The sequence below is a fragment of the Anomaloglossus baeobatrachus genome, chromosome 3 (assembly GCF_048569485.1).
Source record: "Anomaloglossus baeobatrachus isolate aAnoBae1 chromosome 3, aAnoBae1.hap1, whole genome shotgun sequence".
Lineage (NCBI taxonomy): Eukaryota > Metazoa > Chordata > Amphibia > Anura > Aromobatidae > Anomaloglossus > Anomaloglossus baeobatrachus.
The window spans coordinates 681,527,974-682,069,223 of record NC_134355.1 but is presented as its reverse complement, the minus strand read 5'-3'; the positions used below and the strand labels follow the sequence as shown (position 1 = coordinate 682,069,223).

Genomic DNA, 541,250 nt, shown 5'->3' with positions numbered 1-541,250 from the left:
TGCGAGAAACTTGCAAAAAAGCAGGATGCTGAGATTTTTTTTTTTTTTTTTTTACCCTCCGATTTGGACTGAGAAAAAAATCGCAGATGAGAGCTGAATCATTCACTAACATGTGTCCGATTCCAATGCGAGGTTTTTCTCGCATTGCTCTACTGCGAGAAACTCGCAAGTGAGAAGCAGCCCTAACTGCTACCTCAGTCAGAGCTTCTTTTCCTTTAGTAAGCTGTTGATCATCAAGCAGTATATGATGACTTGGGTCGACATAAACAGCTGCCAGAAGAATTTTATTTTCCAATAGCTGTGTGTCTCCCTCAGTTTTATTGTAGCAGAAATGCCATCTGCAATTAAACCTCCCCTTTGGGACAGGCAAAACAGCAAGTTCTTCCACTCCCTTATGAAAATGCCAGGAGTTAAATCCTCTGCTTGTAATTTTTTTTTTTAGTCACGGTAAATGGGTGATTTTAAGAAATTCCTTCAATTCAGCCACCTGTGTCCATTGCCCTTCATTTAGGGTTACCTGAGGGTTCACCATATCTATAAGAAACCGTTTTAGTTCAAGCAATTGCTCAATCGATAAATAAGTGCTGCCCCACCGAGTGGCTTGATCAACATTTGCCCCGTTCCCAGCACGTATCTTCAAGATGGAATCAATTTTAGGGGTTCTGGCGGCAATAACCAATTTCCTCATTTTTCCAATCAGATTTCCAGCATGTCCCTCTTGCAGACTCTCTTATTGCCAGCTGCAGCGTGTGCACAACACAGCGCATGTGATGAATAGGAAACAAGATCATCTAATCCTAAAGTATCCTTTTGCTGTCCTTCTGTTGTAATATCTGCTTGTTCCTCAGTTACATGAACAGCGCTGCGGCTCCATCTCACACATACTGAATCCTGAATTTACTTCTAGCTGTTGTTCGTTCCTCTCATTCATCAGTTTAATTGTACTTATGCTTGAAGCATTGTTTTGTGAGGATCCGTTTTTCGGTTCAAAAACGGATCCTCACAAAGAATGAGCAGTCAGTTTGTGGCATTTTTCTAATCTTTCTTATTGAAAGCATTATTTATGAGCTCAAAAACCTTCCAGGTGATGCAGTTTTCTGAAAAGCTGATCTGCTTTTGCAGCTGAAAAACGTATCCTCAAAAAACGCAGCAAAAGCGCTGTGTGTGAATGTAGCCTTAGATCAGGAATAGAACAGCCATTTATAGGACATTTCATAACTTTCCCAAATTCCTATGAAAAAAAATATACAGGACATTCTGCATTGCACGCTGGACCCAATTTATTATATATTTTAGGAGCTGGAGTCGGTCCATTTTATACAGACTCCAACTCCACATCCCTGGTTAAACTGCATGGGTGGATAACCATTCCACTCGTGCCTAGCATGCACATGTCAGCTGTATAAATAAGCTGAGATGTGCGCCAATTAACCCTATGGCCGCTAGGACGTAATTTTACCGCCCGCGGTAGTTAACGGGTTAATTCTTTGTTGCAAAAGATAGATACATGAGAGATATCTATCTATGTGTGTTCCTACACCGTGTGCAGAACTAGGCAAATGAGTATTTTGATCACATGATGCTTTTTATACATGTCGTCCTACTCAAAGCTGTATAGGCTGAGAGCCAACTACCAATTAAGTAAATCAGGTGATGTGCACCTCTGTAATGAGGAGGGGTGCGGTGTAATGACATCAACACCCTATATAAGGGGTGCGCAATTATTAGGCAACTTCTTTTCCTTTGACAAAATGGGTCAGAAGAGAGATTGGACGGGCTCTGAAAAGTCCATATTGTGAGATGTCTTGTAGAGGGATGCAGCAGTCTTGAAATTGCCAAACCTTTTGAAGCGCGATCACCGAACAATCAAGCGTTTCATGGCAAATAGCCAACGGGGGTCGCAAGAAGCGCTGTGCAAAAAAGGCGCAAAATAACTGCCCATGAATTGAGGAAAATCAAGCGTGAAGCTGCCAAGATGCCATTTGCCTCCAGTTTGTCCCTATTTCAGAGCCGCAACGTTACTGGAGTATCAAAAAGCACAAGGTGTGCCATACTCAGGGACATGGCCAAGGTAAGGAAGGCTGAAAACCACCACCTCTGAACAAAAAACAGAAGATAAGACGTTGAGACTGATTTTTCAAAGGTTTTCTGGACTTATGACATGAGAATGACTCTTGATGGGCTAGAGGCTGGATCAGTAAAGGGCAGAGAGCTCCACTCCGACTCAGACGCCAGCAAGGTGGAGGTGGGGACTGGTATGGGCTGGGATCATCAAAGATCAACTTGTGGGACCTTTTCAGGTTGAGGATGGAGTAAAGCTCAACTCCCAGACCTACTGCCAGTTTCTGGAAGACAACTTCTTCAAGCAGTGGTACAGGAAGAAGTCGGTATCTTTCAAGAAAAACATGATTTTTCCCTCACCCTATGACTGCACCACGAGAGAGGGGATCCGCCCATCCAGGACAGGAAACCTTCAGGTTAAAAAGGGGCGGTCCTCTCGCCGCTTCAGTTTGGTTTCCTGTCCTGGAAAAGGGGGTTAAGTGTTCCAAATCCACGCTGGCCAGGTGGATTAGGGACGCCATTGAGTTAGCTTACACGGCTAGGGGTGCTGCTGTTCCGGTGGGTCTGAAGGCACATTCCACGCGGGCTGTAGCATCATCTTGGGCAGAACGGGCGGATGTTTCCATTGCTCAAATTTGTAAAGCTACAACATGGTCCTCTCACTCGACCTTTTATAAACATTATAGGTTGGATCTTTCCTTCTCCGACCTCACCTTTTGGGAGGAGTGTTCTACAGGCTGTGGTCCCTCCCTAATTTTTCTTTCGCTGTTATTCTCTCGTGGTGCCGTCATAGGGTGAGGGAAAAATACGTAATTACTTACCGGTAATGTGTTTTTTTCCGAACCCATGACGGCACCCTTATATTCCCACCCTGCACTGGGGATTGTTGGTTGGTTCACCTTCCTTTCTTTCTTCTTCCACAATTTTGCTGGTGGTGGCCTTCTACTAAGTTGTTGTTGTTGTCGTCGTCGTCGTCGTCTCCTCCTCTCATGCTCTGTAATCAAACTGAAGCGGAGAGAGGACCGCCCCTTTTAAACCTGAAGGTTTCCTGTCCTGGATGGGCGGATCCTCTCTCTCGTGGTGCCGTCATGGGTTCGGAAAACACACATTACCGGTAAGTAATTACGTATTTTCATGCAGGACAATGCTCCATCACATGCGTCCATCTACTCCACAGCGTGGCTGGCCAGTAAAGGTCTAAAAGATGAACAAATAATGACATGGCCCCCTTGTTAACCTGATCTGAACCCTATAGAGAACCTGTGGTCCCTCATAAAAGGTGAGATCTACAGGGAGGGAAAACAGTCCACCATTCTGGAAACAGTGCAATGTTGATCGTAAACAGATCAAGCAATGACAGAATCTATGGATGGTCGGCTGCTGAGTCATCAGAAAGAAAGGGGGCGATATTGGGCACTCTTTTTTTTTTTTTTTTTTTTTTTTTTTTTTTTTTTTTTTTTTTTTTTTTGGGGGGGGTTTTGTTTTTGCATGTCAGAAATGTTTATTTCTAAATTTTGTGCAGTTATATTGGTTTACCTGGGGAAAATAAACAAGTGAGAGGGGAATAGATTTAGTCTTTATTAAAGGGTACCTGTCATCAGAAATTTGGCTTTCAACCTAAATGTTTCCCCCTCTGCAGCTCCTGGGCTGCATTCTAGTAAGGTTTCTATACTTTTTGTGCCCCCTTTTAAACCAAAATAAATACTTTATAAAACTGTACCTTTTTCGGTTTGAAAATCTTGTAAATTATCCATGGGGGCGGGTCGTGTGGCGTCCGTTGCTGTATCTTACGCCGTCCCCATGCTCCAAATCATCCCTCAGAACGCCGCCCACTGCGCCCGAGGTCCCGTGCACGCTGGGACACCTAGTGACGTGGTCGCAGGCACAAGAGTATGGGCGGCGCTGTGATTGCATCACATGGATGATTTACAAGATTTTCAAACCGAAAGGTACAGTTTTATAAAGTATTTATGTTGATTTTAAAAGTGGGCACAAAGTATAGAAACCTTACTAGAATGCAGCCCACGAGCTGCAGAGGGGGAAACATTTAGGTTGAAAGCCAAATTTCTGATGGCCGGTTCCTTTTAAGTTGTCTAATAATTCTGCACAGTAATAATCTGCACAAACAGAATCCTCCTAAGATGGCCAAATCTAAATAAAAAAAAAAAACCAAACCTCCAACTGCCAAAAATATTAAGCTTTGATATTTGAGTCTTTTAGGTTGATTGAGAACAGTTGTTGATCGATAATAAAAAAAAAAAAAAAAATCCTTTAAAATACAACTTGCCTAATAATTCTGCACACGGTGTACATGGTTAACGCCATCATGATTAAGAGTGCTTTGTCACTTGAGATGCGTCGGTCATGACTTTGTCCCGACTGTAATGTGCCGCAATATGGGCTAAAGAAAAATAATAAAGAAAGCAAAATAAGGTACTTCTCTGCTGGAGCTGGACTTCATTCATGGACTTGTTGGTGAGTGGACAGTGTCTGTAATTTGGAGATGATGGGGCAGAGATCTTGCTGACATGGTGACTGGCTGATGGGGGATCCCCGGTGATCCGGCACTGTGGCTGCGGAGCAGTGGGATCCCTCTTTGTCACATTGTTTCCTCTGTCGGAGCTTTAGTTTATACCCAGCAGTGGAGGCGTCCTAGGGCCCCGACCTCTGGTACAGCCTGGTGCCAGGAGGCTGGTGTTTGGCTTTCTAACTTTTTTTTTTTTTTTTTTTTTTTTTTTTATATGTTGCGATTGACCGGTATCTCAGGGGTGACCTACCAAGAGCCAAATTTTTTTTATTTTTTTTTTTTTTTTTTCCTGATGTCTTGGGTGTCGCTGCCGGATATATAACCGGTCAAAGGGGGTTATCCCACCTCCAAATCATGAAACCTGTCTGCTGTGATCTCCTCCTCGCACACGTCGAGCTCACCGGTTGTATCACTCGGCCCTATCCCTTTTAGGTTACAGGGGCCTGACCAAGACAAAAGATGGTAGCCTCTGCCTCGCCATGGAGTACGGTGGCGAGAAGTCCCTGAACGACCTGATAGAGGAGAGGAGCGAGAAGAAACTGGGCCCGTTTCCTGCACACACCATTCTGAAGGTGGCTCTGAGCATGGCTCGGGGGCTGAAGGTACAATGTCACATGTACCCCTCGCAGGATACGACCCCTGTTAGTAAAGGGGCTACATTGCTTAGGTCATCAGTCTGCGGTGGAGCTTCATTATGGAGGTTGCACCACGTGTGCTCTGTTTTCTTGTCCCATATTCAGTTTTGCCAAAGAGTGTCCTCCTGAATATTTTGGTCCCAGCCTGTACTCGTGTTCTACGTCCTGTGGTGTGTTCTTATTTTCTGTGTCTTTCCAGTACCTGCACAACGATAAAAAGATCCTACATGGCGACATCAAATCCAAAAATGTCGTCATCAAGGGCGACTTTGAGTCCATCAAAATCTGCGAAGTTGGGTTGTCGCGGCCACTGGATGAGAACATGATCCGTGAGTGTCTCTCGTGGCCTCCTAATGACCTCCATGACAAAGAACCACCATCCCTATAATCGTGAAAAAATTGTGACACTTTCCTCCGGTTCCTTAACTCTTAGCACTCCAGCAACTTCACCCCTACCATGTAGTCACCGTTTCACTATTAGTGCCTCTTCCTTACTTTCTGGTGACCAGACTAGTCTTCATGCTTTTGTTTCACTGTTGGTGTCTCCTCCATATTTTCTATCAGTCAGACTAGTCTTCACATGTGTTTCATTATAACTCTTTCTTGCTTCCAGTGAGTGATCCACAGGTTTATTACATCGGTACTAAGTCTTGGAGTTCCAAGGAAGCTTTGGCGAATTACGGGGTCACCACTGATAAGTCAGACATCTTCGCTTTTGGTCTGACTCTGTGGGAGATGATGACCCTATCCATCCCTCATGTCAAAGTGTCACCAGAAGGCGTTAAAATAGGTTGGTGTTGTCAGGACCCGGCTGTGTAGGACACAGTGTGTCTGTGTAGGTCCGATCTCGGTCACATTCTGATCCCTTCTTCTGTTGGTCCACAGACGACTTGAAAGCCCTGGGGACCCGGCCACCCCTCAATGCGGACGAGCTGGATGACTCCTACCAGCGGGTCATTGAACTCTTCAAAATGTGTTCAAGTGAGGACCCCAAAGAAAGGCCTTCTGCTGCCCTGATCGTGGAGACCCTAGAGGCGGAAAACATCCAATGAGTATTTTATAGGCTGCGCTAGACCTCCAGAGTCTCCCAGTTTTCAGTGTTTCAGCCACATTTTGCATAGTTTTCAGGAGCTATATTAGGAAAGTCAGATTGTTAGAATAAGCCGATATTTAGTGATCGTTTAGTGAGGATGAGAGTAAAGATTGAGACAGCGCCCCCAGAGGCGAGGGAGAGAACTGCACCTCCGATACATGTTTTGTAGAGATGTAAAGGGGTCTTGTTTTTATGTTGTGTTGTCTGTTATATCCATGTTTCTATATGTTCTTATATATTCACCTAATAATAAAACGTCCAGCACTGTTATACAAAGTAATGTGTCGCCATCATTATACTACTCTGTGAGATCATAAGCTTCCCTCACTGCCCAGGACTCTGCAGTACATGGGGCAGTATTATAGCAGTTATATTCTTATACATAGGAGCAGTATTATAGTAGTTATATTCTTGTACATAGGGGCAGTATTATAGTAATTATATTCTTGTACATAGGGGCAGTATTATAGTAGTTATATTCTTGTATATAGGGGGCAGTATTATAGTAGTTATATTCTTGTACATAGGGGCGGTATTATAGCAGATACAGTGCGTACTGAAAGTATTCAGACCCCTTTAAATTTTTCACTGTTTCATTGCAGCCATTTGGTAAATTCAAAAAAGTTCATTTATTTATTTTTTTTTCCCCCTCAATGTGCACTCTGCACCCCATCCCCCCCATCTTGACAGAAAAAACAGAAATGTAGAAATTTTTGCAAATTTATTAAACAGAAAAAACTGAAATCACATGGTGATAAGTATTCAGCCCCTTTGCTCAGACACTCATATATAAGTCACATGCTGTCCATTTCCATGTGATCCTTATTGAGATGGTTCTGCTCCTTCATTGGAGTCCAACTGTGTTTAAGTTAACTGATAGGTGTGCGCCTTTCCAAATAAAGTCCTGTCTATATAAGACCTCACAGCTCACACTGCATATCACACCAAATGAGAATCATGAGGTCAAAGGAACTGCCCAAGGAGCTCAGAGACAATTGTGGCAAGGCACAGATCTGGCCAAGGTTACAAAGAATTTCTGCAGTACTTAAGGTTCCTAAGAGCACAGTGGCCTCCATAATCCTTAAATAGAAGAAGTTTGGGACCACCAGAACTTTTCCTAGACCTGGCCGTCCAGCCAAACTGAGTAATCGTGGGAGAAGAGCACCCATGCAGTACAGTTCACTTATTTACAGTGGCAGCGCGACACCATGCGGGTTGTGTGCTTCATACATTACCGCATGTGTCCACATGGTGATGCGCTCCTACTGTAAAAATATGAACTCTACTGCATGTGTGCTGGATTCTTTTTCCGTCAAAACGACGCAAATGTGAAACCGGCCTTACCCTTTCAAGGGTCTCACCTTTTCGGCGAACTCTTCACAGAATCATTGTGGGTGCAACAGGGGGTAAGAACACCTCTCTACCTACCACAACGGTGTCCCAAGCGCGCTCCTCGCAATAGATTTCCCTGGCGTTTTCGGTCCTTTCAGAACATTACCTCTCAGCCACCTGCACAGTCTTGGTGACCCTCCCAGCGCACGGAGCAAAAGCCTGGACCCTCTAAAACAAACACGGCCTTGCTCTCCCGTCCTAGGCAGGCCTAGTCTGGTGGGCCCTGTTCTCACCATTACGCCAGGCCTCCCCCAACCACCATAGGAGATCGATTGCTCCTCTTCCAAGACATCTGTCTTTCCTTAGATGACGCCAGGATTCGAGAACTTGTATCCACTAGTTACAAAATCAAATTCATCTTTTTCCCTATGAGACGTTATGTGCAATCACGCATTCTCAAATACATGGCCCAAAATCGGGCCTTGTCTCAGGCTATCTCAGCACTCGCGATGCAGGTGTCATCGTACCAGTTCCCACCGAACAACGTTACAAAGAGGCTAAACAGAGCACCACGGTCTCGCCCCTTTCGCATGGAATCTCTAAGATCCATGGTTGCGTCCATGGAACCAGTAGACTTCTTGGTCGCCATCGATATACAAGATACTTACTTGCACATTCCAATCTACAAAGCTCACCAGAGGTTGCTTCGGTTCACAATTGGGGAGGACTTCCCAATTTACGACTCTCCCCTTTGGCCTAGCCTCAGCACCTCGAGTCCTTACCAAGGTCATGGCGGCCGTCATGACCGTGCTTCGTCCCAGAGGTATTTTAGTCATCCCTTACCTGGAATACCTCATAGGAACAGTCATTTGTTGCCTGCTCAGAGAGTGTTCAAATCTGCTTGAACACTCTCACGAGGTTGGGATGGCTTGTCAACTGCCAAAAGTCGTCTCTATTTCCATCTCAACGTCTTGTCTTTTTGGGCGTTGTCCTAGACACCTCCTTGAGCCCGGGTGTTTCTACCAGCAGAGATATGGACCTCTGAGACAGGGCATTCAGGTACTCCGGCGCAGGCGCCTCCTTCCTCTACAGTTCGAAATGAAGATTTTGGGGAAGATGGTGGCAGTAATGGAAGCCGTCCCGTTCGCTCAATTTTACCTTTTTCCTCTTCAGCTGGTTCTCCTTTCAGAGTGGGACAGGAACATGGCGTCCCTCGATCGCCCCGTTCTTCTTTCCCAGAGAGTGATTCACTCCCTCCTCTGGTGAACCCATCACTCCTCACTGTCCCAAGGGAGATTCTTCCTCTCGATTCACTGGCACATAGTCACGACAGACGCCAGCCTGATAGATTGGGGAGCAGAGTTTCATTATCACACGGTTCAGGGTCACGGGTCTATCCCGAAACGCTCCCTCCCGATCAACATTCTGGAGGAAAGGGCAATATTTCGGTCTCTTTAAGAGTTCCTTCCGCTTCTCTCGGGACTTCCGGTTCGGATTCAATCCGACGACACCACTGCAGTGGCATACATAAATCATCAAGGAGGGACATGCAGCTTAGCAGCGATAGAAGTCACCAAGATCCTTCGTTGGGCAGAGAAGCACGCCTCTACCATCTCCGTGGCTCACATCCCAAGGGTAGAAAACTGGGCCGCGGACTTCCTAAGCCGACAAAGTCTGGCAGCATGAGAGTGGTCCCTCTTCGAGATAGTCCAGCAGATCTGCCACAGCTAGGGTCCTCCAGACGTGGATCTTATGGCATCTCGTCAAAATGCCAAGGTTCATCCCTTCATAGACTGCTCCCGCAGCCTGCAGGAAATAGACTCCGATGCCCTGGTCCTGCAGTGGTCCCAGTTTCGGCTCCCTTACATATTTCCTTCGGTTCCCCTCATCCTAAGGGTGATCAAGAAGGTCAAGGCAGAGGGAATCTCTGTTATACTAGTAGCTCCAGATCGGCCCAGGAGGGCCTGGTATTCGCAACTTGTCCAGCTACTAGGCAACACTCCCTGGCGGCTTCCTGACTGCCCAGATCGTCTGTTGCAGGGTCCAATTTGCCACCAGAACTTCACTCTGCTCCGTTTGACGGTGTTGCTGTTCAATCCTTGATTATAGTCAGGATCGGTCTCCCTCCCCAGCTCATTTCCACTATGAAGAATGCTAGAAGCCCTCCTCGGCTCGCATTTATCATAGAACATGGAGATCGTTTCTCTCTTGGTGCGAACAAAATTGAAAGTCACCGCTTACCTTTTCCTTGTCCAACATCCTGACCTTTTTGCAACTGGACTGGATTCTGGGCTAGCCCTCAGTACCCTCAAGGGACAGGTCTGTGCACTTTCGTTTTTTTTTCCAGAAGTAGCTAGCGGCTCGAGCTCAGATTCGTACCTTTCTTCAGGGGATAACCCATTTGGTTCCCCCCTATCGTCAGTCCCTAGATCCATGGGACCTTTAATCTGGTTTTATGAGTCCTTCTGCAAGCGCCTTTTGAACCAGGCAGGGGAGCCAGCCGTCACGAAGCATGGGACTTCCCAGTCGCATGGACAACCACAGGGGGCAGGCACCGCATGGGGTAGAAGTAAGAGCAACCATCACACTTCAGACAGAACCTTCCTGGGCACAGCTTGGGACAACACCTAGCACTGACAACTGGAGTTAGTGTTTCCTCTCTCCTCGTGGCCCCATGGCTTGGACTAGGAGGCTCGGCCCGGGTTCCGAATAGCTACAGAGGGACACTTCACTAAACTTTCACAGGCACCGGCGGTGACCGCTGACAGATACAGGATCGGCTGGAGCCCATCGTGGCAGAGAACGACACCTCGGGCAGCGCTTAAAAGGACTTGTGAGTAAAAACACTTGGAACTGCAGCCCCGGCCTCTGCCCCTCCTTTAACTGATGCCGACGCTCAACACTGCGGCGCCAACGGAGACTACTACCAAAACCCCGCCATCTTCCCGGGGTAATCCCGCTCCGCCTGTGGGGAGCGACACCATCCCGGCTGCAATTAACATCTGCCCCGTCAAGAGACCCTTCAGCGACGGCCCCCCATCCCTGGCCGCATACCACAGGTGCCGTCACGATCCTAATAGACTTTCTTAAACCCCCGACTATTACCTCCATCCTCTCTGCCACCCTCCAATCCTCCTTCCTGTACGCCTCGAGGCAACGGAAGCGGGCCAGGCCACCCCGTGACGATGCAGAAGAATCTGCACCACGACCCAGCAACGAGTAGGTTAAAACACCTGCCCCGTGGGGCGCTACACAGACACTGCTGAAGAGACGGCTTCCTCCTTTAAATAAAAACTGTCTATTCTGGACCTACAGTTAGCTCTATGATAGGTGAACCCCTCGTGGCCTGGGGTGTGCCGGATGTGGACATCCACCAGGCAAGCCTCACTAGCCATGCTATTAAGAGCGACGCTAATATGTCAGCTTGCCTCTGGCACCTCCTCTGTATCGGGGTCTCGTGACAGTGTTAAAATCCCCTCCAAAGACGACCTGCCGACTCGTAAAAAGGTAGGGCTTGATCCTCATAAAGAGACACTTCCGGTCCCACTTAGATTGGGGACCATAGATATTAATGAGCTGGAGCTCCTGTCCCTTCATGAGGACATCTAAGATCAGGCACCTCCCCATTTCTAATTCAATAACCCGCCGGCATTCTACCGATGCGGTAAAAAGGACCGCCACTCCGCTATACGGCTCGGTTGCAAGAGACCAATAAGATGGCCCGAGTCTCCACTCCCTTTTGGCTTTAAACACCTCTGCCACGTTTGGCAGCCTGGTCTCCTGCAAAAAGAAAATGTGAGCTTCAAAAAATATCAAAGGCCACAAATCTAATCGTGTATGACTTAATGCTGGCGACATTAATGGACGCCAGCGTCAACGGAGTGGGTACCGCCGTCAGTGGTGATTGAGTTAGACGGCTTTCTTTTTCCCACTCCCCTTCCCATCTTCTGCCTCTGAGGAAGAATCCTTCCCCCTCTATAGTGACGCAGATACATCCATTCCTACATGCTTTCTTCCTTTATCGTCCTCGTCTCCGGACTCGGTCAGTCCCTCCCCCTGTGGACCTTGCATCCCCAGGAAAAGGAGACTCTACACCCCCTGTAAGCACCGCCGAGGCCGGAACCTCACCCTCTGCTTCCTCCTCAGAGGAAGAGATGTCCTCAAGGGCTTGGAACTGGTTAGAGAGACCCACTAGAGGGGAGTCGGTTTTACCTTCCTTAGGTACCTTGGTCAGAGCAGGAGAAGATGTTACATGTCACTTGTTTTTCTTCTTCCTGGTGCCACGCTTGCGCTTTCCCTGTAGCAGCTACCTATAATCCTCATCCATACTTTCATAATGGGAGGATTCTGAGGAAGTGGCACTTTCCTCCCTGTGGATCCTCCTGGCCTCCTCATCTAACTCATTGTCCCTCGGGGCCTCAGCAGCATGACTGGCCTCCAGGACAGAGGTCTCATTAGTTGCCCAGGGCTCACCCACCTGCCTCTCCTGTCTGTGCTTATCTAGACACCTCAGCTGGGCAGACATTTTATTCCTGCTTTTCCTCCCTGGCCCCTCAGCTCCTTCACCTCTGCTAGTTCCTTCCCCATTACGACTTTCTCCCACCGGGGTCATAACTGCATTAGCGAAGGAGCGAGGACAACGGCTGAACGGGTGACCTAAAGGGTGCGCTAATGATATATCGTCAGGGTCACGTCGTTAGTGACACATATCTGGCGCCGTTAGTGACATCGCAGCATGTGACACCAAGGAGCGACGATCAACAATCGCAAAAACGTCAAAAATCGTTGATCGTTGATGTGACGACCTGGACTCTGTCAATACTTAGCAGGGGTTAAATTTCTTAAAATTCAGCCAGACATGAAGATAGTTTGTTTATAGACGGGGGATAAGCCCTCATTGTTTTTACAAGACTCTTGTTGACTCATGTAATTGCCTTGGCTAATGAAGGCCAGACACACAGATAAATCAATTATGCGAACTTACCATTGTATTACTAAGTGAATTGCTAGATGTGATGTAACTTACCTGTCTCACCCTTGTCTCTGGATACTTGAATATGGCTTGAAATCTAGCCAATAAGAGCACAGTCTTTTCCACCAATCGTGAAGACCCCAATGGTCTGAATGGAGAGCTCAGGGGTATAAGAAGGAGGATTGTCTATTTCTCAGAGAGACTCTTGCTACATGCTACCAATCTAGGATCTGCGGATCTGATTGGCCAGCCATAACCAAACCTGGATTATAACACTATATGGATTTCAGCATCGAATGCAAGGATTCGGCTGAGATATAAAGGACTACCTAAGGAAGGAATCCACCTTGAGACAATCCAGTCATCTGGCTACAGACTTTGCAGATCTCAGCCAGCTTCCTAAATCCGGTGTTATTCCATTCTTGGTGGGTGCCCGCCGAAAGCGGGGTGCTGCTGGATTGGAGTAAGTAGCCCTGGAAGCTCTGAGGCAAGGACATTCTAATCCCTGGTGAGCAGTGGAAGGGTGAGACTCTGTTTCCTGTTACATTTGTGGTTTTGCTGGTTATGTGTTATGTGCCGTTAATATTTTGGGGATCCAATAAAGTCTTAATATTGTGATTCCCTCACCCTGTGTTGTCTGAGTAGTGTTCCGCCCACGGGTAAGGAGGTCGGGCGTTCAGTTGGGATGAGCCCTGGGCCACGCTGTCTTTCTAAAGGTGGCCGGGCCAGCGGACGAGAGCACCCACTGACCCCCGTGTCTCCACAGGAGAGCACCCACTGACCCCGGTGTCTCCACAGGAGAGCACCCACTGACCCCCGTGTCTCCACAGTTGACACGTCGCTCCTTTTCATAATATCGTTGGTGGTGCATGCCACTGGTTGTTCGTCGTTCCTGCGGCGTCACACATCGCTATGTGTGACACCGCAGGTACGATGAACATCTCCTTACCTGCGTCCACCGGCAATGCGGAAGGAAGGAGGTGGGCGGCATGTTACGGCCGCTTATCTCCGCCCCCCCCTCTGCTAATGGGCAACCGCTTAGTGACGCCGCAGTGATGTCGCTATGACGCAGGACGCACCTCCCCCTTGAAGGAGGGATTGTTCGGCGGTCACAGCGACGTCGCTGAAAAGATATGTGCGTGTGACGCTGCCGTAGCGATAATGTTCGCTACGGCAGCGATCACCAAATGTCGCACAAACGTCGTGGGCGGGTGCTATCGCCAGCGATGTCGCAGCGTGTAAAGCACCCTTTACTCACCACACAGGTGGCACCTAATCTCCTTACAAGATGCGGCGAGATGGCCGACATCCCCACACAATGCCCATTTCTGCCCTGTACAATTTGCATTGAAGTGTGTGGGGTCGCCGCACTTGTGACAGAGCTTCGGTTGCCCCTGGTAGAGGACCAGGTTATGATCCCTACTTAGGAAGGCAGAGGATGGGATGTGGGCAACCGTACCACCTGAACGCTTACGTTTTACCATAATCGTCCAGGCCCCTGACCAGATACCAAACTCATTTCGTTTTTTCTTCGGCATTTCCACCACCTCTCCATACCGACTAAGCCATGTCATGGTGTCAAAACAAGAAAGCGACTCATTACAAGTCATCACAGTCACTCTCTTGACTTGGTTTTGGCGAGACACTGCCTGAACGTCAAAGTCTCGCCAGCCAGACTCGTTCTTTACCAACTCATAATTCAACCAGAAGAGCTCAAACTCCTCTGGCCGAACAAAGCTGATATCAAACTCGGTCGTGCCATAGAAATGTAAGAAGGCGTAGATGTCATTCGCCTTGAAGGCCATCCCCAGCAGGAGCTCCACAACTTTCTTCTGTGCAAGACACGCATCACTGCTCCTCCACTGAAGATGGACCGCATTCTTACGCACACGGGCCGGCCCGGCTGTTGGGAGGGACCATACAGTATCCCCCTCTCTTTGTTCTCGGAAGGCCCCGAGGCTATGCCTCTCTATCCAGAAGGATAGATCAACCTCTCAACCTTCTATATTTAGTGATCTCTCTCCCCTCTTTAGAGCCTCCAGGAGGCGCCGTTGCAACATGCTGTCCCCAGAGGCTGGAGACGAGGAGGACACCCTGGTTCCCCCCGCAGTGACACTGGCATAACTCCTGACAGGCGCTGCCACCACCGGGGGAACGACTGAACCAGTAACTACCTCAACCTTGTTAGCCACCTCCATCTCACCATACATCACACCAGCACCCTCAGCAATATTCACACCATCAGACTTTACCTCACTTGCCCCCACCACGACATTCACACCTGCTGAACCAGTACTGACTGTGGGTGACATGTTAACCTCAGCATTATCGGGCACAAGGGGCTCAGCCACCTCCATAAAACTTGAGGCGCCATCACCCCTGGTCTTATGTGTGCCCTCCAAGTGATTTCTGAACAGCTTTAGCTGCTGTGAGGCGCCGCTGCTCCTTAACATCAGGATCTGGTTGACCAGCGCCACCAACACAGAATAAAGGCTTTGTGGGAGGACTGGGATTCCCAGCCTCAGTAGCCCCCTCACACTGCCACCGCTTCACAACTAAGTGATCAGCGGCAACAGCATTCAGAAGTGTCGAGGCTTCCGGAGCTACCCCCCACACCGGGCTGCTCCCCCTTCCCACAGGGGAGCGGATCACATTATCGTGGCCTGACTGAACGCTGGCTGCCACGCCGCCCTCACTGTCCAGCCTCTCGGCTGATGCATCTCCTGCTACGTCCTCACTACTACAAGCAGAGACGCAGGTCTGCACCTCGCTTTGTGATCTCCTCGCTAGAGATGAGCGAACCGGTCGCGGTTCGGCTCGAGGTCGGTTCGCCGAACGGGGGTCCTGTTCGAGTTCGGTTCGTCGAACGTTCGACGAACCAAACTCGAACCAATAGGCTATAATGGGAGGCAATCACAAACACATAAAAATGCATTATAAATGTACACAAACAGTTAATAAACATTGCCATAACACTTACTGGTCCTCGCGATCCCTTCTGCACTCTGTCTCCTGACACTATTCCATCCGATGATCGCTGAATCCTCCCGGTGACGGCACTGCCAGCAGAGATGCAGGACCTATCGTGACGTCAAAATAGCCATGTGACCAGTCACGTGGCTATTATCTCATTGGCTACAGACTGGTCACATGACTATGACGCGTCATGTAGGACCTGCGAGTGCATCTCTCCGGTACACGGTGCACATATGTGTATCGCCGTGTACCGGCGACATGCTCTAGCACACGGTCGACTCCCCGTTCCGTTAGGGACCGGCTGACACAGCCGGTCATTAACGGAGATCACCGTTGCCATAGCAACGCAGTTAGCGGTGACGTCACCGCTAACCGCGGCTCCGAGAGCACCGTTGCTATGGTAACGCGTCTGTCAGCGTTACCGCTGTTACCGCTGACAGCCAGCACTGATCACTCACGGAGTGAAGGCTGCACGCTGCTTCCCGATTGTAGTGAGGATTGTAGTGAGGATGAGGTTCCCCAGCCCCAAGTGATGAGCTGGGGCACCTCATCCTCACTACAATCGCCACTACTACTACACTAGTGAGGATTGTAGTGAGGATGAGGTTCCCCAGCTCATCAAGTGATGAGCTGGGGAACCTCATCCTCACTACAATCGTCACTACTACTACACTAGAAAGAAAGAAGACAGAAGAGCAGGATCGTGGAGGGCTGACAGGGGGTAATAAAGATGGAGTCTCTAATGTGTTTGTGTATTTATTTCTATTAAAGTATTTTTTCTCTGTGTGGTGTTTTTTTTAACCCTTTATTGGAGATTCTTAATGGCCGGGTCAAACGTGCCTGACATTAAGAATCTCTGGCTTAATACTGGCTAGTAAAACAAAGCCAGTATTAACTCATGATTACCCAACAAGCCACCCGGCTCCAGGGCTGTTGGAAGAGTTGGATACAGCGCCAGATGATGGCGCTTCTATGAGAGCGCCATTTTCTGGGACGGCTGCGGACTGAAATCCGCAGCAGAGGCGCCCAGAAACCTCAGGCTAACCTGTGCTGCGGATTCCAATCCCCAGCTGCCTAGTTGTACCCGGCTGGACACAAAAATGGGGCGAAGCCCACGTCATTTGTTTTTTAATTATTTCATGAAATAAGTGAAATAATTAAAAAAAAACGGGCTTCCCTATATTTTTGGTTCCCAGCCGGGTACAAATAGGCAACTGGGGGTTGGAGGCAGCCCGTGGCTGCCTGCTGTACCTGGCTAGCATACAAAAATATGGCGAAGCCCATGTCATTTTTTTGGTGGGCAAAAAAATTCTGCATACAGTCCTGGATGGCGTATGCTGAGCCTTGTAGTTCTGCAGCTGCTGTCTGCTCTTCTCCATACAGACAGACAGCAGCTGCAGAACTACAAGGCTCAGCATACTCCATCCAGGACTGTATGCAGAAGTTTTTTGCCCCCTGAAAAAATTATGTGGGCTTCGCCATATTTTTGTATGCTAGCCAGGTACAGCAGGCAGGTACGGCTGCCCCCAACCCCCAGTTGCCTATTTGTACCCGGCTGGGAACCAAAAATAAAGGGAAGCCCTTTTTTTATTATTTCATGAATTTCATGAAATAATTAGAAAACAAATGACGTAGGCTTCGCCCCATTTTTGTGTCCAGCCAGGTACAACTAGGCAGCTGGGGATTGGAATCCGCAGCACAGGTTGGCCTGAGCTTTCTGGGCCCCACTGCTGCGAATTGCAGTCTGCAGCCGGCTCAGAAAATGGCATTTTCATAGAAGCGCCATCTTCTGGCGCTGTATCCAACTCTTCCAGCACCTGCCTGCTATACCTGGCTAGCATACAAAAATATGGCGAAGCTCACGTCCTTTTTTTGTAGTTTTTTGGCAAAAAAAATAAAAAATGCTTCCCTGGATTTTCCATTGCCAGTGAAGGTAACACCAAGCAGTGGGGGTTAGCAGCCAGTAGCTGCTTGGATTACCCTTAGCTAGCAATACAAAAAATGCAGCGGGAGCCCATATATATTTTTTTTAATTATTTATTTAAATAACTAAAAATAAAATGGGCTTCCCTGTATTTTGATTGCTGGACATCACAGTGCTGTAAAAATAAATCTTTAAAAAAATGACGTAGCGCTCCACGGTATTTTTGATTCTCAGCGCAGATAAAGCAGACAGCTATGGGTTGCCACCCCCATCTGCCTGCCGTTACCTTGGTTGGCAATCAAAATACAGGGAAGCCCATTAATTTTTTCTATTTAAAAAATAGTTAAAAAATGACGTTGGGTCCCCCCATTTTTGATAGCCAGCTAGGGTAAAGCAGACGGCTGTAGCCTGAAAACCACAGCTGGCAGCTTTACCGTGGTTGGGGATCCAATGTGGAGGTCCCCTCAGGCTCTTTTTTATAATTATTTTATAAATATTAAGAATTACACAATAAAAGTAGGGTCCCCCCCAAATTGGATCACCAGCCAAGGTAAAGCGGACAGCTGTGGTCTGGTATTCTCAGGGTGGGAAGGTCCATAGTTATTGGGCCTTCACAGCCTAACAATAGCAGGCCGCAGGCACCCCAGACGTGGCGCATCCACTAGATGCGCCAATCCTGGCGCTTCACCCCAGCTCATCCCGTGCCCCGGTGCAGTGGCAAACGGGGTAATAAATCGGGTTGATACTAGCTGTAAAGTAACCTGAGATCAAGCCCAGCAGTTTGTGATGTCATGGCGTCTATTAGATACCCAACATCATAAACTGTCAGTACTAACAAAAAAAAAAAAATCGACATAAGAAATTTATTTGAAAAAACAGTCCCCAAAACATTTCCTCTTTCACCAATTTATTGTAAGAAAAAAAATAAAGGGGTCCCACGACGACGTTGGACCGTCTAGAATATGGGGGGGAGACACTCAGGGAACGTATCCCCCATTTTCTAGGAGTGCGGACCCTTCATGTGAGGAGTGTGGGTGCAATGAATCTGCACTCACTCTTCTCGGGTCCACAGCAGCAGAGTACATGTCGTAATGGTTGCTACCAAAGCTGCAATGCCCTGCTCATGAGGTAAGGGCATGCCTAATCAGGAGGACTACTGTAGTGGAAGCTCTGCTCACTGGTATATAGGTGCTCAGAGGAAATAATAGATAAAATTAGTGAGTAACCTCGGCACTCTAAATCTCCCAGACTAAGTCAGTAAGTCACAACAGATAGTAATGCAAAATCACTCTTTATTGGTCCGTATTAAGAAAAAAAAAAATTTCATAAGCATATATGTTTTTGTCCAAAACAAGTTACAAATGACGTTTCGGCCTGAGCCTTCGTCAGATTGGACTTATCTGCATGTAATCATGAAAAATGACAATAATCAGTATCACATAAGAGTGAGAGAACAATAACATAAACTCGAACATTGTAGAGGTACAATTGGGATGCAGCAAAAAAATTGCAACACAGCAAGAAATGAAACACATGATACAAATGTCATAATACAGTACAAGGACAATATAGTAATGACAAATATGGGGTCAGAGTAGGCTTAGACAGCTCTGGTACGAAAGAGATGTCAATCATAAAGTAACATGTGCAGTAGGTGTAGAGCTACAGTATGCATGGCAGAGCTAATGGGTAGACCGACCATAGAAAAAGAACGGAGAAAAAGAGGAGAAAAAAATGGAGAAAAAGTGGAGAAAAAATGGAGAAAAAGTGGAGAAAAAGTGGAGAAAAAATGGAGAAAAAGTGGAGAATAAGTGGAGAAAAAGTGGAGAAAAAGTGGAGAAAAAGTGGAGAAAAAAATGGAGAAAAAGTGGAGAAAAAGTGGAGAAAAAGTGGAGAAAGAGTGGAGAAAAAATGGAGAAAAAATGGAGAAAAAGTGGAGAAAAAGTGGAGAAAAAAATGGAGAAAAAGTGGAGAAAAAATGGAGAAAAAGTGGAGAAAAATTGGAGAAAAAATGGAGAAAAAATGGAGAAAAAAATGGAGAAAAAGTGGAGAAAAAGTGGAGAAAAAATGGAGAAAAAGTGGAGAAAAAGTGGAGAAAAAAATGGAGAAAAAGTGGAGAAAAAAATGGAGAAAAAGTGGAGAAAAAAATGGAGAATAAGTGGAGAATAAGTAGAGAAAAAATGGAGAAAAAGTGGAGAAAAAGTGGAGTAAAAGTGGAGAAAAAGATGGAGAAAAAGTGGAGAAAAAATGGAGAAAAAGTGGAGAAAAAGTGGAGAAAAAATGGAGAAAAAAATGGAGAAAAAGTGGAGAAAAAGTGGAGAAAAAAATGGAGAAAAAGTGGAGAAAAAATGGAGAAAAAGTGGAGAAAAAGTGGAGAAAAAGTGGAGGAAAAAGTGGAGAAAAAAGTGGAGAAAAAGTGGAGAAAAAAATGGAGAAAAAGTGGAGAAAAAGTGGAGAAAAAATGGAGGAAAAAAATGTAGAAAAAGTGGAGAAAAAATGGAGAAAAAATGGAGAAAAAAAATGTAGAAAAAGTGGAGAAAAAGTAGAGAAAAAAAGGAGAAAAAGTGGAGCACCCTTTGATGCCTTTCATGTGGCACTAAGGGGTGCTTAGCTTTGGTGCAGTCACTGTGTACATACATTACATTACTGATCTTGAGTTACCTCCTGTATTATACTCCAGAGCTGCACTCACTATTCTGCTGGTGCAGTCACAGTGTACATGCATTACATTACTGATCCTGAGTTACCTCCTGTATTATACTCCAGAGCTGCACTCACTATTCTGCTGGTGCAGTCACTGTGCACATACATTACATTACTGATCCTGAGTTACCTCCTGTATTATACTCCAGAGCTGCACTCACTATTCTGCTGCTGCAGTCACTGTGTACATACATTACATTACTGATCTTGAGTTACCTCCTGTATTATCCTCCAGAGCTGCACTCACTATTCTGCTGGTGCAGTCACAGTGTACATGCATTACATTACTGATCCTGAGTTACCTCCTGTATTATACTCCAGAGCTGCACTCACTATTCTGCTGGTGCAGTCACTGTGCACATACATTACATTACTGATCCTGAGTTACCTCCTGTATTATACTCCAGAGCTGCACTCACTATTCTGCTGCTGCAGTCACTGTGTACATACATTACATTACTGATCTTGAGTTACCTCCTGTATTATACTCCAGAGCTGCACTCACTATTCTGCTGGTGCAGTCACAGTGTACATGCATTACATTACTGATCCTGAGTTACCTCCTGTATTATACTCCAGAGCTGCACTCACTATTCTGCTGGTGCAGTCACTGTGCACATACATTACATTACTGATCCTGAGTTACCTCCAGTATTATACTCCAGAGCTGCACTCACTATTCTGCTGGTGCAGTCACTGTGTACATACTGTACATTACATTACTTCACTGATCCTATACTTATCCTGAGATACACAGGGTAAATTGATTACCTATATATTCCTCAAATTACAGATGATTGCTGGGGTCCCAAAAGGGGAAGTGGCATTCAAAGGTTTGTGCACCCGTGGTCAAAATTACTGTTGTTTGTGAAAAGTTAAGCAAGTTGAAGATGAAATTATCTGTAAAAGGCAGAAAGTTATAGGTGACACATTTCCTTTTTATTTCAGACCCCAAAAATATTTTCATCTTTTACATGTGAAAAATTACAAAAAAGGAAAATGGGTCAATGCAAAAGTTTAGGCACCCTTGAAGATTTGTGTGCTCAGATAACTCTGACCAATGTTTCAGACCTTAATTATCCTGTTAGGGTTACGGCTTGCTCACTATCATCGTTAGGAAAGGCCGGTGATGCAAGTTTCACAGCTTTATATAAACCCAGCCTCTTCTAACCTTGTGCCAAAAAACAGTAGCTGCCTAGCACTCTGAAAATGAATATTGTGCAGGCCCACAAAGCAGGAGAAAGCTTTAAGAAGATAGCAAAGAGTTTCCAAGTTGCCCTTTTTTCAGTTTCAAATGTAATTTAAAAATGTCAGTTACCAGGAACAGTGGAGGTCAAGATAAGGTCTGGAAGACCAAGCAACATTTCTGTCAGAGCTGCTGGTAGGATGCTAGAGAGGCAAATCAGAGCCCCTGCATGACTGCAAAAGACCTTCAGGAAGATTTAGCAGATTCTGGAGTTGTGGTAGATTGTTCTACTGTTCAGAGACGCCTGCACAAATATGGCCTTCATGGAAGAGTCATCAGAAGAAAACCTCTCCTGCGTCCTCACCATAAAATTCAGGGTCAGAAGTCTACAAAAGATCATCTAAACAAGTCTCATGCATTGTGGAAACAAGTCCTGTGGGCCGATGAGGTTAAAATAGAACTCTCTGGCCACAATGATGAAAGATATGTGTGGAGAAAAAAATGGCATAGAATTTCAGGAAAAGAATATCTTGACTACCATTAAGCATGGGGGTGGATCAATCATGCTTTGGGGTTGTGTTGCAGCAAATGGCACGGGGAACATTTCACGGGTAAAGAGGGAAGAACGGATTCATTGAAGTTTCAGCAAATTTTTGATGCAAACATAATATCATCTGTAAGAAAGCGGAAGATGAAAAGATGAGAAAAGAGGATGGCTTCTACAAATGGATAATGAGTCTAATCACCTTAAAATCCACGATAGACGACCTGAAAAAGGTGCAAGCTGAAGATTTCATAATGGCTCTTACAGTCCCCTGATCTGAACACCATGGAAAGTCTGTGGCGAGACCTCAAAAGGTGGAGCGCATGCACACCCCATCATTATTATATAAACTAAATACAGCTATACCCGAGATGTGGGGCTACAGGAGGGGACATACCGCACATATGCTGGGTATGCCCCAATATCCAGTGCTTTTGGAAGTTTGTGCACATAAACACAGCGGCCAGGGGTCTGATTGCCCGTAACTGGAACTTGGCTCATCCGCCCTCACTTAATGATCTCCACTTTCGGATTCAAGACGTGAGGAGGATGGAATACCTATCAGTAATGCCAAATAATATGGTGGATCATTTTGATAGTGTTTGGTCCCTTTGGGACACTTACTGGGCCAATAAAGCATAATGGATTGGAGTGGCCTCGACGGAGGTTTGATAATACTCACCCCCCCATTCCGTACCCTTCTTCCTTATGTCTCCTTGTCTAGTATTGTCACGTTTATCCTGTCATGTTCCTTGTCTTTATTGTATTAGTGGAAAATAAGATATGTGCCCTGATTTAAAGGTTTAATGTTATTGCTCACATGCTTTTGGGACATATCCATGTATTTTTTCCTTGTTTGCCTTGAAAATTCAATAAAACTTCAGTTATAAAAAAGGGAGTGCATGCAAGAAGAGCCAGGAAACTCACAGAACTGGAAGACGTCTCCAAGGAAGGGCAGTGCATGCAAGACAAGCCAGGAAACTCACAGAACTGGAAGCTATCTGCAAGGAAGGGCAGTGCATGTAAGACGAGCCAGGAACCTCACAGAACTGGAAGACGTCTCCAAGGAAGGGCAGTGCATGTAAGACAATCCAGGAATCTCACAGAACTGGAAGACGTCTCCAAGGAAGGGCAGTGCATGCAAGACAAGCCAGGAAACTCACAGAACTGGAAGCTATCTGCAAGGAAGGGCAGTGCATGTAAGACGAGCCAGGAACCTCACAGAACTGGAAGACGTCTCCAAGGAAGGGCAGTGCATGTAAGACAATCCAGGAATCTCACAGAACTGGAAGACGTTTCCAAGGAAGGGCAGTGCATGTAAGACGAGCCAGGAACCTCACAGAACTGGAAGACGTTTCCAAGGAAGGGCAGTGCATGTAAGACAATCCAGGAATCTCACAGAACTGGAAGACGTTTCCAAGGAAGGGCAGTGCATGTAAGACAAGCCAGGAATCCCACAGAACTGGAAGATGTCTCCAAGGAAGGGCAGTGCATGCAAGACGAGCCGGGAATCTCACAGAACTGGAAGACGTTTCCAAGGAAGGGCAGTGCATGTAAGACAAGCCAGGAATCTCACAGAACTGGAAGATGTCTCCAAGGAAGGGCAGTGCATGCAAGACGAGCCAGGAACCTCACAGAACTGGAAGACGTTTCCAAGGAAGGGCAGTGCATGTAACACAATCCAGGAATCTCACAGAACTGGAAGACGTTTCCAAGGAAGGGCAGTGCATGTAAGACAAGCCAGGAATCTCACAGAACTGGAAGATGTCTCCAAGGAAGGGCAGTGCATGCAAGACGAGCCAGGAATGTCACAGAACTGGAAGATGTCTCCAAGGAAGGGCAGTGCATGCAAGACGAGCCGGGAATCTCACAGAAATGGAAGATGTCTCCAAAGAAGAGCAGTGCATGCAAGACGAGCCGGGAATCTCACAGAACTGGAAGACGTTTCCAAGGAAGGGCAGTGCATGTAAGACAAGCCAGGAATCTCACAGAACTGGAAGATGTCTCCAAGGAAGGGCAGTGCATGCAAGACGAGCCAGGAATGTCACAGAACTGGAAGACGTCTCCAAAGAAGAGCAGTGCATACAAGACGAGCCGGGAATCTCACAGAACTGGAAGATGTCTCCAAAGAAGAGCAGTGCATGCAAGACGAGCCGGGAATCTCACAGAACTGGAAGATGTCTCCAAGGAAGGGCAGTGCATGCAAGACGAGCCAGGAATCTCACAGAACTGGAAGATGTCTCCAAAGAAGAGCAGTGCATGCAAGACAAGCCGGGAATCTCACAGAACTGGAAGATGTCTCCAAGGAAGGGCAGTGCATGCAAGACGAGCCAGGAATCTCACAGAACTGGAAGATGTCTCCAAAGAAGAGCAGTGCATGCAAGACGAGCCGGGAATCTCACAGAACTGGAAGAAGTCTCCAAGGAAGGGCAGTGCATGCAAGATGAGCCAGGAACCTCACAGAACTGGAAGACGTTTCCAAGGAAGGGCAGTGCATGCAAGACAAGCCAGGAACCTCACAGAACTACTCGTAGAAGACGAACCAAGGAAGAGCAGTACATGCAAGACAAGCCAGGAATCTCACAGAACTGGAAGATGTCTCCAAAGAAGAGCAGTGCATGCAAGACGAGCCAGGAATGTCACAGAACTGGAAGACGTCTCCAAGGAAGGGCAGTGCATGCAAGACAAGCCAGGATCCTCCCAGAACTGGAATACGTTTCCAAGGAAGGGCAGTGCATGTAAGACGAGCCAGGAATCTCACAGAACTGGAAGATGTTTCCAAGGAAGGGCAGTGCATGTAAGATGAGCCAGGAATCTCACAGAACTGGAAGACGAGATAGAAATCTGACAGGACTGGAAGACGTCTCCAAAGAAGAGCATTGCATGCAAGATGAGCCAGGAATCTCACAGAACTGGAAGATGTTTCTAAGGAAGAGCAGTGCATGCAAGTGCAGCGCCCCAATGGGCAGATGGTTAACCTACTCATTGCTGGGCCATTGAGGGTCGGGTCAGGCAATGTCACAGGTGGCCTTGCCCGGATCCGTTGCCCCGACGGGTACAGCAAATGAAGGGAAAGCGGGGGGATTGGGGAAAGTTTGTCGTGACGCCACCTGTAGTATGTGGCCAGGGAGTAGCCGCTGCTGCAGAATTCTTCGCCGGGGCAGGTGTTATGGTAGCCGGGATGGTGTCGCTCCCCACAGACAGAGCGGGCCCCGGGTTTGGGAGTCCCTTAGAAGTGCCGGAGCGCAGGACGAAATTGTCGCTAATCAGAGTCTGAGTCGGCAACTGCGGTTCCAGGTTCTTTTACTCACTGCTTTAACGCTGCACCCAGGTGCTGGTCTCTGCCGTCGTGGGCTCCGGTCAATCCCAAGAAAGCGAAGGGGCCACCACTGGTGTTTGAGGAGAGAAAGAGAGAGAATGTCCTTTTCCTAGGATGTCCCCCTCAGCAGTTAGGTACCCGGGCTGAGCTTCCGCTCCAAGACCCGGGCCTAGTGAAGTCCAAGAGTTCCAGAGATGTCTTGCCGGAACTATGGTCCCGACTGATCTGATTTATGTGAGAGTGTTGCGCCTACTTCTACCCACAAGTGGACCCGGCACCCCAGGTGGCGGGCTTCAGTGACCGGGAAGTCCCATGCATCGTGGTGGCCACCCCCCTGCCTACCCTGAGCCATCCCACCCTGTGAGAAGGCTCCTAAGCTGTATGTAGTCTGTGAATATGAAACACCGGTGAGTAACCCCCTCCCCCCTTACCTGAGATGGATACCGCACCTTAACTGAGGTGCAGTACCCTGTGGCGACCAGAGCCTCAGGGGCGCCACACAAGATGAGCCAGGAATCTCACAGAACTGGAAGACGAGCCAGGAATCTCACAGAACTGGAAGATGAGCCAGGAATCTCACAGAACTGGAATACGTCTCTAAGGCCCCCTTCACACGTCCGTGAAAAACATGTGCGTGTCTTACGTGCCGTTTTTTGGGTCCGTGGTTCCGTTTTTTTGTCCGTTTTTCTGGTACGTGTGACATCCGTGTGATTGTGTATGCTAGCCGTGTGTGCGTGTGGAATGTCCGTGTTTGCGTGAGATACGTAAATGACATGTCTGTGTGTTGTCCGTGTGAAATGTTCCGTGTGTGATGCATAATGACGTTGCTACATGCCCGCTGACAGCAGACAGAGTCGCGCGATGAGAATGAACTCGGGTGAACTTTACACGACTTCATTGTCATACCGCGGCTCTGTCTGTGTCGCGTACTGATTAGCGGTCACCCGTGAAGGACTCACCGGTGACTGCTAATCCCCTGAGTCACTGAAGTGATCAGCGCAATTAGCGTGCCATCACTCAGGCTACCTACGGCTAGCTGGATCCTCCACCCGAGACCGCAACTCACCTGTGACTTCATCGCTGTCACTCGGGTGACTTGCTGTCACTGTTGGAGGATCCAGCGGTGGCCACGAGTAACCTGAGTGACATCATCGCTGATCGTGCTACTCACCTCAGTTGCTGCGTGGAGCTGACAGGATCGGCGGTGTTCTACTGCAGCTCCTGTCACCTTCATGTAGCAGAGCTGAGAGCGTCACGGGACCTCTGTGGATTACGCCGGACCAGGAGGGGTTTTCGGGGCTTAATAAAGTGGTGAACAAGGGTGGTTTTTTTTGTTTATTATTTCAAATAAAGGATTTTTCGTTGTGTATGTTTATTTTCTTTAACTTACAGGTTAATCATGGAAGGTATCTCGGGGAGACGCCTGACATGATTAATCTAGGATTTAGTGGCAGCTATGGGCTGCCATTAACTCCTTATTACCCCGATTGCCAACGCACCAGGGCAAATCGCGATGAGCCGGGTACAGTCCCAGAACTATCGCATCTAATGAACGGCAATTCTGGGCAGCTGCTGGCTGATATTGTTAGGCTGGGGGGCTCCCCTTAACATGGAGCTTCCCATCCTGAGAATACCAGCCTTCAGCCGTGTGACTTTACCCTGGCTGGTATCAAAATAGGGAGGGGACCGCACGTCGTTTTATTTTAATTTTTTTTTTTTTTTTACTGCTCGATATTGACCTGTCCACCGGCGGCTGTGATTGGCTGCAATGGGACAGCTGTCACTCAGCGTGGGGGCGTGTCTCACTGCAACCAATCATAGGCGACAGTGGGCGGGGAAAGCAGGGAATACGAGATTGAATAATGAGCGGCCGTCTTTTTCAAAATAGTAAAAGCCGCCGGAGTTTTTTTTAACAGCTGTGCAGCGCCGCGCCGGTGATCGGGGAACGGTGAGTATGAGAGAGGGGGGGGAGACTGACCGACAGAGACAGAGAGAGGGACCGACCGACAGACTGAGGGAGATTGACCGACATACACAGAAAAAAAAGATTGACTGACATCGCTTCAAAAAAGCACAAAATGTACACGGAGCATACGGAGATGCATCCGTCTCACGTACGTGTGCTCACGGACCCATAGACTTTCATTGGGTGCGTGTGTGAGTGTCCGTGCAGAAAACGGACATGCTTCCGTGTTTTACGGACAAACAAACGGATCACGGACACACGCACCTTATGGAAAAACGCACGTGTGACTCCATACATTGAATAACATTGGGGTACATGTGTCCGGTACATACGGAAACGGACCTAACACGTACCGGAGACACAGACGTGTGAGGGGGGCCTAAGGAAGAATGGATGAAAATCCCTCAAACAAGAATTATAGACTCTTGGCTGCTACAAAAAGACTTTACAAGCTGTGATATTTGCCAAAGGGGGCGCTACTAGGCACTAACCACCATGCAGGGTGCACATACTTTTGCATCGGTCCATTATAATTTTTTGTTAATTTTTAAATGTGAAAGATGAAAACATGTCATTTGTAACTTTCTGCCTTTTAGAGATCAATTCATCTTCATCTTGCTTAACCGTTCACGATAACAGTAATTTTGACCAGGGGTGTGCAAACTTTTGCATGCCACTGTACTTTTTAAACAAGGACCTTTCAGCAAAAAAAAAAAAAAAATAAATGTTGCTCTTTCCGTTCTGCACCTTTATTCTCCCATGAATGGTTGTGCACATCACATGATCCTCCCCGGCCCCCTGTAAGCAGCCCCTGATCTCCGCTGGTCCTGACTCCGTAGTATTCCACTTCTGGAACGTTTCGCCTGTTTTCCTTGGATCAGAAGCCGCAGTTATTTCTATTAATCCCTTTTTACTGACGGTGACATCAGGGCGAGTGCCGGCCGCCGCGACGCACAGATTTTCACTTGCTGGTAATTTCAGAAACAGAACGTGAGATCAGACGACGGAAATGTTTGGGAATTTATTTAAGTCATTAAGCCCTGGGGGGAACGAGGCAGCGGCGAAACCTCCCAGCATGCAGCGTGAACTCATCTGAAAAACAAGGGCTTCAGGGCAGGAGTCATGTCTGACAATGCTGGTGCATCCCTCTGCTACTCCTCCTGGAAATGTGTAAAGAAACTGACAGCTTCCAATCTCCTTAGCAATACAGTCTAATGAAATGTGGAATGATAGGGGACAGTTTTCAGTTTTTTCAGACATTTCCAGGATGAATAACTGAGGAACAACGAGGAGATGATAGGTTCTTATTAAAGGTTGTGCTGCATCAGAACATCCCCTGACCGTGCGCCCTATTATAGCATGTAGATGTCAGGAAGGGGATCCCCTGCATGGAAGAATCAGCTGTGTGACAGGGGTAGGAGAGTTAGGAGCTTGCCCTCCAAAATATTCCGGGTGCTCGTATTGAAGGAATTGTCCACCATTCCTAAACACATCCTCTACCACTGCTGTCTGTCTCTATCACTCCTGGGCTCTCTATCTGCCTAGAAGACACATGAGCCATAAACAAAAATAATCTCCACCACTAATAATTGCCACCACTAGGGGGAGCTAACTACATACTGATTTTTTTTTTTCTGTTGAACAGTGACCCCTAGAGGCAGCTGCCGGAACACACAACTATTTATTTGGAGGATTGTAAGATTACCATCAGCATCATAAACCAACAGGTATGTAAGTGATTAGTTGCTACATCACCCTAGACCCCCCCCAGCAGGATGTTATATATTATATATTATCCCAAAGCTACCCTAGACCACCAGGATATTAGATATTATTCCAAAGATACCCCAGACTACCAGGATATTAGATATTATTCCAAAACTATCCTAGACCACCAGGATATTAGATATTATTCCAAAGCTACACTAGACCACCAGGATATTAGATATTATCCCAAAGCTACCCTAGACCACCAGGATATTAGATATTATCCCAAAGATACCCTAGACCACCAGGATATTAGATATTATCCCAAAGCTACCCTAGACCACCAGGATATTAGATATTATCCCAAAGCTACCCTAGACTACCAGGATATTAGATATTACTCCAAAGCTACCCTAGACCACCAGGATATTAGATATTATTCCAAAGATACCCTAGACTACCAGGATATTAGATATTACTCCAAAGCTACCCTAGACCACCAGGATATTAGATATTATCCCAAAGATACCCTAGACCACCAGGATATTAGATATTATCCCAAAGCTACCCTAGACCACCAGGATATTAGATATTATCCCAAAGCTACCCTAGACTACCAGGATATTAGATATTACTCCAAAGCTACCCTAGACTACCAGGATATTAGATATTACTCCAAAGCTATCCTAGACCACCAGGAGATTAGATATTATCACAAAGCTACCCTAAACCACCAGGATATTAGATATTATTCCAAAGCTACCCTAGACCACCAGGATATTAGATATTAGTCCAAAGATACCCTAGACCACCAAGATATTAGATATTATTCCAAAGCTACCCTAGACCACCAGGATTTAGATATTATTCCAAAGCTACCCTAGACCACCAGGATATTAGATATTATTCCAAAGCTACCCTAGACCACCAGGATATTAGATATTATTCCAAAGCTACCCTAGACCACCAGGATATTAGATATTAGTCCAAAGATACCCTAGACCACCAGGATATTAGATATTATTCCAAAGCTACCCTAGACCACCAGGATATTAGATATTATTCCAAAGCTACCCTAGACTACCAGGATATTATATATTATTCCAAAGCTACCCTAGACCACCAGGATATTAGATATTATTCCAAAACTACCCTAGACTACCAGGATATTATATATTATTCCAAAGCTACACTAGACCACTAGGATATTAGATACTATACTGTAGCTACCAAGAATATTAGATATTACTCCATAACCTCCATAGACCACCAGAGATATTAGATGCAACTCCATAGCCACCCTAGATCACCAGGGACCTTAGATATTACTCCATTACCTCCGTAGACCACCAGGAATATTAGATATTATTCCATTTTATAGCTTCCCTAGACAACCAGGGATACTAGATATTATTACATAGCCACCCTACACCACCAGGGATATTAGATATTACTCCATAGCTTCTGTAGACCACCAGGAAAATTAGATATTATTCCATTCCATAGCTTCCCTAGACCACCAGGGATATTAGATATTACTCCATAGCTTCTCTAGACCACCAGGGCTATTAGATCTCATTCCATTCCACAGCTTCCCTAGACAACCAGGGATACTAGATATTGTTATTACTCCATAGCCTCTCTAGACCACCAGGAATATTAGATATTACTCCATAGCTTCCCTAGACCACCAGGGATATTAGATCTCATTCCATTCCATAGCTTCCCTAGACGACCAGGGGTATTAGATATTAGTCTATATCCTCCCTAGACCACCAGGGATATTAGCTATTACTCCATAGCCTCCCTAGACCACCAGGGATATTAGATCTCATTCCATAGCAACCCTAGATTGCCAGGGATATTAGTGATTAATCCATAGCCACCCTAAACTAACATTAATAATATCAATATTAACCCCATCATCACTCAAGGCACTGGACATATTAAATATTACTCCATAGCCACCCCAGACCCCCAGGGATAATACCTATAAATATTAACCCTATCATTACAGTACACCACCAAAAAGAATAATAGTGATGAGCAGACATCTTAAAATTCAATCCCACCAGATTTGCCAAACTTTCCCAGGAAATTTGATTTGTTGCAAAGGGAATATCCTGCAAAGTCTCCGATTGCCCTGAAAAACATGTGACCCTATTCTCTTTAACTGCGTAAAGCGGATCTGTCATCCGATTTCAAAACACGAACTCCATCCGTTATTACATAGCTATTTGATGCCTGATGATATTGATGTACTTACTATGATAATCCATGTAAGAACAGCTGCAGCTTGTACTGAGCAGGGTGAGATCTCAGCAGCACCAGGTAGGAGGGACCCTGAGGAGCTGTCAATCCAATTCATGGGTTAAGATTGAATTTAAACTTTCCGAAAGGGTTATCCAGTCAATTTGATATGGAACTCCAAAATAATTACACCAGCCTCATCAAGTCTGCGAGGTTTAACAAATTATGTCACCACATTGTGAAATCTGAATGCCGAGCCAGTCTAGAGCCTACAATATCAATGGGATAGTGTCACTTACTGCAAGTCAGGGACCTGAGGGAGCAGTGACGTTTCACAGAATTCACCTGTCAGGAATAGCGATGAGCGAGCGTGCTTGGTACTGCATACGCGATCGAGCATTGGGGTGCCCGGGCTATTCAGCTGAGTATCGTGGGTGATGAAGCGCCATGCTCGAGTCCTCACCCCACATGTTTTGCAGCTGTTAGACAGCCAATCAAAATGCAGAAATTGCCTGCCATACACGGTAATGCTGTAGCCATTAGATCATGGGGAGCGATGCTCAGCACACTGCTGGTCAGGGAGAGGTAATGTAGGAGGGAGAGCTTAGCTTAGAGCAGGGTTTGTACACTTGCACCCTTTAGGGCCTTTTAAAAATGTAAAAAAATGATGTGGGCACCCCCTATTTTTTATAACCAGTCAAGATAAAGCAGACAGTTGGAGGCTGGTATTATCAAAACACATTGCAGATTCTCACACTCCACTCGACGGTTTCTCTGGTGCCTGGGATCAATACAGGCAGACTCAGGCGTCGACCTGCTGTGTGCTGATTCATAAGCAGGCTAGCAAGTGTTAATCTCTGCTGATCTGCTTGCTCTTTTGATCACCAGTTGGGGAGACCTATCACATCTGCTCCCCTCCTATTTATGCTGGTTGAATCCTTCCACCCATGCCAGCTATAGTTTATTCTATGTTGGTGTGTGAGGTGTGGTGTCCCAGACTTTCTAGTGAAAGTTATGCTTTTTGTTCGGTGTGGTTGTGGAGTTTACCCCTGTTGTTTTGTAGCTTTCTTCCTGCTCTTGTTTTCCTCTTGAATCCCTTATTGTCTTTACCTTTGTGTGTGCGCTGTGTGGCAAAGTTTTCTCTTTCCCTTGCCTTTCTTTATCTGTGGGTTTCATCTCACTCCTGTCCTGTCCCTCCCTTTTGGGAGGGGGAATCAGATCAGGACTGGTCAGGAAGGAGACTCAGGCATCTCCACCATCAGGAGTATCCCTGAGATTAGGGATAGCATAGGGCTTGTAGGACAGCTATGGATCCCCGGTTTCCCACTTTCGATTAGTCATTGTGACCCATGGTGAGATTTTCCTTTATGCTTATGACAACGTCATCTCCTCCTGTCTCTTGTGGGTGCATTCGGGATTGGTAAATCCAATCCTGCCATTGGGATTACCACTGTGAATTCTAAAACCGCTTGCTTTATTTTGCCAGAGGATGAAGGCGTCGTATAGTAAAGCCCCTCCGTGATGAAGCAGGGGTACAACTGTAAGAGAGGTCCACGTGTCCCTGTGTCTTTGGCAGTGGGAGCAGCTTGACAGGAGGCGGATGACTCAATGGCGGGTGAAGTCCACCATCTCACCCCCGATCTCGCCCCCCGGTCATCCCACCCACTCTTCCACTGGAACATCTGATGCGGTAATTGGGTTTTCTGCTGAGGACGGTACATTTGTCACACTCAGTCCTAATTAATGGCACACGTTTGTGTTCTTCTTCAGGCCAGATGTGGATGGGTGAGAAGACATGTCCATCGATGAGTTATTCTAGCAGCTGATAGCGGCAGATGGGGAGGTATGCACGGTGCTAATCTCCTCCAGACCTCAGCATTGCATAAGACCAAGGCGCAGATTAATGAAGGACTCATCCTGCCTCCGGCTGATTAATCGTACAGATATCCTATCTACGCAGTCATCCCTACATACCAGCTCAGGAGATGACCCCTTATGCTTTATCTTTATTAGTTACTTAGAAAATAACTGAATTGAGTCATTTTCGGAATTATCTCATTATCTCTTGGGAAAATATATCTTGCCCTCATTCCCCACGGCGAGATAAAATTGTTTTAGTTCACAAACCAGTCTAATATGTCCAGGAACCGTCCAAATTGTCCTGCTGTGTAACTTCCCATTCACAATTCACTCTTTCTGAAATACTGGTTACTTATTTCCAAGCATTCTATCAGCACTTTAGGTGCTGGAACCTCTTTCCCTAAATTCCCCAGTATGCATTGCTCCTTTTTTCTAGTGGATTGTCTGCCCCAAACTGAAAGTCCACCTCTTCTGTTAAGCCTATTTGCAATTTAACACCCAAAAGAGTAGGAGCAGAGTTATATATACCTGCCTTAACTTCCTGCAGAGAGATGAAGACCAACCTCGATTAATGTAAACAAACAAAAACCTGCATAACTTTCTGTAGAGACAAAGACCCGCCTCCAATTCCTGTAGATCGTTAAAAACCCGCCTATACTTCCTGTAGAGAGGCAAAGACCCGCCCCACTTCCTGTAGAGGCAAAACCCACCCCCACTTCCTGTAGAGAGGCAAAGACCCATCTCCACTTCCAGTAGAGAGGCAAAGACCCACCCACACTTTGTGTAGAGAGGCAAAGGCCCGTCCCCAACTCCTGTAGAGCGACAAAGATCCACCCCTACTACCTGTAGAAGGACAAAGACCCACCCACACTTCCTGTAGAGAGACAAAGACTGTTCCCTACTTACCTTGGTGAGACAAAGACCCACCACCATTTCCTGTAGAGAGGCAAAGACCCACCCCCACTTCCTGTAGGACAAAAACACACCTCCACTTCCTGTAGAAGGACAAAGACCCACCACCATTTCCTGTAGAGAGGCAAAGACCCACCCCCACTTCCTGTAGGACAAAAACACACCTCCACTTCCTGTAGAAGGACAAAGACCCACCCCCACTTCCTGTAGCGAGAAAAAAACTATTCTATATTTCCTGTAGTGATACAAAGACCTACCTCTATGTAAAACAGCGCAGGGTGGTAGTCGTGGGCTTCTGATTGACCCTGGACTTCCCAGCATGGTATAGGAATACTGTGGTCCTGGCTGCGTGCGAGGACTTGTGGACCCACCCGTACATCCTGTAGAGAAACAAAGACCTGGCCCCACTTCCTGTAGAGAAACAGGACCCATCCACTTCCTCTAGAAGGACAAAAATTTGCCACACTTCCTGTAGAGAGACATATACCCGCCCCCACTTCCTGCAAAGTGACAAAGCCACACCCACACTGCCTGTAGAGAATCAAAGACCTGCTCCCACTTCCTGTAGAGTGACAAAGACCCCACTTCCTGTAGAGAAACAAAGACCTGCTCCCACTTCCTATAGAAGGACAAAGCCCCACCCACACTTCCTGTAGAAAAACAAAGACCCACTCCCACTTCCTGTAGAAGGACAAAGACCCGCCCACACTTCCTGTAGAAGGACAAAGACCCGCCCCCACTTACTGTAGAATGACAAAGACCCGCCCACACTTCCTGTAGAAGGACAAAGACCCCCCCCCCCCGTCTCCTGTAGAAGGACAAAGACTCAGGCCATTTTCCTGTAGAAGGACAAAGACCCGCCCCACTTCCTGTAGAAGGACACAGACCCGCCCACACTTCCTGTAGAAGGACACAGACCCACCCCCACTTCCTGTAGAAGGACAAAGACCCGCCCACACTTCCTGTAGAAGGACAAAGACCCGCCCACACTTCCTGTAGAAGGACAAAGACCCGCCCCCACTTCCTGTAGAAGGACAAAGACCCGCCCCCACTTCCTGTAGAAGGACAAAGACCCGCCCCCACTTCTACTAAAGAGACCAGGACCTGCTCCATTTGAGGGTCTCTGCTGCTATAGATGTACAAGAGGCAGTGACCGCAAGAAAAGAGACACCAGGTGACAAGACAATATTATCCAGTGCCACAACATTCTGGAGCACAGCCCCATCCCAGAGACTGGAGAGTGACTCACAAAACATGGTGTAAAAGACAATAACAGAAACCCCATGTGCCCCTAAACGATACCAGTAAAAATGTAACCGGATCACGCAAAGAACAGCAGCTTGACGGAAAAAAAAAATAAAAGTTATGTATTTCAGAATAAGGTGATACAAAAATAAAAAGATTTAAAAAGAAAATGTTGCAAAAACATAAAAAGAATATATAAATTTAATATCACAATAATCATAGACTGAATTATATGCTGAATTTATGCTGCATGGTAAATTCTGTAAGAAAAAAAAGCAAAACATAAAAATGTGTTGTTTTTTGTTTTCCAACATCCGCTAAAAAAAAAAAAAATGTATGTCCCATTCTGGAGCCTGAGGGAATTTTCCTGATCGTGGCCCCCGCCAGCTCCGCGGATGATGTGTGTCATTTATTTAATTTCCTCTCAATGTTCCATGACCAGAATCAGGCTCTCCGCTGACATCAATCATCACCTCCATCCAAATCACTCGTCCTTGATGCCTTGCAGTCGCCTGTGCGTCAGAATTCATTATCCAAGAGTAATTATACTAACGGGATCCGGCCTCTTGAAAAAAGGACATGGTCATGTCGGGACCCCGATGGCCGATGCTATTTTGCCCCAAATCAACAATGGTCTCCTGATGTCAAATAACAGTCATCTGTGAAGAAATTGGAAATTTCTAAAAACTTTTTACGACATTGACTTTTGGGAGATAAGTCACTAACTTGAGTCAAGCTTTAGATTATACTATGTCTTGAAACCCCCTGTGCTTTCCTAGAGTGGACCCATAGTCTGGCATCAAGTTTCGGGAACACACATGCGATGTTCGGCTCTGCACACACATGCTGGCACGGCGTCATCAGACTCTGTTCACACAAGAGTCTGACAAGCAACCTTAGGCTTCTGGATTGTTCAGCCTGAGCCGGGCGTCAGCTGATTCAGGAGGTTGACCGGTCTTCAGCTCTGCAGGAGTTAATTCCTGCAGACTGGTGAGCAGGACCTGAGAGCTCAGGGTTCTAAATGCCATGTGCAGCCGTCTACTCCCTATGTCAAGCACGGCTTTCTTCCAGTTTGAGCCGATTATAGCTTCAACATAAGCTCCAGCGATCCTGGTCTTGGTGGCTATCCCGTTTATGGTGATCGGTGCTGCACTTTTGAGTAGTGTGAACATGGCCCTGTTGTATGTTACTTTCTCCCCTTTTTCCTTGCTCCCCAGTACACATATTGTGTCTCCTTTATGTTTTGACTGCTGTGTTTACAAGTTTCCGTTCTCCCTTCTCCATGTAGTTTCTGTGGGGTTTTGTTATTGTGTTTTCTGGACTGCCCTGAGGGTGGGGTAGAGGGGAGTGCAAGATCAGGGCTCAGACAGGAGTTAGGGTCACGCTGGGGGGCTCGGACCTGGCTACCATCATGCCTACCTTCGAGATAAGGGACGCTGGGGGCTCAGACCTGGATACCGTTAACTCTACCTCCGAGATAAGGGATGCTGGGGGCTCAGATCTGGCTACCTCAAGCCTACCTTCGAGATAAGGGACGCTGGGGGCTTGGACCTGGCTACTGTCAAGCCTACCTTCGAGATAAGGGACGCTGGGGTCTTGGACCTGGGTACCTCAAGCCTACCTTCGAGATAAGGGATGCTGGGGGCTCGGACCTGTATACCGTTAACCCTACCTTCGAGATAAGGGATTCTGGGGGCTCGGACCTGGCTTCCAAAAAGCCTACCTTCGAGATAAGGGACGCTGGGGGCTTGGACCTGGCTACCATCAAGCCAACCTCCAAGATAAGGGACGCTGGGGGCTCGGACCTGGCTAACATAAAGCTTACCTCTAAGATAAGGGATGCTGGGGGCTTGGACCTGGCTACCATCAAGCCTACCTTCGAGATAAGGGATGCTGGGGGCTCGGACCTGGATACCATCAAGCCTACTTTCGAGATAAGGGATGCTAGGTGTGACGACATGGACTCTCATGGGTTAACGTTTCTTAAAATCCAGCCAGACAGCATGATAGATTGTCTATAGATGGGGGAGAAGTCCCTCATTGTTTTTACAAGACTCTTGTTGACTCAATGTAATTGTGTTGGCCACTGAAAGCTAGACTATTGTTCTCCAGACATTTCCAGTAACCATTGTATTGTAGTTGTGTATTGATAATGTAATTACCTTAGTAGCCATGGTCTAGTCAGTGGCTCCCAGTTTACATGTACACCCTCAGCCTTTCTAAGCACATCATTTAAATGAACATTATCCATGCAGCTTGAAATTCCTCCAATGGGAGAAGCAATCTTGTCCAACCAATCGATGAGGACGCAGTGTATCCAAGGGGAAGGTTGTGGCTATAAAAAGGACTTCTTTAAGCCACCAGGGTTGTTGATGGTTGATGGATTCAGTCTAAGCTCTTTGGAGCTGACTGGAGGATCAGGACATCTTATGGCTTCAATCTAGGGACTCCGGATCCGGTTGGAGACCATATCCACAGCCTAGGGATTTCGACTCCGGCTGCCAGGATTTTATCATCAAACCAGGACTACCTAAGGAGGACACGCAAGTTGGGACATTTCAGTCACCTGTTACAGACTTTGCAGACCTCAGACAGCTTGGAACCTGTGAGGCATGGACATTCTAATCCCTGGTGAGCCAGCGGAAGGGTGAGACTCTGTTGCCTGTTACATTTGTGTGTTTTGCTGGTTATGCGTTATGTGCCGTTAATTGTTTGGGGATCCAATAAAGTCTAATTATTGTGGTTCCCTAACCCTGTGTTGTCTGAGTAGTGTTACGCCCACGGTTAAGGAGGCCGGCGTTCAGTTGGGATGAGCCCTGAGCCACGCTGTCTTTCTAAAGGCGGCGGGTTTTAGTGGACGAGAGCGCCCACTGAGCCCCGTGTCTCCACAATTGGTGGCAGCGGTGGGATACTACTCAGCCTGGTTTACCCAGGGGAGCTGCAGTGGACTGGTGTTTTCGGACACCGTCCAGGGCTCAACAACCAGGGAGGCACATAAGCATACCCAGCAGGCCATAGGGGAGGCATTCAGGTTTCGGACGCTGCCATGTCCAACCCCACCAGCTCAGCCATGGGACAAGGACCAGAGAGGAGTTACGACCGCAGCAGTAAATGGATGCTACAGGATCTGTGCCAGATGCGAAAGATTGACTACAGGAACACTGACACTCGGTCAGACTTGATCCGGAAATTAGTCTGTTGGGATGCCCAGAATGATGCAGAGGATGATGAGGACACTGCCGTTGTGGTATCAGAGGAGGTAAACCCTGTATCTCATCCTAGATCCAGTGACAGTCTGGAAACAAACCAAACCCAAGCAGACCGAGTCAAGGAATTGTTTACTGCATTGGGGCCTGAAGCTTCAAGGGAAGAGAGGGCTGGTGTTCTGCAATTTGTGTTTGGATTTCCAATTTCCTCACCATCAGCACCTACCTCCAGGATAGACCACCACCAAGGAAGTCATCTTCGCTACAGGGATGTGCCAGTGTTTAATGATTCCAGCACTGAGATAGATGAACACTTGCAAAACTTTGAGATGCTAATGCGTATGCACCAGGTGCCCACAGATGAGTGGTCCAAATACCTGTGGACAAGCTTGCCGGTCCGGGCCCAGGGGGCTGTCCGATCACTTGGGCCTCAGGACTGCTTGGACTACGGAATTATTAAGGACACTTTGTTGGCCCTTTTTACCATAACACCCGAGAGACATCGCACTAAGTTCCGGACTATGTCTCGCCAGGGTGTCTCGTACGTCGAATTTGGCAGTCAACTCCGACGACACTGTAATCGCTGGCTCGATGGACGGGCTGCCCACTCCGCTGCTGCCCTCCGTGATGTGATAGTGCTTGAACAGCTGCTGGTGCAGATGGACCCGGAAATCCGAGAATGGGTAGCTGACAGGAAGCCCGACACCCCAGAGCAAGCAGCGCGATTGGCTGACGAATTTACAGCCAACCGACCCAGCTGGAGGCCCAATAGGTCCCTCAACCATGGATCCAAGCGACCCCCAGACTCACGTGCTGGACTAACTCGTTACCCCACAGAAGCCCCAACAAGACAAAGGTTTACCAACAGGGTGGGTGACTTGTCTAACTCACGGCGCTGTTATACGTGTGGGCGCCTTGGACACATGGCCAAAGAGTGTCTACAAAACCGGGACCCCATGCCTGGAGCCCGTCTACCAGTCAACATATGCCGAGATGAACCAACGAGACCTGAGGAATGCTACTCCCGAGAAACACCAATAGCTGAGGAAGTGGTTTATCCAGTCCACACCCTACGGCAGGCCGGACACCGTACACCAGCTAACTTCCATCACCCTGGTCAGCCCAGATATTGTTCCCACAGAACATCATTTACCTGGCCGCCAAGTGACCATCATCCTTGCTGGGGGCCAGCGCTCGAACATCCCTCTGGCACGAGTGCAGTTGGACTGGGGAACTGACCAAGGAGAGGTTGAAGTGGGGCTCATGGACGGCCTCCCCACCCCTGTAATTTTGGGAAATGACCTAGGACAAGGACTATCCAGCCAGTTTGTCACCGCCATCACCCGCAGCCAAGCCAAACACCATCCTGGTGCAGGTCTTTCTTCCAGCCCATCAGAGGAGAACCCAACTCCTCAATCTTCAGCCTCCTCATCAGAGCCAACAAATGTGAGTACATCAGACCCAACTGTGGCCATTGATTGGGGGGAGATAGATCGTAAAGAGTTCAGGGAAGCTCAACTGTCAGACCCCACCTTAGAGCTTATCCGTAGTGCGGCAAGCCAACCTGGGGGAGGAAATCAGGGGGAGGTATATAGATGGGAAAAAGGCCTCTTATATCGGGAGAAGCCCGCATCCTGCCCAGAAAAACCCTGGACCCGTGTACATCAGCTTGTGGTACCCCAGCCATACCGACCCCAACTGTTGCGTTTAGCTCATGATGTTCCTGCGGCTGGGCACATGGGGACCAAAAAGACTCGGGCCCGCCTGCTGCGTAGTTTTTTCTGGCCAAGGGTCACTCAAGAAGTGCAAAAATACAGAGCCTCTTGCCCAGTGTGTCAGCGTATGGGGGGAGCCCCATGCCGTGCCCCACTTCAACCCATGCCCTTGATAGGAGAACCGTTCCAGAGAGTTGCCATTGATATAGTAGGCCCCTTAGCCATCCCCAGCCGCAGTGGAAAAAGATTCATCCTCACCCTGGTAGACTTTGCCACCCGTTACCCAGAAGCCGTTGCCTTAACCTCCATAGATGCAGAGCACGTGGCTCAAGCTCTACTGGACATCTTTAGCCGGGTAGGGTTTCCACAGGAAGTATTGACTGACCAGGGGGCACAGTTCCAAAGTGAACTGATTCACACCCTGTGGGAAAAACATGGAGTCCGCCCCATGCGCACAACCCCCTACCATCCTGAAACAAATGGATTGTGTGAGCGCTTCAACAAAACGCTCAAACAGCTCATTAGCCGATATGTGGAGTCCGAGGGGGGGGACTGGGAGAAAAACTTGCAGCAGCTCCTTTTTGCTTACCGGGAGGTGCCGCAGGACTCCACTGGGTTCTCTCCCTTTGAATTGCTGTACGGCCGAAAAGTACGAGGGCCCCTAGAGCTGGTACGAGAGAGTTGGGAGGGCACCTTCCCCACAGAAGAGGTTCCCATACTGGACTATGTTCAAAAGTTTAGAGAAAGGATGAGGCACCTCATGGCGTTAGCCCATGGGAATTTAGAAGTGGCTCATTAAAGGCAAAAACGATGTTATGATCGCACTGCCCGGCCCCGAGAATTTGCCTGTGGACAGAAGGTCCTAGTACTAGTACCGGTGCGGAAAAACAAGCTGCAAGCCATGTGGGCGGGTCCATTCACCATTACCAAGAAATGTGGCAATACTGACTACACCGTGGCCCTGGATCGAGCAGGTGTTCGTGAGCGTACCTACCACATCAATAGGCTAAAAGCTTATGAGGAACGAGAAGTCACCAATTTAGCAGTTTGCTGTCCAGAGTTAGATGATCCAGAGTTGGACCAGATCCCAGACCTATTAGTGGACTCCAAAAGGGAAATGGGGGTAAAAGATGTATCACTAGGGGAGCAGCTTTGTCCATCACAGAAGCGACAGATATCAGACATACCCGGAAACTGTTGGACCGAGAGAGGGCTTATGCCACCATAGAAAAAGAATGCCTGGCCATAGTCTGGGCCCTAAAAAAATTGCAGCCCTACCTCTATGGCAATGAGTTCACAGTCCTCACTGACCACAATCCATTGAGTTGGCTAAATCGCACTGCCGGGGACAACGGACGCTTGCTCAGGTGGAGTCTGGCATTACAATCTTACAATTTTTCCATCTCCCATAAACAGGGCAAGAACCATGGAAATGCGGATGGGCTTTCCCGACAAGAGGAGAAGGATGATCGGAAGCCTATCATGTCTGGCTAATATTAAGAAGGGGGAGGAATGTGACGACATGGACTCTCATGGGTTAACGTTTCTTAAAATCCAGCCAGACAGCATGATAGATTGTCTATAGATGGGGGAGAAGTTCCTCATTGTTTTTACAAGACTCTTGTTGACTCAATGTAATTGTGTTGGCCACTGAAAGCTAGACTATTGTTCTCCAGACATTTCCAGTAACCATTGTATTGTAGTTGTGTATTGATAATGTAATTACCTTAGTAGCCATGGTCTAGTCAGTGGCTCCCAGTTTACATGTACACCCTCAGCCTTTCTAAGCACATCATTTAAATGAACATTATCCATGCAGCTTGAAATTCCTCCAATGGGAGAAGCAATCTTGTCCAACCAATCGATGAGGACGCAGTGTATCCAAGGGGAAGGTTGTGGCTATAAAAAGGACTTCTTTAAGCCACCAGGGTTGTTGATGGTTGATGGATTCAGTCTAAGCTCTTTGGAGCTGACTGGAGGATCAGGACATCTTATGGCTTCAATCTAGGGACTCCGGATCCGGTTGGAGACCATATCCACAGCCTAGGGATTTCGACTCCGGCTGCCAGGATTTTATCATCAAACCAGGACTACCTAAGGAGGACACGCAAGTTGGGACATTTCAGTCACCTGTTACAGACTTTGCAGACCTCAGACAGCTTGGAACCTGTGAGGCATGGACATTCTAATCCCTGGTGAGCCAGCGGAAGGGTGAGACTCTGTTGCCTGTTACATTTGTGTGTTTTGCTGGTTATGCGTTATGTGCCGTTAATTGTTTGGGGATCCAATAAAGTCTAATTATTGTGGTTCCCTAACCCTGTGTTGTCTGAGTAGTGTTACGCCCACGGTTAAGGAGGCCGGCGTTCAGTTGGGATGAGCCCTGAGCCACGCTGTCTTTCTAAAGGCGGCGGGTTTTAGTGGACGAGAGCGCCCACTGAGCCCCGTGTCTCCACAATTGGTGGCAGCGGTGGGATACTACTCAGCCTGGTTTACCCAGGGGAGCTGCAGTGGACTGGTGTTTTCGGACACCGTCCAGGGCTCAACAACCAGGGAGGCACATAAGCATACCCAGCAGGCCATAGGGGAGGCATTCAGGTTTCGGACGCTGCCATGTCCAACCCCACCAGCTCAGCCATGGGACAAGGACCAGAGAGGAGTTACGACCGCAGCAGTAAATGGATGCTACAGGATCTGTGCCAGATGCGAAAGATTGACTACAGGAACACTGACACTCGGTCAGACTTGATCCGGAAATTAGTCTGTTGGGATGCCCAGAATGATGCAGAGGATGATGAGGACACTGCCGTTGTGGTATCAGAGGAGGTAAACCCTGTATCTCATCCTAGATCCAGTGACAGTCTGGAAACAAACCAAACCCAAGCAGACCGAGTCAAGGAATTGTTTACTGCATTGGGGCCTGAAGCTTCAAGGGAAGAGAGGGCTGGTGTTCTGCAATTTGTGTTTGGATTTCCAATTTCCTCACCATCAGCACCTACCTCCAGGATAGACCACCACCAAGGAAGTCATCTTCGCTACAGGGATGTGCCAGTGTTTAATGATTCCAGCACTGAGATAGATGAACACTTGCAAAACTTTGAGATGCTAATGCGTATGCACCAGGTGCCCACAGATGAGTGGTCCAAATACCTGTGGACAAGCTTGCCGGTCCGGGCCCAGGGGGCTGTCCGATCACTTGGGCCTCAGGACTGCTTGGACTACGGAATTATTAAGGACACTTTGTTGGCCCTTTTTACCATAACACCCGAGAGACATCGCACTAAGTTCCGGACTATGTCTCGCCAGGGTGTCTCGTACGTCGAATTTGGCAGTCAACTCCGACGACACTGTAATCGCTGGCTCGATGGACGGGCTGCCCACTCCGCTGCTGCCCTCCGTGATGTGATAGTGCTTGAACAGCTGCTGGTGCAGATGGACCCGGAAATCCGAGAATGGGTAGCTGACAGGAAGCCCGACACCCCAGAGCAAGCAGCGCAATTGGCTGACGAATTTACAGCCAACCGACCCAGCTGGAGGCCCAATAGGTCCCTCAACCATGGATCCAAGCGACCCCCAGACTCACGTGCTGGACTAACTCGTTACCCCACAGAAGCCCCAACAAGACAAAGGTTTACCAACAGGGTGGGTGACTTGTCTAACTCACGGCGCTGTTATACGTGTGGGCGCCTTGGACACATGGCCAAAGAGTGTCTACAAAACCGGGACCCCATGCCTGGAGCCCGTCTACCAGTCAACATATGCCGAGATGAACCAACGAGACCTGAGGAATGCTACTCCCGAGAAACACCAATAGCTGAGGAAGTGGTTTATCCAGTCCACACCCTACGGCAGGCCGGACACCGTACACCAGCTAACTTCCATCACCCTGGTCAGCCCAGATATTGTTCCCACAGAACATCATTTACCTGGCCGCCAAGTGACCATCATCCTTGCTGGGGGCCAGCGCTCGAACATCCCTCTGGCACGAGTGCAGTTGGACTGGGGAACTGACCAAGGAGAGGTTGAAGTGGGGCTCATGGACGGCCTCCCCACCCCTGTAATTTTGGGAAATGACCTAGGACAAGGACTATCCAGCCAGTTTGTCACCGCCATCACCCGCAGCCAAGCCAAACACCATCCTGGTGCAGGTCTTTCTTCCAGCCCATCAGAGGAGAACCCAACTCCTCAATCTTCAGCCTCCTCATCAGAGCCAACAAATGTGAGTACATCAGACCCAACTGTGGCCATTGATTGGGGGGAGATAGATCGTAAAGAGTTCAGGGAAGCTCAACTGTCAGACCCCACCTTAGAGCTTATCCGTAGTGCGGCAAGCCAACCTGGGGGAGGAAATCAGGGGGAGGTATATAGATGGGAAAAAGGCCTCTTATATCGGGAGAAGCCCGCATCCTGCCCAGAAAAACCCTGGACCCGTGTACATCAGCTTGTGGTACCCCAGCCATACCGACCCCAACTGTTGCGTTTAGCTCATGATGTTCCTGCGGCTGGGCACATGGGGACCAAAAAGACTCGGGCCCGCCTGCTGCGTAGTTTTTTCTGGCCAAGGGTCACTCAAGAAGTGCAAAAATACAGAGCCTCTTGCCCAGTGTGTCAGCGTATGGGGGGAGCCCCATGCCGTGCCCCACTTCAACCCATGCCCTTGATAGGAGAACCGTTCCAGAGAGTTGCCATTGATATAGTAGGCCCCTTAGCCATCCCCAGCCGCAGTGGAAAAAGATTCATCCTCACCCTGGTAGACTTTGCCACCCGTTACCCAGAAGCCGTTGCCTTAACCTCCATAGATGCAGAGCACGTGGCTCAAGCTCTACTGGACATCTTTAGCCGGGTAGGGTTTCCACAGGAAGTATTGACTGACCAGGGGGCACAGTTCCAAAGTGAACTGATTCACACCCTGTGGGAAAAACATGGAGTCCGCCCCATGCGCACAACCCCCTACCATCCTGAAACAAATGGATTGTGTGAGCGCTTCAACAAAACGCTCAAACAGCTCATTAGCCGATATGTGGAGTCCGAGGGGGGGGACTGGGAGAAAAACTTGCAGCAGCTCCTTTTTGCTTACCGGGAGGTGCCGCAGGACTCCACTGGGTTCTCTCCCTTTGAATTGCTGTACGGCCGAAAAGTACGAGGGCCCCTAGAGCTGGTACGAGAGAGTTGGGAGGGCACCTTCCCCACAGAAGAGGTTCCCATACTGGACTATGTTCAAAAGTTTAGAGAAAGGATGAGGCACCTCATGGCGTTAGCCCATGGGAATTTAGAAGTGGCTCATTAAAGGCAAAAACGATGTTATGATCGCACTGCCCGGCCCCGAGAATTTGCCTGTGGACAGAAGGTCCTAGTACTAGTACCGGTGCGGAAAAACAAGCTGCAAGCCATGTGGGCGGGTCCATTCACCATTACCAAGAAATGTGGCAATACTGACTACACCGTGGCCCTGGATCGAGCAGGTGTTCGTGAGCGTACCTACCACATCAATAGGCTAAAAGCTTATGAGGAACGAGAAGTCACCAATTTAGCAGTTTGCTGTCCAGAGTTAGATGATCCAGAGTTGGACCAGATCCCAGACCTATTAGTGGACTCCAAAAGGGAAATGGGGGTAAAAGATGTATCACTAGGGGAGCAGCTTTGTCCATCACAGAAGCGACAGATATCAGACATACCCGGAAACTGTTGGACCGAGAGAGGGCTTATGCCACCATAGAAAAAGAATGCCTGGCCATAGTCTGGGCCCTAAAAAAATTGCAGCCCTACCTCTATGGCAATGAGTTCACAGTCCTCACTGACCACAATCCATTGAGTTGGCTAAATCGCACTGCCGGGGACAACGGACGCTTGCTCAGGTGGAGTCTGGCATTACAATCTTACAATTTTTCCATCTCCCATAAACAGGGCAAGAACCATGGAAATGCGGATGGGCTTTCCCGACAAGAGGAGAAGGATGATCGGAAGCCTATCATGTCTGGCTAATATTAAGAAGGGGGAGGAATGTGACGACATGGACTCTCATGGGTTAACGTTTCTTAAAATCCAGCCAGACAGCATGATAGATTGTCTATAGATGGGGGAGAAGTTCCTCATTGTTTTTACAAGACTCTTGTTGACTCAATGTAATTGTGTTGGCCACTGAAAGCTAGACTATTGTTCTCCAGACATTTCCAGTAACCATTGTATTGTAGTTGTGTATTGATAATGTAATTACCTTAGTAGCCATGGTCTAGTCAGTGGCTCCCAGTTTACATGTACACCCTCAGCCTTTCTAAGCACATCATTTAAATGAACATTATCCATGCAGCTTGAAATTCCTCCAATGGGAGAAGCAATCTTGTCCAACCAATCGATGAGGACGCAGTGTATCCAAGGGGAAGGTTGTGGCTATAAAAAGGACTTCTTTAAGCCACCAGGGTTGTTGATGGTTGATGGATTCAGTCTAAGCTCTTTGGAGCTGACTGGAGGATCAGGACATCTTATGGCTTCAATCTAGGGACTCCGGATCCGGTTGGAGACCATATCCACAGCCTAGGGATTTCGACTCCGGCTGCCAGGATTTTATCATCAAACCAGGACTACCTAAGGAGGACACGCAAGTTGGGACATTTCAGTCACCTGTTACAGACTTTGCAGACCTCAGACAGCTTGGAACCTGTGAGGCATGGACATTCTAATCCCTGGTGAGCCAGCGGAAGGGTGAGACTCTGTTGCCTGTTACATTTGTGTGTTTTGCTGGTTATGCGTTATGTGCCGTTAATTGTTTGGGGATCCAATAAAGTCTAATTATTGTAGTTCCCTAACCCTGTGTTGTCTGAGTAGTGTTACGCCCACGGTTAAGGAGGCCGGCGTTCAGTTGGGATGAGCCCTGAGCCACGCTGTCTTTCTAAAGGCGGCGGGTTTTAGTGGACGAGAGCGCCCACTGAGCCCCGTGTCTCCACACTAGGGGCTCGGACCTGGCTACCATCAAGCCTACCTCCAAGATAAGGGACACTGGGGGCTCGGACCTGGCTACCATCAAGCCTACCTTCGAGATAAGGGATGCTGGGGGTTCGGACCTGGATACCGTTAACCCTACCTCCAAGATAAGGGACTCTGGGGGCTCAGACCTGGCTACCATCAAGCCTACCTTCGAGATTAGGGACAGTGCAGGGTCTCGAGTCTGAGGGCCAGCCTAAGGGCTCCTGTCCTGTCATTACAAACCCTGTGACAACATGATAAACCTCATGAACATCAATCAACATGATTACCTCTCTAACACGTTGTGTAAACTCAGACTACAGTGGGGGCAATGGACTCAAAACATAATTCATCTGGACATAATGGAGTTTCCAGCAGTCTTGCCTTGCACTATAGTTGCCTTGTGGTGTCCACTGGCCACATGGTGTCACATGGAAGAGAATTGGATGGGATCAGGTGATATTATTCCTGGTCCTGGACTTCGAGATGACTTTTAGATTACTTTTTTTAAAACTTTTTTTGCCCAAATTTATGTTTTTAAGAACATTTTTGTTTCATCTTGTAACCTTTCCTTGCTTCATTTGCTATAAATCTAAGCCCCGCCGGTTACGTGGTGGTAATGTTCTTGGACACGGCCGTTGTGTGTTTTGCGGTTCTCCCGTCCCGGCCATGTGTTTTCCATTTGTCAAGCTTCGTTGATGGTCGTATAAACAGATGAACAGAAATCCACACACGGAGAAATGAATAGTTTTAAATCCAATTTAGATCTGGGCGGAATGTATTAATCACGCTCTGAAATGAAGCCGGATTGTCGGAGGAGGTCGCTCGTTAACTCCAAGATCATTCCGAAATTTTACTCGTAGTTTTCAGCAGAATGTATCAGGATGAGCCTATATGTTCCAGGGTTAAGAGATTATTCCCAGAAGTAAAAATTGATACTTTCTGCCCCAAACATTCTCCACATATTGGGTTTGTGTTTTTTTGGGGAAAAGTCTTCTTAGAGGGAAATTATTGCTGGACCTGGCACCGGTGACTGCACCCAATCCACAGACACACCTTGGTGGATAAACCTTGCACATCAGCTCTTCCCTTACAAGTGTAACTATAGGGGATAGAGCAGGTTATTTACTCCAGCACCGAGCCCACCAGATCTTGCAATATGACCCCGGAATTTTGAGCCCGTCCTCTGCTCAACCCTCTGAAAGTAAAGGCAATATACAGAGGTGCTGGAAAGCTTATGAACCCTTCAGAACTTTTCTTATTTCCGCATAAATTTGACCTAAAAAATTCAAATTTCATTGTTCCATCAGTGATGGTTGCCATTCCGGCCCAAATGTAGTAAAACAGCCCAAACCATTATGGCACAGGGTGTGAGGGGATAACAGGGGACTGGGGCTCCTGGGCTATCCCTCAGGCTAATCCCAGAGATACTTATGATGGTGGAGATGTCTGGACCGCCTTCCCTGCCCTTGTCACAGGGAGTGAGGGGATAGCAGAGGACCGGGCCTCCTAGACTGGCCCTCAGGCTAAGGGGCCCTAGTTGTCCATAATCCCAGAGATACTTTTGATGGTGGAGATGTCTGGGCCTCCTTCCTTGCCTTTGTCATGGGGAGTGAGGGGATAACAGGGGACCGCGCCTCCTAGACTGGCCCTCAGGCTAAGGGGTCCTAGTTGTCCCTAATCCCAGAGATACTTCTGATGGTGGAGATGTCTGGGCTACCATCCCTGCCCTCATCATGGGGAGTGAGGGGATAACAGGGGAACGGGGCTCCTAGACTGGCCCTTAGGCTAGGAGGCCCTAGCTGTTCCCAATCCCAGAGATACTTCTAATGGTAAAGATATCTGGTCCGCCGTCCTTGCCCTATTTCTGGCCAACCCTGACCTTGTATCTCCTCTTCTCTTCCTCAGGGGAGGACCGGGATAGGAGTGGTTAAACCCACAGATAAACACAAACGAGGAAACCAAAATGTCTATCACACTGCTAGCACAATGGAGATATAAGACAATATGTGATCAGGAGGAAAAAAAGAGCAGGGAGGAAATAACCAGATGACAAGAGGATTTCCACAGCACACCAAGCAGTATGCAATAAATCACCAGCAACATGAACACAATAGTACATGAACTGGTTTAGCAAAGCCATAGTCAGCATGGGAAGACAGGCTCCACCACCTTAAAAAGGTGGGAAGTAACTGTGATAGGTCTCTCACAATTTGTGATCTAAGAGGTAACCAGCAGACTAGCAGAGATTAACCCCTGCCAGCCCGATCACTAATGAGCGCATAGCTGGTCAATATTGTATTGTTACTATGTTACTATGAATCGCACCCCCCGGCCAAGATGGAACACATGGCCAACACCAGACTGATGAAGGAGAGTGGAGCATTGCCGGCCATTACCAGGCTTCCACCTTCAATGTCTGCAAGGTGTACCGGGCAAATAGCGAAACCCTATGTGTGGAGTAAAGCAAATTCCCTGTTCAAATAATGCCCCTCGATATGGAGACACCATAAGAGGTGTCATCAACGGCTGCACTTCAATGATGTCCATCTTAAGTCTCCGAAAGAAACATAAGGCGGAGGGTGTCCCGTACGTGTTCTGCAAATGGTGACAGTGATGGATTTATGTTGGAATATGACATCCATTGAATTGTTTTTTATAAAGCAGTTTCTCCGAGCCGACCATAGACAGTCACTGTACCCAGAATATGTGGTCACGGCCGGCCAAACCTCCGCGGCCTCAGACCAATAATAACATGCAGATTCATCAACGCTGGTACACAAACATTGCTGACATCTGCTCCATATTCTGCAAAAGTCTGAGTAGCCAAGAAAGGTATTTACCTTGAGGACCATGATATATTAGAAATGGTCAGGGGTGCCAGGAGATTACCATACTGTTTTGACCAAAAATGAATATGCAGAGACTAATAATACCACCGTACACTGATTACATAGGAATAGAGGGCAGATCTGGGCAACATATTAGGCTTTAAATCACAGGGAAAGTATTGTTTCCAGTTATTTTCTTTCTTTTCATCTGGCCCAGACCACTATGACGACTTCTTCCAGCCATCACTTGTGTCTACAGGGTTTGCAATGCACTTTTTCCATCCTACACTAATTCCCCAAACAGTAAATGGTATTATTCTTAGTGTCTCACATAGTAAAGGTCCCTGCACACAATATTATTGTCCCATATGAGGCCCTGATAAAGTAGTAAAGTACTCCCGTAAAGTAACAATTCCCATGAGTGCCCCCTGTAAATTAGCACTGTCCACATTATGCCCTTTAGACATTAATAATGCCCCTTATATCTCCTTGATAAAGTATTAGTATTAGGCCTGATGATCTGTAAATGCTATTGGGGTTGATTTTGGTGATTGCTTATGTTGCAAACCCCTTTAAAACTTTAAAAAGACATAGATACCCCTTTAAATAGAATAGGGTGCAGCGGCCTTTGACAGTAGAGTGGCTCCTCACTCGGGGGTGGCGCAAGGATGAGGTCGTCCACGGAATCGGTTCACTCACAAGGAGACGACAAACGTAATGGTTACAACAATTTCACAAGAAGCAACAAGTCTTCAACTGTCTGCATAGTACCAGCATAAGCAGCTCAGTGCCAAGTGCTACTCATCCCCACTTGCTAGCTGGCTATGGTGCAGGCTTTTCTTTCTGCTGTATATTTCTTGTTTTCATAAGACGTCTTCAACTGTCTGACTTGTTCTAGTTCAGTGCCGAGTGTGACAACATGGACTCTGTCAGTGCCTAGCATGGGTTAAGTTTCTTAACATTCAGCCAGCCATGAAGATAGTTTGTTTATAAACGGGGGATAAGCCCCTCATTATTTCTACAAGACTCTCAGGAATCTAGTGTAAAGGTGGTGTAACACACAGCGACGACGACAACGACGTCGCTGCTACGTCACCATTTTCTTTGACGTTGCAGCGACGTCCCGTCGCTGTCGCTGTGTGTGACATCCAGCAACGAGCTGGCCCCTGCTGTGAGGTCGCCGGTCGTTGCTGAATGTCCAGCTTCATTTTTTGGCCGTCGCTCTCCCGCTGTGACACACACATCGCTGTGTGTGACAGCGAGAGAGCGACGAAATAAAGCGAGCAGGGAGGAGGAGCCGGCGTCTGGCAGCTGCGGTAAGCTGTAACCAGCGTAAACATCGGGTAACCAAGGGAAGACCTTTCCCTGGTTACCCGATATTTACCTTCATTACCAGCGTCCGCCGCTCTTGCTGCTAGTGCCGGCTCCTGCTCTGTGCACATGTAGCTGCAGTACACATCGGGTAATTAACCCTGTGTGTACTGTAGCTAGGAGAGCAAGGAGCCAGCGCTAAGCAGTGTGCGCGGCTCCCTGCTCTCTGCACTGTGCACATATAGCTGCAGTACACATCGGGTTAATTAACCCGATGTGTACTGTAGCTAGGAGTGCAGGGAGCCAGCGCTAAGCAGTGTGCGCGGCTCCCTGCTCTCTGCACATGTAGCGATGTTATGATCGCTGCTGCGTCGCTGTGTTTGACAGCTAAGCAGCGATCATAACAGCGACTTACAAGGTCGCTGTTACGTCACAGAAAATGGTGACGTAACAGCGATGTCGTTGTCGCTGTCGCTATGTGTGAACCCAGCTTAACAGTTCTTGTTGACTCATGTACTTGCCTTGGCCAGTGAAGGTCAGATACCCAGACCAATCAATTATGCGAACCTCCCATTGTATTTCTATGCGATGTAACTTAAGCTGTCTCTCCCTCATCTCTGCCAGAGACCATTACTACTGGGGATATTTTGTATACGGCTTGAAATCTAGCCAATAAGAGCCCAGTCTTATCCACCAATCGTGAAGACCCCAATGGTCTGAATGGAGAGCTCAGGGGTATAAGAAGGAGGACTATGCATTGCCCGGGTAGACTCTTGCTACATGCTACCAATCTAGGACCTGCGGATCTGATTGGCCAGCCATAACCGTACCTGGATTATTATACTACATGGACTTCAGCATCGAATTCAAGGAATCGGCTGAGATATCAAGGACTACCTAAACAAGGAATCCAGCTTGGGACAATCCAGTCACCTGACTACAGGCTTTGCGGCCCTCAGCCAACTTCCTATATCCGAGGTTATTCCATTCTTGGTGGGTGCCCGCTGAAAGCGGAGTGCTGCTGGTTTGGAGTAAGTAGCCCTGGAAGTTCTGAGACACAGAAATTGACAATCTAATCCCTGGTGAGCCAGCGGAAGGGTGAGAAACTGTTGCCGGTTACATTCTGTGGTTTTGCTGGTTATGTGTGTGACGCCCTGGCAAAACCAGGTAGTCACACATTAGGCCCCCGCACAACACCATCCCTCACCTAGGTCACATACAGCCGACCTGAAACCCTAGTCACCCCCCTCAGGGCAAGACAGGCACACCAGTGAGTGGTACCAGGTGGTTAGGGAATGCCCACCTAGGGGTCTAGACAGCCCGGGGCGGGAAAACAGTTCAGTTCAGTTCAAGTCCAGATTGAGTTCAAGTTGAGAGGCGTGGAGGCTGGGGCTAGATGTAGCTCCAGCAAAGGAGAAGTTCGAGTTGAACGGTGCCAGGGTCGGAGCCCTGGTACCTTGGCTAGGTGGAAAACGGTGGTCTCCGTCAGTAGGAGACGGGAAGACGGCTCGGCAGATCCGAGGAGGACCAGAGCAGGGTTGTAGCCCGCCGGTACCGACACCGGAGACCCGAACGGAAACCGCGCACAGAGGGGGTACTCGTACCCTGAAGCCAGGACCGGAACCAACGACCTAGCTAATCAACCGATTGAGGGCAGGATTACAGGTCCTGTCCCAACCAAAGTCCCAAAAGAAGACAACCACCCACAGAGAGGAAGAGGGCAACCGCCAGGGCCCATAGATCCCATGGGTCAGGGTCAGCGTCAGCGGGCACAGCTCCTCTGGCACACAGAAAGCTGGGAGAGGACTCTCGTGTTCCATACCGTGAAGTCTAAACACACAACCACAACTAGTGCAGAGGAAGAGACAGCGACCACCAGCCTGGGTGGGGGACCAGAGTACAACCGGCCGTGGCGGTCGGCCACGAGCACCTTGGTTTACCAAAAGACTCGTGTGATTCATTCGCTTGTGAGTAACCAAACATCCCCTGGTCCGTCCGGGCATGTGAGTCCCTGCCACCGCCATACCCTGCACAGAGACACTGGGCCCCGGGGCAACCATCCCTACCCACGGAGGGGTTAACATCCGGCTGCCATTACATCTCCCCCGGGTATCCCACAACAGCAGCGGTGGTGTCCCACTTCACCACACACCGTGGGTGGCGTCACGAACCGAATACGGCCAAGGCCGTACAACTACGTCCTCCCCTTTCCATTCGGCATGTCCGTATGACCCCCGAGTCCGGAGGATCCCTCGAGCCACGCAGCGGGTCCGGATCCGAGCAGCGCCGGTTGCTGGCACGGGGGCGGCACATGTGCCATTAATTGTTTGGGGATCCAATAAAGTCTTAATATTGTGATTCCCTCACCCTGTGTTGTCTGAGTAGTGTTACGCCCACGGTTAAGGAGGTCGGCGTTCAGTTGGGATGAGCCCTGAGCCACGCTGTCTTTCTAAAGGCGGCCGGATCAGCGGATGAGAGCACCCACTGACCCCCGTGTCTCCACAGGAGAGCACCCACTGACCCCCGTGTCTCCACAGGAGAGCACCCACTGACCCCCGTGTCTCCACAAGAGAGCACCCACTGACCCCTGTGTCTCCACAAGAGAGCACCCACTGATCCCCGTGTCTCCACAGGAGAGCACCCACTGACCCCTGTGTCTACACAGGAGAGCACCCACTGACCCCCGTGTCTCCACACCGAGTGCTACTCATCCCCACTTGTTAATTAGCTATGGTGCAGGCTTTTCTTTTTGCTGTAACTTTCTTGTTTTCCGAAGACGTCTTCAACTGTCTGACTTGTACTAGCATATGCAGCTCAGTGCTGACTACTACTCACCCCCACTTGTTAACTAGCTATGGTACAGGCATGTTTTTTTTCCATATTTTGCTCCATTCTATGTGGTACAGTAACTCACGTAGCTTAGATTCAGCAGCTCAGTCTGAATAATGACAGGACGCAGGCTTCGTAAAAAATGTTCTTTACTTTATACCATGTAATCACATTATCGCTGCACATTCCTCAGTATATATTCTCGATTTGGCTCAGCGACGTCTTCCCTCTGTACGAGTTACGGAAGTAAAAAAAATAGAAAAAGAAGCTGTACCACGACCATACGGCTGCTGCCTACCACTGCGCCATATTGTCTTCCCTGCGTGAGATAATATAGTCCTGCTATAGTCTTCGGTTTTCAATACATGAAGTCAAAAAAAGTGAAAAAGCAAAAAAATAAAAGAAACGTTCATCAGATAAAAACGAGTAGAGTAAATATCTGCTCAGATTTTTTTTGGTCAGTTTTTTGTGTATATTGCTTGTAGGTTCCTGGTAGAGCGGGGGCGCGATAGACGTCTTATATGGCGTATTTTACATGTAAATGGCGCTGTGTGAGAACCTGCCTTCATTCGTACCTTGGGTGCCATAACGCTAAACATGGACAGACGCCACCAAATTGGGTGCCATTGGCCGGGTCATGGTTTCCGCATGAAATAGTATTGCGCCGGCCCTGAATATTTCTTTGGCTTCATAAACAGTGGGATTGGAAGCGTCTCCGTCTTTGTTCTCCTCCTAATGAGCCTGAAGAAGACAGTGAAGAAGCAAAGTCTCATCCAACGGTCATCTGTAAAGATCTCCCTCGTAATGCTGGGGCCACAAGACACAACATAAGATGCGGTGACCCTCTACGCCTGGATTGGACCTAACGTCTCCATGATCAAGGTTCCAGTGTCTTCTGCCCTGTGGATCACTGTTTGATACAGGTCACACCAGCATCTTCCGCGTGGCCGCAGTTGGTCTTGCCCCAGCTGGAGAAAATGCACTGTACTATGGACTCCTCGGTTCCTTTACAGGCAACATCGTCCATCCAGATGCGTCCAGTACCTACAAAAACACAAAGAAATAATATATAAATATATATAAAAAATATAAAGTTAAGCATTGTTCCAAAAAATTCGGAAAAAAAAAAGCCAGGATGTGTGAGAGTCAGGAACCCTCAATGTCCTCTATAAAAAGCAGATCCTGGAGATATGATTATATGTTCCTTATATCGACTATCATCACTAGAAAGATTAATATTTGAAAACATTGACCATAACTTCATACAAAACCCCCAAATTGTTGGCCCCCTTAACTTCTCCCCTTTTTATCTGGATTCAGGTGTGATTTTCATATTGCCCACACCTGTTACTTGTCACAGGGGAGTCTGAACGAACATCACATGCTGGGAACAAAGTTGTTTATTCACAATTTTGGAAAGGTGTCAACAATTTTTTCCTTCGCATTTTTGAGGTTTTCTGTGAAATTATGTCCATTTTGCCTTTTATGCTACGGTTTTGTTTTTTTTTGTTCCAATACACACAAAGGAAATAAACCTGTGTATAACAAAATGTGTAGTTGTAACAATATTCTGGAAGAAATACTTCATTTTCTGGAACAATTTTAAGGTGCCAACACTTTTGGCCATGACTGTATATACATGTAACTGTTGGCCTCAGTGGTTATTCTAGCAGCACAAAAACCTTTAACTCTTTTCCAACATGTGAGGTACAAATTACCCCTGTACTGTGACATCACTGTGTGTATTACCCCTGTACTGTGACATCACTGTGTGTATTACCCCTGTACTGTGACATCACTGTGTGTATTACCCCTGTACTGTGACATCACTGTGTGTATTACCCCTGTACTGTGACATCACTGTGTGTATTATCCCTGTACTGTGACATCACTGTGTGTATTACCCCTGTACTGTGACATCACTGTGTGTATTACCCCTGTACTGTGACATCACTGTGTGTATTATCCCTGTACTGTGACATCGCTGTGTGTATTATCCCTGTACTGTGACATCACTGTGTGTATTATTCCTGTACTGTGACATCACTGTGTGTATTATCCCTGTACTGTGACATCACTGTGTGTATTATCCCTGTACTGTGACATCACTGTGTGTATTATCCCTGTACTGTGACATCAGTGTGTGTATTATCCCTGTACTGTGACATCCCTGTGTGTATTACCCCTGTACTGTGACATCACTGTGTGTATTACCCCTGTACTGTGACATCACTGTGTGCATTATCCCTGTACTGTGACATCACTGTGTGCATTATTCCTGTACTGTGACATCACTGTCTGTATTACCCCTGTACTGTGACATCACTGTGTGTATTACCCCTGTACTGTGACATCACTGTGTGTATTACCCCTGTACTGTGACATCACTGTGTGCATTATCCCTGTACTGTGACATCCCTGTGTGCATTACCCCTGTACTGTGACATCACTGTGTGTATTACCCCTGTACTGTGACATCACTGTGTGCATTATCCCTGTACTGTGACATCACTGTGTGCATTATTCCTGTACTGTGACATCACTGTGTGTATTACCCCTGTACTGTGACATCACTGTCTGTATTACCCCTGTACTGTGACATCACTGTGTGTATTACCCCTGTACTGTGACATCACTGTCTGTATTACCCCTGTATTGTGACATCCCTGTGTGTATTACCCCTGTACTGTGACATCACTGTGTGTATTACCCCTGTACTGTGACATCACTGTGTGCATTATCCCTGTACTGTGACATCCCTGTGTGCATTATTCCTGTACTGTGACATCACTGTCTGTATTACCCCTGTACTGTGACATCACTGTGTGTATTATCCCTGTACTGTGACATTACTGTGTGTATTATCCCTGTACTGTGACATCACTGTGTGTATTACCCCTGTGCTGTGACATCACTGTGTGTATTACCCCTGTACTGTGACATCACTGTGTGTATTACCCCTGTACTGTGACATCACTGTGTGTATTATCCCTGTACTGTGACATCGCTGTGTGTATTATCCCTGTACTGTGACATCCCTGTGTGTATTACCCCTGTACTGTGACATCACTGTGTGTATTACCCCTGTACTGTGACATCACTGTGTGTATTATCCCTGTACTGTGACATCACTGTGTGTATTACCCCTGTGCTGTGACATCACTGTGTGTATTACCCCTGTACTGTGACATCACTGTGTGTATTACCCCTGTACTGTGACATCACTGTGTGTATTATCCCTGTACTGTGACATCGCTGTGTGTATTATCCCTGTACTGTGACATTACTGTGTGTATTATCCCTGTACTGTGACATCACTGTGTGTATTACCCCTGTGCTGTGACATCACTGTGTGTATTACCCCTGTACTGTGACATCACTTTGTGTATTATCCCTGTACTGTGACATCACTGTGTGTATTATCCCTGTACTGTGACATCACTGTGTGTATTATCCCTGTACTGTGACATCACTGTGTGTATTATCCCTGTACTGTGACATTACTGTGTGTATTATCCCTGTACTGTGACATCACTTTGTGTATTATCCCTGTACTGTGACCTCACTGTGTGTATTATCCCTGTACTGTGACATCACTGTGTGTATTATCCCTGTACTGTGACATCACTGTGTGTATTATCCCTGTACTGTGACCTCACTGTGTGTATTATCCCTGTACTGTGACATCACTGTGTGTATTACCCCTGTACTGTGACATCACTGTGTGTATTATCCCTGTACTGTGACATCACTGTGTGTATTATCCCTGTACTGTGACATCACTGTGTGTATTATCCCTGTACTGTGACATCACTGTGTGTATTATCCCTGAGGCGTTGGTGCAGCCACCCTTTGGGTTGTAATATGAAGTTGTTTCCTGGGGATTTGTATATACAGATGGTGATTTCTGGGGGCCGCACTTGCTCCTGATTTGTAATTCTGAGTTTCTGGACCGAGTTCTCTTTTTCCTATTGAGCAGGAGGAACGTGTATAAATGTCCTGACTGACAAATACTTAGAAGACCAACATTTCCGATGCTGAAAGATGAACTGGAGGATGCCCATAGCATAAAACAAGATGGAGAAACAGGACGGGTGATAGAAGACGAGGTGGTCCTCCCTGGAGACAGAGCACTGGACACCTCAGCGACTACGAACCTTCTTGGGTTCTCGTATTGAACATTTCTAGGGCAATGGACAACTGTGCCACATCTATGGCAGCTAGAACTGGTCTGGAGGTTTTATGGTCTATATCCTCGGCTCCACGTCTGTTAGGGCGGTATGTCTCCAGATAGGGGACAAGTTGAGTGTTTGCAAAAAAGTGTCTCCAAAAGTTGAGAGTTTCATAGGTGTAAAACAGTGTAGGATCATTTTAGTGCAATCTATGACTAAGCTTAGGAGAACCACTGGTCTGTAGGGTCATAGAAGGCGTCACCAGAAGAGTTGACCACATCCTTGGGGAGCAGTAAAACGCATTTTGGTCAATTTTTCTATATCGAAATTATTTTTGTTACTTTGTTCCATTCGTTTAGTTCTAGAAATGCTCAAAACATTTGGTTGTTTGGTTTCATTCTTTCTGATGGAGCTTATTATGTGAATCGTACATAAACCCCGGCACGTATCCTGGCACACGAGGGCTGTGTTGGCTGCGCTGGCACCGTCTTGCATTTCTGCACCTCTCTTGGACCGTGAGGGAAACATGTTTGTACGTGGGATTAGTTCAGTCTTTCTTGTTGCCAGATTCTCAGACTAAACACAATTTACAGCAATTATTCTGAAGGAACGCGAGTACGAGAAAATCAATAGATCCACTTGTACGAGAAATGGAGCGGCCAGAGAAAATAATCCCGAGACCAAAAACTCACCACATTTCATTCTCTTAATGTAATATCATCTTAGCTGGATATGAAATATTCCAGCTGAGGTCATGTACATTAACAGCACTGGTAGGTCATGTAGTACGAGAAGAACCCCTTCACAGGGCAGGTGAATGGTCCCCGAATTCAGAGCATGGCCAACAGGAGTCATGCGAGTGGCTTCATGATTCTGCTATTGCTAGGGTGCCATTAGGGTTCTCCACTAATGATCGTCCATGAAAAAATTCCATTGATATGGGATAACATGAAATATTTTTCGGCCCCGAAAATGCCAGGATACAGAAAATATCACCCAAAGTCAGACCAGTGTTGGCACAGGAGGCTGGTGAAATATATTTGTTATGGTGTCACGAAAAATGGGGAACTTCAAGATCTGTAATTTTGAGGGAAGATGGATGTTTTAGGGAAAAATTTGGCTTCTGGCTTTTACATGGTTTTTGGAGCAGAAGGGTTGGTTGATGGCCATACCATATCATCTAAAGTCAGACCAGTATTGGCACAGGAGGCAAGTAATTATTTTTGTTATGGTGTCACGAAAAATGGGGAACTTCAAGTTCTGTAATTTTGAGTGAAGATGGATGTTTTAGGGAAAAATTTGGTTTCTGGCTTTTACATGGTTTTTGGAGCAGAAGGGTTGGTTGATGGCCATGCCAAATCATCTGAAGTCAGACCAGTATTGGCACAGGAGGCTGTTGAAATATATTTGTTATGGTGTCACGAAAAATGGTAAATTTCATGTTCTGCAATCTATGTCAAGATGGAGAAATTTGTTTTTTGACTTTTCTGTAGTTTTTGGAGCAGAAGGGTTGGTTGATGGCCATGCCAATTCCAACTCTGAGAGGTAGGACATCCTTTTACTGTTTGCTTTCATCAATCACTAAACCTTGAAGCCACACATTATGGAAATGCCAGGTTTCCAATTTGTACAATAAAATTTTAAGGAGTTGATAAAGCAGTGTGTCATCATGGATATTCATGGAGCCGCTTGGGAGAAGAGGATGGTCATGGCCAAAACCTGGCCAGTTTGGCTTGATTTGTCATCTGAGTAGTTCTGGGATATACCCACTGGGCAGATAAGGCCAAGGCAAATACAATATTAAAAAAACGGCACACATCGGCACATGCATGAAATTTCGACCAGGCTTGAGTTGACATATCCTGGACTGTCAATCAAACAATACTGGGCAGTTTTTGGCCGTGGCCGTCCATCAGTTTTTACATTAAACTTACTCCAACCATCACATATGAGGGCAACTTTAGAAAACAAGAGTTGGAGAAAGAACAAACATACCTGGAAGCCCCAGACTCCAAATGAGCTTTCGAATGGTCGTAAGACATGGCGTGAAGGTGAGCACCCTTGAAACGTAGGTGTAGCCTTTCGAAAGGTCAGGTTGAAAAAGCAACAAGTAGGCTTTTACGGTGCATTCATTAAGTCATAATAGTACATCTGCTCGTCGGAAGAGGATAAATGGTCTTCAATATTCGGCAAAAATCTTTACAATGATGGCATCAGGACTTCTTCAGCAGTTTCTCCAAACATCTAAGTTGTCTCTCCAGAATAATGAAAATGTTCCCTCTGATGTCTTCTGTAGATTGCTAAAGGGCCTTAACCAAATTATAAGCCAAACCAGTCCTTGTCCTCATCCAGTCCTCGTAATACAAAGTAGAGTTCTGGTTGGATTTGTAAGATGTCAACAGCTCCTGCCGGGGGTATCGTCCTGTAGACTTCCTAATGTTTTCTTGGTTCCTACAAGAAGAATCGGTTCTTGGGGCAAGAAATGGCGCTCTGGCCATGGAAGTACAGCCACCACCAGGTCAGAGCTCTTTTTGAAAATCCTAAATTTTGGAACATGACCTAATCCTAGTGAGCAGAGCTTGAGTGACATGTTGCCGAATTGTGCGGACGGGGTTTCATATAACCTGTCTCTAATTGTCATTCGTGCCTTGTAAGACATCTTTGTAATGAGAAATGTACCAGCTCCCAGAATTAATGCGTCTGCCAACACCTTCCATTGGCCTCTCCGGAACGGAGCCGCGTTATGTTTATTAATTAGGATTAATGGTAATAAACTCCACTCCGTCTGCGCCCGACAGGTCTCATTACTGAGCCGTCACCAATCACTTAGTATAAACAGTGCTCGGATTAAGCCTCGTTCTGTTCTGAACAAGAAGAAATCATGGAATGTGCCGGCTGGGAAAGCCTAAAGGAGTCCGACCAGTGATGGTCCCAGATGCAAGGGGATATCGGAGATGTTTAATTGTGATCCAAGTCCAGGAAAGTCCTAGGGCCGCTTATGTACAGGATCCAATTACACAGGTGGTCCGGGGGTTTCACCCACAAAGTGATATCCAAGGCACCCATCGGAAGGAAGATAAGGGATGTGGTAAATGTAATTCTGATGCCTTCGTTACGCCAGGTTGATCAGTCAGGATCTCACAGAGATCTCACGTGGTGCCAGGTCCTCACTTGTAGATAATGAGAAGGACAAGACATTGAAGTTGTTTGGTTTATGATTGAACACAAAGATGTCGGGCGGCCAAGAGTTCATGAGGAGAAATCCACTGCAGACTGCTATACCCTCCAGATCCCTCTGTATCCTCTGGCTTCTTCATAGCTTACTCTTCACTCCAGACTGCTTTGTCCCCTCCATACTCCTCTATTCTCCATCTCCAGTCCTCCTCCTCCCAACTCCTCATACTTTGCTGACTCCTCTTTACCCTATAGATTCCTCTGTTGCCCCTGTCCTCCAGACTCACTGTTCTCCATCTCCAGACAACTCTGCTCTCTATCTCTAGACTCCTCTGCTCTCCTCCTCCAGAATACTCTGTTCTCCTCCTCCAGAATACTTTTCTCTCCTCCAGAATACTCGGTTCTCCTCCTACAGACTGCTCTGCTCTCCTCCTACAGACTGCTCTGCTCTCCTCCTACAGACTGCTCTGCTCTCCTCCTACAGACTGCTCTGCTCTCCTCCTACAGAATACTCTGTTCTCCTTCTCCAGACTCCTCTGCTCTACTTCTCCAGAGTCCCCTGTTTTCCTCCTCCAGACTTCTCTGCTCTCCAATTCCAGGCTCCTCATCCCCTATAGACACCTTTTTTTCCTCTGAAGACTCCTCTGTTGTCCCTCTCCTCCAGACACTTTTCTCCTCCCCCAGTCTATTCTGTCCTCTTCCAGATTCATGCCCTCCCACAGACTCTTCTGTCACCTCCAGACTCCTTTGTCCTCTTCCAGGCTCCTCTGTCCTCTTCCAGGTTTCTTAGTTCCTCTCCCCCAGGCTCCTCTGTACCCTCCAAATTAATCTTTCCTCTTCCAGATACCTCAGTTGCCCTCCCCCAGACTCCTCTGTGCCCTCAAGACTCCTGTGTTCTCTTCCAGGTCCCTCAGTTCCCCTCCCCAAGACTCCTCTGTCCTCTTTCAGACTTTTCTGTCCTCTTCCAGATCCCCCATTTCCCCTCCCACAGACTCCTTTGCTCTCTTCCTGACTCCTCAGTTCCCCTCCCCAGACTCCGTTGTCCTGCTCCAGGCTCCTCTGTCCTCTTCCAGATTCTTTAGTTGCCCTCTCCCAGACTCCTGTGTTCCCTTTCAGGTCCCTCAGTTCCCCTCCCCTAGGTTCTTCTATCCCTTCCGGACTTCTCTGTCCTCTTCCAGATCCCTCAGTTCCCCTCCCCAGACTCCTCTGTTCTCTTCCAGGCTCTTCTGTCCTTTTCCGGATCCCCCAGTTCCCCTCCCCCAGACTCCTCTGTTCTCTTCCAGACTCCTCAGTTCCCCTCCCCCAGACTCCTCTGTTCTCTTCCAGACTCTTCTGTCCTCTTCCAGATCCCCCAGTTCCCCTCCAACAGACTCCTCTGCCCTCTTCTAGACTCATCAGTTCCTCTCCCCAGACTGCTTTAGCCTTTCCAGACTCCTCTGTCCTCTTCCAGACTCTTCTGTCCTCTTCCAGATCCCTCAGTTCCAATCCCCCAGACTCCTCTGTGCCCTCTGTCCTCTTCCAGAACCGTCAGTTCCCCTCCCCCAGACTCCTCTGTCCCCTACAGACTCCTCTGTCCTCTTCCAAACTCATCAGTTCCCCTCCTCCAGACTCTTCTGTCCCCTACAGATTCCTCTGTCCTCTAACAGACTCTTTTGTCCTCTTCCAGATCCCTCAGTTCATCTTCACCAGACACCTCTATCCTCTTCCAGTTCTCTCAGTTCCCCTCCCCAAGACTCCTCTGTCCCGTCCAGACTCCTGTGTCCCTTTCAGACTCCTCTGTCCCTTTCAGACTCCTCTGTCCCCTACAGACTCCTCTGTCCTCTTCCAAACTCCTCAGTTTCCCTCCTCCAGACTCTTCTGTCCCCTACAGATTCCTCTGTCCTCTAACAGACTCTTTTGTCCTCTTCCAGATCCCTCAGTTCATCTTCACCAGACACCTCTATCCTCTTCCAGTTCTCTCAGTTCCCCTCCCCAAGACTCCTCTGTCCCGTCCAGACTCCTGTGTCCCTTTCAGACTTCTCTGTCCCCTCCAGACTCATCTGTTATCTTCCAAATCCCTCAGTTCCCCTCCCCCAGACTCCTTTATCCCCCCTCCAGACTCCTCTGTCCCCTCCAGACTCTTCGGTCTTCTTCCAGACTCCTCAGTTTCCCTCCTCCAGACTCCTCTGTCCCTTACAGACCCTTTGACCTTTCCATACTCCTCTGTCCCTATTTTTTCTATAAATCCCAATCCCTTTTTCCCATTTCTTGTATTCTGGCGATATATATACTAATAGGTTTGATAACTGTGCTCTCGGTCAGAAATCTGGTGCCCTGTTGCAGATTGCTTGTTCTGTTGTTGCAGATGGCTTGTTCTGTTGTTGCAGATTGCTGTTGTATATATGAAGCCGCGCGGTCTCCTCTGTTTATATTCATTTGATTGTAACCCAGATACGAGGAAATCCACAGCTGCCGCCGCCGCCATGCTCCGCCGCCATGCTCCGCCGCCATGCTCGCTGCGCCGCTGTCACTCACCCGGTATTTGTGTGTAGTCGCCCACATGTTCAGATCCTTATCGGGCGGCGCAGTTACTATTCCCGTAAATGTCCAGACCACAAGTCACACATGTATTTCTCATGATACAATGCGCTCTATACAAAGGGGCACGAAAGGGGCGTCCACAGCAGCACAGAGGATTTCAGGAGAGGAGTGCGCTGATCCCGTGTGCTGACGGGTTATATTTATCAAACTGTCAAGGGTTAATGTGATCTTTTTCCCGGAGCGCAGGATTCATGTTCTCTCCTTTAAGTGCAGAAAGTGTCTTAAGCAAATTAGGACCTGAAGTCTCCAGATCCCTGATGAGAAAGTAACGAGAGCCCCGAGATCCCGGGAGGAAGACCCCATCATGTTCTGTGCCGCTCCACAGCCCGGCTCTAATGACTCCCATCTGGAGGGGGAGACGAGCCGCACGCGTATATAATACCGCAGCTCAGAGTCCTACAGTCCAGCAGCTCATAGTCCAGAAAGTCTGACAGTCTGGAATCTGGTAATCCTGAAAGTCTGACAGCCTGGAATCTGGTAATCCCGAAAGTCTGACAGTCTGGAATCTGGTAGTCTGGAATCTGGTAATCCAGAAAGTCTGACAGCCTGGAATCTGGTAATCCCGAAAGTCTGACAGTCTGGAATCTGGTAGTCTGGAATCTGGTAATCCAGAAAGTCTGACAGTCTGGAATCTGGTAATCCAGAAAGTCTGACAGTCTGGAATTTGGTAATCCGGAAAGTCTGACAGTCTGGAATCTGGTAATCCAGAAAGTCTGACAGTCTGGAATCTGGTAATCCAGAAAGTCTGACAGTCTGGAATCTGGTAATCCAGAAAGTTTGACAGTCTGGAATTTGGTAATCCAGAAAGTCTGACAGTCTGGAATCTGGTAATCCAGAAAGTCTGACAGTCTGGAATCTGGTAGTTTGGAATCTGATAATCCAGAAAGTCTGGAATCTGGTGATCCAGAAAGTCTGGAATCTGGTAATCCAGAAAGCCTGGGAATCTGGAATCTGGTAATCCAGAAAGTCTGGAGACTGATAATCCAGAAAGCCTGGCAGTCTGGGATCTGGTAATCCAGAAAGCCTGACAGTCTTGAATATGGTAATCCAGAAAGCCTGACAGTCTGGCATTTGGTAGTCTGGAATCTGGTAATCCAGAAAGCCTGGCATCTGGTAATCCTGAAAGTTTGACAGTCTGGAATCTGGTAATCCAAAAAATCTGCCATTGAAATCTGGTAATCCAGACAGTCTGGAATCTGGCAATCCAGAAAGTCTGGAATCTGGTAATCCAGAAAGCTTGGAATCTAGAAAGCCTGGCAATATGTAATTTGGTAATCCAGAAAGTTTGACCGTCTGTAATCTGGTAATTCAGAAGGTCTGACAGTTTGGAATCTGGTAATCCAGAAAGTCTGGAATCTGGTAATCCAGAAAGTCTGACAGTCTGAAATCTGACAATCCAAAAAAGTCTGACTGCCAGGAGTCTGATAGTCCAGAAAGTTCAACAGCCTGGCATCTGATAGTCCAGAAAGTCTGACAGCCTGGCATCTTATAGTCCAGAAAGTCTGACAGCCTGGCATCTCATAGTCCAGAAAGTCTGACAGCCTGGCATCTTATAGTCCAGAAAGTCTGACAGCCTGGCATCTTATAGTCCAGAAAGTCTGACAGCCTGACATCTTATAGTCCAGAAAGTCTGACAGCCTGGCATCTTATAGTCCAGAAAGTCTGACAGCCTGACATCTTATAGCCCAGAAAGTCTGACAGCCTGGCATCTTATAGCCCAGAAAGTCTGACAGCCTGGCATCTGATAGTCCAGAAAGTCTGACAGCCTGGCATCTTATAGCCCAGAAAGTCTGACAGCCTGACATCTTATAGCCCAGAAAGTCTGACAGCCTGGCATCTTATAGCCCAGAAAGTCTGACAGCCTGACATCTTATAGCCCAGAAAGTCTGACAGCCTGGCATCTGATAGTCCAGAAAGTCTGACAGCCTGGCATCTGAAAGTCCAGAAAGTCTGACAGCCTGGCATCTGATAGTCCAGAAAGTCTGACAGCCTGGCATCTTATAGCCCAGAAAGTCTGACAGCCTGGCATCTGATAGTCCAGAAAGTCTGACAGCCTGGCATCTTATAGCCCAGAAAGTCTGACAGCCTGGCATCTTATAGCCCAGAAAGTCTGACAGCCTGGCATCTCATAGTCCAGAAAGTCTGACAGCCTGGCATCTGATAGTCCAGAAAGTCTGACAGCCTGGCATCTTATAGCCCAGAAAGTCTGACAGCCTGGCATCTTATAGCCCAGAAAGTCTGACAGCCTGGCATCTCATAGTCCAGAAAGTCTGACAGCCTGGCAACTGATAGTCCAGAAAGTCTGACAGCCTGGCATCTTCTCACCAGTCGCTGATGGGGTAGCGTGCTGCCACACTGAAGCCAGCAGCGCTGTGATTGCAGCTCTGGAGGTGAATGGAGAAGTATCAGAAGAATTCCAATTATGTAACTAAGATTTTTAGTTGCGTTTGAAGTATTTGCGCTCCAGATGAGCGGTCAGGGTGCGGGCCCATTAATAGTGTCATTAGTAAGCTGAAGTGAGCCCTGCCTGATGAGACTGTTGTCTTTACTAATGAGTTGCTATTGTTCTTTTTGCTCAGTTCCCGGCTCGGCGCACCGTCACTGCCCACGTCTGGTGGAGCTGGTGACTTGTCTCAGTATTTCCTTCTCGTGGGTTTTCTTCTTACCTTGGCCAAACTTGGCGGTCCTGTACACCTCCTCCGCGCCCTTGTACCCCAGCATCCTGCACACCACATCGCCGTCCTTCTTGTCCCAGCCGTCGTCACACACGGTGCCCCAGCGCTTGTCGTGGAAAACTTCAACGCGCCCTTCATGAGGACCAGACCCGTTCACCAGCCGCACCAGACCTTCCTCCGCCGTCGCTGGGGGAAAAAAGAATTTGTTATAATGCTTTTCTTTTTTTTTTTCTAAATAAATAAATACATGAATAAATTAATTAATTATAATACTGTTCATCCTGATCTTCCTGGTTCATGATTGGGCTTTCAGTACCGAAACATACTGAGACCATCAGGAACATTATTAATACATGTATTACTGCTCTAGGCCACCAGGGATGTTTTATGTTAAAGAATTTCCACTAACAGACATTTATCCACAGGAATAATGGACAGACATCATACTTAGTACTACAGGTACATGGGATCCCATACCTTTCAGGATCTGTGAAAAGCACAAGCCCATCACCAGCCCAGCAGGAGCCCACCACAAGACCAGCAGGAGCCCACCACCAGCCCAACAGGAGCCCACCACCAGCCCAGCAGGAGCCCACCACCAGCCCAGCAGGAGCCCAACACCAGCCCAGCAGGAGCCCACCACCGGCCCAGCAGGAGCCCACCACCGGTCCAGCAGGAGCCCACCACCAGCCCAGCAGGAGCCCACCACCAGCCCAGCAGGAGCCCAGCAGGAGCCCACCACCGGTCCAGCAGGAGCCCAGCACCAGCCCAGCAGGAGCCCACCACCGGTCCAGCAGGAGCCCAACACCAGCCCAGCAGGAGCCCAGCACCAGCCCAGCAGGAGCCCTCCGCAAGCCCAGCAGGAGCCCACCACAAGCCCAGCATTAGCCCACCACCAGCCCAACAGGAGCCCACCACAAGCCAAGCAGGAGCCCACCACAAGATCAGCAGGAGCCCACCACAAGATCAGTAGGAGCCCACCACCAGCCCAGCAGGAGCCCTCCGCAAGCCCAGCAGAAGCCCACCACCAGCCCAGCAGTAGCCCACCACCAGCCCAGCAGGAGCCCACCACCAGCCCAGCAGTAGCCCACCACCAGCCCAGCAGTAGCCCACCACCAGCCCAGCAGGAGCCCAGTACCTGGAAATTTCCCTGATATACTAAATGTGCCGATGAGCATCAGCGGACAGCTGGACCCGTACTGCACTGACACCACTACTGTCCCGTACTGCTCATCACCCAGCTTTCCCAGGATCAGAAATTATACAAAAATCAAAGTCAAAGATTTCTTATAATTTTTTTACATTTTCTGGGCCTTTTTAAGAGAGACCTTTGCAAAGTAATGAACACGTGTCTGGGAATAATCAGGAACATGGAGGGAGCGGCGGCAGTGAGGACTGACACACGGATCGTATTATTACTCACAGGGGGAGGGGCAGCCCCAGCTGTACGGGGTCATCACGCCGCACAGCTGCGATTATACAGCGCCGTATATACAGCTGGGGTATTAGTATATATGTGTCTAAAAGTAATGTAATGTATATACAGTGAGTCCACCAGCAGAATAGTGAGTGCAGCTCTGGAATATAATACAGGAGGTAACTCAGGATCAGTAATGTATGTACACAGTGACTGCACCAGCAGAATAGTGAGTGCAGCTCTGGAATATAATACAGGAGGTAACTCAGGATCAGTAATGTATGTACACAGTGACTGCACCAGCAGAATAGTGAGTGCAGCTCTGGAGTATAATACAAGAGGTAACTCAGGATCAGTAATGTAATGTATGTACACAGTGACTGCACCAGAAGACTAGTGAGTGCAGCTCTGGAGTATAATACAGGATATAACTCAGGATCAGTAATGTAATCTATGTACACAGTGACTGCACCAGAAGACTAGTGAGTGCAGCTCTGGAGTATAATACAGGATATAACTCAGGATCAGTAATGTAATCTATGTACACAGTGACTGCACCAGCAGAATAGTGAGTGCAGCTCTGGAGTATAATGCAGGAGGTAACTCAGGATCAGTAATGTAATGTATGTACACAGTGACTGCACCAGCAGAATAGTAAGTGCAGCTCTGGAGGATAATACAGGGGGTAACTCAGGATCAGTAATGTAATGTATATACACAGTGACTGCACCAGCAGAATAGTGAGTGCAGCTCTGGAGTATAATACAGGAGGTAACTCAGGATCAGTAATGTAATGTATGTACACAGTGACTGCACCAGCAGAATAGTGAGTGCAGCTCTGGAGTATAATACAGGAGGTAACTCAGGATCAGTAATGTAATGTATATACACAGTGACTGCACCAGCAGAATAGTGAGTGCAGCTCTGGAGTATAATACAGATTATTCAGGATTAGTACAGATTGAGGGCCTCTGTTAGATTTTCGCTCTGAGGTCTCGTTTTCTCCGTGTCTATACTCTGTATGTACGATGTTATATACTGGACAGAGATCTGACTATTTGGTGCCGTAAACGATTTCTTCAGATTAAGTGGAGTTACTTTATATTATATGATGGGATCGGTTTAATATTTCCTGCGCTTATTTTTGTGCCGCGCTCTGGAATTTCTCTTGGCCGAGGCCTCGGCATCAGATGTATTGGACGGTGCGGAGCATTGGGCAGCGGCCAGAGACTGGACAGGAGAGAGCGGAGCTGGGGCAGGAGGGGAGCCGGCGCTCAGCATAAAGTTCTGCGCACTACGTGCAGATGCAGCAGAGCTGAGAGCGTATACTGGAGAGAAGCTGTATTTGTCAAGTGCAACAAGGTTGAAATGATGGCGTCCCCCTGTACGGCATGTAGAGTGCGACCTCATAGTATCATCTGCTTCATTACACAGATTTACAGATGGAGCCGGGGGCGAGGGTTTCACACCGTGTCATAAAGATACTGATAAGGCCATTGATTGTCTGCAGCGGTCATCACTTCTGACACTGACCTGCAGGTGAAGTAGATACCGAAAATTCCAACGGAAACAAAGCTGCTGAAAACTTTCTGACTCTTGTAAAACATCCAAAGGGGTCGGACTCTGTTTTTTTTTTTTTACTTTTTAGTACAAATTAAATAAAATAAATTCCCATCCAATCCACATAAAATAATTAATCAGGCCGAGACCTTTGTGCTGCACCGCCGATCACTGGACTAGTGATATCTCTTCCCCTGTATAGTGCACGACACGGAGACACGCAGTGCCATCAAATTCTTCCAAACGGCGCACAATGCGTGAAGAATTTGGCGTAAATGGAATGATTTTTTTTTATTTTTACTCTTTTGACTTTTTAAATAAAATGTCACATTTTCGCTTACAGCAAAAACCGTCATGAATTTGGTGAAATCTTAAAAATGTCAAGAAAAATCCAAACTTTTACCACAAAACAGGCGAAATATAAACATCTAATGATGAATCAAGATCTTTGTTTTTGACTTTTGCGCCTTTTTTGTTTTTTTTTTATTTTTAGAATTTGCTATAAAAAGAAAAGTGATCAATTTTTCAAAAATATTTTCCAAGATTTCCCAAAATATTTTGTCCATGAAGGTCCAAAGTTCAGTTCTAATTATTATTATAATTATTATTATTAAATTGCTAATTACAATAAATCATTTCCAGCCTAAAAATTTTAACCATTTTTTACATATCCCTATAGAGAATGATTTTTCTTTTTATTTGTGTAATTTATTTATTTATTTACATTTTTTTGTGCTCTGTTTTTCCTTTGTCTTTTATGCATTTTTTTTAATATTTTTTTTTTATATACATTGCTGCTTTTGTGGCGCCCCTGAGGCTTCAGTCGCCACAGAGTACTGTACCTGATTTAGGGTGTAGTGCTTAACCCGGATCCGGAGGAGGCCGGTACCGGTTTCACCACTTACACACTCAAATATACAACCAGGTTGCCCTTCCCAATAGGGACCAGGCTAGGGTAGGGTCTTAAGGCAGTCTCCAAACATTGGGTGCAGCCACCCACTAGTGACAGGGACCCGTGGAAGGAGCAGCACTTAGGGGGAGTTAGGAGCCAACACAACAGTTAGGGAGTTCTCCAACAGGAGAGCAGACGTGTCTTACTGGTGTTCTGGTGGGACACAGGAGTTCATGCGGTTCCCGAGGGGAGGACTTCATTGTTCCCTCGGAACCAGCTCTACACAGAGTGCAGGACCGTAGGGAAGATCATTCTCCAAGTTGGTTTTCCAGAATCTGCCCCGGGACGGTGGGGTTGTAAGCTTCCCTGGCCACTCTGAAACCGAAAGCACAGTGCCAGATAGGATCCGGAGCCTTGGACACAGCCAGGCCCCATTGCGGAGCCGAGGCACCTGCAGATAGGGACAAGAGTACTACTCGAGATGGACCGGGGTCCCAAGTAGCTTTAAGCCATAGGGATCCAACACACAAGGCGCTAGGAGGAGGGGGCCCACCGAGCACCACACCGGACTGATCTCGGAAGGAATCCGGGGCCCATCACAGCGGGTGACCGGTACTACCTCGGAGAGTGGCACAAAGAGTGAGTAAAGACACCTGTTTCTGCAGCAACTGACTCGGACTCTTATTACCGTATTACCGGTGCTACCGCCTCGGCGCCAAAGACCATCGCCATCACTACTCCCCTCATCCTCCTCCCCGGGGTCCGCTCCACCTGTGGGGAGCGACACTATATCTGCTGCTATTACCATCCATCTCGGAGGACAGCGACAGCAGCGGCGGTTAATCTCTGACTGCGTACCACAGGTGGCGTCACAACATTTGTCCTACTACAACCCCCATCATCCTCCATCCTTATTGGTGTACACCTCGGGGCACGAAGCCGGGCAGACCACCGTGACATCCCAGACCACCACACCGGCCCAGTGACGAGTAACACAGGTACAAGATCCCCGTGCTTGATTCCCCCTGCCCTCTAAGTGCTACACTTTTACAGCTCTATTTGGTGTGTGTGTGTGTGTAACAGGTGACAGACAGTCCTGCGGTGTCTGGCAATAGAAGGTCACAGTGTTTAGGCTGCTCCCTAGTGCTGGTGATAAGTTCTCTACCCTTAACAAATCTTCAGTGCAAGCAGTCGGCTCGCATTCTTCTGGTTGTGGTATGCAGTCCATCTCCCTGAGGTATCCGGAGCGAAGTTGTTGTTTCGTTCCCTCGTTTGTTATCCCTGTCTTCTTTAGAGTTTAGTGGGGTTGTCTAAGCGCTCATCCCTTCCGTTCCCTACCTAAGGCCCAAATTAGGGTCAGGTATCCTGCTCGGCGCAAAGGTGCGGAACCCATCTAGCGTGGTGAGGGACTCCAGGGGTCAGTGGTAGGTTTGCTTAGGAGTCACCATTATTCCTTTCACTAGACACAGGGTCTCCCTTCCCTTTCGCCATATGCTGGGTACCGAGCATGACAGTGCCGGCGTCAGCACCAAGGAGGTCCTACCGGATTTGGGGAGGCACATGGAAATTTGAGTAGGCATGCTCTATACATGTTAAGTGGAAGGGGGGTAGACTCCTCAAAAAGATCGGCCAAACATCAATGTTTTGGCAGGACTGGCCATCTTCTTTATCTGGAATCCTCTCGACTCTCTCCCAACAGAAAATGTTGGTGAGAAGAAGGACCAAACGTTGAATTTCAAAGTCCAATCCTTTTGTTCTGGTTGGTGTCGGTCAGCTCTTCTCCGCATATGCCAGCTCACATGAACTGAGCATGCACGTCTGTGTGTGATCAAGAAGTTAAATCCCAGCCGATCACCATGGATTAAGGCTGACAGCTATCGAATAACGAGTGACTAGTAATGGACATACAGGGAAGGGGACCCTGTAGCCGGATTAATATAGGACCCCACCCTTCATATTCCTTGTAGGACAAGTTCTCGTCCCATGGGGCCCATCGATGTCAGTGCTGGGAAGCTATTTTAGGGCCAATATCAGCTGGGACCCCATAACCAATGAAATATATCCAGTAATGGGGGGTTGCCCTCTTCTATATCCATGGACTATACTCGGGAAGACGAGCTCCTTCTGCCCACGCACATACAGGACAGACCAAACGTTTGGACACACCTCATTCAAAGAGTTTTCTGTATTTTCATGACTTTGAAAATTGTAGATTCACATTGAAGGCATCAAAACTATGAATTATCACATGTGCAATGAAATATTTAACAAAAAAGTGTGAAACAACTGAAAATATGTCTTATATTCTAGGTTTTTCACAGTCGCCACCTTTTGCTTTGATTACTGCTTTTCCCACTCTTGGCATTCTCTTGATGAGCTTCAAGAGGTAGTCACCGGAAATGGTTTTCCAACAGTCTTGAAGGAGTTCCCAGAGATGCTTAGCACTTGTTGGCCCTTTTGCCTTCACTCTGCGGTCCAGCTCACCCCAAACCATCTCAATTGGGTTCAGGTCTGGTGACTGTGGAGGCCAGGTCATCTGGCGTAGCACCCCATCACTCACCTTCTTAGTCAAATAGCCCTTACACAGCGTGGAGGTATGTTTGGGGTCATTGTTGAAAAATAAATGATGGTCCAACTAAACGCAAACCGGATGGACTAGCACGCCGCTGCAAGATGCAAAACAAAACGATCACTGATCTCGGTGAGACCAGCCAGAGAAAACACTGCCGGCAGCCAGCGAGGGCGCTCAAGACAGTGAAATCCTAGGTAGGTTTGTTTTGTTGGTCTACTAGGCATTGCTCCGACCCAGCCAGAATCCTACTCCACACTGATGAGGGGCAATACCCCGAAACAGCTGTCTGTGGATGGATACCTGGCCTTGGTATTTCCCTTGCCATATCTTTAAACTTGTCAAAAAGTTGGATATTGACTTAAAGGGCCACTTAATATGGTGGTTATGGTGGTCTCCTAAAAAGAGTCACCCCTTGGCTGGGCCCTTCCCGGAGGGATATCTGGCTGGTTTCTGTCTTGAGACTCCTAACAGAGGCTCCACAGACCTTTTTGATTTGCATATTTCCCAGGGGGCAATGTACCTAGGATTTCACTGTTTTGAGCGCCCTCGCTGGCTGCCGGCAGTGTTTTCTCTGGCTGGTCTCCCCGAGATCAGTGATCGTTTTGTTTTGTTGGTCTACTAGGCATTACTCCCACCCAGCCAGAATCCTACTCCACACTGATGAGGGGCAATACCCCGAAACAGCTGTCTGTGGATGGATACCTGGCCTTGGTATTTCCCTTGCCATATCTTTAAACTTGTCAAAAAGTTGGATATTGACTTAAAGGGACACTTAATATGGTGGTTATGGTGGTCTCCTAAAAAGAGTCACCCCTTGGCTGGGCCCTTCCTGGAGGGATATCTGGCTGGTTTCTGTGTTGAGACTCCTAACAGAGGCTCCACAGACCTTTTTGATTTGCATGTTGCCTGTCCTTAGCAGTGGTTTCCTAGCAGCTATTTTACCATGAAGGCTGCTGCACAAAGTCTCCTCTTAACAGTTGTTCTAGAGATGTGTCTGATGCTAGACCTCTGTGTGGCATTGACCTGGTCTCTAATCTGAGCTGCTGTTAACCTGCGATTTCCGAGGCTGGTGACTCGGATAAACTTATCCTCCGCAGCAGAGGTGACTCTTGGTCTTCCTTTCTTGGGGCGGTCCTCATGTGAGCCAATTTTTTTGTAATGTTTGATGGTTTTTGCCACTGCACTTGGGGACACTTTCAAAGTTTTCCCAATTTTTCGGACTCACCTTCATTTCTTAAAGTAACGATGGCCTCTCGTTTTTCTTTACATAGCTGCTGTTTTATTGCCATAATACAAGTTCTAACAGTCTATTCAGTAGGACTATCAGCTGTGTATCTACCAGATTTCTGCACAACACAACTGATGGTCCCAACCCCATTCATAAGGCAATACATACCACTTATTAACCCTGACAGGGCGCACCTGTGAAGTGAAAACCATTTCCGGTGACTACCTCTTGCAGCTCATCAAGAGAATGCCAAGAGTGTGCAAAGCAGTAATCAAAGCAAAAGGTGGCGACTGTGAAGAACCTAGAATATAAGACATATTTTCAGTTGTTTCACACTTTAAGTATTTCATTCCACATGTGGTAATTCATAATTTTGATGCCTTCAATGTGAATCTACCATTTTCAGAGTCATGAAAATTAAGAAAACTCTTTGAATGAGAAGGTGTGTCCAAACTTTTGGTCTGTACTGTATTATCCAGCTTAGCTTCTCCGTTAATGATTCCTCGGGGTTAATCTCGCAGGACACCACCCGCCGGTTCTTAAAAACAATTTCTTATTCGATCAACAAGTTGTCCTGCCAATTTGTCTCGTTTCGCCAACAGCTCGTAAAAGAGGTTTCCTTTTGGGATCTCTTCGGGACCAATAAAACTGTCTCACGTTCAGCCGCGCCAGCTCGGGGCCTGGGATAGAGGAACGCGCTCCCGGCTACAGGTGCCGCGGCTCAGCGGGTGCAACCATCAGCCGGAAACTCGCCACAAAAGAACTTCATAAACCCTTCATCAGGGCTTTACCAATAAGAGCAGCAGATTGACCTTGAGCCTACGGAGCTTCAATCTTAACGAATCTCAGGAGGAATCGTCTTCGAGGGGATGAAAGTCTTCCTGGAGGATTTCCTAATCACATCAAACTCCAAAAAACAGAAACCTGAGAAGTTTTACTACTTTTTTTTTTTTTTTTAACCCTCTCGCGGCTGGAGATTTTTGGACACTGTTTCAACACATATGAAACCGGACTTTGAAAATTAGGAAAATCCATATATTTTCCATATGTGTGAACATGACACCAGCACAAATCAATCATTGCTGGCTTCATGCTGTTTTACATCAAGGTTTTGTTACCAAAAAAAACATAAAATAATCTTTTGTGGCAAAGAAATGTCAACAAATCCTAAAAGTGCAAGCTGTGCCGAGTCAGTAGTCACATCTGGGCCCTGGTGCAATTAAGGGGAGGGGAGAGCAGTTAGGTGGTGGTGGGGCCCTTTAAATAAAATACAGGATGGAGCAGCCATTGGTGGTAGAGTGTTTCCACACTCAAGGGTGGAGAACGGATACAGGGGAAACAGCTTTACTGACAGAGAAGCAACAGCTTCAAAGTAGGCAACAGAACAGTTAGGGTATAGATGGGACACCTCCTTCACTCACCTGTACCCTACACTCCCAGCCAGTCCCTATACAGGTTCCACACCTGTCACCGAGCAGGAACGGAAGCCCTGAGAGACCCTACAGTAAACCCTGGCTAGTGAGCTGGCAGGTAAGGATCAATAGTCCCACCACTGTACTTACACAACTTGAAGGGGAATGACACACAGGGGGGAAAAAACAAAAGGATAAAGCCCAGCTTCATGGCTACAGTTAGACACCAGGACTGCAGTCTTCACCGCTTCACCCAACAAGGGCTCACCAGCTCCTTCCACCTTCAGGCCAAGCTTCAGAATAACGGACGCCCTCTACTGGGAGATGTCACCATATATAGGTGAAGGGAGTGGTCACCACCAGGAAACATCTAAGGCCAGGAGTCACAAGCTGCTGGAAATCAAAACTAACATTAACCCTTTCAGCACTGACGGAAAGGGAATATACTGTGAGAAGTCTCAGAAGGCAAAGAGAGACTGTCACAAGTCTCTAGTAACAGAGTGACCGCTGTGACATGTACAGACTCCGTCCGTGTGGTTATCTGTCCCACCCACTTGGCATCTAATTCCATTTTGGTGAGTACTTTGTCCTAACTGTGGACACCACATACTTCACTCACAGGGGAAAGATTCTCCGTTTCCCTCTCTCAACCCTCACCCTCTTCTAATGGAGGTAGTCAATTGCGGGTGTTTGGTCAGAAACAGCCCACTCTGTCAGCTGCGCAAACTGTAGCTTTTTTCATGAGCCCCTATAGCCCTCATAAAGCCCTGGGACACTAGTGCATTGTAAATAGTGAGTGCTACTCACCCCCACTTACTAGCTAGCCATGATGCTGACATAGCTGTTCATGCGTAATGTAATTAGCGCATGGTATGACATATAATAGTATTTGCATTTGCACAATATCTACGTTATTTTCACTGCAATGGGATCAACCTTACCCATTGTAACAAGTGAAGGATATACAGTTAGGTCCAGAAATATTTGGACAGTGACACAAGTTTTGTTATTTTAGCTGTTTACAAAAACATTTTCAGAAATACAATTCTATATATAATATGGGCTGAAAGTGCACACTCCCAGCTGCAATATGAGAGTTTTCACATCCAAATTGGAGAAAGGGTTTAGGAATCATAGCTCTGTAATGCATAGCCTCCTCTTTTTCAAGGGACCAAAAGTAATTGGACAAGGGACTCTAAGGCCTGCAATTAACTCTGAAGGCATCTCCCTCGTTAACCTGTAATCAATGAAGTAGTTAAAAGGTCTGGGGTTGATTACAGGTGTGTGGTTTTGCATTTGGAAGCTGTTGCTGTGACCAGACAACATGCGGTCTAAGGAACTCTCAATTGAGGTGAAGCAGAACATCCTGAGGCTGAAAAAAAAGAAAAAATCCATCAGAGAGATAGCAGACATGCTTGGAGTAGCAAAATCAACAGTCGGGTACATTCTGAGAAAAAAGGAATTGACTGGTGAGCTTGGGAACTCAAAAAGGCCTGGGCGTCCACGGATGACAACAGTGGTGGATGATCGCCGCATACTTTCTTTGGTGAAGAAGAACCCGTTCACAACATCAACTGAAGTCCAGAACACTCTCAGTGAAGTAGGTGTATCTGTCTCTAAGTCACCAGTAAAGAGAAGACTCCATGAAAGTAAATACAAAGGGTTCACATCTAGATGCAAACCATTCATCAATTCCAAAAATAGACAGGCCAGAGTTACATTTGCTGAAAAACACCTCATGAAGCCAGCTCAGTTCTGGAAAAGTATTCTATGGACAGATGAGACCAAGATCAACCTGTACCAGAATAATGGGAAGAAAAAAGTTTGGAGAAGAAAGGGAACGGCACATGATCCAAGGCACACCACATCCTCTGTAAAACATGGTGGAGGCAACGTGATGGCATGGGCATGCATGGCTTTCAATGGCACTGGGTCACTTGTGTTTATTGATGACATAACAGCAGACAAGAGTAGCCGGATGAATTCTGAAGTGTACCGGGATATACTTTCAGCCCAGATTCAGCCAAATGCCGCAAAGTTGATCGGACGGCGCTTCATAGTACAGATGGACAATGACCCCAAGCATACAGCCAAAGCTACCCAGGAGTTCATGAGTGCAAAAAAGTGGAACATTCTGCAATGGCCAAGTCAATCACCAGATCTTAACCCAATTGAGCATGCATTTCACTTGCTCAAATCCAGACTTAAGACGGAAAGACCCACAAACAAGCAAGACCTGAAGGCTGCGGCTGTAAAGGCCTGGCAAAGCATTAAGAAGGAGGAAACCCAGCGTTTGGTGATGTCCATGGGTTCCAGACTTAAGGCAGTGATTGCCTCCAAAGGATTCGCAACAAAATATTGAAAATAAAAATATTTTGTTTGGGTTTGGTTTATTTGTCCAATTACTTTTGACCTCCTAAAATGTGGAGTGTTTGTAAAGAAATGTGTACAATTCCTACAATTTCTATCAGATATTTTTGTTCAAACCTTCAAATTAAACGTTACAATCTGCACTTGAATTCTGTTGTAGAGGTTTCATTTCAAATCCAATGTGGTGGCATGCAGAGCCCAACTCGCCAAAATTGTGTCACTGTCCAAAGATTTCTGGACCGAACTGTATCTGTTCTGGACAGCAGTGTACACAGTGGTGGTGTTTAGGGGGCATAAGTCCTATATTTCTGTATGAGTGGTTGACCAATTCTTAATGCCCAAAAGCCTCTTTGCCAAATACAAAGACACCAACATTATAAATAGTGGGGGACCCTTTCATTAATCTCAGTCCTAACATGCAAGGAGTCTCATCAGGGCTGTTCTTCAGGTATATCCTGCATATAAACACTGCTCAATATGTGACCTAGGCATATAGACGGTCTCATCGAGAGATATATTGACCATTGGTTCCATTCTCTTACAGTCACCAATGGACATATTCACCCGCAGCAGTAACTATAAACTTATACAACTTTGTTTGACTTCTTATATGTCCCCTTTAAGAAATCCATTTACATATTTAATGGGGAGACTGTAATAAGCTGCTGAAAGACTCAATGAGCGGACATTGTTAAAATCCAACATGCCCAATCTTTATTTCTCAGGTGACCCCCCACCTCCCTCAAACTCAGCATTTCACTACCCAAGAGCCATAAGCACCAAAATGTTGCATTAACCGAGTTTAATGGTGTCATGTCGGACCCAGAGAAAAAGAACGCACAACGCTGTCCGGAGTGCCCGGAAGCTGGGGATTAAGAAACGTCCCTTGTGCAGTGGAGGCCGCCCCTCGGAAGTTCTCCAGGGGGTGAAGAAAAGAGTGCGAAGCGCAGAAGCTGGGGTTTAAGAAATGCCCCGAGTCCAGTGGTACCCGCCTCCCACAGGTGCACCACAGAGAAAGAGTCCACCGTTCCTGCAACACTGATGGAGAATGGGCAATGGCCCTAAAGAAACGGGAGGAGGAACCGGAAGAGGCCCCACCCTGGAGGTGCATGGTCCAGAAAAGGGATACTTCCCCAACATTGTCGGCTGAAGCCATTTTGGTTTCTGAATTAGCAAAAGATGGAGCAGCGCGAAGTGTGGCCTGAGGGTAAAGAACACTTGGCCTTGGCAAAGTGGTTGCAGCGGCAAGAAAAGGTGCTGTGGCCAGGAGGCCTGTTTAAACCGGAGGGTCCTCGAAAAGTCCGGGACGAGAGATCAAAGTCTGGAACAACCGTGAGTTCTGGGTGCGATCTCGAAGAAGTGCTACGGACAGCTGACGCGCGCCCCAGCGAGGACCATCCAGCTTTGCTGATGCTGCGTACCCAACACCCTAGTGGTGAGGCAGAACCTAGCTGCCCGGAAGCACCCCCCGCATCAGGTGACCAGCCAGCTGTTGTCAACATAGTCCAAGGGGGCTCACTCAGCCGTATAGTGGGGGAAAAAAGTATTTAGTCAGCCCCCAATTGTGCAAGTTCACCCCCTTATAAAGATGAGATTTGCCTGTAATTGACATCATAGGTGACCACAACTATGAGAGAGAAAATGAGAAAACAAATCCAGAAAATCACCGCCTCTGATTTGGAAGATTTTATTTGCAAATTATGGTGGAAAATAAGTATTTGGTCAATAACAAAAGTTCATCTGAATATTTTGTTCTATATCCTTTGTTGGCAATGACAGAGGTGAAACGTTTTCTGTAAGTCTTCACAAGGTTGGCACACACTGTTGGTGGTATGTCGGCCCATTCCTCCATGCAGATCTCCTCTAGAGCAGTGATGTTTTGGGCCTGTTACTAGCCAACACGGACTTTTAACTCCCTCCAAAGGTTTTCTATGGGGTTGAGATCTGGAGACTGGTGAGGCCACTCCAGGACCTTCATATGCTTCTTATGAAGCCACTCCTTTGTTGCAATGCCAATGTGCTTGGGCTCATTATCATGCTGAATGACCCAGCCACGTTTCATCTTCAATGCCCTTGCTGATGGAAGTAGGTTTACACTCAAAATCTCAGGATACATGTCCCCATTCATTCTTTCATGTACACAGATCAGTCGTCTTGGTCCCTTTGCAGAGAAACAGACCCAAAGCATGATGTTGCCACCCTCATGCTTCACAGTAGGTATGGTGTTCTTTGGATGCAACTCTCCAACTCCAAACACTACGAGTTGTGTTTCTACCAAACAGTTCTACTTTGGTTTCATCAGACCATATGACATTCTCCCAATACTCTCTTGGATAATCCAAATGCTCTCTAGCAAACTTCAGACGGATCCGGACATATACTGGCTTAAGCAGCGAACACGTGTGACACTGCAGGATCTGAGTCCCTGGCAGCATAGTGTGTTACTGATGGTAGCCTTTGTTACGGTGGTCACAGCTCTATACAGGTCATTCACTAGGTCCACCCATGTGGTTCTGGGATTTTTGCTCACCATTCTTGTGATCATTTTGACCCCACGGGGTGAGATCGTTTCTGGAACCCCAAATCGAGGGAGGTTTTCACTGGTCTTGTATGTCTTCCATTTTCTTATTATTGCTCCCACAGTTGATTTCATCACACCAAGCTGCTTGCCTATTGCAGATTCAGTCTTCCCAGCCTGGTGCAGGGCTACAATTTAGTTTCTGGTGTCCTTCGACAGCTCTTTGGTCTTCACCATAGTGGAGTTAGGAGTGTGACTGTTTGAGGTTGTGGACAGGTGTCTTTTATACTGATGACAAGTTCACTTTTTTTCCTCACTGTATATGTCAAGATGGCCAGGAGCACTTGGGTGTGAGAGATCGACCACAAGTCTGGCAGCGTAGGAGAAGTGGTTCCAGACTTTCCCCAGTAGTTCCTGTTGCAGCTCAGCACAGAACTTTTTCACATTCCGTAGGTATCGGTCAGGAGACTTGGCCCCTGAAGATGGTCCTGAATGGCCAAAGGTACTTTTGTTCTTTTATTCCCCCTCCCTATTTTTGTTGCGCTCCCCTCTCCTGGAATGCCAAATGGCCAAGCAAATGCTACCTGTTTGCCCCTGCCACATAGACATTGCCTTTTGCCCCATAGACCTTGTCCTTGATCCAAGGACATTGCCCCTTTGTCCAAAAGACTTTGCCCTCATTTCCCCAAGGACATGTTCAGATGGAACTCTACCTACCCTGAGACAGTGTTGTTTACTCCGTATTGGCATCCGCAGAGCTGGGGGGAGATGCAAAAAAACTTGTGCATCCTGAGGAGTGGGACCGGGACTGTTGGTCAAACGCGTGGAACATGCCGTTGCCAGCGGATAAGACACTAATGCCTGCGGGCAGCCTGCTTATAAATGTGTGTCTCCCTATCCAGTACCCAAATTGTACAGTAAATAAGTCCAAGCCCATGTTGCCTAGTAAAAGTTCTGGCCGAGGACGGCTCTATTTACGAAGGGAGGCATGTAGGAGGTGGCTAGATTACCCCACTCCTACGGTGTTTATATTGCATGCACCGCAGTATAGCTATATTTTATAGAGTGAATGCTTGAGTGCTGTTGCTGCTGTAGAACGTGGATTGGCATGTAGCAGAGCTGGAGCAGTGCAATGCTCGGCGCCATCTAGTGCCCGAGATTTTATAGTGTTTTATTGTATATTGCATTTTACTGCACAATGTGTATTTTATAGTAATGTAAAGTATAATCCGTTATCTGTGATTAATGTGTTAACTGTGTAATGTATAGGAATGTTAAGTAGGAATGTTAGCAGATAGGTATTGGAGTAAGAGAAGGTTTTAGTATGTGGTTTCCGAGGATGGGAGGAGCGACAGGGTTGGCTGGTGAGACAGGCCTGAGAGAGTTAGTTCTAAAGTGGGGTTCCTGGAGTGCGGACGGTGCTTTGTAAATTCGGCTCGTCGGGGAACCAGGAGGTATCCTCTGTTGTGTCCGGAGCCTACGGCTCTCCTCGGGACGGGCTTAGTGTACCCATCCAAGGCAACGATTGCCCACAGCTAGCCACGGAGGCAAGAACAGGGTGAGGTGGAGGCTGAGGCTCGGCAGCTGGGAGGCTAATAGCCAGGGCGAGGGTAGATTGTCCGATCTTCTGCAAATCTGATTGTTCCAACCTGATTGTTGCCAGATCTCTTGCAGATAATAGATGTTAAATGGTTTTGTCTCATCTTCTTACTTCATCGCTCCTCTGCCTCCTGTCTTCTCGCTTCCCAAGGGGCCGATCACCTCAAGATCCACAGATTGGACCAGCGGTACCGTCTCATCTCTGGTCCAAACTGAGCAGCTTTTCTCTGCAGGGGCAGTGAGGTGGGTCAGAGCGGCGCGGGCATGCACCACATCATGCTACCTGCAGGGGGCGCACTACTTGACTAGGTAACAGGCCAGTCTGAGACTTCAGCGGTGGCCGGTAACCTAGGCAACAACTCTAGAATAAGAAATCCCCTCCATTCTTGCTAATGTGTCCATGAATGAAGATGAGAGAAAACAATGTCAGGCAAAAGCTCAAACCAATATTCATTAAAAATGTTACGTGTTTGCTTTCTGGTCAGCACTGTAGTCACCCTCAGAGCTGAAATCAGAATTCTACTGAGCAGCAGTGCATTAATGGAGCTCAGATCACAGATACTGTGGAGCAAAAACATCAGGTCAATTATTCAGAACCACAATCTCTCAAAAGCTGAGATTGGAGGAGTGGGAAGAATTATGAATGCAGCTCTGGAGACACTCTGCTCGCTCTATAGTTTATGGAGGCACTCTGCTCGCTCTATAGTTTATGGAGGCATTCTGCTCCCTCTATAGTTTATGGAGGCATTCTGCTCGCTCTATAGTTTATGGAGGCACTCTGCTCGCTCTATAGTTTATGGAGGCACTCTGCTCGCTCTATAGTTTATGGAGGCACTCTGCTGGCTCTATAGTTTATGGAGGCACTCTGCTCGATCTATAGTATATGGAGGCACTCTGCTGGCTCTATAGTTTATGGAGGCACTCTGCTCGCTCTATAGTTTATGGAGGCACTCTGCTCGCTCTATAGTTTATGGAGGCAATCTGCTCGATCTATAGTATATGGAGGCACTCTGCTGGCTCTATAGTTTATGGAGGCACTATGCTCGCTCTATAGTTTATGGAGGCACTCTACTCGGTCTATAGGTTATGGAGGCACTCTGCTCGCTCTATAGTTTATGGAGGCACTCTACTCGCTCTATAGTTTATGGAGGCACTCTGCTCGCTCTATAGTTTATGGAGGCAATCTGCTCGCTCTATAGTTTATGGAGGCACTCTGCTGGCTCTATAGTTTATGGAGGCACTCTGCTCCCTCTATAGTTTATGGAGGCACTATGCTCGATCTATAGTATATGGAGGCACTCTGCTGTTTCTATAGTTTATGGAGGCACTCTGCTGGCTCTATAGTTTATGGAGGCACTCTGCTCCCTCTATAGTTTATGGAGGCACTCTGCTCGCTCTATAGTTTATGGAGGCACTCTGCTCGCTCTATAGTTTATGGAGGCACTCTGCTCCCTCTATAGTTTATGGAGGCACTCTGCTCGCTCTATAGTTTATGGAGGCACTCTGCTCCCTCTATAGTTTATGGAGGCATTCTGCTGGCTCTATAGTTTATGGAGGCACTCTGCTCCCTCTATAGTTTATGGAGGCACTCTGCTCGCTCTATAGTTTATGGAGGCACTCTGCTCGCTCTATAGTTTATGGAGGCACTCTGCTCCCTCTATAGTTGATGGAGGCACTCTGCTCCCTCTATAGTTTATGGAGGCACTCTGCTCGCTCTATAGTTTATGGAGGCACTCTGCTCCCTCTATAGTTTATGGAGGCACTCTGCACGCTCTATAGTTTATGGAGGCACTCTGCTCCCTCTATAGTTGATGGAGGCACTCTGCTCCCTCTATAGTTGATGGAGGCACTCTGCTCCCTCTATAGTTTATGGAGGCACTCTGCTGGCTCTATAGTTTATGGAGGCACTCTGCTCCCTCTATAGTTTATGGAGGCATTCTGCTGGCTCTATAGTTTATGGAGGCACTCTGCTCCCTCTATAGTTTATGGAGGCACTCTGCTCGCTCTATAGTTTATGAAGGCACTCTGCTCGCTCTATAGTTTATGGAGGCACTCTGCTCGCTCTATAGTTTATGGAGGCACTCTGCTCCCTCTATAGTTGATGGAGGCACTCTGCTCCCTCTATAGTTTATGGAGGCACTCTGCTCCCTCTATAGTTGATGGAGGCACTCTGCTCCCTCTATAGTTTATGGAGGCACTCTGCTCGCTCTATAGTTTATGGAGGCACTCTGCTCCCTCTATAGTTGATGGAGGCACTCTGCTCGGTCTATAGTTTATGGAGGCACTGTGCTCGCTCTATAGTTTATGGAGGCACTCTGCTCCCTCTATAGTTGATGGAGGCACTCTGCTTGCTCTATAGTTTATGGAGGCACTCTGCTCGCTCTATAGTTTATGGAGGCACTCTGCTCCTTCTATAGTTGATGGAGGCACTCTGCTCGCTCTATAGTTTATGGAGGCACTCTGCTCGGTCTATAGTTTATGGAGGCACTATGCTCGCTCTATTGTTTATGGAGGCACTATGATCGCTCTATAGTTTATGGAGGCACTCTGCTGGCTTTATAGTTTATGGAGGCACTCTCCTGGCTCTATAGTTAATGGAGGCACTCTGCTCGCTCTATAGTTGATGGAGGCATTCTGCTGGCTCTATAGTTTATGGAGGCACTCTGCTGGCTTTATAGTTTATGGAGGCACTCTGCTGGCTCTATAGTTTATGGAGGCACTCTGCTCGCTCTATAGTTGATGGAGGCACTCTCCTGGCTTTATAGTTTATGGAGGCACTCTGCTCGCTCTATAGTTGATGGAGGCACTCTGCTCGCTCTAAAGTTGATGGAGGCACTCTGCTCGCTCTATAGTTTATGGAGGCACTCTGCTCGCTCTATAGTTTATGGAGGCACTTTGCTCGCTCTATAGTTTATGGAGGCACTCTGCTCGCTCTATAGTTTATGGAGGCACTGTCCTGGCTCTATAGTTTACTGAGGCACTCTGCTCGCTCTATAGTTTATGGAGGCACTCTGCTCGCTCTATAGTTTATGGAGGCACTGTCCTGGCTCTATAGTTTACTGAGGCACTCTGCTCCCTCTATAGTTTATGGAGGCACTGTCCTGGCTCTATAGTTTACTGAGGCACTCTGCTCCCTCTATAGTTTATGGAGGCAGTCTGCTCGCTCTATAGTTTATGGAGGCAGTCTGCTCGCTCTATAGTTTATGGAGGCACTCTGCTGGCTCTATAGTTTATGGAGGCACTCTGCTCGCTCTATAGTTTATGGAGGCACTCTGCTCGCTCTATAGTTTATGGAGGCACTCTGCTCGCTCTATAGTTTATGGAGGCACTCTGCTCGGTCTATAGTTTATGGAGGCACTCTGCTCGCTCTATAGTTTATGGAGGCACTCTGCTCGCTCTATAGTTTATGGAGGCACTCTGCTCGCTCTATAGTTTATGGAGGCACTCTGCTCGCTCTATAGTTTATGGAGGCACTCTGCTCGCTCTATAGTTTATGGAGGCACTCTGCTCGCTCTATAGTTTATGGAGGCACTCTGCTCGCTCTATAGTTTATGGAGGCACTCTGCTCGCTCTATAGTTTATGGAGGCACTCTGCTCGCTCTATAGTTTATGGAGGCACTCTGCTCGCTCTATAGTTTATGGAGGCACTCTGCTCCCTCTATAGTTTATGGAGGCACTCTGCTCGCTCTATAGTTTATGGAGGCACTCTGCTCGCTCTATAGTTTATGGAGGCACTCTGCTCGCTCTATAGTTTATGGAGGCATTCTGCTCGCTCTATAGTTTATGGAGGCACTCTGCTTGCTCTATAGTTTATGGAGGCATTCTGCTCGCTCTATAGTTTATGGAGGCACTCTGCTTGCTCTATAGTTTATGGAGGCACTCTGCTGGCTCTATAGTTTATGGAGGCACTCTGCTCGCTCTATAGTTTATGGAGGCACTCTGCTCGGTCTATAGTTTATGGAGGCACTCTGCTCGATCTATAGTTTATGGAGGCACTCTGCTCGGTCTATAGTTTATGGAGGCACTCTGCTCGATCTATAGTTTATGGAAGCATTCTGCTCGCTCTATAGTTTATGGAGGCATTCTGCTCGCTCTATAGTTTATGGAGGCACTCTGCTTGCTCTATAGTTTATGGAGGCATTCTGCTCGCTCTATAGTTTATGGAGGCACTCTGCTTGCTCTATAGTTTATGGAGGCACTCTGCTGGCTCTATAGTTTATGGAGGCACTCTGCTCGCTCTATAGTTTATGGAGGCACTCTGCTCGGTCTATAGTTTATGGAGGCACTCTGCTCGATCTATAGTTTATGGAGGCACTCTGCTCGGTCTATAGTTTATGGAGGCACTCTGCTCGATGTATAGTTTATGGAAGCATTCTGCTCGCTCTATAGTTTATGGAGGCACTTTGCTGGCTCTATAGTTGATGGAGGCACTCTGCTCGCTCTATAGTTTATGGAGGCACTCTGCTAGCTCTATAGTTTATGGAAGCACTCTGCTCGCTCTATAGTTTATGGAGGCACTCTGCTCGCTCTATAGTTTATGGAGGCACTCTGCTCGATCTATAGTTTATGGAGGCACTCTGCTCGCTCTTTAGTTTATGGAGGCACTCTGCTCGCTCTATAGTTTATGGAGGCACTCTGCTCGCTCTATAGTTGATGGAGGCACTCTGCTGGCTCTATAGTTTATGGAGGCACTCTGCTCGCTCTATAGTTTTTGGAGGCTCTCTGCTGGCTTTATAGTTTATGGAGGCACTCTCCTGGCTCTATAGGTAATGGAGGCACTCTGCTCGCTCTATAGTTGATGGAGGCATTCTGCTGGCTTTATAGTTTATGGAGGCACTCTGCTGGCTTTATAGTTGATGGAGGCACTCTCCTGGCTCTATAGTTTATGGAGGCACTCTGCTCGCTCTATAGTTGATGGAGGCACTCTGCTGGCTTTATAGTTTATGGAGGCACTCTGCTCGCTCTATAGTTTATGGAGGCAGTCTGCTCGCTCTATAGTTTATGGAGGCACTCTGCTCGCTCTATAGTATATGGAGGCACTCTGCTCGCTCTATAGTTTATGGAGGCACTCTGCTCGCTCTATAGTTGATGGAGGCACTCTGCTCGCTCTATAGTTTATGGAGGCACTCTGCTCGCTCTATAGTTTATGGAGGCACTCTGATGGCTTTATAGTTTATGGAGGCACTCTCCTGGCTTTATAGTTTATGGAAGCACTCTCCTGGCTTTATAGTTTATGGAGGCACTCTGCTCGCTCTATAGTTTATGGAGGCACTCTGCTCGCTCTATAGTTTATGGAGGCACTCTGCTGGCTCTATAGTTTATGGAGGCACTCTGCTCGATCTATAGTTTATGGAGGCACTCTGATCGCTCTATAGTTTATGGAGGCACTCTGATCGCTCTATAGTTGATGGAGGCATTCTGCTCGCTCTATAGTTCATGGAGGCACTCTGCTCGCTCTATAGTTGATGGAGGCACTCTGCTCGCTCTATAGTTTATGGAGGCACTCTGCTCGCTCTATAGTTTATGGAGGCACTCTGCTCGCTCTATAGTTTATGGAGGCACTCTGCTCGCTCTATAGTTTATGGAGGCACTGTCCTGGCTCTATAGTTTACTGAGGCACTCTGCTCGCTCTATAGTTTATGGAGGCACTCTGCTCGCTCTATAGTTTATGGAGGCACTGTCCTGGCTCTATAGTTTACTGAGGCACTCTGCTCCCTCTATAGTTTATGGAGGCACTCTGCTCGCTCTATAGTTTATGGAGGCACTCTGCTGGCTCTATAGTTTATGGAGGCACTCTGCTCGCTCTATAGTTTATGGAGGCACTCTGCTCGCTCTACAGTTTATGGAGGCACTCTGCTCGGTCTATAGTTTATGGAGGCACTATGCTCGCTCTATAGTTTATGGAGGCACTCTGCTCGCTCTATAGTTTATGGAAGCACTCTGCTCGCTCTATAGTTTATGGAGGCACTCTGCTCGCTCTATAGTTTATGGAGGCACTCTGCTCGCTCTATAGTTTATGGAGGCACTCTGCTCGCTCTATAGTTTATGGAGGCACTCTGCTCGCTCTATAGTTTATGGAGGCACTCTGCTCGCTCTATAGTTTATGGAGGCATTCTGCTCGCTCTATAGTTTATGGAGGCACTCTGCTGGCTCTATAGTTTATGGAGGCACTCTGCTCGCTCTATAGTTTATGGAGGCACTCTGCTGGCTTTATAGTTTATGGAGGCACTCTCCTGGCTCTATAGTTAATGGAGGCACTCTGCTCGCTCTATAGTTAATGGAGGCATTCTGCTGGCTCTATAGTTTATGGAGGCACTCTGCTGGCTTTATAGTTTATGGAGGCACTCTGCTGGCTCTATAGTTTATGGAGGCACTCTGCTCGCTCTATAGTTGATGGAGGCACTCTCCTGGCTTTATAGTTTATGGAGGCACTCTCCTGGCTCTATAGTTTATGGAGGCACTCTGCTCGCTCTATAGTTGATGGAGGCACTCTCCTGGCTTTATAGTTTATGGAGGCACTCTCCTGGCTTTATAGTTTATGGAGGCACTCTGCTCGCTCTATAGATTATGGAGGCACTCTGCTCGCTCTATAGTTGATGGAGGCACTCTGCTCGCTCTATAGTTGATGGAGGCACTCTGCTCGCTCTATAGTTTATGGAGGCACTCTGCTCGCTCTATAGTTTATGGAGGCACTCTGCTCGCTCTATAGTTTATGGAGGCACTCTGCTCGCTCTATAGTTTATGGAGGCACTGTCCTGGCTCTATAGTTTACTGAGGCACTCTGCTCGCTCTATAGTTTATGGAGGCACTCTGCTCGCTCTATAGTTTATGGAGGCACTGTCCTGGCTCTATAGTTTACTGAGGCACTCTGCTCCCTCTATAGTTTATGGAGGCACTCTGCTCGCTCTATAGTTTATGGAGGCACTCTGCTGGCTCTATAGTTTATGGAGGCACTCTGCTCGCTCTATAGTTTATGGAGGCACTCTGCTCGCTCTATAGTTTATGGAGGCACTCTGCTCGGTCTATAGTTTATGGAGGCACTATGCTCGCTCTATAGTTTATGGAGGCACTCTGCTCGCTCTATAGTTTATGGAGGCACTCTGCTCGCTCTATAGTTTATGGAGGCACTCTGCTCGCTCTATAGTTTATGGAGGCACTCTGCTCGCTCTATAGTTTATGGAGGCACTCTGCTCGCTCTATAGTTTATGGAGGCACTCTGCTCGCTCTATAGTTTATGGAGGCACTCTGCTCGCTCTATAGTTTATGGAGGCACTCTGCTCGCTCTATAGTTTATGGAGGCACTCTGCTCGCTCTATAGTTTATGGAAGCATTCTGCTCGCTCTATAGTTTATGGAGGCACTTTGCTTGCTCTATAGTTTATGGAGGCACTCTGCTGGCTCTATAGTTTATGGAGGCACTCTGCTGGCTCTATAGTTTATGGAGGCACTCTGCTTGCTCTATAGTTTATGGAGGCACTCTGCTGGCTCTATAGTTTATGGAGGCACTCTGCTCGCTCTATAGTTTATGGAGGCACTCTGCTCGGTCTATAGTTTATGGAGGCACTCTGCTGGCTATATAGCTCATGGAGGCACTCTGCTCGCTCTATAGTTTATGGAGGCACTCTGCTCGATCTATAGTTTATGGAGGCACTCTGCTCGGTCTATAGTTTATGGAGGCACTCTGCTCGGTCTATAGTTTATGGAGGCACTCTGCTCGATCTATAGTTTATGGAGGCACTCTGCTCGGTCTATAGTTTATGGAGGCATTCTGCTTGCTCTATAGTTTATGGAGGCATTCTGCTCGCTCTATAGTTGATGGAGGCACTCTGCTCGCTCTATAGTTTATGGAGGCACTCTGCTAGCTCTATAGTTTATGGAGGCACTCTGCTGGCTATATAGCTTATGGAGGCACTCTGCTCCCTCTATAGTTTATGGAGGCACTCTGCTCGATCTATAGTTTATGGAGGCACTCTGCTCGGTCTATAGTTTATGGAGGCACTCTGCTCGATCTATAGTTTATGGAGGCACTCTGCTCGGTCTATAGTTTATGGAGGCATTCTGCTCGCTCTATAGTTTATGGAGGCATTCTGCTCGCTCTATAGTTGATGGAGGCACTCTGCTCGCTCTATAGTTTATGGAGGCACTCTGCTCGGTCTATAGTTTATGGAGGCACTCTGCTAGCTCTATAGTTTATGGAAGCACTCTGCTCGCTCTATAGTTTATGGAGGCACTCTGCTCGCTCTCTAGTTTATGGAGGCACTCTGCTCGATCTATAGTTTATGGAGGCACTCTGCTCGCTCTTTAGTTTATGGAGGCACTCTGCTCGCTCTATAGTTTATGGAGGCACTCTGCTCGCTCTATAGTTGATGGAGGCACTCTGCTGGCTCTATAGTTTATGGAGGCACTCTGCTCGCTCTATAGTTTTTGGAGGCTCTCTGCTGGCTTTATAGTTTATGGAGGCACTCTCCTGGCTCTATAGGTAATGGAGGCACTCTGCTCGCTCTATAGTTGATGGAGGCATTCTGCTGGCTTTATAGTTTATGGAGGCACTCTGCTGGCTTTATAGTTTATGGAGGCACTCTGCTGGCTCTATAGTTTATGGAGGCACTCTGCTCGCTCTATAGTTGATGGAGGCACTCTGCTGGCTTTATAGTTTATGGATGCACTCTCCTGGCTCTATAGTTTATGGAGGCACTCTGCTCGCTCTATAGTTGATGGAGGCACTCTGCTGGCTTTATAGTTTATGGAGGCACTCTGCTCGCTCTATAGTTTATGGAGGCAGTCTGCTCGCTCTATAGTTTATGGAGGCACTCTGCTCGCTCTATAGTATATGGAGGCACTCTGCTCGCTCTATAGTTTATGGAGGCACTCTGCTCGCTCTATAGTTGATGGAGGCACTCTGCTCGCTCTATAGTTTATGGAGGCACTCTGCTCGCTCTATAGTTTATGGAGGCACTCTCCTGGCTTTATAGTTTATGGAGGCACTCTGCTCGCTCTTTAGTTTATGGAGGCACTCTGCTGGCTCTATAGTTTATGGAGGCACTCTGCTGGCTCTATAGTTTATGGAGGCACTCTGCTCGATCTATAGTTTATGGAGGCACTCTGATCGCTCTATAGTTTATGGAGGCACTCTGCTCGCTCTATAGTTGATGGAGGCACTCTGCTGGCTCTATAGTTTATGGAGGCACTCTGCTCGATCTATAGTTTATGGAGGCACTCTGATCGCTCTATAGTTTATGGAGGCACTCTGCTCGCTCTATAGTTGATGGAGGCACTCTCCTGGCTTTATAATTTATGGAGGCACTCTGCTCGCTCTATAGTTGATGGAGGCACTCTGCTCGCTCTATAGTTTATGGAGGCACTCTGCTCGCTCTATAGTTTATGGAGGCACTCTGCTCGCTCTATAGTTTATGGAGGCACTGTCCTGGCTCTATAGTTTACTGAGGCACTCTGCTCCCTCTATAGTTTATGGAGGCACTCTGCTCGCTTTATAGTTTATGGAGGCACTCTGCTGGCTCTATAGTTTATGGAGGCACTCTGCTCGCTCTATAGTTTATGGAGGCACTCTGCTCGCTCTATAGTTTATGGAGGCACTCTGCTCGGTCTATAGTTTATGGAGGCACTATGCTCGCTCTATAGTTTATGGAGGCACTCTGCTCGCTCTATAGTTTATGGAGGCACTCTGCTCGCTCTATAGTTTATGGAGGCACTCTGCTCGCTCTATAGTTTATGGAGGCACTCTGCTCGCTCTATAGTTTATGGAGGAACTCTGCTCGCTCTATAGTTTATGGAGGCACTCTGCTCGCTCTATAGTTTATGGAGGCACTCTGCTCGCTCTATAGTTTATGGAGGCACTCTGCTCGCTCTATAGTTTATGGAGGCACTCTGCTCGCTCTATAGTTTATGGAGGCATTCTGCTCGCTCTATAGTTTATGGAGGCACTCTGCTTGCTCTATAGTTTATGGAGGCATTCTGCTCGCTCTATAGTTTATGGAGGCACTCTGCTTGCTCTATAGTTTATGGAGGCACTCTGCTGGCTCTATAGTTTATGGAGGCACTCTGCTCGGTCTATAGTTTATGGAGGCACTCTGCTCGATCTATAGTTTATGGAGGCACTCTGCTCGGTCTATAGTTTATGGAGGCACTCTGCTCGATCTATAGTTTATGGAAACATTCTGCTCGCTCTATAGTTTATGGAGGCACTCTGCTCGCTCTATAGTTGATGGAGGCACTCTGCTCGCTCTATAGTTGATGGAGGCACTCTGCTCGCTCTATAGTTTATGGAGGCACTCTGCTCGGTCTATAGTTTATGGAGGCACTCTGCTCGATCTATAGTTTATGGAAACATTCTGCTCGCTCTATAGTTTATGGAGGCACTCTGCTCGCTCTATAGTTGATGGAGGCACTCTGCTCGCTCTATAGTTGATGGAGGCACTCTGCTCGCTCTATAGTTGATGGAGGCACTCTGCTCGCTCTATAGTTTATGGAGGCACTCTGCTAGCTCTATAGTTTATGGAAGCACTCTGCTCGCTCTATAGTTTATGGAGGCACTCTGCTCGCTCTATAGTTTATGGAGGCACTCTGCTCGATCTATAGTTTATGGAGGCATTCTGCTCGCTCTTTAGTTTATGGAGGCACTCTGCTCGCTCTATAGTTTATGGAGGCACTCTGCTCGCTCTATAGTTGATGGAGGCACTCTGCTGGCTCTATAGTTTATGGAGGCACTCTGCTCGCTCTATAGTTTTTGGAGGCTCTCTGCTGGCTTTATAGTTTATGGAGGCACTCTCCTGGCTCTATAGGTAATGGAGGCACTCTGCTCGCTCTATAGTTGATGGAGGCATTCTGCTGGCTTTATAGTTTATGGAGGCACTCTGCTGGCTTTATAGTTTATGGAGGCACTCTGCTGGCTCTATAATTTATGGAGGCACTCTGCTCGCTCTATAGTTGATGGAGGCACTCTGCTCGCTCTATAGTTGATGGAGGCACTCTGCTGGCTTTATAGTTTATGGAGGCACTCTGCTCGCTCTATAGTTTATGGAGGCAGTCTGCTCGCTCTATAGTTTATGGAGGCACTCTGCTCGCTCTATAGTATATGGAGGCACTCTGCTCGCTCTATAGTTGATGGAGGCACTCTGCTCGCTCTATAGTTTATGGAGGCACTCTGCTCGCTCTATAGTTTATGGAGGCACTCTGATGGCTTTATAGTTTATGGAGGCACTCTCCTGGCTTTATAGTTTATGGAAGCACTCTCCTGGCTTTATAGTTTATGGAGGCACTCTGCTCGCTCTATAGTTTATGGAGGCACTCTGCTGGCTCTATAGTTTATGGAGGCACTCTGCTGGCTCTATAGTTTATGGAGGCACTCTGATCGATCTATAGTTTATGGAGGCACTCTGATCGCTCTATAGTTTATGGAGGCACTCTGCTCGCTCTATAGTTGATGGAGGCACTCTGCTGGCTCTATAGTTTATGGAGGCACTCTGCTCACTCTATAGTTTATGGAGGCACTCTGCTCGCCCTATAGTTTATGGAGGCACTCTGCTCGATCTATAGTTTATGGAGGCACTCTGCTCACTCTATAGTTTATGGAGGCACTCTGCTCGCTCTATAGTTTATGGAGGCACTCTGCTCGCTCTATAGTTTATGGAGGCACTCTGCTCGCTCTATAGTTTATGGAGGCACTCTGCTCACTCTATAGTTTATGGAGGCACTCTGCTCGATCTATAGTTTATGGAGGCACTCTGCTCACTCTATAGTGTATGGAGGCACTCTGCTCGCTCTATAGTTTATGGAGGCACTCTGCTCGCTCTATAGTTTATGGAGGCACTCTGCTCGCTCTATAGTTTATGGAGGCACTCTGCTCGCTCTATAGTTTATGGAGGCAGTCTGCTGGCTCTATAGTTTATGGAGGCACTCTGCTCGCTCTATAGTTTATGGAGGCACTCTGCTCGCTCTATAGTTTATGGAGGCACTCTGTTCGCTCTATAGTTTATGGAGGCACTCTGCTGGCTATATAGCTTATGGTGACACTGCACTGGTAGAATTTCTGACAGGTTGCTCTCCTGCTGCTCCGCTATGTCTGATCTCTGCTCATACGGTAGTATTGTGGAGCATCTGCTGAGCATGTTCATGGGTTTCCTTGACCCGAGCTCAGATGAGTTCAGAGGCACTTTTTTGTTTTTTTTCTGGACTATTGTGAGTCCATCCTATATTAAAGTGGTGGAAAATCCCCTGCAGTAAGTGTGCGCTCAGGAGCAGGCAGTGTGCAGTGTTATGAGGGGGCTGTGTGTTTTGTTACCTGTCCTGTCTGTTGTCATTGTGAATGTTATCACTAGAGGGCGCTATGTCCTTATTTTTGTGCCTTTGTCAGTATTGTGTATTACCACCAGATGGCGCTGTGTTTCTCATTCAGGGCACTATTGTCAAGTGTTCGTGTTGTCACCAGAGGGCGCTGTGTTTTACATTTCAGGGCACTATTGTCACACGTGTGTGTTGTCACCAGAGGGCGCTGTGCTTTTGATTTCACTGCACTATTGTCACATGTGCGTGTTGTCACCAGAGGGCGCTGTGTTTCTGATTTCACTGCACTATTGTCACATGTGCGTGTTGTCACCAGAGGGCGCTGTGTTTCTGATTTCACTGCACTATTGTCACATGTGCGTGTTGTCACCAGAGGGCGCTGTGTTTCTGATTTCACTGCACTATTGTCACATGTGTGTGTTGTCACCAGAGGGCACTGTGTTTTACATTTCAGGGCACTATTGTCACACGTGTGTGTTGTCACCAGAGGGCGCTGTGTTTCTCATTTCAGGGCACTATTGTCACACGTGTGTGTTGTGCAGCAGTCAATGTGAACAAGTAAAGCTGCAGTGTAAAGCATGGTGAAGGACAGAGCCAGATCCTCAGCCTGCGATGAGACAGAACTCAGATTTCAGACTACAATAGATGTGTAGCTAATCTGGAGCTGTGCTGTAAAGGCGAACAGCTGCAGTATAAAGCATGGGGGGCAGATTATTACTTATGTTACTTATTAGCTGTAACTGGGGGGTCTAAGTCTTCAAAATCGTAAAGCCTAAAGCAGATGAGGTATTGACCCCCACCCTCCAAACTACTCTACAAGGAATGCAGCTGAGCCGTGCTGATTGGTGGAGGCCAAATTCTCACCAACCAGCATTCTTAGCCCCGGGGACCCCTTTAAGGGGCTTTCTATACCAGGCCCAGGAGAATGGAAAGGAATATGGGAGCAAGCCTTGAGATTTCCAGTGTGAGGATGCATTCTGTGACGTCACCACCAGGGGGCGCCACATTCCCCGCTGTGTCATGTTACACTTGTGGCTTTTTGTTGGCAGAAAAGTTTCTTTTTTTTTCATAAAACTAAATTAAAATGACATTTTCCACAATGTAGATGAGTTTACAAGTGGATTGTCTCATTATATGGTTATTATAGACATATGAGAAAAGTTAGGGGTGCACTTATGGGGGGGGGGGTCCACGTCCCGCTCATTATATCCTCTTGTAAAAGGGTTGAAAGGTCCATCTCGTACATTATACTGGCCCACGAGGTCAGCGCACCTCTTACATTGAACCTTTAAGATCTCATAGTGTACAGAGGACCGGGGGAGGGTGACAAGGGAGCAAAACAGACGGGGACCGGGTAATCCCTTTGATTGTTCTGGTTGACGAGGGCTTGGTTTTTGGGGTGTTCCCTGATGGAATTGGAGGCAGGTCTTTACTGCAAGCATTAGGGATGGGTGAGCACTAAACTGCTCGGGTGCTCGCTACTCAAGACGAGCAATTTCTAATGCTCGAGTGCTCGTCCCGAGTAATGAGCATAATGGAAGTCAATGGGAAAGTCAGGCAATTTTCCGTCAGATCCGGGGATGGTATGGAGATGAGCGGTAATGTCCGAGAGGAGAGAGATTGCAGTAGCTGGATTACAAGCTGGAAAGTGCAGGTTCCAGCTGTAGCACAGAGTGTTTTAGTAAATGAATGTCGAGAGATTGCAGTAGGCCACAAGCTGGAAAGAGCAGGTTCCAGCCTTAGCACAGAGTGATTTAGTAAATTAATGTTGAGAGATTGCAGTAGACCATAAGCTGGAAAGTGCAGGTTCCAGCCGCGGCACAGAGTGATTTAGTAAATGAATGTTGAGAGATTGCAGTAGACCATAAGCTGGAAAGTGCAGGTTCCAGCCGCGGCACAGAGTGTTTTAGTAAATAAATGTCAAGAGATTACAGTAGGCCATAAGCTGGAAAGTGCAGGTTCCAGCCTTAGCACAGAGTGTTTTAGCAAAGGAATATTGAGAGATTGCAGTAGGCTGCAAGATGGAAAGTGCAGGTTCCAGCCATAGCACAGAGTGTTTTAGTAAATGAATGTCGAGAGAATGCAGTAGACTGCAAGCTGGAAAGTGCAGGTTCCAGCCACAGCACAGGGTGTTTCAGCAAGTGAATGTTGATAGATTGCAGTAGGCCACAAGCTGGAAAGTGCAGGTTCCAGCCGTAGCACAGAGTGTTTCAGCAAGTGAATGTCGTGAGATTGCAGTAGGCTACAAGCTGGAAAGTGCAGGTTCCAGCCGTAGCACAGAGTGTTTCAGCAAGTGAATGTCGTGAGATTGCAGTAGGCTACAAGCTGGAAAGTGCAGGTTCCAGCCGTAGCACAGAGTGTTTCAGCAAGTGAATGTCGTGAGATTGCAGTAGGCTACAAGCTGGAAAGTGCAGGTTCCAGCCGTAGCACAGAGTGTTTCAGCAAGTGAATGTCGTGAGATTGCAGTAGGCTACAAGCTGGAAAGTGCAGGTTCCAGCCGTAGCACAGAGTGTTTCAGCAAGTGAATGTCGTGAGATTGCAGTAGGCTACAAGCTGGAAAGTGCAGGTTCCAGCCGTAGCACAGAGTGTTTCCGCAAAGGAATGTTGAGGGATTGCTGTAGGCTGCAAGCTGGAAAGTGCAGGTTCCAGCCACATCACCAAGTGTTTCAGCAAGTGAATGACGAGAGATTGCAGTAGGCTACAAGCTGGAAAGTGCAGATTCCAGCCGCAACACAGTATTTAAAGGATACAATAATCTATGACCAGCCACAAGATTAGTGTGACACCCTGGCCTATCAGGTGGTCACAGGGTATTGTGCAATCTGCCCTTCACCACACTATCCACCCTCCTTGGTTACGGGTCCCTGACCTTTGGAGTTGCTAAGAACGAGCTAATTAAAATCCTAGAAACACTCTGCACCACATCCACCAGACTCACCAGTGGGTAGCCTGAAGGGAATAGGGCCGCCCACTTGGGGAGTTGGTTAGGGAGGGTCAGGAGACAGTGAGTTGAGGAGAGACTCTCAAGAGGAATAATCAGGAGCTGGGCTCCTCGTGTACTAAGTGGCAGATGTTGGTCTGGGCCTGGTAAGAGCTGGAACCTCGGTCGCAGGGGATCATGACAAGGGGCACGGATCTGCCGAGGAGGGCAGCCAGCGGCCTTGAACCATCTCCAGGCAGGGGCCAGGGCACGACGGGGTACGTCACTCTGCCCTATCACTCTGCCCTGTCACTCTGTCCTGTCACTCTGCCCTGTCACTCTGCCCTGTCACTCTGCCCTGTCACTCTGCCCTGTCACTCTGCCCTGTCACTCTGATCTGCCACTCTGATCTGCCACTCTGATCTGCCACTCTGCCTCATCACTCTGATCTGCCACTCTGCCCTGTCACTCTGCCCTGTCACTCTGCCCTGTCACTCTGCCCCGTCACTCTGTCCCGTCACTCTGCCCTGCCCTGCCACTCTCCCCCTGTCATTCTGTCTTGACACTCTGTTCTGCCCCGTCACTCTGCTCTGCCCTGTCATTCTGCCCTGTCACTCTGCCCTTTCACTCTGCTCTGCCCTGTCATTCTGCCCTGTCACTCTGCCCTTTCGCTCTGCTCTGTCATTCTGCCCTTCCTTCTGCCCTGTTAACCTCTCCTGCCACACCTGATGTAGTGTTTCTGACCATCTCAGCTCTGCTACCTCTGAGTGAGATGGTCAAAGACTCCACATCTGTCTCTGTTCTGCTACATCTGACTGTCTCACACAAATGTAGCAGAGCTGAGACGGTCAGATGTAGTAAAGCAAAGATAGTCAGATGTAGCAGAGCAGAGACAGATGTAGTGTGACGCCCTGGACTAGCCAGGTAGTCACAGACATAACACCACACACACCCCCTCCCCTGGATAGTCACACCAGTCAGACAGAAAACCCTTGTTGCCTTCCTCCAGGGCCTGATGTCCACACCAGGGGGGGCGGAGCCAGGCGGTTGGCCCCACCCACCGAGTAGTTCACAGGCCTGGAGGCGGGAAAAGTGTCAGATTCGTTTTAGAGGTGAAAGTGTGAGAAGTAGAAACTGTCGGTGTCCGGGTAGGGGCCCAGGCACGAACAGCAAGGTTGGCAGACGATGGTGGCCGTCTGCAGGAGTTAGTGAATCTCTGCAGAGCCGTAGGACCGGGGTCGGACGGTGGCCCGCCGGTACCGAACCGGGGAGTGGAGTGAAGCCAGCACGCACAGGCAGGGCCTTCGGACCCCGACCAGGCTTGGAGCCGCCGACAACAGTCAAATCAGAGTGTGACAGGAACCCCAGAGGTTTCCCAACAACCAAGTCCCGACAGAAGGCAACAGTCCACACCGAGAGGATATACAGCCACCACCATAGGCTAGAGATCCAAGGGCCAGCGCCTGCGGGCAAAACGGGCTCCTACGGCACCTATACACCGGGGAATGGACTACCGGTGGGCAACCACAGGAGTCAGAACATTCTAACCAGGTGCAGGGAAAGACAGCCACCATCAGCCATCCGGGGAGAGCAAAGACACTGCAGCCGGCTGCGGGACCCGTCCATCCAGCCATTTGGTTTACCAGAGACTCTGTCATTGACTGTCTGAGTGGGTACACCAGTGCCGTCCGGCACCGCGCCACACTGCCCCTGCAACCCTGCATCCCAGCCATCCAGCCTCCCCGTTACTCCACCAGGCCCCGGGACCACTAACCCCTACCCACGGAGGGGACAACATCCTAGCTGCTCCCTACCATCGCTCCCGGGATCCCTGTCACCAGCAGCGGTGGTGCCCATCTTCACCACGACCCGTAGGTGGCGTCACGAACTATCTCCCTAAACAAACCACCCCCTTTTCACTCGTGGACGAGGAGCGCTGCTCGAGTCCCCGGGTCCGGCCCACCGCTCGAGCCACCGAGCAGCAGCAGAAGCCCCGGACCCGAGCGTGGCGAGCACGTATCCTCCGCCCGCGACAGTAGCACCTCTGACCCTTCTCAGCTCTTCTACGTCTGAGGGAGAAGATCAGATGTAGCAGAGCAGAGATAGTCAGATATAAGAGATAGAGAGAAAACTTACCCGGGAGTTGTCCATCTCTAGGAGTCCGCGCACTCAGATGAGAATTCCCCGTCTTCAGCCAATCAGTAACCGAGCACTCGAATACCACGTGGTGCTCAGGTGAGCACTCTAATGCTATTGAGTGACGAGCAGTGAGGAGCGCACTCACCCAACACTGGCATTAATGTTGGTAATTACTAATTATGCCAGGAGGATGGTGTATATATATATACTGTATATACCAGACGTGGGAATCGGACCCTATTGCTGCCCTGGAGGGGGTCAAGGTAGCCCCAAATCATCCATAATTTAGACTTATTTACAGTTATTTTCAATGTTGATTTTTCAGATTGTTGGAGGGGTGTACATACTTTTGAGAACAATTTTATTTTCTTTATTGCTTAAGTACATATAAAATAACAAGTGAGAAAAAAAAACAAACAAGTTTGCAAACAATATTAATAAAAAAAATATACATTTAAAATCCTCCCACTTTTAATGTGGGGGAATTGTGGAGGGGGGGGGGAGTTATAGGATCATGTTTTGTGTTTGTGAAGTTCTCCACTAGTAGGAGCTTTCTGTATACTATATCCATAGAGCTCAGACCCTTAATTCTTAGTATTGGGGGGTCCTAAAGAGAAGCATAAACTAAGAAGCGAGATGCCGGAGGTCAGTCCCTCCCCAATTCACCAATTCTCAGGTCCAGGAAACTAAAGGAGGTTGGGAAGCCACGCCGAGATCTTCCAGGCCCAGGGTGAGGAGGTGCGAGCCGTCACCACTAGGGGGCTCCACATTCTCCTCTACTTCATGCTGTTGGCAGAGAAGTTTCTTTTTTTCCTATAACTTAATTACAATGTATAAAGATGACATTTTCCATAATGTAGAAGAGTTTACATGTGGGTTCTCTCATTAAAATGTTATATAGATTAATGAGAAACATGTTGGGTGGTCGGTTGTGTGATGACGGGAAGGGGGGTCCCCATATCCCGGGCATTAGATACCATTCTACATTTTGAGCAGTTCTTGGAGGAGTCTAGTCGGGAGACAGGGGGTCCTAGAAGAGGGACAGAGAGACCGTGATCCGGGGGTAACAAGGAGACAGTGGGGAACCACCAGACAGTGAGCCCAGGGTAGGAAAAAAGCTGTGGGGAACCGGGAGACAGTGATCCGGGGAAGAGAAAAGAGAACTGTGGGGAACCGGGAGACAGTGATCCAGGGAAGAGAAATAGAGAGTTGTGGGGAACCGGGAGACAGTGTTTCGGGGAAGAGAAAAGAGAACTGTGGGGAACCGGGAGACAGTGATCCGGGGAAGGGAAAAGAGAACTGTGGGGAACCGGGAGACAGTGATCCGGGGAAGAGAAATAGAGAGTTGTGGGGAACCGGGAGACAGTGATCCGGGGAAGAGAAAAGAGAACTGTGGGGAACCGGAAGACAGTGATCCGGGGAAGGGAAAAGAGAACTGTGGGGAACCGGGAGACAGTGATCCGGGGAAGGGAAAAGAGAACTGTGGGGAACAGGGAGACAGTGATCCAGGGAAGAGAAATAGAGAGTTGTGGGGAACCGGGAGACAGTGATCTGGGGAAGAGAAAAGAGAACTGTGGGGAACCGGGAGACAGTGATCTGGGGAAGAGAAAAGAGAACTGTGGGGAACCGGGAGACAGTGATCTGGGGAAGGGAAAAGAGAACTGTGGGGAACCGGGAGACAGTGATCCGGGGAAGGGAAAAGAGAACTGTGGGGAACCGGGAGACAGTGATCCGGGGGTAACAAGGAGACAGTGGGGAACCACCAGACAGTGAGCCCAGGGTAGGAAAAAAGCTGTGGGGAACCGGGAGACAGTGATCCGGGGAAGAGAAAAGAGAACTGTGGGGAACCGGGAGACAGTGATCCGGGGAAGAGAAATAGAGAGTTGTGGGGAACCGGGAGACAGTGATCTGGGGAAGGGAAAAGAGAACTGTGGGGAACCGAGAGACAGTGATCTGGGGAAGGGAAAAGAGAACTGTGGGGAACCGGGAGACAGTGATCCGGGGAAGGGAAAAGAGAACTGTGGGGAACCGCCAGACAATGAGTCGGGGAAGAGAAGAAAAGAGCTGTAGGGAAAAAGGAGACAGCAAGCCGGGGAAGAGAAAAGAGAACTGTGGGGAACCGAGAGACAGTGATCCGGGGAAGAGAAATAGAGAGTTGTGGGGAATCGAAAGACAGTGATCCGGGGAAAGGAAAAAAAAGAGTAGTGGGGAACCGGAAGACAGTGAGTCAATGGAAAAGGAAAAAAGAGAACTGGGGGGAACCGAGAGACAGTGATCCGGGGAAGAGAAATAGAGAGTTGTGGGGAACCGGAAGACAGTGATCCGGGGAAAGGAAAAAAAAGAGTAGTGGGGAACCGGAAGACAGTGAGTCAGGGGAAAAGGAAAAAAGAGAACTGGGGGGAACCGAGAGACAGTGATCCGGGAAAAGGAGAGCTGTTGGGAACCGAGAGACAGTGAGCCGGGATAAGGTAAAAAAGAGTTATGGGGAACCGGAAGACCAAGTGAGCTGGGGAAAGGAAAAAGAGAGCTGTAGGGAACCGGGAGATAGTGAGCAGGGGAAAGGAAAAAAGAGAACTATGGGGAACTGGGAGACAGTGATCCGGGAAAGTTTAAAAGAGAGCTGGGGGAAATCGTGAGATAGTGATTTGGGAAATGAAAAAAGAGCTGTGGGGAACTGGGAGACAGTGAGCTGAGGAAAGGAAAAAAAGAGCTGTGGGGAACCAGGAGACAGTGAGCTGAGGAAAGGAAAAAAAGAGCTGTGGGGAACCGGAAGACATTGAGCTGAGGAAAGGAAAAAGAGAACTGGGGGAAACCATGAGACAATGATCCGGGGAAGGGAAAAAAAAGAGCTGTTGGGAACCGAGAGACAGTGAGCTGAAGAAAGGAAAAAAATTGCTGTGGGAAACCGGGAGACAGCGAGCTGAAGAAAGGAAAAAAATTGCTGTGGGAAACCGGGAGATAGTGAGCTGAAGAAAGGAAAAAAGAGTTGTGGGAAACCGGGAGACAGTGAGCTGAAGAAAGGAAAAAAAGAGTTGTGGGAAACCGGGAGACAGTGAGCTGAAAAAAGGAAAAAAGAGTTGTGGGAAACCGGGAGACAGTGAGCTGAAGAAAGGAAAAAAGAGTTGTGGGAAACCGGGAGACAGTAAGCTGAAGAAAGGAAAAAAAGAGTTGTGGGAAACCGGAAGACAGTGAGCTGAAGAAAGGAAAAAAGAGTTGTGGGAAACCGGGAGACAGTGAGCTGAAGAAAGGAAAAAAGAGTTGTGGGAAACCGGGAGACAGTGAGCTGAAGAAAGGAAAAAAGAGTTGTGGGAAACCGGGAGACAGTGAGCTGAAGAAAGGAAAAAAGAGTTGTGGGAAACCGGGAGACAGTGAGCTGAAGAAAGGAAAAAAAGAGTTGTGGGAAACCGGGAGACAGTGAGCTGAAGAAAGGAAAAAAAGAGTTGTGGGAAACCGGGAGACAGTGAGCTGAAGAAAGGAAAAAAGAGTTGTGGGAAACCGGGAGACAGTGAGCTGAAGAAAGGAAAAAAGAGTTGTGGGAAACCGGGAGACAGTGAGCTGAAGAAAGGAAAAAAGAGTTGTGGGAAACCGGGAGACAGTGAGCTGAAGAAAGGAAAAAAGAGTTGTGGGAAACCGGGAGACAGTGAGCTGAAGAAAGGAAAAAAGAGTTGTGGGAACCCGGGAGACAGTGAGCTGAAGAAAGGAAAGAAAGAGTTGTGGGAAACCGGGAGACAGTGAGCTGAAGAAAGGAAAAAAGAGTTGTGGGAAACCGGGAGACAGTGAGCTGAAGAAAGGAAAAAAGAGTTGTGGGAAACCGGGAGACAGTGAGCTGAAGAAAGGAAAAAAGAGTTGTGGGAAACCGGGAGACAGTGAGCTGAAGACAGGAAAAAAAAGTTGTGGGAAACCGGGAGACAGTGAGCTGAAGAAAGGAAAAAAGAGTTGTGGGAAACCGGGAGACAGTGAGCTGAAGAAAGGAAAAAAGAGTTGTGGGAAACCGGGAGACAGTGAGCTGAAGACAGGAAAAAAGAGTTGTGGGAAACCGGGAGACAGTGAGCTGAAGAAAGGAAAAAAAGAGTTGTGGGAAACCGGGAGACAGTGAGCTGAAGAAAGGAAAAAAGAGTTGTGGGAAACCGGGAGACAGTGAGCTGAAGAAAGGAAAAAAGAGTTGTGGGAAACCGGGAGACAGTGAGCTGAAGAAAGGAAAAAAGAGTTGTGGGAAACCGGGAGACAGTGAGCTGAAGAAAGGAAAAAAGAGTTGTGGGAAACCGGGAGACAGTGAGATGAAGAAAGGAAAAAAAGAGTTGTGGGAAACCGGGAGACAGTGAGCTGAAGAAAGGAAAAAAGAGTTGTGGGAAACTGGGAGACAGTGAGCTGAAGAAAGGAAAAAAGAGTTGTGGGAATCCGGGAGACAGTGAGCTGAAGAAAGGAAAAAAAGAGTTGTGGGAAAATGGGAGACAGTGAGCTGAAGAAAGGAAAAAAAAGTTGTGGGAAACTGGGAGACACTGAACCGGGGAAAGGAAAAAGAGAGCTGTGGGAAACTGGGACACAGTGAGCCGGGGAAAGGAAAAAAAGAGTTGTGGGAAACCGGGAGACAGTGAGCTGAAGAAAGGAAAAAAGAGTTGTGGGAAACCGGGAGACAGTGAGCTGAAGAAAGGAAAAAAGAGTTGTGGGAAACCGGGAGACAGTGAGCTGAAGAAAGGAAAAAAGAGTTGTGGGAAACCAGGAGACAGTGAGCTGAAGAAAGGAAAAAAGAGTTGTGGGAAACCGGGAGACAGTGAGCTGAAAAAAGAGTTGTGGGAAACCGGGAGACAGTGAGCTGAAAAAAGGAAAAAAGAGTTGTGGGAAACCGGGAGACAGTGAGCTGAAGAAAGGAAAAAAGAGTTGTGGGAAACCGGGAGACAGTGAGCTGAAGAAAGGAAAAAAAGAGTTGTGGGGAACCGGGAGACAGTGAGCTGAAGAAAGGAAAAAAGAGTTGTGGGAAACCGGGAGACAGTGAGCTGAAGAAAGGAAAAAAGAGTTGTGGGAAACCGGGAGAAAGTGAGCTGAAGAAAGGAAAAAAGAGTTGTGGGAAACCGGGAGACAGTGAGCTGAAGACAGGAAAAAAGAGTTGTGGGAATCCGGGAGACAGTGAGCTGAAGAAAGGAAAAAAAGAGTTGTGGGAAAATGGGAGACAGTGAGCTGAAGAAAGGAAAAAAGAGTTGTGGGAAACCGGGAGACAGTGAGCTGAAGAAAGGAAAAAAAGAGTTGTGGGAAACCGGGAGACAGTGAGCTGAAGAAAGGAAAAAAGAGTTGTGGGAAACCGGGAGACAGTGAGCTGAAGAAAGGAAAAAAGAGTTGTGGGAAACCGGGAGACAGTGAGCTGAAGAAAGGAAAAAAGAGTTGTGGGAAACCGGGAGACAGTGAGCTGAAAAAGAGTTGTGGGAAACCGGGAGACAGTGAGCTGAAGAAAGGAAAAAAAGAGTTGTGGGAAACCGGGAGACAGTGAGCTGAAGAAAGGAAAAAAGTTGTGGGAAACCGGGAGACAGTGAGCTGAAGAAAGGAAAAAAGAGTTGTGGGAAACCGGGAGACAGTGAGCTGAAGAAAGGAAAAAAGAGTTGTGGGAAACCGGGAGACAGTGAGCTGAAGACAGGAAAAAAGAGTTGTGGGAAACCGGGAGACAGTGAGCTGAAGAAAGGAAAAAAAGAGTTGTGGGAAACCGGGAGACAGTGAGCTGAAGAAAGGAAAAAAGAGTTGTGGGAAACCGGGAGACAGTGAGCTGAAGAAAGGAAAAAAAGAGTTGTGGGAAACCGGGAGACAGTGAGCTGAAGAAAGGAAAAAAGAGTTGTGGGAAACCGGGAGACAGTGAGCTGAAGAAAGGAAAAAAGAGTTGTGGGAAACCGGGAGACAGTGAGCTGAAGAAAGGAAAAAAGAGTTGTGGGAAACTGGGAGACAGTGAGCTGAAGAAAGGAAAAAAAAGTTGTGGGAAACTGGGAGACACTGAACCGGGGAAAGGAAAAAGAGAGCTGTGGGAAACTGGGACACAGTGAGCCGGGGAAAGGAAAAAAAGAGTTGTGGGAAACCGGGAGACAGTGAGCTGAAGAAAGGAAAAAAAGAGTTGTGGGAAACCGGGAGACAGTGAGCTGAAGAAAGGAAAAAAGAGTTGTGGGAAACCGGGAGACAGTGAGCTGAAGAAAGGAAAAAAGAGTTGTGGGAAACCGGGAGACAGTGAGCTGAAGAAAGGAAAAAAGAGTTGTGGGAAACCGGGAGACAGTGAGCTGAAGAAAGGAAAAAAAAGTTGTGGGAAACTGGGAGACACTGAACCGGGGAAAGGAAAAAGAGAGCTGTGGGAAACTGGGACACAGTGAGCCGGGGAAAGGAAAAAAAGAGTTGTGGGAAACCGGGAGACAGTGAGCTGAAGAAAGGAAAAAAGAGTTGTGGGAAACCGGGAGACAGTGAGCTGAAGAAAGGAAAAAAGAGTTGTGGGAAACCGGGAGACAGTGAGCTGAAGAAAGGAAAAAAAGAGTTGTGGGAAACCAGGAGACAGTGAGCTGAAGAAAGGAAAAAAGAGTTGTGGGAAACCGGGAGACAGTGAGCTGAAAAAAGAGTTGTGGGAAACCGGGAGACAGTGAGCTGAAAAAAGGAAAAAAGAGTTGTGGGAAACCGGGAGACAGTGAGCTGAAGAAAGGAAAAAAGAGTTGTGGGAAACCGGGAGACAGTGAGCTGAAGAAAGGAAAAAAAGAGTTGTGGGGAACCGGGAGACAGTGAGCTGAAGAAAGGAAAAAAGAGTTGTGGGAAACCGGGAGACAGTGAGCTGAAGAAAGGAAAAAAGAGTTGTGGGAAACCGGGAGACAGTGAGCTGAAGAAAGGAAAAAAGAGTTGTGGGAAACCGGGAGACAGTGAGCTGAAGACAGGAAAAAAGAGTTGTGGGAATCCGGGAGACAGTGAGCTGAAGAAAGGAAAAAAAAAGTTGTGGGAAAATGGGAGACAGTGAGCTGAAGAAAGGAAAAAAGAGTTGTGGGAAACCGGGAGACAGTGAGCTGAAGAAAGGAAAAAAAGAGTTGTGGGAAACCGGGAGACAGTGAGCTGAAGAAAGGAAAAAAGAGTTGTGGGAAACCGGGAGACAGTGAGCTGAAGAAAGGAAAAAAGAGTTGTGGGAAACCAGGAGACAGTGAGCTGAAGAAAGGAAAAAAGAGTTGTGGGAAACCGGGAGACAGTGAGCTGAAGAAAGGAAAAAAGAGTTGTGGGAAACCGGGAGACAGTGAGCTGAAGAAAGGAAAAAAGAGTTGTGGGAAACCGGGAGACAGTGAGCTGAAGAAAGGAAAAAAAGAGTTGTGGGAAACCGGGAGACAGTGAGCTGAAGAAAGGAAAAAAGAGTTGTGGGAAACCGGGAGACAGTGAGCTGAAGAAAGGAAAAAAGAGTTGTGGGAAACCGGGAGACAGTGAGCTGAAGAAAGGAAAAAAAGAGTTGTGGGAAACCGGGAGACAGTGAGCTGAAGAAAGGAAAAAAGAGTTGTGGGAAACCGGGAGACAGTGAGCTGAAGAAAGGAAAAAAGAGTTGTGGGAAAATGGGAGACAGTGAGCTGAAGAAAGGAAAAAAGAGTTGTGGGAAACCGGGAGACAGTGAGCTGAAGAAAGGAAAAAAGAGTTGTGGGAAACCGGGAGACAGTGAGCTGAAGAAAGGAAAAAAGAGTTGTGGGAAACCGGGAGACAGTGAGCTGAAGAAAGGAAAAAAGAGTTGTGGGAAACCGGGAGACAGTGAGCTGAAGAAAGGAAAAAAGAGTTGTGGGAAACCGGGAGACAGTGAGCTGAAGAAAGGAAAAAAGAGTTGTGGGGAACCAGGAGACAGTGATCCGGGGATAGGATAAAGAGAACTGTGGGGAACCATGAGACAGTGATCCAGAAAGGGAAATAGAGAGCTATGGGGAATCGGGAGACAGTGATCTGGGGAAGGGAAAAAGAGCTGTAGGAACAAGACAGTGAGCTGAGGAATGGAAAAAGAGTACCATGGGGAACCGGTAAATAATGATCTAGGTGAGCGAAAAAGAGAGCTGTGGGCAACCATGAGACAGTGAACCGGGGAGAGAGAAAAAGAGAGCTTTGGGGAACCGAGAGAGAGTAAGCTGGGGAAGGAGGAAAATTGGAGTCAAGAGTGGTAAGCAGAACGTCAGGGGAAGGAGACAGGGAACAGAGGGCGGCCAGGAGATAGTAAGTTTGGAGAGGGAGCCAGTGAGTTGGTGGCATTTGGGAGGAGAGTTGGGGGAAGGAGACATAAAACTATATGGGGGCCAGGAGACAGGGAGCTGGGAGAGGGAGAAGTGGAGTCAGAGGAGAGACACAGGGAGTCAGGGGATGGAAACAGGGAGCCAAGGAAGGCCGGGAGACAGGGGATCAGAAGAGAGACAGCGTCAGAAGAATGAGACAGGAGACCATTGGTGACTGTGAGAAAGGGAGTCAGTGTAGGGAGGGAGGCAACTGGTGGTGGCCAGAAGGCAGCGATTCAGGGGAGGGAGACAAGGAGCCGACATTGGCCAGGTGTTACGTCGCCACCGGAGTCTGCTCCAGCGACTTGTGCTCCGATCGCCAGGCGACGCCGTGTTCCTGCCGTGGATGGTGCTGGTGATGGGAGAGGAGTCGATGCCAGCGGCACCGGTGGGCGCAGGCTCCGATCATCCACTGGGCTGGGTTAGCTTGGGATCTGCAGTACCACTGGTTGACTGTGGGTGGCGTGTCTTCCAGCTGACGTTGCCAGCGTTCAGCTACAGCCAATGGGAAGACACCATACCCATCTTAGTTCCCCTCCTGTCTGCTGACTTCTGCCAGAGATAGTTCTGATTTTCCTGGTTCCTGGTCCGCCCTATTCTGTGATTCCTGTGTGCTGACTTCTGCGTGTTTCCTGACTACCCTCCTGCCTGCTGTTTTTGTACCTCGCTGCCCGATCCGGATTTGACCTCTGCTACATTTTCTGATTACGTCCTTGTCTGCCGATTCTGTCCCTCTTCTGCTATTCCTGGTTTGACCCTGCCTGACAACTACTCTCATCAGACTGCAGCCTTCCACAGGTAGTGATCTCCAGGGCCTTGTGTAATTCCAAATCCCTGTATAGGGGTTAAAGGGTTTCAGGGTTCTGGGGGTCCTGCTTGGTGAGTGGCTTCCCTCTAGTCTGTCCATTACATCCCACCTGAGTCTGTTGATCCAGGCAGGTGTTACACCAGGAAAAATAAAGACAAAGGAGGAAGATAGGAGGTGGCTGAGAGATAGGAAGTTGGTGGTGTTTGGGGGACATAGGGTCGGGGAGAGAGACAGGATTCTGGGGGCAGCAAGTTCGGGAGAGACACAAGGAGCCGTGGGAGGAGTAGGAAATTAGGGTTAAATACATTTACTTTTGATATTTCATGTAAAGTTCCTCAACAAATGGCGCTTACTGCACTATGTACATACAGTGAACTCTGCATATAGTAAGCTGCTGAGCTCCCCCTAGTGGTGGCTACTGGAAGGCAGAAATGTAAATAGTATTTTCTGCAAATTCTTGGATAGATGCAAATACAAATTTTTAGTTCCACAATAGATGATCAAGCGCGTTCCTGTATGCAGGTGATCAAGATTAAATAACGTTTCAATTCTTCCGAGGCTTTTTCGCTATGAATAAAAATAGCATGAATAAGTATGTGGGAAAAGAGAGAGATACAGAATATTTACAGATATAGAGAAATGTACAGAATGTAAATAACAAAAAGGCGAAGACCTAATTGTATGGGAGGAAACTGCAGAGTCAAAGATGATGATTCAAACAAACATAATATACCCATCGGGGGTTAATTATATGAGTGTGATAATACAGCTCTGGCACAAATTAAGAGGCCGCTGCAAAATTGTCAGTTTTTCTGATTTTTCTCTTTATATTTTGGAGTAAAATGTAAATTGCGTCTTGACTGCTTTCCACCAGTCTTCACACTGCTTTTAGGTGACTTTATGCCACTCCTGGTGCAAAAATGTAAGCAGTTCTTCTTTGTTTGATGGCTTGTGGCTATCCATCTTCCTTTTGATTACATTCCAGAGGTTTTCAATGGGGTTCAGGTCTGGAGATTGGGCTGGCCATGACAGAGTTTTGATGTGGTGGTCCTTCATCCACACATTGATTGACCTAGCTATGTGGCATTGTCCTGCTGGAAAAACCAGTCCTCAGAGTTGGGGAACATTGCCTGAGCAGAAGGAAGCAACTGTTTTTCCAGGATAACCTTGTATGCAGCTTGATTCATACGTCCTTCACAAATCTGCCCAATTCCTGCCCAATTTCTAGAGTAAGGTAATCTTTTCTGATGAGTTTAATTTTCAGCTTTGCCCAACACCTGGTTGTCTAATGGTTAGGAGGAGACCTGGAGAGGTGTACAAGCCACAGTGTCTTGCACCCACTGTGAAATTTGGTGAAGAATCGGTGATGATCTGGGGATGCTTCAGCAAGGCTGGAATTGGGCAGATTAAACTATGAATCAAGCCGCATACAAGGTTATCCTGGAAAAACAGTTGCTTCCTTCTATTCAGGCAATGTTCCCCAATTCTGAGGACTGTTTTTTTCCAGTAGGACAATGCGCCATGACACACAGCTGATACTAGAGAGGAAAAGAAGCAGGCATTGGCACTCAGCTCAATATATAATGCATGACAATTCCCTTCCTCTTGCTTCATGACACACAGCTGGGCAATCAATGTGTGGATGAAGGACCACCACATCAAAACCCTGTCATGGCCAGCCCAATCTCCAGACCTGAACCCCATTGAAAACCTCTGGAATGTAATCAAGAGGAAGATGGATAGTCACAAGCCATCAAAGTAGAACTGCTTACATTTTTGTACCAGGAGTGGCATAAGGTCACCCAAAAGCAGTGTGACAGACTGGTAGAAAGCGGCCAAGACGCATGAAAGCTGGGATTAAACATCATGGTTATCCCACAAAATATTGACTTCTGACTCTTCCGGAGGTAAAACATTATTAGTATTGTTGTCTCTAAATGATTATGGACTTGTTTTCTTTGCATTATTTGTGCATTGTTCTGTTATTTTGACCATTTCTCATTTTCAGAAAATAAATACAAAATTTATTGCTGGAAATTCGGAGACGTCGTCAGTAGATTATAGAATAAAAGAGCAATTTACAGTTTACTCATAAATATAAAGAGAAAAATCAGAAAAACTGACAATTTGGAGGTGGTCTCTTAATTTTTGCCAGAGCTGTGTATAGACAAATTATGTAAAAAATTATCATCTTATGTTAGAAGTTAGAAACGTATCCAGTAATGTCCTGTTCAGGGGGTTTGGAGATATATATATATATAAAGTCAAAAATATCTACAACCATTAAAAATTTATATTGAGAAATTAATAAGCTCTGAATGTTTCGATGAAGATATGACAAAGTGTTTAAAGGTAAAGATTCACTTTAAAGGGGTTGTGCAGGATTAGAAAACAAACATTTCTTCAAAAAACAGCGCCACAGCTGTTCGCAGGTAGGGCGGGGTATTGCAGCCCAGACTAACTCACTTCAATGGAACCAAGCTTTATTAATTATGGGTTTGAGTACATAATTAAGGGTTGATAAGTAGCAGCTGCTTGGGGGCTTCACTCCTTTCCAAGCATTGCAGTGAGTTATAAATGATCTTCCATTGTGAATGTGATTTGTGATTCAGGGAGTTTAGAAAGGAGCAACTTGTACTGAATTGTTTGTATTTATTTGTTTATCTGTTATATATTTCTGTCTTGTGCAGTCCCCATTAGGACAATGTGCTCCATTGTTGACAATGCCATCCAGTGTACATCTTGTCGCATGTACTGACGTTTGAGGGTGCATACTGCTGTGCGAGATGCATGCACACTGTGAATTTTGAAGCCCAGGTGCTGCACCTAAGGCTACGTGCGCACGTTGCATCTTTGTGGTGACCACAAAGTTCCCCTTTTTGGCCCCCCAAAAATGCACCCGTGCCAAAAATCTGAAGTTCACAGCGAGCGCCATAGAACATGACTGCCCGCTGTGAGCTCCACGCAGCGACTGAAGTGAGTCACTTGATCAGTGGTGACTTCACTCGGGTGATTTGCGGTCACAGGTGGAGGACTCCAGCTAACCTGAGTGATGTCACCACTGATCACACAGCTCACTTCAGTCACTCGGGTGATTTGCTGTCACAGGTGAAGGACTCCAGCTGTGGCCGTGGCTAACCTGAGTGACGTCACCGCTAATAGCGCAACTCACTTCAGTCGCTGCGTGGAACTCACAGTGGGCGGTCATGTTTTATGGCGCTCACTGTGAGTTTCAGATGTAGCAGTGCTGGAAGCGCCGTGGATTACGTCGGACCTGCGGGGGTGTTTTGGGTGTTAATAAAGTGGTGAAAGAGGGTACTTTTTGTCTTTTATTTCAAATAAAGGATATTTTTGGTGTTTGTGTTTATTTTCACTTACAGATTAGTGATGAGGGGGTGTCTCATAGACGCTGCCATCACTAATTTAGGGCTTAGTGGCAGCTGTAGGCTGCTATTAACTTCCTCATTACCCCGATTGCCTCCACAACAGGGCAATCGGGAAGAGCTGGGTAAAGTGTCGGGACTGTCACATCTAATGGATGCAGCAATTCAGGGAGGCTGCTGGCTGATCTTTTTAGGCTAGGGGCACCCAATAACCATGGGTATCCCCAGCCTGAGAATACCAGCTCCTAGCTGCTGGGCTTTATTTGTGCTAGTATAATATGGGGGACTCCAATGCCAATTTTTTAATTTATTTATTTTACTGTACAATATACACCCGCCCACTGGCATCTGTGATTGGAAGCCTCAAACACACTGCCAATCAGCGTGGTAGCTCGTCTGACTGCACCCAATCACAGATGCCGGTGGGCGGGAGAAGAAGAAGAATGAGAGGCTGCGGGAGCAATTTGACAGCTGCATCAGTGACTCGGTAAGTATGAAGTGCTTGTTCCTACCCCTTTGTGACAGATTCTGCTCCCCATAGACTTTATATGGGGACCGGCATTTGGCCAGATACCAGGAATCAATCCCCCACCAGCTCCAAGCACAGCAAAAATGAAATCTCATAGACTTTGCTGGGGAAGGAAATGAATGCAGTATTGGGACCAAAAGTGCACCCGAAAAACGTGAAAAAAACGTAGCGTGTGCACAAGGCCTGAATGAGCAACTGGCAACACTGAGATCCATAGACAATATGGAAAGCAGTTTGCTGCTCACTGAGCAGTGGCTTGCCCGGGTAGATGTGGAGGAGGAGTGTAATGTGCAGGAGCCAAAACTTTATAATAATTCATGAAAATGTTTTGAAATTGTTTTCTGAAATTTGAGAATTTTTTTGATTTGAAGAATTTAAATAAAAAACCCTTAATGAGTGAGGAAACAGGATTGCAGGCCAGACAGGTGTTGGTAGTGGGGGGTCTCTATTATTAAGGGAACAGATAGGGCAATCTGTCACAAAGTCAGGGATTGTCGGACAGTTTTTTGTCTTCCTAGTGCTCGAATTCGGCACAGCGCTGATCAGGTTGTCAGATTCCTGCGCTCATGGTGCACATTGACACAAATGACAAAGTTAGAGGTAGGTTGAAGGTCCTTAGAAATGATTTCAGAGAATTAGGCTGAAAGCTGAAAGAAATATTACCGGTGATGATCTAGGGAACTCGTCTGATTGCCGTACGTAGAGTAGGATAATAATTTTTTTTCCCTGCTTACTGTCTGCCGCATCGGATTTTTGCCTTCCTCTGGATCAACATATTAGGCTGTGGGTTGAACTTGATGGACTTAAACTACCTTCAACCTTAAAAGCTATGAAACTGAGCTGCAATGCCATGCATGGTCTATAGACACGTGGTGCGATCTCTAAAACCCCCTCCTTATGGGGATGTAGTGTTACAGTACACCACAGCTGTGGTCCCTATACTTTTATGGTTGGTGGAGGGCCCAAAGGCTGTATATAGCACTGATAATAAAGTAGTAGCAGAATCCTGATAGTAAAACCCCTTTAATTTTAAAGACCTATGGTGGTCACAAGCCTCAAACTTTCTATGGAACCCCCATGCACACCTCAATGGTTGGCCATAGGGTCAATGACAGCAGGATATATACACTATTTGGTTTGAAATCCACTTTGCCCAATCCTTATAGACATCTTGTCCTTTGTCCATGTGGACAAGTTTGGTTAATGCATATGGCCCCCAACAGAAATCATTGAGTGTCCAAACCCCAGTGGTGGATCTCCATAGTCAATGGTCATGATTGATCTGGCTCTCACTGCACCAGTTGGACCCATCCCATAGATATCTCTAAGGGTTTACTAAATCCAACCAAAACTGATGGAACCTGCCAACTAAAATCTCCAGTCTATGGACAAGATATTTTCAAAAAAGGATGTCGCCATTACCACCAGGATGAAACTCAATGACCAAAATGGACTTGTCTAGTGTCGACAAGAAACAGAAGCTGTAACCACCACTAAACTGGAGAGAAGAAGTCCCGTCCCACCACGTCTGCCCAGAGCAGCTCCAGGAGATCACACATTGGGAAGGAGAGAACACATTTTTCACTCCTGTGCTGTTTTCCGTTAGGGAAAGTGTCTGTTTGTCTCCTGCGAGGAGCTCGCGACACAATGAGGTTCTGTTCATGGATGAAAAACATCGCAGGATGGCTGCCGCGAAACGCGTTCACAGGAGACGTGACCTCTCTCCCGGTACTGGCTCCGATTACGTGACTTAGGCTAAAGTTATGCACGCGTTTTGCTGTAAGTGCATTACTCCGACACATCGTCCTGAGGAGACGACGGAGCCAGACAATCCTAAAGACCAACAGGAGAGCTCTTATGTGCAGGGTCCTCTCTCCTGTAGTGTCAGCTCTTATGTGCAGGGTCCTCTCTCCTGTAGTGTCAGCTCTTATGTGCAGGGTTCTCTCTCCTGTAGTGTCAGCTCTTATGTGCAGGATCCTCTCTCCTGTAGTGTCAGCTCTTATGTGCAGGGTCCTCTCTCCTGTAGTGTCATCTCTTATCTGCAGGGTTTTCTCTCCTGTAGTGTCAGCTCTTATGTGCAAGATCCTCTCTCCTGTATAGTGTCAGCTCTTATGTGCAGGGTCCTCTCTCTCCTGTAGTGTCAGCTCTTATGTGCAGGGTCCTTTCTCCTGTATAGTGTCAGCTCTTATGTGCAGGGTCCTCTCTCCTGTAGTGTCAGCTCTTATGTGCAGGGTTCTCTCTCCTGTAGTGTCAGCTCTTATGTGCAGGATCCTCTCTCCTGTAGTGTCAGCTCTTATGTGCAGGGTCCTCTCTCCTGTAGTGTCAGCTCTTATGTGCAGGGTCCTCTCTCTCCTGTATAGTGTCAGCTCTTATGTGCAGTGTCCTCTCTCCTGTAGTGTCAGCTCTTATGTGCGGGGTCCTCTCTCCTGTAGTGTCAGCTCTTATGTGCAGGATCCTCTCTCCTGTAGTGTCAGCTCTTATGTGCAGGGTCCTCTCTCTCCTGTATAGTGTCAGCTCTTATGTGCAGTGTCCTCTCTCCTGTAGTGTCAGCTCTTATGTGCGGGGTCCTCTCTCCTGTAGTGTCAGTGTGTCGCCCTGGGCAAGCCAGGGGACACAGATAACAACACCACTACACCCCACACTCCAGGTAGGCACACCTGCTAACCAGAAATCCTTGTTGCCTCCCTCCAGGAGTCTGTGATGCACACCAGGGGGTGGGCCAGGCGGTTGGCTCCTCCCACCAAGGAGCTCACAACTCTGGAGGCAGGAAGTTACCAGGCAGATTAGCTCAGGAGGAGCTTGAGTGAAGAGCAGAGAAAGCTCAGGGACATGAAGGAGTGAGGAGCAGATTAGCCCAGGCAGGGCTTGAGTAAAGAAGCAGAGTAGCCCAGGCAGGGGCTAGAGTAAACAACAAGAAGTGAAAGTGAAGGAAAGGAAAGTGGAACAGGAGGAAAGCAAGAAGTGGTGACAGAGCAGAGAGAAGGAGAAGCCTGAGAGCCCAGCTGTGTGTAGGGCTAGAACAGCAAGGTCAGCGACGGCGGTGACTGTCCGGAGGGGGACCGTTTGGAAGTTCCTGCAAGGACCCCGTTGGCTGTGTGCCCGGTGGTCTGGAGCAGTGTTCCGAAGGACAGTCAGCACCAGGGCAGGGGCCTCTCGGACCCCGGCAAGGCTAGGAGTCGCCCAATTTGCCGAATCCGTCAGCGAAGGGGACGAAGATCCCCCAGCAACAAAGTCCCGATTGACGGCAACAGCCCGACCATTACCGGGGAGACACCGCCACCGCCAAGGCACCAGTTTCCCCAGGGCCAGCGCCTGCGGGCAAAGTGTAGAGCTCCTCCGGCCCAGATTGCAGTCGGGGAGCGGGTAACCGGAGGGAATCCACCGCTACCATCAGTCAAACAGGTGCAAGGAAGAGAGACGTCACCGTCACCTACCGGGAGTGCAGGTGCAACCGTCTGTGGGACCGTCCTACCAGCCGTTGGTTTACCGTACAAACTGTGTCCGTGTCTCAGGCTGAGTGAGTACCACAGTGCCGCAAGGCATAGCGCTGCCCCCGCGTCCCTGCGCCCTCCAGGCCCTACACTTCACATCTCTTCACCGGGCCCCGGGATCACCAACCCCTACCCACGGAGGGGCAACACAACACCTGGCTGCTCCTATCACCATCCCCGGGACCCCCACACTGAGCAGCGGTGGTGCCATCACCACAACCGTGGGTGGCGTCACGAACTATAATCCCAACAAACACCCACCCCCTTTTCACTCACGGGCGAGGAGTGTCGCTCGAGACACCCCGGGATCCGGCCCGCAGCTCGAGCCACCAGGAGCAACTGCCGGACCCGAGCAGAAGGGGTGAGCGCGGTGTGCTGACACCCTCCTCCCCGCCCGCGACATCAGCTCTTATGTGCAGGGTCCTCTCTCCTGTAGTGTCAGCTCTTATGTGCAGGATCCTCTCTCCTGTAGTGTCAGCTCTTATGTGCAGGGTCCTCTCTCCTGTAGTGTCAGCTCTTATGTGCAGGGCCCTCTCTCCTGTAGTGTCAGCTCTTATGTGCAGGGTCCTCTCTCCTGTAGTGTCAGCTCTTATGTGCAGGGTCCTCTCTCTCCTGTAGTGTCAGCTCTTATGTGCAGGGTCCTCTCTCCTGTAGAGTGTCAGCTCTTATGTGCAGGGTCCTCTCTCCTGTAGTGTCAGCTCTTATGTGCAGGATCCTCTCTCCTGTAGTGTCAGCTCTTATGTGCAGGGTCCTCTCTCCTGTAGTGTCAGCTCTTATGTGCAGGGTCCTCTCTCCTGTATAGTGTCAGCTCTTATGTGCAGGGTCCTCTCTCCTGTAGTGTCAGCTCTTATGTGCAGGGTCCTTTCTCCTGTATAGTGTCAGCTCTTATGTGCAGGGTCCTCTCTCCTGTATAGTGTCAGCTCTTATGTGCAGGGTCCTCTCTCCTGTATAGTGTGAGTTCTTATGTGCAGGGTGCTCTCTCCTGTATAGTGTCAGCTCTTATGTGCAGGGTCCTCTCTCCTGTAGTGTCAGCTCTTATGTGCAGGATCCTCTCTCCTGTAGTGTCAGCTCTTATGTGCAGGGTCCTCTCTCCTGTAGTGTCAGCTCTTATGTGCAGGGTCCTCTCTCCTGTAGTGTCAGCTCTTATGTGCAGGGTCCTCTCTCCTGTAGTGTCAGCTCTTATGTGCGGGGTCCTCTCTCCTGTAGTGTCAGCTCTTATGTGCAGGGTCCTTTCTCCTGTAGTGTCAGCTCTTATGTGCAGGGTCCTCTCTCCTGTAATGTCAGCTCTTATGTGCAGGGTCCTCTCTCCTGTAGTGTCAGCTCTTATGTACAGGGTCCTCTCTCCTGTAGTGTCAGCTCTTATGTGCGGGGTCCTCTCTCCTGTAGTGTCAGCTCTTATGTGCAGGGTCCTCTCTCCTGTAGTGTCAGCTCTTATGTGCAGGGTCCTCTCTCCTGTAGTGTCAGCTCTTATGTGCAGGGTCCTCTCTCCTGTAGTGTCAGCTCTTATGTGCAGGGTCCTCTCTCCTGTAGTGTCAGCTCTTATGTGCAGGGTCCTCTCTCCTGTAGTGTTAGCTCTTATGTGCAGGGTCCTCTCTCCTGTAGAGTGTCAGCTCTTATGTGCAGGGTCCTCTCTTCTGTAGTGTCAGTTCTTATGTGCAGGGTCTTCTCTCTCCTGTAATGTCAGCTCTTTTGTGCAGGGTCCTCTCTCCTGTAGTGTCAGCTCTTATGTGCAGGGTCCTCTCTCCTGTACAGTGTCAGCTCTTATGTGCAGGGTCCTCTCTCCTGTAGTGTCAGCTCTTATGTGCAGGGTCCTCTCTTCTGTAGTGTCAGTTCTTATGTGCAGGGTCCTCTCTCTCCTGTAGTGTCAGCTCTTATGTGCAGGGTCCTCTCTCCTGTAGTGTCAGCTCTTATGTGCAGGGTCCTCTCTCCTGTAGTGTCAGCTCTTATGTGCAGGGTCCTCTCTCCTGTAGTGTCAGCTCTTATATGCAGGGTCCTCTCTCCTGTATAGTGTCAGCTCTTATGTGCAGGGTCCTCTCTCCTGTAGTGTCAGCTCTTATGTGCAGGGTCCTCTCTCCTGTATAGTGACAGCTCTTATGTGTGGGGTCCTCTCTCCTGTAGTGTCAGCTCTTATGTGCAGGGTCCTCTCTCCTGTATAGTATCAGCTCTTATGTGCAGGGTCCTCTCTCTTGTATAGTGTCAGCTCTTATGTGCAGGGTCCTCTCTCCTGTAGTGTCAGCTCTTATGTGCGGGGTCCTCTCTCTCCTGTAGTGTCAGCTCTTATGTGTGGGGTCCTCTCTCCTGTAGTGTCAGCTCTTATGTGCAGGGTCCTCTCTCTCCTGTAGTGTCAGCTCTTATGTGCAGGGTCCTCTCTCCTGTAGTGTCAGCTCTTATGTGCAGGGTCCTCTCTCTCCTGTAGTGTCAGCTCTTATGTGTGGGGTCCTCTCTCCTGTAGTGTCAGCTCTTATGTGCAGGGTCCTCTCTCTCCTGTAGAGTGTCAGCTCTTATGTGCGGGGTCCTCTCTCCTGTAGTGTCAGCTCTTATGTGCAGGGTCCTCTCTCTTGTATAGTGTCAGCTCTTATGTGCAGGGTCCTCTCTCCTGTAGTGTCAGCTCTTATGTGCAGGGTCCTCTCTCTCCTGTAGTGTCAGCTCTTATGTGTGGGGTCCTCTCTCCTGTATAGTGTCAGCTCTTATGTGCAGGGTCCTCTCTCTCCTGTAGAGTGTCAGCTCTTATGTGCGGGGTCCTCTCTCCTGTAGTGTCAGCTCTTATGTGCAGGGTCCTCTCTCCTGTATAGTGTCAGCTCTTATGTGCAGGGTCCTCTCTCTCCTGTAGTGTCAGCTCTTATGTGTGGGGTCCTCTCTCCTGTATAGTGTCAGCTCTTATGTGCAGGGTCCTCTCTCTCCTGTAGAGTGTCAGCTCTTATGTGCGGGGTCCTCTCTCCTGTAGTGTCAGCTCTTATGTGCAGGGTCCTCTCTCCTGTATAGTGTCAGCTCTTATGTGCAGGGTCCTCTCTCCTGTAGTGTCAGTTCTTATGTGCAGGGTCCTCTCTCCTGTATAGTGTCAGCTCTTATGTGCAGGGTCCTCTCTCTCCTGTAGAGTGTCAGCTCTTATGTGCGGGGTCCTCTCTCCTGTAGTGTCAGCTCTTATGTGCAGGGTCCTCTCTCCTGTATAGTGTCAGCTCTTATGTGCAGGGTCCTCTCTCCTGTAGTGTCAGCTGTTATGTGCAGGGTCGTCTCTCCTGTAGTGTCAGCACTTATGTGCAGGGTCCTCTCTCCTGTAGTGTCAGATCTTATGTGCAGGGTCCTCTCTCCTGTAGTGTCAGCTCTTATGTGCAGGGTCCTCTCTCCTGTAGTGTCAGCTCTTATGTGCGGGGTCCTCTCTCCTGTATAGTGTCAGCTCTTATGTGCAGGGTCCTGTCTCCTGTAGTGTCAGCTCTTATGTGCAGGGTCTTCTCTCCTGTATAGTGTCAGCTGTTATGTGCGGGGTCCTCTCTTCTGTATAGTGTCAGCTCTTATGTGCAGGGTCCTCTCTCCTGTAGTGTCAGCTCTTATGTGCAGGGTCCTCTCTCCTGTATAGTGTCTGCTCTTATGTGCGGGGTCCTCTCTCCTGTATAGTGTCAGCTCTTATGTGCAGGGTCCTCTCTCCTGTATAGTGTCAGCTCTTATGTGCAGTGTCCTCTCTCCTGTAGTGTCAGCTCTTATGTGCAGGGTCCTCTCTCCTGTAGTGTCAGCTCTTATGTGCAAGGTCCTCTCTCCTGTAGTGTCAGCTCTTATGTGCAAGGTCCTCTCTCCTGTAGTGTCAGCTCTTATGTGCAGGGTCCTCTCTCCTGTAGTGTCAGCCCTTATGTGCAGGGTCCTCTCTCCTGTAGTGTCAGCTGTTATGTGCAGGTTCCTCTCTCCTGTAGTGTCATCTCTTATGTGCAGGGTCCTTTCTCCTGTAGTGTCAGCTCTTATGGGCAGGGTCCTCTCTCCTGTAGTGTCAGCTCTTAAGTGCGGGGTCCTCTCTCCTGTATAGTGTCAGCTCTTATTTGCAGGGTCTTCTCTCCTGTATAGTGTCAGCTCTTATGTGCAGGGTCCTCTCTCTCCTGTATAGTGTCAGCTCTTATGTGCAGTGTCCTCTCTCCTGTAGTGTCAGCTCTTATGTGCAGGGTCCTCTCTCCTGTAGTGTCAGCTCTTATGTGCAGGGTCCTCTCTCTCCTGTATAGTGTCAGCTCTTATGTGCAGGGTCCTCTCTCCTGTAGTGTCAGCTCTTATGTGCAGGTCCTCTCTCCTTTAGTGTCAGCTCTTATGTGCAGGGTCCTCTCTCCTGTAGTGTCAGCTCTTATGTGCAGGGTCCTCTCTCCTGTAGTGTCAGCTCTTATGTGCAGGGTCTTCTCTCCTGTAGTGTCACCTCTTATGTGCAGGTTCCTCTCTCCTGTAGTGTCATCTCTTATGTGCAGGGTCCTCTCTCCTGTATAATGTCAGCTCTTATGTGCGGGGTCCTCTCTCCTGTATAGTGACAGCTCTTATGTGCAGGGTCCTTTCTTCTGTAGTGTCAGTTCTTATGTGCAGGGTCTTCTCTCCTGTAGTGTCAGCTCTTATGTGCAGGGTCCTCTCTCCTGTATAGTGACAGCTCTTATGTGCAGGGTCCTTTCTTCTGTAGTGTCAGTTCTTATGTGCAGGATCCTCTCTCCTGTAGTGTCAGCTCTTATGTGCAGGGTCCTTTCTTCTGTAGTGTCAGTTCTTATGTGCAGGGTCCTCTCTCCTGTATAGTGACAGCTCTTATGTGCAGGGTCCTTTCTTCTGTAGTGTCAGCTCTTATGTGCAGGGTCTTCTCTCCTGTATAGTGTCAGCTCTTATGTGCAGGGTCTTCTCTCCTGTATAGTGTCAGATCTTATGTGCAGGGTCCTCTCTCCTGTAGTGTCAGCCCTTATGTGCAGGGTCCTCTCTCCTGCAGTGTCAGCTCTTATGTGCAGGATCCTCTCTCCTGTAGTGTCAGCTCTTATGTGCAGGGTCCTCTCTCCTGTATAGTGACAGCTCTTATGTGCAGGGTCCTTTCTTCTGTAGTGTCAGTTCTTATGTGCAGGGTCTTCTCTCTCCTGTATAGTGTCAGCTCTTATGTGCAGGGTCCTTTCTCTCCTGTATAGTGTCAGCTCTTATGTGCAGGGTCCTCTCTCCTGTAGTGTCAGCTCTTATGTGCAGGGTCCTCTCTCTCCTGTATAGTGTCAGCTCTTATGTGCAGGGTCCTTTCTCTCCTGTATAGTGTCAGCTCTTATGTGCAGGGTCCTCTCTCCTGTAGTGTCAGCTCTTATGTGCGGGGTCCTCTCTCATGTAGTGTCAGTTCTTATGTGCAGGATCCTCTCTCCTGTAGTGTCAGCTCTTATGTGCAGGGTCCTCTCTCCTGTAGTGTCAGCTCTTATGTGCAGGATCCTCTCTCCTGTAGTGTCAGCTCTTATGTGCAGGGTCCGCTCTCCTGTAGTGTCAGCTCTTATATGTACAGGGTCCTCTCTCCTGTAGTGTCAGCTCTTATGTGCAGGATCCTCTCTCCTGTAGTGTCAGCTCTTATGTGCAGGGTCCTCTCTCCTGTAGTGTCAGCTCTTATGTGCAGGGTCCTCTCTCCTGTAGTGTCAGCTCTTATGTGCAGGGTCCTCTCTCTCCTGTAGTGTCAGCTCTTATGTGCAGGGTCCTCTCTCCTGTAGTGTCAGCTCTTATGTGCAGGGTCCTCTCTCCTGTAGTGTCAGCTCTTATGTGCAGGGCCCTCTTTCCTGTATAGTGTCAGCTCTTATGTGCAGGGTCCTCTCTCCTGTATAGTGTCAGCTCTTATGTACAGGGTCCTCTCTCCTGCAGTGTCAGCTCTTATGTGCAGGGTCCTCTCTCCTGTAGAGTGTCAGCTCTTATGTGCAGGGTCCTCTCTCCTGTAGTGTCAGCTCTTATGTGCAGGGTCCTCTCTCCTGTAGTGTCAGCTCTTATGTGCGGGGTCCTCTCTCCTGTACAGTGTCAGCTCTTATGTGCAGGGTCCTCTCTCCTGTATAGTGTCAGCTCTTATGTGCAGGGTCCTCTCTCCTGTAGTGTCAGCTCTTATGTGCAGGGTCCTCTCTCTCCTGTATAGTATCAGCTCTTATGTGCAGGGTCCTCTCTCTCCTGTATAGTATCAGCTCTTATGTACAGGGTCCTCTCTCCTGTAGTGTCAGCTCTTATGTGCAGGGTCCTCTCTCCTGTATAGTATCAGCTCTTATGTGCAGGGTCCTCTCTCTCCTGTATAGTATCAGCTCTTATGTGCAGGGTCCTCTCTCTCCTGTAGTGTCAGCTCTTATGTGCAGGGTCCTCTCTCCTGTATAGTATCAGCTCTTATGTGCAGGGTCCTCTCTCTCCTGTATAGTATCAGCTCTTATGTGCAGGGTCCTCTCTCTCCTGTAGAGTGTCAGTTCTTATGTGCAGGGTCCTCTCTCCTGTAGTGTCAGCTCTTATGTGCAGGGTTCTCTCTCTCCTGTAGTGTCAGCTCTTATGTGCAGGGTCCTCTCTCCTGTATAGTGTCAGCTCTTATGTGCAGGGTCCTCTCTCCTGTAGTGTGAGCTCTTATGTGCAGGGTCCTCTCTCCTGTAGTGTCAGCTCTTATGTGCAGAGTCCTCTCTCCTGTAGTGTTAGCTCTTATGTGCAGTGTCCTCTCTCCTGTAGAGTGTCAGCTCTTATGTGCAGGGTCCTCTCTCCTGTATAGTTTCAGCTCTTATGTGCAGGGTCCTCTCTCCTGTAGTGTCAGCTCTTATGTGCAGGGTCCTCTCTCCTGTATAGTGACAGCTCTTATGTGCAGGGTCCTCTCTCCTGTAGTGTCAGCTCTTATGTGCAAGGTCCTCTCTCCTGTATAGTGACAGCTCTTATGTGTGGGGTCCTCTCTCCTGTAGTGTCAGCTCTTATGTGCAGGGTCCTCTCTCCTGTATAGTGTCAGCTCTTATGTGCAGGGTCCTCTCTCCTGTAGTGTCAGCTCTTATGTGCAGGGTTCTTTCTCCTGTAGTGTCAGCTCTTATGTGCAGGGTCCTCTCTCCTGTAGTGTCAGCTCTTATGTGCAGGGTCCTCTCTCCTGTAGTGTCAGCTCTTATGTGCAGGGTCCTCTCTCCTGTATAGTATCAGCTCTTATGTGCAGGGTCCTCTCTCTCCTGTAGTGTCAGCTCTTATGTGCAGGGTCCTCTCTCCTGTATAGTATCAGCTCTTATGTGCAGGGTCCTCTCTCTCCTGTAGTGTCAGCTCTTATGTGCAGGGTCCTCTCTCTCCTGTAGAGTGTCAGCTCTTATGTGCGGGGTCCTCTCTCCTGTAGTGTCAGCTCTTATGTGCAGGGTCCTCTCTCCTGTAGTGTCAGCTCTTATGTGCAGGGTCCTCTCTCTCCAGTAGTGTCAGCTCTTATGTGCAGGGTCCTCTCTCTCCTGTAGTGTCAGCTCTTATGTGCAGGGTCCTCTCTCCTGTATAGTATCAGCTCTTATGTGCAGGGTCCTCTCTCTCCTGTAGTGTCAGCTCTTATGTGCAGGGTCCTCTCTCTCCTGTAGAGTGTCAGCTCTTATGTGCGGGGTCCTCTCTCCTGTAGTGTCAGCTCTTATGTGCAGGGTCCTCTCTCCTTTATAGTGTCAGCTCTTATGTGCAGGGTCCTCTCTCCTGTAGTGTCAGCTCTTATGTACAGGGTCCTCTCTCCTGTATAGTGTCAGCTCTTATGTGCAGGATCGTCTCTCCTGTAGAGTGTCAGCTCTTATGTGCAGGGTCCTCTCTTCTGTATAGTGTCAGCTCTTATGTGCGGGGTCCTCTCTCCTGTATAGTGTCAGTTCTTATGTGCAGGGTCCTCTCTCTCCTGTAGTGTCAGCTCTTATGTGCAGGGTCCTCTCTCCTGTAGTGTCAGCTCTTATGTGCAGGGTCCTCTCTCCTGTAGTGTCAGCTCTTATGTGCAGGGTCCTCTCTCCTGTAGTGTCAGCTCTTATGTGCAGGGTCCTCTCTCCTTTATAGTGTCAGCACTTATGTGCAGGGTCCTCTCTCCTGTAGTGTCAGCTCTTATGTGCGGGGTCCTCTCTCCTGTAGTGTCAGCTCTTATGTGCAGGGTCCTCTCTCCTGTAGTGTCAGCTCTTATGTACAGGGTCCTCTCTCCTGTATAGTGTCAGCTCTTATGTGCAGGATCGTCTCTCCTGTAGAGTGTCAGCTCTTATGTGCAGGGTCCTCTCTTCTGTATAGTGTCAGCTCTTATGTGCGGGGTCCTCTCTCCTGTATAGTGTCAGTTCTTATGTGCAGGGTCCTCTCTCTCCTGTAGTGTCAGCTCCTATGTGCAGGGTCCTCTCTCCTGTAGTGTTAGCTCTTGTTGATACCTATTGGTTTCCATTCTTACTTCTCCCCTCACCATAGGATGTGGGTTTTGTTGTTACATTTCTTGTATTTTACCTTTCTATCACTGAACTGTAGACTATAATATTTAGTTGTTTAATACTCTTTAATATGTGAAAACCTGTGCTGTCCTCGTCCATATCTCACCTGTTTCTCCTCGGTCTCCTTTCTCGCCCTTTGGTCCTCTTGGGCCTGGTTCACCTAAAAAGAAAAAAAGGGCAATTATTGAAAACACAAAGTTTCATCTGCAGTAAAGTCTATAAGGACACAAGACGTGTGATAAAGACACATCTGCAGGTTTTTCCCTCTGCTCTCTATACAGACACATCTGCAGGTTTTTCCCTCCACACTCTATACAGACACATCTGCAGGTTTTTCCCTCCGCTCTCTATACAGACACATCTGCAGGTTTTTCCCCCTCAGCTGTCTACACAGACACATCTGCAGGTTTTTCCCCCTCCGCTGTCTACACAGACACATCTGCAGGTTTTTCCCCCTCCGCTGTCTACACAGACACATCTGCAGGTTTTTCTCACTATCTGACAAGAAATCAGAATAAACCTTTTCCATTTTCGGTCAATTAGAAACCAAAATTATTTCTATTTGATAAATACCAGAATAATGAGAGAGAGAATACTTTCAGGCATTTATATTACTTTCTGCAAAGTCAGAAGTTTACATATATTTAGTACGATGCCTTTAAACAATATAGGACCGCCCATTTGATGATGTCATGTCTTTAGAAGCTTCTGATAGGTTTATTGGCAACATATGAGTTAATTGGAGACACACCTGTGGATGTATTGTAATGCACACCTGAAACACATTGCTTCTTTGTGTAGCATCATGGGAAAGTCAAACGAAATCAGCCAAGATCTCAGGAAGAGAATTGTGGACTTGCACAAGTCTGGTTCACCCTTGGGTGCAATTTCCAGACACCTGAAGGTGCCTCGTTCATCTGTACAAACAATTATACACAAGTACAAGCAAGATAGAAATGTCCAGCCATCATACCGCTCAGGAAGGAGACGGATTCTGTGTACCAGAGATGATCATGCTTTGGTCAGACATGTGCATATCAATCCAAGAACAAAAGCAAAAGACCTTGTGAAGATGCTGGCGGAAGCTGGTAAGATTGTGTTATTATCCACAGTGAAATGAGTACTGTATCAATACAGGCCTACAAGACCACTCTGCCAGGGAGAAGCCATCACTCCAAAAGAAAGAGAAAAAAGCCAGATTAATGTTTGCAAATGTGCACAAGAACAAAGACCTTAATTTTTGGAGACATGTCCTCTGGCCTGACAATTGGTGGTAACTTCAGCTTATCACCTCCCAATTAGAGATGGATGAACTCGCAAATGTTCAGGTTTAGTGGGTCCAGATGGATTTTTTTTTTTTTAAAAGTAAGTTTTGGGTCTGGACTTGAACCCAGATGCTGAACCCCATATGTCTATGGGGACCTGAACTTTGGTGCTATAACATGGTATTTGGGCCAAGGAGCTAAAAAAGGAAGCAAAATGGGGATTAAAGCAGTAGAATTATACTTACCGAGTATTAGCACGGTATGCCACACTGCTTCTGGATCCGCTCATTAATCTTCATGCATATTTATTGCTTCCTTCGCCTACCCTCTGTGACAGCATCTGTGATTGGTTGCAGTCAGACTGCCGGTGTCTGTGATTGGTTGTGGAGTGTAAAAATAAAGAAATAATTGGAAAAAATGGCATAGTGTCCCACCTAATTTGATACTCAATGCAGATAAAGCAGACAGCCACAGGCTGCAGCCTCAAGCTGTGTACGTTATCTTGGCTGTGTATCAAAATATTGGGGATCCCATGCTGCCTTTTTAAAATTCTTTAAATAAATAAGGAGATAATATTAAAAATGGTGTGTTCAATACCCCCCAGTTTGATACCCAGCCAAGATGAAGCAGACAGCTGGGTGCTGGCATTCTAAGGCTGGGGAGGCCCATGGATATTGGGCCCTCCCCAGCCTAAAAATAGTAGCCCACAGCTGCCCCAGAATTGTTGCATCCATCAGATGCACCAAATTCCAGTGCTTTTCCCAGCTCATCCCACTTTCCCTGGAGAGGTGGCAATCGGGGTAATATAAAAAGGTTAATGACAGCTATGATTTGATAAAAAATCACAGCTTCATCAAGCTTGAGGTTAATAAGTAAAAAGAAACACAAAACCCAGAGAAAAATCCTTTTTTTTAAAAAATAAAAACCCTTCTTTTCCCAATTAACCCTCAAAATACCCCTGCAGGTCGACCCAATCCACATTACAATGTCCCACTACGATCCCAACTGCTACTTCCTGAGTGTGCAGTGCGCGGTCACATTAGAAAATGTGACCAATCACTGAGGCTTCAGGGATACAGTGACAGAACCGCAGGTGTAAGCCGGTAACGTCAATTAGGTCACAGCTGCCAGTTCCCACGGTACCCCAGATGTGACTTCAGGTGAACTGACCTAAGGTGAACTCATGGACCTAAGTAACCTCAGGTAAATTCATTGAACTCAATGCCAGATTAGCAGATTAGGCGATGTGTGCACATTGAGTATTTGGTTGCAGCTTTGGTGTGTTTTTTCCAAGGAGATGCAGATTTGTGCAATCTGCACCCAAATACTCAATATGCACACAATGTCTAATCTGGCAGTGAGGTCAATAAGTTCACCTAAAGTCACAGCTAGCGTTCAATGAGTTAACCTAAGGTCACAGCTGGCTGTCCCACGGTACCCCAGCTGTGACCTCAGGTGAATTGACATGAGGTGAACTCATTAAACTGGATGCTGGATTACCAGATTAGGCACTTTTGTGCACGTTGAGCATTTGGTTGCAAACATTTCTGCACCAAATCTGCATCTCTTGGCAGAAAAAGGTGCATTTTTTGCCAGGAAGAGCAGATTTGGTACAGAACTGTCTGCAACCAAATTCTCAACATGAACACAATTGCCTAATCAGGTACTCCTGCATTGATTTCAATGACTTCACCTGAGGTAAGGTCACTCAGTTCATTGAGTTCACCTGAGGTCAGTTCACCCAAGGTCATGGCTGGGGTACTGTGGCAACCCAACCTGTGACTTCAAGTGAACTCACTCACGTCATTGCTCATAGCTGCAGCTCCGTCAGTGTGTCCCTGATGTTGCAGTGATCGGTCATGGTTTCTGCTGTGACCGCTCACTGCGAACTCAGATGTAGCAGAGCCAAGATCATTGAGAGACCTCGTATGGATTGCGTGAGATGTGCAGGGGAGTTTTGGGATTAATAAATTGGAGAAAGAGGGTGTTTACTTTTTAAAAGGATTTTTCTCCGTGTTTTGTGATTAATTCCATTTATTTACAGGGTTAGCAATCGGGGTTCTCATAGTCCAATCCCCATTACTAACCTCGTCTTGATGGTAGCCGTGATTTTTTTGATTAATCACAGCTGTCATTAACCCCTTTATATCCCTCTGATTACCCCCACTCCAGGTCAATTGGGATGAACTGGGTAAATGTTACGTCACCACCGGAGTCCGCTCCATCGACTTCTGCTCCGATCGCCAGGCGACGCCGTGTTCCTACCGTGCATGGTGCTGGTGATGGGAGAGGAGTTGATGCCAGCGGCACCGGTGGGCGCAGGCTCCGTTCATCCACTGGTCTGGGTTTCCTGGGGATCTGCAGTGCCACTGTCTGACTGTAGGTGGCGGGTGTCTCCCAGCTGAGGTACCATCATTCAGCTACAGCCTATGGGAAGACACCACACCCTTTTTAATTCCCCTCCTGTGTGCTGACCTCTGCCAGAGATAGTTCGGAGAATTCTGGCTCCTGTTTCGTCCTGTGATTTGGTGTGCTGATTACTGCTGGTTTCCTGACTACCCTCCTGCCTGCTGTTTTTGTACCTCGCTGCCCGATCCGGTTTTGACCTCTGCTTCTTTCTGATTACGTCTTTGCTTGCCGATTCTGTCCCTGTTCTGCAATTCCTGGTTTGACCCTGCCTGATGACTACTCTCTCAGACTGCAGCCTTCCACAGGTAGTGATCTCCGGGGCCCTGTGTAATTCCAAATCCCTGTATAGGGGTTAAAGGGTTTCAGGGTTCTGGGGGTCCTGCTTGGCGAGTGGATTCCCTCTAGCCTGTCCATTACAGCCCGTCTGAGCCTGTGGATCCAGGCAGGCGTTACAGCAAAGCGTCGAAATTGGCGCATCTAATGGATATGACAACTCTGGGGCAGCTTCAAGCTGCTGTTTTTAGTCTGTGGAGGGCCCAATAACCATGGGCCTCCCCAGCCTGATAAAATCAGCCTCCAGTTGTCTGCTTTATCTGCACTGGGTATCAAAATATGGGGTACCCTGTGACATTATTTCGAATTATTTATTTTTATACTCCATAACCAGACATCAACATGCAAGCAGTCTGACTGCAACCAATCACAGAAGGGGAGGCAGTGAATATGCATGAGGGTTAATGAGCGGACCCGGAAGCAGTGCGACATAAGTATAATTCTCCTGCTGTAATCCCCATTTTGCTTCCTTTTAACTTTTTTAATTTTTTATCCTGATGGCCGAACCCAAACAGTAACACGGACTACAATGAGAAGTTCGTGTTTGTGGTCCGTGCAGGGACACCATGGGTACAGACCCCGAACTTTACAGTTTGGGTTCGCCCATCACTACTCTTGATACCTTGTTTAATACATTATAACAGTAAATTTACTATCCATCTACTCCCATGTATACAGCTGTCATTACACTAGTGGGAGCGTCTCCGGCATGCTCCTTATGTGCACGCTTAGCGGCGAATATCTGGGGGAAGGATCCGGTTACATAACACAGAGTGTTGGGATATTTATTGGGGGCAGGGACTCCGCTGGAATGTGTAATCCCCCACATGGGACCCGGCTGCGCTTCCTCTGTGGCCGGGCTGCGGGCCATTCACTTTATACTGCACTTGTTCCGAAAAGTCCCGAGTAAACCGCGGTTCGCTAATAATCATTCTTATTACAGATGAGGATTACGAAGAACATTCCTTCAAGTATTTAAAGAAAAGCTGCAGAAATACAAAAGAAGAAGTTCCATGTGTTTAACACGTCAGACTCATCAGATGTCATCTCCTTCACTAGTCGTAATCATGTCCATATACATGAAATAAAATATACCGTACAGTGACGCCTGTAATATCAGCGCCCATATAGTGACACCAGTGCACATATAGCAGGGTCAGTCCCAAAATGCCCCAATCCAAAAGTTTGGAGATTTGTGTGCTCAAATAACTTTGACGAAGGTTTCAGACCTTAATTATCCTGTTAGGGTTATGGCTTGTTCACTATCATTGTTAGGAAAGGCCGGGTGATGGACATTTCACAGCTTTATAAAAACCCGGCCTCCTCTAACCTTGTGCCAAAAAACAGCAGCCATGGGTGGTTCTAAGCAGCTGCCTAGCACTCTGAAAATGGTGGAGGTTCGCAAAGCAGGAGAAGGCTATAAGAAGATAAAGTGTTTTCAAGTTGCCCCTTCCTCAGTTTGAGATATAGTTAAGAAATGGTCATTACCAGGAACAGTGGAGGTGAAGATAAGATCTGGAAGACCAAGCAACATTTTTGTGAGAGCTGCTTTTAGGATTGCTAGAGAGGCAAATCAGAACCCCTGCCTGACTGCAAAAGACCTTCAGGAAGATTTAGCAGACTCTGGAGTTGTGGTAGATTGATCTACTGTTCATAGACACCTGCACAAATATGGCCTTCAAAGAAGAGTCATCAGAAGAAAACCTCTCCTGCGTCCTCACCATAAAACTCAGCGTCAGAAGTCTGCAAAAGGACATCTAAACAAGACTGATGCATTGAAGAAATAAATCCTGTGGACCGATGAGGTTAAAATAGAATGCTTTGGGCAATATGATCAAAGGTATGTGTGGAGAAACAAGGGCACAGAATTTCAGGAAAATAAAATTGCGTCAACCATTAAGCATGGGGTCGATAAATCATGCTTTGGGCTTGTGTTCCAGCCAATGGCACGGGGAACATTTCACGGGTAGAGGGAAGAATGGATTCAATGAAATTTCATCAAATTCTTGATGCAAACATAACACCATCTGTAAAGCTGAAGGAGAAAAGGGGAGAAAACAGGAGAAAAGAGGAGAAGAAAGGATGAATTCTACAAATGGATAGTGATCCTAAACACACGTCCAAATCTACAATAGATGACCTCAAGAGAAGCAAGATGAAGGTTTTACAATGGCCCTTACAGTCCCCTGATCTGAACTTCATTGCAAATCTGTGGCTAGACCTCAAAAGAGCCAGTGCATGGAAGAGAAGCCAGGAATCTCACAGAACTGGAAGACCTTTCCAAGGAAGAGCAGTGCATGCAAGGCGAGCCAGGAATCTCACAGAACTGGAAGACTTATCCAAGGAGGAGCAGTGCATGCAAGACAAGCCAGGAATTTCACAGAACTGGAAGATGTCTCCAAGGATGAGCAGTGCATGCAAGACAAGCCAGGAATCTCACAGAACTGGAAGACTTATCCAAGGAAGAGTAGTGCATGCAAGACGAGCCAGGAATCTCACAGAACTGAAAGACATCTCCAAGGATGAGCAGTGCATGCAAGACAAGCCAGGAATCTCACAGAACTGGAAGACATCTCCAAGGAAGAGCAGTGCATGCAAGAGAAGCCAGGAATTTCACAGAACTGGAAGACGTCTCCAAGGAAGAGCAGTGCATGCAAGACGAGCCAGGAATCTCACAGAACTGGAAGACGTCTCCAGGGAAGAGCAGTGCATACAAGAGAAGCCAGGAATTTCACAGAACTGGAAGACGTCTCCAGGGAAGAGCAGTGCATGCAAGACAAGCCAGGAATCTCACAGAACTGAAAGACGTCTCCAGGGAAGAGCAGTGCATGCAAGACGAGCCAGGAATCTCATTGAACTGGAAGACGTCTCCAAGGAAGAGCAGTGCATGCAAGACGAGCCAGGAATCTCACAGAACTGGAAGACGTCTCCAAGGAAGAGCAGTGCATGCAAGACGAGCCAGGAATCTCACAGAACTGAAAGACGTCTCCAAGGAAGAATGGATGAAAATCCCTCTAACAAGAAGTCAATGACTCTTGGGTGCTACAAAAAGCATTTACAAGCTGTGATACTTACCAAAGGGGGCGCTACTAGCTACTAACCACGCAGGGGGCACACATTTCTGTATCGGCTCATTTTCCTTTTTTGTTCATTTTAAAATATTAAAGAGAATTGTATTTTTTTTGCCTAAAATACAGAGTAAATGTGTCATCTTTAACTTTATGCCTTTTAGAGATTATTTTATTTCCAACATGCTTAACCATTCACAATAACAGTAATTTTGACCAGGGGTGCCCAAACTTTTACATGCCACTGTATATCATCCATAGCATCTGTAATTATTCTCTCCACAGTACACATATAGCTGTGTCAGCCCTAGTATCTGTGAATATCTATAGCATCTGTATAATTATGCACTGCACATAAAACAGTACGAGTCAGAGTTTCCATGTATATCTATAGCATCTGTATAATATTATTATTCCCAGTGCACATATAACAGTGCCGGTATCGACGACTATTATGCATTGTATCCATACACTGGTGGAGATAAACAGAGGGGGCCCCTGCGTAAGATTAGTATATGGGCCCTTTGCAGTCTAATAAGCTCATCATTTAGTGGTGTAACTGGCCCTTTTATGTCTCCCTACTGATTTGCCTTTTAGAAGTTTGTCCTCCCTCTCTCCCTGTAGCTCTGATGTCAGTAACCCCTCCCTTCTTCTTTCCTGATAGTGTACGTCAGCCATGTTTATGAGGCTCATGTCTTTGCATCTTTAGTTCACAATTGTGTTGTTTTTACCTCCTGTAACTATCCGTAAGTACAAGAATTCAGATTGAAAATAATCCTTCTTCTAGAATCTCCTACTTGCCTCCTCCGGTCGAGTTAAACTATCTGATGAAATTGTTTGTGTGAGTAATGGTACATACAGAGATCTACAGAAACGGTGTTCCAAGTTATAGAGGCAGAATAGTAAAGCTCGTATATACTCAGATAGAGCAACAGACATTAGAGCATCTATCAGTGTGTATTCAAAGAATCCTCTCTCTCGGAATTTACCCTTCTCAGAATCAAGCAGTTTACATCCCTATACAGATCCTTTTTGCCTAGGAGTTACAATAGCTGATGGAAAGACTGCACAGTCTTTGCAAGATCCATAGTCAGACAACAAATTTGTGGAGTTTAACCACAGTCCAGTGAGAAGGCTAAACACTCTACCAAGTTCACATGGAAGGCTAGAGAAAAGCTTGAAACTATAAAACAGGAACTTTCCTATAACATATCAGACTTATGACAAAAATTGTTGAGTCACATCACCACTATCTCTCAGTCTGCTTCTCATGAGTTGCCAATAGGGGGAACTCTAGGACAACTGTGTGCAGCTTATGACTTTTATACAGGGAAGACTAGTGAAGAATATGTTAAAACACTGAAAAAATAAAAAGAATAAACAAGATTCTGTAGAAGAACTGCAAAGATTCCAGCAATGTAATTCTGATTGAGGCTGCAAAGTGCATGATATTAAGTCTGCAATAGAGGCAAAAATTGAGAAAATAACAGACGTCATCTCGCATCTCTAGATCTAACATGCAGTCAAAGCGATCATCTAAGTGTCACGCTCATCAACTGTCAGTGACCAGCTTATGAGAGCATGTGCAAAGGCCGAGGCTACAAAGATACAAAGTCGCTTTTGCACAAAAGAAATCAGAGATGGAATCAGAAACAGTAAGCAAGAAGGCAGAGATGGACACAGTGGCAGGGACTGCAGAAGGAGTGTGCAAGAAGGCAGAGATGGAAACATTGGAAGGGACTGCAGAAGGAGTGTGCAAGAAGGCAGAGAAGGAAGCAGAAACCATGCACAAAAAAACAGATAGAAGCAGAAACAGCGCGCAAAAAGGCAGAGATGAAAGCAGAAACAGCGCGCAAAAAGGCAAAGATGGAAGTAGAAACAGCACGCAAAAAGGCAGAGATGGAAGTAGAAACAGCATGCAAAAAGGCAGAGATGGAAGCAGAAACAGCGCGCAAAAAGGCAAAGATGGAAGCAGAAACAGCGCGCAAAAAGGCAGAGATGGAAGCAAAAACAGCGCATGAAAAGGCAGGGATGGAAGTGTCGCGGGCGGAGGAGGTGACGCTGCGCTCTCCCACTGCTCGGGTCCGGCCGCGGCTGCTGCTGCTGCTCGGTGGTGGCTCGAGCGGTGGGCCGGATCCCGGGGACTCGAGTGGCGCTCCTCGCCCGTGAGTGAAAAGGGTGGGGAATGGATTGTGGGGATTTGGTTATTGTCCGTGACGCCACCCACGGTCATGGTGATATTGGTGACACCACCGCTGCTCTGGACGGGGATCCCGGGAGCGATGACTGGGAGCAGCCTGGATGTTAGTTCTCCCCTCCGTGGGTAGGGGGTTGGTTGTCCCGGGGCCCGGTGATGGGGTAGGGATGGATGGCAGGCGGGTTACGGGGCCTGGCGAGGTGCAAGGTCGCGGGGGCAGCGCTGTGCCGCACGGCACGGGGTACTCACTCAGCCAATGATGAGGACACAGTTCTCGGTAAAACACACGGCTGGATGGACGGGTCCCACAGATGGCTGCGGTGTTGTTTCTCCCGGCAGGTTGATGGTGACTGCCTTTCCCTGCACCTATGTAGTGTAACGGTTCCAATGGGTTCCCACCGGTAACCCGCTCCCCAGCTTGGATGTGGGCCGGAGGAGCCCCTTTTGCCCGCAGGCTCTGGCCCTGGGAACGGTAGCCTTGGCGGTGGCTGTGTTTCCCTCTCTCGGTTGGACTGTTGCCTTCTGTCGGGACTTGGCTGCTGGGAAACCCAGGAGGTTCCCTTCGCTAACGAATTTGGCAAATTCACGGCGACTCCTAGCCTTGCCGGGGTCCGTAAGCCCCTGCCGGATGGTGCTGACTTGTCTTTGTGTACCGGTCCGGTACCGCCGGGCCACCGCCCGTCCACGGTCTTTACGGTAAACTCCGATAGGCCACTCCTGCAGACGGTCACCACCGTCTGCCAACCTTGCTGCTCCGTCCGGGCCACACACCCGGACCAACTTCAGGCTGCTTAACTGCCACTTTCCTTCCTCTCACTTTCACTTCCCTCACTCCACTCTTAACTTTTCCCGCCTCCAGGACTGTGTACTCCTCGGTGGGCGGGGCCAACCGCCTGGCCCACCCCCCTGGTCTGAACATCAGCCCCTGGAGGGAGGCAACAAGGGTTTGTGTCTGACTTTGGTGTGCCTGACCGGAAGTGTGGGGTGTGTAGGTGTTGTTCTCTGTGGCCCCTGGCTTGTCCAGGGTGCCACAGAAGCAAAAACAGTGCATAAAAAGGCAGAGATGGAAGCAGAAACAGCACGCAAAAAGGCAGAGATGTAAGCAGAAACAGCGCGCAAGAAGACAGAGATTGAAGCAGAAACAGTGAGCAAAAAGGCAGAGATGAAAGCAGTAACAGAGCTCAAGAAGGCAGAGATAAAAGCAGAAACAGAGAACAAGAAGGCAGAGATGGACACAGAAACAGCACACAAGAATGCAGAGATGGACGCAGAAACAGCGTGCAAAAAGGCAGAGATGGAAGCAGAAACAGAGCGCAAGAAGGCAGGGATGGAAGCTGAAATAGTGCGCAAAAAGGCAGAGATGGAAACATTGGAAGGGACTGCAGAAGGAGTGTGCAAGAAGGCAGAGAAGGAAGCAGAAACCATGCACAAAAAAACAGATAGAAGCAGAAACAGCGCGCAAAAAGGCAGAGATGAAAGCAGAAACAGCGCGCAAAAAGGCAAAGATGGAAGTAGAAACAGCACGCAAAAAGGCAGAGATGGAAGTAGAAACAGCATGCAAAAAGGCAGAGATGGAAGCAGAAACAGCGCGCAAAAAGGCAAAGATGGAAGCAGAAACAGCGCGCAAAAAGGCAGAGATGGAAGCAAAAACAGCGCATGAAAAGGCAGGGATGGAAGTGTCGCGGGCGGAGGAGGTGACGCTGCGCTCTCCCACTGCTCGGGTCCGGCCGCGGCTGCTGCTGCTGCTCGGTGGTGGCTCGAGCGGTGGGCCGGATCCCGGGGACTCGAGTGGCGCTCCTCGCCCGTGAGTGAAAAGGGTGGGGAATGGATTGTGGGGATTTGGTTATTGTCCGTGACGCCACCCACGGTCATGGTGATATTGGTGACACCACCGCTGCTCTGGACGGGGATCCCGGGAGCGATGACTGGGAGCAGCCTGGATGTTAGTTCTCCCCTCCGTGGGTAGGGGGTTGGTTGTCCCGGGGCCCGGTGATGGGGTAGGGATGGATGGCAGGCGGGTTACGGGGCCTGGCGAGGTGCAAGGTCGCGGGGGCAGCGCTGTGCCGCACGGCACGGGGTACTCACTCAGCCAATGATGAGGACACAGTTCTCGGTAAAACACACGGCTGGATGGACGGGTCCCACAGATGGCTGCGGTGTTGTTTCTCCCGGCAGGTTGATGGTGACTGCCTTTCCCTGCACCTATGTAGTGTAACGGTTCCAATGGGTTCCCACCGGTAACCCGCTCCCCAGCTTGGATGTGGGCCGGAGGAGCCCCTTTTGCCCGCAGGCTCTGGCCCTGGGAACGGTAGCCTTGGCGGTGGCTGTGTTTCCCTCTCTCGGTTGGACTGTTGCCTTCTGTCGGGACTTGGCTGCTGGGAAACCCAGGAGGTTCCCTTCGCTAACGAATTTGGCAAATTCACGGCGACTCCTAGCCTTGCCGGGGTCCGTAAGCCCCTGCCGGATGGTGCTGACTTGTCTTTGTGTACCGGTCCGGTACCGCCGGGCCACCGCCCGTCCACGGTCTTTACGGTAAACTCCGATAGGCCACTCCTGCAGACGGTCACCACCGTCTGCCAACCTTGCTGCTCCGTCCGGGCCACACACCCGGACCAACTTCAGGCTGCTTAACTGCCACTTTCCTTCCTCTCACTTTCACTTCCCTCACTCCACTCTTAACTTTTCCCGCCTCCAGGACTGTGTACTCCTCGGTGGGCGGGGCCAACCGCCTGGCCCACCCCCCTGGTCTGAACATCAGCCCCTGGAGGGAGGCAACAAGGGTTTGTGTCTGACTTTGGTGTGCCTGACCGGAAGTGTGGGGTGTGTAGGTGTTGTTCTCTGTGGCCCCTGGCTTGTCCAGGGTGCCACAGAAGCAAAAACAGTGCATAAAAAGGCAGAGATGGAAGCAGAAACAGCACGCAAAAAGGCAGAGATGTAAGCAGAAACAGCGCGCAAGAAGACAGAGATTGAAGCAGAAACAGTGAGCAAAAAGGCAGAGATGAAAGCAGTAACAGAGCTCAAGAAGGCAGAGATAAAAGCAGAAACAGAGAACAAGAAGGCAGAGATGGACACAGAAACAGCACACAAGAATGCAGAGATGGACGCAGAAACAGCGTGCAAAAAGGCAGAGATGGAAGCAGAAACAGAGCGCAAGAAGGCAGGGATGGAAGCTGAAATAGTGCGCAAAAAGGCAGAGATGGAAGCAGAAACAGTGTGGAAGAAGGCACAGATTGAAGCAGAAACAGCGCGCAAAAAGGCAGAGATGAAAGCAGAAACAGCACGCAAGAAGGCAGAGATGGAAGCAGAAATGGTGCGCAAGAAGGCAGAGATGGAAGCAGAGACAGAGCGCAAGAAGGCAGAAATGGAAGCAGAAACAGCGCGCAAGAAGGCAGATATGGAAGCAGAGACAGAGCGCAAGAAGGCAGAGATGGAAGCAGAAACGGTGCGCAAGAAGGCAGAGATGGAAGCAGAAACGGTGCGCAAGAAGGCAGAGATGGAAACAGAAACAGTGCGTAAAAAGGCAGACAAAGAGGCACTAGAGATGGAATGTGACCACCCCAAACTATGGTAAGATTAGAGGTCCGGGAATAAGCTATCAACTGGAGTCAAAGAGACAGTATCAGTTTAAGCAATTTAGACACCCTGTTTAGCATGCAAGAGACTACGTATTCAAGCCAAAGTAGCGCACCCCTGACTCCAACAATCAGTCCTGAGGTCGTAGAGATTTCTCCAAAGCAACAGGATGCAGACCCTTCCACAACACTCTGCATTCAAGGTCTGTAAAATCCCTCATCCTGAAATCCCTTCATGCACCAGAACACGCCAGGCCCCGGTGCCTCAGCAAACGTCATATATTGACGCCGACATGCAATCCAATAAGCCGGCAAGTCACCATGCTCCAGACAACAGCATAATTCCAGCTTCACATGTGGCAGAAACTATGAAACCAGTTACTGGATTGAATACCTATGTCACACCATACTTTCCCACGGTTCTAGGCCAAGAGGCTGCAGACCATACGGATAGCACTACGCAGCCAGCAATTGTCTTTCCAAAATCAGAAAAATATGACGTCTGATTTTGCAAGGTGCACGGTTCACTATGAACTTACTAAGACCGGTCTCAGAAGGTTAAAAAATCAACCTGAGAGCTATAGCGGTTGGAAATGTGTCTTTAGATCCGTAATTAGTGACCTCGGCATCACTGCTGCTGAAGCCAGATTAGTAGGACCTACTAATCTGGTGGCTAGGACAACAATCGACATGAGCGGGTCAAGAGACTCAGATCCGTCCACATCAGTAATCCAGTGGTTGGTCCATTGGCTGTATGGGAGAGACTAGCACAAAGCTTTGGTAGTGCTGAAACTACAGAGAACGCACTGTCCAAGTGACTACAGTATTTTCCAGTTACCTCGTATGAGCGCTCTATCCGTCCCAAACTAACTCTACACCTTTTACACCTCCTCGCACAACAAACCATGGCAGGGAGGATGCAGATCAAGCCACAAGTTGTACCACACTATCTACTTCTTGCACAGAAGTCTAAGGAGAAGGTCTTTGAGACAAGTCCTGTAGGAAGCTATGTCTAGTCAACATATACTGTATCATATATCCCAAGAGTAACCCTGAGAAAACTGTAAAGGTATACATCATCCTGGATGATCAGAGGAGCAACTGATCACTTGTGAGTTTCAGAGGACTTTGATCTGTTCAACTTAAAGGGAAATGCTTACCCTCACACCTTGGGCACCTGCGGTGGTATTACAGAGATCTTCGGGAGAAGGGTCAGTGGTCTTATAGTAACGTCTCTTGAGTACCCGTACCTTCACTCATCGAGTGCAACCAAATACCATCCAAAAGGGATGAGATCCCAAAGCCAGAGGCCGCTCTTCTTCACCCTCTCCTGAGGACTATAGTCAACAAGATACCTGCCCTTGAATACAACACAGATGTCCTCATTCTGCTTGGCAGTGACATTCTCCGGGTGCACAAGGTGTGTTAGCAAATCAGTGGACCACATGATGCGCCATATGCCCAATACGTTGATCTAGGCTGGGTAATCATACGTAGGTAATCATAAGACTCATATCTTGCCAAATGGTCACAGCACTTAATTTCAGCCATGCCCAGATCATTACTGGGTGACGGAGAAGCTGAGAAGCTAGTGACAAGAACCCCTTGGCAACGTGAATACGTTCCTGCCCTGTGAAGACAGCCTCGGGTCAACGATGTTCGATCCTACAAGTGAGAACAGCAAGTTGGCGCCTACAAGGGAGGAGAAAGAATTCATAAAGGTTATGGAAATGGAATTTGTTCAGCACACTTCCAACAACTGGGTACCACCTTTACCCTCTAATTCTGCAAGAACAAGGTTGACAATCTGCTGCAAGGTTTCTATTTTTAAAAGGAGGAAACCAGAGATGGAAAAGCACTTCATGGCCTTCAAGCAGAACGTTTTTGACAGGTCATGTAGACATTTCTGCACCATACATAATTCTTGCACAGGGGCCCTTTGCTCTCAGTGTCCGTCCCTGCATCGGAGTGTGGTTTGATGTTCTCCATGGACCCATAGACTTGCGTTGCCTATTTTGTTCCAACACTTGGATCAAAATCGGGCAGATCGACAAAATCAGTTGTCCAAAGCTTAATAAAGTCACATGGCTTCAAGAAATCCATGGATTCCATTAATAGTGTGACGCCCTGGTAAAACCAGGTAGTCACACAATAGGCCCCCGCATAACACCATCCCTCACCTAGGTTACATACAGCCGACCTGAAACCTTAGTCACCCCCCTCAGGGCAAGACAGGCACACCTGTGGACAGGATGAGGCAGTTAGGGAACTCCCACCTAGGGGTCTAGACAGCCCGGGGCGGGAAAACAGTAGAGAAAAAGTCTGTAGTTCAAGTTGAGAGGAGTGTGGGCTGGAGCTAGGTGTAGCTCCAGCGGAGGAGAAGTTCAAGTTGAATAGTGCCAGGGTCGGAGCCCTGGTACCTTGGCTAGGTGGCAGACGGTGGTCTCCGTCAGCAGGAGACGGGAAGACGGCTCGGCAGATCCTAGGAGGATTGGAGAAGAGTTGGAGCTCGCCGGTACTGACACCGGAGACCCGACCGGAAACCGTGCACAGAGGGGGTACTCGGACCCTGAAGCCAGGACCGGAACCAACGGCCTAGCTAATCAACCGATGGAGGGCAGGATTATAGGTCCTGTCCCAACCAAAGTCCCAGAAGCAGACCACCACCCACAGAGAGGGATAGAGCAACCGCCAGGGCCCATAGATCCCACGGGTCAGCGTCAGCGGGCACGGCTCCTCAGGCACACAGAAAGCCGCGAGCGGACTCCTGTGTTCCATACCGGGAAGTGCAAACACACAACCACAACTAGTGCAGAGGAAGAGACAGCGACCACCAGCCCGGCCGTGGTGGCCGGCCACCAGCACCTTGGTTTACCAAAAGACTCGTGTGATTCATTTGCTTGTGAGTAACCAAAGATCCCCTGGTCCGTCCGGGCGCGCAAGCCCCTGCCATCGCCATACCCTGCACAGAGACATTGGGCCCCGGGGCAACCATCCCTACCTACGGAGGGGTTAAGATCCGGCTGCCATTACATCTCCCCCGGGTATCCCACAACAGCAGCGGTGGTGTCCCACTTCATCACACACCGTGGGTGGCGTCATGTCCACGTGACCCCTGGGTCCGGAGGATCCCTCAAGCCACGCAGCGGCTTCGGATCCGAACAGCGCCGGCTGCTGGCACGGGGGCGGCACAATAGCACTCGGACGCAAAATTCGGTCATGTGCATGAGCCCTTACAGAGGATTATTCAGCGGACAGCTCTGATATCTGGAGAAGTCTGTGCAGAAGCCGAGTGCTCTCTCTTACTCTCCAGAACATATGGAAGCCACAGCATCTGAAATCGAGACCGAGCAATCTCATGGAGCTCCATAAAACGCTTTTCATTAACTATCCCAGACCCCATCACCCGTTTTATGCCCTTCACTATATTGTTTAAGCTTAAATATAAAAAATTGTAATAAAAAAGGAGCAGGAAATTCTTGAACTCAAAGACTCTGGGAAAGAATTGTTCTCGAGAGTCCTCCTCAGCTGCGTCCAATACAGCAAGACAGCATCGCGCCTCCAGCCCTGATGAAAAGCAGATGGGTGCCGCTCCGGTTATTAGATGCTACACACTTACGGAACGGGAATATGTGCGGGCGGCACATGAAGAGCTGCAGTGAAGCCATTAACGAAGCTCGTAAAGATCAGACGGAGCGGCCATTTCTACCCCATTAGATGGCTTGAAATCCAAGAAGCCATGGAAGAAGTTATATTTTTGTGGCTACAATCCAAGAAGCCTAACAGAAATGGAGAATTTACCCTGATGATCATCTTTGTGAGCCACATGTTCAGGGCTGGCAAATTGTTCTGTGGATCTTTATTTTCTCAAGTTGACATGTTGGCCCACTGGTCACTATTGCCCGAAAAAATTACCTCCAGCTCATTTATTGGGAATGTGTGCGTTGGACAGAAATTGGGTGTCGCCTCATCTCCAGGGCCCCATTGCTGTGCCATGTTCAGCTTCTACGGCAGGTGCATCCTAGTTTTGGATCTGGATACTACTTACAATTACGTCAGTTGCAACTCATTTTGGTACGTGGAAGTACCAAGCGAAAAGGAAGGGAAACCCTGTGTCTAGGGTAGGGGGAGATGGTGACCCCTGACCAAACTTAGCCCTGGTCCTTTGTGGTCCCTCACCAACCTAGATAGGTTCTGCACCGAGCTGGATACCTGACCCTAGGTATCCCTAGTGCTGGGCCCTAAATAGGGAACTGGTGGCATGAGCTCTTCATCAACCCCACTAAAGACAGCAATGAGGACACACAGGGGAAAGTGCATGAACTACTTATCCACAGATGACTCAGACAGAAGTTCTGCAAAGTTTCATCAACAATACCCCAGATGAGTGCAAGCTGCCTGCTTGCATCCAGAGCTTGAATGAACTGAATAATATCACCAGCACCAGTCCAGGGAAGGAGTATTTAAGCACAAGGGGAATACTGATAATCAGCAGCTGGACGGATGGAGAGCTCTGCTGGGTCCTAAAGCGGAAGAGATAAAAACCCAGCAGGAAAGCTACCTAGTAGAATAAATAATAACAGCAGGAACAATAGAAAGTCAGGGAGCTATTGCACAGGCAAATGCTGTGACCTTCTATTGCCAGAAATCACATGACTGTCTCTCACCCGTTACACCCCGTTGCTACTATACCGATGCTTTCCGGTTCCTTATGGGGTTCAGCAATGACATGGCATGTTGACACCTGAGCATTGAAAACTTTCACTGTCTGTATTGGTGACATGTCAACACACTATTAAGGTCGCTAAGGGATTGGATGAAGCAGGCACAAGTCATCGTTGGGGTCAGCAAGGTACCGGGCTAAGGACCCAGGAGCTGCAGGGGGTTGGTAATTACATCTTTTGTCATTTTAGACCATTGGAAACTGATTCATAAACCGTCATGAGGTTGGACTACAGCTGAAGCCAAGAGGTTCTTCAGTCCCTTATGAGTAGACCCGTTGTCACCAGGATCCTGACACTTCACCTTATCATTTCTCTGGTGCTTCTGAGCTACACAGGAAGGTTTGGGCATCAACCAGACCAGCAGTGTGCTCATACATGATCAGACTAGCAAGTCTGCTAGTCTGCTTGTTACTTCTGGGATCACATGTTGTTGTAATCCTATCACATTGGCTTCCTTCCTATTTAAGATGGTGGAATATGTCTTCCCACGCCGACTATAGTTTATTGCTGTGTTGGTCTGTGTGCTGTTGTGTCCCAGTCCTGCTGGTGATTGTATTGCTTTGTGGTTGGAGTTGTTGTGGCGTTCTCCCGTTGTCTTGTTGTTTCCTCCCTGCTCTTATTTTGCTCCTTACCTCTTATTATCTTATACCGCCTGCATGTGTGTGCTGAGAGTTTTGGCTTCCCCTGTTTGTCTATTTCTGTTGGCTTAATCACTCCTGCCCCTGCCCTCCCCTGGGGTTGGAGGGGTATAAGATCAGGGCTGGTGAGGAGCAGGGCCAGGAAGGCGGCTCAGACATCCTCACCTTCAAGAGTATCTCTGAGATCAGGGATCGCTACGGTCCCTAGTCTGAGGGCCAGACTCTGCTTTCTCCATAATCACCATGACCCCCGTGCACATGACAGACGGGCTCTGTTGTAGATTTTACACTGGGGCCAGGTTTGTGGCACTGTGTAAGCTCAGAGCTGCAGCTAAATATTATTGTTGGGTATTTCATGAAAAATTATGAAAAAAATATTGGGTCACGCGTTTGATCCCATCAAAGGTTTCCGCGTCTTCAACCATCTGGAAAGGTCAAGAACTCCACCGTGATTGGCTGTAATTATAATTTGTGGGATTTTCCATGGAGAAAAATTGATTGGGGCGGTGAGGTGACTCTACGCTGCCTTCATCTTGTTTACGCTCGGCTTCTCAATGACAGAACTGTCAAACATTGGAGCGGGCGCGGGGCTGATGAAAATCATTAGAGTAAATTAGTAATTAGGCCGGGTACTGTGCTGCTCCAATCAGTGTCCGGTATCATCTCAGCCCAAAGCCAATACACAATGTCGACATCATGGAGACATCACATTAATCAGCTCCTCGGCCCACAGTCCTGGAAACAGACCCCAAGACTCAGCCAGATAATTTAGGGAACTACAGAGTTCTGAGCAAACATGAACTTTCTGATGACCTGTATTGCCTGCTCAGCTGCTCGGAGTTACAGGGTCGGCATCTGACGAAAAGGAGGTTTACGGTAGTATAGGGGGCACTCTGGTCAAAAGAAGGTTTATGGTGGTACAGGGGGCACTCTGGTCAAAAGAAGGTTTATGGTGGTGCAGAGGGGCACTCTGGTCAAAAGAAGGTTTATGGTGGTGCAGGGGGGCACTCAGGTCAAAAGAAGGTTTATGGTGGTACAAGGGGGCACTCTGGTCAAAAGAAGGTTTATGGTGGTACAGGGGGGCACTCTGGTCAAAAGAACGTTTATGGTGGTACAGGGCGGGAACTCTGGTCAAAAGAAGGTTTATGGTGGTACAGGGCGGGAACTCTGGTCAAAAGAAGGTTTATGGTGGTGCAGGGGGGCACTCTGGTCAAAAGAAGGTCTATGGTAGTGTAGGGGTGCACTCTGGTCAAAAGAAGGTTTATGGTGGTACAGAGGGGCACTCTGGTCAAAAGAAGGTTTATGGTGGTGCAGGGGGGCACTCTGGTCAAAAGAAGGTTTATGGTGGTACAGAGGGGCACTCTGGTCAAAAGAAGGTTTATGGTGGTACAGAGGGGCACTCTGGTCAAAAGACGGTTTATGGTAGTGCAGGGGGGCACTCTGGTCAAAAGAAGGTTTATGGTGGTATAAGGGGGCACTCTGGTCAAAAGAAGGTTTATGGTGGTACACGGGGTCACTCTGGTCAAAAGAAGGTTTATGGTGGTACACGGGGTCACTCTGGTCAAAAGAAGGTTTATGGTGGTACAGGGGGGCACTCTGGTCAAAAGAAGGTTTATGGTAGTGCAGGGGGGCACTCTGGTCAAAAGAAGGTTTATGGTGGTACGAGGGGGCACTCTGGTCAAAAGAAGGTTTTTGGTGGTACAAGGGGGCACTCTGGTCAAAAGAAGGTTTATGGTGGTACACGGGATCACTCTGGTCAAAAGAAGGTTTATGGTGGTACAAGGGGGCACTCTGGTCAAAAGAAAGTTTATGGTGGTGCAGGGGGGGCACTCTGGTCAAAAGAAGGTTTATGGTGGTACAGAGGGGCACTCTGGTCAAAAGACGGTTTATGGTAGTGCAGGGGGGCACTCTGGTCAAAAGAAGGTTTATGGTGGTATAAGGGGGCACTCTGGTCAAAAGAAGGTTTATGGTGGTACAAGGGGGCACTCTGGTCAAAAGAATGTCTATGGTGGTACACGGGATCACTCTGGTCAAAAGAAGGTTTATGGTAGTGCAGGGGGGCACTCTGGTCAAAAGAAGGTTTATGGTGGTGCACGGGATCACTCTGGTCAAAAGGAGTTTTATGGTAGCACAGGGGGGCACTCTGGTCAAAAAGAGTTTTACAGTACTATAGGGGGCACTCTAAATAAAAGGAGTTTTACAGTAGTCGAGGGGGGCACTCTGGTCAAAAGGAGTTTTACGGTAGCACAGGGTGACACTCTGGTCAAAAGGAGTTTTAAGGTAGCACAGGGGGGCACTCTGCTCAAAAGGAGTTTTATAGTAGTACATGGGGGCACTCTGGTCAAAGAGTTTTACGGTAGTGCAGGGGGACACTGGTCAAAAGGAGTTTTACAATAGTAAAGGGGGGCACTCTGGTCAAAAGGAGTTTTACGGTGGTAGAGGGGGCACTCTGGTCAAAAGGAGTATTACAATAGTCGAAGGAGGCATTCTGGTCAAAAGGAGTTTTACGGTAGTATTTGGGGCACTGTGGTCAACAGGAGTTTTTTGGTAGTACACGGGGGCACGCTGGTCAAAAGGAGTTTTACGGTAGTACAGGGGGTGGAATTTTGGTCAAAAGGAGTTTTGTGGTAGTGCAGGGGGGCACTCTGGTCAAAGAGTTTTACGATAGTAAAGGGGAGCACTCTGGTCAAAAGGAGTTTTACGGCGGTAGAGGGGGCACTCTGGTGAAAAGGAGTATTACAATACTCGAAGGAGGCATTCTGGTCAAAAGGAGTTTTACGGTAGTACAGGGGGGCACTCTGGTCAAGAGGAGTTTTACAGTGGTAGAGGGGGCATTATGGTCAAAAGGAGTTTTACAATAGTTATGGAGGTGTAACGCCTGCCTGGATCCACAGACTCAGACGGTCTGTAATGGACAAGCTAGAGGGAAGCAATTCACCAAGTAGGACCCCTAGAACCCTGAAACCCTTTAACCCCTATACAGGGATTTGGAATTACACAGGTCGCCAGTGATCACTACCTATGGAAGGCTGCAGTCCGATGAGAGTAGTCGTCAGGCAGGGTCGAACCGGGAATAGCAAAACAGGGACAGAATCACGCAGGCAAGGATGTAATCAGAAAACAAAGCAGAGGTCAAATCCGGAATGGGCAGCGAGGTACAAAAACAGCAGGCAGGAGGGTAGTCAGAGAGCAAGCAAGTGTCAGAACACCAGGATCACTAAACAGAACAGGGCAGACCAGGAGCCAGGAAATCAGAACTATCTCTGGCAGAGGTCAGCAGACAGGAGGGGGAATTAGAAGGGTGCGGTGTCTTCCCATTGGCTGTAGCTGAATGATGGTAACTTCAGCTGGAAGACACACACCACCTACAGTCAGCCAGTGGTACTGCAGATCCCAAGGAAACCCAGCCCAGTGAAAGAGTGGAGCCTGCACCCACCGGCGCCGCTGGCATCGACTCCTCTCCCAACACCAGCACCATCCACGGCAGGAACACGGCGTCGCCTGGTGATCGAAATAGTAGTCGCTGGAGCGGACTCCGGTGGGGACATAACAAGAGGGCACTCTGGTCACAAGGAGCCTCCAAAACAGGTAGTTACATTCTTTTAACCTGCCATAAATGCAGACAATGAGCCATTCCCTGCCCTAAACCACCAGAGATATTACTAACACCCTCACAGCACTAAACCTCCAGGGAAGTCATGATTTACTCTTTCACAGCCCTAGTCCGGCTGGGATGTCCTTATTTACTCCTGCACCACCCTACCCCACCAGGTACAGTATTGATAATACCCTCACTGCCCATTACCACCGGAAATGTTATCATAGTCCTAGATAACAATTGATCTTATCATGTACTTCATCAATGCCCTGGGCCCCCAGTGATGTTGATATATATTTTTTGAGGTCCTGAGAAAAACCTTCAGATGTGTGTGGGTTCCTCCGGGTTCTCCGGTTTCCTCCCACACTCTAAAAACATACTCATAGGGAACCTAGATTGTGAGCCCCAATGGGGACAGTGTTGCCAATGTATGTAAAGCGCTGTGGAATTAACAGCGCTACATAAATGAATAAATATTATTTTTATATAGATGTGTCTTTATAGAGAGTGGAGGGAAAAACCTGCAGATGTGTCTATATAGAGAGCGGAGACAAAACCTGCAGATGTGTCTGTATACAGAGCGGAGGGAAAAACCTGCAGATGTGTCTGTATAGAGAGCGGAGACAAAACCTGCAGATGTATCTGTATAGAGAGCGGAGACAAAACCTGCAGATGTGTCTGTATAGAGAGTAGAGGGAAAAACCTGCGGATGTGTCTTTATAGAGAGCGGAGGGGAAAACCTACAGATGTGTCTTTATAGAGAGCAGAGAGAAAAACCTGCAGATGTGTCTGTATAGAGAGCGGAGGGAAACACCTGCAGATGTGTCTGTATAGAGAGCGGAAGGAAAAGCCTGCAGATGTGTCTGTATAGAGAGCGGAAGGAAAAGCCTGCAGATGTGTCTGTATAGAGAGCGGAGGGAAACACCTGCAGATGTGTCTGTATAGAGAGCGGAGGGAAACACCTGCAGATGTGTCTGAATATAGAGAGCAGAAGGAAAAGCCTGCAGATGTGTCTGTATAGAAAGTGGAGGGGAAAACCTGCAGATGTGTCTGTATAGAGAGCGGAGGGAAAAACCTGCAGATGTGTCTGTACAGAGAGTGGCGGGGAAACCTGCAGATGTGTCTGATTAGAGAGCGGAGGGAAAAACCTGCAGATGTGTCTGTATAGGGAGCGGAGGGAAAAACCTGCAGATGTGTCTGTATAGAGAGTGGAGGAAAAAGCCTGCAGATGTGTCTGTATAGGGAGCGGAGGGGAAAAACCTGTGGATGTGTCTGTATAGGGAGCGGAGGGAAAAACCTGTGGATGTGTCTGTATAGAGAGTGGAGGGAAACTTCTGGTTTTAACTGTATTCAATTTTTGGCACTAAGGGAAACCCCCCCCCATATAACTTATTAGAATTATCAAATATGAAAGGGTTAATACTGAGCTCTATCTCTCTGTGTCCAGACTCGGAGGTTCTCCACGTTCTCTCAGGCATTTCGGGGGTAAGATAACAAACACGGCTCGGGGACTTAACAAAACATCTTCCTTTACAAAAACAGTTTACGTTTCCTATATACACGGCGGACGCAATGTTTTACATTCACAATGAGCCCAAAATCTGAATAAACAAGAAAGGTAGACGGACCCGTGAGACCCGGCAGCGCACCGGTCCCTGTCCCCACGGTACAAACTGTGAGTCCTATTGTGCGGAGGACCACGGGGCCGCGGCGGCTGCGCGGCATCGAAATACAAAAATATACAAAAATATACACAAGTGACCCAGTTTTGCTTCCTCTGTTTGCTCCAAACATCTGTAGATCCAGCACAGATCTGGCAGCGGTGTATACTGCCATAGTGTATATTTATATAGGATTGTATATAGGCAAGTGCAGGGGATGGGGGAGAGGTAAGGTTACACAATACTGAATAATAGAATGGAAATTCTCACAAGGAAACACTTTCACCAGATTACTAAACTTCTACTCCAAACTCAAAGACAAATACTGCCGCAATCTGAAATAACAGCACTAAGAAAGAACGTTGTGGAGTTCTGGAGTTTCCTTCACTTTTTCTTCTTGGTTTTACAATTTCAAAGTTGAGGAGTGTCAATTCATAAAGCAGCTTAATGATTATAATCTGCGCACATCCTAAAATTTGCATTGGCTTTTGCAGCTGCCGCCTGGCATTGAGCGCTAAATTACTGCAAGTTTACATTGAAATATGTACATTACTATTCCATTGGCTTTTGCAGCTGCTGTCTGGCATTGAGCGCTAAATTACTGCAAGTTTACATTGAAATATGTACATTACAATTCCATTGGCTTTTGCAGTCACCGCCTGGCATTGAGCGCTAAATTACTGCAAGTTTACAATGAAATATGTACATTACTATTCCACTGGCTTTTGCAGCCACCGCCTGGCATTGGGTGCTAAATTACTGCAAGTTTACATTGAAATATGTACATTACTATTCCATTGGCTTTTGCAGCTGCTGTCTGGCATTGAGCACTAAATTATTGCAAGTTTACATTGAAATATGTACATTACATTTACATTGGCTTTTGCAGCTGCCATCTGGCATTGAGCGCTAAATTACTGCAAGTTTACATTGAAATATGTACATTACATTTACATTGGCTTTTGCAGCTGCAGCCTGGCATTGAGCGCTAAATTACTGCAAGTTTACATTGAAATATGTACATTACATTTACATTGGCTTTTGCAGCTGCAGCCTGGCATTGAGCACTAAATTATTGCAAGTTTACAATGAAATATGTACATTACTTTTGCATTGGCTTTTGCAGCTACCGTCTGGCATTGAGTGCTAAGTTACTGCAAGTTTACAATGAAATATGTACATTACTTTTGCATTGACTCTTGCAGCTGCCGCCTGGCATTGAGTGCTAAGTTACTGCACGTTTACAATGAAATTTGCACAGCACAGTGCAGAAAATATTTGCATTTTTTTTTACTATTTTCTATATTTTCTCTTCTGTTGTGATATAGTAATCTACAACTAGAATTATAGTTGTAGATTATTATATTAGAGCGGAAGGGAAATTGTAGAAAATAATTACAATACAAAAATATAGATTTTTTTAATGTACATATTGTAATCATGCAGTAATTTAGTGCTCAATGCCAGACGGCGGCTGTAAAAGCCAATGCAAAAGTAATGTACATATATCATTGGTAACTTGCGAATTGCGATAATATGGCACTCAATGCCAGGCGGCAGCTGCAAAAGCCAATGCAAATGAAATATACATATTGTAAACTTGCAATCACTCAATGCCAGACGGCGGCTGCAAAAGCCAATGCAAAAGTAATGCACATATTTCATTGAACACTTGCAGTAATTGAGCACTCAATGCCAGATGGCAGCTGCAAAAGCCAATACAAATGTAATGTACATATATCATTGGTAACTTGTGAATTGCGATAATATGGCACTCAATGCCAGGCGGCAGCTGCAAAAGCCAATGCAAATGTAATGTACATATTGTAAACTTGCAATAATTTAACACTCAATGCCAGATGGCAGCTGCAAAATGTAATGTACATATTTCATTGTAAACTTGTAGTAACTGAGCACTTAATGCCAGACGGCAGCTGCAAAAGCCAATACAAATGTAATGTACATACAGTATTTCATTGTAAACCTGCAATAATTGAGCACTCAATGCCAGACGGCAGTTGCAAAAGCCAATACAAATGTAATGTACATATTTCATTGTAAACTTGCAATAATTTAACACTCAATGCCAGATGGCAGCTGCAAAAGCCAATACAAATGTAATGTACATATTTCATTGTAAACTTGCAATAATTTAACACTCAATGCCAGATGGCAGCTGCAAAAGCCAATACAAATGTAATGTACATATTTCATTGTAAGCTTGCAATAATTTAGCCCTCAATGCCAGACAGCGGCTGCAAAAGCCAATGCAAATGTAATGTACATACGGTATTTCATTGTAAACCTGCAGTAATTGAGCGCTCAATGCCAGACAGCAGCTGCAAAAGCCAATGCAAATGTAATGTACATACAATATTTCATTGTAAACTTGCAGAAATATAGCGCTCAATGCCAGACGGCAGCTGCAAAAGCCAATGCAAAAGTAATGCACATATTTCATTGTAAACTTGCAGTAATTGAGCACTCAATGCCAGACAAAAGCTGCAAAAGCCAATGCAAATGCCATATACATATTGTAAACTTGCAATAATGTAGCACTCAATGCCAGACGGCAGCCGCAGAAGCCAATGCAAGTTTTAGGATGCATAATAAGACAGGTAAAAATCTATCTTTCCTTATAGAGAATGACTTTTTTTGGATTCTCTGATAAAGATCTGCACACAAAGAGCTTTTTTTTTTTCTTAAATTATAAGCTCAAGAGGCCAAAGGAAGCTTCTCTTGGCCGGGCGTCATCTGGCAGAAAGGATTTGCCACGAGGTCCAGGAAGAATAATATTTCTCGAGTAAATAATAATTGTCAATTAATAACAAATCATTCAGTGTAGGAACAATCCAATCCAAATTTTCCTTCTCGCACGAATGACTCTCATTAGCCCCTCGAAGTGGAAAGTTTTGCGGTTCTTGAAAAATAAAAAATTTTAAAAGTTGCCAACTGCTCGTCGTGAAGTTCGTTCTCTTTTAATACTTTTGTTCCAGGATCTTCTGCTTTCCGTTAAAGGACAAATGGCCGGCGAGAACCTCTGCGGTTTCCAACTCGAAGAAGATTAGTGTTTTGTGGTCTTGGGTTTTCAACTCGAAGAAGATTTTGTGGTCTTGGGTTTCCAACTCGAAGACGATTTTGTGGTCTTGGGAATACGAGCGTCAAGTTCCTCAACAAGAAGGTTTGAGGATTAGGAGAGAACATTTGTGATGTGGAAAGAGGAGAATCGTGATGTGGTTCGGCCGGAGAAGGGAGGGAGATGTTTTCATAATAAGCCACAACATTTCAGTGGAAAAGACTTTCCTTCTCACCCTTTGGTCTCATGGAAATATTTGTGGTTGGTGGTCAGACCTCTATGTTGATCGAAGATTTATCTGATCAACCTCCCCGAGCTGGCACGTTGGAGTTGACAAATCCCTTATTCTGCAGTGGTCTGAGCTCATTGACCCTGTACACATGAATGAATTTACGCAGAAGATATATTGTCCCATCAGGCATGAGAGCCCTCGCGACTGTTACATCATGCAGATATTGGTGACCACACAATGGTCCATAGTCATCACTTTCCAACCACATTTGCCAAAATACCCGTTTCGTCGGGGTTCTTGTCAACAATGGCGTCACGTCGTAACAGGTGTTCACACAGAGTCTTGGAAACTCTTGAAAACTAAGAAGACTTCAGCCATAAATCTCCGGGATAGTGACGCAATGGTTGGGGAAGACGAGCCCCTACCACTCCTTAAGTAATGACTTTAGCAGATGTCTTTCGTTCTTGACATTTGCTAATGGGCTCCTCTTCAATGTCTAGCCTTTAAACCAAACACATGTAAATATCCTTGAGAATACCAGCCCCCAGTGTCGTCTTTCTCTTGGCTGAGTATCAAAATTGAGCGGGGAGGGAACCATACGCCGTTTTTTACAATGATTTATTGAAATAATAATTAAAAAAGCCGCATGCGGTTCCTCTTATTTTGATACAAAGTCAATATAAGCGCAGGGCTGGAGGCTGCAGCCTGTAGCCGTGCCTTTATCTGTGCTGGTGTAGGGTCCCCCCAAATTCTGATACCCAATGTATTTATTTATTTGTTTTTACACTATGGGTACGCAGACAGCATGTGTGATTCCAACCAATCACAGATGCTGTCACACAGGGTGGGGGTGCGGTCTGATTGCAACCAATCACAGATGCTGTCACACAGGGTGGGGGTGCGGTCTCACTGCAACCAATCACAGATGCTGTCACACAGGGTGGGGGTGCGGTCTGACTGCAACCAATCAAAGATGCTGTCACACAGGGTGGGGGCCCGGTCAGACTACAACCAATCACATATGCAGTCACACAGGTTGGGGGCTCGGTCTGACTGCTACCAATCACAGATTCTGTCACACAGGGTGGGGGTGAGGTCTGACTGCAACCAATCACAGATGATGTCACACAGGGTGGGGGCGCGGTCTGACTGCAACCAATCACAGATGCTGTCACACAGGGTGGGGGTGAGGTCTGACTGCAATCAATCACAGATGCTGTCACACAGGGTGCGGGTGTGGTCTGACTGCAACCAATCAAAGATGCTGTCACACAGGGTGGGGGTGAGGTCTGACTGCAACCAATCACAGATGCTGTCACACAGGGTGGGGGTGAGGTCTGACTGCAACCAATCACAGATGCTGTCACACAGGGTGGGGGTGCAGTCTGACTGCAACCAATCACAGATGCTGTCACATAGGGTGGGGGTGAGGTCTGACTGCAACCAAACACAGATGCTGTCACACAGGGTGGGGGTGTGGTCTGACTGCTACCAATCACAGATGCTGTCACACAGGGTGGGGGCGCGGTCTGACTGCAACCAATCACAGATGCTGTCACACAGGGTGGGGGTGCAGTCTGACTGCAATCAATAACAGATGCTGTCACACAGGGTGGGGGTGTGGTCTAACTGCAACCAATCAAAGATGCTGTCACACAGGGTGGGGGCCCGGTCAGACTGCAACCAATCACAGATGCTGTCACACAGGTGGGGGTGCAGTCTGACTGCAATCAATCACAGATGCTGTCACACAGGGTGGGGGTGAGGTCTGACTGCAACCAATCACAGATGCTGTCACACAGGATGGGGGTGAGGTCTGACTGCTACCAATCACAGATGCTGTCACACAGGGTGGGGGTGTGGTCTGACTGCAACCAATCACAGATGCTGTCACACAGGGTGGGGATGCGGTCTGACTGCAATCAATCACAGATGCTGTCACACAGGGTGCGGGTGTGGTCTGACTGCAACCAATCACAGATGAGGTCACACAGGGTGGGGGCGCGGTCTGACTGCAACCAATCACAGATGCTGTCACACAGGGTGGGGGTGTGGTCTGACTGCAACCAATCACAGATGCTATCACACAGGGTGGGGGCTCGGTCTGACTGCAACCAATCAGAGATGCTGTCACACAGGGTGGGGGCGTGGTCTGATTGCAACCAATGATACACGTCAGGACTGCTGGTGGGTGGGGAAAGCAGTGAATATGTATGAGTGTTAATGAGCGGACCCAGAAGTAGGGTTACAGCTGCGGGGAAGGACGTTAAGTATAACGCTCCTGCTTCATTACTGTTTCTATTTCCTTTATTTATTTATTTTAAATATCCGTGTGGCTGAATCCGAACAGTTATACAGAGTTTTCTGAGAACTCCTTGTTTGGGTTCCGTGCATGGACACTAGGTATTCGATACGGACGCCAAACTTTACAGTTCAGGTTCATCCATTACTATTGCTGATGTCAACGCTCTTCAGAGGTGACCCGGGGTGACCTGGCGACTTTGATGAGCAGTAGCGTTACTGATGTCACCACTCTTCAGAGGCGCGGGGTCTGATGCTCAGCGCAGCATGACCTGGAGTGATCAAGTGATCCGGCGACTCTGATGAGCTGTAACGTTACTGGTATCACCGCTCTTCAAGGTGCAGCACAACATCACCTGGGACAATCTTCATAGATTGTGCAGGGGACGCAGGATGCATGCATTTACGCTGCGGTGCAGAACGCAGCGTAGATGCACGCAAGTACGCAACGTGCGCATGAACCCTTAAGTAATTCTTGAATGCATTTAATTCTGGTCCTTGACATGTGGACGGCACACGGATGTCATGAGACATGACCAGGTATAGTTAAAGGGGCACGAGCAGGCGCAGGTAAAGAGTCACGAGCAGGCCCATGTAAAGAGGCATCAGCAGGTGCAGGTAAAGAGACATGAGCAGGCGCAGGTAAAGAGGCACGAGCAGGCGTAGGTAAAGAGGCACGAGCAGGCACAGGTAAAGAGGCACGAGCAGGCGCAGGTAAAGAGGCACGAGCAGGCGCAGGTAAAGAAGCACGAGCAAGTGCAGGTAAAGAGGCACGAGCAGGCGTAGGTAAAGAGGCATGAGCAGGCGCAGGTAAAGAGGCATCAGCAGGTGCAGGTAAAGAGGCTCGAGCAGGCGTAGGTAAAGAGGCATGAGCAGGCGCAGGTAAAGAGGCATCAGCAGGTGCAGGTAAAGAGGCACGAGCAGGCGTAGGTAAAGAGGCATGAGCAGGCGCAGGTAAAGAGGCATCAGCAGGTGCAGGTAAAGAGGCTCGAGCAGGCGTAGGTAAAGAGACATGAGCAGGCGCAGGTAAAGAGACATGAGCAGGCGCAGGTAAAGAGGCATCAGCAGGTGTAGGTAAAGAGGCATGAGCAGGTGTAGGTAAAGAGGCACGAGCAGGTGTAGGTAAAGAGGCATCAGCAGGTGCAGGTAAAGAGGCACGAGCAGGCGCAGGTAAAGAGGCTCGAGCAGGCGCAGGTAAAGAGGCACGAGCAGGCGCAGGTAAAGAGGCATCAGCAGGTGCAGGTAAAGAGGCATCAGCAGGTGCAGGTAAAGAGGCATCAGCAGGTGCAGGTAAAGAGGCATCAGCAGGTGCAGGTAAAGAGGCATCAGCAGGCACAGGTAAAGAGGCACGAGCAGGCACAGGTAAAGAGGCACGAACAGGCACAGGTAAAGAGGCATCAGCAGGTGTAGGTAAAGACGAAGCACATCTAGCGAAACACGTGTTGGGACGCCGGTCCCCACGTGTTACCCCGGCCTTCTGGTTGATTTCTTTCCCTGGTAAGTGGATTTTTCCCCCCCGGGCCACACTTGAAACCACTCTGGTTTATTAGGCAATACTTTAACTCCCGGGGTCATTATCTAATTGGTGATTATGTTGACCTAGGAAAGTCTATCAGATTCCTTGGAGACTTGTTCTCCTTTATTTACCTCCGGGACACGTGGGGTGTCTCCCCTTTAGCACCTTTTCCCCTTGGTCCTCTCTTATGTATGTCTTTGTTACATGTTTGATATACCCTACAGCATTATAAATAAAATGTTTTATACATTTATAATTGTGACGTGTATGGGTGTCTCTGTCACTGGGCAAATATAAAGACTCTTCTGCCTTGGTTTATTGCTATTTTAAGTTGTTGCCTTAACACATATTTTATGTGGCCCTTTTACCCTTTTATGTTTATATAACCAATCACATATGCAGTTACACAGGGTGGGGGCTCGGTCTGACTGCAACCAATCAAAGATGCTGTCACACAGGGTGGGGGCGTGGTCTGATTGCAACCAATGATACACGTCAGGACTGCTGGTGGGTGGGGAAAGCAGTGAATATGTATGAGTGTTAATGAGCGGACCCGGAAGTAGGGTTACAGCTGCGGGGAAGGACGTTAAGTATAACGCTCCTGCTTCATTACTGTTTCTATTTCCTTTATTTATTTATTTTAAATATCCGTGTGGCTGAATCCGAACAGTTATACAGAGTTTTCTGAGAACTCCTTGTTTGGGGTCCGTGCATGGACACTAGGTATTCGATACGGACCCCAAACTTTACAGTTCAGGTTCATCCATTACTATTGCTGATGTCAACGCTCTTCAGAGGTGACCCGGGGTGACCTGGCGACTTTGATGAGCAGTAGCGTTACTGATGTCACCACTCTTCAGAGGCGCGGGGTCTGATGCTCAGCGCAGCATGACCTGGAGTGATCAAGTGATCCGGCGACTCTGATGAGCTGTAACGTTACTGGTATCACCGCTCTTCAAGGTGCAGCACAACATCACCTGGGACAATCTTCATAGATTGTGCAGGGGACGCAGGATGCATGCATTTATGCTGCGGTGCAGAACGCAGCGTAGATGCACGCAAGTACGCAACGTGCGCATGAACCCTTAAGTAATTCTTGAATGCATTTAATTCTGGTCCTTGACATATGGACGGCACACGGATGTCATGAGACATGACCAGGTATAGTTAAAGAGTCACGAGCAGGCGCAGGTAAAGAGGCACAAGCAGGCGCAGGTAAAGAGGCATCAGCAGGCGTAGGTAAAGAGGCATCAGCAGGCGTAGGTAAAGAGGCACGAGCAGGTGTAGGTAAAGAGGCATCAGCAGGTGCAGGTAAAGAGGCATCAGCAGGCGCAGGTAAAGAGGCATCAGCAGGCGCAGGTAAAGAGGCACGAGCAGGTGTAGGTAAAGAGGCATCAGCAGGTGCAGGTAAAGAGGCATCAGCAGGCGCAGGTAAAGAGGCATCAGCAGGCGCAGGTAAAGAGGCATCAGCAGGCGCAGGTAAAGAGGCACGAGCAGGCGCAGGTAAAGAGGCACGAGCAGGCGCAGGTAAAGAGACATGAGCAGGCGCAGGTAAAGAGGCACGAGCAGGTGCAGGTAAAGAGGCATGAGCAGGCGCAGGTAAAGAGGCACGAGCAGGCATAGGTAAAGAGGCATCAGCAGGCGCAGGTAAAGAGGCACGAGCAGGCACAGGTAAAGAGTCACGAGCAGGCGCAGGTAAAGAGGCACGAGCAGGCATAGGTAAAGAGGCATCAGCAGGCGCAGGTAAAGAGGCACGAGCAGGCGTAGGTAAAGAGGCATGAGCAGGCGCAGGTAAAGAGGCACAAGCAGGCGTAGGTAAAGAGGCATCAGCAGGTGCAGGTAAAGAGGCATCAGCAGGTGCAAGTAAAGAGGCACGAGCAGGTGTAGGTAAAGAGGCATCAGCAGGTGCAGGTAAAGAGGCATCAGCAGGCGTAGGTAAAGAGGCACGAGCAGGCGTAGGTAAAGAGGCATCAGCAGGTGCAGGTAAAGAGGCATCAGCAGGCGCAGGTAAAGAGGCATCAGCAGGTGCAGGAAAAAAGGCACGAGCAGGCGCAGGTAAAGAGGCACGAGCAGGCGTAGGTAAAGAGGCACGAGCAGGCGCAGGTAAAGAGGCACGAGCAGGCGTAGGTAAAGAGGCACGAGCAGGCGCAGGTAAAGAGGCATCAGCAGGTGCAGGTAAAGAGGCATCAGCAGGTGTAGGTAAAGAGGCACGAGCAGGTGTAGGTAAAGAGGCATCAGCAGGTGTAGGTAAAGAGGCACGAGCAGGCACAGGTAAAGAGGCATCAGCAGGCGCAGGTAAAGAGACATGAGCAGGAGCAGGTAAAGAGGCACGAGCAGGCATAGGTAAAGAGGCACGAGCAGGCACAGGTAAAGAGACATGAGTAGGCGCAGGTAAAGAGGCATCAGCAGGCGTAGGTAAAGAGGCATCAGCAGGCGCAGGTAAAGAGGCATCAGCAGGCGCAGGTAAAGAGACATGAGCAGGCGCAGGTAAAGAGGCACGAGCAGGCGTAGGTAAAGAGGCACGAGCAGGCGTAGGTAAAGAGGCATCAGCAGGTGCAGGTAAAGAGGCATCAGCAGGCGCAGGAAAAGAGGCACGAGCAGGCGCAGGTAAAGAGGCACGAGCAGGCATAGGTAAGAGGCATCAGCAGGCGCAGGTAAAGAGGCACGAGCAGGCGTAGGTAAAGAGGCACGAGCAGGCGCAGGTAAAGAGGCACAAGCAGGCGTAGGTAAAGAGGCATCAGCAGGTGCAGGTAAAGAGGCATCAGCAGGTGCAGGTAAAGAGGCATCAGCAGGTGCAGGTAAAGAGGCACGAGCAGGCGTAGGTAAAGAGGCATCAGCAGGTGCAGGTAAAGAGGCATCAGCAGGCGCAGGTAAAGAGGCACGCGCAGGCGTAGGTAAAGAGGCATGAGCAGGCGCAGGTAAAGAGGCACGAGCAGGCGTAGGTAAAGAGGCACGAGCAGGCGCAGGTAAAGAGGCATCAGCAGGCGCAGGTAAAGAGACATGAGCAGGCGCAGGTAAAGAGGCACGAGCAGGCGTAGGTAAAGAGGCACGAGCAGGCATAGGTAAAGAGGCACGAGCAGGCGCAGGTAAAGAGGCACGAGCAGGCGTAGGTAAAGAGGCACGAGCAGATGTAGGTAAAGAGGCATCAGCAGGTGTAGGTAAAGAGGCATCAGCAGGTGTAGGTAAAGAGGCACGAGCAGGTGTAGGTAAAGAGGCACGAGCAGACGCAGGTAAAGGAGCAGGCGCAGGCGTAGGTACAGAGTAATGAGTAGGCGCAAGAATAGAGGCACGAGCAGGCGGAGGTAAAGAGGCACGAGCAGGTGTAGGTAAAGAGGCATCAGCAGGTGTAGGTAAAGAGGCACGAGCAGGCACAGGTAAAGAGGCATCAGCAGGCGCAGGTAAAGAGACATGAGCAGGCGCAGGTAAAGAGGCATCAGCAGGCGCAGGTAAAGAGGCATCAGCAGGCGCAGGTAAAGAGACATGAGCAGGCGCAGGTAAAGAGGCACGAGCAGGCGTAGGTAAAGAGGCACGAGCAGGCGCAGGTAAAGAGGCACGAGCAGGCGTAGGTAAAGAGGCACGAGCAGATGTAGGTAAAGAGGCATCAGCAGGTGTAGGTAAAGAGGCATCAGCAGGTGTAGGTAAAGAGGCACGAGCAGGTGTAGGTAAAGAGGCACGAGCAGACGCAGGTAAAGGAGCAGGCGCAGGCGTAGGTACAGAGTAATGAGTAGGCGCAAGAATAGAGGCACGAGCAGGCGGAGGTAAAGAGGCACGAGCAGGTGTAGGTAAAGAGGCATCAGCAGGTGTAGGTAAAGAGGCATCAGCAGGCGCAGGTAAAGAGGCACGAGCAGGTGTAGGTAAAGAGGCATCAGCAGGCGCAGGTAAAGAGGCACGAGCAGGCGCAGGTAAAGAGGCACGAGAAGGCGCAGGTAAAGAGGCATCAGCAGGTGCAGGTAAAGAGGCACGAGCAGGCGTAGGTAAAGAGGCACGAGCAGGCGCAGGTAAAGAGGCACGAGCAGGCGCAGGTAAAGAGGCACGAGCAGGCGCAGGTAAAGAGGCACGAGCAGGCGCAGGTAAAGAGGCATCAGCAGGTGTAGGTAAAGAGGCATGAGCAGGTGTAGGTAAAGAGGCACGAGCAGGCGCAGGTAAAGAGGCACGAGCAGGCGCAGGTAAAGAGGCATCAGCAGGCGTAGGTAAAGAGGCATGAGCAGGCGCAGGTAAAGAGGCACGAGCAGGCGCAGGTAAAGAGGCACGAGCAGGCGCAGGTAAAGAGGCACGAGCAGGCGCAGGTAAAGAGGCACGAGCAGGCGTAGGTAAAGAGGCACGAGCAGATGTAGGTAAAGAGGCACGAGCATACGCAGGTAAAGAGGCACGAGTGTGACGCCCTGGACTAGCCAGGTAGTCATAGGTAGACCCCCTGCACAAACACCAGCCCCTAATAAGGTGATAGCAGCCAACTTACAAAACCTTGTCACCTCTCTCAGTGTTCAATGGTCACACCAGGGGGTGGAGCCAGGTGATTGGCCACACCCACCGAGGAGTCCAGAGGGCCTGAGACAGGAAACAAACAGTCAGTTCAAGTTGAGTAGTCCGTGAGTGGAGTTCCAATGCAGCAGGTCTGTGGCGTCAGGCCTGCAGCAAAAACACTGACCGGTGCGGGGGTCGTAGCCCTGGTACCGCGGCAAGCAGGCAGACGGTGGTTGCCGCCTGCAGGAGTCGGGAAAACGGCTGGTGGAACCGTAAGGGACCAGGACAGGGTAGTGGCCTGCCGGTACCGAACCGGGGGGTCAACTGGAAACCGGAGCACTAGGAGGGGTACTCAGACCCAGAACGAGGTCCAGAAGCCACTGGACCACATCGAATTCACTGATTGAGGTCTGGACCTTAGGTCCTTTCCCACCTAAGACCCGAAAGACGGCAACAGCCCACCGAGGGGTTTAGAAAGCCACTGCACAGGCAGAGAGATCCCACGGGCCAGCGCCTGCGGGAAAACGGGTTCCCCGACACACATCAAGCCGGGGAGCGGACTACCGTTGCTGAAGCATAGGCAGTCAAGTTCTACCACGGAGGTGCAGGAGAAAGGCGGGAACCACCAACCTAAAAAAGGGGCAAAGCGCAGCGGGCACCGGCCACCATCCTTTTCGGTTTACCAGAGACTCCGGTGTATCTGTCATAGTGAGTACAACAGTGCCCTCGGGCCGCGCACCGCACCACACCATCCCGCCTGCATCTCACAACCACCAGCCTCGGGACCATCACCCCCTGCCCACGGAGGGGTCAGCACCAGGCTGCATAACACCGTCCCCAGGAGCCTAGTTAACGGCAGCGGTGGTGTCCACATTCACCACAACCCGTGGGTGGCGTCACGAACTTACACCTTTAAACTCCACGGTCTCAGCCGTGAACCTCCCCCCACCGAAATCCCTACACGTAGCCCCAACTCCCTTTCAGAGCGACGTGACCCCCGAGTCCGGGGGGAGCTCGAGCCACCCACCGACGAGCACGGACCCGAGCCCCGGGGCGGTACACGAGCATACGCAGGTAAAGAGGCACGAGCATACGCAGGTAAAGAGGTATGAGCATACGCAGGTAAAGAGGCACAAGCATACGCAGGTAAAGAGGTATGAGTATACGCAGGTAAAGAGGCACGAGCAGACGCAGGTAAAGGAGCAGGCGTAGGTACAGAGTAATGAGTAGGCGCAAGAATAGAGGCACGAGCAGGCGGAGGTAAAGAGGCACGAGCAGGTGCAGGTAAAGAGGCACGAGCAGGCGCAGGTAAATAGGCACGAGCAGGCGTAGGTAAAGAGGCATCAGCAGGCGCAGGTAAAGAGGCACAAGCAGGCGCAGGTAAAGAGGCACAAGCAGGCGCAGGTAAAGAGGCACGATCAGGCGCAGGTAAAGAGGCACAAGCAGGCACAGGTAAAGAGGCACAAGCAGGCGCAGGTAAAGAGGCACGAGCAGATGCAGGTAAAGGGGCACGAGCAGACGCAGGTAAAGAGGCACGAGCAGACGCAGGTAAAGGGGCACGAGCAGGCGCAGGTAAATAGGCACGAGCAGGCGTAGGTAAAGAGGCATCAGCAGGCGCAGGTAAAGAGGCACAAGCAGGCGCAGGTAAAGAGCACAAGCAGGCGCAGGTAAAGAGGCACGATCAGGCGCAGGTAAAGAGGCACAAGCAGGCACAGGTAAAGAGGCACAAGCAGGCGCAGATAAAGAGGCACAAGCAGATGCAGGTAAAGGGGCACGAGCAGACGCAGGTAAAGGGGCACGAGCAGGCGTAGGTACAGAGTAATGAGTAGGCGCAGGTAAAGTGGCATGAGCAGGCGCAGGTAAAGAGTCATGAGCAGGTGCAGTTAAAGAGTCCCGAGCAGGCGCAGGTAAAGAGGCACGAGCAGGTGTAGGTAAAGAGGCATCAGCAGGTGTAGGTAAAGAGGCACGAGCAGGCGCAGGTAAAGAGTCCCGAGCAGGCGCAGGTACAGAGGCACGAGCAGGCGCAGGTACAGAGGCACGAGCAGGCGCAGGTAAAGAGGCACGAGCAGGCGCAGGTAAAGAGGCACGAGCAGGCGCAGGTAAAGAGACATGAGCAGGCGCAGGTAAAGAGGCACGAGCAGGCGCAGGTAAAGAGGCATCAGCAGGTGCAGGTAAAGAGGCATCAGCAGGCGCAGGTAAAGAGGCACGAGCAGGCACAGGTAAAGAGTCACGAGCAGGCGCAGGTAAAGAGGCGCAGGCGTAGGTAAAGAGGCATCAGCAGGTGCAGGTAAAGAGGCATCAGCAGGCGCAGGTAAAGAGGCACGCGCAGGCGTAGGTAAAGAGGCATGAGCAGGCGCAGGTAAAGAGGCACGAGCAGGCGTAGGTAAAGAGGCACGAGCAGGCACAGGTAAAGAGGCATCAGCAGGCGCAGGTAAAGAGACATGAGCAGGCGCAGGTAAAGAGGCATCAGCAGGCGCAGGTAAAGAGGCATCAGCAGGTGCAGGTAAAGAGACATGAGCAGGCGCAGGTAAAGAGGCACGAGCAGGTGTAGGTAAAGAGGCACGAGCAGGCGTAGGTAAAGAGGCACGAGCAGGCATAGGTAAAGAGGCACGAGCAGGCGCAGGTAAAGAGGCACGAGCAGGCGTAGGTAAAGAGGCACGAGCAGGTGTAGGTAAAGAGGCATCAGCAGGTGTAGGTAAAGAGGCACGAGCAGGTGTAGGTAAAGAGGCATCAGCAGGTGTAGGTAAAGAGGCACGAGCAGGTGTAGGTAAAGAGGCACGAGCAGACGCAGGTAAAGGAGCAGGCGCAGGCGTAGGTACAGAGTAATGAGTAGGCGCAAGAATAGAGGCACGAGCAGGCGGAGGTAAAGAGGCACGAGCAGGTGTAGGTAAAGAGGCATCAGCAGGTGTAGGTAAAGAGGCACGAGCAGGCGCAGGTAAAGAGGCACGAGCAGGCGCAGGTAAAGAGGCATCAGCAGGCGTAGGTAAAGAGGCATGAGCAGGCACAGGTAAAGAGGCCTCAGCAGGCGCAGGTAAAGAGACATGAGCAGGCGCAGGTAAAGAGGCACGAGCAGGCGCAGGTAAAGAGGCATCAGCAGGCGTAGGTAAAGAGGCACGAGCAGGCGCAGGTAAAGAGGCACGAGCAGGCGCAGGTAAAGAGGCACGAGCAGGCGCAGGTAAAGAGGCACGAGCAGGCGCAGGTAAAGAGGCACGAGCAGGCGTAGGTAAAGAGGCACGAGCAGATGTAGGTAAAGAGGCACGAGCAGATGTAGGTAAAGAGGCACGAGCATACGCAGGTAAAGAGGCACGAGTGTGACGCCCTGGACTAGCCAGGTAGTCATAGGTAGACCCCCTGCACAAACACCAGCCCCTAATAAGGTGATAGCAGCCAACTTACAAAACCTTGTCACCTCTCTCAGTGTTCAATGGTCACACCAGGGGGTGGAGCCAGGTGATTGGCCACACCCACCGAGGATTCCAGAGGGCCTGAGACAGGAAACAAACAGTCAGTTCAAGTTGAGTAGTCCGTGAGTGGAGTTCCAATGCAGCAGGCCTGTGGCGTCAGGCCTGCAGCAAAAACACTGACCGGTGCGGGGGTCGTAGCCCTGGTACCGCGGCAAGCAGACAGACGGTGGTTGCCGCCTGCAGGAGTCGGGAAAACGGCTGGTGGAACCGTAAGGGACCGGGACAGGGTAGTGGCCTGCCGGTACCGAACCGGGGGGTCAACTGGAAACCGGAGCACTAGGAGGGGTACTCAGACCCAGAACGAGGTCCAGAAGCCACTGGACCACATCGAATTCACTGATTGAGGTCTGGACCTTAGGTCCTTTCCCACCTAAGACCCGAAAGACGGCAACAGCCCACCGAGGGGTTTAGAAAGCCACTGCACAGGCAGAGAGATCCCACGGGCCAGCGCCTGCGGGAAAACGGGTTCCCCGACACACATCAAGCCGGGGAGCGGACTACCGTTGCTGAAGCATAGGCAGTCAAGTTCTACCACGGAGGTGCAGGAGAAAGGCGGGAACCACCAACCTAAAAAAGGGGCAAAGCGCAGTGGGCACCGGCCACCATCCTTTTCGGTTTACCAGAGACTCCGGTGTATCTGTCATAGTGAGTACAACAGTGCCCTCGGGCCGCGCACCGCACCACACCATCCCGCCTGCATCTCACAACCACCAGCCTCGGGACCATCACCCCCTGCCCACGGAGGGGTCAGCACCAGGCTGCATAACACCGTCCCCAGGAGCCTAGTTAACGGCAGCGGTGGTGTCCACATTCACCACAACCCGTGGGTGGCGTCACGAACTTACACCTTTAAACTCCACGGTCTCAGCCGTGAACCTCCCCCCACCGAAATCCCTACACGTAGCCCCAACTCCCTTTCAGAGCGACGTGACCCCCGAGTCCGGGGGGAGCTCGAGCCACCCACCGACGAGCACGGACCCGAGCCCCGGGGCGGTACACGAGCATACGCAGGTAAAGAGGCACGAGCATACGCAGGTAAAGAGGTATGAGCATACGCAGGTAAAGAGGCACAAGCATACGCAGGTAAAGAGGTATGAGTATACGCAGGTAAAGAGGCACGAGCAGACGCAGGTAAAGGAGCAGGCGCAGGCGTAGGTACAGAGTAATGAGTAGGCGCAAGAATAGAGGCACGAGCAGGCGGAGGTAAAGAGGCACGAGCAGGTGCAGGTAAAGAGGCACGAGCAGGCGCAGGTAAATAGGCACGAGCAGGCGTAGGTAAAGAGGCATCAGCAGGCGCAGGTAAAGAGGCACAAGCAGGCGCAGGTAAAGAGGCACAAGCAGGCGCAGGTAAAGAGGCACGATCAGGCGCAGGTAAAGAGGCACAAGCAGGCACAGGTAAAGAGGCACAAGCAGGCGCAGGTAAAGAGGCACGAGCAGATGCAGGTAAAGGGGCACGAGCAGACGCAGGTAAAGAGGCACGAGCAGACGCAGGTAAAGGGGCACGAGCAGGCGTAGGTACAGAGTAATGAGTAGGCGCAGGTAAAGAGGCATGAGCAGGCGCAGGTAAAGAGTCATGAGCAGGTGCAGTTAAAGAGTCCCGAGCAGGCGCAGGTAAAGAGGCACGAGCAGGTGTAGGTAAAGAGGCATCAGCAGGTGTAGGTAAAGAGGCACGAGCAGGCACAGGTAAAGAGTCCTGAGCAGGCGCAGGTACAGAGGCACGAGCAGGCGCAGGTACAGAGGCACGAGCAGGCGCAGGTAAAGAGGCACGAGCAGGCGCAGGTAAAGAGGCACGAGCAGGCGCAGGTAAAGAGGCACGAGCAGGCGCAGGTAAAGAGGCATGAGCAGGCGCAGGTAAAGAGGCACGAGCAGGCGCAGGTAAAGAGGCATGAGCAGGCGCATGTAAAGGGACACGAGCAGGTGCAATTAAAGTCACGAGCAGGTGTAGGTAAAGAGGCACGAGCAGGCGCAGGTAAAGAGGCATCAGCAGGCGCAAGTACAGGGACACGAGCAGGCGCAGGTAAAGAGGCACGAGCAGGCGTAGGTAAAGGGGCACGAGCAGGCGCAGGTAAAGAGGCATCAGCAGGCGCAAGTACAGGGACACGAGCAGGCGCAGGTAAAGAGGCACGAGCAGGCGTAGGTAAAGGGGCACGAGCAGGCGCAGGTAAAGAGGTACGAGCAGGTGTAAATTTGTGATATATTGTAGTTTAGGTAAGTTTCTTGTGTACATTTTATTTAATGGCCCTTTATAGCAGATTTATGTTGTGTGACCCGCGAGCGGCAGGACTCAGAGTCGCTGCGTTACTGCCGTGTGTTTTAGCCAGTAATCATGCGCCTCGGATGATATGTCCAAGGAGCCGGTCCCTGGCGGCTTCTTTACAACACTCTCCCCTTTACTGACCGGTCTCTCCCTGTGTTTGTGTATCTGTGTGTGTACGGTCATGGTCGAAAGTTTTTGCATCCTTGAAATTGTTCCCTAAAGTGAAGTATTTTTCCCAGAAAATTACGGAAAACACAAAAAAAAAAAAAAAACAGAAAAAAGGCAAATTGCACAAAAGGCGCAAAATTGTTGGCACCATTCCAAAATTGTGGGTAAACAACTTTGATTCAACCATGTGCTGCTCGTTCAAACTCCCCTGTGGTAAGTAACAGGTGTGGGCAATATGGAAATCACACCCGAAACCAGATAAAAAGGGGAGAAGTTGACTCAATCTTTGCAATGTGTGTCTGTATGTGCCACACTAAGCATGGAGAACAGAAAGAGGAGAACTGTCTGAGGACTTGAGAACAAAAGTTAGAAAATATCAACAATCTCAAGGTTACAAGTCATCTCCAGAGATCTTGATGTTCCTTTGTCCACAACATAATCCAGAAGTTTACATCCCACGGCACTGAACCATTTTTTGGATTGGGAAACTCGTGTTGTAATATAGTTGACGTTCCGGACGTTGAATGCTACATTCCTTACAGTTTATTCCCGCTCATTAGGATCAGGTCCATTAATGAATGTTTGTTGACTCTCTGAGCGGTGGGATTAGTGAAGCCCCCATTAGAACGCTCCATCCTGATTAGATCAGAAATGTGTGGAGCAGACGTCTCCTCACCCAACATCTCAGAAACCGCACGAAAAGGATCCTGACAAGATGTTGGCCATTCCTCCTTCTTACATCATCCTCCTCCTGACGACCCCTCTTCTGTGGGACCCTCCATCCCGCTTACATCAGCCCCCGGCCGGCGGGGGTCTGCGCTTCCTCACATGTGGTCCGGTTGATTATTTCTACATTGAAGCGGTTTATATTTCTTCTCTATTGGATGGTATTTATTTGTGTTGGCTCCTTCCATTCCCCGTGCTCGTTTCCTTCCCCTCGGCCATTACACTTTTCTATCAGCAGTTTGTTTGTTTCTCGCTCTGGACGGACGAATGTCAGAAACAAATAGAAACATGATAGGAAAGTGACACAACAGCAACACCATGTAACAAATATGTCCCTGCGTGAGATAGCACCCGCATAGTCCTCATGTCTGTGCCATCTGTGCACTCACTGTGGTCTATTCACTGCTCCAGCCCACCAGGGATGTTCTCAATAAACCCTATACTGCCTTATATCACCAGAGAGAGTACTATCAACCACAAGCCCTGCTCCAGCCCACCAGGGATGTTCTCAATAAACCCTATACTGTCCTATATCACCAGAGATAGTACTATTAACCACAAGCACTTCACTAGCCCACCAGGGATGTTCTCAATAAACCCTATACTGCCTTATATCACCAGAGAAAGTACTATCAACTACAAGCACTGCACTAGCCCACCAGGGATGTTCTCAATAAACCCTATACTGTCCTATATCACCAGAGAAAGTACTATCAACCACATTCACTGCACTAGCCCACCAGGGATGTTCTCAATAAACCCTATACTGTCCTATATCACCAGAGATAGTACTATCAACCACATTCACTGCACTAGCCCACCAGGGATGTTCTCAATAAACCCTATACTGCCTTATATCACCAGAGAAAGTACTATCAACCACAAGCACTGCTCCAGCCCACCAGGGATGTTCTCAATAAACCTTATACTGTCCTATATCACCAGAGATAGTACTATCAATCACATGCACTGCACTAGCCCACCAGGGATGTTCTTAATAAAGCCTATACTGTCCTATATCACCAGAGATCATACTATCAATCACATACACTGTTCCAGCCCACCAGGGATGTTCTCAATAAACCTTATACTGTCCTATATCACCAGAGATAGTACTATCAATCACATGCACTGCACTAGCCCACCAGGGATGTTCTCAATACACGCTATACTGCCCTATATCACCAGAGATGATACTATTAACCACATACACTGCTCCAGCCCACTAGGGATGTTCTCAATAAACCCTATACTGCCTTATATCACCAGAGATAGTACTATCAACCACATACACTGCACTAGCCCACCAGGGATGTTCTTAATAAAGCCTATACTGTCCTTTATCACCAGAGATCGTACTATCAATCACATGCACTTCACTAGCCCACCAGTAATGTTCTCAACAAACCCTATACTGCCATATATCACCAGAGATAATATTATCAACCACATACACTGCATTAGCCCACCAGGGATGTTCTCAATAAACCCTGTACTGCCCTATATCACCAGAGATGATACTATTAACCACATGAACTTCACTAGCCCACCAGGGATGATCTCAATAAACCACATACTGTCCTATATCACGAGAGATTGTACTATCAATCACATTCACTTGTTTAGCCCACCAGGGATGTTCTCAAAAAACCTTATACTTTCATTCTTTCCTATATCACCAGAGATAGTACTATTAAGAACATACACTGCACTAGCCCACCAGGGACATTCCCAATAAACCGTATACTGTCCCATATCACCAAAGATGATACTATTAACCACATTCACTTCAATAGTCCACCAAGAATGTTCTCAATAAAACCTGTACTGCACTAAACCACCAAGGGTAGTACCATCAACTGCATCCACTTCAATAGGCCACCAGGGATCTTCTCAATAAACCATACACAGTACTGTCTTATATCACCAGAGATAGTACCATCAACTACATGCACTGCACTAGCCCACCAGGGATGTTCTCAATAGACCATGCACTGCTCTATATTACTAGGGCTATTATCATTAACCACACACTGCACTAGCCCACCAGGGATGTTCTCAATAGACCATGCACTGTTCTATATTACTAGGGCTATTATCATTAACCACACACTGCACTAGCCCACCAGGGATGTTCTTAATAAACCCTGTACTGCCCTATACCACCAGGGATAGTCCAATCAACTTCATGCACTTCACTAGCCCGCCAGGGATGTCTCAATTAACCTTTGGGCAGTTATCTCATTTCTAGTGACCAAACCATGACATGTTCCTTCCTTCTCAGCTGAACGGTGGGAGGTTGGGAGAAATAACTGCTTGGCCAATGGCTTCCTAAAGTTTATGGCTAGCTTCAGATTATTATGATGAAAGACATTGGGTGTAGAGGCTAGCAGCATTAATGAGCGGAGAACCTCATTGTGTTTTTGCACACGTGGCTCGGTGGTGACTTCTTGGATGGACGTCGTCTTCTCTTTGACCCTTACACATGTGTGAGCCCAGTAAACGCTTCTACGTCACTAGAGAAAAGAAATATTTACAACAAATCATTGTTTTCGGGCAGGACGCGTCCACCCTGTGGAGTTTCCGCACAGATAGACCTTGTTTTGTGTTCACGCCTAGAATCCGGAACTCCAGTGTCCTCCACTATCAGATACAGATGTACCACCTGCTGAGATACCGTCCCGGGGGGCGCAGCCCATGTTACACTTCTCACTGATCCCATCCTATCTGCTAATTCACTGCTGAATACCCCATAACTCACATTTTATGTAGGACGGCCGCAAACCCCACGTCACTTAACCCATTGTTGACCAACATCGCCCGACTATTGGACTATTTCTTCCATTTTCCACATCAAGGTTGGTGGAAACCTCATTTCCAGCTCTAGACAACAGATCCATAATACCAGATAAAGGATCCCGATTGCTTCCCATAAGCAGTGATCCTTAAGCCCTTTTATATCTTTTTTTATGGCCTCGTAACCAAAACCTTATATTATTTTATATCCCAAAGCTATATTTTTCCTAAAACAGAACAATATTGTGTTGGCTTTAGCGGCAGCTGACTGGCATTGAGCTCTATTATTACGTTATTGAAAATACACACAAATCCATTGAAGACTTCGCTAATTCTGATCCTCCAGGACATAAATAACATCTAGATTTTTACACTCCGACCCTCATGTGCCATTTTACTAGTTTCCAAAGGGCTTCCCGTAGAGATAAGACATGGACATCGAGGCAGAGGTGGACGGATCCAGAAGACAAACCGAAGGGCTGAAACCTGGATGGTATGCCAAAGGAGCTGGAGGGGGGGGCTCCACTTTTATGCCATGGTGGGAATCCCCTCTAACTCTGCATTGAAGTCCTCAGAACATGGAGATCAGAACATTGAGGTTCTTGTATGTAACAGAAGAAGGCACCAAACCATTATTCTTGTTAGCACTTACAGGTGGTAATGTTGGACTGAGCTCTCCAAAAAAAGTCATTTCTCATCAGCTCGTTGGAAACTACAATATTTTTCCTTTCAATTTGTTAGTAAGTGATCCGTTCTGTCTAACAAAACCAGTGAGGTCAACAGAAAACGGTGAGGACCTCAAGGGCTTTCCAAGGGTTGTCTCTGGGTCACTCGTAGCTTATATGGGAGGTCCACTGACCCCTGTTAGATGTAGTAGGACCACACTTGGGGTTGGCTTCTCACACTGCCATGTGCTATAAGGGGACAATCGGGGACTAGGGCTCCTAGACGGGGGCCCTAGCTCTCCCTTGTCCCAAAGGTACTTCTGATGGTGAAGAGGTCTGGACCGCCAGCGTAGCCCTAACTCTTGATCAGCCCTGGTTTAATACCCCCTCTCTCCTAGACAGAAGAGTTCTGTCTCTCCAGTTCCACCTATGGACAGCTTCCCTGTCTGACCAATCTTACTACATGGACCTTTCTGCTTGTGCTAATGTTGTATGACCCAATCATGATTATGCATGTTCAATCAAAGTCTGATACTTGCCTTTAAAAAAAATTTTTTTGAAAAATCAACAAAAATGTTTCAACTTTATGGTTGGGTTGTGCAGAAGGTATATCTATAATTCAGGTTGGGTCATGGAGAACCTTATGTCTTTCTCAAAGTGGTGGTGTGGCTGTAGATGTTGCATCAGGAGCCTCAAGGACATTTGGCCAAACGCTCAATGATCGCTCATTCCTGGTCTACACCAAGATAGGTTTATGGTCCTTCTGCACATGCACCACATATTTCCATAAAATATACCTGTCCAGTACTCAAAATATACTACCTAACAATGCTGATAAAGTAGGAACACAGATCGAAAATACCACCACCTAATACCATCACATTAAGTAAAGTTTGTCTATCAGAAAAGACAAAAAAGTCTGATTTTTGGTGGTCCACCAACAAGATTCTGGTGAGGTGAGGTACTTTCCATATTTCCCCCACCTACTGAGTGCTGCAGATGACTCAGCTGAACATGAGGACCATACATGTTATACAACCTTGGTCACGCTGGGATGCAATCAATGGCATAACTACAGCCTGATGGGCCCCAGTGAAAGGTTTGAGCCTGGCTCCTCCACCACATGTTGGTCAGATGTACGGACCCTTGTAGAATTCTAAATCCTATAAACAGATACGAGTTGCCCCCCTCCACCTTTATTATGTAGTAATGACCCTCATCCTGTTCTAATGTACTTCATCCTAGGCTCCTTCCTGGTAAATATGTCCCCCATTCTGATATATTTGTCCGTATCCTGGTATATATGTGTAGCACCCTTGAGGTACCAGGTGCCCCAAAATGTAACCTGTGGAAACCCAAACCCCGGAATATCCGTGCCAGTCAACACACCAGCACCCTCAGGCCACATACACAACCTCAACACCAGACTGGGAGGCTGAATAGCAACAGGTAAAAGGGATAGGCACTGATTGGATAGTCGCCACCCAATCTGTAGTGAGAGACCCAGCGACAGGGAGGGGCGAGTGGTCAGTTGGAGAGTTGGCGGGAAGGAGTGTAGAGGACTTGTGAGGAGTGAGAAGGAGTTGAGAGTGAAAGTACAGAAAGAAAGGAAAAGGCCTGAAGTAACACCGGAGTGCTGTAACAGGAGTGAGGGACTATGGCGTAAGGAACCAGGACTCCAGGGACCGTGGGTTACCTGTGGAGGTGTAATACTCCATGAATCGCGGGGCACCTGTGGAAGTCTGAAACCAAGGCTCACAGGACTCAGCACAAGGCGGGGAACAGACCCTAGGACAGAGGGACACTTTATGGTCAACTGTTAATTCTGCCCGGTGAGGAGATCTCCAGGGTCCCTCACCAACCCAAAGAGTCTGAAGCATCAGCAGCAAAGAGGGGACTGGGGACTGAACCCCTTAAATAGTCCAGGCTGCCTGCAATAGGACCAAGACTGAAAAGAGGGGACTCTCAAGAAGCTCTAGGCCACGAGAGCCCTTCAACAACAAGTGTGCATGGAGGACAACTAACCCAGGTCACAGCTGGCATGGAGAACAAGGGGAGCGGGAACACCTGGAAACGGCACCAGCGGGTCCAGGTATCGGCCTACAGTAAGGGCAAGTTGAAACTGCAATACCGGTGTGGACTGTTTCCTTCTTGCCTCCGTATGTACACTGACTGTCCTCTATCATTGCCCCATTCACCATCCACTGCTGGGGCCTGTCCCTGCTTGTGGAGGGCCCAAATAACCTAAGCTACACTACTCCATCAGCCCCAGCAGGACTCTGCAGCGGCTGCCCCAATAACCTGGCCGCACACCACAAGTGGCGTAGTCGAGAACTCTTATTTTTATTTCCTTTTTATTTTTCACCCCTTTTTTTATCGGACCGACCCCCAGGGTCACGGAACCAGCTCATGGCTGCGACCACGACTGTCCCTCCCCCTGCGCACCGCACGCCGGGAACCGAGTACCACACAGACGCTGGGGCGTCACATATGACCTCATCCTGGTATATATATATTCACCATCCTGGTATATTTGTCCCCATCCTGGTATATTTGTCCCCATCCTGGTATATTTGTCCCCCATCCTGGTATATATTTCCTCATCCTGGTATATATGTCCTCCATCCTGGTATATTTGTCCCCTATTTGGTATATATCCCCATTCTGGTATATATGTCCCCATCCTGGTATATATGTTCCCCATCCTGGTATATAATGTGCAGTATGTCCCCATACTTGTATATATGTCGCCATCTTGGTATATAGGTTCCCCATCTTGGTATATATGTCCCCATCCTGGACCCATTCTGGTATATATAATCACCATCCTGGTATATATGTCCTCATTCTGGGCGCATCCTGGTATACATGTCCCCATTAATATATATTTGTCCTTATACTGGGCCCTTTCCTGGTCTCTAACGGATAAAACCCCCACAAAACCCATCATACTCGGCTCCCTCCACTCCACGCTTTGTGGCATCCTCTTCTGTAGCCAGAAGGCATCGCAGTGTGCGCCCTCTAATGCACATCCAGCTGAAGCAGATGCTGGGGTCCGCGGCCCCCTATACCCCAGGTCGCGACCTCTGTGACTGCAATCATTACACCCCTGGATGCAATGTCTAAAAAAATCCAAGAATTTCCAGTTCTCTTTTTCCAGTAAAACTTTCATAAAACCAGAAATGACCTTAGTGCAGAATCCTGTAATTAGCGCTCCCCCGCCCGCCCCGCCCGCCCCGCTCCCCCGCTCCCCCGATCCCCTCTGCTTCACATTAGCTCCTGTTTATTTGAGGTCCAGTAAATACCAGATTAAAGGAAACAAAACTCCAGCATAAAACCAAAAGTAAGGAAGACTCCGCATTACGGACAGGAGCAGCACCGAGCGACTCCATCACATGGGCCAGAGTATCATCTACACTAGTGAATAAGATGCAGAGTTTGTGCAAGAGACACGCGACAGCGATCTCATCATCCATTCATTATACACCAAACAACAATATCAACAAAGCACTTTTTGTTTTTGCTCCCATTTTTATCTAATCTGTAAGAGTTTTTCTATGTTCACAAAAGGCCTTTTCTCTCAAATTTGTGTAAATCTGTGTTTGTGAGCACGTCTGCTTTGTAGAGATAATCCATTCACTTCACGGCTGATAAGACAGCATGTTTATTAAACAGGTGTGCCTTAGGCAGGCCAAGATCATTATTGTACAGGTGCGCCTTAGGCTGGCCAGCATCATTATTGCACAGGTGTGCCTTAGGCTGGCCAGCATCATTATTGCACAGGTGCACCTTACGCTGCCCAGCATCATTATTGCAGAGGTGCACCTTAGGCTGGCCAGCATCATTATTGCACAGGTGCACCTTAGGCTGGCCAGTATCATTATTGCACAGGTGCGCCTTACGCTGCCCAGCATCATTATTGCAGAGGTGCACCTTAGGCTGGCCAGCATCATTATTGCACAGGTGCACCTTAGGCTGGCCAGTATCATTATTGCAAAGGTGCACCTTAGACTGGCCAGGATCATTATTGCACAGATGTGCCTTAGGCTGGCCAGCATCATTATTGCATAGGTTCACCTTAGGCTGGCCAGCATCATTATTGCACAGGTGCACCTTACGCTGCCCAGCATCATTATTGCAGAGGTGCACCTTAGGCTGGCCAGCATCATTATTGCACAGGTGCACCTTAGGCTGGCCAGTATCATTATTGCACAGGTGCGCCTTACGCTGCCCAGCATCATTATTGCACAGGTGCACCTTAGGCTGGCCAGTATCATTATTGCAAAGGTGCACCTTAGACTGGCCAGGATCATTATTGCACAGATGTGCCTTAGGCTGGCCAGCATCATTATTGCATAGGTTCACCTTAGGCTGGCCAGCATCATTATTGCACAGGTGCGCCTTAGGCTGGCCAGGATCATTATTGCACAGGTGCACCTTAGGCTGGCCAGGATCATTATTGCACAGGTGCGCCTTAAACTGATCAGCATCATTATTACACAGGTGTGCCTTAGACTGGCCACAATAAAAAGCCACTCTAAAATTTGCATAGCTGAGTCACTTCTCCTTGTTTCCGCGTAAAAGGTTTGGGGTTTTGGCCACAATTCTTCCATGAACACGGCTTCTGACCAGACTTCTCTTAACAGTAGATGGTGTAATTGGTCCCACAGGTTCCTGCCAGTTCTGAGCTAATGGCACTGCTGAACAGCTTCCAATTTTGAAGGGAAGGATGCATTATGGGTTGTGAGGAGCTGGCCGAGGACTAAACACTATTGGATCAATGGACGTAGACTGGATCCCACAGCTTGAAGGGATTCAGACTTTTTCCAGCGCTGGTTGCATCAATCTCATTGTTCTTTTCATTGTGTTTTATTAGATATTTCCTTGGTTATCAGTTTAAGGTACACAGAAGGCCAGGCATGAGATTGGTAATTAGAGTAAAGCAATAATTCCATTACTCATTAGTGTCGTTAGAAGTCCTGGAAGTGATGATGCGGCCCCACAGAGCCCTGATCTCACATCATCCCGTCTGTCTGGGATAAAGTGCCTCATACACAGGAGATCGGGGGTCAGGTCTCCAAGATGTTTGGAACAATCTCCTGCCAAGATCCTTCATAAACTGTGTACAAGTGATGAGAGGAAATGATGGAGGTGATGGGTGGCCATCGAATACTGAGGACGGAGGAGACGGGCGGTCACCAAATACTGAGGACGGAGGAGACGGGCGGTCACTGAATACTGAGGATGGAGGAGACGGGCGATCACTGAATACTGAGGATGGAGGAGACGGGCGATCACTGAATACTGAGAATGGAGGAGACGGGCGGTCACTGAATACTGAGGATGGAGGAGACGGGCGATCACTGAATACTGAGGATGGAGGAGACAGGCGGTCACCAAATAATGAGGATGGAGGTGATGGGCGGTTACTGAATATTGAGGATGGAGGAGATGGGCGGTCACTGAATACTGAAGACGGAGGAGACGGGCGGTCACCGAATACTGAGGACGGAGGAGACGGGCGGTCACTGAATACTGAGGACGGAGGAGACGGGCGATCACTGAATACTGAGGATGGAGGAGACGGGCGATCACTGAATACTGAGGATGGAGGAGATGGGCGGTCACTGAATACTGAGGATGGAGGAGACGGGCGGTCACTGAATACTGAGAATGGAGGAGACGGGCGGTCACTGAATACTGAGGATGGAGGAGACGGGCGATCACTGAATACTGAGGATGGAGGAGACAGGCGGTCACCAAATAATGAGGATGGAGGTGATGGGCGGTTACTGAATATTGAGGATGGAGGAGATGGGCGGTCACTGAATACTGAGGACGGAGGAGACGGGCGGTCACCGAATACTGAGGACGGAGGAGACGGGCGGTCACTGAATACTGAGGACGGAGGAGACGGGCGATCACTGAATACTGAGGATGGAGGAGACGGGCGATCACTGAATACTGAGGATGGAGGAGATGGGCGGTCACTGAATACTGAGGATGGAGGAGACGGGCGATCACTGAATACTGAGGATGGAGGAGACAGGCGGTCACCAAATAATGAGGATGGAGGTGATGGGCGGTTACTGAATATTGAGGATGGAGGAGATGGGCGGTCACTGAATACTGAGGACGGAGGAGAAGGGCGGTCATTGAATCCTGAGGATGGAGGAGACGAGCGGTCACTGAAAACTGAGGACGGAGGAGACGGGCGGTCACTGAAAACTGAGGATGGAGGAGACGGGTGATCACTGAATACTGAGGATGAAGGAGACGGGCACTCACTGAATACTGAGGATGGAGGAGACAGGCGGTCACCAAATAATGAGGATGGAGGAGACGGGCGGTCACTGAATACTGAGGATGGAGGAGACGGGCGGTCACTGAATACTGAGGATGGAGGAGACGGGAGGTCACTGAATACTGAGGATGGAGGAGACGGGTGATCACTGAATACTGAGGATGGAGGTGATGGGCGGTTACTGAATATTGAGGATGGAGGAGATGGGCGGTCACTGAAAACTGAGGATGGAGGAGACGGGTGATCACTGAATACTGAGGATGGAGGTGATGGGCGGTTACTGAATACTGAGGACGGAGGAGACGGGCTGTCACTGAAAACTGAGGATGGAGGAGACGGGTGATCACTGAATACTGAGGATGGAGGTGATGGGCGGTTACTGAATATTGAGGATGGAGGAGATGGGCGGTCACTGAATACTGAGGACGGAGGAGACGGGCGGTCACTGAAAACTAAGGATGGAGGAGACGGGTGATCACTGAATACTGAGGATGGAGGAGACGGGCACTCACTGAATACTGAGGATGGAGGAGACAGGCGGTCACCAAATAATGAGGATGGAGGTGATGGGCGGTTACTGAATATTGAGGATGGAGGAGACGGGCGATCACTGAATACTGAGGACGGAGGAGACGGGCGGTCACTGAATACTGAGGACGGAGGAGACGGGCGGTCACTGAAAACTGAGGATGGAGGAGACGGGTGATCACTGAATACTGAGGATGGAGGAGACGGGAGGTCACCAAATAATGAGGATGGAGGAGACCGGCGGTTACTGAATACTGAGGATGGAGGAGACGGGAGGTCACCAAATAATGAGGCTGGAGGAGATGGGCGGTCACTGAATACTGAGGACGGAGGAGACGGGCGGTCACCGAATGCTGAGGATGGAGGCGACAGGGATCACTGAATGCTGAGGATGGAGGCGACAGGGATCACTGAATACTGAGGATGGAGGAGACGGGCGGTCATAAAATCCTGAGGATGGAGGAGACGGGCAGTCACCGAATACTGAGGATGGAGGAGAAGGGCGATCACCGAATACTAATAATAGGGAAGGAAGGGGCAGGAGTGAGATAGAAAAACAGATTAAGACAGACAGGGGCAAACCAAAACTCAGACACACTGCAACCTCATAGGGACAAACAGTAAAAGACTAAGGAGAAAAGCAAGAGCAGGAGGATAGCAACTAAAAGAAAACAAGGGTTAACACCACAACAACTCACAGCAATAATAGACAACAACCACCAGTAAGTCTGGATCACAACAGCTCACCAAACCAGTATAGATAAGTTATAGCTAGCATTAATAGAATAGTCCAGCCATGAGGTGATGTCAGCTGTTATGATGTAAAAGCAGGATAGCGAGGGACAGGGGGTTCCTATGCTGTCCCTCATGCTAGGGGACCCTAGGCTATCCCTAATCTCAGGGTTACTCCTATGGAGATGGAGATGCCTGAATCCCATAACTGGCTAGTCTCCTGACCAGATCTAATCTGTTACAACCTACCCTTAGGAGCAGGAGTTAGATGGAAACACAGATTAAGGCCCCCTTCATACGTCCGTGAAAAACACGCACGTGTGTTACGGGCCGTTTTTCGGGTCCGTGTCCCGTTTTTGTGTCCGTGTGGCATCTGTGTGAATTGCGTATGCTAGCCGTGTTTGTGTGTAGAACGTCCGTGTGTACGTGGAATGTCCGTGTGGAATGTCCGTGTGTGTGATGCACAATGTCGTTTATAAATGTCGGCTGACAGCAGACAGAGTTGCGCGATGAGAATGAACTCGGGTGAACTTCACCCGACTTCATCCTCATACCGCGGCTCTGTCTGTGTCGAGTACTGATTAGCGGTCACCTGTGAAGGATTCATCGGTGACCGCTAATCCCCCAAGTGACTGAAGTTTCCCCCCCTCTCTCATACTCACCGATCCCCGGCGCGGCGCTGCACGGCGTTCACACTGCTCCAGCGGCTTTTACTATTTTGAAAAAGCCGGACGCTCATTAAACAATCTCGTATTCCCTGCTTTCCCCGCCCACCGGCGCCTATGATTGGTTGCAGTCACACACGCCCCCCACACTGAGTGACAGGTGTCTCACTGCACCCAATCACAGCAGCCGGTGGGCGGGTCTATACTGTGCAGTAAAATAAATAAATAAATAATTAAAAAAAACGGCGTGCGGTTCCCCCCAATTTTAATGCCAGCCAGATAAAGCCATACGGCTGAAGGCTGGTATTCTCAGGATGGGGAGCTTCACGTTATGGGGAGCCCCCCAGCCTAACAATATCAGTCAGCAGCCGCCCAGAATTGCCGCATATATTAGATGCAACAGTTCTGGGACTGTACCCGGCTCTTCCCGATTTGCCCTGGTGCGTTGGCAAATCGGGGTAATAAGGAGTTAATGGCAGCCCATAGCTGCCACTAAATCCTAGATTAATCATGTCAGGCGTCTTCCCCGAGATACCCTCCATGATTAATCTGTAAGTGACAGTAAATAAACACACACGCCCGAAAAATCCTTTATTAGAAATAAAAAACACAAACATATACCCTGGTTCACCACTTTAATAAGCCCGAAAAAGCCCTCCATGTCCGGCGTAATCCAGGATGGTCCAGCGTCGCTTCCAGCTCTGCTGCATGGAGGTGACAGGAGCAGCAGAAGACACCGCCGCTCCGGACAGCTCCACGCAGCAAATGAAGGGAATAGCGCGATCAGCTGAGCTGTCACTGAGGTTACCCACTGTCAACGCTGGATCCAGTGACAGCGGGTAACCTCAGTGACAGCTCAGCTGATCGTGCGGCTGTCTTCAGTTGCTGTGTGGAGGTGACAGGAGCGGCGGTGTCTTCTGCTGCTCCTGTCACCTCCATGCAGCAGAGCTGGAAGCGACGCTGGAACATCCAGGATTACACCGGACATGGAGGGCTTTTTCGGGCTGATTAAATTGTTGAACCAGGGAATATGTTAGTGTTTTTTATTTCTAATAAATGATTTTTTTAGGTGTGTGTTTATTTACTGTAATTTACAGATTAATCACGGAAGGTTTCTCCGGGAGACGCCTGACATGATTAATCTAGGAGTTATTGGCAGCTATGGGCTGCCATTAACTTCTTATTACCCCGATTTGCCAAAGCACCAGGGCAAATCGGGAAGAGCCGGGTACAGTCCCAGAACTGTCGCATCTAATGTATGCGGTAATTCTGGGTGGCTGCTGACTGATATTGTTAGGCTGGGGGGCTCCCCATGACGTGGGGCTCCCCATCCTGAGAATACCAGCCTTCAGCCGTATGGCTTTATCTGGCTGGTATTGAAATTGGGGGGGACCGCACGCCGTTTTTTTAATTATTTATTTTACTGCACAGTATAGACACGCCCACCGGCTGCTGTGATTGGGTGCAGTGAGACACCTGTCACTCAGCGTGGGGGCGTGTCTCACTGCAACCAATCATAGGCGCCGTGGGCGGGGAAGCAGGGAATACGAGATTGTTTAATGAGCGGCCGGCTTTTTCAAAATAGTAAAAGCCGCCGCAGCAGTGTGAATGCCGTGAAGCGCCGCGCCGGGGATCGGTGAGTATGAGAGAGGGGGGAAAATGACCGACAGACTGTGAGAGAGGGACAGACAAACAGAGAGACCGACAGAGAGACCGACCGACGGACTCAGGGAGATTGACCGACATACACAGAAATAGAAAGAATGGCCGACATCACTAGAAATAAAAACACCAAACGGACACGGACTATAGGTAGATGCATACGTGTTTACTAACGTGTGTGCACATACCCATAGACTTTCATTGTGTCCACGTGTGCGTGCTCCGTGCAGATAACGGACATGCATCCGTGCAAAACGCAAACACATACGAATCACGGACACGCACACACGGACATAATGAAATAACGTACGTGTGACCACAATCATAGATTAACATTGGTGCACGTTTGTCCGTGTCTCCGGTATATACGGAAACAGAACAAACACACATGTGTTTCACGGACGTGTGAAGGGGGCCTAAGACAGACAGGGGAAAACAAAAACTCAGTCACACTGTAAACTCACAGCAACAAACAGTAAGAGGCTAAGGAGAAAAGCAAGAGCAGGAAGGTAACAACAAAAAGACAACAAGGGTTAACACCACAACTGCTCACAGCAATAATGCACAATAATTACTAGTACGTCTGGATCACAACAGCTCACCAGAACAGTATAGGTATGCTATAGCTAGCATTAATGGAATAGTTCAGCCAGCAGACATCAGGGAAGTGAATGTGACTGGCTCCTCCACAGCATGTGATCAAAAAGACTAAGGAGACTAAGGTGAAAAGCAAGAAGAGGAAGGTAGCATCAAAAAGACAACAAGTGTTAACACCACAACAGCTCACAGCAATAATGCACAATAACCATGAGAAAGTCTGGATCACAACAATTCAGCAGACTAGTATACAGATGCTATAGCTGTTATCAATGGAATAGTCCAGCCAGCATAGACAGGAGGGGAATGAACGTGACTGGCTCCCCCACAGCATGTGATAAAAAAAACTAACAAGCAGTCCAGCAGGGATTAACTCTTGCTACCCTGCCTAAGTCTGTGGGTTGAAGCCCGTGTCTCCCCGCAGTGATTACAGACATCAGAAAAGTTAGCACAGGTCTTGATGCCGCCATGATAGTTGGTGATGCCTGCAAAAATTAGCTTGAGACATCAGCTTTTTGTGACTGGTACAGTCTTCTATAATATGTAAAATAGTAGTGGGAATTTTAGGTAATTTGCATAAATAGTAAAAAATTTGCTGAATTCTGCAGGTTTCCTAAAAATTGGACACACATTAGATTTGCATTGAATTGACCTCTAATGAGTCTTAGGGCTACTTTGCACCCTGCGACATCGCAAGCCGATGCTGCGATGCCGAGCGCGATAGTCCCCGCCCCCGTCGCACATGCGATATGTAGTGCGAGCTGCCGTAGCGAATATTATCGCTACGGCAGCGTCACACGAACTTACCTGCCCTGCGACGTCGCTCTGGCCGGCGACCCGCCTCCTTCCTAAGGGGGAGGTGCGTTCGGCGTCACAGCGACGTCACACGGCAGGCGGCCAATAGAAGTGGAGGGGCGGAGATGAGCGGGACGTAAACATCCCGCCCACCTCCTTCCTTCCGCATTGGCGGCGGGAAGCAGGCAAGGAGATGTTCCTCGCTCCTGCGGCTTCACACACAGCGATGTGTGCTGCCGCAGGGACGAGGAACAACATTGTACCTGCGGACGCACCGACATTATGAAAATGAACGACGTGACACAGATCACCGATTTTGGACTGTTTCACGCTCGTTCATCTTCTCTCCTAGGCTTTACACGTTGCCACATCGTTACCGGCGCCGGATGTGCGTCACTTTCGATTTGACCCCGACGATATCGCAGTAGCGATGTCGCAACGTGCAAAGTACCCCTAAGATTTGGGCACGTAGATCTGAGTAGACCAAGCGATCGGTGCAATTATGTGATCACTGATGGGACATATTCTGTTAGAAGTTCCACCAGAAATAGAGGAATGTAGTGTGAGTTTCTATCCTTTACACAGAATTGTCTCTGGCCTTTGAGGTTTATTCGTTGTAGGTCAATCGGATTTAAAATTCCGAAACTTTTTGATAGGAGGCGACGGCTGTGAACGTCCGATCCCCTCCATCCCCTCTGGTTCCTATTATCTGTATCTAATCGTAGAGAGGAAGCTTTCACTCCGATGAATTATGCCGGGTCGTTAAGGAAGATGGAATGAGGCTAGATGTTTCTGTCCCCAGGTGGATTCTCTTCCATGTTCTCCAGCATTAAGGATTCCCCGGGGCATTTTACAGTCTCGAAAACTTTTTAGTGCCAAAATTATTCCAATACAAATATTTTAAGTATCTGTCAGATGACTCAGGAGGACTCAGATTACAGAGAGGAACCGACAACTTCTCGAATTTCATGATTCTCATGAATTCACCTGATACCATATGAAGAAAACTCAACTGTTTGCAGGGTTTTCTCTCCCGTAGAATATTAGGATGTTCTCCTGATACGCAAACCCACTTCTTACCTCCCTAAAAACCATCAACATTGGCCATTTCCACCAGACCATTATTTTTTTTCTTCTCCAGGTCCACAACCTTTTTTCTACTTCCAGCTGATCTGGAATAGATTTGCACTAGGGTCCAGCATCTTCAAGGTGAGGAACACTTCAATTGAGAAGAAAGCATCCCCTTCTTGCCTTAGGAGGTCCTTCTTCCAGATTTAGTACTTGATGGTGTTGGACGTTGGTGAACCTCTTGCCTTCATCCTGAAGATATCGGTCACTGACTTCATCTCGCTTTTACACTATCCTGTTCATAGAAGCAAAGATTACCCCCACCTTACAAGAGGACATTGACACATCTGAGAACTTCTAAAAATTCGAATAGAACATTTTTGAGTATCTTAATTTTTAGACAAAACAAAAAAAGAGGAAAGAAAATCCAAAATATGTATCAAGCAATGTTTTTCAATTTAATTTGGAAATTTTATAATTTAATATTTATTACCACCTTGTCACATAAGGACATTGACACATATGAGAACTTCTAAGAACTTGAAAAGTGATAATTTTTGAGTGTTTTAATTTTTAGGCAACACAAAAAAGGGGGAAAATAAGCCCAAAAATTTCTCAAGCAATGTTTTTCCATTTTGTTTGCAAATTAGTAAGTGTAATATTAATTACCACCTCATCGTAAGACATTGACACATATAAAAACTTTTAAGAACTTTTAAAGTGATCATTTTTGAGCTTTTTAATTTTTAGGCAATACAAAAAAAGGAAAGAAAATCCAAAAAAATGTATGAAGCAATGTTTTTCCATTTCATTTGGAAATTAGTAAATGTAATATGTATTACCCCCTCCTTATAAGAGGACATTGACACATCTGAGAACTTCTAAGAACTTGAAAAGTCATAATTTTTGAGCGTTTTCATTATAAGGCAATACAAAAAAAGAGAAAAAAAAATCCTAAAAATGTATCAAGCAATGTTTTTCCATTTTGTTTGGAAATTAGTCAATTTATTTTGGGGATCATAAAGGTTGCTGTCAAGCTGCCACCAGGGGGATCCAGAGCTCTGCAGCAGAAGACACTACACAGAGTAACAAGAAAAAGGAAGTAGATACAGAGTGTGCACTCGTACACGGCCTCACAGCACAGCTGGGGAGCAGAGCTGCGGGGCATGTGAGGAATGGTCAGGCAGGCTGGGTCAAACACAGAACGGGCAGAAGGAGGACCAGAGGAAAGAGCAGAAGTGGAGTCGAGGTCAGGCCGAGGTCACTACTAGAGGAAGCAACCGAGTGGGGAGGTAGGAGAGGGGACAGAGGAATGGGAGAACGACTAGGGGACAGAACACAGACAGGGCACGGGGGCACAGGCACAGACGGATCAGGATAACACTTACAGGACCAGCAATTACAGGCAAAGCAGCGCTAAGCTTATAGCCTGGTTCACTGGAAATGTCAGCTCTTAAAGCATCCAAGCTCCGGAAGTGAGGCTCAGGAGAAGGCTCCACGCCCTAGCCATGTAGACGGGGAGGCGGAACCATGACAGTTGCAATTTCCTTTCGAAACTGAAGTCACTAGCATCTATGTCTTCTTGTAAGGTGGTGGTAATCTTTGTTCCTACGAACAGGCTAGAGGACAAGTGCAATGAAGTCAATGCCCAACTTCTTCATGGTCACCTGACTACAGTGACCATGAAGTCCTAAAACCACCGTAGCTTCCAACTCCATCAATTACTCAAGGATCTTCTGAATCAAGGTGGAGAACATTTCTTGTCAATTGAAGTACTCCTCATCTTGAAGATCCTGGGCAAAGTCTATTCCAAGAGCCTACAATGACCATGAGGGGCAGAACTTCACCCCCTTCATTTTTAAAATCGGATCAATGTTTCAGTAGGAGCCTCACTTTACTTCTCCCAATGGAGGTGCCTCCTAGACAAGCTCAACCCAATTCATTCCTCCGACTCCTCATTTCTCCCTCCGTTGCTCCCTGTCCTGAGATAACTTGGCCAGAATTATTCTATATGTCAGATATATCCACTGTGAGGCCAAATCTTCCTTAAATAATATGAAAATAAAAATATTCTACTTCTCGATACATTTAGTTGATGCATAAATAAAATGTCGATCACGTTCATCCCGGTATAATCCTCTCATTGTGAGAGCACAGAGTTGGCCGGAGAGTCGGTGACTTTTTGTTCTGCAGGGAGAGGTGTGGGTGAGAGCCAGAGACGCGGAGGATCAGCCATCTGCCTGGCTGTTTGTTTTTGCTCTCAGGTATCAGGGCTCACACTGTGCTCCCCTGTCCTTGGCACTGCCCGCTCCAGCCTCCTCCATACCGGGACTCATTAATTCACTTTGCAGACTCTTGGTTTACCGGGAATGGTTTTGAAATTACCAAGATCTGAAATAACAATAATCACAACCCAACGAGTTACTGGGAAAATCACCAAAGATAAGACACAAACCTGCTGTTACTGGGCACCGAGGGGGGACGTGCCCCAGCTAGACGTTATAACAACATGTCTGGCGGTCAGGGATTACACCCAGCATAAGGGGCACCGCATCCGTACCATTTATGATTGCTCTAGACTAGAGGAAAGTGGAGAAATCATTGGAGGCTGCACTGTACCCCGAGTCAGGGCTGGCTGCAGGTTTTTTGTGGGCCTCCGGCGAAAAAGTCTCAGTATGCCCCATGCAAACATAGCAAATACACAGATACATACAGGCATATACATATTTCAAGACAAATTCCCTAACATTACTACACATTACTGGGGGGCATAGATGTTACTGGGGGGCATAAAGTTTACTGGGGTGCACAAACTTTACTGGGGGGTATGTACATTACTGGGGGTCATACATATAACTGGGGAAGGGGGCATACAGTTCTGATGGCACATACAGCTCTGGGGGCCCATACAGCTCTGGTGTTGGGGTTCATACAGCTCAGGGGTGCCCATATAGCTCTGGATGCACATACAGCTCTGGTGTTGGGGCCCCATACAGCTCTGGTGCCCTATACAACTCTGGTGGTGGTGATGGGGCCCCATACAGCTTTGGAGGAGACGCCCATACAGCTCTGGTGTTGGGGTTCATACAGCTCAGGGGTGCCCATATAGCTCTGGATGCACATACAGCTCTGGTGTTGGGGCCCCATACAGCTCTGGTGCCCTATACAACTCTGGTGGTGGTGATGGGGCCCCATACAGCTTTGGAGGGGACGCCCATACAGCTCTGGTGGGGAACTCCATACAGCTTTGGGGGGGGCCCATACAGCTCTGGTGGAGGACCCCATAAAGCTATGGTGGGGGACAGCATACAGCTCTGGTGGGGAGGCTCCATACAACTCTGGAGGGGGGCCCCATACAGCCCTGGTGGGGGCCCAATAATGCTCTGGTGGGGGGCACCCTACAGCTCTGGTGGGAGGCCCTATAAAGCTCTGGTGGGGAACTCCATACAGCTTTGGTGGGGAGGCTCCATACATCTCTGGTGGGGGTTTCATACAGCTCTGGCAAGGAGGGCTGGGGGCATACTAATCTTGCGGGGCCATACTGCTCTGGTGGACCGATACCGCTCTCGTGAGGTGGGGCTGGCGGCATATTGCTCTGGGGGGCCAAACTGCTCTGGTAGACCCATACAGCTCTGAGGAGAAGGCGGGGGGCTACATACAGCCCTGGGCCTGGGTGACTGCCAGGTGCTGCGGCTCCTTTCTCTGTAGTCTTGTCATCTGTGGGACGGGAGCACAGCATATTGCGCAGTAGCTCCACCCACAGATGAACTTCTGTACACATGCACCCCAGCATTCAGCAGTGAACGCTGGCTGCAGGTGCCGGGTATAAAAGGCCAGCAGCCAAGAAAGTACGGCTACCGCCCTGAGAACTGCGGTACCCGGAACTGATCACCGCCCCTAACTATGGTGAGTAGGCCCCCCAGCTGTCTAGGGCCCGGCACTTGCCCAGGTGCGCCGGGTGCCGATGCCAGCCCTGCCCCGAGTATCAGTGTGATTATCCTGTACCCCGAGTGTCAGTGTCATTATCATATACCACAAGTGACAGTTTATTTTCTAGCACTTTTCTGGGTTATTTATTGGTCAAGTGTAAGAAACAGATGTAAAATAAGAAATGTTGTATTCCAACCTACAGATCCCTCCTATGCCGAAAATACCGGTTAAATGTGGCACCTACTGCTAGAGCCCGACCCACAGTATCAGATCCAAAAGGACGACAAAGGGAAAGCCTTATGAATGTCACCAATAACAGGACGTGAAGATCCCAGTAAACACCAGTCATGGAGCGCCACACTTACGTCACTCATCACATTTCAGCACTTCTTCTTCTTGGCTGAGTTTTATGAACGGCTTCCAGTCATGGTGACCTAACATTCCTGGCCACCAGACCATGTTGGTTTGGCAAATTATTTCTAGGTCCTTCTCCTTAAATTCTATAAACATGTAGATATTTTAGGAAATCTGAGTAATAGAAGATTCCTGTGATGGAGACGGTGAGGGGAGCGAAATACGAGACCAAAACAAGTATTAGCTGAAATGGTAACAATAAGCTGAATGATGGTGATGGCCGACACAACGAAAAATGAGACTGAAATAAACTTCCTTCCATAAGAACGGAGGGCGAGATATTCAAGATGCTGTAGGGTCAAGGGGTGTAGTACCCATTCCAGAAGAAATAAAACCTACTCTGAATTCACTGCTTGTTCCTCCCTTTATTGATACATATTGTAGTCTACATTATTTATTACTATAACACCCTTACCGGCATCCTGGCACTGTCCTGATCCCCTCATCCAATCTCTGAGTGGTGGCTGCTTCTTCCCCGATTTCTGCCACTGTCTCCCGGAGCCTGTGCACACCACACACAGACCTCCTGGACGTGATCTTAGGGCGTGCTCACACTTTTTTTTAGAGGGCCAATATGCCCTAACCCGGAAGCACCTCTCAGCCTATGTTATCATGTATTTAAGGCACCCTCCACTTAAGGGAGGTGCCTGGACAACATGGTTTATTCCTAGAGACAAGTTGCCAGTTGTGCAGGTCCCTTACCTATGTGCTGCTGCTGTGTTACTTACACTTCTCTGTTTCATAGTCCCAGCTGCTGGTGCATTGTACCCAATCAGACTAGCCTGCTATAGCGGCCGCTGCTGCATCGTACCCTACCAGACTAGCCTACTATACCGGCCACTGCTGCATCGTACCCTACCAGACTAGCCTGCTATACCGGACACTGCTGCATCATACCCTACCAGACTAGCCTGCCATGCCAGCCGCTGCTGCATTGTACCCTATCAGACTAGCCTGCTATACCAACCACTGCTGCATTATCCCTATCAGACTAGCCTGCTATGCCCACCGTTGCTGCATGACACCCTACCAGACCTATATGCTGTCCATTTCTGCACCCTGTGTTCCGAACTGGGATGGAATAACGAAGCATAGGTGGCTATTTTCTGGGAAGGATTGTCTGGAAGGATTAAGGACAAGCTGATTGGGGAAGATGTGCCCTCTTCTCTGGAAGACCTGATATCACTGTTTATCCACATCGACCTCTGGTTCCAAAAACAATCCATAAAGCCAAGCCAAGAGAAGAGGTCATTGCGCCTGGCTCCTTCATTTCAGAGGCCCATCATGCTGCAACCTGCGGTCTCTGCGAATTTTCCGAGCTCATGGAGGTGGATCAAGTGCATCCGGTAAAGCCCCGCCATTAGGTCCGTCGCACCATAGAGAGCTGCTTCTACTGCGGAAGCCCTATGAACCTGATCCACTTTTGTCCTGGAAAGCCAGGAAACTGCTCAGCCTAGGTGAGAGCAAGTTCTCTCCATCTTCATATATTTCCGTGCTTGTAACTAGTGACAAAAACTGATTCACCGAGCTGGTCCTACTGTTCCGTCGGGAACCTTATACAGCAGGTCATTATGGATCGGTATAGGATTCCAATCCATCAGCTTCCAGCTCCCAGTGTCGTTCGTGGATGGGAGGCCTCTGCACGAGGCTATCCAGTTTGTCACCAAGCAAGTTAACCTTCAGATGGGAATGATGCACACGGAGAAAATCGCTCTCCATGTACTACCAGGAATGTTGCATTCACGGTTACTGGGCCTACAGTGGCTTCAGAATCATGACTCGGTTTTAGACTGGAGACCCGGAGATGTTCTCAGGTGGGGTCACTCCTGTCACGAAAGAAGTCAAGTCTCTGTTAAACCTGCTTGGTCACCTGTGAGGCCCTCAAAATTTCCTGGTCTACTGTCTGCTTTCTGGGCATATGTGGACGTCTTCAACAAGAAGGAGGCTGAGAATCCTCCACCTCATAGGCATGATTTCCATATTGATAGCCTTCCTGGTTCTACTTCTCCCCAAGCCGTATCTACCCTCTGTCTCAGAGGAATACCCAAGCCATGTTAGAATACATTAAGGGGAACCTGGCAAGGGGATTCATCCAAAAGTCCTCCTCACCAGCCGGAGCCGGGTTCTTTTTCGTAAAGAAACAAGACGTTTTCTTCGGCTATGTATTGATTATTAAAAGTCTCAACCAAATCACGGTCAAGAATAAATATCCGGTGCCGTGTATACTGGAAATGTTCGACCGTCTCCGAGGTTTCAGGGTCTTTTCCAAGCTCGACCTAGATAGTGCGTACAACCTCGTCTGGATACAGTTGGGTGACGAATGGAAGGCGGCATTCAATACCCACTACGAGTGTCAGGTAGTGCCATTTGGGCCAGGAATTCGTCAACGATATATTCCGAAATCTGCTCTACTCATGTGTGGTGGTGTTCCTGGATGACATTCTGGTGTTCTCTCCTGATCTGTTTACACACAGGAGGAATGTTCACCGGGCGCTGCAGAGACTATGGTAGAATTGTCTATTCACTAAATTCAAGAAGTGCCTCTTTGAACAGTCTTTCATACCTTCCTAAGCTACATAATCTCGGACATTGGCTTGAGGATGGATCTAGACAAGGTATCGGTGGTGCTGCAGTGGCCTCAGCCTGACCAATTAAAAGCAATTCAGTGGTTCCTCTATTTCGCCAATATCATCAGTTCATCCCACAATTTTCGTCCCAGATTCGGCTCTGACCCACAAAAGGGGGAATCTTAAAGTGTGGACTCCAGAAGCTGAGAGAGTGTTTATTGCCCTCAATCATGCCTTCTCTTTGGGCCCGACGCTGCATTGACCGGAGAGTAGTAGACAGTTCATCCTGGAAGTGGATGCTTTTTTTCTCCAGGGTCGGTGCGGTTCTCAAGCAGAAGTCGCCTACGGTTTCATTTCCAGGGCCTTCTCTTTTTGACCTCAAATACTCAATTGGTGACTGGTGTTGGTGATCAAGATGGCCCTTGAGGAGTGGCAATACCTACTGGAGGGAGTAGTGCATTCAGTCATTGTCTACTATAAAAACTTGGCTTACCTACAGTCATGTCAGAGGCTGAATATGCGTCAAGCCTGCTGGTTTCTGTTCTTCGCTCTCTTCGATTTCGTCCTACACTTTCGCCCGACCAAGAAGAACATCAAGGAAGATGCATTGTCCAGGTCCTTTCTGTCAGCTGATCAAGAAGAGGACCCTCAGAACATTATCAAGCTTTCCAAAATGCTCACAGTGGCTCCAGTGGGTAAGTCTCGAGTTCCTCATGGAAAGACGTTTGTTGCTGAAACAAACAGGAAGCATGTTCTTCAGTGGGGTCATTCTTCCAAGTTGGCTGGCCATGCTGTACAGAAGAAGTTCATTCAGCTAATATCTTGGCATCACTGGTGGCCAACGCTGTGTCAAGAAGTTGTGGAGATTGTTTCGGCTTGTCCTTCATGTGTCTGCAATGAGACCTATGAGACGCTTCCTCCTGGATGACTACTGCCCCGACCACTGCCATCTGCCCCTTGGCACATATATCAATAGACTTTATCAGAGACCTGCTGAAATCCTCTGGCTGCACAGTCATCTGAGTAGTCATGGACTGGATTTCCAAAATGGTCCATTTCACTCCTCTGACTGATATTTACCCTCTGTGCCATCTTCATGCTGCATGGCCTACCGTTCCACATTGTGTCCAAAAGAGACGTCTAGTTCACGTCTTGGTTCTTGAGGGCTACCTGTAAGGTGCTGGATGTCACCTTGGACTTCTCATTGGCCTACCATCTGCAGTCCAATGGCCAAATAGAGCAGGTCAACCAGATAATGATTAATGTCTTGCTGGACTTCATCAAGAAGTACCACAGCGATTGAGTCAAGTTCTTTCCATGGGTGGAGTTCTCGTACAATAACAACGTAAGTCCTCTGCTAAATCTCCATTTTACATAGTCTATGGACAGCGTCCAAAATCCCGTTCCCAGTGGTGATCACTTCCAGCTGCCCAGTGGCCAATGGTCTAGTCTAGACTTTCTCTGAAATCCCAAGAGAGACCAAGTCCTCCCAGTAGCAGTCCTCCATCCGAATGAAGAGTCATGTGGTTACGAGATCCTAAACCCTCGTTCGTTCCAGCCCAGAAACAAGGTATGCCTCTCTTCCAGATACATCCACCTCACGTTGCCATCCTACAAGTTGGGTTCTCGCTTTATCGGTCCCTTCAAGGTGCTCTAGCGGATCAATGACGTATTTTACAAGCTAAACCTCCTGGCTTCCATACGTATACCCAACTCGTTCCATGTGTTCTCCTCAAACCTGTCATCCTGAGCCATTACTTCAGGGATCCAGGTACCTTGCCTCCTCCAGTCAGAAGACACCTTTGAGGTAAAAGCCATCCTCATGTAAAAAGGGTTCAAGGTAAAACCTTCTTCTTAATGGACTGGAAGGGGTTTGGTACTAAGGAGAGGTCACAGGAGCCCAGGGAGAATATTACTGCTCCTCTTCTCCTTAAAGAGATTCCTGCAAAGAGGTTTACAAGGGGAGGGGTGCTAACCTGCTCCACTCCCGGCAGGGACGCTGGCACACTCACCCTCCCGGCCGGTCAGCGGTGGCTTCTACTGTCTCTTTTGGCTTGGCATGCCGCACAGGTCTCCTAGGAGTGCTATTAGGGCGCGCGCATGCCCCCTCATCTTTTCCTAAAGGTCCAGTACACCCTAACCGATTACACCTGGATCAGCTCTCAATCTTTCCCCCAGTGCCGATATCCCCCAATGCCTCCTTCACACTCAATCCCCCATGTATTATAAATAGTGCTTAATAAACATTTCCACATCTACTTTAGTCTCAGCCGTTTAGCCAGTCAAGTCTCCTTGGCACCGTCAGACCTTGGCAGACATCTTGGAGCATGGCACATACACCACATATAGACTTGGATGACTTGAGTCCACCGCCCTCTTACTATTAATCTTTGTCCAGCTGCCTGGGTCACCATTTCTTAAGTAACGAGAAGACAGAACTTATTGTGCATGTGCCCTCATATATAGAAGACCATCCTGGAGTGAAAACCAGACGCTCAAAGCCAGGAACGCCGAGGTTGGCTTCATGTGATCTTGGGAACATTGGTATTAATTGCATCGGTTTTTAGTATTGTCCAGGAACATTCTCAGACCCTCTAATCCCATTGTGTCATCAGCAGACTATTTCACCAGCCCAGATAGGTTACTGAGTTACAAACTTTACTAAAATACATGATTTTCTCAAGGATCGCACACAAAAAAAGAAAATAAATTTATTAATGCAAAAACCAAAAAGATCTAATTCTTCGAACACCTGTGTGTGTCTTATTAGACATCATCGGTGCAATTGTGATGCCCTGGCGCCGCCAGGTGGTCACAGAAAAACATTACACCCCATATAACACCATCCCACACAAGGTAACATCAGCCACAAAATCCTAGCCACCCCCCTCAGGGTAAGAAGGACACACCAGTGGGAAGGACCAGGTGGATTGGGAGCGCCCACCTAGGGGTCTTGAGGATCCGGGGGCAGGAGCCAGAGAGAAGAAGTGTCAGAGAGAGAGAGAGTGTAATGACAGGAGGAGTGGAAGTCGGAAGTGAAGCTGAGCCTAGTGAAGGGTAGCCAGGTAGTGGCCCTGGTTTACTGGCTAGGTGGCAAGCAGTGGACCATGTCCAAAGGCGACGGGAGTCCGGTCGTGGGAGATCCAAAGTGGACCGGGGCAGGGTTGGAGCCCGCCGGTACCGACAGCAGAGATCCGGTCCGAAAACCGTGCACAGGCGGAGTACCTGGACCCTAGTTAGAAGACGGTTACAAGCCCCTTCTCTAATTCACAAGGCCCGGAGCAAGGTTCCAGACATTGCTTCAGAAGTGTTAGCCCAGATAGAGCGAAACGGCAGCCCACCGCGGGGGATAGGGTATCCGCAAACACCCACTGATATCCTAAGGGTCAGTTTTCGCGGGCACGTCTCCCAACCAGAAAATACCGGGAGCGGACTTCCCTGTTCCATACGGAGTTGTCCAGAATTGAGAAAGTAACAGAGTGCCGGAGGAAGGGACATCGGTACATCAGCCGGGTGTGGGACCCGAGTACACCCGGACGCGGCAGCCGACCACTGACACCTTGGTTTACCAACAGACTCGTGTGCAATCATTCAACAGTGAGTACACCAACATTCCCCGTTCTGGCCCGGTGCGCCAACTCTGGTCTACACCATTTACTGTGTTCTGGACACTGAGCCTCGGGGCATCCACCCCTACCCACGGAGGGGTTAACACGCAGCTGCCATCCCATCGCCCCGGGTTCTCCACAACGGCGGTATTACACCTCACCGCACACCGTGGGTGGCGTCACGAAATATCCACAGCAATCCCGTACATACACGCCTGACTTTTATTTGAGTGTCCGCGCGACCCCCGGGTCCGGAGACCCCTCAAGCCACTGCGGATCCGGATCCGAGCAGCCCGGCTGCTACTGACGTGGGAGCGGCACACAATGCGTGGTCTGCAGTGAGAAGGAATCTCAGACAAGGAGGAAATGGAGGGTAATCGGCTCAAGACGAGACATGGTCTTGAAGGTTGATATCATCACACTGGATGGAAAAAAAACCCCGGACTTGCTTTCCCTCAGTGATGAAACTTTTGTCCAAATTTGTCCTTTCTCAGCCTAGAACCTCAAAAAATCTCATACTACAGAGAAAGAGATGTTCACATCATAGAATAATGAGAATGGGGAGAAGCCTGGAAACTACTGAAGAGGTCCTCATAGGGGATCCACAGAGGTCAAATAGTAGATTATGTTCCAAGACTTTTTATAGTTTTCCATTGATATAGACCCATATGATTTGTCAAAGTGTGAATCCACATATCAGGTCCACCACGTCATCAGGCAGGAGTTGGTGGAAATTCAAATTACATTTACATAGAAAAAACAAGAAGGAAAATGAAGACACTGTACCTCTAAGTCCATGTAGACCCACACTGCCAGGAAGCCCGAAATCGCCCTGGTCTCCTTTCTGACCCGGCAAACCAGGAAGACCTCTCTCACCTGGGAGACCTGCAAAATGGAAGGAAAAGATAGGAAACAGTAGGGGAAGAAAGGAAGGCAAGACATAGCAAAGGATGGAAGGAAGGCAGGAAGTAACCAAGGATGGAAGGAAGACAGGAAGTAAGAAAGGATGGAAGGAAGGCAGCAGGAAGTAACCAAGGATGGAAGGAAGGCAGGAAGTAACCAGGGATGGAAGGAAGTAACCAAGGATGGAAGGCAGCAGAAAGTAACCAAGGATGGAAGGAAGGCAGCAGGAAGTAACCAAGGATGGAAGGAAGGTAGGAAGTAACCAAGGATGGAAGGAAGTAACCAAGGATGGAAGGAAGACAGGAAGTAAGAAAGGATGGAAGGAAGGCAGCAGGAAGTAACCAAGGATGGAAGGAAGGCAGGAAGTAACCAGGGATGGAAGGAAGTAACCAATGATGGAAGGCAGCAGAAAGTAACCAAGGATGGAAGGAAGGTAGGAAGTAACCAAGGATGGAAGGAAGGCAGGAAGTAACCAAGGATGGAAGGAAGGCAGGAGGAAACAAAGTATGGAAGGAAGGCAGGAAGTAAGAAAGGATGGAAGGAAGGAAAGAAGTAACCAAGGATGGAAGGACGTAAGAAAGGATGGATGGAATGCAGGAAGTAACCAAGGATGGAAGGAAGGCAGGAAGTAACCACAGACAGAAGGAAGGCAGGAAGTAAAAAAGGATGGCAAAAAGGCAGGAAGTAACAAAGGATGGAAGGAAGGCAGGATGTAACACAGGATGGAAGGAAGGCAGGAAGTAACAAAGGATGGAAGAAGGGCAGGAAGTAACAAGATATGGAATGAAGGCAGGAAGTAACAAAGGATGGAAGGAAGGCAGGATGTAACAGAGGATGGAAGGAAGGCAGGAAGTAACAAAGGATGGAAGAAGGGCAGAAAGTAACAAGATATGGAATGAAGGCAGGAAGTAACAAAGGATGGAAGGAAGGCAGGATGTAACAGAGGATGGAAGGAAGGCAGGAAGTAACAAAGGATGGAAGAAGGGCAGGAAGTAACAAGATATGGAATGAAGGCAGGAAGTAACAAAGGATGGAAGAAGGGCAGGAGGAAACAAGATATAGAAGGAAGGCAGGAAGTAACAAAGGATGGAAGAAGGGCAGGAGGAAACAAGATATAGAAGGAAGGCAGGAAGTAACAAAGGATGGAAGAAGGGCAGGAGGAAACAAGATATAGAAGGAAGGCAGGACGTAACAAAGGATGGAAGAAGGGCAGGAGGAAACAAGATATAGAAGGAAGGCAGGAAGTAACAAAGGATGGAAGAAGGGCAGGAGGAAACAAGATATAGAAGGAAGGCAGGAAGTAACAAAGGATGGAAGAAGGGCAGGAGGAAACAAGATATAGAAGGAAGGCAGGAAGTAACAAAGGATGGAAGAAGGGCAGGAGGAAACAAGATATAGAAGGAAGGCAGGACGTAACAAAGGATGGAAGAAGGGCAGGAGGAAACCAGATATAGAAGGAAGGCAGGAAGTAACAAAGGATGGAAGAAGGGCAGGAGGAAACAAGATATAGAAGGAAGGCAGGACGTAACAAAGGATGGAAGAAGGGCAGGAGGAAACAAGATATAGAAGGAAGGCAGGAAGTAACAAAGGATGGAAGAAGGGCAGGAGGAAACAAGATATAGAAGGAAGGCAGGAAGTAACAAAGGATGGAAGAAGGGCAGGAGGAAACAAGATATAGAAGGAAGGCAGGAAGTAACAAAGGATTGTAGGAAGCCAAGAAGGAGCAAAAGATGGAAGAAAGGATGTAAAGAAGGAAGACAGCAAGGGTGGGTGGGAGAAAAAAGGAAGGAGGAAGAAAGACAAGAAATAAAAAGGACGGAGGGAAGGCAGGAAGTAAGCAAGGATGGAAGGAAGGCAGGATGTAACAAAGGATGGAAAGAAAGATGGAAGGAAGGACATAAGGAAGGAAGAAAGAAAGCAAGGGTGGGAGAAAAAGGAAGGAGGAAGAAAAGAAAGAAGAATGGGTGGGGGAAGGTAAAAAAATGGAAGGAAAAGCAAGAAAGGATTGAAAGAAGAGTGGAAGAAAGAATGAAAAAAAATGAATAAATGAAGTGAGGGAAGGAAAGGGGAGAAAAGAGGGGAAGGGGAAGGAAGGAGGGAAGGAAAGACGGAAGGATGCAAAGAAGGAAGGAGGAAAAGAAAGAGGGAGTAAAGGACAGCAGTAAAGAAGAAAGGAAAAAAGGAAGCAATGGAGGGATAGAAAAAAAGGAGGGAGAAAAGAACAGATATAAGAAAGGAAGGGAGAAAACAAAGGAAAGAAGGAAAGAAAGACAGAAGGAAAGAGGTAGAGAGGGAAGAAAGAAAGGTCAAAAGGTAGGAATGGAGGAAACAAGGATGGAAAGAAGAAAATAAGTAAAAAGGAAGGAAGGAAATGATCATAGCAACAAAGTAAGGAAAAAGGAAAATAAAGGAAGGAGGAAATGAGTGAAGGAAAGAGATAAGGAGAAGAGGGAAAAAGGAAAGGAAAGAAGAAAAGAGAGAATAAAGGAAAAAAAGAAGGAAAAAAAGAATGAGTTAAGGAATGAAGGCAGGGATAAGGAAAGAATGAGAGGAAAGAAATAAGGGATAAAAGGAAGGAAAGAAAGGAAGAAAAAGAAAAGCACATTAGATACAATTTAAACATGCTGACAACTACTTATTTGAGAAAGGAATGTGGTACTAACAGTTGTCAGTAAACGTCCACCAGTAATCATGCAGAGAAAATGACCCAGCAGGGGGTGATGATCAGCACAAGATCAGGCTCCTTCTGGGGTAAAGAGGATACAATCTGTCCAAATGTCGGGAGAAGGCAAAACCCTGATCAGTGCCTTATACAGTCCGGCCATGTGTAGGGACTACATGTCCCTGTTGGAGGATCCTATTTTCTCTTATGGGCCCCATTATCATATTTGTTTGGTATTTATGTTGCTATATTAAGAGTCACTAATTAGTGTCGCAACACAAACCTCACCAACTGTCAGTCTGGGAGAGAAGCCGAGAAATATATGGGACAAGAAGGACTCCCGATGTCTGGGGACGACTGATGGCAGCAGCCACTGATAGATTTACAATGTGTTACATCAACAGCAAAGAAACACCACAAATATACGAGGAGCGGAAAGAACTGGTAGAACAAGCACAGAACATGACACAGCGAATATAGCACGATACTGTGTACAACCGCCACTATACAACAGACAGAGAGTGAGGAGGTAGAAAGTCACACGAGAGAAGTAAGAACGGGCCTGAGCTCAGGACACACAGAGGGAAAACTGCACCATGAAATAGGATAGCAAATATTATTATACTAGTTATAGTCTTGTACACAGGGGCAGTATTATAGTAGTTATATTCTTGTACATAGGAGGCAGTATTATAGTAGTTATATTCTTGTACATAGGGGCAATATTATAGTAGTTGTATTCCTGTACATAGGGGCAGTATTATAGTAGTTATATTCTTGTACATAGGGGCAATATTATAGTAGTTGTATTCCTGTACATAGGGGCAGTATTATAGTAGTTATATTCTTGTACATAGGGGCAGTATTATAGTAGTTATATTTTTGTATATAGGGGGCAGTATTATAGTACTTATATTCTTGTACATAGGGGCAGTATTATAGTAGTTATATTCTTGTACATAGGGGCAGTATTATAGTAGTTATATTCTTGTACATAGGGGCAGTATTATAGTAGTTATATTCTTGTATATAGGGGCAGTATTATAGTAGTTATATTCTTGTACACAGGGGCAGTATTATAGTAGTTATATTCTTGTACACAGGGGCAGTACTAAAGTAGTTATATTCTTGTACATAGGGGCAGTATTATAGTAGTTATATTCCTGTACATAGGGGCAGTATTATAGTAGTTATATTCCTGTACATAGGGGCAGTATTATAGTAGTTATATTTTTGTATATAGGGGGCAGTATTATAGTAGTTATATTCTTGTACATAGGGGCAGTATTATAGTAGATATATTCTTGTACATAGGGGGCAGTATTATAGTAGTTATATTCTTGTACATAGGGGCAGTATTATAGTAGTTATATTCTTGTACATAGGGGCAGTATTATAGTAGTTATATTCTTGTACATAGGGGCAGTATTATAGTAGTTATATTCTTGTACATAGGGGCAGTATTATAGTAGTTATATTCTTGTATATAGGAGCAGTATTATAGTAGTTATATTCTTGTACATAGGGTGCAGTATTATAGTAGTTATATTCTTGTACATAGGGGCAGTATTATAGTAGTTATATTCTTGTACATAGGGTGCAGTATCATAGTAGTTATATTCGTGTACATAGAGGGCAGTATTATAGTAGTTATATTCTTGTATATAGGGGCAGTATTATAGTAGTTATATTTTTGTACATAGGGGCAGTATTATAGTAGTTATATTTTTGTATATAGGGGGCAGTATTATAGTAGTTATATTCTTGTATATAGGGGCAGTATTATAGTAGTTATATTCTTGTACATAGGAGGCAGTATTATAGTAGTTATATTCTTGTACATAGGGGCAGTATTATAGTAGTTATATTCCTGTACATAGGGGCAGTATTATAGTAGTTATATTCTTGTACATAGGGGCAGTATTATAGTAGTTATATTCTTGTACATAGGGGCAGTATTATAGTAGTTATATTCTTGTACATAGGGACAGTATTATAGTAGTTATATTCCTGTACATAGGGGCAGTATTATAGTAGTTATATTCTTGTACATAGGGGCAGTATTATAGCAGATATATTCTTGTACATAGGGGCAGTATTATAGCAGATATATTCTTGTACATAGGGGCAGTATTATAGTAGTTATATTCTTGTATATAGGAGCAGTATTATAGTAGTTATATTCTTGTATATAGGAGCAGTATTATAGCAGATATATTCTTGTACATAGGGGCAGTATTATAGTAGTTATATTCTTGTACATAGGGGCAGTATTATAGTAGTTATATTCTTGTACATAGGGGCAGTATTATAGTAGTTATATTCTTGTACATAGGGGCAGTATTATAGTAGTTATATTCTTGTACATAGGGGCAGTATTATAGTAGTTATATTCTTGTACATAGGGGCAGTATTATAGCAGATATATTCTTGTACATAGGAGCAGTATTATAGTAGTTATATTCTTGTACATAGGGGCAGTATTATAGCAGATATATTCTTGTACATAGGAGCAGTATTATAGTAGTTATATTCTTGTACATAGGGGCAGTATTATAGCAGATATATTCTTGTACATAGAGGGCAGTATTATAGTAGTTATATTCTTGTACATAGGGGCAGTATTATAGCAGAAATATTCTTGTATATAGGAGCAGTATTATAGTAGTTATATTCTTGTACATAGGGGGCAGTATTATAGAAGTTATATTCTTGTACATAGAGGGCAGTATTATAGTAGTTATATTCTTGTACATAGGGGCAGTATTATAGCAGATATATTCTTGTACATAGGGGCAGTATTATAGTAGTTATATTCTTGTACATAGGGAGCAGTATTATAGCAGATATATTCTTGTACATAGGGGCAGTATTATAGTAGTTATATTCTTGTACATAGGGGTAGTATTATAGTAGTTATATTCTTGTACATAGGGAGCAGTATTATAGCAGATATATTCTTGTACATAGGGAGCAGTATTATAGCAGATATATTCTTGTACATAGGGGTAGTATTATAGTAGTTATATTCTTGTACATAGGGAGCAGTATTATAGTAGTTATATTCTTGTACATAGGGGCAGTATTATAGCAGATATATTCATGTACATAGGGGCAGTATTATAGTATAGTTTCCTCTCACTACTGTGCATTATTTGCGGGGCGAGTGCCTCTTCAGATCCAGCGCTGCGGGTGATTGATGTGATTCTCACATGTGGAAGCAGTTTGGCGGTTGCTGTAATTTTACACAATGTGGAGATCATGCGGAGATTATGATAGACGGGAAATGTTGGCGTTCGGATGAAATAAACAACGTGCCGGATCCAAGAATCAGTAACCGATGGAACGAGCAGCGAGACGTGGTGATGGCAATAATGAGCCGGGGGAAGACGAACAAAGAAAACGCTGCAGAGAAGGGACGTATGGGACGTCAATGGCGTCCAGAAGGGTTAACACTCACTTTGGGAATTTTTGACCCATGAAGACACCATCTTTTTACAAGACTTTAGTATTGGGTTAATATTTCGAACACCGATGCTGGACTTTACTTATGTCCAACAAGAAGGTTCTCGAGGTTCCTCAATAACCACAGATTGATCAACAATTATTATCCCAACTCAATATGATGGAAATTCACTGAAACAAATAAATCCAGTGGTTCCTACCTCTTAACCCAGGACTTCCAGGCATACCAGGTCCACCTTCCATTCCTTCATAACCTTGGTCTCCCTTTTGTCCTGGTGGACCTAGGAAAGAAAGCAAATTGTGGGCAAGGATAAAGAATATTCAACAAAATGTATATATTCTTTGGTATTTGTCACAAGGAGATTTTCGTTGGCATCCCCAACACCAACTGTCATGGTGGCATCAATCTGTGGAAGCTCCAGATTCTGGCTCTCTACCTGCTAACTTCTCTGACATCTGTGAACTACCCACAGACTTAGGCAGTCAAGCAAGAGTTAATCTCTGCTGGTCTGCTTGTTAGTCTCCTTTGATCACATGCTGTGGGGGAGCCAGTCACGTTCGCTCCCCTCCTGTCTATGCCTGATTGACTATTCCATTAATGCCAGCTATAGCTTACCTATACTGGTCTGGTGAGGTGTTGTGATCCAGACTTACTGGTGGTTGTTGTGCATTATTGCTGTGAGCATTTGTAGTGTTAACCCTTGTTGTCCTTTTGTTGCTACCTTCCTGCTCTTGCTTTTCTCCATAGTCTCTTACTGTTTGTTGCTGTGAGTTTACAGTGTGTCTGAGTTTTGTTTTTTCCCCTGTCAGTCTTAATCTGTGTTTCCATCTCACTTCTGCCCCTTCCTTCGCTAAAGGAGGGTTGTAACAGATTAAATCTGGTCAGGAGAATAACTTGGTACAGGACTCAGGCATCTCCACCATTAGGGGCAAACCTGAGGTTAGGGATAGCCTAGGATCCACTAGTATGAGAGACAGCAGAGGACCCCCTGTCCCTCGCTAGCATGACAGCTGACATGACCTCATGCACAGCCAAGCGGGCTTCTCATTACTCTCTGAAGGTCTGCTTGTTAGTCTCTTTGATCACATGCTGTGAGGGAGCCAGTCATGTTCACTTCCCTCCTATATATTCTGGCTGGATTATTCCATTGATTCCATCTATAGCTTATCTATGCTGGTCTGGTGAGGTGTTGTGAGCCACACTTACTGGTGGTTATTGTGCATTATTGCTGTGAGAGTGGTTGTGGTGTTAACTCCTGTATATTTTTGTTGCTGCCTTCCTGCTCTTGTTTTTCCTCCTTAGTCCCTTACGGTTCCTTCCTGTGAGTTTGCAGTGTGCCTGAGTTTTGGTTTTACGTTGTCTGTGTTATATCATGCTCCTGCCCCTTCCTTCCCTGAGGGGAAGTAACAAATTAGATCTGGTCAGAACAGCCAGGCATTGGACTCAGGCATCTCCACCATTAGGGGTTACCTAAGGACAGGGATAGCCTAGGGTCTCTTAGTGTGAGGGACAGATTCAGACAAACTCAGACACACTCACAGGAATAGTTAGAGACTTCCTTCACTGCGTGGGAACCAGATTAGATCTGGTCAGGAGAATAGTAAGTCACGGGACTGTGGCATCTCCACCTTCAGGAGTAATCCGGAGGTCAGAGACAGCCTAGGGTCCTCTGGAGTATATTCTTCACTATCCTATAGTAATTCATAGAAGGAACAACTGATGTTTTACGTGAGGCTAAGATGTCCCCAGAGGAACCAGTACTAGGTGGTGGTGATTACAGTGACCTGCCGGTCTAGACCTTTCATGGGAACTTTTTTTTTATTTTATTTAACTGAAAGTTATAACATTCGACATGACATGATTTTTTTTTTCTTTTAAATATATTTTTGGCCTCAAAATTTTGCTATTGTTTTCTCCGTGCAGAAACCTCCTCCTCCATCTACGATGTGTTTATCTGAAGGTTCCCCCATGTAACACAATCCCAGCCTCTCCCGGGGAGTGAAGGTCAGAAGACGTAGAGTGAAGGCACCCTGGCATGAAATATATATGAAAAAAGTTGGAAGACCACCCCTCGCTTTCATTTGTGGTCTTTTTGAATGGTGGGAAGTAAACAGCGCTGACGATGGGCCCTGTCATAATGTCAGCACCAAAGTGATGTCTCTGGCAGAACATCTATAACCACAGTGTGCAGCAATCACAAGGGTGGGAAGACATTCACTGCAGATACGAAAGCACGAGACAGCGAAACGTGCACCATGGTGACGGGAGTGTTATACAACATCTCACATGGGGGTGACTACAGTCAGCTGGAAACGCTTCACATGAGGTCAGAATGAGGACTTCACCGAGTCCTGGTAGTGCCCGCTCATCACTAGTTACCAGTACTGAGCACCCGAGCATGGTAGTGCCCGCTCATCACTAGTTACCAGTACTGAGCACCCGAGCATGGTAGTGCCCGCTCAACACTAGTTACCAGTACTGAGCACCTGAGCATGGTAGTGTCCGCTCATCACTAGTTACCAGTACTGAGCACCGGAGCATGGTAGTGTCCGCTCATCACTAGTTACCAGTACTGAGCACCTGAGCATGGTAGTGCCCGCTCATCACTAGTTACCAGTACTGAGCACCCGAGCATGGTAGTGCTCGCTCATCACTAGTTACCAGTACTGAGCACACGAGCATGGTAGTGCTCGCTCATCACTAGTTACCAGTACTGAGCACCCGAGCATGGTAGTGCCCGCTCATCACTAGTTACCAGTACTGAGCACCCGAGCATGGTAGTGCTCGCTCATCACTAGTTACCAGTACTGAGCACCTGAGCATGGTAGTGCCCGCTCATCACTAGTTACCAGTACTGAGCACCCGAGCATGGTAGTGCTCGCTCATCACTAGTTACCAGTACTGAGCACCCGAGCATGGTAGTGCCCGCTCATCACTAGTTACCAGTACTGAGCACCCGAGCATGGTAGTGCTCGCTCATCACTAGTTACCAGTACTGCTGTGTGAGGCCTCCGGGGTGATGTTATGGCAGCAATGGTGGTACTGCTCCCCACAGGTGGAGCAATGCCCGGGGCACAGTTGGTGCTTGTGAATGTCTATGCAGCTGAAATAACAGAGACCACTCCAAGGGTGCAGTTCAAGTTCTTTACTCACAATTCTTGTCGGGGCCCTTGGACTGCTGGGACCACTGTCAGGGACCTCCGCCATTTCTGGGTGATTCTGAGAGTAAAAGCCGGTACCCTTCTCTTAGTGTCTCTATCTTCTGCTGTCTTCCTTAGCCTTGCCTTTGATAGGATAAACCTGGCTTGGCCTCCACTACAGCCTCCAGGCTGGGGGGGTCACCTGTCGGCTGATTACCCCTTTTCTGGAAGGTCTGCTATGGGTTCTGGCCCGGGGAGTTTACAACATTCCCTGGGCCTCGGTTTTTACTGTTTGGAGATGATCTTTGCACTCCTCCAGTCTCTAGGGACCGTCCCCTGTTGCAGCTTGATCCCTCCACCGATGTTCTTGTGGAACAGGCCACCGCAGCTCTAAACTGCCCTGGACAGCTCTACAGACTACCCGTGGCCCTGCGACTCCTTCTTTTCTCTGCTTGGTGTCACCTGGACCCTCTGAGTCCCAGGATCTTCACCAGGAAGCGTCACTTTCTGTTTCTCAGCTCCTGACTGACTTGGAGCTCTTTTTCTACTTCTCCTCCTTGCCTGCCTCCTGCAGACCTCTTCCTCCTTCCCCACTCTCTCTCAGACTTCTGTTGCTTTCTCTGTGCGGACCCTCTGAGCTCACAGAGCTCCTTTCTCTTTCACAGCTACATGCTGGCTCCTCACTCTCTGAGGTAAACTGAAACTAACTTGACCTTCCTTTCTCTATCTGCTCTCTCATGGCTCCTCCCACCTCCCCAGTTGCTATGCTGTACCCTATAGGAGCAGGGATGGGTCTTACGGCCCCTCCCAGCATGCAGCATGGGAGGGTTACTGCCACTGTCCCTGGTCCCAGTATGTACCTAACAATGGGTGTTGTGTAGATTTACCAGGGGACCGGTGTTCACTCCTTTCCTCACCCAGAATGGGGCATCACACCGCTGGATGGGGTGCAATGTCCTGTGGCGACGAAAGCCTCAGGGGCGCCACACTCCCCCACAGCGAATCCCAGCACGTCCTTGGGCTGAAAAACAACAACAAGACATGTGGGAGAAACTGCAGAAACATTTTTGTTATGCATAACATAAAACAATAAAACATTTCTTCCCTTTATGGGAGGCACATATAAGTAAACGTTGCGAACTTCTTATAAAGAAAACTCTAAGTGTGCACTTCCAGTCCATTGCACGGTTCAGGCACATCCCCCATAATTCTGGTAGGGGGCACAACGGGTGCAACTAATTACATTTTTGGCTAAAACAAGTCCAGTAGCCTGGCAGTTCGTTTCTTTCAATCAACAAAGTGGAAAACCAAACCAGCAACTAAGTCCAGTGGCCTGGTTACACAGGACACTTTACACATCACATTTACCAGGGACCACATTCCAGTCTAGTGGCCCGGTACACATACACATGGGGGGTGACTTCTTCAAAAAGTACAAGGGGCAGTAAGGCAGGATAGGGTGTCATCTTCAAAAAGAACATTAGGGCAGCACAAAAGGGACATCTTCACAAAGAATAAGGGGCAGACAGGGGCTATTTACAGTTCAGCTTCTTTTCTTCACTTTCACTTTTACTTCTTTACATGTAGGGATTCTTCTCCGGCTCCCCACCTGGCAGCAGGTAGACAGCGGTCAGCACAGTCTGCGTCTGCTGGTTTTGGCGGGCCACGCCTGGCATGGCGGCGGCCTGTATTGGAGTCGCTGCTGTGACCGATTCTTGACGGGCCGCATCTGGCATGGCTGCGGCCTGGGCTTGGCGGGCCGCATCTGCGGCGTGGATTAACGTCACCGCTGCGGCCGAATCTTGCTTGTCCGAGCGGGGTATCGCTGCTGGGGCCTGAGCTGGACGGGCCGGGCTTGGCGTCGCTGCTGCGGTGTGGATGGGCGTCGCTCCGGCGGCGAAATCTTGGCGGGCCGCACCTGGCGTGGCTTCTGCCCGGATCGGCGTCGCCATGCCGGGCATCTCTCCAGGGACCGCGGGCATGGTAGCGGGGGTTGGGGCACTCGCGCCGGCAGGGGCATTAAATGACTCACCCCTCAGTAGCATCTCCGGTGTTCTGGCGGTCGCTGCTCCGCGCGTCGCTTGCCGGATCTGCTGCATCACCTCCGCCTGCAGCCTTTCATACCACTAGTCCATCTCCCAGCCCCACCAGTCAGCGGAGTCTAGCTCTGGATCGCTGCGTGTGAACGCCATTCTCTCTGCGTCTCCTTCTGCACGATCTCCCAGCAGCAGACTCGTCGCTTCTTCTAGTAGCAGACTTTTGATGTTGCTCAGCAGCAGGCTGGTAACTTTCCGCTCCTTCATCCTGTCAGCCATCCTCCCGACCTCAGCCTTCAGCTCAGCGGCGGTCACAGGCCTGATCCAGGTGAGCTCTTCCTGGCCTCCGCTTACAGGAGGCATTTTCTCTCTCTGCTGGTCTGGCATTTTGACTTGTTCTGCCAGCCGGCCAGCTTTTCTAGGCGCCATTTCTTCTTCTTCCGCCTTCCATGGCGGGCACCGCTTCGCGCTCTTTTCTTGGACAAGGGGACGGGGCTTCTCTTCGCGCCCTTTCTTCTTGCACGCCCCCCTTCTTCCCGCGCTCAGTGACTTCAATGGCGGCAGTTTCTCACAGTAAACACAGGCTATTTCACGATTCTTCAGGCGCACAGTATCCGGTGTGACCGGGCACGAAATCTTGTTCGTGACGCCAAAGTTGACTCGCCCACCCCAGGGCTGTGGGACACCCGGTGCCGGGCCGGACTAGTCCGGTGGTAGTCAGTGGTGGCTGGGCCCGGCTCCGTGGCCCTGGTGGGTGTCAGTAAAATATGTGGCTTGATGAATAAAGTTTGTGTTCGTGACGCCACCTGTGGTATGCGGCTATTAAGCCGCCGCTGCTGTGTGAGGCCTCCGGGGTGATGTTATGGCAGCAATGGTGGTACTGCTCCCCACAGGTGGAGCAATGCCCGGGGCACAGTTGGTGCTTGTGAATGTCTATGCAGCTGAAATAACAGAGACCACTCCAAGGGTGCAGTTCAAGTTCTTTACTCACAATTCTTGTCAAGGCCGGCAGGAATCCTTGGACTGCCGGGACCACTGTCAGGGACCTCCGCCGTTTCTGGGTGATTCTTGGAGCGAAACCCGGTACCCTTCTCTTAGTGTCTCTATCTTCTGCTGTCTTCCTTAGCCTTGCCTTTGATAGGATGAACCTGGCTTGGCCTCCACTACAGCCTCCAGGCTGGGGGGTCACCTGTCGGCTGATTACCCCTTTTCTGGAAGGTCTGCTATGGGTTCTGGCCCGGGGAGTTTACAACATTCCCTGGGCCTCGGTTTTTACTGTTTGGAGATGATCTTTGCACTCCTCCAGTCTCTAGGGACCGTCCCCTGTTGCAGCTTGATCCCTCCACCGATGTTCTTGTGGAACAGGCCACCGCAGCTCTAAACTGCCCTGGACAGCTCTACAGACTACCCGTGGCCCTGCGACTCCTTCTGTTCTCTGCGTGGTGTCACCTGGACCCTCTGAGTCCCAGGATCTTCACCAGGAAGCGTCTCTTTCTGTTTCTCAGCTCCTGACTGACTTGGAGCTCTTTTTCTACTTCTCGCCTTGCCTGCCTCCTGCAGACCTCTTCCTCCTTCCCCACTCTCTCTCAGACTTCTGTTGCTTTCTCTGTGCGGACACTCTGAGCTCACAGAGCTCCTTTCTCTTTCACAGCTACATGCTGGCTCCTCACTCTCTCACTCTCTGAGGTAAACTGAAACTAACTTGACCTTCCTTTCTCTATCTGCTCTCTGGTGGCTCCTCCCACCTCCCCAGTTGCTAAGCTACCACCCTATGGGAGCAGGGATGGGTCTTATGTCTCCTCCCAGCATGCAGCATGGGAGGGTTTTCTGCCACTATCCCTGGTCCCAGTGTGTTCCTAGCAATGGGTGTAGTGTGGATTTACCAGGGGACCGGTGTTCACTTCCTTCCTCACCCAGAATGGGGCATCACACCGCTGATGAGGTGCAATGACCTGTGGCGACGGAAGCCTCAGGGGCGCCACACCCGCTCATCACTAGTTACGAGTACTGAACACCCGAGCATGGTAGTGCCCGTGTGACGCCCCTGACCTAGTCAGGGTGTCACAGAGAACTGCATCCCTGTCCTTATGGTGCAGAACTCACCCTCCATGGTTCTGGGTTCCAACTTCCTACACACTGGTATTGCTTCCATCAGCATCCAAATCCTAGCCACACCTCACACCACACCCTGTCAGGCACACCAGTGAGTGGTTTAGCTGGAAAAGGGCCACCCACCTAGGGGTCAGGCAGACTGGTGGGAGGGACACAGTCAGTTCAGTGGTAGCCCTCAGAAAAAGAGGAGCAGAAGGAGTTGTAGCTCCCTGGGAGACATTGGCTAGGTCGCAGACGGTGGTCTGGGACCAGAGGAGTCGGAGACCCGATCGCAGGGTATTGGAGAAGGGTGCCCAGACTTAGTTTTGGAGAACTGTTGGCACCGGAGTATCCAGTAACCGAACCGGTACCGAGCACGGCTGGGTACTGGACTCTAGATCAAGGAGTAGCTTCACACAACCTGATTATTCACCTGTGGAGGATAGTCTTTTTATGAACTTTCCCAAAGAGCTCAGAGATTGAGGGCACCAAGACAACGAGGGGGATAGGGCTTTCCAGCTTATGCGGCCCACTGAAATCCCAAGTGTCAGCCATCGAGCGCACAGCTCCCCTACTTAGCCGTAGGGAGCGGGCCCCCGACAGCTTCAAGCAGAGGGGTCACTCAGAACATCTAAATACAGTGCACGGAGGAAAGGTACAGGCCAACAGCAATACCGCGGACTCCCGGACGAGCTCCCCTGAAGTGGCAGCGGTACCCAGACACTTGGTTTACTTCTGTGTCAGAGTCTGCTTTATGGTCGCATCCATACCAACACTGCCTGAGTGAGTACACTGCTCCCCCCCTCTGCTTCCAACATACACCACGCTCCCCAACACCTCCACCATCCAGAGTCCCTGGGCCTCACCTACCCATGGAGGGAACGTCATCTGGCTGCCCCACTCCATCTCTCCCGGGTACTCCCATCGGCAGCGGCGGTACTCCCCTTACCGTGAACCACGAGTGGCATCACGAACTCTTACTAGCCCCCGCTTTAGATTTGAGTGGCCGCAAGCCCCCGGGTCCGGAGACCCTCGAGCCACAGCAACCCCGGATCCGAGCGGTTCGACCACTGCAGGGTTGGCACACCCGCTCATCACTAGTTACGAGTACTTGAGGACGGTAGTGCCCGCTCATCAATATTGTCAAGTGGCCCTTCTAAAACGTTGGGATTGTCCAAACTGGAGACGCTCTTTCAGACTTTGTCGCACCTCTAATGTGTCAGATGGACCTTTGAGACCTTGAAGTACCAGGATCGAGGAGTTTTCTGCCTCCTCCACATCTTCCCCAGACGGAGGTCTCCATAGATTCAATCAAATAAACTTTCGGTAAACCGTAATGAAATTGGACCTGATGAGCAGATAGAACATGTTTCAGAGGTGGACACCATCCAACACGCGTCCTCGCCCTAAGAGCCGTCAGCATATGGACACACTCAGCAGAAACTAAGAAACAATCCAAGAAAAGCTGAAAATCATTGAGAAGTAGAGGAGGGAGGAGAAAAAAGAAAGCATCGCCTAAAGCCAGAGCTTTCATATAAAGGCTGATCCGTCACAAATCTCGGCTTTATCATCTGCATGTAAATACAATAAAATCAGTTCACAACCCGGTTACCAAAACATGTGGAAGAAGTCTTGGCGCGGCGAGAAGATGGCGGAGACAGCGGAGAAACAGGGATGTTTTATGTATTTATGTTGCTTGAAAAATGAATATAACACATATCAATTAGATTTATTTATGGTGCCTCAATCAGTGGAAATGTCAACGTTTCCTAAACCGCACATATATGGCGGCCTCTATACCGATGATCGCGATTTATGAAGTTCTTCCAATTGGATAGAACTCGTCCGAGTTATACGTAAATGTAAGTGTGACGCCCTGGACTAGCCAGGTAGTCACAGATAGCGCCCCTGCACAAACACCTGTCCCCTAAAAAGGTGTCATCAGCCAACCATTAAAACCTAGTCACCCCTCTCAGAGCTTGATGGACACACCAGGGGGTGGAGCCAAGTGGTTGGCCCCGCCAACCGAGGAGTTCAGAGAGCCTGAGGCGGGAAAAACTGTGGATTAGCTGTCAGGAGGTGAAGGAGAGTGGAAGCAGGCCTGTGCCCAGGTCTGCAGCAGTCTGACAGGTGCCAGGGTTGAAGCCCGGGCACCTTTGGCTAGGAAGCATATGGAGGCCTCTGCCTGCAGGAGCCGGGAAGACGGCGTGGTGGACCGGGACCGGGTAGTGGCCCGCCGGTACCGACCCGGGGAACCGACTCGGAAACCAGAGCACAGAGGGGGGTACTCAGACCCTGAAACGAGGTCCATAAGCCACTGGACTGAGTTAATTAACTGATTGCGGTCTGGACTATAGGTCCTTTCCCACCCAAAGTCCCGACTGAAGACAACAGCCCATCGAGGGGGATAGAAAGCCACCGCACAGGCAGAGAGATCCCCCGGGCCAGCGTCTGCGGGCAAAAGGGCTCTTCCAACATCCACAAGCCGGAGAGGGGACTCCCGACGCTGAAGCGCAGGTAGCCCACAAATACACAACACGGTGCAGGAGAAAGGCAGAGACCACCATCCGGGTGGGGGACCAGACGCAGCCGGCTGCGGGCACCGACCACCATCAACTTGGTTTACCAGAGACTCGTGTGCGTTACTAACCGTGATTACGACAGTGCCCTCCGGCTGCGCACCTCCCTGCACCACCCAACAAAACCCCAACGGGTCCCGGGGCCACCACCCCTGCCCACGGAGGGGTTAACATCTTGCTGCGTAACATCTTCCCCCGGGTGCCCAGTAACCGCAGCGGTGGTGTCCACCTTCACCACAACCCATGGGTGGTGTCACAAACTCAAACACGGCTCCAGCTGTAAACCTACGTCCCCTAAAAGCGCCAGCCGCCCTTTCAGATCGAAGTGGACCACGGGGCCCCCGGGTCCGGAGACGCTCGAGCCACCACCCGGCGAGTCCGGATCCAAGTGGCTCGGTTGCCGCCGAGCATGGGGCGGTACATATGTGTGACGCCCTGGACTAGCCAGGTAGTCACAGGTAGACCCCCTGCACAAACACCAGCCTCTAAAAAGGTATCATCAGCCAACCTAAAAACCCTGAGTCACCCCTCTCAGGTCTTGACGTTCACACCCGGGGGCGGAGCCAGGCAGTTGGCCATGCCCTCCGAGGAGTTCGGATAGGCTGAGGCAGGAAAAACAGAGAGACCCGTTAGGGAAGTGAAAAGGAGAGGAGGTGGAGTAGAGAGGAGTAACGTCTGTCAGGGATCTAGGTAGGAGCCCGGATACCCTGTGGCCAGGAGGCAGACGGTGGTGGCCACCTGCAGGAGCCGGGAAGATAGCAGGTGGAACCGGCAGGGACCGGGACAGGGTAGTGGCCCGCCGGTACTGAACCGGGGAACCGAACGGAAACAGGAGCACCAGGAGGGGTACTCAGACCCAGTACGAGGCCCAGAAGCCACTGGACCGAGTCGAATTCACTGACCTTAGGTTCTTTCCCACCCAAGTCCCGACTGAAGGCAACAGCCCAACGAGGGGTATAGAAAGCCACCGCCCAGGCATAGAGATCCCACAGGCCAGCATCTGCGGGCAAACGGGCTCCCTGACATCCACTATCCGGGGAGCGGTCTCCCGTCACAGAAGCGAAGGAAGTCAGAATTTTACTACAGAGGTGCAGGAGAAAGGCGGAGTCCACCAACCTGAGTAAGGGGCAAAGCGCAGCCAGCTGCGGGCACCGACCACCATCCTTTTGGTTTACCAAAGACTCCGGTGTATTTATAATAGTGAATACAACAGTGCCCTCAGGCAGCGCATCGCACCGCACCATCCCGCCCGCACCTCACAACCACCGGGCCCCGAGACCATCACACCCTGCCCACGGAGGGGTCAACACCAGTCCCCGGGAGCCTAGTTAACAGCAGCGGTGGTGTCCACATTCACCACAACCCGTGGGTGGCATTACGAACTTAACCCCCAAACAACCGCGGCTCCGGCCGTGAACCTCCCCACCGAACACCACCCCTCACATAGCGCCAGCATCCCTTCAGAGCGATGTGACCCCTGGGTCCAGGAGGAGCTCGAGCCACCCACCGACGAGCACGGAACTAAGCGGCTCGGCAGCCTGCTGAGCCCCATAGCGGTACATAAGCGTACTCTTACACAGGCCGATAATTAAGAACTCTCTGAGCTGTGATTTCCTATTACTATCCAGATTCACCCCCCAAATAGCTGCTGCATTCTCTGCTTTGGCTTTTATACTGGCTATGAAAATCCATTTCAATTGATGCTTTATACCATGTGAGTTGATAGCTGCAAGGCATTATGGGGAAGCACGTCCGAGGAGATGTGATCCTTCTCTGGATGATGTAATCTATTGCCATGTATAAAGTAGCAATCTCCTTTCTGCACTCTGTAGAGCTCTCCTTTCTGCACTCTGTAGAGCTCCTGCTTTCTGCACTCTGTAGAGCTCCTGCTTTCTGCACTCTGTAGAGCTCCTGCTTTCTGCACTCTGTAGAGCTCTCCTTTCTGCACTCTGTAGAGCTCCTGCTTTCTGCACTCTGTAGAGCTCCTGCTTTCTGCACTCTGTAGAGCTCCTGCTTTCTGCACTCTGTAGAGCTCCTGCTTTCTGCACTCTGTAGAGCTCCTGCTTTCTGCACTCTGTAGAGCTCCTGCTTTCTGCACTCTGTAGAGCTCCTGCTTTCTGCACTCTGTAGAGCTCTCCTTTCTGCACTCTGTAGAGCTCCTGCTTTCTGCACTCTGTAGAGCTCCTGCTTTCTGCACTCTGTAGAGCTCCTGCTTTCTGCACTCTGTAGAGCTCCTGCTTTCTGCACTCTGTAGAGCTCCTGCTTTCTGCACTCTGTAGAGCTCTCCTTTCTGCACTCTGTAGAGCTCTCCTTTCTGCACTTTGTAGAGCTCTCCTTTCTGCGCTCTGTAGAGCTCCTGCTTTCTGCACTCTGTAGAGCTCCTGCTTTCTGCACTCTGTAGAGCTCCTGCTTTCTGCGCTCTGTAGAGTTCTCCTTTCTGCACTCTGTAGAGCTCCTGCTTTCTGCGCTCTGTATAGCTCTCCTTTCTGCTCTCTGTAGAGTTCTCCTTTCTGCACTCTGTAGAGCTCCTGCTTTCTGCACTCTGTAGAGCTCCTGCTTTCTGCGCTCTGTATCGCTCTTGCTTTCTGCGCTCTGTTGCACTCCTGCGTTCTGCGCTCTGTAGAGCTCTTGTTTTCTGCGCTCTGTGACGCTCCTGCTTTCTGCGTTCTGTAGAGCTCCTGCTTTCTGCGCTCTGTAGAGCTCTTGTTTTCTGCGTTCTGTAGAGCTCTTGCTTTCTGCGCTCTATGGCGCTCCTGCTTTCTGCGTTCTGTAGAGCTCCTGCTTTCTGCGCTCTGTATCGCTCTTGCTTTCTGCGCTCTGTTGCGCTCCTGCGTTCTGCGCTCTGTAGAGCTCTTGTTTTCTGCGCTCTGTGACGCTCCTGCTTTCTGCGCTCTGTACAGCTCCTGCTTTCTGCGCTCTGTATTGCTCTTGCTTTCTGCGCTCTGTTGCGCTCCTTCTTTCTGCGCTTTGTAGAGCTCTTGTTTTCTGCGCTCTGTGACGCTCCTGCTTTCTACGTTCTGTAGAGTTCCTGCTTTCTGCGCTCTGTAGAGCTCCTTTCTGCGCTCTGTAGAGCTGCTTTCTGCGCTCTGTAGAGCTCTGCTTTCTGCGCTCTGGTGCTTCTGCTTTCTGCGCTCTGTTGCGCTCCTTTCTGCGCTCTGTAGAGCTCTTGCTTTCTGCGCTCTGTAGAGATCCTGCTTTCTGCGCTCTGTAGAGCTCTTGCTTTCTGCACTCTGTAGAGCTCCTGCTTTTTGCGCTCTGTAGAGCTCTTGCTTTCTGCGCTCTGTAGAGATCCTGCTTTCTGCGCTCTGTAGCGCTCCTGCTTTCTGCGCTCTGTGGTGCTCCTGCTTTCTGCGCTCTGTTGCGCTCCTTTCTGCGCTCTGTAGAGCTCCTGCTTTCTGCGCTCTGTGGCGCTCCTTCTTTCTGCGCTCTGTGGCGCTCCTGCTTTCTGCGCTCTGTGGCGCTCCTTCTTTCTGCGCTCTGTAGAGCTCTTGCTTTCTGCGCTCTGTAGAGCTCCTGCTTTCTGCGCTCTGTAGAGCTCTTGCTTTCTGCGCTCTGTAGAGCTCCTGCTTTCTGCGCTCTGTGGCGCTCCTGCTTTTTGCGCTCTGTAGAGCTCTTTCTTTCTGCGCTCTGTGGCGCTCCTGCTTTCTGCGCTCTGTGGCGCTCCTGCTTTCTGCACTCTGTAGAGCTCTTGCTTTCTGCGCTCTGTAGAGCTCCTGCTTTCTGCGCTCTGTAGAGCTCCTGCTTTCTGCGCTCTGTGGCGCTCCTGCTTTCTGCGCTCTGTGACGCTCCTGCCTTCTGCGCTATGTGGCGCTCCTGCTTTCTGCGCTCTGTGGCGTTCCTGCTTTCTGCGCTCTGTAGAGCTCTTGCTTTCTGCGCTCTGTAGAGTTCCTGCTTTCTGCGCTCTGTGGCGCTCCTGCTTTCTGCGCTCTGGTGCTTCTGCTTTCTGCGCTCTGTGGCGCTCCTGCTTTCTGCGCTCTGTGGCGCTCCTGCTTTCTGCGCTCTGTGGCGCTCCTGCTTTCTGCGCTCTGTGGCGCACCTGCTTTCTGCGCTCTGTGGCGCTCCTGCTTTCTGCGCTCTGTGGCGCTCCTGCTTTCTGCGCTCTGTGGCGCTCCTGCTTTCTGCGCTCTGTGGCGCTCCTGCTTTCTGCGCTCTGTGGCGCTCCTGCTTTCTGCGCTCTGTGGTGCTCCTGCTTTCTGCGCTCTGTGGCGCTCCTGCTTTCTGTGCTCTGTGGCGCTCCTGCTTTCTGCGCTCTGTGGCGCTCCTGCGTTCTGCGCTCTGTGGTGCTCCTGATTTCTGCGCTCTGTGGCGCTCCTCCTTTCTGCGCTCTGTAGAGCTCTTGCTTTCTGCGCTCTGTAGAGCTCCTGCTTTCTGCGCTCTGTAGAGCTCCTGCTTTCTGCGCTCTGTGGCGCTCCTGCTTTCTGCGCTCTGTGGCGCTCCTGCTTTCTGCGCTCTGTAGAGCTCTTGCTTTCTGCGCTCTGTAGAGCTCTTGCTTTCTGCGCTCTGTAGAGTTCCTGCTTTCTGCGCTCTGTGGCGCTCCTGCTTTCTGCGCTCTGTGGCGCTCCTGCTTTCTGCGCTCTGTGGCGCTCCTGCTTTCTGCGCTCTGTGGCGCTCCTGCTTTCTGCGCTCTGGTGCTTCTGCTTTCTGCGCTCTGTAGAGCTCTTGCTTTCTGCGCTCTGTGGCGCTCCTGCTTTCTGCGCTCTGTGGCGCTCCTGCTTTCTGCGCTCTGTGGCGCTCCTGCTTTCTGCGCTCTGTGGCGCTCCTGCTTTCTGCGCTCTGTGGCGCTCCTGCTTTCTGCGCTCTGTAGAGCTTCTGCTTTCTGCGCTAGAGCTCTTGCTTTCTGCACTCTGTGGCGCTCCTGCTTTCTGCGCTCTGTGGCGCTCCTGCTTTCTGTGCTCTGTGGCGCTCCTGCTTTCTGTGCTCTGTGGCGCTCCTGCTTTCTGCACTCTGTGGCGCTCCTGCTTTCTGCGCTCTGGTGCTTCTGCTTTCTGCGCTCTGGTGCTTCTGCTTTCTGCGCTCTGTAGAGCTCTTGCTTTCTGCGCTCTGTGGCGCTCCTGCTTTCTGCGCTCTGGTGCTCCTGCTTTCTGCACTCTGTGACGCTCCTGCTTTCTGCGCTCTGTTGCGCTCCTTTCTGTGCTCTGTGGCGCTCCTGCTTTCTGCGCTCTGGCGCTCCTGCTTTCTGCGCTCTGTGGCGCTCCTGCTTTCTGCGCTCTGGTGCTTCTGCTTTCTGCACTCTGTGGCGCTCCTGCTTTCTGCGCTCTGTAGAGCTCTTGCTTTCTGCGCTCTGTAGAGCTCTTGCTTTCTGCGCTCTGTAGAGCTCCTGCTTTCTGCGCTCTGTAGAGCTCCTGCTTTTTGCGCTCTGTAGAGCTCTTGCCCTGTGGCGCTCCTGCTTTCTGCGCTCTGTGGTGCTCCTGCTTTCTGCGCTCTGTGGCGCTCCTGCTTTCTGCGCTCTGTAGAGCTCCTGCTTTCTGCGCTCTGTGGCGCTCCTGCTTTCTGCGCTCTGTGGTGCTCTTGCTTTCTGCGCTCTGTGGCGCTCCTGCTTTTTGCACTCTGTGGTGCTCCTGTTTTCTGCGCTCTGTAGAGCTATTGCTTTCTGCGCTCTGTAGAGCTCCTGCTTTCTGCGCTCTGTGGCGCTCCTGCTTTCTGCGCTCTGTAGAGCTCCTGCTTTCTGCGCTCTGTGGCGCTCCTGCTTTCTGCGCTCTGTAGAGCTCCTGCTTTCTGCGCTCTGTGGTGCTCCTGCTTTCTGCGCTCTGTGGCGCTCCTGCTTTCTGCGCTCTGTGGTGCTCCTGCTTTCTGCGCTCTGTGGCGCTCCTGCTTTCTGCGCTCTGTGGTGCTCTTGCTTTCTGCACTCTGTGGCGCTCCTGCTTTTTGCGCTCTGTGGTGCTCCTGTTTTCTGCGCTCTGTAGAGCTATTGCTTTCTGCGCTCTGTAGAGCTCCTGCTTTCTGCGCTCTGTGGCGCTCCTGCTTTCTGCGCTCTGTAGAGCTCCTGCTTTCTGCGCTCTGTGGCGCTCCTGCTTTCTGCGCTCTGTAGAGCTCCTGCTTTCTGCGCTCTGTGGTGCTCCTGCTTTCTGCGCTCTGTGGCGCTCCTGCTTTCTGCGCTCTGTGGTGCTCCTGCTTTCTGCGCTCTGTGGTGCTCCTGCTTTCTGCGCTCTGTAGAGCTCCTGCTTTCTGCGCTCTGTGGTGCTCCTGCTTTCTGCACTCTGTGGTGCTCCTGCTTTCTGCGCTCTGTAGAGCTCTTGCTTTCTGCGCTCTGTAGAGCTCCTGCTTTCTGCGCTCTGTGGTGCTCTTGCTTTCTGCGCTCTGTGGCGCTCCTGCTTTTTGCGCTCTGTGGCGCTCCTGTTTTCTGCGCTCTGTAGAGCTCTTGCTTTCTGCGCTCTGTGGTGCTCCTGCTTTCTGCGCTCTGTGGCGCTCCTGCTTTCTGCGCTCTGGTGCTTTTGCTTTCTGCGCTCTGTGGCGCTCCTGCTTTCTGCGCTCTGGTGCTTTTGCTTTCTGCGCTCTGTGGCGCTCCTGCTTTCTGCGCTCTGGTGCTTTTGCTTTCTGCGCTCTGTGGCGCTCCTGCTTTCTGCGCTCTGTGGTGCTCCTGCTTTCTGCGCTCTGTGGCGCTCCTGCTTTCTGCACTCTGTGGCGCTCCTGCTTTCTGCGCTCTGGTGCTTTTGCTTTCTGCGCTCTGTGGCGCTCCTGCTTTCTGCGCTCTGTGGTGCTCCTGCTTTCTGCGCTCTGTGGCGCTCCTGCTTTCTGCGCTCTGTAGAGCTCTTGCTTTCTGCACTCTGTGGTGCTCCTGCTTTCTGCGCTCTGTGGTGCTCCTGCTTTCTGCGCTCTGTAGAGTTCTTGCTTTCTGCGCTCTGTGGTGCTCTTGCTTTCTGCGCTCTGTGGCGCTCCTGCTTTCTGCGCTCTGTGGCGCTCCTGCTTTTTGCGCTCTGTGGCGCTCCTGTTTTCTGCGCTCTGTAGAGCTCTTGCTTTCTGCGCTCTGTGGTGCTCCTGCTTTCTGCGCTCTGTGGCGCTCCTGTTTTCTGCGCTCTGTGGCGCTCCTGCTTTCTGCGCTCTGTGGCGCTCCTGCTTTTTGCGCTCTGTGGCGCTCCTGTTTTCTGCGCTCTGTAGAGCTCTTGCTTTCTGCGCTCTGTGGTGCTCCTGCTTTCTGCGCTCTGTGGCGCTCCTGTTTTCTGCGCTCTGTAGAGCTCTTGTTTTCTGCGCTCTGTAGAGCTCCTGCTTTCTGCGCTCTGTGGCGCTCCTGCTTTCTGCGCTCTGTGGCGCTCCTGCTTTTTGCGCTCTGTGGCGCTCCTGTTTTCTGCGCTCTGTAGAGCTCTTGCTTTCTGCGCTCTGTGGTGCTCCTGCTTTCTGCGCTCTGTGGCGCTCCTGTTTTCTGCGCTCTGTAGAGCTCTTGCTTTCTGCGCTCTGTGGTGCTCCTGCTTTCTGCTCTCTGTGGCGCTCCTGTTTTCTGCGCTCTGTAGAGCTCTTGTTTTCTGCGCTCTGTAGAGCTCCTGCTTTCTGCGCTCTGTGGCGCTCTCCTTTCTCTGGTTTGTTTTGTTCTGTTTATGATGATGTGGAATAAACATAAAAATCTGCTGCCTCATTACACGAGCGCTTGTGAATGACGCTCTCCTGCCAACATAAGCTTTCGTTTTTTTGACAGTCGTTCCGCTGTTATGAATATATTCAACATAAAATTGGGAAAACTCAGCCAAGGAAAAAAAATCTGAAGAAAAACACGAGGAGAGGCTCACATGCTCCGGAGACATTCCCCCGCTTATTCTGGTGGACATAATGCAAAGGTTCCTCACCTAATTAGAAGCCCAGTGGCCATCACATGACATCTCTTACCCTGCTTTCTCACCATCTGAGGCTTCATTGGGAATAATAGGATGATAGGAGTGAAGAAGAAAGAAAGGAAGGGAGAAAGGAGGGTAAGATCGTAGTGGAAAAGGAAGGAGAGGTGGAAGGAGGGTAGCATAATAGGATGGAAGAAAGGTAGGAGGGTAGGAAGGAAGGTAGAAAGGAAGTAGGTAAAGAAGGGAGGAAGGAAGAAATGAAGGATAGAAGTAAGGAAAGATGGAGGGGAGCAAGAAAGGAGGATAGGAAGGAGGAGTGGAAGGAAGGTAGGAAAGGAAGCAGGGGAAAGGGAGAAAGAAGAAATAAAGGAGGGGAGGAAGGAAGGAGGAGTGGAAGGAAAGTAGAAAGGAAGCAGGGAAAGAAGGGAGGAAGGAAGAAATGAAGGATAGAAGTAAGGAAAGATGGAGGGGAGCAAGAAAGGAGGATAGGAAGGAGGAGTGGAAGGAAGGTAGGAAAGGAAGCAGGGGAAAGGGAAGAAAGAAGAAATGAAGGCGGGGAGGAAGGAAGGATGGAGGGGAGCAAGAAAGGAGGGTAGAATGTTAGGAGGGAAGGAAGGTAGAAAGGAAGCAGGGGAAAGGGAAGTAGGAAGAAATGAAGGAGGGGAGGAAGGAAGGATGGAGGGGAGCAAGAAAGGAGGATAGGAAGGAGGAGTGGAAGGAAGGTAGGAAAGGAAGCAGGGGAAAGGGAGAAAGAAGAAATAAAGGAGGGGAGGAAGGAAGGAGGAGTGGAAGGAAAGTAGAAAGGAAGCAGGGAAAGGGAGAAAGAAGAAATGAAGGAGGGGAGGAAGGAAGGAAAAATGGAAGGAAGGTAGAAAGGAAGCAGGGGAAAGGGAAGAAGGAAGAGATGAAGGAGGGGAGGAAGGAAGGAAAGATGGAAGGAAGGTAGAAAGGAAGCAGGGGAAAGGGAAGAAGGACAAAATGAAGGAGGGGAGGAAGGAAGGAAAGATGGAAGGAAGGTAGAAAGGAAGCAGGGGAAAGGGAAGAAAAAAGAAATGAAGGACGGGAGGAAGGAAGGAAAGATGGAAGGAAGGTAGAAAGGAAGCAGGGGAAAGGGAAGAAGGACAAAATGAAGGACGGGAGGAAGGAAGGAAAGATGGAAGGAAGGTAGAAAGGAAGCAGGGGAAAGGGAAGAAAGAAGAAATGAAGGAGGAATGGTGGAAGGAAAGATGAAAGGAAGGTAGAAAGGAAGCAGGGGAAAGGGAAGAAGGAAGAAATGAAGGAGTAATGGTGGAAGGAAAGATGAAAGGAAGGTAGAAAGGAAGCAGGGGAAAGGGAAGAAGGAAGAAATGAAGGACGGGAGGAAGGAAGGAAAGATGGAAGGAAGATAGAAAGGAAGCAGGGGAAAGGGAAAAAAGAAGAAATGAAGGACGGGAGGAAGGAAGGAAAGATGGAAGGAAGGTAGAAAGGAAGCGGGGGAAAGGGAAGAAGGAAGAAATGAAGGACGGGAGGAAGGAAGTATAGATGGAAGGAAGGTAGAAAGGAAGCAGGGGAAAAGGAAGAAAGAAGAAATGAAGGACGGGAGGAAGGAAGGAAAGATGGAAGGAAGGTAGAAAGGAAGCAGGGGAAAGGGAAGAAAGAAGAAATGAAGGAGGAATGGTGGAAGGAAAGATGAAAGGAAGGTAGAAAGGAAGCAGGGGAAAGGGAAGAAAGAAGAAATGAAGGACGGGAGGAAGGAAGGAAAGATGGAAGGAAGGTAGAAAGGAAGCAGGGGAAAGGGAAGAAGGACAAAATGAAGGATGGGAGGAAGGAAGGAAAGATGGAAGGAAGGTAGAAAGGAAGCAGGGGAAAGGGAGGAAGGAAGAAATGAAGGAGGAATGGTGGAAGGAAAGATGAAAGGAAGGTAGAAAGGAAGCAGGGGAAAGGGAAGAAGGAAGAAATGAAGGAGGAATGGTGGAAGGAAAGATGAAAGGAAGGTAGAAAGGAAGCAGGGGAAAGGGAAGAAGGAAGAAATGAAGGACGGGAGGAAGGAAGGAAAGATGGAAGGAAGGTAGAAAGGAAGCAGGGGAAAGGGAAGAAAGAAGAAATGAAGGACTGGAGGAAGGAATGAAAGATGGAAGGAAGGTAGAAAGGAAGCAGGGGAAAGGGAAGAAGGAAGAAATGAAGGACGGGAGGAAGGAAAGATGGAAGGAAGGTAGAAAGGAAGCAGGGGAAAGGGAAGAAAGAAGAAATGAAAGACGGGAGGAAGGAAGGAAAGATGGAAGGAAGGTAGAAAGGAAGCAGGGGAAAGGGAAGAAAGAAGAAATGAAGGACGGGAGGATGGAAGGAAAGATGGAAGGAAGGTAGAAAGGAAGCAGGGGAAAGGGAAGAAGGAAGAAATGAAGGACGGGAGGAAGGACGGGAGGAAGGAAGGAAAGATGGAAGGAAGGTAGAAAGGAAGCAGGGGAAAGGGAAGAAGGAAGAAATGAAGGAGGAAAGGTGGATGGAAGGTGGAAAGGGAGGACAGAAAGAGGGAAGAAAGGAGGGGAGGGAGAGTATATGGAAGAAAGGAAGGATGAAATGAAGGAAGGAAAGAAAGAAGGAGGAAAGATGAAAAGCTGTAAAGGGAGGAGGAATTGAGGGAGGAAAGATGGGAGAGAGTGTGGAAGGAAGGAAGAAGAATGGAAGGAAGGAATGGAGGAAAGAAATCTGGAATAAAAGAAAGAGAAGGAAGAAAGGGAACAAGGAAGGAATAAAGAAAGGAACTAGGGAAAGAAGGAGGGTGGGGGAAAGGAATAAAGGAAGGAGAGATGAAAGGAAAGAAGGAGGGAAGGAAGAAAGGATGTGTCATGATGACCATGGAATAGCGGGGAACCAGGTCTCCTAAGCTCAGCTAGGGGCCCCTTTGCTATCCCTAATCACAGGGATACTCCTGACGGTGGAGAGGAATGAGTATCCTTCCTGACCAGTCCTGGTCTGATTCCCACTCCCCCCGAGAAGGGACGAGACAGGAGGATGTTGAAACCCACAGATAAAGACAGGCCACAAAAAACCAAAACTCTGTCACACAGCATGCACACACAGGATAAGACAATAAGAGATTGAGGAGGAAAACAAGAGCAGGAAGGAAGCTACAAAACAACAGGGGTAAGCTCCACAACCACACCAAGTAATAGGCACAACTTTCAGCAGTAAGTCCGGGATACCGCACCTCACAGACCACCATAGAATAAAACTAAGCTATAGCTGGCATGGGTGGAAGGATCAACCAACATAAATAGGAGGGAAGAAGATATGATAGATCTACCCACAACATGTGACCAGAGGAGAAAGCAGATCAGCAGAGAATAACTCTTTCCAGCCTGCCTATGAATCAGCACACAGCAGGTCCATGCCCGAGTCTACCTGTATTGATACCAGACACCAGAGAAACCGTTGGGCAGAGTGTAAGAATCTGCAATGTGAACAGCGCCCAATGCAGCTATGACAGTCAGCAAAGTTTGTGCAAAAGTCCGTGTGAAGGGATGAGAGGAAGAATGGATGGAAGGAGGAAGGGAGGGTGAAAAAATGGAAGAAAAGAAAGAAGGAATGGTAGGAAGAAGGAAATGATGAAAGGACAGGAGGGAGGAAAGAAGGAAGGAAGAAAAAAGGTAAGGAGGTACAGAAGGGAGGAAGAAAAGAAGGATGAAAAGATGGAAGGAAGGTCGGATGGAATGAAAGAAGGAATGATGGAAAGAAGAAAGAAAGTAAAGAAGGAAGGAGGCAGGGAGGGCGGAAAAACTGAAGAAAAGAGGGAAGGAATGGTGGGACGAAGGAAGACATGAAAGGACAGGAGAGAGGAAAGAAGGAAGGAAGGTAGAAAGGAAGCAGGGGAAAGGGAAGAAGGACAAAATGAAGGAGGAATGGTGGAAGGAAAGATGAAAGGAAGGTAGAAAGGAAGCAGGGGAAAGGGAAGAAGGAAGAAATGAAGGACAGGAGGAAGGAAGGAAAGATGGAAGGAAGGTAGAAAGGAAGCAGGGGAAAGGGAAGAAAGAAGAAATGAAGGACGGGAGGAAGGAAGGAAAGATGGAAGGAAGGTAGAAAGGAAGCAGGGGAAAGGGAAGAAGGACAAAATGAAGGAGGGGAGGAAAGAAGGAAAGATGGAAGGAAGGTAGAAAGGAAGCAGGGGAAAGGGAAGAAGGAAGAAATGAAGGACGGGAGGAAGGAAAGATGGAAGGAAGGTAGAAAGGAAGCAGGGGAAAGAGAAGAAAGAAGAAATGAAGGACGGGAGGAAGGAAAGATGGAAGGAAGGTAGAAAGGAAGCAGGGGAAAGGGAAGAAAGAAGAAATGAAGGACGGGAGGAAGGAAAGAAAGATGGAAGGAAGGTAGAAAGGAAGCAGGGGAAAGGGAAGAAGGAAGAAATGAAGGACGGGAAGAAGGAAGGAAAGATGGAAGGAAGGTAGAAAGGAAGCAGGGGAAAGAGAAGAAAGAAGAAATGAAGGACGGGAGGAAGGAAGGAAAGATGGAAGGAAGGTAGAAAGGAAGCAGGGGAAAGGGAAGAAGGACAAAATGAAGGACGGGAGGAAGGAAGGAAAGATGGAAGGAAGGTAGAAAGGAAGCAGGGGAAAGGGAAGAAGGAACAAATGAAGGAGGGGAGGAAGAAAGGAAAGATGGAAGGAAGGTAGAAAGGAAGCAGGGGAAAGGGAAGAAGGAAGAAATGAAGGAGGGGAGGAAGGAAGGAAAGATGGAAGGAAGGTAGAAAGGAAGCAGGGGAAAGGGAAGAAGGAACAAATGAAGGAGGGGAGGAAGGAAGGAAAGATGGAAGGAAGGTAGAAAGGAAGCAGGGGAAAGGGAAGAAGGAAGAAATGAAGGAGGAAAGGTGGATGGAAGGTGGAAAGGGAGGACAGAAAGAGGGAAGAAAGGAGGGGAGGGAGAGTATATGGAAGAAAGGAAGGATGAAATGAAGGAAGGAAAGAAAGAAGGAGGAAAGATGGTAAGCTGTAAAGGGAGGAGGAATTGAGGGAGGAAAGATGGGAGAGAGTGTGGAAGGAAGGAAGGAGAATGGAAGGAAAGAATGGAGGAAAGAAATCTGGAATAAAAGAAAGAGAGAAGGAAGAAAGGGAACAAGGAAGGAATAAAGAAAGGAACTAGGGAAAGAAGGAGGGTGGGGGAAAGGAATAAAGGAAGGAGAGATGAAAGGAAAGAAGGAGGGAAGGAAGAAAGGATGTGTCATGATGACCATGGAATAGCGGGGAACCAGGTCTCCTAAGCTCAGCTAGGGGCCCCTTTGCTATCCCTAATCACAGGGATACTCCTGACGGTGGAGAGGAATGAGTATCCTTCCTGACCAGTCCTGGTCTGATTCCCACTCCCCCCGAGAAGGGACGAGACAGGAGGATGTTGAAACCCACAGATAAAGACAGGCCACAAAAAACCAAAACTCTGTCACACAGCATGCACACACAGGATAAGACAATAAGAGATTGAGGAGGAAAACAAGAGCAGGAAGGAAGCTACAAAACAACAGGGGTAAGCTCCACAACCACACCAAGTAATAGGCACAACTTTCAGCAGTAAGTCCGGGATACCGCACCTCACAGACCACCATAGAATAAAACTAAGCTATAGCTGGCATGGGTGGAAGGATCAACCAACATAAATAGGAGGGAAGAAGATATGATAGATCTACCCACAACATGTGACCAGAGGAGAAAGCAGATCAGCAGAGAATAACTCTTTCCAGCCTGCCTATGAATCAGCACACAGCAGGTCCATGCCCGAGTCTACCTGTATTGATACCAGACACCAGAGAAACCGTTGGGCAGAGTGTAAGAATCTGCAATGTGAACAGCGCCCAATGCAGCCATGACAGTCAGCAAAGTTTGTGCAAAAGTCCGTCTGAAGGGATGAGAGGAAGGATGGATGGAAGGAGGAAGGGAGGGTGAAAAAATGGAAGAAAAGAAAGAAGGAATGGTAGGAAGAAGGAAATGATGAAAGGACAGGAGGGAGGAAAGAAGGAAGGAAGAAAAAAGGTAAGGAGGTACAGAAGGGAGGAAGAAAAGAAGGATGAAAAGATGGAAGGAAGGTCGGATGGAATGAAAGAAGGAATGATGGAAAGAAGAAAGAAAGTAAAGAAGGAACGAGGCAGGGAGGGCGGAAAAACTGAAGAAAAGAGGGAAGGAATGGTGGGACGAAGGAAGGGATGAAAGGACAGGAGGGAGGAAAGAAGGAAGGAAGAAAAAAGGTAAGGGAGTACAGAAGGGAGGAAGGAAAGAAGGAAGTTGGGAAGCAAGGAAAGATGGAAGGAAAGACGGATGGAATGAAAGAAGGAATAATGGAAAGAAGGAAGAAAGCAAAGAAGGAAGGAGGCAGGGAGGGTGGAAAAACGAAAGAAAGGAGGGAAGGAATGGTAGGACGCAGGAAAGGATGAAAGGACAAGAGGGAGGAAAGAAGGAAGGAAGAAAAAAGGTAAGGAAGTACAGAAGGGAGGAAGGAAAGAAGAAAGTTGGGAAGCAAGGAAAGATGGAAGGAAGGATGGATGGAATGAAAGAAGGAATAATGGAAAGAAGGAAGAAAGTAAAGAAGGAAGGAGGCAGGGAGGGCGGAAAAACGAAAGAAAGGAGGGAAGGAATGGTAGGACGCAGGAAAGGATGAAAGGACAGGAGGGAGGAAAGAAGGAAGGAAGAAAAAAGGTAAGGGAGTACAGAAGGGAGGAAGGAAAGAAGAAAGTTGGGAAGCAAGGAAAGATGGAAGGAAGGACGGATGGAATGAAAGAAGGAAGAAAGTAAAGAAGGAAGCAAGAGAGATAAATAAGAAGAAATAAGTCATTACGCAGATAGATGGATAGACGGACTGTTAGTGGCCGTACTTGGCCTTTCTTGGCACGCAGCGCAGTTGATATCTGCAGTATCGTTATCTCGGTGACACAATCCCGGCACCATGTGCAGCATCTGTCCGCCAGCTTGTAACACACTCTTCTGTCTGTCCTGCGCCATCGCCGGCCTCAGAATCTCCTTATCTCACACAGCGTGTTCCCTCAGCGTTCACCTCAGGTGCCCCGGTGTAATGCCGCCATCGCTTCCGTCTCCTGCAGCCGCGCTCTGCAGGACGAGCGTTACAGATGTATGGCCGCCAGTGGGTGGGACACGAGCCTATCAGTGATGGGTAATGGAAGGGGCCGCCACATTTTGTAGGTGGGAAGTCTTGGCTCACACTGAATGTTACCTGTGACAAGGTCTATTAACCCCTTAAGGACGCAGCTCATTTTTGTTCTTGAATTTTAATTTGTAACTTTTTTATATTCCCAATAGACATGTTAGGACTTGTTTTTGCTGAATGAGTCACATCGTTGACTGTACCAAATAATGTACTTGAAACCACAGAAGAAGATTCCAAGATGGTAAGCGCCAAGATGACAAGGACCAAGATGGCAGACACTTCTTTAAGAACTGGCAGCCGGTAGAGAAGAGCGAAGCTTTCAAAGTTCAGTTCGCTGATTTTTACCGAGCTTCCCGGTATTCGTCGAGCTATCCGATGAACAGATTGGCGGACATACCGAACCCATTCAATGGAAGGCCAAAGTTATGTGTTGTAAAATGGTGTAGGGGGGCTTTAAAAGAAAGAAAATAAAGCAAGACATACTTACCGAGTCTCCAGCGCGACTGTAACAACTCCCGAGGCTGTACTTTCGGGGCCGCTGATTGTCCCTCATACATATTCACAGCTTTCCCCGCCCACCAGCATCTCTGATTGGCTGCAGTCAGAACACACTCTCAGACAGCGTCTGTAATTGGTTGGGCTTAGTGGCAGCATGCGGTTTCTCCTATTTTGCTACACAGCCAAGATAAGGGAATGGCTGGGGGCTGCAGCCTGTAGCCGTGGCTTTATCTGTGCTGGGTATCAATAGATGGGGGAACCCGACGCCAATTGTTTTATTCATTTATTTTATACCATGATAGAGACGCACCAACAGGGTCTGTGATTCCAACCAATCACAGATGCTGTCTGAGACCATGGTCTGAGTGCAGCCAATCAGAGATGCCAGTGGGCGGGGAAAGCAGTGAATATGTGTGAGGGATAACCAGCGGCCCTGGAAGGACAGCTGTGGGAACAGTTACAACCGCGGGGAGACTACATTTTGCTTCCTTTTTTTTACAGTGATTTCCCTGGCCAATCACAGTTATGCCAGTGCTTGACATGGCTGTGATGGGGCCGGGTGTGGGTCTTCTGTAAACGAACACTTACCGAACATTGCCGACTTTTGAGTAAAGTGTTCGGTAAGCCGAGCCCAAACGAACAGGCCAAGGCTTGTACCAAATCTGAAATTGCCGAATGCGAACCAAACAGGTTCACTCATCTCTAGCTGCCATGGCTACCTATCAATCGCACTGTGGGGTCCAATATGAGCCTGTGACTTGCACAAAGGCGCTAGGTGATTATATGGAGATGCTGGCTGACCCTGCTCCATACTCCTGCGGATGACAAGGGCTATTCTGAAGGGTGGATATCGGAAAAAGGGTCAAAGATACGACCAAGTAAAATGGCTCCTCGGATTTTGACCTGGGTTACCAGTCCTGGTGTCATTGCCCACAATAGAGGTGCCACCTTTAAGGAAGCCAAGTCCCCCCCCCCCCCCAACCCCCCCCAATAGCTAATGGAGGTCGAGTCAACATGTTATCTGCTGTCCTCTCGTAAAGTGGATCCAGAAGACATGGACGACAATTACAGCCAAACATTCCCATCTGGAGCCTGACACAACGTGGATAAGATCTGAGCACACCACGGCAAACATGTTCACCGGCCCGGGGCTATGAGCATTGGACGCGTTTCATTGGCTCTGACTCAGCACCAAAAAACATAAAAGCAGCAACTACAAGTCAGAAGATTCTATCGGTAACACAGCAATCCAGACTGATGGTGTCAATCTGTGTTTCCAGACGTCCATCCAGGCCACAGCTCAAGTGGTCGAGATGGAGGAGATTAAGTGATTGTTATCCAAAATGTAAATCCCATCTGGGAAATGTCTTTTACTGCCCCAGAGACGACTGGGCTTCCAATGTTCCCATATGTGAGGTGTAAATAGGCTCAAGTTTTGGTGGTCCTAGTCGCGGTATTCGGGATATCAATTGCTCGCTGAGTATTTTGGTGTTCACCTCGTGAGTTTTGAGTCCTCTCCTCACATATTCGGTGCCTGATTTTCAGCCACTAAACATGTGGGGGCTGTTTGCTAATCATTGTAATGCTGTAGCCATATTTGCTACTGGCATAACTGTGATTGGAAGGTGTAGTGAAGAAAAAATCATTGTGTACTGTAGCCCATTTGTGATAACCAGCACAGATAAAGGAGATAGCTGGGGACTGGTATCCTCAGGTTGTTAAGGGATATGGTTATTGGGCCCCCCCAGTCTAAAAGTAGAAGCCCACAGCTGCTTTTTCTTTTTTACTTACAGGGTTGGTAATGGGGGGTTCTCCTAGACAGCTCTCCATTACCAACCTAGGGCTTGATGGTAGCTGTGATTTTTGACAAATCACAGCTGTCATTAACTCCTTATATTACCCCGATTGCCACCGCACCAGGATAATTGTGGGGCGGCTAGGGGCTGCTATTTTTAGGCTTGGCAGAGCCCAATAACCATGGACCTCCCCAGCCTGAGAATACCAGTCCCTAGCTGTCACTAAGGGAGGTGCCTGATCAACACCATCAGTTTCTAGCCAGTTTTACTCTGTCTACCTAGATGTCAGGCCACCCGTCCCATCTTGTCCTGCTTGTCCTGTCCTGTTCAGTCCTGGCCTGGCCTGTACCTGGTTCCAGCCCATCCTGCCTGTTGGTACCTGGGTCCAGTCCTGTCCCTGCCGTACCTGGTTCCAGACTGTTCTGCCTATTGGCACCTGGTTCCAATTCTGTCCTGTTCTATACCTGGTTCCAGCCCATCCTACCTGTTGTTACCTGGTTCCAGTCCTGTTCTGGCCTGTACCTGGTTCCAGCCCATCCTCCCTGTTGGTACCTGGTTCCAGTCCTGTTCTGGCCTGTACCTGGTTCCAGCCCATCCTGCCTGTTGGTACCTGGTCCCAGTCCATTCTGCCCTGTTGGTGCTCGATACTCTGCTTGTCTGTCTGCTCCTGTGTCTTGGGGGTCAGTTTCCGCAGTCCTGGTCTTTACGCACGGAAAGGTAAGCCCAGGGTTCCCCTGTGGTCCAGTGGGTCCACTTCAGCTGTGTCCTCCAAATAAATTAAGCGATAGTACGCATGCATCTATGACCATTCATTTAGGGGACACGGGACCTCTGATCTTATTTTCAGTGGTGGTCCTAGAGGGTGTACCACCAATGATGATACATTTATGACCCATTCTATGAATACTTGGTGACTGATGAGTGTTATATCATGCAATAACTTCTTTAGGGTTGAGAAAGAATGAAGAGGAGGCCTCTATGTAACCCCAACAAAGTGAGAACATGACCACCAAGTGGGCAATTCTCCGTTCTCTGTCTAATGGGACATACATGTCCAAGATCTTTAAGTAACTGACATAAGACAATGACTTACCTCTCAATACTGTGATGTTTTTCAAGGCTACTGAATGTTCCCAGTCTTTGAGCCTGAGATCTTCGGTCACATTATTGATCAGCGCCATCTCATGCTTGAGCTGCTGCTCCATCACTATATGAAGGAGCCTCATCTTTCTGGTGTCTTCAGTCACATTAGTGATGAGACCTTGAAGCTCCTGTATCCTCGAATGATGGATCCCTATGTCATAGGAAAAAGTCCCATTCATGGCATTTAAGGTGACCATCAAGTCATTTATCTGCTCATTGAGTCCTTCAGCTTTACTCGTCAACAACTTCAACATGGCGTCGTGATGACTCCATACATAGTGACTAGTGTTAACTTCTGCAGATAGTCTATAGATATCTAAATTGTGAGAGTCAGTCACCTGGTTTAGACTTACGCCGAGACTTGAGACCATCGTGTCCGTCTTGGAGGCCATGTCTTGGACCCCATTGAGGTTCCTCTCAAGTTTCTGTAAGGATTCTGTCAACTGAGACAATGACTCTGTATGGTTCTGGAAGAGGTCCTGCAGCTTCCAGATATGGTCCATGAAGTCTCCCTTGAAGGTGAGTTGCATGAACTTAAATTGAAGATCCCTATAGCTCTCGTTCAGGCGGTTGACATTGCTCATTAGCAGCTTTAGATCTTCTGGAGCACTTTGAGGTCTTGATACTAAAGCAAAAAAAGAAACAAAAGCATGAAGAACAATGAAGAAAACCATAGAAACAAAAGCTCCAGACCTCCTGCAGAGTCACTAGGCTACAACTCTGGCTACCAGCAGCCTCCACAGGAGGAAGCTAATGAGCTTTCTCTATACAGATATAAAAATGTAATAAAAGAGGAAAAATTAAAGGGGCTGCATCCATCTTGAGAAGTAAGGAGGGCAGGCATGTGCAAGTTTCTACATTCATTTTTATGATTCACTCTCATTGAAATGAATGGGGAAAACTGCGCATGCGCAACCACCTCTCCATTCCTGACAGCACGACCTAGGGCTCTCTTTTTGAGATCTGGCGAATGGAACCTCTGCATGTATTCAGGAATAAGAAGGTGGCCATGCTTGCTAAACTCTATCCAGTGCATTCCTATAGAAGTGAATAGAGAACGTTGCACATGCGCAACCACCTCTCAATTGAAAACAGCATGAGCCAGAGCAATCTGGAGTAATGATCCTGCTCATGAAATCTTTAGAATTGAGCCTGTGCATACTTTCAGGAGTGGGAAGGTAGGCGTGTATTCATCATCTCCCTCTATTCATATCTATAACTGTAGAGCTGTAGAAATAGGAGAGAACCGTGCATGCGCAACCACCTCTCCATAGGTGACTGCGCAAACTAGGATCCTGCTCATGAAATCTTGGGAATAAATTCTGTGTGTGCTTTCAGGATTGAACAGGTTGCCATACATGCATATCTTTCTCTACTGCACTCCCATAGAAATAAATGGAGAACAGTTGTGCATGCGCAACAGTCTCTGTAATCCTAACAGGACGAACTGGAGTCCTGTTCTCAAAATCTTGAAAATACGACCCACGCATGCATTCAGGGATATAAAAGTAGGTGTACATGCATTATCTCCCTATACAAACCTATGAATATAGATTTGTTGAAATAGAAGATAATGGCGCATGCGCAACAATCTCTCCATTCCTGACTACTCAAGCTAGGATCCTGCTGATGAAGTCTTAAAAATGGAGCCTGTGCATGCTTTTACGATTGAAGACGTGGACGTACATGCAAATCCTTACTGCGTTCACATAAAAATGAAAGGAGAACAGTTGCGCATGCGCAACCACCTCTACAATCCTAATAGCACGAACGCGAGTCCTGTTCTTAAAATATTGGGAATATGACCCATGTATGAATTCAGGGATATAAAGGTAGGCATGCATGGATTATATCTTTATTCCAATTTATGAATGCAGATCTGTAAAAATAGTAGAGAACCGCGCATACGCAACCACCACTCTATTCCTGACTGCTCAAGATAGGATCCTGTTTCATGAAATCTTGAGAATGGAGACTGTGCATGCTTTCAGGATTGAAGAGGTGGATGTACATGCAAATTCTTACTGCATTCACATAGAAATGAATGCAGAGAAATTGCGCATGCATAACCACCTCTACAATCCTAATAGCACGAACCGGAGTCCTGTTCTCAAAATCTTGGGAATATGACCCATGCATGCATTCAAGGATAGAAAGGTAGGTGTGCATGCATTATCTCTCTCTATTCAAAGCTACAGGATAGAACAGCGCATGCGCAACCACCTCTCCATTCCTGAATGCACAAGCTAGGATCCTGCTCAAAAAATTGGATCCTGCTCAAAAAATCTTGAGAATAGAGCCTGTGTGTGCTTTTAGGATTGAAGAGGTGGATGTACATGCAAATCCTTACTGCATTCAGATACAAATGAATGGAGAACGGTTGCGCATGCATAACCACCTCTACAATCCTAATACCACGAACAGGAGTCCTGTTCTCAAAATCTTGGGAATATGACCCATGCATGTATTCAAGGATAAAAAGGTAGGTGTGCATGCATTATCTCTCTCAGTTCAAACCTATGCATGAAGAGAACTGCACGTGCGCAACTACCTCTATGCTCCTAGCAGCAGATCCCCATTCTCGATATCTTGAAAACCTGACCCATGCATACATCCAGAAATAAAAGCTGGGCACTCTTGTCATTTATTTGAGTGCGCTCTCATAGAATTCAATGGACAGAACTGCGCATGCGCAACCACGTCTCCATTCCTGCCAGTACAGACCAGTGCTCCATTGTCAATGCAGTCCTGCAGTCCTATATGTTCCATGTTCTGACCACCTGAACTAGTTTCGTCACATAGGACTGATATGGGATAAGTATGTGAACCCCATATTGAGGTCCTGCGAGTCTGTTATGTACGGTATCATCTTGGGTTCATGGGGAAGCTGTCCGCCTTCTGGATGTTTACTTGTCCTTCATGTGATACCGATCCCGGGGTACGGAACTCATTATCTGCACAATCTATAGCGCATCATGGCGTCCGCACATCCGAGGTCACTGCTGAGACTTTGTTGTGAAGCCAAATGGATTAGGTTATTTAAGTTGAGATAGAAAAATACTGAAAAAAAGGAAGAAAGGGCAAAATTCCTCAGGAACATGGTCTGACCTAATACAAAGCAGGAGTCACATGTCGGGGAGCCTGGCCGCGCTCCAGACGCAATTTATGTATCTTCTGTGAGGAATGATGAAATTTGTACAACAGATTTCCAGGCGGGTTTATTTTGGCCTGTGAGGTCTGGACCGTCTGCAGGACGTTCTCCCCTGTCCTGTACTCTCCTATAGAATACATTCTGTACGTCCTCACAGGTAACATGGAGGAATCATCTAATGCCAGGGGTCATCACATCTGCGGGACCCAACATGGCTATAACAATAGTCTGATCTCAGTGAATCGAGGATCCTAGCAATGAACCAAGACCTGAATGCCGATCCTGTGTTTTAGGCTTGCTACTTTTCTATTTTTCTTCTTCTAATTACCATCTAACCTGCTAACATTGAGGGGGCGGTGGTACCTCCAAAGATAGATCATTAAGTGAGGCATGAGCAAAACTACCAGTAGAGCAAGCAATACTACCAGGGGAGCAAGCAAAACTACCAGGGGAGCAAGCAAAACTACCAGGGTAGCAAGCAAAACTACCAGGGGTGCAATCAATACTACCAGGGGTGCAGGCAAAACTACCAGGAAAGCAAGCAAAACTACCAGGGGAGCAAGCAAAACTACCAGGGGAGCAAGCAATACTACCAGAGGAGCAAGCAAAATTACCAGGGGTGCAAGCAATACTACCAGGGGAGCAAGCAAAACTACCAGGGGAGCAAGCAAAACTACCAGGGGAGCAAGCAAAACTACCAGGGGTGCAGGCAAAACTACCAGGGGAGCAAGCAAAACTACCAGGGGAGAAAGCAAAACTACCAGGGGAGCAAGCAAAACTACCAGGAAAGCAAGCAAAAACTACCAGGGGAGCTGTACTGTGAACATCACTGTGTGCATTATCCCTGTACTGTGACATCAGTAATCTCGGAATGCCTGGGGGTCACGTGGATACAGGATAACTTGTTTTGTTTAGTAGGGGGGAATTACCATTTAATAATGGTTGTTATACTATTCATGATTATATGGGTAGGGAAGGATAGCTCAATCCCAAGCCAAAAGCTTAATTCGATCACATCATTTTTCCTCATGGGCGGAGCTAACTTGTTTTGGGCTTCTTCTCTTTACAGCCCCCCCCCCCCTATGAAGAAGCAAACAACGTACGGTACAAGGATTCCAAGTTTCATAGCAAATTTCACTCCTACACGAGATGAAAAAAGGTGCAGTTTATGAAGCTAAACCAAATAGAGATTATAGTTTGGTCACATTTCTACTCCTCAAGGGTGGTACTTAAATACTTGGTACATCTCCTCCCAATAGGCTGTAAGCAAAACATGGGAAATCCTCAGCGTAGTTTGGTCACATTTCCACTCCTCATGCGCAGTACTAACATACTTTGGACATCTGCTCCTAATAAGCAGCAAACAAAAAATGAGAAACCTCTGGCATAGTTTGGTCACATTTCCATTCCTCATGGGTGGTACTAATATACTTGGGACATCACCCAATGAGCAGCAAACAAGAAAGGGGAAACCTTCAGCATAGTTTGGTCATATTTCCACTCCTCATGGGCGGTACTAACATACTTTGCACATCTCCTCCCTATAGGCTGAAAACAAAAAATTGGATATCTTCAGCATAGTTTGGTTACATTTTTACTCCTCATGGGTGGTACTAACATAAATGGAACATCTGCTCCAAATAGGCGTAACAAAAAATTGGAAACTATCAGCATAGTTTGGTCACATTTCCACCCCTCATGGGTGGTACTAGTATACCTGGGACATTTCCTCCCAATAAGTAGCAAAAAAAAACTGGGGAAACCCTCAGGATAGTTTGGTCACATTTCCACTCCTCATGGGCGGCACTAACATACTTTGGACCTCTCCTCACAATAAGCTGCAAACAAAAATGGGAAACCCTCAGCATAGTTTGGTCACATTTCCACTCCTCATGGGTGGTACTAACATACTTGGGACATCTCCCATTGAGCATCAAACAAGAATGGGAAACCCTCAGCATAGTTTGGTCACATATCTACTCCTCATGGGTGGTACTAACATAATTGGCACATCTCCTCCCTATAGGCTGAAAACAAAAAATTGGATATCCTCAGCATAGTTTGGTCACATTTTACTCCTCATGGGTGGTACTAACATAATTGGCACATCTGCTCTAAATAGGCATAAAAAAAATTTGGATATTGTCAGCATAATTTGGTCACATTTCCTCTCCTTATAGGTAGTACTAGTATACCTGGGACATTTCCTCCCAATAAGTAGCAAACAAAAAAGGGGAAACCCTGAGCATAGTTTGGTCACATTTCTACTCCTCATGGGCGGTACTAACATACGTGGCATATCTCCTTCCAATAAGCAGCAAACAAAAACTGGGAAACATTCAGCATAGTTTAGTCCCATTTCCATTCCTCATGGGCGGTACTAACATACTTGGGACATCTCCCAATGACCAGCAAACAAGAAAGGGGAAACCCTCAGCATAGTTTGGTCATATTTCCACTCCTCATGAGTGGTACTAGCATACCTGGGACATCTCATCCCAATAAGCAGCAAACAAAAAAGGAAATACCCTCAGCATAGTTTGGTCTTATTTCCACTCCTCATGGGCGGCACTAACATACTTTGGATCTCTCCTTACAATAGGCTGCAAACAAAAATGTGAAACCCTCAGCATAGTTTGGTCACATTTCTACACTTCATGGGTGGCACTAACTTACTTGGGACATCTCCTCCTAACAAGCAGCAAACAAGAAAGGAGAAAACCCTCAGCATAGTTTGGTCCCATGTCTACTCCTCATGGGCGGTACTAACATGTTAGATTTTTTTTCCTCCTATTACAACTAGTAAGAAAGGAGACACCATGGCCATATAGTCCTTTTTTCGTAGATTTTGACTTTTTCTTTAATTTGGTCGCTTCTTTTGGTAAATGGTCCATGAAGTCGCCCTGAGTCCTGAGCCATCTGGATGTGTCTGGTGTTCTGTTGTAGTTAATATGTTTATTCTGCTTTTATGCCTTGTCAGTTTTTTTGTTAAATAAATAGCCATTAACTTATAAAGCCGGGATAATGGGATTAGTTTTTGGACACACAATTATTTAAGGACATGTCAAGAAAGAAATATGGCCAAGAAAAAGTTATTAAATCCTTCAACTGGATCTGAAAATTAAGGAAAGTTGGAAACAAACTCACCATATGGCGGCATCTAAGAGAAAATCTCCGCTTAAAGTCTCAAGCCCTTGAAATCTCAAACATGGTGGGATTAAGGCGGTGTCCTCCATGAAAACAATTTTGATTTCTAAGTAGGTTTAACATTCTGTTCTGAATCATTTGTCAGTATTTATTTTCTGACACAGAGTTGCAAACAATGTATACTAAACAAAGAACAAATAAAAATATTCTGTCTCCCCACAGCCACCACTAGAGGGCGCTGAATATATACAGTTGAACCAGTGAATTCAGTGCACACCCTCTAGTGGTGGTTGGAGGAAGTCAGAATTTTTTGTATGGATTCTCTACAGTAAGAGCATTGAAGCTGTAATTTTATATTCCCTGGTAGTTAGGATGACTGAGTTTTTTTATTTTAAATTTCCCTGGTGGTCTAGAGTACTGACTGGCTAATGTCACATTACCCAGTGGTCTAGATGACTGAATTTTTTATATTGAATCCCCTGGTGGTCTAGAGTATTGACTGGTTAGTTTCACATTCCCTGGTGGTCTAGAGTATTGACTGGTTAGTTTCACATTCCCTGGTGGTCTACAGTATTGACTGGTTAGTTTTACATTCCCTGGAGATCTAGAGTATTGACTGGTCAGTTTCACATTCCCTGGTGGTCTAGAGTATTGACTGGTTAGTTTTACATCCCCTGGTAGTCTACAGTATTGACTGCTTAGCTTCACATTCCCTGGTGGTCTAGAGTATTGACTGGTCAGTTTCACATTCCCTGGTGGTCTAGAGTATTGACTGGTTAGTTTTACATTCCCTGGTGGTCTACAGTATTGACTGGTTAGTTTTACATTCCCTGGAGATCTAGAGTATTGACTGGTCAGTTTCACATTCCCTGGTGGTCTAGAGTATTGACTGGTCAGTTTCACATTCCCTGGTGGTCTAGAGTATTGACTGGTTAGTTTTACATCCCCTGGTGGTCTAGAGTATTGACCGGTTAGTTTCACATTCCCTGGTGGTCTAGAGTATTGACTGGTTAGTTTTACATTCCCTGGTGGTCTAGAGTATTGACTGGTTAGTTTTACATTCCCTGGTGGTCTAGAGTATTGACTGGTTAGTTTTACATTCCCTGGTGGTCTACAGTATTGACTGGTTAGTTTTACATTCCCTGGAGATCTAGAGTATTGACTGGTCAGTTTCACATTCCCTGGTGGTCTACAGTATTGACTGGTTAGTTTTACATCCCCTGGTAGTCTACAGTATTGACTGCTTAGCTTCACATTCCCTGGTGGTCTAGAGTATTGACCGGTTAGTTTCACATTCCCTGGTGGTCTAGAGTATTGACCGGTTAGTTTCACATTCCCTGGTGGTCTAGAGTATTGACTGGTCAGTTTCACATTCCCTGGTGGTCTACAGTATTGACTGGTCAGTTTCACATCCCCTGGTAGTCTACAGTATTGACTGCTTAGCTTCACATTCCCTGGTGGTCTAGAGTATTGACCGGTTAGTTTCACATTCCCTGGTGGTCTAGAGTATTGACTGGTCAGTTTCACATTCCCTGGTGGTCTACAGTATTGACTGGTCAGTTTCACATCCCCTGGTAGTCTACAGTATTGACTGCTTAGCTTCACATTCCCTGGTGGTCTAGAGTATTGACCGGTTAGTTTCACATTCCCTGGTGGTCTAGAGTATTGACTGGTCAGTTTCACATTCCCTGGTGGTCTACAGTATTGACTGGTTAGTTTTACATTCCCTGGAGATCTAGAGTATTGACTGGTCAGTTTCACATTCCCTGCTGGTCTAGAGTATTGACTGGTTAGTTTTACATTCCCTGGTGGTCTACAGTATTGACTGGTTAGTTTTACATTCCCTGGAGATCTAGAGTATTGACTGGTTAGTCTTACATTCCCTGGAGATCTAGAGTATTGACTGGTCAGTTTCACATTCCCTGGTGGTCTACAGTATTGACTGGTTAGTTTTACATCCCCTGGTAGTCTACAGTATTGACTGCTTAGCTTCACATTCCCTGGTGGTCTAGAGTATTGACCGGTGAGTTTCACATTCCCTGGTGGTCTAGAGTATTAACCGGTTAGTTTCACATTCCCTGGTGGTCTAGAGTATTGACTGGTCAGTTTCACATTCCCTGGTGGTCTACAGTATTGACTGGTCAGTTTCACATCCCCTGGTAGTCTACAGTATTGACTGCTTAGCTTCACATTCCCTGGTGGTCTAGAGTATTGACCGGTTAGTTTCACATTCCCTGGTGGTCTAGAGTATTGACTGGTCAGTTTCACATTCCCTGGTGGTCTAGAGTATTGACTGGTTAGTTTCACATTCCCTGGTGGGCTAGAGTATTGACTGGTCAGTTTCACATTCCCTGGTGGTCTAGAGTATTGACCGGTTAGTTTCACATTCCCTGGTGGTCTAGGTGACTGATATTGTTAATTTTACAGTTCCTAGTGGTCTACAGTAGTGTGTAACGGGTGTGACAGGCAGTGTAGCCATTTAAATAGTGTGGATACCCTGGTAATTATGGGACAGAGTGTTTTTTTCACTCATGGATGGTGAAAGTAATGCAAATGGTCACTAGCAACAGTTTAAGTGGATTTTATAAAGTCTCCTTTAGAAGTAACAGGCTTAACCAAAAGTAAATCGTTGGGTTACAGCAATAAACTAACTCTGGTGACCCTTTGTACTTGTGACAGTCTGATGGCAAACACCTCAGCAGCACTTCCTTCACACCGACACAATCTTTTTGTTTCTATCTCTACACTGACTGGTAAATGTTACTTACTCGTTTCTTGCTAGCTTTTCCTTTTAGGCTTCTTTATTCTTCATGTCTGAAGTTTTTCTGAAGATCTTCCCCAGCTCAACACAACTGAATGTAAACTTTTAGGGGTGGTGAGCAAACATGCTAATGCTATCTCCACATTCCCCCTGACACAGCAGCTCACACAGCAACTCAGTGTGTTAACTCTTTATGCATCCAGCCAAACATACTAATACTAACTCCACATTCCCCTGACTCAGCAGCTCACACAGCAGCTCAGTGTGTTAACTCTTTATGTATCCAGCCAAACATGATAATGCTAACTCCTCATTTTCCCAGACTCAGCAGCTCACACAGCAGCTCAGTGTGTTAACTCTTTATGCATCCAGCCAAACATGCTAATACTAACTCCACATTCTTCCTGACTCAGCAGCTCACACAGCAGCCCAGTTTGTTAGCTCTTTATGCATCCATCACTCCAGAAATCAGTCCTGCTGCTCAGTGATCCGCTGCCTGGACATCTTATACATTTGTCTTACAAAATGTATTGATACAAAGTGTAGCAATCCTTCTCAGCATCTGCTGCATGTCAATGAATCTGATGCACAGTCTTCACCTGCAGCATTCTTATAACATAGCGTAGTACAAAACACAACATATCCAATAGGCAACAACTGGAGTATTTTGTAAGAAGACGGCAAAACCATTTTCAACCCCCTTAGAATTGAACAGCTTATTGCACATTTCTTGATAGTCTAGAGCAGAAACTTTAATTTTAAATTCCCTGAAATTGTTAATGTTATACTCTTTGGTGGTCTAAATTATGAAATGGTGAATTTTACTTTACCAGGTGGTCTAGAGTAATGCAATGGTTAATTTTACACTACCTGGTGAGAGTTGTGAAATGTTTGGTTTTATATTCCCTGGTGGTCTAGAGTAGTGAAATGGTTAGTTTTATATTCCCAGGTGGTCTAGAGTAGTGGTAAGGTAATTTTACATTACCTGGTGAGCTAAAATAGTGAAATGGCTAGTTTGATATTCCCTGGTGGTCAAGAGTAGTCAAATGGTTAGTTGGATATTCCCTGGTGGTCTAGACTAGCAAAAGGGTTAGTTTTATATTCCCTGGTGGTCTAGAGTAGAGAAATGGTTAGTTTTATATTCCCTGGTGGTCTAGAGTAGAGAAATGGTTAGTTTTATATTCCCTGGTGGTGTAGAGTAGAGAAATGGTTAGTTTTATATTCCCTGGTGTTCTAGAATAGTGAAATGGTTAGTTTTATATCCCTTGGTGGTCTAGAGTAGTGAAATGGTTAGTTTTATATCCCCTGGTGGTCTAGAGTAGTCATATGGTTAGATTTATATTCCCTGGTGGTCTAGAGTAGAGAAATGGTTAGTTTGATATTCCCTGGTGGTCAAGAGTAGTCAAATGGTTAGTTGGATATTCCCTGGTGGTCTAGACTAGCAAAAGGGTTAGTTTTATATTCCCTGGTGGTCTAGAGTAGAGAAATGGTTAGTTTTATATTCCCTGGTGGTCTAGAGTAGAGAAATGGTTAGTTTTATATTCCCTGGTGGTGTAGAGTAGAGAAATGGTTAGTTTTATATTCCCTGGTGGTCTAGAGTAGAGAAATGGTTAGTTTTATATTCCCTGGTGTTCTAGAATAGTGAAATGGTTAGTTTTATATCCCTTGGTGGTCTAGAGTAGTGAAATGGTTAGTTTTATATCCCCTGGTGGTCTAGAGTAGTCATATGGTTAGATTTATATTCCCTGGTGGTCTAGAGTAGAGAAATGGTTAGTTTTATATTCCCTGGTGGTCTAGAGTAGTAAAATGGTTAGTTTTATATTCCCTGGTGGTCTAGAGTAGAGAAATGGTTAGTTTTATATTCCCTGGTGGTGTAGAGTAGAGAAATGGTTAGTTTTATATTCCCTGGTGGTCTAGAGTAGTGAAACGGTTAATTTTACACCTCCTGGTGTAAAGCAGTAGAAAGGTTGGAGGGGTTATCCAGGATTACGATATTAATGACCTATCCAGGGTACGCCTGTACACCCCTTTTAATTTTGCAGTCCCTGGTGGTCTAGGGGTGGGAAATAGTTCATTTTACATTACGTTGTGGTGTACGGTAGGAAATGGGTTAACTTTCAATGTCCTGGTGTAAATTTGGACAGCTCCCAGGATTCATATTAGGGGCCCCGTGAAGTTTGGGCCCCTTGACAATCGTCCTGGTGTCCTTCAGGTAACCGCTGCCACCAATCGCAGGGAACACGATTCCTGTCCGCAGTTCTATCAAACTCCATCACAGAAAAAAAAGAGGAGCCGCATCAGCCAGGAATCTGTAATGTGGCCGGGCGCAGAGCCAGCCGCATAAAACCACAAAGTGTGATGTGATTTACTGAGATTGCCTTAACCCCTGCAGCCAGTCAGCGGGAACTGACTAAACACATACAGATGTAGCAGAGCTGAGACTGACACATAAACAAGAGCGAAGGCAGGTGTAGAAAGGTCACCGCTATCGGATATAGCAGAGCTAAATGTGTGAGACGTAGAGAGGCTGGGGCTCGCCAGATTGGGAGAAGCCAAGGATGGCAGATGTAGCAGAGCTGAGCATGTAGATGTAGCAGAGCTGAGCATGTAGATGTAGTAGAGCTGAACATGTAGATGTAGCAGAGCTGAGCATGTCAGATGTAGCAGAGCTGAGCATGTCAGATGTAGTAGAGTTGAACATGTAGATGTAGCAGAGCTGAACATGTAGATGTAGTAGAGCTGAGCATGTCAGATGTAGCAGAGCTGAATATGTAGATGTAGCAGAGCTGAGCATGTCACATGTAGCAGAGCTGAACATGTAGATGTAGCAGAGCTGAGCATGTCACATGTAGCAGAGCTGAACATGTAGATGTAGCAGAGCTGAGCATGTTAGATGTAGTAGAGCTGAACATGTAGATGTAGTAGAGCTGAGCATGTCAGATGTAGCAGAGCTGAGCATGTTAGATGTAGTAGAGCTGAACATGTAGATGTAGTAGAGCTGAGCATGTCAGATGTAGCAGAGCTGAATATGTAGATGTAGCAGAGCTGAGCATGTCACATGTAGCAGAGCTGAACATGTAGATGTAGTAGAGCTGAGCATGTGAGATGTAGCAGTGCTGAACATGTAGATGTAGTAGAGCTGAGCATGTCAGATGTAGAAGAGAGGAACAATTAGATGTAGTAGAGCTGAGCATGTCAGATGTAGCAGTGCTGAACATGAAGATGTAGTAGAGCTGAGGATGTCAGATGTAGCAGTGCTGAACATGAAGATGTAGTAGAGCTGAGGATGTCAGATGTAGCAGAGCTGAGCATGTCAGATGTACTAGAGCTGAACATGTAGATGTAGTAGAGCTGAGCATGTGAGATGTAGCAGTGCTGAACATGTAGATGTAGTAGAGCTGAGCATGTCAGATGTAGCAGAGAGGAACAATTAGATGTAGTAGAGCTGAGCATGTCAGATGTAGCAGTGCTGAACATGAAGATGTAGTAGAGCTGAGGATATCAGATGTAGCAGAGCTGAGCATGTCAGATGTAGTAGAGCTGAACATGTAGATGTAGTAGAGCTGAGCATGTGAGATGTAGCAGTGCTGAACATGTAGATGTAGCAGAGCTGAGCATGTCAGAAGTAGCAGAGAGGAACAATTAGATGTAGTAGAGCTGAGCATGTCAGATGTAGCAGTGCTGAACATGAAGATGTAGTAGAGCTGAGGACGTCAGATGTAGCAAAGCTGAGCATGTCAGATGTAGTAGAGCTGAACATATGAATTTAGTAGAGCTGAGCATGTCAGATGTAGTAGAGCTGAACATGTAGATGTAGCAGAGCTGAGCATGTCAGATGGAGCAGGGCTGAACATGTAGATGTAGCAGAGCTGAACATGAAGCTATAGTAGAGCTGAACATGAGATGTAGTAGAGCTGAGCTTGTAAGATATAGCAGAGCTGAACATGAAAATGTAGTAGAGCTGAGCATGTCAGATGGAGAAGACCTGAGCATGTAAGATGTAGTAGAGCTGAACATGTAGATGGAGCAGAGCATGTCAGATGGAGAAGACCTGAGCATGTCAGATGTAGTAGAGCTGAACATGTAGATGTAGCAGAGCTGAACACATAGATGAAATAGAGCTTAGTTTGTTATATGTAGCAGAGCTGAACATGTACATGTAGAAATACTGAGCTTGTCAGATGTAGCAGAGCTGAACATGTAGGTGTAGCAAAACTGAGATTATCAGATGTTGCAAACCTGAGATTATCAGACGTAGCAGGGCTGAGTTTGTCAGATGTAGCAGAGCTGAGTTTGTCAGATGTAGCAGGGCTGAGTTTGTCAGATGTAGCAGAGCTGAGTTTGTCAGATGTAGCAGAGCTGCTTCAGCTATAACATAGTTGTCAGACAAAAGCCATGTTTGTCAGATATAGACAGCTCACATTTGGCAGATGTAGCAGAGCCATGTAGTTTTCCACGTGTAGAAATGACGTATACTTGATCTCGTCATATGAAGTACAGCTCCAGATCACCTGCAAGATCTATAGGAGTCAGCGGGGTCTGAGACCCCCTCTACTGTTTTCAGAGGCTGTCTCTCCTCCATGCTTTTCACTGCAGCTCAGCTTTTTCAGTGCTATAATAAAATGAGACTAACCCTAAACTGACAGCAAGAAAAAAATCTTCTCTTCTCTAGAGACTGTGGGGCTTTGTGTATTACATCTCCGCTTCATGTCACAGAATATTCATATCAATGTTCTGGAACGCTTTACTCAGAGCTGAGGGTTTGTTACAATTGTATCTTAGCTCCATGGCCCGGTAGGTGCTGTGCGGTGACTGTGTTACTGGTCATTGCCGCTCCTGGGATGGGGGCATATTGTTACTGGAATTTGCTGCTGCCGCCCTGGTGTGTGGCTGTGACACAGACGGGCAGTAATGGATCCCGCCACCGTGGAGGGTGCTGGCCGGGAGACCGCCCCCGAGGGGCCCATGTGTAAATCCCCGCGCGCTGTGCCTGTGAATCCCCCGCGTGCCCCCCACCCTCCACACACAGCTCATTGCACCACTCATTATTGACCCTTTCTCGGCAGCCATGTGTTGTGTGTTGACTTAGAGCGATCATTTAGTCACAGAGTCACCCGGCTCCAGAGAAATGCACGGCCCCTGCTGACTCCTCCCCTTCCCCAATGGCTCCTCCCACTCTCAGTGGCTCCTCCCATTCCAATGAATTAAATGCATAGCCTAAAAAAGCTTCAAAAATCAGATGTGACGAGAGAACAAATATACCGAAATTATAATTAGGACAATGTGCTGATAATCGGGGGAAATTGGATTTTCAAAATCCCCCAGTCCTCCTCACAACTGCCCCCAGTCCTCCTCACAGCTCCCCCCAGTCCTCCTCACAATTCCCCCAGTCCTCCACACAATTCCCCCCAGTCCTCCTCACAACTGCCCCCAGTCCTCCACACAATTCCCCCCAGTCCTCCTCACAACTGCCCCCAGTCCTCCTCACAATTCCCCCAGTCCTCCACAAAATTCCCCCCAGTCCTCCTCACAACTGCCCCCAGTCCTCCACACAATTCCCCCAGTCCTCCTCACAGCTCCCCCCAGTCCTCCGCAGAGTTCCCCCCAGTCCTCCGCACAGTTCCCCCCAGTCCTCCGCACAGTTCCCCCCAGTCCTCCGCACAGTTCCCCCCAGTCCTCCGCACAGTTCCCCCCAGTCCTCCGCACAGTTCCCCCCAGTCCTCCTCACAACTGCCCCCAGTCCTCCACACAATTCCCCCAGTCCTCCTCACAGCTCCCCCCAGTCCTCCGCAGAGTTCCCCCCAGTCCTCCGCACAGTTCCCCCCAGTCCTCCGCACAGTTCCCCCAGTCTTCCGCACAGTTCCCCCCAGTCCTCCACACAGTTCCCCCAGTCCTCCTCACAGCTCCCCCCAGTCCTCCACACAATTCCCCCAGTCCTCCTCACAGCTCCCCCCAGTCCTCCGCACAGTTCCCCCCAGTCCTCCGCACAGTTCCCCCCAGTCCTCCGCACAGTTCCCCCAGTCCTCCTCACAGCTCCCCCCAGTCCTCCGCACAGTTCCCCCCAGTCCTCCACACAGTTCCCCCAGTCCTCCTCACAGCTCCCCCCAGTCCTCCACACAATTCCCCCAGTCCTCCGCACAGTTCCCCCCAGTCCTCCGCAGAGTTCCCCCCAGTCCTCGCACAGCTCCCCCCAGTCCTCCGCACAGTTTCCCCCAGTCCTCCGCAGAGTTCCCCCCAGTCCTCCGCACAATTCCCCCAGTCCTCCTCACAGCTCCCCCCAGTCCTCCTCACAGCTCCCCCCAGTCCTCCGCACAGACCCCCCACTCCTCCGCACAGCTCCCCCCAGTCCTCCGCACGGCTCCCCCCAGTCCTCCGCACGGCTCCCCCAGTCCTCCGCACAGCCCCCCCACTCCTCCGCACAGCTCCCCCCAGTCCTCCGCACGGCTCCCCCCAGTCCTCCGCACGGCTCCCCCCAGTCCTCCGCACGGCTCCCCGCAGTCCTCCACACAATTCCCCCCCAGTCCTCCGCACAATTCCCCCCCAGTCCTCCGCACGGCTCCCCACAGTCCTCCGCACAGCTCCCCACAGTCCTCCGCATGGCTCCCCACAGTCCTCCGCACGGCTCCCCACAGTCCTCCGCACGGCTCCCCCCAGTCCTCCGCACGGCTCCCCGCAGTCCTCCACACAATTCCCCCCCAGTCCTCCGCACAATTCCCCCCCAGTCCTCCGCACGGCTCCCCACAGTCCTCCGCACGGCTCCCCACAGTCCTCCTCACGGCTCCCCACAGTCCTCCGCACGGCTCCCCCCAGTCCTCCGCACGGCTCCCCCCAGTCCTCCGCACAGCTCCCCTCAATCCTCCACGCAGCTCTCCCAGTCCTCCGCGCAGCTCCCCCCAGTCCTCCGCACAGCTCCCTCCAGTCCCCAGTCCTCCGCACGGCTCCCCCCAGTCCTCCGCACGGCTCCCCACAGTCCTCCGCACGGCTCCCCACAGTCCTCCGCACGGCTCCCCACAGTCCTCCGCACGGCTCCCCACAGTCCTCCGCACGGCTCCCCCCAGTCCTCCGCACAGCTCCCCTCAATCCTCCACGCAGCTCTCCCAGTCCTCCGCGCAGCTGCCCCCAATCCTCCGTGCAGCTCCCCCCAGTCCTCCGCACGGCTCCCCCCAGTCCTCCGCACAGCTCCCCTCAATCCTCCACGCAGCTCTCCCAGTCTTCCGCGCAGCTGCCCCCAATCCTCCGTGCAGCTCCCCCCAGTCCTCCGCACAGCTCCCCCCAGTCCCCAGTCCTCCGCACAATTCCCCCCCAGTCCTCCGCACGGCTCCCCACAGTCCTCCGCACGGCTCCCCACAGTCCTCCGCACAGGTCCCCCCAGTCCTCCGCACGGCTCCCCCCAGTCCTCCGCACGGCTCCCCCCAGTCCTCCGCACGGCTCCCCCCAGTCCTCCGCACGGCTCCCCCCAGTCCTCCGCACGGCTCCCCCCAGTCCTCCACACAATTCCCCCCTAGTCCTCCGCACAATTCCCCCCCAGTCCTCCGCACGGCTCCCCGCAGTCCTCCACACAATTCCCCCCTAGTCCTCCGCACAATTCCCCCCCAGTCCTCCGCACGGCTCCCCACAGTCCTCCGCACGGCTCCCCACAGTCCTCCGCACGGCTCCCCCCAGTCCTCCGCACGGCTCACCGCAGTCCTCCACACAATTCCCCCCCAGTCCTCCGCACAATTCCCCCCCAGTCCTCCGCACGGCTCCCCACAGTCCTCCGCACGGCTCCCCACAGTCCTCCGCACGGCTCCCCCTAGTCCTCCGCACAGCTCCCCCCAGTCCCCAGTCCTCCGCACAATTCCCCCCCAGTCCTCCGCACGGCTCCCCCAGTCCTCCGCACAGCCCCCCCACTCCTCCGCACAGCTCCCCCCAGTCCTCCGCACGGCTCCCCCCAGTCCTCCGCACGGCTCCCCCAGTCCTCCGCACGGCTCCCCGCAGTCCTCCACACAATTCCCCCCCAGTCCTCCGCACAATTCCCCCCCAGTCCTCCGCACGGCTCCCCACAGTCCTCCGCACAGCTCCCCACAGTCCTCCGCATGGCTCCCCACAGTCCTCCTCACGGCTCCCCACAGTCCTCCGCACGGCTCCCCCCAGTCCTCCGCACGGCTCCCCCCAGTCCTCCGCACAGCTCCCCTCAATCCTCCACGCAGCTCTCCCAGTCCTCCGCGCAGCTGCCCCCAATCCTCCGTGCAGCTCCCCCCAGTCCTCCGCACAGCTCCCTCCAGTCCCCAGTCCTCCGCACGGCTCCCCCCAGTCCTCCGCACGGCTCCCCACAGTCCTCCGCACGGCTCCCCACAGTCCTCCGCACGGCTCCCCACAGTCCTCCGCACGGCTCCCCCCAGTCCTCCGCACGGCTCCCCCCAGTCCTCCGCACAGCTCCCCTCAATCCTCCACGCAGCTCTCCCAGTCCTCCGCGCAGCTGCCCCCAATCCTCCGTGCAGCTCCCCCCAGTCCTCCGCACAGCTCCCCCCAGTCCCCAGTCCTCCGCACAATTCCCCCCCAGTCCTCCGCACGGCTCCCCACAGTCCTCCGCACGGCTCCCCACAGTCCTCCGCACAGGTCCCCCCAGTCCTCCGCACGGCTCCCCCCAGTCCTCCGCACGGCTCCCCCCAGTCCTCCGCACGGCTCCCCCCAGTCCTCCACACAATTCCCCCCTAGTCCTCCGCACAATTCCCCCCCAGTCCTCCGCACGGCTCCCCACAGTCCTCCGCACGGCTCCCCACAGTCCTCCGCACGGCTCCCCCCAGTCCTCCGCACGGCTCACCGCAGTCCTCCACACAATTCCCCCCCAGTCCTCCGCACAATTCCCCCCCAGTCCTCCGCACGGCTCCCCACAGTCCTCCGCACGGCTCCCCACAGTCCTCCGCACGGCTCCCCACAGTCCTCCGCACGGCTCCCCCTAGTCCTCCGCATAGCTCCCCCCAGTCCTCCGCACAGCTCCCCTCAATCCTCCACGCAGCTGCCCCCAATCCTCCACGCAGCTGCCCCCAATCCTCCGTGCAGCTCCCCCCAGTCCTCCGCACAGCTCCCCCCAGTCCCCAGTCCTCCGCACGGCTCCCCCCAGTCCTCCGCACGGCTCCCCCCAATCCTCCGCACGGCTCCCCCCAATCCTCCGCACGGCTCCCCCCAGTCCTCCGCACAGCTCCCCCAGTCCTCCGCACAGCTCCCCCCAGTTCTCTGCACGGCTCCCCCCAGTCCTCCTCACAGTTCCCCCCAGTCCTCCTCACAACTCCCCCCAGTCCTCCGCGCAGATCCCCCCAGTCCTCCGCGCAGCTCCCCCCAGTCCTCCGCGCAGCTCCCCCCAGTCCTCCGCACAGCTCCCCCAATCCTCCGCACAGCTCCCCCCAGTCCTCCGCACAGCTCCCCCCAGTCCTCCTCACAGCTCCCCCCAGTCCTCCTCACAGCTCCCCCCAGTCCTCGCACAGCTCCCCCCAGTCCTCCGCACAGCTCTCCCCAGTCCTCCGCACAGCTCCCCCCAGTCCTCCCACAGCTCCCCCCAGTCCTCGCACAGCTCCCCCCAGTCCTCCGCACAGCTCTCCCCAGTCCTCCACACAGCTCTCCCCAGTCCTCCACACAGCTCCCCCCAGTCCTCCCACAGCTCCCCCCAGTCCCCCGCGCAGCTCCCTCCAGTCCCCAGTCCTCCCACAGCTCCCTCCAGTCCCCAGTCCCCTGCGCAGCTCCCTGCAGTCCCCAGTCCCCTGCGCAGCTCCCTCCAGTCCCCAGTCCCCTGCGCAGCTCCCTCCAGTCCCCAGTCCCCTGCGCAGCTGCCCCCAGTCCCCAGTCCCCCGCGCAGCTGCCCCCAGTCCCCAGTCCCCCGCGCAGCTGCCCCCAGTCCCCAGTCCTCCGTGCAGCTTACCCCCAACTCCCCAAGGTGAATGAGTTTTTTGTGACAAGTCTCTTAATGATTGGACTCGGCCTGCGGACATATTTTTTTAACCCCTTCTTGGCCCCTAATGAATTATAAATAAATGTAATTCGGTAAATCCAGGAATAAACATTTCCGGTGAGTTTGTCTCCGATCATTTCTCTCATCTCTGGATAGAGCCGCAGATTTGTTTCGTTATGGAACATTTTTGGCAGATTTGTGTCCTCCGGGTTGTGATGGGTTCGGTAGTCGGGTGAGACGTGAGATGCAATGGGATCTCTGCAGGAGGTCGCCCGTCGAACTGCTTTATGTGACTTCATGGCCCCTGGCACGGCTGAATGCTGCACCGCCCGAGGGGCACGGACCCCGGTAATTAGATTAGGAGAGACGCTATAAAGGGGGTCTGGCGCCCGGTGGAGGGGACGGCGTCCTGTCTGCCATCATTAATGTCAGGATATAATTGGGCTGGATTATCGGAACAAAAGCCAATAAAAAAGGGGTAAATCGGGCCCAAACTGTGCCAAATCCGTGCATAGTCATCTACCAGGACGACAGGAGAGGGGGGCTGCAGATTGGGATTTCTCATTGGTATTTTGGGCACTTTTGGGACCCTGGGGCCCAGAGGCGATTGCACCCCCTGCCCCTATTGTAGATATGCCCCTGATGATGAGCTCCCCCCATGGTGGCCGCTCTCTGGGGATCCTCAGTTCTTCCCTCTCACACTCCATAGACTAGGGGTAGGGAACCTTGTTACTGCCGGGGGCCCTTTGGAATTTTCTACCAACCTTCGGGGGCTGCACCAAATTATCAACTTGAAAACTACCTGGATATATTTGGTCAAACAATTAATTAACTCACCCCTAATGTGGTGGCCGGAGCTGCTTCTCTTTAGTGATGTTTGGGGATATTGGTGATGTTGTTTTTCACAACTGCTTTTCCAGGTTTGTCTCGGTCTAGAGAGGCTGGGGGCATATACATCCCAGGAGACACTGGGGCATATACATCCCTGGAGACACTGGGGGTACACATCACAGAAGACGCTGGGGCATATACATCCCAGGAGAGGCTGGGGCATATACATCCCAGGAGAGGCTGGGGCATATACATCCCAGGAGAGGCTGGGGCATATACATCACATATATCACAGGAGACACTGGTGCATATACATCCCAGGAGAGGCTGGGGCATATGCATCCCAGGAGAGACTGGGGCATATACATCACAGGAGACGCTGGGGCATATACATCACAGGAGACACTGAGGGTACACATCACAGGAGGGGTTGGGGCATATACATCCCAGGAGAGGATGGGGCATATACATCCCAGGAGAGGCTGGGGCATATACATCACAGAAGAGGCTGGGGCATATACATCACATATATCACAGGAGATGCTGGTGCATATACATCCCAGGAGAGGCTGGGTCATATACATCATATACATCACAGGAGATGCTGGGGCATATACATCCCAGGAGAGCCTGGGGCATATACATCCCAGGAGAGGCTGGGGCATATACATGATATACATCACAGGAGATGCTGGGGCATATACATCCCAGGAGAGGCTGGGGCATATACATCACAGAAGAGGTTGGGGCATATACATCACATATATCACAGGAGATGCTGGTGCATATACATCCCAGGAGAGGCTGGGTCATATACATCATATACATCACAGGAGATGCTGGGGCATATACATCCCACGAGAGCCTTGGGCATATACATCCCAGGAGAGGCTGGGGCATATACATTCCAGGAGAGGCTGGGGCATATACAGTTAGGTCCAGAAATATTTGGACAGTGACACAAGTTTTGTTATTTTAGCTGTTTACAAAAACATGTTCAGAAATACAATTATATATATAATATGGGCTGAAAGTGCACACTCCCAGCTGCAATATGAGAGTTTTCACATCCAAATTGGAGAAAGGGTTTAGGAATCATAGCTCTGTAATGCATAGCCTCCTCTTTTTAAAGGGACCAAAAGTAATTGGACAAGGGACTCTAAGGGCTCCAATTAACTCTGAAGGCGTCTCTCTCGTTAACCTGTAATCAATGAAGTAGTTAAAAGGTCTGGGGTTGATTACAGGTGTGTGCTTTTGCATTTGGAAGCTGTTGCTGTGACCAGACAACATGCGGTCTAAGGAACTCTCAATTGAGGTGAAGCAGAACATCCTGAGGCTGAAAAAAAAGAAAACATCCATCAGAGAGATAGCAGACATGCTTGGAGTAGCAAAATCAACAGTCGGGTACATTCTGAGAAAAAAGGAATTGACTGGTGAGCTTGGGAACTCAAAAAGGCCTTGGCGTCCACGGATGACAACAGTGGTGGATGATCGCCGCATACTTTCTTTGGTGAAGAAGAACCCGTTCACAACATCAACTGAAGTCCAGAACACTCTCCGTGAAGTAGGTGTATCTGTCTCTAAGTCAACAGTAAAGAGAAGACTCCATGAAAGTAAATACAAAGGGTTCACATCTAGATGCAAACCATTCATCAATTCCAAAAATAGACAGGCCAGAGTTACATTTGCTGAAAAACACCTCATGAAGCCAGCTCAGTTCTGGAAAAGTATTCTATGGACAGATGAGACAAAGATCAACCTGTACCAGAATGATGGGAAGAAAAAAGTGTGGAGAAGAAAGGGAACGGCACATGATCCAAGGCACACCACATCCTCTGTAAAACATGGTGGAGGCAACGTGATGGCATGGGCATGCATGGCTTTCAATGGCACTGGGTCACTTGTGTTTATTGATGACATAACAGCAGACAAGAGTAGCCGGATGAATTCTGAAGTGTACCGGGATATACTTTCAGCCCAGATTCAGCCAAATGCCGCAAAGTTGATCGGACGGCGCTTCATAGTACAGATGGACAATGACCCCAAGCATACAGCCAAAGCTACCCAGGAGTTCATGAGTGCAAAAAAGTGGAACATTCTGCAATGGCCAAGTCAATCACCAGATCTTAACCCAATTGAGCATGCATTTCACTTGCTCAAATCCAGACTTAAGACGGAAAGACCCACAAACAAGCAAGACCTGAAGGCTGCGGCTGTAAAGGCCTGGCAAAGCATTAAGAAGGAGGAAACCCAGCGTTTGGTGATGTCCATGGGTTCCAGACTTAAGGCAGTGATTGCCTCCAAAGGATTCGCAACAAAATATTGAAAATAAAAATATTTTGTTTGGGTTTGGTTTATTTGTCCAATTACTTTTGACCTCCTAAAATGTGGAGTGTTTGTAAAGAAATGTGACAATTCCTACAATTTCTATCAGATATTTTTGTTCAAACCTTCAAATTAAACGTTACAATCTGCACTTGAATTCTGTTGTAGAGGTTTCATTTCAAATCCAATGTGGTGGCATGCAGAGCCCAACTCGCCAAAATTGTGTCACTGTCCAAAGATTTCTGGACCTAACTGTACATCACATACATCCCAGGAGACGCTGGGGCATATACATCCCAGGAGAGGCTGGGTCATATACATCATATACATCACAGGAGATGCTGGGGCATATACATCCCAGGGGAGGCTGGGGCATATACATCACAGGAGACACTGAGGGTACACATCACAGGAGGGGCTGGGGCATATACATCACAGGAGACACTGGCCGTACACATCACAGAAGGGGCTGGGGCATATACATCACAGGAGACACTGGGCGTACACATCACAGGAGGGGCTGGGGCATATACATCACAGGAGAGGCTGGGGCATATATATCACAGGAGACACTAAGGATACACATCACAGGAGGGGCTGCGGCATATACATCACAGGAGACACTAGGGTACATATCACAGGAGGGGCTGGGGCATATACATCACAGGAGACATTGGGGGTACACATCACAGGAGGGGCTGGGGCATATACATCACAGGAGACACTGGGGGTATACCTCACAGGAGGGGCTGGGGCATATAATCACAGGAGACACTGAGGCATATACATCACAGGAGATACTGGGGCGAATAAATTGCAGGAAACACTGGGGGTACACATCAAAGGAGGAGAGGCTTGGGCGTATACATCCTAAGAGAGGCTGGTGCATATACATCACAGGAGGGCTAGGGGCGTATCCATCACAGGAGATGCTGGGGCAAGAGAAATCAATGGCGGCGGCACAGAAAGCACTAGGTGGCAGCACGGACAGCACTAGGTGGCAGCACGGACAGCACTAGGTGGCAGCACGGACAGCACTAGGTGGCAGCACGGACAGCACTAGGTGGCAGCACGGACAGCACTAGGAGGCAGCACGGACAGCACTAGGTGGCAGCACGGACAGCACTAGGTGGCAGCATGGACAGCACTAGGTGGCAGCACGGACAGCACTAGGTGGCAGCACGGAAAGCACTATGTGGCAGCACAGAAATCACTAGGGGGCAGCACTGAGAGCAGTAGGAGGCAGCACGGAGAGCACTAGGAGGCAGCACGGAGCACTAGGAGGCAACACGGAGAGCACTAGAAGGCAGCAGTGGTAGCACTAGAAGGCAGCATGGAGAGCACTAGGAGGCAGCACGGAGAGCACTACGAGGCAGCACTGAGAGCACTAGGAGACAACATGGAGAGCACTAGGAGGCAGCACAGAGAGCACTAGGTGGCAGCACAGAGAGCACTAGGAGACAGCATGGAGAACACTAGGAGGCAGCATGGAGAGCACTAGGAGGCAGCACGGAGAGCACTAGGAGGCAGCATGGAGAGCACTAGGAGGCAGCATGGAGAGCACTAGGAGGCAGCATTGAGAGGACTAGGAGGCAGCATTGGGAGCACTAGGAGGCAGCACGGAGAGCACTAGGAGGCAGCACGGAGAGCACTAGGAGGCTGCACGGAAAGCAGTGGGAGGCAGCACGGAGAGCACTAGGAGGCAGCACGGAGAGCACTAGGAGGCAGCACGGAAAGCAGTGGGAGGCAGCACGGAGAGCACTAGGAGGCAGCACGGAGAGCACTAGGAGGCAGCACGGAAAGCAGTGGGAGGCAGCACGGAGAGCACTAGGAGGCAGCACGGAGAGCACTAGGAGGCAGCACGGAGAGCACTAAGAGGCAGCACGGAAAGCAGTGGGGGTTACACAACACTGGACGGGGTTTGCAATAGGTTACATATTCATAGTACTGGGGGGGATGAGGAGTCACATGGCACAGGTCCTTGAGGCATTTACAGCAGCGAAGCCGATAAATCTGCACCTCTTCTTCTGTGACAGGAGCGCAGCGCAGCTTACCCCTCCCACAAGCCCTGAGCACGCGAGCATAGGCCAGGGTTCAGCCTAGAATGTACGGGCTGCAGTCAGGTCCCAGAAAGAGCCCGTACATTCTAGCGTCTTTACAGTCAGTCTGTTACAATGTACGGGCTGCAATCAGGATCTGGAAGGAGCCCGTACATTCTAGCATCTACCCAGAGTCCTCTCAGCACATAGTGGGATTTAAAAGGCTGGCAGCTGGCAACAGCGCAGGAATGTTTCCGGGGGCCGCAGAAAAAGTAATCCCGGGCTATATGCGGACCGAAGGTTCCCCACCCCTGCCATAGATCCATCATGGGAGCAGATCTGGATGAACAGAGCCAATATCTGCGGTAACCAGCAGTGATCAGAGCCGGCTCGGATCGCAACCGTTCAGCCACATTAGGTGCCACTTTCAATCAGTGACAATGGGATTGTTGGGGGTCGGTGAGTTACATGGGGGATGCTGGAAGTCCCCATAGCTGTCAAAAGGAGCCGGTGCCTGCACTACCCGGGAAAAGACTCAGGTATTACAATGTATAATACGTCACCAGCGATCCGACCATCCCAGCTCCTCTATGGAGATGAAAGAATGAAGAGAACAATAAAAAAAAAAGAAAGAAAAAGAAAATAATGGAAAAAAATGGAATCTTCTCCATTTCTCAGAGCTACAAATAAAGAAAAAAAAATGTTAAAATTTAAGGAAGAATATTCAGTGTCACCGGATCTGTAAAGGCCAGATCTAAAAACATCAACCCGGAAAAATATTAATGAAATCCAGACAGCGGATCGGGCTCCAAAATAAATTCAAAGTCCGTCCAGGACAAAGACAAAGATCAGCACAGACCTCAGACCAGAACCAATCCAGGCACCCACAAAACCCCAAAATAAATCCAGACCCCAGACCATTGCCCAAATTAAATCCAGACCCCAGACCATGGCCCAAAATAATTCCAGACCCCAGACCATGGCCCAAATTAAATCCAGACCTCAAAATAAATCCGGACCCCAGACCATTGCCCAAATTAAATCCAGACCCCAGACCATTGCCCAAATTAAATCCAGACCCCAGACCATTGCCCAAAATAAATCCAGACCCAAGACCATTGCCCAAATTAGATCCAGACCCCAGACCATGGCCCAAAATAAATCCAGACCCCAAAATAAATCCAGACCCCAGACCATTGCCCAAAATAAATCCAGACCCCAGACCATTGCCCAAATTAAATCCAGACCCCAGACCATTGCCCAAATTAAATCCAGACCCCAGACCATTGCCCAAAATAAATCCAGACCCCAGACCATTGCCCAAATTAAATCCAGACCCAAGACAATTCCCCAAATTAAATCCAGACCCCAAAATAAATCCAGACCCCAAAGTAAATCCAGACCCCAGACCATTGCCCAAAATAAATCCAGACCTCAGACCATGGCTCAAAATTAATCCAAACCCCAGACCATTGCCCAAATTAAATCCAGACCCCAGACCATTGCCCAAATTAAATCCATACCCCAGACCACGGCTCAAAATAAATCCAGACCCCAGACCATGGCCCAAAATAAGTCCAGACCCAGATCATGGCCCAAAATAAATTCAGACCCCAAAATAAATCCAAACCCCAGACTGGACCCCAAAATAAATCCAAACCCCAGACCAGACCCCAAAATAAATACAGACCTCAGGCCAAAGCCCAAAATGAATCCAGACCCCAGGCCATAGCTCAAAATAAATCCATACCCCAAAATAAATCCAGACGCCAATGTCCCAAGATAAATCCAGACCCCAGAACAATTCTAAACCCCCAGAACAAGTCCAAACCCCAGACCAGACCCCCAAATAAATCCAGACGCCAAACCATGACCCAAAAGAAATCCAAACCCCAGACTATGACTCAAAATAAATCGAGACCCCAGAACAATTCCAGACCCCAGACCAGAGCCCAAAACATATCTAGATGCAGACCAGACCACAAAATAAATCTAGACCCCAGACCATGGCCAAAAATAAGTCAAGACCCCAGAACAATTTCACACTCCAGAATAGAGCCCCAACCCGAATTCTAAAACAAATATAGACCCCCAACCAGAGTCCCAAATAAAATCCAGACTCCAGACCATGGCTAAAAATAAACCCAGACCCCATATCATGGACCAAAAAACAAATGCAGACCCCAAAACAATTCCAGACCATGGAGCAGACTGCTATATAAAACCATACGCCAGACCAGACCCTAGAATATATACAGACCCTAGACCAGGCCTAAAAATAAATCCAGATTACCCCAAAAAAATAATAAAAACCCCATTCTAGACCCCAGGTTATATACAAACCCCATACCAGGCCCCAACTAAATACACAGCTCAGATTAGGTCTGAAAATAAAATCAGACCAAAAGCCAAAAATTCTGACCCCACAAAAAAATCAGATGTAAACGAAAACCCTGAAATTAATCGCCAAGACCCCAAATAACTAGACCCAATACAATAATCTAGAAAAGATACAGAAGTGACCCGGCGCTCCTCTCATGTACAGCAGTGTTTGGGGCGTCGAGGTCGATCCCCTCGTTATGGGCGTCGTGTATCCGCAGCGGTAATTACTGGAGGATTTAGAAGGATCTGGACGGGAATTGATTTGGCGAGGGAACTATTTTGGGATATTCGTGTTTGGAGCTCTGGGTGGTCCACAAAAATCCCACAATTATAATGTCAACTGGCCGGAGATCCCTATAACGAGGTGCTCGGGGGCGCAGCCCATCTATATATATGGCCATAGTAACTTTATACGGACTAAAGCACAAAGTCTGAGCAAAAACCTCAAAGACAAAAATAAGAAAAAGATCAAATAACCTCGATTAAATCATTATTCAGTGTTTTTCAGTTTTCTTGACTTATCACCATTGCTGAGCTGTAATATCCTCACCACAAACTGGCTGCTGCATTCCCAGCCTCAGCTTTTATACAGGCTGCCATAGACCCTTCTGATTGTCTGTGCTACACCATGTGACATGACAGCTGTGACACCATGTGACATGACTTCCTATAGGAAGCAGTTGAGTTGGATGCCACCCTAGCCCCAAATGTAAACCTAAACCCAGCCCTAAACTAAACCAATCCCCAGCCTTGAATCTATCCCTTGCCTTAGGCTTAACCTTCATCATTCAATACTGTATTAATTCATTACTTAGATCCACTGTAGTACTTTTATAATTGTACACTTTTTAAACCTTCACAAGTTAGAATTAAAGATTTGTTAGAGTTAGGCTTAAGGTTAGACTTAGGACTAGGGTTAGTTTTATGACTGGGGATTGGTGTAGGCTTAGGTTTAGTCTTAGGGCTTGGTTTATGGCTAGGGTTAGAATTAAGGTTGGAGCTAGGGTTCCTCTTAGGGTTACATATTGGGTTAGGGTTATGTTTAGAGCTAGACTTAGGCTTAAGGTTGAAGCTAAGGTTAGGCCTAAGGCAAGGATTAGTCTTAAGGCTAGGGATTGATTTGGTTTAGGGCTGGGTTTAGGTTTAAGTTTGGGGCCAGGGTTAGTCCTAATGCTAGGGTTAGTCTTAAGACTAGGGATTGGGTTTAGTTTAAAGCTAGGGTTAGGCTTAAAGTTGGGGCTAGAGTTAAGTCTAAGACTAGGGTTAGGCTTAGTCCTAAGGTTGAGTTAATCTTAAGTTTAGGGATTGGGTTTAGTTTAGGGCTAGGGTTAGGCCTAAGGTTGAGGCTAGGGTTAGACTTAGGGCTAAGGACTGGGTTATGTTTAAAGCTAGGGTTAGGCTTAAAGTTGGGCTAGAACTAAGCTTAAGTCTTGAGCCTAACCCTAGCCATAAACTACACTAAATCCCTAGCCTTAAGACTAAACTTAGCCTTAAACCTAACGCTAGCCCCAACTTTAAACCCAACCCTAGCTTTAAACATAACAAAATCCTAAGCCCTAAGAGTAAAGCTAGTCCAAACAATCATAAATCTAACCCTAACCCTAAATAAAACCCAATCTTTAGCCTTAAGACTAACCCTGTCCTAGACCTAACCCTAGCGCCAACTGTAAGCCTAACCCTAGCTTTAAACATAACCCAGTCCTTAGCCTTAAGCCTAACCATAGCCTCAACCTTAAGCTTAAACATAAACTAAACCCAATCCCTACCCTTAAGACTAACCCTACCCTTAAACCTAACTTTAGCCCCAACTTTAAGCATAACCCTTGCAGTAAACATAACCCAATCCTTAGCCCTAAGCCTAACCCTAGCCCCAACCTTAAGCCTAAAAATCACCATAAACTAAACCCAATCCCTAGCCTTAAGACTTAGGCGGGTTTTACACGTTGCGACATTGCTAGCATCGGCTAGCGATGTTGAGCGCAATAGCACACGCCCCCGTCGCACATGCGATATCTGGTGTTTGCTGCCGTAGCGAACATTATCGCTACGGCAGCGTCACACGCACATACCTTGTCGGCGACGACGCGGTGACTGCCTAACAATCCCTCCTTCAAGGGGGAGGTGCGTTTGAGGTCACCGCGACGACACCGCGATGTCACTAAGCGGCCGGCCAATAGAAGCGGAGGGGCGTAGATGAGTGGGACATAACATCCCGCCCACCTTCTCCCTTCCGCATTGCCGGTGGAGGCAGGTAAGGAGATGTTCGTCGTTCCTGCGGTGTCACACACAACGATCTGTGCTGCTGCAGGAACGACAAACAACATCGTAGCGACATTATGAAAATGAATGACGTGACACAGATCAGTGATTTTTCATGTTTATGTGCTCGTTCATCGTTGCAACTAGGATTTACACGTTGCGATGTCGTTACCGGCGCCGGATGTGCGTCACTAACGACGTGACCCCGATGATATTTCGGTAACAATGTCGCAACATGTAAAGTACCCCTAACCCAAGCCTTAGGACTAACCCTAGCACCAAACGTAAACCTAAACCCAGCCCTAAACCAAAACAATCCTAAGCCCTAAGACTAATCCTAGACTTAGGTCTAACCTTAGCCCCAACTTTAAGCCTAGCCCTAAGACTAATCATAGCCTTAGGGCTGAGGATTCAGTTTGGGTTAGACCGAGGGTTAGGCTTAAAGTTGGGGTTAGGGTTAGATCTAAGGCTAGGGATAGTCCTAGGGTTAGGGATTCAGTTTGAGTTAGGGCTATGGTTAAGTTTAAAGTTGGGGCTAGGTTTAATCTTAGGGATAAGGATTGGTTTAGAGTTATGTTTAGAGCTATGTTTAGGCTTAAGTTTGGGGTTGGTTTTAGGCCTAAGACTAGGGTTAGTCTTAGGGCTCTGCAATGACATACAGAGAGCAGAGATCTGTTCTGTGCCACTACTTTTCTCAAAATTATAGATTCCACTCACTTTCCCCCTGAAAATTCCCGACCTCCATCTTTTATCCAAAATCTCAACTGTTCCCAGTTTTCAATTAGGCAACTAAAACAACGGCAGGATGACCTCCTCTCCGATGTCACGTTTCATGATATCATAGAGAACGTGGAACCATCTCAAAGAAGAATTAACCTATAATCATGTTATAAACCCCTGAAGCCGAGCGGAACGAAACATTTCAGGGACGTGAGACGGACGAGGGGCGGACGAGGGGCGGGCGAGGAGCGGATGAGGGACAGACGAGGGACAGACGAGGGGCAGACGAGGGGCGGACGAGGGGCAGACGAGGGGCAGACGAGGGGCGGACGAGGGGCAGACGAGGGGCAGACGAGGGGCGGACGAGGGGCGGACGAGGGGCGGATGAGGGGCGGACGAGGGGCAGACGAGGGGCGGATGAGGGGCGGACGAGGGGCGGACGAGGGGCAGACGAGGGGCAGACGAGGTGCAGACGAGGGGCAGACGAGGGGCAGACGAGGGGCAGACGAGGGGCAGACAAGGGGCGGACGAGGGGCTGGGCGGGTTCTTTACATGTAAATCTGCCTTCATGTCTAGTGATAATGAAAATAATGTCTGTTTTGTAAACACAGTTTTGTCCACGTGTAGGATATGGGATGACTCATGTATAATCATCCGGTGCTTCATCTGGACGGTATCTCCACCCCGAGCCTCAGGTGTTTGGCTTTCAGCTCTGCTGCACATTTATATTCCAGGGGGAAAGTTTATCTCTTGTTTTTGCAGCTGTTTTTTGTTTCCATTTTTGCACCAACACTTGTGACTTTTTTTTTATTTTGGTTGGGTGTTAACTGTTAGCCAAGGGGGCGGGAGTAAACCAGGGTTATGAATTGCACAAATATCTCTAAATAAGAGTGTTGTAGGTAAAGATGTGCAACATTTATCACACACCGTGAGGCAGTTCGATAAAATTTGGCAAAGCCCCTATGAGACCGCGGTCAGCACCCAGCCCTATCTCCTGTACTGTGGCCGTATCAGATGTGAGCTGAACACGCTCCATAGTGGAGCACTGGGTTACAATTTCCCTCTGTCACCTGTAATTGCTGTGATCTGAGCGAAGCCGTCATGTCATTGTAACACTCCGATCACAGTAGTTAGTGATGAGCACAGGTCCATGCACCAGCACTACAGTGGTGATTTCATCCAGAGATGACATCACTGCCGCAGTGCTGGTGCCCAGACCTGTGCTCAATGTTATTTACTGTAATCTGAGTGCCACAATGACATAACTGCTTCTCTCAGATCACAGGAAATACTGTTGAGCACAGGTCCCGTCACCAAATTAGTGGCGGTGATTTCATCCATTGAAGATGTGAAGCCCCACGGGTGTTGTATCGGTGCATACCTTCAGGGACTCCACGTAGCTGGTGCTGGTCACAGGTAGGGAATCTTCGGTTTTGATCGTGACGCCACTCTCAGTATTGCGGTCAGTGGGGACCGCCACTGCAGGTTGAGGGTCGCCTGGGGCTGATGGTGTGTGCAGTTAGTTGGAATAGCCTCCTGAGAGTGAGGCAAGCCCCAGGGCCCGGTGTAGGTTTGTAGTACCACAAGTCGCAGAATGACTCACACAGGCAGAACTGTCTTTCAAGGGCTTTACTCACATTTGATGGCAGGGTGAGTAGCCCGGGCGTAGCTGGGATGAACCAGATGGGAACCAGGTATCCTTCAGGCTGACTTTATGAGGGTGACTACTGACTCGCCTTCCTTAGCCCTTGGTGGTTTGGGGTGACCCCGACTTTTAGTCCCTATGGGGGTCGCCCAGGGAAGATGCTGCAGCCTCTCTCCCCTTGTTGTTTGCCGTGTGCTTGTTCCCCGGACCAGGCCACTCCAGCCTCTTGCCTCCTATGACCTATGGGCCCAAACTTGTGGTTACGTGGCTGCGGCTTTTGTAGTGTTGTGGTGTGGGCTTTAGGAGCCCCACACCGGCAGGTTTAGCAGAAGAAAGTTGAATCTATCCCCGCTTCGGGATCTGCCGCCCGGTTGGGCCTGGTGCTCTCTAGCAGTCTCCTTACTTCCCACTCCGTTGCACTCGCTAGCTGAAGCTGGCTTTCAGGCAGCACTCCTAGTTGACCGTTCTCCCCCGTCTGTAGCCACTGCGCGGGCGCTGTTAGACAGCAACAGCCCCACAGGTCTGCTCCTCACTGAGCCCTATGGAGTTCTGCTCTAACTGACTCACTGCCCCTCCTCTCCTGTTCTTGCCTACGCCACCTAGCAACCAGATTCTCTTACCACACCCCTTGAGAGGAGATGGAGGCTCTACCCCCTCCACTATTCCAGTGAAGGTGAAGGCTTGCCCCCTCCTGGGATCCCCAGGGGTCCTCTCATGGGTACATGTGTGAGACCTGATCACTATGCGCCTGTGTTCCACACCCCAGTCAGCCTTCTGGATTACCTGTATTGTACTGTCCCCAGCATGGGTGCAGTACTCAGTGGTGCCTGACCAGGTCAGGGGCGCCACATTCCCCCTTAGTTATCACCAGCACGTCCTCGGGCTGCAAGACAACATTTTAAAATGCATAAAACATTAAAACATGTAAAACATTTAAAAGCACCAGGTATCAGACATCACCACCCTCCACCCACAAGTCCGTTAACCCACCCAAAACCCTCTCAGGAGGCAGGTCACCGGTTCTGTTGGTAACCAGGTCTGGGCCATCTACTTCCCCAGACCTTTCCTCCAATCTTCCTCTCCCGTTGGCCGCGACTTCAGCCACTTCTGGCAGGATGTAGAGGCGGCTTACATGGGCTGGTGGTTTCAGGGTATACCTGGCCTGGTGGATCCGCGCCTTCAGCCTCTTCTGGCAGGATGCAGAGGCGGCCTCCACAGTTGGTGCTGACCAGGTACCCTCTTTGTGGTGGTGAGCCAAGGCCCCATAAACAGGCGTGCTCTCTGGTCGCAGGAGAGCCAAGGCCCTTTTCTACGGACGGGCCCCCCTGGTTGCAGACGAGCCAAGCCCCTACACAGGCTGGCCCTGGTGGTGGTGCCACTGGTGTAACTATTTACACTGCGAGAGTTTGTGGCTATAGCAAGTTCATAGCCTTAAAGTTTATTTCTCACAATAGTTTTTGTGGGCGCATTTCTTAAACGTTGCAAACAAAACTTGTCAAAACTTGTCAAAACAGTAACTTCTTACTTTCCTTTACTTTACTCCTCTTGTTCACTAGGGCGTGGGCATGTTGGGCACTGGCACCTGTGACTTTCTTGCTCTCCGTCGTCGTCCGTGGTTGTCTCATCTGTAGGATCTTTATCTTTCCTTTCTTGGTCTTCGTCTGTTTCTTTTTCTGTATCTGTTTCTTTATCTCTGTCTTTTCTTTCTTGTCTTTCTTGTCTTTCTTGTCTTTCTTGTCTTTCTTGTCTTTCTTGTCTTGGACATGGTGCTACGTCTAAGGCATAATAGCCCCTTTCTCCTTGATGTAAGGTGAACTGTACTAAGTCCCCAACTTTCAGATTTCTGCCTGAATGTCCTCTGGGCAGGTGGGCTTGAACATCTCTCCGATTTACGAATATGCCCTCTTTTATTCCTTTCACGACAATGAAGCCGTATCCACTTTTCAGGTTGAAGTCCTCTACTATTCCTCTGTAAAGGGGTCCTCTAGCCTGGGCTTTGGACCTTCTTAGGCACCTTTTCTCCTCCAGGTCTCTGACCGTGACCTCCCTCTGCTCTGGAGACTGCGGTGTTGGAGCAACCTGTGTTCTGCTGCGCCGTGTCTTGCGGGCTGGGTTCATGCTTGCAGGCTTCCAGGTGAGGTCTTTGGGCTGATCTTCGTCTGCTGACGGTGTCAAGTCTTCCTCCTCCCAGCGGGAATAGGGCAGCATCTCCGGCTCTGGGTAGGGGTCTGCTGCGGTTGGCGTCGGAGTCAGCTCCTCAGCTTCCTGGCCTCCCCTCCCCCTTAGTTCTTCACTGCACTCTGGTTGTGGCAGTGCTGGGGATGGGCTCTCTTCAGCTGGTCTGGGCGGTGGACTCTCTGGCGCGGCTGCAGGGGTTGCTGGAATTCTCTTGGGGGTATGCGGAGGGAGCATGTACCGGTCCACCAACCATTGTGGAAACTTGGCCTCCATGTCAGCCTTCAGCCGCCAGTATTCGGGGTCCTCCCCCAGCGTGGGCTTTCCAGCAGGGACCTCTTCTGACTGGGGAGCGGTGTCTGCTCTGGCCTTGCAGGCCGGGGAAAATGATGAGGTAGTCTTCTCTTCTTGGCGGGCCGCGCCCTGTATGGCGGCGGCCTGGTCTTGGCGGGCCGCGCCTGGCATGGCGGCGGCCTGGTCTTGGCGGGCCGCGCCTGGCATGGCGGCGGCCTGGATCAGTGTCGCTGTTGCAGGGGGCTCTGTGCAGGCTGGGCTGGACGTCGCTGCAGCGATCGGAGCTTGGCGGGCCGCACCTGGCGGGGCTGCGGCCTGGTTCAGCATCTCACTTGCGGCGCGGACGAGCGTCGCTGCTGCGGTGGGGTCTTGGCGGACCGGGTTCAGCAGGGTGGCAGCCTGGGTCAGCGTCACACCTGCAGCACGGATGAGCACTGCCGTGGTGGTCGGAGCCCTGCGGGACAGGCGGGGCATCGCTGCGGCGGCCTGGATTTGGCGGGCCGCTTCTAGCGTGGCTGCGGCCTGGTCCAGCGTCGCCGCGCCGGGCGCCTCTTCTGGGACCGCGGGCGTGGCAGCAGGGGCCGGGGCACTTGCGCTGGCCGGGGCATCACTCGACTCACCCATCTGTGGCAGCATCGGGGTCTGCGTCGTCGCCGCTCGGTCTGGCAGGCGTCGCGCGGCTCCCTCCTCGTAGGTCCGCACCGCCGCAGCCATCTCCAGGAGCTCCGTGCGTTCTTCCCTGAGCTGTCGCACAATCCTAGCCTCCAGCTGGTCACAGAAAATAGCAAGCTCCCGGCACCACCAGGCAGCGGAGCCTGGCTCTGGATCTCTGCTCTCAGACGCCATCTTCATTAGCAAGCTGCTGGCTTCTCTTCTGCTCCGCCGTCTCTGGACGCTTCCGCTTTCTTCATCAGCGAGGTCAGGACTCTGCAGGGGATCTCTGGGTAGCCACACCTCTTCGTGGGCGGTAACTTCTTCCAGCGCGGGCTGCTGTTGTTTTTCAGCGCGCTTTTCATGGTGGCAATATGGCGGCGCTTCCAATTTTTCAAGCGGACCGCCCAGGCACATGGTCACCTGTCTGGACAGGTCTAGTCCTTATCCTGTTCGTGACGCCAGATGTTGTGAAGCCCCACGGGTGTTGTATCGGTGCATACCTTCAGGGACTCCACGTAGCTGGTGCTGGTCACAGGTAGGGAATCTTCGGTTTTGATCGTGACGCCACTCTCAGTATTGCGGTCAGTGGGGACCGCCACTGCAGGTTGAGGGTCGCCTGGGGCTGATGGTGTGTGCAGTTAATTGGAATAGCCTCCTGAGAGTGAGGCAAGCCCCAGGGCCCGGTGTAGGTTTGTAGTACCACAAGTCGCAGAATGACTCACACAGGCAGAACTGTCTTTCAAGGGCTTTACTCACATTTGATGGCAGGGTGAGTAGCCCGGGCGTAGCTGGGATGAACCAGATGGGAACCAGGTATCCTTCAGGCTGACTTTATGAGGGTGACTACTGACTCGCCTTCCTTAGCCCTTGGTGGTTTGGGGTGACCCCGACTTTTAGTCCCTATGGGGGTCGCCCAGGGAAGATGCTGCAGCCTCTCTCCCCTTGTTGTTTGCCGTGTGCTTGTTCCCCGGACCAGGCCACTCCAGCCTCTTGCCTCCTATGACCTATGGGCCCAAACTTGTGGTTACGTGGCTGCGGCTTTTGTAGTGTTGTGGTGTGGGCTTTAGGAGCCCCACACCGGCAGGTTTAGCAGAAGAAAGTTGAATCTATCCCTGCTTCGGGATCTGCCGCCCGGTTGGGCCTGGTGCTCTCTAGCAGTCTCCTTACTTCCCACTCCGTTGCACTCGCTAGCTGAAGCTGGCTTTCAGGCAGCACTCCTAGTTGACCGTTCTCCCCCGTCTGTAGCCACTGCGCGGGCGCTGTTAGACAGCAACAGCCCCACAGGTCTGCTCCTCACTGAGCCCTATGGAGTTCTGCTCTAACTGACTCACTGCCCCTCCTCTCCTGTTCTTGCCTACGCCACCTAGCAACCAGATTCTCTTACCACACCCCTTGAGAGGAGATGGAGGCTCTACCCCCTCCACTATTCCAGTGAAGGTGAAGGCTTTTCCCCCTCCTGGGATCCCCAGGGGTCCTCTCATGGGTACATGTGTGAGACCTGATCACTATGCGCCTGTGTTCCACACCCCAGTCAGCCTTCTGGATTACCTGTATTGTACTGTCCCCAGCATGGGTGCAGTACTCAGTGGTGCCTGACCAGGTCAGGGGCGCCACAAGGACATTACTGCCGCAGTTCTGGTGCCCGGACCTGTGCTCAATGGTATTTACTGTAATCTGAGTGCCACAATGACATGACAACTTCAATCAGATCACAGTAAATACCGTTGAGCACAGGTCCTGGCACCAGTTTAGTGGCGGTGGTATCATCCAGTGATGATATTACTGCCGCAGTGCTAGTGCCTGGTCTTGTGCTCAATGGTATTTACTGTGATCTCAGCGCTGCAATGACATGACATCTTCACTCAGATCACAGTAAATACTATTTAGCATTGGACCTGGCACCAGTTTAGTGGTGGTGATTTCATTCATTGAGGACATTACTGCTGCAGTGCTGATGCCCGGACTTGGGCTCAATGGTATTTACTGTGATATGAGTGCCGCAGTGACATGACAGCTTCACTCAGATCACAGCAAATATCGTTGAGCACATGTCCCGTCACCAGATTAATGGCAGTGATTTTATGCAGACATGACATTACTGCTGCAGTGCTGGTGCCTGGACTTGGGCTCAATGGTATTTAGTGTGATCAGAGTGCCGCAATGACATGATGGCTTAGCTCAGATCACAGTAAATACAGTTGAGCACAGGTCCTGGCACCAGTTCAGTGATGGTGATTTCATCCAGTGACGATTTTACTGCTGCAGTACTGGTACCCAGACTTGTGCTCAATGTTGTTTGCTGTTATCTGAGCGTCACAATGACATGACGGCTTCGCGCAGATCACAGTAAATACTGATGAGCACAGGTCCCAGCACCAGTTTAGGCAGTTATTTCCTCCAGAGACGACGTCACTGCCACAGTGCTGCTGCCTGGACCTGCGCTCACCAGTAATCAATGTGATCTGAGCGCTGCAGTGACATAACGGCTTCACTCAGATCACAGTATTTGTCCTCTGAGCCGTATATCTAATCCTATCATTTGTGATTCAGCCCCCTAAACTGTATATCTAATCCAATTGTTTGTGATACAGCACTGTGGATCTAATCCTATCATGTGTGATGCAGTCTGCCAAGTGTGTGTGTGTATATATATATATATATATATATATATATACATACATATATATATATATATACACATATATATACATATATATATTAACTCCTAAACGTCATCCTCCCTCACTCTTTTGCAAATGCCCAGAAGGGGCAGGAAGCATGGAAATCAGACATGTAAGGAGATCCCGCCCACATTTACTGCAGTCATAATTCGAGTTAGCGCTACACAATATTTTCATGGCAAATTTCAGCAGCTGCTCCCCCTAGTGGTCAAAAGTGGAAAATATGAAAACTTTTTTTTTTTCATAGTTTATACCATTTAAAATGTGTTTCACAAGTGAATAAATAGTAGAAACCCCAGTGTTTATTTTCACCATGGGAATTTTGCTTTATCAGATGTTTAGATACTTTGTCATGCATGCAAAAATATGTGGGAAATTAAGGAGGGGAGGCATAACAGATTCAGAGTGTTGAATTGAGTATTCATTAATTCATTCATTCAGTCATTCATCCCGTCATTCATGCTTCAGTTCATACAAATGTAAATTGCCTGCAGCCACCACTAGAGGGAGCTCAAGTTGTATAATTTTACACTTTAAACTCAGAGCTCCCTCTAGTGGTGGCTGCAGGTACTAACAGGGAGAATTTAGTGCTCCTTATAAGAAATACAGAACTGTCACCCCTGCAAAGATAAACAGGATATTAATGGGCAGAAAATATTGTGTTGAGCATGAACAGTTCCTTTAAGAACAAATTACTCTAGAACAAACTACAATTGCTTATTAATGATCCCTCTCTGACGCTTTCTTTCCTCCATGCTTTATACTGCAGCTCTACCCAATAGAATTCTATGTATAAAGAACAAGCTTCTGACATCTAAACAATAAGATTACAGTCCAATCTGTAATGAGAGATGAAGCAGCCGGAACGCGGGCCAAGCCGCATATATTTACTATGTCCCGGTGTCCGGAGAATAGGTGGAGCCCCCCAGGATTAGATGGGTGGAGCGCGGTCCTTATCTCTCGTCTCTCATCATGTGGCAGTAATTATACCTGACCTATCAATAATCTGCTTTACTGGAAGCCGCAACATATGGGACATTCTGAGATTTCATAACAACAAAGGTGATGAAATATTTATTGTGATTACACAGCAAAAGCATCACAAAAAGCAAGAAATAAAGCCAATCATTATATACATCATTAAAGGGCAAGGAGACACTAAACCGGTCATGTGAAGAAACGCCAACTACTATAATACTGCCCCTATGTACAAGAATATAACTACTATAATACTGCCCCCTATGTACAAGAATATAACTACTATAATACTGCCCCTATGTACAAGAATATAACTGCTATAATACTGCCCCCTATGTACAAGAATATAACTACTATAATACTGCCCCTATATACAAGAATATAACTACTATAATATTGCCCCCTATGTACAAGAATATAACTACTATAATACTGCCCCTATGTACAAGAATATAACTACTATAATACTGCTCCTATATACAAGAATATAACTACTATAATACTGCCCCCTATATACAAGAATATAACTACTATAATACTGCCCCCTATATACAAGAATATATCTACTATAATACTGCCCCTATGTACAAGAATATAACTACTATAATACTGCTCCTATATACAAGAATATAACTACTATAATACTGCCCCCTATATACAAGAATATAACTACTATAATACTGCCCCCTATATACAAGAATATATCTACTATAATACTGCCCCTATGTACAAGAATATAACTACTATAATACTGCTCCTATGTACAAGAATATAACTACTATAATACTGCCCCCTATGTACAAGAATATAACTACTATAATACTGCCCCTATGTACAAGAATATAACTACTATAATACTGCCCCTATATACAAGAATATATCTACTATAATACTGCTCCTATGTACAAGAATATAACTACTATAATACTGCCCCTATGTACAAGAATATAACTACTATAATACTGCCCCCTATGTACAAGAATATAACTACTATAATACTGCCCCTATGTACAGGAATATAACTACTATAATACTGCTCCTATATACAAGAATATGTCTACTATAATACTGCTCCTATGTACAAGAATATAACTACTATAATACTGCCCCTATGTACAAGAATATAAATACTATAATACTGCTCCTATGTACAAGAATATAACTACTATAATACTGCCCCTATGTACAAGAATATAACTACTATAATACTGCCCCTATGTACATGAATATAACTACTATAATACTGCTCCTATATACAAGGATATAACTACTATAATACTGCCCCTATGTACAAGAATATAACTACTATAATACTGCCCCTATGTACATGAATATAACTACTATAATACTGCCCCCTATATACAAGAATATAACTACTATAATACTGCCCCCTATGTACAAGAATATAACTACTATAATACTGCTCCTATATACAAGAATATACTATAATACTGCCCCTATGGATCTTCTCGTCCGTCGCTCTCGGTTGGGTGACTCCGCAGATAATAGCCGTTCTATGGTCCCATCTGCCATCATGTATGGTCCTGTGGTTGCGGCACTAGCACACGTTCCTGCAGATACTTGCTCTTGGCTCGCGTTCTGCTCCACATTTTCTTCCATTTACCACTGACACAGCCAAAAAGAAAAAGTCTGTGCACAACATGGAAAAGGCGGTTCTGAGCCTCCGGGCCGGGATCCAAGCCGCAGTGCTGCTCACTAAAACAAACAGCCTAATGGGGAGCAGAGCCGCGTCCTCCGCTCCTCGGCGGGCATGTGCCGCTCACACCGAGGCAAATTAATGGTCGCATCAATTTATATAGAAATCCGGGAAAAACGAAACATAGAAGAAGAATGTAACAAGTAACACGAGCTTCATATAAACGACGACTAATAATGTGCCAATGGGGGAAATCAAGAAAAGCCAAGAGATCAGAGCCGGAGAGAAGAAGTGTCGTAGACTTATTTTTTTATTTATGTTTTTTTTTTTATTTTATTTTATTTATTTTTTTAAAGCTTTGCTTTATTATTAAGAAAATTTGACCTAATTTCACACAAAACCCCAAAAATGTTGTCACCTTTCCAAAATTATGGGTAAACAACTTTGTTTCAAGCATGTGATGCTCGTACAACCTCACCTGCAGCAAGTATCAGGTGTGGGCAATATAGAAATCACACCTGAAACCTGATAAAAAGGGGAGAAGTTGACTCAATTTTTGTATTGTGTGTCTGTTTGTGCCGCACTAAGCATGGAGAACAGACAGAGGAGAGGAGAACTGTCTGAGGACTGGAGGACCAAAATTATGGAAAAATATCAACAATCTCAAGGTTACAGTCCATCTCCAGAGATCTTGATGTTCCTTTGTCCACGGTGCATAAAGTAATCAAAAGGTTTACAGCTCATGGCACTGTAGCTAATCTCCCTGGACGTGGAGGGCAGAGAAAATTTGATAAGAGGTTGTAACACAGGATAGTCCGGATGTTGGATAAGCCCCAATCAAGTTTCAAAGAAATTCAAGCTGGCCTGCGGGTTCAGGGGTATCAGTGTCAGCACAAACTATGCGTCCACATCTGAATGAAATCAAACGCTATGGAGGAGACCCAAGAGGACCCCACTGCTGGCACAAAGACAGAAAGAAAGCCAAAATGATTGTGAGTAACCGAATTCCTTCTGGGAAAGCATCTTTAGTACAGATGAGACCAATATAGAACTTTATGCAAAAGCACATCATTCTAATGTTTACAGGAAACAGAATCAGGCCTACAAAGAAAAGATCACAGCACCTACAGTCACTCATGGTGGAGGTCAGAGATGGTTTGGAGTTGTTTGGCTGCCTCTGGCACTGGGGGTCTGGACTGTGTGCAAGACATCATGAAATCTGAAGATTACCAAAGGATTCTAGGCTGCAATGTAAAGTCCAGTGTCAGAAAGCTGGGGGTGCATCCTAGGTCAGGGGTCTTCCAGCAGAACAATGACCCCCAAACACTTCAAGAAACCACAGAAATGGATGGAAACAGAGCGCCGGAGAGTTCGCAAGTGGCAGCAATGACACTGACACCTGTGGAGAAATCTGAAAATTGGGAGAAGAAAAAGAGGAGAGGAAAGGAAAGGAGAAGGGGAGGTGAAAAGACGCCTTCGAATATGAGAAACCTTGAGCAGTTTATAAGGAAGAGTCCGAGATTCCAAATGAGAGGAGGAAGAAGCTTGTGGACGGGTATACAGTCATATGAAAAAGTTTGGGCACCCCTATTAATGTTACCCTTTTTTCTTTTTCCTTTTTTATAACAATTTGGGTTTTTGCTATTTCAGTGTCATATATCTAATAACTGATGGACTGAGTAATATTTCTGGATTGAAATGAGGTTTATTGCACTAACAGAAAATATGCAATCCGCATTTAAACAAAATTTGACCGGTGCAAAAGTATGGGCACCTCAACATAAAAGTGACATTAATATTTTGTAGAACCTCCTTTTGCAGAAATCCCAGCCTCTAGTGGCTTCCTGCAGCTGTTAATGAGATCCTGGATCCTGGATGAAGGTAGATTTGACCATTCCTGTTTACAAAACAATTCCAGTTCAGTTAAGTTTGATGGTCGCCGAGCATGGACAGCACGCTTCACATCATCCCACAGATTTTCAATGATATTATTATTATTATTATTATTATTGTTTATTTATAGAGCACCATTGATTCCATGGTGCTGTACATGAGGGGGTTACATACAGAATACATGTACACGTTACAATAGACAGACTAGCACAGGGGGAAGAGGGCCCTGCCCTTGCGGGCTTACATCCTAAAGGATTTTGGGGAGGAGACAGTAGGTGGGGTGTAGGTGGGGCGGCAGCTCCGCACGGTGGTGGGGCGGCAGCTCCGCACGGTGGTGGGGCGGCAGCTCCGCACGGTGGTGGGGCGGCAGCTCCGCACGGTGGTGGGGCGGCAGCTCCGCACGGTGGTGGGGCGGCAGCTCCGCACGGTGGTGGGGCGGCAGCTCCGCACGGTGGTGGGGCGGCAGCTCCGCACGGTGGTGGGGCGGCAGCTCCGCACGGTGGTGGGGCGGCAGCTCCGCACGGTGGTGAAGCAGTGAGGTCATTGAAGGTTATAGGCATTTCTGAACAGATGAGTCTTTAGGTTCCGTTTGAAGCTTGCGAGTGTAGTAGATAGTCTGACGTGTTGAGGCAGTGAGTTCCAGGAGACTGGGGATGCTCGGGAGAAGTCTTGGAGTCGGTTGCATGAGGAGCGAATGAGAGAGGAGGATAGAAGGAGATCTTGGGAGGACCGGAGGTTACGTTTTGGAGTGTAGCGAGAGATTAGTTCAGAGATATATGGAGGAGACAGATTATGGATAGCTTTGTAGGTCAGTGTTAGTAATTTGAATTGGATACGGTGGAAGATTGGGAGCCAGTGGAGGGACTTGCAGAGAGGAGAAGCGGGGTGGTATTGAGGAGAGAGGTGGATCAGTCGGGCAGCAGAGTTAAGGATGGACTGGAGAGGGGCGAGTGTGTTAGCAGGGAGACCACAGAGGAGGATGTTGCAGTAGTCGATGCGGGAGATTATGAGGGCGTGCACTAGAATTTTTGTAGATTGGGGATTGAGAAAAGGGCGGATTCTGGAGATATTTTTGAGTTGAAAACGGCAGGAGGTGGTGAGGGATTGGATGTGCGGTATGAAGGACAGGGCAGAGTCAAAGGTCACTCCGAGGCACCGAACTTTGGGTGCTGGGGAGAGCGTGATGTTATTAATTGTAATGGATAGATCAGGTGGAGAGTGCAGGGGAGATGGAGGAAAGATGATCAGTTCAGTTTTGGCCATATTGAGCTTTAGGAAGCGAGAGGAAAAGAAGGAAGATATAGCAGATAGGCACTCTGGGATTCTGGACAGCAGAGATGTGACATCTGGACCAGAGAGGTAGATCTGAGTGTCATCAGCATATAGGTGGTACTGGAAGCCATGGGACTTTATGAGTTGTCCCAGGCCAAATGTATAGATAGAAAAAAGTAAGGGTCCCAGGACAGAGCCTTGAGGGACACCAACAGAGAGAGAACGGGATGAAGAGGTTGTGTGGGAATGGGAGACACTAAAAGTGCGGTTGGAGAGGTATGAAGAGATCCAAGAGAGAGCGAGGTCTCTGACACCAAGGGAAGAGAGGATCTGTAGTAGCAGGGAGTGGTCAACAGTGTCAAAGGCTGAGGATAGGTCTAGAAGTAGGAGTACAGAGAAGTGGTTGTTAGCTTTGGCGGTAAGTAAGTCATTTGTGATTTTAGTCAGGGCAGTTTCAGTGGAATGATGTGGACGGAAGCCGGACTGTAGGTTGTCAAAGAGAGAGTTAGAGGAGAGGTGGGAGGAAAGTTCAGCATGGACATGCTGTTCCAGGAGTTTTGAGGCAAGTGGGAGTAGCGATATGGGTCGATAGCTGGTAGTAGAGGTTGGGTCGAGGGAAGGTTTCTTTAGGATAGGTGTGACTGTTGCATGCTTAAAGGCAGAAGGGAAGGTACCAGTTGTTAGAGATAGGTTGAAGAGATGGGATAAGGCGGGAATAAGGATAGTGGTGAGGTTGGGGAGGAGGTGGGATGGGATGGGGTCAAGTGCGCATGTAGTGAGGTGCGCTTTTGAGAGAAGATGTGCAAGCTCTCCTTCGGTGATAGTGGGGAGGAAGTTTATGGGGGGGGGGCAGTGGTCTGTTATATAAAGGGGTTGTGGTGGTTCAGCAGAAAAGACTTGTCTGGTTTGGTCGATCTTTTCATATTCTGGTCTGGGGACTGGGATGGTGTGAGGACATAGGGATATATTCTGAGCTATGAAGCCATATTCCTATAGCCGCCATCTTGTCAAGGTAGCAAGAACTAAGGAGGCTTCAATCAGTATGCTAATTAACTTGAGGAACTTGTCTGTTTAGCAGTGGCTTGAGAAAAGGGCAATCTCCTATGATATGGAAATTAGCTGAGCTGTTACGCCTGAGAACACAAAAGGGAGAGGAAGACCCCCTCTGTCACACTGTGGACGAAGTTCCTATCTAATAACAGGCATTCTGAAGATCTGAGACAGAGAGGAACCAGGAATTCATGTGTAATATCTCGTGAGCCGTGCTTCCTATAAATATGTCAAGCAGAGATATGGCATCCCGGCATGCTGGCGATTCTAGCACGTATTTTATATAGGTGCGGGACCTCGGTAGGTATCCCAAACGTGATATGGGCCAGTGGGGTACCGGCAGACTAATCATGTGTCCTATCATTTTGAAGGTAAAATCATAACTGTAAAAATGAGAGCATTGGCGTCCGCCTACGACATTCCCAGGCCAAGTTATGGCCAATAATCCCTTTGGGATATTATTTTAGACTCCAGCCAGGGGTGGGGCAGTACACCCCTGCGAGATCACCAAAAGAGGAGGGGACATGGATAGAGCCAGGTTGATAATCCCAGTTCAGACATTTTGGCTTGTTCTTTGCTCGGGGGTCACGTGTAGGATACACCTGTGAGAAAGTTCCTGGAACCCTGGTCGAACAGCGCCCCCCTGTGGCCAGACGCACAAGGTAACTGCTCGATCTGTATACCTGTTTGTAATCCATAACTTACTTGGAGATGTACTCTGACCTATGTATATATTTTCATATGACTGTAAGAGAAGACTGATGAAAAAGATTTATAATAAAGGGTAAAGGTTGCATCCAAATATTAAGCTGAGGGGGACAACAATTATGTCAGACCCACTTTGGGGGTTTTCTGTGAAATTCTGTACTATTTGCCTTTTTTTTCCTCCTTTTTTGCGTTGTTCCAATACACACAAAAGAAATAAACTGTGCAACTGCAATTATTTTCTGGGAGTAATATTTAATTTTCTGGAACAATTTCAAGGGTGTCAACACTATTGGTCATGACTGTATGTGCTCACTATTCTGCTGGTGGAGTCACTGTATATATACATTACTGATCCGGAGTTACCTCCTGTATTATACTCCAGAGCTGCACTCACTATTCTGCTGGTGCAGTCACTGTGTACATACATTACATTACTGAACCTGAGTTACTTCCTGTATTATACTCCAGAGCTGCACTCACTATTCTGCTGGTGCAGTCACTGTGTACATACATTACATTACTGATCCGGAGTTACCTCCTGTATTATACTCCAGAGCTGCACTCACTATTCTGCTGGTGCAGTCACTGTGTACATACATTACATTACTGATCCTGAGTTACCTCCTGTATTATACTCCAGAGCTGCACTCACTATTCTGCTGGTGCAATCACTGTGTATATACATTACATTACTGATCCGGAGTTACCTCCTGTATTATACTCCAGAGCTGCACTCACTATTCTGCTGGTGCAGTCACTGTGTACATACATTACTGATCCTGAGTTACCTCCTGTATTATACTCCAGAGCTGCACTCACTATTCTGCTGGTGCAGTCACTGTGTACATATATTACTGATCCTGAGTTACCTCCTGTATTATACTCCAGATCTGCACTCACTATTCTGCTGGTGCAGTCACTGTGTACATACATTACTGATCCTGAGTTACCTCCTGTATTATACTCCAGATCTGCACTCACTATTCTGCTGGTGCAGTCACTGTGTACATACATTATATTACTGATCCTGAGTTACCTCCTGTATTATACTCCAGAGCTGCACTCACTATTCTGCTGGTGCAGTCACTGTGTACATACATTACATTTTGGAGGTCTGTGCTGCTTCTGTTTGGAGGACTCCTTATAATCAGAGCCTCTGACCATGGTGCTGAATCCAGTTGCTGATTCCTGAGGGACATAGAAAGGGTTAATGCATGGTCTGGTGCTGGATGTAGCAGTGCAGGTGATTGTGTCGCCCCCTGGCTGTCACTTGCTCACATGCACCGGGCACAGGTAGCCAGCACGCTTCAAATACACTCAGTGTTAATAGGGGAGTCACTGTCCGGCCACTTGTGGTCACTTCCCCTGAGACCCCTCCAGTTATGGCCGCTCCCGTCGTCACTGTCCGGCCACTTATGGTCACTTCCCCTGAGACCCCCGTACACTCCAGTTATGGCCGCTCCCGTCGTTACTGTCCGTCCACTTGTGGTCCCTTCCCCTGAGACCCCTCCAGTTATGGCCGCTCCCGTCGTCACTGTCCGGCCACTTGTGGTCACTTCCCCTGAGACCCCCGTACACTCCATTTATGGCCGCTCCCGTCGTCACTGTCCGGCCACTTGTGGTCACTTCACCTGAGACCCCCGTACACTCCAGTTATGGCCGCTCCCGTCGTCACTGTCCGGACACTTGTGGTCACTTCTCATTAGATCCCCGTACACTCCAGTTATGGCCGCTCCCGTCGTCACTGTCCGGCCACTTGTGGTCCCTTCCCCTGAGACCCCTCCAGTTATGGCCGCTCCCATCGTCACTGTCCGGCCACTTATGGTCACTTCCCCTGAGACCCCCGTACACTCCAGTTATGACCGCTCCAGTCATCACCGTCCAGCCACTTATGGTCACTTCCTTTAGATCCCCGTACACTCCAGTTATGGCCGCTCCCGTCGTCACTGTCCGGCCACTTGTGGTCAATTTACCTGAGACCCCCGTACACTCCAGTTATGGCCGCTCCTGTCGTCACTGTCCGGCCACTTGTGGTCACTTCTCCTTAGACCCCCGTACACTCCAGTTATGGCCGTTCCCGTCGTCACTGTCCGGCCACTTGTGGTCACTTCTCCTTAGACCCCCGTACACTCCAGTTATGGCCGCTCCCGTCGTCACTGTCCGGCCACTTGTGGTCACTTCTCCTTAGACCCCCGTACACTCCAGTTATGGCCGTTCCCGTCGTCACTGTCCGGCCACTTATGGTCACTTCCCCTGAGACCCTTGTACACTCCAGTTATGGCCGCTCCAGTCATCACCGTCCGGCCACTTATGGTCACTTCCTTTAGATCCCCGTACACTCCAGTTATGGCCGCTCCCGTCGTCACTGTCCGGCCACTTGTGGTCAATTTATCTGAGACCCCCGTACACTCCAGTTATGGCCGCTCCTGTCGTCACTGTCCGGCCACTTGTGGTCACTTCTCCTTAGACCCCCGTACACTCCAGTTATGGCCGCTCCCGTCGTCACTGTCCGGCCACTTGTGGTCACTTCTCCTTAGACCCCCGTACACTCCAGTTATGGCCGCTCCCGTCGTTACTGTCCGGCCACTTGTGGTCCCTTCCCCTGAGACCCCTGCAGTTATGGCCGCTCCCGTCGTCACTGTCCGGCCACTTGTGGTCAATTCACCTGAGACCCCCGTACACTCCAGTTATGGCCGCTCTTGTCGTCACTGTACGGCCACTTGTGGTCACTTCTCCTTAGACCCCAGTACACTCCAGTTATGGCCGCTCCCGTCGTCACTCTCTGGCTGCAGAATAGCCACAGACCTGCCGGACCCCCACCATGGGCACTGCTCCTGAAGACCCTCATTATTGGCCGCTCTCCGGCTGAATATGTCACCTTGGGACCCCTCAGTCCTCGGCTGACAGTTCTCGGATCCCTTGTTTTTACATACACTGTACTGGAGTCATTGTTTCTTTTTCTAGGTAGAAGGTTTGGGTTTTCCACAATCTTCCATGATGATGACGGCTTCTGACCAAACCTCTCCATAAAGACAGTAGATGGTGTATGTGGCCTCCCTCGTCACTGCCAGTGCTGAGCTGATGGCACTGCCGGACATCTGCCGACATCGAAGGCCAAGGTAATACATCAGTCTCCAAGATGTTTGGAACAACCTCCTTCCGAGATCCTTCATAAATTGTGTACAAGTGACGAGAAGTGATGGAGGCGATGGGCGGTCACCAAATACTGAGGATGGAGGAGACGGGCGGTCACTGAATACTGAGGACGGAGGAGATGAGCGGTCCCCGAATACTGAGGATGGAGGAGACGGGCGGTCACTGAATACTGAGGACGGAGGAGACGGGCGGTCACTGAATACTGAGGACGGAGGAGATGGGCGGTGACTGAATACTGAGGAAGGAGGAGATGGGCGGTCACCGAATACTGAGGATGGAGGCAATGGGCGGTCACTGAATACTGAGGACAGAGAGGAGACGGGCGGTCACTGAATACTGAGGACAGAGGAGACGGGCGGTCACTGAATACTGAGGATGGAGGAGACTGGCGGTCACAGAATACTGAGGATGGAGGCAATGGGTGGTCACTGAATACTGAGGACGGAGGAGACGGGCGGTGACTGAATACTGAGGACGGAGGAGACAGGCGGTGACTGAATACTGAGGACGGAGGAGACGGGCGGTCACTGAATACTGAGGACGGAGGAGACGGGCGGTCACTGAATACTGAGGACGGAGGAGATGGCCGGTCACTGAATACTGAGGACGGAGGAGACAGGCGGTGCCTGAATACTGAGGATGCAGGAGACAGGCGGTCACTGAATACTGAGGAAGGAGGAGATGGGCGGTCACTGAATACTGAGGACGGAGGAGACGTGCGGTCACTGAATACTGAGGACGGAGGAGACGGGCGGTCACTGAATACTGAGGATGGAGGCAATGGGTGGTCACTGAATACTGAGGACGGAGGAGACGGGCGGTGACTGAATACTGAGGACGGAGGAGACAGGCGGTGACTGAATACTGAGGACGGAGGAGACGGGCGGTCACTGAATACTGAGGACGGAGGAGACGGGCGGTCACTGAATACTGAGGACGGAGGAGATGGCCGGTCACTGAATTCTGAGGACGGAGGAGACAGGCTGTGACTGAATGCTGAGGACGGAGGAGACGGGCGATCACTGAATACTGAGGACGGAGGAGACAGGCGGTGACTGAATACTGAGGATGGAGGAGACAGGCGGTCACTGAATACTGAGGACGGAGGAGACGGGCGGTCACTGAATACTGAGGACGGAGGAGACGGGCGGTCACTGAATACTGAGGACGGAGGAGACGGGCGGTCACTGAATACTGAGGACGGAGGAGACTATTGACATTTCTAGTTACTCTGTAGCACTTTTTCTCTCTTGTGCAATACATTTTCCTAGCACTGTACATTTACAAACTTACTAATTAAGAAAGTCACCAACACAAATCGGACCCTTATTGCGCATATTACATATATGAATGCCAACAGAATGTATACATGGAAGAACTACCTCCACCAGCCGGCACACTGTGCTCCGCCACACCTCTCCGCACCCACTTACTGCTTCCACATACTGCACATTAATATCACATTTCACCGCGGCCGTCAGTAAATAATGGGGTTTAGGAGACTCCCCGGAGTCGTAACCTCAACTGTAAAAGATTGAAAGTGGAGGAGTCGGAGAGGACGGAGCGAGGAGCGCGAGTGAAGAGCGAAGTCAGGATTGTGAGCGCTTATCTGGAATAGATTTCATGCACTCGCAATATAACGGTCAGGAGAGTCTATCTACAGTGCCTTGCGAAAGTATTCAGCCCCTTGAATTTTTCAACCTTTTCCCACATTTTAGGCTTCAAACATAAAGATAAAAATGTTAATGTTCTGGTGAAGAATCAACAACAAGTGACACAATTGTGAAGATGGACGAAATTTATTGCTTATTTTACACTTTTCTAAAAAATAAATAACTGAAAATTGGGGCGTGCAATATTATTCATCCCCTGTAAGTGAATACTTTGTAGCACCACCTTTTGCTGCGATTACAGCTGCAGTCTCTTGGGGGATGTGTCTATCAGTTTTGCACATGGAGAGGCTGAAATTCTTGCCCATTCTTCCTTTGTAAACAGCTGGACCTGAGTGAGGTTGGATGGAGGCGTTTGTGAACAGCAGTTTTCAGCTCTTTCCACAGATTCTCGATTGGATTCAGGTCTGGACTGTGACTTGGCCATTCTAACACCTGGATACGGTTATTTGTGAACAAATAAACAACAAATAAATAACAAATAAATCGCTGCCCGTGGCGTACAACATCGTTAGTCCCCGTCATATGGACTTACCTGGCTAATGATGTCGCTATGACCGGCGAACAGCCTCTTTTCTAAGGAGGTGGTTCGTGCGACGTCACAGCGACATCACACGGCAGCCGACCAATAGAAGTGGAGGGGCGGAGTACAGCCGCATGAAAGTGACGCCCACCTCGTTGCCAGAGGACGCAGGTACGGTGATGTTCCTCGTTCCTGGGGTGTCACACATAGTGCTGCCTCAGGAAGGACAAACAACCTGCGTCCAGAACCAGCAATAATATTTGGGATTAGAACGGCGTGTCAATGATCAACGATAAGGTGAGCATTTGTGATAGTTAGCGGTCGTTCGTATGTGTCACACGCAACAATGTCACTAACGAGGACAGATGTGCATCACGAATTCCGAGACCCCAACGACATCTCGTTAGCGATGTTGTTGCGTGTAAAGCAGCCTTTAGGGGTGCATTATACTATATAGAGGATTTTGGACACTGCATTATACAATATAGAGAACTATGGAGTGCATTATACAATATAGAGGACTATGGGGTGCATTATACAATATGGAGGACTATGGGGTGCATTATACAATATGGAGGACTATGGGGTGCATTATACAATATGGAGGACTATGGGGTGCATTATACAATATGGAGGACTATGGGGTGCATTATACTATATGGAGGACTATGGTGTGCATTATACAATATGGAGGACTATGGGGTGCATTATACAATATGGAGGACTATGGGGTGCATTATACAATATGGAGGACTATGGGGTGCATTATACTATATGGAGGACTATGGTGTGCATTATACAATATAGAGGACTATGGGATGCATTATACAATATGGAGGACTATGGAGTGCATTATACTATATGGAGGACTATGGTGTGCATTATACTATATGGAGGACTATGAGTGGTGCATTATACTATATGGAAGACTATGGGGGTGCATTATACTATATGGAGGACTATGATGTGCATTATACTATATGGAGGACTATGGTGTGCATTATACTATATGGAGGACTATGGTGTGCATTATACAATATAGAGAACTATGGGGTGCATTATACAATATGGAGGACTATGGGGGTGCATTATACTATATGGAGGACTAAGGTGTGCATTATACTATATGGAGGACTATGAGTGGTGCATTATACTATATGGAGGACTATGGGGGTGCATTATACTATATGGAGGACTATGAGTGGTGCATTATACTATATGGAGGACTATGGGGGTGCATTATACTATATGGAGGACTATGGTGTGCATTATACAATATAGAGAACTATGGGGTGCATTATACAATATGGAGGACTATGGTGTGCATTATACAATATAGAGAACTATGGGGTGCATTATACAATATGGAGGACTATGGGATCCATTATACAATATAGAGAACTATGGGCTGCATTATACAATATGGAGGACTATGGTGTGCATTATACTATATGGAGGACTATGGGGTGCATTATACAATATGGAGGACTATGGGATGCATTATACAATATGGAGGACTATGGGGTGCATTATACAATATAGAGAACTATGGGGTGCATTATACAATATGGAGGACTATGGGATGCATTATACAATATGGAGGACTATGGTGTGCATTATACAATATAGAGAACTATGGGGTGCATTATACAATATGGAGGACTATGGGATCCATTATACAATATAGAGAACTATGGGGTGCATTATACAATATGGAGGACTATGGTGTGCATTATACAATATAGAGAACTATGGGGTGCATTATACAATATGGAGGACTATGGGATCCATTATACAATATAGAGAACTATGGGCTGCATTATACAATATGGAGGACTATGGTGTGCATTATACTATATGGAGGACTATGGGGTGCATTATACAATATGGAGGACTATGGGATGCATTATACAATATGGAGGACTATGGGGTGCATTATACAATATAGAGAACTATGGGGTGCATTATACAATATGGAGGACTATGGGATGCATTATACAATATGGAGGACTATGGGATGCATTATACAATATAGAGAACTATGGGGTGCATTATACAATATGGAGGACTATGGGATGCATTATACAATATGGAGGACTATGGGATGCATTATACAATATAGAGAACTATGGGGTGCATTATACAATATGGAGGACTATGGGATGCATTATTCTATATGGGGGACTATGGGTCAATTATACAATATAGAGAACTATGGGGTGCATTATACAATATGGAGGACTATGGGATGCATTATTCTATATGGGGGACTATGGGGTGCATTATACTATATGGGGGACTATGGGGTGCATTATACTGTATGGAGGACTATGGGATGCATTATACTATATGGAGGACTATGGGGTGCATTATACATTATAGAGAACTATGGGGTGCATTATACAATATGGAGGACTATGGGATGCATTATTCTATATGGGGGCTATGGGGTGCATTATACAATATGGAGGACTATGGGATGCATTATTCTATATGGGGGACTTTGGGGTGCATTATACTATATGGAGGACTATGGGGTGCATTATACTGTATGGAGGACTATGGGGTACATTATTCTATATGGGGGACTATGGGGTGCATTATTCTAAATGGAGGACTATGGGGTGTATTATACTAAGAGGACTATGAAGGTAAGTTATAATATATGGAGGACTATGGGGTGTATTATACTAATAGAGGACTATGGAGGTAAGTTATAATATATGGAGGACTATGGGGTACATTATAATATATTGAGGACTGTGGGGTGTATTATACTATATGTAGGACTATGGGGTTCATATACAAATAGAGGATTATGGGGAGCATTATACTATATGGAGTACTATGGGCTATGCAATATATTATATGGAGGATTATGGTGGGTGAATTATACTATGTGGAGGACTATGGGGGATGCATTATACAATATAGAAGGCTATGTGAGGGCCATTATATTACATGGAGGGCTACGAGGAAGCCTTTATACTTTACGGAGGGCTATATGAGGGCTATTATACCGTGTGCAAGCAATTATACAGTGTGAAGGTTGGCGGGGGGTCCACCATGCTGTGCGGAGGGCTGTGTGGGGGGTCACAGTTGGGGATCATACTGTGTCGGGGTCACCATACTTTGCTGTGGTAGTTGTGGTTGTACAGTGGGGTCATCATACTGTGCGTGTGGGTGTATTATACGGCGTTTGTCGGACACTTTTGTTGGCATTATACTTTATGGGGGCAATGAAGGAGGAATTTAGGGGCTTCAATAGAAGGAAAATTAAATGTATGGGTTGTAAATTGGTGAGATAGGTTCCTCTGTGACCCAGATTAATATGAAATAATTAATTTATTTAGTTATTTGAACTTTTGCTTTGGGACCCCCTGACCTCCATGGACGAGCCTACCGCTAATGATAAGCTCAGGTGCTGCTAATTACGAGAGAGGGAGGCGGAGACATGCAAAACAAACTGGCAGAACGAGCATCTTGGCCACACCCAGGGGGCGCTGAGAAAACCGCCTAATTAGTATATCTGATGGCAGCGGTCAGAAACCATTAGAACAAGAAACATGCACCACTGATAGGGCGGACATCCCCCACAGGACCATACACTACTCACGCCCTCCAGCTATTATCCCTCCAATTCTCAGATTTACAAGGAATGTAATTTTTCTATGTGTATTGGAGCAGTATATTTTATTGTCTCGGGTGACTATCATTCGTCTAGGATTCTCGTCTCTGGAATATTCTTCCCACCATGTACAGTTGTTTGCTTTGGGGCATTCCCATTTACACTGGCTCCATACTTTATCAATTACAAGAAAATTATTTATGTTTTTGGTACATGAAGCAAAATATAGAAATATATCACATCCGCGAGTGTAAAGACTGTGTATACAGGGACGCAATGTAAAGAATGCTGCAACACTGGAGAAGAAGCAAAGAACATTGTTATCTTAATTATGCTCTCATGCAAAATGGCCAGTATTATAGTAGTTATATTCCTGTACATAGGGGGCAGTATTATAGCAGTTATATTCTTGTACGTAGGGGCAGTATTATAGTAGTTATATTCTTGTACATAGGGGCAGTATTATAGTAGTTATATTCTTGTACATAGGAGCAGTATTATAGTAGTTATATTCTTGTACATAGGGGCAGTATTATAGTAGTTATATTCTTGTACATAGGGGCAGTATTATAGTAGTTATATTCTTGTACGTAGGGGCAGTATTATAGTAGTTATATTCTTGTGTATAGGGGCAGTATTATAGTAGTTATACTCTTATACATAGGAGCAGTATTATAGTAGTTATATTCTTGTATATAGAAGGCAGTATTATTTATAGTAGTTATATTCTTGTACATAGGGGCAGTATTATAGTAGTTATATTCTTGTACATAGGGGGCAGTATTATAGTAGTTATATTCTTGTACGTAGGGGCAGTATTATAATAGTTATATTCTTGTACATAGGGGCAGTATTATAGTAGTTATATTCTTGTACGTAGGGGCAGTATTATAGTAGTTATATTCTTGTACGTAGGGGCAGTATTATAGTAGTTATATTCTTGTATATAGAAGGCAGTATTATAGTAGTTATATTCTTGTACATAGGGGCAGTATTATAGTAGTTATATTCTTGTACATAGGGGCAGTATTATAGTAGTTATATTCTTGTACGTAGGGGCAGTATTATAATAGTTATATTCTTGTACATAGGGGCAGTATTATAGTAGTTATATTCTTGTACGTAGGGGCAGTATTATAGTAGTTATATTCTTGTACATAGGAGCAGTATTATAGTAGTTATATTCTTGTACATAGAAGCAGTATTATAGTAGTTATATTCTTGTATATAGGAGGCAGTATTATAGTAGTTATATTCTTATACATAGGGGCAGTATTATAGTAGTTATATTCTTGTATATAGGGGCAGTATTATAGTAGTTATATTCTTGTATATAGGGGCAGTATTATAGTAGTTATATTCTTGTATATAGGGGGCAGTATTATAGTAGTTATATTCCTGTATATAGGAGCAGTATTATAGTAGTTATATTCTTGTATATAGGGGCAGTATTATAGTAGTTATATTCTTGTATATAGGGGCAGTATTATAGTAGTTATATTCTTGTACATAGGGGCAGTATTATAGTAGTTATATTCTTGTATATAGGGGCAGTATTATAGTAGTTATATTCTTGTATATAGGGGGCAGTATTATAGTAGTTATATTCCTGTATATAGGAGCAGTATTATAGTAGTTATATTCTTGTATATAGGGGCAGTATTATAGTAGTTATATTCTTGTATATAGGGGCAGTATTATAGTAGTTATATTCTTGTACATAGGGGCAGTATTATAGTAGTTATATTCTTGTACATAGGGGGCAGTATTATAGTAGTTATATTCTTGTACATAGGGGGCAGTATTATAGTAGTTATATTCTTGTACATAGGGGGCAGTATTATAGTAGTTATATTCTTGTACATACGGGCAGTATTATAGTAGTTATATTCTTGTACATAGGGGCAGTATTATAGTAGTTATATTCTTGTATATAGGGGCAGTATTATAGTAGTTATATTCTTGTACATAGGGGCAGTATTATAGTAGTTATATTCTTGTACATAGGGGCAGTATTATAGTAGTTATATTCTTGTACATAGGGGCAGTATTATAGTAGTTATATTCTTGTACATAGGAGGCAGTATTATAGTAGTTATTTTCTTGTACATAGGGGCAGTATTATAGTAGTTATATTCTTGTACGTAGGGGCAGTATTATAATAGTTATATTCTTGTACATAGGGGCAGTATTATAGTAGTTATATTCTTGTACGTAGGGGCAGTATTATAGTAGTTATATTCTTGTACATAGGAGCAGTATTATAGTAGTTATATTCTTGTACATAGAAGCAGTATTATAGTAGTTATATTCTTGTATATAGGAGGCAGTATTATAGTAGTTATATTCTTATACATAGGGGCAGTATTATAGTAGTTATATTCTTGTATATAGGGGCAGTATTATAGTAGTTATATTCTTGTATATAGGGGGCAGTATTATAGTAGTTATATTCCTGTATATAGGAGCAGTATTATAGTAGTTATATTCTTGTATATAGGGGCAGTATTATAGTAGTTATATTCTTGTATATAGGGGCAGTATTATAGTAGTTATATTCTTGTACATAGGGGGCAGTATTATAGTAGTTATATTCTTGTACATAGGGGGCAGTATTATAGTAGTTATATTCTTGTACATAGGGGGCAGTATTATAGTAGTTATATTCTTGTACATAGGGGCAGTATTATAGTAGTTATATTCTTGTACATAGGGGCAGTATTATAGTAGTTATATTCTTGTATATAGGGGCAGTATTATAGTAGTTATATTCTTGTACATAGGGGCAGTATTATAGTAGTTATATTCTTGTACATAGGGGGCAGTATTATAGTAGTTATATTCTTGTACATAGGGGCAGTATTATAGTAGTTATATTCTTGTACATAGGGGGCAGTATTATAGTAGTTATATTCTTGTACATAGGGGCAGTATTATTGTAGTTCTTTAGGTGAAATCCTGGATGTACAGGTTTTTTTTTTACAGGATTATATTGATGTAGCTGACGTTGACGTTTGTGCTTTATAATCCCGCTGTGCAATTGATTCGTTGTTTTGTCCTTTGTGATGGAGATCATGTTTATATACGGTATATTCTTTGTTTTTGGTAGTGTTTTCTTTTCTCTTCTTTGAAGCTTTTTCATTGAATTTAATAAGATGTGAAGGAAGTTATTCCCATTTGCAGGATGTCTTTCTCAGTCACCACATCCCGTTCGCTAATTTGGGAAGGAAATTGTTACCAGAGAGTTACTAATTAAATTGTATCTTCTGGTTTGGCTGATTGGGAAGATAAATGGAAGATGCAAACTGAGGATGGATACCTTATTCGCTTCCAGAGCCGCATCCTCATCTCTTTTTGCAGCTACTAAAAATCCATTTTTTAATTTTTTCTTAATTTACGATCCTTGGAAAACACCGGATTATGGAGGACACTACAGCAAAAATGCCCCAAAATACTGTCCCCCATGTAACACATGGACCTGGGCTGCAGCTGCAGCAGAAAAGGGAAAAATTAAGACTTTAATTACTCTTTGCTATGGATCTTTAAAAATTGGGTTGAAACCAGGAAAATTGCAAATAGTTTAATTCCCGGACAACAAGCTCAGAATATATGCATGTAAATCCTAAGGGTGACCCCGGTGATTGGGGCGAGAGGTTACACAAACTGCAGAGCGTCCGGCTTAGGAGCTTTGGCCGAATGACGTGGTCCTGACTTTGGTAAAAACCCGGCCAAACACAATGATGACGGAGCCAAATCACAAATGAGCTTGTACAATGTTTTACATCTGTATGGAAAATAAAAAAGACTCAACCGTCATCTATAGGTCTTGTATAGAAAGTTCTGCGAAAGTAAAGTCTCATCAAAAAAATGAGAAATTCCACTTTGTTTCTAGAATTTTAATTTATCTTTCTTAAAGAAGCTTTCCACACTGGAATATAATTAAGGATTTTTTTAATTACAATTTGAAAAGTTTAAAAATTTGAAACTTTAAACAAAAATTGGTTGTGCAAGGTAGTTCTAGTGCATCAGTCAGGTGTCTACCATGAAAAGATGTCACTGGTGGACACAGACAAGAAAAGGCCCCTGTGCAAGCAATAGAAGGGCCATTTCCAATCCAAGAGCTCATCAAAATGCACAATTCCACCTGCTTTGGAGGAAGAAATAGGCCCCCCATCCACTTGGACCCCTGTAAAGGTTGCACCAATGATATGTCCGCCCCTGCCACAAGGATTTGATGGTATTTAAGCTATATCAAAGAATCACCAAGAAATGGACTACACTGAGGACCGTGGACGCAGCGGTTGGATAATTTGAAACTTTAAAAAATTGGTGGTGCAAGGTAGTTATAGTGCATCAGTCAGGTGACTCCCAGGAAAAGATTTCACTGGTCGATACAGACAAAAAAATGGCCCCTGTGCAAGTAATATAAGGGCCATTTGCAACCCAGGAGCTGATCAAAATGCACAAGTCCACCTGCTTTGGTAGAAATGGGCACCCTAACCTCTTGAACCCCAATGGTTACACCAATGATATGTCCGCCCCTGCCCGTGTGATTTTATGACATTCAAGCTCTATTAAAGAATCACCAAAAAATGGACAACACTGAGGACCGTGGACACAGTGGTCGGCTAAAGAAAGTTAGTGCAGCAGATGAAAGACACTGTCACTATGTGACTGTAGGATTGTGAGGGATACTGTCCCTCACGTTACGAGACCCTATTGTAGACCTATCCTCATGGTTACCCCTAATGGTGGAGATGCCTGAGTCCTGTGCCTGGTTGTTCTCCTGACCAGAAATAAACTGTCCCTCCCAGAGAAGAAAAGACAGGAATGTGATGGCAACACAAATAACGACAGACAGGAAAAAAACACAAAACTCAGATCACTGCAAACACACAGGAACAAACAGCAAGAGACAAAGGAGAAAAGCAAGAGAAGTAAGCACTATAATTACACCAGGTGGTTATAGTGCATCAGCAAGGTGTCTCCCAGGAAAAGATTTCATACAGACCCTCGGGGGTTTGAAGATGTTCAAGCTCTATTAAAGAATCACCAAAAGATGGACAACACTGAGCACTGCGGACACAGAGGTTGGCTAAAGAAACTTAGTGCAGCAGATGAACGACACTGTTATGATGTGACTGTAGAATGCTGAAGGACAAGGAGCTCCTATACTGTCCCTCATGCTAGGGCATCCTAAGCCGCCCCTGTGCTCAGGGTTACTCCTAATGGTGGAGATGCCTGAGTCCCGTGCCTGCCTGTTCTCCTGATCAGAATTAAACTATCCTCCCCAGAGAAGGAAGGAGTAATCATGAAATCTGAAGAATACCAAAGAATTTTTGGTTGCAGTGTAGTGCCCAAACTCAGAAAGCTGGGTGTGTGACAGCAACATAGATAGAGACAGACAGGGGAAACCCAAAATTCAGACACACTGCCAACTCACAGGAACAAACAGTAAAAGATAAAGGAGAAAAGCAAGAGAAGTAAGGTAGCAACAAAATGACAACAAGGGTTAACACCACAACTGCTCACAGCAATGATGCAGAACAACCACCAGTAAGTCTGGATCCCAACACCTCACCAGACCAGTATAGAGAAGCTATAGCTGGCATTAAAGGAAGTGCCCAGCCAACATACAGTTGTGCTCAAAGGCTTACACACCCCGGCAGATCTTTTGCTTTCTTGGCCTTTTTTCAGAGAATATGAATGATAACACACAATCTTTTTTTCCACTCATGGTTAGTGGTCGGGTGAAGCCATTTATTGTCACTACTGTGTTTTCTCTTTTTAAATCATAATGACAACCAAAAACATCCAAATGACCCTGATCAAAAGTTCACACACCCTGGTGATTTTGGCTGATAACATGCACAGACGTTGACACAAATGGGTTTGAATGGCTAAAAAAGGTAACATCCTCACCTGTGACATGTTTGCTTGTAATCTGTGTGTGCATAAAAGCTGAGTGAGTTTCTGGGGTCCAGACAGACTCTCGCATCTTTCATCCAGCCACTGATGTTTCTGGATTATAAGTCATGGGGAAACCAAACAAATTGACAATAGATCTATGGGAAAAGATAGTTGAACTGTATAAAACAGGAAAGGGATACAAACAGATATGCAAGGAATTGATAATGCCAGTCAACAGTGTTCAAACTGTGATTAACAAATGGAAAATCAGGGGCTCTGTAAAAACCAAACCACGATCAGGTAGACCAACAAAAAGTTTGGCCACAACCGCCAGGAAAATTGTTCGGGATGCAAAGGAAAACCTACAAATAACATCAGGTGAAATAAAGGACTCACTGAAAACTAGCGGTGCGGCTGATTCAAGATGCTCAATGAGGCACTGTAAGAAAAATAGGCTGCATTGTCGAGCCACCAAAGGAAAGCCATTACTGCGCAAATGCCACAAAGTATCGCGCCAAACAACACAGAGACAAGCCTCCAAACTTCTGGAACAAGGTAATTTGAAGTGATGAGACCAAAATCAAACTTTTTGGCCACAACCATAAACATTACATTTGGAGAGGTGTCAACAAGGCCTATGATGAAAGGAACACCATTCCTACAGTAAAGCACGGAGGTGGATCGCTGATGATGTGGGGATATGTGAGCTACAAAGGCACAGGAAACTGGTCAAAGTTGAAGGAAGATGAACACAGCATGTTATCAGCAAATACTGGAGGCAAATTTGCACCGATTTGCCCAGAAACTGCTCATGGGACGTACTTGGACGGTCCAACAGGACAACAATCCAAAACACAAGGCGAAGTCAACCTGTCATTAGAAGGTTCTGGAGTGTCCAACTTAGTCTCCTGACCTCAATATCATTGATACACTTTGGGGAGAACTCAAACGCACAGTTCATGCAAGAAAGCCCAGGAATTTACAGGAACTGGGACACCAAGAAGAATGGGCAGCTTTACCATCTGACCATGAAGAATGGGCAGCGTTACCATCTGACCAAGAAGAATGGACAGCTTTACCATCTGACCAAGAAGAATGGGCAGCGTTACCATCTGACCAAGAAGAATGGGCAGCTTTACCATCTGACCAAGAAGAATGGGCAGCTTTACCATCTGACCAAGAAGAAAGGGCAGCTTTACTATCTGACCAAGAAGAATGGGCAGCTTTATCATCTGAGAAAATAAAGAGCCTCATCCACAACTACCACAAAAGACTTCAAGCTGTCATTGATCTTAGAGGGGGCAATACACGGTATTAAGAACTGGGGGATGGGAACTTTTGATCAGGGTCATTTGGATGTTTTTGGTTCTTATTATGATTTAAAAAGAGAAAACACAGTAGTGACAATAAATTGCTTCACCCGACCACTAACCATGAGAGGAAAAAAAGATTTGTGCCATCATTCATATTCTCTGAAAAAAAGGCCAAGAAAGCAAAAAATCTGCTAGGGTATGTAAACTTTTGAGCACAAAAATATATAGGAGGGGAGTCACTATGACTAACGCTCCCATAGCATGTGACTGAAGGAGATTAACAAGTAGACCAGGAGAGATTAACTCTTGCTAGCCTGCCAAAGTCTGTGGGTCAACACCCGAGTCTCCCTGCGCTGATCACAGACATCAGAGAAGTTAGAAGGCAGAATGCCAAAATCTGCAGTCTCCACAGATCCTTATGCCACCATGACAGTCATCTAGGCACATTAGGGAGCTCAGGGCTGCTAGGAGCAAGTGTCAGGTTATGGCCCTCACCATCCTTCCCTAGTGGCAGTGCATCCCTTCTTCTGTTTCGCCTTGTGCCGACCTTGGTTGAGCGAGACAACCAGGAGCTGCTCTATTGTCAGACAAGTCCATCCTCACCATCAGAGGCCCTGGTGAGAAAGGCTATGCACTTAGTCATGACCCTCTCAGGGTTATCCTGGTTGTGTGAATAGTGGGTCTATGACCTTCTTTTCCCTCCATAACTGTACCATGAGACTGTGTCAGTGGGACGTTAGAGCTAGTGTTGTACCTCCAGTGGCAGCAGACCACATGATTGCTGTGTAGCCTGTGACACGGGGTAGTCTGGGGCTGAAAGACCCCACCAGCTGCCTGGTGTCTGCCCACTTCTACTGACATACGTCGTATGATTTGGGCTGAAGTCAGGAGGATTTGTTTGGAGAAGACACCTGTTGCAATTCAAGCAAACCCTTACCGCATCAGTGTAACCCCTTGGATGCTATAGTGAACAATGACCATGGCATCTCGGCATTTTGGCAAGGAGAACCCTTTGTCAAGCAGGAGGCACCAGAATGCCTTGATTTGGGTGGTTTGAGTGTGGTGGTGCCAGGCAGCTCCTGAAAGGGCCCTACATTTTATCTTGCCATTGTAGATACCAGTAATTGTGCTCATCCAGAACAGAAGACAAGTGACTCTCAGAAAACTTGGACTCACAAATCCTGCAAGGTCCAACATGACGGGAAAAACACAAAAAATTATTGAAATGTTTGTAATACTTAGTAAATTCTGCAGATCCACTTTTCACGGTGGAGATGGACTTTTAAGGTGCAGCCAAGAGACCATCTTTCATGATTGCAGGCTTGGAGTAATTCATTGTGACCTTTGTGTTTCATGCTCTTAAATATCCATATTTCATGGTTTTCCAGGAGCGCAGGGCTGTTCCCTCTCTTAAAGCTGTCATGAGAGTGGGATACCGCTAACCAGCTGCAGCCATTTACAGGAACATCTGCTTTGTGTAGATCACTTACGTCAAACTCAAGTTCCAAAGTGATGTTCCGGCATCGACTGCCAAGACACAGAGCAGAGTCACCGTCGACTCCACCCTGATCTTTTGTATCAGCACGACCCTCAAATGATGGATTAACTTCTAAAATCAGGTCCGCCATGTACGCTACAATTTACGACTAAGACAATAAGCCCTGATTATGTCCATTAGCAGCCATTCCAGAAAGGACTCGGTCCAGGGCCAAACTGGCCCAAAGTTTGGACGTGATGACGCCCCATTATCAGAGAAGTCGTTTATAATACTCATCAAAGCCCTAATAGCACTGTCAGGATGTCCATTCCCAACACCTTACTAAAGGCTCATTAGGAGCAGTGAACGCTTTGGTGAATCTACTATGATTCGTTCTATTACCGGCCAAGTGCCGAGAACATTTCTTATAGTCATCTCCACAAACATGGTCTTCTGAAAGAGAGCTAGAACCAAAAGCCAAAAACATAATCCTAATTACAAATACATTGAAGTTGATAGCTTTCAAGATGGCATACAGGTGGTACGGTCACTGGAAAATCATCTTCTGATGATCATCTTCAAGTGCCAAGAACATTTCATATAGTCATCTCCAGAAACATAGTCTTCTGAAAGAGTGGCGGAACCAAAAGCCAAAAATATATCCCGAATTAGAAGTGCATTGAAGATGGTGGTTTTCAAGATGGAGGACTAGTGATATGGTCACAGGAAGATCATCTTCTGATGATCATCTTCAAGTGCCGATAAAATTTCATATAGTCATATTACCAAACATGGTCTTCTGAAAGAGTGCCGGAACCAAAAGCCAAAAATATTACCCGAATTAGAAGTGCTTTGAAGATGGTGGCTTTCAAGATGGAGGACTAGTGATATGGTCACAGGAAGATCATCTTCTGATGATCATCTTCAAGTGCCGATAAAATTTCATATAGTCATATTACCAAACATGGTCTTCTGAAAGAGTGCCGGAACCAAAAGCCAAAAATATTACCCGAATTAGAAGTGCTTTGAAGATGGTGGCTTTCAAGATGGTGGACCGGTGGTAAGGTCACCGGAAGATCATCTTCTAATGATCATCTTCAAGTGTCAAGAACATTTCATATGTCATCTCCACAAACATGGGCCTCTGAAAGAGAGCTGGAAGCAAAAGCCAAAAACATATCCCGAATTAGAAGTGAATTGAAGATGGTGGCTTTCAAGATGGCGGACCGGTGGTAAGGTCACTGGAAAATCATCTTCTAATGATCATCTTCAAGTGTCAAGAACATTTCATATAGTCATCTCCACAAACATGGTCTTCTGGAAAAATGCCGGAACCAAAAGCCAAAAATATATGCCGAATTAGAAGTGCATGGAAGATGGTGGCTTTCAAGATGGCGGACCAGTGATATGGTCACTGAAAGATTATCTTTGATGGGATGTTCTATCATTACATTGGTGTGGAAAGTGTATGGAAGCCGGGGAATCCCATGGCTGGAAAAAACCTACCAAGTGTGAATATGGCACTGTATTTGTGGATGGTGGGACAAAAAGTTGGCAGAAAATACTTTCTCTGGAAGAACCACCTTCGATATGATGATCTGTCCTGTAAGTGCCAACCACAGAGTTGGTGTGGTGAAAGTTTAAACCTCTCTTTCCTGGAACAAAGTATTCGCTGTGAAGTCCTCTACTCTTAGGCCTTCACCAGAAGTAGACATCTAGAGTCAAGGCTCTTATGGTTCATACACCCATGAATGTCTCGATAAACACCTACTTTGGAGAGGGAGTGGGTAGAATCGTTACCTCTACAAACAGACCAGCTTCTCTATGAAAAATTGGACCATCTACCACAAGGATCTCGGCCTACAACCAGTTGTCTTCCCGAAGACTTTCGTTTGTCTTGTTCTTGCCTGTCCGACGGAGGAACGTGCCGAGGTTCCAGCCGCTTTCATCTTGTCTTTATCTTTGTAGACACTTTATTTCTGTTTGGTAAAAAGCGGGAACTTCTTCCAAGCTCCAGACACGGCAAGAGATTTTTATGATATTAGGTCATAAATTACCAACATACGGCAAAGGGGGCCGTTATCCGCCCATCAGTGATGGATGCACTGGAGACACATCGGGCCTCGCTGCTCCGGGGCCGGCGGTCTTGATATCTTATCATAACCATTTACTATGACTTATGAGGCCGATGAGACATTACTCAATATTTGTGGCGGATAATAAATCGCCATTGACAAGGAATTCTCTGAGAAATTAATATTAGGTGATTTATCGCTGACAAAACTCATTATGGACATAAATTACGAGCTTTTATCCTAATCTTTCGTGAGCGCCTAGGTTTAACCCTTTACGGTTTTGGCCTTGGGTTTGATTGGGCATATCCAATGAAACACAAGGCCAAAACTGTAAGGGACGAAATATCCGTTTTTTTCTCACTGGATCAGTTTCAAATAGAAGATAAAATAGCAGGATCCGTTTTCCATAGACTCCAATGTAAAAAAAAAGGTCATATAGGCACCAGCTTATATGATTGTGTCCTTTGTTTTTCTTCTGACGTGGCCAAGGAGTTGATATAAAGTGGAAACTAAAAGCACCGAAACATCAAAGCCAAGAAGAACATATTAAGTCATGATTAATAGAAGAAAACAGCCAAGATGGCGCGGTCGTGCTGCGCAGCCTCCTCCTGCCGCCGGCCTCAGAAGCTACACTGTGGATTAATGTCCTATAGATGCAGTGTGGTCCCAAGGATCAGACACAGAACACGCGGGTCATCAAGGTCTGAGTAGTACGATGTGTTTTATATTTCTATGAACGCTCCGAGACTGTGGCCCCCAGAATGTCACTGATAGAGAATGGAGCCAAGAAGTGCGAGAACCTGGAGGAAGGAGGAGGAACGAGGAGGAAGGAGGAGGAACGAGGAGGAACGAGGAGGAAGGAGGAGGAACGAGGAGGAAGGAGGAGGAACGAGGAGGAACGAGGAGGAACGAGGAGGAACGAGGAGGAACGAGGAGGAACGAGGAGGAAGGAGGAGGAAGGAGGAGGAACGAGGAGGAACGAGGAGGAACGAGGAGGAACGAGGAGGAACGAGGAGGAAGGAGGAGGAAGGAGGAGGAAGGAGGAGGAAGGAGGAGGAAGAAGGAGGAGGAAGGAGGAGAAAGGAGGAGGAGGATGCACACTCCCTACATACTCGGATGCACGCTCCCTACATACTCGGATGCATGCTCCCTACATACTCGGATGCACACTCCCTACATACTCGGATGCACACTCCCTACATACTCGGATGCATGTGTGGCGCCCTAGGACCTGGTCGCCACAACGGCATTGCCCTCCTGAGGGTTAATGCTGAGCCTGGAGGTAATGGGGAAATCTACTGGCCAGTAAGTTAACATCCACCGCAGTTTCTCCCTCAGGCCAGTAGGGGGAGCTCTGAACCTGAAGTTTCAGGGAGCTTCCTTAAGCCTGACCTGGGGGAGGAGTTAGTTAGACTGTAGGGAGCAGCAGAAGTGAACAGACACAGAGTGAGCTGTCCTGTGAATCTGGGGCCTAGAGCTGGAGCAGTTTGGCCCAGAGAAGCAGGAGTAGCTGAGAGGCAGCAGAGAGACTCGGACATCGGAGTCTGTGGTTGCCAGGGTATAAAATCCGTCCCTGGTAGCCGAATCCGAAGGGCAGGGGAGCTGCAAGCCCCTGGCCCAGACACATCCAAGGTACAGCTGCAGCATCAGGGCCCGGTGTGGACCCCAGCGGAGAAGCACCAGGGAGTGGGCCTGCGCAGCCACCTACAGAGGGAAGGGACGTGCCATTGGTCCCAGCAGCGAAGAGGGCCATTGCTGGATTCAGAGAAGCAGGGTCCTATCATCACCAAGAAAGGTACAGGAGTAGGCCTCATACTCAGCTGGCCAGAAAGATCACCCCAAGTACTTCCAGGCCGACCGGATCCCCATCACCACCTGTAACGGTCTCCCAGGACTGGACTGTTCCCAGAGTAAAAGAGGAAAAGGTAAAGAGACTGTTGTTTGTGCCTGGTTCTTTCCTCGCCTGTCGGCCCTGCACCGTGTTAGTCACACAGCACCATAGACTTTCACAAGCACCAACTGTGCCCCGGGCATTGCTCCACCTGTGGGGAGCAGTACCATCATAGCTGCCATAATATCATCCCGGAGGCCTCACACAGCAGCGGCGGCTTATTAGCCGCATACCACAGGTGGCGTCACGAACACAACCATTAACAAGCAAGCCACATATTCTACTGACACCCACCAGGGCCACGGAGCCGGGCCCAGCCACCACTGACTACCACCGGACTAGTCCAGCCCGGCACCGGGTGTCCCATAGCCCTGGGGTGGGCGAGTCAACTTTTGGCGTCACGAACAGGATTTCGTGCCCGGTCCCACCGGGTACTGTGCGCCTGCCGGAATTGTGCTTAAAAGATTGTGTACTGGCTGCAGACCACCGCCGCCATTAGCCTTGCCGAGCGCAGGAAGAAGGGGGGCGTGCCTGACAAAGAGCGCGAAGGGAGCGCGCCATCAGAGCAGAGCTCTGTTAACCCCGCGCGACCCGGAAGAAAATTTGAAAAGTGAACGGAGCCTGGTAATGTTCACTAAGGGGGAGGAAGATGTCCGACTCAGAGGGAGGGCAGGTGGCTGCCATAGCCCGAGACGCCGCAGCACCAGCAGAAGCAATCCCAGTCGCCGTCGCCCCGGCCCCCACTGTAGCGCCGGTAATGCCGATCACCATGCCATACATACCGGGAGCAGAATGGCTGCCGCAATACTCCGGGGAGTCCCATACCTTGAGTGACTTCAGAGAAAGCCTGCACAGCTTATTCCGGGTGTATCCACTGACTGAGAGCCAGAAGGTGGGCATATTAATGGGACAGCTAGCCGGCGCAGCCCAGCGTGAAGCGAAGTCATGGCCTGATACAGATAAAGGGACAGCAGCCCAGATACTGGCCAAGCTAAAGAGTACGTTTGACACTCGCACCGCAGCAGAGATAAAGATGAGATTCTTTGGGTGCAAGCAGCGGGCCACAGACAGCATAAGGGACTATGCCCTAAACCTGCAAGAGGCCCTGAAAGCAGTTAAACAGGTGGACCCAGAGAGTGTACGTGAAGAAGACAAACTCCTAACTGAGCAGTTCATAGAGGGGCTCCTGTCAGATGCCCACAGGACCCAGCTGCGTATCCTGGTCCTGCAGAACCCTGCTCTGGACTTTGCCAAGTTTAAGGACCAGGCCATCAGGGTACTGAGAGAATCTACGCCGAATGACCCAGTACCCCTCCGGCCTCCTGCTATCACGTACCCCGGGGTGGTGCCTGCAACACGAGCCACTGCAGGGGCTGAGGCGCAGTCCCTGGATAAGGATCCCACTGCGGAGCTCAGACAACAGGTCCAGGAGCTGACCAAGACTGTGGCTGCCCTTGCCAAGACCGTGCAGTCTCTACAAATGACCCCCTCGCCTGCGAAAATCGAGTTGGCCTCCAGCCCAGAGGACGTCCCATGGATGCGACAGAGGAGGATTCCGCCGACCCGAGGCAGAGACACAGACCGGTACGATTCAACAGGACAACCGATCTGCCGCAACTGCAACCAGGCGGGCCACATTGCACGACGCTGTCCTTTAAATGGGCCGAGCCTGGGGCCAGGAGCCGACCCCCAGGTGTAAGGAAGCCCGGCTCAACCCCCAGCCGCAGCAAGTATGTGGGAGGACGACCGGTCCTTCCTATTGTGCTGGATGGAATCCCTTTGAATGCCCTCCTGGATACGGGGTCCCAGGTAACAACCATCCCCCACAAACTGTACAAAAGATATTGGGCCGATTCAGACATTGACCATGGCCCAGATGATGATTTAACAATTGTGGCCAGTAATGGTCAGCCCTTACCTCAGATTGGGTACAAAGAAGTAACCATTAAAGTGGGGTGGGTGGAATTGCCATGTCAGGGGATGATAATTGTAGATATTGATCGCAAAGAATCTGACCCACTGCTAACCATTGGTACAAATGTGATAGAAAATTGTATTGCCGAAGTGATAATTTTGTTACAGCAGGCGTCTGAAACTGCCAGCTCCGGGCAGCAGCGTGCCCTACAGAGGGAGATCAGAGCCCTGATGAGGAGGCAGCAGGTAGAGCTAGCCGGAGGAGAAATTGGCAGTGTGAGGGTAAGTGACCCCCTCCCCATTGTAATACCCCCAAGAAGTGAAATGTTGATATGGTGTCGGGCAGCAATAGGCCTCAAGGGTCAGGATTACCATGCCTTGGTAGAACCAATGTATTCAGACAGTAGGCCTGGAGTCCTGATAGCCAGAGGGGTAGCGGACGTCCGCAAGGGGAGAGTGCCCGTCCGTGTCCTGAATTGTGGGGAGGAGGAGGCCAAATTGCCCCGGTATGCCACTGTGGCAAAATTGTACACTGTCAGCAACAATACCATTAACCCCTTCACCCCCGGCCACTAAAACACCCTAATGACCGGGCCATTTTTTGCAATTCTGACCAGTGTCACTTTGACAGGTTATAACTCTGGAACGCTTCAACGGATCCTGGCGATTCTGAGATTGTTTTTTCGTGACATATTGTACTTCATGTCAGTGGTAAATTTAGGCCGATATTTTTTGCGTTTATTTGTGAAAATTTAGGAAATTTGGCGAAAATTTTGAAAATTTCGCAATTTTCAAACTTTGAAAATTTATGCCCATAAATCTGTGAGATATGTCACACAAAATAGTTACTAAATAACATTTCCCACTTGTGTACTTTACATCAGCGCAATTTTCGAAACAAATTTTTTTTCCGTTAGGAAGTTAGAAGGGGTCAAAGGTCATCAGCAAATTCTCATTTTTCCAACAAAATTTACAAAATAATTTTTTTAGGGACCACATTACATTTGAGGTGACTTTGAGAGGCCTAGGTGACAGAAAATACCCAAAAGTGACCCCATTCTAAAAACTACACCCCTCACACTGCTCAAAACCACATCCAATAAGTTTATTAACCCTTTAGGTGCTTCACAGGAACCAAAGCAATGTGGAAGGAAAAAATGAAAATTTTACTTTTTAACACAAAAATGTTACTTTAGCCATAAAATTTTCATTTTTACAAGGGAGAAAAGAGAAAGTACACAATACAATTTATTGTGCATGTTCTCCTGAGTACGCTGATACCCCATATGTGGTAAAAATCAATTGTTTGGGCGCACGGCAGAGCTCGGAAGGGAAGGAGCGCCATTTGAATTTTTGAACGCAAAATTAGCTGCACTCATTAGCAGACGCCATGTCGGGTTTGAAGACCCCCGGAGGTGCCTAACCAATGGAGCTCCCCCACAAGTGACCCCATTTTGGAAACTAGAGCCCTCAAATAATTTTTCTAGATGTTTGGTGAGCACTTTGAACCCCTGGGGGCTTCACATAAGTTTATAGCGTTGAGCCGTGAAAAGAAAAAAAATTTTTTTTACCACAAAACGGTTGCTTCAACTAGGTAGCTTTTTTTTTCACAAGGGTAACAGGAAAAAATGCACCATAAAATGTATTGTGCATTTTCTCCTGAGTACGCAGATACCTGATATGTGGTGGAAATCAAATGTTTGGACACACAGCAGTGCTCGGAAGGCAAGGAGCGCCATTTGAATTTTTGAGTGCAAAATTAGCTGCACCTGTTAGCGGACGCCATGTCGGGTTTGAAGACCCCCTGAGGTGCCTAAACAATGGAGCTCCCCCACAAGTGACCCCATTTTGGAAACTAGAGCCCTCAAATAATTGTTCTAGATGTTTGGTGAGCACTTTGAACACCTGGGGGCTTCACAGAAGTTTATAGCGTTGAGCCGTGAAAAGAAAAAAAATTTTTTTTACAACAAAACGGTTGCTTCAACTAGGTAGCTTTTTTTTTCACAAGGGTAACAGGAAAAAATGCACCATAAAATGTATTGTGCATTTTCTCCTGAATACGCAGATACCTCATATGTGGTGGAAATCAAATCTTTGGACACACGGCAGTGCTCGGAAGGCAAGGAGCGCCATTTGAATTTTTGAATGCAAAATTAGCTGCACTCATTAGCGGACGCCATGTGGGGTATGAAGACCCCCTGAGGTGCCTAAACAATGGAGCTCCCCCACAAGTCACCCCATTTTGGAAACTAGAGCCCTCAAATAATTTTTCTAGATGTTTGGTGAGCACTTTGAACACTTGGGGGCTTCACAGAAGTTTATAGCGTTGAGCCGTGAAAAGAAAAAAAATTTTTTTTACCACAAAACGGTTGCTTCAACTAGGTAGCTTTTTTTTTCACAAGGCTATCAGGAAAAAATGCACCATAAAATGTATTGTGCATTTTCTCCTGAGTACGCAGATACCTCATATGTGGTGGAAAGTAATTGTTTGGGCGCATGGCGGGGCTCAGAAGAGAAGGAGCGCCATTTGACAGCAAAATTGGTTGGAATCATTAGCGGACGCCATGTCACGTTTGGAGACCCCCTATGGTGCCTAAACAGTGGAGCTCCCCCACAAGTGACACCATTTTGGAAACTAGAGCCCTCAAATAATTTTTCTAGATGTTTGATGTGCACTTTGAACACCTGGGGGCTTCACAGAAGTTTATAGCGTTGAGCCGTGAAAAGAAAATTTTTTTTTTTTACCACAAAACAGTTGCTTCAACTAGGTAGCTTTTTTTTTCACAAGGCTATCAGGAAAAAATGCACCATAAAATGTATTGTGCATTTTCTCCTGAGTACGCAGATACCTCATATGTGGTGGAAATAAATTGTTTGAGCGCATGGCGGGGCTCAGAAGAGAAGGAGCGCCATTTGACTTTTCAAACGCACAGACGCAGTGCACTGATCGGCCGCTGCAGGACGCACGGTCGGATGCGATAAAAAAAAGCGTCGGGGATACGTAAAAAAAAAAAAAGTCACGCCAAAAATTGACCATGGATGCAGATCCGTTATGTGCATCCCTGATCAGCGCTTGGTGGGACGCACGGACGGATGCGATACAAAAAGCGTCGCAAATATGGAAAAAAGTCACGCCAAAAATTGACCATGGATGCCGATCCGTTATGTGCATCCCTGATCAGCGCTTGGCGGGACGCACGGATGGATGTGATACAAAAAGCGTCGGGGATACGGAAAAAAAAAAGTCACGCCAAAAATTGAGCAGGGATGCCGATCCGTTATCTGCATCCCTGATCAGCGCTTGGCGGGACGCACAGACGGATGCGATACAAAAAGCGTCGGGGATACGGAAAAAAAAGTCACGCCAAAAATTGAGCAGGGATGCCGATCCGTTATCTGCATCCCTGTTCAGCGCTTGGCGGGACGCACGGACGGATGCGATACAAAAAGCGTCGGGGATACGGAAAAAAAAAAAAAAGTCACGCCAAAAATTGAGCAGGGATGCCGATCCGTTATCTGCATCCCTGATCAGCGCTTGGCGGGACGCACGGACAGATGAGGTGTAAAAATGGACAGGGGATACGGAAAAAAAAAAAAAAAAGTTATACTCACAGTACCCAGAGGACTAGCAGGAGGAACACTGACCAGAAGAGCTGCAGAGGAATAGATGGCAGAGAGATGGACAGCTTTACAGGAGCAGCAGGCAGATCAGCAGAATGCCCAGGAAGGACCCAGCGATGGACGCAGATGTGATCAGGCCGGTGAAGACAGGTAAGAGGACGTCGGGGGAGAGCAGAGGGGGAGAGGGGGGGGGGAGTGAGAGCAGAGAGGGGGGGGGGAAGCAGAGGGGGAGGGGGTAGAGCAGAGGGGGAGACCGGAGAGGGAGCTGCAGAACAGAGATAATGGGGGAGGCAGTCAGATCGCGGGGGGAGCAGATCGGGATGTCGGGGGGGGGGGGGGGGTTGGGGGGAGCAGATCGCGGGGGGGGCACGGCAGGGGCTACCATGGCAGCGCGCAGGGGCACCACGGGAGCGCGCAGGGGCACCACGGGAGCGCGCACGGGCTGGCTGCAAAGTGAGCACAGTACTCACGTGCAGCAGCGGTGACAGCTAGGGCGGCGGCGGCGGCAGCAGCGGCGGTGGCGTGGTACCACAAGTACCAGCCACTGCACGCTGCAGACATGTTGGGGGAGGGCTCGCAGGCCAGCACAGGCCTGGGGAGGGCGGCCACGGGCAAATCACACCGCCCCACTGCACACTGATTGGAGCGATTGCGCGTCATAGCACGATCGCTCCAATCAGTGCTGCAGGGGCTGGGGGAGACATGTTTGAGGTCCACCTATGATATGCTGCAGCAGCTGCGGCATCTCATAGCTGGATCTCACAGGATCGCACTAATTCGGGCATTATTTTTGCCGAAATTAGTGCGATCGATGTGGTTGGCGGTTCAGATTTGAACAGCCAATCACATCGATCGTCGATAGGGGGTGGCGATGCCGCCCCCCCTAGGGTCAAGCAAAGGTCCCCTGCTGTAAGAAACAGCAGGGGACATCATTTGAAAGCCGTTGCTATGGCCACGGCAATCAAATGAAGTTTAGGCAGTAAAATTACGTCCCTGGTCGTTAAGTCACGTTAAAATAGGACGTAATTTTACTGCCCGCGGTCGTGAAGGGGTTAAAGCAGTGGAACCCTTGATCCCGTCCGACCAGGCGGAAGACAATGGCTCCAAGGGGCAGCCGGAAGACTGGTGCCAAAAATTACATGTGGGCACCGACTCCACCCCCTCACACCAAAAGCATGGGGTTTACCGGGTGGTACAGGAGTACGAGCGGGTCTTCAGCAAACACCCCCTAGATTTTGGGCAGGTGAAAGGGGTTCAACATCAAATCCCCACGGGTGATCATCATCCCATTAAAGAAAGATACCGCCCTGTACCCCCCGCACAGTATCAGTGTGCCAAGGAAATGTTACGGGAAATGAAGGAGGCTGGGGTTATCAGAGATAGTTGTAGCCCCTGGGCAGCTCCACTAGTGCTCGTAAAGAAAAAAGATGGTACAATGAGAATGTGTGTAGATTACAGGCAAATTAACCGCATTACACATAAAGATGCCTATCCACTACCCAGAATAGAGGAGTCACTAACAGCCTTAAAGTCAGCTAACTATTTCTCCACCTTGGATCTCACCAGTGGGTATTGGCAGGTTCCCGTGGCAGAGGCGGACAAGGAGAAGACTGCATTCACGACACCAATGGGTCTCTGTGAGTTCAATTGTATGCCATTCGGGCTCTGCAACGCCCCAGGGACATTCCAAAGGTTGATGGAGTGCTGCTTGGGCCACCACAACTTCGAAACCGTGCTGCTGTACCTGGATGACGTAATAGTCTACTCCAAGACTTATGAGGACCACCTGAAGCACTTAGCAGAAGTGTTTGAGTCCTTGTCGAAATATGGCCTGAAGATCAAGCCGTCCAAATGTCACCTCTTGAAGCCAAAGGTACAGTACCTGGGTCATGTGGTCAGCGCAGAAGGCGTGGCACCTGATCCGGAGAAAGTCACGGTAATTAAGGACTGGCCAAGACCCACCACGGTGAAGGAGGTGCGGCAGTTCCTTGGACTGGTGGGCTACTACCGAAGGTTCATTGATGGGTTCACCAAGATAGCAGCGCCCCTTCAAGATCTCCTGGTGGGCCAGCCGAAGCAGGCTAAGAAGCAGAGCCCTCCATTTGAATGGGGCAGCCAACTGGAAACATCCTTTGTCCGGCTGAAAGGGGCTCTCACGGGAGAAGAAATTCTGGCCTACCCTGACTACAGCCAACCGTTTATACTGTACACAGACGCCAGCAACGTGGGACTGGGAGCAGTTCTGTCCCAGGTACAGGGAGGCAGAGAGAGGGTAATAGCGTACGCCAGTAGGAAGCTTCGGCCCACGGAAAGGAATCCAGAAAACTACAGTTCCTTCAAGCTGGAGTTCCTCGCTATTGTGTGGGCAGTGACTGAACGCTTCAAGCACTATCTGGCATCGGCCAAGTTTACCATCTTCACGGACAACAATCCGTTGACACACCTGGCAACAGCCAAGTTAGGTGCGATGGAACAGCGATGGATGGCCCGGCTGTCTAACTTTGACTTTACCATCAAGTATCGGGCTGGCAAGAAGAATAACAATGCTGATGCGCTGTCCAGAATGCCTCACTTACCCGAGTCTGGAGAAGACCTGGATGAACTCGAAGAGATAGAGTTACCGGCTTTCCATCACCAGGGTGTTTCACAGTGTGAGCATGCTGTGGGAGTGAAGCGCTTAAACCAGCACGAGGTCTCGGTCAATCCATTACTCCACCATAATTGGGAAGAAACACAGAATGGTGACCCGGCCGTGCGATTGGTCAAAGAGAAGCTAGCGCAAGCTGAGACCCATCTTGGCCCAGACGCTCCAGAGGAAGCCCAGCAGCTGTGGAAGGAGAGGGGACGACTGTTCACCTACCAGGGCAAGCTCTGCAAGAGATATGTCAACTATCGAACAAATGAACTTGTCTGGCAGATAGTGGTTCCGCAGAGGGATGCTCCAATGGTCCTAGCAGCGTATCATGATAACGCCGGGCACTTCGGGTGGAAGAAGTTGGAGGCCTTACTCCGTGATCGGTTCTACTGGGTGCACATGAGAAAGATGATCGAGAAATGGTGCCGAGACTGTGGCCCGTGTAACTTCAGGCGGAAGGATGATGCCAGCCAAAGGTCTCCCCTACAGCCAATTGTCACGAAGCAGCCCCTGGAGTTGGTGGCCCTGGACCACGTGAAGTTAACACCAAGCCGGTCAGGCTATGTGTACGCCCTCACCATTGTGGACCATTACTCTCGTTTCCTGGTAGTAGTGCCTGTGAAGGACCAGACAGCCAGGACGGCAGCTAGAGCGTTCCAGGCATCCTTTTGTCGACCGCACGGCTATCCGGAAAGGGTACTGACGGATCAGGGTCCTGCATTCGAGGCTGAAGTGTTCCAAGAGTTCTGTAACATGTACGGTTGTAAGAAAATTCGAACCACACCGTACCACCCCCAGATTAATGGACTGTGCGAGAAAATGAACCATGTGGTTATTGATATGCTGAAGACCCTACCGCTGGAAGAGAGGAACCAATGGCCAGAAAAGTTGCCAGATCTGGTAGACTTGTACAACCACATCCCAGTGAATTCGACCAACTGCAGCCCCGCTTACCTGATGCGAGCCAGACCAGGCAAGTTGCCTGTAGACTTTGAGATGGGGACTGTGTCGCCTGAGGCGGTTCAAGAAATAGAGGATTGGGATGCAGAACGGCAGCAGCGGTACCGTAAGGTCCAGGAGTGCGTGGAAAGGAGCCTGTCTCAAGCAAGAACGAGACAAGAACAGCATTACAATCAAACAGCCCCAGCAACTCCCTTAGCACCTGGAGAACAAGTCCTCAAGAAGAAGCGGAAGACGCATAAGTTGGATGATCAGTGGGAAAACGAGCCCTACACCATTATCCCCTCCAACTTTGACAATAGTAAGGTATGCCTCATAAGCAAAGATGAAGGCAAGACCTGTCAAGCAATTTCCCGAGACCGCCTGAAAGCGTGCCCTGAACGGTGCCGAATCCAAAGAGAAATGGAAGGAGTACAAGGAAGTCCCCAAAGTCAAGAGAAAGAAGGGGAGATGATTCAAACCATCCTTGGGAAGTTCCCCAAAACTTGGACCCGAATCAACAATGCCATAGTGGTACCAGTTTTGGCGTTTCCGCAGTTGGTCGAGCCAGAAACAGAAAAGGTTCCGGATCCACCTAAAGAATCGTCCGCTCCAGCACGAGATGACACGCCAGCAGTGGAACAGGAGGATCAACCCCCTGTCAGTGGTGAACCTGTCATACCCTTGGCGACTCCTGGACCACAAAGGCAACCATCACGCTTACCTATTGGGGTTAGGCCCACCTGTAGTGCTGAGATAGAAGACGTACCACGTAGTCAGGGGCAAACACCAGAGCTATGTAGGTCCCAGCGCAGCACTCGGGGACAACCCCCTCTAAGGTATAGGGAGTCTACTGTATAAAGTAAAGAGTACTTATTAGAGTGTAAATAGTTATGCAAAATGTCTGTCATGTTGTGCACAAAATGTTTTCTTTTTCTTTGATTGCGAAAATGGACAATTGGGCCACTGGACTATGGGTGGCCAACACCTAAATTGTTCATAGTTAGCACCAGTGTGCTCAAACACCCCTGAAGAAAAACCCGTCCGGCGTGCATAGAGTGGGGTCATCAATGCTCTGACGCACGCCCAGAGCCTACGTTGGGGGTTTGATCGCGGCGGGTCCCCCATGGAGCAGTGTAATGGACACCCGGCAGGGAGCCACACTGGACTCTTATAGAAATGTTTAAGATTGTAACGTTAAAGAGAATGTGCCTCCCATATTGGGATGAAATGTATGACATGTTATGTTTTGTTTCTACAGTCCGGGAGTACTGAATTTAACTAAGGGGGAGTGTGGCGCCCTAGGACCTGGTCGCCACAACGGCATTGCCCTCCTGAGGGTTAATGCTGAGCCTGGAGGTAATGGGGAACTCTACTGGCCAGTAAGTTAACATCCACCGCAGTTTCTCCCTCAGGCCAGTAGGGGGAGCTCTGAACCTGAAGTTTCAGGGAGCTTCCTTAAGCCTGACCTGGGGGAGGAGTTAGTTAGTCTGTAGGGAGCAGCAGAAGTGAACAGACACAGAGTGAGCTGTCCTGTGAATCTGGGGCCTAGAGCTGGAGCAGTTTGGCCCAGAGAAGCAGGAGTAGCTGAGAGGCAGCAGAGAGACTCGGACATCGGAGTCTGTGGTTGCCAGGGTATAAAATCCGTCCCTGGTAGCCGAATCCGAAGGGCAGGGGAGCTGCAAGCCCCTGGCCCAGACACATCCAAGGTACAGCTGCAGCATCAGGGCCCGGTGTGGACCCCAGCGGAGAAGCACCAGGGAGTGGGCCTGCGCAGCCACCTACAGAGGGAAGGGACGTGCTATTGGTCCCAGCAGCGAAGAGGGCCATTGCTGGATTCAGAGAAGCAGGGTCCTATCATCACCAAGAAAGGTACAGGAGTAGGCCTCATACTCAGCTGGCCAGAAAGATCACCCCAAGTACTTCCAGGCCGACCGGATCCCCATCACCACCTGTAACGGTCTCCCAGGACTGGACTGTTCCCAGAGTAAAAGAGGAAAAGGTAAAGAGACTGTTGTTTGTGCCTGGTTCTTTCCTCGCCTGTCGGCCCTGCACCGTGTTAGTCACACAGCACCATAGACTTTCACAAGCACCAACTGTGCCCCGGGCATTGCTCCACCTGTGGGGAGCAGTACCATCATAGCTGCCATAATATCATCCCGGAGGCCTCACACAGCAGCGGCGGCTTATTAGCCGCATACCACAGGTGGCGTCACGAACACAACCATTAACAAGCAAGCCACATATTCTACTGACACCCACCAGGGCCACGGAGCCGGGCCCAGCCACCACTGACTACCACCGGACTAGTCCAGCCCGGCACCGGGTGTCCCATAGCCCTGGGGTGGGCGAGTCACATGCTCCCTACATACTCGGATGCACACTCCCTACATACTCGGATGCATGCTCCCTACATACTCGGATGCACGCTCCCTACATACTCGGATGCACGCTCCCTACATACTCGGATGCATGCTCCCTACATACTCGGATGCACACTCCCTACATACTCGGATGCACACTCCCTACATACTCGGATGCACGCTCCCTACATACTCGGATGCACGCTCCCTACATACTCGGATGCACGTTCCCTACATACTCGGATGCACACTCCCTACATACTCGGATGCACACTCCCTACATACTCGGATGCACACTCCCTACATACTCGGATGCACACTCCCTACATACTTGCATGCACACTCACGATGCACACTCCCTACATACTCGGATGCACGCTCACGATGCACACTTCCTACATACTCGGATGCACGCTCACGATGCACGCTCCCTACATACTCGGATGCACGCTCACGATGCACACTCCCTACATACTTGCATGCACACTCACGATGCACACTCCCTACATACTCAGATGCACGCTTACGATGCACACTTCCTACATACTTGCATGCACGCTCACGATGCAGGCTCCCTACATACCTCGGATGCACGCTCACGATGCACACTCCCTACATACTTGCATGCACGCTCACGATGCACACTCCCTACATACTTGGATGCATGTTCACTACATACTCGGATGCACGCTCACGATGCACACTCCCTACATACTTGGATGCACGCTCACGATGCACACTCCCTACATACTTGGATGCACGCTCACAATGCACACTCCCTACATACTCTGATTCATGCTCTCTATATACTCGGATGCACGCTCCCTATATACTTTGATGCTCACTCCCTACATACTTGGATGCACGCACCCTACACACTTAGATGCATGTTCCCTATATACTTACATGCACGCTCTTTATACACTTAGATACACGCTCCCTGCACATGCATATGCACACTCCCTATATACTTAGATGCACACTCCCTATATACTTAGATACACGCTCCATGAGCACTCCCTATAAATATGGCTGACAGCTTTGTCCTCACACCCGGGTCCTGGCACACGTCCGCACATTTTCCGGATCCCTTCCTGGTAAGCTTACACGGCCCTCGCTGTGCAGTGTGAATTGCACCACTGCAGGAGGAGGAGGCCATCTTTGTTAGAATAAATGCAGATTGCATAGCAATAATTAAAGGTGGCCCCTGCACCAGAGCAGCTGAGAGTAATTACGGCTGACACCAGGGATCATTAGTGGCCGGCTAATTGCATACTTGTTCGGGAAACCATTGCTGCTTTAATTACTAAATTACATATCTCAGGGAAACATGAATTCCAGAGGAACAAATGTGGTATAAATGAATAATGTGTATACATACAGTGCTGGCCAAAAGTATTGGCACCCCTGCAATTCTGTCAGATAATACTCAGTTTCTTCCTGAAAATGATTGCAATCACACATTCTTTGGTATTATTATCTTCATTTATTTTTCTTGCAATGAAAAAACACAAAAGAGAATGAAACAAAAATCAAATCATTAATCATTTCACACAAAACTCCAAAAATGGGCCAGACAAAAGTATTGGCACCCTTAGCCTAATACTTGGTTGCACAACCTTTAGCCACAATAACTGCGAACAGCCGCTTCCGGTAACCATCAATGAGTTTCTTACAATGCTCTGCTGGAATTTTAGAGCATTCTTCTTTGGCAAACTGCTCCAGGTCCCTGAGATTTGAAGGGCGCCTTCTCCAAACTGCCATTCTGAGATCTCTCCACAGGTGTTCTATGGGGTTCAGGTCTGGACTCATTGCTGGCCACTTTAGTAGTCTCCGGTGCTTTCTCTCAAACCATTTTCTAGTGCTTTTTGAAGTGTGTTTTGGGTCATTGTCCTGCTGGAAGACCCATGACCTCTGAGGGAGACCCAGCTTTCTCACACTGGGCCCTACATTATGCTGCAAAATTTGTTGGTAGTCTTCATAATGCCATGCACACGGTCAAGCAGTCCAGTGTCAGAGGCAGCAAAGCAACCCCAAAACATCAGGGAGCCTCCGCCATGTTTGACTGTAGGGACGGTGTTCTTTTCTTTGAATGCCTCTTTTTTTCTCCTGTAAACTCTATGTTGATGCCTTTTCCCAAAAAGCTCTACTTTTGTATCATCTGACCACAGAACATTCTTCCAAAACGTTTTAGGCTTTCTCAGGTAAGTTTTGGCCAACTCCAGCCTGGCTTTTTTATGTCTCGGGGTAAGAAGTGGGGTCTTCCTGGGTATCCTACCATACAGTCCCTTTTCATTCAGACGCCGACGGATAGTACGGGTTGGCACTGTTGTACCCTCGGACTGCAGGGCAGCTTGAACTTGTTTGGATGTTAGTCGAGGTTCTTTATCCACCATCCGCACAATCTTGCGTTGAAATCTCTCGTCAATTTTTCTTTTCCTTCCACATCTAGGGAGGTTAGCCACAGTGCCATGGGCTTTACACTTCTTGATGACACTGCGTACCGTAGACACAGGAACTTTCAGGTCTTTGGAGATAGACTTGTAGCCTTGAGATTGCTCATGCTTCCTCACAATCTGGAGTCTCAAGTCCTCAGACAGTTCTTTGGTCTTCTTTCTTTTCTCCATACTCAATGTGGTGCACACAAGGACACAGGACAGAGGTTGAGTCAACTTTAATCCATGTCAACTGCTGCAAGTGTGATTTATTATTGCCAGCACCTGTTAGGTGCCACAGGTAAGTTACAGGCGCTGTTAATTACACAAATTAGAGAAGCATCACAGGATTTTTCAAACAGTGCCAATACTTTTGTCCACCCCTTTTTTATGTTTGGTGTGGAATTATATCCAATTTGGCTTTATGACAATTTTTTTTATTTTTTTCATTGAAGACAAATTAAATGAAGATAATAATACCAAAGAATTTGTGATTGCAATCATTTTCAGGAAGAAACTGAGTATTCTCTGACAGAATTGCAGGGGTGCCAATACTTTTGGCCAGCACTGTATATACATCAGACCATGGCACCAACAGACGCTGTGGAGTAAACGTCGTCATTCTTAAGAGAGGGACTTATGGGTAAATGTTACCTATATCGTTATATTATAATACTTATTTAGTGTAAATGTGCAATTCTGACCCAATTACTCCAGAACGATATTATTTATTGGTGGCCAATGGAGGCGAATCATTGATATGTTATAGCTGCAATACCCTGTCTGACCAGCGGGTGTGCTGTCACCAGAGAGCACAGAACAGGTGCAGTGCATTGCTCTACAGCACCACCTAGTGGTAGGAGTCTGTCTAACATGCAGGGCTTTTTTATAAAGTGTTCGGTGGCAGACATCCAGATCTAATACTTCTCACAGCTGGAGATTTGCAACAATGTATCCAGCCTAGGAAATGCTTCAACTCCTCAGCAGCACAAATCTGATAGTTTGCTACAATGTATCTGATCTGGAGTTCAGCCGCAATGTATTAAATGGATGAAACTGTAACAAATCCTCAGCTGTGAGATATTATAAATCAGGCTAGGATTATATATATATAAAGGATATTCCTGGCAGACGCAATGAAGGAGGTGAAAGCATGAAACACTAATGAGAGAAAGTTGCAGAACTTTGTAAAGACCCTAACCCCCCTCGTTCTGCCTCAGGGTGTCGGCTCTCGACCAGTCTGTGTAATGGTTTCTACCTGGTAAAGTGATATAACGCAGCAGCTGCACGCCGCCATAACCGTAGCAGAGAGTAAAATGCCCCGGCGGCCCGTAAATCAGGGTGAGCCACGCTACATTTACTGCTAATGAGGTATCGATGGCTTGTAAGCTTCCAATGAGAGGAGGAAGATAAACTCCCTGTTCTGGAAAGCCACGAAGACCCAGAACCGCGGGGAACGCTTCCATAAAACGGCAATATAGGAGCAGAGACGTCAGCAAACATGTTATGTGTTCAGATTCCTATATAATTAACTACGCAAATCGTCTGAATCACTTAAAGGCGATGTGCCACTTGTCTGAAATCTGTCATTTTTTTAATAATTGAAATTGCCGCCGTTCTCGTGAATCCGGCGATGTTTTTCTTTTTTTCCTGCGCCTCTCCGTTCCTGAGATATGGCCTCTTCTTCCCAGTCTATAAATCTACTCATGCTAGCCAAGTAGGCATGGTCTTCAGCTCGTCTCTGTGGGCGTGTCCTTGAGGGCCAGGCCTATTTGGCTAAACAGACTAGATTTATAGGCAGGAAAAAAGGGGCCATATCTCAAGAATGGAGAGGCGCAGGAACGAAAGAAAAACATCGCCGGATTCAGGAGAACAGCGGCGTTTACACCAGATAATAAAAATATGTGTTTATTGCAGGCAAGAAACTTTGGAAAGTTCTCCAATGAAACATATCACAAAATGTTGTTGCACTGAGACCCACACCGATCGACTGTAGCCTGTGAGGGAATCCAGAAGCAAGTGATCAATATTCCTACAGCTCCCCCACAGGGTGAATGAGGTATTACACAGCGCCAAATGAAATCAATAGGTTGTGCATGTAACATATGAAGGTGCACAGTCCTCCAGGGAGATTATGATTGGGTTCCGGAAAAAAAAACCTTTCTAAATTCACCCATACATTTTCTAAAATTGTTTTTTAAAAGGCCATACAATATCCAAGGAAGGAGGGACGGGGGTCCAGATAACTAGAACTGAGCCCCTGATGGGGATACATCACATCCCCGCACCGTACATGTAGGGGGCTCATTTGTTATATCTACAATTCCTGATGGTGCCTTAAAGCTGACAACTGACTTTAGGTGGTAGATATTTTCTTACAGAAGTTGTCAGTTCCAGGACCTCACGCAACGGGGAGGGGAGGATCACTCCTCTATGGAGGTTGGAACATTCAGGAGAGTTTTGTATGTGATGCTGTAATACATTGCACTGGTTCCACCTCTCTCCCCCCCCCCCACCCAGCTCTCCCCATCTCCCCCAGCTCCCCCAGTTCCTCCAGATCCCCCCAGCCCCCCCCAGCTCCCCAGCCACCCCCAGCTTCCCCCAGCCCCCCCCAGCTCACAGCCACCCCCAGCTCCCCCAGCCCCTCCAGCTCCCCCCAGCCCCCCCCCCAGCTCCCCCAGTTCCCCCAGTTCCCCACAGCTCCCCCAGCCCCTACAGCTCCCCCAGCTCCCACAGCCCCTCCAAGCTCCCCCAGCCGCTCCAGCTCCCCCCCAGCCCCCCCCCAGCTCCCCCAGCCCCTCCAGCTCCCCTCCCAGTTCCCCGAGCCCCACCACATCCCCCAGCTCCCCTCAGCCCCCCCAGCCCCACCACATCCCCCAGCTCCCCCCCTCAGCTCCCCCAGCCGCTCCAGCTCCCCCCAGCCCCCCCCCCAGCTCCCCCAGCTCCCCCCAGCCCCCCCAGTGCCACCACATCCCCCCAGCTCCCCCCCTCAGCTCCCCCAGCCGCTCCAGCCCCCCCCCAGCTCCCCCAGCTCCCCCAGCCCCTCCAGCTCCCCCCAGCCCCCCCTCCCAGTTCCTTCAGCCCCACCAGATCCCCCCTCAGCCCCCCCCCCCTCAGCTCCAGGCTTTGTCACTTTGTTGCTCTGCAGATCCCTGTGATGTGTCCAGGGATTACTCACCCCATTGTCATCGGTTACACCCCGGAATAATGATGCCGTAAAGAATAGGAGGGAGGAATGAGGGGCTGCGATCAGGACAGGACCGCGCCGCACGCTACAAGGGTCACAATGTGTCGCTGCCGCAGAACTTATCACAACTGCAGTATTATCATTGTGTTTCTCTCACTGAGCAACCAATCATATTACAGCAGAACTGTCACAGATTGTCACCTCCTGCCATGCTGGACTAGTGCTTATCACAGAATCTCCATATCAGTACCAATCTTTCTGCCCAATAATAGTGCCAGTCATAGTGCCCCATAACAGAGTCACTCATAGTGCCCCATAGCAGAGTCACTCATAGTGCCCCATAACAGAGTCACTCATAGTGCCCCATAACAGTGCCAGTCATAGTGCCCCATAACAGTGCCAGTCATAGTGCCCCATAATTGTGCCAGTCATAGTGCCTCATAATTGTGCCAGTCATAGTGCCCCATAACAGTGCCAGTCATAATGCCCAAAAACAGGGCCAGTCATAGTGCCTCATAACTGTGTCAGTCATAGTGCCCCATAGCAGTGCCAGTTATAGTGCCCAAAAACAGTGCCAGTCATAGTGCCTCATAACAGTGCCAGTCATAGTGCCCCATAACAGTGCCAGTCATAGTGCCCCATAACAGTGCCAGTCATAGTGCCCCATAACAGTGCCAGTCATAGTGTCCCATAACAGTGCCAGTCATAGTGTCCCATAACAGTGCCAGTCATAGTGTCCCATAACAGTGCCAGTCATAGTGCCCCATAACAGTGCCAGTCATAGTGCCCCATAACAGTGCAAGTCATAGTGCCCCATAACAATGCCAGTCATAGTGTCTCATAACAGTGCCAGTCATAGTGTCTCATAACAGTGCCACTCATAGTGCCCCATAACAGTGCCAGTCATAGTGCTCCATAACAATGCCAGTCAGTGTCTCATAACAGTGCCAGTCATAGTGCCCCATAACAGTGCCAGTCATAGTGCCCCATAACAGTGCCAGTCATAGTGCCCCATAACAGTGCCAGTCATAGTGCCCCATAACAGTGCCAGTCATAGTGTCCCATAACAGTGCCAGTCATAGTGTCCCATAACAGTGCCAGTCATAGTGTTCCATAACAGTGCCAGTCATAGTGCCTCATAACAGTGCCAGTCATAGTGCCCCATAACAGTGCCAGTCATAGTGCCTCATAACAGTGCCAGTCATAGTGCCCCATAACAGTGCCAGTCATAGTGCCCCAAACCAATGCCAGTCAGTGTCTCATAACAGTGCCAGTCATAGTGTCCCATAACAGTGCCAGTCATAGTGTCCCATAACAGTGCCACTCATAGTGCCCCATAACAGTGTGAGTCATAGTGCCCCATAACAGTGCCAGTCATAGTGCCCCATAACAATGCCAGTCATAGTGCCCCATAACAGTGTCAGTCATAGTGCCCTATAACAGTGCCAGTCATAGTGCCCCATAACAGTGCCAGTCATAGTGTCCAAAAACAGTGCCACTCATAGTGCCCCATAACAGTGCCAGTCATAGTACCCCATAACAATGCCAGTCATAGTGCCCAAAAACAGTGTCAGTCATAGTGCCCCGTAACAGTGCCAGTCATAGTGCCTCATAACAGTGCCAGTCATTGTGCCCCGTAACAGTGCCAGTCATAGTGCCTCATAGCAGTGCCAGTCATTGTGCCCCGTAACAGTGCCAGTCATAGTGTCCTGTAACAGTGCCAGTCATAGTGTCCTGTAACAGTGCCAGTCATTGTGCCCCGTAACAGTGCCAGTCATAGTGTCCTGTAACAGTGCCAGTCATAGTGCCCTGTAACAGTGCCAGTCATAGTGCCTCATAACAGTGCCAGTCATAGTGTCCCATAACAGTGCCAGTCATAGTGCCCTGTAACAGTGCCAGTCATAGTGCCCTGTAACAGTGCCAGTCATAGTGCCCTGTAACAGTGCCAGTCATAGTGCCCTGTAACAGTGCCAGTCATAGTGCCCTGTAACAGTGCCAGTTGTGCCCAATATTGAAATGAGCATTTTGTGAAGCGGAAAACCATTAGATATTAACACTGCAGCCATACTAAAGCAAGTACACCCGCCTCACTTTCCTACATTCCATTATAAAATAGCATTAAAAGAAATGTTCTACTTTGGATAACTCTTGGATTGACTGTCTGTCCTGTAACCTAGAGATCCAGCAGCGCCCCCGCAGGTGACAGACAGCATTGCAGTGTTCAATCCAATCCTCTCACTAATGGCTGGGTCTATGCAATCAGTGATAAATCTGAGGCTTGCAGTCACATGTGGTCATCATGACATGGGGCCCTTACATCTTCCCTCTATCCAGGGACCTCACCTGCCAAGATGAAGACTCCGACGAGGATGAGGAAGACCAGTAAGTAGAGACCGACCACCGCGTACTTCAGAGCTGCCATCGACCCCAGCTGCCCGCAGCACCGTGGCTTCCACCCATTCGCTGGACCTGCGCATAAATGAAAGGCGTTATCTACCCCTGGAGGACGAGGACCATTAAATACAGTAAAAAGTTAAACAAAATTTTTTTTAAAAATATGAAAAAATGACAAACAATACAAAAGTTTAAGTGTTGAGCCCTATAAGGATAAAACAATAGAAATAGAAAATCTAATATATAAAGCTCAATATGTGTGTGTGTGTGTGTGTGTGTGTGTGTGTGTGTGTGTGTGTGTGTGTGTGTGTGTGTGTGTGTGTGTGTGTGTGTGTGTGTGTGTGTGTGTGTGTCCGGGATTGGCATCTGCACCGTCGCAGCTACAGCCACAAAATTTTGCACACTCGCACGTCTGGACCCCGAGAGCGTCATAGGCTATGTTTTGAGGGGAAATTTTAACCCCGCACTTTACAGTTATTCGCCAAAAAACCTGCCTCAATTAAAGTAAATGGAGCTGGGAGCCACAGTGCAGCCAGAACTTCAGAAGAATGCGCAGCCATGCCCTTATATGGAATGTTGGCGTGTCACAATGCAGCCAGGGACAGAGACAGACACAGACAGGGAAAGAGACAGACACAGACAGGGTAAGAAACAGACATAGACCGGGTAAGAGACAGACACAAAGAGACAGACAAAGACAAAGAGACAGACTGACAGGGAAAGAGAGAGACAGGTTAAGAGACAGAAACAGGCAGGTAAAGAGACAGATACAGACAAAGAGACAGAGAAAGACACAGGGAAACAGACAGACAGGGAAAGAGAGGGAAAGAGACACAGGGTAAGAGACAGACAAAGACAGGTAAAGAGACAAAGAGACAGACACAGGGAAAGAGACAGACAGGGTAAGAGACAGACAAAGACAGGTAAAGAAACAGACAAAGAGACAGACACAGGGAAAGAGACAGATGGAAAGAGGGAAAGAGACAGACAGGGAAAGAGAGTGAAAGAGACAGACAGAAAGAGAGGGAAAGAGACAGACAGGGAAAGAGGGAAAGAGACAGACAGGGAAAGTGACAGAGATAGACAGACAGACAGGGAAAGATAGATAGACAGACAGGGAAAGAGATAGATAGACAGGGAAAGAGATAGATAGACAGGGAAAGAGATTGAGACAGATGGAGAAAGAGGCAGAGACAGTCAGAGACAGACAGGGAAAGAGACAGACAGACAAAGAGATGGAGAGAGAGAGACAGAGAGATATATACAGAGGGGGAGACAGACATTATAATTACATTTCTATCTATTTGTTTTGTGGTATTTGTGTGCAGAATACATTTTTGTTAATACATTCTATTTTGTTAACAGCAGTTATTAACCCGGGCGAAGCCGGGCAGTACAGCTAGTAGAAAATAAAAATATAAAAAATACACATATTTGGTATTGCTATCAATATATAGAATAAATTAATCCAAAAGTAATGAGAAAAAAAATAAACACCAATTTTTTTTTCTTTTGTCCCATGAAAATAGTGAAATATTTACAAAATGTGAGGGGTGTACTTATTTTTGTAATATACTGTATAATGGCAGTAGGTGTATGATAAATACAATATCTGCTTAATAGGAAAAAGCTTTCGTGACTTCTTCGTGAACAACATGCGTTGGAGAAGAGCCGCGCCCGGCTGAAGGATGATAATGGACGTTATCTGGCCGTGTCACTCACATTGTTGATGGGGCTAGTTGTCTTTTCAGTTGTGTTTATTTTACGCGTGCTATTTATCTGATGGTTAGAGCTGCGCCCACGCATTACATGGACGTCCATTACTCCATCATCACGTGGGTTTATGATCCACAACAAATTGGTTCAACTTTGGATCAGCCTCTCCTACAGCTTCGATCAGTAGAGGAACCTTACAGAACATTTTCAATTCTCCTACAGCACCTCCAGAGGAAAAGCATGGAATTACATGGAGGGTGCACTATGACTGGTGCATTGGATCCTCCAGAAGAAGAGATGCCCCTTTAGTTTTCTAACCACCATCGCTAGTGCATTGGATCCTCCAGAAGAAGAGATGCCCCTTTAGTTTTCTAACCACCATCACTGGTGCGTTAAGTCCTCCCGAAGACTAGATGTCCCTTGGGTTTTCTAACCAACATAACTGGTGCATTGGATCCTCCAGAAGAAGAAATGCCCATTAGATTTTCTAACGACCATCACCGGTGCTTTGGATCCTCCAGAAGAGATGCCCCATGGGTTTTCTAACCACCATCGCCGCTGCATTGGATCCTTCAAAAGAAGAGATGCCCCTTGGGTTTTCTAATCACCATCACTGGTGCATTGGATCCTCCCGATGACGAGATGTTCCTTGGGTTCTTTAACCATTACCCATTGGATCCTCCAGAAGAAGAGATGCCCCTTGGGCTGTCTTACCACCATCACTGGTGCATTGGATCCTCCAGAAGAAAAAATGACCCTTGGATTTACTAACCACCATCGCTAGTGCATTAGATCCTCCAGAAGAAGAGATGCCCCTTTAGTTGTCTAACCACCATCACTGGTGCGTTAAGTCCTCCCGAAGACTAGATGTCCCTTGGGTTTTCTAACCAACATAACTGGTGCATTGGATCCTCCAGAAGAAGAAATGCCCATTAGATTTTCTAACGACCATCACCAGTGCTTTGGATCCTCCAGAAGAGATGCCCCATGGGTTTTCTAACCACCATCGCCGCTGCATTGGATCCTTCAAAAGAAGAGATGCCCCTTGGGTTTTCTAATCACCATCACTAGTGCATTGGATCCTCCCGAAGAAGAGATGTTCCTTGGGTTCTCTAACCACCATCACTGGTGCATTGGATCCTCCAGAAGAAGAGATGCCCCTTGGGCTATCTAACCACCATCACTGGTGCATTGAATCCTCTAGAAGAGATGCCCCTTGGGTTTTCTAACCACCATCACTGGTGTATTTGATCCTCCAGAAGAAGAGATGCCCCTTGGGCTTTCTAAACCAATGTGCAATGGCTAAGGTTCACTCTCACATGTCGCCAGCTATGATGCCAGTATTTTCCAGGACCCGAGCCCCAGAAACTCCTCGACTCCATATGTTATGTTCTAATGTAATCAAATCGCATATTAGTTCTGCCAGTGTCCCGAGCATTCAATCCCTTCATCTGAACTTCATTATCAAATAATGAAAATTCCCCAAGAGTGAAACGCGTGGTGTAAATGTAATGCCCTGCTATTGTTACGACTTGATTGAATTAAATAATGGAGCTGATACAGGAAATAAAATATCATTAGAAAGTCAAATCTCTCCGGCTCTCTCGTTCCTCGCTGGTAATAGATTGGCCAACCTATAAAACGCATCGGGTAAAAAACGAAAAACCAAAAGACCACAAAAGGGAAACAGATGTAGAGCTCAGAAAAAAAGAAACAAACCTCAATAAATTGCGGTTGGGACGTATTTCCAATGTTAATCTACAAAAGATGTCCAGGATTCCAGCCTGAAATATATGGAGGCACCTTCCATGAAAGCCATATATTACAATGGTGACGGGAGAGCCGGCCGCGCACTTCTGTTATCTGCACATACGTGTGATCAGATGTCCTATAAATCTGCCGACAGTCACATAATGTCCCAATTACTGGGGAGCCCCAGATGACCCCGATAGAAAAAGTACATAGTATGTATCAATCAGCCAACGCTGAGGTTCCCATATTCCTGTATAGTGGATCTGTCGGACTCCGATGGTTCCCCATCTTACCCATACACCACAGATAGCTGTGGCCTCCAATGGTTCCCCATCTTACCCATACTCCACAGATAGCTGTGGCCTCCAATGGTTCCCCATCTTACCCATACACCACAGATAGCTGTCGCCTCCAATGGTTCCCCATCTTACCCATACTCCACAGATAGCTGTGGCCTCCAATGGTTCCCCATCTTACCCATACTCCACAGATAGCTGTCAGCCTCCAATCGTTCCCCATCTTACCCATATGTCGCGGGCGGAGGAGGGGACGCTGCGCTCTCCCACTGCTCGGGTCCGGCTGCTGCTCAGTGGTGGCTCGAGCGGTGGGCCGGATCCCGGGGACTCGAGCGGCGCTCCTCGCCCATGAGTGAAAAGGGGTAAGGATTGGATGGTGGGGATTTGGTTATTGTCCGTGACGCCACCCACGGTTGTGGTGATATTGGTGACACCACCGCTGCTCTGGACAGGGATCCCGGGAGCGATGACAGGGAGCAGCCTGGATTTTAGTTCTCCCCTCCATGGGTAGGGGGATTGGTTGTCCCGGGGCCCGGTGATGGGGTAGGACGGAATGGCAGGCGGGTTGCGGGGCCTGGTGAGGTGCAGGGTCGCGGGGGCAGCGCTGTGCCGCACGGCACGGTGGCACGGTGATACTCACTCAGCCAATGATGAAGACACAGTTCTCGGTAAAACACACGGCTGGATGGATGGGTCCCACAGACGGCTGCGGTGGTTTCTGCTCCCGGCAGGTTGATGGTGACTGCCTTTCTTTGCACCTGTGTAGTGTTTGGTTCCAATTGGTTCCCACCGGTAACCCGCTCCCCAGCTTGGATATGGGCTGGAGGAGCCCCTTTTGCCCGCAGGCTCTGGCCCTGGGAACGGTAGCTTTGGCGGTGGCTATGTTTCCCTCTCACGGTTGGACGGTTGCCTTCTGATGGGACTTGGCTGCTGGGAAACCCAGGAGGTTCCCTTCGCTAACGGATTTGGCAAATTCACGGCGACTCCTAGCCTTGCCGGGGTCCGTAAGCCCCTGCCCAATGGTGCTGACTTCTCTTTGTGTACCGGCCCGGTACCGCCGGGCCACCGCCCGTCCACGGTCCTTGCGGAAAACTCCAATCGGCCACTCCTGCAGACGGTCACCACCGTCTGCCAACCTTGCTGATCTTTCCGGGCCACACACCCGGACCAACTTCAGTCTGCTCCTCTACCATTTTCCTTCCTCTCACTTTTCACTCTCAAACTCTTCTGCTTACTTTTCCCGCCTCCAGGACTGTGAACTCCTCGGTGGGCGGGGCCATCGCCTGTCCCACCCCCCTGGTGTGAACATCAGCCCCTGGAGGAAGGCAACAAGGATTTTTGTCTGACTTTGGTGTGCCTGCCTGACAGGGAGTGTGGGGTGTGTTGGTGTTGTTATCTGTGGCCCTTGGCTTGTCCAGGGCACCACACATACACCACAAATAGCTGTGGCCTCCAATGGTTCCCCATCTTACACATACACCACAGATAGCTGTCGGCCTCCGATGGTTCCCCATCTTACCCATACACCACGGATAGCTGTTGGCCTCCGATGGTTCCCCATCTTACCCATACACCATGGATAGCTGTTGGTCTCCGATGGTTCCCCATCTTACCCATACACCATGGATAGCTGTTGGCCTCCGATGGTTCCCCATCTTACCCATACACCACAGATAGCAGGGCCCCATTGGAGGCCAACAATCTCATTTATAGATGCCAGGCATTTTGTAGGGTGCAGAAATAGTAGAGCTAATTTTAGAATGATTTGCTCCTTATAAAGCTTGTTACTCAAACATTATGAATCTTCAGTCAGTCTTTCATCTGATGAGTCAGAATTTCTCAGTAATTTTCAGCCAAGGTTCCCTTGGTTTTCGTTTTGCCTCTGGCTATGGGCCCCTATTGATTATAGGGCCCCTGTGCACCTATGGCATGTCAGTCCTTGCACATAGTCCTGGCCGAACAGTCGGCATCTGCTCAGTGCAGCAGGTGGATGGTAATTCAATATCCAGCTAAATATTCAGATCTTGATGTAGCCGTGAAATTCGACTCGACACCTGTAGATCGACTCCTCCATCACGTCTAATAGTCGTAAAACAACCAAGACTCTGGTTCTCCTCGTTGTCCCCCGAAGACCTCAGGCTATGACAGTGTTTACACATCAGCAGCAATCGTATCCATTATAACAAGATGTTTAATAGAAAATGAAGATAATTGGAGAGAATTATTAGGTCACTGGATCCTCCGGAGTAATCTTACATGAGATGAACGAGGATTGTGCGCTGTCGTTGTGCCAAACCTTCCTAATATTGGACGGAGCGTGCTGTGTGTAACGTGATCCTCAACTCCAGAGACCCCTGGAACAGCAGAAGGAACATTACAAAAGTTCTCAACCCAACAATAAAACTCCACACGTGTTCCTGTGTTTTCCTACATGCTTCATCTACACAACCAGCTCTTCGCATTACCCATTGTGTTCATCCGTTCCTCCAACTATGTGACATTGCGTGATTAACGGGAAACAGCTCGCTTCTTACGGGATGAAAACATTTATACAGCTGGTAACTTGGAGCTCGCAGCCTTGTGGTGGAGGTCCAGGAAGACGTGCACCTTGGCACAGGAGTCAGATCTCATGGGAAGAGGTGGTTTCTCTAGGAACTCATGATCGAAATATCCCTCTTAGTCAACCAGTGAACTCAAATGACATTGAGCAATCTCAACGGCTCTGGCAGCCAAAACAAAACATATAACTGCTGCCATGGAGCAAAAAATAAAAAATCTGATCTCTAGGTTATTGGAATGTTTCACGACCTGTCACCACTTGGAAATGTCTTCCAGATATCTATGTATCCCACAAATGAAGGCGTTGTATCCAGAGAGGCTTCTTCTGGCTTTGCAGGTGCTCCATCCCTTTTGGCCAACGTCTCTGGCACCTTGGGATTGAATGTGATTGCTTAGAGCTGCTGCCCATAACCACAATCCCACACATGAGTAATCCCTTTCCCACAATGGTCATTTTCTAAGCGTTGTCCGGGCTGGGTGTGGACGCTGCATCCATTGGCATGTGTCTTTATCTAGGCTTCCACGTTCTAGAGTTCTGCTATAAATTTACAACACACGTCTTGTTTTAGGAATAATCTGATCATCTGCCATGGACAGATTTATCCAAGGTCATGGCCACCCACTAGCAAGATTTCACAATTTACAGTTAACAAATTGTAGTTAGGGTCATTATTTAAAGGGGTAAAAGCAAGTCATCGGCCTCATACAGAGAACATCTCACAAGACGTGAGCTTCATAAATTCTGACAATAACCAGAACACTATGGCTCTACTGCATCAAAGGGTTGACCATGATTCGTGGCAAATTTACAGAATCCCAAACAACCTTTACGATGAAAAAGAAATCTCTGGCCAACTGCAAAGATGACCATGAAAAACATTAGGAATGAACATGAGCCCCATGCTATCGTAAAGACCTAACCATAGTGGTCGACAGCCAAACTAAAACTGGCCACATGGTTCACCGGTGAAGGTAAGCATGTCTATCGGCAAACTTCTATTGAAGAAACCTTTGTCATAACTAGAGAGATTCCAGATTTTTTTTTAAGTCAACGGGAGTGTCTGGATGGACCAGGTGATACAAGAAATTAAAGTGGTGGCTACCCATGTGCAGGATTTGTCCACTTCAGTCTCCATCTTGTCTCGCACCCCTGTGTCTGGCCATCCACCTTCAGGTCTGGCTAGCTCTCCTGTGGAACTGCCAATGGCTAAAGTGCGGGTGGCGCAGCTGAACTTCAGATGCCACTTCCGTCCAACTATGACAGAGTTCCCAAGGAGAGTCGAGGTTTTATTAACCAGTGCTGGATACATTTGACTCTCCACGCTCATCTGTTCCCTTCAGACCAAAATGAGGCTGGGTATGTGGTGTTTCTCCTGTCCTGTTGAGCTCTTTCCAGGGAAAATCCCATTTCGGAGCATGGGGGTCCAGTTACCTAGAGCATTTGGGTGGTTTGTGGAGATATTTCGTGTGGTGTTTGAGGCTCCAGGCCGTACCTCTTTAGGCTGATTCTGCGACAGAACACGAGGCTCAGTATACTTTACACTGCAGAGCTTGCTTGGAATACAGCAATAATGGCAACCCTCTGGCAGGGTCTGTCCAGCCATATTAAGGATGAATTGGTTGGCAGAGATCTACCATCTTCCCGGGAGGACCCGATACACCTAAGACGCCGACCAAGGAGTACTAGACAGCCCGGGGCGGGAAAGTGAGGAGACAGTTTGGAGAGTTCAAGTTGGAGAGGTGTGTGGGCTGGAGCTGTGTGCAGCTCCAGCAGAGGCGAGAACCCAAGTTGAACAGGTGCCAGGGTAGGAGCCCTGGTGCCTTTGGCTAGGAGGCAGACGGCGGTCTCCGTCTGCAGAAGGCGGGAAGACAACTCGGTGGAACCAAGGTGGACCGGAACAGGGTAGTGGTCCGCCGGTACCGACCCGGGGAACCGACTCAAACTGGAGCATAAAGGGAGGTACTCAGATCCTGAAGCTAGGTCCAGAAACGACTGGGGGCTAGCTATATAACTGATTGCGGCCAGGACTAGAGGTCCTGTCCCACCCAAAGTCCCGGCTAAAGGCAACAGCCCACCGAGGGGGATAAAAGGCCACAGCCACGGCTCAGAGATCCCACGGGCCAGCGTCTGCGGGCAAAGGGCTCCTTAGGCAACCACAAGCCGGGAGCGGACTCCTGAAGTTGCAAGCAGGCAGTCCACCATCTTACACAGGTGCAGGAGAAAGACAGAGACCACCAGCCGGGTGGGGAAACCCAAACCCTGCCGGCTTCGGGCACCGACCACCATCACCTAGGTTTACCAGAGACTCGTGTGTGTTTCTAATAGTGAGTACATCAGCACCCTGCGGTCGCCCATCTCCCTGCATCGCCAACCCCCAACGGGTCCCGGGGCCATCACCCCTGCCCACGGAGGGGTTAACAACTTGCTGCGCAACATCTCCCCCAGGTGCCCCGTAACTGCAGCGGTGGTGTCCAACCTCACCACACATCGCGGGTGGTGTCACGAACTCCGTACAGCTCAGCCCATACATTTATGTCCCACATCCACCATCCCATCACTACCCCTTTTCATTTGAAGAGACCGTGAGGCCCCCGGGTACGGAGACCCTCGAGCGGGTGAAAATTCTGTGACATGTGACCAAGCAGATAAAGGGCAGGGACTCCAGGACTCTGCCACCCTTCTGGTTCCTGGACCCCGTCAGAGCGACATGGCCACCCCGTCTAACAAGCCCGGAGTATCGGAGCCCGTGCCCGGAACAGTGGCATGTGTGGAAGCCCAGACCGTGCGGATGTGTCGCCGGATCCAGGCGCAGGCGCGCTTTATAATGGAGCAGTGGATGGCCGAGATGGAGGAGATGGCAGCGGCCGTCCGGGCACGCAAACTGGAGGCAATTTTAGAGGAGCAGGTGAGCGACCCACGCCCCTATGTCCCCGAGGGACCGGCCGACCAGGCTGAGGGATCCGGTCTGCCCCTGCCCTCTATATTGCCTCCCTCGCCGTCCGTCCCGGTTGCTGCTGACCCCCCGCTTGGTCCGATGCCATCAACACCCGCAGCGGAGTCCGTCCCACCAGCCCGTGAGGACCAGCTCGAGGAAGCCGCCAACAGCCAGCCCGTCACCACCATGGCACCAATCCCAGCTCCACGAAAGATCAACCTCCGGAGGATGCCCTGTCCCACCTTGAACCCGCCGGTCCCGGAAAAAGCAACGCCCCAGTCGACAGAGGCCCCGGCAATCCGCCCGACCAAGATGGAAGTGGCTGCTGATCGGAAGTCAACCCAGCGGGTAAAGCTGGCCGCTCCCAAAACCCAGGCCTCGGCTGAGGCACCGCGCTCAGCCCGTACATTTATGTCCCACATCCACCATCCCATCACTACCCCTTTTCATTTGAAGTGACCGCGAGACCCCTGGGTCCGGAGACCCTCGAGCCACCCACAGAAGGGCCGGATCCGAGCAGCTCGGCTGCTGAGAGCGGGGCGGTACACGTGCAGCGATTTGCCCGTGACGCACAAACGACGGGGGCGGGGGCGATCGCTGGCGATGTCGCTGCTTGTAAAGCGCCCTTAAGTGTCCCCTTAAGCCTAGAGAACGCCAGCTCCTAGGGTTGGTTGAAGAGATGACCCTAGGTGTGAATGCTTGCCACCCGAAACTCATGACTGAGGTTGCCCTGTCCTGGGAAGAGAGGTCTCTTTCTGTGGCAGCACATCCGTATCTGCTGACAACTGTATCCATCAGGATTTGGTATGTCAACGTCAGCTCCCCACACAACGGCTTGTTCAACCCCTGGCTATTGGCTCCATGGACGGCTGCTTCTAGCGGAGCCTGTCTGTTACATCACGCTGCAGTCTTTATCGAAAAAGGCTTGTTGTTTGCACTACCCAGATCCGTGAATACCATTTTTCTAGACCTCCCCTTATATACACTGATTATTGACTGGTTTACTGGATAAGTGCTTCACTGGGGATATCGGTTATATTCTGGTATATAGGGGCAGTATTATTGTAGTTATATTCTTGTACATAGGGAGCAGTATTATAGTAATTATATTCTTGTATATAGGGAGCAGTATTATAGTAGTTATATTCTTGTACATAGGGGCAGTATTATAGTAGTTATATTCTTGTACATAGGAGCAGTATTATAGTAGTTATATTCTTGTACATAGGGGGCAGTATTATAGTAGTTATATTCTTGTACATAGGAGCAGTATTATAGTAGTTATATTCTTGTACATAGGGAGCAGTATTATAGTAGTTATATTCTTGTACATAGGAGCAGTATTATAGTAGTTATATTCTTGTACATAGGGGCAGTATTATAGTAGTTATATTCTTGTACATAGGGGGCAGTATTATAGTAGTTATATTCTTGTACATAGGAGCAGTATTATAGTAGTTATATTCTTGTACATGGGGCAGTATTATAGTAGTTATATTCTTGTACATAAGGGCAGTATTATAGTAGTTATATTCTTGTACATGGGGCAGTATTATAGTAGTTATATTCTTGTACATAGGGGCAGTATTATAGTAGTTATATTCTTGTACATGGGGCAGTATTATAGTAGTTATATTCTTGTACATAAGGGCAGTATTATAGTAGTTATATTCTTGTACATAGGGGGCAGTATTATAGAAGTTATATTCTTGTACATAGGAGCAGTATTAAAGTAGTTATATTCTTGTACGGGCAGTATTATAGTAGTTATATTCTTGTACATAGGGGGCAGTATTATAGTAGTTATATTCTTGTACATAGGGGGCAGTATTATAGTAGTTATATTCTTGTACATAGGGGGCAGTATTATTGTAGTTATATTCTTGTACATAGGGGGCAGTATTATAGTAGTTATACAGTTAGGTCCAGAAATCTTTGGACAGTGACACAATTTTCGCGAGTTGGGCTCTGCATGCCACCACATTGGATTTGAAATGAAACCTCTACAACAGAATTCAAGTGCAGATTGTAACGTTTAATTTGAAGGTTTGAACAAAAATATCTGATAGAAATTGTAGGAATTGTCACATTTCTTTACAAACACTCCACATTTTAGGAGGTCAAAAGTAATTGGACAAATAAACCAAACCCAAACAAAATATTTTTATTTTCAATATTTTGTTGCGAATCCTTTGGAGGCAATCACTGCCTTAAGTCTGGAACCCATGGACATCACCAAACGCTGGGTTTCCTCCTTCTTAATGCTTTGCCAGGCCTTTACAGCCGCAGCCTTCAGGTCTTGCTTGTTTGTGGGTCTTTCCGTCTTAAGTCTGGATTTGAGCAAGTGAAATGCATGCTCAATTGGGTTAAGATCTGGTGATTGACTTGGCCATTGCAGAATGTTCCACTTTTTTGCACTCATGAACTCCTGGGTAGCTTTGGCTGTATGCTTGGGGTCATTGTCCATCTGTACTATGAAGCGCCGTCCGATCAACTTTGCGGCATTTGGCTGAATCTGGGCTGAAAGTATATCCCGGTACACTTCAGAATTCATCCGGCTACTCTTGTCTGCTGTTATGTCATCAATAAACACAAGTGACCCAGTGCCATTGAAAGCCATGCATGCCCATGCCATCACGTTGCCTCCACCATGTTTTACAGAGGATGTGGTGTGCCTTGGATCATGTGCCGTTCCCTTTCTTCTCCACACTTTTTTCTTCCCATCATTCTGGTACAGGTTGATCTTGGTCTCATCTGTCCATAGAATACTTTTCCAGAACTGAGCTGGCTTCATGAGGTGTTTTTCAGCAAATGTAACTCTGGCCTGTCTATTTTTGGAATTGATGAATGGTTTGCATCTAGATGTGAACCCTTTGTATTTACTTTCATGGAGTCTTCTCTTTACTGTTGACTTAGAGACAGATACACCTACTTCACTGAGAGTGTTCTGGACTTCAGTTGATGTTGTGAACGGGTTCTTCTTCACCAAAGAAAGTATGCGGCGATCATCCCCCACTGTTGTCATCCGTGGACGCCCAGGCCTTTTTGAGTTCCCAAGCTCACCAGTCAATTCCTTTTTTCTCAGAATGTACCCGACTGTTGATTTTGCTACTCCAAGCATGTCTGCTATCTCTCTGATGGATTTTTTCTTTTTTTTCAGCCTCAGGATGTTCTGCTTCACCTCAATTGAGAGTTCCTTAGACCGCATGTTGTCTGGTCACAGCAACAGCTTCCAAATGCAAAACCACACACCTGTAATCAACCCCAGACCTTTTAACTACTTCATTGATTACAGGTTAACGAGGGAGACGCCTTCAGAGTTAATTGCAGCCCTTAGAGTCCCTTGTCCAATTACTTTTGGTCCCTTTAAAAAGAGGAGGCTATGCATTACAGAGCTATGATTCCTAATCCCTTTCTCCGATTTGGATGTGAAAACTCTCATATTGCAGCTGGGAGTGTGCACTTTCAGCCCATATTATATATAGAATTGTATTTCTGAACATGTTTTTGTAAACAGCTAAAATAACAAAACTTGTGTCACTGTCCAAATATTTCTGGACCTAACTGTATTCTTGTACATAGGGGCAGTATTATAGTAGTTATATTCTTGTACATAGGAGCAGTATTATAGTAGTTATATTCTTGTACATAGGGGCAGTATTATAGTAGTTATATTCTTGTACATGGGGCAGTATTATAGTAGTTATATTCTTGTACATAGGAGCAGTATTATAGTAGTTATATTCTTGTACATAGGGGGCAGTATTATAGTAGTTATATTCTTGTACATAAGGGCAGTATTATAGTAGTTATATTCTTGTACATAGGAGCAGTATTATAGTAGTTATATTCTTGTACATAGGGGGCAGTATTATAGTAGTTATATTCTTGTACATGGGGCACTATTATAGTAGTTATATTCTTGTACATGGGGCAGTATTATAGTAGTTATATTCTTGTACATAGGGGGCAGTATTATAGTAGTTATATTCTTGTACATGGGGCAGTATTATAGTAGTTATATTCTTGTACATAGGGGGCAGTATTATAGTAGTTATATTCTTGTACATGGGGCAGTATTATAGTAGTTATATTCTTGTACATAGGGGCAGTATTATAGTAGTTATATTCTTGTACATGGGGCAGTATTATAGTAGTTATATTCTTGTACATAGGGGGCAGTATTATAGTAGTTATATTCTTGTACATAAGGGCAGTATTATAGTAGTTATATTCTTGTACATAGGAGCAGTATTATAGTAGTTATATTCTTGTACATAGGAGCAGTATTATAGTAGTTATATTCTTGTACATGGGGCAGTATTATAGTAGTTATATTCTTGTACATAGGGGGCAGTATTATAGTAGTTATATTCTTGTACATGGGGCAGTATTATAGTAGTTATATTCTTGTACATAGGGGCAGTATTATAGTAGTTATATTCTTGTACATGGGGCAGTATTATAGTAGTTATATTCTTGTACATAGGGGCAGTATTATAGTAGTTATATTCTTGTACATGGGGCAGTATTATAGTAGTTATATTCTTGTACATAGGGGCAGTATTATAGTAGTTATATTCTTGTACATGGGGCAGTATTATAGTAGTTATATTCTTGTACATAGGGGCAGTATTATAGTAGTTATATTCTTGTACATGGGGCAGTATTATAGTAGTTATATTCTTGTATATAGGGACAGTATTATAGTAGTTATATTATTGTACATAGGAGCAGTATTATAGTAGTTATATTCTTGTACATGGGGCAGTATTATAGTAGTTATATTGTTGTACATAGGGGCAGTATTATAGTAGTTATATTCTTGTACATGGGGCAGTATTATAGTAGTTATATTCTTGTATATAGGGACAGTATTATAGTAGTTATATTCTTGTACATAGGAGCAGTATTATAGTAGTTATATTCTTGTACATGGGGCAGTATTATAGTAGTTATATTCTTGTACATAGGGGCAGTATTATAGTAGTTATATTCTTGTACATGGGGCAGTATTATAGTAGTTATATTCTTGTACATAGGGGCAGTATTATAGTAGTTATATTCTTGTATATAGGGGACAGTATTATAGTAGTTATATTCTTGTACATAGGAGCAGTATTATAGTAGTTATATTCTTGTACATGGGGCAGTATTATAGTAGTTATATTCTTGTACATAGGGGCAGTATTATAGTAGTTATATTCTTGTACATAGGGGGCAGTATTATAGTAGTTATATTCTTGTACATAGGGGCAGTATTATAGTAGTTATATTCTTGTACATGGGGCAGTATTATAGTAGTTATATTCTTGTACATAGGAGCAGTGTTATAGTAGTTATATTCTTGTATATAGGAGCAGTATTATAGCAGATATATTCTTGTACATAGGGGCAGTATTATAGTAGTTATATTCTTGTACATAGGGGCAGTATTATAGTAGTTATATTCTTGTACATAGGGGGCAGTATTATAGCAGTTATATTCTTGTACATAGGGGCAGTATTATAGTAGTTATATTCTTGTACATAGGGGGCAGTATTATAGTAGTTATATTCTTGTACATAGGGGCAGTATTATAGTAGTTATATTCTTGTACATAGGAGCAGTATTATAGTAGTTATATTCTTGTACATAGGGGCAGTATTATAGTAGTTATATTCTTGTACATAGGGGCAGTATTATAGTAGTTATATTCTTGTACATAGGGGGCAGTATTATAGTAGTTATATTCTTGTACATAGGGGGCAGTATTATAGTAGTTATATTCTTGTACATAGGGGGCAGTATTATAGTAGTTATATTCTTGTACATAGGGGGCAGTATTATAGTAGTTATATTCTTGTACATAGGGGCAGTATTATAGTAGTTATATTCTTGTACATAGGAGCAGTATTATAGTAGTTATATTCTTGTACATAGGGGCAGTATTATAGTAGTTATATTCTTGTACATAGGGGCAGTATTATAGTAGTTATATTCTTGTACATAGGGGGCAGTATTATAGTAGTTATATTCTTGTACATAGGGGGCAGTATTATAGTAGTTATATTCTTGTACATAGGGGTAATATTATAGTAGCTATATTCTTGTACATAGGGGCAGTATTATAGTAGTTATATTCTTGTATATAGGAGCAGTATTATAGTAGTTATAGTCTTGTACATAGGGGGCAGTATTATAGTAGTTATATTACACCATGGGGCAGAATTATAGTAGTTATATTACACCATGGGGCTAATAATAACTATTTCTCCTATGATATCTTCCCTAAGGTTCAATATCCATGTAGATGAAATAATGGAGACATAATACGATTATAATGTGAATTGATGGTTATTATTCTTGAAGTATTTCATGCAAAACTAAGTTTCTTACAAATCCCAGATTAAATTATTCTTCCATTTTGCTGCCAAACATGACGTTGGGGAGGGAGGTTGTACAGATAAAGCAGCAGATATCTACATTACAGCATTGTGTGATTTGGCAGCAGTTAAAACCCATAATCTTCTTAGTCAATGACCTCACTGCAGATATAGCCCGAAATGGACACAACCTATAGCGTGGCGCAGCGATACGAGCGCTCGGCTGGGTGTTCACAGCTTCAACACATTTTCTGGATCTGTCTTCAATCAGATCAGTTTATGTAACACATATCAGCATCGATGGGGATTTAACCGAGGAAAAGCTTTAAATCTTCCCTGAGTGACTGCATCCACATTAATTCACATTCAGATTTAAAGGGGATTTTCCAAAGTGGGGGAATTTTTTTTTTACTAACACTGGAAATAATTATATAGATTACTCATGTGTCAAACTGAATCTAACACTGAATTTCTGCTGTAAAAAGTCATTAAAGTCTGAATTTTCCATAGTTATGTCGGCCATTTTTGTTTTGTGTGGCTCACAGATACGTTTCTTCACAGCAGCACACCGTGTGGTCAGACAGGGTATTGCAAGTGAACTTGTTAAAATGTATTTCACCCGGCGAACAAGTGTTTTGCTCATTCATCGGGTGATCGGCACCTCGTTTAGACTGCGATATTATCACAAAACGAGCACATATTTATCATTTACCGTAATTAAGGACAAGTATGTGCACAGAACAGGTTGGCTAATGCAGCGATTTCTTTCTACATTACATTGTATATGAATTATCGTTTCTGATTTTTAAAAATGCTGCTAAAATATAACAGTGAAGAAGTATTTATCCATCCGCATGTGTCTCTAGATTATCTGAACCTGAAAAATTAAAATTTATCTGGACACTGCATAAACCTATCTGGGCACTGCATAAACCTATCTGGGCACTGCATAAACCTATCTGGACACTGCAGAAACCTATCTGGACACTGCAGAAACCTATCTGGACACTGCATAACCCTATCTGGACACTGCATAACCCTATCTGGACACTGCAGAAACCTATCTGGACACTGCAGAAACCTATCTGGACACTGCAGAAACCTATCTGGACAGTGCATAAGCCCATCTGGACACTGCAGAAACCTATCTGGACACTGCATAACCCTATCTGGACACTGCATAACCCTATCTGGACACTGCAGAAACCTATCTGGACACTGCAGAAACCTATCTGGACGCTGCCTAAACCTATCTGGGCACTGCCTAAACCTATCTGGGCACTGCCTAAACCTATCTGGCACTGCATAAACCTATCTGGACACTGCAGAAACTTATCTGGAAGCTGCAGAAACCTATCTGGACACTACATAAATCTATCTGGACTGTATAAACCTATCTGGGCACTGCATAAACCTATCTAGACACTGCATAAACCTATCTGGACACTACATAAATCTATCTGGACTGTATAAACCTATCTGGGCACTGCATAAACCTATATGGACGCTGCCTAAACCTATCTGGGCACTGCCTAAACCTATCTGGGCACTGCATAAACCTATCTGGACACTGCAGAAACTTATCTGGAAGCTGCAGAAACCTATCTGGACACTACATAAATCTATCTGGACTGTATAAACCTATCTGGGCACTGCATAAACCTATCTAGACACTGCATAAACCTATCTGGACACTACATAAATCTATCTGGACTGTATAAACCTATCTGGGCACTGCATAAACCTATCTGACACTACATAAATCTATCTGGACTGTATAAACCTATCTGGACGCTGCATAAACCTATCTGGAAACTGCATAACCTATCTGGGCACTGCATAAACTTTTCTGGGCACTGCATAAACCTATCTGGACACTACATAAATCTATCTGGACTGTATAAACCTATCTGGGCACTGCATAAACCTATCTAGACACTGCATAAACCTATCTGGACACTACATAAATCTATCTGGACTGTATAAACCTATCTGGGCACTGCATAAACCTATCTGACACTACATAAACCTATCTGGACTGTATAAACCTATCTGGGCACTGCATAAACCTATCTGGAAGCTGCATAACCTATCTGGGCACTGCATAAACTTTTCTGGGCACTGCATAAACCTATCTGGAACCTGCATAAACCTATTTGGGCACTGCCTAAACCTATCTGGACACTGCATATGTACCGCCCCGCGCTCGGCCGCAGCCGAGCCGCTCGGATCCGGGCTCGTTGGTGGGTGGCTCGAGCGCCTCCGGACCCGGGGTCACGTCGCTCTGAAAGGGGATGCTGGCGCTTTTGGTGGGGGGTTAGGTAGGTGCAAGGCCGGAGCCGCGCTTGAGTTCGTGACGCCACCCACGGGATGTGGTGAAGGTAGACACCCCCGCTGCAGTTGTGGGGCACCCGGGGGAGATGGTTATGCAGTCAGATGTTAGCCCCTCCGTGGGCAGGGATGATGGCCCAGGGACCCGTTGGGGGAGTAGCTGGGCGGTGCCGGGCAGTGCGCGGCCGGAGGGTACTGTTCTACTCACTGTTATTGACACACACAAGTCACTGGTAAACCAAGTTGATGGTGGTCAGTGCCCGAAGCCGGCTGCATCTGGTCCCCCACCCGGATGGTGGTCTCTGCCTTTCTCCTGCACCGTGTTGTGTAGATGTAGACTGCCTGCGCTTCAGCAACGGGAGTCCGCTCCCCAGCTTTGTATATGTCGGGAGAGCCCATTTGCCCGCAGACGCTGGCCCGTGGGATCTCTCTGCCTGTGCAGTGGCTTTCTATTCTCGGTGGGCTGTTTTCTTCAGTTGGGACTTGGGTGGGAAAGGACCTATAGTCCAGACCGCAATCAGTTAATTAACTCAGTCCAGTGGATTCTGGACCTCGTTTCAGGGTCTGAGTACCCCCCTGTGTGCTCCGGTTTCCGAGTCGGTTCCCCGGGTCGGTACCGGCGGGCTACTACCCTGTCCCGGTCCACCATGGTTCCACCGAGCTGTCTTCCCGGCTCCTGCAGGCTGAGGCCACCACTTGCCTCCTAGCCAAGGTGTTCGGGCTACGACCCTCACACCTGTCAGCCTCCTCTCACTCCTCACTGACTGACAACTCAAACTGCACTCCCAGACTAGACTAAACTGACTGTTTCCTGCCTCAGGCCCTCTGAACTCCTCGGTGGGCGTGCCAACCACCTGGCTCCGCCCCCCTGGTGTGTCCATCAAGCACGGAGGGAGGTGACTAGAGTTTTTGTGGTTGGCTGATGACTCCTTTTTAGGGGACAGGTGTAATGCGGGGGGTCTACCTGTGACTACCTGGCTAGTCCAGGGCGTCACACATAAACCTATCTGGACACTGCATAACCCTATCTAGACACTGCATAACCCTCACTGCACATGTGCAGGAGTGCAATGGAGGCTTCTGTGTGGATGACACAGGTCGCATCATCCACATGGGGCAGGGAAGGAGGACGGCGACTTCACAGGATAGAGGAGGTGTCGGACCCGAGACCGCCCGCATATGAGTATCATAAAGGTGTTTTTACATTATACAGTGAGGCCTAGACTCTTATATTGAGTATTCTGGAATGCTGTATATAAGGGCTTACTCCTAGCGGCCGCAGCTCATAAGGGAAAAACCTTGTGACAGGTTCCCTCTAAACTATTTATCTGGACTCTGTATTCAACTATTTCTCTGGGCACTGTATAAAGCTATTGTAGTGTTGGCATCCCTGCATCCCTCGCTGCCCTCCTTGCAGGGACACGCACGCTGACTCACTCAGCACCACGGCCAGTCAGTACCACGCTACCTGGCTTTCCCGCGGTCCTCCACGTGGGTGTTCACTTCTTCCTCCCAGGGCCTGTGCGTGCCGCCCAGGTCATCCAGGAATGCTCCTAGGGCATGCGCATGCACCGCTGTCCTTCTCTTAAAAGGGCCAGAATGCCATTTCGTGGAAGTGCCTCTCAGCCTATTGCTGAGAGGCACTGGGTATTTAAGGCACTCTCCCACTAGGGGAGGTGCCTGATCATTGCTATTAGTTAGTGGTTTGTTCCCTAGCCAGCTAGTTGTTAGGTCCCCTAGTCCGCTGTGCTTCCCATTACAGTGTACAGTGCCTGTTTCTCAGTCCCGTCAGTACCCTGGTATCCGTCCCTCCTAGCTATGCCGAATGCCTCAGCTGCCCCAGTGGTCCCAGCTTTACTAGTGACTCTGCCTGTCCATCCTTGAAATGTCATCTGCCTCAGCTATCCCGGTGGTTCTTGTCTACACTAGAGACTCAGCCTGTCTGCACTTGTGTTGATCCCTAGCCTGGGCATCAGCTGCCACAGTCCTGGTCTCTGCCTTGGGAGTGGCACTTGGCATGGGTCCCTCCTGAGGTCCAGTGGCACCACTCCTGCTTGCCACTTTACTGCCTCCAGTGGCGAGCGCTACAGCTGTTTATCTGGACACTGCATAAAACTGAGAGCTGAATAAAATATATTATCTGGACCCAGTATAAAACTATTATGACACAGTGTAATATTATATATCTGGGCCCCATGCGGCGCTGTGTATCTGGATCCTCAATAGCTAAATACTCGTGTACTGTTCACAATTATTCATTTGCTTCACCAGATACTGTCATGCCCGGGTTACCAGACGAGGTGGAAGTGGATCTGTGGCGCTCTGGACTAGCCAGGTAGCCACAGACAAAACACACCCACCCCCGGACAGTTACATTAGTCAGACACAAAACCCTTGTTGCCTCCCTCCAGGGTCTGATGTCCACACCAGGTGGGGCGGAGCCAGGCGGTTGGCCCCGCCCACCGAGGAGTTCACAGGCCTGGAGGCGGGAAAAGCAGTGAGTGGGAGTTAGAGTTTGGAAGTGATCAGTTCAGGAGGTGAAAGTGAGAGGAGTAAAACGTCTGCGAGTGTCCGGGTCGGAGCCCAGGCACTGACAGCAAGGTTGGCAGACGGCGGTGGCCATCTGCAGGATGAGGAGTTGGTGGAACTCCGCAGAGCCGTAAGTGTGCTGTTTCTATTTGTCTTAGTTAAAACTGTTATTTAATGTTTTTCATGCCTGTCTCTGCTGCCATCTACTGGTCAAACCTTTCGGCTCCTCTGTTTCTTGCCCAGCCCATGGGAGTGTCTGATGACCTCTTGCATCACATCCTGGTATGTTCTTTTCCAAAGCAGAGTCTGTGAGAACAACATCCCTTATTGGAGCTACTAGGAGCAAAGTCTTCTGACCACGTAGTAGCTTCAGAGGCAAGCATCACTGGAAGATTTCAATGCCAGGTACTTGGATTGCTGCACTCTGCATGTCCTAACCTTTGGAGAAAATAAACCACCATTGTTTCATCTCAGCATGTGCATGTTTCACTCTGGAGCGCTCTGGTCCTGTCTGCCCCACCTATAGGAAAAACGAAGGTAAGACTCTCACAACCTCTCACAACTACGCACCTTCCATCACCTTTAAGTGGGGACAGAACAGTCAGAAGACTGCTTAACAGCTCAATACCCCGGCTACAGATCCCTAAGAGCCCTGTAACTTCCCCTGTAATCTGCCTAGCAACAAGCCTTGTGCACTAGTCTGCCTGCACAGTGCATGCCTGGACAAGCCTAAGGGGAAGCTCTCCCATCTGCCACGTCCTATATCACCTCTGCTTGCATTGTAAGGGGACAGTTTATGCACCTGCTGTTTCCCTCTAGCCATACCACTTCTATAGACTTGCAGTACATTATACCCCATTACTGCACATCGCTGCACTGCGAACCCCAAGTTTTACTGAAGAAACCTTGGGAATCTCATCAGGGAGTCCTTGCAGAGCTGCACAACGATTTTTGGACCCCTATTCAAAAGTCAAGTTTCTTAAAGAGACAGTACACCTTAAATCAAAATGGCTGAAAAAGACCTTGGACAGTTCCCCACTGCTGAAACAGAGCAAAAACAATCTGATACTGTCCATTATGAAGCCCAGGAGGCAGAGCCCACGCTTTCAGCAGACCAAGTTGTCCGACCGAAGCGCTCTTCCAAACCCACGATAAAGGCCGCTGAAAACTATCACACTATGAAAGATGAGCTATGTGAACACCTGGAAGAACAGTGGGAACGAGTCACCTATTACAGGCCAAGACTTGAATCCTCATCAGGTGATGCCGCATGCTTACAAGCCGCTCTGGAACGGCTGAACACAGCTCATGAAAGATACAAGAGACTGTCAACAAGGTACATTACCTTTCTAAAAGACTCTAAAATTGATGAAGCTCTTTCAGACCTGAGCAAGGCAGAAGAGGTAGACAAGGAAAGAGATGCCAAGGTGCAAGATGCCATAGACAAGGCCGAACACCGTATCTCTCACCAGCAAGAAACCAGATCACACCGATCAACCTCATCTAGACGTTCCTCTCGGTCATCCGGGTCATCATCCTCAAGAAGCTCAGCCCTGAGCGACAGGATACTAGAGGCCCGCATAAGAGCAGAGGAATCCAAGGTGAGACGTTCCTTCACAGAAAGAGAAGTAGAAGCAGAAGCCAAAAGGACAGAAGCAGAAGCCAAAAGGACAGAAGCAGAAGCCGCTAAAGCAGAAGCCAAAAGGGCAGAAGCAGAAGCCCTTGCAAAAGCAGAAGCTGCTAAAGCAGAAGCCCTTGCAAAAGCAGAAGCTGCTAAAGCAGAAGCCAAAAGGGCAGAAGCAGAAGCCAAAAGGGCAGAAGCAGAAGCCCTTGCAAAAGCAGAAGCCGCTAAAGCAGAAGCCCATGCAAAAGCAGAAGCTGCTAAAGCAGAAGCCAAAAGGGCAGAAGCAGAAGCCCTTGCAAAAGCAGAAGCCGCTAAAGCAGAAGCCCATGCAAAAGCAGAAGCTGCTAAAGCGGAAGCCAAAAGGGCAGAAGCGGAGGCTCGGATAAAGATTCTTCGGTCACAGATGGAAGAGGAAGTTGCGCTAGCTAAAGTGAGACTACTTGAGCAAGCATTGATCCAAGGTCCTGATCCAGCTGACTCGCCACCACTGGAAGCAGACAATCCAGTTGATCGCACAAGAGACTATGTACTGAATCAGTTACCTGTAGCAACCCTGGTTTGCAGTACCGTCCAAGCCGACAACACCGAAACCTCCAACTTACCTCTACCAGTGCCAGTGCCACCTAAAGCACCCGAGCAAATTAATAACAGTCACCAAGAGGTGCCCTCTCAAAAACAGCCACCACAGCAAGATGGCAACCAAGTGTTTCCTGACCCACTTCCACAGCTCAAGCAGCGGTCATCAGAATCTACAGAGGCTAAACCACAGCTCAACCCTGCAGCAACGTCATTTTACCCGGGAACATCTCATCCATTCACGCCAGGCAGCCCATATGCCCCAGGGGCATCACGAGTCGTCGTGGCAACAAGTGGTGAGAAATCAGATACGTCTGAGTTTGCCAGGTTCATGGTGAGCAGAGAGCTAATCAACACTAGTCTCACGAAATTTGATGATCGTGCAGAGAGCTACAGGGCCTGGAAAGCAACTTTCAAGGCAGCCATCGCCAATCTCAACTTCACTGCGGAACAGGAGCTCGACCTCCTGATCAAGTGGTTGGGCCCAGGCTCTACAAACCGTATCAAGAGCCTCAGAACCGTCTATGTGGGACAAGCAGAAGCAGGTCTCGCTGCTGCATGGCAAAGACTGGAACGCACCTTTGGCAGCGCAGAAGCAATAGAGAAAGCCCTATTGAAGAGACTGCAGGACATCCCAAAGCTCAACCTTAAAGAAGTCCACAAGCTTCAAGACCTAAGTGATCTGCTCATGGAGCGGGAGCTCGCCAAAAGAGACCCTCGTCTGTCTGGGCTGTGCTACCTGGATACAGCCCATGGAGTGAACCCAATCGTGGTGAAGCTGCCATACAGTCTGCAGGAGAAATGGGCAACGTCAGTCTCAAGGTACAAAAGAATGAATGACGTCACCTTTCCCCCATTTATTCAGTTCTGCAAGTTCATTGACGAGCAGGCCCAGATGAGGAACGACCCCAGCCTCGACTTCCTAGAGTTCAACACTTCGGCAGCTGCAACATCATCATCAAGGTATGAAGGTGCCATACACAAACGCAGAGACATTAAGAACACTGTGAGTGTCAGGAAGACTGAGCTACCATCACCTGCAGCACGCACAGATAAACAGAACACCATCTCATCACGAGATAAGTCTTTCAATCAAGAATGTCCCATCCATAAAAAACCGCATTCACTGAACAAGTGCAGGGGGTTTAGATCCAAAACCCTACAGGAGCGCAAGAAAGTCCTCACAGAGCTTGGGATCTGTTTCAAATGCTGCGCATCACTTGAGCACATGGCCAAGGACTGTAAATCCATCGTCAAGTGTGAGGAGTGTCATAGTGAAAAACACGTTTCAGCCATGCACCCAACCCAGCTAGCTAGAGACACACCGGCTGCAGTCACCACCACTCCCACTCCAAGTCATGGCGGGGAGTCCAAGAATCAGACTGACACCACCACAGCCGTCTCCTACTCATGCTCAGAGGTATGTGGAGAGGGCCAAACACAGAAATGTTGTGCCCGAATATGCCTCATCAAGGTTTATCCCGAGGGACATCCAGAAAAGGCAATGAAGGTGTATGCCATCATAGACGACCAAAGCAACCGGTCCCTAGCAGGAACCAAATTCTTTGAAGCCTTCAGAATTAATGGACCATCAGAACCCTACACCTTGAACACCTGCTCGGGTCGCATAGAGACTAGCGGCAGAAGAGCCCAGGGATTCATTGCTTCTCCTATCAATGGGAAGACTGAAATACCTCTACTAACACTCGTTGAATGTGACCAAATACCCAGCCACAGGAATGAAATTCCTACCCCAGACGCTGCATTTCATCAACCACACCTAAGACACCTCGCTAGTGTTATCCCACCTCTGGACAATAACGCAGAGATTCTACTCCTGCTCGGCAGAGACAATCTAAGGGTACACAAGGTGCGACAGCAGTGTAATGGGCCTGACTATGCACCATACGCCCAGAGACTGGACTTGGGATGGGTAGTCATAGGAAATGTGTGCGTTGATCGATCAGGAATTGATTCCTTCAAGACTTACGTGCATGGAGATGGGCGCACAACCTGCTTAAAGCCATGTCCTCATCACTATGAAGTGAAAGAGAAGTCTCCTGACACAATACAGCTACCTGACATCGCTTCTTCTCTGCATATCGACAACTTGGGAAGATCAGTCTTTCACACAACCAAGGACGACGATAAAGTAGCCTTGTCAGTAGAGGACAGAGAATTCATCGGAATAATGGACTGTGAGTTTTCTAAAGACAAAACCAACCATTGGGTCTCTCCATTACCCTTCCGATCTACCAGGGGAAGACTCCCAAACAACCGAGCTCAAGCTCAGACCAGATTTAACTCTCTTCAGCGTTCTATGAGCAGCAAACCTGAAATGAGAGAACATATTGTTGCCTTTATGGATAAAATATTCTGCAACAACCACGCAGAACCTGCTCCATTCTTGAAGAAGAATGAAGAGTGTTGGTATCTGCCTTCATTCGGTGTATACCACCCACGAAAACCGAATCAAATCAGGGTTGTCTTCGACTCCAGCGCCAAACATGAAGGCGTATCCCTTAACGATGTTCTCCTCACAGGTCCTAACCTAACAAACAACTTGGTAGGAGTATTGCTGAGGTTCAGAAAAGAGCTTGTCGCCATCACTGCCGATATTGAACAGATGTTCCACTGTTTCCTAGTCAGAGAGGACCACCGGAACTTCCTCAGATTTCTGTGGTACAAGGATAATGACACCAATAAAGAGATGGTGGAATATCGTATGAGGGTCCACGTGTTTGGAAACAGCCCTTCACCCGCAGTTGCAACCTATGGTCTCCGGAGAACCGCATTAGAGGGAGAGTCCGAGTATGGAACAGATGCCAGAGGCTTTGTTGAGAAAGACTTTTATGTTGACGATGGGCTCAAATCACTACCCACCGAGGAAGAAGCCATTGATTTGCTCAAAAGGACTCAAGGCATGCTGTCCCAGGCAAAACTCAGGTTACACAAAATTGCTTCCAATAGCCTGACCGTAATGAGAGCCTTTGAGTCGGGTGATCACGCCCCTGGATTCAAGGACATTGACTTGGGGCTAGACAGTCCACCCGTGCAGAGGAGCCTGGGCATCAGATGGGATCTTGCAGCCGACTCCTTCGGATTTCAAGTAAGTTGCTCAGACAAGCCATTCACAAAACGTGGTGTCCTCTCTATAGTGAACAGCTTGTTCGACCCACTGGGATTTGTGGCGCCTATCACTATACAAGGCAAATCCTTGCTGAGACAATTCTCTGAAACCGTCAAGGACTGGGATACCCCACTCCCTTCTGACAAACAGCAAAAATGGGAAGCTTGGAAACAGTCGTTGTGTGGGTTGAACAACATCCACATCCCAAGATGTTATCTCAAAATCTCCCTCACTTCTAGCATAAAGAAGGAACTGCTCATCTTCTCAGACGCCTCCACAGAAGCTATAGCAGCAGTTGCATACCTGAAAGTGACAGACTCCAACGGACAAAACTACGTTGGATTTGTATTTGGCAAGGCGAAGCTGGCCCCGAAGCCCGACCATACCATTCCCAGACTGGAACTCTGTGGCACCGTTTTGGCAGTGGAAATTGCCGACTTCATACGACAAGAACTGTGTGTCGAAATAGATGAGGTCCAATACTACACTGACAGTAAGGTCGTTTTAGGTTACATCTACAATCAATCAAGACGATTTTATGTGTACGTCAGTAACCGCATTGAAAGGATCAGGAGATCCTCCAAACCAGAACAATGGCGTTATGTACCATCTGAACTGAATCCAGCAGATCACGCAACTAGACCTACGTCTATAAGTTCTTTTGCTAACTCTTCTTGGCTTACGGGTCCAGAGTTCCTGCTGAGACAGTCAGAAGAAGGTGTCCAGGAAGCCTTCAGCATCCTAGATCCAGACAACGATCCAGATGTCCGAGCTGAAGTCAATACCCTGGCCACCAGTGCAGAAAAAACTTCCAACCTCGGTTGCCAACGTTTTGAACGTTTCTCCAGCTGGATGAGGCTCGTCAGGACTGTCGCTAGGTTAGTGCATATCGCCAGATGCTGTCGTACTGACCTTAAAACCAAAGACTGTCATCGCTGGCATGTCTGCCACAAAGCCCTTTCTGCTGAGGACATCTCCCATAGCGAGTCCCTCATAATACGCCACCTCCAACAGAGTGAATTCGCCATAGAATGGAAGTGTTTATACAACAAACAGCAGATTCCATTAAGAAGTCCTCTCGCCAATTTAAACCCAGTCATCGACAGTTTCGGCTTACTAAGAGTTGGTGGTCGTTTAAATCAGGCTCATCTTGGAGTTGCAGAACAAAATCCTTTCATCATTCCCAACAAACACCATGTTACAGTCTTGCTGATCCGACACCACCATGAAAAGACTGAACACCAAGGCAGGCAAATTACAGAAGGTGCTTTACGGTCTGCAGGCCTCTGGATTATTGGAATGAAGAGACGTGTAGCACAAATACTACACGATTGTGTGCACTGTCGTAAAGCGAGAGGAAAACAACTGTACCAGCAAATGGCTGACTTGCCTACAGACAGACTTTCTACAGAGCCACCTTTCACCTACGTGGTTCTAGACGTTTTCGGACCATGGATGGTGTCCACACGCAGAACTCGCGGAGGCCAAGCAAACAGCAAGCGGTGGGCTGTGTTATTCACCTGCATAAGTGTTCGAGCCGTTCACATTGAGGTGTTAGAGTCCATGGATACCTCCAGCCTAATCAACGCCTTGAGAAGGTTCCTTGCCATCAGAGGACCAGTGAAACAGCTGAGGTCTGACCGTGGAAGCAACTTCGTCGGTGCATGTAGAGAACTGAACATCGACACCAAACCTATCCAAGATCAGCTGGCAGAGAAAGGTTGCACCTGGATCTTCAATCCCCCTCACAGTTCTCACATGGGAGGCTCCTGGGAGAGGATGATCGGGATTTCACGCAACATCTTGAACTCCATGCTAATGGACGTCAATTCCTCAAGACTCACACATGAGACTCTAGTCACTCTTTTAGCTGAAGTCTCAGCCATTATCAATTCAAGACCCCTTGTGCCGGTGACCATGAATCCAGAAACACCAACCATATTAACTCCTACTATTCTCATTACCCAAAAAACTGACAACGCGGTAATGCCCAGCGGAGAGTTCACCCACGCGAACACTTATCAAAAACACTGGAAACGGGTTCAATACTTGGCTGACTACTTCTGGAACCGATGGAGGAAGGAATACCTCACCATTCTTCAAGGAAGAAAGAAGTGGCGACATCCCAAGCCGAACCTCAAGGAAGGAGACCTAGTCCTCATGAAAGATCAGACCACAGAAAGGACTGACTGGCCTATGGGACTAATTACTAGGATACTGCCTAGTCAGGACGGCAATGTTCGGAAGGTGGAGCTAAAGGTCATCAGGAAAGGTGAGACGAAGACCTTTGCAAGGCCAATCCACGAACTTGTTCTGCTTTTGCCCATAGAGAGAGACCCTACAGGATGAACGCTACCGGACCTGAACTTTGAGCCATCCTTCTTGTTTTGGACTCAATTGAGCTTGTTTTTGCATTTAACATGCCTTTCCTTTCAGGTTGTATTATGGACTCAATAGTGAAATCCCCAAAGTGAATTTCAGACGGGGAGTGTGCTGTTTCTATTTGTCTTAGTTAAAACTGTTATTTAATGTTTTTCATGCCTGTCTCTGCTGCCATCTACTGGTCAGACTTTTCAGCTCCTCTGTTTCTTTTGCCCAGCCCATGGGAGTGTCTGATGACCCTCTTGCATCACTTCCTGGGATGTTCATTCCAGCCAGAGCTTTTGTGAGAGCAAGATCCCTTATAGGAGCTACTAGAAGCAAAGTCTTCTGACCACGTAGTAGCTACAGAGGCAAGCATCACTGGAAGATTTCAATGCCAGGTACTTGGATTACTGCACTCTGCATGTCCTAACCTTTGGAGAAAATAAACCACCATTGTTTCATCTCAGCTTGTGCATGTTTTCACTCTGGAGTGCTCTGGTCCTGTCTGCCCCACCTATAGGAAAAACGAAGGTAAGACTCTCACAACCTCTCACAACTACGCACCTTCCATCGCCTTTAAGTGGGGACAGAATAGTAAGGACCGGGGCTGGGTGGTGGCCCACCGGCACCGGACCATGGAACGGAGTGAAGCTAAGCACACCCAGGCAGGGCCATCGGACCCCGACCAGGCTTGGAGCCGCCGACAGTAGTCAAATCCGAATGTGACAGGAACCCCCGGGGTTCCCTAACAACCAAGTCCCGATTGAAGGCAACCGCTCACACCGTGAGGACATACAGCCACCGCCACTGGCTAGAAGTCCAAGGGCCAGCGCCTGCGGGCAAAATGGGCTCCTCCGGTATCTATACACCGGGGAGCGGACTACCGTTGGGAAGCCATTGGAGTTAACACAGTACACAAAAGGTGCAGGGAGAGACAGCCACCATAACCTGTCCGGGGAGAGACACTGCAGCCGGCTGCGGGACCCGTCCATCCAGCCGTTTGGTTTACTGGAGACTTTTGTGCCTCTTTTGCTGAGCGAGTACACCCGTGCCATCCGGCACCGCGCCGCGCTGTCCCTGCAACCCTGCACCTCACCAACCCTGCCTCCCCCATCACACCACCGGGCCCCGGGATCACCAACCCCTACCCACGGAGGGGGAAAACAATATCCCAGCTGCTCCCTACCATCGCTCCCAGGATCCCCGTCACCAGCAGCGGTGGTGCCCATCTTCACCACAACCGTGGGTGGCGTCACGGACTAAATCCCCAAACAAACCACCCTCCTTTTAACTCACGGGCGAGGAGCGCCGCTCGAGTCCCCGGATCCGGCCCACCGCTCGAGCCACCAAGCAGCAGCAGCGCCTGACCCGAGCGTTAGCGAGCGCAGCGCCCCGCCGCCCGCGACAGATCCACTGTGCCAAGATACTGTTCACTGACCCAGAGTAGATAACCTGGGCAGTCACCAGGTCTTCACAATTACCACCGAAGGTGGCATAGATACACACGTGGACCACCCGGAGGCAGCCTAGGGGGATCCCGATACCTGGGCAGCTGGTGCCACAGGCCGTAGACCTGGAACCGGGACAGATGTAGCAGGGTCAAGTGTAGTCTGGGGCTCGCTGGTACAGGAGGTAACAGGTTGGCGAAAGGTGTATGCAGAACCAAAAGGTGGACAGGTGGACACAAGCTACAACACCGGCACTACTAGGCGGAAGGAGAGGCAAAGGCAAAGTCACAGCAAACACTGAGTTTGGGGTAGGAAGGGGGACCTGACAACTAGCATGAGAGATAAGGCTATAGGGACATGTTGAAGAGGCACCTCCCAAAGTGGGAGGATGCCTTAAGTAGCTAGAGCCTACAGAGATCATAAGAGGAACATCTGGGTTGGGTGGTGCTGGGCCTTTAAGAAAATAGGAGAGCAAGCGTCTGCACCCTAGTGCGCATGCATGGAGCCTGGGATCGAGATGCCAGAGCAGGAAGCACAGACGGAGAGACCGGAGCGAGCCGTAGGCGCTTCAGTGCGGAGGGGACCTGGAGGTTGCGGGACTCAGAAGGTGACCCAGGGACCGGAGCGGTGAGCGAGGGGTGAAGGGCAGGGAGCGCCGATGGCGTGATAGATACAATGGCTTGGATGAAACGATAGGCCGGAACCCTTTAATCACACAACGGTTACATTACATATCCTCAGCCCTTACTTTACTTTTCATTGTGACCTCATCCCAGTAATGGTCGCAGATTATTGCAGCCCATTGTTTTGTCTTAAAAAGCCAAATGTAAAATAAATGATCCCCCTGAAATAATAATAATAATAACCTCACCGGAAAAATGAAGGCGCCCAAAATAAACATTTTTTTTTATGAAACATAAACCATTTTTTTCTCTTTAATGCTCGGGGTAAATGAAAGAAATGTGACCCAAGCAATCTCCGATCATCGAATATCGGGGCCGCCGTCAGCAGTAAACACCGTCCCGGGCACCTTCCTCCAGATGCCTCCACATTTCACAGAATGGATTTTTTGGCGCTCGTCGTATCAATCGGTAATATTCAGCAGCAGAAAAAATATTTTATCCCACTCAACTTCTATGGATCTGACTAAGAATCTGGTGTTTTATTCTTGCACAGCTGCAGATTGAGCCTCGGAGTGGGCGGGATACGGCGAAACCAAGCCAAGTCCGTCTTTGTTCTCTGAGGACCTGATATAAGCGCTAATGTCAGGGAAATATCGCCGTTACCCCCATTATGGAAGGTCGTCTCCATCTGTTTCTCTGCAAAGAAATTACCTGAGCAATGAAGAAATAATAAATAATCATAACCAGATAAAGTGAGATCTTGTGAGAGTCACGTGCTGCTGAAATCACCTTAGAAGTTTATTCCAGGACACACGGATACATAGAATGGACAAAAGCGAAAAAAAAAAACATCGAACATCTTCCCTGTTCCAGAAACAGTCAACTATTCTTCAAAAATTTTCATGGCCAAACCACAAAAATGAGACTATGGTGGAAAAAAACAAGAGGAAGATGAGAGGAAGACAAGAAGAAGACAAGAGCAAGATGAGAGCAAGATGAAAGGAAGACGAGATGAAGACGAGAGGATGACGAGAGGAAAACAAGAGGAAGACAAGAAGAAGACGACTAGTAGAAGACAAGAAGAAGATGAGCAAGACGAGAGCAAGAAGAAAGCAAGACGAGAACAAGACGACAGGAAGACAAGAGCAAGACGAGAGGAAGATGACAGGAAGACAAGAGGAAGACAAGAAGAAGACAAGAAGAGGACAAGAAGAAAATAAGAGGAGGACGAGAGGAAGACAAGAAAACAAGTGGAAAACGAGACAAAGACGAGAGGAAGACAAGAGGAAGACAAGAAGACGAAAGGAAGATGAGAAGAAGACAAGAAGATGATGATCAAGAGGAGAGGAAGACGAGAGCAAGAAGAGAGCATGACGAGAACATGACGAGAAGAAGACAAGAGGAAGACTAGAGCAAGACGAGAGGAAGATGACAGGAAGACAAGAGGAACACAAGAAGACAAGAAGAAAACAAGAAGAAAACGAGAAGAAGACAAAAGGAAGACAAGAAGACAAGAGGAAAATGAGAGGAAGATGAAAGGAAGACAAGAAGAAGACAAGAGGAAGACAAGAAGATGAGAGGAAGACAAGAGGAAGACAAGAAGATGACAAGAGGAAGACAAGAGGAAAACAAGAAGAAGACAAGAGGAAGACAAGAGTAAGGCAAGAAGAAGACAAGAGGAAGATGAGAAGAAGATGAGAGGCAGACAAAAGGAAGACAAGAAGAGAAGAAGAAGATGAGTGAAAGACAAGAGGAAGACAAGAGGAAGACGAGAGGAACACAAGAGAAACACGAGAGGAAGACAAGGGGAAGACAAGTGGAAGACAAGAAGAAGATGAGAGGAAGACAAGAGGAAGACAAGAGGAACTCGAGAGGAAGACAAGGGGAAGACAAGAGAAAGCTATCTGGAGGAGCCAAAGACTTGTGTGTAACAGTCAGCAAACACGGTGAAGGAAGCTGATTTCATCCTCTCCTCCAGTAATCCCTCATTGGACGGAACAGTGAAAGGAAGATACTTCTCCGCTTGACAGAGAGAGTGAAAAGTGCGGACACTGAGCCTGTATGAAGGTGAGGAGATAAAATCTCCATCCAAACTGTCATAAAAAGGGCGTCTGGAAGCAAAACGGCTGGCTTCAAGATGATCACTATTCATCTTCAGCTTCATCCATGTCAGATTTCTGGGAACAAACTGGGAATGTGGAGAGGGGTCAACTATTATACTGACTTCATGCAGAACATGATGGCTGTGGAATATTTACCAAACGCCAGAATAATGAGGGGGAGAGAGAGAGAGAGAATGTTTTCAGGCATTTTTAATACTTTCTGCACTTTCAGCTTTGCCCATACATTTTCAATAGGATTGAGACCAGGGCTTTGTGATGGCCACTCCAAAACATTGACTTTGTTATCCTTAAGTCACTTTGGCGGTATACTTCGGGTCATTGTACATTTGGAAGACCCATTTCTGCCCAAGCTTTTGGTTTCTGGCTGATGTCTTGAGATGTTGCTTCAGTGTTAACACATAATCTTCTTTCCTCATTATACAATCTATTTTTAAAGCTGAGGTGGTGGTCTTGGTGGTAGTGATTCCTATGTGTGAGCATCTTTAGTGTGGGAATTCTTTTCCACATTGGCTGAGGACTAATCTATTGCATTGTGCAGGCTGTGTTGTTGAAAAATACACCTTGTGATTATATTTCTAGTAACCAGTCTATACTTGCAAGTAGTGCCTTGTCCTTGTCGACTGCTCAGTCATCCTCCTCACCTACTGGTTTCCGTACTGTTCCTCATCGTCGTCCATTGCGTAGTCAGTCAGCCATATGTGTGCCCATGAAACATGCGTTCAGTCATCCATTTGTGTATATTTAAAGCATTGGTGAATGAACAATGCATTCAGCCAATATATTACGCATTTGCAAGGGAATATTGCCCTCTGCTGGTTGGAAAGACCAAACATGAACTAAAGAGTGGAGTGTGTGTTTCCTCGAAGGAAGCATTTGGGAGATACTCTGGATCAGGTGGTCGTTGTGGCGCAGTTATTAATTATAATAGATCTGGATGGTCAAGAAAGGGAACAGTTGCCCCCAAGAATTGGAAGGGGGCAGTCATGGGAGCAATAGAGTGGCACCATTGCCATAGAATGATCCAAGAACCAACCGACTCCAAACGAGAAGACCAAATAAGGTCTTCAGAAGAAGCGAGAAGACTGAATGCCAATTCCAGATGAAGCTAGAAGACCGAATACCGACTACAGAAAATGCCAGAGGACCTACATCTTAATACCTAAGACCGAATACCATCTCCAGAAGAAGCCAGGGGACCGAAGACCTGATACCTAAAACCGAAAACCATCTCCAGAAGAAGCCGGAGGACCAAAAACCTAATACCAAAGACCGAATACCATCTCCAGAAGAAGCTACAGGATCGAAGACCTAATACCGGCTCCGGAAGAAGACTGAAAACCGTTTTGAGGAGAAGACCCCCCTTCCCATGATACCATATCTAGAAGAAGATCCAAGTGAAGTTGTTGCTTCCTATCCAGGCGTATGGTACTACATGATGAAAATTGCTCACTAAATTTGGACTTGGGGCTTAGGGGTGTTGTCCTCTTGGTCACGATTCCTTTGCTCGGTGATTTGGGTGAGTTGAGCTGTCGGTGTGTTGGGTGACAGCTCATTCGCCCAATCCTATACTGGGAGGTGCTGGTTTTCTACAGGTGTTACCTGTTCCTGGTGACTGCCCAGCTACTTTGCTGAGCAGTTTATCCCAGAGCACTGCCAGTTGTGGCATTCTGTTCAGTGGTGCTGGTTGGCCTCACTTATCTGTGCTCCATGCATTGATCTATTGCTGCCAGACCTTTGACCTCATTTGACTATCCTTTTTGCCTGTGCTCTTTGCCCTGATCCGCTACCCTCCAGGTAATCTGACTGCGGACTGTGACCTGTCTACTCCTCTGTCTATCCCCTTTATCTTGACGTGCTCTCCTGGTATCTGACCCGGAAGGTTTGACTATCCTGCCTCACGGCTTGTCCGAGTAGTGACATTCTTGTCCCATAAGAGCCTGTGTACTGTTCGCTTCCATTATTAGTGAGGGGTGTCATTGACTCGTCCCTGACAGGGAGACGGAGACCAAGACCACATTGACGATACCTGTTGTTTAGTAGTATATGTAATAAAGTGTAAATTGTATTGTATCTATACTCTGAATAATTATTCCAGCCTCTATATTTTTGTTTGTATAAAATAAATCCCTGTTGTCTACGTTCTAAGGAGTCGTCCTTTTCTGTGCTATTCCATCCTCGCAACCTGTTTACACACAGTCATTGGTAAACCACGTGGATTGAAGCTGTGGTGCCCCTGAGGCTTCAGACGCCACAGGGCATTGCATCTCACTTAAGGTGCAGTACTCATCCCGGGTAAGGAAGAGGTTAATTGCTGGTGTTTCTCACATTCACAAACCACACACAGTCAGGTGCTTTCCCACCAGAGGGGTGGCCTGGGGTAGATAGGGGGGTGGCCATCACGAAGCATGGGACTTTCCCGGTCACAAGGACAACCACCTGGGGGGTGGGAAGCACTTGGGGAAAAGGAAGGAGCATCGTCACACATAGTCAGTTACCCCAAGCTGTGCCCGGGGCTGACGAGCACAGTTGGGACTTCGGTCCAGGCATATTATGTCTACCTTCACACTTCTGGGAGCGCCAAAGGACCCGCGGCTTGGAGCAGGTAGCTCAGCCCGAGTTCCCTACAGCTACATGGGATTCTAGGCTCTGCGGAGAGTGCAGGAAACACCCACAGCCCATTCCACATTCCATCTACGGGATTGGAGGGACCCCGACCAGAAAGGACTCACAGTGGGAACACCGGCGGATACCTCCGAACTACCCGGGATCGGCTGGGACTCTGCCTCTTATTGCCGGCGCCCCGCGCTTCAGCGCCAGCCATCACTACAACCTCATCATCCTCCCTTGGGCCAATTCCGCCTGTGGGAAGCAGAACCATCTTTGCTGCGACACCATCAGCCCCGGAGGACATCACCTGCAGCGGCGGCTAATCCCTGGCCGCGTACCACAGGTGGCGTCACAAGACAAACTATCCCCATCATCCTCCCTTTTAATGTACGGCCACGAATCCGGGCAGGGCCACCCGTGACATCCCCAGACCCGACATCACCGGCCCGGCGATGAGTAAACTGAACCCATTGCCCCATGGGTGCTACAAAGCCATGATGTGAGCTCAGCATAGATGGAAGATACCTAGCCTACATTATTTCTTGAAGACAGATATCTCTGCTTTGTACCTTCATGTGGCAGAGACCAATCTCTGCTCCTTGAAACTGCCTTTATGATGCACGTAGCCCTCCACCTTCAACAGCAGCAGTTATGGCCAGAGACTTTACATGTCTGCTATGGTCTATTGAGGCAATGTTTTGAATGCAGGTGATGTTCGGACAAAAGTGGGGTCATTTTTTGCAGGGGATACACCGTCACACCAGGTGACACCGGCACTTCTTCCACATTCAATGCACATCTCCCCCTCCTGAACAGCAGCAGGGTATACCATTATATCAAATGGCCCACAGGATGGCCCCTGCGCCAACTACAACTGGGCAACGTTACATTGTATCTTCTAGTCCCTCATTTGCATATACTCCTGTGTGTTGTTACATTGTATCTTCTAGTCCCTCATTTGCATATCCTCCTGTGTGTTGTTACATTGTATCTTCTGGTCCCTCATTTGCATATGCTCCTGTGTGTTGTTGCATTGTATCTTCTGCCCCCTCATTTGCATATACTCCTGTGTGTTGTTACATTGTATACTCTGGTCCCTCATTTGCATATCCTCCTGTGTGTTGTTACATTGTATCCTCTGGTCCCTCATTTGCATATCCTCCTGTGTGTTGTTACATTGTATCCTCTGGCCCCTCATTTGCATATACTCCTGTGTGTTGTTACATTGTATCCTCTGGCCCCTCATTTGCATATGCTTCTGTGTGTTGTTACAGTGTATCTTCTGGTCCCCGATTTGCATATCCTCCTGTGTGTTGTTACATTGTATCCTCTGGTCCCCCATTTGCATATCCTCCTGTGTGTTGTTACATTGTATCTTCTGGTCCCCCATTTGCATATACTCCTGTGTGTTGTTACATTGTATCTTCTGGTCCCTCATTTGCATATCCTCCTGTGTGTTGTTACATTGTATCTTCTGGCCCCTCATTTGCATATGCTCCTGTGTGTTGTTACATTGTATCTTCTGGCCCCTCATTTGCATATCCTCCTGTGTGTTGTTACAGTGTATCTTCTGGCCCCTCATTTGCATATCCTCCTGTGTGTTGTTACATTGTATCTTCTGGTCCCTCATTTGCATATGCTCCTGTGTGTTGTTACATTGTATCTTCTGGCCCCTCATTTGCATATGCTCCTGTGTGTTGTTACATTGTATCTTCTGGTCCCTCATTTGCATATCCTCCTGTGTGTTGTTACATTGTATCTTCTGGCCCCTCATTTGCATATCCTCCTGTGTGTTGTTACAGTGTATCTTCTGGCCCCTCATTTGCATATCCTCCTGTGTGTTGTTACATTGTATCTTCTGGTCCCTCATTTGCATATGCTCCTGTGTGTTGTTACATTGTATCTTCTGGCCCCTCATTTGCATATGCTCCTGTGTGTTGTTACATTGTATCTTCTGGCCCCTCATTTGCATATCCTCCTGTGTGTTGTTACATTGTATCTTCTGGTCCCTCATTTGCATATGCTCCTGTGTGTTGTTACATTGTATCTTCTGGCCCCTCATTTGCATATGCTCCTGTGTGTTGTTACAGTGTATCTTCTGGCCCCTCATTTGCATATCCTCCTGTGTGTTGTTACATTGTATCTTCTGGTCCCTCATTTGCATATGCTCCTGTGTGTTACATTGTATCTTCTGGCCCCTCATTTGCATATATTCCTGTGTGTCGTTACATTGTATCTTCTGGCCCCTCATTTGCATATCCTCCTGTGTGTTGTTCCATTGTGTGTGAGGTCATTTGCATATGGTAATGTCTGCTCTTCTTCTCTTGTCAGGTCTCTGGCTCCTCGTGGTTTGTGGTATCTGGGGGAGAAGGATGGATTTTTAATTTCTGGATTTTTCTTGCGCTAATCTGTGTTTTGGGAGTGAAGTCCCCGAGTTCCCAGGAAGATTAGTGAGGAATGTTCTTATGTTTCCTGTTGGCCTCTTATATTCCTTACAAGACGGAGATGATGATTAAATATTACATTATTGAGAAAATCCCGATCCCAGGGCAAATGTACAAAGGATTCTAGTATGGACTGGACCGGGGCTGAGCTAGAGGGGCGTCATGTGTATCACCGGCATATACCATCACCTACTGACCACAGAGGAGGACTCCCTGGACCCATGGTTCTTTCATTCGTGGTGGGATGGTCAAAAGACCTGGTGGCCTGGAGGACAAAATACATCACTGCCCTCCTTTCCCAAAGCAACGGTGGTCCCAGTATTACCTACAGGTATGATGGTACATGATGCAAACAGCTGTGTACCAGCAGCACAGAGTATTTCAGGAGAGGAGAGCGCTGATCTTATAGGAGGTCACAGAGATACATAGAGGAAGGAAAAGGTCCCTGCAGCACAGAGTATTTCAGGAGAGGAGGGCGCTGATCTTATAGGAGGTCACAGACATACATAGAGGAAGGAGCAGGTCCCTGCAGCACAGAGTATTTCAGGAGAGGAGAGCGCTGATCTTATAGGAGGTCACAGAGATACATAGAGGAAGGAGCAGGTCCCAGCAGCACAGAGTATTTCAGGAGAGGAGAGCGCTGATCTTATAGGAGGTCACAGAGATACATAGAGGAAGGAGCAGGTCCCAGCAGCACAGAGTATTTCAGGAGAGGAGAGCGCTAATCTTATAGGAGGTCACAGAGATACATAGAGGAAGGAGCAGGTCCCAGCAGCACAGAGTATTTCAGGAGAGGAGAGCGCTGATCTTATAGGAGGTGATATAAGGAGACAATGTGTATAATTGAGTGTTATCAGCATAGAGATGGTCCTGGCAACCAAATCTGGTGATGATTTGTCCAATAGGGGCAGTGCATAGAGAGACGAAGAGGAGGCCTAGGATTGAACCCCAAGGAATCCCAACAATAAGAGGAAGTGACCTAGGATTGAACCTTGAGGAACCCTGACAGTAAGAGGAGGGAGTTCTGGGACTGAAGCTTGAGGAATCTCAACAGGAAGAGGTGGGGACCTAGGACTGAAAAATAAGGAACCTGGACAGTAAGAGGGAAGAAGCCTAAGACTGAACCCTGAGGAACCCAATAGAGAAAGGAGGTTACCTAGGTCTGAACCCTGAGGAACCCTGACAGTAAGAGGAGGGGTCCTAAGATTGAAACTTGAGGAACCCCGACAGTAGGGGAGGGAGGCCTAGGACTGTACCCTGAGGAATCTCAACAGGAAGAGGAGGGGGCCTATGACTGAACCTTGAAGAACCCTGACAGTAAGGAGAAGGAGGCCTAGGACTGAACCTTGAGGAATCTCAACAGGAAGAGGAGGGGGCCTGGGACTGTACCTTGAGGAATCCTGACAGTAAGAGGATTGAGGTCTAGGACTGAACCCTGAGGAACCCAGACAGTAAGGGTAGGGGATCTAGGACTGAACCCTTAGGAACCCCGACAGTAAGGGGAGGGGACCTAGGACTGAACCCTGTGGAGCCCAACAGTAAGTGGAAGAGGAGAGGAAGAGGAGTCAGCAAAGGATACAGTGAAGGAGCGGTCAGAGAGGTAGGAGGAGAACCAGGAGAGAGCGGTGTCCATGACCCCGATAGAGGAGCATAATGATGAGGAGCTGGTGATCCACAGTATCGAATGCAGCAGAGATCCAGGAGAATCAGCAGGGAGCAGGGACCGTTAGACTTAGCTTCTAGTGGATCGTTAGACTTTAGTAAGAGCAGTTTCTGTAGTTTACTGATAACTTTCCCACTTATTATCAGGCACTTGAGAAAACCTCATAAACTACTGCACCTGGTTCCAAATATTTCCTGGTGGTCTGGCCGCTCCCGCCTGGTTATAATTAGGAGCTGAAGTGTTAAACCTGCAGGTGGCGATACCGCCAACATAGAAGCGAAAGAAAAACCACAAGTTCTGATTAATGTTGGGTCCAAACCTGAAAACCAGAACCAAGAAAAAGGTATTTCTGCGCCAATGGACGGATCCGAGGAATTTACAGGAATCAGATCCCAATCATCGTAGCCAAATATCAAGGAGAGAAGTCAACGAGATCACCAGAGCCTGGGAGTAATGTGGGAATGCACTGTGTGCCGCGCAATGGGCCCAAAATATGGACCGCAGACGTCACCGCCTGAAATGTCAGACCACTGGTGGACACAGACAGGAGAGGACCCTGTGTAAGATCAGTATTTAGGCCGCAGACGTCATCACCTGACATGTCAGACCACTGGTGGACACAGACAGGAGAGGACCCTGTGTAAGATCAGTATTTAGGCCGCAGACGTCATCACCTGAAATGTCAGACCACTGGAGGACACAGACAGGAGAGGCCCCTGTGTAAGATCAGTATATAGGCTGCAGACGTCATCACCTGACATGTCAGACCACTGGTGGACACAGACAGGAGAGGCCCCTGTGTAAGATCAGTATATAGGCCGCAGACGTCATCACCTGACATGTCAGACCACTGGTGGACACAGACAGGAGAGGCCCCTGTGTAAGATCAGTATTTAGGCCGCAGACGTCATCACCTGACATATCAGACCACTGGTGGACACAGACAGGAGAGGCCCCTGTGTAAGATCAGTATATAGGCTGCAGACGTCATCACCTGAAATGTCAGACCACTGGTGGACACAGACAGGAGAGGCCTCTGTGTAAGATCAGTATATAGGCTGCAGACATCATCACCTGACATGTCAGACCACTGGTGGACACAGACAGGAGAGGCCCCTGTGTAAGATCAGTATTTAGGCCGCAGACGTCATCACCTGACATGTCAGACCACTGGTGGACACAGACAGGAGAGGCCCCTGTGTAAGATCAGTATTTAGGCCGCAGACGTCATCACCTGACATGTCAGACCACTGGTGGACACAGACAGGAGAGGCCTCTGTGTAAGATCAGTATATAGGCCGCAGACGTCATCACCTGACATGTCAGACCACTGGTGGACACAGACAGGAGAGGACCCTGTGTAAGATCAGTATATAGGCTGCAGACGTCATCACCTGACATGTCAGACCACTGGTGGACACAGACAGGAGAGGCCTCTGTGTAAGATCAGTATATAGGCCGCAGACGTCATCACCTGACATGTCAGACCACTGGTGGACACAGACAGGAGAGGCCCCTGTGTACGATCAGTATATAGGCTGCAGACATCATTACCTGACATGTCAGACCACTGGTGGACACAGACAGGAGAGGCCCCTGTGTAAGATCAGTATTTAGGCCGCAGACGTCATCACCTGACATGTCAGACCACTGGTGGATACAGACAGGAGAGGCCCCTGTGTACGATCAGTATATAGGCTGCAGACATCATCACCTGACATGTCAGACCACTGGTGGACACAGACAGGAGGCCCCTGTGTAAGATCAGTATTTAGGCCGCAGACGTCATCACCTGACATGTCAGACCACTGGTGGACACAGACAGGAGAGGACCCTGTGTAAGATCAGTATATAGGCTGCAGACGTCATCACCTGACATGTCAGACCACTGGTGGACACAGACAGGAGAGGCCTCTGTGTAAGATCAGTATATAGGCCGCAGACGTCATCACCTGACATGTCAGACCACTGGTGGACACAGACAGGAGAGGCCCCTGTGTAAGATCAGTATTTAGGCCGCAGACGTCATCACCTGACATGTCAGACCACTGGTGGATACAGACAGGAGAGGCCCCTGTGTACGATCAGTATATAGGCTGCAGACATCATCACCTGACATGTCAGACCACTGGTGGACACAGACAGGAGGCCCCTGTGTAAGATCAGTATATAGGCCGCAGACGTCATCACCTGAAATGTCAGACCACTGGTGGACACAGACAGGAGAGGCCTCTGTGTAAGATCAGTATTTAGGCCGCAGACGTCATCACCTGACATGTCAGACCACTGGTGGATACAGACAGAGGCCCCTGTGTAAGATCAGTATATAGGCCGCAGACGTCATCACCTGACATGTCAGACCACTGGAGGACACAGAAAGGAGAGGCCCCTGTGTAAGGCTTGAAACACACATCCGTGAAACACGTGCGTGTTTGGTCCGTTTCCGTGTATACTGGAGACACGGCCAAACGTGCACCAATATTACTATATCTCTGCGGTTACAATTGCGTTTTTGGTTATGTCCGTGAGTCCGTCTCCGTGATGCGTTTTTTGGTCCGTGTCTCACGCCAGCATGTCCGTTTTATTCACGCAACACGCAGCACGGACCCAATGAAAGTCAATGGGTCTGTGCGTACGTCCGAGTGACACGGACGCATCTCTGTTTGCTCCCTGTACGTTTTGTGCTTTTTTCATGTGATGTCGGTCTTTTTTCTTTTTCTGTTTCGTTCTCTCCCTCAGTCCGTCGGTCGGTCTCTCTGTCTTATCTGTCCCACTCGCTGTCTGTCGGTCAGTTCCCCCCTCTCTCATACTTACCATTCCCCGATCTCCGGCGCGGCGCTGCACGGCTGTTATAAAAACTCCGGCGGCTTTTCCTCTTTTGAAAAAGCCGGCCGCCCATTAATCAATCTCGTATTCCCTGCTTTACCCGCCCACCGGCGGCTGTGATTGGTTGCAGTGAGACACGCCCACCACGCTGAGTGACAGGTGTCACACTGCACCCAATCACAGCAGCCGGTGGGCGTGTCTATACTGTGCATTAAAATAAATAAATAAATAATTAAAAAAACCGGCGTGCGGTCCCCCCCCATTTTAATACCAGCCAGATAAAGCCATACGGCTGAAGGCTGGTATTCTCAGGATGGGGAGCTCCACGTTATGGGGAGCCCCCCAGCCTAACAATATCAGTCAGCAGCCGCCCAAAATTGCCGCATACATTAGATGCAACAGTTCTGGGGCTGTACCCGGCTCTTCCCGATTTGCCCTGGTGCTTTGGCAAATCGGGGTAATAAGAAGTTAATGGCAGCCCATAGCTGCCACTAAATCCTAGATTAATCATGTCAGGCGTCTCCCCGAGATTCCTTCCATGATTAATCTGTAAGTTACAGTAAAAAAACACACACACACCCGAAAAATCCTTTATTAGAAATAAAAAACACAAACAAATTCCCTCATTACCAATTTATTAACCCCGACAAACCCTCCATGTCCGGCGTACTCCACGGACCTCCAGCGTCGCGTCCAGCTCTGCTGCATGCAGGTGACAGGAGCAGCAGAAGACACCGCCGCTCCGGTCACCTCCACGCAGCTAATGAGATGAGTAGCGCGATCAGCTGCTGTCAGTCAGGTAACTCGCGGCCACCGCTGGATCCAGCGGTGGCCGCGGGTAACCTCAGTGACAGCAGCTGATCGCGCTACTCATCTCATTAGCTGCGTGGAGGTGACCGGAGCGGCGGTGTCTTCTGCTGCTCCTGTCACCTGCATGCAGCAGAGCTGGACGCGACGCTGGAGGTCCGTGGAGTACGCCGGACATGGAGGGTTTGTCGGGGTTAATAAATTGGTAATGAGGGAATTTGTTTGTGTTTTTTATTTCTAATAAAGGATTTTTTCAGGTGTGTGTGTTTTTTTACTGTAACTTACAGATTAATCATGGAAGGTGTCTCCTAGACGCCTGACATGATTAATCTAGGACTTATTGGCAGCTACGGGCTGCCAATAACTCCTTATTACCCCGATTTGCCAACGCACCAGGGTAAATCGGGAAGAGCTGGGTACAGCCCCAGAACTGTCGCATATAATGTATGCGGCAATTCTGGGCGGCTGCTGACTGATATTGTTAGGGTGGGGGGCCCCCCATAACGTGGAGCTCCCCATCCTGAGAATACCAGCCTTCAGCCGTATGGCTTTATCTGGCTGGTATTAAAATGGGGGGGGACCGCACGCCGTTTTTTTTAATTATTTATTTATTTATTTTAATGCACAGTATAGACACGCCCACCGGCTGCTGTGATTGGGTGCAGTGTGACACCTGTCACTCAGCGTGGTGGGCGTGTCTCACTGCAACCAATCATAGGCGCCGGTGGGCGGGTAAAGCAGGGAATACGAGATTGATTAATGGGCGGCCGGCTTTTTCAAATTAGAAAAAGCCACCGGAACAGTGTGAACGCCGTGCAGCGCCGGTGATCGGGGAACAGTGAGTATGAGAGAGGGGGGGACACTTCAGTCACTCGGGGGATTAGTGGTCACCGGTGAATCCTTCACAGGTGACCGCTAATCAGTACACGGCACAAAGACAGAGCCGCGGCATGACAATGAAGTCGGGTGAAGTTCACCCGAGTTCATTCTCATCCCGCTACTCTGTCTTCCGACATGTAGTAACGACATTTTGCATCTCACACGTACATTTCACACGGACAACACATACACATGTCAGTTATTTCACTCACGCACACACGGACATTCCACACGCACATACGGCTAGCATACGGGATACACACGCAGGCCACACATACCATAAAAACTGACCTAAAAAACGGAAAACGGACCCGAAAAACGGCCCGTTTTACACGGACGTGGTTTTCACGGATGTGTGGCGGAGCTCTTAGATCAGTATTTAGGCCGCAGACGTCATCACCTGAAATGTCAGACCACTGGTGGATACAAACAGGAGAGGCCCCTGTGTAAGATCAGTATATAGGCCGCAGACGTCATCACCTGACATGTCAGACCACTGGTGGACACAGACAGGAGAGGCCTCTGTGTAAGATCAGTATATAGGCCGCAGACGTCATCACCTGACATGTCAGACCACTGGTGGACACAGACAGGAGAGGCCTCTGTGTAAGATCAGTATATAGGCCGCAGACGTCATCACCTGAAATGTCAGACCACTGGAGGACACAGACAGGAGAGGCCTCTGTGTAAGATCAGTATATAGGCCGCAGACGTCATCACCTGAAATGTCAGACCACTGGAGGACACAGACAGGAGAGGCCTCTGTGTAAGATCAGTATTTAGGCCGCAGACGTCGTCACCTGAAATGTCAGACCACTGGTGGACACAGACAGGAGAGGCCCCTGTGTAAGATCAGTATATAGGCTGCAGACGTCATCACCTGACATGTCAGACCACTGGTGGACACAGACAGGAGAGGCCTCTGTGTAAGATCAGTATATAGGCCGCAGACATCATCACCTGAAATGTCAGACCACTGGTGGACACAGACAGGAGAGGCCTCTGTGTAAGATCAGTATATAGGCCGCAGACGTCATCACCTGACATGTCAGACCACTGGTGGACACAGACAGGAGAGGCCCCTGTGTAAGATCAGTATTTAGGCCGCAGACGTCATCACCTGACATGTCAGACCACTGGTGGACACAGACAGAAGATGGCCCCTGTGTAAGATCAGTATATAGGCTGCAGACGTCATCACCTGAAATGTCAGACCACTGGAGGACACAGACAGGAGAGGCCTCTGTGTAAGATCAGTATATAGGCTGCAGACGTCCTCACCTGAAATGTCAGACCACTGGTGGACACAGACAGGAGATGGCCCCTGTGTAAGATCAGTATATAGGCTGCAGACGTCCTCACCTGAAATGTCAGACCACTGGTGGACACAGACAGGAGAGGCCTCTGTGTAAGATCAGTATTTAGGCCGCAGACGTCATCACCTGAAATGTCAGACCACTGGAGGACACAGACAGGAGAGGCCTCTGTGTAAGATCAGTATTTAGGCCGCAGACGTCATCACCTGACATGTCAGACCACTGGAGGACACAGACAGGAGAGGCCTCTGTGTAAGATCAGTATATAGGCTGCAGACGTCCTCATCACCTGACATGTCAGACCACTGGTGGACACAGACAGCAAATGGCCCCTGTGTAAGATCAGTATATTAGGTGTGGCGCCCCTGAGGCTCAGTCGCCACAGCGTATTGCATCTCACTTAACGTGCAGTACTTATCCGGGTAAGGAAGAAGTTAACCACTGGTTTTCACTTACACAACACAAACCGATGCTTTCCCTCTGGAACTGGACTAAAGGTGGTCACCATAACAACAGGTTTTTCCCAGCCAACAGTGAGTCATCAGGAAGGTGGGGGCAGCACAGGGGAAGTGAGAGAGCACACAGACTTTTGTGGCGCCCCTGACCTGGTCAGGCACCACTGAGTACTGCACCCATGCTGGGGACAGTACAATACAGGTAATCCAGATGGCTGACAGGGGTGTGGAACACAGGCGCATAGTGATCAGGTCTCACACATGTACCCATGAGAGGACCCCTGGGGATCCCAGGAGGGGGCAAAGCCTATACCTCCACTGGAATAGTGGCAGGGGGTTAAAAGCCTCCATCTCCTCTCAAGGGGTGTGGTGGAGAGTCTGGTTGCTAGGTGGCGTAGGCAAGAACAGGAGAGGAGGAGCAGTGAGTCAGTTAGAGCAGAGAACTCCAGAGGGCTCAGTGAGGAGCAGACCTGTGGGGCTGATGCTGTCTAACAGCGCCCGCGCAGTGACTACAGACGGGGGAGAACGGTCAACTAGAAGTGCTGCCTGAAAGCCAGCTTCAGCTAGAGAGTGCAACGGAGTGGGAAGTAAGGAGACTTCTAGAGAGCACCAGGCCCAACCGGGCGGCAGATCCCGAAGCGAGGATAGATTCACCTTTCCCTGCTAAACCTGCCGGTGTGGGGCTCTTACAGCCCACACCACAACAACCAAAAGCCGCAGCCACGTAACCGCAAGTAGGGCCCATAGGTCACAGGAGGCAAGAGGCTGGAGTGGCCTGGCCCGGGGAACAAGCACACGGCAAAACAAGAAGGGGAGAGAGGCTTGGAGCATCTTCCCTGGGTGACCCCCATAGGGACTCAAAGTCGGGGTCACCCCAAACCACCAAGGGCTAAGGAAGGCGAGTTTGTAGTCACCCTCATACAGTCAGCCGGAAGGATACCTGGTTCCCACCTGGTTCATCCCAGCTACGCCCGGGTTACTCACCCTGCCACCTGAAGTGAGTAAAAACCCTGAAAGACACTCTGCCTGTGTGTGGTCATTCTGCGACTTGTGGTACTACAGCTTTACAAAGGGCCCTGGGGCTTGCCTCACTCTCAGGAGGCCACTACACCCGACTGCACCCACCATCGGCCCCAGGTGCCTCCTAATCTGCAGTGGCGGTCCCCTCTGACCGCAAATCTGAGAGTGGCGTCACGATCAAAACTGAAGATTCCCTACCTGTGACCAGCACCAGCTACGTGGAGTCCCTGAAGGTATGCACTGATACAACACCTGCGGGGCTTCACATCTGGCGTCACGAACAGGATAAGGACTAGACCTGTTCAGACAGGTGACCATGTGCCTGGGCGGTCCGCTTGGAAAATTGGAAGCGCCGCCATATTGCCACCATGAAAAGCGCGCTGAAAAACAACAGCAGCCCGCGCTGGAAGAAGTTACCGCCCACGAAGAGGTGTGGCTACCCAGAGATCCCCTGCAGAGTTCTGACCTTGCCGGCTATGAGAGTGGAAGCGTCGAGAGACGGCGGGAAGGAAAGGAAGCCACAAGCCTGCTGCTGGGAGAGGAGCTGCTGAAAGAGGCAGAGCAGAAACTGGACAGCTTGTTACAGGAGGCAGCGAAGAGTCCACTGCTGGGAGACCGTGCAGAAGACGGCGCAGAAGAAATGGCGTCTGACCGCAGGAACCCAGAACCAGGCTCCGCTGCCTGGTGGTACCGAGAGCTGGCCCAGTTTTGCAACCGGCTGGAGACCCGGGTCGTGGAGCAGATTCGGGAGGAACGGATGGAACTGCAGGAGATGACCGCGGCGGTTCGGGCCTATGAAGGGAGAGCTGCGCGCCGGGTGTCAGGCGGGACGGCGACGACGCAGACCCCAGTGCTACCAACAACGGGTGAGTCGAATGATGCCCCGGCCCGCGCAAGTGCCCCGACCCCTGCTGCCACGTCCGCGGTCCCTGAAGAGGCGTCCGGTGCGGCGACGCTGAAGCAGGCCGCAGCCACGCCAGGTGCGGCCCTCCAAGCCCCAGCGGCTGCAGCGATGCCCTGCTCGGCCCACCAAGACCCAGTCCCTGCAGCGATGCCCTGCCCGGCCCGCCAGGACCAGGCCGCCGCCATCCTGGGCGCGGCCCGCCAAGACCAGGCCGCCGCCATACAGGGCGCGGCCCGCCAAGCCCAAACTGCTGCAGCGACGTCCAGCCCAGCCTGCACAGAGCCCCCTGCAACAGCGACACTGATCCAGGCCGCCGCCATGCCAGGCGCGGCCCGCCAAGACCAGGCCGCCGCCATGCCAGGCGCGGCCCGCCAAGACCAGGCCGCCGCCATGCCAGGCGCGGCCCGCCAAGGAAAGACTACCTCAGCATTTACCCCGGCCTGTAAGGCCAGAGCAGACACCGCTCCCCGGTCCACAGAGGTTCCTGATAGGCAGCCCACGGTGGGTGAAGACCCTGCATATTGGCAGATGAGGGCTGACCTGGAGGCCAAATTTCCACAATGGTTGGTGAGCCAATACATACCCCCTCCGCATACCCCAAAGAGTCTCCTGCTAACTCCTGCAGCAGCTACACCAAGGAGTCCCTCACCTGGGCCGGCCGCAGAGCAGCCATCCCCGGCACTGCCACAGCTGGAGTGCCAGGAAGAACTAAGGGGGAGAGGAGGCCAGGAAGCAGAAGGGTTGACTCCGACTCCAGTGCCACCAGTAGCAGATGTGTATTCAGAGCCGGAAATGCTGCCATACTCCCGCTGGGACGAGGAGGACCTGACCCCCTCTGCAGAAGAAGATCAGCCCCAAGACCTCACCTGGGAGTTTGTGAGCTGCCCTCTACAGAATCCAGCCCGCAAGACACGGCGCAGAAGAACACAGTTTGCTCCAGCACCACAGTCTCCTGAACAGAGAGCAGTCACCGCCAGAGACCTAAAGGAGAAGCGTATGTTGAGAGAGTCCAAAGCCCAGGCTAGAGGACCCCTGTGTTATGGCGTAGTGGAAGATTTCAACTTGAAAAGTGGTTATGGCTTCATTGTAGCACCAGGAATAAAAGAAGGGATATTTGTAAACCGCAGAGATGTGAACGCTCATCTGCCAAGAGGACACCCTTGCAGAAATCTAAAGATGGGAGATTCCGTTCAGTTCACCCTGCATCAAGGCGAAAGAGGATTGTATGCTCTGGGCGTAACGCTATGTCCCAACAAACCTTACAGCCATCCCCTGCAACAAGAAAGACAAGAAAGACAAGAAAGACAAGAAAGACAAGAAAGACAAGAAAGACAAGAAAGACAAGAAAGACAAGAAAGACAAGATAGAGATAAAGAACCAGATGTAGAAACAGATGAAGACCAAGAACGGAAAGATAAAGATCCTACAGATGAAGACAGAGACAAAGAGCAAGAAAGTCACAGGTGCCAGTGCCCAACGTGCCCTCGCCCTAGTGAAAAAGAGGAGTAAAGTAAAGTACAGAAAAGAAGTACAGAAGTTAAAGTTTTGAAAGTTTTGTTTGCAACGTTTAAGAAATGCGCCCACAAAAACTATTGTGAGAAATAAACCTTAAGGCTATGAACTTGCTATAGCCACAAACTCTCGCAGTGTAAATAGTTACACCAGTGGCACCACCACCAGGGCCAGCCTGTTTAGGGGCTTGGCTCGTCTGCAACCAGGGGGGCCCGTCCGTAGAAAAGGGCCTTGGCTCACCTGCGACCAGAGAGCACGCCTGTTTATGGGGCCTTGGCTCACCACCACAAAGAGGGTACCTGGTCAGCACCAACTGTGGAGGCCGCCTCTGAATCCTGCCAGAAGAGGCTGACGGCGCGGATCCACCAGGCCAGGTATACCCTGAAACCACCAGCCCATGAAAGCCGCCTCTACATCCTGCCAGAAGTGGCTGAAGCCGCGGCCAACGGGAGAGGAAGATTGGAGGAAAGGTCTGGGGAAGTAGATGGCCCAGACCTGGTTACCAACAGGACCGGTGACCTGCCTCCTGAGAGGGTTTTGGGTGGGTTAACGGACTTGTGGGTGGAGGGTGGTGATGTCTGATACCTGGTGCTTTTAAATGTTTTACATGTTTTAATGTTTTATGCATTTTAAAATGTTGTCTTGCAGCCCGAGGACGTGCTGGTGATAACTAAGGGGGAATGTGGCGCCCCTGACCTGGTCAGGCACCACTGAGTACTGCACCCATGCTGGGGACAGTACAATACAGGTAATCCAGATGGCTGACAGGGGTGTGGAACACAGGCGCATAGTGATCAGGTCTCACACATGTACCCATGAGAGGACCCCTGGGGATCCCAGGAGGGGGCAAAGCCTATACCTCCACTGGAATAGTGGCAGGGGGTTAAAAGCCTCCATCTCCTCTCAAGGGGTGTGGTGGAGAGTCTGGTTGCTAGGTGGCGTAGGCAAGAACAGGAGAGGAGGAGCAGTGAGTCAGTTAGAGCAGAGAACTCCAGAGGGCTCAGTGAGGAGCAGACCTGTGGGGCTGATGCTGTCTAACAGCGCCCGCGCAGTGACTACAGACGGGGGAGAACGGTCAACTAGAAGTGCTGCCTGAAAGCCAGCTTCAGCTAGAGAGTGCAACGGAGTGGGAAGTAAGGAGACTTCTAGAGAGCACCAGGCCCAACCGGGCGGCAGATCCCGAAGCGAGGATAGATTCACCTTTCCCTGCTAAACCTGCCGGTGTGGGGCTCTTACAGCCCACACCACAACAACCAAAAGCCGCAGCCACGTAACCGCAAGTAGGGCCCATAGGTCACAGGAGGCAAGAGGCTGGAGTGGCCTGGCCCGGGGAACAAGCACACGGCAAAACAAGAAGGGGAGAGAGGCTTGGAGCATCTTCCCTGGGTGACCCCCATAGGGACTCAAAGTCGGGGTCACCCCAAACCACCAAGGGCTAAGGAAGGCGAGTTTGTAGTCACCCTCATACAGTCAGCCGGAAGGATACCTGGTTCCCACCTGGTTCATCCCAGCTACGCCCGGGTTACTCACCCTGCCACCTGAAGTGAGTAAAAACCCTGAAAGACACTCTGCCTGTGTGTGGTCATTCTGCGACTTGTGGTACTACAGCTTTACAAAGGGCCCTGGGGCTTGCCTCACTCTCAGGAGGCCACTACACCCGACTGCACCCACCATCGGCCCCAGGTGCCTCCTAATCTGCAGTGGCGGTCCCCTCTGACCGCAAATCTGAGAGTGGCGTCACGATCAAAACTGAAGATTCCCTACCTGTGACCAGCACCAGCTACGTGGAGTCCCTGAAGGTATGCACTGATACAACACCTGCGGGGCTTCACACTTTTACCTCAGAACAGTCTGGGACACAGAAGAAGTAGGGTCGCTGAGGGGTGTGCTGCATAGCTCCCCTCAGAGGGACTGACCAGGAGGAGTTCTTCAGAGCACTCCCAGGACCGACTAGAGAGAGTGCTAGAACATCTGGGACTCGCAGGACCACGGCGACTGAAGAACGTGCTTTAGAGCTCCTTTAGTTAGGATCGGGCAGACTGGAAGAAGCAGGAGACGACCGGTGGAGTTGGTGAGACAGAGGAGAAACACGGTAGCTGATGGATGAGCCTAACAGTTCCTTCGGGAACGGCGCAATCAGGGTGCAGAACCCTAGGGTGGCGTAAACTTCACGTTGCGTGATCAGAATCTGCAGGGAAGGGGGATATTATGTCCCATCGTCTACCACAAAGGTCCCGAGGCACAGCAGCATATAAAATCAGGAGTCAAGATCACGGTCGGCCCACAAATGATTCGAGCTGCCTGCGAACGGGACGGGAACTAAACCCAAGGACACTGGGGTCCCCAAGTAGCTCCACGCCACGGGGATCCATACTACAGAGTGCAAGGAATGAAGGTCTCACACGCCACAATACCGGTGGTGGCCTTTGAATCATCCAGGATCGGCTGGGGCCCATCACGGTGGAAACTGGGACTCCAAGAGTGACAACCTGACAGTGAGTAAAAGAACTTCGGTGTCGTCCCGTCATCGCCGGTGCCGTCACCCCGCGCACTGGCGCCTTCGGCCGCTTCCCCCCACCATTGTCTAACCTGGGGCCGAGCTCTACCTGTGGGGAGCTGGACTATCTGAGCTACGTGACCATCCGCCCCGGAAGAGAGCAACATCTCGCTGCAGTGGCTGATCGTTGGCCGCACTGCAAAGCAAACCCCCATCATCCCCCATACCGGTCACCTTTCACCCTCTTTTTTGACACCGACAGGGCCAAGGAGCTGGGTCAGGCCATTCACAGCAACCCCAAATACCACTGGCCCGGTGACGAGTAGCCCTGAGGCCTCGTGGGCGCGTCATAGGCCACCATCATCACCTGACATGCCTGACTCCATTCCCTTTACTGTATAATGAAGTGATAAAACATTAAAATTTGGGGTCAAACGGTGAAACAAAATGAATTTCCGCGCTCATTGCTCGTGTTTCGCTGTCGGCCAGTTGCTGTAATACCAAATTTATAGGTTTTTATGGATTTCACCCCACATGATCCCACTTGACTCTTTTTTGGAAGGTTTTGTTGAGATCTGGAGGTGGCTATAAAAATATAGAACAAGTCTCGTCCTGGGCTTAGCCCCATGGAGGGGCTGCGTACGCCGTCCTGGACAACTCCCTGCTATATACAGTGCTCCGCTGACATACGTAACCGCTCCGACACAATGCCAGAAATAAATTGGATTTCCATGAGAGCCTTCTGCCAGCCTGACCACGGCCGCACATCTATCACGCGGCGTTTTCTTCCTCGCTGTATGTTCTCGTGGACGCGAGGAGCGCGGTTATGTCAGAGGAGCTAATGTGAAATAAATGACACCATTAAATTATGTCTCTGCTCGTACCCATTGAGGCTACAGGTCCCGCACCACCGTCTGTTTCCACTTACGCCGCCTGCAATGTCGGAGATGGAACACCCGGCCTGAGTCACCGCGTTGTGCGATGTGTAAGGCCGGGACCTCAGCTACAAAGGGTGGAGCGGGAGATATCGCTGCCAGGTTCTGGTGCCGAAAGGGGCCCCCGACCACGTAAGAAGACACGACATGCTGATGTGGATCCGCGAAGACTTTGATTCGGATGAGCAGATGTAATGCAACACGAACGTAGGACGTTGCGGAAGGAGGGTCCATAAGATTTAGAGACTGGTAGGTAAATGGAGGATTTGAGCAGTAGTCCACTTTGAAGCCAGAGGCTCCGTGCTGGGAGACTGATGAGGCAGAGTACAAACAGTGGCCCAGCAAGGTATATCACATAGTCCAAATCAGAACTGTGGGGTAGCAGAGCCCAGCGTTGTAGCAGAGGTAGGAATTTCAAGAGAATCACAGTAGCGATGTAGCATAACATTGTAGCATAGTTGAGCAGGTTACATGTCTCATTGAGGTGTTATAGCAGAGCCCAGCAATGTAGAAGAGTTAAAAAGATTAGGATAGTCACTGTGGTGTTATAGCAGAGACCAGTGATGTAGAAGAGTTAAAAAGATTAGGATAGTCACTGTGGCGTTATAGCAGAGACCAGTGATGTAACAGAGTTGAGTAGGTTAGGAGACTCACTGTAGTGATGTAGCAAAGCGCAGCATTGTAGCAGAGTTCAGCAGGTTAGATAACTTATTGAGGTGTTATAGCAGAGCCCAGCAATGTAGAAGCATTGAATAGATCAGGACAATCACTGTGATGTTATAGCAGAGACCAGTGATGTAACAGAGGTGGGTAGGTTAGGAGACTCACTGTGGCAATGTAGCAAAGTGCAGCGTTGTACCAGAGATGAGCAGTTTAGATGACTCATTGAGCTCAAGACAATCAATGTGGCGTTATAGCAGAGACCAGTGATGTAGCAGAGTTGAGAATTTCAGGAGAATCACTGAGGCTATGTGGAAGAGAGCAGCATGGTAGTAGAGTTGAGCAGATTAGATAACTCATTGAGGCGTTATAGCAGAGCCCAGTAGTGTAGAAGAGTTGGATAGATAAGGACATTCACTGTAGCATTATAGCAGAGAGCAGTGATGTAGCAGAGTTGAGAATTTCAGGGGACTTACAGTGGCTATATGGCAGAGTGCAGCATTGTAGCAGAGTTGAGCAAGTTAGATGACTCATTGAGGTATTATAGCAAAGCCCAGAAATGTAGAAGAGTTGAATAGATTAGGACATTCACTGTGGTGTTATAGCAGAGACCAGTGATGTAGCAGAGGTGAGTAAGTTAGTAGACTCACTGTGGCAATGTAGCATAACTCAGCGATGCAGCAGAGTTGAGCAAGTCAGTGTTTGTCACAAGGTTTGATACATCAGAGATGTGCACCCTGAAGAACAGAGAAGAAGAGAAAGCAGCGCCTGACGTTGGATCTGGGAGAGGTGAGTAACGCAGATTTGGAGCATAAGGCGGGCTTTGCACACTACGACATCGCAGGTGCGATGTCGGTGTGGTCAAATTGAAAGTGACGCACATCCGGCGTCGCATGCGACATCGTAGTGTGTAAAGCCTAGATGATACGATTAACGAGCGCAAAAGCGTCGTAATCGTATCATCGGTGCAGCGTCGGCGTAATCCATAATTACGCTGACGCGACGGTCCAATGTTGTTCCTCGTTCCTGCGGCTGCAGACATCGCTGTGTGTGAAGCCGCAGGAGCGAGGAACATCTCCTACCGGCGTCACTGCGGCTTCCGTAGGATATGCGGAAGGAAGGAGGTGGGCGGGATGTTTACATCCTGCTCATCTCCGCCGCTATTGGCCGCCTGCCGTGTGACGTCGCTATGACGCCGCACAACCCGCCCCCTTAGGAAAGAGGCGGGTCGCCGGCCAGAGCGACGGTCGCAGGGCAGGTGAGTGCAAGTGAAGCTGGCGTAGCGATCATGTTCGCTACGCCAGCTATCACACAATATCGTACCTGCGACGGGGGCGGGGACTATCGCGTGCGACATCGCAGCATCAGCTTGCGATGTCGCAACATGCAAAGTACCCTTAGCCTTTGAGTTTGCCTTGCTTTGACCCCAGGGCCCATATGTTTTCTACGAGTCGCCATCTGACTCCATTTCTGCACCTGTTCTCTATTATGGGGCTTGTTTTACCCTGAAATTATATCATTTCTAGTGAACTTTTTTCTAAATGCATGTTTCTAATGGGAAAAGATAAACAAGTCTGTGCAGCTGAGAGGGAGACTTTTGTATAGCAAAGAAAACTTTACTTTGTGACAATTTTAGGACATGCTATCAGATGTCAAAGGCGCATCTAGGTTTTCCGGCACTGGGGGTAAGAATTCTTTTTGTCAGCCCCACTCCTCCCGGACGCAGTTTGGGTAGCCATCATGTGACCTCTCATATGGGATTTTCACAGTTAGTCACCTGCCGACGAGCTGACCCTACAATAGTCCCTGGCTAATGAGCGGACAGGTAAGGATCACTAGTCCTAGCGCTGCACAAAAACAACACACCAGTAAACAGGTGACTCAACAAAGGATAAACTCCAACTTCTTGGCTGCAGTCAGACACCACAACAGACAGAAAGGGTTCAACAGCTCCTTCCACCTCCAGGCCAAGTCTCAGACTGAGGATTCAGTATAACCGGCGCCCTCTACAGGGATAAGTGGGTATATATAGGGGCTGGGAATTGTGCCAAACCGGAAATACCTGAGGAGAGGTAATGAGTAAGCTGCTGGCAAGGAGAAACTGACATTAACCCATTACACGCCAAAAGAAAGTAAACTACATTCAATATTGAGAGTTTTACATAGAAATAGGGTCTCTACCCCTGAATCTGTCACTAGTTTCATAATGTAGAGAGACAGCCGTGACATGTGACTAAGTATAAAAATTGCATGTAAGTAGTGTGTCCACGTGATTACTGCTGAAACCAGCAAGCAGAGCTGAATCCTGACAGTGAGTATATTACACGCTGTTAAGATTGGGCATGCTGCAGGGCTTCATTTTATCAAAGGGCTTGTCCAGGTTTGTGATGAAAATCTGAAGTCACCTACAGTGAATTCTTTATTTTCACAGCGCGGGCACAGAGCACACTTTTCAGATTCCCCCATATTAGCGGAAAGATTGAACTGTCATGAAATTTCTATATTTCTGGCCACATTCCGACTAGTCGTGCCCAGCCTTGCTCAAGTCACTTGTATTGACAAGGCCACACATGTCTAGTTGGTATTGTGCTGCCCCCGTGTCATCAGCCGGGCTGCTCGAATCCGGATCCGCGGTGGCTCGAGGGGTGTCCGGACCCGGCGGTCGTGCGGCCACTCAAATGAAGGGGGTATTTACAGGGGATTGTATATTTAAAGTTCGTGATGCCACCCGTGGTGTGTGGTAAGGTGGATTACCACCACTGCCGTTGGGGAGTGACGGGGCAGCCAGATGTTAGGACCCTCCACGGGTAGGGCGGATGCCCCGGGACTCGGTGATGGAGTCGGGAAGTGCCGTTGGGTGATGACATGGCCACTTGCATACTCACTCAGTTCATGAAGCTGACACCGATAACTTGGTAAACCAAAGTTCTGGACACCGCTGCCGCTGAGGGGAGCTAGTTTGGGTCCCGTCCCCGGTGGTGTTGCCTGATGATCTGTGACCTTCTCCCTGGCACTTAGTCTACTTCTTAGTTGGCCCCAGTAGCGTAAAACTAATCGGGTCCCGCTCCCCACTATGGCTAACTGTGGGAGCTTGCTCTCAGGGTTCACGCTTGGGATTTTCTGGACCGTTTTGTGGAAAGTCCTATCCCCCCTCGTTGCGCTAGTATCCCAATTTTGGAGCGGGTGGAGAGCGGATCTTGAAGGCTCCGTTCTCGTCGGGTGAATTGTCAGGACGCCTAAAGCTACTCCCTGACCTAGGGTCTACGTACCCTGTCGTGCCCTGGTCCCAGCCCAGTGATGGTACAAGGCTGCCGGCTGTCCTCCTCGACAGTACCGTGCCCCTTGTCACGATCCCCTGCGACCGGGGGTCCAGCTCCTACTAGCCACACCTAGTTACTTCCAAGGAGCCCGGCTCCTGACCTCCTCTCTCCACCTCCAACACTACACTGGCTTACTCCTGACACTCCTGACATCCCCTTACCAACCCCCCAAGTGGGCGACCCTATTCCATTCAGGCCGTCCACTGGTGTGTCTGGTGGGTGTGGTGCAGAGTGTTCCTAGGATTTTGATTAGCTGGTTTTGGCAACACCATAAGTTGGGGACCCAGCTGGATATTGCACAGAAGGGCAGATTGCACAATACCCTGTAACGACCTGATAGTCCAGGGCGTCACAGTATGTGATTGCATGTATGTAAAGTGCTTATTTAGGGTTTCATGACTTCCCGCTCTAACCGCCAGCACCAGACAATCCTGACAGTGTGAAGTGCACACGCTGTGAGAACTCAAAAGTTTCCAATCACAGAGACTTTCATCACAAGCCACTCTCCCCAGACTGTGTCCGCACCTATCCCCCTCTCATACTGTTTCTTCATGCAAGCCCCCCCCATTGCTCCCCATATTGTGTCTTCATATTTCTCCCTCCCCCTCGCTCCCCATACTGTGTCAGCACACATGCCCCTCACTCCCCATACTGTGTCCGCACTTCCCCTGCTCGCCATACTGTGTTTGAAACCATTATTTGCTCCCTATTTCATGTCCACATTCATCCCCTGCCTGTGACATTAAATCCCCCCCATTACACTAAATCATTGATTTATTCAGCTTCCCTGGAGCACTTAATTGTCGCCCTGACCCAGAAGTGCCAGCAGCCAGGGCTTCAATTGTATTCGCACCTGAAAGAAGTGAGTATAACGTATTCCTGGGAACCAGCGCACTGCACCTCCTATAAATCGGCTGTCAACTTGACAGCTGGGTCAAAGGACTGAGCAGCAAAATGATGCCACCTGGGAGACACCTTGGACCACCGCATCTGGAGGCCCGACAGAGCCCCCCAATCGCACCTCCTTCTCCCTGGATACAGCCCTGCACATGCACAGTAGCATCATACTTTGCCAGAGTCACTGTGCGGTCACAATACTGTGCATTTGGTGAGGTGGGGGAGTCACTGTGGGAGTATCATTTTTTATATGTGTGGGGGATGTTTAGGGGGCATTATATTTAATACGGGCTATGAAAGGGCCACAGTAGTGGGTGAGAACACTATGGGTCCTCAGTTTTGGCATAACTACCATGTACATGCCACAATATGTGTCCCTCACTGTTTTAGAAGGTTTGGAGATATCAAACTGTCTACTCCAAATGTTTTGGGGGAGATGGGCTATTAGAACTTTTGCTATGGGGGCCCATGATGTTTATGTAGGGTGCTGCTCCTGGAGCATGATGGAAGCTACTGGAAGGAGATGGGAACCTCTGGAGTAACTCTCCGAGGCACCACAGAAGTCTCAGGATCAGTGGAAAGCAACGTTCCTTGCCATGTCTGGTACCTGGATACTCCATCATCAGACTGGCCCTTAGTGTCCAAATTATATATTTAGAGGGTGGAAAACTCTGTGGACACCTGTAAAACGGAGCAGGAAGTATGGGTGGCCCATAGCTAAACCCAATGGACCTCGATTGTGGCGGTGGTCCACTACCCAATGAGAACCTGACTGGCCAAACTGGTGGACACATCATGCATGTGAGCAGAGCATGGATGGAGGTAAGGGCGACCTCCTTTTTTATAATGGGGACCTCTTCAATAAATGGTATAGATGATGAATCTGGTGCCTGCTGAGGCCTGAACATCGAGTATTAATTTGGAGGCCTGCAAATAATATAAATAACTGTGGAATGAAGTCACCGGTGAGACGCAGGGTATAAATAGCCGCCGTGTCAGACGCTGCTGGCTTCACTCATGTTTACACCAGACCAGCTCGCCTTGTTCCTGAATGGCCGACGTGGGCGCTGCGATCCGTTCCCTCATACCAGCGCTCCGGCCAGCCAGCTCCATGTGCATCCAGAGGACACAGCTCTTCTCTAGGTGTCTAAGGGCTAAAGATTTCTTTTTTTTGGCTCGCGCACTAATTTTCACACTATTTGTAGCCTTGAGTCGAGTACACGGCCCCCCTTTATGTGAATTATTGCATAACTTTAACCAGATCCACATCAACGTAATGACAGCCCGGGAAAGATGCAATTTGATGAAACCTGGGGAACTGCATGAGGGGGCCCCCGAGACCCTCATATCAGCCACATGACGCAAGCGGTAGAAATGTTATCAATAACGTATGGAGATCTGCACCTATCAGGTCACACATAAGGGATACGGAAGGAACCGGAGCTAGAGGGGGGCCAAATGCAGACACTGCCGAAAGATTATTATGGGTGATAACTCTACAAATTATGACAAAGCCTTAGATAAAAATAATGTACTACTTGCAGTACCACTCCAGGCCACATGGTGCGCTATGGAGAATAAGCAATGCTGAGTAGAAACCAATTTCATATGAGCAAATGTGAAAGAATATTCTCCACGTGAGCAACTCTACTGATGTCCCTAATTTAAGGAGGAAGACATGGCTGAACCTCTGTCTTAGACATTGAGCATCGCTAGTGATGTCAGTGCGCAGCTCCCTATTTTGAGAAGGAAGACAAGGCTGGACCTCTATCTTAGACATTGAGCATCTCTGCTGATGTCAGTGCATAGTCCCTATTTTGAGAAGGAAGACATGGCTGGCCCTCTATCTTAGACATTGAGCATCGCTAGTGATGTCAGTGCATAGTTCCTATTTTGAGGAGGAAGACATGGCTGGACCTCTGTCTTAGACGTTGAGCATCTCTACTGATGTCAGTGCGCAGCTCCCTATTTTGAGCAGACATGGCTGGACAAGCCAGGGGCCACAGAGAACAACACCAACACACCCCACACTCCCGGTCAGGCACACCGAAGTCAGACAAAACCCTTGTTGCCTTCCTCCAGGGGCTGATGTTCACACCAGGGGGTGGGCCAGGCGGTTGGTCCCGCCCACCGAGGAGTTCACAGTCCTGGAGGCGGGAAGAGAGTCAGAGTTTCAGTTAGGAAGTGAAAGTGAGAGGAAGGAGGAAAGTGGTAAAGAAGCACACAGAAGTTGGTCCGGGTGTGTGGCCCGGACTAATCAGCAAGGTTGGCAGACGGTGGTGACCGTCTGCAGGAGTGGCCTATCGTTGTCTACCGTAAGGACCGTGGACGGGCGGTGGCCCGGCAGTACCGGACCGGTACACAAAGAGAAGTCAGTACCATCTGGCAGGGGCTTGCGGACCCCGGCAAGGCTAGGAGTCGCCGTGAATTTGCCAAATCCGTTAGCGAAGGGAACCTCCTGGGTTTCCCAGCAGCCAAGTCCCGACAGAAGGCAACAGTCCAACCGAGAGAGGGAAACACAGTCACCGCCAAGGCTAAAGTTCCCAGGGCCAGAGCCTGCGGGCAAAAGGGGCTCCTCCAGCCCATATCCAAGCTGGGGACCGGGTTACCGGTGGGAACCCATTGGAACCGTTTACAGTACATAGGTGCAGGGAAACGCAGTCATCACCAACCTGCCGGGAGAAACAACACCGCAGCCGTCTGTGGGACCCGTCCATCCAGCCGTGTGTTTTACCGAGAACTGTGTCCTCATCATTGGCTGAGTGAGTACCACCGTGCCGTGCGGCACAGCGCTGCCCCTGCGACCCTGCACCTCGCCAGGCCCCGTAACCCGCCTGCCATCCATCCCTACCCCATCACCGGGCCCCGGGACAGTCAACCCCCTACCCACGGAGGGGAGAACTAACATCCAGGCTGCTCCCTGTCATCGCTCCCGGAATCCCCATCCAGAGCAGCGGTGGTGTCACCAATATCACCACAACCGTGGGTGGCGTCACGGACAATAACCAAATCCCCCACAATCAAATTCCCTTTTCACTCACGGGCGAGGAACGCCGCTCGAGTCCCCGGGATCCGGCCCACCGCTCAAGCCACCACCGAGCAGCAGCCACAGCAGCAGCAGCCGGACCCGAGCAGTGGGAAAGCGCAGCGTCCCCTCCTCTGCCCGCGACCATTTCTTTTGATGTCAGTGCGCAGCTCCCAATTTTGAGCAGACATGGCTGGCCCTCTGTCTTAGACATTAACCATTTCTTTTGATGTCAGTGCGCAGCTCCCTATTTTGAGAAGGAAGACATGGCTGGCCCTCTGTCTTAGACATTGAGCATCTCTACTGATATCAGTGTGCGGCTCCCCATCTTGAGAAGGAAGACATGGCTGGACCTCTGTCTTAGACGTTGAGCATCTTTACTGATGTCAGTGCGCAGCTCCCTATTTTAAGAAGACATGGCTGGACCTTTGTCTTAGACATTGACCATTTCTTTTGATGTCAGTGCATGGTCCCTATTTTGAGGAGGAAGACATGGCTGGAACTCTGTCTTAGACATTGAGCATCTTTGCTGAAGTCAGTGCATAGTCCCTATTTTGAGGAGGAAGACATGAATTCCCCCTTGAGAACCCATATTTGGGGTCATTACCATGGTCTACACCTGTATATGAAGTTGACTTCCATAAAACTCCCCTTGAAGGTCTTTATCTAGTCTGGGGGTCACTATTGGGCCAACCACATTTTGTAAGAAAAGTCAGTACTTACTTTCTTCACACAGATTCATCTTGGACAGATTTTTTCCATCGAATGTTTCCTCTAAGACTGAGCCATTTTCTTTTTCGTCAAACGTATGAAGATACATAGCCTTATTGTCCATGTTGGTTAATTAATGCTACCTGGAATAGACAATTGGAATAGATTAGACACGTATGATGATCCTGTATCATAAATTTCAATCTGAAGAGCCCCAGAGGAATAGATTATGGATTGGGTGACATGCCGAAGGCGAGGGAAACATTTGGGTGATTGCCAACGATAACCCTACATTAAGGGATGCACCAAACATCAAAACAATGGAATGTTCCTCAAAATTTGGGACGGTTTTGTGGGCTATACCCAATTCTTCTTTCCATAGAGCTAACACCCCTGTCCAAGTGTTGACTTTTATAGGGTGGCATTCAAGTCATGCCTAACTTTGTATCCCTCTGGATTTTACGGAATATTTCCCCCTTGACCCTTAACTCCATGTGTTAAGGAAAAGGACGGTGCTAACTAATATCAAAATTGAATCAAGCTTTGCCTTTTACTTCACCCCAAGGTCCAAACTATAGAGGTGATCGAGGTTATAGATACAAGAACTAGAGGACCAGGAACTCGACCATCAATGGATGATGTCTACATCTCCACGAAGTCAAAGACAAACAATAGAAGACTCCACAATTTAATTACCCCTTGGCTGATTTCACATCTTCGTCAAATTATGTTTTTTTGTTATGATTTTCCAAAAACTTTTTAAATCATTTAATAAAAAAAATATTGAAAAACAAATTTTCACACAAAAATGCAATAAACCTTTAGAGAGATCCATTATCTGACAGATACGGAATGTAATTAATAAAGTGCTCGAGCACCAAACGGTAATTCACCAAAAGTAAAAAAAAAAAAAGTAAAGTCACGATGTAATTTGTTCTTACAGTGCACTAAGGTTAGGATACAAGCATGTGATTCTGCCAAAAACAAAGCGAAGAATGTGTCATTATGTCAGAATGTCATAGGAGCAGTATTATAGTAGATATATTCTTGTACATAGGGGCAGTATTATAGTAGTTATATTCTTGTACATAGAGGGCTGTATTATAGTAGTTATATTCTTGTACATAGGAGCAGTATTATAGTAGTTATATTCTTGTACATAGGGGCAGTATTATAGTAGTTATATTCTTGTACATAGGGGCAGTATTATAGTAGTTATATTCTTGTACATAGGGGCAGTATTATAGTAGTTATATTCTTGTGTATAGGGGCAGTATTATAGTAGTTATATTCTTGTACATAGGAGCAGTATTATAGTAGTTATATTCTTGTACATAGGGGCAGTATTATAGTAGTTATATTCTTGTACATAGGAGCAGTATTATAGTAGTTATATTCTTGTACATAGGGGCAGTATTATAGTAGTTATATTCTTGTACATAGGGGCAGTATTATAGTAGTTATAGTCTTGTACATAGGGGCAGTATTATAGTAGTTATATTCCTGTACATAGGAGCAGTATTATAGTAGTTATATTCTTGTACATAGGGGCAGTATTATAGTAGTTATATTCTTGTACATAGGGGCAGTATTATAGTAGTTATATTCTTGTACATAGGGGCAGTATTATAGTAGTTATATTCTTGTGTATAGGGGCAGTATTATAGTAGTTATATTCTTGTGTATAGGGGCAGTATTATAGTAGTTATATTCTTGTGTATAGGGGCAGTATTATAGTAGTTATATTCCTGTACATAGGGGGCAGTATTATAGTAGTTATATTCTTGTGTATAGGGGCAGTATTATAGTAGTTATATTCTTGTGTATAGGGGCAGTATTATAGTAGTTATATTCCTGTACATAGGGGGCAGTATTATAGTAGTTATATTCTTGTACATAGGAGCAGTATTATAGTAGTTATATTCTTGTACATAGGAGCAGTATTATAGTAGTTATATTCTTGTATATAGGGGCAGTATTATAGTAGTTATATTCTTGTGTATAGGGGCAGTATTATAGTAGTTATATTCCTGTACATAGGGGGCAGTATTATAGTAGTTATATTCTTGTACATAGGAGCAGTATTATAGTAGTTATATTCTTGTACATAGGAGCAGTATTATAGTAGTTATATTCTTGTATATAGGGGCAGTATTATAGTAGTTATATTCTTGTGTATAGGGGCAGTATTATAGTAGTTATATTCCTGTACATAGGGGGCAGTATTATAGTAATTATATCCTTGTACATAGGAGCAGTATTATAGTAGTTATATTCTTGTACATAGGGGGCAGTATTATAGTACTTATATTCTTGTATATAGGGAGCAGTATTATAGTAGTTATATTCTTGTACATAGGGGCAGTATTATAGAAGTTATATTCTTGTATATAGGGGCAGTATTATAGTAGTTATATTCTTGTACATAGGGGGCAGTATTATAGTAGTTATATTCTTGTATATAGGGGCAGTATTATAGTAGTTATATTCTTGTACATAGGGGCAGTATGATAGTAGCTATATTCTTGTACATAGGGACAGTATTCTAGTAGTTATATTCTTGTACATAGGAGCAGTATTATAGTAGATATATTCCTGTATATAGGGGGCAGTATTATAGTAGTTATATTCTTGTGTATAGGGGCAGTATTATAGTAGTTATATTCTTGTGTATAGGAGCAGTATTATAGTAGTTATATTCTTGTACATAGGGGGCAGTATTATAGTAGTTATATTCTTGTACATAGGAGCAGTATTATAGTAGTTATAGTCTTGTACATAGGGGCAGTATTATAGTAGTTATATTCCTGTACATAGGGGGCAGTATTATAGTAGTTATATTCTTGTACATAGGAGCAGTATTATAGTAGTTATATTCTTGTACATAGGAGCAGTATTATAGTAGTTATATTCTTGTATATAGGGGCAGTATTATAGTAGTTATATTCTTGTGTATAGGGGCAGTATTATAGTAGTTATATTCCTGTACATAGGGGGCAGTATTATAGTAATTATATCCTTGTACATAGGAGCAGTATTATAGTAGTTATATTCTTGTACATAGGGGGCAGTATTATAGTAGTTATATTCTTGTACATAGGGGCAGTATTATAGTAGTTATATTCTTGTATATAGGGGCTGTATTATAGTAGTTATATTCTTGTACATAGGGGGCAGTATTATAGTAGTTATATTCTTGTATATAGGGGCAGTATTATAGTAGTTATATTCTTGTACATAGGGGGCAGTATTATAGTAGTTATATTCTTGTACATAGGGGCTGTATGATAGTAGCTATATTCTTGTACATAGGGACAGTATTCTAGTAGTTATATTCTTGTACATAGGAGCAGTATTATAGTAGATATATTCCTGTATATAGGGGGCAGTATTATAGTAGTTATATTCTTGTGTATAGGGGCAGTATTATAGTAGTTATATTCTTGTGTATAGGGGCAGTATTATAGTACATAGGGCTTATTTTCCAGTGTAGAGCCATAGTGTGAGCTGTTCTCTGTCCATTGTGGCTTTATGATGTCATCACAACCTCTGTAACTCGATCATTTTATTAAGAATTGTTTACTTTTTCTGATATTTCTTGTTCCGTTAAACCCTATAAATTGAGTTTTTCTCATTATATTGTTAGGATGAGGAGAGAACATTATACTCGGTCTCGTGTAAACAGAACAAAGAACGGACGTTGTTTGTTTAAAGATCGAAATTCAATTTTCTTCCATTTCTAAATCTGTTTATTTTTAGCCGGAGTCAGCGGAGAGTGAAACCTGGGAAATTTGGGGCCGCACGGGCGCAGTGGCCCCCGGGGATCTGGGTTGTACAGGACGCCATTGGGATTCTCAGTATTAATGCCCTCTGTTCCATGAGGTTTTGCTTTCAGTATGTGTCGGGGGTGGGGGCCGGTTTCCCCGTCGCGGTGGCTGCTCGGGGAGATCGCGCTCGGATCCGGTGCCTTCTCCTCGGTGGCTCGAGTGGGGCCGGACCCGGGGCTCGAGCAGCGCTCCTCGCCCTCGAGTGAAAAGGGGATGGAATTGGATTTCTTTTGGGATGTATAGAGTTCGTGACGCCACCCACGGGTTGTGGTAATGGTGGACACCACCACTGCTAGTGACGGGGTTCCCGGGAGCGATGGCGGGGAGCAGCTAGGTGTCGACCCCTCCGTGGGTAGGGGCTGTTGGTCCCGGGCCCCGGTAGGCTGGGAGGGTTGCCGTAGGATGGGGTTCGCAGGGTGCAGTGTTGCGGTGCAGCGCAGCACGGTGCCGGATGGCACAGGTGTACTCACTCAGACACAGATGGACAGAGTCTCTGGTAAACCAAACGGCTGGATGGACGGGGCCCGCAGCCGGCTGCGGTGTTTTCCCTGGATGGGTTGGTGGTGGCTGTCGTCTCCCTGCACCTGTGCTTTGTATCTTGACTCCGATGCATGGGCACCGGTAGTCCGCTCCCCGGCGTGTACGTGTCGGAGGAGCCCTTTTGCCTGCAGACGCTGGCCCTTTGGATCTCTGGCCCTTGGCGGTGGCACCTATCCAGAACGGTTGGTCTGTTGCCTTCAATTGGGACTTTGGTGGGAATGAACCCCTGAGGTCCAGACCGCAATCAGAAAATTTGACTAAAGGTTGGCTTCAAGCCTAGTCGGGGGTCTGAGTACCCTGCCTGGTGCTTGGCTCCAATCAGCTCCCCGGTTCAGGACCGGCGGGCCACCACCCGACCCCGGTCCTACAGTTCCTGACGACCGTCACCAACTCCTGCAGACGGCCACCACCATCTGCCGACCTTGCTGGAAGTGCCTGGGCTCCAACACAGACACCAACAGTTTCGCTCCTCATATTCTGCTGCCCACAACTGGACTCTAACTGACTACTGTGTTTTCCCGCCTCCAGGCCTGTGAACTCCTCGGTTGGCGGGGTCAACCGCCTGGCTCCACCCCACCTGGTGTGGACATCAACTCTGGAAAGTGGCAACAAGGGTTTAATGTGTGACTGGTGTGACCTGTCTAGGGAAGGGGGGGTGTATGATGTTGTGTCTGTGACTAACTGGCTAGGCCAGGGCGTCACATATGGCGTATACATTGAGCTGCGGTGTAGACCACGAGGATATAGAGACAGAGCTCAGGTCACAGACACCAACAAGGAGAAAGTACAAACGGCGAAGAGAGGACACAGCAGGGGCTCATAACAGGGTGTGGAAGACTCTGCGAGCAGAGAAGACGAGAGACCTGAGGGTGAGTTGGGACGTTATGGGCCAAGAACATTGAAATGGACCCCAGTGGTGATATCGTTGGGTTACACCAGTTGTCATGTGGCTTAGTAATGTCTATGGTCCACTGCAGTAACCGTGGTAACTCAAATCATAGCTTAGTGACATCAATAGCCTACACCAGTTGCCATGGCACCTGTAGATGAGGCTTATGGTGTCAATGGTCTACATAAGTAACCGTGGGAACTCCAGACGTGGCTTAGTGATGTCAATGGCCTACACCAGTTGCCATGGCACCTGTAGCTGTGGCTTATGATGTCATTGGTCTACATTAGTAACCGAATGAACTCAAGACGTGGCATAGTGATGTAAATGGCCTACCCCAGTTGCCATGGCACCTCAAGATGTGGCTTATGATGTCACTGGTCTATTTTAGTAACCATGGGAACACAAGATGTTGTCCTAGTGATGTACATGGTCTACGATAGTGGTCATGGCACATGCAGATGTGGCTTATGATGTCACTGGTCTACATCAGTAACTGCGGGAACTAATGATGTGGCTTAGTGATGTACACAGCTACACCAGGTGCCATGGCACCTCAATATGTTGTTTATGATCTCATTGGTCTACCCCAGTAACCATGGGAATGCAAGGTGTTGGTTAGTGAAGTCCATGGTTTACAATAGTTGCCATTGCACCTGTAGATGTGGCTTATGATCTCAGTGGTCTACCTTAGTAACCATGGGAACACGAGATGTTGTAGTAGTGATGTTTGTGGTCTACAATAGTTGCCATAGCACCTGTATATGTGGCCTATCATGTCACTGTAGGAACTCAAGGTCTACGTGGCTTAGTGACGTCAATGGCCTACACCAGTTGCCATGGCACTTGTAGATGTGGCCTATGATGTCATTGGTCTGCATCAGTAACCGTGGGAACTCAAGACGTGGCTGAGTGATGTCAGCGGCCTATACCAGTTGCCATGGCACCTCAAGATGTGGCTTATGATGTCATTGGTCTACCCCAGTAACCATGGGAACTAAATATGTTGCTTAGTGATGTCATTGGTCTTCCCCAGTAATCATGGGAACGCGAGATGTTGGCACCTGTAGATGTAAGTTATGATGTCACTGGTCTACCCCAGTAATCATGGGAACGCGAGATGTTGGCACCTGTAGACATGGCTTATGAGGTCACTGGTCTACCCCAGTAATCAAGGGAACGGGAGATGTTGGCACGTGTAGATGTAAGTTATGATGTCACTGGTCTACCCCAGTAATCATGGGAACAGGAGATGTTGGCACCTGTAGACGTGGCTTATGATGTCACTGGTCTACCCCAGTAATCATGGGAACGCGAGATGTTGGCACCTGTAGACGTGGCTTATGATGTCACTGGTCTACCCCAGTAATCATGGGAACAGGAGATGTTGGCACCTGTAGACGTGCCTTCTGATGTCACCGGTCTACCCCAGTAATCATGGGAACGCGAGATGTTGGCACCTGTAGACGTTCCTTCTGATGTCACCGGTCTACCCCAGTAATCATGGGAACGCGAGATGTTGGCACCTGTAGACGTGCCTTCTGATGTCACTGGTCTACCCCAGTAATCATGGGAACGCGAGATGTTGGCACCTGTAGACGTGGCTTATGATGTCACTGGTCTACCCCAGTAATCATGGGAACGCGAGATGTTGGCACCTGTAGACGTGCCTTCTGATGTCACCGGTCTACACCAGTATCCGTATGAGCTGGAGACCATGAGCAGAGACTCGGCTGCACAGCAGAAGGGCCGAGAGGACTCCGGCAAGTAACTATGTGATAACCAAGCCAAAATGAAAGGAAATGAGAGCGAAATTCCTGAGAATTCCTCGGACACCACGAAGAATATTAATCTGAGAGATATTCCAGCTGAGAAGCTCCCACACGAGGAAGCGGCCATTATCATGTTATTACAGCTGAACCGAAGGATGAAGAGATGAGGAAATGAACGGAAGTCAATATGGAGGAGAGACACTGGCGGCCCCCGGGGAGGGAGGCGTCACAGAGAGAGCGCCGGTGACCCCAACTAATGCGAGGGGTCTACACCCCACATGTACATGAAACGCCCTCCTCTACCAGAGCCAGGACAGGAGCGCAACGGTGGCACTAATACTATCTGACTATCAATATAAAGGGAGTGTCCTAAACAGGCAGTGCCTCTATATACGAGTATCCCCTCATGTGAGTTCCCCCCATAGATATGTATATCATCCTTACAATGGTTATATACCTGTCTATAGGACATCATAATGTACCCTGAGACTCAGCATCCAAGTCGTGCCCATCCGAGCCTCCAACCTGCTCATTTCAAGTACCGAGCACCTGAGCATGGTAGTGCCCACTCATCACTGGTTACCAGTACCGAGCACCTGAGCATGGTAGTGCCCACTCATCACTAGTTACGAGTACCGAGCACCCGAGCATGGTAGTGCCCGCTCATAACTAGTTACCAGTACTGAACACCCAAGCATGGTAGTGCCCGCTCATAACTAGTTACCAGTACTGAACACCCAAGCATGGTAGTGCCCGCTCATCACTAGTTACCAGTACTGAGCACCTGAGCATGGTAGTGCCCGCTCATAACTAGTTACCAGTACTGAACACCCAAGCATGGTAGTGCCTGCTCATCACTAGTTACCAGTACCGAGCAGCTGAGCATGGTAGTGCCCGCTCATCACTAGTTACCAGTACCGAGCAGCTGAGCATGGTAGTGCCCGCTCATCACTAGTTACCAGTACTGAGCACCTGAGCATGGTAGTGCCCGCTCATCACTAGTTACCAGTACTGAACACCCGAGCATGGTAGTGCCCGCTCATCACTAGTTACCAGTACAGAGCACCCGAGCATGGTAGTGCCCACTCATCACTAGTTACCAGTACTGAGCACCCGAGCATGGTAGTGCCTTCTCATCACTAGTTACCAGTACTGAGCACCCGAGCATGGTAGTGCCTGCTCATCACTAGTTACCAGTACTGAACACCCGAGCATGGTAATGCCCGCTCATCACTAGTTACCAGTACTGAGCACCCGAGCATGGTAGTGCCCACTCATCACTAGTTACCAGTACTGAGCACCCGAGCATGGTAGTGCCCGCTCATCACTAGTTACCAGTACTGAGCACCCGAGCATGGTAGTGCCCGCTCATCACTAGTTACCAGTACTGAGCACCCGAGCATGGTAGTGCCCGCTCATCACTAGTTACCAGTACTGAGCACCCGAGCATGGTAGTGCCCGCTCATCACTAATATATACACTGTAGACTGATACATTGTGACAAACTCTCTGAACAGGAGAGATGTGTGCAGCTGACACTGCTGATAGTTTCGCTCACAGATCATTGTGTAGACTGGACACAATTGTATCATACACACAGCTGTAAGGAATATTAGGCAGTTCCAGTTTTTGAATGTAGATGAAACTGTTTTCATTCAGTGACAACAAGAAAATGGTATAAGAATTTTAACAAAAGAAAAGCAAAAAAAAGCAGAATACCAATTAGAAAGTTGCAAAATTTGTTACATAACAAGGATAAAGATTTATGTACAACTGGAGGAGCCCTGTAAGCTTCATGGAGGAGCGGAGGCGAGATCTTCACGCACTTAAAAGGAGCTCAGCTCTGAAGCCGGCACCTGCTACACATGATGACAGGTCGTATTACAGCGTCGCTCCGGCTGCAGCGGTACAGGTCCTCACACCCTATATACCTCATCCCCTGCCCTGACAGGTCCTCACACCCTATATACCTCATCCCCTGCCCTGACAGGTCCTCACACCCTATATACCTCATCCCCTGCCCTGACAGGTCCTCACACCCTATATACCTCATCCCCTGCCCTGACAGGTCCTCACACCCTATATACCTCATCCCCTGCCCTGACAGGTCCTCACACCCTATATACCTCATCCCCTGCCCTGACAGGTCCTCACACCCCATATACCTCATCCCCTGCCCTGACAGGTCCTCACACCCTATATACCTCATCCCCTGTCCTGACAGGTCCTCACACCCTATATACCTCATCCCCTGCCCTGACAGGTCCTCACACCCTATATACCTCATCTCCTGCCCTGACAGGTCCTCACACCCTATATACCTCATCCCCTGCCCTGACAGGTCCTCACACCCTATATACCTCATCTCCTGCCCTGACAGGTCCTCACACCCTATATACCTCATCCCCTGCCCTGACAGGTCCTCACACCCTATATACCTCATCTCCTGCCCTGACAGGTCCTCACACCCTATATACCTCATCCCCTGCCCTGACAGGTCCTCACACCCTATATACCTCATCCCCTGCCCTGACAGGTCCTCACACCCTATATACCTCATCCCCTGTCCTGACAGGTCCTCACACCCTATATACCTCATCCCCTGCCCTGACAGGTCCTCACACCCTATATACCTCATCCCCTGTCCTGACAGGTCCTCACACCCCATATACCTCATCCCCTGCCCTGACAGGTCCTCACACCCCATATACCTCATCCCCTGCCCTGACAGGTCCTCACACCCTATATACCTCATCCCCTGCCCTGACAGGTCCTCACACCCTATATACCTCATCCCCTGCCCTGACAGGTCCTCACACCCTGTATACTTCATCCCCTGCCCTGACAGGTCCTCACACCCTATATACCTCATCCCCTGCCCTGACAGGTCCTCACACCCTATATACCTCATCCCCTGTCCTGACAGGTCCTCACACCCTATATACCTCATCCCCTGCCCTGACAGGTCCTCACACCCTATATACCTCATCCCCTGCCCTGACAGGTCCTCACACCCTATATACCTCATCTCCTGCCCTGACAGGTCCTCACACCCCATATACCTCATCCCCTGCCCTGACAGGTCCTCACACCCTGTATACTTCATCCCCTGCCCTGACAGGTCCTCACACCCTATATACCTCATCCCCTGCCCTGACAGGTCCTCACACCCTATATACCTCATCCCCTGTCCTGACAGGTCCTCACACCCTATATACCTCATCCCCTGCCCTGACAGGTCCTCACACCCTATATACCTCATCCCCTGCCCTGACAGGTCCTCACACCCTATATACCTCATCCCCTGCCCTGACAGGTCCTCACACCCCATATACCTCATCCCCTGCCCTGACAGGTCCTCACACCCTATATACCTCATCCCCTGCCCTGACAGGTCCTCACACCCTATATACCTCATCCCCTGCCCTGACAGGTCCTCACACCCTATATACCTCATCCCCTGCCCTGACAGGTCCTCACACCCTATATACCTCATCCCCTGCCCTGACAGGTCCTCACACCCCATATACCTCATCCCCTGCCCTGACAGGTCCTCACACCCTATATACCTCATCCCCTGCCCTGACAGGTCCTCACACCCTATATACCTCATCCCCTGCCCTGACAGGTCCTCACACCCTATATACCTCATCCCCTGCCCTGACAGGTCCTCACACCCTATATACCTCATCCCCTGCCCTGACAGGTCCTCACACCCTGTATACCTCATCCCCTGCCCTGACAGGTCCTCACACCCTATATACCTCATCCCCTGCCCTGACAGGTCCTCACACCCCATATACCTCATCCCCTGCCCTGACAGGTCCTCACACCCTATATACCTCATCCCCGGCTCTGACAGGTCCTCACACCCTATATACCTCATCCCCTGCCCTGACAGGTCCTCACACCCTATATACCTCATCCCCTGCCCTGACAGGTCCTCACACCTTATATACCTCATCCCCGGCCCTGACAGGTCCTCACACCCCATATACCTCATCCCCTGCCCTGACAGGTCCTCACACCCTATATACCTCATCCCCGGCTCTGACAGGTCCTCACACCCTATATACCTCATCCCCTGCCCTGACAGGTCCTCACACCCTATATACCTCATCCCCTGCCCTGACAGGTCCTCACACCTTATATACCTCATCCCCGGCCCTGACAGGTCCTCACACCCCATATACCTCATCCCCTGCCCTGACAGGTCCTCACACCCCATATACCTCATCCCCTGCCCTGACAGGTCCTCACACCCTATATACCTCATCCCCTGCCCTGACAGGTCCTCACACCCTATATACCTCATCCCCTGCCCTGACAGGTCCTCACACCCTATATATCTCATCCCCTGCCCTGACAGGTCCTCACACCCTGTATACCTCATCCCCTGCCCTGACAGGTCCTCACACCCTATATACCTCATCCCCTGCCCTGACAGGTCCTCACACCCTATATACCTCATCCCCTGCGCTGACAGGTCCTCACACCCTATATACCTCATCCCCTGCCCTGACAGGTCCTCACACCCTATATACCTCATCTCCTGCCCTGACAGGTCCTCACACCCTATATACCTCATCCCCTGCCCTGACAGGTCCTCACACCCTATATACCTCATCCCCTGCCCCGACAGGTCCTCACACCCTATATACCTCATCCCCTGCCCTGACAGGTCCTCACACCCTATATACCTCATCCCCTGCCCTGACAGGTCCTCACACCCCATATACCTCATCTCCTGCCCTGACAGGTCCTCACACCCTATATACCTCATCTCCTGCCCTGACAGGTCCTCACACCCTATATACCTCATCCCCTGCCCTGACAGGTCCTCACACCCTATATACCTCATCCCCTGCCCCGACAGGTCCTCACACCCTATATACCTCATACCCTGTGCTGACAGGTCCTCACACCCTATATACCTCATCCCCTGCCCTGACAGGTCCTCACACCCTATATACCTCATCCCCTGCCCTGACAGGTCCTCACACCCTATATACCTCATCTCCTGCCCTGACAGGTCCTCACACCCTATATACCTCATCCCCTGCCCTGACAGGTCCTCACACCCTATATACCTCATCCCCTGCCCCAACAGGTCCTCACACCCTATATACCTCACCTCCTGCCCTGACAGGTCCTCACACCCTATATACCTCATCTCCTGCCCTGACAGGTCCTCACACCCTATATACCTCATCCCCTGCCCTGACAGGTCACCATACCCTATATACTTCATCTCCTGTCCTTACAGGTCCTCACACCCTATATACCTCACCTCCTGCCCTGACAGGTATTCATATCATATATACCTCATCTCCTGCCCTGACAGGTCCCCATACGGTCCTCATACCCTATATACCTCATCTCCTGCCCTGACTGGTCCCCATACGGTCCTCATACCATATATACCTTATCTCCTGCCCTGACAGGTCCCCATACGGTCCTCCTGCCCTTTATACCTCTTGTCCTGCCCTGACAGGTCCTCATACCCTATATACCCCATCTCCTGTCTTTACAGGTGCCCATACCCTATATACCTCATCTCCTGCCTTCACAGGTTCTCGTACCCTATATACCTCATCTCTTGCCCATACAGCTGCTCATACGGTCCTCATATCCTATACACCTCATGTTATCCACTTATAGGTCCTCATACCCTATATAACATAACTCATGTCCTGCCTTTACAGGTCCTCATACCCTATATAACTCATGTCCTACAGGTCCTCATACAGTCCTTGTACCCTATATACCACATGTCCTGCCCTCAGGGGTCCACGGCATGCAATGCTCACCTGCAGAGCCGGATGTGATCCCAGGTCCCTGCTGCCCTATATAGTCCTGTGTGGGGTCCCAGGCTGCCGTCCAGGGGCCACCGTGCCTCTGCTGATGTCTTTACTCCTCTGCGACTCTTCTGACAAACTTTCTGACTGCTGGAATTTCTAAGAAGTTGAGTTTTGCGGTCACCTTGTTTTGCAGAAGGGTGAAAAAAGGGGGTTTATTTCTTATTTGACAGATTGCACAATGAAACCTCCCCTTAAAGAAAAAAATGCTTGTATTGATGAGTCCTTAAAATGTGCAGATCCCAAAATCATATGTTCAACTTCAGAGCAAAGTTCATGGAGCGCTGCCCCCTCTGCTGGGTAGACACTGCCCTCTAGTGGACATATTCTATCACAGCATGGAGGGTCTGAAAAGTCAGGTCTAAAGTGAAGGTGAAGGTCATCTGCTCATTTCTGGTTCTTCATCAGACCAAGGAAGGATCCTGTGTTATCTGCCCGAGACAAGATCAGAAGATCTTACACATAATGTATCTGCTAGGTGAGGCTGACTCCTTTCTATCTTAGATGCGATGCTCTGCGTCTCCTGACTCCTTTCTATCATAGCTGCGATGCTCTGCATGTCCTGACTCCTTTCTATCATAGCTGCGATGCTCTGCAGATCCTGACTCCTTTCTATCATAGCTGTGATGCTCTGCGTGTCCTGACTCCTTTCTATCATAGCTGCGATGCTCTGCAGGTCCTGACTCCTTTCTATCATAGCTGCGATGCTCTGCATGTCCTGACTCCTTTCTATCATAGCTGCGATGCTCTGCAGATCCTGACTCCTTTCTATCATAGCTGCGATGCTCTGCGTGTCCTGACTCCTTTCTATCATAGCTGTGATGCTCTGCATGTCCTGACTCCTTTCTATCATAGCTGCAATACTCTGCGTGTCCTGACTGCTTTCTATCATAGCTGCGATGCTCTGCGTGTCCTGACTACTTTCTATCATAGCTGCGATGCTCTGCATGTTATGACCCCTTTATATCATAGCTGCGATGCTCTGCAGATCCTGACTCCTTTCTATCATAGCTGTGATGCTCTGCGTGTCCTGACTCCTTTCTATCATAGCTGTGATGCTCTGCGTGTCCTGACTCCTTTCTATCATAGCTGTGATGCTCTGCGTGTCCTGACTCCTTTCTATCATAGCTGCGATGCTCTGCATGTCCTGGCTCCTTTCTATCATAGTTGTGATGCTCTGCGGGTCCTGACCCCTTTCTATCATAGCTGTGATGCTCTGCGTGTCCTGACTCCTTCCTATCATAGCTGCGATGCTCTGCGTGTCCTGACCCCTTTCTATCATAGCTGTGATGTTCTGCGTGTCCTGACTCCTTTCTATCATAGCTGCGATGCTCTGCGTGTCCTGAATCCTTTCTATCATAGCTGTGATGCTCTGCCTGTCCTGACTCCTTTCTATCATAGCTGCGATGCTCTGCGTGTCATGACTCCTTTCTATCATAGCTGCGATGCTCTGCGTGTCCTGACTCCTTTCTATCATAGCTGCGATGCTCTGCGTGTCCTGACTCCTTTCTATCATAGCTGCGATGCTCTGCGTGTCCTGACTCCTTTCTATCATAGCTGCGATGCTCTGCATGTCCTGGCTCCTTTCTATCATAGTTGTGATGCTCTGCGGGTCCTGACCCCTTTCTATCATAGCTGCGATGCTCTGTGTGTCCTGACTCCTTTCTATCATAGCTGCGATGCTCTGCAGGTCCTGACTCCTTCCTATCATTGCTGCGATGCTCTGCGTGTCCTGAATCCTTTCTATCATAGCTGTGATGCTCTGCCTGTCCTGACTCCTTTCTATCATAGCTGCGATGCTCTGCGTGTCATGACTCCTTTCTATCATAGCTGCGATGCTCTGCGTGTCCTGACTCCTTTCTATCATAGCTGCGATGCTCTGCGGGTCCTGACTCCTTTCTATCATTGCTGTGATGCTCTGCGTGCCTTGACTCCTTTCTATCATAGCTGCGATGCTCTGCGTGCCTTGACTCCTTTCTATCATAGCTGTGCTGCTCTGCGTGTCCTGACTCCTTTCTATCATAGCTGCGATGCTCTGCGTGTCCTGACTCCTTTCTATCGTAGCTGCGATGCTCTGCGTGCCTTGACTCCTTTCTATCATAGCTGTGCTGCTCTGCGTGTCCTGACTCCTTTCTATCATAGCTGTGCTGCTCTGCGGGTCCTGACTCCTTTCTATCATAGCTGAGATGCTCTGCGGGTCCTGACTCCTTTCTATCATAGCTGCGATGCTCTGCGGGTCCTGACTCCTTTCTATCATAGCTGCGATGCTCTGCGGGTCCTGACTCCTTTCTATCATAGCTGCGATGCTCTGCGTGTCCTGACTCCTTTCTATCATAGCTGTGCTGCTCTGCGGGTCCTGACTCCTTTCTATCATAGCTGTGATGCTCTGTGTGTCCTGACTCCTTTCTATCATACATGCAATGCTCTGCGGGTCCTGACTCCTTTCTATCATAGCTGTGATGCTCTGTGTGTCCTGACTCCTTTCCATCATACATGCAATGCTCTGCGTGTCCTGACTCCTTTCTATCATACATGCGATGCTCTGCATGTCCTGACTCCTTTCTATCATAGCTGCGATGCTCTGCGTGTCCTGACTCCTTTCTATCATAGCTGTGATGCTCTGCATGTCCTGACTCCTTTCTATCATAGCTGCGATGCTCTGCGGGTCCTTACATATCGTATAGGCCTCTGCCAGTTCCAGAGACATTTGTCTAAAAGGAGTGCACTTTCGGGGATGACTACAGTTGGAGGCAGAGTTGAGTTCCCCAGAAGATTCCCTGAGAGACCCGAGAGGAAAGCCTGACCTGTAATCCGCACTCTGAGTTCCAGACTCATCACCGGTTTCTCGTTCATCCAGCTGAAGGTTGACCGTACTACTGCAGTGACCAAGTTACAGTCGGTAAGTCCTGAGCTCAGGCCCCACCACAGAGATCTGGGTCTGAAGGAAGGTGTGGACACCAGGCTGTGATGACTCCCCACGATTTGCTAGAGAAACTCAGGCCTTGTAAACTGCTGCAGGCGGGAAGTGCGACACTTATGGTTCTCTACAATGCAGCATCACTGACTGTATTCCCTCCCGCTGTATCACTTATGACTGACTGCATCCTCTTCCCCATGTATCACGCCTGACTTACTGTGTCCCTGTAACACCTGCCTGGATAAACAGACTCAGGTAGGATGTAATGGACAGACTAGAGGGAAGCCCCTCACCAAGCAGGGCCCCCAGAACCCTGAAACCCTTTAACCCCTATACAGGGATTTGGAATTACACAAGGCCCTGGAGATCACTACCTGTGGAAGGCTGCAGTCTGATGAGAGTAGTCGTCAGGCAGGGTCAAACCAGGAACAGCAGAACAGGGACAGAATCGACAGGCAAAGGCGAAACAGAAAACGTAGCAGAGGTCAGATCCGGGTTGGGCAGCGAGGTACAAAACAGCAGGCAGAAGGGTAGTCAACAACAAGCAAGTCAGCGCACAGGAATCACAAAACAAACAGCACATGAGCCAGAATCAGAACTATCTCTGGCAGAGGTCAGCAGACAGGAGAGGGAATAAGAAGGGTGCGGTGTCTTCCCATTAGCTGTAGCTGAATGATGGTACTTCAGCTGGGAGACACCCGCCACCTACAGTCAGCCAGTGGTACTGCAGATCCCAAGATAACTCAGCCCAGTGAATGATCGGAGCCTGTGCCCACCGGTGCCGCTGGCATCGACTCCTCTCCCATCACCAGCACCATCCACGGCAGGAACACGGCGTCGCCTGGCGATCGGAGCAGAAGTCGCTGGAGCAGACTCCGGCGGTGACGTAACAGTACCCCCCCCTCCACGAGGGGCCTCCTCACCCTCAAAACCCGGCTTCCCAGGAAATTAGGAAATTGGAGGTGAAACCACTGGACCAGACCCTTAGCATGAATATCACTTGCAGGGACCCATGACCTCTCCTCAGGGCCGTAACCCCTCCAATGCACCAAATACTGTACCGCCCTTCTGACAATACGGGAATCAAGTATTCTCTGTACCTCATACTCCAAGTTACCTTCAACCAAAACAGGAGGAGGGGGGGGTCACTGACTGGGTGAATGGGGACACGATATAACTTGAGGAGGGACTTATGGAACACATTCGATATCTTGAAGGACGGGGGGAGTTGCAGACGGAAAGCTGTGGAATTAATGACCTCGATTATCTCGTAAGGTCCAATAAATCTCGTACCCAGCTTAGCAGAAGGGACCTTGAGTTTAATATTCCGTGTGGATAACCGTACCTTGTCCCCAACTCCAAGGCTAGGGCCCTTGGAACGTCTCTTATTAGCAGAGGAGGCTTGACCAACCTTTGCCTTCTTCAGGTTCTCTTTCACCTCAGACCAGATAGCCTTTAATTTGTCCACAGTTGAGTCAGCCTCAGGAGTATCCACCACAGCGGAAGAAAAAGAACCAAAACGTGGATGCAACCCTAAATTGCAGAAAAAGGGGGTAGTCTTGATGAATTCCGGATACTGATTATTGATAGCGAACTCAGCTAGCGGCAGATATTCCACCCAGTCAGACCAACGGTCAGACACATAACACCGGAGATATTGTTCAAGGGTTTGATTGGAACGTTCGGTCTGACCATTGGTCTCTGGATGGTAGGCAGAAGAAAAAGATAGCTGTATATTGATCTTTTTACAAAACGCCCTCCAGAATTTCGAGACGAACTGTGTTCCTCGGTCAGAAACAATATTTTCCGGAACCCCGTGTAACCACACAATATGCCTAATAAACAACTTGCTAAGAGTTTCAGAATTGGGTAATCCGGACAGAGGAACAAAATGACACTGTTTGCTGAATCTATCCACTACTACCCAGATACAAGTCTTTCCTTCTGAGGGTGGAAGGTCAGTGATGAAGTCCATGGAGAGATGTGTCCAAGGGCTTACTGGAGTAGGTAGGGACTGGAGAAATCCGGCAGGGCGGGTACGGGGTGCCTTGGCTCGAGCACAAGTTTCGCAAGCCAGTACATATTCCTTACAATCTTTCGCTACGGTTGACCACCAAAAATTCCTGGTTACTAATCGGAGGATATTGCCGATACCAGGGTGACCTGCCAGCACAGACCTGTGGGATTCCTGAAGTACCCGTAGGCGAAGTGAAGGGGCGACAAACAGTTTATGGACAGGAGTGGTTTCAGGAGCTTGGTCTTGGGTATTATGGACCTCTTCTATCAAAACTAAGGAAGCAGATGACATAATAATGCCTTTAGCTAAAATAGGGACTGGTTCAGAGTTTTCAGACTGAGAGGGACAGAAGCTACGGGAAAGTGCATCAGCTCTGGTGTACCTGGTACCGGGCCGGAATGTTACCACAAAATCAAATCTGGAGAAGAACAATGCCCACCTAGCTTGCCTAGGATTGAGTCTCTTAGCAGATTCCAGATAAGTGAGGTTCTTATGGTCTGTGATGACTGTGACCTTATGTTTGGCGCTTTCGAGGAAGTGGCGCCATTCCTCGAAGGCCCATTTAATTGCCAATAGCTCACGATTACCAATATCATAGTTTCTCTCTGTGGGAGAAAACTTGCGGGAAAAGAAGGCACAAGGATGAAGCTGAGTGAGCGACGGAGTACCTTATGATAGCACCGCTCCCACTCCAACCTCGGATGCATCGACTTCCACAATAAACGGACGCATAAGGTCAGGCTGAACCAGAATCGGGTCTGAGGAGAAACATCCTTTTAATTTTAAGAAGGCATGGATCGCTTCTGGCTTCCAATTAACCACATCAGCCCCCTTTTTAGTCAAATCAGTGAGGGGTTTGGCAATTTTGGAAAAATCTCTAATAAATTTGCGGTAATAATTAGCAAATCCAAGGAAACGCTGCAAGGCTGCAAGGCAAGGTTGTACCCACTCCTTAATCGGTTGAAGCTTAGAGGGATCCATGCGGAAGCCTTCTGCAGACAATATATAACCCAGTAAATTAACCTCTGCCTCAAAAAAAAACACATTTCTCATATTTAGCAAATAGGGAGTTCTCCCTGAGTCTTTGGAGCACAGTGCGGACATGTTGGACATGTGACGTAGCATCAGGAGAATAAATCAGGATATCATCCAGATACACCACCACATATTGACCACAAATATCTCTGAAAACGTCATTAACAAAGTTCTGGAACACAGCCGGCGCAATACTTAATCCAAAAGGCATTACTAGGTACTCATAGTGTCCCTCTGGAGTATTAAATGCAGTTTTCCACTCATCTCCTTCTCTGATGCAGATTAGGTTATATGCTCCCCTGAGATCCAGCTTGGTGAACCACCGGGCTCCTATGAGCTGGTTAACCCTTTCACGACCGGCCGATTTTTCGCTTTCCGTTTTTTTTTTTCGCCATTCTTTTTCTGAGAGACGTAACTTTTTTATTTTTCAGTCAATATGGTCATGTGAGGGCTCATTCTTTGCGGAACGAGCTGTACTTTTAAATGAAACCATCAGTTTTACCATATTGTGTACTAGAAAATGGCAAAAAAATTCCAAATGCTGAAAAATTGCAAAAAAAGTGCGATAGCACTATGGTTTTTGAGATATTTTATTCACTGTGTTCACTATATGGTAAAACTGATGTGTGGGTGTGATGCCTCAGGTCAGTGCGAGTTCGTAGACACCAAACATGTATAGGTTTACTTTTATATAAGGGGTTAAAAAAAAATCGGAAGTTTGTCCGAAAAAAGTGGCGCACGTTTTACGCCATATTCCGTGACCCGTAGCGTTCTCATTTTTTGGGATCTTAGGCTCAATGACGGCTTATTTTTTGCGTCTCGAGCTGACGTTTTTAACGGTACCATTTTTGCGCAGATGCTACGTTTTGATCGCCTCTTATTGCATTTTGCGCAAAAGTTGTGGCGACAAAAAAACGTCGTTTTGGCGTTTGGAATTTTTTTGCCGCTACGCCGTTTACTGATCAGATTAATTGATTTTATATTTTGATAGATCGGGCGTTTCTGAACGCGGCGATACCAAATGTGTGTATATTTTTTATTTTTTTAACCCTTTAATTTTCAATGGGGCGAATGGGGGGTGATTTGAACTTTTAGGTTTGTTTGGTTTTTTTTAATTTTTTAAAACTTATTTTTTTACTTTTTTTTTTTATTTTACTAGTCCCCCTAGGGGGCTATTGCGATCAGCATTCCGATCGCTCTGCAGTATCTGCTGATCACAGCTGGAAGGCTGTAAACAGCAGATACGCTGTCTTTCTCTTTTGCTGTGCCCCGGGCACAGCGAAAGTGAAACCAATTCATGTGTAGTACAGGAGTCATCACATGACCCTGTACTACCATGACAACTATCGGGAGTCACGTGATCGCGTCACGTGACTTCCGGTTTCGGCGGTAAGTAAAAACTTTACCGCGATTGCGCTTATAATGGCGCTGTCATGTATTGACAGCGCCATATAAGGGGTTAATCGGCACGAGCAGATAACGATTCTGCTCGTGCCTAGCAGGCACACATCTCAGCTGTGAAAATCAGCTGAGATGTGTGCCGATCGCGGCATGCTGCCGCCGGAGGACCGCGGGCAGTAAGATTATGTCATTTAGGACGTAATTTTACGGCCCGCGGTCGTTAAGGGGTTAAACAGATCGGGAATGAGTGGCAGAGGGTACTGATTAGGTTCACAGATAAAGACATGCACATCTCCTGACACTCTGGGCTCCATCGCACAATCTCACCCTGATGCCAGTCTATGACGGGGTTATGTTTGCGCAGCCATGGCATGCCCAATACCACTGCTGACGTCAGATTCTCAAGAACAAAAAATGACATGGATTCTACATGCAGAGCCCCAACAAGCATGGAGATCTCTGGAGTTACAAAAGTAACCACACCCTGCGTGAGAGGTGTACTGTCAAAAGCAGAGATTCTAATAGGCCCATTTAACCTGAGCAAAGTCAAACCCAGCTTTTGCTACAATAGTGTCTATAAAATTAGCAGCAGATCCACAATCAACAAAGGCCTGCAGCCGCACAGATTTACCCTGGTGTGACAATGAGACAGGTATCATTAACCTCATAGGGTCTGCAGGAAGTACCTGGGCGCCTGAGCGGGTATCCTGGGGCCCGCTCAGGTGTGGTTGCTGCCTTGGAAATGATTGCCTCAGAGATCCAGGCCCTCCACGATCGGCTCCACAACGTGATCTGTTCCCTTGCAGTCGACGGGACTCTGGACATGCGGAGGTCGGTGCTGTAGGGGCTTGAACCTGAGCAGACCTGAGATCCTGCACTTGCTGTGTAAGTCCATGTACCAGGCCAGAAAGGGTGTGCACCTGATTCAGCACAGCATGGAGAGAATCCATTTTTTTTTGTTTAGTGGGCCAGAATCAGAACTCAGCAGACAGGAGGGGAATAAGAAGGGTGTGGTGTCTTCCCATTAGCTGTAGCTGAATGATGGTACTTCAGCTGGGAGACACCCGCCACCTACAGTCAGCGAACGGTACTGCAGATCCCAAGATAACCCAGTCCAGTGGATGATCGGAGCCTGTGCCCACCGGTGCTGCTGGCATCGACTCCTCTCCCATCACCAGCACCATCCACGGCTGGAACACGGTGTCGCCTGGCGATCGGAGCAGAAGTCGCTGGAGCAGACTCCGGCGGTGACGTAACAGTCCCCTTCCCCTGTATCATCCCTTACTGACTGCATTTCTGTATCACCCCTGACTGCATTCTCTTCCTCTGTATCACCCCTGATTACCCTCCCCCTCTATCACTCTATCACCCCAGGCTGTGTCCCTTTTTACTGTATAACCTCTAATTGACTGCACCCCTTCCCCTGTATCACCCCTGACTGACTGTGACCCCTCCCCCTGTGTCACCCCTGACTGACTGTGACCCCTCCCCCTGTGTCACCCCTGACTGACTGTGACCCCTCCCCCTGTATCACCCCTGACTGACTGTGTACCCTCCTGCTCTATCACCCTTGACTGTGTCCCCTCCCCCTGTATCATGCCTTACTGACTGCATTTCTGTATCACCCCTGACTGCATCCCTTCCCCTGTATCACCCCTGACTGTGACCCCTCCCCCTGTGTCACCCCTGACTGACTGTGTCCCCTCCTGCTCTATCACCCCTGACTGACTGTGTCACCCCCTGTTCTATCCCCCCTGACTGACTGTGTCCCCTCCTGCTCTATTACCCCTGACTGACTGTGTCCCCTCCTGCTCTATTACCCCTGACTGACTGTGTCCCCTCCTGCTCTATTACCCCTGACTGACTGTGTCCCCTCCTGCTCTATTACCCCTGACTGACTGTGTCCCCTCCTGCTCTATTACCCCTGACTGACTGTGTCCCCTCCTGCTCTATTACCCCTGACTGACTGTGTCCCCTCCTGCTCTATTACCCCTGACTGACTGTGTCCCCTCCTGCTCTATTACCCCTGACTGACTGTGTCCCCTCCTGCTCTATTACCCCTGACTGACTGTGTCCCCTCCTGCTCTATTACCCCTGACTGACTGTGTCCCCTCCTGCTCTATTACCCCTGACTGACTGTGTCCCCTCCTGCTCTATTACCCCTGACTGACTGTGTCCCCTCCTGCTCTATTACCCCTGACTGACTGTGTCCCCTCCTGCTCTATCACTCCTGACTGACTTCGGTTTTCTTCTCCCACCTCTAGCAAAATGAGGCTTTTCATAAAAAGTAATAGGATTATAGGTGACAGAGATTTCGGTAAAGTGTGTGGAGGAAGTGTGGGAAAGCTCTATATCGGTATCACTCCGATGTCACACAGAACTGATTTCAGGCCCCGCCACTTCCAGTACATATAGTACAGGCCCGCTATCAGGGCAATACAACTATTACTGGTGTATGGGGCCCTGATATTCCTAGTGGCTGCGCTGATACAGTCTGCACAGTCACATCATGTATCTGCTGCAGCATTTCTACACTGGAAATCCCACAGCAAATTAACAGCGGTGATATCCGGGCAAACTGTGCGCAAAGGGTCCCTCCACCATCACCCCTGACCTCTTCCTGTGTGGTGGTGAATATCCGCACCTAAAGTGTCGCATTGTCCATGTCACATCAGCAGTGCCGGGCAATGAGTTTACTGGTCAATGCATCAGGGGAGATTTATCATTGAGTTTCCACCAAAATGTGGGCGCAGCTCTATAACATTAATGCACCACTCCAGCATTGTAACCCAAGGCCTCTGCCACCGTCTTATACTCACTCTCCGGCATTTTTGCCATGTTGAGAGCACAACTTCTGATTGTCCGTAAGTCATTCGTTACTTCACAAGTGCTCAATAAAAGTCTATGAGAGCCAGAATAAGGCTCTCATAGACTTGTGTGGAGGTGTGACACTGGAGCAGCCGGCAAGTCACAAACTGCTGGAGACTGACAAGCACTAAAGGGTGAAGATGCCAAGGGGGGTATAAGAGTCAGGGACCTTCGATGAGACCCCCACTGCAGCGGTAAAAGAAAAAACCCTGGAGAGGGGGCTATAAGAAGTGTATAACCTATTTATTCCATGTTTTACCAAGCAATTGGTGGTCTTATATTTATTTCTACATAGTGGGCCCCAAGAATGATTTTCCCTGGTGGGCCCAGGGTGCTCCAGTCTGATGCGGTGTACCAGTTCATGGAGGGGGCTACAAGGGCCTGGACCTCTGTGGGCACTGAGAGGGTCCCGGGCCACCATCTTATCCAATATTAGGGGGGTTATAGGCTGTCTACCGGGCTCTGTGCTTCATGTGTGTGACCAGCGCCCTAGTGCAGCCTCGTCTGTCTGCACATGTGCAATAACGGTCCATTACAACGGATCCATCTGATTATTGGATGCACATTTTTATAAAAACATTTTCTCATGCTGAATTGGCAAGAGAATAAAAACACTTTCTCTTGGAGGCTGCTGCACTGAGCGATCTACACAGATCTAATAGGAGTAATCCCACTCTTGCAGTACACAAGATCCCCACTAGAGGGAGCTGATTAGCGCCTATGATTTACACGGTTATCACTGAAGATTCCACATTCCGCTTCTGTTGTTCCCAGTTATCAATGTATAAGGGATTTTTTTTCTTAATATGACACATACATTGTGATTTATAGGAATTATGGAACAATGTGAAATATAAGAGATTTGAACTAGATGGACCTAGGTTTTTTTTCCACCTATGTAACTATGTGACTATATGATACAATATGATGTTACCCAACACATTATTAATCCCTGGAATTTAAGTTTTATTCTTTAGAACCTCTCCCTATTTTAATGGATACATTTTGAGAAAATAATTTGTATATATTGGATTATCACTATTTATATTGACTCTATCATATAATAAGACCTAGTGATGATTGAGCATTAGAGTATAGAAATGCACTGTGCATGGGCATGTCTGCTGAAGGGACGGCCATCACATAGAGCGCCAAAGAAGAAACAAACCTCCCGGAACAGCTAATGACCGAACGGCCCAGGGGGATTTGACCCTCTGCCCCTGACAGTAGGTGATGTCACAGCTCACCTCCTCCTCCTGTATGAATGATAACACCTCTCTATACAGTAGATAAAACAGGATCCAACATTCACAATAGGTTATGTCACAGCTCACCTCCTCCTGTATGAATGATAAAACCTTTATATACAGTATATAAGACAGGATCCACCATTCAGAATAGGTGATGTCACAGCTCACCTCCTCCTGTACAATGACTGATAACACCTCTATATACAGTAGATAACCTATTGTGAATGGTGGAACCTGTGTTATCTACTGTATATAGAGGTGTTATCAGTCATTGTACAGGAGGAGGTGAGCTGTGACATCACCTATTGTGAATGGCAAATCCTGTGTTATCAGTCATTGCACAGGAGGAGGAGGTGATCTGTGACCTCACCTGAATGGTGGATCCTGTGTTCTCTACTATATATAGAGTTGTTATCAGTCATTGTTTAGGAGGAGGAGGTGAGCTGTGACATCACCTATTGTGAATGGTGGAACCTGTGTTATCTACTGTATATAGAGGTGTTATCCGTCATTCTTCAGGAGAAGGAGGTGAGCTGTGACATCACCTATTGTGAATGGTGGAACCTGTGTTATGTCACAGCTCACCTCCTACTGTATGAATGATAACCCCTCTATATACATTAGATAAGACAGGATCCACCATTCACAATAGCTGATGTCACAGCTCACCTCATCCTCCTGTACTGATAACACCTTTACATACAGTAGTTAACACAAGATCCACCAATCACAATAGGGGTTGTTACAGCTCACCTCCTCCTCTTCCTCTTGTATGAATTATAACACCTCTATATACAGTAGATAACACAGGTTCCACCATTCACAATAGGTGATGTCACAGCTCACCTCCTCCTCCTAAACAATGACTGATAACACCTCTATATACAGTAGATATCCTATTGTGAATGGTGGAACCTGTGTTATCTACTGTATATACTGTATATAGAGGTGTTATCAGTCATTGTACAGGAGGAGGTGAGCTGTGACATAACCTATTGTGAATGGTGGAACCTGTGTTATGTCACAGCTCACCTCCTACTGTATGAATGATAACCCCTCTATATACATTAGATAAGACAGGATCCACCATTCACAATAGCTGATGTCACGGCTCACCTCATCCTCCTGTACTGATAACACCTTTACATACAGTAGTTAACACAAGATCCACCAATCACAATAGGGGTTGTTACAGCTCACCTCCTCCTCTTGCTCTTGTATGAATTATAACACCTCTATATACAGTAGATAAGACAGGATCCACCATTCACAATAGGTGATGTCACAGCTCACCTCCTTCTCCTGTACAATGACTGATAATACCTCTATCTACAGTAGATAAGACATGATCCACCATTCACAATAGGTGATGTCACAGCTCACCTCCTTCTCCTGTAGAATGACAGATAACACCTCTATATACAGTAGATAACACTGGTTCCACCATTCACAATAGGTGATGTCACAGCTCACCTCCTCCTCCTAAACAATGACTGATAACAACTCTATATATAGTAGAGAACACAGGATCCACCATTCAGGTGAGGTCACAGATCACCTCCTCCTCCTGTGCAATGACTGATAACACAGGATTTGCCATTCACAATAGGTGATGTCACACCTCACCTCCTCCTGTACAATGACTGATAACACCTCTATATACAGTAGATAGCACAGGATCTACCATTCACAATAGGTGATGTCACAGCTCACCTCCCCCGTCTAATGGCTGATAACACCTCTATATACAGTGGATAACACAGAATCAACCATACACAACAGGCAATGTCACAGCTCACTTCCTCCCCTTCCCTTCACAATGACCTTTGTACATGCTTATTAGATGCTTTAATATAAAATATAGGGTCATAGTCTGTTCATTGCTGCTAATGTACAGGTGTTTCCTGATACAACAGGCAGAGAGTCTACAATATGCCACAGTGTCCGGTGTAAAGCTGCAAAACTTCTACTTCTTTATATTCTAAATATAAATTGGAACAAGGAACAAAAATGACTAATTCAAATTATTATTATTGATAATAATAATAATAAAAATAAAAATAATAATAATAATAATAATTAATAATAATAATAATTTAAACATATATATATATATATTAATTTTTCTCGGAAATTATTGTCCATACCAATAGCAGAGTGGTATTGTAATAACTGGTGGTGCCCTAGAGCCGGTTTCTGGAGACCTTGCACATCTGTGTTATGGAGCAGCAGATATCAGTGATGATTTTGCTTTTGTGACCATTTTTTGCTTTTACCTCCCTGACTGGGTCCAGTCTTTGGGTGGTGTCATGAAGGTACCACAACAGAGAGTGGTCCCTCCTATTTCTGGTGTCCGGAGATCACAGCACAGGGCTTCATACACATTTGCTCAGGTTACTACTGCTGGCTGTGCAGATTCTCCATTATCCAGCGCTGGTTCCTGATATTCTGAATGAAAGCTATAGCCAGCTGTTCTCTATTGCTAATTAGCTCTGATATAAAGACTTCTCTCTCAGCCCAGGTAATCACCGGTGATAGTTTCTGCTTTACTTGCCTCTAGAGGTAGCCTGTGAGCTGTGGACTTGGAAGACATTCAGAGAACATTTGCTGTGTGAAAGCTGTGTTGAGTTTTTTTCCCTTCCTGAGTCCTCTTTGGTTTTTCCTTTTTGGTCCATTCCTCATTACTACCTCTTGTGGTTTGGAGTGCTTTGTATGATTGCTGTTTATTTTACCCTTGTCTGTCTAATCCTTTCTGTGTCTTTAACCTACAGCGAGACTAGCGTTCCTGCTGTCCTGCGCACTATACAGGGCTGAGTCCAGGGAAAGACAGGGATAGGCTTGTGATCGGCGATGAAGTGATCATAGGGATCAACTTCAGGCGAGTTTAGGAGGTGACCCTCCTCCTCTTTCCCTGAGGTATCATGTACCCTGTGTGTAGCACCGCACGCCGGGGGTTCCCATGTACCTGGCAGAACCCGGGAGGAGACATTGACCTCACCCGAGTCTCCCATTTCACAGCTTGGTCTCGTGTTCTGGTGACTACAAATTTTTGCCTTGGACTGTGAGACCTATTGACCGTCTTCTGTTCCTCACCCTACTATGTGTTGGTTACTTTGGATTTCTATGTACTATGCGCAACCATCAGAAATGTTTACCAAGACTTCATAGCCCCCGAAGTTCTGAGCCCTAAGTAAGAGAAAGGAGAACGGAGCGATCAGAGAGGAGCATAGATGGTGGTTTCTGCCTCTCGAGAAGCTCCTGAAATGTGTCCCACCAGACCAATGAAAAGAGGCCCTGGTGGAAATCACTAATTACTTTCCCAATTAGCCATGAGAGTAGACGAGAATTGTCGTCTCTTTGTTTGGTCATCTTCAGGACATTCTTCTGGTCTTTAATGTCCCACCTTAGAGGATTTACGGATCATGAATTACATCCAGATGACTTCATTACGCTTCACAAAAATGGCTGGAGCCCGACTATAGACTGAACTGACCTGGGTCCTCTACAACTTCCATTACATGAAGGAAGAGGACCTCATGATCACAGGGTCCAAACATGGAGCTCGTTGTAAAAATGCACGGGCTCCAGTGAAGGTGCCAAGCCAGCGTCTATCCGGAGCTGAGGCCAACGATCAGAACTATTTGGCCAATAAAACATAAAAGCAGACAATTTTTAGGATTTTTTTTAATGTAACATTGGATCACTCTTCTTGAGAAGATGAAGAAACCCCAAAATATTGGCAGAAGAGAAAGACCCAACTGGTCAAACATTATCAAATAGTAGACTTTACGGGCAAAATAGAAAACCAGTCCATGTGCAGTGAGAGATCGGACAGTCACAGGTGACCCGGCCCCAGTTGGCTTCTTTCTCCACCCCCATGGGATAGCACAAGGTTACAATGGAAATGGAGCCCTTTGGTTCTTACGTTGAGTCCAACTAGGAGGAACTTTCCACCAAGTCTACAACCTTCTGAGCAGAATTAGTAAAACTTGCTGTGGGCACTAAACTAGGAAATTATATGAAGATATTTTTTGACAACTGCGTCCTCCTCAGTAGAAGACTTTCTCCAGATAGGTATTGAGGAACATCCCTGTTGGGTCCAGTTTCTCTCTAATGTTTTTGAATTTGCCGAACGCCGGATACATCTTCTCAAAGTCCTTACGAGTGCAAGTATGGGCCTGAGAAAACATGAAAAAAGGGGCTGGGGATGAGTCTTATAAGGCCTGATGAATGCAAACATGGAAAAAAGCAAAAATGAGAAACCAAAAACATTACGAAAAGTTATCAAATCATTTTGTTGGCCCGGTTGCGTCTGTTTCATATCTGTTGGCCGTACCTTAGCCCAGTGGGGTCGTCCTCCAACTCGCTTCATAATCTTCTCATATTCTGACCAGTAATCCTGATGTGGAACGTCTTTCCCGTACGGCCTAAGGGCAAGAATTCATGTAATTAGGGCAAAATTCTCCACATCCCGGACCTTGAAGTTATGTGACAGATTGGCTGATCTCTGTGTGGCATATACGGTGCCAGGTTGGCAAACGCATCATCTCCGACCTCAAAAACTGGCCAAACACATTGAATGTCTGTAGACCAAACGCTCTACAGGCCTCGATCATACAAGGTCATAGGCCGATCACGGCAGTGTCGGAGGAGTCACCTTCATTGAAGCGGTCTCACCTGTAGATGATGATGTTCATGTAGCAGCTGTCACGCTGGTAGCACGGACTCAGTAGGATGTCATCGCCCTTGGCAAATCGGACCTCCACAGGGAAATGCGCCACCACCTGCGGATTCCTCTCCAGCCAGGACTTCAGCTGCAGTATGGCCTCTTTAGTCTTTTCTCTGGAGAAGAAACATAGAACATCGTCCTCCAATGTCGGTCAATGTCTTTCTTCTTAGTGTTCTTCCATTACGTAGATTATTCTTAATGTTTGTTATTTTCATTTTTTTTTCTTTTTAATAAACTTTAATTTCCTTTTTACTCAAACTCAGGATATTAAAATGCAAATGGCAGAAACCGGGGTCTTTGTTAGGACCCTACAGCCACAGTGTGGTAGAGCCAAGGGGATGATGGAGCCCCTCATAAACACCATTAGGCCCCCTTCACACATCCGTATAAATAAACACACATGTGGCACGTTCTGTTTTGACCATCTGTGTACATATGCAGGGCCGACACCAGAAATTTCAGGGCCCCTTAATGGCAATATTCTCGGGGTCCCTTGAAAGTCTGCTCAGGCTGCTCCCCAGCCCTGCTTCCACCCCAGGTCCTCCTCCACCCCAGCACCCCCTCCACCCCAGTTCTACTTGGCTTCACTTCCACCCCAGGTCTGTCTAGGCTCCACCCCAGCTCCACCTCCACCCAGGCTTCACCTCTACATCCACCCCAGTTCCTCCTCCACCGCAGCTCCATCCAGGCTCCACCCCAGCTTCACCTCCACCCCTGCTCTGCCTCCACCCCAGTTCCTCATCCACCCCACCTCCATCCAGGCTCCACCCCAGCTTCACCTCCACCTCTGCTCTGCCTCCACCCCAGATCCTCCTCCACCCCACCTCCATCTAGGCTCCACCCCAGCTTCACCTCCACCTCTGCTCTGCCTCCACCCCAGTTCCTCCTCCACCCCACCTCCATCCAGGTGCCATCCCAGCTTCACCTCCACCTCTGCTCTGCCTCCACCCCAGTTCCTCCTCCACCCCACCTCCATCCAGGCTCCACCCCAGCTTCACCTCCACCTCTGCTCTGCCTCCACCCCAGATCCTCCTCCACCCCACTTCCATCTAGGCTCCACCCCAGCTTCACCTCCACCCCAGTTCCTCCTCCACCCCACCTCCATCCAGGCTCCACCCCAGCTTCACCTCCACCTCTGCTCTGCCTCCACCCCAGATCCTCCTCCACCCCACCTCCATCCAGGCTCCACCCCAGCTTCACCTCCACCTCTGCTCTGCCTCCACCCCAGATCCTCCTCCACCCCACCTCCATCCAGGCTCCACCCCAGCTTCACCTCCACCTCTGCTCTGCCTCCACCCCAGATCCTCCTCCACCCCACCTCCATCTAGGCTCCACCCCAGCTTCACCTCCACCTCTGCTCTGCCTCCACCCCAGTTCCTCCTCCACCCCACCTCCATCCAGGCTCCACCCCAGCTTCACCTCCACCTCTGCTCTGCCTCCACCCCAGATCCTCCTCCACCCCACTTCCATCTAGGCTCCACCCCAGCTTCACCTCCACCCCAGTTCCTCCTCCACCCCACCTCCATCCAGGCTCCACCCCAGCTTCACCTCCACCTCTGCTCTGCCTCCACCCCAGATCCTCCTCCACCCCACCTCCATCCAGGCTCCACCCCAGCTTCACCTCCACCTCTGCTCTGCCTCCACCCCAGATCCTCCTCCACCCCACCTCCATCCAGGCTCCACCCCAGCTTCACCTCCACCTCTGCTCTGCCTCCACCCCAGATCCTCCTCCACCCCACCTCCATCTAGGCTCCACCCCAGCTTCACCTCCACCTCTGCTCTGCCTCCACCCCAGATCCTCCTCCACCCCACCTCTATCCAGGCTCCACCCTAGCTTCACCTCCACCTCTGCTCTGCCTCCACCCCAGTTCCTCCTCCACCCCACCTCCATCCAGGCTCCACCCCAGCTTCACCTCCACCTCTGCTCTGCCTCCACCCCAGTTCCTCCTCCACCCCACCTCCATCCAGGCTCCACCCCAGCTTCACCTCCACCTCTGCTCTGCCTCCACCCCAGTTCCTCTTCCACCCCACCTCCATCCAGGCTCCACCCCAGCTTCACCTCCACCTCTGCTCTGCCTCCACCCCAGTTCCTCCTCCACCCCACCTCCATCCAGGCTCCACCCCAGCTTCACCTCCACCTCTGCTCTGCCTCCACCCCAGTTCCTCCTCCACCCCACCTCCATCCAGGCTCCACCCTAGCTTCACCTCCACCTCTGCTCTGCCTCCACCCCAGTTCAACCTCCACCCCTCCTTTGTCTAGGCTCCACCCCACCTTCACCTCTACCCCTGCTCTGCCTACACACCAGTTCTGCCCATATTCCACCCCATGTCCAACTCTACCCAGGTTCCACCTTGGCTCCATCTCTACTCCAGCTCCACCTCCACCGAGCTCCGCCCAGGGTCCACCCAAGCTCCGCCACCACGCCAGCTCTGCTCAGACTCCACCCCAGCTTCACTTCCACCCCTGCTCCGCCTCCACCCCAGTTCCAACTCCACCCAGGCACCACCCCAGCTCTGCCTCCACCCCAGTTCTGTCCAGGCTCCACTCCACGGCCAACTCTACCCAGTTTCCACCTTGGCTCCACCTCCACCCAGCGCTGTCCAGGCTCCACTCAAGCTCTACCTCCACCCCATTTCTACTTGGCTCCACCCCAGCTTCACCTCCACTCCAGCTCCACCTCCACCCAGCTCTGCCCAAGCTCCACCTAAACTCAACCTCCACCCCAGCGCTGCCTCCACCTCAGTTCCACCTCCACCCACACTTGGCTCCACCCCAGCTGCACCTCCACCCCAGCTCCACCTTCACCCCCACCCCACCTCCACCTAGGCTGCACCTCCACACGAGTTCCGCCTCTACCCCGTGAACCTTCCACAGTCTCACCGCCACTTTTGCCCCGTGTCCTCACTAATCACACATTAACGGTTCACATCAAACACCATATCACATACACAGCCATCAGCTTTTGTTTTGGCTTTTTTAGGCCGGACACCACGACAAGGCGGACTCTGGCCCTGCTCTACTGTAACCTACCAAAAAATTCTTAAAATATCCAATTCTCAATTTAGGTACATTTTTTTGTTTTTCTTTTTTAAGACAATGTGTCACATACATTTTTTTAAACTAATTGAAATCAGATTGTGATATTTTTTGTTATAATTTGTGTTTCTGATCCCAGATTATTGTATTCTGTTTTCTGTATTTTTATGGAGCCACTCTCTTGTCTGTTTGGAGATATGGACATTAGACATGTGTATATATATGAAAATACATCATAGGGGACTCTATTTCCTTCAGAGTTTTCTATACGTGTTCTCATGTTTAGTGACATGCAGATGTCAGTGTACAGGAAGAGGGAAGAGGTGAGCTGTGACACTGATGGTGCTCAATGCAAAATTTGGACCTGGGCTTCCCACTGTAGATGCCATTGTAGCATGCTAAATTCTGTAAAGACATACAAATTGCTCCCCCTTTATTTTGCAGTAATGTCCCCCATCCTGGTACTGTATATATTACTCCCATCCTGGTATACTTGACCCCAATCTTGATATACATGTCCTCCATCCTGGTATATATGTTCCTCATCCTGGTAAATATACACCCATCCTGGGCTTTTTCCTAGTATATATGTCCCCATCCTGGTATATATATCCTCATCACGGTAAATATGTTCCCCATCCTGGTAAATATGACCCCTATTCTGGTATATATGTCCCCCATTTTGGTATATATGTCCTCCATCCTGGACTATTTACTGGTATATATCTCCCCATCCTGGTATATATATCCCCATCATGGTAAATATGGTCCCTATCCTGGTATATATGTCCCCCATCTTGATATAAATGTTCCCCATCCTGGTATATATGTTCCTGATTCTGGTATAAATGTACTCATCCTGGGCTCTTTCCTGGTATATATTTCCCCATCCTGGTAAATGTGGCCCCAATCCTGGTATATATGTCCCCCATTTTGGTATGTATGTCCTCCATCCTGGACTCTTTCCTGGTATAAATCTCCCCATCCTGGTATATATCTCCCCATCCTGGTATATATATCCCCATCATGGTAAATATGGTCCCTATCCTGGTATATATGTCCCCCATCTTGATATAAATGTTCCCCATACTGGTATATATGTTCCTGATTCTGGTATAAATTTACTCATCCTGGGCTCTTTCCTGGTATGATGTCCCCTTCCTGGTATATATGTCCTCCATCTTGATATAAATGTAACCGACCCTGGTATATATGTTTCTGATTCTGGTATAAATGTAGTCATCCTGGGCTCTTTCCTGGTATATATGTCCCCATCCTGGTAAATGTGGCCCCTATCCTGATATACCATTTTGGTATACATGTCCTCCATCCTGGACTCTTTCCTGGTATATATCTCCCCATCATGGTATATATGTCCCCGTCCTGGTATATATATATATATATATATATATATATATATCCCCATCCTGGTAAATATATCCCCATCCTGGTATATATGTCCCCTTCCTGGTAAATATGTCTTCTATCCTGGTATATATGTTTTTTTTTTAATAAAGTGGTGAACGGCGGGATTGTTATATTTCTCTGTTTGTATATTTATTTTGTTTTTTCAGATATCCTTTTTTGGACTACGATGGATTCAAAGAAAGCATTAGATCCCAAAAGCTGTCACAAGGAGTTGCTGATTTCTAAAAATAAAAAAAAAAATACAGCAAAAAAATAAGTGATTTCTAATATATATATATATATATATATATATATATATATATATATATGTATATGTATATATATATATATATATATATATATATAAAATTGCCTTATTCTGTCTGTCCGTCTGCCTGTCTGTCTTGCTCCAAAATGACGTCATTACAGGGACAACCTTCGCACTGGCCGTTCGGCCCAGCCCCGCCCCCCACACACATTGGCCGTTTGGCTCTACCCCCGCACACATTGCCCGATCGGCCACGCCCCCGCACACATTGCCCGCTAAGCCCCGCCCTCGCACACATTGGCCGCTCAGCCCCGCACACATTGGCCGCTCAGCCCCGCCCCCCGCACACATTGGTCACCTATACACCTCCCCGCAGGACTACTCCACCTATTATACTCCTCTCCCCCAGGACTACTCCTCCTATTATACTCCTCCCCCCCAGGACTACTCCTCTTATTATACTCCTCTCCCCACAGGACTATTCCTCCTATTATACTCCTCTCCCCCCAGGACTACTCCTCCTATTATACTCCTCTCCCCCCAGGACTACTCCTCCTATTATACTCCTCTCCCCCCAGGACTACTCCTCCTATTATACTCCTCTCCCCCCAGGACTACTCCTCCTATTATACTCCTCTCCCCCCAGGACTACTCCTCCTATTATACTCCTCTCCCCCCAGGACTACTCCTCCTATTATACTCCTCTCCCCCCAGAACTACTCCTCCTATTAGACTCCTCTCCCCAGGACTCCTCCTCCTATTATACTCCTCTCTCCCCAGGACTACTCCTCCTATTATACTCCTCTCCCCCCAGGACTCCTCCTCCTATTATACTCCTCTCCCCCCAGGAATACTCCTCCTATTATCCTCCTCTCTCCCCAGGACTACTACTCCTATTATACTCCTCTCTCCCCAGGAATACTCCTCCTATTATACTCCTCTCTCCCCAGGACTACTCCTCCTATTATACTCCTCTCCCCCCAGGACTACTCCTCCTATTATACTCCTCTCCCCCCAGGACTCCTCCTCCTATTATACTCCTCTCCCCCCAGGACTACTCCTCCTATTATACTCCTCTCTCCCCAGGACTACTCCTCCTATTATCCTCCTCTCCCCCCAGGACTACTCCTCCTATTATACTCCTCTCACCCCAGGACTACTCCTCCTATTATACTCCTCTCTCCCCAGGACTACTCCTCCTATTATACTCCTCTCTCCCCAGGACTACTCCTCCTATTATACTCATCTCCCCCAGGACTACTCCTCCTATTATACTCCTCTCTCCCCAGGACTACTCCTCCTATTATACTCCTCTCTCCCCAGGACTACTCCTCCTATTATACTCCTCTCCCCCAGGACTACTCCTCCTATTATACTCCTCTCTCCCCAGGACTACTCCTCCTATTATACTCCTCTCCCCCCAGGACTACTCCACCTATTATACTCCTCTCTCCCCAGGACTACTCCTCCTATTATACTCCTCTCCCCCCAGGACTACTCCTCCTATTATCCTCCTCTCTCCCCAGGACTACTCCTCCTATTATACTCCTCTCCCCCAGGACTACTCCTCCTATTATACTCCTCTCTCCCCAGGACTACTCCTCCTATTATACTCCTCTCCCCCCAGGACTACTCCTCCTATTATACTCCTCTCTCCCCAGGACTACTCCTCCTATTATACTCCTCTCCCCCAGGACTACTCCTCCTATTATACTAATCTCCCCCAGGACTACTCCTCCTATTATACTCCTCTCTCCCCAGGACTACTCCTCCTATTATACTCCTCTCCCCCAGGACTACTCCTCCTATTATCCTCATCTCTCCCCAGGACTACTCCTCCTATTATACTCCTCTCCCCCCAGGACTACTCCTCCTATTATACTCCTCTCTCCCCAGGACTACTCCTCCTATTATACTCCTCTCCCCCAGGACTACTCCTCCTATTATACTCCTCTCTCCCCAGGACTACTCCTCCTATTATACTCCTCTCCCCCCAGGACTACTCCTCCTATTATACTCCTCTCTCCCCAGGACTACTCCTCCTATTATACTCCTCTCCCCCAGGACTACTCCTCCTATTATACTAATCTCCCCCAGGACTACTCCTCCTATTATACTCCTCTCTCCCCAGGACTACTCCTCCTATTATACTCCTCTCCCCCAGGACTACTCCTCCTATTATCCTCATCTCTCCCCAGGACTACTCCTCCTATTATCCTCCTCTCTACCCAGGACTACTCCTCCTATTATACTCCTCTCACCCCAGGACTACTCCTCTTATTATCATCCTCTCTCCCCAGGAGTACTCCTCCTATTATACTCCACTCTCCCCAGGACTACTCCTCCTATTATACTCCTTTCCCCCCAGGACTACTCCTCCTATTATCATCCTCTCACCCCAGGACTACTCCTCCTATTATCCTCCTCTCTCCCCAGGACTACTCCTCCTATTATCCTCCTCTCCCCCCAGGACTACTCCTCCTATTATACTCCTCTCTCCCCAGGACTACTCCTCCTATTATCCTCCTGTCTCCCCAGGACTACTCCTTTTATTATACTCCTCTCCCCACAGGACTACTCCTCCTATTATACTCCTCTCCCCCCAGGACTACTCCTCCTATTATACTCCTCTCCCCCCAGGACTACTCCTCCTATTATACTCCTCTCCCCCCAGGACTACTCCTCCTATTATACTCCTCTCCCCCCAGGACTACTCCTCCTATTATACTCCTCTCACCCCAGGACTACTCCTCCTATTATACTCCTCTCACCCCAGGACTACTCCTCCTATTATACTCCACTCTCCCCAGGACTACTCCTCCTATTATCCTCCTCTCTCCCCAGGACTACTCCTCCTATTATACTCCTCTCTCCCCAGGACTATTCCTCCTATTATACTCCTCTCTCCCCAGGACTACTCCTCCTATTATACTCCTCTCCCCCCAGGACTACTCCTCCTATTATACTCCTCTCTCCCCAGGACTACTCCTCCTATTATCCTCCTCTCTCCCCAGGACTACTCCTCCTATTATACTCCTCTCACCCCAGGACTACTCCTCCTATTATACTCCACTCTCCCCAGGACTACTCCTCCTATTATACTCCTCTCACCCCAGGACTACTCCTCCTATTATACTCCTCTCTCCCCAGGACTACTCCTCCTATTATACTCCTCTCACCCCAGGACTACTCCTCCTATTATACTCCTCTCACCCCAGGACTACTCCTCCTATTATACTCCACTCTCCCCAGGACTACTCCTCCTATTATCCTCCTCTCTCCCCAGAACTACTCCTCTTATTATACTCCTCTCCCCCCAGGACTACTCCTCCTATTATACTCCTCTCTCCCCAGGACTACTCCTCCTATTATCCTCCTCTCTCCCCAGGACTACTCCTCTTATTATACTCCTCTCCCCACAGGACTACTCCTCCTATTATACTCCTCTCCCCCCAGGACTACTCCTCCTATTATACTCCTCTCCCCCCAGGACTACTCCTCCTATTATACTCCTCTCCCCCCAGAACTACTCCTCCTATTATACTCCCCTCTCCCCAGGACTACTCCTCCTATTATACTCCTCTCCCCCCAGGACTACTCCTCCTATTATACTCCTCTCCCCCCAGGACTCCTCCTCCTATTATACTCCTCTCTCCCCAGGACTACTCCTCCTATTATCCTCCTCTCCCCCCAGGACTCCTCCTCCTATTATACTCCTCTCCCCCCAGGACTACTCCTCCTATTATACTCCTCTCCCCCCAGGACTACTCCTCCTATTATCCTTCTCTTCCCCCAGGACTACTCCTCCTATTATACTCCTCTCTCCCCAGGACTACTCCTCCTATTATCCTCCTCTCTCCCCAGGACTACTCCTCCTATTATCCTGCTCTCCCCACAGGACTACTCCTCCTATTATCCTCCTCTCCCCCCAGTACTACTCCTCCTATTATACTCCTCTCCCCCCAGGACTCCTCCTCCTATTATCCTTCTCTTCCCCCAGGACTACTCCTCCTATTATACTCCTCTCCCCCCAGGACTACTCCTCCTATTATACTCCTCTCTCCCCAGGACTACTCCTCCTATTATACTCCTCTCCCCCCATGACTACTCCTCCTATTATACTCCTCTCACCCCAGGACTACTCCTCCTATTATACTCCTTTCTCCCCAGGACTACTCCTCCTATTATACTCCTCTCCCCCCATGACTACTCCTCCTATTATACTCCTCTCACCCCAGGACTACTCCTCCTATTATACTCCTTTCTCCCCAGGACTACTCCTCCTATTATACTCCTCTCCCCCCATGACTACTCCTCCTATTATACTCCTCTCACCCCAGGACTACTCCTCCTATTATACTCCTCACCCCCCAGGACTACTCCTCCTATTATACTCCTCTCCCCCCAGGACTACTCCTCCTATTATACTCCTCTCCCCCAGGACTACTCCTCCTATTATACTCCTCTCTCCCCAGGACTACTCCTCCTATTATACTCCTTTCTCCCCAGGACTACTCCTCCTATTATACTCCTCTCTCCCCAGGACTACTCCTCCTATTATACTCCTTTCTCCCCAGGACTACTCCTCCTATTATACTCCTCTCTCCCCAGGACTACTCCTCCTATTATCCTCCTCTCCCCCCAGGACTCCTCCTCCTATTATACTCCTCTCCCCCCAGGACTACTCCTCCTATTATACTCCTCTCTCCCCAGGACTACTCCTCCTATTATACTCATCTCCCCCCAGGACTACTCCTCCTATTATACTCCTCTCACCCCAGGACTACTCCTCCTATTATACTCCTTTCTCCCCAGGACTCCTCCTCCTATTATACTCCTCTCTCCCCAGGACTACTCCTCCTATTATCCTCCTCTCCCCCCAGGACTCCTCCTCCTATTATACTCCTCTCCCCCCAGGACTACTCCTCCTATTATACTCCTCTCCCCCCAGGACTACTCCTCCTATTATCCTTCTCTCCCCCCAGGACTACTCCTCCTATTATACTCCTCTCCCCCCAGGACTACTCCTCCTATTATACTCCTCTCTCCCCAGGACTACTCCTCCTATTATACTCCTCTCCCCCCAGGACTACTCCTCCTATTATACTCCTCTCACCCCAGGACTACTCCTCCTATTATACTCCTTTCTCCCCAGGACTACTCCTCCTATTATACTCCTCTCTCCCCAGGACTACTCCTCCTATTATACTCCTCTCCCCCCAGGACTACTCCTCCTATTATATTCCTTTCTCCCCAGGACTACTCCTCCTATTATACTCCTCTCTCCCCAGGACTACTCCTCCTATTATACTCCTCTCCCCCCAGGACTCCTCCTCCTATTATACTCCTCTCCCCTAAGGACTACTCCTCCTATTATACTCCTCTCTCCCCAGGACTACTCCTCCTATTATACTCCTCTCCCCCCAGGACTACTCCTCATATTATACTCCTCTCACCCCAGGACTACTCCTCCTATTATACTCCTCTCTCCCCAGGACTACTCCTCCTATTATACTCCTCTCTCCCCAGGACTACTCCTCCTATTATACTCCTCTCCCCCAGGACTACTCCTCCTATTATACTCCTCTCTCCCCAGGACTACTCCTCCTATTATACTCCTCTCTCCCCAGGACTACTCCTCCTATTATACTCCTCTCCCCCAGGACTACTCCTCCTATTATACTCCTCTCACCCCAGGACTACTCCTCCTATTATACTCCTCTCCCCCCAGGACTACTCCTCCTATTATACTCCTCTCCCCCCAGGACTACTCCTCCTATTATACTCCTCTCCCCCCAGGACTACTCCTCCTATTATACTCCTCTCTCCCCAGGACTACTCCTCCTATTATACTCCTCTCCCCCAGGACTACTCCTCCTATTATACTCCTCTCTCCCCAGGACTACTCCTATTATACTCCTCTCTCCCCAGGACTACTCCTCCTATTATACTCCTCTCCCCCAGGACTACTCCTCCTATTATACTCCTCTCTCCCCAGGACTACTCCTCCTATTATACTCCTCTCCCCCCAGGACTACTCCTCCTATTATAGTCCTCTCACCCCAGGACTACTCCTCCTATTATACTCCTCTCACCCCAGGACTACTCCTCCTATTATACTCCTCTCCCCCCAGGACTACTCCTCCTATTATACTCCTCTCCCCCCAGGACTACTCCTCCTATTATACTCCTCTCCCCCCAGGACTACTCCTCCTATTATACTCCTCTCCCCCCAGGACTACTCCTCCTATTATACTCCTCTCCCCCCAGGACTACTCCTCCTATTATACTCCTCTCTCCCCAGGACTACTCCTCCTATTATACTCCTCTCTCCCCAGGACTACTCCTCCTATTATACTCCTCTCCCCCAGGACTACTCCTCCTATTATACTCCTCTCTCCCCAGGACTACTCCTCCTATTATACTCCTCTCTCCCCAGGACTACTCCTCCTATTATACTCCTCTCCCCCAGGACTACTCCTCCTATTATACTCCTCTCTCCCCAGGACTACTCCTCCTATTATACTCCTCTCTCCCCAGGACTACTCCTCCTATTATACTCCTCTCCCCCAGGACTACTCCTCTTATTATACTCCTCTCTCCCCAGGACTACTCCTCCTATTATACTCCTCTCTCCCCAGGACTACTCCTCCTATTATACTCCTCTCCCCCAGGACTACTCCTCCTATTATACTCCTCTACCCCAGGACTACTCCTCCTATTATCCTCCTCTCTCCCCAGGACTACTCTTCCTATTATACTCCTCTCACCCCAGGACTACTCCTCCTATTATCATCCTCTCTCCCCAGGAGTACTCCTCCTATTATACTCCTCTCACCCCAGGACTACTCCTCCTATTATCATCCTCTCTCCCCAGGACTACTCCTCCTATTATATTCCTCTCTCCCCAGGACTACTCCTCCTATTATACTCCTCTCCCCCCAGGACTACTACTCCTATTATACTCCTCTCCCCCCAGGACTACTCCTCCTATTATACCCCTCTCTCCCCAGGACTACTCCTCCTATTATACTCCTCTCTCCCCAGGACTACTCCTCCTATTATCCTCCTCTCTCCCCAGGACTACTCCTCCTATTATCCTCCTCTCTCCCCAGGACTACTCCTCCTATTATCCTCCTCTCCCCCCAGGACTACTCCTCTTATTATACTCCTCTCCCCCCAGGACTACTCCTCCTATTATCATCCTCTCACCCCAGGACTACTCCTCCTATTATACTCCTCTCTCCCCAGGACTACTCCTCCTATTATACTCCTCACCTCCAGGACTACTCCTCCTATTATACTCCTCTCTCCCCAGGACTACTCCTCCTATTATCCTCCTCTCTCCCCAGGACTACTCCTCCTATTATCATCCTCTCCCCCCAGGACTACTCCTCTTATTATACTCCTCTCCCCCCAGGACTACTCCTCCTATTATCCTCCTCTCTCCCCAGGACTACTCCTCCTATTATACTCCTCTCCCCCCAGGACTACTCCTCCTATTATACTCTTCTCCCCCCAGGACTACTCCTCCTATTATCCTCCTCTCTCCCCAGGACTACTCCTCCTATTATACTCCTCTCTCCCCAGGACTACTCCTCCTATTATCCTCCTCTCTCCCCAGGACTACTCCTCCTATTATCCTCCTCTCCCCCCAGGACTACTCCTCTTATTATACTCCTCTCCCCCCAGGACTACTCCTCCTATTATCCTCCTCTCACCCCAGGACTACTCCTCTTATTATACTCCTCTCACCCCAGGACTACTCCTCCTATTATACTCCACTCTCCCCAGGACTACTCCTCCTATTATACGCCTCTCCCCCCAGGACAACTCCTCCTATTATACTCCTCTCTCCCCAGGACTACTCCTCCTATTATACGCCTCTCCCCCCAGGACTACTCCTCTTATTATACTCCTCTCCCCACAGGACTACTCCTCCTATTATACTCCTCTCCCCCCAGGACTACTCCTCCTATTATACTCCTCTCCCCACAGGACTACTCCTCCTATTATACTCCTCTCTCCCCAGGACTACTCCTCTTATTATTCTCCTCTCCCCCCAGGACTACTCCTCCTATTATACTCCTCTCCCCCCAGGACTACTCCTCCTATTATACTCCTCTCCCCCCTGGACTACTCCTCCTATTATACTCCTCTCCCCCCAGGACTACTCCTCCTATTATACTCCTCTCCCCCCAGAACTACTCCTCCTATTATACTCCTCTCTCCCCAGGACTACTCCTCCTATTATCCTACTCTCCCCCCAGGACTACTCCTCCTATTATACTCCTCTCCCCCCAGGACTACTCCTCCTATTATACTCCTCTCCCCCCAGGAAAACTCCTCCTATTATACTCCTCTCCCCCCAGGACTACTCCTCCTATTATACTCCTCTCCCCCCAGGACTACTCCTCCTATTATACTCCTCTCCCCCCAGGACTACTCCTCCTATTATACTCCTCTCTCCCCAGGACTACTCCTCCTATTATACTCCTCTCTCCCCAGGACTACTCCTCCTATTATCCTCCTCTCACCCCAGGACTACTACTCCTATTATACTCCTCTCTCCCCAGGACTACTCCTCCTATTATACTCCTCTCTCCCCAGGACTACTCCTCCTATTATACTCCTCTCCCCCAGGACTACTCCTCCTATTATACTCCTCTCTCCCCAGGACTACTCCTCCTATTATACTCCTCTCTCCCCAGGACTACTCCTCCTATTATACTCCTCTCCCCCAGGACTACTCCTCCTATTATACTCCTCTCCCCCCAGGACTACTCCACCTATTATACTCCTCTCCCCCCAGGACTACTCCTCCTATTATACTCCTCTCCCCCCAGGACTACTCCTCCTATTATACTCCTCTCCCCCCAGGACTACTCCTCCTATTATACTCCTCTCCCCCCAGGACTACTCCTCCTATTATCCTCCTCTCTCCCCAGGACTACTCCTCCTATTATCCTCCTCTCTCCCCAGGACTACTCCTCCTATTATACTCCTCTCCCCCCAGGACTACTCCTCCTATTATACTCCTCTCCCCCCAGGACTCCTCCTCCTATTATACTCCTCTCCCCCCAGGACTACTCCTCCTATTATACTCCTCTCTCCCCAGGACTACTCCTCCTATTATACTCCTCTCTCCCCAGGACTACTCCTCCTATTATCCTCCTCTCACCCCAGGACTACTACTCCTATTATACTCCTCTCTCCCCAGGACTACTCCTCCTATTATACTCCTCTCTCCCCAGGACTACTCCTCCTATTATACTCCTCTCCCCCAGGACTACTCCTCCTATTATACTCCTCTCTCCCCAGGACTACTCCTCCTATTATACTCCTCTCTCCCCAGGACTACTCCTCCTATTATACTCCTCTCCCCCAGGACTACTCCTCCTATTATACTCCTCTCCCCCAGGGACTACTCCTCCTATTATCATCATCTCTCCCCAGGAGTACTCCTCCTATTATACTCCTCTCACCCCAGGACTACTCCTCCTATTATCATCCTCTCTCCCCAGGACTACTCCTCCTATTATATTCCTCTCTCCCCAGGACTTCTCCTCTTATTATACTCCTCTCTCCCAGGACTACTCCTCCTATTATACTCCTTTCCCCCCAGGACTACTCCTCCTATTATCATCCTCTCACCCCAGGACTACTCCTCCTATTATCCTCCTCTCTCCCCAGGACTAACTCCTCCTATTATCCTCCTCTCTCCCCAGGACTACTCCTCCTATTATACTCCTCTCTCCCCAGGACTACTCCTCCTATTATACTCCTCTCCCCCAGGACTACTCCTCTTATTATACTTCTCTCCCCCCAGGACTACTCCTCCTATTATCATCCTCTCACCCCAGGACTACTCCTCCTATTATACTCCTCTCCCCCAGGACTACTCCTCCTATTATACTCCTCTCTCCCCAGGACTACTCCTCCTATTATCCTCCTCTCTCCCCAGGACTACTCCTCCTATTATCCTCCTCTCTCCCCAGGACTACTCCTCCTATTATACTCCTCTCTCCCCAGGACTACTCCTCCTATTATCCTCCTCTCTCCCCAGGGACTACTCCTCCTATTATACTCCTCTCCCCCCAGGACTACTCCTCTTATTATACTCCTCTCCCCCAGGACTACTCCTCCTATTATCATCCTCTCACCCCAGGACTACTACTCCTATTATCCTCCTCTCTCCCCAGGACTACTCCTCCTATTATACTCCTCTCTCCCCAGGACTACTCCTCCTATTATCCTCCTCTCTCCCCAGGACTACTCCTCCTATTATCCTCCTCCCCCCAGACTACTCCTCTTATTATACTCCTCTCCCCCCAGGACTACTCCTCCTATTATTCATCCTCTCACCCCAGGACTACTCCTCCTATTATCCTCCTCTCTCCCCAGGACTACTCCTCCTATTATACTCCTCTCCCCCCCAGGACTACTCCTCCTATTATACTCCTCACCTCCAGGACTACTCCTCCTATTATCCTCCTCTCCCCCCAGGACTACTCTCCTATTATACTCCTCACCTCCAGGACTACTCCTCCTATTATACTCCTCTCCCCCCAGGACTCCTCCTCCTATTATACTCCTCTCCCCCAGGAATACTCCTCCTATTATACTCCTCTCTCCCCAGGAATACTCCTCCTATTATACTCCTCTCTCCCCAGGAATACTCCTCCTATTATACTCCTCTCTCCCCAGGACTACTCCTCCTATTATACTCCTCTCCCCCCAGGACTACTCCACCTATTATACTCCTCTCCCCCAGGACTACTCCTCCTATTATCCTCCTCTCTCCCCAGGACTACTCCTCCTATTATCCTCCTCTCTCCCCAGGACTACTCCTCCTATTATCCTCCTCTCTCCCCAGGACTACTCCTCCTATTATCCTCCTCTCTCCCCAGGGACTACTCCTCCTATTATCCTCCTCTCTCCCCAGGACTACTCCTCCTATTATACTCCTCTCTCCCAAGGACTACTCCTCCTATTATCCTCCTCTCTCCCCAGGACTACTCCTCCTATTATACCTCCTCTCCCCGAGGACTACTCCTCCTATTATCCTCCTCTCCCCCCAGGACTACTCCTCCTATTATCCTCCTCTCTCCCCAGGACTACTCCTCCTATTATACTCCTCTCTCCCCAGGACTACTCCTCCTATTATACTCCTCTCCCCGAGGACTACTCCTCCTATTACACTCCTCACCCCCCAGGACTACTCCTCCTATTATCCTCCTCTCTCCCCAGGACTACTCCTCCTATTATACTCCTCTCTCCCAGGACTACTCCTCCTATTTTACTCCTCTCTCCCCAGGACTACTCTTCCTATTATACTCCTCTCTCCCAGGACTACTCCTCCTATTATACTCCCCTCCCCCCAGGACTACTCCTCCTATTATCCTCCTCTCCCCCAGGACTACTCCTCCTATTATCCTCCTCTCCCCCCCAGGACTACTCCTCCTATTATACTCCTCTCTCCCCAGGACTACTCTTCCTATTATACTCCTCTCTCCCCAGGACTACTCCTCCTATTATACTCCTCTCTCCCCAGGACTACTCCTCCTATTATCCTCCTCTCCCCCCAGGACTACTCTCCTATTATCCTCCTCTCCCCCCAGGACTACTCCTCCTATTATACTCCTTTCCCCCCAGGACTACTCCTCCTATTATACTCCTCTCCCCCCAGGACTACTCCTCCTATTATACTCCTCTCTCCCCCAGGACTACTCCTCCTATTATACTCCTCTCTCCCCAGGACTACTCCTCCTATTATACTCCTCTCTCACCAGGACTACTCCTCCTATTATACTCCTCTCTCCCCAGGACTACTCCTCCTATTATACTCCTCTCTCCCCAGGACTACTCCTCCTATTATACTCCTCTCTCCCCAGGACTACTCCTCCTATTATCCTCCTCTCCCCCCAGGACTACTCTCCTATTATCCTCCTCTCCCCCCAGGACTACTCCTCCTATTATCCTCCTCTCCCCCAGGACTACTCCTCCTATTATCCTCCTCTCCCCCCCAGGACTACTCCTCCTATTATCCTCCTCTCTCCCCAGGACTACTCCTCCTATTATACTCCTCTCTCCCAGGACTACTCCTCCTATTATACTCCTCTCTCCCCAGGACTACTCCTCCTATTATCCTCCTCTCCCCCCAGGACTACTCCTCCTATTATCCTCCTCTCTCCCCAGGACTACTCCTCCTATTATACTCCTCTCTCCCCAGGACTACTCCTCCTATATCCTCCTCTCCCCCCAGGACTACTCCTCCTATTATCCTCCTCTCCCCCCAGGACTACTCCTCCTATTATACTCCTCTCTCCCCAGGACTACTCCTCCTATTATACTCCTCTCCCCCAGGACTACTCCTCCTATTATACTCCTCTCCCCCAGGACTACTCCTCCTATTATACTCCTCTCTCCCCAGGACTACTCCTCCTATTATACTCCTCTCTCCCCAGGACTACTCCTCCTATTATACTTCTCTCCCCCCAGGACTACTCCTCCTATTATACTCCTCTCCCCCCCCAGGACTACTCCTCCTATTATAATCCTCTCTCCCCAGGACTACTCCTCCTATTATACTCCTCTCTCCCCAGGACTACTCTTCCTATTATACTCCACACCTCCAGGACTACTCCTCCTATTATCCTCCTCACCCCCCAGGACTACTCCTCCTATTATACTCCTCTCCCCCCAGGACTACTCCTCCTATTATAATCCTCTCTCCCCAGGACTACTCCTCCTATTATACTCCTCTCTCCCCAGGACTACTCTTCCTATTATACTCCCACACCTCCAGGACTACTCCTCCTATTATCCTCCTCACCCCCCAGGACTACTCCTCCTATTATACTCCTCTCCCCCCAGGACTACTCCTCCTATTATACTCCTCTCCCCCCAGGACTACTCCTCCTATTATACTCCTCTCTCCCCAGGACTACTCCTCCTATTATACTCCTCTCTCCCAGGACTACTCCTCCTATTATACTCCTCACCTCCAGGACTACTCCTCCTATTATACTCTTCTCCCCCCAGGACTACTCCTCCTATTATACTCCTCTCCCCCCAGGACTACTCCTCCTATTATACTCCTCTCCCTCCACGACTCCTCCTCCTATTATACTCCTCTCCCCCCAGGACTACTCCTCCTATTATACTCCTCACCTCCAGGACTACTCCTCCTATTATCCTCCTCTCTCCCCAGGACACTCCCCCTATTATCCTCCTCTCCCCCCAGGACTACTCCTCCTATTATACTCCTCACCTCAGGACTACTCCTCCTATTATCCTCCTCTCTCCCCAGGACTACTCCTCCTATTATACTCTCTCTCCTCAGGACTACTCCACCTTTTATACTCCTCTCCCCCCAGGACTACTCCCCCTATTATCCTCCTCTCCCCCCAGGACTACGCCTCCTATTATACTCCTCTCCCCCAGGACTACTCCTCCTATTATACTCCTCTCCCCCCAGGACTACTCCTCCTATTATACTCCTCACCTCCAGGACTACTCCTCCTATTATACTCCTCTCTCCCCAGGACTACTCCTCCTATTATACTCCTCTCCCCCCAGGCCTACTCCTCCTATTATACTCCTCTCTCCCCAGGACTACTCCTCCTATTATACTCCTCTCTCCCCAGGACTACTCCTCCTATTATACTCCTCTCTCCCAGGACTATTCCTCCTATTATACTCCTCTCTCCCCAGGACTACTCCTCCTATTATACTCCTCTCTCCCCAGGACTACTCCTCCTATTATCCTCCTCTCTCCCCAGGACTACTCCTCCTATTATCCTCCTCTCTCCCCAGGACTACTCCTCCTATTATCCTCTTCTCTCCCCAGGACTACTCCTCCTATTATACTCCTCTCCCCCCAGAACTACTCCTCCTATTATACTCCTCTCCCCAGGACTACTCCTCCTATTATACTCCTCACCTCCAGGACTACTCCTCCTATTATACTCCTCTCTCCCCAGGACTACTCCTCCTATTATACTCCTCTCCCCCCAGGCCTACTCCTCCTATTATACTCCTCTCTCCCCAGGACTACTCCTCCTATTATACTCCTCTCTCCCCAGGACTACTCCTCCTATTATACTCCTCTCTCCCCAGGACTACTCCTCCTATTATACGCCTCTCCCCCCAGGACTACTCCTCCTATTATACTCCTCTCTCCCCAGGACTATTCCTCCTATTATCCTCCTCTCCCCCCAGGACTACTCCTCCTATTATACTCCTCTCTCCCCAGGACTACTCCTCCTATTATCCTCCTCTCTCCCCAGGACTACTCCTCCTATTATCCTCCTCTCTCCCCAGGACTACTCCTCCTATTATCCTCTCTCTCCCCAGGACTACTCCTCCTATTATACTCCTCTCCCCCCCAGGACTACTCCTCCTATTATACTCCTCTCTCCCCAGGACTACTCCTCCTATTATACTCCTCTCCCCCCAGAACTACTCCTCCTATTATACTCCTCTCCCCAGGACTACTCCTCCTATTATACTCCTCACCTCCAGGACTACTCCTCCTATTATACTCCTCTCTCCCCAGGACTACTCCTCCTATTATACTCCTCTCCCCCCAGGCCTACTCCTCCTATTATACTCCTCTCTCCCCAGGACTACTCCTCCTATTATACTCCTCTCTCCCCAGGACTACTCCTCCTATTATACTCCTCTCTCCCCAGGACTATTCCTCCTATTATACTCCTCTCTCCCCAGGACTACTCCTCCTATTATACTCCTCTCTCCCCAGGACTACTCCTCCTATTATCCTCCTCTCTCCCCAGGGACTACTCCTCCTATTATACTCCTCTCTCCCCAGGACTACTCCCTCCTATTATACTCCTCTTTCCCCAGGACTACTCCTCCTATTATACTCCTCTCCCCCCAGGACTACTCCTCCTATTATCCTCCTCTCTCCCCAGGACTACTCCTCCTATTATCCTCTTCTCTCCCCAGGACTACTCCTCCTATTATACTCCTGTGGCGCCCCTGACCTGGTCAGGCACCACTGAGTACTGCACCCATGCTGGGGACAGTACAATACAGGTAATCCAGAAGGCTGACCGAGGTGTGACTACACAGGCGCATAGTGATCAGGTCTCACACATGTACCTTTGGGAGGACCCCTGGGGATCCCAGGAGGGGGCGAAGCCTCCATCTCCTCTCAAGGGGTGTGGTAGAGAGCCTGGTTGCTAGGTGACGTAGGCAGGCACAAAAGGAAAAAGAGGAGGAGGAGAAGAGCAGTCTGAAGCAGAGTGTGGAGGAGTGAGGAGCATGGAAGTGGAGCTCAGACAGGAGCAGCAGTGCAGGTCCCACGAGTGAGCCGGTTTAGTGTGCAGCTCAGGGGGAGCAGAAGCAGACCCTGGAGCTGTGGCAGTCTAACAGCGTCCGCGCAGTGACTACCGACGGGGGAGAACGGTCACCTAGTGGTGCCGTCCGAAATCCACACAAGGCTAAAGAGAGAGCAACGGAGTGGAGAGTAAGGAGACTGTCAGGGAGATACCAGGCCCAACCGGGTAACAGGTCCCAGTGCAGGGATAGATCCACCTGTCCTTTGCCAAACCTGCTTGAGGGGGCACTTTACACCCCCAAGACAACACCACAGAGTCCGCAGCCACGTAGCAAAGTGAGGGCCCATAGCTCACAGGAGGCAAGCAGCCGGAGTGACCTGGTCCAGGCTACAAGCAAACGGGCCAAAAGGAAGGGGAGAGAGGCACCAGCAACTTCCCTGGGCGACCCCAGCAGGGCTTCAAGCAGGGGTTACCCCAAAACACAAAGGGCTAAGGAAGGCGAGTCGGTAGCCACCCTCATCAGTCAGCCTGAAGGACACCTGGTTCCAGCCTGGTTTATCCCAGCTACGCCCGGGTTACTCACCCTGCCATCATCAGTGAGTAAAACCCCTGAAAGACATTCTGCTTGTGCGTGTGAGTCATTCTGCGACTTGTAGTTCCACACACCTACACGGGGCCCTGGGGCTTGCCTCACTCTCAGGAGGCTATTACAACCGACTGCACCCACCATCAGCCCCAGGCACCCCTAACCTGCAGTGGCGGTCCCCACTGACCGCAATTCTGAGAGTGGCGTCACGACAATCAAAATAGAGGATTTCCTACCTGTGACAAGTTCCAGCCGCGTGGAGTCCCTGAAGGTAATGCACAGCTGCACCGACACCGCACCTCGGGGCCCCACACTCCTCTCCCCCAGGACCATTCCTCCTATTATACTCCTCTCCCCCCAGGACTACTCCTATTATACTCCTCTCCCCCCAGGACTACTCCTCCTATTATACTCCTCTCCCCCCAGGACTCCTCCTCCTATTATACTCCTCTCCCCCCAGGACTACTCCTCCTATTATACTCCTCTCCCCCCAGGACTCCTCCTCCTATTATCTTCCTCTCCCCCCAGGACTACTCCTCCTATTATACTCCTCTCTCCCCAGGACTCCTCCTCCTATTATACTCCTCTCCCCCCAGGACTACTCCTCCTATTATACTCCTCTTTCCCCAGGACTACTCCTCCTATTATACTCCTCTTTCCCCAGGACTACGCCTCCTATTATACTCCTCTCCCCCCAGGACTACTCCTCCTATTATACTCCTCTCCCCCCAGGACTACTCCTCCTATTATCCTCCTCTCTCCCCAGGACTACTCCTCCTATTATACTCCTCTCCCCCCAGGACTACTCCTCCTATTATACTCCTCTCCCCCCAGGACTACTCCTCCTATTATACTCCTCTTTCCCCAGGACTACGCCTCCTATTATACTCCTCTCCCCCCAGGACTACTCCTCCTATTATACTCCTCTGTCCCCAGGACTACTCCCCCTATTATCCTCCTCTCTCCCCAGGACTACTCCTCCTATTATACTCCTCTCCCCCCAGGACTACTCCTCCTATTATACTCCTCTCCCCCCAGGACTACTCCTCCTATTATACTCCTCTCCCCCAGGACTACTCCTCCTATTATCCTCCTCTCTCCCCAGGACTCCTCCTCCTATTATACTCCTCTCCCCCCAGGACTACTCCTCCTATTATACTCCTCTCCCCCCAGGACTACTCCTCCTATTATCCTCCTCTCTCCCCAGGACTACTCCTCCTATTATCCTCCTCTCCCCCCAGGACTACTCCTCCTATTATACTCCTCTCCCCCCAGGACTACTCCTCCTATTATACTCCTCTCCCCCCAGGACTACTCCTCCTATTATACTCCTCTCCCCCCAGGACTACTCCCCCTATTATCCTTCTCTCTCCCCAGGACTACTCCCCCTATTATCCTTCTCTCTCCCCAGGACTACTCCTCCTATTATCCTCCTCTCTCCCCAGGACTACTCCTCCTATTATACTCTTCTCTCCTCAGGACTACTCCACCTATTATACTCCTCTCTCCCCAGGACTACTCCTCCTATTATACTCCTTTCCCCCCAGGACTACTCCTCCTATTATACTCCTCTCCCCCCAGGACTACTCCTCCTATTATACTCCTCTCCCCAGGACTACTCCTCCTATTATACTCCTCTCCCCCCAGGACTACTCCTCCTATTATACTCCTCTCTCCCCAGGATTACTCCTCCTATTATACTCCTCTCCCCCCAGCACAACCCCTCCTATTATACTCCTCCTATTATAGTCCTCCAATTATAGTCCTCTCTGAGGGGTGCGCAGCATGGGGGGATGGAGCATGATGGGGGGTGCGCAGCATGGGGGGATGAAGCATGATAGGGGTGTGCAGTACGGGGGATGGAGCATGATGGAGGTGCACAGAATGGAGGATTGAGCACGATGGGGTGTGCGCAGCATGGGGGATGGAGCACGATGGGGGGTGTACAGCATGGGGGATAGAGCACAATGGGGGTGCGCAGCATGGGGGAACGAGCACGATGGGGGGTGCGCAGCATGGGGGGGATGAAGCACGATGGGGGGTGCAGCATGGGGGATGGAACATGATGGGGGTGTGCAGCATGGAGGATGGACCACGATGGGGGGTGCGCAGCATGGGGGAAGGAGCACGATGGGGGGTGCGCAGCATGGGGGATGGAGCACGATGGGGGTGCACACCTCCCCTCAAAACACACACACCGCACAACACACCACACACACTGGGAACCACAAACACCACCTTACACAGACACCCACACACACAGACAACGCCGCACACACACAACAGCCAACACACAAACACTGCGGCACACACAAAAATATGCATACACCGCGCAACACACGCACACTGCACAAAACATACCTCCCGCAAAACACACACACTCACCCCACACACACACACCTACACAAACCGCGCAACACACACAGCACCACACACACACAACGCTGCAAACACACAGCACTCCACAAACAACGCAACACACACAACGCAACACACCAACAACACCGCTCTCACACCCCCCCCCAGCCAGACAACACCCAGAACATTTACAGCGCCCTACACAAACACTGGCAACTACACACAACAACATCGATATATATAACAAAAATCATACATTAACTGCACAATAAATTCTAGAATACCCGATGCGTAGAATCCGGCCACCTTCTAGTAATTCTATATTTTCAAAGCATTTTGTATCATTTTGTTTACTGGTAATACTCACATGGGAATGGCCCAGTCCTGCACGTACTGCTTAAACAGACAGTCAAAGTTGAACATTTTGTAACTGATGTCAACGCGTTCGCTCCGACCCATGAAAAGCAGCCAGAAGTAAAATCGATTTATGCCAGGGAGTAGTCGTGGAACAAAAGTACTGACAACAGAGAACAATAGAGCAGAATGAAGAAGCGATTCCAGAAAATATCAAATGAGAAAACAGCATAAATAAGTTATAAAATAAAAGACAAGTTACATATACGGGGCAGTATTATAGTAGTTATATTCTTGTACATAGGGGGCAGTATTATAGTAGTTATATTCTTGTATATAGGAGGTAGTATTATAGTAGTTATATTCTTGTACATAGGGGGCAGTATTATAGTAGTTATATTCTTGTACATAGAGGGCAGTATTATAGTAGTTATATTCTTGTATATAGGGGGCAGTATTATAGTAGTTATATTCTTGTACATAGGAGCAGTATTATAGTAGTTATATTCTTGTATATAGGGGGCAGTATTATAGTAGTTATATTCTTGTACATAGGAGCAGTATTATAGTAGTTATATTCTTGTACATAGGGGCAGTATTATAGTAGTTATATTCCTGTACATAGGGGGCAGTATTATAGTAGTTATATTCTTGTACATAGGGGCAGTATTATAGTAGTTATATTCCTGTACATAGGGGCAGTATTATAGTAGTTATATTCTTGTACATAGGGGCAGTATTATAGTAGTTATATTTTTGTACATAGGGGGCAGTATTATAGTAGTTATATACTTGTACATAGGAGGCAGTATTATAGTAGTTATATTCTTGTACATAGGAGCAGTATTATAGTAGTTATATTCTTGTACATAGGAGCAGTATTATAGTAGTTATATTCTTGTACATATGGGCAGTATTATAGTAGTTATATTCTTGTACACTAGTTAAAAGAACTGAACACCCGAGCATGGTAGTGCTCGCTCATCACTAGTTACGAGTACTGAGCACTCGAGCATGGTAGTGCCCACTCATGACTAGTTACCAGTACTGAGCACCCGAGCATGGTAGTGCCCACTCATCACTAGTTACGAGTACTGAGCACCCGAGCATGGTAGTGTCCACTCACCACTAGTTACGAGTACTGAGCCCCGAGCATGGTAGTGCCCACTCATCACTAGTTACCAGTACTGAGCACCTGAGCATGGTAGTGCCCGCTCATCACTAGTTACCAGTACTGAGCACCTGAGCATGGTAGTGCCCGCTCATCACTAGTTACCAGTACTGAGCACCTGAGCATGGTAGTGCCCGCTCATCACTAGTTACCAGTACTGAGCACCCGAGCATGGTAGTGCCCACTCATCACTAGTTACCAGTACTGAGCACCTGAGCATGGTAGTGCCCGCTCATCACTAGTTACCAGTACTGAGCACCTGAGCATGGTAGTGCCCGCTCATCACTAGTTACCAGTACTGAGCACCTGAGCATGGTAGTGCCCACTCATCACTAGATACCAGTACTGAGCACCCGAGCATGGTAGTGCCCGCTCATCACTAGTTACGAGTACTGAGCACCCGAGCATGGTAGTGCCCGCTCATCACTAGTTACCAGTACTGAGCACCTGAGCATGGTAGTGCCCGCTCATCACTAGTTACGAGTACTGAGCACCTGAGCATGGTAGTGCCCGCTCATCACTAGTTACCAGTACTGAGCCCCCGAGCATGGTAGTGCCCGCTCATCACTAGTTACCAGTACTGAACCCCCGAGCATGGTAGTGCCCGCTCATCACTAGTTACCAGTACTGAGCACCTGAGCATGGTAGTGCCCGCTCATCACTAGTTACCAGTACTGAGCACCCGAGCATGGTAGTGCCTGCTCATCACTAGTTACCAGTACAGAGCACCCGAGCATGGTAGTGCCCGCTCATTACTAGTTACCAGTACTGAGCACCCGAGCATGGTAGTGCCCGCTCATCACTAGTTACCAGTACTGAGCACCCGAGCATGGTAGTGCCCGCTCATCACTAGTTACCAGTACTGATCACCCGAGCATGGTAGTGCCCGCTCATCACTAGTTACCAGTACTGATCACCCGAGCATGGTAGTGCCTGCTCATCACTAGTTACCAGTACTGATCACCCGAGCATGGTAGTGCCCGGTCATCACTAGTTACCAGTACTGATCACCCGAGCATGGTAGTGCCCGCTCATCACTAGTTACCAGTACTGATCACCCGAGCATGGTAGTGCCTGCTCATCACTAGTTACCAGTACTGATCACCCGAGCATGGTAGTGCCTGCTCATCACTAGTTACCAGTACTGATCACCCGAGCATGGTAGTGCCCGGTCATCACTAGTTTCCTCGCGTTTCTCATTGCGATTGTCAGACTGCAGACTACTCAGCTGATTTCATATGTTCTCATGAAGAACCCTTGAAGTATTATGTAAATGAAACATGACATTTCCACTAATCTTTCCTCGCGGGGCGACAGTCAGATTTAGTGGTCATCTGGTGAAGCAGATGTTACCGTCCCCAGGCCAATAAAAGATGGAAATGTCTGAGAGATTCCAGGACCCCGCACTGATTATACAGGACATGTCCACACTTTCTTCTGTCCTGGGGATCGGACTCGTCGGGATCCTCTCCAGAGGCAACGATCTATCAGGAAAATAACAGCACCACTTAGCCACCCGGGTGTCACTGACTGGTACTAATTACGATTTAAAGGGCAACTCCACCTCAGAAAATCGTTCCCTTACTTTTCCCGCAGCGCTGCTCCCATCAATCCCTCAAATGACCTTCATTACATTAAACACACAGAGAAAACCCAAAATGCATCTTAAAGACGTATTTCCATTTGTAAATGCAACACATTCATGAAGAAGGTTCCTGAGTCGACCATCAGGGCTTTCGATAGGGGGTTACTCTGGCGCCGGGACTACGGATACTTTACTCTCGATGGCGTTATCACAGGTGGTCGGTCCCGGTTTCGTGCCCTGGGCGCTCACTCTGCGGCCTGTGGAATGGGGTACAGGGATGATTTTGGGGATATACGTGACGCCACCTCTGGTGTCTGGTAAGCGGGATATACCAGCGCTGCCCACCGCTGACCTCTGAGGCGATGGTGATGGCAGCTGAAGATCTCTCAGCTCCCCACAGGTGGAGCTATTTTACCTCAGGGCGGCGGGTCGCTGACCAGGAGGGAAGCGACCGAGCGGTGATGGCTGCCTTCTTCTCTGATGTCGCAAGGTCCTGTCGAATGGCGGAGAGACGACACACCGAGTCCACATCAGCTTGAACACGTACTTTTTACTAGCATCTGGTTTGTTTTGCACAGTACACAGAAACAGTTCGGTTACCAGAAGGCCGATGGTCACAAGTTTCAGAGGAGATTTGATGACAGAGTCTCTCTCTGAGGTAACCTTTCCTTGTCTCTTTCTCGGTCTCTGCTCTGAGGGCTCTGTGACTCCCTCTTTATCCCACTCGTTAGTCTCGTCACTGGTTTTCCCGGGGGTCTGATGCTGCACGATTTCTTTATCTATCCCGCAACAGCGTTGTGGACTCGGCTTGGGGTTAGTAGTCAGGCTCTTGATGGGTGCCGGGACTCCTCTTAATTAGGATCCCAGGTTAACGGTCAATGGTTTTGGGGATAAACCTGACAAACCTCCTCGGTCCCGTTATACCGGTGTCGACCTGAACTCTTCAGCCGGCTCTCGCCAGACCTAAAGCGTCCCCTTTCCGTCTGGGTTACCCCTTTTCCTGTGTCTTTCTTTTCTTTTGGGGTACCCTCGCTCAGGACGTCGGGCCTATGTTATTTGTAGCCCTTCTTTCAGTCATCAATTTACTCTCGTCTCTTCTTGTCTTTTCTGACTGACTGTTAACTGACCAACTGTCACCCAGTCGTCCTGTCAATCACGTCGCGTCTCACGCTCAGCTAGGCTCCACCCCCTTATGGACCTACTATATAAACAGTCCCAGGAATATGAAGGTGGGGGCTGCTGAGTCAATGTTACTCAATCTAATATAAGGCTCTGCATTTCTTCTCTCTTTCACCTGTAACCAAAGGGCACTGCACCTTGATGTTAAGGTGCTGTATTCCCCTGTAGCACCTAACCACAGGGGCGCCACATTCCCATCTCACACTCCTGGAGACAGGAAAGGGCTGTGCATGTGTTGCTATCTCCATTCACTTCCATGGAAGTTCCAAAATGTCGAAAAAATACAGAAGCCTCGTCAGGACCTGCACCAGTGGAGCGCTCGTGTACCGCCCCAGCAACAGTCGAACTGCTCGGATCCGGGGTTACTGTGGCCTGAGGGTCTCCGGACCCGGGGGTTTGCGGCCACTCAAATGTAAGGGGGTATTTACAGGGGAGACATTTGTGACGCCACCTGTGGGTTGCGGTAATGGGAGTACCGCCGCTGCTGGAAGGAGAACCGGGGCAGATGGTGTTGGGCAGCAAGGTGTCAGTCCCTCCATTGGTAGGGAAGGCCCCGGCCTCTGGGGTTTTGGTGGATAGTTGGGAGCGCAGGGTGCAGGGGACCAGGTTACTCACTGTAGACTGTCGTGGTGCTGGATGAGGATTAAAAAGCAGACACTCACACTGATGATAAACCAAAGTCTCTGTGCATCCATTCACTAGAGGGGAACCCGTTCAGCTGTCCGCTCCCACCGGTGTCACTGGGTAATCCAAAGCCGCCTCCGTACACAATTTTAGTGTTCGTTGTGGCCCCTTGGCGTGAAGCTGTTGGGGCCCTGCTACCTGAGTGTATGGCAGCTGTGCTCTTGATGGCTGGCACTTGGGATCTCAGTTGGGTTGCTTTTCTGGGAAACCCTATCCCCCGCGGTGTGCTGATGCCTTCAATCTCTGAGCTCCTAGGGAAGTTCGTGAAGATACTCTCCCTCCCAGGTTAATTATCAGGACAATGAACCTGCTCCTGACTTAGTGTCCTGTACCCCGTCGTGCTCGATACCGGTCGGTTCTTTTGGGGTTCTGATGCCGACAGTCCTCCTAGGCTATGCCCATTGCACTCTTTCAAACCAGACAAAACAACAAGACAAAACAATCACTGATCTCGGGGAGACCAGCCAGAGAAAACACTGCCGGCAGCCAACGAGGGCGCTCAACACAGTGAAATCCTAGGTGTATTGCCCCCTGGGAAATATGCAAATCAAAAAAGTCCGTGGAGCCTCTGTTATGAGATCAGTGATTGTTTTGTCTTGCTTGTCTACTAGACATTGCTCCCACCTGGTCAGAATCCTACTCCACACTGATGAGGGGCAATGCCCCAAAACAGCTGTCTGTGGATGGATACCTGGTCTTGATATTTCACTTGTCATATCTTTACACTTGTCAAAGAGTTGGATATTGACTAAAAGGGCCACCTAATATGGTGGTTATGGTGGTCTCTTCTGAAAAGAGCCACTCCTTGGCTTGGTCCTTCCCGGAGGGATATCTGGCCAGTTTCTGTGTCGAGACTCCTAACAGAAGCTCCACGGACTTTTTTGATTTGCATAATTCCCAGGGGGCAATGCACCTAGGATTTCACTGTGTTGAGCACCCTCGTTGGCTGCCGGCAGTGTTTTCTCTGGCTAGTCTCCCCAAGATCAGTCCCCAAGATCAGTGATTGTTTTGTCTTGCTTCTCATAACGAGGAAGACATTGACTCCAAGATGACAGTCGTTCCTCATAATAACCAGCAAGACAGTGGTTCCAAGATGACAGCCACTCTACATAACCAAAAATACAATGGTTCCAAGATGACAGCCACTCCACATAACCAAAAATACAGTGGCTCCAAGATGACAGCCGCTCCTCATAACCAGGAAGACAGTGGCTCCAAGATGACAGACGCTCCTCATAACGAGGAAGGCAGTGGCTACAAAATGACAGCCACTCCTCATAATAACCAGGAAGACAATGGCTACAAAATGACAGCCGCGCCTCATAACAAGGAAGACAGTGGCTCCAAGATGACAGCCGCACCTCAGAATAACCAGGAAAGAGTGGCTCCAAGATGACAGCCGCTTCTTATAACCAGAAAGACAGTGGCTCCAAGATGACAGCTACTTCTCATAACGAGGAAGACAGTGGCTCCAAGATGACAGCCGCTCCTCATAACCAGGAAGACAGTGGCTCCAAGATGACAGCCGCTCCTCATAACCAGGAAGACAGTGGCTCCAAGATGACAGCCGCTCCTCATAACCAGGAAGACAGTGGCTCCAAGATGACAGCCGCTCCTCATAACCAGGAAGACAGTGGCTCCAAGATGACAGCCGCTCCTTATAACGAGGAAGACAGTGGCTCCAAGATGACAGCCGCTCCTTATAACGAGGAAGACAGTGGCTCCAAGATGACAGCCGCTCCTTATAACGAGGAAGACAGTGGCTCCAAGATGACAGCCGCTCCTCATAACCAGGAAGACAGTGTCTCCAAGATGACAGCCGCTCCTTATAACGAGGAAGACAGTGGCTCCAAGATGACAGCCGCTCCTCATAACCAGGAAGATAGTGGCTCCAAGATGACAGCCGCTCCTTATAACGAGGAAGACAGTGGCTCCAAGATGACAGCCGCTCCTCATAACCAGGAAGACAGTGGCTCCAAGATGACAGCTGCTTCTTATAACGAGGAAGACAGTGGCTCCAAGATGACAGCCGCTCCTCATAACGAGGAAGACAGTGGCTCCAAGATGACAACCGCTCCTCATAACCAGGAAGACAGTGGCTCCAAGATGACAGCCGCTCCTCATAACGAGGAAGACAGTGGCTCCAAGATGACAGCCGCTCCTTATAACGAGGAAGACAGTGGCTCCAAGATGACAGCCGCTCCTTATAACGAGGAAGACAGTGGCTCCAAGATGACAGCCGCTCCTTATAACGAGGAAGACAGTGGCTCCAAGATGACAGCCGCTCCTCATAACCAGGAAGATAGTGACTCCAAGATGACAGCCGCTCCTTATAACGAGGAAGACAGTGGCTCCAAGATGACAGCCGCTCCTCATAACCAGGAAGACAGTGGCTCCAAGATGACAGCTGCTTCTTATAACGAGGAAGACAGTGGCTCCAAGATGACAGCCGCTCCTCATAACGAGGAAGACAGTGGCTCCAAGATGACAGCCGCTCCTCATAACCAGGAAGACAGTGGCTCCAAGATGACAGCCACTCCTCATAACGAGGAAGACAGTGGCTCCAAGATGACAGCCGCTCCTCATAACCAGGAAGACAGTGGCTCCAAGATGACAGCCGCTCCTCATAACCAGGAAGACAGTGGTTCCAAGATGACAGCCGCTCCTCATAACCAGGAAGACAGTGGCTCCAAGATGACAGCCGCTCCTCATAACGAGGAAGACAGTGGCTCCAAGATGACAGCCGCTCCTCATAACCAGGAAGACAGTGGCTCCAAGATGACAGCCGCTCCTCATAACAAGGAAGACAGTGGCTCCAAGATGACAGCCACTCCTCATAACCAGGAAGACAGTGGATCCAAGATGACAGCCGCTCCTCATAACCAGGAAGACAGTGGTTCCAAGATGACGGCCGCTCCTCATAACCAGGAAGACAGTGGATCCAAGATGACAGCCGCTCCTCATAATAACCTGGAAGACAGTGGCTCCAAGATGACAGCCGCTCCTCATAACCAGGAAGACAGTGGCTCCAAGATGACAGCCGCTCCTCATAACCAGAAAGACAGTGGCTCCAAGATGACAGCCGCTCCTCATAACCAGGAAGACAGTGGCTCCAAGATGACAGCCGCTCCTCATAACCAGGAAGACAGTGGCTCCAAGATGACAGCCGCTCCTTATAACGAGGAAGACAGTGGCTCCAAGATGACAGCCACTCCTTATAACGAGGAAGACAGTGGCTCCAAGATGACAGCCACTCCTTATAACGAGGAAGACAGTGGCTCCAAGATGACAGCCGCTCCTTATAACGAGGAAGACAGTGGCTCCAAGATGACAGCCGCTCCTCATAACCAGGAAGATAGTGGCTCCAAGATGACAGCCGCACCTTATAACGAGGAAGACAGTGGCTCCAAGATGACAGCCGCTCCTCATAACCAGGAAGACAGTGGCTCCAAGATGACAGCTGCTTCTTATAACGAGGAAGACAGTGGCTCCAAGATGACAGCCGCTCCTCATAATGAGGAAGACAGTGGCTCCAAGATGACAGCCGCTCCTCATAACCAGGAAGACAGTGGCTCCATGATGACAGCCGCTCCTCATAACCAGGAAGACAGTGGCTCCAAGATGACAGCCGCTCCTCATAACCAGGAAGACAGTGGCTCCAAGATGACAGCCGCTCCTCATAACCAGGAAGACAGTGGCTCCAAGATGACAGCCGCTCCTCATAACCAGGAAGACAGTGGCTCCAAGATGACAGCCGCTCCTCATAACCAGGAAGACAGTGGCTCCAAGATGACAGCCGCTCCTCATAACAAGGAAGACAGTGGCTCCAAGATGACAGCCACTCCTCATAACCAGGAAGACAGTGGATCCAAGATGACAGCCGCTCCTCATAACCAGGAAGACAGTGGTTCCAAGATGACAGCCGCTCCTCATAACCAGGAAGACAGTGGCTCCAAGATGACAGCCGCTCCTTGTAACCAGAAAGACAGTGGCTCCAAGATGACAGCCGCTCCTCATAACCAGGAAGACAGTGGCTCCAAGATGACAGCCGCTCCTCATAACCAGGAAGACAGTGGCTCCAAGATGACAGCCGCTCCTTATAATGAGGAAGACAGTGGCTCCAAGATGACAGCCACTCCTTATAACGAGGAAGACAGTGGCTCCAAGATGACAGCCACTCCTTATAACGAGGAAGACAGTGGCTCCAAGATGACAGCCGCTCCTTATAACGAGGAAGACAGTGGCTCCAAGATGACAGCCGCTCCTCATAACCAGGAAGATAGTGGCTCCAAGATGACAGCCGCTCCTTATAACGAGGAAGACAGTGGCTCCAAGATGACAGCCGCTCCTCATAACCAGGAAGACAGTGGCTCCAAGATGACAGCTGCTTCTTATAACGAGGAAGACAGTGGCTCCAAGATGACAGCCGCTCCTCATAATGAGGAAGACAGTGGCTCCAAGATGACAGCCGCTCCTCATAACCAGGAAGACAGTGGCTCCATGATGACAGCCGCTCCTCATAACCAGGAAGACAGTGGCTCCAAGATGACAGCCGCTCCTCATAACCAGGAAGACAGTGGCTCCAAGATGACAGCCGCTCCTCATAACCAGGAAGACAGTGGCTCCAAGATGACAGTTGCTCCTCATAACCAGGAAGACAGTGGCTCCAAGATGACAGCCGCTCCTCATAACCAGGAAGACAGTGGTTCCAAGATGACAGCCGCTCCTCATAACCAGGAAGACAGTGGCTCCAAGATGACAGCCGCTCCTCATAACCAGGAAGACAGTGGCTCCAAGATGACAGCCGCTCCTCATAACCAGGAAGACAGTGGCTCCAAGATGACAGCCGCTCCTCATAACAAGGAAGACAGTGGCTCCAAGATGACAGCCACTCCTCATAACCAGGAAGACAGTGGATCCAAGATGACAGCCGCTCCTCATAACCAGGAAGACAGTGGTTCCAAGATGACAGCCGCTCCTCATAACCAGGAAGACAGTGGCTCCAAGATGACAGCCGCTCCTTGTAACCAGAAAGACAGTGGCTCCAAGATGACAGCCACTCCTTATAACGAGGAAGACAGTGGCTCCAAGATGACAGCCACTCCTTATAACGAGGAAGACAGTGGCTCCAAGATGACAGCCGCTCCTTATAACGAGGAAGACAGTGGCTCCAAGATGACAGCCGCTCCTCATAACCAGGAAGATAGTGGCTCCAAGATGACAGCCGCTCCTTATAACGAGGAAGACAGTGGCTCCAAGATGACAGCCGCTCCTCATAACCAGGAAGACAGCGGCTCCAAGATGACAGCTGCTTCTTATAACGAGGAAGACAGTGGCTCCAAGATGACAGCCGCTCCTCATAATGAGGAAGACAGTGGCTCCAAGATGACAGCCGCTCCTCATAACCAGGAAGACAGTGGCTCCATGATGACAGCCGCTCCTCATAACCAGGAAGACAGTGGCTCCAAGATGACAGCCGCTCCTCATAACCAGGAAGACAGTGGCTCCAAGATGACAGCCGCTCCTCATAACCAGGAAGACAGTGGCTCCAAGATGACAGCCGCTCCTCATAACCAGGAAGACAGTGGCTCCAAGATGACAGCCGCTCCTCATAACCAGGAAGACAGTGGCTCCAAGATGACAGCCGCTCCTCATAACCAGGAAGACAGTGGCTCCAAGATGACAGCCGCTCCTCATAACAAGGAAGACAGTGGCTCCAAGATGACAGCCACTCCTCATAACCAGGAAGACAGTGGATCCAAGATGACAGCCGCTCCTCATAACCAGGAAGACAGTGGTTCCAAGATGACAGCCGCTCCTCATAACCAGAAAGACAGTGGCTCCAAGATGACAGCCGCTCCTTGTAACGAGGAAGACAGTGGCTCCAAGATGACAGCCGCTCCTCATAACCAGAAAGACAGTGGCTCCAAGATGACAGCCGCTCCTCATAACCAGGAAGACAGTGGCTCCAAGATGACAGCCACTCCTCATAACCAGAAAGACAGTGGCTCCAAGATGACAGCCGCTCCTTGTAACGAGGAAGACAGTGGCTCCAAGATGACAGCCGCTCCTCATAACCAGAAAGACAGTGGCTCCAAGATGACAGCCGCTCCTTATAACGAGGAAGACAGTGGCTCCAAGATGACAGCCGCTCCTCATAACCAGAAAGACAGTGGCTCCAAGATGACAGCCGCTCCTTGTAACGAGGAAGACAGTGGCTCCAAGATGACAGCCGCTCCTCATAACCAGAAAGACAGTGGCTCCAAGATGACAGCCGCTCCTTGTAACGAGGAAGACAGTGGCTCCAAGATGACAGCCGCTCCTCATAACCAGAAAGACAGTGGCTCCAAGATGACAGCCGCTCCTTATAACGAGGAAGACAGTGGCTCCAAGATGACAGCCGCTCCTCATAACCAGAAAGACAGTGGCTCCAAGATGACAGCCGCTCCTTGTAACGAGGAAGACAGTGGCTCCAAGATGACAGCCGCTCCTCATAACCAGAAAGACAGTGGCTCCAAGATGACAGCCGCTCCTTGTAACGAGGAAGACAGTGCCTCCAAGATGACAGCCGCTCCTCATAACCAGAAAGACAGTGGCTCCAAGATGACAGCCGCTCCTTGTAACGAGGAAGACAGTGGCTCCAAGATGACAGCCGCTCCTCATAACCAGAAAGACAGTGGCTCCAAGATGACAGCCGCTCCTCATAACCAGAAAGACAGTGGCTCCAAGATGACAGCCGCTCCTTGTAACGAGGAAGACAGTGGCTCCAAGATGACAGCTGCTCCTCATAACCAGAAAGACAGTGGCTCCAAGATGACAGCCGCTCCTTGTAACGAGGAAGACAGTGGCTCCAAGATGACAGCCGCTCCTCATAACCAGAAAGACAGTGGCTCCAAGATGACAGCCGCTCCTTATAACGAGGAAGACAGTGGCTCCAAGATGACAGCCGCTCCTCATAACCAGAAAGACAGTGGCTCCAAGATGACAGCCGCTCCTTATAACGAGGAAGACAGTGGCTCCAAGATGACAGCCGCTCCTTATAACGAGGAAGACAGTGGCTCCAAGATGACAGCCGCTCCTTATAACGAGGAAGACAGTGGCTCCAAGATGACAGCCGCTCCTTGTAACGAGGAAGACAGTGGCTCCAAGATGACAGCCGTGCCTCATAATAATGAGCTGAGCACCCGAGCATGGTAGTGCCCGCTCATCACTATTACATGAAATCACTGTTGGCCCTTTTGGTGATAGAATACATTGGTGTTAGCGGACACTTCTTCATATTAGGGAATAGAGTGGCTTTTCTTTAATGACAGCTGTTCCTATTAATAACAGGTTCCCCAGCGCTTAATTCGGGAAGAGGGTGCTTCCACGCCGGCAGCAGATTGTGTCTGGTCAGTGACTAGTAGAGCAGAAGAGAAATATTTAAGTAGCAAAGGGCATGTTGTCTGCAAACACAAAATATAGGCTGTGCAAAAGTACTTGCACTTTTTTTAACTAGGAAAATAATGCAGAAGGGGTTAATAAATGTAATCACACAATATAATTAGGATGTATGGTAATTCTCTTTTTAGTAGAATGGCGGCATCATCAACACTATGGTCAATACGAACGACTTCAATGTCATTGTAGTGACTGAACACTAGATGGCAGTAAAACACTATAATACAATACGGGTAATGGGAACAAAAGCCGCCACAGTCCAAGAAGTATAGCTCTCAAAAATGGAGCACAGAGAGTCCCCCCCACCCCAAATCCACTAAAACAAATGTATCCATCATTTGTATGAATCTTTGGAATCTTGTGCAGATTGTTATGACTATTTCTCATCATTTCGTAGTGAATGGAGCTGAGGTCGTCCTCTCCAGGTTACAAAATTGTTGACACCTTTCCAAAATTGTGGGTAAACAACTTTACTAGCATGTTTGGCTTATTGAAACTCCCCTGTGGCAAGTAACAGGTGTGGGCAATATGAAAATCACACCTGAAACCAGATAAAAAGGGGAGAAGTTGCCTAAATCTTTGCATTGTGTGTCTGTGTGTGGCGCACTAAGCACGGAGAACAGAAAGGTGAGAAGAGAACTGTTTGAGGACTTAAGAACCAAAATTGTTGAAACATATCAACAATCTCAAGGTTACAAGTCCTTCTCCAGAGATTTTGATGTTCCTTTGTCCACAGTGTGCAACATTATCAAGAAATTTGCAACCCATGGCACTGTAGCTAATGTCCCTGGACATGGACGGCAAAAAATTATTGATGTATCGCTGGACGGACTGGTGGTGGATAAGCCCCAATCAGGTTACAAAGAAATCCCAGCCGTCCTGCAGCTCAAGGGCATCTGTGTCAGCACGAACTATCCATCCACATCTGAAACGCTATGGAGGAGACCCAGGAGAACCCCACTGCTGACACAGAGACACAAAAAAGCCAAAATGTACGTAAGTAACCAAAATACTCCTGGGAAACTGTCTTGTGGACAGATGAGACCAGGATAGAGCTTATTGGTAAAGCACATCATACTACTGTTTACCGAAAACGGAATGAGACCTACAAAGAAAAGATCACAATACCTACAGTCAGGTATAGTGGAGGCTCAGAGATGTTTGGGGTTGTTTTGCTGCCTCTGGCACTGGGGATCTTGACTGTGTGAAAAACATAGTGAAATCTGAAGATACCAGGAGGATTCTGAGTTGGCAATGTAGAGCCCAGTGTCAGAAATCTGGGTGTGCGTCCTAGGTCCAGCAGGACAATGACCCCAAACACATCAAGAAGCTCCAGAAATGGATGGAAACAAAGCGCTGGAGAGTCCTGAAGAGGCCGCAATGGGTCCTGATCTAAACCCCATTGACACTTGTGGAGAGATCTGAAAAAGAAGAGAAGAGGAGAGAAAAGAAGAGAAGACGCCTTCAGATATGAGAGCCCCGGAGACATTTATACAGAAAAGTCCGAGATTCCAGGTGAGAGGAGGGAGAAGCTGTGGACAGTTATAGGAGGCGACTGATGGAAGGGATTTATGCCAAAGGGTAAAGGGCGAGGAACCAAATATTAAAAAGAGGGAGACAACAACGTTTTTGGATTTTTGTGTGGAATTTTGTCCAATTTTCCTTTTTTCTGTGTTTTTTCTTGTCTTCCTCCATTACACACTGTATTTGTGTTGCTCTCTATCTCGGACCGGTCCTCGGTTTCCGGTGGGATCTCGGTGGCTCCGCGGGATCCATCCTCGGCGCTGACTGTGAAACTCCATATAATAATATCTGATTATTGATGAAGTTTCTTCCCAGACAAAAAAATTTAGTTTTTCTAACAAAGTGCAGTTTTCATTCACCACCACTAGGGGGCGATCTCTGCTTGTGTCACCAGGAGGAATTAGCAAGATAAATTAACCCTTTATTGAGTTTTATGGAGAATCGCACAAAACGCCCGGATTCTCATTGACTTTGCTGGGATAAGGAAATGCACTGAAAACTCCATCAAAAAAAGCGAAAGAAACGCACTGTGTGCACACAGCCATTAATCCCTGAGAAAACTCCAACCAAAAGGTTGTAGAGGAATGTACAGCAGGCTTAGATACACGGCTCAGCAGACAGTATCACACAGGATAGGATTAGATACACAGCTCAGCAGACAGTATCACACAGGAGAGGATTAGATACACAGCTCAGCAGACAGTATCACACAGGAGAGGATTAGATACACAGCTCAGCAGACAGTATCACACAGGAGAGGATTAGATACACAGCTCAGCAGACAGTATCACACAGGAGAGGATTAGATACACAGCTCAGCAGACAGTATCACACAGGAGAGGATTAGATACAGCTCAGCAGCCAGTATCACACAGGAGAGGATTAGATACACAGCTCAGCAGACAGTATCACACAGGAGAGAATTAGATACACAGCTCAGCAGACAGTATCACACAGGATAGGATTAGATACACAGCTCAGCAGACAGTATCACACAGGAGAGGATTAGATACACAGCTCAGCAGACAGTATCACACAGGAGGGGATTAGATACACAGCTCAGCAGGCAGTATCACACAGGAAAGGATTAGATACACTGCTCAGCAGGCAGTATCACACAGGAGAGGATTAGATACACAGCTCAGCAGACAGTATCACACAGGAGAGGATTAGATACACAGCTCAGCAGTCAGTATCACACAGGAGAGGATTAGATACACAGCTCAGCCGACAGTATCACACAGGAGAGGATTAGATACACAGCTCAGCAGACAGTATCACACAGGATAGGATTAGATACACAGCTCAGCAGACAGTATCACACAGGAGAGGATTAGATACACAGCTCAGCAGACAGTATCACACAGGAGAGGATTAGATACACAGCTCAGCAGACAGTATCACACAGGAGGGGATTAGATACACAGCTCAGCAGACAGTATCACACAGGAGAGGATTAGATACACAGCTCAGCAGACAGTATCACACAGGAGAGGATTAGATACACAGCTCAGCAGACAGTATCACACAGGAGAGGATTAGATACACAGCTCAGCAGACAGTATCACACAGGAGGGGATTAGATACACAGCTCAGCAGACAGTATCACACAGGAGGGGATTAGATACACAGCTCAGCAGACAGTATCACACAGGAGGGGATTAGATACACAGCTCAGCAGACAGTATCACACAGGAGAGGATTAGATACACAGCTCAGCAGACAGTATCACACAGGAGAGGATTAGATACACAGCTCAGCAGACAGTATCACACAGGAGAGGATTAGATACACAGCTCAGCAGACAGTATCACACAGGAGGGGATTAGATACACAGCTCAGCAGACAGTATCACACAGGAGAGGATTAGATACACAGCTCAGCAGACAGTATCACACAGGAGAGGATTAGATACACAGCTCAGCAGACAGTATCACACAGGAGAGGATTAGATACACAGCTCAGCAGACAGTATCACACAGGAGAGGATTAGATACACAGCTCTGCAGACAGTATCACACAGGAGAGGATTAGATACACGGCTCAGCAGACAGTATCACAGGAGAGGATTAGATACACGGCTCAGCAGACAGTATCACACAGGAGAGGATTAGATACACAGCTCAGCAGACAGTATCACATAGGAGAGGATTAGATACACAGCCCTGCAGACAGTATCACACAGGAGAGGATTAGATACATGGCTCAGCAGACAGTATCACACAGGAGAGGATTAGATACAGAGCTCAGCAGTCAGTATCACACAGGAGAGGATTAGATAAACAGCCCTGCAGACAGTATCACACAGGAGAGGATTAGATACACAGCTCAGCAGACAGTATCACACAGGAGAGGATTAGATACACGGCTCAGAAGACAGTATCACACACGGGAGGATTAGATACACAGCTCAGCAGACAGTACCACACAGGAGAGGATTAGATACATGGCTCAGCAGACAGTATCACACAGGAGAGGAGTAGATACAGAGCTCAGCAGACAGTATCACACAGGAGAGGATTAGATACAGGGCTCTGCAGACAGTATCACACAGGAGAGGATTAGATACACAGCTCAGCAGACAGTATCACACAGGAGAGGATTAGATACACGGCTCAGCAGACAGTATCACACACGGGAGGATTAGATACACAGCTCAGCAGACAGTATCACACACGGGAGGATTAGATACACAGCTCAGCAGACAGTATCACACACGGGAGGATTAGATACACAGCTCAGCAGACAGTATCACACAGGAGAGGATTAGATACATGGCTCCCTATGCCTCTCTGAAAGTTGCTGAAGAACCTCTTTATGGAGGAACTTCCCAGCAGTCACCGCTGAATGTTGAGTCCAGCAAAGTCAAATATAGGAAAAATGTTCACGTAGGCGCTAATATATATGCAAGTAAAATAATGGAGGGAGACAGCTGTCACATAAGATACCGAGCCCCGAGCCCCCCACTGCGGCCGCCGCACTTGCTGCACATTATGATTAATGTGGATCTCACAAAGTTCCTTTGAGAAGTCATTAAGGGTCCAGTCCGCGGATTACAGGAGCGAGGTCCTTTCATGTCCCGGCGCCTGTGGTGCTGCGCTGCCTGCAGAGGCTTCCATCCGTCCTCCCTCTGCTCCGACTGCTTCTCAGCTGCTCGGAAACAAGAACTCATCCCAATAACGCCACTGACATCGGGGGACAAAACGCGTCAGCGCCACCGGGGCACGGAGAAGTCGGCGGTGTCCAGGGGCCACTTAGGACAATTATGAGAACAATTCCCAAAAAACGAGCCATCAGGTGGACACGTTGTCAGTATAAATATACTGGCCACGTGTCTGCACTACTCAGGATTCATCATAACAAAGGAGAAATGCGAGTATGTGTGCAAAATACAAAACTTTTATTAATGAAGATCACACACAAAGCACAATATCACACAGTAAAAAACTACCATAAGATCAAGGGGAGTTCAAGATGTATGAACCAACCAGTCACAGTCGCAGTCACAGCATCAGTACAAGTAACCCATAAGAGGCAGGATCATCCCCAACGCGCGTTTCGCGGAGGTAGTGTTGCTTTCTCAAGGAGGAATACCCTAATGGCGATATACACCCAGTAGATATAAACAGCCTATCCATTAGTTATCATTGTCGTCAGGTGTGGAATTCCTGCGCCTGGGGAACTATAGTGCAGATGGTAGTAACGCCCATACCCTACATAATAGGGTGTTCGCTATATAATGGGCGGATACCCAAAACGAGAACCACAATGTAACCGCCCAAAGGGGCAGGCCATGGATGAACCATGTGATACAGGAAAATCGTTACTATAATCACTGCTTAACATAGAATAAAAATAGAGGGAACGTAACGTCTAAGATGCCATAAGGATTAACAATACATTACTCGTCATTGCCACAATGCAGGGCGTGAAAACATCCAAAAAGAAACAAAGCAGGAAGTATCCTACAATACCCAGACGTCCCGCCCTCTGGCCAATCCGGAACAGGCACATGTGGTGTCGGGGACGCGTAACCCCGGCAACCACACGGTCCAACCCAGTATCGGGATTCCACACCTGACGGCAATGATAACTAATGGATAGGCTATTTATATCTACTGGGTGTATGTCGCCATTTGGGTCTTCCTCCTTGAGAAAGCAACAGTACCTCCGCGAAACGCGCGTTGGTGATGATCCTGCCTCTTATGGGTTACTCGTACTGATGTTGTGACTGCGGCTTGGTTTCCCCTGTGACTGCACTTACACTTTAGGCAATGTTAGGTAACATTCCTTACCTCTTGTCTATGGTAGTTTTTTATTATGTGATATTGTGCTTTGTGTGTGATCTTCATTAATAAAAGTTTTGTATTTTGCACATATACTCGCATTTCTCCTTTGTTATGACCACTTAGGACAAGCAGGATCCAAAAATTCACCTTCAGATGTAATGAAATGTGTCCAAGGATCGAAACACGTTATAAGAAGTTAGGCAAGAAATTATTTATTGGATACATTTATCATGCTAACAACTAAAACAGACGTCATATACAGTTGTGCTCAAAAGTTTACACACCCCGGCCAGAATTTTTGCTTTCTCGGCCTTTTTTCAGAGAATATGAATGATAACACACTATTTTTTTTTCCAGTCATGGTTAGTGGTCGGGTGAAGCCATTTATTGTCACTACTGTGTTTTCTCTTTTTAAATCATAATGACAACCAAAAACATCTAAATGACCCTGATCAAAAGTTCACACACCCTGGTGATTTTGGCTTGATAACCTGCACAGAAGTTGACACAAATGGGTGTGAATGGCTAATAAAGGTAACATCCTCACCTATGACCTGTTTACACCTGTGACCTGTTTACACCTGAGACCTGTTTACACCTGTGACATGTTTGCTTGTAATCAGTGTGTGCATAAAAGCTGAGTGAGTTTCTGAGATCCAGACAGGCTCTTACATATTTCATCCAGCCACTGACATTTCTGGATTGTGAGTCATGGGGAAAGCAAAAGCATTGTCGATGGATCTATGGGAAAAGATAGTTGAACTGTATAAAACAGGAAAGGGATATAAAAAGACATCCAAGGAATTGATAATGCCAGTCAGCAGTGTTCAAACTGTGAATAACCATTGGAAAATCAGGAGTTCTGTAAAAACCAAACCATGATCAGGTAGACCAACAAAATTTTCGGCCACAACTGCCAGAAAAATAGTTTGGGATGCAAAGAAAAACCCACAAATAACATTGGCTAAAATACAGAACTCACTGAAAACTAGCGTTGTGGCTGCTTCAAGATGCACAATGAGGCACTGTAAGAAAAATAGGCTGCATAGTCGAGCCACCAGAGGAAAGTGTGATGGGACCATAATCAAACTTTTCGGCCACAACCATAAACATTACATTTGGAGAGGTGTCAACAAGGCCTATGATGAAAGGAACACCATTCCTACAGTAAAGCACGGAGGTGGATCGCTGATGATGTGGGGACGTGTGAGCTACAAAGGCACAGAAAACTTGGTCAAAGTTGAAGGAAAGATAAATGCAGCACATTATCAGCAAATACTGGAGGCAAATGTGCACTCATCAGCACAGAAGCTGTGCATGGGGCATACTTGGATGTTCTAACATGACAATGATCCAAAACACAAGGCCAAGTCGACCTGTCATTGGCTACAGCTGAACAAAGTGAAGGTTCTGGAGTGGCCATCTCAGTCTACTGACCTCAATATCATTGAGCCCCTCTGGGGAGAACTCAAGCGCACAGTTCATGCAAGAAAACCCAGGAATTTACAGGAACTGGAGGCACCAAGAAGAATGGGCAGTTTTACCATCTGACCAAGAAGAATGGGCAGCTTTACCATCTGACCAAGAAGAATGGGTAACTTTATCATCTGACCCAGAAGAATGGGCAGCTTTACCATCTGACCAAGAAGAATGGGCTGCTTTCCCATCTGACCAAGAAGAATGGGCAGCTTTACCATCTGACCAAGAAGAATGGGCAGCTTTACCATCTGACCAAGAAGAATGAGCAGCTTTACCATCTGACTAAGAAGAATGGGCAGCTTTATCACCTGACCAAGAAGAATGGGCAGATTTACCATCTGACCAAGAAGAATGGGCAGCTTTCCCATCTGAGAAATCAAAGAGTCTCATAAACAACTAGCACAAAAGTCTGCACACTGTCATTGATGTTAGAGAGGGCAATACACCGTATTAAGAACTGGGGTATGTGAACTTTACATCAAGGTCATTTGGATGTTTTTGGTTGTCATTATGATTTAAAAGAGAAAACACAGTAGTGACAATAAATGGCTTCATCCAACCACTAACCATGAGTGGAAAAAAAGATTGTGTGTTATCATTCATTTTTTTCTGAAAAAAGGCCAAGAAAGCAAGAAATCTGCCGGGGTGTGTAAACTGTAAATGGGAGATTGCTAACGATGATGTGACCTATAGGACATTGCGCGGAGATTAGACACAGATGCCGGACAATGGAATAGGTGTTAAAGAGGACAATTTGCTGGATCGAGCAACTGCCATCCAGAAGTAGGACCGGCGATTTATGACATAAACCAATATCAAGCTTTATACTAGAAAGTCAGAAAAGGCAATTTACAACTCAGGTCTTGATGTGGCTGATCTGTATGAAGGATTCAATAAGCCATAGGTCATGACAAGCAGCACGGACTACAAGCACTGATACAGCAGAGATGCATAAGCTGCAGGGTATGTGAGCTGGAAACCTCAGACAGCACCCTGGAATAGCACAGCCAAGAGTGCAGACAGTGCCCCGCTATAGCAGAGCCAAGAGTGCAGACAGCACCCTGAAATATTAGAGCGAAGAGTCCAGACCGCACCCTGGAATAGCAGAGCCAAGAGTGCACACAGCACCCTGAAATATTAGAGCCAAGAGTGCAGACCACACCCTGGAATATTAGAGCCAAGAGTGCAGACCGCACCCTGGAATAGCAGAGCCAAGAGTGCAGACAGCACCCTGGAATAGCAGAGCCAAGAGTGCAGGCAGCACCCTGGAATAGCAGAGCCAAGAGTGCAGGCAGCACCCTGGAATAGCAGAGCCAAGAGTGCAGGCAGCACCCTGGAATAGCAGAGCCAAGAGTGCAGGCAGCACCCTGGAATAGCAGAGCCAAGACTGCAGACCGCACCCTGGAATAGCAGAGCCAAGAGTGCAGGCAGCACCCTGGAATAGCAGAGCCAAGAGTGCAGGCAGCACCCTGGAATAGCAGAGCCAAGAGTGCAGACAGCACCCTGGAATAGCAGAGCCAAGAGTGCAGACAGCACCCTGAAATATTAGAGCCAAGACTGCAGACCGCACCCTGAAATATTAGAGCCAAGAGTGCAGACCGCACCCTGGAATATTAGAGCCAAGAGTGCAGACCGCACCCTGGAATATTAGAGCCAAGAGTGCAGACAGTACCCTGAAATATTAGAGCCAAGACTGCAGACCGCACCCTGAAATATTAGAGCCAAGACTGCAGACCGCACCCTGAAATATTAGAGCCAAGAGTGCAGACCGCACCCTGGAATATTAGAGCCAAGAGTGCAGACCGCACCCTGAAATATTAGAGCCAAGACTGCAGACCGCACCCTGAAATATTAGAGCCAAGAGTGCAGACCGCACCCTGGAATATTAGAGCCAAGAGTGCAGACCGCACCCTGGAATATTAGAGCCAAGACTGCAGAACGCACCCTGAAATATTAGAGCCAAGAGTGCAGACCACACCCTGGAATATTAGAGCCAAGACTGCAGACCGCACCCTGAAATTTTAGAGCCAAGAGTGCAGACAGTACCCTGGAATATTAGAGCCAAGAGTGCAGACAGCACCCTGGAATATTAGAGCCAAGACTGCAGACCGCACCCTGGAATATTAGAGCCAAGAGTGCAGACAGCACCCTGGAATATTAGAGCCAAGACTGCAGACCGCACCCTGAAATATTAGAGCCAAGAGTGCAGACCGCACCCTGAAATATTAGAGCCAAGACTGCAGACCGCACCCTGGAATATTAGAGCCAAGAGTGCAGACCGCACCCTGAAATATTAGAGCCAAGACTGCAGACCGCACCCTGAAATATTAGAGCCAAGAGTGCAGACCGCACCCTGGAATATTAGAGCCAAGAGTGCAGACCGCACCCTGAAATATTAGAGCCAAGAGTGCAGACAGTACCCTGAAATATTAGAGCCAAGACTGCAGACCGCACCCTGAAATATTAGAGCCAAGACTGCAGACCGCACCCTGAAATATTAGAGCCAAGAGTGCAGACCGCACCCTGGAATATTAGAGCCAAGAGTGCAGACCGCACCCTGAAATATTAGAGCCAAGACTGCAGACCGCACCCTGAAATATTAGAGCCAAGAGTGCAGACCGCACCCTGGAATATTAGAGCCAAGACTGCAGAACGCACCCTGAAATATTAGAGCCAAGACTGCAGAACGCACCCTGAAATATTAGAGCCAAGAGTGCAGACCACACCCTGGAATATTAGAGCCAAGACTGCAGACCGCACCCTGAAATTTTAGAGCCAAGAGTGCAGACAGTACCCTGGAATATTAGAGCCAAGAGTGCAGACAGCACCCTGGAATATTAGAGCCAAGACTGCAGACCGCACCCTGAAATATTAGAGCCAAGAGTGCAGACCGCACCCTGAAATATTAGAGCCAAGACTGCAGACCGCACCCTGGAATATTAGAGCCAAGAGTGCAGACCACACCCTGAAATATTAGAGCCAAGAGTGCAGACAGCACCCTGGAATATTAGAGCCAAGAGTGCAGACCGCACCCTGAAATATTAGAGCCAAGAGTGCAGACAGCACCCTGGAATATTAGAGCCAAGAGTGCAGACCGCACCCTGAAATATTAGAGCCAAGAGTGCAGACAGCACCCTGGAATATTAGAGCCAAGAGTGCAGACCACACCCTGGAATATTAGAGCCAAGACTGCAGACAGCACCCTGAAATAGCAGACCTATGTAGACCGCACCCTGGAATAGCAGAGCTGTGTAGACCGCACCCTGGAATAGCAGAGCTGTGTAGACCGCACCCTGGAATAGCAGAGCTGTGTAGACCGCACCCTGGAATAGCAGAGCTGTGTAGACCGCACCCTGGAATAGCAGAGCTGTGTAGACCGCACCCTGGAATAGCAGAGCTGTGTAGACCGCACCCTGGAATAGTAGAGCTCTGTAGACCGCACCCTGGAATAGCAGAGCTGTGTAGACCGCACCCTGGAATAGCAGAGCTGTGTAGACCGCACCCTGGAATAGCAGAGCTGTGTAGACCACACCCTGGAATAGTAGAGCTATGTAGACCGCACCCTGGAATAGCAGAGCTGTGTAGACCGCACCCTGGAATAGCAGAGCTGTGTAGACCGATGGGTACCTTTATACAACAGAGCCACAAGTGCAGACAGCGTTTAGGAGCAGCATAGCCATGTAGACAGTAAGGTAGCATGATACGACAGAGCGGAGTGTACGGACTTCATCGCACTACATATGGTTGTTTTTTGTTACATGTTGTCTATGGCACATATGGAGGTCCACAACCTCCCATTCCAGGGTTCTCAGAACTTCCTAATAACTTTATCACAAGTTTTATTCCCCATTAACTTTGCATCTTTAAACAACTTTCCATAATTGATCTGGAAACGTCCTTGACGCTCCACCACAAATCATTTTGCAGGTCGTTTTGTCCCATCAAGGATCAGTTACTATTTTACCTTCTTGGTCAATACATTTTTCCAACGTTTTCCATTTTTGTTCTGGAAACTTCCTCAAGGTTCCATAGCAGGTCAGGCTGCATTGTCGATATTATATTATTGACCAAAACGTTCCTTGAGACTCCATCGTTGGTCAGTTCCCTCAATCAGGTTCTGTGCATCGTCATCTTTCCATGCTTGATCTGGGCACTTCCTGAAGGCTTCATCGCACCATGGATGGTCTCGGGAAGGTGACCGTCCTATCAACTTAACAACTTTAAACAACTTTGAATATTTGATCTGGAAAGTTTCCTTGGGGCTTCACTACAAGTCTCTTGGCCCCATCAAGAATGCTTAATCAACTTTATATTTTTACCTGAAAATTGTCTTGCAGTACCATGGGGCAGACTGGATCATCAGACTCATACTTTCTTCTCAAACTCAAAGCTTCATCCCAGGTCAGACCTTCCAAAGCTTAAGGCACCCAAACACATTTGGTCAGATCATCCAGCCATGTGAAGTGCTTGAATCGTCCTAACACCCTGACAGATGAAGGGGCGAGAAAGAAGGAGCAGTTTGAGGTTACGCACATGATCCTTTTGTTCTCCTGGGAGATAAGTTGCCATCAGAGCTGTCTGGCAGGGCATATCTCTCTCTCCACCTCTGCGGAAAACACGAATGCTCGCCCGAGCTGAATGTTCATGTGTATCGGGAAGCGGGGAGATGTGGGAGTTGGGCTCATGCTCTTTTGGCTGACACCTTTCTTATCTTTGTTGATCTATTGGCACGGTTTAGGTTCCATCATCAACTCTATATTTTGTAAACTTCTGAAAGTCTTAATTGCTGGATTGGTTGCCCAATCCAGGCTTAGTCCCCATCAGCTTTTGGTTGCCAATTTTCCCAAAGCTCCATCACACATCAAGTCACATCACCAACTTTATGTTTTTTTGCAGTAACCTTCTTCAAAGCTCCATCCCAGGTCCATTCCCAGATCGTTTTGCTCCATCAAGGGTCTGTCTTTGTCTGATTGCTTGATTAACTTCCATTTTTGAGCACCTTTCCATTTCTGGTTTTGAAAGTTCCTCAAGGTTCCTATCACTTGCTTACAGGTTGTCTTTAATGAACTGTAGTCCACGCTGGTTATGGGTAGTGCCTTCACAGATGCGCCTCATTCCTGATGCTTGCTTTTGTCTGAACTTCACCAGTCATACTTCCTGTTTGCTCAGTGTGCTCTTGTCTCCTGTCTGGTGTAAGTGTTCTGATCTTGGCTTCTGACCTCAGACCTCTTCCTGACCACGTCTCTGTCTGCTTCCTGAACCTTATTCGTAACCTCCCGGCTTTTGACTTTGGACCTCTTCCTGACCACGTCTCTGTCTTCCCCTGAACCTTATACGTTACCTCCTGACTTCTGACCTCGGACCTCTGCCTGACCACGTCTCTCTCTGCTCCCTGAACCTTATACGTTACCTTCCAGCTTCTGACCTCGAACCTCTTCCTGACCACATCTCTGTCTGCTCCTTAAACCTTATACGTTACCTTCTTGCTTCTGACCTCACACCTCTTCCTCACCACATCACTGTCTGCTCCCTGAACCTTATACATTACCTTCTGGCTTCTGACCTCACACCTCTTCCTCACCGCATCTCTGTCTGCTCCCTGAACCTCATACGTTACTTCCCGGCTTCTGACCTGGGACATCTTCCTGACCACATCTTTGTCTGCTCCTTGAACCTTATACGTTCCCTTCAGGCTTCTAACCTTGGACCTCTTCCTGACCTCGTCTCTGTCTGCTCCCTGAATCTTATACGTTACCTATCCGCACACAATACTGAAATTATAGTATTTAGCTTTCCTGGCTCCAGAGATGTATAGATAGATAGATAGATAACTGATCCTTACAGTGGGGGCCCTATAATATCACTTGATGAGGCAGAATAGTATTAATTTCAGCACATTAATCTCAGGCACGGTATTTTATGTCGCCATCAATCTCGGGTGGATATAACTCTTCCGTTGATGGCTGCGGCTATCGGAGCAGATCCTCATCCAGCACAATAGGAGCTGCTGCCCCTGAATCACCGTGACATTATATGGAGGAGATACGACAAGTTCCTCCTCGTGCTACATCATCCCTGGGAGCAGCAGTGACATTAATGATCGGGGGAATGGATGGAGCCATCAGTTACTGTACAATGCGAGGTGGATGACTGGAGACGCTGAGTAATAACAGCACATGGCGCACACCAACGAGAAAGAAATATGGACCCGATACAGAGGAATGGAAGGATTTATAGGGAAGGGCGGGGAGAATGGACGACGTCCACCAGCAGCAGCAGCAATTCCACAGGATCGGACGGGAAGATGAACATGTCATAAAGCAAACAGCAACGTATCCAATATCTATCTGATATCCGTCCAATATCTATCACATCTTTCCTTCCTTTTATCCTTCTTTCTTTATTCCTTTCATTCTTTTTTCTTACTATCCCTCTTTCGCTTCGCTTTTGCTTTCTCTTCCTTTCTTTAACTCTCTCTTTTCTTCTTTCTCTCTTCCTTTATACTGTACCTGTTTCTCTTCCCCTCTACTTTTTTTCCCTTTTCTTTGTCTTTCATTCTCTCTTTCTTTCCCCTTTTTTTTCTTTTGTTTTCCCCTTTTTTCTTCTTTCATTCCCCTTTCTTCTTTCTTTCATTCATTTTCTCTTTCTTTCCCTTTCTTTCTCTTTTTTCCCTTTCTTTCCCTTTCTTCTTCTTCCTTTCCCTTGTTTATTTCAGTCCCTCTTTGTCTTTTCCTCTTTTTTTCCCTATTTATTACTTTCCCTCATTCTTTCTTTCCTTTTTCTTTCTTTCGTTCTTTCTTTCTCTTTCTTTCCCTTTTCCTTGTTTATTTATTTCAATCTTTCTTTCCTTCTTTCTCTCTTTTTTTCGTTCTCTCTTTTTTTCTTTCTTTCTTTCTCTTTCTTTTGTTCTCTTTTCCTCTTTCATTATTTCACTCTTTTTTTCCTTCCCTCTTTCTTTCCTTCCCTCCTTTCTTTCCCTTGTTTTTCTTCCCTTCTTTCCCTCTTTCTTTCCTTCTTTTTTCCTTCCCTCTTTCTTTCTTCCCCTTCTTTTTTTCTGTCTTTCTGTTTCCCTCTTTCTTTTCCTCTTTTTTACTTCCCTCCTTTCACTCCCTCGTTCATTCTCTCTTTTTTTTTTCTTTCTCTCTTTCCCTTTCACTCTCCCTTTCTTTTCCTCTTTATTTCTTTCTCTCTTTATTTCCCTCTTTCTTTCTCTCTTTTTTCCCTCTTTCTTTCTTCCCTTTTTCTTTCTTTTTTTCTTCCTTCTTCTTTCTTTCCCTTTTCCTTGTTTATTTCTTTCCCTCTTTCTTTCCCTCTGTGCCTCTTTCTTTCCCTCATTCTTTCGCTCTTTCTTTCCCTCTTTCTTTCCCTTTCACTATCTCTCTTTCTTTTCCTCTTTATTTCCCTCTTTCTTTCTCTTTTTTCCCCTCTTTCTTTCTTCCCTTTTTTCTTTCTTCTTCTTTCTTTCCCTTTTCCTTGTTTATTTCTTTCCCTCTTTCTATTCTTCTTTGCCTCTTTCTTTCCCTCATTCTTTCGCTCATTCTTTCGCTCTTTCTTTCCCACATCCTTTCGCTCTTATTTTCCTGCTTTCTCTCCCTCTTTCTTTCCCTCTTTCTTTTGTTCTCTCTTTTCCTTTCTTTCTTTCCCTTTTCCTCTTTCTTTTCCTCTTTATTTCCCTCTTTCTTTCTCTCTTTTTTCCCTCTTTCTTTCTTCCCTTTTTTCTTTTTTTTTCTTTCTTCTTCTTTCTTTCCCTTTTCCTTGTTTATTTCTTTCCCTCTTTCTATTCTTCTTTCCCTCTTTCTATTCTTCTTTGCCTCTTTCTTTCCCTCATTCTTTCGCTCTTTCTTTCCCACATCCTTTCGCTTTTATTTTCCTGCTTTCTCTCCCTCTTTCTTTCCCGCTTTCTTTCCCTCTTTCTTTTGTTCTTTTTTTTCAGCTTTCTTTTCAACTTTCTTTCTTTCTCTCTTTTTTCCTTCCCTCCTTCTTTCTTTGTTTTTTCTTTCTTTTGTTCTTTTTTTTCCTCTTTCTTTTTTTGTCCCTCCTTCTTTCCTTCCCTCCTTTGTTATCTCCCCCTTTTTTCTTTCTCTTCTTTCTCTCTTTCTTTCGCTATAAATATTAGATAAACTTGATCAAAATAATCTATTTCCACCAAAATGACTTTGTCTTGACACTGAGCTACGAATGGTAATTGTAGCCACAATGTAACCGTCCAGAAGAAAAGTCAATGATGTTACAAATGTTTGGTATGGTTTTGGATTAGCAGCTTTCATCCTCTTGTGATGCAGCGCCATTCATCCTGCGCCCGGTGTTGTGGCACATGTAGGACCGATCTCACGCTTTCCTGTGATGGAGCGTTCTCACTCACCTGTCCTCCTGCACTCGTCAGGATTCGCATATGAATGAATGGAAGACGCCTTTATGTCCTTTTGTTGCAGAGGATGATGATGGACTCGTTGTGTGAGACACTTTGTGGCAGGTTCTTGTATCTTCTCGGGGATGATGACTCACATGAAGAATACTCCGCAGAGTACCCATCATCTCCGGAGCTCACGTGTCCAGCGCTGAATCCATAGATCTCTGCCCATATAGAAAAATCTGTCCTGGAGCCGTGGAGCCGTGGAGCGCGGCACTGATTGAGCCGCCATGCACCGCCAGTCACACGCGGCACAGATGAGACTCCGATAAATCCGCCGCCCCGCTCCCCCGGCCTCACATATCTGTCCCAGCCCGCAGCTCCATCCTTTAGCTTCCTTTCAAAATCCACCTTTTCTATGGGATAGCAGACTACAAAATACTCCAACAAATGGCAGCCATTGCAAACGCAATTTGGTGTTTTGGACCAAAAAAAGGCAATTTTCCTTACAATTTATTCAAGATCATGTTAAAAAAAATGAGTACACCCCAATGAAAGTTTTAGGAGCAAAGCTAAAGTTTAAACGACAAAATTCAACTCCTCTTCCCATTTTTTACAGTCAGCAATGGCACCACATGGAAGAGAAATGTCACCAAACAAAAGAGAATCATTTTATTACACCAGAAAGGGGAAGGATACAAGCAATATATTATTGGCTATCTATGGGGCCTGCATGGCTGTGTGCAGGATTGTATGCTGCTGTGACCCTCAATATTAACATTGTCTATCTATGGAGTCCGCATGGCTGTGTGAAGGATTGTATGCTGCTGTGACCCTCAATATTAACAGTCCCTATCTATGGAGTCCACATGGCTGTGTGCAGGCTCGTATGCTGCTGTGACCCTCAATATTAACAGTGTCTATCTATGGGGCCCGCATGACTGTGTGCAGGATTGTATGCTGCTGTGACTCTCAATATTAACAATGTCTATCTATGGATCTCACATGGCTGTGTGCAGGATTGCATGCTGCTGTGACCCTCAATATTAACAACGTCTATCTATGGGGCCCGCATGACTGTGTGCAGGATTGTATGCTGCTGTGACACTCAATATTAACAATGTCTATCTATGGATCTCACATGGCTGTGTGCAGGATTGTATGCTGCTGTGACTCTCAATATTAACAGTGTCTATCTATGGATCTCACATGGCTGTGTGCGGGATTGTATGCTGCTGTGACCCTCAATATTAACAACGTCTATCTATGGGGCCCGCATGACTGTGTGCAGGATTGTATGCTGCTGTGACACTCAATATTAACAATGTCTATCTATGGATCTCACATGGCTGTGTGCAGGATTGTATGCTGCTGTGACTCTCAATATTAACAGTGTCTATCTATGGATCTCACATGACTGTGTGTAGGATTGTATGCTGCTGTGACACTCAATATTAACAATGTCTATCTATGGATCTCACATGGCTGTGTGCAGGATTGTATGCTGCTGTGACTCTCAATATTAACAGTGTCTATCTATGGATCTCACATGGTTGTGTGCGGGATTGTATGCTGCTGTGACCCTCAATATTAACAATGTCTATCTATGGATCTCACATGGCTGTGTGCAGAATTGTATGCTGCTGTGACCCTCAATATTAACAATGTCTATCTATGGGGCCCGCATGACTGTGTGCAGGATTGTATGCTGCTGTGACCCTCAATATTAACAGTGTCTATCTATGGGGCCCGCATGACTGTGTGCAGGATTGTATGCTGCTGTGACTCTCAATATTAACAATGTCTATCTATGGATCTCACATGGCTGTGTGCAGGATTGTATGCTGCTGTGACCCTCAATATTAACAACGTCTATCTATGGGGCCCGCATGACTGTGTGCAGGATTGTATGCTGCTGTGACACTCAATATTAACAATGTCTATCTATGGATCTCACATGGCTGTGTGCAGGATTGTATGCTGCTGTGACTCTCAATATTAACAGTGTCTATCTATGGATCTCACATGGCTGTGTGCGGGATTGTATGCTGCTGTGACCCTCAATATTAACAACGTCTATCTATGGGGCCCGCATGACTGTGTGCAGGATTGTATGCTGCTGTGACACTCAATATTAACAATGTCTATCTATTGATCTCACATGGCTGTGTGCAGGATTGTATGCTGCTGTGACCCTCAATATTAACAATGTCTATCTATGGATCTCACATGGCTGTGTGCAGGATTGTATGCTGCTGTGACCCTCAATATTAACAACTTCTATCTATGGGGCCCGCATGACTGTGTGCAGGATTGTATGCTGCTGTGACACTCAATATTAACAATGTCTATCTATGGATCTCACATGGCTGTGTGCAGGATTGTATGCTGCTGTGACCCTCAATATTAACAGCGTCTATCTATGGATCTCACATGGCTGTGTGCGGGATTGTATGCTGCTGTGACCCTCAATATTAACAGCGTCTATCTATGGATCTCACATGGCTGTGTGCGGGATTGTATGCTGCTGTGACCCTCAATATTAACAGCGTCTATCTATGGATCTCACATGGCTGTGTGCGGGATTGTATGCTGCTGTGACCCTCAATATTAACAGCGTCTATCTATGGATCTCACATGGCTGTGTGCGGGATTGTATGCTGCTGTGACCCTCAATATTAACAGCGTCTATCTATGGATCTCACATGGCTGTGTGCAGGATTGTATGCTGCTGTGACCCTCAATAATAACAGCGTCTATCTATGGATCTCATCATCGTATAATTACAGATGGCATATAATGGTGACTCCATTAGCCACTGATCACTGGGGGGAAACATTAGATTCAAAGACAAGATAAAAGGTGAAGTTATTTCATGTCACTGCTCAAAAATCATCAAAAGGCGAGATCTGAATATTCAGAGGGTTCATTATATCCCATAATAACCACCGAGATCCTGCAGACAAGTCATTAGAGGAGGATTCATGTGGGGGAGGGGCGGTCTGTACAGATCGGGGCAGCTGTACCGCGGTCAGGGCACCGACCAGCTCTGTATAAAGGGTTAATGCCCCTCAGGAATATACCGGCCTCTGAGCGCCCCCTATGGCCACACAATTCCGGACCATGATGTTCAGTCCTAGTGAAGGCTTCTGTGTTCAGACGGACGGTCCCAGACCTCAGCCTCTATTAGACCTCAGGATCGTCGGCTAAAAAATGAGTGATAATACAATCAGGAAGGGGAAATTGTCACCATGGGCGGCACTTACTGTAAACTAGGGGCGGAATACGCTGCTGAATTACAGCAATAATACCTAAAATATAACTTTTAATAATTCCTCTAAAAATAGGGAAGGATCACCTTGCCTATGCATAAAATTCAATAGGTTGCGAGAGCCTCCATATAACTCGGGGGACTGGCATACCCTATAAACACGCAATGACCCCTACATATAATTGGTGCTGGCAAAATCAACAAATTTAACCGATATGGTCAAGATTATTAATGCAGACGCTCACTTGGATCCCATTCACAAATCAACAGTGGTGTTAATCACTAGAGTGACCATGACACCCCCAGGTGTGTGACTAGGAGGCTTCACATTCGCTTAAACAAATCAGCATTAACCAGGGACTCAAATAGCCAAGTTGTTAACCTGGTTGTGTCTGATAGGGAACAATCTCACCCAATTGCTGGTGTCTTGTCTCCCAAATACGTTCAGTTAGTCCTCATATTCGGCGTTTCCAAAACAGACCCTCACCACACAGGTCCTGGACCCCTTATGAAGGGACTAACTGTCCTCTCCCAGAATCTCCTTCTCCCTTGTCCCGACGCGTTTCCTATACATCATTCATCAGGGGAGTTAATGAGGAGACGACCTCTTACTGGGTTAATCTAGAAAAAATGAGAACATGGGGAAAATAAACGGGGGTTCTTTTTTTTATATATATACAATGGCCCCCAAAAGATCTCTCCCTATATAGAAGAAACGAAGAGATACCTTACCGCGCATGCGCTTAGTCCGTGACGCGGACACTCCAAATGCTGAATGACAAAGTGTTATATGATAACATACTATTCATAGAACGGGCGAAAAGTTAGTATGTTATCATATAACACTTTGTCATTCAGCATTTGGAGTGTCCGCGTCACGGACTAAGCGCATGCGCGGTAAGGTATCTCTTCGTTTCTTCTATATAGGGAGAGATCTTTTGGGGGCCATTGTATATATATAAAAAAAAGAACCCCCGTTTATTTTCCCCATGTTCTCATTTTTTCTAGATTAACCCAGTAAGAGGTCGTCTCCTCATTAACTCCCCTGATGAATGATGTATAGGAAACGCGTCGGGACAAGGGAGAAGGAGATTCTGGGAGAGGACAGTTAGTCCCTTCATAAGGGGTCCAGGACCTGTGTGGTGAGGGTCTGTTTTGGAAACGCCGAATATGAGGACGAACTGAACGTATTTGGGAGACAAGACACCAGCAATTGGGTGAGATTGTTCCCTATCAGACACAACCAGGTTAACAACTTGGCTATTTGAGTCCCTGGTTAATGCTGATTTGTTTAAGCGAATGTGAAGCCTCCTAGTCACACACCTGGGGGTGTCATGGTCACTCTAGTGATTAACACCACTGTTGATTTGTGAATGGGATCCAAGTGAGCGTCTGCATTAATAATCTTGACCATATCGGTTAAATTTGTTGATTTTGCCAGCACCAATTATATGTAGGTGTCATTGCGTGTTTATAGGGTATGCCAGTCCCCCGAGTTATATGGAGGCTCTCGCAACCTATTGAATTTTATGCATAGGCAAGGTGATCCTTCCCTATTTTTAGAGGAATTATTAAAAGTTATATTTTAGGTATTATTGCTGTAATTCAGAATCTTCATAATCTATACCATACCAGTGGCTGCATTATTATTGCGGAATACGCTACAGCACAGAGCCTGGAAGACCTATGGGCATGATGACTTATCAGGGTACTGGGGCTGTCAATGTTACGGGGGTAATGTGGAGGTCATGTTATTGGGGCACTGTGCTTGGTATATGTATGGGGGCTCTGTGGAGGTCATGTTATTGGGACACTGTGCCTGGTATATGTATGGGGGCACTGTGGGGGTCATGTTATTGGGGCACTGTGCTTGGTATATGTATGGGGGCACTGTGGAGGTCATGTTATTGGGGCACTGTGCCTGGTATATGTATGGGGGCACTGTGGAGGTCATGTTATTGGGGCACTGTGCTTGGTATATGTATGGGGGCACTGTGGAGGTCATGTTATTAGAGCACTATGCTTGGTATATGTATGGGGGCACTGTGGAGGTCATGTTATTGGGGCACTGTGCTTGGTATTTGTATGGGGGCACTGTGGAGGTCATGTTATTGGGGCACTGTGCTTGGTATATGTATGGGGGCACTGTGGAGGTCATGTTATTGGGGCACTGTGCTTGGTATATGTATGAGGGCACTGTGGAGGTCATGTTATTGGGGCACTGTGCTTGGTATATGTATAAGGGCAGTGTGGAGGTCATGTTATTGGGACACTGTGCTTGGTATATGTATGGGGGCACTGTGGAGGTCATATTATTGGAGCACTGTGCTTGGTATATGTATGGGGGCACTGTGAAGGTCATGTTATTGGGACACTGTGCTTGGTATATGTATGGGGGCACTGTGGAGGTCATGTTATTGGGGCATTGTGCTTGGTATATGTATGGGGGCACTGTGGAGGTCATGTTATTGGGGCACTGTGCTTGGTATATGTATGGGGGCACTGTGGAGGTCATGTTATTGGGGCACTGAGCTTGGTATATGTATGGGGGCACAGTGGAGGTCATGTTATTGGAGCACTGTGCTTGGTATATGTATGGGGGCACAGTGGAGGTTATGTTATTGGGGCACTGTGCTTGGTATATGTATGGGGGCACTGTGGAGGTCATGTTATTGGGGCACTGTGCTTGGTATATGTATGGGGGCACTGTGCTTGGTATATGTATGGGGGCACTGTGAAGGTCATGTTATTGGGGCACTGTGCTTGGTATATGTATGGAGGCTCTGTGGAGGTCATGTTATTGGGGCACTGTGCTTGGTATATGTATGGGGGCACTGTGGAGGTCATGTTATTGGGGCACTGTGCATGGTATATGTATGGAGGCACTGTGGAGGTCATGTTATTGGGGCACTGTGCTTGGCATATGTATGGGGGCACTGTGGAGGTCATGTTATTGGGGCACTGTGCCTGTTATATGTATGGGGGCACTGTGGAGGTCATGTTATTGGGGCACGGTGCTTGGTATATGTATGGGGGCACTGTGGAGGTCATGTTATTGGGGCACTGTGCTTGGTATATGTATGGGGGCACTGTGGAGGTCATGTTATTGGGGCACTGTGCTTGGTATTTGTATGGGGGCACTGTGGGGGTCATGTTATTGGGGCACTGTGCTTGGTATATGTATGGGGGCACTGTGGAGGTCATGTTATTGGGGCACTGTGCCTGGTATATGTATGGGGGCACTGTGGAGGTCATGTTATTGGGGCACTGTGCTTGGTATATGTATGGGGGCACTGTGGAGGTCATGTTATTAGAGCACTATGCTTGGTATATGTATGGGGGCACTGTGGAGGTCATGTTATTGGGGCACTGTGCTTGGTATTTGTATGGGGGCACTGTGGAGGTCATGTTATTGGGGCACTGTGCTTGGTATATGTATGGGGGCACTGTGGAGGTCATGTTATTGGGGCACTGTGCTTGGTATATGTATGAGGGCACTGTGGAGGTCATGTTATTGGGGCACTGTGCTTGGTATATGTATAAGGGCAGTGTGGAGGTCATGTTATTGGGACACTGTGCTTGGTATATGTATGGGGGCACTGTGGAGGTCATATTATTGGAGCACTGTGCTTGGTATATGTATGGGGGCACTGTGAAGGTCATGTTATTGGGACACTGTGCTTGGTATATGTATGGGGGCACTGTGGAGGTCATGTTATTGGGGCATTGTGCTTGGTATATGTATGGGGGCACTGTGGAGGTCATGTTATTGGGGCACTGTGCTTGGTATATGTATGGGGGCACTGTGGAGGTCATGTTATTGGGGCACTGAGCTTGGTATATGTATGGGGGCACAGTGGAGGTCATGTTATTGGAGCACTGTGCTTGGTATATGTATGGGGGCACAGTGGAGGTTATGTTATTGGGGCACTGTGCTTGGTATATGTATGGGGGCACTGTGGAGGTCATGTTATTGGGGCACTGTGCTTGGTATATGTATGGGGGCACTGTGCTTGGTATATGTATGGGGGCACTGTGAAGGTCATGTTATTGGGGCACTGTGCTTGGTATATGTATGGAGGCTCTGTGGAGGTCATGTTATTGGGGCACTGTGCTTGGTATATGTATGGGGGCACTGTGGAGGTCATGTTATTGGGGCACTGTGCATGGTATATGTATGGAGGCACTGTGGAGGTCATGTTATTGGGGCACTGTGCTTGGCATATGTATGGGGGCACTGTGGAGGTCATGTTATTGGGGCACTGTGCCTGTTATATGTATGGGGGCACTGTGGAGGTCATGTTATTGGGGCACGGTGCTTGGTATATGTATGGGGGCACTGTGGAGGTCATGTTATTGGGGCACTGTGCTTGGTATATGTATGGGGGCACTGTGGAGGTCATGTTATTGGGGCACTGTGCTTGGTATATGTATGGGGGCACTGTGGAGGTCATGTTATTGGGGCACTGTGCTTGGTATATGTATGGGGGCACTGTGGAGGTCATGTTATTGGGGCATTGTGCTTGGTATATGTATGGGGGCACAGTGGAGGTCATGTTATTGGAGCACTGTGCTTGGTATATGTATGGGGGCACTGTGGAGGTCATGTTATTGGGGCACTGAGCTTGGTATATGTATGGGGGCACAGTGGAGGTTATGTTATTGGGGCACTGTGCTTGGTATATGTATGGGGGCACTGTGGAGGTCATGTTATTGGAGCACTGTGCTTGGTATATGTATGGAGGCACTGTGGAGGTCATGTTATTGGGGCATTGTGCTTGGTATATGTATGGGGGCACAGTGGAGGTCATGTTATTGGAGCACTGTGCTTGGTATATGTATGGGGGCACTGTGGAGGTCATGTTATTGGAGCACTGTGCTTGGTATATGTATGGAGGCACTGTGGAGGTCATGTTATTGGAGCACTATGCTTGGTATATGTATGAGGGCACTGTGCTTGGTATATGTATGGGGGCACTGTGGAGGTCATGTTATTGGGGCACTGTGCTTGGTATATGTATGGAGGCACTGTGGAGGTCATGTTATTGAGGCATTGTGCTTGGTATATGTATGGGGGCAGTGTGGAGATCATGTTATTGGGGCACTGTGCTTGGTATATGTATGGAGGTACTGTGGAGGTCATGTTATTGGGGCACTGAGCTTGGTATATGTATGGGGGCACTGTGGAGGTCATGTTATTGGGGCACTGTGCTTGGTAAATGTATGGGGGCACTGTGGAGGTCATGTTATTGGGGCACTGTGCTTGTTATATGTATGGGGGCACTGTGGAGGTCATGTTATTGGGGCACTGAGCTTGGTATATGTATGGGGGCACTGTGGAGGTCATGTTATTGGAGCACTGTGCTTGGTATATGTATGGGGGCACAGTGGAGGTTATGTTATTGGGGCACTGTGCTTGGTATATGTATGGGGGCACTGTGCCTGGTATATGTATGGGGGCACTGTGCTTGGTATATGTATGGGGGCACTGTGGAGGTCATGTTATTGGGGCACTGTGCCTGGTATATGTATGGAGGCACTGTGGAGGTCATGTTATTGGGGCACTGTGCCTGGTATATGTATGGGGGCACTGTGGAGGTCATGTTATTGGGGCACTGTGCTTGGTATATGTATGGGGGCACTGTGGAGGTCATGTTATTGGAGCACTGTGCTTGGTATATGTATGGGGGCACTGTGGAGGTTATGTTATTGGGGCACTGTGCTTGGTATATGTATGGGGGCACTGTGGAGGTTATGTTATTGGGGCACTGTGCCTGGTATATGTATGGGGGCACTGTGGAGGTTATGTTATTGGGGCACTGTGCTTGGTATATGTATGGGGGCACTGTGCCTGGTATATGTATGGGGGCACTGTGCTTGGTATATGTATGGGGGCACTGTGGAGGTCATGTTATTGGGGCACTGTGCCTGGTATATGTATGGAGGCACTGTGGAGGTCATGTTATTGGAGCACTGTGCTTGGTATATGTATGGAGGCACTGTGGAGGTCATGTTATTGGGGCACTGTGCTTGGTATATGTATGAGGGCACTGTGCTTGGTATATGTATCGGGGTACTGTGGAGGTCATGTTATTGGGGCACTATGCCTGGTATATGTATGGGGGCACTGTGCTTGGTATATGTATGGGGGCACAGTGGAGGTTATGTTATTGGGGCACTGTGCTTGGTATATGTATGGGGCTCTGTGGAGGTCATGTTATTGGAGCACTGTGCTTGGTATATGTATGGGGGCACTGTGGAGGTCATGTTATTGGGGCACTGTGGCTGGTATATGTATGGAGGCACTGTGGAGGTCATGTTATTGGGGCACTGTGCTTGGTATATGTATGTGGGCACTGTGGAGGTCATGTTATTGGGGCACTGTGCTTGGTATATGTATGGGGGCTCTGTGGAGGTCATGTTATTGGGGCACTGTGCCTGTTATATGTATGGAGGCACTGTGGAGGTCATGTTATTGGGGCACTGTGCCTGGTATATGTATCGGGGTAATGTGGAGGTCATGTTATTGGAGCACTGTGCTTGGTATATGTATGGGGGCACTGTGGAGGTCATGTTATTGGGGCACTGTGCTTGGTATATGTATGGGGGCACTATGGAGGTCATGTTATTGGGGCACTGTGCTTGTTATATGTATGGGGGCACTGTGGAGGTCATGTTATTGGGGCACTGAGCTTGGTATATGTATGGGGGCACTGTGGAGGTCATGTTATTGGGGCACTGTGCTTGGTAAATGTATGGGGGCACTGTGGAGGTCATGTTATTGGGGCACTGTGCTTGTTATATGTATGGGGGCACTGTGGAGGTCATGTTATTGGGGCACTGAGCTTGGTATATGTATGGGGGCACTGTGGAGGTCATGTTATTGGAGCACTGTGCTTGGTATATGTATGGGGGCACAGTGGAGGTTATGTTATTGGGGCACTGTGCTTGGTATATGTATGGGGGCACTGTGCCTGGTATATGTATGGGGGCACTGTGCTTGGTATATGTATGGGGGCACTGTGGAGGTCATGTTATTGGGGCACTGTGCCTGGTATATGTATGGAGGCACTGTGGAGGTCATGTTATTGGAGCACTGTGCTTGGTATATGTATGGAGGCACTGTGGAGGTCATGTTATTGGGGCACTGTGCTTGGTATATGTATGAGGGCACTGTGCTTGGTATATGTATGGGGGCACTGTGGAGGTCATGTTATTGGGGCACTGTGCTTGGTATATGTATGGAGGCACTGTGGAGGTCATGTTATTGGGGCACTGTCCTTGGTATATGTATGAGGGCACTGTGCTTGGTATATGTATCGGGGTACTGTGGAGGTCATGTTATTGGGGCACTATGCCTGGTATATGTATGGGGGCACTGTGCTTGGTATATGTATGGGGGCACAGTGGAGGTTATGTTATTGGGGCACTGTGCTTGGTATATGTATGGGGGCACTGTGGAGGTCATGTTATTGGAGCACTGTGCTTGGTATATGTATGGGGGCACTGTGGAGGTCATGTTATTGGGGCACTGTGGCTGGTATATGTATGGAGGCACTGTGGAGGTCATGTTATTGGGGCACTGTGCTTGGTATATGTATGTGGGCACTGTGGAGGTCATGTTATTGGGGCACTGTGCTTGGTATATGTATGGGGGCTCTGTGGAGGTCATGTTATTGGGGCACTGTGCCTGTTATATGTATGGAGGCACTGTGGAGGTCATGTTATTGGGGCACTGTGCCTGGTATATGTATCGGGGTAATGTGGAGGTCATGTTATTGGAGCACTGTGCTTGGTATATTTATGGGGGCACTGTGGAGGTCATGTTATTGGGGCACTGTGCTTGGTATATGTATGGGGGCACTATGGAGGTCATGTTATTGGGGCACTGTGCTTGGTATATGCATGGAGGCACTGTGGAGGTCATGTTATTGAGGCACTGTGCTTGGTATATGTATGGGGGCACTGTGGAGGTCATGTTATTGGAGCACTGTGCTTGGTATATGTATGGGGGCACTGTGCTTGGTATATGTATGGGGGCACTGTGGAGGTCATGTTATTGGGGCACTGTGCTTGGTATATGTATGGGGGCTCTGTGGAGGTCATGTTATTGGGGCACTGTGCCTGTTATATGTATGGAGGCACTGTGGAGGTCATGTTATTGGGGCACTGTGCCTGGTATATGTATCGGGGTACTGTGGAGGTCATGTTATTGGGGCACTGTACTTGGTATATGTATGGGGGCTCTGTGAAGGTCATGTTATTGGGGCACTGTGCTTGGTATATGTATGGAGGCACTGTGGAGGTCATGTTATTGGGGCACTGTGCTTGGTATATGTATGGGGGCACTGTGGAGGTCATGTTATTGGGGCACTGTGCTTGATATATGTATGGGGGCACTGTGGAGGTCATGTTATTGGGGCACTGTGCTTGGTATATGTATGGAGGCACTGTGGAGGTCATGTTATTGAGGCACTGTGCTTGGTATATGTATGGAGGCACAGTGGAGGTTATGTTATTGGGGCACTGTGCTTGGTATATGTATGGGGCTCTGTGGAGGTCATGTTATTGGAGCACTGTGCTTGGTATATGTATGGGGGCTCTGTGCTTGGTATATGTATGGGGGCACTGTGGAGGTCATGTTATTGGGGCACTGTGGCTGGTATATGTATTGAGGCACTGTGGAGGTCATGTTATTGGGGCACTGTGCTTGGTATATGTATGGGGGCACTGTGGAGGTCATGTTATTAGGGCACTGTGCTTGGTATATGTATGGGGGCACTGTGGAGATCATGTTATTGGGGCACTGTGGCTGGTATATGTATGGAGGCACTGTGGAGGTCATGTTATTGGGGCACTGTGCTTGGTATATGTATGGGGGCACTGTGGAGGTCATGTTATTGGGGCACTGTGCTTGGTATATGTATGGGGGCACTGTGGAGGTCATGTTATTGGGGCACTGTGCTTGGTATATGTATGGGGGCTCTGTGGAGGTCATGTTATTGGGGCACTGTGCCTGTTATATGTATGGAGGCACTGTGGAGGTCATGTTATTGGGGCACTGTGCCTGGTATATGTATCGGGGTAATGTGGAGGTCATGTTATTGGAGCACTGTGCTTGGTATATTTATGGGGGCACTGTGGAGGTCATGTTATTGGGGCACTGTGCTTGGTATATGTATGGGGGCACTATGGAGGTCATGTTATTGGGGCACTGTGCTTGGTATATGCATGGAGGCACTGTGGAGGTCATGTTATTGAGGCACTGTGCTTGGTATATGTATGGGGGCACTGTGGAGGTCATGTTATTGGAGCACTGTGCTTGGTATATGTATGGGGGCACTGTGCTTGGTATATGTATGGGGGCACTGTGGAGGTCATGTTATTGGGGCACTGTGCTTGGTATATGTATGGGGGCTCTGTGGAGGTCATGTTATTGGGGCACTGTGCCTGTTATATGTATGGAGGCACTGTGGAGGTCATGTTATTGGGGCACTGTGCCTGGTATATGTATCGGGGTACTGTGGAGGTCATGTTATTGGGGCACTGTGCTTGGTATATGTATGGGGGCTCTGTGAAGGTCATGTTATTGGGGCACTGTGCTTGGTATATGTATGGAGGCACTGTGGAGGTCATGTTATTGAGGCACTGTGCTTGGTATATGTATGGGGCACTGTGGAGATCATGTTATTGGGGCACTGTGCTTGGTATATGTATGGGGGCTCTGTGGAGGTCATGTTATTGGGGCACTGTGCTTGGTATATGTATGGGGGCACTGTGGAGGTCATGTTATTGGGGCACTGTGCTTGATATATGTATGGGGGCACTGTGGAGGTCATGTTATTGGGGCACTGTGCTTGGTATATGTATGGAGGCACTGTGGAGGTCATGTTATTGAGGCACTGTGCTTGGTATATGTATGGAGGCACTGTGGAGATCATGTTATTGGGGCACTGTGCTTGGTATATGTATGGGGGCACTGTGGGGGTCATGTTATTGGGGCACTGTGCTTGGTATATGTATGGAGGCACTGTGGAGGTCATGTTATTGAGGCACTGTGCTTGGTATATGTATGGAGGCACTGTGGAGATCATGTTATTGGGGCACTGTGCTTGGTATATGTATGGAGGTACTGTGGAGGTCATGTTATTGGAGCACTGTGCTTGGTATATGTATGGGGGCACTGTGCTTGGTATATGTATGGGGGCACTGTGGAGGTCATGTTATTGAGGCACTGTGCTTAGTATATGTATGGAGGCACTGTGGAGGTCATGTTATTGGGGCACTGTGCTTGGTATATGTATGAGGGCACTGTGGAGGTCATGTTATTGGGGCACTGTGCCTGGTATATGTATGGAGGCACTGTGGAGGTCATGTTATTGGAGCACTGTGGCTGGTATATGTATGGAGGCACTGTGGAGGTCATGTTATTGGAGCACTGTGGCTGGTATATGTATGGAGGCACTGTGGAGGTCATGTTATTGGGGCACTGTGCTTGGTATATGTATGGGGGCACTGTGGAGGTCATGTTATTGGGGCACTGTGCTTGGTATATGTATGGGGGCACTGTGGAGGTCATGTTATTGGGGCACTGTGCCTGGTATATGTATCGGGGTACTGTGGAGGTCATGTTATTGGGGCACTGTGCCTGTTATATGTATGGGGGCACTGTGGAGGTCATGTTATTGGGGCACTCTGCTTGGTATATGTATGGGGGCACTGTGGAGGTCATGTTATTGGAGCACTGTGCCTGGTATATGTATGGGGGCACTGTGGAGGTCATGTTATTGGGGCACTGTGCTTGGTATATGTATGGGGGCACTGTGGAGGTCATGTTATTGGAGCACTGTGCTTGGTATATGTATGGGGCACTGTGGAGGTCATGTTATTGGAGCACTGTGCCTGGTATATGTATGGGGGCTCTGTGGAGGTCATGTTATTGGAGCACTGTGCTTGGTATATGTATGGAGGCACTGTGGAGGTCATGTTATTGGGGCACTGTGCTTGGTATATGTATGGGGCTCTGTGGAGGTCATGTTATTGGAGCACTGTGCTTGGTATATGTATGGGGGCACTGTGGAGGTCATGTTATTGGGGCACTGTGCTTGGTATATGTATGGGGGCACTGTGGAGGTCATGTTATTGGGGCACTGTGCTTGGTATATGTATGGGGCTCTGTGGAGGTCATGTTATTGGGGCACTGTGCTTGGTATATGTATAGGGGCACTGTGGAGGTCATGTTATTGGGGCACTGTGGCTGGTATATGTATGGAGGCACTGTGGAGGTCATGTTATTGGGGCACTGTGCTTGGTATATGTATGGGGGCAGTGTGGAGGTCATGTTATTGGGGCACTGTGCTTGGTATATGTATGGGGGCACTGTGGAGGTCATGTTATTGGGGCACTGTGCTTGGTATATGTATGGGGGCACTGTGGAGGTCATGTTATTGGGGCACTGTGCCTGGTATATGTATGGAGGCACTGTGGAGGTCATGTTATTGGGGCACTGTGCTTGGTATATGTATGGGGGCACTGTGGAGGTCATGTTATTGGGGCACTGTGCTTGGTATATGTATGAAGGCACTGTGGAGGTCATGTTATTGGGGCACTGTGCCTGGTATATGTATGGGGGCACTGTGGAGGTCATGTTATTTGGGCACTGTGCCTGGTATATGTATGGGGGCACTGTGGAGGTCATGTTATTGGGGCACTGTGCCTGGTATATGTATGGGGGCACTGTGGAGGTCATGTTATTGGGGCACTGTGCTTGGTATATGTATGGAGGCATTGTGGAGGTCATGTTATTGGGGCACTGTGCTTGGTATATGTATGGGGGCACTGTGGAGGTCATGTTATTGGGGCACTGTGCCTGGTATATGTATGGGGGCACTGTGGAGGTCATGTTATTGGGGCACTGTGCCTGGTATATGTATGGGGGCACTGTGGAGGTCATGTTATTGGGGCACTGTGCTTGGTATATGTATGGAGGCATTGTGGAGGTCATGTTATTGGGGCACTGTGCTTGGTATATGTATGGAGGCACTGTGGGGGTCATGTTATGGGGGCACTGTGCCTGGTATATGTATGGGGGCACTGTGGAGGTCATGTTATTGGGGCACTGTGCTTGGTATATGTATGGGGGCACTGTGGAGGTCATGTCATTGGGGCACTGTGCCTGGTATATGTATGGAGGCACTGTGGAGGTCATGTTATGGGGGCACTGTGCTTGGTATATGTATGGGGGCACTGTGGAGGTCATATTATTGGGGCACTGTGCTTGGTATATGTATGGAGGCACTGTGGAGGTCATGTTATTGGGGCACTGTGCCTGGTATATGTATGGAGGCACTGTGGAGGTCATGTTATTGGGGCACTGTGCTTGGTATATGTATGGGGCACTGTGGAGGTCATGTTATTGGGGCACTGTGCCTGGTATATGTATGGGGGCACTGTGGAGGTCATGTTATTGGGGCACTGTGCTTGGTATATGTATGGGGGCAGTGTGGAGGTCATGTTATTGGGGCACTGTGCTTGGTATATGTATGGGGGCACTGTGGAGGTCATGTTATTGGGGCACTGTGCTTGGTATATGTATGGAGGCACTATGGAGGTCATGTTATTGGGGCACTGTGCTTGGTATATGTATGGGGGCACTTTGGAGGTCATGTTATTGGGGCACTGTGCTTGGTATATGTATGGGGGTACTGTGGAGGTCATGTTATTGGGGCACTGTGCTTGGTATATGTATGGGGGCACTGTGGAGGTCATGTTATTAGGGCACTCTGCTTGGTATATGTATGGGGGCACTGTGGAGGTCATGTTATTGGAGCACTGTGCTTGGTATATGTATGGGGGCACTGTGGAGGTCATGTTATTGGGGCACTGTGCTTGGTATATGTATGGAGGTACTGTGGAGGTCATGTTATTGGGGCACTGTGCTTGGTATATGTTTGGGGGCACTGTGGAGGTCATGTTATTGGGGCACTGTGCTTGGTATATGTATGGGGGCACTGTGGAGGTCATGTTATTGGGGCACTCTGCTTGGTATATGTATGGGGGCACTGTGGAGGTCATGTTATTGGAGCACTGTGCTTGGTATATGTATGGGGGCACTGTGGAGGTCATGTTATTGGGGCACTGTGCTTGGTATATGTATGGAGGTACTGTGGAGGTCATGTTATTGGGGCACTGTGCTTGGTATATGTATGGGGGCACTGTGGAGGTCATGTTATTGGGGCACTGTGCTTGGTATATGTATGGGGGCACTGTGGAGGTCATGTTATTGGAGCACTGTGGCTGGTATATGTATGGAGGTACTGTGGAGGTCATGTTATTGGGGCACTGTGCTTGGTATATGTATGGGGGCACTGTGGAGGTCATGTTATTGGGGCACTGTGCTTGGTATATGTATGGAGGTACTGTGGAGGTCATGTTATTGGGGCACTGTGCTTGGTATATGTATGGGGGCACTGTGGATGTCATGTTATTGGGGCACTGTGCTTGGTATATGTATGGGGGCACTGTGGAGGTCATGTTATTGGGGCACTGTGCCTGGTATATGTATGGGGGCACTGTGGAGGTCATGTTATTGGGGCACTGTGCCTGGTATATGTATGGGGGCACTGTGGATGTCATGTTATTGGGGCACTGTGCTTGGTATATGTATGGGGGCACTGTGGAGGTCATGTTATTGGAGCACTGTGGCTGGTATATGTATGGAGGTACTGTGGAGGTCATGTTATTGGGGCACTGTGCTTGGTATATGTATGGGGGCACTGTGGAGGTCATGTTATTGGGGCACTGTGCTTGGTATATGTATGGAGGTACTGTGGAGGTCATGTTATTGGGGCACTGTGCTTGGTATATGTATGGGGGCACTGTGGATGTCATGTTATTGGGGCACTGTGCTTGGTATATGTATGGGGGCACTGTGGAGGTCATGTTATTGGGGCACTGTGCCTGGTATATGTATGGGGGCACTGTGGAGGTCATGTTATTGGGGCACTGTGCCTGGTATATGTATGGGGGCACTGTGGATGTCATGTTATTGGGGCACTGTGCTTGGTATATGTATGGGGGCACTGTGGAGGTCATGTTATTGGGGCACTGTGCCTGGTATATGTATGGGGGCACTGTGGAGGTCATGTTATTGGGGCACTGTGCCTGGTATATGTATGAGGGCACTGTGGAGGTCATGTTATTGGGGCACTGTGCTTGGTATATGTATGGGGGCACTGTGGAGGTCATGTTATTGGGGCATTGTGCTTGGTATATGTATGGAGGCACTGTGGAGGTCATGTTATTGGAGCACTGTGCCTGGTATATGTATGGGGGCACTGTGGAGGTCATGTTATTGGGGCATTGTGCTTGGTATATGTATGGAGGCACTGTGGAGGTCATGTTATTGGGGCACTGTGCTTGGTATATGTATGGGGGCACTGTGGAGGTCATGTTATTGGGGCACTGTGCCTGGTATATGTATGAGGGCACTGTGGAGGTCATGTTATTGGGGCACTGTGCTTGGTATATGTATGGGGGCACTGTGGAGGTCATGTTATTGGGGCATTGTGCTTGGTATATGTATGGAGGCACTGTGGAGGTCATGTTATTGGAGCACTGTGCCTGGTATATGTATGGGGGCACTGTGGAGGTCATGTTATTGGGGCACTGTGCTTGGTATATGTATCGTGGTACTGTGGGGGTCATGTTATTGGGGCACTGTGCTTGGTATATGTATGGGGGCACTGTGGAGGTCATGTTATTGGGGCACTGTGCCTGGTATATGTATCGGGGTACTGTGGAGGTCATGTTATTGGGGCACTGTGCTTGGTATATGTATGGAGGCACTGTGGAGGTCATGTTATTGGGGCACTGTGCCTGGTATATGTATGGAGGCACTGTGGAGGTCATGTTATTGGGGCACTGTGCTTGGTATATGTATGGGGCACTGTGGAGGTTATGTTATTGGGGCACTGTGCTTGGTATATGTATGGGGGCACTGTGGAGGTCATGTTATTGGGGCACTGTGCCTGGTATATGTATGGGGGCACTGTGGAGGTCATGTTATTGGAGCACTGTGCTTGGTATATGTATGGGGGCACTGTGGAGGTCATGTTATTGGGGCACTGTGCCTGGTATATGTATGGGGGCACTGTGGAGGTCATGTTATTGGGGCACTGTGCCTGGTATATGTATGGGGGCACTGTGGGGGTCATGTTATTGGGGCACTGTGCCTGGTATATGTATGGGGGCACTGTGGAGGTCATGTTATTGGGGCACTGTGCCTGGTTTATGTATGGGGGCACTGTGGAGGTCATGTTATTGGGGCACTGTGCCTGGTATATGTATGGGGGCACTGTGGGGGTCATGTTATTGGGGCACTGTGCCTGGTATATGTATGGGGGCACTGTGGAGGTCATGTTATTGGGGCATTGTGCTTGGTATATGTATGGGGGTACTGTGGAGGTCATGTTATTGGGGCATTGTGCTTGGTATATGTATGGGGGCACTGTGGAGGTCATGTTATTGGGGCACTGTGCTTGGTATATGTATGGGGGCACTGTGGAGGTCATGTTATTGGGGCATTGTGCTTGGTATATGTATGGGGGTACTGTGGAGGTCATGTTATTGGGGCATTGTGCTTGGTATATGTATGGGGGCACTGTGGAGGTCATGTTATTGGGGCACTCTGCCTGGTATATGTATGGGGGCACTGTGGAGGTCATGTTATTGGGGCATTGTGCTTGGTATATGTATGGAGGCACTGTGGAGATCATGTTATTGGGGCACTGTGCCTGTTATATGTATGGGGGCACTGTGGATGTCATGTTATTGGGGCACTGTGCTTGGTATATGTATGGGGGCACTGTGGAGGTCATGTTATTGGGGCACTGTGCCTGGTATATGTATGGGGGCACTGTGGAGGTCATGTTATTGGGGCACTGTGCCTGTTATATGTATGGGGGCACTGTGGAGGTCATGTTATTGGGGCATTGTGCTTGGTATATGTATGGGGGCACTGTGGAGGTCATGTTATTGGGGCACTGTGCCTGGTATATGTATGGGGGCACTGTGGAGGTCATGTTATTGGGGCACTGTGCTTGGTATATGTATGGGGGCACTGTGGAGGTCATGTTATTGGGGCATTGTGCTTGGTATATGTATGGGGGCACTGTGGAGGTCATGTTATTGGGGCATTGTGCTTGGTATATGTATGGGGGCACTGTGGAGGTCATGTTATTGGGGCATTCTGCTTGGTATATGTATGGGGGCACTGTGGAGGTCATGTTATTGGGGCACTGTGCTTGGTATATGTATGGGGGCACTGTGGAGGTCATGTTATTGGGGCATTGTGCTTGGTATATGTATGGGGGCACTGTGGAGGTCATGTTATTGGGGCATTGTGCTTGGTATATGTATGGGGGCACTATGGAGGTCATGTTATTGGAGCACTGTGCTTGGTATATGTATGGGGGCACTGTGGAGGTCATGTTATTGGGGCACTGTGCTTGGTATATGTATGGGGCACTGTGGAGGTCATGTTATTGGGGCACTGTGCTTGGTATATGTATGGGGGCACTGTGGAGGTCATGTTATTGGGGCACTGTGCTTGGTATATGTATGGGGGCACTGTGGAGGTCATGTTATTGGGGCCCTGTGCTTGGTATATGTATGGGGCACTGTGGAGGTCATGTTATTGGGGCACTGTGCTTGGTATATGTATGGGGCACTGTGGAGGTCATGTTATTGGGGCACTGTGCTTGGTATATGTATGGGGGCACTGTGGAGGTCATGTTATTGGGGCACTGTGCTTGGTATATGTATGGGGGCACTGTGGAGGTCATGTTATTGGGGCACTGTGCTTGGTATATGTATGGGGGCACTGTGGAGGTCATGTTATTGGGGCATTTTGCTTGGTATATGTATGGGGGCACTGTGGAGGTCATGTTATTGGGGCACTGTGCTTGGTATATGTATGGGGGCACTGTGGGGGTCATGTTATTGGGGCACTGTGCTTGGTATATGTATGGGGGCACTGTGGAGGTCATGTTATTGGGGCACTGTGCTTGGTATATGTATGGGGGCACTGTGGGGGTCATGTTATTGGGGCACTGTGCTTGGTATATGTATGGGGGCACTGTGGGGGTCATGTTATTGGGGCACTGTGCTTGGTATATGTATGGGGGCACTGTGGGGGTCATGTTATTGGGGCACTGTGCTTGGTATATGTATGGGGGCACTGTGGAGGTCATGTTATTGGGGCACTGTGCCTGGTATATGTATGGGGGCACTATGGAGGTCATGTTATTGGGGCACTGTGCTTGGTATATGTATGGGGGCACTGTGGAGGTCATGTTATTGGGGCACTGTGCTTGGTGTATGTATGGGGGCACTGTGGAGGTCATGTTATTGGGGCACTGTGCTTGGTATATGTATGGGGGCACTGTGGGGATCATGTTATTGGGGCACTGTGCTTGGTATATGTATGGGGGCACTGTGGGGGTCATGTTATTGGGGCACTGTGCTTGGTATATGTATGGGGGCACTGTGGGGGTCATGTTATTGGGGCACTGTGCTTGGTATATGTATGGGGGCACTGTGGGGGTCATGTTATTGGGGCACTGTGCTTGGTATATGTATGGGGGCACTGTGGAGGTCATGTTATTGGGGCACTGTGCCTGGTATATGTATGGGGGCACTATGGAGGTCATGTTATTGGGGCACTGTGCTTGGTATATGTATGGGGGCACTGTGGAGGTCATGTTATTGGGGCACTGTGCTTGGTGTATGTATGGGGGCACTGTGGAGGTCATGTTATTGGGGCACTGTGCTTGGTATATGTATGGGGGCACTGTGGGGATCATGTTATTGGGGCACTGTGCTTGGTATATGTATGGGGGCACTGTGGAGGTCATGTTATTGGGGCACTGTGCCTGGTGTATGTATGGGGGCACTGTGCAGGTCATGTTATTGGGGCACTGTGCTTGGTATATGTATGGGGGCACTGTGGAGATCATGTTATTGGGGCACTGTGGAGGTCATGTTATTGGGGTTCTGTGGAGGTCATGTTATTGGGGCACTGTGCCTGGTATATGTATGGGGGCACTGTGGAGGTCATGTTATTGGGGCACTGTGGAGGTCATGTTATTGGGGCTCTGTGGAGGTCATGTTATTGGGGCACTGTGCCTTGTATATGTATGGGGGCACTGTGGAGGTTATGTTATTGGGGCACTGTGGAGGTCATGTTATTGGGGCACTGTGGGGGTCATTTTATTGGGGCACTGTGGGGGTCATGTTATTGGGGCACTGTGGGGGTCATGTTATTGGGGCACTGTGGGGGTCATGTTATTGGGGCACTGTGGGGGTCATTTTATTGGGGCACTGTGGGGGTCATGTTATTGGGGCACTGTGGGGGTCATTTTATTGGGCCACTGTGGGGGTCATGTTATTGGGGCTCTGTGGGGGTCATGTTATTGGGGCACTGTGGAGGTCATGTTATTGGGGCACTGTGGAGGTCATGTTATTGGGGCACTGTGGGGGTCATGTTATTGGGGCACTGTGGAGGTCATGTTATTGGGGCACTGTGGAGGTCATGTTATTGGGGCACTGTGGAGGTCATGTTATTGGGGCACTGTGGGGGTCATGTTATTGGGGCACTGTGGGGGTCATGTTATTGGGGCACTGTGGGGGTCAGGTTATTGGGGCACTGTGGAGGTCATGTTAGTGGGGCACTGTGGGGGTCATGTTATTGGGGCACTGTGGAGGTCATGTTATTGGGGCACTGTGGGGGTCATGTTATTGGGGCATTGTGGGGGTCATGTTATTGGGGCACTGTGGGGGTCATGTTATTGGGGCACTGTGGGGGTCATGTTATTGGGGCACTGTGGAGGTCATGTTATTGGGGCACTGTGGGGGTCATGTTATTGGGACACTGTGGGGGTCATGCTATTGGGGCACTGTGGGGGTCATGTTATTGGGGCACTGTGGGGGTCATGTTATTGGGACATTGTGGGGGTCATGTTATTGGGGCACTGTGGGGGTCATGTTATTGGGACACTGTGGGGGTCATGCTATTGGGGCACTGTGGGGGTCATGTTATTGGGGCACTGTGGAGGTCATGTTATTGGGGCACTGTGGGGGTCATGTTATTGGGACACTGTGGGGGTCATGCTATTGGGGCACTGTGGAGGTCATGTTATTGGGGCACTATTGGGGTCATGTTATTGGGGCACTGTGGGGGTCATGTTATTGGGGCACTGTGGGGGTCATGTTATTGGGGCATTGTGGGGGTCATGTTATTGGGGCACTGTGGGGGTCATGTTATTGGGGCACTGTAGAGGTCACGGAATTGGGGCGAGGAGAATATATATATACTAGAAGGTGGCCGGATTCTACGCATCGGGTATTCTAGAATTTACGTATTGTGTAGTTCATGTATGATTATGATTTTTGTTATATATATATAGGTGTTGTTGTGTGTAGTTACCAAGTGTTTGTGTAGGCGCTGTACATGTTCTGGGTGTTGTCTGGGTGTGGCGGGGGGTGAGAGCGGTGTTGTTTGTGTGTTGCGTTGTTTGTGGAGCGCTGTGTGTCTGTAGCGTTGTGTGTGTGTGTTGCGCGGTTTGTGTGGGTGTGGGGTGCATGTGTGTGTTTTGGGGGAGGTATGTTTTGTGCAATGTGTGTGTTGTGTGGTATGTGCATATATTTGTGTGTGCTGCGGTGTTTGTGTGTTGGGTGTTGTGTGTGTGCAGCGTTGTCTGTGTGTGTGTGGGTGTCTGTGTAGGGCGGTGATTGTGGTTCCCAGTGTGTGTGTGTGTGTGTGTGTGTGTGTGTGGTGTGTTGTGCAGTGTGTGTGTGTGTTTTGGGGGGAGGTGTGCACCCTCCATCGTGCTCCATCCCCCATGCTGCGCACTCCCCATCGTGCTCCATCCCCCATGCTGTGCACCCCCCATCGTGCTCCATCCCCCATGCTGCGCACTCCCCATCGTGCTCCATCTCCCATGCTGCGCACCCCCCATCGTGTTCCATCCCCCATGCTGCGCACCCCCCATCGTGTTCCATCCCCCATGCTGCGCACTCCCCATCGTGCTCCATCCCCCATGCTGCGCACCCCCCATCGTGCTCTATTCATCATGCTGCGCACCCCCCATCGTGCTCCATCCACCATGCTGCACACCCCCCATCGTGCTCCATCCCCCATGCTGCGCACTCCCCATCGTGCTCCATCCCCCATGCTGCGCACTTCCCATCGTGCTCCATCCCCCATGCTGCGCACTCCCCATCGTGCTCCATCCTCCATGCTGCACACTCCCCATCATGCTCTAACCCCCTATGCTGCGCACTCCCCATCGTGCTCCATCCCCTATGCTGTGCACCCCCCATTGTGCTCCATCCCCCATGCTGCGCACCCCCCATCGTGCTCCATCCCCCATGCTGCGCACCCCCCATCGTGCTCCATCCCCCATGCTGCGCATCCCCCATCGTGCTCCATCCCCCATGCTGCGCACCCCCCATCGTGCTCCATCCCCCATGCTGCGCACTCCCCATCGTGCTCCATCCCCCATGCTGTGCACCCCCCATCGTGCTCCATCCCCCATGCTGCGCACCCCCCATCGTGCTCCATCCCCCATGCTGCGCACTCCCCATCGTGCTCCATCTCCCATGCTGCGCACCTCCATCGTGTTCCATCCCCCATGCTGCGCACCCCCCATCGTGTTCCATCCCCCATGCTGCGCACTCCCCATCGTGCTCCATCCCCCATGCTGCGCACCCCCCATTGTGCTCTATTCATCATGCTGCGCACCCCCCATCGTGCTCCATCCACCATGCTGCGCACCCCCCATCGTGCTCCATCCCCCATGCTGCGCACTCCCCATCGTGCTCCATCCCCCATGCTGCGCACTTCCCATCGTGCTCCATCCCCCATGCTGCGCACTCCCCATCGTGCTCCATCCTCCATGCTGCACACTCCCCATCGTGCTCTAACCCCCTATGCTGCGCACTCCCCATCGTGCTCCATCCCCTATGCTGTGCACCCCCCATCGTGCTCCATCCCCCATGCTGCGCACTCCCCATCGTGCTCCATCCCCCATGCTGCGCACCCCCCATCGTGCTCCATCCCCCATGCTGCGCATCCCCCATCGTGCTCCATCCCCCATGCTGCGCACCCCCCCATCGTGCTCCATCCCCCATGCTGCGCACTCCCCATCGTGCTCCATCCCCCATGCTGTGCACCCCCCATCGTGCTCCATCCCCCATGCTGCGCACTCCCCATCGTGCTCCATCCCCCATGCTGCGCACCCCCCATCGTGCTCCATCCCCTATGCTGCGCATCCCCCATCGTGCTCCATCCCCCATGCTGCGCACTCCCCATCGTGCTCCACAGTCACACATCAGACAGTATACACGCACACATCTGATCGCATACACTCACACACACACCCCACTTCTCCCTGTGCCCACTGGTGGGCGGTCCCAGCAGCTGTGCTGCACGCCGTGCTCCTCTGCCGACACTCACAGATCCGATCGCATACACACTCACACACACACACATCAGAACACACTCACACACATACACACACACTCACACATCAGAACACACTCACACACATACACACACACACTCACACATCAGAACACACACACGCACATCCGATCGCATACACTCATATACTCACACATCAGAACACACACACACACACGATCGCATACACTCACACACTCACACATCAGAACACACACACACACACACACGATCGCATACACTCACACACTCACACATCAGAACACACTCACACACATCCGATCGCATACACTCATACACTCTGTGAGACTGTGACCGGGGTTATCTATGACGGCCGGTATGTCTCGCCCAGGTTGTGCTCACTCCATGATAGAAAGTAAATCCACTATAGGGTTAATGCTGTTTCCCTACAGGCTTAAGGAAGGGTTAAAAGGAAACAGGAACGAGGGCAGGTGTGCCGGGTGTGGGGGAAGTGACCAGAACTTCCTGAGCCCTCTGCTGGAGAGGCACATGTATTTTGTTATGGACTTTTTGTTTGGACATTACACACCGTGTGCTGTGAACCTTGATGCCTGGATCCCGTGTCTTCTGCTGCGCAGCCGACCGCGCTACCTCACATATGGTGGAGAATGCGGGCATGACAGCCGGTGAGGTGTAGCATCCATCCCTGGTGACCCAGCTGCGCATGTCCTGGATTCGAGCGGCTATACTACAGCCCAAACCCGGCGACGCCATGGAGGACATACTAAAGCATTTGGCTCAGGCTAATGCACAGCAGCAACAGGCTAATGCACAGCAGCTACAAACCAATGCACACCTGCTCCAATCCTTGCAAGTGCAGGAAAAAAAACTCCAAGAACAGTTGGATCAGGCCAATGCACGTCAGCAGCAATCCTTGCAAGTGCAGGTCAAAATGCACCAAGAACAGATGGAGCAGGCCAATGCACGTCAGCAGCAATCCTTGCAAGTGCAGGACAAAAGGCACCAAGAACAGATGGAGCAGGCCAATGCACGTCAGCAGCAAGCCTTACAATTGCAGGAAAAAAGGCACCAAGAACAGATGGTTCTCCTGGCCAAGTCGATCCGTGCCGGACCGGCAGCAACAACCCCGGGACCGGGTGACGACGGCAGCGTCCGGAAAGCGGTGAGACAAGCGTTGCAAAAGATGACCCCGGGTGATGATGTGGAAGCGTTCCTGGCGGTGTTTGAGCGGGTGGCCGAGCGGGAAAAGCTGCCGACCCCGCAGTGGGCTGAGGTATTGTCGCCCTATCTGACGGGGGAACCCCAAAAAGCGTACCTGGACCTCGGTACCGAGGACGCCATTGACTATGTGACCCTGAAAGCCGAAATACTGGCTCGGTTGGGGGTGAATACCTATGTACGGGCTCAGCGGGTAAATCAGTGGTTCTATGAGGAAGCCAAACCCGTACGCTCCCAGGCCTATGACTTATTACATCTTGTAAAAAAGTGGTTGCAGCCTGACACTCTGAGCCCGGCGCAAATGGTGGAAAGGGTAGTAGTGGATCGTTTTGTGCGCACTTTACCCGTCACCGTTCAACGGTGGGTAGGACAGGGTGACCCGAGTACCCTGGACCAATTAGTGTCCCTGGTAGAGCGGCATGTGGCTACGCAGGACTTGATACGGGACACTGAGACTTTGCGTACCGCCCGTCGGTCCGGCCCCTCCAAGCCTAGGGCCAAGGACCCACCGCCGACACCGGTACAGGAGTCCGCTACCATCCTGGCTGAGGCTGCGCCCGCCGTTCCTGAGGTCCGGAAGGCCATGTACCCTAAACGACAACTTGTCAAGGGGGTTTCCTTCCCTATTAGATGTTGGCGGTGCCAGCGGGTGGGACATATGGAAGCCCAGTGTCCACTCACCACGGAGCCCATGGATTGTGGGGTTACCCGGCGGGGTTCAATGTATGCTCAGGTGGTGTGTACCGCTGACCTGGTCTCCCCAGAGACAGAGCCCCACTTGTGCCAAATACAGGTGAATGGATGTCCGGTTACAGGATTGTTGGATTCCGGAAGCTTAGTGACCCTTGTGCGATCCACCTTGAGAGCTAAAGTAAAGGCCACAGGACGCACTGTGGGGGTGGTTTGCATACATGGGGACCGCCACGACTATCCCACGGGGATTGTCACCATCACAGCACCTTGCGGTCAGGTGCAACATGAGGTGGGACTTCTTAACACTCTTCCTTATGACGTGATCCTAGGAAGGGATCTGCCCTATTTTTGGACTTTATGGAGGGGACCCCCTAAGTCCCCTCAGATATTGGTCGGTCCGGGACCTGAGCCCTACAATCCTGAATCCGGGACACCTGCCGTAGGGGTCACGACGATAGGGACAGAGTGTGAACCCGATAGGTCACCCCTAGAGGTATTGGCAGGAGAGGCTGAGACGGTCGAGCCCATCCCGGAGTTGGAGGCGTCCCCGGATACGTTTGGGACAGCCCAACTCCAGGACCCTACGTTAATACATGCCCGGAGTCGGGTGACAGTAGTTGACGGGGTGGCACAGCTGCCCAGTGCCCAGGTAAGGTACCCCCATTTCGCTCTTAAGCAGGATTTACTCTACCGGGTAGATGAAATACGGGGCGTAGGGGTAGAACAGTTGGTGGTGCCCCAGCCGCATCGCCGGCGGGTCCTCGACTTGGCTCATAAACACCTGATGAGTGGCCACCTAGGGGTCAAGAAAACGCAGGAGCGAATATTGCAAAGGTTCTATTGGCCCGGGGTCTTTGGGGAGGTAAAACGGTTCTGCGAAACCTGCCCGGAGTGTCAGCTTACTGCACCCCTGACCCATTTTCGCAGTCCGTTGGTACCGTTACCCATTATAGAAGTCCCTTTTGAACGGATAGGGATGGATCTGGTGGGGCCCCTCGTAAAGTCCGCTCGAGGGCACCAACACATCCTAGTGATCGTTGACTATGCCACCCGGTATCCCGAGGCGATACCTCTCAGACATACTGCAGCAAAGCTTATAGCTCGGGAGTTGTTTGCTGTGTTCTGCCGGGTGGGATTGCCCAAGGAGATCCTTACGGATCAGGGGACCCCATTCATGTCTAAAGTGACCAAAGAGCTATGCCGGCTACTCCAGATCAAGCAGTTGCGTACGTCTGTGTATCATCCGCAAACGGACGGTTTAGTCGAGCGTTTCAATAAAACCCTGAAAACCATGCTAAGAAGGGTGATTTCAAAAGACGGGAAAGACTGGGATATGATGCTTCCCTATTTGATGTTTGCCATACGAGAGGTGCCACAGGCATCCACGGGGTTTTCGCCTTTTGAATTGTTATACGGGCGACATCCCCGGGGATTGTTGGACCTGGCAAAGGAAACATGGGAACAAGAGCCCACCCCCCATAAAAGTGTGATTGAACACATTTTGGGTATGCAGAACCGCATAAGCGCGGTCATGCCAATTGTGAAGGAGCACTTACAGGAGGCTCAGGCCGCGCAAAGCGGCCGCTACAATAGACAAGCCACCGTGCGGACCTTTAAACCCGGGGATCGGGTGTTGGTATTGATCCCCACGGCGGAGAGCAAATTCCTGGCTCAGTGGCAAGGCCCCTACGAGATAAAGGAAAGAGTAGGGGTGGTTAACTATAAAGTATTGCAGCCCGGTAGGCGGAAACCTGAACAAATATACCATGTCAACCTATTAAAACCTTGGCAGGAACGGGAAAGCCTGATGGCTGTTTTTTCCCCACCTCCCTCCTCTTCGGGTCGTTCACATCCGGCTACAGCGACCTCCGGAGAGGACGAACCGGAAGTAAGGATTGGAGAAGCCCTCACCAAGCAACAGAGGCGAGAGGCCAGACGGTTGGTTCAGCAGAACCCCGATGTCTTCTCCGAGCTGCCCGGTAGGACCAGTCTGATACGACATGATATTGTCACCGAGCCCCACCTGAAGGTACGCCTGAAGTCATACCGGGTGCCGGAGGCTCGACGACAAGCCATATCGGAGGAAGTAAAGACAATGTTACGCCTGGGGGTCATCGAAAAATCCCGGAGTGAATGGGCTAGTCCGATTGTCCTAATACCAAAACCCGATGGCTCCTTAAGGTTCTGCAATGACTTTAGGAGATTGAACGAAATATCCAAGTTCGATCTCTACCCCATGCCCCGGGTCGATGAGCTGATTGATAGGCTGGGACAGGCGCGATATTTTACCACGCTCGACCTGACCAAAGGGTACTGGCAGGTGCCACTAACGGAGTCCGCCAAGGAGAAAACAGCTTTTGTTACGCCGGAGGGTCTCTTCCACTATGTTGTCTTGCCTTTTGGGTTACATGGCGCTCCGGCCACGTTCCAGAGGTTGATGGACTTAGTGCTGGAACCCCACCAGGCGTATGCATCAGCGTACCTGGATGACATCATTATTTACAGCTCCGATTGGCAGACCCACTTGGAACAGGTACAAGCGGTGGTGGACGCGCTTCGAACAGCCGGATTGACAGCCAATCCCAAGAAATGTGCATTGGGACTCACGGAAGCCCGCTACTTGGGCTACGTGATAGGCCAAGGAGTGATTAAGCCCCAAATTAACAAGGTTGAGGCGATCCAGAAGTGGCCTAGACCCCTGACCACGAAGCAGGTTAGGGCCTTCCTGGGTATCGTGGGGTACTACAGGAGGTTTGTAAAGGATTTTGCGGGACTATCAGCCCCCTTGACGGACCTTCTCAAAGGCAAGAAGTCCGTCATGGTGCGGTGGACTCCGCAGGCCGAGGACTCCTTCCGGGCCCTGAAGGGGGTCCTGTGCGGACAGCCCGTTCTGGTCAACCCTGATTTCCGGAAGGAGTTCATAGTACAGACTGACGCCTCGGAGGTCGGCCTGGGGGCAGTGCTGTCTCAGGTGGTTCAGGGGGAGGAACACCCCGTCACCTTCTTGAGTAGGAAGCTCACCCCTCCCGAGCGGAATTATAGCGTAGTGGAGAAGGAGTGCCTGGCGATCAAGTGGGCCTTGGAGTCCCTACGCTATTACCTGCTGGGACGGCAGTTTCGCTTGGTGACGGATCACTCTCCACTGGTCTGGATGAGGTCCGCCAAGGAACGGAATGCCCGGGTTACCCGGTGGTTCCTTTCTCTGCAGAACTTCCGGTTTACGGTTGAACACCGGGCCGGTAGGTTGCAGGGCAACGCCGATGCCTTGTCCCGCGGCCCGTGCTTGATGGCTGGAGTTCAACCCCGCACGCTTGAACTGAGGGGGGGGGTATGTGAGACTGTGACCGGGGTTATCTATGACGGCCGGTATGTCTCGCCCAGGTTGTGCTCACTCCATGATAGAAAGTAAATCCACTATAGGGTTAATGCTGTTTCCCTACAGGCTTAAGGAAGGGTTAAAAGGAAACAGGAACGAGGGCAGGTGTGCCGGGTGTGGGGGAAGTGACCAGAACTTCCTGAGCCCTCTGCTGGAGAGGCACATGTATTTTGTTATGGACTTTTTGTTTGGACATTACACACCGTGTGCTGTGAACCTTGATGCCTGGATCCCGTGTCTTCTGCTGCGCAGCCGACCGCGCTACCTCACAACTCACACATCAGAACACACTCACACACATCCGATCGCATACACTCATACACTCACACATCAGAACACACTCACACACATCCGATCGCATACACTCATACACTCACACATCAGAACACACTCACACACATCCGATCGCATACACTCATACACTCACACATCAGAACACACACACACACACACACGATCACATACACTCACACACTCACACATCAGAACACACACACACGATCACATACACTCATACACTCACACATCAGAACACACACACACACACGATCACATACACTCACACATCAGAACACACACACGATCGCATACACTCACACACTCACACATCAGAACACACACACACACATCCGATCGCATACACTCATACACTCACACATCAGAACACACTCACACACATACACACACACACTCACACATCAGAACACACACACGCACATCCGATCGCATACACTCATATACTCACACATCAGAACACACTCACACACATCCGATCGCATACACTCATACACTCACACATCAGAACACACTCACACACATCCGATCGCATACACTCATACACTCACACATCAGAACACACACACGCACATCCGATCGCATACACTCATATACTCACACATCAGAACACACACACACACACGATCGCATACACTCACACACTCACACATCAGAACACACACACACACACGATCGCATACACTCACACACTCACACATCAGAACACACTCACACACATCCGATCGCATACACTCATACACTCACACATCAGAACACACTCACACACATCCGATCGCATACACTCATACACTCACACATCAGAACACACTCACACACATCCGATCGCATACACTCATACACTCACACATCAGAACACACACACACACACACACGATCACATACACTCACACACTCACACATCAGAACACACACACACGATCACATACACTCATACACTCACACATCAGAACACACACACACACACACACGATCGCATACACTCACACACTCACACATCAGAACACACTCACACACATCCGATCGCATACACTCATACACTCACACATCAGAACACACTCACACACATCCGATCGCATACACTCATACACTCACACATCAGAACACACTCACACACATCCGATCGCATACACTCATACACTCACACATCAGAACACACACACACACGATCACATACACTCACACACTCACACATCAGAACACACACACACGATCACATACACTCATACACTCACACATCAGAACACACACACACACACACACGATCACATACACTCACACATCAGAACACACACACGATCGCATACACTCACACACTCACACATCAGAACACACACACACACATCCGATCGCATACACTCATACACTCACACATCAGAACACACTCACACACATCCGATCGCATACACTCATACACTCACACATCAGAACACACACACACACACGATCACATACACTCACACACTCACACATCAGAACACACACACACACACACACGATCACATACACTCACACATCAGAACACACACACGATCGCATACACTCACACATCAGAACACACAGACACTGATGATATCGCACATACGCGCTGACACAATCACAACATCCGGAGATACCACATGCTTCTGGCCATGTGATCCTCCGGCAGGTCCTGGAAGGTCACTGCACGCACAGTATCGCCGCCGAGAAGCAAGCGATATCCCAGGATGTTGTGAGTGTGTGGATGCGATGTGATGTGTGTGTGAGAGTGAGTGTGAGAGTGAGTGTGATCTGATGTGTGTGTGTCTGTTCTCACCTGGCAGTCGGGTCTCCGTATCGGTTCGGGGAATGCGTGCGGGGGCGGGGCCAGAGCGAGCGTGCAATGCGTGAGGGGGGCGGGGCGGGGTCGAGAGGCCAATCCGTGGGGGGGCGGAGCCTGGGCGAGCGGGCAATCCGTGCGGGGGGGCAGAGCCGAGGCGAACGGCCAATCCGTGCGGAGGGCGGAGCCGAGGCGAGGCGAGCGGCCAATCCGCTGTTTGTCACCGTAAGGACACAATTTTGGAGCAAGACAGACAGATAGACAGATAGACAGACAGACAGACAGACAGACAGAATAAGGTAATTATATATATACTAGAAGGTGGCCCGATTCTACGCATCGGGTATTCTAGAATTTACGTATTGTGTAGTTAATGTATGATTTTTGTTATATATATATATATATATATATATATATATATATATATATATATATATATAGATGTTGTTGTGTGTAGTTACCAAGTGTTTGTGTAGGGGCTGTACATGTTCTGGGTGTTGTCTGGGTGTAGCGGGGGGTGGAAGCGGTGTTGTTTGTGTGTTGCGTTGTGTGTCGTTATTTGTGGAGCGCTGTGTGTCTGAATCGTTGTGTGTATGTGTGTTGCGCGGTTTGTGTATGTGTGTGTGTGTTTTGGGGGGAGGTATGTTTTGTGCAATGTGTGTGTTGTGCGGTATGTGCGTATATTTGTGTGTGCCGCGGTGTTTGTGTGTTGGGTGTTGTGTGTCTGCGGCGTTGTCTGTGTGTGTGGGTGTCTGTGTAGGGCGGTGTTTGTGGTTCCCAGTGTGTGTGTGGTGTGTTGTGCAGTGCGTGTGTGTGTGGTGTGTTGTGCAGTGCGTGTGTGTGTGTGTTTTGGGGGGAGGTGTGCACCCCCCATCGTGGTCCACCCCCCATCGTGCTCCATCCCCCATGCTGCGCACCCCCCATCGTGCTCCATCCCCCATGCTGCGAACCCCCCATCGTGCTCCATCCCCACTCCCCATTGTGCTCCATCCTCCATGCTGCGCATTCCCCATCGTGCTCCATCCCCCATGCTGTGCATTCCCCATCGTGCTCCATCCCCCATGCTGCGCATTCCCCATCGTGCTCCATCCCCCATGCTGCGCACTCCCCATCGTGCTCCATCGTGTGAGTGTGCGTGTGAGTGTGCGTGTGAGAGTGCGAGTGAGTCTGAGTGTGAGTGTGCATGTGAGTCTGAGTGTGAGTGTGCGTGTGAGTCTGATAGTGAGTCTGAGTGTGAGTCTGAGTCTGCGTGTGAGTGTGAGTCTGAGTGTGCGTGTGAGTGTGCGTGTGAGTCTGAGTATGCGTGTGAGTGTGCGTGTGAGTCTGAGTGAGTGCGTGTGCGTGTGAGTGTGCGTGTGAGAGTGCGTGTGAGTCTGAGTCTGAGTGTGCGTGTGAGTCTGAGTGTGCGTGTGAGTGTGCGTGTGAGTCTGAGTATGCATGTGAGTGTGAGTCTGAGTGTGAGTGTGCGTGTGAGTGTGCGTGTGAGTGTGAGTGTGCGTGTGAGTCTGAGTGTGCGTGTGAGTCTGAGTGTGAGTGTGCGTGTGAGTCTGAGTGCTGTGCATTCCCCATCGTGCTCCATCCCCCATGCTGCGCATTCCCCATCGTGCTCCATCCCCCATGCTGCGCACTCCCCATCGTGCTCCATCGTGTGAGTGTGCGTGTGAGTGTGAGTGTGCGTGTGAGTGTGCGTGTGAGTGTGCGTGTGAGTGTGCGTGTGAGTCTGAGTGTGCGTGTGAGTGTGAGTGTGAGTGTGCGTGTAAGTGTGAGTCTGAGTCTGAGTGTGAGTCTGAGTGTGCGTGTGAGTGTGCGTGTGAGTCTGAGTGTGAGTGTGCATGTGAGTGTGCATGTGAGTGTGAGTCTGAGTGTGAGTCTGAGTGTTAGTGTGCGTGTGAGTCTGAGTGTGAGTCTGAGTCTGCGTGTGAGTGTGAGTGTGCGTGTGAATCTGAGTGTGAGTCTGAGTCTGCGTGTGAGTGTGCGTGTGAGTGTGCGTGTGAATCTGACTGTGAGTCTGAGTCTGCGTGTGAGTGTGCGTGTGAGTCTGAGTGTGAGTCTGAGTGTGAGTCTGAGTGTGAGTCTGAGTGTGAGTCTGAGTGTGAGTCTGAGTCTGAGTGTGAGTCTGAGTGTGCGTGTGAGAGTGCGTGTGAGTCTGAGTGTGAGTGTGCATGTGAGTGTGCATGTGAGTGTGAGTCTGAGTGTGAGTCTGAGTGTTAGTGTGAGTGTGAGTCTGAGTGTGAGTCTGAGTCTGAGTGTGTGTGTGAGTCTGAGTGTGAGTCTGAGTCTGCGTGTGAGTGTGAGTGTGCGTGTGAATCTGAGTGTGAGTCTGAGTCTGCGTGTGAGTGTGCGTGTGAGTGTGCGTGTGAATCTGACTGTGAGTCTGAGTCTGCGTGTGAGTGTGCGTGTGAGTGTGCGTGTGAGTCTGAGTGTGAGTCTGAGTGTGAGTCTGAGTCTGAGTGTGAGTCTGAGTGTGAGTCTGAGTGTTAGTGTGAGTGTGAGTCTGAGTGTGAGTCTGAGTCTGAGTGTGTGTGTGAGTCTGAGTGTGAGTCTGAGTCTGCGTGTGAGTGTGCGTGTGAATCTGACTGTGAGTCTGAGTCTGCGTGTGAGTGTGCGTGTGAGTGTGCGTGTGAGTCTGAGTGTGAGTCTGAGTGTGAGTGTGAGTCTGAGTGTGAGTCTGAGTCTGAGTGTGAGTCTGAGTGTGTGTGTGAGTGTGAGTGTGTGAGTCTGAGTGTGAGTCTGCGTGTGAGTGTGAGTCTGAGTGTGAGTCTGAGTGTGAGTCTGAGTGTGAGTTTGAGTCTGAGTCTGAGTCTGAGTCTGCGTGTGCGTGTGAGTGTGAGTGTGAGTCTGAGTCTGAGTCTGAGTCTGCGTGTGCGTGTGAGTGTGAGTCTGAGTGTGCGTGTGAGTGTGCGTGTGAGTCTGAGTGTGAGTGTGCATGTGAGTGTGAGTCTGAGAGTGAGTGTGCGTGTGAGTCTGAGTCTGCGTGTGCGTGTGCGTCTGAGTGTGAGTCTGAGTCTGAGTCTGAGTCTGCGTGTGCGTGTGCGTGTGAGTCTGAGTCTGAGTCTGAGTGTGCGTGTGAGTCTGAGTCTGCGTGTGCGTGTGAGTCTGAGTCTGAGTGTGAGTGTGAGTGTGTGAGTGTGAGTGTGAGTGTGTGTGTGAGTCTGAGTGTGAGTCTGAGTCTGCGTGTGCGTGTGAGTCTGAGTGTGAGTGTGCGTGTGAGTCTGAGTCTGCGTGTGAGTGTGCGTGTGAGTGTGAGTGTGTGTGTGAGTCTGAGTGTGCGTGTGAGTGTGCGTGTGAGTGTGAGTGTGAGTGTGAGTCTGAGTGTGCGTGTGAGTGTGCGTGTGAGTCTGAGTGTGCGTGTGAGTGTGCGTGTGAGTGTGCATGTGAGTGTGCATGTGAGTGTGAGTCTGAGTGTGAGTCTGAGTGTTAGTGTGAGTGTGAGTCTGAGTGTGAGTCTGAGTCTGAGTGTGTGTGTGAGTCTGAGTGTGAGTCTGAGTCTGCGTGTGAGTGTGAGTGTGCGTGTGAATCTGACTGTGAGTCTGAGTCTGCGTGTGAGTGTGCGTGTGAGTGTGCGTGTGAGTCTGAGTGTGAGTCTGAGTGTGAGTCTGAGTCTGAGTGTGAGTCTGAGTGTGAGTCTGAGTGTTAGTGTGAGTGTGAGTCTGAGTGTGAGTCTGAGTCTGAGTGTGTGTGTGAGTCTGAGTGTGAGTCTGAGTCTGCGTGTGAGTGTGAGTGTGCGTGTGAATCTGAGTGTGAGTCTGAGTCTGCGTGTGAGTGTGCGTGTGAGTGTGCGTGTGAATCTGACTGTGAGTCTGAGTCTGCGTGTGAGTGTGCGTGTGAGTGTGCGTGTGAGTCTGAGTGTGAGTCTGAGTGTGAGTCTGAGTCTGAGTGTGAGTCTGAGTCTGAGTGTGAGTCTGAGTGTGTGTGTGAGTGTGAGTGTGTGAGTCTGAGTGTGAGTCTGCGTGTGAGTGTGAGTCTGAGTGTGAGTCTGAGTGTGAGTCTGAGTGTGAGTTTGAGTCTGAGTCTGAGTCTGCGTGTGCGTGTGAGTGTGAGTGTGAGTGTGAGTCTGAGTCTGAGTCTGCGTGTGCGTGTGAGTGTGAGTGTGAGTCTGAGTGTGCGTGTGAGTGTGCGTGTGAGTCTGAGTGTGAGTGTGCATGTGAGTGTGAGTCTGAGAGTGAGTGTGCGTGTGAGTCTGAGTCTGCGTGTGCGTCTGCGTCTGAGTGTGAGTCTGAGTCTGAGTCTGAGTCTGCGTGTGCGTGTGCGTGTGCGTGTGAGTCTGAGTCTGAGTCTGAGTCTGAGTGTGTGTGTGAGTCTGAGTGTGAGTCTGAGTCTGCGTGTGAGTGTGAGTGTGCGTGTGAATCTGAGTGTGAGTCTGAGTCTGCGTGTGCGTGTGCGTCTGAGTGTGAGTCTGAGTCTGAGTCTGAGTCTGCGTGTGCGTGTGCGTGTGAGTCTGAGTCTGAGTCTGAGTGTGCGTGTGAGTCTGAGTCTGCGTGTGCGTGTGAGTCTGAGTCTGAGTGTGAGTGTGAGTGTGTGAGTGTGAGTGTGAGTGTGTGTGTGAGTCTGAGTGTGAGTCTGAGTCTGCGTGTGCGTGTGAGTCTGAGTGTGAGTGTGCGTGTGAGTCTGAGTCTGCGTGTGAGTGTGCGTGTGAGTGTGAGTGTGTGTGTGAGTCTGAGTGTAAGTCTGAGTGTGAGTGTGAGTCTGAGTGTGCGTGTGAGTGTGCGTGTGAGTCTGAGTGTGCGTGTGAGTGTGCGTGTGAGTGTGCATGTGAGTGTGAGTCTCAGTGTGAGTCTGAGTGTGAGTCTGAGTGTGCGTGTGTGAGTCTGAGTGTGCATGTGAGTGTGAGTGTGCGTGTGAGTCTGAGTGTGAGTCTGAGTGTGAGTCTGAGTCTGCGTGTGAGTGTGAGTGTGCATGTGAGTCTGAGTGTGAGTGTGAGTCTGAGTGTGAGTCTGAGTGTGCGTGTGCGTGTGAGTGTGAGTGTGCGTGTGAGTGTGCGTGTGAGTCTGACTGTGCGTGTGAGTCTGAGTGTGCGTGTGCGTGTGAGTGTGAGTCTGAGTGTGCGTGTGAGTGTGAGTGTGTGAGTCTGAGTGTGAGTCTGCGTGTGAGTGTGAGTCTGAGTGTGAGTGTGAGTGTGAGTCTGAGTGTGAGTGTGAGTGTGCGTGTGAGTCTGAGTGTGAGTCTGAGTGTGAGTCTGAGTGTGAGTCTGAGTGTGAGTCTGAGTGTGAGTCTGAGTGTGCGTGTGAGTCTGAGTGTGAGTCTGAGTGTGAGTCTGAGTGTGAGTCTGAGTGTGAGTCTGAGTGTGAGTCTGAGTCTGCGTGTGCGTGTGCGTGTGAGTCTGAGTGTGCGTGTGAGTGTGTGTGTGAGTGTGCGTGTGAGTCTGAGTGTGAGTCTGCGTGTGCGTGTGAGTCTGAGTGTGAGTGTGCGTGTGAGTCTGAGTGTGCGTGTGAGTCTGAGTGTGCGTGTGAGTGAGTCTGAGTGTGAGTCTGAGTCTGAGTCTGCGTGTGAGTGTGCGTGTGAGTCTGAGTGTGAGTGTGCGTGTGTGTGTGAGTCTGAGTGTGTGTGAGTCTGAGTGTGAGTGTGAGTCTGAGTGTGCGTGTGAGTGTGAGTCTGAGTGTGCGTGTGAGTGTGCGTGTGAGTGTGCATGTGAGTGTGAGTCTCAGTGTGAGTCTGAGTGTGAGTCTGAGTCTGAGTGTGCGTGTGTGAGTCTGAGTGTGCATGTGAGTGTGAGTGTGCGTGTGAGTCTGAGTGTGAGTCTGAGTGTGCGTGTGAGTCTGAGTCTGCGTGTGAGTGTGAGTGTGCATGTGAGTGTGAGTGTGAGTGTGCGTGTGAGTCTGAGTCTGAGTGTGAGTGTGCGTGTGAGTGTGCGTGTGCGTGTGAGTGTGCGTGTGAGTCTGAGTGTGAGTCTGAGTGTGAGTGAGTGTGAGTGTGCGTGTGCGTGTGAGTGTGCGTGTGAGTGTGAGTGTGCGTGTGCGTGTGAGTCTGAGTGTGAGTCTGAGTGTGCGTGTGCGTGTGAGTGTGCGTGTGAGTCTGAGTGTGAGTCTGAGTGTGAGTGAGTGTGAGTGTGCGTGTGCGTGTGCGTGTGAGTGTGCGTGTGCGTGTGAGTGTGCGTGTGAGTGTGCGTGTGAGTCTGAGTGTGCGTGTGAGTCTGAGTGTGAGTCTGAGTGTGAGTGTGCGTGTGAGTGTGAGTGTGCGTGAGTGTGAGTCTGAGTGTGTGTGTGCGTGTGAGTCTGAGTGTGAGTGTGCGTGTGAGTCTGAGTCTGAGTGTGAGTCTGCGTGTGAGTGTGAGTGTGAGTGTGCGTGTGAGTGTGCATCTGAGTGTGAGTGTGAGTGTGAGTCTGAGTGTGAGTCTGCGTGTGAGTGTGCGTGTGCGTGTGAGTGTGCGTGTGAGTGTGAATGTGCGTGTGAGTGTGAGTGTGAGTGTGCGTGTGAATCTGAGTGTGAGTCTGAGTCTGAGTCTGCGTGTGAGTGTGAGTGTGCGTGTGAGTGTGCATGTGAGTCTGAGTGTGCGTGTGAGTGAGTGTGAGTCTGAGTGTGAGTCTGAGTGTGAGTGTGCGTGTGAGTGTGCGTGTGAGTGTGCGTGTGAGTCTGAGTGTGCGTGTGAGTCTGAGTGTGCGTGTGAGTCTGAGTGTGCGTGTGAGTCTGAGTGTGCGTGTGAGTGTGCGTGTGAGTCTGAGTGTGAGTGTGCGTGTGAGTCTCAGTGTGAGTGTGCGTGTGAGTGTGCGTGTGAGTGTGAGTGTGAGTCTGAGTGTGAGTCTGAGTGTGAGTCTGAGTGTGCGTGTGAGTCTGAGTGTGAGTCTGAGTGTGCGTGTGAGTCTGAGTGTGCGTGTGCGTGTGAGTCTGAGTGTGAGTGTGCGTGTGAGTGTGCGTGTGCGTGTGCGTGTGAGTGTGAGTGTGCGTGTGAGTGTGAGTGTGAGTCTGAGTGTGAGTCTGAGTGTGAGTCTGAGTGTGAGTCTGAGTGTGAGTCTGAGTGTGCGTGTGAGTCTGAGTCTGCATGTGAGTGTGCGTGTGAGTGTGAGTGTTCGTGTGAGTGTGCGTGTGAATGTGCGTGTGAGTGTGCGTGTGAGTGTGCGTGTGAATCTGAGTGTGAGTCTGAGTCTGCGTGTGAGTGTGCGTGTGAGTGTGAGTGTGCGTGTGAGTCTGAGTGAGCGTGCGTGTGAGTCTGAGTGTGCGTGTGAGTCTGAGTGTGCGTGTGAGTGTGCGTGTGAGTCTGAGTGTGCTTGTGAGTCTGAGTGTGAGTCTGAGTGTGCGTGTGAGTCTGAGTCTGAGTGTGAGTGTGAGTGTGCGTGTGAGTGTGCGTGTGAGTGTGAGTGTGCGTGTGCGTGTGAGCGTGAGTGTGAGTGAGTGTGAGTCTGAGTGTGAGTCTGAGTGTGAGTCTGAGTGTGAGTCTGAGTGTGCGTGTGAGTCTGAGTGTGAGTCTGAGTGTGAGTCTGAGTGTGCGTGTGAGTCTGCGTGTGAGTGTGCGTGTGAGTGTGAGTGTTCGTGTGAGTGTGCGTGTGAATGTGCGTGTGAGTGTGCGTGTGAGTGTGCGTGTGAATCTGAGTGTGAGTCTGAGTCTGCGTGTGAGTGTGCGTGTGAGTGTGAGTGTGCGTGTGAGTGTGAGTGTGCGTGTGAGTCTGAGTGAGCGTGCGTGTGAGTCTGAGTGTGCGTGTGAGTGAGTGTGAGTCTGAGTGTGAGTGTGCGTGTGCGTGTGAGTCTGAGTGTGCTTGTGAGTCTGAGTGTGAGTGTGCGTGTGAGTCTGAGTCTGAGTGTGAGTGTGCGTGTGAGTCTGAGTGTGAGTGTGCGTGTGAGTGTGCGTGTAAGTCTGAGTGTGAGTGTGCGTGTGAGTCTGAGTGTGCGTGTGAGTCTGAGTGTGCGTGTGAGTTTGAGTGTGAGTCTGAGTGTGAGTGAGTGTAAGTCTGAGTGTGAGTGTGAGTCTGAGTGTGAGTCTGAGTGTGCGTGTGAGTGTGCGTGTGAGTGTGAGTCTGAGTGTGAGTGTGCGTGTGAGTGTACGTGTGAGTCTGAGTGTGAGTGTGAGTCTGAGTGTGCATGTGAGTCTGAGTGTAAGTCTGAGTGTGCGTGTGAGTGTGCGTGTGAGTGTGCGTGTGAGTGTGCATGTGAGTGTGCATGTGAGTGTGCATGTGAGTCTGAGTGTGAGTGTGCCTGTGAGTCTGAGTGTGCATGTGAGTCTGAGTGTGAGTGGCGGCCAATCCGTGCGGGGGGGGGGCGGACCCGAGGCGAGGCAAGCGGCCAATCCGTGCGGGGGGAGGAGCCGAGGCGAGGCGAGCGGCCAATCCGTGCGGGGGGGCGGGGCCATGGCGAGCCCAGCGGCCAATCAGCTTTGTGTCACCGTAAGGACACAATTTTGGAGCATGACAGACAGACAGACAGACAGACAGAATAAGGCAATTATATATATACTAGAAGGTGGCCCGATTCTACGCATCGGGTATTCTAGAATTTACGTATTGTGTAGTTAATGTATGATTTTTGTTATATATATCTATATATATATATAGATGTTGTTGTGTGTAGTTACCAAGTGTTTGTGTAGGGGCTGTACATGTTCTGGGTGTTGTCTGGGTGTGGCGAGGGGTGAGAGCGGTGTTGTGTGTGTGTTGCGTGTGTTGCGTTGTTTGTGGAGCGCTGTGTGTCTGTAGCGTTGTGTGTGTATGTGTTGCGCGGTTTGTGTGGGTGTGGTGTGTTTTGGGGGGAGGTATGTTTTGTGCAATGTGTGTGTTGCATGATATGTGCGTATATTTATGTATGCCGCGGTGTTTGTGTGTTGGGTGTTGTGTGTGTGCAGCGTTGTCTGTGTGTGTCTGTGTAGGGCGGTGTTTGTGGTTCCCAGTGTGTGTGGTGTGTTGTGTGTGTTGGGGGAGGTGTGCACCTCCCATCGTGCTCCATCCGCTATGCTGCGCACCCCCCATCGTGCTCCATCCGCCATGCTGCACACTCCCAAACGTGCTCCATCCGCCATGCTGCGCACTCCCAAACGTGCTCCATCCGCCATGCTGCGCACTCCCAAACGTGCTCCATCCGCCATGCTGCGCACTCCCAAACGTGCTCCATCCGCCATGCTGCGCACTCCCAAACATGCTCCATCCCCCATGCTGCGCACTCCCAAACGTGGTCCATCCGCCATGCTGCGCACTCCCAAACGTGCTCCATCCCCCATGCTGCGCACTCCTCATCGTGCTCCATCCCCCATGCTGCGCACCCCCATCGTGCACCATCCCCCATGCTGCACCAGCATCAGCCTCTCTGCCCCCAGCATCAGCCTCTCTCCTCCCAGCATCAGCCTCTCTCCTCCCAGCATCAGCCTCCCTCTCCTAGCCTTCCCCAGGATCAGCCTCTCTCCTCCCAGCCTCCGTCCTCTCAGCCTTCCCCAGCATCAGCTTTCCCCTCCCAGCCTCCCTCAGCATCAGCCTTCCCCAGCATCAGCCTCTCTCCTCCCAGCCTCAGCCTCTCTCCTTCCAGCCTCCCCCAGCATCAGCCTCTCTCCTTCCAGCCTCCCTCAGCATCAGCCTCCCCTTCCCAGCCTTCCCCAGGATCAGCCTCTCTCCTCCCAGCCTCCTTCCTCCCAGCCTCCCCCTCCCAGCCTCCCTCAGCATCAGCCTTCCCCTCCCAGTCTCCCCCAGCATCAGCCTCCCCAAGCATCAGCCTCCACCAGCATCAGCCTCTCTCATTCCAGCCTCCCCCAGCATCAGCCTCCCCAAGCATCAGCCTCCCTCGTCCCAGCCTCCCCCAGCATCAGCCTCCCCCAGCATCAGCCTCCCCCTCCCAGCCTCCCCCAGCATCAGCCTCTCTCCTCCCAGCATCAGCCTCTCTCATCCCAGCATCAGCCTCTCTCCTCCCAGCATCAGCCTCTCCTCTCTGTCCCCAGCATCAGCCTCTCTCCTCCCAGCCTTCCCCAGCATCAGCCTCTCTCCTCCCAGCCTCCCCCAGCATCAGCCTCTCTTCTTCCAGCCTCCCCCAGCATCAGCCTCTCTCCTTCCAGCCTCCCCCAGCATCAGCCTCCCTCTCCCAGCCTTCCCCAGGATCAGCCTCTCTCTTCCCAGCCTCCGTCCTCCCAGCCTTCCCCAGCATCAGCTTTCCCCTCCCAGCCTCCCTCAGCATCAGCCTTCCCCAGCATCAGCCTCTCTCCTCCCAGCCTCAGCCTCTCTCCTTCCAGCCTCCCGCAGCATCAGCCTCTCTCCTTCCAGCCTCCCTCAGCATCAGCCTCCCCTTCCCAGCCTTCCTTAGGATCAGCCTCTCTCCTCCAAGCCTCTTTCCTCCCAGCCTCCCCCTCCCAGCCTCCTTCAGCATCAGCCTTTCCCTCCCAGTCTCCCCCAGCATCAGCCTCCCCCTCCCAGCCTTCCCCAAGATCAGCCTCTCTGCTCCCAGCCTCCTCCAGCACGCCGTGCTCCTCTGCCGACACTCACACACCTGATCGCATACACTCACACACACCCGATCGCATACACTCACACACACCCGATCGCATACACTCACACACACCCGATCGCATACACTCACACACACCCGATCGCATACACTCACACACACCCGATCGCATACACTCACACACACCCGATCGCATACACTCACACACACAGACACTGACGATATCGCACATACGCGCTGATACTCACAACATCCGGAGATACCACATGCTTCTGGCCATGTGATCCTCCGTCAGGTCCTGGAAGGTCACAACAGCACAGTATCGAGGCCGAGAAGCAAGCGATATCGCCGGATGCTGTGAGTGTGTGGATGCGATGTGATGTGTGTGAGGTGTGTGTGAGGTGTGTGTGAGAGTGAGTGTGATCTGATGTGTGTGTATGTGTGTGTGTGTGCGTGTGGATCTTCCGCCGCTGCAGGACCTTGATGCGCTTGTAACCATGCTAGCATGGTTACCAACGTATCCACACCACTCCCGTGCGAGCGAGGGGGGGGGGGGGGAGTACAGTACTCACCTCCGTGACAGCCGTGTCAGTTCGGGGAATGCGCGGGGGGGGGGGGGGGGGGAGTACAGTACTCACCTCCGTGACAGCCGTGTCAGTTCGGGGAATGCGCGGGGGGGAGGGGGGCGGGGCCAAAGCTAGCGTGCATTTTGTGAGGGGGGCGGGGCGTGGCGTGGCCGAATTGCCAATGCCTGCAGGGTGCCGGGGCGAGAGGCCAATCTGTGGGGGGGGGCGGAGCCTGGGCGAGCGGCTGGCCAATCCGTGTGGGGGCGCAGCCTGGGCGAGCGGCCAATCCGTGTGGGGGGGCGGGGCCATGGCGAACCCAGCGGCCAATCAGCTTTGTGTCACCGTAAGGACACAATTTTGGAGCATGACAGACAGACAGACAGACAGAATAAGGCAATTATATATATAGATAGATGTATAAAATCGCCAGAACATGAAGACATTTTCCGGGGTCCACACAACGTGGCCTCATGATACGTGGCAGCCATGTGCGTGCATCGTGCTCCTACCTTATCCAGAGCAGGAACTCCAGCAGGTAATAAACCACAAAACTGTCCCAGAACCAGCTAGCCTTGGAGGACGGCGGCTGCAGGGAAGAGAAAGCAGAGACATGGACTCACAGCGGAGCAAGAGCTTCCAGCAAACACTTCTCAGCACTGCCTCCAATGCCTGTCCTCTAGTTACATCCAGAGCTGCGCTCAATCACACTAGATGCCCTAAAGGACCGCATAGCAGCACCGTACTCTGTGCGGAGCAAGAACACACAGAACCGCAGGGGAAAACAAGGATATGCAAAATCACAACTGGTCGCCCGTACCTTGTCTGTAGGGTCCTGATAGACCACGCTGACGTGCTCCGTGTGAGGAAACCACAGGAAGCGGAAATATTCCGAGGAGTTTAAGTGTTTGTCAAGATTGTCCAGAACCTGCAACCAGAAAAGAGAAATGGTCACAGCCCAAACTGCGAAAACTGGGGAGAACGGTGACCAGGAGGGGGCGCTCTACTAACACACCGAGAGCAAGCCTAGTATCTCCCCGCAACACAACAAATGTCCTATACAAAGTCCAGTAACTGCACACATCTAGTATGTTACAGTACAGGAGGCAGTATTATAGCAGATATATTCCTGTACATAGGAGGCAGTATTATAGCAGATATATTCCTGTACATAGGGGCAGTATTATAGTAGTTATATTCTTGTACATAGGGGGCAGTATTATAGTAGTTATATTCCTGTACATAGGAGCAGTATTATAGTAGTTATATTCTTGTACATAGGGGCAGTATTATAGTAGTTATATTCTTGTACATAGGAGCAGTATTATAGTAGTTATATTCTTGTACATAGGGGCAGTATTATAGCAGTTATATTCTTGTACATAGGGGGCAGTATTATAGCAGATATATTCCTGTACATAGGAGGCAGTATTATAGCAGATATATTCCTGTACATAGGGGCAGTATTATAGTAGTTATATTCTTGTACATAGGGGGCAGTATTATAGTAGTTATATTCCTGTACATAGGAGCAGTATTATAGTAGTTATATTCTTGTACATAGGGGCAGTATTATAGTAGTTATATTCTTGTATATAGGAGCAGTATTATAGTAGTTATATTCTTGTACATAGGGGCAGTATTATAGTAGTTATATTCTTGTAAATAGGGGGCAGTATTATAGTAGTTATATTCTTGTACATAGGGGGCAGTATTATAGTAGTTATATTCTTGTACATAGGGGCAGTATTATAGCAGTTATATTCTTGTACATAGGGGGCAGTATTATAGTAGTTATATTCTTGCACATAGGGGGCAGTATTATAGTAGTTATATTCTTGTACATAGGGGGCAGTATTATAGTAGTTATATTCTTGTATATAGGAGCAGTATTATAGTAGTTATATTATTGTACATAGGGGCAGTATTATAGTAGTTATATTATTGTACATAGGGGCAGTATTATAGTAGTTATATTCTTGTATATAGGAGCAGTATTATAGTAGTTATATTCTTGTACATAGGGGCAGTATTATAGTAGTTATATTCTTGTACATAGGGGCAGTATTATAGTAGTTATATTCTTGTACATAGGGGCAGTATTATAGTAGTTATATTCTTGTACATAGGGGGCAGTATTATAGTAGTTATATTCTTGCACATAGGGGGCAGTATTATAGTAGTTATATTCTTGTACATAGGGGGCAGTATTATAGTAGTTATATTCTTGTATATAGGAGCAGTATTATAGTAGTTATATTATTGTACATAGGGGCAGTATTATAGTAGTTATATTCTTGTATATAGGAGCAGTATTATAGTAGTTATATTATTGTACATAGGGGCAGTATTATAGTAGTTATATTCTTGTACATAGGAGCAGTATTATAGTAGTTATATTCTTGTACATAGGGGCAGTATTATAGTAGTTATATTCTTGTACATAGGAGCAGTATTATAGTAGTTATATTCTTGTACATAGGGGCGGTATTATAGTAGTTATATTCTTGTACATAGGAGCAGTATTATAGTAGTTATATTCCTGTACATAGGGGCAGTATTATAGTAGTTATATTCTTGTACATAGGAGCAGTATTATAGTAGTTATATTCTTGTACATAGGAGCAGTATTATAGTAGTTATATTCCTGTACATAGGGGCAGTATTATAGTGGTTATATTCTTGTACATAGGGGCAGTATTATAGTAGTTATATTCTTGTACATAGGAGCAGTATTATAGTAGTTATATTCCTGTACATAGGGGCAGTATTATAGTAGTTATATTCTTGTACATAGGAGCAGTATTATAGTAGTTATATTCTTGTATATAGGAGCAGTATTATAGTAGTTATATTATTGTACATAGGGAGCAGTATTATAGTAGTTATATTCTTGTACATAGGGGCAGTATTATAGTAGTTATATTCTTGTACATAGGGGCAGGATTATAGTAGTTATATCCTTGTACATAGGAGCAGTATTATAGTAGTTATATTCCTGTACATAGGGGCAGTATTATAGTAGTTATATTCTTGTACATAGGGGGCAGTATTATAGTAGTTATATTCTTGTACATAGGGGCAGTATTATAGTAGTTATATTCTTGTACATAGGGAGCAGTATTATAGTAGTTATATTCTTGTACATAGGGGCAGTATTATAGTAGTTATATTCTTGTACATAGGGGCAGGATTATAGTAGTTATATCCTTGTACATAGGGGTAGTATTATTACTTCCTTTATTCTTATTAATAGAAATGACATACGATATATCATATAATGGAACACTAGAATACATATATATGTAACAATACACTTTTCTATACATGCCAGCATCATTTATATAACTGATGGTCTTTAATAAAATAAGGCTGATGAATACGATGATGTCATGTACAATATACAGAGTGGTTAAATACATCCATATCATAATTTAGAATCCATCATCCTTAATTCTGATAATGGGGGATGTCAGTAATGGGGGATGGGCGGTGTGTGGAGACCCTGCAGGCAGCCCCAGTAAATGCTTCCTATATGTTCTGCATCTCCGTCAAGGAATGGAGCATCTGTATGCCCCTTCTTCAGGATCCTATACATTTGCTGGGCATCTGTCTCCCCAGCAGGCAGCACATCACTATGGAGCCTGGAGGGGTAATGCACAGATTTATACTGTCCGGGTGATTACAAGGATTCTGACAAATGTCTCAGACGTCTTAGAGATTGCTGCTCTTTGCTGATTGTAAAGACGGACAGAAAGCAGATTGCTGTCACTTCTGTGATTGCCGGAATGATATTGATCCATGTCACTGCCTTTTATTTATGTAAACAAAGAAAGGAGAAAACGAACGTTCCGACATTCCGGAGATTTAGAATCACAATATTTGAATTTACTTATATTTTCTTTAACCCTTTCCTTCCGCAGCCTATTTTTTTTTCACTCTCTCTTCCAGGAGCAATAACCATTTTATTTTCCTATCAAATATATAAAGCTCAGTGTATGTGTGTGTGTGTGTGTGTGTGTGTATGTCCACTAAAGGAATCCGCACCATCGCATTCACAATCACGAAATTTTGTACAGACGCCGCATGTGACTCAGGGAACGCCATAGATTATGTTTTGACGGGAAAATTTAACCCCGCGCTTTACAGTTACTCTCCAAAATCCTACTTCCATTAAACTAAATGGAGGTGGGAGCGTTAGGCTATAAATAGCAACGGTCAGTGGTTGCTATAGGAACAAAATAAACTGTTAGTATAAGAAGCTTATGTGTGAGGTAATAAGATGTTGGTGGGGAGACAGATAGAGAGAGACAGAGAGAGACAGACGGGCAAAGAGACAGAGCTGGAAAGAGACAGCCCTGGAAAGAGACAGCCCTGGAAAGAGACAGCCCTGGAAAGAGACAGATGGGGAAAGAGACAGCCCTGGAAAGAGACAGCCCTGGAAAGAGACAGACCTGGAAAGAGACAGCCCTGGAAAGAGACAGCCCTGGAAAGAGACAGACCTGGAAAGAGACAGACCTGGAAAGAGACAGCCCTGGAAAGAGACAGATGGGGAAAGAGACAGCCCTGGAAAGATACAGCCCTGGAAAGAGACAGACCTGGAAAGAGACAGCCCTGGAAAGAGACAGATGGGGAAAGAGACAGACCTGGAAAGAGACAGATGGGGAAAGAGACAGACCTGGAAAGATACAGCCCTGGAAAGAGACAGACCTGGAAAGAGACAGATGGGGAAAGAGACAGACCTGGAAAGAGACAGCCCTGGAAAGAGACAGACCTGGAAAGAGACAGCCCTGGAAAGAGACAGCCCTGGAAAGAGACAGCCCTGGAAAGAGACAGACCTGGAAAGAGACAGACCTGGAAAGAGACAGCCCTTGAAAGAGACAGATGGGGAAAGAGACAGACAAAGACAGACGGGGAAAGAGACAGACGGACATAGAGACAGACGGGCAAAGAGACAGACCTGGAAAGAGACAGACGGGAAAGGAGACAGACAAAGATAGATGGGGAAAGAGACAGACGGGGAAAGAGAGAGACAGACAGACACACATATAGAGACAGACACAGAGATAGAGACAGACAGACAGACACAAAGATGTAGACAGATAGACTGATACAAATACAGACAGAAAGATAGAAACAGACAGACAGACAAAGAAAGACACAGACAGACAAGGAAAAAGACAGACAGCGACACACAGACAGAGACTGGGAGAGAGACAGAGAGACAGTTACTATCCCGGGCAACGCCGGGTACTACAGCTAGTATAATCATATAAAGAAGGCTCATTTTTTACAGAAAAATTTGTAATTTATATGATATACTGAAAAACATGAAAAAAAAAACAAACCTGAAAAAATGCATTGTCACCATTTTTGGGGGATTTCATTGTACTCCGTTTATTTTTCGATAAAACTGACCTGGTCTGCACATCAGAATACTAAACTTGTATAGTTTTTATTATCTTTTTATTATTAATTATTTTTTTCTTTAAAATTTTTGCAAAAAAACAATTGATTTTTATTGGCATTTACCACCACGCACAACTTCATTATTTTTCCATCAATAAATCTTCTTTTTTTCTTTGTCTAAGCTGCAGTTTTTAATGGTTTTATTTTGGTGACATATGATATTCCAATTGTTGCATTTTTTGGCAAGTTTTTTTACCTGATAGTCTATATAATTTATCAGACTTAATGGGTATTTTTTATTTAGTTTCTTTTTGCCTGATGAACAGAGGCTGCTGCAGCTTTATCAGGAACCATAGCCTTAAAGGCCCTTGATGAAGCTACAGCAGCAGCGAAACATGTCAATGGGGGAGTGGGTTATTAACTGTATGTTACTTTCAGCTGTCTCATTAATATCGCAGGCATCCTAGTGACACAACAGTGTATACCCAATGAATTATCACTATCATTGTAGCCAAATCCATTTGGCTGGATGACAAAACTTTCATATTAACACACTTCATAGTATATATATATACTACATTATACTGAAATGTTGTAGAGACAGGCAAGACTAAAATATAAACTCTTCTATTTGTGCAAGTTAACCAAGCTGTAGTTTTAATTCTTCTTACGAGCATAGGAATTAATATTAATAGTAATGTCATTAAAAGTTATATTTTTATTTTTGTTTTTGGAAGAGATTTTTTTGTCCAATAAGGCACAGCTCTTCAGCACAACATAAATGCTCCTGACTCTTTCTGAAAAGTAGGTTTCCCTCTCTATTGAGAGAACATAAAAAAGGTGTGGAAGAGATCCGCAGGGGCGTGACTGAGGAGTGGACGGGGAGTCGCCAGAAAAAAAGAATGGAAGAGATCCGCAGGGGTGTGACTCAGGAATGGAGGGGGAGTTGCCAGAAAAAGGTGTGGTAGATATTGGCAGAGCATGACTGAGGAGCAGAGGGGGAAGTCGCAAGGAAAAGGAGGTGTGGAAGAGATCCACAGGGGAGTAACTAAGGAGTGGAAGGGGAGTCACCAAGAAAAAAAGTTATGGAAGAGATCCTAAGGGGCGTGTCTAAGAACCAGAGGGGGAGTTGCCAGAAAAGGAATGGGATGTGGAAGAGCTCTGCAGGGGCGTGACTGAGAAACAGAGGGGGAAGCATCAGAAAAAGAAGTTATGGAAGAGATCCGCAGGGGAGTGTCTGAGGAGTGGACGGGGAGTCGCCAGAAAAAAAGAATGGAAGAGATCCGCAGGGGCGTGACTGAGGAGTGGACGGGGAGTCGCCAGAAAAAAAGAATGGAAGAGATCCGCAGGGGCATGACTGAGGAGTAGAGGGGGAGTTGCCAGAGAAAAGGAGGAGTGGAAGAGATCTGCAGGGGCATGACTGAGGAGTAGAGGGGGAGTCGCCAGAAAAAGGGAGGCGTGGAAGAGATCTGCAGGGGTGTGACTGAGGAGTAGAGGGGGAGTCGCCAGAAAAAGGGAGGAGTGGAAGAGGTCTGCAGGGGAGTGACTGAGGAGTAGAGGGGGAGTCGCCAGAAAAAGGGAGGAGTGGAAGAGATCTGCAGGGGAGTGACTGAGGAGTAGAGGGGGAGTCGCCAGAAAAAGGGAGGAGTGGAAGAGGTCTGCAGGGGAGTGACTGAGGAGTAGAGGGGGAGTCGCCAGAAAAAGGGAGGAGTGGAAGAGGTCTGCAGGGGAGTGACTGAGGAGTAGAGGGGGAGTCGCCAGAAAAAGGAGGAGTGGAAGAGATCTGCAGGGGAGTGACTGAGGAGTAGAGGGGGAGTCGCCAGAAAAAGGGAGGAGTGGAAGAGGTCTGCAGGGGAGTGACTGAGGAGTAGAGGGGGAGTCGCCAGAAAAAGGGAGGAGTGGAAGAGGTCTGCAGGGGAGTGACTGAGGAGTAGAGGAGGAGTCGCCAGAAAAAGGGAGGAGTGGAAGAGATCTGCAGGGGTGTGACTGAGGAGTAGAGGGTGGGGTCACCAGAAAAAGGGAGGAGTGGAAGAGATCTGCAGGGGTGTGACTGAGGAGTAGAGGGGGAGTCGCCAGAGAAAGGGAGGAGTGGAAGAGATCTGCAGGGGCATGACTGAGGAGTAGAGGGGGAGTCGCCAGAAAAAGGAAAAGTGGCTGTGGCAGGAAAAAGAAATAAGGTGAATCAAGTGTCCAGTACCCATGAGTATCAGTCCTTGTAGTTTTGGTGTTCTGCTCTTTTCTGGAAGGATTTTCATTAACCTGAACACATGAGGACATCTGGAGAACATCAGAGCAGAAATAATCCAGAACACGACTTATCGGGCAGATCTGCACAACACTGACTCTTAGGTACATTCCTTTTGCAGAATAAGCTTTTCACCAATTTAGGTGAAGAAAGGCAACAAGACGGGTCTGGAGGTGACCGAAAATGATACATTGCATATACAGAACCGGACACTGAGACCGGAGGTACAATCACTCAGGAAATAATAGTGATAAAGTGTGACAACATAATGCAGTGCCCATATAATACCACCATACCGTGCACACAAAGACTCACCCATACATAAAAAATGTGAAAATGCTGCATAACGCTATGCTCAGATGTTGCATTTTTGCAGTTTGTTTTTTTGCATTGTTTTTTGAGTTTTATGCAAATTACAAGATGCTTTTACAAGCAACAGATACAGGATTTCAGAAATGTGCTGATTTTTGCTTCCTGACCAAAACTGAAAACTTTTTGTAAGAAGCGGCGTGTCAATTCCATCAGCATTTTATCACCATTAAGACCAATGCAAAAGCACAAAAATGCTGCAAAAAATGCCGCGTTATTCCTGCTTTTGTGGTGAACTGAGTATAATGGAAGTGACGGGAAACGCCAGCATTTCTCCGGACAGTTATAGAAATGCTCAAATTCCCCATTAACTTCCGTTATACTCTGTACACGAGTACCCATCCGAGGATCCAACTAATGGATGTCAGTACCCAGCACCCGAGCATGGCAGTGCCCGCTCATCCCTAGTTACCAGTACTGAGCACCCGAGCATGGTAGTGCCCGCTCATCCCTAGTTACCAGTACTGAGCACCCGAGCATGGTAGTGCCCACTCATCACTAGTTACCAGTACCCAGCACCCGCGCATGGTAGTGCCCACTCATCCCTAGTTACCAGTACTGAGCACCCGAGCATGGTAGTGCCCACTCATCACTAGTTACCAGTACCCAGCACCCGCGCATGGTAGTGCCCACTCATCCCTAGTTACCAGTACTGAGCACCTGAGCATGGTAGTGCCCGCTCATCACTAGTTACCAGTACTGAGCACCCGAGCATGGTAGTGCCCGCTCATCACTAGTTACGAGTACTGAGCACCCGAGCATGGTAGTGCCCGCTCATCACTAGTTACCAGTACTGAGCACCCGAGCATGGTAGTGCCCGCTCATCACTAGTTACCAGTACTGAGCACCCGAGCATGGTAGTGCCCGCTCATCACTAGTTACCAGTACTGAGCACCCGAGCATGGTAGTGCCCGCTCATCACTAGTTACGAGTACTGAGCACCCGAGCATGGTAGTGCCCGCTCATCACTAGTTACCAGTACTGAGCACCCGAGCATGGTAGTGCCCGCTCATCACTAGTTACCAGTACTGAGCACCTGAGCATGGTAGTGCCCGCTCATCACTAGTTACCAGTACTGAGCACCCGAGCATGGTAGTGCCCGCTCATCACTAGTTACCAGTACTGAGCACCCGAGCATGGTAGTGCCCGCTCATCACTAGTTGCCAGTACTGAGCACCCGAGCATGGTAGTGCCCGCTCATCACTAGTTACCAGTACTGAGCACCCGAGCATGGTAGTGCCCGCTCATCACTAGTTACCAGTACTGAGCACCCGAGCATGGTAGTGTCCGCTCATCACTAGTTACGAGTACTGAGCACCCGAGCATGGTAGTGCCCGCTCATCACTAGTTACCAGTACTGAGCACCTGAGCATGGTAGTGCCCGCTCATCACTAGTTACCAGTACTGAGCACCTGAGCATGGTAGTGCCCGCTCATCACTAGTTACCAGTACTGAGCACCTGAACATGGTAGTGCCTGCTCATCACTAGTTACCAGTACTGAGCACCCGAGCATGGTAGTGCCCGCTCATCACTAGTTACCAGTAATGAGCACCCGAGCATGGTAGTGCCCGCTCATCACTAGTTGCCAGTACTGAGCACCCGAGCATGGTAGTGCCCGCTCATCACTAGTTGCCAGTACTGAGCACCCGAGCATGGTAGTGCCCGCTCATCACTAGTTACCAGTACTGAGCACCCGAGCATGGTAGTGCCCGCTCATCACTAGTTACCAGTACTGAGCACCCGAGCATGGTAGTGTCCGCTCATCACTAGTTACGAGTACTGAGCACCCGAGCATGGTAGTGCCCGCTCATCACTAGTTACCAGTACTGAGCACCTGAGCATGGTAGTGCCCGCTCATCACTAGTTACCAGTACTGAGCACCTGAGCATGGTAGTGCCCGCTCATCACTAGTTACCAGTACTGAGCACCTGAACATGGTAGTGCCTGCTCATCACTAGTTACCAGTACTGAGCACCCGAGCATGGTAGTGCCCGCTCATCACTAGTTACCAGTGCTGAGCACCTGAGCATGGTAGTGCCCGCTCATCACTAGTTACCAGTACTGAGCACCCGAGCATGGTAGTGCCCACTCATCACTAGTTACCAGTACTGAGCACCCGAGCATGGTAGTGCCCGCTCATCACTAGTTACCAGTACTGAGCACCTGAGCATGGTAGTGCCCGCTCATCACTAGTTACCAGTACTGAGCACCCGAGCATGGTAGTGCTCACTCATCACTAGTTACCAGTACTGAGCACCTGAGCATGGTAGTGCCCGCTCATCACTAGTTACCAGTACTGAGCACCTGAGCATGGTAGTGTCCGCTCATCACTAGTTACCAGTACTGAGCACCTGAGCATGGTAGTGCCCGCTCATCACTAGTTACCAGTACTGAGCACCCGAGCATGGTAGTGCCCGCTCATCACTAGTTACCAGTACTGAGCACCTGAGCATGGTAGTGCCCGCTTATCACTAGTTACCAGTACTGAGCACCTGAGCATGGTAGTGCCCGCTCATCACTAGTTACCAGTACTGAGCACCCGAGCATGGTAGTGCCTGCTCATCACTAGTTACCAGTACTGAGCACCCGAGCATGGTAGTGCCCGCTCATCACTAGTTACCAGTACTGAGCACCCGAGCATGGTAGTGCCCGCTCATCACTAGTTACCAGTACTGAGCACCCGAGCATGGTAGTGCCCGCTCATCACTAGTTACCAGTACTGAGCACCCGAGCATGGTAGTGCCCGCTCATCACTAGTTACCAGTACTGAGCACCCGAGCATGGTAGTGCCCGCTCATCACTAGTTGCCAGTACTGAGCACCTGAGCATGGTAGTGCCCGCTCATCACTAGTTACGAGTACTGAGCACCCGAGCATGGTAGTGTCCGCTCATCACTAGTTACCAGTACTGAGCACCCGAGCATGGTAGTGCCCGCTCATCACTAGTTACCAGTACTGAGCACCTGAGCATGGTAGTGCCCGCTCATCACTAGTTACCAGTACTGAGCACCTGAGCATGGTAGTGCCCGCTCATCACTAGTTACCAGTACTGAGCACCTGAACATGGTAGTGCCTGCTCATCACTAGTTACCAGTACTGAGCACCTGAGCATGGTAGTGCCCGCTCATCACTAGTTACCAATACTGAGCACCCGAGCATGGTAGTGCCCGCTCATCACTAGTTACGAGTACTGAGCACCCGAGCATGGTAGTGCCCGCTCATCACTAGTTACCAGTACTGAGCACCTGAGCATGGTAGTGCCCGCTCATCACTAGTTACCAGTACTGAGCACCCGAGCATGGTAGTGCCCGCTCATCACTAGTTACCAGTACTGACCACCCGAGCATGGTAGTGCCCGCTCATCACTAGTTACCAGTACTGAGCACCCGAGCATGGTAGTGCCCGCTCATCACTAGTTACCAGTACTGAGCACCCGAGCATGGTAGTGCCCGCTCATCACTAGTTACCAGTACTGAGCACCCGAGCATGGTAGTGCCCGCTCATCACTAGTTACCAGTACTGAGCACCTGAGCATGGTAGTGCCCGCTCATCACTAGTTACCAGTACTGAGCACCCGAGCATGGTAGTGCCCGCTCATCACTAGTTACCAGTACTGAGCACCTGAGCATGGTAGTGCCCGCTCATCACTAGTTACCAGTACTGAGCACCCGAGCATGGTAGTGCCCGCTCATCACTAGTTACCAGTACTGAGCACCCGAGCATGGTAGTGCCCGCTCATCACTAGTTACCAGTACCAAGCACCCGAGTATGGTAGTGCCCGCTCATCACTAGTTACCAGTACCAAGCACCCGAGCATGGTAGTGCCCGCTCATCACTAGTTACCAGTACCGAGCACCCGAGCATGGTAGTGCCCGCTCATCACTAGTTACCAGTACTGAGCACCTGAGCATGGTAGTGTCCGCTCATCACTAGTTACCAGTACTGAGCACCTGAGCATGGTAGTGCCCGCTCATCACTAGTTACCAGTACTGAGCACCCGAGCATGGTAGTGCCCGCTCATCACTAGTTACCAGTACTGAGCACCCGAGCATGGTAGTGCCCGCTCATCACTAGTTACCAGTACTGAGCACCTGAGCATGGTAGTGCCCGCTCATCACTAGTTACCAGTACTGAGCACCCGAGCATGGTAGTGCTCGCTCATCACTAGTTACCAGTACTGAGCACCCGAGCATGGTAGTGCCCACTCATCACTAGTTACCAGTACTGAGCACCCGAGCATGGTAGTGCCTGCTCATCACTAGTTACCAGTACTGAGCACCCGAGCATGGTAGTGCCCGCTCATCACTAGTTACCAGTACTGAGCATCCGAGCATGGTAGTGCCTGCTCATCACTAGTTACCAGTACTGAGCACCTGAGCATGGTAGTGCCCGCTCATCACTAGTTACCAGTACTGAGCACCCGAGCATGGTAGTGCCCGCTCATCACTAGTTACCAGTACTGAGCACCTGAGCATGGTAGTGCCTGCTCATCACTAGTTACCAATACTGAGCACCTGAGCATGGTAGTGCCCACTCATCACTAGTTACCAGTACTGAGCACCTGAGCATGGTAGTGCCCGCTCATCACTAGTTACCAGTACTGAGCACCTGAGCATGGTAGTGCCCGCTCATCACTAGTTACCAGTACTGAGCACCCCAGCATGGTAGTGCTCCCTCATCATTAGTTACCAGTACTGAGCACCCCAACATGGTAGTGCTCCCTCATCATTAGTTACCAGTACTGAGCACCCGAGCATGGTAGTGCCCGCTCATCACTAGTTACCAGTACTGAGCACGTGAGCATGGTAGTGCCCGCTCATCACTAGTTACCAGTACTGAGCACCTGAGCATGGTAGTGCCCGCTCATCATTAGTTACCAGTACTGAGCACCCCAGCATGGTAGTTCCCACTCATCACTAGTTACCAGTACTGAGCACCCGAGCATGGTAGTGCCCGCTCATCACTAGTTACCAGTACTGAGCACCTGAGCATGGTAGTGCCCGCTCATCACTAGTTACCAGTACTGAGCACCTGAGCATGGTAGTGCCCGCTCATCACTAGTTACCAGTACTGAGCACCCGAGCATGGTAGTGCTCCCTCATCATTAGTTACCAGTACTGAGCACCCGAGCATGGTAGTGCCCGCTCATCACTAGTTACCAGTACTGAGCACCCGAGCATGGTAGTGCCTGCTCATCACTAGTTACCAGTACCGAGCACCCGAGCATGGTAGTGCCCCCTCATCACTAGTTACGAGTACCGAGCATGGTAGTGTTCAGTCATCACTACCCTATGCTCTTCTGAAGTCAAACATTACCACCATGTATGTGACATAGACCAAGTGCATTGGTGAAGAACACCAGGACACCCTTAGCCATTAGCCTCCAAGTACCCAAGCGAGAAGCATTCACTTTCCTCTTGACTTGTGATATCCTGAAGATGACCAGCTGTCTGTGACTGCAGGTGTCAAGGGAGGACTCCCGGCAAGAGGAACCACACATTGTGAACACCAGGGTAGTGTTATGCCAGGGGAGGGCCAGCAGCAAACGACGCAACACAAAAGCTACACCAGGGAAATAATACAATGGTTGGCCATCGGTGGGTCACCTCCTAACAGTCACCTGCAGTCCTTAATGCCCCTGTGTCCCATCACATGCCTAGGCCTTTGGTGGCCCCAAACTCACCCTCACTAGTGCAGGCCAGAGAGATACTTGTTTTGGTTTCTTCAGTAGGAAACTTTGCAGCTGCAATATTATCGTCACCACAGCTATGCAGCGACGAGCTTCTTCAACATGGTCAGCATAGGTATGAGCTATAGCCGGCATAGGGAGGAGTGAGGAGTGGATGCTTACAGCAGAAGAGAGAGGCTACAGCTGAGATTACAACTACCTGTTAGATCACTGCAGGATAGAAAGGAACCTTAACCCCTTCAGTGCTGGATGGAATTAAATACGCTCCAGCTCAGGATAAACAATGAGTGGGCACTAAAGCTGATCTGTGATCCACAATGCGCTGTGACCTTCTGATCCCAGATCCCTCAGAGATCACATTAGGCCATGACACACTCAAGACACCAGCTTAGTAAAAGGTAAACCTCATGTTACTCTGTCGGGGGCGTCCTTTATGCTATATGTACCTGAGTGTAAGTTTAATTTATTACAAAGTGTATCTTGTTTGGTAAAAAAGGAGGGAAAAAAAATGTCATCCAGGACCGTGAATAGTCCCATCGTTGTGGGCCACTGGTGGATGATACGTGGTCCCTTTCCATTAGCGGCTGACCTCAGTGACGAGTCTTATCGATGCGTCATATATCCCTTTAAGCCTTTGATATAATCTTGACAGACACCTGGAGAATATATTTTGGAATCCTACTTGATCCCGGGGCTCGCCTCTCTGTATATACTCGTATTCTCATCTCGGGCTGTAATTTTCCCCGGAGATCGCACATTCACGGCTTCTGAAAGTTAAAATAGCACAAAGAGTGTGAGAGATAAAGTGCGGGGAAATCTACAGCGCGGGGATTAACCTGAGACACCCCGAATTATCCCGACACACGGCAGCCTTTCATCATCATGGCAGGCTGGGCGCCCCGCGGTGTCTCGTCCTGCCGATCCCAGCATTGCACCAACGGCCAATCCACAGCCAAAATCCAGGAGCTTTAGTTTATCTTTATAGCAAAGTTTGGATTTTTGTTCAAACAGTCGCTTTAGTTTGTTCGCGCTACGGGGAAGTACCAAGCGAGCGGCGAAAGGGAAGGGGAACCCTGCGTCTAGAGATGGTGACCCCTGATAAACACCTACTGCAGGTCCCGGGGGTCCCTCACCACCCTAGATAGGTTCCGCACCTATGTGTCGAGTCGGATACCTGACCCTACTGCTGGTCCCTGGTGTCCCTCACCACCCTAGATAGGTTCCGCACCTATGTGTCGAGTCGAATACCTGACCCTACTGCTGGTCCCTGGGGTCCCTCACCACCCTAGATAGGTTCCACACCTATGCGCCGAGTCAGATACCTGACCCTACTGCTGGTCCCTGGGGTCCCTCACCACCCTAGATAGGTTCCGCACCTATGTGTCGAGTCGGATACCTGACCCTACTGCTGGTTCCTGGGGTCCCTCACCACCCCAGATAGGTTCCACACCTATGCACCGAGCAGGATACCTGACCCTACTGCTGGTCCCTGGGGTCCCTCACCACCCTAGATAGGTTCCGCACCTATGCACCGAGCAGGATACCTGACCCTACTGCTGGTTCCTGGGGTCCCTCACCACCCCAGATAGGTTCCACACCTATGCACCGAGCAGGATACCTGACCCTACTGCTGGTCCCTGGGGTCCCTCACCACCCTAGATAGGTTCCGCACCTATGCACCGAGCAGGATACCTGACCCTACTGCTGGTTCCTGGGGTCCCTCACCACCCTAGATAGGTTCCACACCTATGCACCGAGCAGGATACCTGACCCTACTGCTGGTCCCTGGGGTCCCTCACCACCCTAGATAGGTTCCGCACCTATGCACCGAGCAGGATACCTGACCCTACTGCTGGTTCCTGGGGTCCCTCACCACCCTAGATAGGTTCCACACCTATGCACCGAGCAGGATACCTGACCCTACTGCTGGTTCCTGGGGTCCCTCACCACCCTAGATAGGTTCCACACCTATGCACCGAGCAGGATACCTGACCCTACTGCTGGTCCCTGGGGTCCCTCACCACCCTAGATAGGTTCCGCACCTATGCACCAAGCAGGATACCTGACCCTACTGCTGGTCCCTGGGGTCCCTCTCCACCCTAGATAGGTCCCGCACCTATGCACCGAGCAGGATACCTGACCCTACTGCTGGTCCCGGGGGTCCCTCACCACCCTAGATAGGTCCCGCACCTATGCACCGAGCCGGATACCTGACCCTACTGCTGGTCCCTGGGGTCCCTCACCACCCTAGATAGGTCCCGCACCTATGCACCGAGCAGGATACCTGACCCTACTGCTGGTCCCTGGGGTCTCTCACCACCCTAGATAGGTCCCGCACCTATGCACCGAGCAGGATACCTGACCCTACTGCTGGTCCCTGGGGTCCCTCACCACCCTAGATAGGTTCCGCACCTATGCACCGAGCAGGATACCTGACCCTACTGCTGGTTCCTGGGGTCCCTCACCACCCTAGATAGGTTCCACACCTATGCACCGAGCAGGATACCTGACCCTACTGCTGGTCCCTGGGGTCCCTCACCACCCTAGATAGGTTCCGCACCTATGCACCAAGCAGGATACCTGACCCTACTGCTGGTCCCTGGGGTCCCTCACCACCCTAGATAGGTTCCACACCTATGCACCGAGCAGGATACCTGACCCTACTGCTGGTCCCTGGGGTCCCTCACCACCCTAGATAGGTTCCGCACCTATGCACCGAGCAGGATACCTGACCCTACTGCTGGTCCCGGGGGTCCCTCACCACCCTAGATAGGTTCCGCACCTATGCGTCGAGTCAGATACCTGACCCTACTGCTGGTCCCTGGGGTCCCTCACCACCCTAGATAGGTTCCGCACCTATGCACCAAGCAGGATACCTGACCCTACTGCTGGTCCCTGGGGTCCCTCACCACCCTAGATAGGTTCCGCACCTATGTATCGAGTCAGATACCTGACCCTACTGCTGGTCCCGGGGGTCCCTCACCACCCTAGATAGGTTCCGCACCTATGTGTCGAGTCGGATACCTGACCCTACTGCTGGTCCCTGGGGTCCCTCACCACCCTAGATAGGTTCCGCACCTATGTGTCGAGTCAGATACCTGAGCCTACTGCTGGTCCCTGGGGTCCCTCACCACCCTAGATAGGCACCGCACCTATGTGTTGAGTCGGATACCTGACCCTACTGCTGGTCCCTGGGGTCCCTCACCACCCTAGATAGGTTCCGCACCTATGCGCCGAGTCGGATACCTGACCCTACTGCTGGTCCCTGGGGTCCCTCACCACCCTAGATCGGTTCCGCACCTATGCGCCGAGTCGGATACCTGACCCTACTGCTGGTCCCTGGGGTCCCTCACCACCCTAGATAGGTTCCGCACCTATGTGTCGAGTCGGATACCTGACCCTACTGCTGGTCCCTGGGGTCCCTCACCACCCCAGATAGGTTCCACACCTATGCACCAAGCAGGATACCTGACCCTACTGCTGGTCCCTGGGGTCCCTCACCACCCTAGATAGGTTCCGCACCTATGCACCAAGCAGGATACCTGACCCTACTGCTGGTCCCTCACCACCCTAGATAGGTTCCGCACCTATGTGTCGAGTCGGATACCTGACCCTACTGCAGGTCCCGGGGGTCCCTCTCCACCCTAGATAGGTTCCGCACCTATGTGTCGAGTCGGATACCTGACCCTACTGCTGGTCCCTGGGGTCCCTCACCACCCTAGATAGGTTCTGCACCTATGCGCCGAGTCAGATACCTGACCCTACTGCTGGTCCCTGGGGTCCCTCACCACCCTAGATAGGTCCCGCACCTATGCACCGAGCAGGATACCTGACCCTACTGCTGGTCCCTGGGGTCCCTCACCACCCTAGATAGGTTCCGCACCTACGCGCCGAGTCAGATACCTGAACCTACTGCTGGTCTCTGGGGTCCCTCACCACCCTAGATAGGTTCTGCACCTATGCGCCGAGTCAGATACCTGACCCTACTGCAGGTCCCGGGGGTCCCTCACCACCCTAGATAGGTTCCGCACCTATGCGCCGAGTCGGATACCTGACCCTACTGCTGTTCCCTGGTGTCCCTCACCACGCTAGATAGGTTCCGCACCTATGCGGCGAGTCGTATACCTCACCCTAAGTATCCCTAGTGCTGGTCCCGAAATAGGGAACGGTGAGATGAGCTCTTCTTCAACCCCACTAAACACTATAGAAGACACAAGCATGACACACAGCGGGAAATGCATAAACTACTTATCCATAGATGACACCGGTAGAAGTTCAGCAAAGTTTTCAGCAATGATACCACAGATGAGTGCAAGCCGCCTGCTTGCAACCAGAGCTTGACAGAACTGAAAATATCACCAGCACCAGTCCATGGAATTATTTAAGCACCAACAGAATACTGATGATCAGCAGCTGGGTGGAAGGCGAGATCCTGCTGGGTCCATAAGGGAGAGATGAATCCAGCAGAAAAGCTACCTATACCAATGAATAGTGACAGCAGGAGAATTCTGAGCAGCCAAACGCTGTGACCTTCTATTGCCAGAAACCACATGACTGTCTGTCACCCGTGACCCACCCAATGATTTTCGCCTCTCATACTCCAGTCACATCCAAAGCTGTACTCACATTTCTGTCATTTATTAAAAAGAAGAACCATAGATAGCTTCACTAAGTGTGAACGGTTCCCCACAGGCTGATAATAGTTGGTCCTGGGTGGTGGAATCACCTATAAGATATCTCCGTGTCCATGGTACAAACTGGGGGCGCTGTTGCTTTATTATCAAGTTAAAGCATTTGCTGCCAACCGGTGGTGATAAGCAGTACTGCAAGTTAAAAAATACTGTAAACTGTAACGTAAAGAAAGGATTGAAAAATGTGCCAATGTCAGATTGTAATTGTAATCCCCAATCAGAGATGTAGAACAATCCTTCCACCTTCTCCATATATTTTCATTACAAATGCTAAATCCCCTTTAAATCATACACGGCGGCCTGGCTCATTAATGAAGCGTTTTAGACTTAATTGGGATAGATGACACCTCACTGTCCTAAAAGTGAGAAGAATGGTGCAGAGGGGAGACTTGTGGGGGATTCAGCTGTGCAAACATTTGTATTAATGCAGCGAGAAGGTTCAGCGTCCTACAGGGAATTAATTAGGGATGTGCAACGTCTGACCTTGGGAACGGCTCGGAGCATTTTTTTTATACAGATCTTTGGTATAATCTTCCTGAAATTGCTTTATCTTAAATACCACAAGCGTTCGCTTCCCCTTTAATCTACGGAAATGAGGACGGAATTTTCTATTTGTATAAAAACATTTCATGGTAATAATTAATTAAATGCTACGATGGAAAATAAACACATTGATCCCGCTAGAATTCTGGAGTAAAAAGCTTTGAAAACTTCCAAACTTTTGGAGAAGAGTGGATGGAGCTAAATGCAGGGCAATTCTGGAGGAAAACTAACATTGCACATCACCCTGAGAACACCATCCCCACCGTCACACATGGTGGAGGCAGCATCATGCTGTGGGGAGACTTTCCTTCAGCAGGGGCAGGGAAGGTGGTGAGAGGTGATGGGAAGATGGATGGAAGTAAATACAGAGCAATCCTGAAAGAAACCTAACACTGCACATCGACCTGAAAACACCATCCCACCATCACATATGGTGGTGGCAGCATCATGTTGTGTGGAGGCTTTTCTTCAGTAGGGGCAGGGAATCTGGTCAGAAGTGATGGGAAGATTGATGGAGCTATATACAGGGCAATCCTGGAAAAAAACTAATACTGCACATCACTCTATAAACACCATCCCCACCATCAAACATGGTGGTGGCAGCAACATGCTGTGGGGAGGTAGGGGCAAGGAATCAGGATGGAGGTGATGGGAAGATGGATGGAGTTAAATACAGGGCAATGCTGAATAAAACCTAACACTGCACATCACCCTGAAAACACCATCCACACCATCACATGGTGGAGGCAGCATCCTACTGTGGGGAGACTTTTCTTCAGCAGGGGCAGGGAAGTTGGTCAGAGGTGATGGAAAGATGGAAGGAACTAAATACAGAGCCATCCTAAAAGAAACATAAACATTGCACATCACCCTGAAAACATCATCCCCACCATCACACATGGTGGTGGCAGCAACATGCTGCGGGCAGATTTTTCTTCACCAGGGGCAGAAAAGTGGGATGGAGGTGATGGGAAGATGGATGGAGCTAAATACAGGGCAATTCTGAACAAAACCTAACACTGCACATCGACCTGAAAACACCATCCCCACCATCACACATGGTGGAAGCAGCATCCTGCTGTGGGGAGAATATTTTCAGCAAGGGCAAGGAAGCTGGTCAGAAGTGAAGGGAAGATGACTGGAGCTAAATACAGGGCAATCCTGAAGGAAAATTAACACTGCACATCACCTTGAGAACAACATCCCCACTGTCATACATGGTGGTGGCAGCAACATGCTGTGGGGAGGTTTTTCTTCACCGGGGCAGAAAAGCGGGATGGAATTGATGGGAAGATGGATGGAGCTAAATACAGGGCAATTCTGAACAAAACCTAACACTGCACATCACCCTGAAACACCATCACACATGGTGGAGGCAGTATTATAGTAGTTAAATTCTTGTAGACAGGAGCAGCATTATAGTAGTTATATTCTTGTACATAGAGGCAGTATTATAGTAGTTATATTCTTGTACATAGGTGGCAGTATTATAGTAGGTATATTCTTGTACATAGGAGGCAGTATTATAGTAGGTATATTCTTGTACATAGGGGGCAGTATTATAGTAGTTATATTCTTGTACATAGGAGCAGTATTATAGCAGTTATATTCTTGTACATAGGGGGCAGTATTATAGTAGTTATATTCTTGTACATAGCGGGCAGTATTATAGTAGTTATATTCCTGCATATAGGGGCAGTGTTATAGTAGTTATATTCCTGTATATAGGGGCAGTATTATAGTAGTTATATTCTTGTACATAGGGGGCAGTATTATAGTAGTTATATTCCTGCATATAGGGGCAGTATTATAGTAGTTATATTCCTGTATATAGGGGCAGTGTTATAGTAGTTATATTCCTGTATATAGGGGGCAGTATTATAGTAGTTATATTCTTGTACATAGGGGGCAGTATTATAGTAGTTATATTCCTGCATATAGGGGCAGTATTATAGTAGTTATATTCTTGTATATAGGGGCAGTATTATAGTAGTTATATTCTTGTATATAGGGGCAGTATTATAGTAGTTATATTCTTGTATATAGAGGGCAGTATTATAGTAGTTATATTCTTGTACATAGGGGGCAGTATTATAGTAGTTATATTCCTGCATATAGGGGCAGTATTATAGTAGTTATATTCCTGTATATAGGGGCAGTATTATTATCATTACTGCCTGGAGTTGCTGGTAATGTCCTCTGGTCTTTTATTGTGACCAGTATTTGTGACTCCTCGGTTCCTTTCTCGGGCTGTGATACTTTATGAGTTTATATTCTGTTTTATCAGTCAGGACCTCATTATACACATTTCTGGAGCATCTATTCCTTTGAAGTCTCCTGTAGAAACTATTGATCAGGATGTTGTTTATGATGAACTCTGGAAAGATAATATCGACCAAATCCAATGTCAGCGATGAAGTTCCCGGGTTCCTGCACAACCAATGAAATTACTCAGAAAGAAGTATCAGGAACGATCAGGGAAAGGTGAACGGCCGGTCTGCTGGATCTGTACTGACAAGTAAATGAGCTGAAGTCAACAACTAACATAGAGTGATGAGCGGGCACTACCATGCTCGGGTGCTCAGTACTGGTAACTAGTGATGAGCGGGCACTACCATGCTCGGGTGCTCAGTACTGGTAACTAGTGATGAGCGGGCACTACCATGCTCAGGTGCTCAGTACTGGTAACTAGTGATGAGCGGACACTACCATGCTCGGGTGCTCAGTACTGGTAACTAGTGATGAGCGGGCACTGCCATGCTCGGGTGCTCAGTACTGGTAACTAGTGATGAGCGGGCACTGCCATGCTCGGGTGCTCAGTACTGGTAACTAGTGATGAGCGGGCACTACCATGCTCGGGTGCTCAGTACTGGTAACTAGTGATGAGCGGGCACTACCATGCTCGGGTGCTCAGTACTGGTAACTAGTGATGAGCGGGCACTACCATGCTCAGGTGCTCAGTACTGGTAACTAGTGATGAGCGGACACTACCATGCTCGGGTGCTCAGTACTGGTAACTAGTGATGAGCGGGCACTGCCATGCTCGGGTGCTCAGTACTGGTAACTAGTGATGAGCGGGCACTGCCATGCTCGGGTGCTCAGTACTGGTAACTAGTGATGAGCGGGCACTACCATGCTCGGGTGCTCAGTACTGGTAACTAGTGATGAGCGGGCACTGCCATGCTCGGGTGCTCAGTACTGGTAACTAGTGATGAGCGGGCACTACCATGCTCAGGTGCTCAGTACTGGTAACTAGTGATGAGCGGGCACTACCATGCTCGGGTGCTCGGTACTCGTAACTAGTGATGAGCGGGAACTACCATGCTCGGGTGCTCAGTACTGGTAACTAGTGATGAGTGGGCACTACCATGCTCAGGTGCTCAGTACTGGTAACTAGTGATGAGCGGGTACTACCATGCTCGGGTGCTCAGTACTGGTAACTAGTGATGAGCGGGCACTACCATGCTCGGGTGCTCAGTACTGGTAACTAGTGATGAGCGGGCACTACCATGCTCGGGTGCTCAGTACTGGTAACTAGTGATGAGCGGGCACTACCATGCTCGGGTGCTCAGTACTGGTAACTAGTGATGAGCGGGCACTACCATGCTCGGGTGCTCAGTACTGGTAACTAGTGATGAGCGGGCACTACCATGCTCAGGTGCTCAGTACTGGTAACTAGTGATGAGCGGGCACTACCATGCTCAGGTGCTTGGTACTTATAACGAGCAGTTGGTGTTCGGATGGGCGCATCTGCTGTACCCGAGTATAATGGAAGTAAATGGGAGACTTGAGCATTAGTCCTTACCTCTTGCAGGGTGGAGGATTGCTGGACCTCCTGCAGGTTGAAGGCCGCCTTGCATTGCAGAGTGACGGTGAGGACGATTCCCAGAGACCCCAGGTGAAGTCTGGCAGCTTGGAAGAGATCGGCATTCATGGAGTTTGAGCATTCGAAGATCTCTCCTGAGGACGTCATTAAGGTCAGTGCCACAACCTGCGTATAATGAAGTGTCATGTAAGGCCCAGGAGTCGGAACAGTGCGGCACCCCATGTGCAAAACCCCCTCCAAAGTATCCTAAGTTACAACCAGGGCGAGACATACCGGCCGTCATAGATAACCCCGGTCACAGTCTCACATACCCCCCCTCAGTTCAAGCGTGCGGGGTTGAACTCCCGCCATCAAACACGGGCCGCGGGACAAGGCATCGGCATTGCCCTGCAACCCACCGGCCCTATGTTCAACCGTAAACCGGAAGTTCTGCAGAGAAAGGAACCATCGGGTAACCCGGGCATTCCGTTCCTTGGCGGACCTCATCCAGACCAGCGGAGAGTGATCCGTCACCAAGCGAAACTGTCGTCCCAGCAGGTAATAGCGTAGGGACTCCAAGGCCCACTTGATCGCCAGGCACTCCTCCACTACGCTATAATTCCGCTCGGGAGGGGTGAGCTTCCTGCTTAAGAAGGTGACGGGGTGTTCCTCCCCCTGAACCACCTGAGACAGCACTGCCCCCAGGCCGACCTCCGAGGCGTCAGTCTGTACTATGAACTCCTTCCGGAAATCAGGGTTGACAAGAACGGGCTGTCCGCACAGAACCCCTTCAGGGCCCGGAAGGAGTCCTCGGCCTGCGGAGTCCAGCGCACCATGACGGACTTCTTGCCTTTGAGAAGGTCCGTCAAGGGGGCTGATAGTCCCGCAAAATCCTTTACAAACCTCCTGTTGTACCCTACGATACCCAGGAAGGCCCTAACCTGCTTCATGGTCAGGGGTCTAGGCCACTTCTGGATCGCCTCAACCTTGTTAATTTGAGGCTTAATCACTCCTTGGCCTATCACGTAGCCCAAGTAGCGGGCTTCCGTGAGCCCCAATGCACATTTCTTGGGATTGGCTGTCAATCCGGCTGTTCGAAGCGCGTCCACCACCGCTTGTACCTGTTCCAAGTGGGTCTGCCAATCGGAGCTGTAAATAATGATGTCATCAAGGTACGCTGATGCATACGCCTGGTGGGGTTCCAGCACTAAGTCCATCAACCTCTGGAACGTGGCCGGAGCGCCATGTAACCCAAAAGGCAAGACAACATAGTGGAAGAGACCCTCCGGCGTAACAAAAGCGGTTTTCTCCTTGGCGGACTCCGTCAGTGGCACCTGCCAGTACCCCTTGGTCAGGTCGAGCGTGGTAAAATATCGCGCCTGTCCCAGCCTATCAATCAGCTCATCCACCCGGGGCATGGGGTAGAGATCGAACTTGGATATTTCGTTCAATCTCCTAAAGTCATTGCAGAACCTTAAGGAGCCATCGGGTTTTGGTATTAGGACAATAGGACTAGCCCATTCACTCTGGGATTTTTCGATGACCCCCAGGCGTAGCATTGTCTTCACTTCCTCTGATATGGCTTGTCGTCGAGCCTCCGGTACCCGGTATGACTTCAGGCGTACCTTCAGGTGAGGCTCGGTGACAATGTCATGTCGTATCAGCCTGGTCCTACCGGGCAGCTCGGAGAAGACATCGGGGTTCTGCTGAACCAGCCGTCTGGCCTCTCGCCTCTGAGTCTTGGTGAGGGCTTCTCCAATCCTTACTTCCGGTTCGTCCTCTCCGGAGGTCGCTGGAGCCGGAGGTGAACGACCCGAAGAGGAGGGAGGTGGGGATAAAACAACCATCAGGCTTTCCCGTTCCTGCCAAGGTTTTAACAGGTTGACATGGTATATTTGTTCAGGTTTCCGCCTACCGGGCTGCAATACCTTATAGTTGACCACCCCGACTCTTTCCTTTATCTCGTAGGGGCCTTGCCACTGAGCCAGGAATTTACTCTCCGCCGTGGGGATTAATACCAACACCCGATCCCCGGGTTTAAAGGTCCGCATGGTGGCTTGTCTATTGTAGCGGCCGCTTTGCGCGGCCTGAGCCTCCTGTAAATGCTCCTTCACAATTGGCATGACCGCGCTTATGCGGTTCTGCATACCCAAAATGTGTTCAATCACACTTTTATGGGGGGTGGGCTCTTGTTCCCAGGTTTCCTTTGCCAGGTCCAACAATCCCCGGGGATGTCGCCCGTATAACAATTCAAAAGGCGAAAACCCCGTGGATGCCTGTGGCACCTCTCGTATGGCAAACATCAAATAGGGAAGCATCATATCCCAGTCTTTCCCGTCTTTTGAAATCACCCTTCTTAGCATGGTTTTCAGGGTTTTATTGAACGGCTCGACTAAACCGTCCGTTTGAGGATGATACACAGACGTACGCAACTGCTTGATCTGGAGTAGCCGGCATAGCTCTTTGGTCACTTTAGACATGAATGGGGTCCCCTGATCCGTAAGGATCTCCTTGGGCAACCCCACCCGGCAGAACACAGCAAACAACTCCCGAGCTATAAGCTTTGCTGCAGTATGTCTGAGAGGTATCGCCTCGGGATACCGGGTGGCATAGTCAACGATCACTAGGATGTGTTGGTGCCCTCGAGCGGACTTTACGAGGGGCCCCACCAGATCCATCACTATCCGTTCAAAAGGGACTTCTATAATGGGTAACGGTACCAACGGACTGCGAAAATGGGTCAGGGGTGCGGTAAGCTGACACTCCGGGCAGGTTTCACAGAACCGTTTTACCTCCCCAAAGACCCCGGGCCAATAGAACCTTTGCAATATTCGCTCCTGCGTTTTCTTGACCCCTAGGTGACCACTCATCAGGTGTTTATGAGCCAAGTCGAGGACCCGCCGGCGATACGGCTGGGGCACCACCAACTGTTCTACCCCCACGCCCCGTATTTCATCTACCCGGTAGAGTAAATCTTGCTTAAGAGCGAAATGGGGGTACCTTACCTGGGCACCGGGCAGCTGTGCCACCCCGTCAACTACTGTCACCCGACTCCGGGCATGTATTAACGTAGGGTCCTGGAGTTGGGCTGTCCCAAACGTATCCGGGGACGCCTCCAACTCCGGGATGGGTTCGACCGTCTCAGCCTCTCCTGCCAATACCTCTAGGGGTGACCTATCAGGTTCACACTCTGTCCCTATCATGGTGACCCCTACGGCAGGCGTCCCGGATTCAGGATTGTAGGGCTCAGGTCCCGGACTGACCAATATCTGAGGGGACTTAGGGGGTCCCCTCCATAAAGTCCAAATATAGGGCAGATCCCTTCCTAGGATCACGTCATAAGGAAGAGTGTTAAGAAGTCCCACCTCATGTTGCACCTGACCGCAAGGTGCTGTGATGGTGACTATCCCCGTGGGATAGTCTCGGCGGTCCCCATGTATGCAAACCACCCCCACGGTACGTCCTGTGGCCTTTACTTTAGCCCTCAAGGTGGATCGCACCAGGGTCACTAAGCTTCCGGAATCCAACAATCCTGTAACCGGACATCCATTCACCTGTATTTGGCACAAGTGGGGCTCCGTCTCTGGGGAGACCAGGTCAGCGGTACACACCACCTGAGTATACATTGAACCCCGCCGGGTAACCCCACAATCCATGGGCTCCGTGGTGAGTGGACACTGGGCTTCCATATGTCCCACCCGCTGGCACCGCCAACATCTAATGGGGACGGAAACCCCCTTGACGGGTTGTCGTTTAGGGTACAGAACCTTCCGGACCTCAGGAATGGCGGCCGCGGCCTCAGACGGGATGGTAGGGGACTCCTGCACCGTTGTCAGCGGTGGGTCCTTGGCCCTAGGCTTGGAGGGGCCGGACCGACGGGCGGTACGCAAAGTCTGTGTCCCGTATCAAGTCCTGCGTAGCCACATGCCGCTCTACCAGGGACACTAATTGGTCCAGGGTACTCGGGTCACCCTGTCCGACCCACCGTTGAACGGTGACGGGTAAAGTGCGCACAAAACGATCCACTACTACCCTTTCCACTATTTGCGCCGGGCTCAGAGTGTCAGGCTGCAACCACTTTTTTACAAGATGCAACAAGTCATAGGCCTGGGAGCGTACGGGTTTGGCTTCCTCATAGAACCACTGATTTACCCGCTGAGCCCGTACATAGGTATTCACCCCCAACCGAGCCAGTATTTCGGCTTTCAGGGTCACATAGTCAATGGCGTCCTCGGTACAGAGGTCCAGGCACGCTTTTTGGGGCTCCCCCGTCAGATAGGGTGACAATACCTCAGCCCACTGCGGGGTCGGCAGCTTTTCCCGCTCGGCCACCCGCTCAAACACCGCCAGGAACGCTTCCACATCATCCCCCGGGGTCATCTTTTGCAACGCTTGTCTCACCGCTTTCCGGACGCTGCCGTCGTCACCCGGTCCCGGGGTTGTTGCTGCCGGTCCGGCACGGATCGACTTGGCCAGGAGAACCATCTGTTCTTGGTGCCTTTTTTCCTGCAATTGCAAGGCTTGCTGCTGACGTGCATTGGCCTGATCCATCTGTTCTTGGTGCCTTTTTTCCTGCAATTGCAAGGATTGCTGCTGACGTGCATTGGCCTGATCCATCTGTTCTTGCAGGTTTTTTTCCTGCATTTGCAAGGATTGCTGGTGCTGTTGCTGCTGATGATCCAACGTCCGGAGCAGGTGTGTATTCATCTGTTGTTGCTGTGCAGTAGCCTGAGCCAGCTGCTTTAGTATGTCCTCCATGGCGTCACCGGGTTTGGGCTGTAGTATAGCCGCTCGAATCCAGGACATGTGCTACTGGGTCACCAGGGATGGAAGCTACACCTCACCGGCTGTCATGCCTGCATTCTCCACCATATGTGAGGTAGCACGGTCGACTGCGCAGCAGAAGACACGGGATCCAGGCATTAAGGTTCACAGCACACGGTTTAATGTCCAAACAAAAGTCCACACCAATATACATGTGCCTCTCCAGCAGAGAACGCAGGGAGTTGTGTTCACTCCCTCACACCCGGCACACCTGCCCTCGTTCCTGTTTCCATTTAACCCTTCCTTCAGCCTGTAGGGAAACAGCATTAACCCTAGAGTGGATCTACTTTCTATCATGGAGTGAGCACAACCGGGGCGAGACATACTGGCCGTCATAGATAACCCCGGTCACAGTCTCACACCCCGTATTATTATACCCAGCACAGACAACCTATGGCTACAGGCTGCAGCCCCCAGCCGTGCGCTTATCTTCGCTGTGTATCAAAATAAGAGGATTCACATGTGGCTTTTTTACAATTATTCAAATAATTTAAAAAAACGGCATACAATCCTCCCCAATTTTGACACCCAGTCATGATAAAGCCTGACGGTTGATATTCTAAGGCTGGGGAGACCCATGGTTATTGGTCCACCCCAGAATAAAAATATCAGCCTGTAGCCACCCAGGATTGTTGCATCCATTAGATGCGACAATCCCAGAACTTTATCCAGCTCTTCTCGATTACCCTGGTGTGGTGGCATTCGGGGTAATAACGGGTTAATAACAGCTCACAGCTGTCACTAAGCCCTGGATTAGTAATGGGATTAATTTATGAGAACCCCCATCACTAATCTGTAAGTGAAAAGAAATAAACACAAACATCGAAAAAAATTCTTGATTTGAAATAAAATACAAAAATCCCCTCTTTCACCCTTTTATTAACCCCCAAAACACTCAGGGCCTATGTAACCCATACAAACTTCCACGATGATCCCAGCTCTGCTACATCTGAAGTTACAGCAGGTGGGCATAAAACATGAGCTTCAGACAGAGAATGTCTGAGCCGCTCAATGAACGGTGATGCCACTTAGGTTATTTGCAGTCACAGCTGAAGGTTTCCACGGCCCTCCACCTATGATCGCAGGTAACCTGACCTCTGGTGACCTCATTGAACTCAGTGACCTCACCTTAGGTGAGGTCACTGAGTTCACAAACCTGCATCTCCTGGCAGAAAACTGCTTTTTTTTGCCAAGAGACGCAAATTTGGTGCTGAAATTTCTACAGCAAATTCCTGCACCCAATCTACATCTCCTGGAAAAATTGCATTACTACCACATCATACCGCATGTGGTTTTAATGTGTTTTTTTGCCAGGAGGTGTAGATTTGGTGCAATAATATGGTGTCAAAATTTCAGCACAAAATCTGCATTTCTTGGTAAAAAAAAAAAATGCACCACAATGGTTTTCACAATGTTTTGGTGCAGTTTTCTGACAGAAGATGAAAATTTGGTGCTGAAATCTGGTGCAGACATTTCAGCACCAAATTGGCAGCTCCTGGCAGAAAATCGCACTGAAACAGCAAGAAAACTATTTTTGTGCATTTATTTTGCCTAGAGATGTAGATTTGGTGCTGACATTTTTACACCATATTTCTGCACCAAATCTGCATCTCCTGGTAAAAAAAAATTGCATCACTATTACAATGAAAACCGCATGGTGATTTGATGCGGGTATTTTTTTTTTTGCCAGGAGGTGTAGATTGGGTGCAGGAATATGGTGTAAAAATTTGAGCACCAAATTTTCATCTCAAAAAACACAGTTTTCTACCAGGAGATGCAGGTTTGTGAACTCAACAACCTCACCTGAGGTGAGGTCATTGAGTACAATGAAATCACCTGAGGTCAGGTTACCTGTGATCACCAGTAAACCTCCAGCTGTGACCATAAAAAACCTGAATGATGTCACCGCTAAACACGTGGCTTATTCTCTGCCCGAAGCTCACAGCGTGCTGTCATGTTCTATGACCACATGCTGTCACTTCAGATGTAGCAAAGCTGGGATCGCTTTGGGACCTGGATATTTTGGGGGTTAATAAACGGGTGAAAGAGGGTGTTTTTTTTGCATTTTATGTCAAATAAAGGATTTTTTCGGTGTTTGTGTTTATTTCTTTTCACCTACAGATTAGTAATGGCGGGGTTGTTGGTAGAATATGGGGGGTTGTGTATCATTTTGTGTAGGTTTGTATTTTAGGCGTGGTTCACTGTCCATTCTGTATTCCTTGTGTGTACATTGTCCTGTTTGCAGGTTTAATAACCCCCTGCTGGGCTTTTGTCACCAAGTCTGAGGGAGGGGGCCTGGGATCCACCTAAACTTTCTGTTTTACCTGGAGATTAGTCAGTCTGGCTGGGAACTACAAGAGAGGCAAGAAGATTCATCCTCTGGTGGAGAAGCTGCAGCTACAGGCAGAACCCAGGAGAGCCATTGAGAAACCCCAATTTCCCTGGAAAAGGACTGCTGGAGGATTGTGACTCATCTCCGGGACATTTATCCCATTACTGGACTATTTTACCCTCTGTGTGGTGGATTATTTGATAGCCATTCTGTATTGCATGGAATAAATATGCTTTGGTTTGTTCATCCATCTCTCTCTCTTTTGATTGTGTGATATGGGAGAAGGACCCTGTCACAAGGGGGTCTCATAGACATCTTCCATTACTAATCTGGGGCTTAGTGGCGGCTGTGAGCTGTTATTATCCCTTTATTACCCCGATTGCCACCGAACCAGGACAAGTGGGAAGAGCCAGGTAAAGTGCCGGAATTGTCACATCTAATAAATTCGACAATCCTGGGCAGCTGCAGGCTGCTATTTTTAGGCTCGGAGGGCCCAATAACCATGGATCTGTACAGCCTGAGAATACCAGACCAAAACTGTTGGCTTTATCATCGCTGGGCATCAAAATTAGGGAGGGACCGCATGTCATTTTTTAAAATTATTTAAATAATTTTAAAAAAAAAAATCTGCATTCGCTTCTTCTTATTTTGATACAGAGCCAAGATAAGCGCATGGCTGGGGGCTGCAACCTGTAGCCATGGGCTGGTATCAAAGCCAATTTTTTTTTTTACTAGACTCTACAGTGACTCATAGCCCCTGCAATCACGCACCAAATTCATCAAAATCGTGCATTTAATTTCTGAATTTGGTGTAAAGTAAACAATATTGTCATTATCCATATTTGGAGTAACAAGTCGCATCTTTTTCAAAATGTTGCAAATTTTCCAAACATGCGCACAACTACACCGGGGTGCGACTAGTGTAGATTTATGACAAATGTTGCTACTTATTACAAAGTTGCAATTGATGTATCAGGCAAAAAACATTGCAAATCATTACCCCCCCCCCCCCATCCATACACAGCAAAGGACCGTCCATTGATTTAAAAGAGAATTGTGTAATACCAGTAGGGGCGCTATAGGGAAATTAAACACATGCTGCCAGCGCAATCAACAATTTTCCTATCGCACCTAGTCTCCTACCTGTGTAGACATGATGCCGTGAGTGATGCCGGTATTGTGGGTTCCCGTTCCGATAACTCCACCTGCTGCAACTTCAGACACAGCCCCAATGCTGCAGAATAAGGAGAGGATAAATGAGGGTGGTCCCGCTATGATGTCTCCTATACAACACACACACAGAGATAAGGGGGATTCCTGCTCCACAGTCTCTATTATCCTACAGAAGCACTGAGCGCTGTAGCTGTGAGTCCATCTTTAGGATAAGATAAAGACTTACTGGAAAATTACAGAACAGTAGATATTGTACAACAGTATTGGGGTAAGTTCACACAGTGCGTTTTTCGCGGCGTTTTTCGTGGCGTTTTTCAGGTGCGTTTTTGGCCTCAAAACGGCATGACTTTGCTTCCCCAGCAAAGTCTATGAGTTTTCATTTTTGCTGTTCGCGCACAACTTTTTTTTAAGCTGCGTTTTTGAGCTTAAAAAAAAATGGACATGTCAATTCTTTCCTGCGTTTTTCTGCGTTTTCCCCCCATGCAATGCATTGGAAAAATGCAGAAAAACGCAGAGATCAAAAACACAGCCAAAACGCGCCAAATCGCGGCAAAACGTGTGCGTTTTTTGCCGCGGGTGCGTTTTTAGCGGCCAAAAACACACAATAACGCAGTGTCAAAAAAACGCTGCGTGTGCACATAGCCTTGATCTGTTAATCCAGCTTTGGGAAGAGAGACTACACTTACTAGAAAGCATTAAGGGAGGAATACTCCAAAAAACCATCACAAAAATAGGGGTGGATCCAGACTTTTCTGGAATCCAGCCCAAATAGCACAAACTCATAAGCTTATTAGGAAGAGAGAACACGAGTTTTTATAGTGCAAAGGGTAACAATTTTTATTAAACACAGGTGGGGGGAATCCAAACAGTCATTAAAAACATGTAAAAACATAAATGGCGGTTATCCCCTACATTAGGGCATGGTACATGAATTAGATTATCAATACATACGACATGTAGTCAGCACGTGCTTGATTGTGCAGAAAGGACACCTGGGTGTATCTATACAAGGCATAACAAGCACATATAAGCTTGTTATGCCTTGTATAGATACACTCTGTGGTCCTGTGTTAATTATGGAATATTTCAATAACTTTGTCCGATAATGTGCTGTTATTTTCTTTGTGGCTTGTTTGAATTAACACCCAGGTGTCCTTTCTGCACAATCAAGCACGTGCTGACTACATGTCGTATGTATTGATAATCTAATTCATGTACCATGCCCTAATGTAGGGGATAACCGCCATTTATGTTTTTACATGTTTTTAATGACTGTTTGGATTCCCCCCACCTGTGTTTAATAAAAATTGTTACCCTTTGCACTATAAAAACTCGTGTTCTCACTTACTAGAAAGCAGCTGCATGGAGGACATTATAGAGAAGTACTGATAACTATAGCTGTGAATCCAGCTCTAGGGTGAAGGAAAGACTTACTAGAAAGCTACAGCACAGTAAATATTCTACAACAGTACTGAATTGTGAATCCAGCTTTCGGAAGAGAGATTACACTTACTAGAAAGCAGCAGCATGGAGGTCATTATAGAGAAGTACTGAGCGCTGTAGCTGGGAATCCAGCGCTGAGGTGAAGTAAAGACTTACTACTAGAAAGCTACAACATGGTGAATATTCTGCAACAGTAGTGAGCTGTGAATCCAGATTTATTAAGAGAGACTACACTTACTAGAGAGCAGCAGCATGGAGGACATTATAGAGAAGCACTGAGCGCTGCAGCAGTGAATCCAGCTCTGGGGTGAAATAAAGAATGACTTGATCCTGCAGCATGTAGGACATTCTACAGCAGTTCTGAGTGGTGTCCCCGTGAATACAACTTTGGGGCGAGATAAAACACTTACTAGAGAGCAGCCTAATGGAGAACAGTATAGAGAAGTACTGAGCAGTGCAGCTGTGAATCCAGGTCTGAAGTGAGATAAAACACTTTCTAGAAAGCAGTAGAAAGGGAGTGTACATCTCTGTCCCATGGCAATAGTCACCTGAATTCCTTATTTTTTTGTATAAAATATAGTGAAGCATGTACACTGTCATCTGTCTGGGCACACTGAGCCATTAAGGCCACCGGTGAAGGTTTGCTGCAGCTTTGGATGTGATTGGAGTGATCTGTGACCCTTTACTTTCTGGCAGATTCTGGATCCCCTCACTCCCTGTTTGGACATGCTGGGACTTGTAGTCTTCCCACAGCTGAAGGAACAGAGGACTGATCGGGAATGATAAATTAGATTCAAAGATGAAACTAAACTTTTTAACATTTTCCCAAATTGATTCCGCATTCAGTCAGCAAATTGCTATGCAAATAGCGACATCTGCCAAAGCCGGCGATCGGAGGATCACAAAGCGCCTCCATATTCATCCGTCCGCAGCCCGCCGCGCCGTGTCACCTTCACTCCCACGAGAAGCCACGTCTCATCCTCAGGTGCTGGGAGTGACCTTCACAGCGCCGCGAGGAGTCATCAAACGTCAGCAGCAACTAATGTGTCGTGAGTAGAAGCAGCTGCGCCGCGTCTCCTGGGACAGAGGAATTAGAGCAGTGTCCGCACATCACGTCCTCATGTGATGACCCGAGCTACGGAGAAGTGCTCCACTGTAAGGACAACGACGGCGAAAAACGGCGAGAAGCAGCACTACCCAAAAGATCAGCGCTCTCCTCTCCTGAAATACTCTGTGCTGCTGGGACCTGCTCCTTCCTCCATGTATCTCTGTGACCTCCTGTAATATCAGTGCTCTCCTCTCCTGAAATACTCTGTGCTGCTGGGACCTGCTCCTTCCTCTATGTATCTCTGTGACCTCCTATAAGATCACTGCTCTCCTCTCCTGAAATACTCTGTGCTGCTGGGACCTCCTCCTTCCTCTATGTATCTCTGTGACCTCCTATAAGATCAGTGCTCTCCTCCACTGAAATACTCTGTGCTGCTGGGACCTGCTCCTTCCTCTATGTATCTCTGTGACCTCCTATAAGATCAGCGCTCTCCTCTCCTGAAATACTCTGTGCTGCTGGGACCTGCTCTTTCCTCTATGTATCTCTGTGTCCTGCTATAAGATCAGTGCTCTCCTCTCCTGAAATACTCTGTGCTGCTGGGACCTGCTCCTTCCTCTATGTATCTCTGTGACCTCCTATAAGATCAGTGCTCTCCTCTCCTGAAATACTCTGTGCTGCTGGATCCTGCTCCTTCCTCTATGTATCTCTGTGTCCTCCTATAAGATCAGTGCTCTCCTCTCCTGAAATACTCTGTGCTGCTGGGACCTGCTCCTTCCTCTGTGTATCTCTGTGACCTCCTATAAGATCAGCGCTCTCCTCTCCTGAAATACTCTGTGCTGCTGGGACCTGCTCCTTCCTCTATGTATCTGTGACCTCCTATAAGATCAGCGCTCTCCTCTCCTGAAATACTCTGTGCTGCTGGGACCTGCTCCTTCCTCTATGTATCTCTGTGTCCTCCTATAAGATCAGTGCTCACCTCTCCTGAAATACTCTGTGCTGCTGGGACCTGCTCCTTCCTCTATGTATCTCTGTGACCTCCTATAAGATCAGTGCTCTCCTCTCCTGAAATACTCTGTGCTGCTGGGACCTGCTCCTTCCTCTATGTATCTGTGTCCTCCTATAAGATAAGCGCTCTCCTCTCCTGAAATACTCTGTGCTGCTGGGACCTGCTCCTTCCTTTATGTATCTCTGTGACCTCCTATAAGATCAGCGCTCTCCTCTCCTGAAATACTCTGTGCTGCTGGGACCTGCTCCTTCCTCTATGTATCTCTGTGTCCATCTATAAGATCAGCGCTCTCCTCTCCTGAAATCCTCTGTGCTGCTGGGACCTGCTCCGAGCTGAGCTGCAATCCCTGACTCGTCCTGCATACAGGGGGGGTGCTGTTTCTGGAATGGAACTGTCATGATTTCTAAAGTTTGAAATCCGGAAGCATCATTTGTACAATCAGTGATACAATGTATCAGGTGGGGGAGCTGCAGCCCCTCTCCTGTCTCCAGGCCTCGCTGCCTCGGGATGATATTTTTGGCAGCCATCGCTGTCTTTTCATCTCCAGTAACAGGAGAAATGCAGAGAGCTGCTGTTATTCTATGAGACTCGACATCATCAGACGGAAACTTTCAGAAAGTTTTTATATTTCAGGAGAAAATAACAAAAGTTATCAGAAAAAACAAAAAGAAACGAGAAAGCGATCAGCGGAACATGAGAAGCGATGAGATGAGCAGCCCGACACGACGGAGGCACGCGGCCTGTCATTAACGCGAATCCTAACATTGCGGAACACTGCGGGGTAACTTTTAAGTGGAACACTGGCCCTTTAAATTTGTACGAGAAAAGGTGATGCATAAAGGAATCCTGTGACAGGGTCGGGTCTTTACACATTACATCTGGGGGTTCAGAGAAAGAAACACATTAGGAGTGATCTGGGTGGATAAGAAGTTACCATCCACTATCCCTGGTGGTCCAGGGTGGGTAAGAAGTTAACATCCAGTGTCCCTGGTGGTCCAGGGTGGGTAAGAAGTTACCATCCAGTGTCCCTGGTGGTCCTGGGTGGGTAAGAAGTTACCATCCAGTGTCCCTGGTGGTCCAAAGTGGGTAAGAAGTTACCATCCAGTGCCCCTGGTGGTCTAGGGTGGATAAGAAGTTACCATCCAGTGTCCCTGGTGGACCAGGGTGGGTAAGAAGTTACCATCCAGTGTCCCTGGTGGTCCAGGGTGGGTAAGAAGTTACCATCCAGTGCCCCTGGTGGTCCAGGGTGGGTAAGAAGTTACCATCCAGTGTCCCTGGTGGTCCAGGGTGGATAAGAAGTTACCATCCAGTGTCCCTGATGGTCCGAAGTGGGTAAGAAGTTACCATCCAGTGCCCCTGGTGGTCCAGGGTGGGTAAGAAGTTAACATCCAGTGTCCCTGGTGGTCCGAAGTGGGTAAGAAGTTACCATCCAGTGCCCCTGGTGGTCAAGGGTGGGTAAGAAGTTACCAACCAGTGTCCCTGGTGGTCCAAAGTGGGTAAGAAGTTACCGTCCAGTGACCCTGGTGGTCCAGGGTGGGTAAGAAGTTACCATCCAGTGCCCCTGGTGGTCCAGGGTGGGTAAGAAGTTAACATCCAGTGCCCCTGGTGGTCCAGGGTGGGTAAGAAGTTACCATCCAGTGTCCCTGCTGGTCCAGGGTGGATAAGAAGTTACCATCCAGTGTCCCTGATGGTCCGAACTGGGTAAGAAGTTACCATCCAGTGCCCCTGGTGGTCCAGGGTGGGTAAGAAGTTAACATCCAGTGTCCCTGGTGGTTCAGGGTGGGTAAGAAGTTACCATCCAGTGTCCCTGGTGGTCCAGGGTGGGTAAGAAGTTACCATCCAGTGTCCCTGGTGGTCCAGGGTGGGTAAGAAGTTACCATCCAGTGTCCCTGGTGGTCCGAAGTGGGTAAGAAGTTACCATCCAGTGCCCCTGGTGGTCTAGGGTGGATAAGAAGTTACCATCCAGTGTCCCTGGTGAACCAGGGTGGGTAAGAAGTTACCATCCAGTGTCCCTGGTGGTCCAGGGTGGGTAAGAAGTTACCATTCAGTGTCCCTGGTGGTCCGAAGTGGGTAAGAAGTTACCGTCCAGTGCCCCTGGTGGTCCAGGGTGGGTAAGAAGTTACCATCCAGTGCCCCTGGTGGTCCAGGGTGGGTAAGAAGTTAACATCCAGTGTCCCTGCTGGTCCAGGGTGGGTAAGAAGTTACCATCCAGTATCCCTGCTGGTCCAGGGTGGGTAAGAAGTTACCATCCAGTGTCCCTGGTGGTCCAGGGTGGGTAACAAGTTACCATCCAGTGCCCCTGGTGGTCCAGGGTGGGTAAGATGTTACCATCCAGTGCCCCTGGTGGTCCAGGGTGGGTAAGAAGTTAACATCCAGTGTCCCTGCTGGTCCAGGGTGGGTAAGAAGTTACCATCCAGTATCCCTGCTGGTCCAGGGTGGGTAAAAAGTTACCATCCAGTGCCCCTGGTGGTCCAGGGTGGGTAAGAAGCTAACATCCAGTGTCCCTGGTGGTCCAGGGTGGGTAAGAAGTTACCATCCAGTGTCCCTGGTGGTCCAGGGTGGGTAAGAAGTTACCATCCAGTGTTCCTGGTGGTCCGAAGTGGGTAAGAAGATACCATCCAGTGCCCCTGGTGGTCTAGGGTGGATAAGAAGTTACCATCCAGTGTCCCTGGTGGACCAGGGTGGGTAAGAAGTTACCATCCAGTGTCCCTGGTGGTCCAGGGTGGGTAAGAAGTTACCATCCAGTGTCCCTGGTGGTCCGAAGTGGGTAAGAAGTTACCATCCAGTGCCCCTGGTGGTCCAGGGTGGGTAAGAAGTTAACATCCAGTGTCCCTGGTGGTCCAGGGTGGGTAAGAAGTTACCATCCAGTGCCCCTGGTGGTCCAGGGTGGGTAAGAAGTTACCATCCAGTGCCCCTGGTGGTCCAGGGTGGGTAAGAAGTTAACATCCAGTGTCGCTGCTGGTCCAGGGTGGGTAAGTAGTTACCATCCAGTGTCCCTGGTGGTCCGAAGTGGGTAAGAAGTTACCATCCAGTGCCCCTGGTGGTCCAGGGTGGGTAAGAAGTTACCATCCAGTGTCCCTGCTGGTCCAGGGTGGATAAGAAGTTACCATCCAGTGTCCCTGATGGTCCGAAGTGGGTAAGAAGTTACCATCCAGTGCCCCTGGTGGTCCAGGGTGGGTAAGAAGTTAACATCCAGTGTCCCTGGTGGTCCGAAGTGAGTAAGAAGTTACCATCCAGTGCCCCTGGTGGTCAAGGGTGGGTAAGAAGTTACCAACCAGTGTCCCTGGTGGTCCGAAGTGGGTAAGAAGTTACCGTCCAGTGCCCCTGGTGGTCCAGGGTGGGTAAGAAGTTACCATCCAGTGCCCCTGGTGGTCCAGGGTGGGTAAGAAGTTAACATCCAGTGCCCCTGGTGGTCCAGGGTGGGTAAGAAGTTACCATCCAGTGTCCCTGCTGGTCCAGGGTGGATAAGAAGTTACCATCCAGTGTCCCTGATGGTCCGAACTGGGTAAGAAGTTACCATCCAATGCCCCTGGTGGTCCAGGGTGGGTAAGAAGTTAACATCCAGTGTCCCTGGTGGTCCAGGGTGGGTAAGAAGTTACCATCCAGTGCCCCTGGTGGTCCAGGGTGGGTAAGAAGTTACCATCCAGTGTCCCTGCTGGTCCAGGGTGGATAAGAAGTTACCATCCAGTGTCCCTGATGGTCCGAAGTGGGTAAGAAGTTACCATCCAGTGCCCCTGGTGGTCCAGGGTGGGTAAGAAGTTAACATCCAGTGTCCCTGGTGGTCCGAAGTGGGTAAGAAGTTACCATCCAGTGCCCCTGGTGGTCAAGGGTGGGTAAGAAGTTACCAACCAGTGTCCCTGGTGGTGCGAAGTGGGTAAGAAGTTACCGTCCAGTGCCCCTGGTGGTCCAGGGTGGGTAAGAAGTTACCATCCAGTGCCCCTGGTGGTCCAGGGTGGGTAAGAAGTTAACATCCAGTGCCCCTGGTGGTCCAGGGTGGGTAAGAAGTTACCATCCAGTGTCCCTGCTGGTCCAGGGTGGATAAGAAGTTACCATCCAGTGTCCCTGATGGTCCTAACTGGGTAAGAAGTTACCATCCAGTGCCCCTGGTGGTCCAGGGTGGGTAAGAAGTTAACATCCAGTGTCCCTGGTGGTTCAGGGTGGGTAAGAAGTTACCATCCAGTGTCCCTGGTGGTCCAGGGTGGGTAAGAAGTTACCATCCAGTGTCCCTGGTGGTCCAGGGTGGGTAAGAAGTTACCATCCAGTGCCCCTGGTGGTCCAGGGTGGGTAAGAAGTTAACATCCAGTGCCCCTGGTGGTCCAGGGTGGGTAAGAAGTTACCATCCAGTGTCCCTGCTGGTCCAGGGTGGATAAGAAGTTACCATCCAGTGTCCCTGATGGTCCGAACTGGGTAAGAAGTTACCATCCAATGCCCCTGGTGGTCCAGGGTGGGTAAGAAGTTAACATCCAGTGTCCCTGGTGGTCCAGGGTGGGTAAGAAGTTACCATCCAGTGCCCCTGGTGGTCCAGGGTGGGTAAGAAGTTACCATCCAGTGTCCCTGCTGGTCCAGGGTGGATAAGAAGTTACCATCCAGTGTCCCTGATGGTCCGAAGTGGGTAAGAAGTTACCATCCAGTGCCCCTGGTGGTCCAGGGTGGGTAAGAAGTTAACATCCAGTGTCCCTGGTGGTCCGAAGTGGGTAAGAAGTTACCATCCAGTGCCCCTGGTGGTCAAGGGTGGGTAAGAAGTTACCAACCAGTGTCCCTGGTGGTCCGAAGTGGGTAAGAAGTTACCGTCCAGTGCCCCTGGTGGTCCAGGGTGGGTAAGAAGTTACCATCCAGTGCCCCTGGTGGTCCAGGGTGGGTAAGAAGTTAACATCCAGTGCCCCTGGTGGTCCAGGGTGGGTAAGAAGTTACCATCCAGTGTCCCTGCTGGTCCAGGGTGGATAAGAAGTTACCATCCAGTGTCCCTGATGGTCCTAACTGGGTAAGAAGTTACCATCCAGTGCCCCTGGTGGTCCAGGGTGGGTAAGAAGTTAACATCCAGTGTCCCTGGTGGTTCAGGGTGGGTAAGAAGTTACCATCCAGTGTCCCTGGTGGTCCAGGGTGGGTAAGAAGTTACCATCCAGTGTCCCTGGTGGTCCAGGGTGGGTAAGAAGTTACCATCCAGTGTCCCTGGTGGTCCGAAGTGGGTAAGAAGTTACCATCCAGTGCCCCTGGTGGTCTAGGGTGGATAAGAAGTTACCATCCAGTGTCCCTGGTGAACCAGGGTGGGTAAGAAGTTACCATCCAGTGTCCCTGGTGGTCCAGGGTGGGTAAGAAGTTACCATTCAGTGTCCCTGGTGGTCCGAAGTGGGTAAGAAGTTACCGTCCAGTGCCCCTGGTGGTCCAGGGTGGGTAAGAAGTTACCATCCAGTGCCCCTGGTGGTCCAGGGTGGGTAAGAAGTTAACATCCAGTGTCCCTGCTGGTCCAGGGTGGGTAAGAAGTTACCATCCAGTATCCCTGCTGGTCCAGGGTGGGTAAGAAGTTACCATCCAGTGTCCCTGGTGGTCCAGGGTGGGTAAGAAGTTACCATCCAGTGCCCCTGGTGGTCCAGGGTGGGTAAGATGTTACCATCCAGTGCCCCTGGTGGCCCAGGGTGGGTAAGAAGTTAACATCCAGTGTCCCTGCTGGTCCAGGGTGGGTAAGAAGTTACCATCCAGTATCCCTGCTGGTCCAGGGTGGGTAAAAAGTTACCATCCAGTGCCCCTGGTGGTCCAGGGTGGGTAAGAAGCTAACATCCAGTGTCCCTGGTGGTCCAGGGTGGGTAAGAAGTTACCATCCAGTGTCCCTGGTGGTCCAGGGTGGGTAAGAAGTTACCATCCAGTGTTCCTGGTGGTCCGAAGTGGGTAAGAAGATACCATCCAGTGCCCCTGGTGGTCTAGGGTGGATAAGAAGTTACCATCCAGTGTCCCTGGTGGACCAGGGTGGGTAAGAAGTTACCATCCAGTGTCCCTGGTGGTCCAGGGTGGGTAAGAAGTTACCATCCAGTGTCCCTGGTGGTCCGAAGTGGGTAAGAAGTTACCATCCAGTGCCCCTGGTGGTCCAGGGTGGGTAAGAAGTTAACATCCAGTGTCCCTGGTGGTCCAGGGTGGGTAAGAAGTTACCATTCAGTGCCCCTGGTGGTCCAGGGTGGGTAAGAAGTTACCATCCAGTGCCCCTGGTGGTCCAGGGTGGGTAAGAAGTTAACATCCAGTGTCGCTGCTGGTCCAGGGTGGGTAAGTAGTTACCATCCAGTGTCCCTGGTGGTCCGAAGTGGGTAAGAAGTTACCATCCAGTGCCCCTGGTGGTCCAGGGTGGGTAAGAAGTTACCATCCAGTGTCCCTGCTGGTCCAGGGTGGATAAGAAGTTACCATCCAGTGTCCCTGATGGTCCGAAGTGGGTAAGAAGTTACCATCCAGTGCCCCTGGTGGTCCAGGGTGGGTAAGAAGTTAACATCCAGTGTCCCTGGTGGTCCGAAGTGAGTAAGAAGTTACCATCCAGTGCCCCTGGTGGTCAAGGGTGGGTAAGAAGTTACCAACCAGTGTCCCTGGTGGTCCGAAGTGGGTAAGAAGTTACCGTCCAGTGCCCCTGGTGGTCCAGGGTGGGTAAGAAGTTACCATCCAGTGCCCCTGGTGGTCCAGGGTGGGTAAGAAGTTAACATCCAGTGCCCCTGGTGGTCCAGGGTGGGTAAGAAGTTACCATCCAGTGTCCCTGCTGGTCCAGGGTGGATAAGAAGTTACCATCCAGTGTCCCTGATGGTCCGAACTGGGTAAGAAGTTACCATCCAATGCCCCTGGTGGTCCAGGGTGGGTAAGAAGTTAACATCCAGTGTCCCTGGTGGTTCAGGGTGGGTAAGAAGTTACCATCCAGTGTCCCTGGTGGTCCAGGGTGGGTAAGAAGTTACCATCCAGTGTCCCTGGTGGTCCAGGGTGGGTAAGAAGTTACCATCCAGTGTCCCTGGTGGTCCGAAGTGGGTAAGAAGTTACCATCCAGTGCCCCTGGTGGTCTAGGGTGGATAAGAAGTTACCATCCAGTGTCCCTGGTGAACCAGGGTGGGTAAGAAGTTACCATCCAGTGTCCCTGGTGGTCCAGGGTGGGTAAGAAGTTACCATTCAGTGTCCCTGGTGGTCCGAAGTGGGTAAGAAGTTACCGTCCAGTGCCCCTGGTGGTCCAGGGTGGGTAAGAAGTTACCATCCAGTGCCCCTGGTGGTCCAGGGTGGGTAAGAAGTTAACATCCAGTGTCCCTGCTGGTCCAGGGTGGGTAAGAAGTTACCATCCAGTATCCCTGCTGGTCCAGGGTGGGTAAGAAGTTACCATCCAGTGTCCCTGGTGGACCAGGGTGGGTAAGAAGTTACCATCCAGTGCCCCTGGTGGTCCAGGGTGGGTAAGAAGTTACCATCCAGTGCCCCTGGTGGTCCAGGGTGGGTAAGAAGTTAACATCCAGTGTCCCTGCTGGTCCAGGGTGGGTAAGAAGTTACCATCCAGTGTCCCTGCTGGTCCACGGTGGGTAAGAAGTTACCATCCGGTGTCCCTGGTGGTCCGAAGTGGGTAAGAAGTTACCATCCAGTGCCCCTGGTGGTCCAGGGTGGGTAAGAAGTTACCATCCAGTGTCCCTGGTGGTCCGAAGTGGGTAAGAAGTTACCATCCAGTGTCCCTGGTGGACCAGGGTGGGTAAGAAGTTACCATCCAGTGCCCCTGGTGGTCCGAAGTGGGTAAGAAGTTACCATCCAGTGTCCCTGCTGGTCCAGGGTGGGTAAGAAGTTACCATCCAGTGTCCCTGGTGGTCCGAAGTGGGTAAGAAGTTACCATCCAGTGTCCCTGCTGGTCCAGGGTGGGTAAGAAGTTACCATCCAGTGTCCCTGGTGATCCGAAGTGGGTAAGAAGTTACCATCCAGTGCCCCTGGTGGTCCAGGGTGGGTAAGAAGTTACCATCCAGTGCCCCTGGTGGTCCAGGGTGGGTAAGAAGTTACCATCCAGTGTCCCTGATGGTCCAGGGTGGGTAAGAAGTTACCATCCAGTATCCCTGCTGGTCCAGGGTGGGTAAGAAGTTACCATCCAGTGTCCCTGGTGGTCCAGGGTGGGTAAGAAGTTACCATCCGGTGTCCCTGGTGGTCCGAAGTGGGTAAGAAGTTACCATCCAGTGCCCCTGGTGGTCCAGGGTGGGTAAGAAGTTACCATCCAGTGTCCCTGGTGGTCCGAAGTGGGTAAGAAGTTACCATCCAGTGTCCCTGCTGGTCCAGGGTGGGTAAGAAGTTACCATCCAGTGTCCCTGGTGATCCGAAGTGGGTAAGAAGTTACCATCCAGTGCCCCTGGTGGTCCAGGGTGGGTAAGAAGTTACCATCCAGTGCCCCTGGTGGTCCAGGGTGGGTAAGAAGTTACCATCCAGTGTCCCTGATGGTCCAGGGTGGGTAAGAAGTTACCATCCAGTGCCCCTGGTGGTCCAGGGTGGGTAAGAAGTTACCATCCAGTGCCCCTGGTGGTCCAGGGTGGGTAAGAAGTTACCATCCAGTGCCCCTGGTGGTCCAGGGTGGGTAAGAAGTTACCATCCAGTGTCCCTGGTGGTCCAGGGTGGATAAGAAGTTGCCATCTACTATCCTTTGAGGTCAATGGAACATATGATAATATCTATCATATCTAGAGGTACAACATGGATAAGACGCTAGAATCTACTATAACTAGTAGTTTAGATTGGATAACAAGTTAACTTCTTCTATCCCTGGTGGTCCAGGATGGAAAGAACTTAACATCTACTCGGCCTGGAGTGCCACAACAGAAAAGAATAGAAAATCAACTACTCCTAGTGGTCAATGGTGATTAAGAAATTGATATCTTCTATCCCTGGTGGTAAAGAGTGGATTAGAAGCTTATCATCTACTATTCCTGGGGGTCCAGGGGTGTGGGAAGCTTAGCATCTACTATTCCTGGTGGTCCAGGGGGGTGGGAAGCTTAGCATCTACTATTCCTGGTGGTCCAGGGGGGTGGGAAGCTTAGCATCTACTATTCCTGGTGGTCCAGGGGGGTGGGAAGCTTAGCATCTACTATTCCTGGTGGTCCAGGGGGGTGGGAAGCTTAGCATCTACTATTCCTGGTGGTCCAGGGGGGTGGGAAGCTTAGCATCTACTATTCCTGGTGGTCCAGGGGGGTGGGAAGCTTAGCATCTTCTATCCCTGGTGGTCCAGGGGGGTGGGAAGCTTAGCATCTACTATTCCTGGTGGTCCAGGGGGGTGGGAAGCTTAGCATCTACTATTCCTGGTGGTCCAGGGGGGTGGGAAGCTTAGCATCTACTCTTCCTGGTGGTCCAGGGGGGATGGAAAGCTTAGCATCTTCTATCCCTGGTGGTCCAGGGGG

General features: G+C 48.8%; 3 protein-coding genes across 4 annotated transcripts in view; 1 reads left to right on the top strand and 2 right to left on the bottom strand.

The window, feature by feature from the left end:
• The window catches only part of LOC142297064 (lymphokine-activated killer T-cell-originated protein kinase-like), a 16,837-nt gene extending 10,263 nt beyond the window's left edge, over positions 1–6,574 (top strand). For both annotated transcript variants that reach the window (XM_075341306.1, XM_075341304.1), the window contains exons 4-7: positions 5,021–5,190; positions 5,423–5,552; positions 5,837–6,013; positions 6,109–6,574. In XM_075341306.1, coding sequence (XP_075197421.1) covers positions 5,021–5,190; positions 5,423–5,552; positions 5,837–6,013; positions 6,109–6,275 — 644 coding nt within the window. In that variant the 3' untranslated portion in view covers positions 6,276–6,574. The remainder of the gene's footprint in view (positions 1–5,020; positions 5,191–5,422; positions 5,553–5,836; positions 6,014–6,108) is intronic.
• Positions 6,575–54,193: 47,619 nt separating this feature from the next.
• On the bottom strand, positions 54,194–387,161 carry SCARA5 (scavenger receptor class A member 5). Its single transcript, XM_075341303.1, has 9 exons — positions 386,963–387,161; positions 374,137–374,267; positions 313,223–313,348; positions 227,546–228,220; positions 199,636–199,716; positions 193,192–193,290; positions 124,512–124,565; positions 66,654–66,848; positions 54,194–55,105 (listed from the first exon to the last, which is right to left on the bottom strand). Exons 2-9 carry the CDS (start codon positions 374,246–374,248, stop codon positions 54,969–54,971), a joined length of 1,479 nt encoding a protein of 492 aa, XP_075197418.1. The 5' UTR covers positions 374,249–374,267; positions 386,963–387,161; the 3' UTR covers positions 54,194–54,968.
• Positions 387,162–402,167: 15,006 nt separating this feature from the next.
• The window catches only part of LOC142295770 (L-gulonolactone oxidase-like), a 310,763-nt gene continuing 171,680 nt past the window's right edge, over positions 402,168–541,250 (bottom strand). Inside the window, exons 5-12 of the mRNA XM_075338857.1 lie at positions 528,359–528,449; positions 520,060–520,245; positions 498,129–498,236; positions 497,821–497,897; positions 426,556–426,705; positions 403,176–403,340; positions 402,835–402,925; positions 402,168–402,676 (exon numbers count right to left, since the gene is read on the bottom strand). Of these exons, the coding sequence (XP_075194972.1) occupies positions 402,548–402,676; positions 402,835–402,925; positions 403,176–403,340; positions 426,556–426,705; positions 497,821–497,897; positions 498,129–498,236; positions 520,060–520,245; positions 528,359–528,449 (997 nt within the window). The 3' untranslated portion in view covers positions 402,168–402,547. The remainder of the gene's footprint in view (positions 402,677–402,834; positions 402,926–403,175; positions 403,341–426,555; positions 426,706–497,820; positions 497,898–498,128; positions 498,237–520,059; positions 520,246–528,358; positions 528,450–541,250) is intronic.

Excerpts from the sequence above, each read along its gene's own strand:
- SCARA5 (XM_075341303.1), bottom strand. The coding sequence starts at position 374,248 with ATGGACAATAAGGCTATGTATCTTCATACGTTTGACGAAAAAGAAAAT. Across the intron at positions 313,349-374,136 it reads GATGAATCTGTGTGAAGAAA|GTCCAGCGAATGGGTGGAAG; the intron begins GTAAGTACTGAC and ends ATTTATGCGCAG. Across the intron at positions 124,566-193,191 it reads GGGTCTACATGGACTTAGAG|GTGAACCAGGCCCAAGAGGA; the intron begins GTACAGTGTCTT and ends TTTTCTTTTTAG.